Here is a 576,716-nt window from a genome sequence, read left to right as displayed (position 1 = left end):
TTTTTTGGTTTTGAATTTGAAAAAATATAGTTTTTTTATTTAAAAAGATGTTTATTTTAAATTTATTTTTATAAGAACAAAAAATTACAAAATATTTAAATCAAAATTTAAAATAAATTGTTTTTTATTTTATTTTTAGGTTTGAAAAAAATTAGAATTTTTATTTAAAAATTGTTTATTTTAAATATAATTTTTACAAATAATATTTATATAAAATATCAAAAAAATTATAATATAAATTAAGGTTTTTGTTTCAAGATAAAAAGTTGATATTGTATGAGGCACGAAGATATCCACTAATCCTTTGTTTGTGGGAGTTTTTGACCCTTGCTACAGCTAGAAGGTTTGAGTTGGGAGCTTGAAACACATGCAATATCATAAGGAAGATGTATTGCAGTTGCTCTACAGGGAATTCATGCAATCTCATTTTGAAGCTTCAAGATTTATTGCCAAAGGGATATGAAGGAAATCTAGGGTGTAAGCCAATTAAGAAGGAAAGGGGCTTGCTAACGGCCATCATGCTTGCAACTTCATGGATAGTCGACACACCCTGCATGCGAAAATTGAAGTACGCCTCTCTCTGGGTAAATCTAAAATCACCCTAATTTTATTTCATTGTAGTTGCTTTGTGGCTTAAATTCTAGCTTGTTATATGGTTAGTCATTTCTAATGATGAGAATGTCAGTTGGCTCATTGCATGGGTTTATTGTTCTTGTTGTGATAATTGGGGTAAACCAGTGCTCTAGTTTGGGCGTGGGGAGGGTTTTTGGTTGTATTAATTGGACCTTGGGAGAACCTATGTCTATCTATTGTGAGCCTATGTTTTACTTGTGGTCTCAGTAAGGATTGTTTCCCTGAGGCATCAGTGCTTAGAGATTTGTTGTGGAGTAGTTTGATTGTGTGGGTTCATTGCCTTTGCCATGGAAATCGTTGTCATTATTTTTCTTATTCTAGGTATGGGCGAGGGTTTTTGATTGCTTTAAATAGACTATTTGTCTTATTCTAGGTATGGGGGAGGGATTTTGATTGCTTTAAATAGACTCTGGGCTAGTTTCTTTGTACTTGTTGTGAGCTTCTACTTTATTTGTGGTCTCAATTTTGTTAGTTTACTTGTGGTTATAGTGCTCAGAGCTTTGTTGTGGACTTTTCTTTGGTGTTTCTTAGATTGTATCTTGTGTTTTGTTCAAATTTGGGTTAATACCCCGATGACTTGACGCCATACAATGGCAGTGCATGAGAAGATGAAGAGGTGGGGGAGTGGTTGAGGCCCTTGGAGTTGTAATAGGGACCATCAGCAAGCCCAGGAGGATGTTGAAGACTTCCACACAACCATCCCTGATGATAGTCACAAGGAAAAGCAAACTCCTGAAAACATGGTTGTCATAGATCGTCATGCTATGTCAAATAGAGTTATTAGAGTTTCAACAACTTATTTACTGGAAAATGAGGACTTTGATGGGCAGGATCCTGATGGAAAGGTAGGTGGATCAATACAATATCTTTGCCCACTAGTTGGGGATGTGAAAAGAGAGAAGTGCAACATGATATTCTATATGGAGAGGATGGACGATATAGAGAGGATGGACACTTGTCCAGCTCAAATTGAGTGTCACATCCCATGCATTGCCATCTCATCAGCCCTTCCAATATCTAGTGCGAGAGACCGGACATCGGTGAATTCATCTAACTTGTAGCTAATAGATGTTTTTTGTTGGCATTTTATGGTACAATGTCATTATAGAATCTTTAGTGATGTTGTAGATGTTGCCCCTTTTGCAGTTTTGGACTTGCTATTTGATCAATAGATGATAAAAAATACTTGGTTTCCCACTAGGCAGGTTGAGACCATCCACTATAAGTTTGATGAAAATGAATAGTTGAATTTTGTAATGTCTTTTTGGTTCATCTAAGGTAATACAATCTAGCTTACAAAAAATTGATATTGTATATAGAACGTTTATATTCTATAAGCAAAAAATTCAAAATTTATTCAAGAGGCTCACTATCATATAAGAGAAATAAACCCAAGTGTAAATTAACATTGTTAAACCTTAAAGTGAAGTATAGTCTAGAGATTAGAAACTCCAGATAAGTGAAAACATAGATTATGAACTCCACATAAGTGAAAACATTATAACCCAAACCATGCACCACTATCCACATAAAAATGTGATACCCCAATGTTATACTATGTAAAAAGCATGAGGCATTGGAAAAAAAAACCAGTACCATCTTAAGGTTAAGCACCTATATTAGCTTCATTGCCATATAATTGAGCTCAAAAACATAAATAAACCTTACCATTGAACAAGCCTCAAATTAAGGTTTTAAGACAAGATACCAAGGCCTTAGAAAGCCCAACCTTTTGACTGCCATGTGAACAAAAGCCTCATTGACCAATAGTTGAGTAGCTAGAGACACCTCCAAATATTGAGTAACGTCATTTTCATTTCACATTGTCATCATTGAAAACACTCAACAGTGACGACCAAAGATGTCAAGCCTCATTTAGAATCCATCAAGTCTATTCAAACTCAATGTTAAAGACATCGCCAAACACCGAAGAGCTACCTTTTTACATCACTATCATTAAAGCAATTGATGATTCTAATTTTCAACTCAATATACTAAAAAAAAATCCAACATTATTTCACATCTTCAAAGAGAAACCTACAATAAACATTGGTTTGAGTATAAAATTATATGAATAAAAGATAATTGAAACCAGCTACCATCCACCTACTTCCATGACTTATCATCAAACAAGGGGAGCTATAGGGCAGCAAGTCCTTGCCTCGAGTAGATGATTTACTTGGGTTCAAGGGGGCTTGCTTCTGCATATGAAGATACGAATGTGGTTTATCAAGATAGTAGTCGAGAATTGTACCTGCCCTATGAGTTGAACCGATACCGAACAACCACAGGAAAGAGCAAGGGAATCAAATATCTGTGCTACAAGTATATAGACTTGTTAGAGTCCAAAGAAAAAACAACCATAGGAAAGAGCAAGGGAATCAAATATCTACGCTACAAGTATATAGACTTGTTAGAGTCCAAAGAACGAACAACCATAGGGAAGAGCAAGGGAATCAAATATCTGCGCTACAAGTATATAGACTTGTTAGAGTCCAAATAACTTGCTATTGAATCTGTTCACACAACTTATAAAATGAAGCCTCTTCCTGTCCACCCGTGACACTATTTCAAAGTCTCAGCAACATGTTTAGAACATTGATTCTTTCTACGCTAAAGTGACCCAGACTTTCACCAACTTCGATGAGCAGATGAAGCAGGAGCTTTCATCTATGGGCCCTATTTTGTAGGAATGATGTCAGTTGTCTTGGGGACGAGAAAAGACTTTGTGTTGGGGCCCTGTTGCCGCCCTATTTGACAATTTGGGGACTCTCACAACCATTCCATTATCGTTTCCCCACCCGGTCCACTTACTTATTCTAGCTTTCAATGTGCCTAGCTTGAATTAATGAGGGTGAATTTCGATCATTCTAGGCTAGGGAACTTTGAACCCTAAGACATTTTAAATACGAAAATTTGCCCAAAATGATATTCTTTATCATTAAGTCACATATTTTGAGTTTATTTGAACTGCATATGAAACAAGAAGAATATTTTTTTGTTTCCCCTTCTATCTTCTCTATCTACCAAAAACGTTTGAATGTGCGTAGAGGCAAACACACGAAATTTGGTTAAAACTTTATTTGTTTCAAATTCATAAGTAAATTCACTAAGAATGCACGTAAAATCAAACATGCCAAATTTTATTAGAGCCTTAGTTTTTTGGATTGCAATAGATATATTAAAACAAATTCATGGGCTAAGCCTTAGATCAATTTGAACGGATCAGTCCTAAAACCTGAAAAACTTGTGGAACGAGTAATTATCCAATAATTGCTGCATAGACTGAACCAAATTTCGGTGTCCAGGGCGCCTAATTTAATCCAAGGCTCTGAGTTATACACTGTTAAATGCTTATTTATTTTCCTCTAAGGTGAACAACTAAGATCTTATTGAGCTCAAGGCTATTCTGCTAAGCTTTAAAGACTACTAAATACTCTCTATTGAGACACTGCTTTAAGCTACTGAATATTTTAGGGAGAAATTGAAATAGAAATTAATTTACATACTTGCTTGAAGATGAAGCCGCACGTAACAGGTTCTGTTGCCAGACTAAAAACCCAAGATTTATGTATGTAGGTTTTCAACTATTTGACCTACTGCTGCCAGCGCTATTCTTGATACATTAATAAGAATATTTATTCAAACATAAGATAAAAACCTAAAATTCATATGACTAATGAAAAACTTAGTTATAACTAAGTCAACCATAGTTAACCCCAAAAAAAATTGTAGTTCGATTTATTATCTATTATTGAAAATATAATCATAATTGCCACACCACATGAAGACGACTAATGAAAAGCATAGTTATAACTAAGTCAAGCAGGAGATTCACTGTATGTGAAAACATTCAAATAAAATACAAGAAAAACAACCATTATTGATATATAAATTTTTTCCTTCTGGAAAACAAAGTGGCTACTACTTTATAAAATTGATATATTGGAGAATCACTTGAAAAACTATGGATATACAAACTCGGCAAGAATGGTTGTCTGGGAGGTCCAAGTGAAATCTTTTTCGACCTTTTTCCAATAAATCATTTAGTAATTCTTTCGTAGAAAAGATATCCTTCTACAATCATGTGTGGAAGTAGGTATATATCAATGAGAGACAAAGGAAAATTTATTATGTGGTGTTCACGCTGCCAACTCCCATAACTATTATATATCTATCTTGTTTTTTGATTGATCTCTGTCATTCGCATATTACATTCGCATGTTCTGATGGCCTTTTTTTTCTTCAGATGAGCATGTTCTGATGGCCTTATCCTTGTCTGATCAGGTACAATATATTTGGAGAAATTTGGCGAAACACGGCTTGAATACGTCGGATATTTCTTTCCCTAACAAAACATCGAGATGATGTTGCAAGTGCATATGCTAGAGTTAATTGTATTTCCAAATGCTTAGATTCATGTTTAAAAGGCCAGTTATTCAAGAGAGGATTGGAATTTATTGAACACTGGAAGAAAAGCAAGTGCAATACAGACTGTGGAAAATTCCATGGATGTGAATTACTAAATCTTGAAATTGAGTATCTCAAGAAAAGTGCAACACATTATCATCGGATAAAAGACACTCAGTCTATGATGATATTTGTGAAGGCCCTTCCATCGCTAGACTTAATTAGATCCTTTCTCTTGAAGAAGGATTACTTTGATGAACTTGTGGCGGTGGAAGCGATAACAGGGAACTTCAGTAAGGCTGCATAGATTGCAGAGATGAAAGACGACTTATTACTTTACTCTGAGATGCTATTAAAAGAAGGGAAATATGAGCTAGCAATTAAATCCATTTTATTTCACATCCAATTGAATTCATTATGGAGTAAGAGTAATAAAGGGTGGCCACTGGAGAAATTCCATGGAAATATTGAACTGTTAGAGAAAGTAAAATACATAGCAGGAAAAGAACCAAACCATGTATACGAGTCCATAAGTTTAGAAGTGGAAATACTTTCAGATGAGTTATACATTCTTCCTAAATTAACAGAACACAAGATTGCTGCATAGAGGATGAGAAACATCAGACTTGAAATTTTTACTCTTCGTAAAGATGCACATCTTCATTGAGATTTGAAAACATTTAATCTCCATGAAGGGATGTGTTTATTCAGTGAGGATGATTATTCCAAAACGCTGCTACAAAATAGAATTTCTCCTAAAACACTAGCTTATCTTTGGGATGAATGGGAAGATAAGTTGTTTTCCTCACTGAATTCTATTTCGAGACTTGAAAAATGACAGGAAGAGCAATATATTCTCTACCTAGAGTATGCTCTTGAATACTTTGGTGTTAGAAAAAGTAAAAATGATACATTTTGTACTGTGTTTAATAGTGAGGCTTTCTCTCTTAAGGGTGGTATGGTCAAACTACTACAAAGATGCGGAAACACTTCATAGATTAGCATTCAGAAATTCCTTGTGCTAGCAAAATACTTTTTTGCAATGGAGCTCTATTATGTAGGACAATATGTCATTCAAAAATTGGAGCAATTTTATGATTTTTTCACCAGAGAAAACTCTAGTCGTCTTGAACAACGATATATTTTACTTAAAAGATTTCAAGTTTTAGAAACTTTAAAAAATATTGAACTCTTGACTCGACAAAGTGGTTTGCCATAGGTTGCAAAGTTTGATCAAGAGTTATGGCTTCAAATGTATCAGGTTTCCAAATCTTTGAAAAATATGAAGCACTTGACTGGACCGACTAGGTTATGACAGGAAACAAAGTTTGATGGAGTGTTGAATGATTGTAAAAAACATTTCTTTTATTTCTTTTTTCCTCTGAAACACGGAACTAAAAACATCAACGAATTTATCAGTCTACGGGAAGATGAAACAGCTATTTTGATTCTTCAAGACATCTCAGAAGATATTGTATCCAAGATGCAAAGACCTCCAACTCTTGGCCAGATTGAAATTACTTGCAAGTAGTACTTCCCCTTCTTTCGAAGGATCTGGTTTCAGAGTATTTAAATAAAATTAGTATGTGTCTCGATGGCACACACTATTGGAATGCTCAAATTCTCTGGATGCACATAAAGACATTTCTAGAAATCAATTTTTATATCAATTTGTAGGATAAAAGAATTTGTTTGGTCGAAGGCTTCGAAAAATCCCTATGTTCTACATTTAACAGCTTAGAGGAAATTGTTTATATTTCCCACAAAAATCAATTAAATAAGTCAAATGAATGCATAATATAACCTCTTTGCCTCCGCTGCCTCGGGAAGAGGCCAAATAAGATGATCAAACATCTTATTGGCCATGGAAATCTTGATATCAAATCTGATAGGTTATTTAAGAAATAAAAAAAACGTGAAAGCTAAAAACTTTGGATTAGACGTAAAAGTGACTAATTCTACGGTCGAAAAACGATTACTAATAGTCCCCGTCATGACCGCAGGGACTAATAATATGTCATTCCCATTGTATGACTAAAGAATTCATTTTTAAATAAAACTCTTATATTATAAAAACTTTAGTTCTATATCTACCTTTTCAGTGCACGTTGTGAAAAAGTGTTAAAAAAACTCAATGTTTCTCGAGTTTCAAAAAGTATATTGATATCTACTTTTAGGTTAGTTATTAAATTATAAATATGAGTACTGAGTCAATTAATAAGTTGTATTTAATTATTATTTTTTAGTAAATAAGTATAATTTAAATAATATTAATATTTATTGAAGTTTTAAATTCATTTATAACATATAGCATTGAAAAATTGATGATTTTATAAATTAGGTATACAAGGTAAATATGGTTTTGTTGATTACATAATGGAAATCGTTTTGAAAAGTTAAATAAAAATATATATAATTTATTATAAATAATACTAAGGAATGTTTTTTTCACGAGAAAATATATGTCTTTTGTTATTCATAGAGATAATTAAAAGTAATGTACAAATACACAATAGTTTTAGAACCTATGCTTCTCAAATATTGAAAGCTCTAAATCGTTTAAATAAACATATAGTCCTACAAAATTGGCATTAAGATATGACTAACTAACCATACAAAATTGCCCATAGGTTTTTCCAAATACATTGTTAAAACATAGCAAATTCTTTTGTAACATAATATTTCCTCACTAGCTATAAACTAAATACAACTTACCAAATAGTACAATTCAAAAACAAATATTAAAAGTTGTATGAGTGATACATACTAATCTCCAGAGAAAAAAAAAAAACAGACATGAATTATTATGTCATATGGTGAAAAGGTTTTTTCCCCAGAGATGAACTATGCCATTCTTCATAAAAAAATATAACTAGCATCCAAAGTGAGAACTCTTTTAGATAGTGCATCCACCTTAATGTTATATTCCCTATTAATATGCTAAAATGTAAGATATTGAAACTTTTCCTTAATTGCCAAAATCTTGTCCTTCCAGAAAACCAAATTTAGCACATGTAAGGAAAAAATGTCTATCAGCCAATTCACTATACATTTAGAATCCCGAAAAACTTGTGAATGTAGTATATTCTTTTAAACAACAAAAAAAGTAGAGTCTGACAAGCAATTATCTCAGCGTTTGTGTTTGCGCCCTGACCCATATTCAGCCAAATATGGTAAGACAAATTTCCTGACAGTCTAATGAAAGCACCCCCACCATAAGCACCTTCTTGAGAGGCTCCATCAAAGAAGCCAACTGGAAAATAAATAAATAAATATATATATATATATATATATATATATATATATATATTAAAAAATAAAAAATAAAACTTACAGTTCGGGGAATCATCAGAACGACATTGAAAGGAATATTTTCAAAGAAAACTTTGTTCCTCACTCTCCATATTCCCTAGGCTATAAAAATGGGGAGAGTCTTGTGTATTCCCATTTTGGTGTCCCGAAACCAAAGACAATTTTCAAATGAGGAAAAGGACGTTGAGACCTGAAATCTTAGCATGCGTAAAATGGAATACTGGAATTCCTTATTAATTTTACATTGTATGAAAAGATTATCCAACTATGCTTATTCAATTTTGCAAATACTACATATGTTAGGACCCAAAATTCCCCTTCTCTGTAAATTATCCCAAGGGAGAACTCGATTTTCTAGAAGGAGCCAATAAAAACACCTTATATTTTTAGGAATGTTCCATTTCCAAATTTTCCCATGCCACCAATCACTGTGTTCCACATAAGAGAAGGAAATTGAGGCATAAGCTTCTCTAACTATTACTTGACCTGTAGCAGTGTTCCAACTCTAGACAAGGAAGTCCTCATCCTCATTTAGAAAAATATCATTGATGTAAAGGCCTTTAACAAAAGCATCCCGTTCAATTGTTAAGTTCCCTTGTAGACCTAAATGAAGGGAATTCAATCAATAACTAAGGATGAGAGAGTTATAAAGTGGTTTTTTTTGTATGACTTGTACAACCCCTATGCATTAAGAAAGAAGATCGCTTCTGGAGAAATTTGGTAAAATTCAGCACCTCCAATGAAAGGGTCCTTTCCTAAAATAATATGGTTTCCTTTCCCGACCTTCCGGGAAAGCCACAAGAAAATCCAAGAGAAAGAATCCATAAGCCCCTTCGAAACAATAGATCCATTATGGGAAGTTTTTTTTGTGGTGGATCTTACCTAGTCAATGATAGGTTTGTTCTTTAAATACTTATCTTTGATAATGTGATGCCAAAGGCTAGAGCCAAATAGAGCTCTCCACATACTCTTCATGGAAAGGGAATATCAAATTGAAACAAAGTCTTAAAATGTCAACCCCCTGAAATTTTGGGCTATGATAAAATCTCCCCCCTAGCAAGATGACTCCTTATTTTTCCTTTTTCCCAATCCAAAGAAAGTTCAAAATCTTTTGCCTTATTTTATGCATAATATGTTTTGGAATCTTTTTGAGAGTAAGCCAATACGCCATTATACTTTCCAAGACTCCCTTGACTAGGATCATTCTTCCACCTAGAGATAACCACCTAAAACACCAATTACCTATCATTTTCCAACCTTTTTGAGGATCCAGGACCAATCTTCCTTATGATAACAAATTGGTTTCAAATTATAGCCCATGAATTTGAAACCTTTCTCTAAGTCTTATAGTTTATAAGGCAGAAAGGTATTAATGATGGCTAGAGTATCTTCCTGGACTCTATTATGAAGAAAGGTGGATTTTTGTACACTCACCTCCATACCAGAAGCTTGATAGAAGAGACAAATAATTCTAGAGAAACATTCCCATTCTACAAAAGTACCATCCCCAAATAAAAGGACATCATCCATAAATATAAGATGAGCAATGTACATGGATTTTGTCACCTTAGCCCCTTTTAAATTTCCAACTCTTTTTGCATGAATAATCAATCTAATCAAACCTACTACTATTAACAAAAATAACAGAGGAGGGAGTGGAAAGCCTTGTCTAAAACCCCTTGAACTATAGAATAACTTGTAAGGGGATCCATTCACTAACACCAAAAAATTGGTTGAGGTGGTACACACCATTATACAGTTAGTAACCTTCAAACCAAGGCCAATTTTTACGAGTACCGACCTTTAGAAAAACCCAATTAACTTTATCATAGAATTTTGCCAAATAGATTTTCAAGATCAAAGCTTCAAGCATTTTGAATTTAATAGAATGTAGAGATTCTTGTGCCACTACAATGGCATCATGAATTTGTCTATTAGAAAGGAAACCAAACTGCTCCAAGGAGATCATTTCTGTTGATTTGTCTTTTATTTTATTTGAAATTATCTTAATAATGAAGTTATATATCATGTTACATAGGGAAATAAACCTAAAGTCAATAAAAGTCTCAAGATTTCAAGACTTGGGAATAAAGGAAATAAATGTGGCATTTATAGCTCCAAATACATTCCTTTGGTTCTGGTCTCCTCCACCACCTTCAAAATATTTTCCCTCGTTAACTTAAAAAAAAAAAAAAGTTATATAGCCCACCCATCGAGACCGAGGTTTTTCCTTTGGCAAAGTGTTTTAAAACATGTTTAACTTCTTCCAATGTTACTTGCCTACCAACTCTTGTAGAGTCTTCCTCGTAGAAGAATCTTGGGAGATTTTGAAGAACTTTAAGTTGTGATGTTAAAGGATTGATTCTAGGGTACTTAAAGAGACATGAAAAGTGATTCCTAACATCCATCTCCAAGTCTCTTTGGGAATTTTTTATGACACCATCTTCATCCTTAATTTCACAAATGGAATTGCTAATTCTCCTAAAATTTGCAAACTTATTCAAAAATTTTGTATTGTCATCCCCAACCTTAACCCAAATAGATCTGCTTTTCAATCTTCATTCCTACTCTTTAAATTTTAAAATATAGGATTTTCTCTCTTCTATATTACAATATAAAGTTGAACTTCTTTAGGAAAATTTGAGTTAACAAAGGACTGGAAATTTCTATCATATTCTTGTTCTATAAAATGCAGGTAAGCTTTCCTTTCTTGCTTTCTAATCTTGTCCCATTCCTTCACCCTTACTTTGAGCTCCTTCATCTTGTTCACCCAAGATTCCATGGAAGAATCAAAGGTTCTAAATGGTAGATCCTTCCAACATTTCTTTACCAAAGTAATGAAGGATTCATCTACCAACGAGGAGTGGTTGAATTTAAAACACTAATTGACCTTAGAAGCTTTAAATTCTAGTTGAAGAAAGATCAAAAAATGATCAAAAATACCTATTGGGCTGACTTGAGATCAAAATCTGCCCAATCTGTCACTAAGAGCCTTAGATATTTGACCTTGATTGGATCATTATATTTTTTTCATCCATATTGAATTCTTTCAGAGTGGAAAAGTGGAGGAATCGGCCACAATGCCATTTTTACCCACATGTCCTAGTTTGGCAAATTTGGGTATGAACTTCGAGGAGAATTTTGAGGCATCAAATGATCTTTTTTGGGGGTAAAACTTTGCCACTTTAGTGTGCACATTTTCTCATATTTTACATGGAGAAACCTTTCCAATGACATAAGAATCACCTCTATCGAAGTCTATATGAAAAATTTATGCTACTCAGAAGTCGACCTTCCAATTTTCACCACGATATTTCAAGAGGATGCCATGTAAGTCCCTGTAACTCATGGAAAAGGTGTTAGACACATGATTATGATGAATAATATTATATAATAGTTCATAGTGTAACCCTGGTTAAGAGTTAAGGTATTATAATGTAACCACTAGTAGGCTCTCTGGTTGTGTTATAACCAAGCCACTAGGAGGAAAAGGGGTTCCATTGTTTTCAAGTGCATTTGTTCCATAGGTGAGAAAACATTGTTGACGGGGATGGGAGATAGAGTACACAGAGTATATTTTTTCACTATAGTAGCCCATTGGCCATAAACCATACTTATTTATATTTGTATCTATTTTTTATTTAGAGAAAGAGAGCAGAGCGGGCTCGCCTTCCAACTAGGTTTTCTCTCAAAAGTGTTTCCCAGGTTATATCTTGTGTTAAATCATTGTTTGTAATTTTTTATTTTGTCGTTCTGTATTTTTTGAATAATTTTAATTTGCATCCATATGAAATTAACAATAATCTACATATCCATAAATCTAAAAAGGAATATAACCTTAATATTGTAGATTTCAGAATTTTTTAGATATAGTTTTATCAGATCTGTTGCGAAAAATTGTCCAGTGGAATATCCACAGTAATTTATAGATCATATTGGTATCAAAGTAGGTTTCTTTGTGTATATTATGGATATTTGCAGGGGATATATATCAAGTGAGCCAAAAATCGTAAAACCATAATCATGGTTGACGAATTTGTGAATATCCCTCTTGATCCTGCAGAGGAGAGGTTTTCGTGGTTGGAAGAACAAGTTGTAGATATAAGTTGTAATTTGAATCTCCTCATGTCAGCCCTAAACAATAAGCTCAGGTTACTCAAAGAAGATAGGGGTTCTAACACAAAGGATATATTAGAGGGGATATCAAGAGATCGGGAAGAAACATAGAACCAGTTGAAGAAAGGACCCGAAAGTGATCAACCCAATTCAAGTGTCATGAACCATTTACAATCCTTGTTCAAAATGGAAGTAAAGGTCGATATCAAGTCGTGCCAAGGTCAAATAGACGCTCTGAAATTAAATCACTAGTTGCAGCAATTGGATGTGTATTTCAGTGTTCATCATATAGAGGAGGAACATAAGATTTCATTTTTGCGGTTGGAATTAGAGGGTCAAGCCCTAAATTGGTGGGAAATCCATATGGAGACCTTAAGGCTGGAAATAGATCCTCCAGCAAGTAAGTGGGAGGACTTCAAAGCCCTCATAAAGTCACAATTTTACCCTAACGAATACGCAAAGGACAAGTGGATCTAATGGCACTACTTAAGTTAGAAACAAAGGCAGAGAGTATAGGAGTACACCACATAGTTTAGTAATATTTCCATAATGCTAGGTATCTCCCCAAAAAACCCATATCTCAAGTATCTAGGGGGTCTACACAGACATCTACATAAGTAAGTGATGTTGTTCAAGATAGGATTGATGGACGAGGCTTGTGTATAGGCACAATACCTAGATAACATAGGCCTAAAGAAAGTGAAATCAAGTGGATCGAAGAAAAAGGAGAAACAAGATGCTTCTAAGGAGGGGAAGAAGAATTTAAGAGGGGGAAAACCAAGGCTTTAGGGGCCAAACTTTGGTGGCGTTGGGTTCATAATCCAGAGACTCTATGGGCTAATATCTGGAAGGAGAAATATGCCATATCCTGGCAAACTAACGACCTCATAAGAATGTCAAGGAACATTAAGGGCTCACACATCTGGAACAAAGCTTGGGAAAACAGAAGATTAGTTCAAGAAAATAGTTTCTGGGAAATCAGAGAAGGGAATCAAGCCCTCTTTTGGGAAGATAAATGGCAACAGGAACCAATACTGTTAAAAGAGAACTTCCTCAAGCTTAAACAGGAGACAAATTCACAAGGCTTAATTAAAGTCAGGGACTTCTGGGATAACACTCAACCAATGGGGAAATGGAGAGTCTGGAAGAATATTGAATGCAGAAATAATATCCTCTTGAAAATTAAAGCAGAGGAGCTAAAAAAAATGGTGGAACAAAGGAAAATCTTAGTTTCTGAAGGGCAAGACCAACTAAGATGGGGCAAGAATCAAGAGGGCACCTTTAATCTCAAAGAAGCCAAAGGCATTCTCCTGGAGCTGAATCCCCAGGTTCTGGATAAAATCTGGCAGAAACTTTGGAGGCACCAGGGGTGGATGAAAATCAAACTCTTCATGTGGTTGGTTTACCACAGGAAAATACTGACTTGGGACAACATTAGGAAGAGAGGTGTTCTAGGGCCTTCCAGATGCCCTCTCTGTGGAGAGCAAGAAGAAACGATGGAACATCTTCTTAACTACTGCTATTTCACCTCCTGGTTATGGGACATATTTGCTAAAAAATTTCAACAAACAGACAGGGACAGAGGAAGCATCTTCAAGACCCTCATTAGTTGGAGGGGAAATTTCTCAGAGCATGAAATTCTCAACTCAGCATGGACCCTTACACCAAGCTTTATTATATGGAATGTATGGAAGGAGAGGAATAAAAGAATATTCAAGGAGGAGAAAAATCCCCCACATGTACTGTTTGAGAAGATTTTGAAACAACTTAAGGAGACTGTAGGCTCCACTGTTTGCAACCACCATATTAATCCTCCCTCAGATCTGGAAAGTAATATTCTCAAACAATTAGGGCTGCAGGAACTTTCTCATCAAGGTCTTAACAGAAAGGTAACAGTTAGGGTCAGGGAGCAGGATTTCTGGCATCCTCCCCCAGCTGGATATCTAAAATTCAACATTGATAAGGCAGCTAAAGGAAACCCGGGATTGGCTGGGTATGGGGGAGTACTCAAGGATTCCAAAGGAAGCATTATCTTCATTTTCCATTGTCATATCGGTACATCTACCAATAATATGGCTTAACTCATGGCTTTGGAGCATTGCCTTGATTTTCTAAGTCAGGAGAATTGTTGTAATGTGATTGTGGAAGCAGATTCAGAGATAGTTATTAACTCAGTGAAAAGAATTAGTAATGGATTAGTGCCAGAGAAAGTCTCCAAGCACTGGAAGTTAATCAAGGTTTTCCAGAGAATTCAGAATCACCTACATAACTTGTGCATGGTTACCTTCCAACATGTTCGCAGAAAGGCCAACAAGTTGGCTGACCTGTTAGCCAATCAGGGGGTCAGCAATACAAATGTCAATGTTTCGATAGGATGGTAGGAGTTGAGACAAAGCAGTTTAAAAACTCTATGCAGTGAACAAGAGGAGGAAGATATTAGAGTCTTCAGACACAAAGTCCAGGAAGCAAGCCCTTAATCTTGAGGCCTTTGCATGGGTTTTCATAATCTAGCTTACAGGTCCTTGAAGAAGGGTCGATCACCGAAGAGTGATAGATACCAGAGTAGTAGTAAGAGTGTTAGCATTGATCTCCAGGGAATGCATGTTCAGGCTAGAAAGACAAGCAAACTCGGTAGGGATTTCATTGGTAGCCGGAATCAGTGTTTTTTTGGGTCTTGGAGAGAAAAACCACTTCCTAAATAGTTTTTTGATGATCGCACAGCTTTGAAAGGGAAAGTGGTTTTAGAGAATTTGCAGCGATCCCATACATCTTCCCACACGTGGCAGAGGGAGGATTGGAAAACCACCCTTTTCGCACATTATAGTATGGTTAACTCGGGCGATGCGACATTCTGGACAACCGTTGGATTTTGCGATTGGTTCAACGGTCTAGATCGGTCGAGCAGTTTTGAAGAGCGACAAGTCAAACCTAGGTTAGCTTGACCGAGCGCTACCTTCCAGGTCTACCGGTTTAGGGGTCAAAATACAAGGCTCCATTCAAAGAGTCTTGTCAAGGGTTTGTTGGGAGGAAGACCTTGCAGGTTTCACGATTTCTTGGATCCAGTTTTCCATTTTTCTTCTGAGCAACAGGGGCGGGGAGGATGGCTTAATGAGATTTCGGGCGGTCCTTATGTTTGAAGTTTCAACAATGAAGATGGGGGTGTCTGCATCCTAATTTATATGGCCGGGTCAGGGAGGGTTGAAGCAGCAATAGGTCATAAGCCAAATTCCATCGGTGGCCACGAAGACAGGCGTTTTCCAGGCTGGTCTACTAAACCACGACCCAAGCAGTTTCCAGTGATCATGGCGCGCAAAAGTGGGAATTGGTTTTGTCTATTTGGGAGCGATACCACTCAGTGTGCGCCAAGTGGCGGTGGGGGCGGGAGGAATACCACCCTCATCGCACGCTAAAGTGCGCGAAGGTAGGTGGGTGAGATATTAATATCAACCGTTGGATCATACAAAGAAAATCAATGTATGGGATTGGTCGTGCAAGTCTGCGGGTCCCTACGGTAAACGGCGGTCTACTTGTCACTGCGAAACGGTTCATAGCCGTTGGATCGAACGGACAGTTTTAATAGTTGAGATTAAAAAGGATGTTAGGATTTGGTGAGAAGGGGATGTCCTGGGTTTCTATTGAATTTTCACTCTGGCCATTGTGCAGCGGGTTTTGAAGACGGGGAGAAATGAAACCTTAATATTTTTTACTCTGTTGTTCTTTTTGGATCTGCTTCCTTGCTCGCTCTTCTTTCTTTTAAAGCATGTAAGGTTTAGTTGTAGGAAGGAAGGCTTGTACTTTTAGCCCAGTTTTTTGGTTTTGATTTGATCTCTTCATGGTCAACGACCATGCGAGAATTCTTGTATTTTATGTTCTTTTGTTGATGATTAATGAAATTGAAGGTCGGACTCTTGCATTAGCAAGAAAACCACAAGACACAAGTGCAAAGATCACAACAACCATTACAACAATAATGGTCATACAAGAAGTGTTAGAAGTTGCATCCAAAACTTAAATCGATCAAAAAAAGGAAAGACAATAAGAAGAATAATCTCATGGCCACCAATTCAAGCAACGAAGTTGAAAGTAGCTCAGATGTGGGTGAGAATATTGTTCGTATGTCAGTGCAGAAGGTGGTGAATCTAAGCTGCCTTCAGCAACATGAAGAGAAAGAAATGACCAAACTCTTCCACATAAAGGTATAGGTCAAGAAGACACAAATTGATGCTCTGCTTGACTCAGGATCATAGGCGAATCTCGTTGCAGTAGAGTTGATTAGAAAATTGGGACTGGAAGTTCGTGCTTATCTAAGATCATATCCATTGGGATGGGTAAATAAGGATGTAAAGTTAAAGGTAACGAAATAGTGCAAAATTATATTTTCCATCAATGATGATTTTAGTGATGAAGTAAAAATAGATGTAGTTCTACTTGATATGTGTGAAGTTTTGTTTGGAAGTCCCTACATGTACTTGTAAGATATAATATTCATGTAAAGAGCCAACTAGTATTGGATTTTTAAGGATGGAAAATCCATTCATCGTTAGTGTGCACAAAGGCAAGTAAAAAATTTCACTGGTAAGTGCCAACTAAGCTAAGAAAATCATCATTTCTAGCAAGAAGTATGTTTTATTGTTTTTAAGAGAAAATTAGTCTATGGAAGAGTTAGTAAGAGGAAAGGCGTCCCTGGGGGGGTGTACTAAGAAACAAAAACAACAACTAGAAGAGTTTCTACAAGAATATAGGGATGTGTTCCGAGAGCCTAAAGGGTTACCACCCAAGAGGGAAGTGGAGAATGAGATCCAACTATTGTTGAACTCCCCATTTCCAAACATGGGTTCTACAAGAAGTATGTTATAGAAGAAAGTGAGGTGAAGACACGTTTTTGCAGTTACTGGAAAAAGGTGCCATTTGACCGAATACATCACCATGTGGGTCACCCATCATCATTGTGACAAATAAGGATGGGATTTGGTGGACGTGTATTGATTAAAAGGCGTTGAACAAAATCATGCTCAAGAATAGATACCCCCTTCCCAAGACAGATGATTCACTAGATCAATTGTAGCAAGAAAATTGCTTCACCAAGTTGGACTTAAAGTTTGGTTATCACTAGGTTTGGGTTGAAGAAGAATATACTTGGAAAATCGCCTTCAAAACCAAAAAAAAATTGTATGAGTGGTTAGTTATGTCATTCGGCCTATGCAATGCACCAAATACATTTGTAGGTTAATGAATGATATAGTGCACCCTTTATAGATTCATTTATTATCATCTATTTGGATGATATACTGGTATACAATGCTACCTAGGAGGAGCACATCTCACATTTGACACAGTTGATGGAGATATTAAAGAAACACCAACTGCTAGCAAATCTCAAGAAGTGTGAGTTTGCACAACAATATTTGGTGTATCTAGGCTATGTGACAGGTGGAGGAGAGTTGAAGATAGATCCAGCAAAGATGGAGGCCATCATGAAATGGTTAGAGCCTACTAATGTTTTAGAGGTTAGGAGTTTCATTGGGACAACATAGCATTTGAGGAAATTCATAGCCTCATTTTCAGCAGTAGCAGTACCACTCCACACCATAACAACAAGTGGCAAGAGTTTCTAGTGGGGAAAGGGTTAGTAAAGGGCCTTTGAGGAGCTAAAGAAGAAGATAAGTCAAGCACCAGTTCTAGAATTACCAAATTTGCAACAACCCTTTGAAGTGGAGACAGGTGTAAATGGGTATGTTGTGGGAGTGGTCTTGATGAAGGGTGGAAGGCATGTATGCTACCATTATGAAGTGTTTCTTGAGGAATTTCTTAACTACCCTACCTACCACAAGGAGCTATATGCCCTAGTGAAAGTTGTGAAGAAATGGAAGAACTATTTGATGGGAAAGGATAAAGTAATCCACACATATCACTAGCCATTACAATACTTGCAGCCTAGAGTAAGCTAGAACAGATCAGGCATTAGAACTATATGGGGTTTATACAATAATTTCATTCAGTGATCAAGTACAACAAGGATGATACAAACAAATTAGCCAACATGCTTTCAAGGCCACCCACATCAAACATCACAACTTTGGGAACTCCAATGCACATCGAGCCATTTACCCATGATGCATATAAAGAGGCATATTCAAAGGATGAGGACTTTAGGGAGGTATTTCAATAGTTACAAAGTCATATTCATGTGCATGATGGTGACAACATCTTTGACTTCCATCTCCATGATGGGTTACTCTACAGATTGGATAAGATATGTGTTCCTAAAGGTGAGTGATTGTAGCTTATTAGAGAATCTCACACCTCTGAGGTTGTAGGGCACTTTGGGGTAGGGAAGATAGTGTCCAACTTCCAGAGGTGTGTGTATTGGCCCATGATCCAAGATCTTTTACTTACATATGCATCGGAATTACATATAAAAGAGTTAATTAACCATGGAACTTAAAATCACATAAACAATGCAGAAATAATCAGAAGAACACAAAAATCATGACACAATGATTTGATTACGGAGTTCATCCAATTTGGACTATGTCTCCAGGACCTATTTAATAGTGGCTAGGCCTTCTTTTTATTAGTGGCATAAAAGAGATAAAAGTACAGCAACAAGAAATTTTAACCCTTATACCTGCAAGTTGATAGATGGGCAGAGAATGGAGAGACCAGCTTTGAAAACAGACAGAACCACTGAACTCCTAATGAAAAATAGTGCAAAAACGCTTATCCAAACTCTCAATTTGGATAACTGGGCCTTCTGCAACCTTCTCGGAACCTCCCTGCTGCTCAAGGAAAGGTTTCAGCCTACTGCCAGGGTTAGGGTCTGTTGTATGCAGTAAAATCTATGTATTCGGCCAGTCCTCTCCTGCCTTTATCCGACACAACAGTCATATATATAATATCATGGCGGCATCCCTCAAAATCGGGGTAGTTTCAACATAATACCCAAGGTTAGCAGATGAGAAGCAGGCCTAAAATATTAACAGCAACCACCCTTCCGCAATAGTAAGCCACTGTCTAGCAACCTATTTCAATGACGCATGACTCTCTGCGACGGGTTCATTGGCGATTCTAGCTTATCGATGAACAATGCAATGCCCAGACACAGAATCCTGCGATAACTATGGACCCGACCGGAAGATTCACTACATAACATAATGTCCTCACATCTAACACTCTTCTTGTCCTTCCCTTTTCCTTTCTTCTGGAATTTTCCATGCTGAGGTTTGAATGACATCTTCTTGGTTTGGTCATCTCGATCATTCTTGCCTCGGCTTTCAATATGTATAGCTTTAACATTGGTCGTATCAATTGAAGTAGGCTTGAACAGTAATAACGAGTGTCTGATGTAACTATGTAGCGCACCTATGTACTTAGTTACAGTTTCAGGTGCATCTAATGAGATGCCCATATTTAGTGCTTGTTTCTACAATTCTTTGTGAAGCTTTGTACATTAAGGCCCTTACCTTGCCTTAAATATTTCTAGTCCATAAGTGCCTTTTTCTTATAACCCAGAGGGTAGAATTGGTATTTTAATGCAAAAATAAAACTAGACCAAGAGGATAGAAGGTTACTTGACTTTGTGTTGCCCTTCTGTAACTTTCTCTCCCACCAAATGAGAGTAGTGTCGCTCAGCCGAAGAGATTCTAACTAGAATTTTGCCTCATCTTCTTTGATCTGCTAGATTCGGAAGTAAACCTCTATCTGTCAAATCCAGTTATTGAGTTTTTCTGCACTACATTTTCCATTGTACATGGGCATATCGAACTTCACGTCTAACTTGAAGAACGATTTCTTAGAGGTATGTATGGAATTTCTATTAGTGATGAGAACTATCACTGGAAGAAGGAGAAGGAGGAGGATCTTCTCCACCACCTTCCCGATTTGTTGATTCATGATCATTTAAATCCTTCTTCTCACGCCCAAGTTCCTTCTCATACTCTGCGAACAACTTGTCTACTTTTCCTGCCATATTGTAGAATACCTTTCGGAAATTATGTTCCTCTTCCCAACGAGCTTCTTCATTGGCCATGTTTCTTCTTTGTTGTGCATGTCCTGCTTCAGGATCAAAGGACTTAAGCATTCCTTCTCTTTTTTGCATCTTGTTTTGGGTTAGCATAAACTCATGCAATTCACATCTATAAAGTCCTGCTCCGATACCAAACTTTATCCAAGTTACTTACATATGCATTGGAATTACATATAACAGATTTAATTAACCACGAAACATAAAAGCACATAAACATCGTGGAAATAATCAGAAGAATACAAAAACCATGACACAATGATTTGATTATGGAGTTCGTCCAATTTGGACTACGTCTCTGAGCCCTGCTCAATAGTGGGGAGGCATTCTTTTTATTAGTGGCATAAAAGAGATAAAAGTATAGCAACAAGAAATTTCAACCCTTATACCTCCAAGCTGATAGATGGGCAGAGAATGGAGAGCCCAGCTTTGAAAATAGATAGAACCATTGAACTCCTGGTGAAAAATAGTGCAAAAACGCCTATCCAAACTCTCAATTTGGATAATCGGGCCTTCTGCAACCTTCTCAGAACCTCCCTGCTGCTCAAGGCAAGGTTCCGGCCTACTGCCAGGGTTAGGGTCTGTTGTATGCAGTAAAATCTGTGTATTCGGCTAGTCCTCTCCTTCTTTCCTTTGACACAACAGTCATATATATAATATCATGGCGGCATCCCTCAAAATCGGGGCAATTTCAACATAATACCCAAGGTTAGCAGGCGGGAGCGGGCCTGAAGGATTCACAGAAACCACCCTTCCGCAATAGTAATCCATTGTCCAGCAACCCATTTCAATGGCATATGACTCTCGGTGGCGTGTTCATCGGCAGTTCCAACTTATCGACGGATAGTCCAATGCCCAGACACAACATCCTGCGATAACTATGGACCCAACAGGAATATTCACCATATAACATAATGTCTTTGCGTCTAACACTCCCATCGCATTATCGCAATCGATGTGAAACCCTTGGCGCAATGCTTAGCACTATGCAACATTTGCAGACTTGTCGGGTTATTTAACCACACTGTATAACATTTCGGGTCCGAGCCCCTTATCGGGAAATCTCAATGGGAACTTTTCCCCTGAACTGTATCATAAGCACCAGCCCTTTTGTGCGATTGTGATATGCGATGTATATCGCATCGCAACTAAGTCTTGCCGGGGCTGATTCATAACTCCTCTGGCCTATGATATGCGATATCGCAATCGCAGCCGGGAATGCTAGGGGTCGATTCTCCTTAAGTCGTTCCTCCTTTTTGCCGATATGCGATATGCGGGGCCCAGTGGAAACCTTCCACGTGGCGCTCCCTCATTCATTGAAAATTTTCCATGTCATCTTCTCCCTGCTACCTGGACAAGTCAAACTCAAACTTTGACTTGTTCTAACTTTGTCATCTGGACTTGGATTTGAGTGTCGTTCGCACTGTTGGAATCAGGATGATGAGCACTTTGATTCAATGCTAAGTTTATTAAGATTCTTCCACTTTTATTTTTGAGCCTTTCACCGTGCCACTAGTAATTTTCTAAATATCCACGTGGATCATCCCAAGATGCAAGAATAATCAGCTAAATTAATAAGATGATGCATGCTTTGTTGTACTAGTAAACCTAGTAATAGGAAACATGGTCTATATCACACCTTACTTGTGCCCAATCATCCTTGGGAAAGAATTTCCATGCCATTTGTGGGAGGTTTAACAACAACCAGGAAGAGACATGACTACCTATTCGTGGAAGTTAACAGGTTTAAAAAGATGTGTATTTTGAAGCCCTGTAAAAATACCATAGGTGGGAAAGAAGCAGCAAAACTTGTTCTTTGGATAGGTTTGGGTGCACTTTGGGATATTAAGGAGCACTGCTTGAAAAAGAGACATGATATTTATTAGTTCATTTTGGACTACATTGTGGGAGAATATGGACATGAAGTTGGAGAGATTTACAACATTCCGTCCTCAGAAATATGGGAAAATAGAAATAATAAACCAGACTTTGGTGCAACTTTTGAGGGGTTACAGTTAGAAGCATCCAAATAATTGGGATGGAAATTTGGTATATATACAACACTCTTATAACAGAGTAGTCCACACTTCTACTAGTAAGTACCCATTTTAAACTTGTACTGGATATTTGCCACCTTCACCTTTGAATATATGGGAAGAATGAAGGAATAAGTGAGGATCTTACAGGAGATGCCTTGAGGGCTGATTTTTTTGTAGAAAAGATCAGTAAAATTCATACATAGGTATAGGAGACACTGCAAAAGTCATAGGAAAAATACAAGGCCATGCATGATCAACACATAACAGAGAATTCGTTCAAGGTGGGAGACAAAGTATGGTTACAATTGAATAAGCAGAGGCTAAATGGTACTAGTAAAAAAATCAAGGATCTATGGTATGGTTCCTTTGAAATACTAGAAAATGTGGGAGATAACACCTATAGACTCAATTTATCCCCATATATTTACATAGTTATGAATGTGGATAATTTTTAGCTCTATGAGCCTTCCATGCTAGATCAGGAAGAGAAGAAAGTCCTACCTTCTATAGAAGAATTGGCACCACATGCTCAAGTAGAGTTGACAGAAGATAACGTTTTGCAGAAGAGGTCTAGAACTATAAGACAAGGGAAGTGTGGCCTTTGGAAAATTGGGTTAAAAGGATAATTTCCATTCAAATCTAAATTGTACACCCAAGATAAGGTAAAGGAGATATTTCCTCACCTCATTTAGTAGAAACTTTTCGGGACCAAAAGCCTCCCAAAATGGGCAGGTATGAATTAGATTGGATCATTATATAGTTTTTCATCCATCATGATGTTTTAAAAGTGGAAACAATGGAGGAATCAACTCACATGACCATTTTTACCATTGGGCCCCAGTTTGGAAAATTGGGGTTTGAAACCTTCCAGGAGCATTTTGAGGCATCAAATGAAGTTTTTTAGGGGTAATAAATTTCCTATTTAGTGTGACACCTTATTTTCATATTCTACACTTGGAGACATTTCCAATGACGCGATAATCGCCTCAATCAGATTTTGTATGAAAAGTTATGTCACTCAGAAGTTGACCTTCCTGTTTTCATCACCATAATTTCGAGAAGATGTTGCATCAATACGCATAACTCATGGAAAACGGGCTAGCCACGTGATTATGAAAAACAAGACTCTATAAGATTCTATCTTATAACTATGGTTAAGAGGTGAAGTAGTCTAACCTAACCACTCATGGGCTATTGGGTTGTGTTATAAATGGACCACTAGGAGGAAAAGGGGTTCCATTCTTTTCGAGTGCATTTGTTCGATAGATGAGAAAAACTAGTTGAGAGTGATAGAATATTGAGTACATAGAGAGGATTTGTGCATTGTAGTAGCCTGCGGGCCAAATTCCATACTTCTTTGTACTCACAGCCATTTTTTAGTCAAGGAAAGAGAGCAGAGTGGACTCACCTTCCAACTCAGTTTTCTCCCTAAGGGTTTCCCAGGTTATATCTTGTGTCAAATAGTGGTTTATGTGTTTTTATTTTATTTTTCTCTAATTTTTGCATAATTTTAATTTGCATTAATACACAATTAACAATAATCTACATACCCATAAATGTAAAAGGGAATAAAACCCTAATAGTGTATATTTAAGATTTTCTTTAATGGTTTTATCATATATGTTTTGACAAATTGCCTAGTGGAATATCCATGACACTTTACGGATCACTATCAGAAATATATCAAATCTCTTGGAAATCCCACTTTCCCCCACCTACCCATTACTCCAAGCTGGACCAATAAGTGTGGGACAAACATTGATAAGGTTTGATTCTTGAATCAACTAAGAAAAAACTATGCTAGAGGGTCTAATTAAGACCTAACACCCCAAAATTCACAAGAAAATATGGTGAAATTAATATCCCCAACTAAGATGAGTGTAACATATCCCCCATCTATCCCATAGCCTATGCTAAGTGTAGGAGAAGATGTTATTGTCACTAACTCAACCCCAATATCCCAATCATGGAAATGGGGTCATAAAATTATGTCATTTTTGAAACTCCTCAAAACTCAAAATAAACATTATCATTGCACCTGTCTCATCAAGAGCTCTTTGATGATATAAAATTTTCCTCAATCTGATTGTTAGAATAAAATATATGGTCATTCAAATATTTTCACAATAACCTCTTATCATGTCACTAGGATCTGCCATGTGACACCCACGTGGCATCCCATCTCACTTCCATGTCATCACCTGAGAGAGTCCACCTCAATGCTCTACCCCCTTGGTATTCCCTAATGGAAAATGCTAGAGTTGAGGCATCGAGATGACATAGGGTTGACATCTATTGGTCTTGGCCCTTTTCAAGTGTGCCACTTTACCCCTCTCCCAAAACGTTTGAGATCATGAGACACCAATGTAGTTTTCATAAACTACTATGGATCCTTTCCCATCTTGGGATGTAAAATCCTTAGCCCATTTCTTGTGTGCCCAAATCTTCAATGTTGAGATGACGTCAGTGCTAAGATGATAACCTTTTCATCACCTAGTGGAAAATTTCTTCATCTTGGGATGGAAATCTCGACTGTTTCTCGCTACCATACTCCTGAAGGCACTGAGATAACGTCAACCAACTATGATTTTACTCTGATGTCATGCTAATGTCGTCCTATCCATGTGGCCTCCTCTGGATTACCACGTCACCTAATTTTGGGCCACTTGACACCACCAGAAAGGCCACTGGAACATGTCATGTGGCAACCCTCCTAGATACCACGTCACTCTCTACGTGTTGATTTTCTAGTGCAATTAGGGTTAGCACAATATTTCTGAAATTCGGGTAGTAACTTTTGATGTAGATATTATTTTATCTTATCTAAATATATCATTCAACAATTATACTTCAGAAATTCAACATTAGAATAGTAGAGATCACAATAATAATAATAATAATAAGACAATATTTACTCTGGGAAAAACCCAACAACATTTCCAATAGAGAAATTTTTTTTATTCAATAAGAGACGCACTGTCAAACTTGGTCTTCTCCTCCAAGTCTTGTCACCCAAATTGATATTGCGCTTCATTCCGCCTAATTGATCCAGAAATTGTAGCCTCCCAACAACTGTCTAGTAGCCCAGAATTTCTACCATCTGAAGTTGCCTAGTAACCCAAAAAAAATTTTGCCCTCTTGAAGTTGTTGCCCTAGAAAAATGTGAATTATAGAGAGAGACTTCTATCAACACGTGCAATTTGATGAGAGAGAAGAGAGAGAAACTCAACCTTCTTTATTTATCCTTCTTGACCTCCTTCACTTGCACACAAGTTGTCTCTTGAAAGAATAATGTGAATATGCCAAATGAGGAGCTCGAGTTGCCTTTGTATAGTAGTCTGTCTCAGGTGAATAGACATGTCTCTTGGAGAAGGTCAAATTGACTTGGAGGGAAGCTGACTTGTCGCTTTTTGGAGCCAAAAATTACATTTCAAAAAAATTAATTTACATCTTTTAAAAGTCACAATGGGATTTTGACTCAAGATAATTTTTTTCTTTGACTCAAGCATTTATAAATATGCTTTACAATGATTAAAATACAATTACATCAATTAACCAAAAGTACATTATGAAGACCGACCGTAGTTACAAATTCAACACCAAGTCCACATCAACTACCACCATGGCTTAGGTCCTACCCAGGTTTCTGACCCTTGTGTAGATTCAAATTAACTTATAAAGTAATCTGGTGTTTTTCAGCCATAGGACTCCATCCGATGACTACGATGATTTGATCACTAATGACTTCAATTAAAATGTGGACCCCCACCATGCTGACATGGCAAGTGTGGGTCCACTATCATGGTTCACAGGGTCTCATCCAATGGTTTCATACTCCGACAGTCTCAATTAAAACTTGGACCCCCACTTTCCTAGCCGATGTGGCAAGGGGGGTTCCGTTATTAAACCTCCACCGTCAATTGACACGTGGCCCTTCATCACCGATTTATATGTGTGTGTGTGTGTGTGTGCATAACAGGATGCCTTCAACACTTAGCCATTTTAATATTCATTAGGCCTACATTTATTTTTCCCTTCATTCAACGACTGTGGTGTTCTTAGGCAATCAATAGTCCATATTAGAGTGAGGGCCACCTCTTCCCCCTCGTGAGGTTAATGGTGGAGGTGTTGGGGGGGGGGACACGTCTTCATTTAGAGTTTTGTTCTTGGTTCCATATTTTTATATCAACATCATATGTTCCACCAAAATCTAATCCAAATAATGAGAGGAGGATAACCCCATGAGATGCATAGCTAAGAGGGGGGTCCCTCAACTATGTTCCAACCTATCAAGGTTACGCTCCACCCTGGACGTATTATGAGTATGTGTGTGTGTGTGTGTGTGTGCATGTGTGGTTGTGTGTGTGTGCGCACACATGTATATGTTACCCATCCTAAGCTTTGCAATTGATACAATGGCCTTTCTCTCTTGAGATATGTGTTGAGAAATCAATAGTCTTGTAAATTAGGGTTGATTTCTCTTTCTTGATAATTACTTGTGAATTTTGTTGGCTTCGATATTAAATTTTTATGTTATCTTATGTCATCAAGCAATTACCAAAAGTACAAAAAACATTAATATCACAAGAGACAAGAACACAAAGATACAGGCTCTAAGCCAAGGCAAAAACCCCACAAGGGGGAAAACCCAAAAAATTCCTCTTCTTATAGAATCATATCCAAGTGAGATATCTAAGACCCAAAAACAAGACAAATACAACCATATAGACCCAAGTCAACCCTCCATTCCATGTCCATCAAACCATAATCAAACAAAAGTCAAAGATGATCAAATCTCAGAAATTCGGTCATTTCTTGAAATTTTTGCCCCTAAAATTTCAGCCTTGTGTTATCACAAATGTTGCTTTAGAAACTCGCACATCTGAGTAGAAATTAGGGAAAAAATAGAAATTATATTTCTCCTTAGACTTCACTTTCTCTCTCCTTGACTTTCTCGTTGAAAATCTTCTTATCTTATCACAAAAATCTAAGTAGTAAGTGAGTGTTCCAATGAGGTCGAACTTCTCTTTATATATACACATTCAAGAGGTCAAATAGTTGCCTCTTATAGGCCAACTTGTCTAGGCAGTGCCAACTTGGTCTTGTGGTGACAAAATGACTATTTTTTACTCAAAATAATATATTTTATTTTTCTCACAAATAGTCCAAATGGGACTTTGACACATGACAAATTTTCTTTTTGACTCAATAAACCCTAGAAGCATGAAGAAAATGCTTTAACTATAAAATAAAAATAAAAATATTTTTTTTCTTCTTTTTTCTTTTTACAAGAAATAAATATTGATACAAGTATAATGATAATTATGAAGATTGAACCTAGTTACTTTTTAACCACTCCCTCCTAACTAGGGAGGTATTCATAATTACACAACAAGATACAAGGATACTCACAAAATATAATATTCTCCTAAGAAGAGTTTAGATTAATAAGCATCATGAAGCATCAACATCATAACCAACATTATTAGTTACAACATTGTAAGGCCTTGACTAATAATCTCTAACTCTCCACTATATTAGAGCACAGTGTTGGGAGGCATACATTTGGACATCACCACCACCACCTCTCAAGGCACATACCCCATCAAGACATTCACCAAGTATGTCCTTATAGGACTATTCTTATCTTGGATTCCTAATCCCCAAATAATATCGGTCCTCCTTAGGACTACTCTTATCTTGGATACCCTTCCCTATCCTAAAAGATTATCGGTCCTTGGGACTACTCCTATCTTGGATTACAAATCCTCAAGGAGTATTGGTCGAAATTCTTATCCAATCCTCCATTCTCCCTACTAGTTCCTTCACTAGCATTACGGTTGTTAGTCTCGTCTATAGTGCATGACACATGGAGAATACATTGCCCACCATCACTCCCACTCAACCATGGAGGAGATCCTTATTCCCTCTCAACCAGGGAGACATAACCACAAACCTTAGCTTGTCTCATCATCAACTACTTTTCTTCTGTGGAGATCTAGTTGTAGCTGCAGGGCTCCTATCTCGCATCATATTATACCAAGCTTCGACCTTCCTAGATCTTTGTCAATTTTCATATAGCTCTAAAATGTTATCAAGTAGTTCGTCAAACATCTTATGGAGCCAAACTCTTTCAATGGTTATCACACAAGCCTTCATATACTTTATCTTCGTGACAAGGTTTTTCCTTCATCCTTTTTCAAGAAATTATATCAACTTCCACTAATCATCAATAACATCTTTGTCAGCAATAGTACTTATCAAACCAATCAATGTAGAGCCAATTATATCTCCCTCTTTCCATCTAAGGAAAGTGAACTTCTCCTAGATCAGTATCGAGCCCATCATATCATCAAGTTATCAACAAATTATCTCATGACTTCCTATATCAATTTTGTAGCCTTTCCTACCTTTATAGTTTACACATTTTTGTATATTCTTCCTAGATGTCATATCATATCCCAAGCATTATTATAGTTTCCAAATCAATCAGAATGAATTTTAGCTAGGATGCAAAATCTTTCATGTCAATTTTTGTTGTTATCTCCCTCTAAGGTCAACAATACTTCCTTCATATACAAGTTCTATCAATGATGTGTTCCTGGATTGAATCAATCAGTTGCTAGTACAATGATATTAGAACTCTTCTTCTTGTTGTTGATGCACGCCAGTATTGCAGTAAGAATGTTGCAACTCCCAGAACTACCATCTTTAATTTATCAACCTCGGGTTTGTACAAACTTCGAGGTGACAATGATGTATACACAAGGAAAAGTGATGTTTCTGCCTTTTGTCACTGTTCAGCTAGCGAGAGACCACTAGGGTTTTCAAGCCAAACTTCCATGGATTTAGAAGAAGCTTGATAACTAATGAAAGAAAGAGGAATCTACTCTATTAGAAAGCTTATCTACTGTAATAATGAAAGAGACCGAAACTCAATGCTAAAACACACCATTTCCTAACTAACTACTAAGAAACTATGCTTTACAATAATGCCAAGCTAACATGTATGAAATGCTACAGTCCTATGCATGGAAGTTCAAAACATCAAACATTACTGCTATGCATGTAAAGGATTGAAATAAATATGTTTTGTTCTTTTTATTCTTTTTATGGAAAATCAAGTGTAAACCCTAATCTCTTTTGGTGATGTGGCAAGTGGCTTAGTGATGTTGGTGGATGGTTGGGAGATTTAGGAGATGGTTGGAAGGTTTGGGAGACCCTTGGGTGACCTGGTGTGGCTTCCTAGAGGTTTTCCCTCAATTCGGCCTCAAAACAGGCCACTACAGGAAAACCTACAGGATGTACTAGAAACCTACAGGATTCCCTATATTTCTACAGGATATAGCCGAGAGAAAAATGATGGTTTTTGGAGGTGATGGAAGGCTTAGGGAAGGTGGTGGATGGGTGGAATGGAGTGATAAAATTCCTAGGATCACTCAGAACTCAAAACCAAGGTTAGGAGATGGTTGGATTCGCTCAACATGCTTGGAGGAATTTCTATGTAAAATGATAAGATTGGTGAAGATCTTGGCAAAAGCAAGGAATGATTATGAATGGATGAAGTTGGAAGGTGGTTTCCTGCTATGAGATCTCTTTATATTTCTGAAGCACCTGCTCTACATCAAACATTTATAATTGCCAAAAAGTCATGTAAACAAGAAGAATTCTAACAAGCTAGAAAAGTAGAATTTAATGAACTAGTTGTCTACTTCATGCATGAGGAAAATTACTGAATAAAATGGAATCATGGATGAGATCTACTGTAAGACTGAAGATGGAAGAGATGGTAATTAAATCCTACACTTGCAAAACTGATCAAATGTTGGTTCAAGTACAATAAACTCTAAATCTTATGAGAAAATGGAAATCTGTCTTTTTGGGGTTGCATAAGGGTCTTTTCCTCAAATCATGATCCCTGAGGGAAGAGGTGAGGCCAAGACACCTATTGAAAGCTTTGTGGTGCTCCTTTTATCCCTTCTAACTTGCTACTGAAGTAAAGCACAAATGGAAGCAAACTAATAAACAACTAATCAAATCTACAATACTTGCAATGAAATACGTCTAAAGATGATTTAAACATGAACCTTATGAAACTAAGCCAAACATACAGATATAAGAAGAAAAGCCTTTGCTACTAGGTTTGGGCCCTAACCCAAGAGCTTCAGCCCTCTGAGTTAACTCAGTGCTAGATCAAGAAAAAGCTCATTTTCATTATCAAAACAGAAAATTACATCAATGTCTTCCACAAGTTTGGAGCTCGAAAATAACTAGTGTTTTTACAACAAAAATTTGAATCCTAATGAGGCTCTAGGCCTCTCTACTTATACAACTGAAGTCCCCAATGAATTCCTTAAATCTAGGGAGGCTCGGCTCCCAAACTCGAGATGAACTAACTCTTTGTCTATCACTTGCTTGGCTGCCTTTTGATCTTCATGACTTGGCTGATTGCACTCCGAGATGGTGTGATTAATGGAGGAATATTCGAATGGGGGAGGAGTAAATGAGGAGGATTTACCTCCTACAATCTCTCTCCCTTGTCCCATTCGAGTTTCAAACCTTAGTCTTTCCAAAATTCCTTGATTTTCTCTTCCAAACCTGCATTCAATGCATATTAGTCCACTAGGCATAATATCTCACTTTAACTCATCTCATTAAACAAAATATAATCAAAACATGTAATAAATTGTGAGAAGAGTTGATTTGACTAGCTAGGAGGTGAATTAAGGCCCATATAATTACCCAATGATGAGGCTCATCATCACCCCCTACTGAAAGTGTTGCTCATCCTTTGAGCAACTTAATCAATATCCATGTCTTTCATAGCTCTAGTGGCCTCCCTGACATCCCATGCTTCTGTTGTGGTTTCCTCTTCTTGTGCATAGAATCCTGCCTTCTTTTCTACCTCCTCCCACTACTTTCTTTCTTCTTCTTCCTTCCTTCCTTCTAACATCCCCAAGAGCAATGGTGGACTGAGTCTCAAGCCAATCTAATTGACTTTGAGCCTTTGGATGGATTGCTTGTACATGGGTGTCATGTTCAGTGCTTCTCTCATCCTTTGAGGAGAGTGGTACTCTCTGATCTTCAAAATGTATGGCAAAGTATTCCATATCCTTAGGCAAGCTTGCATGTTTTCATCCCCTAACAATTTGAACATGTCCTCAAAATGTGTAATGGCTTGCTCTTGGGTAGCAAGATACCTGGGTGCAAGTTGAGGATCATTTTCAATTAAATTATGTGTGCTAATGACAATCATTGGATTGGATTGCTCAACTCTGATCATGAGAGGCTCTGTTTATTCCCTTGCCAATATCCTCTTCATTTCTGCAGCCCTTGCTTCCTCATGGTTCATCCATGATGCCAAAGCCATCAACTGTAAATCCCCTAGCTTTGCATTAGGGTCCCATACATTCATATCTGTCAAAGCCATGTTATGCAAGTAGAACTCAGACATCTTATCCCTATCCTCTAATGTACTTTGATCACAGAGATTAATGAACTGTCTATAATCCTGGAATGGCATGGTTCCTCTTTGTGCTAGGGTCTTGATTTGGAACTTTAGCCACTGTTCCTTAAGGTATAGTGCATAGGACTTAGCTAGCATCCTGCACTAGATTGCTTCCAAAGATAGACTGGCCATGAATGCCAATTGATTCTCTCTTTCTTGGAGTTGTCCTTTCAACCATGCATTTTCCGCCTCCAACTGATTTTTCATTATGGCCTCTCTGTCCCTCAAGCTACTTAGTTCCCTTCCCATCTCTTTGAGCTTATCCTCCATATGACCAATGTCCTCCACTCCCTTGGACTTGGCAATATACATCCATCTATGAGTTCTAGCTCTTTCTTTCTCAAGATCAAAGAATAATGGAATGGAAAAAAAATCGGAATGACCCTACCCCCCTCAATAAATCTGTAGTAGGAGTCAAGGTTAGGTTGAGGACTAGGTTCCCTTAGCTCTTGGTCCTCTCTCTTTGTTTCTGTCTGCATACTTCTTTCCTCGTCCAATTTTTGAGTTTCCTGTAGGACTGCCTCTGCTTCCTGTAGGTCCTGTTGTGTGTCCTGTAGGATGCCTTTTCCTTTGGATGTAGTAGACCTGGTTACAGGACTTCTCACATAGGTGATAGGAGACTTAGGGGAGGTTTGTGCTGAGGATCCTTCTTCTCGAATTTTTATAGGGGGAGCCATCTTCTCTTGTTGTTTAGGTGAGTCTTCAATAAGAATGGGAACCTTGGTTGGAGTTTGTGGTTTTCCCTGCCTTATCCTTGTGCTTTTCTTTGTTCTGAAGTATAAGGGGGTTTGCCTCTGTCCTTTTCCTTTTTGTTTGATATGGGTGCTAAGGGTAGTGAGGGAAATTGCTGCCTCTCTCTTAGTGGGTTCTGGAGACACCCTAGGTGACTCCTCCTTGTCTTTTGCCTCCTCTTTTCCATTTCCCTTTTTACCTATGCCTTTCCCCTCTTCTTCTCCCTCTATATCCTCATCTTGTTTATCAGTTTCCTCCTTGACATCTTCCTCTGTTTCTTCATCACCTTCTTCCTCTTCCTCTTCCTCTTCCTCTTCATTCCGCTCTGCTTCTTCTCCATCTATTTCTGTCTCTTGTTCATCCTTTTCACTAACAGTAGGGCTAATATCATATGTGAGGGCTTTTATATCCTCATCTGTCTACATGTCTCTGAAAATTTCCCATTGGATAGGTATTCTGAGCTTTTGTAGGGAATCTTCTATGATGATTCTAATTAACCCATGGTGGGCTAACTATTGGTGGTTTCCTTCATGCACCTTTATGCTTGTATCTATCAGTGATTTCAGAAGGAAGTATGGTATGTTGAGCCTATGGTGAGGAGGTGTTTCTGCTCCAAATCTCAATTCTTCAAGGACCCTAAAGTGATAACCATAAACCACACTATACCTACCTTCACATGATATGTATTTTATAAGGTGGTATCTTACCTCATTCCAGGGGTATGGTAGGCTTGTTCTCCTTACTCCATTCTTGTCCTCAATGGGCTCCTCTCCCTCTAAAAAGAATTTCTTCTTGGCAGTCTGGCTATCTCCCTTATCTTCCTTTCTCCAAGGCACTCCAAGGCGAAGTGTGGTAATTCTGCTTACGAGTTTAGGGTTAAGATATATGGAGAGGCCTCTCACCACAACAGTGGCATTGGTTCTGGTTAGTGGAATGAGGGAGAGATAAAAATCTCAGGCCACCTCATCATTATACCCCCTCAATTTCTCAAAATACCCCATCCAATTATGCCTTGTGAAGATTTATAACATAGGAGGGTGTTGGTGAATCCTCATAGTGTTAATGGGCTCCCTTCTATTAAATCCCCCTGTCATTTTGTCTGGTGAATTTTGAGGAGCAGAGATGGTTGATACAAATTTTAATGCAGGAGGAAATGTGACTGAAATACTTGAGGAGACAATTCCCTTACACATCTATCAAATTCACTCAAACTAGGATATTTTTTTGTTCTATTCAATTGGAAAAATGGAAGGAAATGCAGAGCCTACCTTCTCATGGTGTTTGTTGGTGTTTGTTGTAGCCAACCCCTATTTTTTCCCTTCTGAAACTATTCTCAACCAATCCTATAGGCTGTCTAACTGTATCCTGTAGGATTCCTGTGTAATCCTGTAGGAAGTCCTGTGTGATCCTGTAGGAAGTCCTGTGCATGAGAAAGATGGAATTTTTCCTTTCTGTAGGTTGCTTGGTTATGAGAGCGATTTTGCTAGAGTGAGCCTCGAGGAGATGAATGCATGGGTGCATGGGGATCAATGATTATTTCCTCTTATGGTCGAGTTGAGTGAGGTGGTGTGCTGGCAGCTGAGGTACGATTTTTCTATTTTTGGACCGTTGGTCCCCACTACCACCTCATAATTCTCTTCTCCTCATAATCAACTCCCACTTCAGGCATCCATAACTTTAACTTATTTCGTCCTCCTCCTCTCTTTCTTGACTTGACTTTTGCCACATGTGGGAGGACCAATTGTTTTGTCTTTGTCGACTGAACGAAGGTGACCAAGTTAACTAGACACCTTTCGCTTATAAACCAACTCGCTCACAACCTTTACATCTTTTAACTGCATTCTGAAAATGAGAGAGTGAAGTGAGATACTTACCTGTGGTGATAATACCTTGTTGCAGTTTGTTGAAGACATGAGGTGCTTGTTGTGTGTTGGTTGCATGTTATTTTTCCTTCCTCCTTTTTTTTATTGCCTTCTAATGATTCCCTTGATGTGCAGGTACCTGGTGTTGAAGATGATGGTGTTGCTGCTGCTCTGGAGCTTCTTCCGCCCTTGGATCTTCATGCTGGAAGCCTGCTGCTACTCATGATTTTTATTCTGTGGGATAGGCTACTACAGGATTTCCTACAGGATGTCTTGTAGCTGCTTCTCCCTTAGAATTTTTAATCATTTCTTCTGCTGGGACTTTGAGGATGATGACATGGATAGAGAGGAGGTCTAGGAGTGTGAACAATGAGAAGTACACTCAGGTGTTGTTCCCTTCTGCTCCCTATTTCATTTTCCTTTGTGTTTTCTCTTGAAGACTATGAAATTTTTTTGAAAACTGATTTTTTTTTATGATGGATGTAGGGGTGATCATGGTGGAGAGAGGTATGGTAATGAAGTTATGATGTAGGTTTTTTATTTTTTTGACATGGGCAGGTCATTTTCTTTCCCTAGGGTTACTCATTTTAGGATTCCAAAGCCACTATAATTTCTACAGGATCATCCTGTAGGTTTTTAGGGGATCCTGTAGGTTTACAGGGAATCCTATAGAAAATACAGTACCCTTGCAAACTGAGGCAAATGAGTGAAGAAGATGAAAGGAATGGTGGAATGATGAAGGATAATGGATGGGGAACAAAAATATGAGTGGAATAGGTCCCTTTTTTATTCCCCTTTGCTCTCTGATCATCCTCCTACTGACCTGCAAACAATTTTTCATGATTTTTTTTCTTTTCTTTTTTCATTTTTTTTTTAAACAACTAGCCTGCCTCCAAGAGGTTTTCATTCTAGTTGCTTTCCCTAGGTGCCTCAAGAGAGGTTTTCACCTAGAGATCTTTTTATTTCCCTTTTTTTTCTTTTTTTTCTTTTTTGACACCATTGGGCCGCCCCAAGAGGTTTTCAGCCCAATAGTGGGACTCCAGTGCCTCATGGAGGTTTTTACTTGAGTCCTTATTTTTCTTTTTCTTTTCCTCAGTGATTTGATGAGGCAGGAGCTAAAACTTGCTCCACCACCATCATTGTTTTATTGATACCATCAATGAACTCTTGCTTCGACAATGGCCACTTGTAAACTTTCAGTCTGTGCCCATTAACAAGAAAAGGAATGGCCTCTACATCTATGGTTGTGATCTGCACTGAACCATTATCATGACATCTCTCTATAACATAAGGTCCTAACCATCTTGTCCTTAACTTTCCCTTAAAGTCTTTATATCTGGAACTAGATAACAAAGCCCAATCACCTTCTTGAAATTGCTTGTCCTTGATGTTCTTATCATGCCAAATATTCCTTTGAAGTTGAGTTACCTCTGTGTGTAGGAGGGCTTGCATTTTGAACTCATCTAAACCATTCAACTGGAGCAACCTCTCTTTTTGTGCACTACTGAGATCTAGATCTAGTTGGGCTACCATCCTCAATGTGTTATACTCAAATTCAATGGATAGCAGGGCCTTTTTCCCATAGACCAGCTCATAGGGTGTGAATCCAGTGGTGGTCTTCCAGGTGGTATTATAGGCCTAGGTGGCCTCAACTAGTCTATCTGCCCAATCTTTCCTACTACTGCTAACCACTTTGGTCAAGATGTCCTCCAACGCTCTGTTGGTTACCTCCACTTGCCCATTAGCTTATGGGTGATAGGGAGTGGAGGTCATATGCTTGATCTTGTGTTGAATGAGCAAGTCTTCAATCATGTTGGAGTTAAATTGGCTGCCTTGATCAGTGACCAATTCTCTAGGGTACCCAAATTTGTAAAATACATTCTCCCTTAAGAACTCAGCCACCTTCTCCTCTGTTGCTACCTTAATTGCCTTGGTTTTAGCCCACTTAGTCAGATAGTCAGTGCACACAATGATATACTACTTTTTCTTGGAAGGAGGGTCAATAGGTCCAATGAAGTCCATGCCCCACTTATCAAATGGCTCAAAAGTCACTTGAGGTTGCAGAGGCATTTCATCTCTTGAAGTAGGCTTTCCCATTCTTTGGCATCAATCACACTGAATAGTATATCTTTTCACATCCTAATGAAGAGTGGGCCAATAATACCCAGCTTGTAACACTTTAAATGTTGTCCTCTTTGCTGCAAAGTGACCTCCACAAGGCCCATCATGACAGGTCAGAAGGATGTCAAAGACTTCCTCCTCCCTGACACATCTTCTTAGAATTTGATCTGGGCCAAGTTTGAAGAGGTTGCCCCCAATCTAGGTGAAGGGGGTGCTCTTCCTCACAATCTTGCTTTTCTCTTTGGAGGACAAATTTGGTGGGAACTATGCAGATACCAAATAGTTTGTTATGTCAGCAAACCATGGAGAGAGAACTGAGATGGTGAATAAGTGCTCATCTGGTAACTGATCATCAACCATTCCCTCCTCACCTGCAGGAAAATTTAATCTGGACAAAAAGTCTGCAACAACATTTTCCTTGCCAAGCTTATCAACAATAGTTAGATCAAACTGTTGTAATAAAAGTAACCATCTAATAATCTGGGCATTCACATCAGATTTATTCATTAAATATTTGATTGCAGCATGGTAAGTACATACAAATGTTGATAGCCTATAATATAATGCCTAAATTTTTTCAATGAATGCACAATAGCTAGGAGCTCCTTTTCGGTCACTCTGTAGTTCAGTTCAGCCTTTGACAGATTCTTACTGATAAAGTAAATGGCATAAGGCAATTTCTCATGTATCAGCCTAGGGCTGCTCCTATGGCTTTATGTGAGGCATTAGCATGAATATGAAAAGGAAGGGCCCAATTTGGGCCTCGGAGAATCGATGCAGTGGTTAACTTGTCCTTCAAGGTGTCTAGGGCCTCTTGACAGTTTTTTGACCATACAAACTCAGTCTTTGGCCAATAACCCAAATAAAGGAGAAGCCAACTTGCTGAAGTCTTTTATAAACCTTCGGTAGTATCCAGCTAACCCTAGGAAACTTCTGACATCTCTCTGCTTTTGTGGAGGTGGGACCCTTTGGATGATAGCTATTTTGTTTGGGTCCACCTGCAGTCCTTGCTGAGATATTGAATGACCTAGCATGGTCCCTTTAGTCATCAAGAATTCACATTTCTGAAGACTAAGAGACAGGTTCATTTCAATGCACTTGTGTAGAACCTTGACTAAGTTGGACAGAGCCTCCTTGAAATCACCTCCATAAGGTGTGAAATCATCCATATAGATTTCTACTGCATCATGGACTAACTCAGCAAAGATACTTAGGACTTTTTTCTAAAAAGTGGCAGGAGCATTGCATAAGCCAAAAAGAAGGACCCTATAGGTGAAAGTACCCCAAGGACAAGTGAAGGTGGTTTTATCTTGGTCTTCTGGGTTGATCTGGATTTGATTGTACCCGCTGAATCCATCTAGGAAAGAGAAAAAAAAATTCCTTGTCAGGCCATCTAGCACTTGGTCAATGAAAGGTAGAGGGAAATGGTCCTTCTTTGTGGCTTTGTTTAACTCCCTGTAATCGACACAAATCTTCCACTTACCATTTTTCTTTGGAACCAACACCAAAGGAGAGACCCACTCACTATTTGAGATAGGGTAAATGAATCTGCATCTAGCAATTTTGGCAGTTCTTCTTTGACTATATCTTTAAGAGTTGGATCCATCCTCCTTTGGGGTTGTTGAACTGGCTTGCAACCTTCCTTGATATAAATATGGTGAGTACACACCAAGGGGTGCACTCCCTTCATTTCTTGGTAACTATAAGCAAAGGAATCCAGATGTTCCTTTAGCATGTTGCACAACTTTTCTTCTTGGAGAACAGAAAGAGATGGATTCGTTTTCAAAGTTCTCTCAGGGCAGAATTCTATGGTTTTGACACGGATAGGGTTGGAATAGACTAAGAATAGATAAATTTGATGGCTGTTTTGGGTTTCCTTTATTACTTCTTCCAAGGACAATGTACTGGGAGTTAGACTTTGGAGTGTGTGTTCAATCAAATCATCTTCATCCTGCTATCCCCTTCCCATGGTTGTTTCTAAAGTATAGATTTGCGGGGAATAAACTTCATCTTCCTCCTCCTCTTCCAGCAAAAAAGGTAAGTCATGTTCTAGAGATGGCTGAGCGGGAGGGTATAGGACTAACTTCTTGGACATATACCCATTCTTGAAGGTCATATTTCTAGCTCTGCAGCTAATGTAAGCATCGGTAGTGGCTAACCAGGGCGTCCCAAGGATGAGAGGGTAGCTAGTAAGCTTAGCCTTAGGCTAGAGAACTAGGAAAGCTGCAGGGTATTCCTAAGAATTAATGGAGACCATCACATCCTCCACAATCTCCTCAGGGGTCACTGTGGAGCTGTCTACAAGTTGCAGAACTGTTGTGGTCTTCCTCAATGAACCTTGGAGGTTGAGATTGAGCATGGTGTCCTTGGTCATCACAATAATGGTAGCCCCAATATCGATAAAAGTGTGTGGTACATTGGTGCCATTGGTGTGCACATCTACTACAGGGATTCTATGGTCAAATACTTTGGACAGATTACCTACCCCGGCATTAAGTTAGACAGTTATCCAATGATATTAATGGTAGGGGCATCTCTTCTTCGCCTCCCTTGATGCTTGAAGCACTTCTCCTTAATCAACTTGTTGTAAATAGGTACATCTTTAATAGCTTAGAGAAGTGGAATTTTGATACATAGGTTTTTCAATTCTCCCAGAAGTTTAGTCTCTTCTGGGGTAGGCTGGAGTGGTTGGGTTAATCTCTTAGGAAAGGGTGGTGGATTTACTTTAAGCACACTTTTCTCTCTTTCTTCTTCAACCTACCTAGGTGGAGGTAAAGGTTGGTTGTTTGGAAGTACTCTCCCAGATCTCAGGTTGATTTCCTGAATCTCCACAACATAAGTTGGATATGATGTCTCTCCACTATATACTTGTTATGCCTGTCTATTGTTTGGTTTCGGATTTGGCTGGGCAGGCATCTGGGGTTATTTAGGTGGAGCAAAGTGTGAAAGTTGTGGTTGGGCAGGCAGTGAAGGCGACAAAGCTGGAACATTGTTGTATGGGGGCCTCCACCCCTGGGTCAGTGCATTCCACTGAGGTTGTGGTGGAGCATATGGTTGAAATGACTGGATGGCTGGCTGGGAATGATACTGAGATGCAAAGGACCAAGGAGGAGGTGTAGACCAGGAAGGATGAGCAGGGAGTCCCCAAGAAGGTATGGATGTGGTCTGGTTGGGGTTGTAATATGCATGGGATGACCCTTGCATGCCCTGCTGGTATGGCCTAGGCCCATGAGGTCTCCTTTGGTTTATGTAGCAGAGCTGCTTAGTGACCCTTTCATCTCCTTGATATACAGCTTTGAGTCCAGGTAAAGAGGGGCACTTGTCTGTGGAGTGGTTTTCTTCACATACTGAGATAATTTCAATAGAATTCAATGGACATTCATTCCTAGGGTTCCTCTTGGTGCATCTAGGATAGAAAATGGCCAAGGCTCTCTTTGCTTCCTCCTGCTTTCTCTTAATGTGCATAGTGTCCATATGTAGGGAAATGGTTTGCAACATCTCACTTTTGAAATCCTCCAGCATATTTCCAATTTCACCCTTGATGGATGAATTGGAAGAGGATGGATTGACCAGAGGTTAACTACCCCTACCCTTTTTCTTGGCTACCCTAGAATGGTTTCTAAAGACAGTCTTGATATCCTCATAGGGTAACTGGTAGATATCCCCTCCTGCTAACAAGTGTAGGGTATCCAGAAGATCTTCCCTTACTCCTCTAAGCAGGACCAACTTCAGTGACTTAGGGTCAAGTGTGCACCTGGCCCTTTTGTAGCTAAGTTGGAATCTTTCTTCATAATCCTCTAGGGATTCATCATTGCCTAAGGTCATCCTAAAAATTTCCTCTTTAGTGTCTTTAGACCTATAATAGTCCCAATACTTGTTGTTGAAGGCTTGCTACATCTGAGCCCAAGTTGTGATGTTATCTCCAGGTAAACCCATGAACCAGTGCAAAGTTGCATCCTTGAGAGTGGATGGAAATAGTTTCAACTTCTGCTCATCATTTGTATAGTCATAGGTTCAACATATGATAGCAAACTCAAATAAGAAAGTGTCTGGGTCTTCTGTGGTTAGGCCATGGAAATGAGGAAGGGCAGAAGGGCTTATATTTTTCATCTTAGTATCCCCATTGGTTTCCCTGATGGGGAAGGCACCCTCAACTCTTTCTCTATTTCCTCTTTCATTTCTATTTTTAGCCATAGGTTCAGTAGGAATGGGTTCTCCTTCTTCTTCTTCCCCTATAGGTTCTTCAAATATGTTTGGTTTCTCACCTAAGGGTTCCTCCAGTTCACAGCCACCGAAGAAGAGGGAAGGTTGGCTGTTTGAAGCAGTGGGGGTATTTGGAAAAAATTCCCTAAGTTATCCCTATTCTTATGAGGCATGAAAAAGATTTCTTTTTGTGTTTTTTAAACTTGAAAGTAATTGCAGAATTGGAATTGTAGAGTGAATGAAGACTACTGAGTGAGTGAAAAAAAAAAAAAAAACTACTTAATTGAAATCTTTCTTGCGGAATGGAAAGGAAAGCAAAGAATGCAAAATGAAAAAGGAAGCATATAAATTACTTTTGCAAAAATGAAACTAATAGTATAATATTAGAAACAAGAAATAGAAGAAAGAAAGCAGTAATCACATATTATTCGGACACCTCCCCGACAATGGCGCCAAAAAGTGATGAGAACCAGTATTGCAGCAAGAATGTTGCAACTCCTGGAGCTACCAGCTTTACTTTATCAACCCGGGGTTTGTAAAAACTTGGAGGTTACAGTGCTATATACACAAGTAAAAGTGATGGTTCTGCCTTTTTTCACTGTTCAGTTGGCGAGAGACCACTAGGGTTTTCAAGCCAAACTTCTATGGATTTAGAAGAAGCTTGATAACTAATGAAAGAAAGAGGAATCTACTCTATGAGAAAGCTTATCTACTACAATAATGAAAGAGACCGAAACTCAATGCTAAAACACACCATTTCCTAACTAACTGCTAAGAAACTATGCTTTACAATAATGCCAAGCTAACATGTATGAAATGCTATTGTCCTAAGCATGGAAGTTCAAAACATCAAACATTACTGCTATGCATGTAAAGGACTGAAATAAATATGTTTTTTTCTTTTTATTCTTTTTATGGAAAATCAAGTGTAAACCCTAATCTCTTTTGGTGATGTGGCAGGTGGCTTAGTGATGCTGGTGGATGGTTGGGAGGTTTAGGAGATGGTTGGAAGGTTTGGGAGACCCTTGGGTGACCTGGTGTGGCTTCCTAGAGGTTTTCCCTCAATTTGGCCTCAAAATAGGCCACTACAAGAAAACCTATAAGATGTACTAGAAACCTACAGGATTCCCTGTATTTCTACAGGATACAGCCGAGAGCAAAATGATGGTTGTTGGAGGTGATGGAAGGCTTAGGGAAGGTGTTGGATGGGTGGAATGGAGTGAGAAAATTCCTAGGATCACTCAGAACTCAAAACCAAGGTTAGGAGATGGTTGGATTCGCTCAACATGCTTGGAGGAATTTCTATGTAAAATGATGAGATTGGTGAAGATCTTGGTGAAAGCAAGGAATGATTATGGATGGATGAAGTTGGAAGGTGGTTGCCTACTATGAGATCTCTTTATATTTCTGAAGCACCTGCTCTACATCAAACATTTATAATTGCCAAAAAGTCATGTAAACAAGAAGAATTCTAACAAGCTAGAAAAGCATAATTTAATGAACTAACTGTCTACTTCATGCATGAGGAAAATTGTTGAATAAAATGGAATCATGGATGAGATCTACTGTAAGACTGAAGATGGAAGAGATGGTAATTAAATCCTACACTTGCAAAACTGATCAAATGCTGGTTCAAGTACAGTAAACTCTAAATCTTATGAGAAAATGGAAATTTGTCTTTTTGGGGCTGCATAAGGGTCTTTTCCTCAAATCATGATCCCTGAGGGAAGAGGTGAGGCCAAGACACCTACTGATAGCTTTTTGGTGCTCCTTTTATCCCTTCTAACTTGCTACTGAATTAAAGCACAAATGGAAGCAAACTAATAAACAACTAATCAAATCTACATTACTTGCAATGAAATACTTCTAAAGACAATTTAACCATGAATCTATGAAACTAAGCCAAGCATACAGATACAAGAAGAGGAGCCTTTGCTGCTAGGGTTGGGCCCTAACCCAAGAGCTTCAGACCTCTAATTTAACTCAGTGCTAGATCAAGAAAAAGCTCATTTTCATTATAAAAACAAAAAATTACATCAATGTCTTCCACAAGTCTGGAGCTCAAAAATAACTAGTGTTTTTACAACAAAAATTCGAATCCTAATGAGGCTCTAGGCTTCTCTACTCATACAACTGAAGTCCCTAATGACTTCCTTAAATATAGGGAGGCTCGGCTCCCAAACTCGAGATGAACTAACTCTTTGTCTATCACTTGCTCGGCTGCATTTTGATCTTCATGACTTGGCTGATTGCACTCTAAGCTCGTGTGATTAATGGAGGAATATTCGAATGGGGGAGGGAGTAAATGAGGATGATTTACCTCCTACAATCTCTCTCCCTTATCCCATTCGAGTTTCAAACCTTAGTCTTGCCAAAATTCCTTGATTTTCTTTTCCAAACCTGCATTCAATGCATGTTGGTCCACTAGGCATAATATCTCACTTTAACTCATCTCTTTAAACAAAATATAATCAAAACATGTAATAAATTGTGAGAAGAATTGATTTGACTAGCTAGGATGTGAATTAGGGCCCACATAATTACCAAATGATGAGGCTCATCACTTGTTAAATGGTTCTTTCATATTTTCTCTTGATCATAAACTTCTCTATATTTTCTGCCAAACTTCAAGTATTATTGTAATTGATAAGGATCTAACAACTTCCTCTTCTAGCTGAAACAAGTAAACTTCTTTCCTTTTAAATCGTGCTTTCTTCTTTTGATGCATACTCCCTTCTTTTCTTCGTACTTTGCTACATTCTTCCAAATATTTCATTTATCAGTCAAGCTTAGATAGATCTTGTCTTGACCTGCAATCTTTGTTAGAAAACTATGTAAGAACAAAAGATAAAGTCCATAGACAAAAAATAGCAAGAGTAATAATAAGAGAGAGTATATACTTATCATTTTGAGGAGAGCCAACTCCCTTTTAATCTTGAACCTTTTTGTTCAAACCTTGTCCTCACATTAGCATGATGTCATACCTATCATTCTCATGATCTAAGTTTTTCTTTTTACAATGGAAACAATTCGTTAGGGTTTCTATTTCTAGGGTTTTCTAACCCAAATCTTAGTTAGGGTTTACGAACCCTAGATCCCCATAGTCACCAAGACAAGTTTTTTAAGAATTGTAAAACTTCTACAAGTATGTTGCAAAACCCTAATGATACAATTGACATGCGTTTTATCTATTTCATTTCTTGCTCACAAGACCTAGTCTTCATATGCAATGAACTGCTATCAACAATCTCTTATTTTTTATGGTCTCTAATATATATTTATGTAGCCCCATTTTCTATCTTTCAAGTGATCATCACCATGACCTATTGAAATTAATATAAACAATATAGATCATGAAATGCAAACAAAAATTATACATACATCTGCAACCTTACCTTTTTCTTTGTAAGGATTTGGTCCTTTGACTTGTATTCAATTGTCAAGAATCAACTTTCTTCAATAAAGGTGGGTTGACTCTTTTAACTACATAAATTTCATCAAGTTTCTTGCTTTGTCTTGGTTCCTTTCAAACAAGTCGGCTTTGTTGATGTCATTCATTCTTCTGTTATGTATATGAAGGAGATCTGGATAATGTTACTGCTTCATGTGTTGGTGTCACAGGGATAAGCTTCAAATCATAGTTGATCCATAGAACTCCAACATTCATGTCTTCAAACTAAGATATGAACCAAGGAGATGAATTCTGAAAGGCTTCATTATTCAAGAGAGTTGTCTTATGTATTTTTCTAGACACAAGTTGTCATACTTCTGTCCTCTAGATACCTCATCCACTGTAATGGTCTCATATTGAACTCATGTATGTTTCCATAAATGTCACAAAAGGATGTTGCTTTGTATGTCTTCATTACTCATGCCTTGGAGATGGTCCATATGGTTTTGGTTCCTTTAACTATAACATAATTTTTTCCTTCATCCCCTAGGTGTATAATCATAGTGCAATAGATTTGTATTAATTACAGAGATGATGGATGGTTTCCCAAATGAATCAGACTATCTTATACAGTTTCAAATAGACCTTGTACTTGATGTCATCATTGATGCTTGCTCCTCTGAAAATATTCACATTGTCTATCATCCCTCAATCAAATTTTTGAATGACTAACAATTATGTTTCAAAAACCAATTTCTATTTTTGTTTGAATAAGAACACTTCATATTTCGTTATCCAAGAGCAAGTAGCCTTTTATACTATTTCAGATGCAAATTTAAATTGATGCCTCTTATGGGGATAGAAGCTTGCTTCTAATGCTATATTAATCTTCAAAACTTGTCATGCTTGGTAAACCAAAGATAGTCTTCTAGTAGTTTGCAATTACACAAAGATGATGATACTCTATCTTGTAGTTTGCAGAGTCTTCTGTAGCTCGAAGTTTCAGAGGTATAGTGTCTTAGAAAATTTCTCTTGACAACAAATAAAAGGTACCTCAAAATATCACCATAGATTTAAGATATGAGCTACAATCTTGTTGATGAGTTAACTAATGTGTTCCAATGCAAATTCAAATGTTTTGTCATGGGATAGTATTTATGCACATAAGTGGGCTTCAATAAATCTACTTCTTTACTAAAAATATTATATACATACTTTTCGACCTCCATTCACAGAGATGGCTTCTTATTATATAATTTTGACCCTTCAATCACAAACTTCAGCTTTTCTATCACATTTGAGTTTCCTTTTGCACAAGTAATGTAACCACCCTCCTCCCACATTTACCCATATTAACCGGTCCACTGGGGTAAACATGTGACAAGAGGCTACTATGATGTGATTTAACTCCCCATGTACAGTTAATGAAGTGGAACTGACTAAACCAAACCATTCTGACCTTCCACACATGCTACAAAACCTCCAGGAGCCAACCAACATTTCCAAGTGATCAACCCTAGAGACAACTTGACATTTCCCTAACCTGGACCCCCAGTTATTCCCATGACAAGGCATGCATGTGACTGATGCCTTCAAGTTGCTCCCACAGCAAGGGCATGCTAGCGACTATGTACTTTTTCAACTAGTTCTGAGCCAACAACCCCAGATTCTATGCCACTTTTTCAGGGCCGAGACTCACGCCACTACCCACAACTTCATGAAAATTTCAAAAATGAAAAATAACATGGAAATAAAGATAATAATTCAAACACTTGATCAATGACTTGACTGGACCCCTACTAGCCATGAAAGACATTTTGTCAAACATGTCACAAATATACATTCTACAGGTCATAACAATAAATCTGAGCATAGGGGTCTCATACTTATCTGAGAATCATAAGGAAGCACTCATGCCCTATCACAATAGTTGCATTATCATCTATTAGGTCATATATTCATTGCTAATTCAATTGAAAATCAAAACATGATGAGAGCCTTACATCAAGTTTGTCATGAAACATACTCATAACCAACATATAACCAACAGAAATAACAAGGATATAACAACCATAAAAGCCACATATGAGCAAGTATATTTACCCATCAAATACAAGAGGAAATAATCTCTTATTAATATATGCAAAATGCAACCAAGTCTGGGACTTCCACGTACCACCTCACCATAGATTGCCTAAACCAAACATTTTTTTTTTGCATTTGATAACCCCCATGCCATATTCCAAGCATGAATGTGGGATCTCATGAAACAACTCAAGCAAAACCAAATCAGGGCTTCCAGAGGCCAAACCACCTCAACCATCAACTAGTGATTCCACCTCACAGTAAGAAATCACTAACCATCATCAGATTGGTCTTTACCCATGTTGTCTAGGGCTCCAGAGCATTTGTTCCAATCAGGGCTTCCAAGACTAGTAACTCAACTCATAGCTACTACCTAGAATCCAAAGCATTTGTCCAACTAGGGCTTCCAAGACTAGTAACTCAACCCACCAAGGGCTTCCAAAGCATTTGTCCAACCAAGGCTTCCATGACTAGTAACTCAACCCAAGTTGTTATAGGGCTTCCAGAGCGTTTATCCAACCAAGGCTTCCAGGAACTAGTAACTCAACCCATAGCCAGAAGGAACATGAGAACCAACCAAAAATAAAAAGGAAAGACACCCACAACACCATGGATATCCAGGAAATGGTAAGGCTAGGTAGATCCATTGTTAATCTAGGAATTCATCCATGCTAATGACATATCATAACCAAGAAACCACATGCATGTACCATGCATGCCAAAACTAGCAAGGAAATGATACATGTAATTCCATACCTGCGAGAAAAACCTATTGTATTTGTTGATCTTGATGTCCTCTTGTGCTTTCCTTCTCTTCCTTTTCCTTCTTGCTCCAAAATCCAAAGCATGCCACACTCCTCTAAGAGTGCTCTAATAAAACTCTAAGTGTCCAAGAGTATGAGAGAGAGAATAGAATAGAGAGCTCTGAGATAAAATTGACAAAAGTTTGTCAACTGATCCTCAAAAGCCTTTTTCTTAATGAAGCCTCTAATTTCCTCAATTTTCTATCATTTTCCTTCATTTTCGTCCTCACATGCAACATGTGACCTTTAACCTCCCTTTTCTCCTAATTTCCATTATTTTCATAAATAAAATGTCAATTAATGCCAGTTTTCCTTTCCAAAGCCTTTTCCAATTTCCATAGCCATTAATTAATCATGAGTGATCCCCGTCATTACTCTTTTACCCAACATTCAGCTTGGAATACATGTCCCATGACCATGGTTATTATTTTTCCATTATTAACTTTATTATATGGATTTTTAACCAGGGTTGTTACAAAGCCCTCCACCTTAGAGGAACACCGTCTTCGGTGTTCAATGACACCTACAACCAATAATACTGTTGAAAAGCAAAACATACTACCCATGGAGCTTTATAACTTAGCTCGTTGTAGTATTTACGATGATCATCTTGTTGAGAATAAAACCAGCATGAGAAACATAACAACATGACAACCATAATAACATGATACCCATACCGCTTATAAGAACTTTATAACACAACTCATGGAGGTATTTACATCCATATACATATATACATATACCAAAACATCACACCAAAACATATGCCAAAAACATTCCCTCAACCAGTGAATAAGGAAGGATACATAGTTCGCATCTGATCATTCATCTCTCATGTAGCTTCATCAGGCCTAAAGTGCTTCCATTTCACTTTAACTTTCTCGATTACTCAGTTTCGAAGCATGAGCATCTTTTTCTGCAAAATGCATTGAGGTTCCAACTGGAAATCACCTTCTAGTTCCATCTACAATACAGACCAGTCAATCACATGATCAACATCTTTAACATACTTCTTAAGCAATGACACATGGAAAACATCATGGACTTTTACTGTGAGAGGAAGTGAAATTCAATAGGTTATTGGTCCAATCCTCTCAAGAATCTTAAAAGGTCCACAAAACCGAGGTGCCAACTTGGCGCATGACCCAATCATCAAGGAGATCTTCTAGGGATTGATGTTCAAGTACACATGTTCCCCAACTTGAAACTCCTTAAACATCTTGTTATGATCTACATAACTCTTGTGTCTATAATATGTTGCCTTTGGATTCTTCTTGATTATCTACATTTCTTGTTCCATCTCTGCCAACATGTATGGTCTAATCAACACCCTGTTCACTGTATCACTCCAACCGATGGTAGTATTGCAACTTCGCCCATACAATAGCTCAAACGGACTCGTCCTCAAATATTCTTGGTACCCATTGTCGTAAGTGAACTCAACTAATGGAAGATACTCTTCCCACTGCCAATGTTGATGCATCACATACATTCTCAACATATCCTCCAATATCTTGTTGACCCTCTCTGACTATCCATCTGTCTGTGGATGATAAGTTGTGGTGAAGACTAACTATGTACACAAACATGCAAATAACTCTTTCCAGAATCTAGAAGTGAACTTGGAATCCATGTCTGACACAATCCTCTTCAGTACACCATGAAACCTTACTACATATATGATGAAGACTTGTGCTACATCATTAGCTGAATATGTAAATTTTACTGGAATGAAGTGTGCTACCTTAGTCAACCTGTCAACCACAACCATGGTAGAATCATGTTGCTTAGATGTCCTCGGAAAAACTGTAATTAATTCCATGGAAATGACCTCCCATTTGCGCTCTGGAATCATAATCGATTGTTGTAGACCACCTGGGTGCTTATACTCTGCTTTCACCTGCTGACAATCCAAGCATCTAGCTGACAATCCAAGCATCTAGCCACAAACTCTGCCACTTCCCTCTTCAGATTCGGCCAATAATAAAACTTCTTCACTGTTGTCAACATCTTATGATATCCTAAGTGCCCTGAATATGGATTAGCATGAAATTCCCTCAAGATAAGCTTCTCTAGCTCACTGTCGTCTGGCACATACATCATGTCCCTAAATCTGACCAAGCCATCTATTGTGAGATGATAGTCGACATCCTGGTCACTTGTACCATGTTGTAACCTATACATAAGCTCCATATACTTGTCATCTTGTTGTACAACTTGCAAGATCTGATCCTATAGATATATCCCATAAGAACTCATAGTTGTTATATGATTTACCTATATCTGCTTGCTAAGAGAATCTACAACTTTGTTCTCTTTACCTTTAATGTACCTGATCTCAAAGTCAAACTCATTGATTGTAGCCATCCATCTAGCTTGCTTGGCATTCAAATTCGGTTGTCCAAATAGATACCTCAATCCATTGTGATCACTCATCAGTACAAACATGCTAGCCAGAAGATAGTTCCTCCACATCTTCAATGCATGGATGATCGCTACCAACTCAAGATCATGTGTCAGAAAATTATTCTCGTGCTTATTTAGTTTCTGTGACTCATATAATACTACCTATCCTTCCTAAATAACGACTCCATCAAGCTCTCTCTTACAAGCATTTGTACACACCACAAACTCTTTATCTGGATCTGCAATCTTGAAAACTAGAGCATTTGTCAACAACTACTCAAAGTTGGCTACACATTCCTTTGTCCATTCAAATTTCTTACCTTTCCTTTGCAACGATGTAATAGAATAAGTAATATGTGAGAAGTTCCTGATGAACCTCCTGTAATAACCTGTTAACCCCATGAATGATCTTACCTCATCCACATTTCTAGGAGCTTCCCACTCCATGATAGCCCTTATCTTTTTTGGATCTACTGTTATGCCTTCCTTGGAAACCACATGTCCCAAGTAATGTACCTTTGTCTAAAAGAAACTGCATTTATTGAGCTTAGCATACAACTGATGCTCTCTCAACAATCTCAATACTACTACTAAATGTTCAACATGTTCTTCCTCATTCTTAGAATATACCAATATATCATCAATGAATACAATAAAAAACTTATCTAGATAAGGACGCAACACACTATTCATCAAGCACATAAAAGTAGTTGGAACATTATTCAAACCAAATGGAAGTACAACAAACTCATAATTCCCATACCTAGTTCTGAAGGTTGACTTGTAAATGTCCTCTTCTTTAATGTGTACCTGATGATATCCTGATCTCGGATCAATCTCCGAGAACACTGCTACTCCCTTCAACTAATCAAACAAGTCATCAATCTTGGGAAACAGATACATGTTCTTGATGGTCACTTTGTTCAACTGCCAGTAATCAATGCATAACCTGAGAGTACCATCCTTCGTCTTCACAAACAACACTGGTGCACCCCAAGGTGATACACTTGACTTAATGTATCCTTTGTCAAGCATTTCCTTCAACTGAAACTTCAATTCCACTAACTCTAGTGTGCTCATCTTGTAAGGTGCCTTTGATGTTGGCGTCGCCCCTGGTACCAAATCAATAGAAAATTATGCTTCTCTATGAGATGACAACTCTAAAATCACTACCAAAAACACATCCTGAAATTGTTGTAGAGCTGGGTACCTTCTTAAGACATCCACATCCTCAACTTCCTTACCTTTATCATTGGAAATATGTACTGCGAACAACACACACCCTTTCCTACGACTACACTTCACGCATAGCTGTCACCATTCTCACTGATGTTTCCTTCTTCTCACCCTGCAAGACTGTTTGTTCCCCATTTCCATCTAGACACTCAATAGCCTTGTCATAAAAATGCACCCTGGTCCTATGAAGATACAACCAGTACATACCCAACAACATACTGTATGATCCCAATGGAAATACATTCAAATGTGTTGATGTAGGCATACCATTCAACTCAAATACACAAGCTCTTACCTAGTGATGAACTCTCTTCTTCGTACTTGTAACCAACTGCACTAACCAAAATTAAACATGCACTTCTTTATTCAAACCACACTTATCCACCAGGTCAAGATTAACATAATTATAATTAGATCCAGGGTTAATCAAAATAGAAACAACTTGATCACAAATTTTGCACTCCATCTCGATAATACACGCCTAGTGATATGCCTTCATGTTCTCCAATGTTGCATAAATCCATTGAATACTTTGTCCAACATCTCCCATTGTTTATGCCTTCTGAGCACTGTATATCTACGGTCTACCGCCCTGTTGTTGTGGACAATATCTCCTGCGATGCTCTCCTCCACTAGTCCAACACTACAAAGACTTCTAACTTTCACACTTGTTCTGCTCCTCAGATCAAAATCCCTATCCTCTATCAGATGCATTGAACCTCTTAGGTGGTGGTGCATTCTCTTTGTTACCTGTGTCCTACGGTCTTGGTCACTTCTTATCCCATTTCCCTTTATTCTTATCATTACCTTTCCAATCCTGCTTAGTCTGAGATCTATGGTTTGATTGCTCATAACAATGCTTTACCTTTCAAATGGCCTCCTCCAATGATCTAGGCTCATCAAACTCAATCCTATCCTTGAACATTAATAACAACCCACTGATGAATCGTTCAATCTTAGCCTTCTCCTCCTTGAGGTAAGGCACATACCTCAATAACTTTAGGAATATGCTAGTGTACTCTTCATCGGTCATAGATCCCATCTTTATCTCATAGAAGTATTTTTCCCTGTCATCATAGTATCTCTCTGATAGATACTTATTCCTAAATAGTCTCTCGAACTCACTCCAAATCAACTCCTCTTCATGGATACCTCCAACATTCTTTACATCTTCCCACCATATATTTGCTTTACCTTTAAGACTAAATGTAGTTATTCTAGCCTTCATGTTTTCTGAGTACTCATGCAATCTGAAGAACTTATTCATTCCAAGAAACCATGCTTCGACATCCTATGACTTCTTCATTTCCCCATCAAATGTAGGTGGCTTTGCTTCCTTAAACTCATCTGGTAAATATCTCCTATCACTGCTCTTGTAAGGATGATAATGATGATGACCATGATACCTGTCTAAACCAGAACTAGTGTAAAGCCCATGTCCACTGCCTCATCTATCAGGTGTATCCAAGAATCTGCTATCTTTGACCATGTCATATCTATCCAACATCTGTCCACTGTGTGACCTGCTACTGTTGAATTTTGTAGCGTCGGTTGTGCTCTAGCCTCAAGATTTTGCAGAGAGGCTAAGACACATGCTTTCTAAAATACCCAGAAATAATTTGGGAAAATTCCACCTATAGATGGTTTAATTAAAATAATTAATCATTTTTAATGTATTCCTAAGTCTAAACTTAGGAAATGTGATTAATTAAAAGGTATTAATTAAATCTGGTGTGAATATTCTAGAAGAAGACGAGGATCAACTCCCAATTAATCTTAGCCTTTGATTATGTTTTAATCTTGGTCGTTGGTGCTCCAACGAGAGATTATAAGAATGAGCTTGATGGGCACTTGGAGAACACATTGAGATAGTGAGATCCAGAGATCGAATTTCTGAAGAGTAGTAGTGCTGGGTTGCTGGAGAGAGATCGAGTGATCTTCTTGTAGTGAAGGGCATGGATAGTAAAACGAAGGAGATTTTTTCATATCCAGAGAATGCAAGGCAAAGAAGGCAACGCGAGGTTTAGAGAGGCAGTGTAGTGTCACACAGAGGCAGCGCAGAGCTTCAGAGGGAGTCTGTATTTTTGTTGGGAGAAGTCAAGGTCTAGAGTCGAAAGCTGGGGTGTGATACCGGAGGGCCAGAGGGTCGAAGTTCCAGTCAGCAAAAGATCAGAGGAGGAGGTGATGCAGTTCCTAGAGGATGTGATGCAGATCTGCGTAGGTTGATGCAGAGACTGCACAGAGGTAGCGTGGGGCTAGCCATCCAAAGCCCGGATCAAATTCGGATCGCTAGTGATAGTGTGAGATTTCTCTCACTACCTCTTTTCCAGTTTATTCTTTGTATCGAATTTCTAGTTTGGGCATATAATGATTTGTACTCAAAAACTACTACATAAAAATAAAACCCTCAGTTGCTGCACCAATTTTCCCAAGTTGGGTTTTTACGGGGACATTTGTCCAAAAACAACAGTGTATTTATGTGTGTGTTTATTTCTCTCCTGTGTAGTATTTAGTTTCCACAATATTTTATTTTGTGTAGGTTGCAATGTAAATATTTCAATATTTTCCGTAGAAAATTGCAAGTAATTTGTTCATAGTAATTTAACAAATAGGATAAATATCATCAGTTTGTTGTAGTAGGAATTAGGTCACTGATTTTTCGCATGGTATCAGAGAACAAATCACAAGCTGGAGAGCTCAGCCGAAAAGGAAGGAGGCAATTCAAATTCATGCGTAGGCAACAAATCAAAACCCTCAAGGGAAACATATTTCCTTGGCTAGAAGGGTCAATTTTTCATGGGAATTTTACTTCTCTGAGTGAGTCGATAGAAAATAAAATTTGCTAGATCAAAGAGTAATAGAGGCAAAGGGAGTAACAATAGTTCCCTTGCAGAGCAAATCTTTAGTTGGGATGAAAATTTTGCAAGCAGTTTGCTAGCACAAATAGCATTAGGAGGAAGGAAGAGCACACACTGAGGGAATTCTTTCCTCAGGAGACTTCTAGTAAAGAAATTCGAACTTTCTTAGTAGAGGAGAGGAGGAGGAGTTCGACATATTTTCAGAAGGGAGTGCAAATAGTTGGGAAGTAGCTGTACAGAGGAGAAGAGGAGGAGTTCGACATATTTTCAGAGAGATGGCATTAGTTGGGTTGAGAGATCAAGATCGATTGGATAGAGCCCCCAACTATGTGATCTAGAAGGCCAGAATTTCTTGCCTTCTAGATGAGCATGATCTCAAAACTTATGTTGATAGTGTGGTAGTTGTACATGTCGATGAAGATCCACTTAAGAAGTACAAGAAGGAGATGGAGAGAGTTAAGAGGTTTATTCTCGATGGGGTTTGATATCATGTGGTATCTCACATCCCTGGCAAAGATAACGCCCGACAGATGTGGGAGGTAATAGCTATGGTGTACAAAGGATCTTCCAAGCAGTGGAAGATGTATCTTGAGGAAAAGTTGAGATGCACGAGGATGTAGAAAGGGGAGCCTGTAGACCCTTTCCTTACTAGGCTTTGGGATGTCTGGGACCAGCTGGCTTCAATAGGGTCAACAACCCAGCCTATAGAGTTTGTACAATTAGCAATGAACAACGTCGCTGAAGAATGGAAAGTTTTCGTCCAGAGTATCCTGGGCAAAGAAAAATTGCCAGATTGGGAACATGTGTGGGATGATCTACAGCAGCAAGAGATGAGGTGAGATCTGCTGAAGGCCACCATCATTGGCATCAATAGCAGTGGGATGAATCAATTAAAGGAGGAGGTAGATGCGGCCCTCGCATCTAAGGGGCAGCAAGAGCAACACAGAAGAAAGAAGGACATTTCAAAGATCAAGTGCTTCAGGTGTGGTGAGATTGGCCACTACAACACTCAATGTCCTCTCAGAAAGAAGGACAAAGAGGAGAAGCATGATCAACAGGTTGCTTTTGCTGAGATCGAAAGGTTATCCTCTAGATTGGAGGAAGAGTTTTACTTTTTTGCCGAGATGCCTCAGGGGTTAGGCGGGGTGATCTATAACTGTAGTCCCAAAGAGTTACAGGATGGGTAGGATTCTTGAGGAGGTCCACCTCTTGAATCAATACCTTGCTACAGGAACCCAAAACATGTAGTAGCAGGATGGATCAGTGGAATTTGGTGCAGTAGGGTGCCAGACTGACAGATGCAGTAGCTAGTGGCGAACAAATACTGGGCAGTGCAGAGCAGAGTTTCTAGCAGTCCAGATGGCATAACATAGAGTCAACAGTAGTGTAGAGGCTTCAGTAACAACGCAAAGTCTAGCAGCAATCAGGACTTAGGTGACAGATGCATCATATTAACCACAGTTGGTTCAATATTTTGGATGTTTTTCCATTGCAGTTGTTTCAGTTGCAGCAGCAGCAGTTGGAGAGGGTTGCAATGCACATGCAGCATTGGAAGCAATTCAATAGGGCCAGCAGTTGTACAGATGAAAAAATCAAAGTTGCGCAGTAGTTGGTGGGCAATAGTAGCCAGACATTAGCAGCACAATAGGAGATGGTGCAAAGATAAAGCGGTGTTTTAGTGGGTTGCAACACTATAGCACATTCCTCGCTAAGAGAGAGTGTTGATTTTTGTAGCTTCGGTTATGCTCTAGCCTTGAGATTTTTCAAAGAGGATAAGACGCATGCATTCTCCAATACCCAGAAATTGTTTGGGAAAATTCCACATAGAGATGGTTTAATTAAAATAATTAATCATTTTTTATGTATTCCTAAGTCTAAACTTAGGAAATGTGATTAATTAAAGGGTATTAATGAAATCTGGTGTGAATCTTCTAAAATAAGAAGAGTATCAACTTGTAGGTTTTAACCCCGTACAGAAATTATCTGCATACGAATTCTAAAACGCATAAAATAAACAATGCGAGAGTATAACACATAAAACACATATACACAGAGATTTTCCCCTGGATCCCAAAACCGGGACTACCAGCTTGATTTTTCATTATGTTCCTTTCAATGTTATAATACATATTTATGCATGCCAAAGCATCCAATACTATGGACCGAAAACCATCGCGTCCAAAACCATGGACCGAAATCCATCACGTCCAAAACCATGTGTGAAAATCATGCACAAAACCATAGGTAGGTCCGCCCAACCTAACATAGGGTCCAAAACCAAAATTTTCCGAGGCATAGAGTGGCATTACCTACACCCCTCAAACCCACTATGACTCCCCCTGCTACGCAATCGGCGCAATGAAGGGGGGGGCTCCGCCACCCCTATAACCCCCTATTGGTACCATTCCTTGACCTCCTTTTTCCTCTTGAAACACATCATTTGCCTACCTTTTTGCTTCATACATCTCTTAGACCCCTTGAAATTGATTAGTTAACAGTATTATAGTTGTTAAATGCATTAGAATTGATTTATGAGTTTTATGTTAAAGAATTAGGGATTTTTGATAAAAAGACTACCGGAAGTTGCAACATCCTGTAATTGGTTTATTGTTTGACATATGGCATGACAACTAAGCTAGAGCAAAGGGTAGGGATGAAAAATAGAATGTACAAGCATGGACGAACACCTATCCTACAGCAGAACCAACACTCCTGAATGCGCGGTCAATGATGGTCAAAGCACAGCATGTTGGCGACAAAAGCAGCAACAACATAGGGTTCTAAACCGATTTAGTTTTGTTCCTTTTTGAAATCGGTTCAGAATGGAAACAACTTAAAAACTATGCCATAGCAAAAGCGGCAACAGCCGCATAACGAATGTACATTCGTTCCGAAATGTAAACGTTGTTAGACATATGTAAACACAGTTATGTGTTGTTAGTTAGTGGTTATCAGTGTATCGTTTTGAAAAACAGAGCTTTTGAACTTAATACCAAAAACTCGGTTGCAGTCACGATTTCGTTATTGCGTTGATTCTATAGTTGCTTGAGCGCAGTCCAGTATACCTTTGAAACGCGGACGGGCCCTGCGTGGAACGGGTATACTGTCATTTCATTTCATTTGCAACTTCTGAATATTCAATAGTATGCACAGTGATTAGAGTTTGGTTTATGCTTTCATTGATTTAATTAGAAATTCGTATGAGTAATGTTTATGATGGTAGCTTGAAGGATTCATCGCTGAGATCGTTGAATTGTATCCTGTAAGGGATCTGATCTTTCGTTATTTTTAAAAGCATCTTCATGAACCCTGTTTCTCATATATTTGAATTTTAAGTGTGCTTATGATTTTAGTATGTTTCAATCTTTCATGAATGATAAACATTGAATGTTGAGTGTTCACTGAACAGGGGTTTTATGCACAGTATCCTCGTAAGGGGATTGAAATCTTGGTTTAAGTAATACACAGTGTTTTTAAAATAGGTAGATGAATTGAGTGACCTGAGTGTCCAGGTGATAGGCAGCATACCCCAACCTTCTGTAAAGAAGTTTTGTAACCTACCATCATGAACACTTAGTCAGGAATCCTTTATGTCTATAGATTGTAGATGCATGCCTCGAAGTTTACTTATCCTGGTCGATAATAAATATAGCCTAATCTAGCACCCTAGATAGGACACTACACCCCCCAATTAGCTACGTGGGCTAGTCGTGGAAAGATTATAACACAACCAAAATTCTCCCACTTTTTGTTTTCATTCCACAGGGGGCCACAAGATAACTTAGTCATTTATCCAGCCCTGCAACGCCCATTGTTTCTCTACATCAAGAGAACTTCTTAGAGCTCACAAAGTTTGTCAATGCATCTGCAGTATTCTTCAAAGTGTCCACCTTTACCAACAACACCTTTTTGTCTTCTATCATATCCCTCACAAAGTGATACTGAACATCAATGTGCTTTGTCTTTGAATGGTAAGCAGGGTTCTTTGCCAATAAAATTTCACTTTGGCTATCACAGTCTATCCTTATAGCTCCCTATACTAACCCCATACTTGAACACAATCTCTGCAACCAAACTGCTTCCTTACTTGCATGAGTGGTTGCCATGTATTCTGCCTCTGTAGTTGATAGTGCCACTACAGATTGTTTCTTACTCATCCAACTGACTACACCTACAAATAGGTTAAACACATACCCACTTGTAGAACTTCTCTGGTCCAGATCTCCAGCACAGTCCACATCAACAAAGCCACGGATATCTAAAACTCTGTCCAATCCTGGTCTTCCTTGGTAGCACAAGCCATAATCACTAGTGCCACGCAAATACATGAAAATCCGCTTCAGTATTGTCCAATGCTCCTTCCCTGGCTTTGACATAAACCTGCTCAACACTCCCACTGCATGTGCAATGTCTAGTCTAGTACAGACCATCGCATACATCAGGCTATTGACTGCACTTGCATATGGAACACGGGACATATCTTCTTCCTCTTCTTGTGTCTTGGGACACTGTTCAGTAGATAAATTTACACCTACAGGAATAGGAACCTTCATCAGTTTACTATCCTGCATTTAAACCTCTAATATTGTCTCGACATACTTCCTTTGGTTTAACCAGAGCTTCCTCTTTGCCCGATCTCTTTTAATTTCCATGCCCAAAATATAGTTTGTTGCACCAAGATCTTTCATGTCGAATTTGGAGGACAATTAGGTCTTCAAATCCTGGATAATTTCTTTGTCATTTCCAACCAGCAACATATCATCCACTTACAAGCCCAGATAAATAACACGGTCACCAATTAATTTAAAATACACACAGTGATCTACTTTGCTTCTGGTGAAGCCAAGTCCCTATATAAATGTATCAAATTTATGATACCACATCCTTGGTGACTGTTTTAACCCATACAAAGACTTCTTTAACTTGCATACTAGTTCTTTCTTATCCTTCACTGCAAAGCCTTCAGGTTGCTTCATGTAGATTTCCTCTTCCAGATCCCCGTGAAGAAATGTTGTCTTCACATCCATTTGTTCTACCTCAAAATCAAAAGTAGTAGCAACAGATAAAAGTAATTTAATAGAAGTTACCTTGTCAACAGGAGAAAAAATATCACCAAAATCAATTCCCGGCACCTGGGAATAACCTTTTGCTACCAACCGAGCTTTATATTTCTCCACCTTTCCTTTTGCATTTGTCTTCTTATTGAACACCCATTTGTTGCCAATGGGTTTCCTTCCAGCCGACAGCTCCACCAGATCCCAAGCCTCATTTTTGTGCAAAGATGCCATTTCATCAACCATGGCCTCTTTCCAGAGTTTTCCACCTTCTGAATCTACTGCTTCCTTCACAGTTATGGGATCATCATCAGTAATAGATAAAGCAAAATTTGAACAAAAAGTAGATGGACCATAACTTTTTGGTTGCCTTCTTTCTCGAACTAATCTTCTCACACCCGAAGTTTGTGGCTCTTCATTTTCTGATTCCTCCTCCGTTGTAGAGTCTGATTCTTCCTCCTTTAACTCAAACTCTATCTTCTCAAGTTCCTTTGGTTGGACTTCATGTTTAATAACATCTTTCACCTCTCTGAACACCACATGTCGACTGTACACAACCTTCCTTGTTACTGGGTTCCAAAGCCTATAACCCTTTAAACCATCCTTATACCCAATAAAGATGCACCTTTTAGATTTACTATTCAACTTGGTTCGTTTCTCCTTTGGAACATGTACATATGCATCACATCCAAATACCCTCAGATGTGAAAGAGAGGGTTTCTTACTAGTCCATACCTGTTGTGGAGTCTTATCCTCCAACGTTGATGAAGGTGACTATTGACTAGGTAACATGCTGTCTCCACCGCCTCTACCCAGAATTCTTGTCCTAACCCAGCACCGCTAAGCATGCTTCTTTCCCTTTCCATCAATGTCTTGTTCATTCTTTCTCCAACTCCATATTGGTGAGGTGTATATGGAGTAGTCTTATGTCGTGTTATACCAAACTTCTTACATAATTCTTCAAATTCCTTATTGCAAAACTCTCCACCATTATTTGTCCTCAGCACCTTTATCTTCTTCTCTGTCTGGTTTTCCACCAGAGCCTTAAATTATTTAAACTTGTCAAAGACTTCAGATTTCTTCTTAAGGAAATATATCCATGTATTCCTTGAGAAGTCATCTATAAATGGTACATAGCACACAGACTTACCCAGTGATGGAACCTTCACAGGTCCAAACACATCACTATGCACAAGCTCTAATATCTGTTTCGCCCTCTTACCACCAGAGGGAAAACTCACCCGATTCTTCTTCCCATATACACAATTTTCACAAAAATCAAAATCCAGAGAGCTATTACTCATACCTTCTACCATACCTTTACCATGAAGTATTCGAAGGCCCTTTTCTCCAATATGTCCAAGCCTTTGATGCCACAACATGGTCTTCTCTCCAGAGACCACTAGATTTTCTGTTGCACTTTCAGGAACCACAAAACTGTTGCACCCATCAACAACAGTTCTACCTTGCAGCTTGTACAGGGTTCCAATTCGAACTCCCCACATCAATACCATTGCTCCCTGAACCATCTTGTCGGTATCCTTCTCAAACATTGTTTTTACACCTACATCATCCAACTTGCTTATAGAAATCAGATTTCTAGCTAATGCAGGAATATGCAGAACACCTGAAAGTGTTCTAACCCTTCCACCTTGCAACTTCAACTTTACTTTTCCACGACCAACGATTCTAGCCTTCCTATCATCCCCCAAGAAGACATCACCACCATCATATTTCTCATACTCATAGAACCACTCTCTATGGGGAGTGAAGTGAAAGGATACACCTGAGTCAATCAACCATGCCTCATGATCTACATGTGTACTTGAAGAAACCAAGTACACATCCCCACCTTCATCTGAGGTGGTTTTCACCTCTACAGAAGGAGCATCATCAGATCCCTTTCCTTTGTCAAGAGCTTTAGATTTATAGTCCCTTTTGTAGTGCCCTTCGTTTCAACATTTCTAGCACACCACCTTTACAGGTTTTACTGGAGATTTAGATCTCCCTCTAGATTTAGATCTCCTACTTGATGACCTATTTTTGTTTCTGTTATGGGACCATTCTCGTACAGACAAGGAATCACAATTCTTGCTCTTCATATTTTTCCGTCTCATCTCCTCCGTCAACAAGGATGAAACTATTTCATCAAACTACAAGGCAGTTGCATTGCTACCTATTGCAATAACTAGACTATCCCATGAATCTGGTAGAGAACACAACAAACTGATGCACTTATCTTCATCTGAAATTTTAATATCAACAGATAATAACTGACTTACCACAGTATTAAATGCGTTCAGATGCTCTGTCACCGAGTCTCTATCTTTCATCCTCAGGTTCTCAGCTTTTTCCGTAGGTACAGTTTATTCACCAAAGACTTAGATTGGTACAAATTCCCTAACTTTTCCCACAAAGCCTTCACCGTAGCTTCCCCTGATACATTCAACAAGACTAAATTTGAGACACACAATCTTATTGTGCTCTTTGCCTTTCGATCCAACTTCTTCCATTCTTCATCGGACACTCCCGTTGGTTTAGTACCTAGATCTACTGTGATCCAGTGATCTTTATCCACCAACAGATCCTCCATCTTGAGTTTCCATAACTCGAAACTCTAACCATTAAATTTCTCGATCTCTATCTTTCCACTGCTCGCTATCTTTTTTCACTGCCAGAATCGATCCCGTAGATCTCCCACTGAACAGGGTCTACCACAGGCCCGAGCGAAACCCCTCAGCAAAAAAGGCGTCCCCGTGAAGCCAAAACATCTTTGATATCAAATGTAGGTTTTAACCCCGTACAAAAATTACCTGCATAAGAATTCTAAAACGCAGAAAATAAACAATGCGAGAGCATAACACATAAAACACATATACACAGATATTTTCCCCTGGATCCCAAAACCAGGACTACCAACTTGATTTTTCATTATGTTCCTTTCAATGTTACAATATATATTTATACATGCCAAAGCATCCAATACCATGGACCGAAAACCATCGCGTCCAAAACCATGTGTGAAAATCATGCACAAAACCATAGGTAGGTCCGCCCAACCTAACATAGGGTCCAAAAACAAAATTTTCTGGGGCATAGAGTGGGTTTACCTGCACCCCTCAAACCCACTGTGACTCCCCCGACTACGCAATCGGTGCAACGAGGGGGGCTTTCGTCCCCCCTCTAACCCCCTGGTTAGCTACGTGGGCTAGTCATGGAAATAATATAACACAACCCAACACAACTCCCATTTAATCTTAGCCTTTGATTATGTTTTAATATTATTCATTGGTGGTCCAACGAGAGATTATAAGAATGGGCTTGATGGGAACTTGGAGAACACATCAAGATAATGAGATCTAAGGATTGAATTTCTCAAGAGTAACAATGTTGAGTTGTTGGAGAGAGATCGAGTGATCTTCTTGCAGTGAGGGGTAGGGATAGTAGACCAAAGGAGAGTATTCTAGATCTAGAGAGTGCAAAGTAGAGAAGGAAACGAGAGGTTCATAGAGGCAGTACAGTTCCACACAAAGGCAGTGCAGAGATTCAGAGGGAGTCTGTATTTTTGTTGGGAGCAGTCGAGATCTAGAGCCAGAAGCTGGGGTGTGATACTGGAGGGACAAAGGGTCGAAGTTCCAGTTAGCAGAATATTAGAGGAGGAGGTGACGCAGTTCCTAGAGGTTGTGACGTAGATCTATGTAGGCTGACGCAGAGACTGTGTAGATGCAACGTGGGACTAGCCATCCAGAGCCCAAATCATATTCGAATTGCCAATGATAGTGTGATATTTTTCTCACTACTTTTTTTCCAATTTATTCTCTGTATCAGATTACTAGTTTGGGCATCTAACTACTTGTACTTAGAAACTACTGCATAATAATAAAACCCTCAGCTGCTGCACCGGTTTTCCCAAGTTGGGTTTTTTCGGGGACGTTTGTCAAAAAACAATGGTGTATTTGTGTGTGTTTATTTCTCTCCTATGTAATATTTAGTTTCTGCAGTATTTTATTTTGTGTAGGCTGCAGTGTATATATTTCGATATTTGTCGTAGAAAACTGTATGTAATTCATTTAAAGTAATTTAATAAATACGAGAAATATCATCAGTTTGCTGCAGTAGGAATCGGGTCATCGATTTTTCACAGCCACCATATGCTCCATTAGTCCTATCCTCCTATCCATGATTGATTCTAAGTGGTCCTTGTCTTTGTAAATTTGACAAACTCTGAAGAATCACCCCATTGACCTCTGCTGGTTTCTCCTATGCCCTAGCAAGTCTCTCTTGTGATTGAATGATTCAGTCATTATCTTCTTTGCAACTCCTTATTTCTGCCTTCAAGGTTCTCAACATGTTTGTTATGTGAGGGGAATACTCATCACCATGCTTCTCATCTGATCTATAGGGAGAATCTCGTGAACTGTAGTCTACCATTCTATTAGTCATCTTTGTTCTTCCCTTCCTGCAAAGTATATCATATCAGCTAAACCAAATCATAAACAAACCAACGTACCTTAGTTTAGTTCAGGGGAGGATATCTCATCTACTAGACCAACTAGATTAGCACAATACATATATAAACATAATCATATCAACATTTAATCATCAATGCATGACCATACCAACCACATACCATGACCTCATGCACGTCAACTATCACCATGCCAATGTATTCATAACAACATATAAACACTGACATGCATGACCAATTCACAACCAACATGCACTCATGACGACCACATCCAATAACTTACCATCAACTTTTCACATGGCGACACCACTGCAACTATGACCAACGCCATGCATATGCAATAGCACATAAACCACAAGCCTAAGGAACACATATGTTATAGACGTGTATGCACGACCAACACACATCGTCCATCTAGCCCAAGGGGTGAACCATGCTCTGGTACCACTTTGTAACCACCCTCCTCCCACATTTACCCATGTTAACCAGTTCACTATGGTAAACATGTGATGAGAGGCTACTATGGTGCGATTTAACTCACCATGTATAGTTAAGGAAGTGGAATTGACCAAACCAAACCATTTTGACCTTCCATGCATGCTACAGAACCTCCAAGAGCCAACCAACCTTTCCAGGTGATCAACTCCTGAGATAACTTGACATTTCCCTTACCTAGACCCCTAGCCTCTCCAATGACAAGGCATGCATGCGACTGAGGCCTTCTAGTCACTCACACAGCAAAGGCATGCCAATGACTATGGACTTTTTCAGCTAGTTCTGAGCCATCGACCCTAGATACTGTGCCACTTTTTCAGGGCCAGGGCTAAGGCCACTGCCCAAAACTTCATGAAACTTTCAGAAATGATAAATAAAATCGAAAAAAAGTTACAAATGCGAACACTTGATCAATGAAGTGACTGGACCCCTACTAGCCATGACAGGAATTTTGTCAAACATGTCACAATTATACATTCTATAAGTCATAAAGCCATATCTGAGTATAGGGGTCTCATACTTATCTGTGAATTGTAAGGAAGCATTGATGCCTTATCACAATAGCTACTTTATCATCTATTAGGTCGTATATTCATTGTTCATCCATTTGCAAATCAAAACATGATGAGAGCCATACATCAAGTCTATCATAAAACATACTCATAACCAACATAAATAACAAGGATATAACAACCATAAAAAGCACAAATGAGAAAGTATATTTACCCATCAAATACAAGAGGAAAGAAGCTCTTATGAGCATATGAAAAATGCAATCAAGTTTGGGACTTCCAAGTACCACCCGACCATAATTGGCTGAACCAAATCTTTCTTTCATCCAATCACCCCCATGCCATATTACAAACATGAATGTGGGATCTCATGAAACAACTCAAGAAAAACCAAATTAGGGATTCCAAAGGCCAAACCACCTCAGCCCTCAACCAAAGATTCCACCTCATGGTTGAACATCACTAGCCATCACCAGATTGGTTTCTACCCAACCTATCCAGGGCTCTAGAGCGTTGGTTCCAACCATGGCTTCCAGGACTAGTAACTCAACCCACAACTTTTGTTGGGCTTCCAAAGCGTTTGTCCAACCAGGGCTTCCAGGACTAGTCACTCAACCCACCAAGGGCTTCCAGAGCATTTGTCTAACCAAGGCTTCCAGGACTAGTAACTCAACCCAATATATTACAGGGATTTCAGAGCGTTTGTCCATCCAAGGCTTCCAAGAACTAATAACCCAACCCATAGCCATAAGGAACATGAGAACCAACCATAAAACAAAAGGAAACAGACCCACAACACCATGGATATCTAGAAAATGGAAAAGTTAAGCAGATCTAACATCAATCCAGGCATTCCTCCATGACAATAAAAGATCATAACCAAGAAACCACATGCGTGTGCCATGCATACCAAAACTAGCAAGGAAATATTACATGCAACTCGGTACCTACAAGCAAAACCTATTGTAGCTATTGATCTCAATGTCCTCTTGCACTTTCTTGCTCTTCCTTTGCCTTCTTGCTCCAAAATCCCAAGTATGCCACTCTCCTCGAAGATTTCTCCAAGAAAACTCTAAGTATCCAAGAGTATGAGAGAGAAAATATAATATAGAGCTATAAGCTAAAACTGACAAAAGTCTGTCAACTGATCCTCATAAGCCTTTTTATTAATGAGGCCTCTAATTTCTTCAATTTTCCATTATTTTCCTTCATTTTCCTCCTCACATGCAACTTGTGACCTTTCATCTCCCTTTTCTCCTAATTTCCATTATTTTCATAAATAAAATGCCAATTAATCCTACTTTGTCTTTCTAAATCCTTTGCCAATTTTCATAGCCATTAATTAATCACAAGTGATCTCCATCACTATGTTTTTGCCCAACATTCAGCTTGGAATACGTGTCCCATGACCATGGTTATTAGTTTTCCTTTATTAACTTTATTACATGGATTCTCGTTATCATTGTTCCTTAGGCTCCATCCAATGGCTACGGAGTGTTAATAACTTAGACAACCTCGATTAAAATGCCCCCCCACTGAGACAAAATTGGTCTATCGGACCTATACTTTTCTTAGTTTTTAATTTTCTGGCTCCTCGTATTTCTTGGTGAGATTGGTGTTGTAGCTTTCTTTTTTTTCTCTATGGTCTTCCAACTTCCTTTATCTTGCATCTCCTTCATCTCTTCTGGTTCTTGGGACATTGTTGTCTTAGCTTCGCGATCTATTTTGTTCGTCCTTTTGAATATAGTCGGAGAAGAAGTTTGGTCTAGGATATCTGCTTTGCTGTTAAATGAAGATTTATTTTGTGCGGTATTCGAATCCTCATAACGGTTGATGCTTGAGGGGTTGTTGACTTCAATTTTTTGTTGTTGGGCGAGGCTTTCTCCCTACTTGTCTTGAGAGTTGTTTCCTTCTTGCTTGATCTCTTGTGATTCAGAGATTTCTCTAGAGTATTCTTCTTTGATGACAGTGTAGTGTTCTTTTTGTGCTCCTTCCCACCATGTAGATCTGTGGTGGTTTTTTCTCGCAGAATTTTTCTGGGAGGCTTTTGGGAAATTTTTGGCTAGATGGTCTGTCTTAAAGCAGGATCGACATCGGAAGAGGACACTTTCATAATCGAGTTTCTGGTTCCACACATAGTCTTTACTTGTTAGTTTTATTTTCGCTGGGAATCTGGCGCTGAAGTCCATTTCCACACAAATGCATGCATAGGTGGTTCTTGCATATTCCTCTGTTTCTAGGCACCTGTAGTAAAATTTCCCAATTTCCAATGGCTTTAAGCGAGGAGAGATTCCAAAGATGCAAGGGTAGGCTTGGCAATCTCACCCAAACTAGTGTTGAGGTTATCACTGCTGTTGAGGGATCGAATGATGGGTTCCATGGCTTCATGAATAGGCTTGAGTTTTCCCAAAACCAAGGGCCGGAATCTAGAATACATTGTCTGCTTTCAGGATTTTCAAAATCTACTATAAAGAAACCCCTAGCACAAGGGTAGATATTAATTTCATTAGAAATGACAGGCTTCCATACCTTCGAGATCCAATTGTGGAGAGATGTCAGCAGCGGCCAAAAACCATTGAACAGGCAGATTAGAGCACTTTCAGAAAACTTCAAAGCCTCATCGATTGAGGCCTGGACCACCTGGACAGTGGGAGCTGGGGTTTCACTGACGATATGGGCAGGAGTTTTCCCTCCAAAAGTGGACGGAACTGAGCCAGCAGTTATTTTCGCGAAGCTAGGAGCCATATATATATATATATATATATATATATATATATATATATATATATATATATATATATATATATATATATATATATATAGATATACATATACATATACATATAGATATATATATACATATATATATACACATACATATAATCATAACTGGATGCCTTCGACGGTTAGTTGTTTTAATATTCATAGTGCCTACTCTAAGGTTTCCCTTCATCTGAAGACTTCAGTGATCCTAGGCAATCAACAATCCAAATTAGAACAAGGACCCGCTCCTTCCCCCTTGTGACGCCAAAGGTGGGGGGGGGGGGGGCTCCACACTTGTGGTTTCGTTCTTCATTCCATATTTTTAACTCAACTTCAGATGTTCCACCAAAATATAATTGAGGGAATGAAAGGGGGATACCCCCATGAGGTACAAAGAGAAAGGGGGGTCCCTCAGTAGCATTCCAACCTATCAAGGTTCCACTCTACCCTCGACTTATTCTGAGTATGTGTGTGTGTGTGTGTGTCTGTTGCCCCTCCCGAGATTTACAATAAATATAAGGGTCTTTCTCTCATGATATATATATCTATATATATATATATATATATAACATGTGACTTATCATCGACAGATCTATCCCTCCTGAGCTTGTATATCATATTCATATGTTATCTCTCCTGAGCTTTACAATTATATACAGGGCCTGCTTCTTCTTTTTTTCAAGGAAACAAGTAGCAATTTTATATACCAAAGTTGGAAACGAGCCAGGTCCCTTACATTCAAAATTTTCTCTGATTCAAATATTTGCAAAGATAAATCATGAGAGTATCTAATGCTATCCCTATTATTTATAATTATTCTACTTACAACATTTATACTATAGTTTCTCCAAAAGACCCCATAAAATTTGACAGAATGACAAAACATATATTCTATAAAGCAATTGTCTACCTACTGTTTTCCATCTTCTTCAGTGGACTATCCTCTTTGACCGCTTCCACAGTTTGACCAGGTACCAAGATCAGATCGGACCCTTGATGCTCATGTTTTGCCTCCCTTTCTACTTGAGTATTGACAGCTAGCTTTTCTCCCAGTCCGAAGACCTCTTTAAGCACTCAAACAACCATTTTTTCCACTTTTACCTCCATACTGTCTACCTTAAAATTCAAGTTAATATTTCCAGTGTTCAGATGCTCCACTGCTTTTTGTAGTAGCTCTAGATCCTTTCCAATCCCAACAAGAGGGGTCAAAACCACCGTTATTTGATTGTGCTCCTCCTGAATTACTTGCCTCCCTTTATTTTCTACCATATCTACCATATCTCCATTGTTCAAATTTTCATGCTCCTTTGCATTATCACTGCTTCCGGCCATTTTGCGAGCAATCCTTCCTTGCACATAGATTATTCTTTGGTTTAACTGCTTCAACCAGTTCGTTGATATAATTCTTTTTTTCCTGTTGATCAATGCGCACATCCTATCACATTTAAAATCATTCATAGGCTACAAATCAAACATGACATGATCCACCATCCTTGCCACCGCCATTTTGCATTCGAATTGACTTGCTTCCTCTTGAAGCAACTGGAGAAATGTATTGAATCTGCCTTCCCCATCCTTCACATTTAATATCATTCAAAAGGTATTCCACTTGGCCTTCAGCATGGTACTAAGATCCATGAGCCTACAACTGGAGTTAATATAACCCAGCTATCGACTCTGCCTCCCAAGAAATTCTTGCCCGACCTCAAGACAATACTCAAGCATGTTTGATCTATCATCTTTAATGCTTGTTTTATTCCAACTATCACCCAACGACATTTTATTTATTCGGTCATTTAAGGGATGTGACATATTTGAGGTTGGGATTGATTGATGATCAAGGCTCCTTGTTCTAATGTAGCACCAATATTGGTTTGAATATTTACCTCTTGGTTATTCTCACGTTTTACATAGTATAATTTGAAATCATCTAATTTTATTAGAAGGATCATAATCCTTATAAACATAGGAGAATTTTTTTTTGTCTACAAGATATCTGATCCTTATTGATCTTGAACACCTTTGGATGACAACCATTGAATCCCCAACTATATTTAGATGCCTTAAACCTTTGGAGATAACTATCTTCAAACCTTGCCAGAGCGAAAATTCTTCAACTTGATTATTCATTGTTTTCCCAATCCCCAGGCGAACCTTGTTTCTATTGTTCCATCAAGGTTATAAAGCACCCCTCTCACTCCTGGCTCTCCCTATACAAGGCCTTCTATTAACAAATATTTACACATCTCTTATACTTATGCCATTAAAGTAAATTCATGCTAAAAATAGACACAAGAATGAATTTATTCCTCATTCTTAACATAGGCCAAAGTAACCACCCTCAGGATTCACTTAGGAAGTTAACATTCCACATGCACACAGGAAATCAACCATTCTTCATTCATACAGGAAATCAACATTCCTCAATCATATAAGAACTCAACATTCGTCATTTATGCAGGTAGTCTTTATTCCTCAACATTAACATAATCATTTCAATAGTATATTAAAAATGTACATAGTATTGACATGCACACGAACCTAAGTAAGTATTTATCTTATTAAGGAAGGTTGGCAGTTGAGATTGAGACTTCAACTCTCCACCCAACCTTAGGAAAACTACACTGCACTCTTTCTTGTAGTCAACTACCCCAAGTCAAATTCAAGGTCTTAGGGGCATAGTTTGCTCAGGATCTCCCATCTATTACACCTTAGTGGCTTTTAATACAGTAACCCAAAAGTTGAGAAATGGAAACAAGAAATTCCAGTTTAATTTGTCCTTGAATTAAATTGAGAACTAAAATCAAATTATATTCTTAAAACAACTTGTAAATAGTTAATTAAGTTTAATTAACTTAATTAGCTTAGGAATTTTCGAGTTGGAAGTCTTTCTGTGGTCATGTATATGTTATCCCTAAGTTTTAGGGGTCCAATATGGGTTCAAATTGAGTTGGAAATTAGATCACTCAGTTTACTGAGTTAAGTTCAGTTAAATTAGTTCTAAATTATTTTTGGAACTAATAGAGGACTAACAGTCAGTTGGTGCACTAATGCATCCACTAGTGTTACTCCAGTCAATTGAAGATTCCCTCATGAGAAACTCATTCATGTCAATTCAGAGAAAGACCCAATTGAGACTAGAGTATAGGGACAGTATACTATTAGTGGTATTATTTACTGGAGTGTAAATATCATGCACGCATCAGAGATTGATCGTGTGTTTGGATTGCGCAGTTTTGGAAGCATGAATTCCCTTTAAATATGGGCTATTCATCCTAGGAATTATGTAAGGGATTAGGGGCTTCGAAAGTTGTTGAATAGGCTAAGGATTTGGCTTGAGCTAGCTTGTGCGCTGAGAGAGTTGATCATACTTGTGTGAAATTCGTCTAGTGAGAAAAATATTTGTATCTTCACTCATATTTATCATATAATCAATATAGAGAGCAAGGTTTTGAGCAGTGGCTTTCCCCAGATACATCTTGTGTTATGTGCCATTGATTTGTCTTCTTCTTGTTCATATTGTTTTCATCAATCTATTAGCTTCCGCTGGTTGAAAGTAAAAGTAGATTCTAGTCCTGTGCTTTAGTACATTGCATGAGCTTGTGAATCTACAAGATTTTCTACATGGTATCAAAGCGGAGAACGGTATGCTAGAGGAGATTTTGAAGTTTTGAGTTTTGGGTTCCAAGTGAAATTTGAATTTGCAATACATACTTTAGGATCGACAGATGGCGTTCTACGGTTTGCAACTCGAGTATGCCTTGGAAGGAAACTTGAATTTTATAGCCTGGAGGGATAGAATGGATGCTATGCCAAAGGATAATGGCTTGAAGGAATTCATTGATAAAGAAATTCCTAAGTCGTCAGCATCGGATGCACAGAATTTGGTTGAATGGAAGTGTGTGGTGAAGGCTAGGCGAATAATCCTTGAGGGAGTTGATCCGGATTTAAATAGGAACGCAACAAATTATAGAGATAACCATATACACAAAGATGCAGCGGAAATAATACTTCATTTCATTAATGGAAAATACTGAAATATGCTTACAACCAGAAATGGAAATAAACCAGCTAGGGCGATGGTAGCTTATCTCTGAGAAGAGATGTGGTGGCTACATGCCTCTGAACTGTGTTACAATGAGGCTCGAAGGCCTATTTATTGTTGAAAAACAATGGAAAACCCTTAACATTCCAAAACCTAACCCTAGGAGATGAAACGCCAAACTGTGGGCCCCGTTTGGGTAAATTGGTACATCAACTTCCCGGGGTCGTAACTTTGGCATACGATCTTCGTTTGACGCGTACAATAGCTCGTTAGAAAAATCTATCCGAGCACTACCACTTTGGGAAGGACCCATGTTGCCCCCAGATTTCCCAAAAAACGTCGTTTAGGGCCTCAAAACGGCTTCAGAAGTTCAGGACCCGAAAAACTGCTAAAAATAGTAAGTTGTGCTACAATTAAGGAAACTGAAAATGCTGAGAGAAACAATGGCGGGGGTCCATGTGGACTTGGCAGGTGGCCACCGATATCCACCTGGATCATTCCTCCCCCCTTAGGAAGCAATGGTCCCCATTGCGTTGAGTTCCTCCATGAGATGAGGAAACTTTTGCCGAACTTGTTCCTTGGTGAGCCACTTGCCCTGCTGAAGGATTTGGCCTGCTTTGACAACTCGATACAATTGGATATTCTGTTGGCGAGTGTTCTTGATCTGTGTGTCCATGATCCGATCAGTTGCAGCTTGTTCCATGCAATCTGGATTTAATTCTGTGGGTTTGAGCTGTTCTGCAATGTCAGATGTGTCGAGCAATGGTGGAAAGTATGGCCGAAGGCGATCCACATTGAACACTGGGTGTAGGCCAAGGAATGGGGGAATGCTGAGCTCAAATGCATTGTCTCCCATAGCCTTAGTAATGGTGTAAGGACCATATCGGAGTGGTCTCAATTTCCGATAGGCTCCCGTAAGGCATTCCTTTTGCAAATGCAACCAGACTTTGTCGCCCACCTGAAACTTGTGTGGCACCCGATGTTGATCATGTTGCTGCTTGTACTTGGCATTTGATTTCTCAAGAATGTCATGGACCTGCTGGTGAATATGTTGGATGCGCTCAATGAATCTGATGGCCTTATCTGTTTCGGACTGGACATGAGCTGAATTTATGTGAGTAGCTGCAAGTGGCAATGCCACATCAATGGGGCATAGTGGCTGGAATCCCAAACCCACCTGAAAAGGGCTATGGCCAGTGGAGCTGTGAAGAGCTCGGTTGTAGCTGTGCTGAACATAGGGGAGGCTCTCGTCCCATTTGCGTGGATGCTTTGAGTTATACATGCACAGAATGTGCACAATCATCCTATTGACAGCCTCTGTCTGGCCATCAATTTGAGGATGGAAGGCTGTGGACTTCGTGAGTTTGGTGTCCAGCATTGACCAGAGACTGGACCAAAATGTGCTGAGAAACCGACTGTCCCGATCTGAGATGATAGACTGTGGGATCCCAAAGTGCACCCACACTCGTTCAAAGAAGAGTTTAGCAGTGGCTTCTGCTGTGATATTCTTCTTGCAGGTCGCCATAATGGCCATCTTCGAGAACCTGTCGACGACCACAAAAACACAGTCATTTCCATGCTTAGTGGAAGGAAGGCCTGACATGTAATCCATGGAGATGGATTCCTAAGGTCGACTAGGGGTAGGCAACGGGGTATAGAGGTCGTGCTTCTTAATGTTCGGTTTGGCAATGGCACAGGCAGTACATGATCTGATGTACTTCCCAACATCCTGTCGAAGATTCGGCCAATAGAAATAATTTTGCAGTACTGCCACTGTTTTCTCGACCTCGAAATGCCCAGCAGCCCGATTGTAGTGTGCTTCCCAAATCATCTTGGCACGCTCGCTTGAAGGAACACAAAGGTGACCCAGGTGGCATAACAGGGCATCCTGGAGGTGAAAATCTGGAACATGTCGACCCTCCAAGAGTGTCTAGTATGTGTGGCCGAAATCTGGGTTGCTTTTGTAGATAAGTGGCCAATCAGAAGTCTCGTGCCCACAAGAGTTGAGCACGGTGGTTAACGCCATGATCGGTGGTTGACTGAGGCAATCTGCAACATTATTGGTGCTGCCCTTCTTATACTTGATATTCAAGTGGAACTGTTGCAGGTATGTAGACCACTTCTGATGGCGATCATTCTGCAATTTTCCTTGGGTCTGTATGAACTGCAGGGGTCGGTGGTCTGTGTGGATGACTGTTTCCTTCCCCAAAATGTAATGCTTCAATTGTCGGCGGGCCTGTACAATGGAATACATCTCTTTATCATAAGTGGGGTACTTCCGGACTGTGTCTGAAAGTGTTTCACTGTGATATGCCACTGGATGTCCATGTTGAGTAAGTACTGCCCCAATAGCATAGTCAGAGGCATCTGTCTCGACCTCAAATGGTTGTTGTAAATCTGGTAACGCGAGCACTAGTGCCGTGCAGAGGCGATCCTTCAACTCCATGAATGCCTTTTGTTGAGATTCAGACCAAAATAATTTTGCTTTCGCCCCTCCCTTGGTGACTTGACTCAAGGGCCAAGTAATATCAGAAAACCCCAACACGAACCTGCGGTAGAAGTTGGCAAGACCTAGAAAGCTGCGGAGCTCTGTTAGAGTGGTTGGAGATGGCCAATCCCGAATGACTTGGATCTTGGCTGGATCAACATGCACCCCCTGTTCATCAATGATGTATCCTAGATACTGAACCTGGGTCATGCCAAAAGTGCATTTCTCCAAATTGGCACATAGCTTGTGTTGCCGCAGTGTTTGGAGAACTTGTCGGATGTGGTGGAGGTGCTCTTCCAAACTCTGTCTGAAGATCAGAATGTCATCCAAGTATACTACTACAAAGGAGTTGGTGAATGGCCGCAAGATGTCATCCATTAGCCTCATGAAGGTTGCAGGAGCATTCGTCAATCCGAAAGGCATAACCAACCATTCGAAAAGGCCCTCCTTGGATTTGAAGGCAGTCTTCCACACATCAGAGGGTTCAATTGGTACCTGGTGATATCCTAAATTCAGATCGATCTTGCTGAAATATTTCGCCCCCTTTAGTTGGTCCAGGAGGTCATCAATTCGCGGGATCGGGTACCTATTACGGACAGTGATCTTGTTCAGCGCCCGATAGTCAATACAGAGTCTCCATGTCCCATCCTTCTTCTGTACCAACATGATCGGGCTCCCACAAGGTGATGAACTCGGATGGATGTGACCTTTTTGCAGGAGCTCCTGAATCTGCCTCTTGATTTCATTGTTCTCCAGAACGGAGCGCTGATAAATTGGTCCATTGGGTAGCGGCGCACCTTGGGTCAGATCGATGGAGTGCTTGACCTGACAGTGCAGAGGAACCCCTACAGGGGAGGTGAAGATGTCCTCGTATTCCTCCACAACCTTGTCCATCTGTAGTTGTCGTGTAGAGGGACCCCGTCTGGAGGCCGCGACCACCGTCTTCTTCTTTCCTTGAGGGCGTATCATCAGGAAAACAAATTTCCTGGTTTTGGAAATGATCTTACTGCATTGTTTTGCAGTAATCAAAGAGATGGCGGTAGATGGTGCTACCTCTAGTATCCCGTACAACTTATTTCCCAATGTAATAATAACAACACGGGGCCTTGATTCATACACAGTATGTCGCTTCCACAAGTATGGTTGTCCTAATAATACATCACAAACTTCAAGGGGAGCAATGTCACACAATACCTCATCTGTGAAGGGCTTGATGTTGTATGGAAGGCGACACTGCTTGCTCACGCGAAGATCTCGTCCTTGGTGAAGCCACCCTATGGTGTATGGTTGTGGATGTGTTGTGGTCGGTAAGCCCAACCGCTTCACGACCTCTGCCGAAATGAGGTTCTTTTGACTCCCACTATCAACAATGAACTGTATCAGGGAGCCCTTTACCCACATCTGGGAGTGGAAGAGACACTCCTCCTCCTTTGGATCTTCGGGTTCATTTTTCTGGATCTTAGCGGTAGCAACAGTGGCGTTGGGATCCGCATCAATGATCTGCTTCCCTTTTTCATTCCCCTTATCGGGTTCTGACTCAGAGTCGGAACATGCATCTGATTCTGAAACCTTTAGCTCAGCCACCAGTGACTGCTTAGCCCGACACTCACTTGTGTTGTGAGTGGAGCTATTATGGAACTCACACCATTTTCCAGTGTCCTTTCTCGGCTTCGCGGCGCTGTTCTTTGCTTGCAGCTTCGGTGGGTTGTCTTGGGTTGTCCCGCCTTGGCTTTGTCCTTTGTTCTATGGTTTAGGGGCACCTTTCCCCTGCTTTGGATTCGCAGATCCAAAGTCCCGCTTCTTTTGTTTAAACTTCTGCTCGACCTTGACGGCATATCGGTATGCTGCGCCAAGCGAGGAGATGTTCAGGAATTGTATTTCTTCCTGGATGTACTTGTGCAAGCAGCCACGGTATTTGAGTATCAAATGTTTCTCCGAATCCTTGATACCCAACTTTGTGCGAAGGGTATGGAAAATATTAGTGAACTCCGGCACGTCTTGGTCCCTTCCCTGCCGCAGCGTGGTCCACTTTATGTATTCATCCTCATAGCTTCCGACAGGGTAGTACTGCTCCTTGATGGCATCCCGTAATGAATTCCAGGTGGGTGCGGCTGAAAATAGTGAGCCAGTACTTTCATCCTTCTGCTCGCAGTAGGTTTCCCACCAATCCTTGACGTGGGGGGCTACTTTGAGAAGAGCAAAAACAATCTTTTCCCGACTCGAAAATTCATGAACAGAAAAATAACCCTCTAGCAGACTTAACCATTTATCTACGGCATCTGCGTCTATCTGACCCTCGAATATGGGGATTTCAAAATTAACTTGTACCTTAAAGGGCGTGGCGTTTCCAGAGCAGCTGCTGGAAGACGATGCGTCGCTTCTGGGTAGCCGCTGAAGGATCTGGGCAAAGCTATCCATCATCGTGTTTCGTTGTCGCTCGAGGGCTTCTTCAAGCAAGATTTTGATGGGATCTCCTGCCCCCTCGTCTTTCTTCTCATCTGCCATGGGAGGCCGTCGGGATTTGCGAGGCTGGTCTCGCAAAGGTTCAACCAGTTCAAGCCCTAACTCCTTATATCCCGACCTTGTTGGGGACATGCAAAGAAAAACAGAGAAAAAGCAGACCGCTTTGATACCACTAATCTGGATTTAAATAGGAACGCAACAAATTATAGAGATAACCATATACACAAAGATGCAGCGGAAATAATACTTCATTTCATTAATGGAAAATACTGAAATATGCTTACAACCAGAAATGGAAATAAACCAGCTAGGGCGATGGTAGCTTATCTCTGAGAAGAGATGTGGTGGCTACATGCCTCTGAACTGTGTTACAATGAGGCTCGAAGGCCTATTTATTGTTGAGAAACAATGGAAAACCCTTAACATTCCAAAACCTAACCCTAGGAGATGAAACGCCAAACTGTGGGCCCCATTTGGGTAAATTGGTACATCAACTTCCCGGGGTCGTAACTTTGGCATACGATCTTCGTTTGATGCGTACAATAGCTCGTTAGAAAGATCTATCCGAGCACTACCACTTTGGGAAGGGCAACATTAATCCATTGACCCATGTTGCCCCCAGATTTCCCAAAAAACGTCGTTTAGGGCCTCAAAACGGCTCCAGAAGTTCAGGACCCGAAAAGCTGCTAAAAATAGTAAGTTGTGCTACAATTAAGGAAACTGAAAATGCTAAGAGAAACAATGGTGGGGGTCTAGGTGGACTTGGCAGGTGGCCACCAATATCCACCTGGATCAGGAGTTCAAGACCACATTGTCTCAAGTCTCCATGGCAAGAAAACTCTGTATGCTATGTGGAAAACATTGATGGACTTGTATTAGAACATCAATGACCAAAGGAAATTGGCACTTAAGGATAAACTTCGAAAAATCAAAATGGAGAAAGGAAAGACTATTCCAAAATACTTGACCAAGTTCACTCAATGTCATGATGAACTTGGAAGTATTGGAATCACGGTTGCCGAGGATGATATGGTGAGTCTTACTCTTCTAGGACTCCCAAAGAGTTGGCATAATTATCAGTACTTTTTCAATGGTCAGGAGAAGCTGTCGGATTGGGAATGACTGTGGTCAAATTTGATGCAAGAGGAGATCAAGAGGAACACCAAGGATGGCTCTTCATCAAAGACTGATGATGAAGAGAACTGTGCCTTAGCGATTAAGGCAAAGAAGGGGAAAGGGAAAGCTTCCCCTTCCAAATCAGATTTTTATCATGGAGGTAGGAAGAAAGACATGATGAAAGTTAAGCTCTTTCATTGTCATGAGCTAGGTCATTTTGCTGCAAATTGTCCACTCAAGTAGTCCAAGAAGAAGTCCTCAGGAGTGCCTCAGGAGGAGCGGCAAGTGAGGTTTGGCCTCTCGATTCAAATTGGACTTTCCCGCATTGAATGCATGGTGTGATCAATTATGGGAAGTGTATGGTACTTAGACAGTGGAGCTTCATTCCACATGACTGGCGACAAAGAGTCATTCAACGACCTGGAGGAGAAAGATCTACAGATGCATATCAAGATGGTGATGATGGGAAGTATAGTGTTACTAGATTGGGCACGATTACTTTTCAGAAGGAGCATGGATCTCCACTCACCTTGAAGAATGTTATGTGTGTGCCCAGACTGAAGAAGAACTTGGTATATGTTGTCATGCTTGAGGACAGAGGCTATGATGTGATCTTCTGGGAAGGAAAGGCATTCCATCAACACATAGCCACGGGTCAAGTAAAGAAGATAGGGATTCGGGTGAAGAATCTCTATAAGCTGGAGGTAGAGGAGTGTGCTGATTTTTGCACAAAAGCAGAAAGGGTTCAAAGTCGATATGTTGGTGAGTTATGGCACAGGCGATTGGGCCACTTGCATCATGCAGATTTGAAGATATTGTAGCAAATCTCTATCGGTCTTCTCAAAGGTACAATTGAGCAAGTTGATACATGCAATGGGCGTACTTTGGGAAAATACACCAAGTCTTCCTTTCACGACAGAGATAGTCGAGCGGAGGCTATTCTAGAGCGAGTCCATTCAGATGTGTGTGGACCATTCTTGACAACATCCATAGTGAAACACAAGTATTATGTTATATTTGTTAATGAATATTCTCATAAATGCTGGATATTTTTCTTGCAGAAAAAGGATTAAACTTTCACAAAGTTTTGTGAGTTTAAAGAATTGGTAGAGAAAGAGTCGAGCAAAAAGGTTAAAGCTCTACGAAGTGATAATGGTGTTGAGTATGTCTCAAACGAGTTTAAGAAATTTTGCGCAGCGGAAGGGATTAAACAGGAGTTGATGGCACTTGATCACCCTCAGCAGAATGGAGTGGCCGAGAGGAAAAATAGAAGCATAGTAGGGGTAGCAAGGGTGATGTTTCATGATCAGGGCATACCACTAGACTTGTGGGTTGAGGCATGCAACACAGTGTTTTATGTTCAGAACCGTAGCCCACATCAAATACTTGAGTTGAAGACACTAGAGGAGGCTTATTCCAGTAAGAGGCTAGATGTTGGTCACTTCAAGATTTTTGGGTCATCTATATATTGCCATGTGACTAAAGATGCATGGAAGAAGCTTGAGCGAACAACAGAATTGGGGATATTTGTGGGGTACACTAATACACCTCACAACTATCAGGTGTACTTGCCAACCAACAGGAAGATAGTAGTTCGCAGGGATGTCAAATTCGATGAGGAGAATTTCATGCGAGTTTCTTTTGAGAGGGAGCTTGAGCTACATGTGGATGAGGAACTTTTAGCTTACCTAAGGTTGAGGAGCCTTAGATTGATGTGGAGTAGCCACATGCAAAGGATCCGGGAGGGGAGACATCCACTCGGGCAGAGTCTTCCAGAGAGGGAAGAAAGTGCACTAGAGAGGCTAATAGATTGTTCGATGATGCACAGGAGAATGTGGGAGTACCCACTTCTCAATGCAGTCAAAGGAGGTCACCTAAGAGGTACACTAGATACATGGCTCTTATGTGCAAATGTGTTGTGACAGAGCCATCTTCCTTTAAGGAAGCAGTGAAGTAGTCGATTTGGGTTGATGCCATGGTGGAGGAGCATGACTTCATAGTTCGTAACAATGTTTGGCATGTGGTCCTGAGTCCAGAGGACAAGTCAGTGGTGAGATCCTGTTGGCTTTACAAGGTAAAGCAAGCTGCATATGGTAGTGTTGAGAAGCATAAGGCTAGATTTGTGGCCTGTGAATTTTCACAGGTAGAGGGGATTGACTATGATGGGACCTTTGCTCATGTGGCAAGGTACTTTTCAATCAGATCTATATTGGCACTATCAACACCGATGGGTTGGAAGATACATCAAATGGATGTGAAGGCAACCTTCCTTAATGACATGATTGAGGAAAAGGTGTACATAGAGCAACCTAAAGGTTTTGATACCTTTGATCGTGAGTCGCATGTGTGCCGGCTCAAGAGAGCATTGTATGGGCTGAAGCAAGCACCTCGTGCTTGGTACACCAAGATAGATAGCTACTTCACTAGGTTGGGCTTCACGAAGAGTGAAGCAGATGTGAACTTGTACCACATAGTGGTGGAAGGTAAACTGTTGATCATTATACTTTATGTTGATGATCTCCTACTAATAGGTGATCATCAGTTGATCAAGTCTTGCAAGGAGGACCTTGTAAGAGAGTTTGAGATGAAGGACATGGGGCTCATGCATTACTTTCTTGGCATGGAGGTATGGCAGGGAGATGGGGAGTTTTTTGTGTCTTAGGGAAAGTAGGCCAATGAGATACTCAGGAGATTCTACATGGAGATCAACAAATCCATGGAGACTCCTCTAGCAGGAAACTAGAGGAAGGAGGATGTTACTTTAGGGGAAGTAGTGGAATCTACTATTTACAAGTAGCTTGTGGGTTCACTCATGTACTTGGTGAACACACGACCAGATATGTGTGATGCAGTTAACTAGCTTAGTCAAGCAATGGTCAGGCCTATCAAGTTGTGCTGGAAGGCAACAAAGCATGTGTTAAGATACCTCAGGGGAACTTCTCAGTATGGATTATGGTACAAACGAAAAACGGGAGTGAAGTTTCAAGGCTTCACCGATGCAGATTGGGAAGGGAGTCCATCTGACTAGAAAAGCACATCAGGAGGGATCTTCAGTATTGGGTCAACGACAATTTCTTGGTACAACAGGAAATAGAGATCAGTTGCACTCAATTCGGCAGAGGCAGAGTACATGGCTGCAAGTTAGGCAACATGTGAGGCCATCTAGATGAGGAAGATCCTGGTTGGTTTGTTTGGTCAGCAGATGGATCCAACTATGATTTACTGCGATAATCAAAGTTTTATCAAACTCTCTGAAAATCCAGTTTTTCATGATCGGTCCAAGAATATTGATATCCAATATCATCATCTCAGAGATTGTGTATTGAGGCAGATCATGTTGTTAGAGTACATTCCCACGGAGGAGCAAGATGCTGACATTTTGACAAAGGCATTTTTAAGATGTAAATTTAAGTTTCATAGAGACAGGATCGGGGTAGTTGATAATTTGTTTCTTGTTGAGAGGGAGTGTTGAGAAATGGCAACAAGAAATTCCAGTTTAATTTATCCTTGAATTAAACTAAGAATTAAAATTGAATTCTATTCTCATAACATCTTTTAAATAGTTAATTAAGTTTAATTAACTTAATTAGCTTAGGAATTTCGAGTTGGAAGTTTTTCTGTAGTCATGTATATGTTCTCCCTAAGTTTTAGGGGTCTAGTATGATTTTAAATTGAGTTGGAAATCTAACCTGAATATTGAAAATGCAACAAGATGATGGAGCTTAGTGGAAAGGAGTCACCTTCACTAAGTGGGCCCGCAGGCAATTTTTGGCGCAAAGTCTATTTTTAGACTATGTATATTTTTAGACATATGGATCATGGTCTATGAGTTGCAGGATGCTATTTATGGATGATTGGTCATGTTGGTAAAAATAGATGTACTTCTATTTTTATATATATGGGTGGAGTCTATTTTTAGACTGCCAGGCTAAAAATAGAGCAGTCGAATATTATTAGCTCTTAATAATATTTGGACTATAAACATTATCTTATCCTCTTGGAGCACTTCAGTTCGAGCTACGGATGTGGCACATGCAACTGCTAGAAGGAAATATGCTTTTCTTATGGGTCAGTTGAGCTATTGCATGATGGACTTCAGTTAGAACTCAAGTGGTTGAGTTTGGTGGAGTTGATTAAGGAGTTGTGTTCAGTTTGACTTAGTTGAACTGGTTGTATTTAGTCTAACTTCATAATACACTAGTGATGAGTGATGTGAATTAATTATTAATTAATTCACTAATTATCAACTCATAAAGCAACTAAAGAATACATCAGTTAACTCAGTGCATGGACAATTCAGTGGAGACAAGTGTTAGAGGTGAGTGAAAGAGTGAGACTGCTGTTAGTTGTGACTATAGTTGTGCATGAGATTTGCACAATCAATGGATTGAGTATTGCCAATGAGGATTGCGTGGTTCAGCCAAGGGAAATACGAGTTTGGATCAGACATTCTCATCTATTCTCATGTAGGATTGCGCAGTGGAGGCAGGCAAGCAGCGGAGGAGATTTGAACCTGTGATTGATTCAGATCTGAGCTAGTTTGTGTGTAACAGGTGGAGATAGTACTAAGTACTTGTGAGGAGTATTGTACTATGTATTGTTACATGTTCTCAATCAATATAATATACAGATAGTTGGGGGTTTTCAGTTGTATGCTTTCCCCGGTTACATACTGTGTTGATATGTGTTATTGATGTGTTTCAATGTGCGCATGCGAATGTTTTGATTCTGCAAATTGATGATCAACGTAGAGGAGGTTGTGTATTATGCATGAATTCCGAAAATAGTGTATAATCAGGATAATCTCTGTGAATAAGTGTCATATTATTCAAAATTTCTACATGGTATCGGAGCAGAGTTGATCATCAGATCTATTATTTAGCAAGTGATTACATTTTATTTCTTCAGGCAGAGTCTGTAATCAGGCCAGGTAGCCTCTGGATTCATCCTTCTTTTGGAAGGTGAGATATCTGGTGAATGCCCATACAGTAAATCTCTGTACGAGAAATACCTTGTTCTCACGAATTTTAGATCAGAAGCAGTTGAGTTTTGAGCTGGTGGAATTCAAATTTGCAGCAGTGTTTTCTTAGTGTCAAAGTTGAAATGTCTTGCAACGGATTGCGATTGGAGTATGCGCTTGAAGGCAGCTCGAATTATATTGCATGGAAAGACAGGATGGAGGCGGTGTTAGATGACAATGGGTTGAAGGATTTCATAGAGGCTGAGGTCCCAAAGCCTATTGATGCTGCTCACATTGAGGTTTGGCAAAAGAAGACATCAAAGTGTCGAAGGATTCTGTTGGAGGGCATGAAGGATCACATTGTATCCAGCCTGCATGGAAAGGCTTCTCCATACTTGATGTGGAAAGCGTTCACAGATTTATTCCAAAGCAAGAGCGACCAGAGGAAGTTGGTGCTCAAGGATAAACTCATAAACATTAAGTGTGAGAATGGAGACAATATGCCCGAGTATCTCACGAAGTTCACCCAATGCCGGGATGAGCTGGGAAGTCTAGGGGTGACTGTCGATGATGAGGACTTGGTGAGCTTGGCTCTCCTTGGTCTTTCGAAGAGCTGGCATTCCTATCAGGACTCTGTCAATGGTCGGGAGAAATTGCCAAGATGGGAGAGACTTTGGTCTGATCTTGTGCAAGAGGAGATCAAGCAGAATACCAGGGACGGATCTTCATCAAAGGCATCTGATGAAGAAAATTGCGCTTTGGCTACCAAAGCAAAGAAGGGGAAGGAGAAGGTTTCTCTTTCCGAATCCAGTTCTTCCAATGATGGGAAGAAGGTTGACAAATCGAAAGTGCGATGCTTTTGTTTTCATGAGGTGGGCCATTATGCTGCAAATTGTCCACGGAGGAAATCCAAGAAGGGATCTGGGGAAGGATCTGAAGGTGAGGCACTTGCTTCACAGTTTGAGTTGGATTTCACACCCTTCGCATGCATGGTTTCATCCATGGTGGGAAGTGGTTGGTTTCTTGACAATGGAGCTTCTTTCCACATGACCAGTGACAAGAGTTTGTTCAGTGCTTTGGAGGAGAAAGATCTCCAGATACTCATAGTGATGGGTAATGGTGAGAAGTATAGTGTCTCAGGTGTAGGCACGGGTTATTTTTCAGAGCGAGCATGGAGCTCGCCTTACCAGGACTAAAGAGAAACTTGGTGTCAATCGCGATGCTAGAAGACAGAGGCTATGGTGTAGTCTTCAGTAAGGGAAAGGTTTTCCTTAGACACATCATCACTAGACAGATGAAGCAGATTGGTTCACGGGTCAAGAACCTATATGCTCTTGAGGTTCAAGATGCATGCAAAGCCTTGAGCAGCGAGGCAACTGATGGAGACTTGGTGGTTGAGAGGGAGTGTATATTACCTCTCAACATGTAGAGCCAGAAGAAGTCTCAGATGATTGTGGAGGAGCCACGATTGGTGCAGCAGCTTCAGGAGGTTGTGGAGCAGCCACAACAAGGGAAGCTGAGAGGAGATTGAGTAGAGACATCTACTCATGCAGAGACCTCCAATAGGGGAAACTTCAAGCCAGGTGGGCTGAGGGATCGCATGCAGCCATACCTCCAGGTAGGAGGTGGGGTGATGTGGATTGATCGTACCAAGGAGGAGGGGCAGGATCCTTAAGGTACCCAACCTCTTGGATGAGACCTTGCTACAGGAGCCCCGATGTGGAGTAGTAGGAACTAACTGATTGGGTAGAGACAGATGCGGATGGAGCGGCAGAGAGAGCGACAGTGTAGGGAATCCTAGGACAACGCATAGCTAGCAGGATGCAGCAATGCGAGAGGCACAAGTGTTTTGCACAGTGCTAGGTGGCACAGAGAGGTGTGCAATGGTGCGAGATGCATGGAGATGTTGCAGTAGCACAGATTTCAGAGAGGGAGCACTTGTCAGTAGCAGGTAGAGCTTCAACATCAGAGTATGTTCCTAGCCCAACAGAGTGGTCAGTTGGGAGTGTTTTTGTTCCAAGTGTTGTTGGAGCAAGTGGACCAGGCAAATGTGTTGCATGCAGAACATTCCTGAGTTGCAGGATAGGGGTTGCAGATAATCCATATCTTGTTGAGAGGGAGTGTTGAAAATGCAACAAGATGATGGAGCTTAGTGGAAAGGAGTCACCTTCACTAAGTGGGCTCGTAGGCTATTTTTGGCGCAAAGTCTATTTTTAGACATATGGATCATGGTCTATGAGTTGCAGGATGCTATTTATGGATGATTGGTCATGTTGGTAAAAATAGATGGACTTATATTTTTAGACATATGGGCGAAGTCTATTTTTAGACTGCCATGCTAAAAATAGAACAGTCGAATATTATTAGCTCTTACTAATATTTGGACTATAAACATTATCTTATCCTCTTGGAGAACTTCAGTTCGAGCTATGGATGTGGCACATGCAACTGCTAGAAGGAAATACACTTTTCTTATGGGTCAGTTGAGCTATTGCATGATGGACTTCAGATCGAACTCAAGTGGTTGAGTTTGGTGGAGTTGATTGAGGAGTTGATGGAGTTGTGTTCAGTTTGACTTAGTTGAACTAGTTGTATTTAGTCTAACTTCAGAATACACTAGTGATGAGTGATGTGAATTAATTATTAAAATTCACTAATTATTAACTCATAAAGCAACTAAAGAATACATCAATTAACTCAGTGCATGGACAGTTCAGTGGAGACAAGTGTTAGAGGTGAGTGAAAGAGTGAGACTGCTGTCAGTTGTGACTATAGTTGTGCATGAGATTTGCACAATCAATGGATTGAGTATTGCCAATGAGGATTGCGTGGTTCAGCCAAGGGAAATACGAGTTTGGATCAGCCATTCTCATCTATTCTCATGTAGGATTGCGCAGTGGAGGCAGGCAAGCAGCGGAGGAGATTTGAACCTGTGATTGATTCAGATCTGAGCTAGTTTGTGTGTAACGGGTGGAGATAGTACTGAGTACTTGTGAGGAGTATTGTACTATGTATTGTTACATTTTCTCAATCAATATAATATACAGATAGTTGGGGGTTTTCAGTTGTATGCTTTCCCCGGTTACATACTGTGTTGATATGTGTTATTGATGTGTTTCAATGTGCGCATGCGAATGTTTTGATTCTGCAAATTGATGATCAACGTAGAGGAGGTTATGTATTATGCATGCATTCCACAAATAGTGTATAATCAGGATAATCTCTGTGAATAAGTGTCATATTATTCAAAATTTCTACTATTTAAACAGGAATGCAACAACTTACAAATATAACCATAAATACGGAAATGCAACAAAAATAACAATTCATTTCATTAATATCAAATACTGAAATATGCTTACAAACATAATGGAAATAAGACTAGCTCGGGCGATGGTAGCTTATCTCTGAGAAGAGATGTGGCGGCTACATGCCTCTGAACTGAGTTACAATGAGGCTCAAGGGCCTTTTTTATTATTGAACAATAAGAGAAAACCTTAAACAACCAAAACCCTAACCCGAGGAGATGTAACACCAAGAGTTTATGGGCCCCGTTAGGGTTAGTTGGGCAACCAACTTCCCAGGGTCATAACTTGGTGATATTATCTATGTTTTATGAGTATGATACCTCGTTGGAAAGATCTCTCTGAGGAATACAACTATCAATGTGATTGCTATAGCAATCACCAAAGAAATTTTGCCAAAAAAAACGTTGTTTAGAGCCTCAAAATGGCTCTAAAATTTCAGGACAGAAAAAAACTACAAAAAATAGTAAACTGTGTTACAATTAAGGAAATTGAAAAACTAAAAGAGACAGTGGTGGGGGTCCAAGTGGGATAGGCGGGTGGCCACCAACATCCACCTGGATCAAAATCATATCACTCAGTTTATTGAGTTAAGTTCAATTAAACTAGTTCTAAATTGTTTTTGGAACTAATAGAGGACTAACAGTCAGTTGGTGCACTAACACATCCACTAGTGCTACTCCAGTTAACTGAAGATTCCCTCATGAGAAAATCATGCATGTCAATTCAGAGAAAGACCCAATTGAGACTAGAGTGCAGGGACAGTGTATTATCAGTGGTATTATTTACTGGAGTATAAATATCATGCATGCATCAGATATTGATCATATGTTTGGATTGCACAGTTTTGGAAGCATGAATTCCCTATAAATACGAGTTATTCATCCTAGGAATTATCCAAGAGATTAGGGGCTTGGAGAGTTGTTGAATAGGCTAAGGATTTGGCTTGAGCTAGTTTGTGAGCTGAGAGATTTGAGCATACTTGTGCAGAACTTTTTCTAGTGAGAACAAGCTTTGTATCTTCACTCATATTTATGATAAATGCAATACAGATAGCGGGGCTTTGAGTAGTGGCTTTCCCTAGATACATCTTGTGTTATGTGTCATTGATTTGTCTTCTTCTTTTTCATATTGTTTTCATCAATCTATTGGATTTCGCTGGTTGAAAGTAGAAGTAGATTCTTGTCCTGTGCTTTAGTACATTGCATGAGCTTGTGAATCTACAAGATTTTTTGCACAAAACATCTTAGGGGGTTTCAAGCATAGCACAAAGTGTCTCAATTCGGTCTTCAATAGAGAGATAAGTAAGAAGGAGGTTTGTCAGTTGTGTTAATCCTATAGGAATAAGAGTGAACTAGCCAACAACTTCTCATTTGTGCTTCCACCCATGTTTTTAGCCTCTCTACTCGATTAAATTCTCGTTTTCCTTCCCTACATTGTGTGTCCCCCCTCCTTGTTCACTCCTATTGCATATTAACTATGTCAACACGGAAACGAGGTGGCATGCAAACTTTCCCTCTCATAAGGAGTCAATTCCTTCCATTAACTACCTGTAGCAGGCCCATATATATCGACAGGGAATTTGGTGACAACTTAAATGTATATTTGGCTTACAAGCAACCCCTCCTCCTTTAGACCTATGTGTTTGTGTTCCATCTCAGCCAGTCAAATTTATTTTTAATTAGGCATCATGTACATGAATTTACAAGTCATAATAATATTTACAAGAGGGTTAGCAAAAGAGTTATCACAAACCCCACCCTATTAGAGGAATATTGTGCTTGGTGTTTAATATCCGAATACATGCATTATTTATAAGAGCGTGATATATATAGAGGTTTTATTCTCAATTGCATTTACAGTTGTACTTACATTTTCTAACCTAGCAAACAAATATGGGTATAACACCTTCATTTGCTCATCCATCTCCCATGTGGCTTCCTCTGGTCCAAAGTGTTTCCATTGTACCTTGACATGCTCGACTGTTTGGTTCCAAAGCATAATATGCCTCTAATCTAGAATGAACCGAGGTTCTCAATGGAACTCTCCCTTTGGTTCTACCTATAGCACAGACCAATCAATCACATGATTGGCATCTTGCACATATTTTTTCACATATATTTTGAGTAAAAAGACATGTAAAACATCATGAACCTTTAGTGTGGGTGGAAAGACTAGTCTACATGCCACTAGTCCTACTCTCTTTAAAACTTGAAATGGTCCACATTACCACCTTTCCAACTTGGCACATGATCCAAATTTCAAGGAGATTTTCTTGTGTTTGACTTAGAGCTATGCATGATCCCTCGCTTTGAATTATTTGTGCACCCTATGTTCATCTGTATATATATTTTCCTATCTTGAGCCACCTTTAACTTCTTCCTTATGGTCACCATCTCTTGCTCCATCTCTCTTAGCATATTAGGTCAAATATGGACCCTGTTCATCGGGTCACTCCAATTGATAGGAGTATTGCACTTTCTACCATAAAGTGCCTCCAATGGACTCATCTTCAAGTATTTTTGGTGTCCATTTGTTAGGCCCCTATACTACTAGTGTAACCCCTTATTGTTATTAGTACAACCCACTTATTATATTGATGTACCCATGTAGTTCCTATATTGTTACTATTGTGCCACATAGAAGCCCACTACTATTATTATTGTGCTCTTACATTATTATTGTTATGTCGGCTCTGATTATGTTATGACCCCTTAGACTCCTATATATAGAAAGGTGGTCTTTTCATTTGTATCATCGAAGAATTGTTCATTTATGTAATGTAAAGGAGGTTTCCCCCTCGAAGAGGCTGAATTTTAAGGCGTTGATCTATCTTTTCTATCTTTTTCTTGAGCTGGTTTCATAACATTTGGTATCAGAGCTTTGGATTCTAGGGTTTCGTTGTTCCAAACAGGTCATCGTGGCATTTTCACTATAACTTTTTTTCTGCGACGTTTCAGAAGCTAAAAAAAAAACCCATTTGAGAAGACATCGCTCTGAATCTCAAGTCCGAATTTTAGAGCTTTTCGTGCCATATTTGCGGAGATATGATCTGCAGAAGTTGGTGTTTTTGCAGACTCCTGAATTACATTCCAAACAGGTGACCTGGGGAAAATCGTCATAACTTTCTCTCTGAGCATTGGACTGAAATTTCGTAAGAAGGTACAGAAAGAGGACGGATTTTAGTTTCTTGTATATATTTTTCAGAGCCAAAGGTCAAAACAGTGACACATGGCACTTCATACAAGTTCGCTCTTTAGGAAAGGTCTATAATCAGGTCATCTTGGGAGATTGTGCATAACTCTTTCTTGGAGAATCCAATTTTGATCAGACTGATGGCATTAGAAAGAGGACGCAGAGGGATACTACAGGTCGCAATTTCAGAACTTAAAGATCCGAAATTACAGAGTTACAGTCGTTTCAAGATCGAGCTCTTAAAATCAAGAAAAAGCAAGATGAGGAAGTTTGATGGCAAGGATCCGGTAAATTGGATATTTCAAATGGAGCAATATTTTGATCTACATGGTGTACCACTGTTAAAAAAGGTATGTATTGCATCTTCATATTTAGAACTGGATCAATTTTTATGGTATGAAGGGCTTTGTTCTCGTAAACAACTTGTTACGTGGTCAATTTTCATGGAGGAAATGATAGCACATTATGAGGATACAAAGAGCAACACCTTCTTTAGAGCAACACCACAACAATTGGAAAGAGTAAAAGGGCTTTGTGACATAGTGGAAAGCAAAATTATGGAAACCAGGAAGCATACCCCTCACAACTATAAAGATGGAAGTGTTGTTTCTCCCAGCCTTACACAACCTACAAGGGTTACACCACAACAATTGGAAGAAAAAAGAGAAAAAGGGTTTTGTTACAATTGTGATAGCAAATGCACTAAAGGTCATAAGTGTGCTGAGAAGAAATTATTTTACATAGAATATGAAGAGGAGGAAGAAAAGGATCAAGAAACATCAAAAGAAGAGGATATACGCCAGGACCCCACCCCAGAGAAAGAAGAAGTGAATCGGACCATATCTTGTAAAGCATTGGCAAGAATTACCACTCCTCAAACTCTCAAGATAGAAGGACATATCAAGAAGAAAAAGGTGCAAGAAGTGAAAGATCACATCGAGAAAGAAGAAATGAATCCAACCATATCTTGTAATTCATTGGTCGAAATTACCACTCCTCAAACTATCAAGATAGAAGGACATATCAAGAAGAAAAATGTTCAAGAAGTGAAAGATCACATTGAGCATCAAGAAATGAATCCGACCATATCTTGTAAAGGATTGGAAGAAATTACCACTCCTCAAACTCTAGAGATAGAAGGACATATCAAGAAGAAAAAGGTTCAAGCAGAGAAAGATCACATCGAGCATCAACAACAATTTCTCCAACTTTTAAAGGATAACGCCACTTCGGTGCAAAATCAAACAAAACAACAGGTAGATCAACATCGTAGTGAAAAATGTTTTGATGTAGGTGATTGGGTATTTTTACTGCTACATCTCAAGCAAGCTATTTATGAGAAGGAAATGTTGGCAATACTGCATGCACTTAAAAAATGGCGACCTTACTGAATGGGCAGACTCTTCAAGGATGAGGATGTGGAAGCATTGTTTTGTGCTATTTCTATTATCCAACTAGATTGGATAAACGAAGCAAGGGATGAATGGAAGAAGGACAAAGAAGTATGGCCACTTATTCAAAAGTTGCAAAAGATCCCAATTCAAACAATATTGCCAGAAATTGAAGAGGAAGGAAAAATCATATTGGAACCTGGAGCAGTCACAGAAACAAGAACCCGACAGCTACGAAATCGATCAATTTTAGAGTATCTCATCAAGTGGAAGAACTTACCCGCTGAAGATTCCACATGGGAGGACAAGAATTTTATACAGAAGCATCAAGAACTACTCAAGCGTTGAGGACAATGCTTTTTGAAGGAGAGGGGCATGTTAGGCCCCTATACTACTAGTGCAACCCCTTATTGTTATTAGTACAACCCACTTATTATATTGATGTACCCATGTAGTGCCCATATTGTTACTATTGTGCCACATAGAATCCCACTATTGTTATTATTGTGCCCTTACGTTATTATTGTTATGTCGGCTCTGATTATGTTATGACCCCTTAGACTCCTATATATAGAAAGGAGGTCTTTTCATTTGTATCATCGAAGAATTGTTCATTTATGTAATGTAAAGGAGGTTTCCCCCTCGAAGAGGCTGAATTTTAAGGCGTTGATCTATCTTTTCTATCTTTTTCTTGAGCTGGTTTCATAACACCATTGTTGTAGGAAAACTCCATAAGAGGAAGAAACTCTTCCCACTTCCTCAATTGGTGCATAACATATATTCTAAGGATGTCCTCTAGTATTGTGTTTGTTCTCTCAATCTTCCCATATGTTTGTGGGTGGTATGTTGTACTTAGGTCCCCAACCCAACAAGCTACTCCTTCCAAAATCTTGAAGTAAATCTTGCATCTTGGTCTAAGATAATTTTCTTGGGCACTCCATGCAACCTCACTATTTCTTTCATGAACACTTATGTTATATCACTTGCTACATGAGTGGATTTTACAACCACAAAGTGAGCCACCTTACTCAACTTGTAGACTACAACCATGATTGAGTCATGATGCTTGGTTATCCTTGGCAACCCTGTAACAAAATCCATGGAAACAACCTCCCGTTTCCATTGCAGAATGGGGATTGGTTGAAGTAAACCACCTGGATGTCTACATTCAATTTTTAGTTGTTGGCATTCTATGCATTTGGAAATAAAACCAGTGGCCTCCTTATTTATTCCTGGCCAAGAATAGAAATTTTTAATGGTTGTTTGCATCTTTAGGTACCCTAGGGTGACCAAAATATGGCTTCTTATGAAAGTCATTTAGTATGATATTCTTCAAGTTGCTTTCATTTGGCACATACATCATGCTTTTAAATCTTTTTAGCCCATCTTCGGAGAGAGTGAATTTTTTGTCCTTCACCCCTCCTAGTTCTTATTGCAACTTTTCTTTTAGCTATTGGTATTCGCCATCTTGTTGATTGGCCACTTGAATTATTTCCTTGAGATTACTCCCATAGGAACTCATGGCTGATATATGGTACATTTGTAACCTCTCGCTGAGTGCATCAACAACTTTATTTTCTTTGCATTGATGTATTTAATCTCGAATTCAAATTCACTAGTTGTGTCTAGCCATCTAGCCCACCTGACATTTAGTTTTGGTTAATCAAATAAGTATTTTAGACCTCCATGATCAATAATCAAGGTCAATTTACTTCCTAGGAGATAATGTCTCAACATCTTCAATGCATGAATGATCATTGCTAGCTCTAGATCATGAGTTACATAGTTTTTCTCACGCTCATTCAATTTTCTAGATTCATAACAAACTACTTGGCTTTCTTGCATCAAGGCTCCACCAAGTCTATGTTTGCAGGAATTGGTGCAAACCACAAAATCCTTGTCTGGATTTGTTATTCTTAATATTGGTGCAAGAGTAAGCAATTTCTTTAGTTGCTCAAATCTTATAACACATTCAATTGTCCATTCAAATTTCTTCCCCTTCTTTTGCAACGATGTGACTAGATAACCAATCTTGGAGAATTTCTTAATGAATCTCCTGTAATAACTTTCTAACCTCGTGAATGATATAATCTCGGTCACATTTCTTTGTGTTGGCCAATCCATGATGAGCTTAATCTTTTTTGGGTTGACAACCACTCCTTCCTTTGAGATAATGTGTCCCAAATACTGGATTTGTGACTGAAAGAAATCACAATTGTTGAACTTTGCATATAGCTTGTGTACTCTTAACAATTGTAACACTAAAGTTAGGTGTTCTTCATGTTCCTCCTTGGTTTTTGAATAAACCAATATATCATCAACAAATACTAATACAAACTTGTCTAAGTAAGGACTCAACACATTATTCATGAGGCACATAAGAGTGGCAGGTGCATTAGTAAGCCCAAAAGGAACAACTTCAAAATCATAATGCCCATATATTGTCCTAAATGTTGTCTTATAAATGTCGTCATCTTTAATGTGCACTTGGTGATAACCAAACCTCAAATCAATTTTTGAAAAGATTGTTGCCCCTCATAAATGATTAAACAAGTCATAAATTTTGGGAAAGGGGTATTGATTCTTTATGGTGGCCTTGTTAAGCTACCTATAATCTATGCACAACTTGAATGTGCCATCTTCCTTTTTCACAAACAAGATTGATGCTCCCCATGGTGACACACTTGGCCTTATGTATCCTTTGTCTAGCATTTCCTTGAGTTGTAGCTTTAGCTCCACCAATTCAGGGGTTCTCATCCTATAAGGGGCTTTGGATATTAGCATTTTTCCAAGAATTAATTCTATGGAGAAGTCAACTTCCCTATGTGGTGGTAGTCCTGGGAGTTCCTCATGAAAGACATACTCAAATCGTTTGAGAAAATGATGTTCCAATAATTCCTTATTGTTGTTGCTTTTAATATTGTTGGTTATTTGCGTAGTAAACAAGTTACACCCCTTTCAACAATGCCTCTTGGCCTCCATTACTATAATTAGTCTAGCTTATACAGGCTTTTGATTTCCTTGCAACATATTCCTTTCACTATTCTCATCAATGCATTCGATTGAATTTTCAAAGCAGTCAACCTTTGTTTTGTGATGGTCCAACCAATCCATTCCAATAAGAGCATCATAACCTCCCAAAGGAAATATATTAAGATTAGTCATTCTAGGAATGTTGTTCAATACAACCAGGCACAACTTCACTATGTTTTGCACCCACCTTTTCATCCCAGTGACTAGTTGAACTAGTTAAGACTCAATGTGCACTCCTTTTTCAATGCGTATTTTTCGACAACTGTTAGACTAATATAAATAAAATTTGATCCTGGGTATTTTAAAATGGAGATAGTTTGGTTACAAATCATATCTTCCATTTCAATGATAGATGGTTGGTGGTCAACTTGTCGATTATCAGTAACAACATAAATTTTGGGCACACTCCAAGCCACATCTCCAACTGTTTTCACTTCTTGTACATTATGCAATCCCATGCGATTTCTTGGCACCTGGGGACAATATCTACACAGATGGTTTTCCCCACATTCCTAGCATATAATGGGCTTCTTCTGAGGCCCATCCACTTCCTCAATTTTAAATGAATGGTCATGACTAGTGGTAGTGTTGAACCTCTCACTTGCACCTTGTTGGCGATTAGTAGTCTTCTACCTATTTCTTTTATAATTGGGCTTGCCATTGGCTTTCCACTTGTTCCTGCACTCTAGCATGTTCCTTGATTGCTCATAACGATGTTGATTTTCTTATTGCATCCTCTAGATTTTTTGGATTGTCAAATTATGTTATGTCTTTAAATTATTGTGATAGACTGCTAAGACATCTTTGAATCTTTTTCTTATCATCCTTAAGGTAAGGCATATACCTCAACAATCCAAGAATTTAGTTGTGTTTTCATCAACTGATAGTTGGACCACCTTGAATTCATAAAACTCCTTGGCATTGTTGTCATAGTACCCTTCAGATAGGTGCTTCCCTCAGAAGTATCTTTTAAATCTCCTCCATGACAACTCTTTTTCTCAAATTTCCTTGACATTCTTCAGGTCTTCCCACCAAATGTCAACTTTGCCTCTTAGGTTGAAAGTGGATACCCTTGCTTTCATATTTTCATAGTAGTCATGGAATTTGCAAAAATTCACCATTCCTAGCAGCCATGCCTCCACTTCCTCAACCTTTTTCACCTCTCCATCAAATGTAGGAAGCTTTGCCTTCTTGAATTCTTTCGGCATGAAGTCCTACACTCTCCTTATTTGCTGACATTGTCTCTTTGTTATAGCACTAGGTAGTTGTTCGGGGCTTCTTTTCCTCCTCTTTGGGGTACACAGATGAGTTTCACCCTTCACTGTGTTTTCACTTCCTTGTCGATGTATTTTCTTGGATCTATTTCCCTCTGCTTCACTAGTCTTCAACTCTCTTCTCTCAAGCTCTCATGAACTTTACTTAAGCTTGTAGATGGTTCCTAGTTCATGCTAATTTGGTCTCTACAAGTCTAATAGGCATTGTAGGATAGTTGCATTTACTTCAATGTGCATTTCTTGAGCTCTGAGTATCCTCTTGTTGTTAGCCTTGCAACTTCTTAACTAAGCTCATAGACTTCTAAGAGTATCCATCAAATCAGGGGAACCTTCCTCTCTTCCCTACTCTACTAATTTCTCTTCATGCCCATGTTGAGACCTGTCAGTGCTATACTACCACCATCCTATTGTTCATTCCCATTGTCCCTCGTACTATCCCTTGGTGTCTCCTTATCTGTTATTAGACACACCCAAATATTAGCCAAATGAATAACATCAATGACATAAATTCATTATTACCTTGGAAATCTTGCCATAATCTCATGGCTATGGGACTATCTTAAATGTCAAATTCCAAGTCATTACATCTGTCATACAACACAACAATGATCATGCGATCCATAAACAATTATGATAACTAGTACATAACAACATGCATGATTAGAGACTACATTCTAAAAAAGGTCCTAACACACTATCACATCGAGCTAGAGCCCCACCAGCTTGTCTCCAAAGGTCCTATGTTTAACCCTTATCTATGATACCACTCTATAACATACCCCTCATCCATCCCATACCCCATACTAAGGGTAGAAGAAGGTGTTACTATCATTGACCCAACCTCCATAGTCCAATCATGGAAATGGGGTCATAAAATTTCGTCACTTCTCAAACTCCTCGAAACTCAACATAAACATTGTCATTGCGTCCATCTCGTTGAGATCTTTCTGACAATATAAAAAATTCCTCAATCTAAATCTCAGATCAAAAGATATGTCCATTCAAATATTTGCCCAATAACTACTTGACACGTCACTAGGTTCTGCCAAATCACACCCACACCCACGTGGCATCCCATCTCACTACCATGTCATCAATCAAGCGGTTCCATGTTATCGCAATACCCCATCGACATTCCCCAATGGCATACACAATGTCATTGCAACATGGCCCCATTGGACTCCCTCCATGACTTGCAATGCATTGGTTTTACATTAAAATTTTATCCACCGAGAGCCAAGTCCTCGAGATGACATAGGGATGATGTCTCTTGATCTCGACCCTTTTCAATTGAGCCACTCTTCCCCTCTCCCAAAACGCTCGAGATCCCAATATGCCAATGTATTTGTCGTCGACTGTTGTGAATCCTTTCCCATATAGGGATGTAAAAACCTCGACCCCTTTCCTGTGCACTCGACTCCTCGACACCGAGGTGATGTTAGCACCAATGACAATAACATTTCCATCACCTAACAAGAAATTTCTCCATCTCGAGACGAAAGTATCAATCATTTTTTCACTGCCACCCTCCTCAAACCATTGAGATGATGTTTCTCTAATGTCATGTTGATGTCATCCTATCCACGTGGCCTCCTCTGACAGTGCCACGTGTCACCTAATTTGGGGCCACTTGGCCCCACTAAAAAGGCCACTACCACATGCCAAATGGAAACCTCCATAGATGCCACGGTATCCCTGAAGTCCGCATTAAGGTTTTTGACCCTTGTGTGGATTCAAATTTTTGATTATAAAGTAATTTGGTGTTTTTTAGCCTTAGGTCTCCATCCAATGACTACGATGGTTCGATCACCAATGGTCTAGATTAAAATGCAGACCACACCTCCCCTTGCTAACATGGAAAGGGTGGGGGGGGGTGTCCATTATCATGGTCCCCAAGGCCCCATCCAATGGCTGTGGAGCGCCAATAACTCTAATGGTCTCGATTAAAACGTGGACCCCCCTTCCCTTGCTAATGTCACAAGAGGGGGGTTTCGTTATTGAACCTCCATCGTCCAATATCGCGTGGCTCTCTCTCTCTCTCGATCTCTCGATATATATATATATATATATATATATATATATATATATATATATATATATATATATATATATATATATATATATATATATATATATATCTATGTATGTATGTATGTATGTATGTATGTATGTATGTATGTATGTATGTATGTATATTAGGATGCCTTCAACACTTGATTGTTTTAATATTCACCGAGCCTAATTTGAGGTTCCTCTATAGGTTTTAACCCCGTACAGAAATTACCTTCATACGAATTCTAAAACACATAAAATAAACAATGCGTGATCATAACACATAAAACACATATACACAGATATTTTCCCCTGGATCCCAAAACCGGGACTACCAGATTGATTTTTCATTATGTTCCTTTCAATGTTACAATACATATTTATACATGCCGAAGCATCCAATACCATGGACCGAAAAACCATCTTGTCTAAAACCATGGACTGAAAACCATAGGTAGGTCCACCCAACCTAATATAGGGTCCAAAAAAATTTTCCCCAGGTGCTGCCCCAGACCCCGTAGAGGGGGGCTACCCTCCCCCCTCAAACCCCCCGGATAGGGGGGGCTGTCGGCCCCCCTGTGACCCCCCCGCTGCGCAACGAAGGGGGGGCTCTGCCCCCCCTCTAACCCCTCGGTTCACTACGTGGGCTAGTCGTGGAAAGAATATAACACAATTGTGGTGATCTTGGGCAATCAACGGTCCAAATTAGAACGAGGACCGCCCTTTCCCCCTTGTGACGTCACGGTTGCAGGAGGGGGCTCACTTCTGGTTGTTGAGAATCATGATTTCTGTTAGAACAAAACTCGCAGGTGTTAGTCAATGATCACATTGCCATAGATAAGGATCCACGAGAGGCGGTTATTCCATGTCGTGAAACACATGAAGAGCATTGGTTTATCCAATGTCCAATAATCTCTCCCCCAATGCGAGATGGGTGTGTATCGAACTCGTGACCTACGCTCTGATACCAATTGTTGTGAATCATGATTGTCGTTAGAACAAAACCTGCAGGTGTTAGAATGATCACATCGCAATAGATAAAGATCCAAGAGAGGCAGTTAGTCCATGTTCCCAAACACACAGGGAGCGTTGGTTTATCCAATGTCCAACACTGGTTTCGTTCTTGGTTTCATATTTTTAGACCAATGGTGATATTCCACCAAAATCTAATCGACGAAATGAGAGGGGGGTACCTACATGAGGTATGGAGAGAAGAGGGGGTCCCTCAGCAGAGTTCCAACCTATCAAGGTTCCACTCCATCCTTGAAATGTGTGTATATATGTGTGTGTGTGTGTGTGTGTGTGTCTATATATATATAACCATGAGAGGCAGTTAGTCCATGTTTTGAAACACACAAGGAGCATTGGTTTATCCAATGTTCAACATTGGTTTCGTTCTTGGTTTCATATTTTTAGATCAATGCTAGACATTCCACCAAAATCTAATCGATGAAATGAGAGGGGGTACCTACATGAGGTATGGTGATCTGGGTTCCTTCAGCTACCAGAATCATCCAAGGTATTCTACTTATGTGATGTTGTTAGAATTGCATTTTAAAGAGCATAAAAGAACATATGTGCATGCTTAAACAAGAGGAAACATGACAACAATCAGCAACTCAAAACACGAGACATTTGATAACGGAGTTCGTCCAGTGTGAACTATATTCCGGGCCCAGTGTCAAGGTGGTGTTGGTCGCTTCATGTAATGCTGGAAATGATGATGATGTACATGGACTATGTTTTCTGTCATACAAGGACATATGCTCTCATTATGAGTGGCTAGCCTCTCCACGAGATGTTCTGCTATAGGACCTCTCACTCAGACTAGGCCTCATATCAGCATGACAACTTAACATGATCTCACGCAATGTGGCAATGAGTATCCATTAAACATAGTTACACAAGGATCTCAACAACAATACATAGCATGACAAGCTAAATACATCTCACATAATGTGGCAAAAACAATCCCACAACATAACATCAAACATGGATCTAAAAACATAATACATCATCTCAGCGATTATGAAGGCAAACATGACATGATTGATTCATGTACCTTCACCTCTAAAGTTGGCCGAAAAATGAAAGGCTCACATTAGGGGAGTTTTGAGGTCTAAAATGGGCCTCCTAAGGAAATTATAAAATAATAGTGGAAATAATAAAACAATATTTGATTACATCATCAAATTTTAGAGGGAAAAAGGAAAAACTATTTTTTCAACTCGTATTTTCAACTTATCTCCCTATTGGTTTACTCAAATTTCGAGCGGAAACACTCGTTGGATGCATAATTTGATTCCTCATCCAAGGAGTACCCATGTTTCATATTTTTTATGGACCTTCCTACATGAAAAATGAGAAATACATGAAAAACGTGATTGTAATCACATTTTTCATGCATTTCTCAATTTTTGTGTAGCAGGGTCCATTGAAAGTATGCAACATGGGTACTCCTTGGACGAGGAGCCAACGAGTACTCCTGTTCGAAATTTGCGTAAAACCTTAGGGAGATAAGTTGAAAAAATAGTTTTATTATTTTATTATTTTTTAATCTTTTTACTTTTTTACTCCAAAAATGGTGAATCATCCCCATTGGTTGACATCATCATCTTGAATATTATTGGTTCTTATAAAGTTTATTTTGGTTGTACATTTTTATTAGGAGGCCCATTTTAGACCTCAAAATTCCCCTAATAGCTGCAAAAACTGATTGCATCAATGAATTTCTATCGTCAAGAAGTTTAAAATCAACTATCCATTTGTCGAATTTTGACACCCTCAAAATCTAGGCATGTAGGAATCTTTTAGATTCCCCCGTGATTCTCCAACGATTTTATTCTCTGGGCTGATTGGAGATCTGCAACTCAAATCACAAATATGACCTCGCCATCATGATCCTTGCGAGATCTTAGACTTTTGAGTATAAATTTGGTTGCATTCTGACTCTAGCGAATTTCAACCTTCAAGGAATCTAGAAGATTCCCTTAAGATTCTTCAAAGATTCTACTTTGCCAGGAATCTGCAAATATATTGCTCAGATGGTGATTCTGATTTCACCATCGTGTTCCTTGCGAAATTTTGATTTAAATGACTGTAAACTTCATATCATTTTGACAAAATGAAAATTTACCTCCCTAAAGAATCTTCAGGCATCAAGGAATATTCTCTGAGAATTTGACTCGAAATGCGTGCCAATCATGGTTTTGTTGCCTGACAAGGTTCCATTCCCACTCAGGGTTCTGCCTTACAAATAAAATAATATTAAACTTTGAAAAGCGCACTAGTTCTCCTTGCGCGCATCCGTAATTGTTGGATTTAAGTAGTAGATGGGCGGAAAACTTTACAAAGCCACCACCCGTGGTGCGTTGGTTAAGGCAGGCGAATGGAGGCGGAGAGGTCGGGGGATCAAATCCTGCCCCTTATAAACTCAACATGCATAAAGCCTTTTGGCGCGACAGTTCATTTTTCCATCACATTTAATTGTGGGTTGTAAGCAGTTGGAACGGCATGGTGTTCCGCCATATGTTTAACCGTTGATTTAAATATGGTTCTGCCCACTTCAGGGCTGACCACATGGGCCGGGCCAGTTCAACCCCCACCGACACCCTTATTTCCCATGCTCCAGCATCTGCGTTAATCCATGGGCCATGGGGCGCGGTTCCCGATCAACCGGACCTCAACCCCGATATATACATTGCCACCGTTAGTTTTGGTTACTAGGTCTGGGGGTGGCGGGTGACAGCCTGCCCCCCACCAATTTTTTGATATTTGTATAGTGATATGGTGTGGATCCATGCGGTGATGGTGAGGTGGCAGCGTGCCACCCCTTTTTTAAATATTATTTTGTTTTTTAAAATCAAACTAATTGATTTTTTCCGATTTAGGGGTTATTAGGCAAAGTAACCATCCCACAATTTCACCCACTCTCGAGAGCCAGATTCTATGTCTCGAACTTGGTCAATTTGTAGGACCATTAACCCTGGCCCACATGGCAACTTTGACCAAAACTTTGTCTGGCTCTATCTCCCTCATACGAGCTCAAATTTGAGTGTCGTTCGCACCGTTGGAATCAGGATGACGAGCACTTCAATCTGGACCTAGTTCAAGAGAAATCTGACCACTTTGATTTTTGACCATTTCGGAGCCCTCTTGGACTTTTGCATGTGTTTGGAGCCACCTAGATCAATCCTCCCCACTAAGGAGCTTTTGGTCCTCCAAAAGCATGAAAATAATCTACAACTTATTTGTACCTTGTCTACACTGCAGGTGTCCTGACAGGTCACCCTTCCTTCTCCTTCACCTTTCTCCTTCGAAGTCATAAGCGATGAGCCGACAACTACATCCTCTGCAAACCTGTAGTACATTTTTTTTGAAAATTACATGCTTATCAACATGACCAACTAATGACCCAAACATCCCATACTTGCCATGAGTTTATAACACATACTTGTGGTCAAGTTTACATCAAAATGGAAATAATACCCCAGCTATCAAAACAAGGCCAAAATATCATTGTTGCTTCAACAAGTGATGGAAAACACATCATCACTGCAACACGTGATTTACAAAAATTAAGGCCAAACACTATTGTTTCTTTAACAAGTGATGGATACACATCATCACTTTCATAGTTTAAAATGCAACACAAAATAATGCCAGACATCATTGTTGCTGCAACAAGTGATGGAAAACACATCATCACTTTTACAGTTTAAAATGCAACACATGATTGGAAAAAATAAGGCCATGACATTCTACCACACCTAGAAAAACCATCTCTCACTTATCAAAGTGAATGGGTTGCCTCCTTGTGGCGCATTCGCTAGTGGAACAACTGTTTCATCTGGTTCATGATCGGATGCTTTGTCCTTGAAACGTTGTTCTGGATGGAGCCTCCAACATGTGGCTCTTTGATGACAACCTCTGTCGCAATGACTACAATAAGCCTTCTTCCTCCAGATCTGCTTAAAATGCTTCTTTCCCTGCTGTGGAGAAGGCCTTTCATGCCTCATCCTCTTCGTGCTGTCATTCTCTTCCAACACTCAGCAAATATATGGTTATGTAAACCACAAAAAGTACATGTTTTTCGATGCCATGATTTATGTCCATCATTAACAACATGATTATAATCGAAATGAACATTCGAATATTGAGACTTGTTATACCTTTCCTTGTTGTCTCTGGTGTAGTTATGGCGATGAGTGCTTGCCTCAATTCTTTCCCTACAATTGCCACTTCCATGGTGATGTGTTCCCATCATTCTCTTTCCTCAATGATTTCAACAATGTCGTGGAAGCTTCTAAAACCTTTGATCATTCTCCTTTGGTGTATCCCAAGCCTGCAAATCAAGGTCTCTTCACAACCCCCAATGGCTCAGTTATGCCTTAGCCATTAACACCAAGTCCTTCTTCTTCCTTGTACCTCATCTTGGTAAGAAGCCTCATGTTTGTCCATGTAATTGGTATCTCCACATTTCCAACAGAAATTATACTACATGAAGATGAAATTGAAGGGAAATCAACATATTTTACCTCCACTGTCGAGTTGGAAAGAACTGATGAGGGCTTCTCATCATCTGTTGTTGGTGGTTTGCTGGCTGTCTTGGCGCATTCCCCAAGTCCTACCTAACAGGGTAATTACCCTACTTTGATGGGGTTTATGATGCCCTGGCCATTAATGGCAAGGCCCTTCCCCTGATACCCCATTCTCTTTAACAGTTTGGAGCCAATTCCTGTGGTATGATTTTAGAAAACAATGAAATCATCATCAAGAAACATACATGAAGTTGTAGAATTAATTTTTACTTCATAGGGGTCACGCTGCAGCTTTTCCAAGGCCTTGTCCTTAGCTTACAGCTCGCGTAACAACCTTTGTTTCTCCTCTTTCTCTTCCTATAGAAGCCTCCTTAATTTAGCAAGCTTTGCTTGAAGACTTCAATCATTTCACTTTTATTCTTCCAAGTTTGCCTCTGCGGCTTGCAATTGAAGCTGCAATCGATGCTTCTCATCTTTCTCTTCTCGTAGAAACATCTTCAATTCAATGTTATCTGCTTGAAGACTACGGTTGATCTCCTCATTCGAATGATGAGAAGATGATGAAGGCAATGAACATTCACTGGAAGATGTGGATGAAGCATTGCTTTCTCCTTCTTCTTTCTTCCGTCTCTCATAAGCTTCATACAACATGTCCACCATTTTGGACAAATGCAGGAAGGTATCATACATTTCTTTGTCATCCTCTATTGCTGCACATTCAATTGTTCACGATTGCAATTCAAATCAACGAGAAGATCGCTCTGATACCAATCTTGATCCGAGTTCCTTCAGCTACCAGAATCATCCAAGATCTTTGACTTTTGTGATGCTGTTAGAATTGCATTTTAAGGAGAATAAAAGAACATATGTGCATTATTAACAAGAGGAAACATGACAACGATCAACAAGTCAAAACACGAGACATTTGATAATGGAGTTCATCCATTGCAGACTACGTCTTCGGGCCTGGTGTCAAGGTGGTGTTGGCCGCTTCATATAATGTTGGAAATGATGATGATGTACATGGACTATGTTTTCTGTCATACAAGGACATATTCTCTCATCATTAGTGGCTAGTCTCTCCACGAGACGTTCCACTACAGGACCTCTCACTCACAATAGGCCTCCTATCAGCATGACAACTTAACATGATCTCACACAATGTGGCAATGAGTATCCCTTCAACATAGTTACACAAGGATCTCAACAACAATACATAGCATGACAAGCTAAATACATCTCACATAATGTGGCAAAAATGATCCCACAACATAACATCAAACATGGATCTCAAAACATAATACATCATCTCAACAATTATGAAGGAAAACATGACATGATTGATTCATGTACCTTCACCTCTAAAGTTGGCCGAAAAATGGAAGGCTTAGTTACAAAAACTGACTGCACCACTGAATTTCTGTCGTCAAGAAGTGTAAAATCGACTATCCATTTGTTGAATTCCAGCACTGTCAAAATCTGGGCCTGTAGGAATCTTTTAGATTTCCCCGCGATTCTCTAAAGATTTCGTTCTCTGGGCTGACTGGAGATTTGCAACTCAGATCACAAATTTGACCTTACCATCATGATCCTTGCGATATTCTGAGACTTTTGAGTATAAAGTTGGTTGCATTCTGACTCTGGTGAATTTCAGCCTCCAAGGAATCTAGAAGATTCCCTCAAGATTCTTCAAAGATTTTGCTCTGCTGGGAATATGCAACTCTACTGCTCATATGGTGATTCAGATTTCACCATCATGTTCCGTGTGAAATTCCGGTTAGAATGACTGTAAACTTCATATCATTCTGACAAAATGAAAATTTACCTCCCTGGAGAATCTTCAGGCATCAAAGAATATTCTTTGAGAATATGTCTCCAAATGCGTGCCAATCATGGTTCCACCTTTTGGCCTGCAAATCATGGTTCCGCTTCCTAATGAGGTTCCATTCCCACTCAGGGTTTCCCCTACAAATAAAATAATCTTAAACTTTGAAAAGCGCATGGTTCTCCTTGAGCGCATCTGCAACTGTTGGGTTTAAGTAGTAGATGGGTGGCGGACTTTACAAAGTTTCCACCCATGGCACATTGGTTAAGGTGGACGAATGGAGGCGGAGAGGTGGCGTGACCTTTCCAAACTCGACGTGCATAAACCCTTTTGGCACGACGGTTAATTTTTCAAACAATCACATTTAATTGCGGTTTGTAAGCCGTTGGAATGGCATGGTGTTCCGTTGTATGTTTGACCGTTTGTTTAAATATGGTGTCGCCCACTTAGGGGCCAGCCACATGGGCCGGGTGGATTCGACCCCCTCCGACACCCTTATTCCCCGCGCTTCGACATTTGTGTTAATCGCGGGCCATGGGGCGGGGTTCCTGGTCAACCAGACCCTGACCTCGATATATACATTGCCACCATTAGTTTTGGTTACCAGGTTTAGGGGTGGTGGGGGTGACAACCCGCCCCCCACCAAGTTTTTGATATTTGTATAGTGATATGGTGTGGATCCATGCAACAGTGGCGGGGGTGGTAGCTCGCCACCTCTTTTTTATACATTATTTTGTTTTTTAAAAACAAACTAATTGATTTTTTTCCAATTTAGGGGTTATTAGGCAAACTAACCATCCCAAAATTTCACCCGCTCATGGGAGCCAGATTCCATGTCCCAGACTCGGTCAATTTGTAGGACCATTAAACCTGGCCCACATGGCAACTTTGACCAAAACTTTGACTGGCTTTATCTCCCTCATATGAGCTTGGATTTGAGTGTCATTCGCACCATTGGAATCAGGATGAAGAGAAATTTGATCTAGATCTAGTTTGAGAGAAATATGACCACTTTGATTTTTGACCATTTCGGAGCCCTCTTGGACTTCTGCATGTGTCTGCAGTCACCTGGATCATATGGAGAGAAGGGGGGTCCCTCAGCAACATTCCAACCTATCAAGGTTCCACTCCATCCTTGAAATGTGTGTATATATGTGTGTGTGTGTGTGTCGCAAACAGATCTATTGCTCATGAGCTTATATATTATCTTCATATGCTATCTCTCCTGAGTTTACAATTATATACATGGTCTGTTATTACAATTGTTAAAACACAAGAATTAATCAACAACAAATATTTGCCCATCTCTTATACATAGGACATTAAGCCAAATTCAGACTCAAAATAGACACATGAGTGAATTTATTCCTCATTCTTAACATAGGCCAAAGTAACCACTCTCGACATTCACTTAGGAAGTCAATATTCCACATGCATGTATGAAATCAACAAATTCTTCATTCATACAAGAAATCAACATTCCTCATTCATACTGGAATTCAACATTCCTCTTTCATGTAGGTAATCATAATTCCTCAATATTAACCTAAGCATTTCAATATTACATTAAACATGTACATAATATTGACATATAGAAGAACTTAAGTAAGAACATATATTTTTAAGGAAGTCTAGTAGCTGAGATTGGGACTTCAACTCTCCACTCAACCTTAAGAAGACTACATTGCACTCTTTCTAGCAATCGACATCCCTTGAGTCAGATTCAAGGTTTAAGGAGGTAGTTTTCTCAAGAGCTCCCAACCATTGCACCTTAGTGGATTTTAATATAATAACTAAAACATCTTAGGAGGTTTCAAGCATAGAAAAAAGAGTCTCAATTCAGTCTTGGAGAGAGGGATAAGTAATAAGGAGGTGTGTTTGTCGTGTTACTCCTATAGGAATAAGAGTGCACTTACCAACAAATTCTCAATGGTTCTTCCACCCATGTTCTTAGCCCCCTCAAGGCTACACTAGGTGTTATCATCATGCTAGTTCTAGTTGCCTCAACCTCTCAAAAGTTTTCAACAAACATAGTCTCCATTGGTTTTATCAACCTAAGAACACAACCACAGCTCTGTGATTCTCAACTAGTAAGCCCTCTAGTTTTTTCTTAGTATGGATATCATTAGAGCCTCTCTGCTCCACTGAATTCTCAATCTACCTTCCTCAAACTACGTGTCCCCCCTCCTTGATCACGCCCCTTTTTTTCTTGTCCTATCCACCCTGACTCCTCTTACGTGTTGACTTTGTCAGCATGACCCGCAAGGTGGCCTGCAGACTCGCCCTCTAATCAAGAGCATATGCCTTCCATTAACTACTTGTAGCATGACCATCTCTACTGGTAGGGAATTTGGTGACAACTCAATTGCAAATTTGGCTTACTAGCAACCCCTCCTCATGTAGACCTATGAGTTCATGTCCCATCTTAGCTAATCATCCTTCCTTTTAATTAGGCATCATGTACATGAATTTACAAGTCATAATAATATTTACAAGAGGGTTAGCAAAGGGCTATCACTGATCCGGATTTAGACAGGAACGCAATAGATTACGGAGATAACCATAAACACAGAGATGCGATAACCATAAATACAGAGGTGCAGCAGAAATAATACTTCATTTCATTAATGGAAAATACTGAAAGATGCTTACAAACAGAAATGGAAAGAAACCAGCTAGGGCGATGGTAGCTTATCTCTGAGAAGAGATGTGGCGGCTACATGCCTCTGAACTGTTCGAACTGTATTACAATGAGGCTCGAAGGCCTATTTATTGTTGAGAAACAATGGAAAACCCTTCACATCCTGAAACCTAACCCTAGAAGATGAAACGCCAAATTGTGGGCCCCGTTTGGGTAAATTGGTACATCAATTTCCCGGGGTCGTAACTTTGGCATACAATCTCCGTTTGACGTGTACGATAGCTCGTTAGAAAGATCTATCCGAGTACTACCACTTTGTGAGGCAAAATGGGTCCATGGACCCATGTTGCCCCAGAATCCCAAAAAAACGTCGTTTAGGGCCTCAAAACGGCTCCGAAAGTTCAGGACCCGAAAAACTACTAAAAATAGTAAACTGTGCTACAATTTAGGAAACTAAAAAGACTGAAAGAGACAGTTGTGGGGGTCCAAATGGGATAGGTGGGTGGCCACCAACATCCACCTGGATCATTCCTCCCCCCTTAGGAAGCAATGGTCCCCATTGCATTGAGTTCCTCCATCTACTGAACTTCTCCTGCAATCTCTGATGTGTCCATTGATGGTGGGAAGCATGGTCGACGATGGTCCACATTGAACATTTGGTGCAGGCGAAGGAATGGAGGAATGATGTGCTCCAAAGCATTGTTCCCCATAGCCTTGGTACTGCTGTAAGGACCATGTCGGAGTGATCTGAGCTTCTGATGGGTTCTGGTAAGGCGTTCTTTTTGTCGATGCAACCAGACTTTGTTGCCCACCTGAAACTTGTGTGGTACCCATGTGGGTGAGGAGAAGTTGTTCCTGTGTTTTGTCATGACCTATCCCTTTGCTGTTGCTGCTGCATGGAGGAACCCTTTACAGGGGTCATGGATGTAGCAACAATCTTCCCCTTATTTTGGGAGTGAACCAGACAGATGAATTTCCTGGTCTGTGATATGAGCTTGCTGCCTTTTTTGGTAGTGATCAAAGATGTGGCGGTAGGTGGGGCTACCTCCGGTATCCTGTATAATGAATCATTCAAAGAAATAATGACAGCACGAGGCCTTGACTCATACACAGCATGTCGCCTCCACAAGTATGGTTGGCCTAATAATACATCGCAAACATCCAGAGGTGTAACATCATACAATACCTCGTCTGTGAAGGGTTTGATGCTGTAGGGAAGACGGCACTGCTGGCGAACTTTCAGATCTCGTCCTTCGTGAAGCCACCCGATACTGTACGGCTGCGGGTGCGGTGTAGTCGGTAGGCCCAACCGCTTCACAACCTCTACTGAAATGAGGTTCTTTTGGCTGCCACTGTCGACAATGAATTGTAGCGGCGAACCCTTCACCCACATCTGTGAGTGGAAAAGACGCTCCCCTTCCTCTGGATTTTCGGGCTCATCTTTCTGGATCTTGGTAGTGGCAACAGTGGCGTTGGGATCCGCATCAATGATCTGCTTCGCTTTGCCATTCCCCTTGTCGGGTTCTGGCTCAGGATCGGAACATGCATCTGATTCGGAAGCCTTCAACTCAGCCACCAGCGACTGCTTGGTCCGACACTCACTTGTGTTATGAGTGGGACTTTTGTGGAACTCACACCACTTTCCTGTGTCCTTCTTCAGCTTCGTGGTGTTGTTCTTTTCTTGTGGCTTTGACGGGTTATCTTGGGTCACCCCGCCTTGGCTTTGTCCTTTGGGCTTCGGATTTGCAGATCCAAAGTCTCGTTTCTTCTGTTTGAACTTTTGCTCGATTTTGACAGCGTATCGGTATGCTGTGCCGAGTGAGGGGATGTTCAAGAACCCCATCTCTTCCTGGATGTATCTGTGTAGGCAGCCGCAGTATTTGAGTACCAGATGCAGCTCAGAATCTTTAATACCCAACTGTGTGTGAAGGGTATGAAAAATGTTTGTGAACTCCGGCACATCTTGGTCTCGTCCCTGCCGCAGTGTGGTCCATTTGATGTATTTGTCCTCATAGCTTTCGACAAGGTAGTACTGCTCCTTGATGGCATCCCGGAAGTCATTCCAAGTGGGTGCGGCTGAAAATAGGGAGCCTGTACTTTCGTCCTTCTGCTCGCAGTAGGTTTCCCACTAGTCCTTGACGTGGGGGGCTGCTTTGAGAAGAGCGAAAACAATCTTTTCCCGACTTGAAAATTCATGAACAGAAAAATACCCATCTAGCAGATTTAACCATTTATCTACGACATCTGCATCTATTTGACCCTCGAAGATGGGGATTTCAAAATTAACTTGTACCTTAAACGGTGTGGCGTTTCCAGAGTCGCTGTTGGAAGCCGATGCGTCGCCTCTGGGTAGCCGCTGAAGGATCTGCGCAAAGCTATCCATCATCGCGTTCCTTTGTCGCTCGAGCGCTTCTTCGAGCAAGATTTTGATAGGATCTCCTGCCCCCTCGTCTTTCTTCTCATCCGCCATGCGAGGGCGTCGGGATTTGCGAGGCTGGTCTTGCAAAGGTTCGACCAGTTCAAGCCCTAACTCCTTATATCCCGACCTCGTTGGGGACATGCAAAGAAAAACAGAGAAAAAGCAGACTGCTCTGATACCACTGATCCGGATTTAGACAGGAACGCAATAGATTACGGAGATAACCATAAACACAGAGATGCGATAACCATAAATACAGAGGTGCAGCGGAAATAATACTTCATTTCATTAATGGAAAATACTGAAAGATGCTTACAAACAGAAATGGAAAGAAACCAGCTAGGGCGATGGTAGCTTATCTCTGAGAAGAGATGTGGCGGCTACATGCCTCTGAACTGTTCGAACTGTATTACAATGAGGCTCGAAGGCCTATTTATTGTTGAGAAACAATGGAAAACCCTTCACATCCCGAAACCTAACCCTAGAAGATGAAACGCCAAATTGTGGGCCCCGTTTGGGTAAATTGGTACATCAATTTCCCGGGGTCGTAACTTTGGCATACAATCTCCGTTTGACGCGTACGATAGCTCGTTAGAAAGATCTATCCGAGTACTACCACTTTGGGAGGCAACATGGGTCCATGGACCCATGTTGCCCCAGAATCCCAAAAAAACGTCGTTTAGGGCCTCAAAACGGCTCCGAAAGTTTAGGACCCGAAAAACTACTAAAAATAGTAAACTGTGCTACAATTTAGGAAACTAAAAAGACTGAAAGAGACAGTTGTGGGGGTCCAAATGGGATAGGTGGGTGGCCACCAACATCCACCTGGATCAATCACAATAAGAGATCAATTTAGTAACAATCCACTCTCTTGGATCTAATTCCAAAACTTTAGTCTATCCACATATGGACGATAACAATTTACCAATTTAATAGGACAATCCAAACCTTTAAGAGTACCTTCTAGGATAATAACATCCTAAGAGACTTAAGGTTTTAAATCAACAACCTTTGGGTCCCACAGTGCTAAAATACCCCAAGATAATCTCAAAGCACCCACATAATAAACACTTCAATTAGGACAAATCTTAAGGAATATATCACGAGATTTATCCGCTAACCTCATAATTTCCTAAATTAACAAAACTGTTGGCTCATGTAGCTCCATTAATCTCTTGAGGGATTTTTTCTTATGGGAACCCCCACTCCCCTTATATTAAGGGACATCACAATCATGGGAGACCCTCTTGTGAGGGCTTCTCGGTTGTAAGTGCCATTGTTTTTCTAGAAATTGTTGAATTATCCTTGAAGAGTCTTCCATGGATAGCTCCTTCCTGAGCCAAGTCTTTCGTGTTCGATTTTTTCCTCCTAATCGTTATGTTTCTTAATGAATGGTCCAACTTTGAAGACTCCAACCCATTAGACTTTGAGGTGGAATAAACATGAAGGGAAGTAAGGATTAAAATCTCCTTATATGAAGGAGCATAAACTCGTGGCTCAATTTCTAAAGAGTCCATCAACACAAGTCCTTGATAGGAAGAGGAGATCAAATGTATAGGAGCAGACCCTAGAGACGAGGACTTGTCTGAAGACTTGGCTTTAGGTGTAGTAGGCCTAGTGTTAGATACTTTTGAAATACCATTAGTGAAAAGGGAAGACCGAGGAGACCTCCATTTCCTCAACACAAAATTTGATAATTTCTCAGGATTTGAGACTTTAGTAGAGAAACTTATATTAATGAAAGCCCTTAAAATCAAAGTAAAGAATTTTTGTTAATTGAAAAATTATTCAAGGTTACGAAAAAAGGTAATTATGAAGTTAAATAAAACAAATATAATTTGTTGTTTGTGTGGGGTCTAATTCCATTACGTTTTAGGTTCAAATTGTTGAAAAATTTAACTAGGTTCAGTCTTCATAATGTCCTGTGAAATTGTGATTTTTATGTAATTGATTTAAAGAAGGAAAAATAAAATGGTTGTATGATTGCTTCATGGGTTTCATGAGCAAGAGATTTTATTTTTAGATGGCTCCCATTGAGAGCCTTTAGGATTTGTCATAAAATTCAAATAGATTCAATGTCATGTATGAAGAACCCTTCTTGGGCATGTTACAAATGTATTTAAGTCTATAGGATTGTCTAATATCCCTCCAAGACAAGCACATGTTACTCCTCTACAAGTCGACTTCAAGATGAAGTAAGAACTCTCATGTCGGCTTACCTAATTTGGAGACACAACCCTTCATAAGATCATGTCAGCTAATATTCATGGGTTGACCACTATAAATAGGCAACTCGACTATTCCACAATCAATAGTTTAGATCTCTATAAAGTTTGGTAAGATTATAATCAATGAGTTCAGATACTTATGAAGTTCAGATGTCAAAAGGAACTCAGTTAGAGGATGAAGGAACAACGAGGATCTTTAGGGTTGATCACAGGAAAAGAAGTTCGAATAACCCTACGAAATTTGGGCGGACAAGTGCAGTGACAAGTTCGAATATCAATTCATAATAGAGAAGCATAATTCAGATAAGGGTATAAGCTACAATTTGGTGTAATTATAGAGGTCACAATGCAGATTGGAGAAGAGAAGTTAGACAAGGTTCCAGTGATACCACAATGACATCCTCTCACTCTCTTGGTGCTATATCACAGTAAGGATATAATCTCTATCTCACAGTAAAGGAGGATTCGGTGCTACCACATCAAAGAGAATTCAGTGCCACTCAGGAAGAAGGTCACAAGTGTGTGACAAGGTCTCGGTGTTATTATGGGAAGAAGGTCACGGTGCTATTACATGAAGAAGGTATCAGTGCTACCTCAAAGGAAGAGGACTTGTGTCTTGGTCTTGGAGTGGCTAATAGGTCAAGGCTCTTGGTCTTGGTATTCATCAGTTGGAATCTCTATAAGAAGAATTTGTGCGGGTTTTCCTCTCAAAGAGTGAGAGGTTTTGGCCCTGACCCATACCCTACATTTTGTATCTCTTGTCTATTTATGTTCATGCATTGGCAGCTGTTTGATGAAGAAGAACATTACTAACTTATGTAAAGAAGATCCTAACCTAAAGTTGTAAAAAGAACTCACAAGCAGTTACTAATTGAAGAGAAATCACCTAATACATGATGCGCTAGATTTTTCAAGACAAATCTCATGGGTAAGGTGCTGAGGATGGAAACCATTTTTGGGGAATTAAAATTATCCCATGGGGCATCCAAGCTCGACTGAGCTTTGCACAACCTCAATGGTAAACATCACATTGTGGGCTGATCGATCTTCTATCCAATAAGCAAACGCCTAGGGTTAACATAGTCACAAAAAAAGAATTAATTTATTAAAATGGAAGGAATAATATTGGATAAATATATATAAAAAAAGAAAGTTCCAAAAATAAAGAATAAAAAAAATTACTAAATTGAAAAATATATTTTTAATATTTAAGGTTGTGAAAAAAGGAATGGTGAAATCAAGGTTAATGGTATCTTTGTATTTATGAAATTTCATGGCCATCACATTTAAATCAAGATATTAGTGAGGGGATTTTTTCTTATTTATGTTGTAAGAAAGTTGGAAGAAGGAAGTAATCAACCTAGTTCATGGTGTTTTTGATGATTTGTATCTAGAAAGTCATTAATACAAGTTGACCAACTTGTGAGAGAAAAGTGATAAGCACCTTTGATCCTTATAAACAATACAAAGCTAAAAGAATCTATGTGAGTACCTAAATAAACAAAAACACCACCATTTAATCTCATCATAAGAGGTTTAGTAGATGAATCTGATAAGCATAATGTTTTAGAGAATATGGTGGTCTATCTTAATGTAAATTTGATAGGAACAAACTCTAAATTGTGTTAAGGAACTCTTAAATCATTAAAAAACTAGAATTCGATGTACTTAGGAGATTTGATGATGCATCTCCAAAATGAAGATATAATTAGAATAGTGACTTAGCTATGGAAAAAAATGATTCTCTAGGATCAGTCCACATGGACCAAAAGGCAAGCTTTGTAAATCTTGCCTCAAATGCCCTTGTCTCTTGAAATGCTTTAAAACATTCACTACAAAGGTATGTGGAGGTGACCTTTTAATATCAAGCTCAATTAGAGGAAGCAATGATACAACTCTTAAATAGTAATACTAAGTTTTAAGGTTACAACCTAGCTTGACTTCAAATTGACGTATGAAAGCTCCTTATTTGTAGGACAAGAGACCCTCTTCATACAATGATTTGACTATTTAGTTTACAAAAATGTACATAACCCACCTCCCTTTGAAAACCTCCCCACATTCTTCCTACTACATAATATGAGCAATAGTTATGGATACCCATGATAACTAAAATCAACATGAACTTGAAACAATGCTAAACTCTATGAAATATAATACCTAAAAAATTGATATTTTTGTATTAATAAAGTCGAACCACATTAAAACAATGTAGTCTAAACATTCTATATTTTAACTTTTTCTTTCTATGTTTTAACTTTTTCTCATGCACATTTTCCTATCAATTTTACTCAAAATCTAAACCAAATTTATTGAAATTATAAATTAAATGGTTGAATTTATACAAATAAAGTACCCAATAATTTTTCATATCAAATCTATTTATATATTATAATTTCACTTAAAAAAATATAATTTCACTAAAAATTCTATCCTTACAAATAAAAATTCAAAACATAAAACATTTAATTTTATCCATAAAAACAAGTAACAAGTTTTTAATTTATTTATATAAAAAAACAAGGAGCCATTGCCGTGGCGGTAGTCCCTGCCGGGGTCTGCAGGGAACTTAAAGGAGGTGCCAACCTTGCAGAAACCATATTTAACTTTGCCTTTGGATGACTAAATGTGATTAATGAAGAGTTTGGTGGGTGCGGCAATCACATTCCATCCAACATAAAACTCAGTTTTGTGCTTTGTGATACGAATATTATATTTCTACTGTAATATAATTTACTGTCTAAATATTTGTTAAGAATAAAACTTCTAATTTAAAAACAAAAAAATCGAACTTCCCTAAACTATTACATTAATTTATTAAGATATTTAAATTAAAACATTATTTTATATAATGAATATGCTTATAAAATGTTTAAATTAAAATTTAGCAAACTGTCTATCCAGAAGTTATGAAATTGACCAATTAATTGTTTCCCTAAAAAATAGGAGGTTGTATTTGGGAGTGGGAAACAAAATCTCATTAATGATCTAGTAACTACTTGCCACTTTTTGGTGAGGTGGAGGTAGTTACTAACCACAAAAGAGTGGTAGATTGGAAATTGATAAAAATCTTGTGTTTGATTTCTTTTGGCTCATTGTGAGAGAAAATGCTAAAGAGAATCAATATCCTTGAGGGGATAATGGTTGGATGCAATATCAATGTTGAGAGGAGCCAAGTACTCAACTACTAGTTTTCCCAAACTACTGATTTTGAAGTCAGTGTCCTTACCTATTGTTCTTTTTTCTTTGGAAAAAGTAAATAATTATCTTTTTCATTAGCAAATTCTATGTAGAAGAAAGAAAATAATTTAGTTACATTTTACTTATTTTCCATAGTAAAAGAAAAGGAAAAGAGTTAGTTATAATTTTATTAGAGAATTTTGCACTGTAAAGAGAAAAGGGCTAATTGTTTCGTTTTATTTTATAAATTTTATATAGTAGAAAACTTATGGTTATATTTTTATTCATAAATATTGTGTGGAGGACTATTAAAGGAAGAAAACTAGAAATTATGCTAAAGAAAACAATCGCATACATTGTAGACATTTAATGTGTTAATTGAGAAATTAAACATGAAGGTATTTGTTGAAACTAGATAGGTATTGGTTATGTATACAAGTCTATCTATATGTGTTATTTCAACACACACCGCACCTAGTAATACAGGATTGGAAAACCTTGTTCGACTTTGAAGAGTAAATATGTATACAAAACAATAATAAAATATGTATATAATAAATTTTGATTAACGTAATAACTCTTAATCTTCACTTTGCGAATATAATAAACTAGCCTAGATACACAATGATCGAAAATACAAAAGTATCAATATTTACCATTGTTTTCACAAGAAAACACAATAGTATTGTTTTCCAAAATTATACAAAGTTTCATTTATGATCTAAAAATATCATTACATGGAGACAAGATTTGGAAGAGCTCTAACCAACCTCAAGAAACATGTAATTAGAAAAATAATTATATAACTTAAATGTTTTCTTCATAATCGAAAACAATACTCAATACATGAGAGGCTCATATCATTTTATAAATAATTATGTTTCAGAGGAACTACATGTCCCAAAAGACGTGAAAGAAAACAATTAACAAACATTTCGGAGGTTAACAGTCGGGAGATTCCTCTTCGAACAAGAGAAATCACACCCATGTAGAATGAGAAACCAAAATTTGGGTACCTTAGACGTGGCGGAAGAGTTGAATAAGTTGAAATCAAGCCATGCCAAATTTGGAAAAGTTAAAGGAAAACGCTATGTTCAAAAGAGAAATCGGTACCTGAAATAAGCATATACGAAATTAATAATTAGTAAACAAGAACTGGATAAATAACACAAAGAAAATTTAGCATTAAAGGAACAAATGTGAAGAGGGTTATAAAAATAACTTGAAAATAAGTTACAAAATTTTGATGGCTTCTTCCACCTATACAAGAGTAAAATTAACTTATTTACTATACATAGAAAAATGGTTGCTATCTAAAATAAAGACAACAATGTTATAGGTAAAAATAATTAAAGATTGAACTCAGAAATTATAAAGTGAATAACAATGTAAACCCGATGATTACATTATTTTAACCTATGTAAAACAAATAATTGATTTTTGGATAAATACCAATCTAAACTTTGTACAATGTGGGAAGGAAATAATTGCTGGGTAATTAAGAACTTCAATTCATAATTATTTTTGGGTAAATTTACCCCATGCATATGACTTTATCGCGCTTCATGCAAATGACAAGATGAAAGAAATGAAGAACTTTAGCACAGAATTTTTTTGGATTTATTTGATTTCGAATCATGGAAATGCCAAAAAAAAAAAGGAAAAAGTGTGGCACATAAATTCATGACAGAAAAATGCTAAAAATTCAGACCAATAAAGAGTAGAATGAAAATCTTAGGGCATCAACAAAAATGATACACACACCAAAAATTACAATACACTCACCCAAAAAAATAGGAACGGCCCTAACCAAAAAAATTAAAAATAGTTACCTGAGCAGTAGCATAGGGAAGAGCGGGAGACATCCCTGCTGCCTTTTCTCTATAGAAAACTGTCCTTTCCGCATCAACTACTGGTTGGACAGAGACGGCATTAGAGAAGCCCAGAAAGATAATAGCTGCGAACATGGATCTCAAAGCATTGAATATATCTTGTTGCTTATGCCTGCAAACAACATCCAACCACACATAAGAATTGTATCGTTTTGTCCACATCGAACAACACATTAGAATTGGAGAAAGTAATGTTTACATGTTCCGGTCAATTCTGCAAAAAATAGAGCCAAATATTAGGGCTCAGCAAAAGATGAAAATGAGTCGAACGGTGTTGTACTGAGGATTTCACCAATACGACCAGTGCTGCTTCCAAAAACAAGCCATGGTTTGAACGGCAAAGGATTGACCAAATTGCCGTTCGAAACACAAATCCTTTGAGTCCGGGGCAGGTTGGCTGAGTCCCTGAATGAGAATTTTATTATGCCTGTGCAAAAAATAACAATACATTTCGTTTTCAGTCACATGAATAAACCCACATACATAAAACACAAAAATGCGGGCATTATTGCTAATGGATCTCTAAATTATAAGTCAAAAAGATAATAAATTGGGATAAATAAATAAGAAAATTTCTTTTTTTTTTGGGAAGAAAAAAAATAGAAATATGTTTTATTAGATGTGAAGATTGTTTTATATCAGCTTATATCTATGGCAGGCTTTGCCTTAGCTGGATTGTAAACTTCGTACATATAACTAAAAAAATTGATCACTGATATATCAACAGAATATTAACAAAAAACAGTAACAGTAATCTTGTAGTCTAGGTCACAAACCTTACCATAACTTGCGCCCTTCCATAGCTAATTTCCCCCGGTGACTGAGATTACACATAATCGACTGCCTGTTCTGGACGATAGAATCCAACCGCTGGTCGAAAGAAAGAATCAACCCAAGGTTGGGATGGATAATAAACTGGCTTGCTGACTTGTAGATAGCACTAGAGTTGCATGCATGCAGATAGACATGTGGCAGATACAAAACTTTGCCCCAACTGTACTTTGGATAAAATGAACTTTGGATAAAATGAAGGCAAGTTTGTGTCAGTGAATTATATGTAGTTTGGATATAAAAATCTTTAGTGAATTATATTTAGTTTGGACTAGGAATTTACAAAATCCGCTTTAAGTAGGCATCAAAACATGAGAAATAAACAAATTGATAATCACATACTTATTAAGCTTTTTTATAGTATGAAAATACGGAATATCTGAAAAATAAATAAAAATGGATAGTAAATGAAAGGGTAATAGGTTCCAATAAGTTTATAAAAATTTCAAAGTTAAATCTTGATAATTATAAATTAAAACATAGTTATTAAAAATAAAAGTAAATAAAGAAAAAGATTAAAAAGAAAAAAAGAGTAAAGTATAAATGGAAAAAACATAGAATGGAAAAACATATATTTTATATATTTTACAAAATATAAACAAGAGCGATATTTTTTTGAATATTTAAATGAAAGGATTATCATCGAAACTTTTGTTTACATATTAAAAAAGAAAAAATATTATTTTGAATTAGGAATATGAATTCAAAAATAATATGTTTGTCAAGATGAATGAAAATGGATTATTTTTGGTTTAATGGTACAGAAAAAATGATATTTGATTTTGAAATCACTACGAAATGAGAAAGTAGTAGAAGAAACATCTATATTTTAGTTTTTGCATTATTTCATTATGTTACCAAAAAGGAAAATAAGAAAAATAATATTTCTTATCTACACAATTAACTTTGAATGTCAATCATATATATGTAAGTGTGATATATTCTAAATTGTTGTTAAAAAGATATTAGGAAAAATGAAAAAATATTTAGTTTTTGCATTATTTCATTATATTACCAGAAAGGAAAATAAGAAAAATAATATTTCTTATCTACAAAATTAACTTTGAATGTCTATCATTTATATGTATGTGTGATATATTCTAAATTGTTGGTAAAAAAGATATTAGGAAAAATGAAAAAATATTAAATTTTCTATGGTTTATAACATTTCATATTTTTGATGTGGTTACTTCAAAGTTATGCCCAAAAAAACATAATACAAGAGATTACACAATGATGCTACCCTTTCAGGGCTCTAATCGAAATATAGAAAAATAGTAATATTTTGACTAAAGAAATGATTAGAGATAATTGTTAAAAACTTACTAAAATATGACCGTAAAAAAATGAAATATATCAATTCAAAGTAGCTGCTAGAAAATAAAACTTTTATTTATAATATAAAAATCTTTTGCACGAGAAAACCTTGGATAGCAGAAAAGTTGAATATCTTTTGCACCTGAAAACTTTGGATATCAGAAAAGTTTGCCGCAAGGACACGCAGAAGAGGTACCAAAAACTTAGGATATCTTACTTTTACTCGTCTTGAAACCTGCGAAGCCCGCAATAAGACCCTCAACTTTGTTGGCCAATCAACAATTACATAATAAATTTTATATTATTTTTTAATATGAAAACTTTGGTTAAAATTGTGATGTATAGCAATATTTTTTGGTCAAACAAGAGATTAATAGGCAGTCAACGCACGATCGATTGCTAAGAGTCCCAGGCAGGGACTAACAAGTAACAAATTCTTTATTTATATAAAAAGAGGTTTGGTGAGAAAACCCACCATTAGGCAAAGGTGTTGAGTTCCATCCACCTCTTCCTTCCACTGCCTGCCTTGTCGTTATTAGAGTAAAAAATCCAATGACATGGTACCCTAGGAAATACAACATAAGAACCATAAGGTTTCAAGTTCATGTGGAGTTTTATTTAAACATATTTATTAGTGACAAGGACAAAGTTATCCATACCTGAGAAGAACATAAGAAGGAATATTAGATTTCTTGTCATGAAAGTCGAACACATTAAATTTCACTAATAAAAAACTATCATATGCCCAACTCGAAAACCATTATTTGGATAATGTGCTCAGATAAGGATACATCGCTGTCGATGACCTGACTTGACCTAACCTTTTCAAGGCCAGCGTGCACATATGCTCTTCATCATTGAATAAGGGAACATATTCTCCCTAATCATTCCAGGCTGTATGTGACCAACATCCTCTATTTTGTCTTCTAAATTAACCCCCAAATCAACACTTTAGCTAATTTCTTTAATATATGTTTTTAATGTTGGATGATTGTAAAATTTGTTGTAATTTAGTTGTTAATTGGTACTGGTTCTAAATATTATTTGGCATTATTTTAGAATGGACAATGATTTATCAAAAATTCTAAATATTATTTAGCATGATTTTAGAATGCACAATGATTTATAAAAAATCATTAATTGAAAATTAATGTTGGATGATTGTAAAATTTGTTGTAATTTAGTTGTTAATTGGTACTGGCTCTAAATATTATTTGGCATTATTTTAGAATCGACAATGATTTATCAAAAATTCTAAATATTATTTAGCATGATTTTAGAATGCACAATGATTTATAAAAAAATCATTAATTGGAAATGTTTTTAAGTCTTACTCCAAAATTAGGAGATAGTTTTAAAATATATAATATTAATTTTCGATGTCTTTTTAATCTTCAAAATAATGTATTTTCTAATAACATTTTGAGGGTAAATAATAGAGTTGTTATTAAGTAGGTTTTTAATTTTTTTGGATTGTTTTTTAATTGATGATTATGTTTTCATTGTAATTTGGTTTTTTTTTTAAAAATCTGATAGTGATAGTATTTGAATTGTTTTTCAGGATGGAAATAAATTAACATTATCAAAGTTTTTGGAACCCTCAAAATCTTGAAATTTAATGATAACCTAGATTTTCAAATTTTTTTTACTAAATTATCTTACCAAATTTCCATTATTATCAAATCTCTTTAAACTATGTATCAAACATTTAACCAATTATAATAAGCTTAAAAAAAACATACCCAATAAAAACCCTAGCCTAATCTTCTTTACCCTAGCTAACTCATAAGGATCTACTTAATACTAACTTAAAATTTATAATAACAATTTATGAATTTTATCTTGAAGCTTTGCCCAAATAATTCATGAATTACCTAGACTCGTAAATTAAAAAAAATCATTTAACTTAAAACCTTACATAAAATTAAATATTACTCTCCATTACATCTTATATAACTTCATTATTAACTTTTATATTTTAAAATAATATTTAAAATATCACAATAATAATATTTTCAAATTCATTTTATATTTTTCTTTAATAATATAGTTGTCACGCCTTTAAATAAAACGAAAACTATAAAGTTGACTTTGGCAGTTTTCCAGAGCTTTGCCTGTGCCAAATCATTAAAAACTCCGTTAGGAACCTGGTCGGTGGATACGCAAAATTTACCAGGCCGTCAGAGCCGTTAAAAAGTAGAATCGATTCTGACGGTAAAAAGCGCACGGCTTTGATTAAAAAGGCAACAGCCAGTCTCTGGTACATCTCGCCTCGCCATCGACGGCCCCTACATCTCCCAACTAATCAACTATCCTCGATCACGACACGTGTCGATTGCCCGGGATGTTGTTGTCTTGATCTCTCCACGTGTCTGTCCAGCGGAGAGTTGTTGCCTCGATCCGACGCCATTACGCGCAATTACCGAGGTTTTGACAGGAAAAAGGTGAAAAAACTCTGGGACTGTCGTTAAGAATATAAAATCAAGTGAATAATAAAGACCGGTCAAATGTTAGACTGCGGCAAAATGAGTTCTGTATAAGGTACTTGCGCAAGCATTAAATGCCTTTGCATTCGGTGTCGAGGTTCTGTTGGAAGTACGGAGCAGAACAGAGGAACGGGACGGCGTGGGAACAGGGCCGGGCAGAGCAGATAGGGCACCGAAGGCCATAAAGGCTCGCTCTGTGTTTACTGTACTTGGACTCTGTGATATAACAGGGACCTTTTAAGTCCAAGAGGCGTTTCGTCAAGTCCAAGCAAGAATTTCCTTCAGGTAAGCTCTGAATTTATTGATCTCTCTGCATTACAGAAATTAATGTTCTTTTTCAGGCTTCGGTTTTTCTTATTTTGACTTTGGTAAGGGTGTGAAAGTGGGTAAAATGAGGTGATTCCTTCTTTAAAGGATTTCGGAGTGCTTACAGCCAAGAGTGCGGGAAGAAGAGTAAACATGTGTACAAAGAAACTCAACTGTCCGTCGTTGGAGAAATGACAGGTATGGACCTTTCGAAAATAGATAGAACGGGGTTGGAACAGGTAGAGGCCAAAGGGATGGTGGCCTCAAGAAGCGAATATTTCCGTTAGGTCTGCGGAAATGGCCATGAACATTTGACAATTTGTACAGCAATTTCTGTTGTCAGAAAATTTTCCCGAAATGTTCTTACACATAACTAACAATTGTATCAATGCTAACAGCCAATCTATTCATGATTTATAGTGGTGAACGAATGGATCACGAGGCGGCGGTTCCATTGTGATTTTGAAGAAGTAAGGACAGAACTATCTGTATATGTTTGTAACTGTGTTAAAATTGGTCAATAGAAAAACAAATTTGACTAATTGCTTCTCTTTTTTCTTCAGCCCTGCTCTGCGTTTCTTCCAACTTGCCCACCTTTAACTGCAACTCTTCTATTTTTCTGCCGTAAGTTTGGCAAGCAGTAATTAGTGAGGCATATTTAAGATGCAGTCCTTGCATGTGCTTCCGTAAACCCAAAATCTCTTCAATGCCCCACTTGACCTTGTGTTTCTAGACCTTTTTGGCTGCCTCACTGGAGTTTGGCGATTGTGGAATCCAGTTTTTTTATGCCTTGGTCTACAACTTGAAGATCATTTATCTCTGACATAACATGGGAAAGTTCTTTGTGTAGATTGCCAATTTCATACATCTTAAGCTCTAACTCATCTGGTTTGTGTTCATTCTGAATATATATATATATATGTATGTCTGTAACTTAAATACTTTTATTTTTAAATTATATTGTTTATGAATGTACATAATGACTTGTTGTAAAATGTAAATTAGTAAATGCCAATTTTTTTATTATTTAAAAATAAATTATACTTAAATTAAATTTGTAATATGTATTATCTGTTTTTTTGTCAGGAAAGAAAAAACGCTAGAAATTCAATTAATATGAAAAGTCCAGTAAATATAAACCAAAATGTCCATCATATCCAACTAAACCTCTATTCCACAAAATATCAGCATATAAATTACGGAGGCCACAATTTCTCAGGACGGTAAGTTTAAATTTCATTTGGTAATCTGGCGATAAAATTTTCAAGAAAGCGGAATCCAGCCAGATTTTTTTTTTAAATCTGATTGATTGATTTGTAGAGTGTTTCAATAGCTATTTTCATAATGAAAATGGATTCAATACCTCCTAAGAACAGTTGAAGCCCCAAAATCCTATCTGGACAACTGTAACCCAGATTTTGCCATCTAGCAGGAATTTCCATTATTTTCGGGGCGAAATTACCTAATTTATTATGTAATCGAAGTTGTTATCATAATAATTGAAACTTACATTTATATTATATATTAAATTAATGCAAATAATAAAATATATAATATAATTTGCTTGCTCGGCTATTCAAGGCAGTCCGATCACCCGTCCTGCGAGCTGTGACCAATCTATAAAATATTTCAAAGATTGCGTTTCAGCCATTGCTGAGAACCTTCGTGACTTCACCATACGTGCTGTCCAGGGAGGGGTTAGGGCATACGCAGACGCACAACACATTCGAAGGCCTTCAGTACAGTTAAGAATAATCCATGGCTTCGTTGCTGTAGTCTCGACCCTCTCATTAGGTAAACTGTAAACCGGAACAATACTTTTCTTTAATTCTGAGAGAAACGAATTTCTGCAAATTTCTCTTAAAAGAATGAATTTAGAGGCAAATTTAAGTGCGATTTTAATGCAAATAAGATTCTATTTATCTGAATTTAGAGGCGAATTTAAATGCGATTTTAATGCAAATAATATTCTATTTATCTGATTTCAGTTGACATATATTAACAAAATTGTTCACCATCTCTTGGATTTCGGCGAATTTCTAACTTAATGGTGGAAATTAGCCCAGCACGGTTGACTTATGACGTGGCTTTTTCAGTTTGAATGTTGGATTTTTTACTTCCAAGCTTTACTATGTCTTCTGTTTTTGAACTACAGTTACAGTTTGTGATGCATCATTCTTACGGAAGCTGTTGTCGTCAAAAGCAGACAATCGTTCTGCAACAGGGCCAAGTTATCCTCAATGGCGCCAAAATCGTCTAGAAGTAGTTGGCAATTCTCTTCAAGTGTTTAATTCTCCACTTGTATATCTTTCAGTTTTTTCTGCCCAGAAAGACAATCATCCATCAGAGGTTGACGCTCTGCCTTGAGTTTTTATTCTTTGCTTTTATGCTACCATATGCTTCTTGCAGTCCTCTCACATTATTTCAAGCCCACCTAGTTTATCCAGCAATTTAGCGTCAATATTTGTTTTCTTTGCTAGCAACTGACATTTCTCTTTGCATTTGTTCAATTCACAGAACAGTAACTGCAGGTTTTTAATTTGACATGTTCAGGATTCAACCTTGGAATTGAAAACTACAGTTTCTGTTCTGAGGCTATTTTCTCCTCTTCAAGGTCTTTCACTCTGTCGTGCATGGAATGATATTCTTTGACCACATTTTTAGATTCTGCCTTCAAGTTCTTGTTTTCTGTTTTCAAGTTACTAAGTGCTTCTTGCAGCTTCCTGACATCGTCAAACTCACCAATCTCTGACTGAATTTTCTTGTTTTAAGTGTAAAAGTTCCTCTTCAAGATTAGAGATACATGCTCCTTTACTTGCAACTGAAACAAGTTTGTTTCTCTGATGCTGTCACTTAAGAGTTCTCTTCTTGTGGCTTCAGCTTATGCCGATAGTCTCCAAGCTGTTCATATATGTCTTGATGCTTTGCTTCCAGTGTTGTTTTATTGAGCATCAAGCTGTTACTTAATTATTTAAGTTCCTGCACTGTGATTTCGAACTGTTGTATATGCTCTTGATTGATTGCTAGAGCTTCTGATGTCATCTCTTTGAAATCTTTAAGTGCATTTACCAGCAATAGCAGATTTTGAATCTGATTTGTCAAGGATCCAACCTACTGTTGAGGTTTTTCTTATCCTATTCTAAAGAAAACATTAGTTTTTCAAGCTTTTGGATGGTCCAAGCTTGATTGAGACTTGGTTTTGAAGTTGTTCAATTTCAACCTCCAGCTCAAACAACTTTTCCTCCAACTGTTGTACTTCAAATTGATTTCAAGCTCCTCCGAACCTCTCTGCTGATTTAATGACACTTAATTCATTTCACTTTTCTCAATTTCAGATTTAAGGTTTCCTTTGTCCACTGCTTCCTTCTGAGATAAACTTTTTGAGTCTAGATTTGTTTTCTTGCAGCTGGATAGTATCAACATCTAGTGTCTTTGTCTTAACCTTCAGGCTCAACTTTCAGTTCCTCGAGAGAAAAAAGATTTTCCTTGAGCTCACCTTTCTGCATATAAATATGTCCCATCTCAGCTTCAAGGTTTTCATTTTTGATATGCAACATCTGCTAGATCTTTTATGCTTTATATAATGGCATTGCTGGAGACAACTTGTTCTTCTGAGCTTACGTTTTTCTCCTGTAGTTGTAGAAGTTCTTATTTGATAATGCAAATCTTTCCCTGTCAAGATCAGTCTTCACTTTCTTTGCTGGGTTTTGAAGGTCATCTTTCAAGTTTCATTTTCTTGTTTCAGGGTTTGGATAGAGTTCTGAAACATAAGATTTTCGTCCTCTTTTCAATCAAGCCATTTCATGTATATTTATTCCAAGCTGTCGGCATTCTTCTTCTAATTTTTGGACATGGTCAATTGTATCAGTAATGTGTAGCATTATATTTATTCCTGTAAGTAACCATCATTTTTTTTTTTTACTTACAAAGTTAGTTGCTGTATTATATTTCCGAAAAAGAAAGGGAGACTGAGCTCCTGAAGTACATGCTAAGATGCCAAGAAGAACTAGGAAAGAAGGAGTTACATGTTAAACAAAATTCCTCCTTGATCCTGCCTTTTGGGCTTTTAAAAAACAAAGATCAAAGGTAAATCTAACAAACTGAAGTAACAGATAGCAACATTTACAAAGCATAATCAATCTATATTAATGTGGCGGATGTGCGAGCAGTGGACTCTTCAGGGTTGTCGTCGACGCCGACTTGCTTCATGCTTGACGAACTTGTTGGAACTGTGTTTTTCTTTTCCATCATGTATTTCAAAATGTCAATGGATTCTTCCGCATGACTGCACCTGTTGGAGAGCTGGTTGAACTGTTCATGCAGAGAAGAGATTCTATGGTAGAGCAAGTTAATGTCGGCTCCATATTTCTCATTAACAATACGATGTTGACTGTCGGTCTTGTCTTCCAAAGCCTTTAGATGGGCTCGGACTTGCTCCAGCCAATGTTTTAAAACTCCGACTCGGCCGAGGGTTGACTCCGACTCCGACTCTGACTCGGTATTGACTCGGCCAGCTCGATTTCAATGACTCGGTTGTTGTAAAAAATACATTAAATATTTATTTTTTTATAAAAACACATAATTGTAAAGATTTTCATTCATGTTTCCAAACACACAACGTTAGAATATAGATAGAAGACAACATATGATCACAGTAGGCTCATGAATATATCCATTATATTAAAATGGCACCCAATGCACTATCCAATACATACACGATGATGATATAGAGATCAAAACAAAAACACATAACCAAGGAGGCTAGAAATGGCCTCTACAACAAAAGTCTGTGACCAATACTACTGGCTACTGCTAGAGTTGCCAACATCATCTAGCTCAGTGTTACTTGGGAGCGGGAGCGGGAGCGACATTTTCGGAAGCTCCTGGTTTGGGAGCGAATCCCGGAGGAGTTTGACAACCAATGTCACTAACATCAAGGTACATAGAAGGATTGGTGCTCTTGATTAAATATGAGTTCCATACCCTAATACATGACAAAATTCAATGGAAACATTGCAATCCCCCAATCCTGAAATCCTTAAAAACTGATAAGTCTGCTGGATTTTGAATGAAATCTAAATTTCTACTTTCTCCATATGAAATCCAATGAGGTCGGAACCACTCTCAAACATCCTGAGTCATTTCATGGTAATGTTAAAAATTTAAGTAAAAGGATGAAAATGAAGATTAAGAAGAATGTCACTTTTACTTTAAGAATTTAACATTACCATGAATAGCATAGCCTTAGTAGGGCAATATGATCAAATACTAGGGTTTGGGAGAGGGGAATGGACCCAAAATAACATTTAACTAATTTATAAAACACCTTGGAGTCCCCAACACTCAGCTAACAGTTAAATTTTTTTAAAAGCCGCATTCATTGACTCGACCGAGTTATTGTGGCACCGGTTGGGTTGACCGAGTCATGCAATAACTCGGCCGAGTCAGTCATGACTCGACCTCCCGGAATGGTATTTCTGCTGGGTCAGAAATTCTTTTAGTGACTCTGATCAACTCAGCCGAGTCACTAATGACTCGGTCAAATTTTAAAACAGTGGCTCCAGCTCAGCTTGGAGATCTGAACAGTGAAGACAATCCTCACTTCTCGCCATAAGAGCAGAATGAGATGAAGCTAATGAGAAGGGGTCCAGGGACCAAGCCAGAAACGTAGCGCCAGGGGACAGACTGAGTAGAAGGAAGCCGAAACTATGGAGATCGACAGAAGAATAAAGAAGCAGGAGGGAGACTCTGGAAACAGAGAAAGAAAATAGGACCTCAAACCTGAGAGTTACTGAATGCAAGGGATAGTAGGATACAGAGTGAGAAATAGAAGGGAGGAGAGCATATAAGAAGGAAGGGAGGCGCAAGGGATTCATCAGAGAGGAGGAGAGGGAAGCTGGGGGACGAGGGAAGTCATGGGAGGGATACAGCAGATGCATTACAGGGGTCATGAAGTGAAATAGACCGGCGGGACTCGTGATTACAAATATGGGAGAGGGATTTTCTGTAAGAAGGCAGATCTTAAAGCAGATTGAGTTTTTGACATGGATCATGAGGATCTTGGACCAGTTCCTTGTGTCAGGGTTCTCTGATTTGTGGAATTGGAAAAGACAGAGGTGATTCGATGTCATGGCAAGTATTGATGTGATTCCTCGTCATTGCAACATAGGCTGCCCATTGTTCTATTACATGCCCTATTGGCGAGAAGGTCAGCATCCTTGTTGAATGTGCGAAGAATGTGGCGGAAACTCAGAGCAATGAAGGACTGGCTCAAAATTTTGCACCTGCTGATGGACTGTTGTAAGAGAACATTGGGCGAATCTCTGTTTTGGGCCATAAGGCCGATGACAACTGCTGAATCTCCAAAGATAAAAGCAGTATCTATACCGATTTTGCTGAGCTGAATGAGGCCTTGATAAAGGGCTAAAGCCTCAGCCCTGTTGTTGGAAATATGCCCGAGCCCCCATTCATACGAGACCATACGATCCCCATTGGCATTGAAAATAACTCCACCTGCTCCAGCAATCCCGGGATTCGATTTCGAAGCACCGTCGAAAAAAAGATAATAAGTGTTGCAGTTTTTAAGCCATGTTGCAAATTCTTCCTCCTTGAGTCGGATTTTCCAATTGTAATACATTTTGCTTTGCCTGCTGCTGGTGATGGTATCAATCTGATTACTGTTATTTCTGTCCAGAATATAACCAATGAAATTTCGCTCTTCCACATTGAGATCAGTGATGTCTATGCTTCTGTAGTTTTTGACTGAAATAGTTTCCAAAGCAAGACTCCTTGCTTTGTTGCAGAGGTTTCTAGTGATTGATTCCTTGTCCTTAAACACTTTACGGTTTTTGGCAAGCCAAATGGACCACAACATAGTGAGAGGAAGGGTGTCCCAGACCCTTTTTACTATGTCGTGTTTTCTTTGTTGCCAAGGATAATTTTTCCTCCATTGATGAATAGCCTCTCCTATGGTGTCCTGTTCATTCCAAGGAATGAGATTGTTATAGGATATACTTCTCTAGCAGGCCTTACCATCAAGCTTCTTCAGCAATTCTTCTTTGCTTGATATCTCAAGTTTGAGAGAATTATTTTCAGCACAAAGGAGATGAGCTCGTTCTGCAACTTTTCCAATTTTACTTTGAAATTTTGACCTTCTTAAACTTTTTTAAGAAGATTAGTTTTGAGATAGGCATGCTCCTCTGTTTGAAGGATAAGCTGCTCAAGTTGAAGAACATGTTCATTAAAAATCTTCTGCTTCATTGTTTCAGCTTCTAGTATGGTAAGTTGCTCTGGATTGCTACCCTGCACAGTGTAAAAGTGACATTTTTTTTATTTTGGAGCATATAGTTGCATCTTATCAGAAATCATATTGTTTTCAAGTTCATCTTTCTCAATGAAAACATGTGACTCATGTTCCCACTTTTGCAGGATTGCTCTTATATTTTTTATTTTCCTTTGCAACTGTCTATTCTCTTCTTCAAGTTTGCTCACTCATTTCAAGCATGCTGTTTCTGTGCGTGGACTCCAGCAACTGAACTGACAATGCTTTCTTCTTGTCCTGCAAGCCAAAGATTGATTCTTTCAGGCGTCAATCTGAATTTTCTGCTCCTGAGTATTCTAAACTTCTTGAAATTCCCCTTTGACAAGGGCCCAGTCAAGATATCTCCAACCTACTTATCTGTGGGAATGTACTAAAGAATCATTGCTCCCTTCTAGACCCTATATATCTGATGAAGTGGTACCTGCTGTCAATATCCTTGGATTGATCATGGAACATGTGACTCTTGGAGAGTTTGATACAACTCTGATTATCATAGTAAGTCACTGTAGGGTTCAAAGTTTGACCTGTGATATTTGCTAATAACTTGTGAAGCTAGATGGCTTCACAACTAGCAAGCTGGCTACTGTTTACCTCTGCTGAGCTAAGTGCCCCTGAAAATTGTTTCTTGTTGAACTAGGAAACCATACCTGAACCCAAACTCAAGCAACATCTTGAAGTGCTTCTCTTTTCAGGAGCACTGCCTAATCAGAAACTGTAAACCCATGCACATTAATTATCTCCATCACCAACATACCTCAGACCAAAATGCACTGTGCCCTTAATAATCAAAGTGCATGTTTTGCAGCAACCCAATGAAATTGCCTGGGCTCCACCATATATTAGCTCAAGGTGGTCATTGCAAAATAAATGTCAGGTTTGATATTTATGGATACACAATGGAATTTATCAACTGCCTGTACATAGATTGATCAATCAAGTCTGAATTTGAAGTTGCAAATGACTCCAGATTTGCTACCATAATATGAGTAGCTATGGGCTTACAGTCAATCTTTTGAAATCTTTTTAGAAAGTCAAATGCATACTTAACTGTTTTGAGGAAGACTTCACCTAGACTCTGCCACACCTCGAGATCCAAGAAGTAGTGCATTAAGCCAATGCCCTTCATGTCAAATTCTTTGGCCAACTTAGCCTTGAACTATGCTGAGTTCCTTTGAACTTCCTGTAAGTATACGGTCATCTACATACATGACTAAAACAAATAGATTAGAATCATTAGACAAATAGTAAGGATTGGAATCTACATTTGCTTTAAAGAAATTGAAGCCTAAAAAGTGTACTAGGGTATCTTGGACTCTGGAGTATCATGCACACGGTGCTTGATTCAATCTCTGATGGCTTTCTTCAACTTTTAAACATGGGTCTTACACCCATGCACCTCAAAACCTCTTGGCTGATTTATGTATTTCTCCTCCTCAATCAAATCAGGAATAATCCATTTGACATAAATACCAGCCCATCATCAATTCTAAAGAACATAATGAATTTGATGGAGGTACACATGGCAATGGGAGTAAAAGTCTCTTCATAGTTTTGGGAGAAACCTAGCCACAAATGGAGCTTTGAACTTCTCTAAGTTGACATCCACTGAATGCTAAAGTTTGTACAACTACTTGGAGTCAATCACTGACTTCTCCTTTTGTCTAGGCATAATCTCCCACACATCATTCTTAATGATGGAGTTGTACTCCATCATGGAAACTTGTGAAATTCGCTTAACTATTGCCTTATCAAAATTAGGAGGCCCTGCATCAACAATTGAAGGCATTAGTGACACATAATTTGGAAAATTATTAGAGGCTGAGTTACTCAAAATGAAGTGTTAGGAGATCCAACTTGCTCATATGCATCTTGTAATGTTTAGGTAAACCACCGAGGAATTTTGGCTAAACTAGAGGGTAAAGAAACATCACTTGCACCTCCAGAAGCTTGTTGATCTGAATCTGATTTCTCTGGAATATATGGATCAATTTTTGGGCACTGCAAGCTCCTATAGCTCCTCAATCTTTGGTAGAGGTTCTTGAGGCTTGGAGGACAATGCATCCTCCTTGCTAAACTTGATATTTGTGCTTAGCAACTATCTTCTGCTAAGATAGAATGTAGATTCTGTAAGTGTTAGGGGTCTCATTATAACCCTTAAAAATACCCTTCACACTAGAAGATTCAAACTTAATCCTTTTCTTTTATCACAAATATAAATTTAAATAAGACACTAAAAACACAAAAGTTTACTACTTGAGGCTTCTCACTTCTAAAAGTCTCGTTTGATGTCTCTTCCTTCAAATCTATGTGAGGACACTTGTTCATAATAGAGACATCTATAAGACATGCTTCTGCCCAAAGGCAAAATGTGTCAAACTCATCACTGCTTCGATCTTCTTCATATGATTTTCCACAAGAGATTTAAACTCTTGAAACTTCTCGAATGCCTCATCATTGCTCTTCATGAAGTAAATCCAAGACTTCCTATAGAAATAATCAATAATGAAACATAATAATTGTGACTTGATAAAGAAGTTGAAGTCATGGGTCCAAACTCCACATACATTTGAGTGTATCAAGTCAAGAATCTCTCTTCACCTATGCTTGCTGCTATGAAATGCAGTCTTGGGATGCTTGCTAATTGCATAGCCCTTGCACATTCCTTTCTTCTCAACCCTTGAAATTTGGCAATCCTTGCACCATGTCCTTCAAGGTTGGCAATGCTCCGTAGTGCAAGTTGTTGCAATTTGGGTAGCTCGGAAGGGATTCTCACCTTAAGAGAACTCATCCATCTCTCGCATTTGCATACTAGGATTAGTATCTTATCCATCTCTTGCATTTGCATACTAGGATTAGTATCTTGCATTAATTAATTTACTTCCAAGCTTTGGCTTGGTCGATAGAAACATAGGCCCACCTTTCTCATCTAGCTTGAGGAGTTTAGCACCTCTTTAGTGGTTTAACACAGTGAACTTGTAGTTTTCAGAGCCACTGTCTCTGCGGCGCTGGAGGCATCAGGTGGTTAGAACCCCAAGGGAGGTATTGTTAACCAAGCCTCAACTTGCTTCCCCCTGGTTTCTCTCTCATGACCTACTCTAGTGACTAGCTCCAAATCAATTAAGAGGAAGGACACGCTTAGAATAGGCATATAATCTAAAATTAACTAAGGTTTTGCATCTCACCTAGTTTGTAGGATTTGCATTTCATATAGGATAGTGAAGCATCCCTACGCAACAACTGTTCATCCAGTGACTTAGTAAATAATTTGTCTTAAGCAAGGCCTTGACTCCATTTAAGGCACTGGTCTTTCAAGATAAATCTAATCTAATCTTTAAACTTGCTAATTTAACCAGGTTGCTAGGCCGTTCAATTGTGTCTCCTGGACTTGTTGGTTGCCAACAATTCTCCCATCTTCACATTTCATAGGGACTACCCCCCATAGCTTGCTGTAGGGAGACAACTAGAACGGAGAGGGCAGAGATCACAGTGACAACCCCTTCCCTGAGCATTGTCGCATTTGAGGTGTACAATTTGGGCGACAACAAGTCGTGTATAGGAAGATTGCTACAAAAACAAAAAATTATTAATGTTTAGTTAACGAGTTTAATGGTTTCCATTTAGGCCCACCTCAACTTGTTAAAAGATTTGAGTAGATCGATGTCCAATGTGATCTTGTCAAAGACGAAGGATTTATCCTTTGACTGTGAGATCTAGACAACACTAAACTAGCTACCAAATTTTGCCAAATAGTCGAAACACTAAACTTTTTGAAAAGCTACTGATACCTAAAAAAAAAGCATGATTGTAACTGTAACATAACATGAATTCAAAACAAAAATGGTTAGATCTTAATCTTTCTCAGGGTCTTGATATATTTGTCAAACCCTTTCAAGCTTTAAGCAATAAAGTTCCTTTGGTTAAATTTGTTTTACTTTTAAAGTTTTATGGTTCTGACACTCAAACCACAGGCTCATTGCCTCTTGCTGTCTTTTAGTCAACATGGCATTCAATGCACACTGCATAGTAATTGTCTAAGTTTGATTATGTATTTTTAAATATAGAGTCTAGATTCTAAAAGATGAATGGTAATGTGAAAAGATTATTTTGTCATATATATATATATATATGTCGTTTCTGTGCCGTATCGTATCTGGATTTTTTGAAAATTTGCCATATCCATTTCAAACCCTATATCTGTATCCGTACCCATATCTGTTTTAGTGCAACTTAGTCAACAAGTCCTCAAAGGAGCTCTAGTTTTTTATCTTAGCACAATTCTCATCTCATCTTTTTTCACATGCCGATTGCTCCCAACTTCCTCCCAAGGTCTCACATTGTGAGTCTAGTCTCTCCCACGAGGACATTACTAGATAATGTATTGGCTTCTTCTTAGTGGTTAATGGTTCAATAGGGATATTTTCCTCATCTTCCTCCTTTATTCCCACCTCTACCTCTATTTTGGGTGTTGGTGAAGGGGCTTCCACCCCTACTTATTCTGCTTCTACTTTTGATGATATGTAGACTTTTATCATGTTTTGATTTTGGTTACTTTTCTCTTGGAATAGTTTAGCTTCTTTCATTTTATGCTTTATATTTTATCCTTTACCTTTAGGCTTTTAGCTTATATTAAATGTTTGGGCAGTCCTTTTGTATGTCACTAATAGTTGTACTTTTGAGTCCCATTGGCTACCTTTTGGGCATTTGTGTATATTAATAAAATTTCATCTTATTTTTTAGAAGATAAGTTGGTGAAGAAGGAAAACTAGGTGAAGTGGTCAAAGAAATTCCTTGCAAATATATGCTATTGGATTGCATAGATTTCGTGCGATTGAGCCTGAATTGCTAGATAAACAGTGATGAGAGGGAAAATATGTGTAGTTGATGGGATCCTGACACTAAGTTATTGACTTGCAAATTCCAGATGCTGAATTTAAAATTATTCAAGGGAGAGGGAGAAGCTAAGGCCAACAATACTTGGCCAATCCCTTAAATGTTGATTTTTTTTAAGTTTTAGGTAAAGAATCAGGATGCTCAAGATATTTGTGCATAGAATATTGAGTTTGTTTCTTGCTTTGCAGTAAAGTTCCATTGATGAATATCTAGCAGTTATCTGTTAAATTGACTTTAAAGAGGTAAGTGATGTAATAAATGGGATTAACCAACATTTTATTCATAGTCTAATTGAACTAGTCACATTGTCAAGCACTCGGGTAATAAAATCATGGACAAGAGTGCAAAGTGATAGACTATAGTAACATATGGATCATTGTTAAACTGGAACACGTCCCATAGAGTTGAAGGTGTGCCACCCTCACTCCCCATACCCCCAAGATTGGTGGTGCTTGGTGAAATGCTTTGCCACATTTCTCCTTTTTAGAAAAATAAGTTGCCAAAGAAGGAAATCTGAGTGAAGTGGTCCAAAAAATTCCTTGCAAATTTATGTTGTTGGATCACATATATTTTGTATGACTGAGCCTGAATTGTCAGATGAGTAGTGATGAGGGTAAAAAGATGAATAGGTTGATGGGATCTTGACACTAAGTTATTGACTTGCAACTTCTAGATATTGAATTTCACATTATATAAGGGAGAGGGGGAAGCTAAGGCCACAATTCTTGGCCAACCCATAGATGTTGGATAAATTTGTTAAAAATCTTTGTAGCGTTAAAAATTGGATAACACTGAATATGGATTTGCTTCATTGTAGTCTGGACTCTGCAGAATGCATTGTGCTGGTGGTGCTTTTTTCATCTCACTTTTATAACCTATAACTGAATAGAACATTCTTATGAAGTTCAAGAAAAGGATTCAGTGACCCAATTTTCTTATTCACAAGTGTTAGCATGTGTATATAATCATAACTGAAAAGTTAGTTTCTTTATTTTCAAGGCAAGTAGGGATGTTTAAATTCTCAAAATGAGAACTCTTGGTTGTTTCCTTGCAGGATTAATATTGGAAACTGTGCAGAGAGTATATGGGGGAGAAGACTATGGAGCACAATGGTCCTATGTCAGAGAAGAAGGGGCAAAATGCTGGAGAAAATGATGATCTAAATTTGCACAGTGCAACAGAGGAACTAGACCCTTGGACAGCATGGGCTTACAGGCCTCACACTATCTCCTTGCTGCTTATAGGCGCGTGTCTCCTGATGTGAGTTAAATTTGACTTTATTCTGGCAATTTTTGGAAGGACTGTTTGTATCTCTATATGAGGTTCCTGCTTTTCCTCTGGCTTCCTCCAACAACACACCAACATACATAAACATAATATAAAAAGGAACGAAAGAAAGCAATACCAAAATTTATTTTTAATTCCAGTAAAAATGTTCTACCTTCGAAAGAGCATAGCAGTTTCTGGCTTATAGGTGTGGATCTAAATTGCAGTCCCCAACATGTGCTACATGTAATGTTCCCAGATTTTTAGAGCTCACAACAAACGTGTCCTAAAATGCTCCACCATATAAACAATTAATGCTAATTTTGGAATGGTTGGTGTACAATTTTCCTTTCACAATGGTTTCAACATTTTTTTTTATCAATAGTGCCTTGAATGGTCTGGTAACTGATTCTGCTTAGCACTCCATAAGGAAACTTTTTCCTGATAGGTGGTTAGCTTTCTTTGGTGGTAGATGCTAGAAATTACTACTATACACTGTTCAAGTTTCCTACATTCAAGTCATACACTTGTTCCCATTCATTGCTCTTAGATTTTGGATACATGAAGGATGTGCATGAAAAGTTTAGGCTGCATAGAGCTTAGTAGGGCAGTTTTTCATGTTTGCAAAGTGAATTACGTAATGATAATTTCAATATTTTTTACTTAAAATTTGGTTTGGAGCTGCTTTATTGAGCTTTGCACATGCTTTTGTTGACTCAAACTTCTGAAAAATTTAGATGGGCCAGCAGGGCACTAAATCCTGAAAACACATCGGACACTGATCGAGTTACTTCTGTTAAGAGGTAAGTTGTTTATGCTTCGTCTTTTGGATTATCATTCCTTATCCCAAATATCTATGAGTCTTGAATCATAAGTTTTGTTGTGCTTACGTAAATGTTAGCATTGATGATATCAAAATCACAGGTGATGATTTTTGTTTATAGGCGTTGTTTGTGGAAGTTTGTGTGATATTTGGTGAATGCAATCTCCATAAGAATGTCAGAAACTACTGTCCTTTCAAAACCATTGAATAAAGGGTAAATATTATATTATTGAAAGATTGTTTGTTGATGTACTCCATTTTAAATTTGTTGATGTACTCCATTTTAAAGCTAATCTTCCATATCATGGATTAGTAATCATTATACCATAAAAAAAGCACCAGGAAGATTCATGATGTGTCCCTAACTTTTCCAAAACCTGAAGTAGATTGTATAACTTATTACAATTGGTTATATTACTATTATTTAGTTTTTACATGCTTTAATGTCTAAAAACAATTACAAGTCTTTTATATCTGGCATGTTGTAAGTGATGGTATCTAGAAGATTTAAATAATTTTTGAACAATAAAATAGATGAAACTATGACAATTCAAGTATGTGTAGCCTAATTTTTTAACAAAAAGTCAAATATATGGCATAAAACTATGCTTTTTTATCCAAAGAAAAAAACATTTTTTTATTCAACTACAAAGTAAATACATTCATCAGGTGCATAAGCACAATCTATCAAGTCCTTTAACTTTTGTGAGCACCACATCATCACTAAGTAACCGGAAACGCCATCCCTAACCCTCTGAAACATTGTCCCTAACCCTTTATAACATCGTTCATTGTTTTGGGTATAGAAACATGTACAATCCGGCTTGGAAACGTATCAATCCCATTTCAATCTTTTGGAAACAAAGATTTTCTGATCGGAAACGGATCCATGATGTTTTGACACTTTTTAGAGCCGTTTCCGAAATTACGGATCCGTATCACGAAAATCGTGAATCGTGATACGGATCCGTAATTTCGAAAATAGATCGGATAAGTTTCTAAAAAATTGTCGGGAGCAGATCACGCTCTTAATCTCTGGGAATAGGCGATTTTTTTTTAATTATTTGGTTGAATTAAAAAAAAGTAAATTCAAAACGTCTAAACCTAAATCACATTACCCGCCTCATTCGTTGATTGAGCCATTGTGAAGAGCCGTTGGCATCTTCTGTTGGTAAACCATAAGATTCGTATGTGGGTAAATCGTTTGGTTGGAGCCATAAGTTGGAACTTTGAACTAGAGCCAAGCAAAAGCCATTTGTTGGAACTTGGAATTGAAGCCAAGCCAAAGGCGTCCATTCAAAGCGATGAGTCAGAGCCAAAGCTGCCAGTGAAGCGGTTCCACCATTCCAAGCAAGCGGACGAGGTATGAGTCGATGATTGCTCCACCGTTCAAGGGTTTTTCAAATTAAAAAATTTGTTTACTAGGAGTTTAGCCTCCAATAGGAAATGGCAAGAGATTGAATGTTGAGAAATTGGAGTAAAATCCATTGGTTATCAATCACATGTTCCTATATTAACCATTATCTAATAACTTATCTATGGAATGCAACACTACTACAAGACCCATTAATATTACTGCGAAATCTTCCTATACCTGTAAAATTAAGAATAGTAAAGTCATAATTTTCCTCATTTTGTGATGGAATTTTTCAATGAATTTACAACCATTGGAAATTTGAAAATGATAGGTGGAAAATTGAATGCTCTATTTACTATTTAGAACATTGAAACTAGAATATCAATTGATTGAAAGTAGGATGGGAACTAATATAAAATAATGTCAGTTCTGATATTGACTTTGAAAGTTTGATGCCATTGGTTTGTAGTGCAATTAATATAGTTGACAAGTTTTTTGTACCTTAGGTGGGATACTTGTGTAGCACTAAAATAATGCAGTCGTGTTCTATTCAATTGCAATTGTTTCTGGATTCAATTATTGAAATGTTACTACATAAAATCCCTGATGGTTGTAATGATCAGGTGTCAGAACAACAATTTTTAATTTTTAAAACAGGGGAAGGTGATATGCCAGGGATACATACTATATACAAGTTTTAGATTCTAAAATTATAGAAATGTAAAAATTCACTAATTTAATGAAGCATCCCAATTTCAAAGGGATTCATTTGTCTCTACATAATTATAAGTTCAAAGTCTACCTGCCCATGATTTATTTGTCTCTACATAATTATAAATTCAAAGTTTATCTACCCATCTGTGTTTTTTAACTTTTTTTTTTTATATTTTTACAGTTATAAATTTTAAAATTATTTGAGTTTGGATTTGTAATTGACAATTTTATTTTGCAGTTTCATTTACATCATCATCATGACAACTTCAAGTTCAACCAATCGTGAGGAATACGAAATTGAAGTTGTCCCTAAAGTTGATCCAAAGTCACCACTTTGGAAATATGTAACTGTTGTAGGCAAGATCCAAGGAGGGGAATCATTGGCACAGGTTTGCAGTGAGTGTCAAAAAGAGTTTAAGGAATCATACACCCAGGTTAAAGCACATCTACTTGGGTTAAGAGGCAATGGGATTCGAATATGCACTAGCCCACCTAAAGAGAATGGGACAAAGGGAAAAGGTTTAAGCAAGGAAAAACTTATAAAATATCAGAAAGAACAAGATGAGGCAGATGCTAAAGCAAATGAGGCAAATCCCGTCTCTCAATTCAAACAACCAACAAGGTTGGGATCATCTTCATCAAAGCCTCCACTTCCCTCTTATGGAATTGACAACCCTGGTTCAAAGTGGTCTATTTTGGGGCCGCTTGAAAAGAGTTTTAATAATGATGCTCAAGAGACAACATATGCAACTATAGGTCAATGCATTTATGCAAATGGCCTACCCTTTAACCTTGTGCGATCTCCTTACTGGACAAACATGATCAAAGCAGTGAATGAAGCCCCAAAAGGGTACAAGAGCCTTGGATATGAGAAGGTATGCACTACATTGTTGAGTGCTAAGAAGTTAGATTTGGAGGCTAAATTAAGCCCCATTCGTAATTCATGGCACATTTCAGGGTTGTCAATCATTTTTGATGGATGGAAAGATCAAAGGAATAGGCCTGTGATCAATGTGATTACTTAAAGCCCAAAAGGGGCAATGTTTTTGAAGGTAGTGGATTGTAAGGGGCAGCAAAAAGATTCCCATTTCATTGTTGACATCTTGATTGAAGCAATTGAATTGGTGGGGCTAGAAAATGTTGTTGAGATAACAATTGACAATGCAATGGTGCGTAGAGCAGCAGGCCTAATTATTGAAGGAAAATATCAGCACATCTTTTGGACCCCTTGTGTTGTACATTCATTGAACCTCATGTTGAGCAAGATTGGAAGCAAATTGAGTGGATTCGAGTTATTTTTGAAGAGACAAAATAAATTCAAGCTTTTATCACAAACCACCACATGTCCCAATGCATTTACAAGGAATTTGCGAAGTTGGAGCTCCTTAAGGTACCTAAACTGTAAAGTTTATTTCATAAATTCTAAATTCTATGACTCTAAATTCAAATATGTAAATTGGATTCTCAAATGTCATGATTCGTGAATCATAATAGGTATTCAATCAATTATGATTTTTAATTTGTTGAAACATTGGAATTTGGCACTATTCGTTTTGTTTCTCATATCATAGTCTTAATAAGGCTTATGCAAGTGAAAGAAGCATTACAATCAATGGTATTAAGTTCTCTTTGGAATCAATGGAGGCAATCCCAATTTGAAAGAGCACAAGCAGTGAAAAGGTTGGTTGTTGCTAATGAATGGTGGGATAGGGTGGAGTACCTCTTGGCATTTACTAAACCAATTGTCGATTTGCTCCGCATGTTTGATACCAAAGATACCGGATTCGTCCAAAACCCTTGACGAATCGCGAATCGCTCGAATCCGACACGATTCTCTGCGGATTTGTGTCCAGACTTCAGAACACGTCGTGTCCTTTTATGACACGTCGTGCCCGGTAACGTGTCATGAATTTCCAAGCGTGTCTCGATTTTTATGATGTGCCCTGGTTTTCGGACTCGTTTCCAGGACTCGGAACTGCTGCTAGGTTAAAGGGGGCGTGCTGCTCGGTTGACGGCTCATTCTGCAAGTCAGTTGGCAAAGGATTGTGCTGTTGCAGCGAGGAGCGGACCACCCAACGTCCACAGTCCACCAGTTCTAACTTCAAGTTCTGAGGTAAGTAGTCCACGGTCCACCAGATAACGCAGTTCTTTGTATCAGCGGTGCCGGTTATAAAATTATGATGAAATTCGAGTACTTTGAACCACATTTATGTTACATACAATGATCTAAGGTTATGATAACAATCCAAATATGAAGTTCCTCCAGCGTAAAGCATATGAAGTCCATCCGAGAAGCACAAGTATCGCAGTGAATCGTGATACACTGATATATATATATTAGTGGTCATCTCTGAGTTTACTTGAGAAGCAAAATGCAAGTTTATGAATCGCTAATATTAATATATATATCACTGCTCGGCACAATCACTGCGAATTTCCAGTAAATAGAATCGATTGCATTGTGTAACCCTAACCCTGTAATTTATCAGTTACACGAATCCATGTTTCATATAAAAAAAAGATTCGATATCTTTAGAATCTGTTCAATTTTCCTGACTTTGGAACTGGACAGATTATTTCCATTTGATTTCCCTGCTGTTGAAATTTAAAACAGCTGACAGAATAAAATGCACACACTGGGATTTTTAACTGGTAAATCAAATAACAAGCGGAAGGAAATGAAACCAGTTACACAATTTTGATAGTATTAGTGACTAATTAGTAGGTTCAACTAGGTTGTCAATTGTACATTCGTGTACATAGAATCGATTACATAAACATTGTGTAACCCTGGGGCCTGTATCATTATAGTGATAACTGCACATTGCACAAAAATAAAAATGCTGAGCAGCCTGCTAGAAGGCAAGTTCGAGAAAGGCTTGACCACTATGACGAAAAAGTAGCCGTGCAGGAACAGCACCAACTACAAAATTCCAATGAGATTGCAATTTTATTGAATGACAGATGTTTGTACAAGCCATAAGTTCACCTGCTTGAAAATTATAAAATCTATTAAAATAACTTATAAACACACTGCTGTAGCCTGTAGGTGCTCTTTCCTCAGTTGCACATCATCTATGCAATAAATTGGTAATGGTAACAAATTACAATTCAAATTAGTGTTGATTCTTGTTCATTTCTTTTGCATTTTTAAATCTTTACAGCAGTTTGTTCATTTTTTTTACAAGTTGAGGTAACAGTGTTCATGGCTCAATCAAAGGCAGCAAGGAAGGGCAAGAATGTCATGGGTAGAGATGCCTTTCCTCCCCCAATATCATCAGAGTCTGCTGCAAGTAATGTTGAGGGAAGAGGACTTAAAGACAATGATAAATATCCATTGTGGAAATATGTCACAAGAGAGGATGGGCCAAACAACAAGGGAAAGGGAGGAGGCAATGTGCAATGGAAATGCAACTTTTGTAACATTTCTTTCAAAAGCACATATTACCGTGTGAAATCACATTTGTTGGCTATACCTGGTTGTGGGATTGGATCTTGTAAGGCTATTACTTCACAAAAGAGAAAAGAAGTGGAAAAGGAGGCCAATGTTGGTATGGAACATGTGGCACTGGCTTCAAAATCAAAAACACCCAAGGGCAAGAATGAAGACCCCCTTCCATTTTTGAGGAAAGCCACCACCAAATTTCCATTTGAGAGTTCTACTTCTACTGGGGACAAGCATTAAAAAGAAGATCACTTGGTCCAATGGACAGGATTTTCCAAAAAGAGAGACGGGAAGAGCTTGATCTCACCATTGCCTTCTTCTTCTATCAAAACTTCATATCATTTAATGTTGCCCGTTCACCTTTATTTGTTGAGATGTGCCGAGCTCTAACTCAAGGGGCTCCAGCAGGGTATGTGCCTCCTGGGTCAGAGAAGCTGAGAACCACATTGTTGACGAAGGCAAAAAAAGAGGTGCAAAAAATGCTTGAGCCTATTATGGCATCATGGCCAACATCTGGGGTTAGCATTGTTTCTGATGGATGGACAGATCCAGCACGACACCCAATCATCAACTTCATGGTGTCTTCCTTGAATGGTCCAGTTTTCCTGAAAGCAGTGGATACACTTGGCGAATACAAGGATGCACAATTTATGGGTGAGTTATTTATTAGAGTTGTTGAAGAGGTAGGTGTTGAATCTTGTGTGCAAATCATTACAGATAATGCACCTGTTTGCAAGGCGGCTGGCATGATTGTGGAAGCTAAATATCCACAAGTGTTTTGGACACCTTGCATTGTCCATTCATTGAACTTAGCACTGAAATCCATTGCTTCTGATGTGCTTTGGATTGGAAGCATTATTGAGGATGCAAGACATATCCGTAACTTTGTGCAAAATCATACAAATGCCCTCACTATCTACAAGGAGTACAACAATCTATCATTGTTGAAGATTGCTGATACACGGTTTGCATCTTCATTCATGATGTTGAAGAGGTTGAGGGAGGTCAAGACTGCTCTTGGGTCCATGGTTATTTCTGAGTTTTGGTCTTTTTGGAGAAAGACAGATTAGGCAGCCTCTAAAAGAGTGAAGGCCACGGTACTAGATGATGCTTGGTGGGAGAGGGTAGATCTAATTATTCGGATCATGGACCCTATCATCTCTTTGCTTCGAGTTGCAGATACAGACAAACCCATCCTAGGAGATGTTTATGAGGGATGGGATTCCATGATTGAGTCTGTGAGGAGCATTATTCTACAGAGTGAGTGCCCCCAGTATGAGACATCACCAGAGGCCTTCTGCAATACCATACATGATATTCTTGTCCGCAGATGGGACAAGAATTGTACACCTTTACATTGTTTGGCTCACTCATTGAACCCCAAATACTACAGCCATGAGTGGCTGAATGGTGGACCTTCCCGCAGATTCCTCCTCACATGGATGGTGAAATCTCACAGGGGAGGAAAGAGGCATTGAGGCGGATTTATCAGGATAGTGCATTGCTTGCTGAGGTGGAGGATGCCTTTGCAGAGTTTTCCACTGGACTGGTCGATTTGGAGGTTATGATGTGATTAGAGACAGGGGGCTTAAGAAGCCCTATTCTTGGTGGGCAAATCATGGGGCAACAAGCTCTCCTCTTTAGCAGTTAGCCATGAGGCTCCTCTCTCAGGTGACTTCATCCTCTTGTTGCGAGAGGAATTGGAGCACATATGGGAATTTGCATACTATGAAGAAGAGCAGGCTTGAGCAGTCCAGGGCAGAGACAATGGTGTATGTGCACACCAACCTTCGTCTTATTGACAGGCAGAGGGAAGAGTGGCTGAGGGGAAAGACAAAGATGTGGGATGTCTTTCCTGATGATATGGGTATGGACACCACTGTTGAGTTGGCATTGGCCAACATGGATCTCAGTGATCCAGTGCTTGAGCCTGTTAGATTTGATGACTTAGAGGGGTCAACCTCCATACCAGCAGATGCAGAGGCGACTATGGATACAGGGGAGGAGGAGGATGCAGAGTAGAGCAGTGGGGACCATGATGATGGGGACAGTGATGCTGATTCTGATGCTGATTGATGCTTTGAGGCTTGTATACTTATAGTTGTTTTATATTTTCTATTTCTATTTGCCATTGGCATTGCACCAACACTACCTATGTAACAGATTTTGATTTGATGACTTAATGAGAAAACTACAGTTGTCAGTGTGTTTATCTTACTATCTTGTAGTTGTAAGTTGTCTTTCAGTTATGAATTATGAATCATGATTTAAATTTTTAATAAATTTATCATTTATGTGACCAGTACCACTGACATTTATTTGAATTTTGTATGTACTATGCATGCTAATTAGTAATAGGCATAGCTATAGATGAAGAATCAAGATCTATGTTTGAAATCAATAAATTTGTATCATTAATTAAAATTTGTGTAAGAAATATGATAATATCTAATTTTTAATATATATATATATTTTTTAAATATATATTATATATATATATTTTTTAATAAAATAATATATAATGTGTCCTAACGTGTCCTGTTCCGGGGGGTCAGCGTGTCCCAAATCCGACACCACGAATCCCGAATCCTACGTGTCCCGAATCCCCGTGTCAGGTGACTTAGTTTGATACATATATGACTAATTTGGGAGAGGTGTATGAGGTCATTGTCTCCATGATAGAGAACTTAAGGGTGGTTATAAATGCCAAGGAAAAGGACCTAGATGAAGTCTTTTACAGAGAAGTAAAAAACATATTGACCAAAAGTGGAACAAGATGACCACCCCATTGCACCTTTTGGCCTATGCAGTGAGTCCAAAATATTATTCTGCAGAGTTGCCAAGTGATCCAGAAAGGACCTCACCAAACAAAGACCCAAAAGTCTCACAAGGATTTAAAAAAGATTTTAGAAAGCTTTTTGTAAATTCTGAAATTGGGATTCAGATTCGTTCAAAGCTTGCTCATTTTGTGAGATCAAAGGGTTTGGGTGATGATATTGATTCTACGCGGGACAAGACCAAATTAATTCCAATTGATTAGTGGAACTACTAGGGTGGGGAACTTCCACATATCCAAAAATTGGCCATCAAAATCTTGTCACAGGTTGCTAGTTCCTCTTCAGTAGAGAACTGGAGTACATATGGCTTCATCCATTCGGTGAAGTGAAATAGATTGGGCTCCAAGAAGGTTGAAGAACTAGTGTATGTTCATTCGAACCTTCAGCTTCTATCACATAAGAGTGACAAATACAAATTTGGGCCCACCAAACTATGGGATGTGGAACCAGAGTTGCCTGACTTGGATATGATGTTGAATGCCATGTCTCATATGACTTTGTTTGATGAGGAGGCACCAATAGTTGGACCTTCAAGTGGACATGGCAACAATGCTCCCACCCCTGGAGAGGATCTGCATCTTGATGACATAGATGAAGACATATTTGATGATATGTAAATGTAATTTATAATGATGTTTTAAACTTTTGAACAATGAACATTGAATACCATAATATGCCATATGATAGTAAACTATCAATCATAGTTCATTTTGTACTTTGTACTATGTAGTGTGCATTATTAATTTTGGTGATGATGTTGTCATGTTGATGATTGAAATTTGAAACAGAAACTTGATGATATGTTGAATCATGAATGTTATAATAATCATTAATGATGATGACAATGTTTATGCTGAATTGATGATGATGATTTGTTTATGTTGAATTCATGATGATGATTATTTATTTTTAGATATAGAATCTAGATTCTAAAAGATGAATGGTAATATGAAATTCTTTATATATATATGTTGAAATGGATATGTGTGCTATTTCCTTGCCTTATCGTATCCATTTTTTTTAAATTTCCATATCCATTTCAAACCCCATATCCGTATCCGTTCCCTTATCCATGTTAGTGCAACTTAGCATCATCATTGGCCTCCTAAACAAAATGAGGAGATCTAAGTACATATTGGAACCCAAAATTTCAAAAAACAATTCATCATTGTCCACAAAGTGCCATAGATTCTTCAATATCGAAATAAAACTGTTGGTTATTAATCAAAAATCATTAATAATAGCTGACTAACTGTCAAAACTTGGCCATCTTTGTATTCCTGAATGAAGATAAGATTTTCCTGTATTCGAACTCCATAGTTGGAGAGATAGTCCACAAGCTGCTTCAACTCCCTATATATATGACTGAACTGGATGTGTAAGAATAGTCTAGTAATGTCTTTTGATCTTATCAACCAATTGATGAAGAGAGATGTTATGCAGCTGGACAAAATTGTTAAATGTGGTAATAACTAGACCCAAGTCTCCAAAAACCTAGAGGTCCTCCAAACTGTGGAGTTGAGCTAACTTGGGTAACAGGAAAAGAGCCATGAATTCACAATAATTATTAGTACCTTTACAATGAGATGAAAGTAGTGAGAATCACCAAGGAATAGAACTGCACCGCAACCACAAATCTCATTGGAGCATGCATCATTGAAGAAGCACCAAGGGAGCGATTTATCCACCTCTAGGGCCCCAATACCTGTGGAGGCCGCTGTAGATGCACCATCTTAAAAATACTGAGTAATCCCAGGCTCTGTGAAGCTGTTTGAAAGAACAGGATCAGTTTTTCATTGAAGATGATTGCATTTTGAGCCAGCCATATGCTCCAAATTGCCAAGTAGAGGAGGGCTCTAAAGTCCTTCAGAGCAGGATTTTGGAACCACATCAGAAGACAATGCTCCAAAGTTTCCTTCCTCCACAAATTTCCTAATGCTAGAGATCCTTCAAGTTCCTTCCAGATCTCTTTAGAGTACACGCATGCAAGAAACAAATGAGATGGAGTTTCCTCCACCCTGCAACAGAGTAAAGAAATACCTGGACCTACTTTGTGGTACTTTTGTAGCATCTGCCATGTTAACTCCTTGTTGTTTAGAACCAGCCACATCATTAGTTTGGTTTTTTGTGGAGCAGAAACTGGCATTCCACATGAGCTGCTACACCAAATAATGCGTCATATCCAAGCTTGGATGTGTAGGCAGCTCCAACCACTTTACGTTCCCAAACAAGTTTATCTTCAGCAGGACTTAATCTGATATGCGCCTTCTTGAGTGCTCCTATGTAATTGTGTCAATCTACAATCCAATTTACGGGTAGATGTAAATCATTGGCCAACATCTAGCCTTGGCTGCAAATGGAAGTGGTAGCAGGGCTCACCAATTTATTCAAAGTGGCATTCCCTACAGATTGTAAATGAAAGGATCAAATCTGTAAGGAGGAAAATCCTCCTGTCATATCCCATAATGGCATTGGCTCCCACATGAACTTGTGTGCCATTGCTCATCTTCCATGACAAATATGAACCAATGATGGGAAATGCCAATGTGAAGACTTTCCATTGGTTTGAGAACTGATGAATGGATTTTTGATCCCTCATGATCCAAGCAGAAATTGTTCCTGGTTCAATTTATTTATGAAACAATATCCTTCGCCAAAGGTATCCTTGGATAACATTTTCTAGAGTGACTTGGTAGCCACTGAGCAACCAAAAATATGAATATCTTTGAAAACCCACTCCCCCATAGCCTTAGGGGCCGCAATCTTCTTCCACTTGATCCAATGAGTACCTTTTTAGGTACTGTCTCTGTGCCACATATACCGGGGTTGCCTCTAAAACTGATTTCACCAATACTAAATGGCCACCATGCAATAGCCAACATGTGCACCACTAGGGGATTCTCTTTTCCACGATCCCAACTAACTAGGGCCAGCCAATTTTTTTTATAATTGTCTAGCTTGATGAAAAATTCAAGATTATTTCAAAGATGTGCTTATATCTAATTTTTGAAAGGCAATTTTTTTCTAAATACTGTCATTATCTTCTTTTACTTATTGTAGCTATATGCAATGAATTTTTCTTCATTGATCTCCATACTGGTGGACTTTTTGTACAAGTAGAGAATGTACTGAAATGTTATAAATTGAGGTTCAAATCCATGGGAAAATAGGAGGATGTGATCCGCGAAAAGTATCTATGTTTATCTGACACCATAATAAACCAAAATGGTAGATTCAAACAAACCATGATTGACATCAAGTTCAACCAAGATTTGTGCAATAAGATGGAAACCATTAATGATGTAAATATTATCAACAACGATAGTTTTCCCAAGTCTACTGTTAATAGCGCATGACTTGTATCATCCAGTACTCCATGGGTAGGCCCGATAGCTTTATCCAAACCAACGATCTTGTCATAGGCTCAACATTTGCATCGAGAAGAGGATCCCAATGTTTAATGGAAAGACATAAATTATTCCAAAATTAGATCTCCTTCAAGAATGACACTGCATTTGCTTCTGAGTGGAAATGAAACCCAACTAGACCTTAGCAAGTAAATGAGATGAAGGAATGTGGCCCAATCTGGAATCCCTATTCTCCACCCAAAGCAAGAAGTTATCCATTCCCACCTTGTGACCCATAAACTTCTCGACAAGGGTTCGACCTGAGAGATCAACTATCTAAGAAGCAACTATGTTCTTGCTAACCATAAGTGCTACCTGCCCCTGTATTTTTACTTCCGCTTCTTATAAGGTTGAGACCTAATGGGAGATTTTTTCCATACACCTTGTAAATGGTATAAATCAACTTGAGAGCCAATAAGCCCACAACCAACACCGTTAGATTGGTTAAATAGTCAAGAGGGAGACTTACCAAAAATATGTGTCATAGAGAGTAAGTACAGAGACTTCAACTAAATGGGAATGGGGGTAAGAAGCAACAAGTTGTACAAGTTGCAATTAGACGCTCATAAGGCATTAGTTAACAGTAGTAGTAGCAGAGATATGGGAGAGATGTGGCATAGGAGGATGGGCCATATCCATCATGGAGCACATATGATGCTGAAAGAGACCGTGACAAGTATTCCAGATGTGAGTACAAAACGTGGTGACGTATGCAGAGGGTGTGTACTTGGAAAGTTTTCAAAAGCAACATTTCCACAGAGTGACAATAGAACCAAGAGTGTTTTACTGTTGATGCATTCTAATATTTGTGGTTCATTTACCACAAAGTCTCTCAGGGGTTATGAATATTTTGTGACCTTCATTGATGATTTCTCCAAGAAGGCCTGGATTTATTTCTTGAAGGCGAGATGAAGTCTTCAGTTGCTTCCAAGAGTTTAAGGCTCTTGTGGAGAACTCTATAGGAAAGAAGATAAAGGTACTTTAACCATGCAATGGGGTTGAGTATATTGAGAAAGCCTTCAAGGAGTTCTGTGCCAAGGAGGGAATCAAGAGGAAATGGACAACTTCATACAACCCACAACAAAATGGGGTTGCAGAGCGCAAGAGCAGAACCATAGTTAGAGTAGCGAGGGCCATGTTATATGATCAAGATATGCCTAGATATCTTTGGGCAGAAGCATATAGCACGATAATTTACATTCAAAATAGAGTCCCACATAAGGTGTTGGGAAAGATGAAACCTGAGGATGCATTTACAGGGAAGAAGCCAGAAGTCAGTCATTTCAGGATTTTTGGTAGTATCTCTTACTATCACGATCTAGCTTGAGAATCACCCCAAGCTGGATTCAACTGTAGAGGAGGAGTATTTCATTGGGTACAACGAAACATCCAAGGCACATAGGATCTATATTCCAGGGACTCAGAAGATCATTGTGAGACAAGACGTTAAGATTCAATAGGACAAAGCCTTTAGAAGTTCTCTCGAGTTGCCAACATTTGATTAGAGTCAACAAGTAGAAGCTCCAAGGGTTGAACAACAATCTCAAGTGTAGGGCACAAGTATAACTACAATGATTAATACAAGTATAGGTGCAAAAGAGAGTTCACAGAATAAGAATATCATGACGAGGATCTTGAAGCTCCACCCACATCATTTAGTAGGAGGAATCATGAGGTGCTTCATACATTGAGAGATGTACAAGAGTTTGTGGGAGCTCCTAGATCGAGAACCAAGGACAGGAGATCAACAGAGAGATATTCATGTTACAAGGCATTGATGAGTCAACTCATTGATAGTTATGAAGAGGTGTTTTAGGGAAATTTTTTCTTGCAGTAAGAGGTTACTTTAAACTCAGTAGGCTTTGCCCAAGGCTTGCCCAGACAGTGTGTGTGTGCGTAGAGAAGTGATACTAAGCTAAAAACACTCCCATGCATTGAAAGTCGCACAGAGAAAGTGAAGATGTTACCTTTTATCGTGAGAGTCCATTCTCTGTTGGTGAAGCCAACTTGGGGAATATCTCCTCGAGATCTTTGCTCTTGAATCTTCCCTATGACCTACACACAATGAAGAGGACCAATTCCTATCTTCCTGCAAAAAAAATGTTAGCACATACACGAGAGATCAACCATATAAAACATGAGAATACATGGAAGACAAATGTGGGTATAACGTTATTACTATAGCATCAATGCTGAGCTGGAGTACATTGAAGAGTCCTCACAACCTCTACCTTTGGTCTATCTCCTAACCTCTATGCTCACTAGTGTATGAACCTGCATGCATAAGTTTATATCTGAAACGGTTTGGAAACATTTCGACATAGGCTCATTTGTTCTCTGTGACTAGTGAAGAGCTTGACTTTTATAGATTCTCCTCATGATTGGTCTCATTGAACCTTGACACTTTCTTGACAATACCATAGGTGATGATTAAACTAGACCAAATCAATGACTATTTTAATCAAACTAGTTAAACTAGACCAAATCAATGCTTATTTAGTCGAACTTACGCTCTGTTTCAGAACTTTAGTGGAGAGAGGGTGTTGTTAGGCCTTTGGTTCGGTCCCAAGACTAGAAAGGAGCGTTGTTAGGTCTTTTGGTTATGTCATAGAAATGGCTAGGAGTGTTGAAGCCTCTAAATACCGTTTTCTTGATGTTTCACCAATCACAATTTGATCTTTTGACTTGGAAAGGGTCGTTCTTTTTTCCTAGACCCTAGGGGATAGACTTTTGAGCTATAATAGATGCCCCCTAATGTATGAGGTCAAAAGAGAATTTGATGGTTAAAATATATTATAATAAGTGAACCAATGAGCAAGGCAGAGAGAGAGACTGTAGACAAGAGACCTGCAGAGGCTCAAAAGCATAGTCAAATAAATAAAGAAGCACATCCCTGATGAGGCATACCCATACTTGGTACTGAGAGAATAGAGCATAGATGCCCACACAACATATTGTGGACTGATGTCATCAAGGACTAGTCATGATACAATGTAGATCTCTGGCACAATAGCTATCAATAGGGCTGTACATTGATGTGAGTGCCCCCAATGATGGCCCTCAAAGTACATAATATATTCTCCAATCGCAACTTGGGTGAGGCAATGATCATGAGTGAAGTGTCCTCGATACCCGAAGGTATTTGATACTTCACAATGGTATGACTCTACTACATGCAAATGAATGAGATGATGACTAGCATGCAGGGAGACCATCTATTTACCAACATTGGGGTATCCCGTTAACAAACGTGAGGGAGACCACCGATAATGAAAATGGTTCCTAAGGTATTTGGCACAATGTACAGAGTGCGAATGAAGGCGCTGAAGTCGAGCACTCTACAAATCAGTCAACATGGGTTAATGATGAAAACCCAATGCAAACTGCAAGGAAACCTGCCACTGATGATTGCAAGCCCTGAGTTACTAGATTGTTTCTAGATTGACATCTCGGATAAGGTGTTGAAGTTGACGGGAAGAAATCCGTCGAAGGAGGGCCTTGATGTATCCCTCACCATCAACCCGAAACTAACACCAAGATGAGGTCATTGATAATAGAAAGTGAAGAAATGATGTACAACTGACATAGGGATGGCCAACGCAAAAGGTATGGTGATTCTTGTAAATGGCCGACTCTTGACTGAGACTTCCCTTGAACATATAACGACACGACACAATAGTGAACTTGGCAGCATAGACTGAAGAATACCAACAAACAAGATGGCGACACACCGAAGCCCATAGAATAGAAGGGTAACCAATCGGGTGAGATATTGAATCAATAATAGAGTTACTCGACTTGAGCTAAAGGTGTGTTTCAAAAGTCTAACAAAAACCAACTATAAGAGTATGACTAAAAAAAGTGACATGTTCATGGGCAACCTACAACTGCCGAGACAGAGATTCGTAGGTGAAAAAGACCCCCCCCCCCCGCTTTTTGTATTATGTACCCCCTTCATAGTTTAATGAGCACGAAAGAGAAGACAAGTAAGCTCAATAAGTTCCTTTTTCGTAAGTTTTTTAGTGAGGCTGAAAAAGAGATAAAATTACACTTGTGTCCTCAGAGTTTTATGAGCTTGAGAATGGAAAAGAGATCGCTAACCGGCTTTCAATTTAATTAATAAGCAGGAAAAGACGGAAAGAACAAAATGTTTTCATATAGGTTTTACGAGCAGGAAAATATGGTAGCGAAAGAAGCTTGGGATTTTCATGAATTTATTGAGTTATCAAAAGAGGACCAAAATGGACTCTGACATTTTCATAAATATTTAATGAGCATGAAAATATAGCAAAAGGAGCTCGAGATTTTCATTGTTTAACGAGCATGAAAAGAAGGCCAAGAGGAAGCTCATTCTAGAGAGATGAGTGGTATAATGGTATGCATGTAGTTCGGAGGGTCATTGATGGAACATACCTAATCAACGTAGAAAGCAATAGCAAACTGTTTGGCAATGGAAATCAACTCATCGTAGTGGTCTCTTGGAAAGGTGATGGAAGGGCTGCAAGATGGAGGCAAGACTAATGCAAAGGTAACAGGTCGAGCATGGATGCAAATATGACAAGCAAAAATGAAGGCAAGCATTGGTATGACAACATCTAGCAAGACTTTAGGAGCATAGGTAACCATAAAGCAACGTGATAAAAAAGTGTGGGGACGCCCTATAGGGTGATAGCCATAAATGATAGACAACGAGAGGGATGAGGCTTAACAACAATGTCATGGTTGGTATTGAAGAGGATCCCCGAACCTACGAATAATTGTAGCATGGGCAACAAGATGGAAATTAGGTGCTGTTCTAGGGTGCCCATGGAGGGTAGTTGCTACCGAACAAGTTACAATGTGCAAAAGACAGGATTAATGTCGCAACTTGGTGGGTGGGCCCTGAGGCTAGGTGAAATAATGACGGAAAAGGCCAATAATGAAATGACAAAATTGGTGGATCCTAGTCCTATATGCTTGTTTCAGTGATATACCTCAAAGTAGCAGTGAAAAAAGGTGACATCTCTACAACCCTATTAAATATCGAAGTCAAAAGACCTTGGCAAACAATAATAAGGAAAACATGGAATAATACTCCCAAGAATCAACAATTTGACAAAAGAGATATGATCAAAGGAAAAAGGATACATCTCTAATATAAAAAGGAAAATTTTGACCACAAAGCTCATTTTGCAGCCCATTTGGAGACAAAACTTGGAAAAAACCCTCTTTCACCAAATCTTATTTTTTAGATCCTAGGAGCTGTAGGCCATGAAATTGGATTCTGTCACCACTATGTTAGTCCTCATTCCCTCGTCTTTCAAGCAGAAAAGTAGAGAACGACAAAATAAGCCCACACACACATAATACACAAGATATGCTCTCTAGGAAACCCTTTCGGGAGAAAACCCAGCTGGAAGGTGAGGCCCAGTGTTGCACGAAGCGCCCCCCCCCGCCCGCTCTCCGAAGCGCGCCCCGTATGGAAGCGCCGTACGAAGCGCCTTCCGAAGCGCGCTTCAGAAATTCGGAAGCGCGATTCGTAAATTTTTTTGCGCTTCCTGGAATTTCCGAAGCGCCGGCTCTGAAGCGCGATTCGTAAATTTTTTTGCGCTTCCTGGAATTTCCGAAGCGCCGGCTCCGAAGCGCGCTTCGTACGGCGCTTCGGGCCGCCGAAGCGTGGCGCTTCGGAGCAGGAAGCGTGCGCTTCACGCACGCTTCCGTACGCTTCGGCGGAAAGGGGCGCGCCCAAGGGAGAAAAACAATTTTTTTTTAATTTTTTTTTAAAGTTATGTTCACTCAACCTTAAGGGGGTGGGTTAGGGTGAGGTTAAGGTGAGGAATGAAAAGAATAAAGCCCCCATTCATTCCTCATTTTCTCACTTTGAGTTTATGAGAGTTGGAGAAGAGAAGAGAGGAGAGGAGAAGAGAAGAGAGGAAAGGAGAGGAGAAGAGAGGAGAGCTTGGAGGAGTGAAGAAGGAGGAGCTAGGAGAAGGAGGAGGAGCTTGGACCAAGAGCTTGGAGGACTTCATCTACAAGAGCTAAAGAGGTAAGTTCAAACCCCAAACTCCCTTGTTTTTTTGAATTTTTTTTGTATTTTTCTCCTCCCTCTCCTACTCTTTCCCATTGTTTCTACTTGCTCCTTTATTTACAGGTTGCCGTTGTCCACCACCTATATCCATATTCCAAGATGATGTTCTTTTGGCTTCTATGTATCATTCCACTCTTGGTTTTAATGATGGCAAGGGTGAGGAATAGAAGGGAAGAAACAGAAGAGGACATTGGTGATGGTCCTAATAGTAGTGACCCAATGTATGATGAGGAGGAAGGGTTTGAAGAGGAAGGGGATGAACTTGAAGGGGACACTGAAACACAAGATGGGAAAGCTACATCAACACCCTTGTGGAACTATGTGACCAAACTTGATGGGGGAAAGGGTGGTGGATCTTACAAATTTGTGTGCCCTCATGGTTGTCATGGAGGAAAACCATATTGTGGTTCATATACCCGTTTGAGGAGGCATCTTTGTGGGGTGCTGGACAGTGATGAAAAAAAGGGTTCTGTGGGGGTACAAATTTGCCCAAACATTTCAACTGAAGAAAGAAGAAAATACATCCAAATAGAGATGGCTGCACAACAAAAAAACAAGAAACAAAAAACTCATTCTGAATCAAGTGCAACCTCTAAATTTGGTAGTTGCTCATCTCCTCATGGTACTTCTGCAAGCTCTGGAGGTAGAAGAACAATAGGGGATTTCCTTAATGTTGCTGGGAGGGATGATGTGGATGGAAAGATAGTCCGTTTTCTTTGTGCTTGCGGTGTACCATTCAATGTGCTTCGCTCTCCCTATTGGCATGAAATGGTAAAGGCCATCAATGAAGCCCCAAAAGGATACAAGGCCCCCAACTATGAGAAAGCTAGAACAATGTTATTAGAAAGAGAAAAAGCTAAGGTTCAAAGAGCTTTGACACGTTTTACAAATGAGTGGGTAGATTCTGGGGTATCCATTGTATCAGATGGGTGGACAAATATTAGAAACCAACATTTGATAAATGTTCTTGGTGTTTCTTCTAGTGGTGCAGTATTTATTGCATGTCATGACTCCTCCTCCATCACTGCATCTGCACAAAACATTGCAGATCTCCTATTGAAATCAATCAAAGATGTTGGTCCGAATAATGTGGTTCAAGTGATCACAGATAATGCAGCAAATTGTAAGGCAGCAGGAAAAATTATTGAGCGTACTCATCCACACATCTTTTGGTCTGGGTGCCTGGTTCACACATTGAACCTTTTGATGCATGATATTGTGAAACACAAAGAATGTGGGTGGATTGCTGAGGTTTACAAGAAAGGGAAGCAGCTCATTAAATTCATCACAGGGCATACAAGGGTAAACTACTTCTATGGCACTTACTCCAAGTTGCAATTGCTTAAAATTGCAAAGACAAGATTTGCTAGTTATTACCTCACCTTTAGGCGGCTAGTGAAGGTGAGACAAGCTTTAACTAATCTGGTGTGTGCTGAAACATGGGATGAAATTAACACTGACACAGATGGTGCTAATGCAGTCAAGGACACTGTTCTTGACAGTTACTTTTGGTCACAGGTTAAATATGTTTTGCAATTCACCAAACCAATTTATTACATGATCAAGTTTGCAGATTCAGATCGACCAGTAATTGGGGAGGTGTATGAGCAAATGGATAGCATGTTGGGGCAGATTAAAGACATTGTTGAGCCTAGAGATACCACCTTGTACAATTATATTCGTGTAGAGGTGCAAAACCGATGGGAAATGCTAAATATTCCATTGCATGCATTAGCATATGTTTTGACACCTAAATACTATCATCCATCATGGCTTTCAACACCAGCACCTGGGGGGGAAGCAGGAGAAAACCACACCAAGATCAAGAGGTTCACCAAAAATATATGGCTGCATTGAGTAAATTAATCCCTGATGAGGAGGACGCTGCATTGGTACGGAGACAGGTGAGCAACTATACGCTCAACACTGGTCCATTTGGGAGCATGCATGCAATTAAAGATCGAGAGACTTTTTCTGCTCTTGAGTGGTGGAACATGCATGGAGGGGGTACTCCACTTCTACAGAGTTTGGCATTGCGGGTGCTATCACAGGTGGTAAACACTTCTTTTGCAGAGAGGTGTTGGAGCTCTTATTCTTTCATCCACAGTGTTAAAAGGAACAGGTTGAGTTTAGACCGGGCAGAGAGCTTGGTTTATGTTCATTACAACTTGCGATTGTTGTCCCATTACTGTGAAGATGCAAAGTCTAATAAAGACTTGTTGATTTGGGACAAGAATCCAGAGGAGCCCAATTTGGAGGATGGAGTGTTGCGACTAGAGCAATTAGAGGATGCTCTTATCCAGGTATGTCCATTGTGGTATGAATTTTCCAATTTTCCCTTATAAAGCATTTCTCTAATTCATGTTTTTAATTTTTTTGTTAACTAGTGTTTTTTTTTTTGCATGAATTTTTTGAGCGATTATAGGATGATGATGACCGTGTTGATATGCCACCACCCCCACCCCCATCTGGTCCCTTGGTTCCTAGGTTCCATGGTTCAACACCAACAGCAGGGGGTTCTTCTTCATCAGTTTCAGTGCCACGACTTCCACAGGCACCATCTTCTTCATTGCCAGCACGTGGAGGCCCGCCACCACGTTCTATTCGTGGTGGAAGGAGGAGAGATTAGTAGATATATTCACAATCTACTACTTTTTGTCATAGATTACTCATTAGACTTGTAGACTTGTGAATTTGAATTTTGAACCTTTTTGGCTTGGCGGTGACCAAGTGACATATTTTGTAAACATTATTATTTGAATTTTGGACATGACAAATGTTGACAGTTGCTCACTTGCTAGATAAATCATAATATGCTCTATGTTTTATGTTTTATAATATGCTTAAATGTTTTATGTTTTATAATATGCTTAAAATTTGATGTATGTTTGTAATAGCTAGAATATAGATGATTGTTGTACATACTAGTAACTAGTAACTACAATGGAATCATGGATGCCATATCTATCTTGATTTATGCAAAAATATGCATGTTTTCATGTCTTCTACAATTAATTTGGTATTTGGGATGTTTGTTTTGAGTATAAATGCAAAAAAATATAAAAATATATATATATATAGCAGACGCTTCCGCGGACGCTTCGCTTCCTAGATTTTTGGAAAATGACGCTTCCGCTTCCAAAAAACGCTTCCGCTTCGCTCCCGCTTCGTGCAACATTGGTGAGGCCTCTTTGCTCTCTTTCTCTGTCTGGAAATATGGCTACAGATATAAAGAAGTAATATCTGTGGCCCGTGGGTTGCTACAGTGCACAAATCCTTTGTGTGTGCTCTACCTCCTATCTCTCCTGGCTATCTTTGCTCAATTATGGAACAAAATGCTCTCGAAAGAATGGAATGCCTCTTCCTCCTAGTGGCCCGATTATAACATAGCCTGATAGCCTACTAGTGGTTAATTTTGACTACAACTCTTAACTAGAGTTACAAAATAGACACTTCTAGAGTCTTTTACATCACAAACACGTGGCTAGCCCCTTTTCTATGAATAATGGGGGTTAACGTGGCATCCTCCCGAACTATAGGTGTGAAAACAGGAAGGTCAACTTCTGAGTGGCATACCTTTTGCATACAGATTCCGATTGATGCGATTTTTGCGCCGTTGGAACGCTCTGTGTGTGTAGAATAACATGAAAAGATGCAAGGCTAAAGCGGCAAAGTTTTACGCCCAAAAAACATCGTTTGATGCCTCAAAACACTCTCGGAAGGTTTCGGACCCTGTTTTGCCAAACTAGGTCCTGCCGGTAAAAATGGTCTCGTGAGTTGATTCCTCCACTTTTTCCACTCCAAATGCATTGCAATGGATGAAAACAATATAATGATCCAATTTGGATGACACCTCCCCATTTTGGAAGGCTTTTGGTCCCCAAAAGCTTTTATTGAATGAGGTGAGGAAATTTTTCCTCCACCTTCTCTCTGGTGTACCATTTAGCTTTGCCTGGAAGTTGTCCCTTCAACCCAATCTGCCAAAGGTCTTGTTGCCCTTGTCTTATAGTTCTGGACCTCTTCTGCAAAACTGTATCTTCTGTCAACTCTGCCTGAGCGTCTGGTGCCAAATCCTCCACAGAAGGTAGGACCTATTCCTCTTCCTGATCTAGCATGGAAGGCTCATAGAGTTTCAAATTCTCTACATTTACAACTGAGTAAATGTGCATATATGGTGGTAAATTGAGTCGATAGGCATTATCACCCACCTTTTCCAGTGTCTCGAAGGGACCATACCTTATAGCCTTAATTTTCTTACCAGGTCCCTGTAGCCTCTCCTTGTTCAATTGTAGCCATACTTTGTCTCCCACTCTGAATGATTTCTCTGTTCTGTGCTGATCATGCCTAGCGTTATCTCCGTTTTGTGCTGATCATGCCTAGCCTTATACTTCACCTGTGACTTCTACAATGTTTCCTGTACTTGTAGATGGATTTCCCTGATCTTCTCTATAATTTTTTCAGCCCTCAAATCATCTCCTGTAATGTCTTTCTTCACTCCTCCTTACTGCCCATATGCAATATCCAAAGGTGAAGGTGGAAAATATCCAAAACAAGTTTCAAATGGGGACTTTCCTGTAGAAGTGTGGACTGCTCTGTTATAAGAATGTTGTATATATACCAACTTTTCATCCCAGGTCTTCGGATGCTTATGGTTTTAACTCTTCAAAAGCTGCACTAAAGTCATGTTGAGTACTTATGTTTGCCCATCTATTTGTGGATGGAATGTTGTAGATCTCTTCAACTTCGTGTCCATCTTCTCCCACAGTGTAGTCTAGAATGCATTGAGAAATCTTTTATCCCTGTCTGAAATGATGCTCCTTGGTATCCCAAAGTTTACACAGACTTGTCCAAAGAGCAAGTTTGCTACTTCTTGTCCGTTGAGGGTCTTTTTACATGGCATAAGAACACACATCTTGCTAAACCTGCCAACTACCACAAATAGGTAGTCATGTCCCTTCGTGGTTGTCGGTAAACCTTCCACAAAGTCCATGGAAATGCATTCCCAAGGACAAGTAGGTATAGGTAATGAATGATACTAACCTTGTTTCCTGTTGCTAGGTTTGCTGGTACAACAAAGCATGCATCTTCTTATGAACCTAGCTAATTGTTCTTGCATCTTGGGCCAATACACATACCTATGCAAGTTAGCCATAGTCTTCCCTACACCAAAGTGCCCTGCAACCTTGGAGGTGTGAGCCTCTCTAATCAGCTGCAAGTGCTCATCTTTAGGAACACATAGCTTATCCAGCTTGTAGAGTAACCTATCCTGGAGATGGTAGTCAATGGTGTTGTCGCCATCGTGCACATGACTCTGACTCTACAACTGCTGATACACATCCTTGAAGTCCTCATCTTTTGAATATGCCTCTCTGTATGCATCATGGGTGAATGGCTCCATGTGCATAAGAGTCCCCAAAGCGACCATTTCATGATGGCCTCCATACTTGATCACCAAATGAAACTGCTGTAAAAACCCCATCCACTTGTAATGCCTGGTCTGTTGTAGCTTATTCTAGGCCTGTAAGTACTATAACAATTGGTGATCCGTGTGGATTATTGTCTCCTTTCCCATTAGATAGTGCTTCCACTTCTTCACAACTTGCACCATGGCATAGAGCTCCTTACATAGGTAGGCTAGTGAAGAACTGCCCCATGAAATACTTCAGAATGGTAGCAAACGGGCCTTCCTCCTTACATCAAGACAACTCCCATAGCATACCCACTTGAATCTGTCTTCACTTCAAAGGGTCGTTGCAAGTTTGGTAATGCCAGAACTGGTGCTTCACCGATCTTTTTCTTTAACTCATTGAAAGCCTTCTGTTGCCCTTTTCCCCACTGGAAACTATTGCCACTTGCTGTTATGGTGTGGAGCAGTGCTGCTACTGTTGAAAACGAGGCTATGAATTTCCTCAGGTATTGTGCTGCTCCAATGAGACTCCTAACCTCAGTAACCTTAGTAGGCACCGACCATTTCATGATGGCCTCCATCTTGAAAGGATCTTTCTTCAATTCTCCTCCACCAATCACATATCCCAAATACACCAAGGATTGCTGCGCAAACTCACACTTCTTGAGATTTGCTAGTAGCTGGTGCTTCTTCAATGTTTTCAGCACCCACCTCAAATATGAAATATGCTCCTCCCTGGTAGCACTATATACCAATATATCATCCAAATAGACAATAACAAATGAATCTATAAAAGGGTGCAATACATCATTCATTAATCTCATAAATGTAGTTGGTGCATTACATAGGCCAAATGGCATAAATAACCACTCATACAAACCTTGCCTGGCTTTGAAGGTAGTCTTCCATGTATATTCTTCTTTGACTCGAACATGGTGATATCCAGACTTCAAGTCCAACTTGGTGAAATACTTTGCTTGCTACAACTGATCTAGTAGATCGTCTATCCTGGGCAGGGGGTATCTGTTCTTGAGCGTGATTTTATTCAACGCCCTATAATCTATACACATCTGCCAAGTCCCATCCTTCTTTGGTACAAATATGATGGGCGACCCACATGGTGATGTACTCGGTCGAATGACACCTTGTTCCAGCAGTTGTTGCAATTGTTTCTTCACCTCACTTGCTTCTATAACAGATTGCCTGTACAACCCAATATTTGGCAATGGGGAGTTTGGCAATAGCTGGATCTCATTCTCCACTTCTCTCCTAGGGGGTAGCCCTTTAGACTCTTGGAACACGTCTAAGTTGCACGAAACGGGGAAATGGGTACGAGTTTCCGAAACGGGAAGCAATACGAAACACGACCTCCCCAAATTTTGGAAACGGGGAAACGCGAATATATATATATATATATATATTGAAAATATTTATATATATATATACGTGCAATCATAAAGCATAAATGATACATTATAATTTATTACACTTAAACATTAAGATTTAATTTACATCACATTTACTCATGAATGATCACATAATGAAAATAAAGATATCGGAATATCCAAAAGCAACCTTTATTATATATCCAAATCTCAAAATCAGCCTTTATTTATATTAATATATGAGGCTGCAAGTACAATAAAGACTATAAGGCTGCAAGAGAGAGATCCAAATCAGGATTTTCTGCATCCACATCCCATTCTTTAGAAGGACCACTGTTGTATTGGGAGTCTCCTCCTACATAGTCGAACGACCTTAGTGCTCTTGATTAAATACACGTTTCATACCCTAGTACCCTACATGATCTTGATTATTGGGAGTTTCCCCTACATAGAGGGCTTGGTTCTCTTGATTAAATACAAGTTCCATACCCTAGTACATAATAAAATCCAATGGAAACATTGCAATCCCTCCAATCCTGAAATCCTGAAAAACAAATAAGTCTGCTGGATTTTGAGTGAGATATAAAATTCTACTTTCTCCATATGAAATCCAATGAGGGCGAAACCACTCTCAAACATCCTGAGTCATTTCATGGTAATGTTAAAAATTTAAGTAAAAGGATGAATCCTTTTACTTTAAGAATTTAACATTACCATGAACTGCATATCCTTCAAACTTCCCGATGAACTGCATATCAACACTAGGGCAAAAATTCACTTTTATAACTTTAGACATGCATCTAGAAGCAACAAGAAGTCACTAACTTACCCTAAAAGTAAATTAAAAAACAAATTAAAAATAAAAAAATAAAAAAATAAAAAAAACACAAGTTAATGAGGAAACGTGGGTCGTACGGCCCTGAAACGCGTTTCCAGCCGTACTGGCCACGTTTCCATTTCGGGAAACGTGGCAGTACGGCCGGAAACACGTTTCAGGGCCGTACCAAACGCGTTTCCGCGTTTCGTACCCGTTTCTGTACGGAAACAGACCTCTATACCACGTTTCCTGCAACATAGGAACACGTCCTTGTATGCCTGTAACAACTCCTCCAATTGTTGTTTTTGTTTCTTAGTACACCCCTGTAGGGATGCCTTGCCTCTTATTGACTCCTCTACAAACTGATTTTCTCTTAAAAACAATAAAACATACTTCTTGCTGGAACTGATCAATTTCTTGGCTTGGTTGGCACTTACCAGTGAAATTTTCGACTTGCCTTTGTGCGCGTTCATGATGAATGATTTTCCATCTTTCATGAGACGATACTGGTTAGCTCGTCACATGAATATTGCATCACGCATGTACATGTATGGACTCCCAAACATGACTCCACATACATCAAGGGGAACCACATCCAAATCTACTTCATCAATAAAATCAACACTGATAAAAAATCTAATTTTACACTGTTTTGTTACCTTCAGCTCTGCATCCTTATGTACCCATCCCAGTGGATATGGGTTTGGATGATCACGAACTTCCAACCCCAACTTCTTGACTAGATCTGCTGCAATGAGATTTGCCTACGATCTTGAGTCAAATAGAGCATCAATATGGTCTTCTTGACATGTATCTTTACATGGAAGAGTGTGGTCATTTCTTTCTCTTCATGTTGTTGAAGGTTTCTCAGATTAACCTCCTTCTGCATTGATGTACAAACAATCTTCTCATCCACGTCTGAGCTGCTTTCAACTTGGTTAATCGAATTAGTGGCCATGAGATTCTTCTTCTTATTATCTTTCTTCTTGTTCTTCGGGTTTAGCTCTGGATGCAACTTCTAGCACTTCTCTGTATGGCCATCAATGTTGACGTGGTTGCATTGGTTGCTAGGATCTCTGCATTGATGTGTTGTGGCTGTTGTCTTTTTATCTTTCCCCCTTTTTGCTTTTTCTTCCCATCCTTAGAAGCGTCTTGTTGCTCCTTTTGCTTCAATCCACTTGATTGCGCTCTTTTCAAGCCTATGTTCTCCAAGTACTGTGCCTATACACAAGCCTCGTCCACTGTTTTGGGCTTAAACAACATCACTTGCTCACGCAGATGGCGGTGCAAACCCCCCAAATACTTGAGGAGTACATCTGGGTTCTTTGGAGAGATACCCAACATTATAGCCATCTCTATGAATTCTGTGGTGTACTCTTGCATGCTTTGGCCTGACTTTTGCTTGAGGTAATGCCATTAGATCCACTGTCTTCCACGTACCCAATGGGATAAAACTGTGACTTAATGAGGGTTTTGAAATCCTCCCACCTAATCCATAGAGGTTTCCCTCCAACCTCAGGGTTTCCGTGTGGCTCTCCCACCAAGTCAGTGCATGGCCCTCCAATTTCAGCCACGTGAATGAGATATTCTACCCTTCCTTAATCTGATGGACACTGAAATAAACTTCCAGTTGCTGCAACTAGTGGTTCAACTTCAGAGCGTCGATCCTGCCATGGTATGGCTTGATTGCTTCCACTTTAAACAGGGATTGGTTCACAACACTCGAACTAGGTTGATCTTTTCCTGGTTCTTTCTTTGTTTGGTTATTTGCGTCTTTCCGATCTCCCGATCCCCCTTTTGATTGGTCCTCTGCATTCAAACCCCCTTCTTCTCCAAATATCCCCAGCTTATTGCTTAGGGCTACCATGAGGAGGTTGACATTGCGGTTTACATCCGCGACTTGTTCTTCGAGTCGCAAAAACCTCACCTCTATAGGATCACGAGGTTCGTTTACAGATTCGTCGCCCATGATTAGGGTTTTATGATTTTTGGCCTTGTCGATCTAGATCCCTGCAATCTCCACAAAATACCCAAAGAAACCCACTCTGATACGAAATGATCCATAAACTGCCATGGATATTCCACTGGATAGTCCATCACAACAGATTTGATAATATTATATTAAAAATCTGGGATTCTTCACTATTACAATTTTATTTAATTTCTAGATCTGTAAAATTAACCGTAATTAGTGCGTGCATGTAGAAGTAAGTCAAGTAGAAAAGTAGAGAACGACAAAATAAGCCCACACACACATAATACACAAGATATGCTCTCTGGAAAACCCTTTTAGGAGAAAACCCAGCTGGAAGGTGAGGCCGCTTCACTCTCTTTCTCTGTCTGGAAATATGGCTGTAGATAAAAAGAAGTAATGTTTGTGGCCCGTGGGCTGCTATAGTGCACAGATCCTCTCTGTGTATTCTACCTCCTATCTCTCCTTGCTATCTTTGCTCAACTGTGAAACAAAATACTCTCGAAGAATGGAATGCCTCTTCCTCCTAGTGGCCCGATTATAACACAGCTCGATAGCCTACTAGTGGTTAAGTTTGACTACATCAACTCTTAACTAGAGTTACAAAATAGACTCTTCTAGAGTCTTTTACATCGCAATCACGTAGCTAACCCCTTTTCCATGAATAATGGAGGCTGACGTGGCATCTGCCTGAACTATAGTTGTGAAAACAGGAAGGTCAACTTTTGAGTGGCATAACTTTTGCATATAGATTCTGATTGACGTGATTCTTGCGCTATTGGAAAGCTCTCTATATGTAGAATAGCTTGAAAATTTGTGTTGCTAAAGCGACAAGTTCTACCCCCAAAAAACGTCATTTGATACCTCAAAACGTTTCCGGAAGGTTTCAGACCCCATTTTGCCAAACTGGGTCTCGTCGGTAAAAATGGTCCCGTGAGCTGATTCCTCCACTTTTTCCACTCCAAATTCATCGAGATGGATGAGGGGGGTAGGGCTCATGCTAGGCTTTTTACCATACTTTTTTTTTGTCTCTGCCAGCTTTTGCATTTCATCTTTTTCTTTCATGGTGGCTTTCTTTTCTTTTATCTTTCTTTTAGCTGCATCAACCTCCAGGGAAAATTTCTTCGGCCCAGACTCAAGGATGAGGATGAGAAGTTGCCAATCCTGATGGCCAGTGAGCACGAGCCTGAACACTGGTTGTGGAATAGAGGGAATAATGGAAAGTGGCAAGTATGGAATATCATGGGCATGCTAAATTTAATCAGAGTTTCCCCATTATTGTCCTTCCTGCAACCTTGAGGCCTTAAAGGAGGTCTCACTGGTCTAGTGTCAAAGACCAACCTCCTAGGTGGAGTGAGGGAACAAGAATACAGTCAAAGATTGGTCAATTATCCAGATCACCCCTTAATTCATATTAGTATGTCCAAAAACATTAAGTAAAAGAACATGATTACAAAATGGTCAAAGTACTTGCCGATGGATGACCCACCTTTCTTCAAGAAGGAATTTCAAATTGGAGAAAGAAATTTGACCAGAGCAATATGTGGAGGGTCCATAACATCATGTCAAGTGTTGATCAATAGGGCTACTGGCTCTCCAAGGAGGAGAAAAATTCCTCCTATGGGTTACCCACTTTTTGGTGGGTAACAATCATCTCATTGTGCATTGCATTATATGAGAAATATTCAACACAAATAATTTGAAGGAATGAGATTGGAAAACACTTTGCTATGGAAACTATTTTACCATCTCTACTTTGTGTTGATTGGGGGTAGCATCGGATGTGCTCTAGCCATGAAAATAGGTGGAGAGGCTAAAGCACATGAGATCTCCAAGGCCCAGAAATGGTTTGGACAGATTTTAACTGGTTTGGGAGATATTAAAATAATTAATATTTTTAATGGAGTTCCTAAGTCTAAACTTAGGAAAAATAAAATATTAATGGTTATTGATATAAAACTAGGTTAGAAGGTTCCAAAAGACATGGATCAAGCCAAATCTAATCTTAGCTGTTGATTAGAGATGTAATCTCGACCATTGAAGGACCAACAGGAAAAGTATAAAAAGAGGCTTGAGGGTCAGTTGGAAAACACACCAGAGTGATCAGTCATTCAATTTGCTAGAGCGGGTTTGCTAAGTAAAGTCAAACCAGTGATCAATTTGCAACGAGGGGCAGTAAGTACGGACAGAGAGGCAAAGATAGTGCCAAGAGACCAGCGTAGAGGCAAAGAGGCAGATGCAGAAAGCAGAGCAGGCGACGCAGAGGCTACCTGGGACAACGCAAAGGCCAGAGAGCCTGCGTCATCCATGTAGAGGGCAGCAGGAGTGATGCAGAAGGCTGTAGAGGTTGTGCAGTGCCTCAAAGGGCTGACGCAGGGGCCATGAGGGTTGACGCAGAGGCCAGGAGGGCTGACGTAGTGCTTCAGTTGTGCTAGAGAGGGTTTCGTGGGGCAGATTTTCTAAATATATGCTTCCGAACAAAGAGGTATTACTACCAGTTATTTCTCTTTGCCGGGTGAGCCAATTTGGCACCCAGTTGTACTCAAGGATAGACTACATAATAAAATAAATCCTCAGAATTGCTGCATTGGGTTTTTCCGGGGATGAGTTGTCCAAAAATAACAGTGTCACTTGTGTGTTTGCTATTTCTTTCAGCTGTTGATCTGTAGATGGTTGAGACTGTATTGTGTTTATTTTCATGTTTATTTGTTTAAATAACTTGTTTGTAATTAACAAGTAGGAGAAATAAACCAGAAGAATACAGATAATATTTCGAACGGATAGACTTAGAAATTTCAACATGGTATCATAGCGTGGTTGCAGATCACAACAGAGCTGAAGTAGAGCATTTGCAGCAAAGACAGCTTTCTCGAGTGACAGAAGTTGTTCCTTGCATAAAGCGATAGAAGAAGGGTTGACGCAGTTGGCTAGGGGGCATTTCAGCCAGTTGCGGGATTGCGCAGAGCCTAGGCCCTAGAGGCTCAGTCCTTCAGTTGTTGGGGCATAGGAAGCTATGGGCAGATTGTGGGGAGTGAAGCCAGTGGGGTGCTGTGGGTAGAACAATACCTAACAGGGAAAAACCAAGGTAGAGGGAGTCGCTACCGAGGCGGATTTCTAGCCAAGGAATTTGGATCAGTGTTGCAGTTGCATAGGAGATCTGAGAGGTGCGACTTGACAGTTGGCAGGCGGATTTCCAGGAGGGAAATCGAAACTCAGAGGGAGTCGCAGAGAGAAATTCTGGACGGGAAGTAGAGACTCGGAGGAGTCGACAGGAGCAGAGAGATGGCCATGAATGGACTGAGGGATCAGGACAGGCTGGACAGGGGTCCAACTATGTGGTCTGGAAGGCCAGGATCCTGTCCATTCCATATAAACATTGCATCAAGGCCTTTGCCTTGAGAACAGTGGCTATCCCAGTTGACTCGACTGATAATGAGAAGTACGAGGAGGCAATGTCCAAGGCGAAATGCATCATCCTTGATGGGGTCAAGGATCATGTGGTCCAACATATTGCCGAGAAGGAGACGGCAAAGGAAATGTGGGATGCCTTGAAGAAATTGTACCAACATATTTTCGTGTAGAGGATGATGTTACTTGAAAATCAGCTGCGGTCATACCAGATGCAGAAGGGGGGGCAGATAGATCACTTCCTCAGCAAATTGAATGAGATTCGAGACCAACTGACTTCCATAGGGGCCACGCCGGATCAAGAGCTGATGGTGAGAACCGCTCTAAATGCAGTCTTCGAGGAGTGGGAAGAATTCGTCCAGAGCATTCTGGGCAGGGTGACTCTTCTAGATTGGGAAGAATTATGGGCGGCTCTTCGTCAAGAAGAGATCAGACGACTGAGAAAGACGGGAAGTAGCAGCAAAGGAGTCTGGGTCAAGAAGGAAGAGGAAGAGGATGCAACTCTGGCATCTGCAGGGAAGCAGGAGAAGAGGAAGAAAAAGGACCTCTCCAAGGTTAAGTGCTTCAACTGTGGGGAACTGGGTCATTATGTGAACCAGTGTCCAAGAAAGAAGAATAAGGGAGAGGCGTCTGACTCCAAGGCAGTGCCAATGAAGGCAGAAAATGAGGTAGAAGAAGTGGGGAGACATCGAGTTGTAGTCAGGAAGACTACAGACAATGAGGGGCAGGATCCTTGAGGTACCCAAACTCTTGGATCAGGTCCTTGCTATGAGAGCCCCGAAGAGAGAGTAGTAGGACTGGCGGATGTCAATAGAAACGGATGCAGATGAAGCGGCAGAGAGTGCTACAGTGCAGGAGTCCTGGGCAGCGCAGAGCTAGTAGGTTGCAACAGTGCGAGAGGCACAAAGGATGTTGCAACGGTGCAGGATGGCACAGAGAGGTTTGCAGTGGTGCGAGAGGCATGGAGTTGTTGCAGCAGCACAGAGGCAGTAGAGGGAGCACTTGATAGCGACAGAGAGAGCTTCAGCATCGGGAGTGTTTCTAGCCTGACAGGGATGTCATTAGTTGGGTGGATCAGTTACTTACTTCTCAGTGACTAAGTTGCAATGCTATAGTAGTTGGTAGTAGCACGATGCAACATGATGAGAGGGGGTTGCAGTGCAGATGCAGTGTTGGGAGAAAGGACCAACAACAGCATGGATGCAGAAGGAGCTGCCGTATGGATGCAACAGTGGTAGTGGCAGGGCCATGGGCAACAGTACAGGATGCAGCAGTGTAGAGGTTGTTGGGCAGGGAGGCCTAGCATCAGCACAGGTACCAATGTCGTATAATCAGGGTGATGCTCAGTGTGGAGTATTACTAGAGCACAGTCCTCGCTAAGAGGGAGTGTTGATTTGGGGTAGCATCGGATGTGCTCTAGCCGTGAAAATTGGTGGAGAGGCTAAAGCACATGAGATCTCCAAGACCTAGAGTGGTTTGGGTAAATTCTAACCGGTTTGGGAGATATTAAAATAATTAGTATTTTTAATGGAGTTCCTAAGTCTAAACTTACGAAAAATAAAATATTAATGGGTATTAATATAAAACTGGGTTAGAAGGTTCCAAAAGACCTGGATCAAGCCAAATCTAATCTTAGCCGTTGATTAGAGATGTAATCTCGACCATTGAAGGACCAACAGGAAAAGTATAAGAAGAGGCTTGAGGGCCTGTTGGAGAACACACCAGAGTGATCAGTCATTCAATTTACTAGAGCGGGGTTTGCTAAGTAAAGTCAAATCAGTGATCAGTTTGCAGCTAGGGGCAGTGAGTATTGGACAAAGAGGCAGAGATAGTGCCAAGAGACCAATGCATAGGCAGAGAGGCAGACGCAGAAGCTAGAGCAAGCCACACAGAGGCTAGCTAGGACAACGTAGAGGCCATAGGGCCTACGTCATCCACGTAGAGGGCAACAAGAGTGATGCAGAAGGCCGTAGAGGCTGCACAGTGCCTCAGAGGGCTGACACAAAGGGGTTTGAAGCTGATGCAGAGGCCAGGAGGGCTGACGTAGTGCTTGAGTTGTGCTGGAGAGGGTTTCGTGGGGTAGATTTTCTGAATATCTGCTTTCGAATAGAGAGGTATTATTGCTAGTTATTTTTCTCTGTCGGGTGAGCCAGTTTGGCACCTAGTTGTACTTAAGGATAGACTGCATAATAAAATAAACCCTTAAAATTGTTGCACCTGTTTTCTGGCATTGGGTTTTTCCGGGGACGAGTTGTTCAAAAATAACAGTGTCACTTGTGTGTTTGCTATTTCTTTCAGCTATTGATCTGTAGATGGTTGAGACTGTATAGTGTTTATTTCGATGTTTATATGTTTAAATAATTTGTTTGTAATTAACAAGTAGGAGAAATAAACCGGAAGAATACAGATAAAATTTTTAACGAATAGACTTAGAAATTTCAACACTTTGTTGGAGCAGGAGCATTAAGAGTGCCTTTTTCCAAAAACCTTGGTGGTGGAGTGTCTTAGTGTTATATATATATATATATATTGCATTTATATGCTGTTCTGCTAAGTTTCTAGGACAAAGGAGCATTGGAGTAGGGAGACACACATGCGGGACATGTGGAAGCACCCCAAAATTTTGGGGAATTTCAAAGGGGATGGGAGGACTTCCTGATCTCCAACTCTAAAAATATAAAAATAAAATAATAATAATAATAAAATGCCAACAATAAGAATTCATCCATACAAATTCATCATTGTGCAATGCAAATAGTAAATAGTAAGAAAGTAATAAATTCAAATTTGTAAATGTTATATACATGATTTAGATTGAGATTTAGTGGTGAAATACATTGATTCATAAACCATAAATGAAACTGAAATAGTAAAATGTTGACACATTGATTTAAATTCATCATTTTAGAATCTAATTAGTACTGAGAAAAATAGTAGATATTGAAGTCTGAAATAGTAAATTGAAATTACTCAAAGTACAAAATCGTAAAGAGTGACAAATCAAAGACTTGGTCTTAGGTCATCGGTATCTAGGATCAAGACTCAAAAGTTAAAACTAGAAATTATCAATGGACAATGAAAATTGAAAAGTCATCGGTATCTAGGGTCAAGACTCAAAAGTTAAAACTGGAAATTATCAATGGACAATGAAAATTGAAAATAAAATGAGCTTCAAGGAATGAAAATGAATAAAAGGTAAATAAAAGTGAAAATAAAATGAGCTTTAAGGAACAAAAGTGAATAAAAGGTAAATAAAAGTTAAAGTGAGGTTCGCTTTTTTAATATATTGTTTTTGTTTTTTTTCATTTTTTAAGCCTTTACAGGAAAAAATTTGGAGGTGATGCCTAGAAGCACCCCTTTTTGAGGGTGGACACTGAGAAGCACACTTTTTCTGGTCTTATGCCTAAAAGCTCCCCTATTTCTAGGAGGAATGCTCAAAAGTCTACCTTTCATGGGGGGATTCCCAAAAACACCACTTTTATGGGGGATTGCCTAGAATCACCCCTTTATGGGGGGCGCCCATAAGTCCCCCTTTTGGGGAAACACATCTCCCACTGTTGACACCTAATCATCAGGATTGGGTGAATAACTGAAATTGATGTAAATAAATAATAGAGAATATGAATAGTCACTGGGAGATGAAATGAACAATCTCTCCCTCATGTATATAATAAACACCAACCTAAATGAAACAAACGAATTGTTTTGAGGAGTTATTGCCTGGTCTGACATGGTATCAAAGCCAACGCCATTTTTGGCTTCCTTCTGCTTTGTAACTCCCTATTCTGCCTATGTTCTGCATTTTTTGCAGGCTGACATTTCTGTCAAATCCCTGCTAAATCTCATTCATTGTTGAAGTGCGTTACTGCATTGAAGGAGTCGATTTGAGCTAGTTGCTGCCTGGAGGTGCTGTGGAGAGATAGTTGCTCCTTGGAGGTGCTGTGGAGTTAGATGGGGTCGAAACTTTGGCGCTGTGTGGGAACACCATGAGAGCACCTTGAATATTATGTGATATATCAATATGAAGATAAATGTTTGAATATCAACGCTGGTGCTCCGGTGTACCTTGCAGCTGTTCTTGAATATTTGGCTGGAGGTTTTGGAACTTGCTGGTAATGCTACGCCATTGAATATCTGGCTAATGAGTTTTTTTGGAACTTGCTGGTAATGCTTATCAGCTGAATATGTAGCTGCTGAGGTTTTTGGAACTTGCTGGTAATGCTACTCAGCTACTCCGGTTTTGGTTTTAATACATTGTTTTTTTTTAATACATCATTTTGATGCCTGCACGTTAACCATTTTTGAAAACTGTGTATTATACAAGCCGTGAAGTTGTGTTCCATTGAGTTCTTAAAGGGTGCATATATATAAACATCGAGTCTTTTAAAGATGACTTATGATCATTATAAGTGGTGGCATATTTAAAGGCTCCTAAGTGAAGTTTTATAATATTAAATGTTTTATGTCCAAAAAAAAGAGTTTGCTGCATAAGTGAGGTTCTACATTGAGGTGTGGCCACTGGAATGTGAGCCCAAGTTTGGTATTCTACCTCTGTCGGTGCACCGACGTATGACCTCTGGTTCATATGCATTGAAGGGAGTAGCGTATGGTGCGATCAACATATTTCCTTGGTGATGAAACTTCATATTGTGGATTTAAGACTGCTAGTTTTAATACATTGCTGTTTTAATTATGCTTAATTATATTTTTTCAAAGTTAAACAGAGTTTGCCACCAGAAGTACAATTTTTTACAGTATATTGCTAGAAGTTTTTTTTTACAGTACACAGATTTTACAATGCATTCAATCATATCCATTGTGGGAATAGTTCTCACTGGCAAGGAGAACTATCCTGAGTGGTCCCGGATGATAAAACACACCCTCATTTTCAATGAGTTGTGGAAAGGAGTGTGTGTTGGAGACAGAGACAAAGAGCCAGAACAGCCTACCTCAGACAAAGAGTTTGCCATTTGGGAAAATAAGAACAACAAAGCCTATGCATTAATTGCAGCATCTGTAAGTGAAGAGGTGAGTCGCCATATTTCGCCATTTTCAACTGCTTTCGAAGCCTTAAAAAAGCTGAAAGAACTCTATGACTCACATTCTACACTTGAAGTTGTTCAACTCATGATTAAACTCTTCACTCTTGAATTACAAAATAATGATCCTCTTGCTCTTGCATCCAAAGTAAAATCTATAATGCATGATATCAAAGCAACTAAGGTTGAATTAGATATTCCTCTTATCGCTTTTCTCAAGGCACTTTATCCTATTTACTCCAATTATCTTGAGTCATTGCAAGCAAATGGAAATCTCAAAGATATTACCTTTGACTCTATTGTGAAAAAATTTGCTGAAAGAGAGAAAGCTTTTGGAAAGAAAACAACCCCTGAATCTTCTGAAGAGGCTGTGTACCTTGCTCATAAAGAAAAGAATCTTGCCCAAGATTCTTCAAAGAGGAAAAGGTGGTCGGAGAGGAAGAGGAAGATATTTCAGAGGCAGGGGGGCAGACACTCTCAAGGAGAAAAGTCAGATTTGCATTGCATACGCTGCAAAAAGAATGGATCACATGATGCCTCTACATGCAGGCTACCTTGGGACAAAATTGAGCAGCAAAAAAACCAACAGAAAGGTAAAACTAATGACACAGACAAAGGTAAAGCACTTGAATCTGCTCATTATGTTGTGGCACAATGTAATATCGGAGTAAATGAAGATTTATTTAATGCTTCACTTGCTTCTTGGAAAAATGGTTGGTTGCTTGATTCAGGAGCAACATGCCACATGACTCATAGAAAAGATTTTTTTGAAGAATTTATCGACAATGTTGATGGAGCAGTATACTTTGCAGACCAATCAAAAATCAAGCCATCAGGGCTTGGCATAATTAGGCTTAAATTGCCTAGTCTTCCAGACTTCCTTTTGCATCATGTTCTATATCTCCCACAACTGAAGAGAAACTTGCTATCCTTGGTCCACATCCGCCAGCAAGGTCACTCCATTCATATGTTTGATGGCAAGCTTGAGGTGAGAAAAGCATCTGACCACTCACTTGTCATGAGGAGAATAGAAGAAGAAAGGCTTCTCAAGCTGCAAGGTACCTCTACTCGTGCACAACATTTTTCATACAATTCTCATTATGAAGAAGGTACACTTCCATCAAGTCTATCATGGCATGCTAGATTTGGACATTTGAACTATGACAACCTCCACTTGTTGAAGAAAGATGATGTCGCTGGTTTGCCTACAATTCCTAGGAAATTTAAGCAATGTGATGCTTGCATTCTAGGAAAGCATAGAAAACAGTCTTTTCATGATTCACATTCAAGAGCACATAGAAAACTTGAACTCATTCATTCAGATTTATGTGGTCCAATGCCTGTTCCTTCTGCAAATGGAAATAAATATATGATGACATTTATTGATGACTACACCAGAATGTGTTGGGTTTATTTATTGAAGAACAAATCTGATGCTTTTCAAACATTCAAGAACTTTCATAAATGGATTGAAAATGATGCACAATCTCATATTGGGTCTATTCACACTGATAATGGACAAGAATACACATCAAATGAATTTGAAAACTATTTTCGCCAACATGGGATCAAACATCAAACAATTGTGCCTTATAATCCCTAACAGAATAGTGTAGCTGAAAGAATGAATAGGACAATCTTAAATATGGTACGCTCCATGCTCTTCTTCAAAAATGTTAAAATAATGTTTTGGGCTGATGCTGTTCTATGTGCTGCATATATAAAGAATAGATGTCCATCTAATGCTATTAGAAACAAGACTCCATATGAAATGTGGTATGGGCACATTCCTTCGGTAAATCATCTTAGGGTCTTTGGTTCCACCTTTTATGCCTTGATACCAAAGGTACATAGAAACAAACTTGGTGCAAGAAGTCGTAAGTGTATCTTCTTGGGGTATTCAAATACTTCCAAAGCATACCGTCTCTATGAGGAAGTCAATAAAAAATTTGTTGTATCTAGAGATGTAATTTTTCTTGAATCATCCAAAACTGACAAGGTTGTTGAGCAACAACTTGATCGCTTGGATAGATTCGCATATGCAAAATCATTTCAAGAATTTGATAATCAGATTCCACATCTTGAAGGGGGGGTTCCTATACTAGATCAACATGTGGAATCTTCTTCTGAAGCACACTCTCCCCCGCATGAAACCCCAACAACGGATGATGCTTTAAGTGATGTAATTGATAGAATTGAGAGACTCAATCTTGATTCAGTCCTAACTCAATCAATGGAGCAGCCTGGACCATCTGAAAAAGGTCCTCCAAAGTGGCTTACAAAGACACTTGAAAGTGTTCATCCTGATGAGGTTGGAAAGACAGGAACTAGAAATTCAAACCGGCAAAATGGAGGTGATGTAGATGACTCTAATTCACCTGTTGATATGGATGTTTCTTATGATTGTGAATTGAATTTGTCTACAGATTTTGAACCAACTTCCTTCAAAGAAGCTGCTTCTCATGATGAATGGAAAGAAGCGATGCAAAAGGAGTATGATGCCCTCATAAAGAATGGCACTTGGAAGCTGGTTGATCCTCCATTAGGAACCAAATCATTTGGCTGCAAGTGGGTCTACAAGAACAAGGATAAAGCTGATGGCTCATTTGACAAGCACAAAGCTAGGCTTGTGGCAAAAGGTTTTGCACGGAAGGAAGGGGTTGATTATGAGGAGACTTTTGCCCCCACAGCGAAATGGGCTACCATCCGGACACTCTTTGCTCTAGCAGCTCAGAACGGTTGGAAAGTCCATGAAATGGATGTAAAAACTGCTTTCTTGAATGGAGATCTAAAAGAGAATGTTTTTATGTCCCAACCTGAAGGATTTGCTGTGAAAGGACATGAACATAAAGTATGCAAACTTGTGAAATCCTTGTATGGCCTCAAACAAGCACCGTGAGCCTGGTATGAAAAAATAACTGAGCATCTTTTCAAACTCTATTTCAAACATTATGATCTTGATGATGCAACTTTATTTGTCAAAAAGTTGGCAAAACAGTTGTATATCTTGTGGTATATGTAGATGATCTTTTGATGACAGGAAACAATGAAAGCTACATTGCATCCATAAAGAAGGAATTGGGGAAAGGTTTTGAAATGACTGATTTGGGCTATGTTCATTACTTTTTGGTATTGAAGTAACTCAACATCCTAAGTCCATATTTCTTTCTCAAAAGAAGTACATTGGAGATCTGTTGAACAGGTTTGGCATGACAGAATGCAATCCTCTTACTACAATGGAACAAAACTTAAAGCTCACATCCATTGAAGGAAAAGAATTTGAGGATGCAACAAAGTATAGATAGCTTGTAGGAAGTCTCAACTACCTAACTACTACCAGAGCAGACATTTCGTTTGCTGTTGGAATCCTCTCCAGGTTTATGCAAAAGCCTTGTGAGGGACATTGGTTTGCTGCAAAAAGAGTTCTAAGGTACTTGAAGGGAACTCAAGACTTTGGAATCAAGTATACACAGGTGGACGACTTCAGCTTGATTGGATACTCTGATTCAGATTTTGATGGAGACAAAGAAACTGGGGTATCTACTTCAGGATATGCTATGAGTCTTGGATCAGGAGCTGTCTCCTGGAGATCACGCAAACAATCAGTTCCAGCAGATTCCACAACAGAAGTAGAATACGTGGCAACAACTGAGGCAACAAAAGAAATTGTGTGGTTTAGGGAAATTCTTGAAGATTTGCAGGTAAAACAAGTACAATCAACTCCACTCATGATTGACAATACCTTTGCAATAAAGTTGCCCAAGAACCCAAAGTTCCATGATCGAACGAAGCACATCAATACTAAATATCATTTGATTCGACATCATGTTGAGGCCAAAACAATCCATCTCCGCCATTGTTCCACGAATGAGCAAATTGTAGACATCTTCACCAAAGCACTTGGAAGAGAAAAGCTTGAAAGATTCAGAATGATGCTTGGACTCACGAACATCCCTTCAGATTAAGGGGGGAATGTTGACACCTAATCATCGTGATTGGGTGAATAACTGAAATTGTTGTAAATAAATAATAGAGAATATGAATAGGCACTGGGAGATGAAATAAATAGTCTCTACCTCATGTATATAATAAACACCAACCTGAATGAAACAAACAAATTGTTTTGAGGAGTTACTGCCTGGTCTGACACCCACAATGGGGAAATGTTTCCCTCTGCGTTTCCCCATGTTTTCCCAAAAGGGGGTCTTGGGGAAACATTTCTCTAGGCATCCCACTGTCTTGGGACTATGGGTAACATGGGAAATACCATTAATGAGAGGGGTAAGAGCTTCTCTATTTTCATAGTCACTTCCCCTAAATCCTAAACCTTATCCTAGGTTCCAACTCCACTTAAAAATTATAATTTTTTTTAACAAATTTTTATTAAAGCATGGGAGTGTTTGGCCCTCCAAGGGAGTGCAAAAGATAAGATAATTTTATTAATTTTGAACAAATGACCATAAATAGGTCAATGGGATAGATGATACGTCTAGTACAAGTACAATGTGAGAGTGTAAACACAAGTCCTAGAAAATGCCAAAGCTAAATCTAGGATAAAATGAAGTAAAGAAGGATACATTAATAGAGCAACCTCATAAACATGTATATAAATAGATCATGTAGAAGGCTAAGTGAATAAGTCCACAACTGGAGGTCGATGATGTCAAGAGCGCCTGAGTTTGATAGTGGATGGCAAGGCGGGCGACAATGGCGTTTGCTCACTATCATAGTCCTCTGGATCCAACAAGGAGTTCGGCTGCATGATCCTGGGGGGATGTAGGAGCGAGGGATACTCTTAACATTTGAGGCTAAAGGAAAGAAGCTTTGGATAGCTGCTCTGCTAGGGCTGGGGAAGAACTTGTTGGGTGGGGGTGGAGCCTTGTTAGGTAACAATCTAGTACTAATCCGTCTGACGCTGTAGGTGTGAGTGCACTGATGTGTTGTTCGACACCTTCGCAATGGTCTTGAGGGTACCGGTTGGCCTCCCAAAGGAGGGGGGGTGGGGCTGAGGGGAGACCTAAGGTCTCACTGCTCTACAATCTAAAATACCCTGGAACTCAACTCATTGCTTGTTGCTTCGATCAACTGGATCAACCTGAAAGTATGATGTGATTTTTCGAATCATTCCAGAGTGAGGCGAGGTATGTAGGATCTGGGATATGTGTCTAAATATCTCCTTGATGAAGAGAGATCAACATCTCTAGTGAGGATATCGTAAGAAGGTAGAGAGGGATCCTCTGACATCTTTGTATAGGCACTGATATCGTACTTTGATCTCATAGTATACGGGGCATCGAAAAATGAGGTGCATCTCGGTCATCGCCTCTTGTAGGTGGCACAACTGGCAGACCCTATCGGATCGTTGTATATGGTGATCCGTCTCCACTCGAAGTCGATGGGACTCGAAGCTTCCCTAGTGGGATCTTGAGTGAGTGCATCCAGTGCCTACTAATATAAGCGGGGTAGACGATGAGGCCATCCTGCAATTCCAAAAACCAGGTTAGTCCTAAACACTCTATGGGAAAGTCCCCATTTGAACTTGTCTACGGAATTGAAGCCGTTTTACCTGTAAGTCTCGCTTCCTTAGTTGTTAAGATATTACAGGGCGTTTAGAGTGAATTGGGCTACATGTAGAGGTGGATGGATTAGATGATACAACTACAGGAAACCTGGGAGCAGATGAATCATCGACTTGAAGGTTACCATTAGCAGATGAAGTCTCTGTTTGATAAGAGCTCTAGGTAGAAGGACATCTTTGAGCCAAGGCTCACCAAGGGGGATGTCCAAGTGACCTGAATGTATAGTCTGTAGATATCCTCTATAATGGCTTGATTCAGTATTTGTCAAGTCGATAAGAGATGCACTGGTCCGTCAAGGGAGAAACTAAATGGTGGAAGGTGATTTGGGGAGATGGTCATCGATTGAAGGAGCTGAGATGCCTCTGTGAACCCATGAGCACGACTTGAGGGGGTTAGCCAAAGTGATGGCCTCCAAAGAACAAAATACAAGATAGGGGTATCTCTCTCTCCCCCAGTAGTAGAATCTTTGTAAGCCTTTGACTCTATGGACGAAAGAGACTGTGAAAATTCCTAATCCTCAAGGAACACCTACTGAAGCAAATCTGAATCTACATCACCTAATTGATTTTAATATACATTATCAAGTTGTTTTCTGAATAACACTAAAGCAAATTACTTCTGCAGCCTACACTACTTTAAATTTGATTGCATGCAACAGAAAACTGAGCAAAGAACGAGATACATAGGACACAATTATTTTTGGACAAAATAGTTCTCGGAAAAACCCAATGCGGGAAAACCAGTGCAACAGCTCTGAGGGTTTTCTATTATTAAGAAGTAATTATGAATACAAACGCTGGATGCCCTCAAGGCAATCCAATGACAGAGAAAATACAATGGCGGAAAAACTGAGTGAGTTTTACCTCACTTCACCTGGAGATTCCGGCTGATCCGGTAGCAAAACTTGCTAACCCCGGTTACCTCTGCGTTGGCCCTGCATCAACCTTACAGCTCTGCGTTAGCTTTGCGCTGTCTCTTTTGCCCACTGCGTCAACCTTCCCGGTTGTTTCGGCAGTTCCGACTTTCTGCGTGAAGGCAGCTTCAACTTCTGCGGTGGCCCTTCTGGCTCTGCATCAGGCCTGCGTGGGCCCAAATTGGCCTAGCGTTAGTCCTTCTGGCTGTTGCGCTGCCTCCACTGGCTTCTCTTCGCCTCTCTGTCAATACTCTCGAACTATCCCTGTCCCTCTGCTACAATTGATCACTCAGTTTGAATTTCTCAGCTTCCTATCCCCATAAATCGAACTCCAGATCAATTTGTTCTCTCCGTGTGTGTTTCTAAATGAACCCCAAGCCTCCTTATACTTTTCTCGTTGAGACTTCAACGATCGAGATTAAGTCTCTAATCATCGACTATGATTAAAACTTGACTTGTTTCGCCTTCTAGAACATTCTCACCCATATTATGATTAATACCCATTAATATTTTAATTTTCCTAAGTTTAGACTTAGGAACCCCATTAAAAATATCAATTATTTTAATAAAATACAGTTTGGGTGGAATTTCATGAAACGGTTTCTGGGTTGTTTAGAACTCGTGTGCCTTAGCCTCTCCACCAATTTTAATTGCTAGAGCACATCCGATGCTACCAAAAACTAACACTCCCTCTTAGCGAGGAAAGTGCTCTAGCAACAATGTCCAACTGCATGCTGCTGTCTCTGAAGCACCTCTTTTCCGCACTATTGCTACCACCAACACTATGCTACTGCTGCTATTGTACTGCTACCCATGACATTGCCACTGCCACTACTGCATCTGTACTACAATTCCCTCTGCATCTGCTGCTAACACTGCCACTGCTAGCTCTGCACTGCGTCATTTTATAAATGCTGCTGCTCAGCAACTAAAAAGCATCCAAAATTTCTGTACTAACTGTGTTCAGCATAATACCATGAATGTTGGAATCTGACCGCTACTAGTCTCTAACCCTCTGAATCTTCTGCGCTGCTGCTGACTTCTGCAATGCGCCATCTGCACTGCTGCCAACCTTGTTCTGTGCTGATCAGCTTCTAGTCTTGGGATACGACATCTATCCTCCAAACAATCCACTGCATCATCTGTCCCTAAGTCCATCTCGCTACTGCTGAATCTTGGGCTCCCATAGCAAGGAATTGATCCAAGAGGTGGACTCCTCAAGGATCCTGCCCACATGTAGTCCTCCTGACTACAACTCAATATCGCCCCATTTCCTTCCGAGAGATCCGTGGGCACTCATGGCAAACTTAGCTTCGTCAATCTTTGCTGGAGCAGCTTTAGGATCATGTTTCTCATCCTTATCCTTTTGCTTCAAGGGACACTGGGATGCAAAGTGGCCCATCCCGCCACATCTGAAACATTTCACCTTCGAAATGTGCTTCTGCTTCTGCTTCTGCTGTCCCTTTGATGTTAGAGCTGTGTTCTCCTCCTCCTCCTTTGTCTTCGTGTCACTCCCATTGCTGCCATTGAGGCTAACCTTAACTAGGTCCCTCCTTAATTCTTCCTGTTGAAGAGCTGCCCACATCTCCTCCCATGAAGGTAGTCTTTCCTTGCCCCATATACTTTGGACGAAGACTTTCCCTTCATCTGAGACTCCATTCAGGGCCGTCCTTACCATTGCAGTAGACTGAGGAGTAGACCCACTGCAGCAAGCTAGTCTCTAGTGTCCTGAAGATGCTGAAGATAGGAGATAACTCCTCCCTTCTACATCAATGTCCACTGCAACTTTTGTTCTAGGTACATCTTCCGCTGTTCAGAAGAGCCTTCATACAGTGAAGACAAAGCTTCTGACCTCTTTCGGGCTATATCTTTGCCTTGCAAGTGTGAGACCACATGATCTCGAATTCCATCGAGTATGAACCTCTTCGCCTTCCCCTGTTCAGCCTTGTACTTTTTCCTTTGATCATTGTCAGCAGGAACAATTACAACACTCTTGACGTAGGCTTTGAGATTGTACTCCTCCAGAACAACTAAGATTCTGGTCTTCCATATGACATAGTTGAAAGCTCCTTACAACTTGTCCTGATCTCTTAGCTCATGCGATGCCATTTTACCCAAATTGTCAAACTGACTCCTCTAATCACTTCTCAATACTACTGCCCGGCAAGTGAGAAATTTGAACTTTTTGGCAAAATGTTCTCTGAGGAGAAAATTCCCCTTTTATGTGTCTTCGCTCTTTTCATACATATTTCTACCTCGACAGAAACTGTGCCCTTCAAGCACTACGCTGAGGCTTTGTGTCACTCCCTCTGCCTCTGCAAGCTCACGATTCAGAAATCATACCTCTCTGTCGACTCTCTCAGAGAGAGAGATTTCCTCAGAATCTCTACTTCTCAGCAAGGACTACGCAATCCCTTCAAGGGGTTTCGAATTGCTGCCAAGTACAACTTTTGGCACCTCTGCTCAACGCTTGATTTGCTCTTCCTGTTTCAAAATCAATGCTCTGATACCATGTGAAAATTCCTAATCCTCAGGGAACCCCTACTGCAACAAATCTGAATCTACTTCACCTACTTGATTTCAATATACATTATCAAGTTGTTTTCTGAATAACACTGAAGCAAATTACTTCTATAGCCTACACTACTTTAAATTTGATTGCATGAAACATAAAATTGAGCAAAGAACAAGATACATAGGACATAGTTATTTTTGGACAAAATAGTCCCCAGGAAAACCCAATGTGGGAAAACCGGTGCAACAGCTCTGTCGTTTGGAATATCTTCTTGTTTCTGAGCTTTCATCTTTGTTGATACAAGACGATATGATTTTCTAAGCGATAGACAAAATTGTCGTACTAAAAACGGATCGGACCATCCTAATCTTCTGGGGAATCTTCTGATCCTTGGAGATGTGTGGTGAATAGTTATCGTATGACCACATTGAGCTCACTTCAATATTTTTCGAAACATAAGTTTGTTTATGTTCTGCGTGATATAGATTTGTAGATTGATTAAGGTGTCTACTCTTGTGATTCAGATGTAGATAAGGAATTTTTCTTGTTTGAACGAACTTAAAAGTTTTTATGGCAGTTTCCTGATTTCCTTCAAGCATTGTTGTTGTTGACTTGACCACTAAATCCTCATTTGGGGTGTCCGTCGTTTGAACTGCAACCTCTGAGTACATCTTTACTGGGTAGGATTGGATTTTGCCTGAACTGTGAGATTAGTGGTCTTGATGTTTGTTTCTTCAGTTTGGACTGCTACATCTGGAGATTTTGATGCTTCCTTTGCAACAAATTCTTTCAACCTATTTGTTAATGATTTATTTTCGTCCTTAAGTTTTTTTATCTGTTTGAGCAAATTTTGATTATGATTTTTGAGATGTAAGCATTCCTCATTCTCTGAGTCGGCTTTATTTTGGCCTTCACACTTCTTGTATTTTAAACACTTGATTTGTTCTACTAATGTTTGGTTAAGGCTCTTTAAACGTAAATTTTCTTCTTCTCATTCTAATAAACGCTTCCTAAATTCCTTTTTTGATGTTTTAGCTTTCTTGACTTGTTCGAGTAGTTTTTCTTGATGATCTTTGAGGCACGAAATTCCAGTCTTTGCTGCAGATGACTTCTTCAAGCTTTTTTTGCTTCTTTGATATAGTTTTTTCGTTATCTTGAAACATCAAGTTTGAGATATCCTTAAATTCTTCTAATGAAGATTTTATCGATTTTGATTTACTTGTTATGTCTCGAAGCATGACCATCTTCCCTTTATAAGGAAACGTCAAAACTTGTTTCTCTATGTTTAACATGAATGTACCCAAATCCTTAAACCAGGGTTGACCGATTATGATGTCAGTCTTTTTATCTGTCCTATAAACATGAAATTGAGATATGTACTCATAATGACCTATTGTCACTTGTAGATCACTAATTTTATACTCTTTTTGGTCAAAAATATTTTTCCTTACACTAATGTTTGGCTCTGGAATTAATAGCTGATTTGCCAAGTTGATGTTGATATAGTTTTTATCATTGCTTGCGTTGATGTTGACATTAACTTCTCTCCCTTGGGTACTTCCTTTTAATGTAATTACTCCGTGATATGTAACCTCTGAAACTAGATTCGCTCTTAGAGGGCCACATGTACGAATCTTTCGAATCCGATATGATTTGACCTAAATTGTGTCTGGATTTCGTGACACGTTGTGTCCGATTAGGACACGATCGAATCCGGATCGTGTCTTGAAATTCGGACACGAATCTGGAAATCTAGGACCTGCGCAGCCAATAAAGGGCGGAAATGACTTTTTTCATCATTTGCTGTCATTACTTTTGCAATAGTTGAGCTGTGGGTTTGCTGTGAGGAGTTTGGAGCAAGGAGCCAAGGGTTTGGAGTGTTTTCAAGGAGATTCAAGCAACAGGTAAGTGCATTTCCTCTCTATTTTTTTGTATTTGTATTACAATAGTTTTTATATGCATTTCTTTTACAAATTTGTGCATGTTTTGTTTTTTTTTTACAGTATTCATGGCTCAATCAAGGGCAGTAGGTAGGAGGCAAAGGAAGGGGAAGAATGTCCCATTGGAGATGCCCCTCCTCCCCCAATTTCATCAGAGCCTGCTGCAAGTAATGTTGAGGGAAGACTTCCTCCTAAAGGTAACATTGAGAAATATCCCTTGTGGAAATATGTCACAAGAGAGGATGGGTCAAGCAACGAGGTGAAGGGAGGAGGCAATGTGAATTGGAGATGCAACTTTTGCCACAGTACTTTCACAAGCACATATTTTTGTGTGAAAGGCCATTTTTTGGCTTTACCGGATTGTGGAGTTGGAGCTTGTACACAAGTTCCTTTACAAAAAAGGAAAGAAATGGAAAAAGAGTTCACTGTTGGCATGGCAAATGTGGCTGCAAAATAAAAAAACCAAGAATGATGACCCCCTTCCATTTTTGCGTAAAGGCAGCAACAAATTTCCATTTGAGAGTTCTAGTGGGGGACAAGCAACAAAAAGAATGGCAATTTCACTTGGTCCAGTGGACAAGATTTTTCAAAAAGAGAAACGGGAAGAGCTTGTTCTCACCATTGCCCTTTTTTCTATCAAAACTTCATATCCTTTAATGTTGCACGCTCACTTCTATTTATTGAGATGTGCCGAGCTCTAACTCACAAGGTTCCATCATGGTATGTGCCTCCTAGTTCAGAGAAGCTTAGAACCACATTGTTGACGAAGGCAAAAAAAGAGGTGCAAAAAATGCTTGAGCCTATTAAAGCATCATGGCCAACATCTGGGGTTAGCATTGTTTCTGATGGATGGGCAGATCCAAAACGACACCCACTCATCAACTTCATGGTGTCTTCCTTGAATGGTCCAGTTTTCTTGAAAGCTGTGGATACACTTGGAGAATACAAGGATGCACAATATATGGGTGAGTTGTTTATTACAGTTATTGAAGATGTAGGTGTTTATTCTTGTGTGCCAATCATTACAGATAATGCATCTGTTTGCAAGGCTGCTGGCATGATTGTGGAAGCTAAATATCCACAAGTTTTTTGGACACCTTGCATTGCCCATTCATTGAACTTAGCACTGAAATCCGTTGCTTTTGATGTGCTTTGGATTGGTAACATTATTGAGGATGCACGGTGTTGTCCTTTGAGATAACCTAAGGTCAATGGGCTATGTCAAAGCATTGAAAATGTTTTGTTTGATTTTAATGGTTGGATGACGAGTGAACTGCTTTTAAACAGGTGCTTTAAACTTAGACAATTTTTCAATAAAACAAAAGGCTGTTCTTTAAATACATTTGGTTATTTTGATTTTAAGTGGGATGGATAAGTAGAATATGAAGAAGTATAAATGATTTAATATTCAGACAAAGTATTTGACCATTTATAAGCAGAAATTAAGAAAACTGTGTTTTCTTAATCAACAAAATATAATTAAGTCATTTCATAAATCTAGTGCAATTCAAGTTCAAAGAGGAATTCACAATAATAGATAGTCCTATAAATTAATCTCTTAATTAAATTACAACTTCACAGAGGATTCAAAATGAAACTGAGATTCAATTAAATTTTCAGTCGGATGACTATAAAAGAAATAAATTATATGAGGAATACATAATGAAAAACACAATGAAAAGAACTCACTGAGAGACAAGCCATATGAAGTAAATCCAGAATCTTTTATTATATAAAAAATGCTCCAGCTTAGTACAAATCTGTTTGCTAACTGGTTCAAGGGTGCAACCCTGAATACTTCGACAGAATGAAGTATTTAAACAAAAATACAAAATTTTACAATAAATGCCTGAGTGACAAGGCATGCTATTATTACTTAAAACTAACAGAAAGGGAAGCATTTCGATAAAAAAGAATGAATCTACACATCTGTCCCTGTTCTGAAGGAAAGTTGTTGTTGAATGGCCACTATTCAGGTGCTGTGCTGGCAAAGTTGATCTGTCCTCTAATCCTGAAATTCGCATAGCTTTTCCCATCGTTCTTCATCTGGAATTGTTATCTTGGTTACCCTACGGTAGATTTCATCTACCTCAGTATACTTGGCAAAAGTGGGTTTTACAGTAAAAATATGTTTTATCTCATTCTGAATAAAACATATGTTGCTGATGGCTTCGTAAAACGCCCTGCCTGTCATGGAACCTTTGATGTTGGAGGACTTGGCTGTGTCCCTGGTGATGTCCTGAAGCTTCTTCAAGTAGTCCTCCCTAGTCATTAATTTATCATTGATGACAAACAATGAAGGCAAACCCTTCTTGTTCAATGCATCAATCCTTGTGAAAAACCTGTTGACTGCAACTTCAAGAGTGTGACACTTCTCTGTCAACTGCACTACTAAATTCTTTTTGGTCAGAACTTTCTTCACCTCCAGAATGGTTTTAGTCCTGTCATCCACTCCTAAATCATCCAGTTCATACCTGTTTTTAGAATTAAGAAACTTTATAATGCTATTGGCTGTAGCAGGCATCTCTCCTAGTTGAGCATTTATATTGGCAATTGTCTGATTTTCCTTTTCCATCAACTCCTTCTGCTAAAAAATAATCTGGATACATGGCTAGATTTCATCAATCTCCTCTATGATGTTGTTCCATATAATTTCCTTGACATTACCAAGAGTGTAGCCAATGGAAGATTCAATTGCTGACTTCTTTCATGCTTCTATTTGATTTTGAGCTCTTTGAAGCTCTACTGCATGAAAAATGTCAGATTTATTTTGATGATCCTCCAATAGTTTTACTTGATCATGTAGTTTTTTAATCTCTTTAGTTTGCAGGGACATATTTTGGACTACATTAGCCAATTGGTCTGTAGCATCTCCTGTACTGGTCGTAGTAGATATGGCAGTCAGAATGACTGTGATAGGAAAACTTCTAAAGGAGCAATTTGTTTAGCAAGCTTCTCTTTTTCTTGATCAATTTCTCCATCTCTGTCTCCATCTGCTTAAGCTGTGTAGTCTGCTCCATGATGAGTTTCATCATATCTGCCTTTTGAGTCTCTGTTTCTGCAATATCCTTAGCTAGAGGATCTTCAGTAGTTGGTAGTTTTAACTGCTTCCTCAATGCTGCTATATCCAAATTCTTCTTTTTGATCAACTCTTCTCCAGCATTGATGTTTGCGAGATCATTACCCAGTTTGATTACCAAATATTCCAAGGTTTTAATCTTGGTATCTTTGGCAAGAGCAGAAACTTTCTCCATCTTTAGCTATGACTGGACATTTGCTAGTGTAACCTGTAATTTGGACAAAGTCATGGCAATGTTAGTGACAGTAGAGAAAATCATTTCCCTCGTTTGCTTATGCATCTCCATTTGGTCAATGGGATGTATATCCTTGACATCAAACTCAAAAGATGTCTTTTTGTAGTCTGATGTTCCCTTGGGCTGAGGAACTTGTGCTTGAAGGAATGCCATCTGCATTTTCCCCTTCTCTGAGTCAAAGGCTAACAACAGCCTGCTTTGGGCACCAGAAGTCTGCTTCCAGAACTGGTTGTAAGTGTTAATCTTCAAGGCTTCATTTCTGACTTTTATTTCCTTGAAGATATCCATTATGCTCTTCTCTGCCTTGCCTGAAGTAGATGTACCTGTTTGCATTATTTGCTGCTGCTCTTGTGAAGCTGAAGAGGTAGTAGGAGATTGTGTAGACTGATCACCCACTAATGAAGAAAGAAGTGGCTCACTGGTGGTGATGATAGTCTGCTGCTCTGAATCTTTGGTAAGGCTTAGTCTGGAACTAAGCTTAGCCTTCTTTCTATACATAATTTTAAACCCCTCACTGAAAATATCAGTCCCCAAAGGGGACTCTTCCTCTCTGCTCCTCTTAGCTGTCTTCTCCTGCATGGTAGGAGTCTGCACTGTTGATGAGGAGACCTGCTGTTCTTCTACCTCTTGTAAGGTGTTCTCAACCCACTGTAGCTGATTCTTGTACTTTTCTATTTTTGCCCTGGGTGTGTGAAAATAAGGAGTAGACTTGGTTTCTACCCTTAATCTAGAAATGATCCCTAATGGATCATAAGACTAGGTAAAACTGAGATTGAACTGCATTTCTTTCAAAAGTTTGTCTGCCTCTTCCCCTGCCGCCCTGCTGTTGCAAATGAAAGGGCCAACCTGCGCTTTTATCTTAAACTGGGACTTTTTCTTGGTAGCGACAAAGTGGATTTCATCCATGTTGATCATTTGCTTGATGTACTCCAAGGCAAAAATCCTCATTGGGAGGAATTTTGGTAGCTTGTAAGGTGGAAGCTCACATCCAAAAATCCTTATTTCTGTATAATTTTCAACAGGTACTAGTGCCCAGTTTGAACTTGTTCTGACAGCTGCAACACCCTTTTGATCTCTTCACTGATTCTTGGTTCAGTTCTGTTGCTTAGGAGGCCTATGGCTGGGTGAACAAACATCTCAGTAAACTGTTTGTAAGTGTACTCTTTTTGCTCCTTCATGACCAAAGTAGTCCAGAAAATGACTGACTGCTGGTTTCCCTTCTCATCCAGCTTTTGCAAAGACAAGTTCATGTTGTCCCCCTGAAAGTATAGGAACATGTAGACTAAGACAAAGGCATATTTGAATACCTCCTCTATTGGAAACTTAACCAGTTGCTGATGAATGGACTCTGCAAGAAAATGGCTGAAATTAAACACAATTGAGGGCTTGGCATCAACAGAGAAGATGGATAAAAATCCTATAATGGCCTCATCTACCCATTGATCAAAGTAGTAGCCAAGGAGGTAGGAAATGACAGTGATAATCTGCTTGGCTCTCTTAGGGAATATGGAGGAGGGATAAGGTGGATTTTTCTTTGGTAATGCAGTATCTTGTGTCAAAAATAGTTCAAGAGTTTGGGCTCTCTTGGCAAAGTCAAGTTTCTGGTATATTTCAACCAGTGCTTCATAAGAAAATGGGGTGGCATTCTCACAGTTGGGGGCTTGCATCATTTGATCAATGGCCTGAGGGGTTATGGTAAACAAAATTTCTCTAGTGGGGGTGACTATGGCCCTTTGGCTTGGCAAGTATGAAGCATGACATTTTCTAATGAAATCAGGGGTGTTATGGGTACGAGGAAAGATGTAATGAGGTAGGTTTGACTCCCACAGCTGGATATCATCTGATTTATCAATGTATTTGTCTTCAAGCTCACAGAGTGTCTCGTGAATTTTGTAGTCTTTGTCAGCCATAGGGACATGGCGAAGATCTACAGGAGGATAGATTAGAGGATTGACAATTTCCTCAGGTCCTTTGTCCTTTGGAGGCATGTTGGTGATGGCTGAGAACAGGAGTAAAAATGGGTTGAAAGTAGTAGACAATTCATAGACAGGCAAAACGTTCTAGGGACAGGAATAGAAGGAATAATCCAAAAATGATCAGATAGATAGTGTCGCTAGTAGTTGACAATGTCGGGATTAGGTGAGCAACCTGTAATCAAATCAATTATCAGTGATAAAACATGAATTCAATAACCTGTTCACAGAGATGAAGGAGGTTTATATAGGAATTTTGGTTTTCCGTTGGTGCCGCGGGTCCATTGAATTAACGGCTAAGCAAATTAAATGCTTAATGGGTTGATTTTGGAGGGAGCAAATATGATTTGATGGAGTTTAACAGACGGATGAGGTGGCAGAAGAGGAATGGCGGAAATGCAACAGTCAGGTAAGTGGTATCGGGAGTAAGGAATCAACTTTTTGGAGGGGGGTGAGTGGTTTGTGGTTTTACTCATGGGGGGTCCAAAATGCTATGGAGCTGACACGTAGGGGTGGGCGTGGTTAGGTATATCGCCCATTTCAGACCCCCTGGCCTCCTGGCGGTAAAGCTCGGATGGCGGGGGGGGGGGGGGGGCGAAATTGCATGTGGGCCATCGGATGTGGGAAGACGGGCAGAGATGAATCGTGACATGGTGGGGAATTAACCATGATGTGACGAGATTGCTCGGTGGGGTCGGGAATTGATGTAATATGGTGTTGGGAAATGCGCGATATAAGAGGGGTATTAAACTTAGGGAAATGAGAATGAAGGGAATTATGAGTGGAGGGGTTATATGGGATTAAAACTTAGGATAGTATTAATACTTAGGGATAGGGATTTAGAACTTAGGAATAGTATTAATACCCAAAATTAATATAAAAACCTTAGAGTAAATCTTTACTCTTCTTTCTTTTTCTTTTGCACATGAAAACACATTTGATGTTTGATTATGGCACATTTAGACTAGCAACCTGTGCATTTTCAAAAACATAAAATGAAGCCTTCCTTTTTTTTTTGCTTCCCTAGCATTTTATTTTCCTTTTGCCTTCTTTATTTAAGGTAGCTAACACCTAACATTTTATTGATATGGATGCCTATAAAACATCAAATTTTCCTAACATTTTATCTTTTCTTTCTTTTGCATCCATATCCTAAGTTCCTAACTTAACATTTTAAAATTATTTTGATTAATATGCTAACTTATCAAAACTAAATAATGTTACAACACACGTCATATCCGTAACTTTGTACAAAATCATACAAATGCCCTCACTATCTACAAGGAGTACAACAATCTATCATTGTTGAAGATTGCGGATACACGGTTTGCCTCTTCATTCATCATGTTGAATAGGTTGAGGGAGGTCAAGATTGCTCTTGGGGCCATGGTTATTTCAGAGTTTTGGCCTTTTTGGAGAAAGACAGATCAAGTAGCCTCTAAAAGAGTGAAGGACACAGTGCTAGATGATGATTGATGGGAGAGGGTAGATCTAATTATTCAAATCATGGACCTTATCATTTCTTTGCTTCGATTTGCAGATACAGACAAACCCATCCTAGGAGAGGTTTATGAGGGATGGGATTCCATGATTGAGTCTATGAGGAGCATTATTCTATAGAGTGAGTGCCTCGAGCATGAGACATCACCAGAGGCCTTTTGTGATACTCTATAGGATATTCTTGTCAACAGATGGGACAAGAATTGCACACCTTTACATTGTTTGGCTCACTCATTGAACCCAAAATACTACAACCATGAGTGGTTGAATGGTGGACCTTCCCGCAGATTCCCTTCTCACGAGTGGTTGAATGGTGGACCTTCCCGCAAATTCCCTCCTCACATGGATGGTGAAATCTCACAGGGGAGGAAATATGCATCCAGGCGGGTTTTTCAGGATAGAGCATTGCTTGATGAGGTGGAGGATGCCTTTGCAGAGTTTTCCAATGGCACTAGTCGATTTGCAGGATATGATGTGATTAGAGACAAGGGGGCTAAGAAGCCCTATTCTTGGTGGAAAAATCATGGGGCAACAAGCCCTCCTCTACAGCAGTTAGCCATGAGGCTCCTCTCTCAAGTGACTTCATCCTCTTGTTGTGAGAGGAATTGGAGCACATATGGGAATTTGTATAGTGTTAAGAAGAGCAGGCTTGAGCAATCCAGGGCAGAGACAATGGTGTATGTGCACACCAACCTTCGTCTTATTTACAGGCAGAGGGAAGAGTGGTTGAAGGGAAAGACAAAGATGTGGGATGTCTTTCCTGATGATATGGGTCTGGACAACAGTGTTGAGTTGGCATTGGCCAACGTGGATCTCAATGATCCAGTGCTAGAGCCTGTTAGATTTGATGATGGTGATACTGTAGAGGGGTCATCCTCCACACCAGCAGATGCAGAGACGACTTTGGATATAGGGGAGGAGGAGGATGCAGAGGAGAGCAGTGGTGACCATGATGATGAGGACAATGATGTTGATTTTGATGATGACTATGAGGATTGATGACTCATGAGTCATGGGCTACCTACTGCCTTGAGGCTTGTATACTTGTAGTTGTTTTGTATTTTCTATTCCTATTTTCCATGGGCATTGCACTACGTATGTAACACATTCTGATTTTGATGACTTAATGAGAAAACTACAGCTGTCAGTGTCTTTATCTTACTATCTTGTCTTTCTCCCATTGGATCATTCATGAATTGAATATATATTATGATTTATCATTTATGAATTTAGAATTTATGATTCATTGATTTATCATTTAAGTGACATGTATTTGAATTTTGTATGTACTGTGCATGCTATAATGTTACTAACTTACTTTGTAAACAGTAAAACTTACATCTAGATGAAGATCTATGTTTGAAATCAATGAATTTGTATCATTAATGAGAATTTGTGTAAGAAATATCTAATTTTTAATATATATATATAATAATAATAATAAAATAATATATAACATATCCGAACGTGTCCTGTTCTAGGGGGTCAACGTGTCCGAATCCGACACTCGAATCCTCGTATCCGACGAATCCCGAATCCATGTGTCAAGTTACATAGTCTGTAATTGAAAGACCATTATAGGAAAACTTTTCTTCCTTCATCATTTTAGAATTGAGCTCCATCATTTTGATTTTGATGACTTAATGAGAAAACTACAGCTGTCAGTGTCTTTATCTTACTATCTTGTCTTTCTCCTATTGGATCATTGATGAATTGAATATGTATTATGATTTATCATTTATGAATTTAGAATTTATGATTCATTGATTTATCATTTATTTGACATGTATTTGAATTTTGTATGTACTATGCATGCCATAATGTTACTAACTTACTTTGTAAACAATAAAACTTACATCTAGATGAAGATCTATGTTTGAAATCAATGAATTTGTATCATTAATGAGAATTTGTGTAAGAAATATCTAATTTTTATATATATATATATATATAGATATAGATATAACATATCCGAACGTGTCCTATTCCGGGGGGTCAACGTGTCCGAATCCGACACTCGAATCCCCGTATCCGATGAATCCCGAGTCCACGTGTCAGGTTACATAGTCTGTAACTGAAAGACCATTATAGGAAAGCTTTTCTTCCTTCATCATTTTAGAATTGAGCTCCATCATTTTTTTTCAATGATTGATCCCATTTGTTTTGTCAAGATGACTTAAGATATTATGTAATCGCCCCTTTTTTTAAATATGTCACTATATTAAAAATTATATAATATAGTTTTTTTTTTTTTTTACTTCTCTGTACATATCTTTTACTTATAATCTTTTCTTTTTCGTTTTGAAAAGTTACAACCCTAGTGAAATGTGGCTAGTCAACTCTTTGGGGTATAATATAAAATATGTGTCCACTTATGTGCTTTTGACTCAGTTAATTTTCTCTACGTAAAAATTAAAACTTATCATTCACATAAAGAGTTTTTGTATTCCTTTTGTTTTAACTTTTTCTTTTACCTTGAAAATACCACGGGCAATTACCATGGATTGCTAAAACCACGGGCTTGTAAACCACTTAATGAAGAATCAAGATAATATTATCTACTCTTCCTTCTGTTATGTATAGTTTTAAAGATATTTGGAAAGAATCCCTCTTAACTTTATCATGCACTTTTTATCAATAATGTAGAACCTTTTTATATATATGAATGTTCTTCTTCAAAATTTATATTGGACTATATATTTTTTTTAATCTTTTTTTATTTGATCTTTATATGTACTTTTTTATTTTATTTTTCTTTATTTCTTTGGCTATCTTATTTTTGTCTTCCTTTCTATTTGTTTAATGGCCAAAGTCCCGAGTGACGAAAAAAAGAAACTCCAACTTTATGTAGCGAAACACTTCAATTGTGACGACAACAAGGTTGACAAAGGATTAATGGCTAAAGGCTGGATCAGACTGGTTCTCTTCAGCAGTTGAGCGTCTAGAGGATCGAACACCTCTGATACCAATGTAACGAACAAAGTTCATTCTTCAAGTTAAATACTCCTGAAGACTTGGAATATAAAGATCTCCATTGAGATACAAGAATATATATTAAAATGTATGAATAAGATGATATAGATGATACAAATGAGAATGAGGGTCCTGTATATATAACCAAGTAAGTACCCTTTCACTAATGGTTATGTCCTTAGGGACATACCTTTTCATTAATTGCTAACTAATTATTCATTAATCTTATTTGTTGTCTTTTACATTATTTGTGTTTATTTTTATATAAACTTAGTTTGTTACATACATACAGTTACTTCGTTTGGAGTTCTGAATGTTCTAGGGTGAAATATACAAGTAAATCAAAACGTTCAAAGATTAGAAGAGTCGTTCAAAAAAATCAGTGCTAGGAAATCACTTCAAGTGTTTGGTTAATAAAATTTTAAATTTTTATTCTACTATTTACTTTATGCTTCAAAAGTATAACTGTCAATGGAGTCTTCGTCTTGTTTTAAGTCCTGAATATATAGTGCATGAAATCACTTGTTCACAAAGATCATTATTTGCCTTTTGTTTGGATATAGTGCAACAAGAACTGATATATATACATATTTGCTTCATTAATAATTAACCTTGATGATAGCTTATATTATATCAATATGCAATTTTTCAGAGGTGTTTGGGCAATGATAGCTGTTTTTCTTGGTTATTGCTTGCTGCAAGCACCCTCCACGTAAGTGATCCACCTGATGCTTAGTTCCTCATGCTGCATTTGGAATATCATCCTCTTTTAAAGGAATCAATTGAATATTTATAAATGATGCAGATTTAGAGTGTGTTTATTAAGGTATGCCATGTTTAAGTGGGCCTTGGAATTCTTTAGTTGATTGTTTCTAGAAGTTAAATGCGTTTGTATATTGCTCATAATGATACTAAAAAATTCAACTTTGTCAGCATATTGATTAGACCTCATCCGGCAATTTGGCGATTGGTTCATGGAATAGCAGTTGTTTACCTAGTAGCTCTTACATTTTTGCTCTTTCAGGTACAAAAATCTAATCTTGGTGGAATACAACCTTTGCCTCATTTAGTTTTCCTATGTAATGCTTCTTTATAGACAATGTACATGGTACTGCATACAACATCGGCATTTATATCAACTCAATGCAACATAGTTTTACTTTCAGTGCTATCTCGTCTATTGTAAGCAATAAATTATAGTAGTGTATGCCAATGGGTGATAAATATCATCCAGTACTTATTCAAGCATAAATTTTGATTTAATACCATATAATATTTTGTGTATAGAATAATTAATAATTTCATTAATAAGAAAAAATGAAATTACGATCAGCATATGTCTTCCAGTATTTTAAATCATCCTTCTAAGAGGGCCTGAACTTCTCTGACGTAGATATAATCTTCTATACATACTAACAACCATCTATACTTAAAATTGGTTCATCACTAAGCCTATACACTAGGATTCTCCTGCAGACAGGCATTAACAAAAAATAAATCTTACCACAGTTCATAAATATTACATCAACACATGGATTGATATCCTTCTTCGGATTCCAAAACTGAAACAAAACCTTAAAACAAATGTAAAACAACTTCAGAGGATGTAATACCATAGACAATATATTTCTTAAATGTAATCATGTGATGCATAAAGGGAACTTGTAGATGTATGAATGCTAGTTTAGTGTTGCAGTTCTCATAACTTATGTTTTTGGAACATGTGGTTATTTATGATGTATGAATTTATTAGCTTTCTTACACAAGCCATTCAACAAGGGTGAGGTTACTCATCTTCCTCTTGCTTGTTTTGAAGGAGAGTCAGACATGATTGGTGCTATATTATTCTAAAATATATGTTATTACTCGTCTTCTTTGTACATTTCTATTTTATATTTCTCTTGTATGTGCTAAATCACAAATATTAGCAGTGTTAGGCCAGGTATATGGTAACTCCAAAATTGAATTTTCTATTAAGAGGAACATTAATATATACACATAGGGGAAAGAGACCATTGGGGTTCACATTCCAATGTCTCTTTGTCTTATTTTATATCTACATATTTACAATATATTTGCCAAATCCCGGAGGATTAGTTGTCAACATTCCCCTGCTTAATCGGAAGGGGTGTTTGTAAGTCCGAGCATCATTCTTAATCCTTCAAACTTTTCTCTTCCAAGCACTTTGGTGAAGATGTCCGCAATCGGTTCATTTGTGAAACAATGGCATAGGTGAATAGTCTTGGCCTCAACATCATGTCGAATCAAATGATACTTTGTATTGATATGGTTGGTTCGATCATGGAATTTTGGATTCTTGGCCAATTTTATTGGAGAAGTATTGTCAATTAAAATAGGAATAGATTGCACTTTTGTTTCTCCTGTGTTGTTGCCCAAACTATGCAGGCAAGGTGCGACAATGCTCAGGGCGAGGGCTGTCACTCTGATCTCCACCCTCTCCATTCTAGTTGTCTCCCTACAACAAGCTATGGGGGTTAGTCCATTTAAAATGTGCAGATGGAAGACTTGTTGGCAACCAACGAGTCCAGGAGACATGACTGAATGGCCTAGCAACTTGGTTAATTTTAGCAAGTTAAATGATATGATTAGATTATTATGGAAGACTAGTGCCTTAAATAGAGTCAATTACTTGCTTAAGACAAATTAATTACCAAGTCACCGGATGAACAATTGTTGCTTAAGGATGCTTCACTATCCTAAATGAGATGCAAATCTTATAATCTAGGTGAGATGCAGAATCTTGGTTTATTTTAAGTTATATGCCTATTCTAAGTGTATCCCTCCTCTTAACTATTTTGAACTCTAGTCTCTAGAGTAAGTTGTGAGCGAGAAACCGGGGGGAAGCAAATTGAGGCTCGGTTAATGATACTTCCCCTTGGGTTCTAACCACCCGATGCCTTTGGCGTTGCAGAGACTGTGGCTCTGACGACTGCAAGGTCACCGTGTTAACTACTAAAGAGGTGCTAGACTGCTCAAGCTAGATGAGAAAGGTGGGCCTATCTCTCTATAGAGCAAGCTTATGCTTGAAAGTTATTTAATTAATGCAAGAGGCTAGCCCTAAGATGCAAATGCAAGATTTGGGTGCTCTTAAGGTGAGATTATTTGGTTACTTATGTACCCAATTACAATGATCTTCAATTATAAACAACGAAATACTTAAACAATAAACAATTTCAACCACAAAAGAAAGAGCTCAAATTAAATGGTGCCAGAAAAATGTTGCCAGTAATATTATTAGACAATTATAACTCAAAAGATAAACAAGACGAGATTAATGCTACTTAAGACAATTAGTAATCACCAATATGCTAATTAGATACACAATTAGATCCCTTATCGCAATTATGATTAGAATAGCATCCACAAGAGTTATCCAATTTAACAATGAGTGATGAATCCACTTATCTAATGACAATAATGGCAACGAGAAATTAAGAGAATTAATCCACAATGTCACTTAGAGCAAATTACCAATCATAATAGAGCACTTATGTGTGTAAATGCAAGAGTGCAACTAGATGTCAATGACCAAAATTATGTCCAAATGACTTCAAACATAAACGATTATGAATTATAAGAGCTCATTGGCCAATCTTAGAGACTTAAGAGTGATTTATTACTGCTGCAACCTTGTTTTCAGTAGTCTGCCATTTTATATCAGCAGTCAAGAAACGATGCAAGATGCCAAAGATAAGCTAGAAAATCAATGCATTCAACTTCCAATGATATTCACTTGATTATAAGACTACTTAAACACTATAGATCAGATTTTTAATGTTCAGATCAGACCTCAGAAAAACATATATCAGACTTGAAATAACTCAGAAAATTAGTGATTCAGTCCAACAAGGTGCCAAATTATCAATGCCCAAGAGGCTCCAATGATTAGCTAATCAAGTTGAGTGATTATTAGATAATCTTTAGTCAATTTTAATGATTTTATTAGTGTTATATGACTGCATAAAATGGCTGTAACAAAACAGAGAAAATGAGGAGGGGAAAAGAGGCAAACCAAGAGGCCTAGAGGCCTAGTTGAGGGCTAGTTTGACCTCCAATGAGCTTGGGTACCTGCAACCACCAAATTAGCTCTAATATTGCTGCAAAACCACAATGTTAGCCCACTCAAATAATATCAAAATCAGAGATGACTGAATATAAGGCTAGGGCAAGGGTTATAAGGCTAGAAACCCCAAGACTAGGGCTAAAAGGGTCAACAGAGGGCTGGAAAGGCCAAGGAGAAGCACGAAAAAGTGAAATAAGCCCCTTAGGGTTGACGTCAAGCCCTTAGAGGCTGATGCTGGGAAAGAAAAGGCCCAAGAGGGCCTGCGGCTAGAGTTTCAAGGGTCCCAAAGGCTCCTAAGGTTAGCCTAAGCCCACGACTAAACGACTACCCTAAAGGGAGGCTGAGGCCCCAAGAAGGTTGTGGCTAGGGTTTACAAGGCCAAAATGGCCCGCAACTCACCCAAATGAGGAGAAAAGGCTGACACGGAGGGAAAAGAAGGCATGACTAGGCTGGAGAAGGTGACGGCTAGGCCTTTGAGGCCTCAAAATTTTTTGGGACCCCTGCAGATGCCAAAATTATTCATAAATCACTGCAAAAATGTTGGACCTCCATCTTGGACTAGACGTTGAACTTGGAGGGTAGATCTTAACTTCTTAGGCCTAAATCTACCTCAAAACCCTAGCAAAAATCTCTTGATCAACTTGAAGTTCACCTACACAAATGAATCAATGCATGCAAAAACGCCAAATATATATACAAAATCTAAAATCCCAAAAAATAATAAAACCTTAAGTGCTACAAAACAAATAGGTTACAAATATACAATATTTACAAATTAATATTTTTTTGGAGAAATAATATCAGATAAATAACAGTGGATGAGCAAATTTCGAAAAAATAAATATTGGCCGAAACTCTCCTACAAAATCAAATATCGTAAAAAAATCTTAGAGCTCAAACACATTCAGTTCTTCCCCACAGTCTATGAACTTGGAGCCCAAGGGCTAGCGTACTTGTAAACCTTTGTAATATTCTCAAATGAAATTGTTAGATCATATGGTGAATCAGATCACCTAAGATAGCATGTACCTATACAATGTTCTTAACTTTGGTGACACATTTGCCCCACAAGCACTGTGATTGGCCTTAATAGCTTGATCTTTGTTAATTTCTTTTCCAACCATGGCACTTCGAGTTAACCTGTTTCCAATGGGACAAGTGACCTCCTTGCAAAGAGATGTGAATTGCTTTAGCAGACTAGGAGGCATGTGATTCATTGAACGCTCTTTATGCTTGCTCTCTAGATCCTTTGGTCTAAGTTGGAGCTCCTAATTTTGTGATCTTTCCATTTTGTCTAGCCTATCCTGAATAACAATCATTTCTTCGGCGTGCTTTGATTCCATAATTTTCATTTGTTGTATGTGATTGACCTCCATAGTTTTTATCATGTTTTGTAACCTGTCCTCCATGGCACTCATTTCTTTAGCATGATCTAATTCCATTGTCTTCATTAATCATGCTTGGTTTTGTTCTGTGGTCAACAACTTGTTCTAAAGGGAGATTTGACCGACTTTCATTTCCTTTATTACTTTGTCATGATTTTCTTGGATGGAAATCATCTCTTTCTCATGAGTGGGTTACATGGTTTCGAGCTCCTTAACATGATTTTCTTCTATAGCTAATAATCTGTTCTGAAGACCAACTTCCATGTCTTGCATAGAGCTCATTTCTTTCTTATGATTTGTTTTTATGGTGTTCATCTTTTCAACATGCCTCTTTTATAGCTAACAACTTGGTGTGCATGAATTTCATTTCCTTAGAGTGATTCTCTTGGTTGAGTTCCATGGTTTTTATTAACTGAGCTTGAATAGATTTCATGTCTCTAAGCATTTGAGTTAATTCCTTGATAAGATGCTTATTATCAACACCCCTTTGATCATTTGTTCCTGCCTTTCCATTATCGAGGATTCTTCTTGCAACGACACAAGTGGATTCATCATGAAAATGCTCACAAGGTCTGCAATATGACAAATATTGATGCGGCACATTCTTTTGAAGCCTTTCCACGATAGTTGGGTCCTTTACAAGATCACTTTCATCTTTGTTCATAGCGCTAATGGTACAAGGCGAATACATTTGATCCCCATATCTATTTTCAAATGCGTTGACAATAGCTTTTAGAGAATCAAAGAAATTGCCAGGAAAATCACAAAACAAATTCCTAACATCACCTTCCAAGGAAAGGACAAAGAGCTGCATCTTGACATCTTCATGATCATAACATGCGGAGCCACAAAACCTTAGCATATGATGAGTAAACTTTATGAGATGATCTCTAGTGGTGATCACATTATTACTCGTGAAAGAAGGTAAATTATTAATGGCATTTTCCAGAATATCATGAGGAATTTCAGTAATACGACAAGGGGAAAACAAGTCATTTATGATGAATTGCTTAAAGGGATAAGGGGCTAATGGATGTTAGAGAGAGATCCTTGTTCAAGAAAAACAAGTGGTCTACAAGAAGCGGGCTTCTAGCAAAAATTCTTGTAAAAAATGAAAGAAGTGGAGTCGCCACTTGAACATGAATCTAACTCTAAAATCCAGAAGGCAAAAAACCGAAGAGTTAGTCAAGAACCAGGAAGAGAAAAAACTCTAGCCCTGGGTTAGGGAAAAGCAAGTGGATGTCAAGGAGGGCTTCCTGTCTTCGAAAAATGGATGCTTACTATAATATAATTTTTTTAACCAAGCTCTGAGAGTGGGGTTAACCGAGCTACCAGGATTTCTTCTAGTGTAAGCTCCTGTAAATGGATGAATAAGTGGAATCACCACCCAAACAGGAAACTAACCCAAACGTCTAGGCGCTAAGGTGCAAACAGAAAGGTGAATAGGGTGATGAGAAGATTAGTGAAGGAATGAAGAATGAGAGGATGAAAAGATGATGAGATGGAAAGGATGATGATAAAGTGTCGGAACCAATGTTGCACGAAGCGGGAGCGAAGCGGAAGTATTTTTTGGAAGCGGAAGCGCGGAAGCGTCATTTTCCAAAAATCTAGGAAGCGAAGCGTCCGCGGAAGCGTCTGCTATATATATATATATATATATATATATTTTTTTTTTGCATTTATACTCAAAACAAACATCCCAAATAGCAAATTAATTGTAGAAGACATGAAAACATGCATATTGTTTCATAAATCAAGATAGATATGGCATCCATGATTCCATTGTAGTTACGAGTATGTACAACAATCATCTATATTCTAGCTATTACAAACATACATCAAATTTTTAAGCATATTATAAAACATAAAACATATCTATGCATATTATGATTTATCTAGCAAGTGAGCAACTATCAACATTTGTCATGTCCAAAATTCAAATAATAATGTTTACAAAATATGTCACTTGGTCACCGCCAAGACAAAAAAGGTTCAAATTTCAAATTCACAAGCCTACAAGTCTAATGAGTAATCTATGACAAAAATAGTAGACTGTGAATATATCTACTAATCTCTCCTCCTTCCACCACGGACAGAATGTGTCGGCGGGCGGGGGCCTCCACGTGGTGGCAATGAAGAAGATGGTGCTGGTGGAAGTTGTGGAAGTGGCACTGAAACTGATGAAGAAGAACCCCCTGCTGTTGGTGTTGAACCATGGAACCTAAGAACCAAGGGACCAGATGGGGGTGGGGGTGGCATATCAACACAATCATCATCATCCTGGAATCACTCAAAAAATTCATGCAAAAAAAAACACTAGTTAACAAAAAAATTAAAAACATGAATTAGAGAAATGCTTTATAAGGAAAAATTGGAAAATTCATACCACAATGGACATACCTGGATAAGAGCATCCTCTAATTGCTCTAATCGCAACACTCCATCCTCCAAATTGGGCTCCTCTGGATTCTTGTCCCAAATCAACAGCTCTTTATTAGACTTTGCATCTTCATAGTAAGGGGACAACAATCGCAAGTTGTAATGAACATAAACCAAGCTCTCTGCCTGGTCTAAACTCAACCTGTTCTTTTTAACACTGTGGATGAAAGAATAAGAGCTCCAACACCTCTCTGCAGAAGAAGTGTTTACCACCTGTGATAGCACCCGCAATGCCAAAGCCTGTAGAAGTGGAGTACCCCCTCCATGCATGTTCCACCACTCGAGAGAAGAAAAAGTCTCTCGATCTTTAATTGCATGCATGCTCCCAAATGGACCAGTGTTAAGCGTATAGTTGCTCACCTGTCTCCGTACCAATGCAGCCTCCTCATCAGGGATTAATTTACTCAATGCAGCCATATATTTTCTGTGAACCTCTTGATCTTGGTGTGGTTTTCTCCTGCTTCCCCCCCAGGTGCTGGTGTTGAAAGCCATGATGGATGATAGTATTTAGGTGTCAAAACATATGCTAATGCATGCAATGGAACATTTAGCATTTCCCATTGGTTTTGCACCTCTACATGAATATAATTGTACGTGGTATCTCTAGGCTCAACAATGTCTTTAATTTGCCCCAACATGCTATCCATTTGCTCATACACCTCCCCAATTACTGGTCGATCTGAATGTGCAAACTTGATCATGTAGTAAATTGGTTTGGTGAATTGCAAAACATGTTTAACCTGTGACCAAAAGTAACTGTCAAGAACAATGTCCTTGACTGCATTAGCACCATCTATGTCTGTGTTAATTTCATCCCATGTTTCAGCACACACCAGATTAGTTAAAGCTTGTCTCACCTTCACTAGCCGCCTAAAGATGAGGTAATAACTAGCAAATCGTGTCTTTGCAATTTTAATCAATTGCAACTTGGAGTAAGTGCCATAGAAGTAGTTTACCCTTGTATGCCCTGTGATGAATTTAATGAGCTGCTTCCCTCTCCTGTAAAGCTCAGTAATCCACCCACATTCTTTGTGCTTCACAATATCATGCATCAAAAGGTTCAATGTGTGAACCAGGCACCTAGAACAAAAGATGTGTGGATGAGTACGCTCAATATTTTTTCCTGCTACCTTACAATTTGCTGCATTATCTATGATCACTTGAACCACATTATTTGGACCAACATCTTTGATTGATTTCAATAGGAGATCTGCAATGTTTTGTGCAGATGCAGTGATGGAGGAGGAGTCATGACATGTAATAAATATTGCACCACTAGAAGAAACACCAAGAACATTTATCAAATGTTGGTTTCTAATATTTGTCCACCCATCTGATACAATGGATACCCCAGAATCTACCCACTCATTTGTAAAACGTGTCAAAGCTCTTTGAACCTTAGCTTTTTCTCTTTCTAATAACACTGTTCTAGCTTTCTCATAGTTGGGGGCCTTGTATCCTTTTGGGGCTTCATTGATGGCCTTTACCATTTCATGCCAATAGGGAGAGCGAAGCACATTGAATGGTACACCGCAAGCACAAAGAAAACGGACTATCTTTCCATCCACATCATCCCTCCCAACAACATTAAGGAAATCCCCTATTGTTATTCTACCTCCAGAGCTTGCAGAAGTACCATGAGGAGATGAGCAGCTACCAAATTTAGAGGTTGCACTTGATTCAGAATGAGTTCTTTGTTTCTTGTTTTTTTGTTGTGTAGCCATCTCTATTTGGATGTATTTTCTTCTTTCTTCAGCGGAAATGTTTGGGCAAATTTGTACCCCCACAGGACCCTTTTTTTCATCACTGTCCAGCACCCCACAAAGATGCCTCCTCAAACGGGTATATGAACCACAATATGGTTTTCCTTCATGACAACCATGAGGGCACACAAATTTGTAAGATCCACCACCCTTTCCCCCATCAAGTTTGGTCACATAGTTCCACAAGGGTGTTGATGTAGCTTTCCCATCTTGTGTTTCAGTGTCCTCTTCAGGTTCATGCCCTTCCTCTTCAAGCCCTTCCTCCTCATCATACATTGGGTCACTCATATTGGGACCACCGTCTTCTTGTGTTTCATCCCTTCTATTTCTATTCCCCCTTGCCATCATTAAAACCAAGAGTGGAATGATACATAGAAACCAAAAGAACACCATCTTGGAATATGGATATAGGTGGTGGACAACCTGTAAGTAAAGGAGCAAGTAGAAACAATGGGAAAGAGTAGGAGACGGAGGAGAAAAATACAAAAAAATTGTCAAAAAAATAAGGGAGTTTGGGGTTTGAACTTACCTCTTTAGCTCTTGTAGATGAAGTCCTCCAAGCTCTTGCTCCAAGCTCCTCCTCCTTCTCCTAGCTCCTCCTCCTTCACTCCTCCAAGCTCTCCTCTCTTCTTCTCTCCTTTCCTCTCTTCTCTTCTCCTCTCCTTTCCTCTCTTCATCTCTCCTCTCCTCTCTTTTCTTCTCCAACTCTCATAAACTCAAAGTGAGAAAATGAGGAATGAATGGAGGCTTTATTCTTTTCATTCCTCACCTTAATCTCACTCTAACCTCACCCTAACCCACCCCCTTTATGTTAAGTTAACATAAATTAAAAAAAAAATCGTTTTTTTGCCTTGCGCGCGGCCTCCTTTCCAAAGCGTACAGAAGCGTACGGGAAGCGTACACTTCCTCCTCCGAAGCGCCACGCTTTTGAGGCCTGAAGCGCCGTACGAAGCGCGCTTCGGAGGTCTGGAAGCGGCGCTTCCAAAATTCCAGGAAGCGGCGCTTCCGAATTTGGAAGCACCACTTCGGGCCACGCTTCCTAGGCGCTTCCGTACGGGACGCGCTTCGGGGCTTGGATCCGCCCGGGGGGGGGGGGGCGCTTCGTGCAACATTGGTCGGAACGCCAAGGACCAAGAAATTTTGTCCTCGAAAACGGCATTATAAAATGTTGTTGCCCTAACTGTACATGCAAGGTATGACAATGCTCAAGGCGGGGGTTGTCACTCTGATCCCCACCCTCTCCATTCTAGTTGTCTCCCTACAACAAGCTATGAGGTGTAGTCCCTATGAAATGTGAAGATGGAAGACTTGTTGGCAATCGACGAGTCCGGGAGACACAACTAAATGGCCTAGCAACTTGGTTAATTTTAGCAAGTTAAATGATTTGATTAGATTATTATGGAAGATCGGTGCCTTAAATGGAGTCAATTACTTGCTTAAGATGAATTAATTACCAGGTCATCGGATGAACAATTGTTGCTTAAGGATGCCTCACTATCCTAAATGAGATGCATACCTTACAGTCTAGGTGAGATGCAAAATCTTGGTTTATTTGAAGTTATATGCCTATTCTAAGTGTATCCCTCCTCTTACCTGTTTTGAAACTAGTCTCTAGAATAAGTTGTGAGAGAGAAATCGAGGGGAAGCAAACTGAGGCTTGATTAACTAAACCTCCCCCAAGGTTCTAACCACTTGATGCCTCCGGTGTTGTAGAGACTGTGGCTCTGACAACTGCAAGGTCACCATGTTAACTACTAAAGAGGTGCTAGACTCCTCAAGCTAGATGAGAAAGGTGGGCCTATCTTTCTATCGACCAAGCTTATGCTTGGAAGTTAATTAATTAATGCAAGATGCTAGCCCTAAGATGCAAATGCAAGATTTGAGTGCTCTTAAGGTGAGATTATTTGGTTACTTAAGTACCCAATTACAATGATCTTCAATTATAAACAACGAAATACTTAAACAATAAACAATCTCAACCACAAGAGAAAGTGCTCAAATTAAATGGTGCCAGAAAAATGTTGTCGGTAATATTATTAGACAATTAGCTCAAGAGATAAACAAGACGAGATCAATGCTACTTAAGGCAATTAGTAATCACCAATATGCCAATTAGATACACAATTATATCTCTTATCACAATTATGATTAGAATAGCATCCACAAGAGATATCCAATTTAACAATGAGCAATGAATCCACTTATCCAATGACAATAATGGCAATGAGAAATTAAGAGCATTAATCCACAATGTAAATTACCAATCAAATTAGAGCACTTATGTGTATAAATGCAAGAGTGCAACTAGATGCCTTTGACCAAAATTATGTCCAGACTCCAAATGACTTCAAACATAAACGATTATGAATTATAAGAGGTCATTAGCCAATCTTAGAGACTTAAGAGTGATTTATTACTGCTGCAACCTTGTATTCAGAGATGTGCAATTTTATATCAGCAGTCAAGAAACGATGCAATATGCCAAAGATAAGCTAGAAAATCAATGCATTCAACTTCCAATGATATTCACTTGATTATAACGTTGCTTAAGCACCATAGATCCGATTTTTAATGTTAAGATCAGACCTCAAAGAAACATATATCAGACTTGAAATAACTCAGAAAATTAGTGATTTAGTCCAACAAGGTGCCAATTTATCAATGCCCAAGAGGCTCCAATGGTTAACCAATTAAGTTGAGTCATTATTAGATGATCTTTAGTCAAATTTAATAATTTTATTAACGTTATGCGACTGCATAAAATGGTTGTAACAAAACAAAGAAAACGAGGAGGGGAAAGAGACGAACCAAGTGGTGTAGAGGCCTAGTTGAGGGTTAGTTTGACTTCCAATGAGCTTGGGTACTTGCAACCACCAAATGAGCTCTAATACTGCTGCAAAACCACAATGTTAGCCTACTCAAATAATATCAAATCCGAGATGACTAAATACAAGGCTAGGTAAAGGGTTAAAAGGCTAGAAAACCCTAAGACTAGGGCTAGAAGTGTCAACAAAGGGTTGGAAAGGTGAAAGTGAAGCACATAACAGGAAAATAAGCTCCTTAGGGCTGATGTCAAGCCCTTAGACGCTGACGCTAGGTAAGAAAAGGCCCTAGGGGGCTGCGGCTAGGATTTCAAGGGGGGGGGGCAAAGGCTCCTAAGGGTAGCCTAAGCCCATGGCTAGGTTGGGAAGAGAGGGTCCAGGCCTCTAAAGGGCTAGACGACTACCCTAAAGGGAGGTTGAGTCCCCAAGAAGGCTGCAACTATGGTTTACAAGGCCAAAATGGCCCGTGACTCACTCAAATGAGCAGAAAAGGCTAACGCAGAGGGAAAAGAAGGTACAACTAGGCTGGAGAAGGTGATGGCTAGGCCTTGGAGGCCTCAAAAAGTTTTTTGGACCCTTGCAAATGCCAAAATTCACCACAACTCATTGCAAAAATGCTGGATGCTTCCTTCTTGGGCTAGACGTTGAGCTTGGAGTGTAGATCTTGCCTCTCTAGGCCTAGATCTACCTCAAAAGCCCACCAAAATTCTCATGAACAACTTGAAGTTCACCTGCACAAATGAATCAAAGAATGCAGAAACCCCAAATATATATACAAATATAAAACCCCAAGTGTTGCAAAACAAATAGGTTACAAATATATAATATTTAGAAATTATTTTTTTTTAGAGAAATAATTTAGATAAATAACAATGGATGAACAAATTTCGAAAAAATAAATATTGGTTGAAACCCTCCTACAAAATCAAATACCATAAAGAAATCTCAGAGCCCAAACACAGTCATCTCTTCCCTATAGTATGTGAACTTGGAGCCTAAGGACTAGCGTCCCTGTAAATCTCTATAATATTTTCAAATGAAATATTTAGATCATATGGTGAACCAGATCACCTAAGATAGCATGTACCAATAGAATGTTCTTATCACTGACAAATGAAATAACATTTATTTAGCAATATTCAACACAATATGGGATCACACATAGCTAACATATACCACAGATCAACGAAAGAAAAACACCATAAACTAAACCCCAAAATCTTTCTATTATGATACAAAATGTTCCTAGCAGAGCAGTGGTTCAATACCAATGTTCAAGAATTACATCATCCAAAGATATTCAATAGAAGCAAAAAGACTTCCTTATATAGAGAAACCACTCCGAGTGGAAAATAACAACTAGTTGGATTGATTCCTGTCAAAATAATTCGACCGTTGAAAATATCTTGATCATCTTTTAATCTCCACTGTCGAATTTTTTAATTTCGAGTAAAAATTCGAATTTTTCTTGAAGCCCACTTTTAATTAATCCAAAAATTAATATTTTGGATTAATTTCCTAAAAAAATTGACTTTGACTTAACCACCAAGGTCCAAGCGCTCAAATTTTATGAAAATACCAATTTTTCTATTGGTGGGGGACCTCCAAAATTTGACTTTCCTTTGACCCACGATTTTTTATTGTTTTCCACTTGGAAATAAATTATTTTCTCTATAATTATTTTTTTGACTCAAAATTAATTATTTTTTGGCTTAAGATTTAATTTAATTTTGCCAGAAAAGTTAACTAATTGACACTAAAAGAGATTAATTATTTTTTCTACCCTCAAATATTTTAGCCATGGTGTCTAAATATGAGGGACCATGCACCAATATTTTTTTTTTGTTTTTTGTTATTGTACATCAAATTATTACAATATCAACCCTTAAAAGGGGAAAACACATTTAGACTCATACCCTCAACAATTTACCCAATTTTGCGACTCAATATGATCTAGTATAGGCCAAATGTGTTTGTAATAAAATAATTTAGCCAAATGTGTTTAAATTATTCCGCAACACACTTTTACAAAAGACTCGATATAACACTAGGACTCACTTAAGACCTTGTCAAGGATTCCACCCTAGCTTTGGGGTTTAAGCTGAAAGAAAAAATCTGTCGATTATTCTTGTTTAGAAACACACATAATTCGGTGAGATTAAAAAACTTCTTAGGATGAAATATGTTGCCAACATTAGAGGCTTAACTAGGTGTTGTTACATAATTAAACGATCATACTAGCATCATTTACAGTACAACTTGCAGAAATTGGGTTTAGAATGATACAATGTGCTGGCTGATGACTTTGAACTTTGAAAAAATATCTTCATGTCTTCGCATTCTGCTTCCTTGGACTGTTGACAGAGTGTGGTCAACATTTCGCTCCATATGGGGACACGTTGTTTTGTTGAAGTAATGTGAGAATCCAGAATCTTATATCCAAGAAAATAGAAGTCCATCAAATAGATATCCGTTCGAAATCAAAATCATCATGTATATATAGAACATCTGTTGGAATAGAAAAAATCTACTCGAACATATCAAAACATAAAGACATGAAATATAAATGCATAAAATGAAAACTAACTAATGACATAAATAAAATCCTAACTAAGAGTGTAGGGTTAGGAATACAATGCAGAGGATGCCCTATGGCATTAGATGTCTTCAACGAAGTGTATATTAAGTATCTTCCTACTCTCAGGCAGGTCCATGGCCTACTTTTCTGATGTGCCATGTTGAATCCTGAAGATCCTAGGACTTTCACTTATTCGAATATCGAGTTGCCCTCGACCATCAGATCCATCAAACCTCTTCCTTCTTCTTATCTGTTTTTTACCTTTCTTTCTTGTGGGTTGTGATGTTGAATATATAACCGATGTAGATTTTCTACCTTGGTCTTGAAAATGTTCGGATGAAAAATTTGAAGTGTCTGAGGCATGCCAAATTTTATCCTGAATATATTTTGTCAAAGCCTAAAGGTGACACACAAGTCCCACTAGCACTGTGATTGGTCCCAATAGCCTGATCTTTGTTAATTTCTTTTCCAACCATGGAACTTCTAGTTAACCTGTTTCCAATGGGAGAAATGACCTCCTCACAATGAGATGGGAATTGCTTTAGCGGATTGGGAGGCTTGTGATTCATTGAAAGCTCTTTATGCTTGCCCTCTCGATCCTTTGCTCTAAGTTGGAGCTCCTGATTCTGTGATCTTTCCATTTTGTCTAGCCTATCCTGAATAACAATCATTTCTTTGACGTGCTTTGATTCCATACTTTTCATTTGTTATATGTGATCAACCTCCATGGTTTTTATCATGTTTTGTAACCTGTTCTCCATGGTACTCATTTCCTTAGCATGATCTAATTCCATGGTCTTTATTAATCATGCTTCGTTTTGTTCCATGGCCAAAAACCTGTTATGAAGGAAGATCTGACCGGCTTCCATATCCTTTATAGCTAATAATCTGTTTTGAAGACATGCTTCCATGTCTTGCATAGAGCTCATTTCTTTCTTATGATTTGTTTTTATGGTGTTCAACTCTTTAACATGCCTTTCTTCTATAGCTAACAACTTGGTGTGCATGGATTTCATTTCCTTAGAGTGATTCTCTTGGTTCAGTTCTATGGTTTTTATCAACTGAGCTTGACTGGATTGCATGTCTCTAAGCATTTGAGTTAATTCCTTGATAAAATGCTTATCATCAACACCCCTTTGATCATTTGTTCCTTCCTATCCACTATCGAGGATTCTTCTTGCAACGACACAAGTGGATTCATCATGAAAATGCTCACAAGGTCCGCAATATGGAAAAGATTGATGCAACACATTCCTTTGAAGCCTTTCCATGATAGTTGGGTCCTTTACAAGATCACTTTCATCTTTCTTCATAGCGCTAGTGGTACAAGGCGAATCCCTTTAATCCCCATATCTATTTTCAAAAGCATTGATGACAGCTTTCAGAGAATCAAAGAAATTGTCAGGAAAATCACAAAACCAATTCCTAGCATCACCTTCCAAGGAAAGGACAAAGAGCCGCATCTTGACATCTTCATGATCATAATGTGCAGAGGCACATAACCTTAGCATATGATGAGTAAACTTTATGAGATGATCTCTAGCGGTGATCACATTATTCTTTGTGAAAGAAGGTAAATTATTAATGGCATTTTCCAAAATATCATAAGGAATGTTAGTAAAACGAAAAGGAGCGAACAAGTCATTCATGATGACTTGCTTAAAGGGAAAAGGGGCTAAGAAGCAGGTTTCTAGCAGAAATTCTTGTAAAAAATGAAAGAAATGGAGTCGCCACTTAAATATGAATCTAACTCTAAAATCCAAAAGGCAAAAAACCGAAGAGTTAGTCAAGAACCCGAAAGAGAAAAAACTCTGCCCCTGGGTCAGGGAAAGCCTAGTGGATGTCAGAGAGGGCTTCCTGTTTGAGAAAAATGAATGGTGCTGGAATGAATTGTATGCGTGACATCCAAGAGACAGCTCCTGATCCAAGACTCATAACATACCTTGAAGTAGATACTCCATTTTTCTTATCTCCATCAAAGTGAATCAAAGTATCCAATCAAGTTGAAGTCATCCACCTGTGTATATTTGAGTTGAAAGTCTTGAGTTCCCTTCAAGTACCTTAAAAGTCTTTTTGCGGCAGACCAATGGCTCTCACAAGGTTTTTGCTTAAACATGAAAAGGATTCCAACAACAAATGAAATGTACGGTTTGGTAGTAGTGAGGTGGTTAAGACTTCCTACGAGTTGTTTGTACTTAGTTGCATCCTCAAATTCATTTCCTTGTTTGGATGTGAGCCTTAAATTTTGTTCCATTGGAGTGGACAAAGGATTGCATTCAATGATGTCAGATTTGTTCAACAAATCTCCAATGTATTGTTAGTTTTTGTGGCATCGGATGTGTTCTAGCCATGACATTTGGTGGAGAGGCAACAATACATGAGATCTCCAAAACCCAGAAATCATTTATGGAAATTCCGCCTAGAAGTGTCTCAATTAGATTATTAACCGATTTTTAAATATTTCCTAAGTCTAAACTTTTAGGGAATATGGTTAATTAATCAATGCTAATTGAGATAAGGTGAGAATCATCTAGAAACTCACACGGATCGATCTAGAGATGATCCTAACCATTGATTAAGTTTTAATTTTGGCCATTGGTGCTCCAACAAAGGATTATAAGAGGTCAATGTGGTAATGGAGGAAACACCAGTGCAAATACTCAGTTGCCCAGGCAATTCGATTTTCTCAGTAGTAGCAGCTTTGCAGAGATGATAGAGCCAAAGGGTGAGTAGCAGGTGGAAGAGGAGGGCAACAACATTCCTGGAGGAAGATTTCCAGTTCTCGGGAGAGGCAAAGGAAGGAAGGCTAAAATCGTCAGAGGGCCAGCGTAAGCTCTGCGTAGAGGCTAGAGAGACAATTTCAAAGGCAAAAAATAGTTGTGGGGTGAGGGAAAATTTTCACGAAATTTTTGCTAGTATTTTCCTCAGATTAGATTGCCAGCTGAGCATCTAAATCATTGTACTCAGAATTGTTGCTGAAGATTAATAATAAAATCCTCATCTGTTGCACCGATTTTCCCAAGTTGGGGTTTTCTAGGGACAATTGTCCAAAAACAACCGTGTCAAAATTCTTATGTGTGTGCTAGAATTTCTCAGTTTCCAGTATTTTATTTTCCAGAATATTTTTATGGTGAAAATTGCAGTTGTGATTTTATTCATTGTTTGCTGTAGAAAATATACTATATAATTAAATTTTTAGTTAGAAGAATAATTTCCAGTAGCTGCAATAGATAAAATTTCCCCTGGTATCAGAGCACAATTGATCAATTGGAGAGCTCAAAAACAAAAAGAAGGAATTTTGCTGCTTAGTGTGGGCAGCAGGGCGAAATTCCCAAGGGGCAGCGCAATCTTTTTGTCAGGAGGCCGAATTGCTTGAGGAAGACTGATTTTTCTGAGAGAGGTGCAGAAAAATTCAATTCTTCTAGAGAAGTGATTCCAGAGGCAGAGGGAGCAGCTTAGATTTTCTTCTTGAGCAGATCTCTAGCTGGAGGCAGAAGTTTTTGCAGCAGTTCTCTAGAGCAGAGACAACATCAGGGTGGAAAAGAGGAATACTAAATTCTTCAGCATAACCATGGACAGAAGTAACATTCAAGAGACTTCAGATTTGTCTTCTAGATTGGAGGACGAATTTGCTTGCTTAGCAGGATATATAGACAATGGAGCATCAACTCACACGATAGGCGTTAGAGAATATTTCTCTAGCTACAAAGAGGAGCAGATGGACTTCCAAATTACTATGGGAAATAGAACGAAATGTACTCCAGTAGGGAGAGGTACCATAGATTCTCAGAGAAACAGTAACAGGGGTTCCAAAACTTGGCATAGAACACAATGATGTGTGCAAAGGATGTGTACTTGAGAAGTATGCTAAGGCAACATTTCCCAGAAGTGACAGCAAAGCTAATGGCGTGTTAGGACTCATACATTCAAATATTTGTGGCCCGATGTCCACTAGAGCTCTCAGTAGTGCCGAATGTTTCGTCACCTTTATTGATGACCATTCCAGGAAAACCTGGATCTACTTCTTGAAGACAAAGGATGAGTTCTTTGATCGTTTCAAAGGGTTGAAAGCTCTTGTGGAGAATGCGATAGGGAAGAAGATCAAGGTGCTTCACTCAGATAATGGTGGAGAATATATTGATAAGGACTTCACAGATTTCTATGCGAAGGAAGGCATCAAGAGAGAATAGACAACTCCATATAATCCACAATAGAATGGTGTAGCAGAGTGGAAAAACAGAACCATTGTTGGGGCTGCAAAGGCTATGTTATATGACCAGGATCTACCCAGATTTCTATGGGCAGAAGCATGTAACATGATAGTATATATCCCAAACAAGGCTCTTCATAGAGCATTGGGGAAGAAAATGCCAGAAGGAGTCTTCACGAGGAAGAAGCCAGAAGTTAGCCACTTCATAATTTTTGGCAGCGTTGCTTATTGCCATGTGCCAGATGATAAACGGACCAAACTGAATCATATTGCAGAGAAGGGGTTCTTCGTTGGGTACAACGAAACCTAAAAGGCATTCAGAATCTACATTCCTAGCAATAGGAAGATTGTAGTAAGACAAGACATGAAGTTCATGGAGGACCGAGCTTTCAGGAGATCTCGTGAGATGCCTGCAGGTGATCAGTGTCAGTCAACAGAAGCTCCTTTGGTCTAGCAACAGGGGCAACCAGTGGGAGAGGCAGGAGGACAATCACAAGGATCAAGTACTGTGACCAATACCACTATTTCCTCATGTGCAGGAAACGCGAGGAGTTCTCAGCAGATGGAGTAGCAAAGACAGGATGAGGAGCTGTCAGAACCTCCCATGATTAGTGGACGAGCCAACAAAGAGGCTCGTCAGACACTGAGAGATGCAAAGGAGTTTATTAGAACTCCTAGGATGAGCAAAAGACAGTGCAAACAACTTGACAGGTACCAGGCATTGGTGGCTCAGGTTGCAAAACCTTCTAGCTTTCAGGAGGTCGCACAACATCAGGTGTGGGTAGATGCCATGGTAGAAGAGTATAACTCTATCATGACGAATGATGTTTCGGAGGTGGTGCCAAGGTCGAAAGACAAATCAGTGGTAGGTTTTAGATGGATCTATAAGATCAAATTGGGCAGACGACAGTGTGGAAAAATACAAGGCTAGATTCGTGGCAAAGGGGTATGCACAAAATGAAGGGATAGATTATGAGGAGAAATTCGCCCTAGTTTCTAGATACACTTCTATCCGGTCAGTTATATCTCTAGCAACTCAAATGGGATGGAAGATTCACTAGATGGACGTCAAGACAACCTTCTTGAATGGGGTGATAGAGGAAGAAATGTACATAGAACAACCTGAGGGTTTTGAGACTCTTGAGAGGCACACTCATGTGTGCAGATTGAAGAAAGCTCTATCTGGAGTCATACAGGCTCCCAGGGCATGGTATGGAAGGATTGATAGCTACTTGCAGCAGAAGGGATTCGTCAAGAGTGATGCAGATCCCAACCTTTACTATTTGATGGTAGAGGGTGAGCCACTCATTCTAGTTTTATATGTGGATGATCTCTTTTTGACAAGATCATTAGGGCTCATAGAGGACTGCAAGAGGAACCTGGCAGCAAAATTTGACATGAAGGATTTGGGGTTGATGCACTATTTCCTAGGATTGGAAGTGTGGTAGAAGGATGGGGAGATCTTCCTTGGGCAAGGAAGATACGCTACAAATATTCTGAAGAGGTTCAAAATGCAGGATTGTAGATCCATGTCTACACCCATGATCACTAATTGAAAGAAGATAGATGCATCAAATGATAAAGATGTCAACCCCACCTTGTATAGACAACTTATTTGGTCTCTCATGTATTTGGTCAACACTAGGCCAGATATCCTCTTCACAGTCAATACCCTTAGTTAGTTCATGGTAGATCCGAAGAGGGTACATTGGGCAGCAACACAGTGGAGTATGGGTTGAGATATACTCGAGGGAATGGCGTCAGATTGGGCAAGCAGACTAGGTAGGCAGTTCAGTCGACAGGAAAAGTACCTCTAGTTATTGCTTTAGTGTTGGATCAGTGATGGTTTCTTGGTGTAGTAGGAAGCAAAAGTCAGTAGCACTGAGCTCTGTAGAAACAAAGTATATGGCAGCCAACACAACTATGTGTGATGCTATATGGCTTCATAAGCTGCTAGTAAGCTTGTTCAGGCAAAGGATGGAGGTGACCAATTTCTATTGTGATAATCAAAGTTGCATAAAGGTCTCTGAAAATCCAGTGTTTCATGACAGGTCGAAGCACATCGATATTCAGTGTCACTTCATCAGAGATTGTGTACAACATGGAGCAGTCCAGCTACAATATGTTCCCACAAAAGAGCAGGTTGCAGATATACCCACGAAATCTCTAGGGAGAGCTAAGTTCGTCTATTTTAGAGAACATATGGGTATGGTGGAGAACTCGTTCAGTAGAAAGGAAAGTATATTTTGGATGATTTTCAATTGTAGATGTTGCAGTTGCAGCAACAACAGATGAGAGGGAGTTGCAGTACAGATGCAGTGTTGGTAGCAGTTCAACAGGGTCAACCAGCGTTTTAAAAGCCGGCTGGCTCAGAACCGACTCGACCGAGTTGGTCCGAGTCAGTAAAAAAATTTGCGACTTGGCCAATGAACTGGCTCGGTCGACTGAATTAAGGCTGACCTGGCCGAGTCATGGCATGACTCGGCCGGGTCAATCTTAACTCGGTCGACTCGGCTGAGTCCGTATCAACTCGGCCGGGTCACTTCATGCGGCCAGTAAACCCCAAAAACAACGTTTTTTTTTATATATTTTTTAAATTTTTTATGATTTTGCTGAGTGTTGGGGACTCCAAATTGTTTTATTAATTGGTTAAGTGGTCTTTGGGGTCCATTCCCCTCTCCCAAACCCTATTTAACCCACTCAACTGCTCTCATTCTCTCACAACCATCTCATGCATTTGAGTTAGAACTTCAATGAGAGTTTGTGAGCAGTTGTTGAGTTTGTTTTTGGAGCAGCAGTGAGGATTCTTGGGCAAGCATTGTAGTTGGAGTGAGGAGCTTCTTGGGCAGCCATTTGGAGCAGCATTGAGGAGTTGATTTCTTGGAGCAAGCTTGAGGAGGCAGTTTGTGCCTGGAGGTTTTTTTTTCACTTGCACAAATCTGTTTCTGCTTATTAAAATTTAGGTGTATTTCTACAAATCCTAAAGAGTGTTTTTTGTGAAAGAAATGAACATGGAATCAATGTTTTGTTTTGTTTTGTTTTTGTTTTTGTTTTTGATTTTTTTTTGTTTTTTCCTTCAGATTGTTTGCTTTCATTTCCAAATCAAAAAATGGCACGTAGAGTGAAAGATGTTGCTTGGGCATATGTCGAAATGGTTGATAGTCAAATGCATTGCAAATTTGCCATAGGAAAATTAAGGAAGGTCCTGGGGGCATTAATAGGCTGAAACAACACTTGGCGGGGATTAGAGGCCAAATTACTCCATGTACCTCACTAGAAATTGGCGAGATTAGGAAGGAATTGTTAGCCAACTTTGAGAAGTTCAAAGAAGATAAGGCTAGGCAAAAAGAGTTAGAGGCTGAAATTGGGAGGAAGAGGGAGATACAAAAAATGATGGCTACCAACCCCCATTATGATTTTGAGGGTTCTTCCTCTATCCCTCATACTGATGCATCCAACCCTTTCCGATATGTTCCTCCCTCTTTTGATTCTATTCAAGAAAAGGGAAAGGGTAGAATGAAAAAGGGTGATATGACTATCAAAAGCTATTTCACTCCCTCCTCTCCATCAAATGCACATGGTCCTCAAGCTAGTAAAAATCAAATTCAGCCCACTTTAGATGACCATTAAAAGGAAGAATTGAGGGAGACTGCTTGTGATTACATAGCTAGATGGTGGTATGATGCTGATATCCCCTTCAATGCTTCCCGTTCACCATATTATGAGCCTATGTTTGATGCCATACATGCTGCTGGAAAAGGCTTCAAAGGGCCTACTATGCATGAGCTAAGGGCTATCATTTGCAAAAAGAAATTGCCTCCATTAATGAGTATTTGAAAGATTTCAAGGACTCATGGGCAAGAACAGGATGTACCATCATGTCAGATGCATGGACTGATCAAAGAAACCGTACGATCATAAACTTTCTTATCTTCTGCCCACGAGGAACCATGTTTTTAAAGTCAGTTGATGCATCTGATAAGGTAAAAGATGGGCAATTGTTGTTTCAGCTATTGGATCAGGTTGTTGAGGAGGTGGGGGTGGCTAATGTTGTTCAAGTCATCACAAATAATGCCTCTAACTATGTTCTTGCTAGTAAATTGTTAGAGGAAAAACACAAGACCATCTTTTGAACCCCATGTGCTGCACATTGCATAGACCTCATGCTTGAGGATATTGGAAAATTAGATTGGGTCAAAAACACTGTAGATCATGCCAAAAGCATAACAAAATTTATCTACAATCGTTCATGGATTTTGAGCCTGATGAGGAAACAAACTGGGGGTAGGGATATTATTAGGCCTGCCATCACTAGATTTGCTACTCATTTTATGACATTGCAATCTATGCTTTCCCAAAATAGAAACTTGCAAAAGATGTTTTCTAGTGATGAATGGAATCAAAGCAATTGGTCTCACAAACTAGAAGGCAAAGAATTGAAAAAGAAAGTTAATGAAGAAACTTTTTGGAGAAAGGCAGCAGAGATTGTGAAGCTTGTTGAGCCACTGGTTAAGGTGTTGCGGTTGGTGGATGGGGAAAGATTGGTTATGGGCTTCATTTATGAGGCTATGGATCAAGCAAAGGAGCAAATAAAGAGGGCATACAAGGATAGAGTGGCTAAGTAATGGCCCATTTGAGCAATCATTGATGAAATATGGAACAATCAACTCCATCGCCCTATACATGCAGCTGGGTATTTTTTGAACCCACGGTATCATTATAAAGCTAAGGAGTCAGGAGCTTTGAGGGGGGAGGTCAGAGATGGTCTGATTGACTGCATTGATCGCATGATCCCATTGGAGTTCGATCAGTTGGAGATACACCGATAGGTCACGACCTTTAGCAATGCCTCGGGTACCTTTGGGAAGAACCTAGCAAAGATTACAAGACAAGCAGATGAGCTAGGTAAACAAAAATTTCAATTTTCAAATTCTTAATAGCTTTCTTAAATTTTGTTAAATCGTTTATAATTTGAAAGTTGGATATAATTTGTAATTTTGTTGAGCTAACTCATTACCCCATTTGCAAAAGTCCAAAGTCCAAACTTTTAGGGAATATGGTTAATTAATCAGTATTAATTGAGATAAGGTGAGAATCATCTAGAAACTCACACGGATCGATCCAGAGATGATCCTAGCCATTGATTAAGTTTTAATCTTGGTCGTTGGTGCTCCAATAGAGGATTATAAGAGGAGGTAGATATGGTAATGGAGGAAACACCAGTGCAGATACTTAGTTGCCCAGGCAATTTGATTTTCTCAATAGCACCAGATTTGCAGAGAAGACAGAGCCAGAGGGTGAGTAGCAGGGGGAAGAGGAGGGTTGCAGCATGAATTTCTTTGTGTCTCCTTCTACAACAAGGTTGGCTTGATCCCTTCCTCTCTTCTTATTCTTTGGATTCTCGGGACAATCACTTTTGTAGTGACCCTTCCTATGACATTGATAACACTCTATCTTGGACATGTCAAATTTCTTCCTCGGTCCCTTTGATCTCTTTCCTTTACGATGAGCAACATAAGCATTTGATACTCCTTCAGGATTGAGAGAGAAGACTCTACGATGTACTAATATGGTAGCCTAACATGGAGGACAACTCTTATGGTGGACACAAGCCTAAACGCTGTCCATAATAAAGCTGCCCTAAACGATGTTCATGATATAGCTACCTAAACGCTGTCCATAATATAGTTGCCCTAAACGATGTTCATGATATGGCTACCCTAAACGCAATCTCCTAGCCGCAACACAGAAGGAAGAAACCGTGAGGAGATAAGGGTTGTTTTAGGGTCAAATCAAGGGTCCAAGTTGATGTCATGGAGGCCGAGGGTGCTAGCTGTTAGGCCGAGTTCTTGAGGGCTAAACGTTGTTGTTTTGGACATGTTTTAAGGACCAAAAGCCACAAGTTGTTGTTGTGCTAGGCCGCAGGCCATAGCACCACAGCTGGGCTTGCGTAGGGCAGTAAAGGGTTGTCATATGCCCTAAGGCAGCAACGTAGCAAGGGAGGGGCTATCTTAAAGTATGCCGCAGTATTTCAAGGGCTGTTTCGGAGTTTGTTGGGGAAGTCTAAATACAAACAAGGTTGGAGCAACATGGATCAGTTTGATGTTGCTGCCAATGTGTGAGGGTTGGTAGGACTGTCTTGATGGCCTAACCAGTCCATGATGAAGGCTGCCCAATCTACTGTTAGAATGCCATCCAATGCAGCAAATAGAGAATCCCCTAAATAGTGAACTAATGCAGTACATGATAAGATGTGACAGCGTTGCTATAAGGTGCAACATGATGTTGAATGTTGTTGCATAATGATGGGCATCGTGATGAAGTGTAGTGTAGCATGTTGTGTGCAGCACTTGGTAACAAAGTGCAACACAATGATAATAAATGCTACAATGAGATGCAACATGATGGGCATAGTGAGGTACAACATGATGCAACACAGGTAGGTGCAGCATGATGATAAGGTGCAGCAACATGATGTGTGCAGCATAGTAATGAGGTCCAACATGAAGATTGGGTGCAACACAGTGACGTGCAGCACGGTGATGGAGTCACCTTAGACCAGTGGAAGCAGTTTGCCTTCACCTAAGCTCAAATCAACTACCTCATGTGACATCTTCCTATAGAAGATCGCTGCTCTTATTTAGATAAGTCAAAAGGTTGGCTTCTGATGTATATGTACTATCTCTCTTCTGCTAAACTATTGAGGAACACATAAGAAGAATTCATCAAGGGTTTCCCCACATTGGGGTTTGTCCCTAGCTAGCGCCACATCTTGTGTTCTCTTGTCTTGGCTTGTCTTCTGCAATTTATGTTTATGTTCTATCTGCATTTTACTATCATGCTAAATGTGATTGCTAATATGGAATTGATATTGAGCCAGTGTTGCGGGGGATCCCCCCCCGATTCTGCTCCCAATCCGTACTCCGGGCGGGAGCGACTTGGGAGCAGGTCGGGGGCGCGCACCCGATAAAAAAATTGCGCTCCCTGCCAATTTCGGGAGTGAATTTTATAACCCGGGAGGGGTCAGGGAGCGATCGCTCCCGACCCCTCTCGAAGCGACAGGAATGGCAGGCGGGAGCGATTTACGCGGAAAAAAAAAAACTCCGCTGGTAAAAAATCGATTTTCTTTTTATAAATTGAGGGAGGGAGGGGCAAAAGGGTTTCATTGTGATTGTAAGAGTTGAGTGAGAGGCTCATTTGAGAATCTGAGATTGAGAGGGTGAGAGTGAGGACTAAGGAGCAAGGAGAGAGTGAGACTAAGAGAGCAAGGTGCCAAGGAGAGAGCAAGGAGCAAGGGGAGATTGGACGCATTTGAGGTAGGTTCGCCGCTCTACGATATTGAATAGAAAGTTTAGCAATTTTTTTTTTAATGTTTATTAAATTATTCCTAATTTCTAAAGAAATAAATAATTTTTTCTCTATTCGGTTTCCCATTCCCATTCCCATTCCATTTTATTAAATTTTGCAGATTCAAAACTTCAAATTTCAAACATCATGGTTATATTTCTTGGCATTTTCTTCTTCTTGGTTCCTTTTCTGGTTATTATGGTGCTGGAGAGTAGAAAAAGGAGGGTTGAAAATGAAGAAGGGGATGAAGAAGGGGGACAAAGTGGATTTGATGAAAACCCCGGTGAGGAGGAGCTGGAGGAGAGTGAACATGATTCAGCTCAAAAAACTAAACAAGACCAAACCCCATTGTGGAAATATGTTAACAGGCCTGAAGCAGGGAAAGGGGGTGGAACCACTAAATTTCATTGTCCCCATTGCAACAATAGTTACACAGGTTCATACACCTCTGCAGGAAAATGCCATGGGATGGAGATAAACAAATAGGAATCAAAACTTGTATAGGTGTGTCAGCAGTAGATAGAGCCAAATACATAAGGGAAGAGGAGGAAGCCCAATACAAATCTAAAAAATCAAAGGGTTTCTTTGAACCAAGCTCACAATCACATGCACAAAGAACTCCTTCAGCATCCTCCCAAGGCAGTGGATATGGAGGCACAGGGTCACTAGGCTTAAGGCGTAGAACCATATCAGATTTCCTTGATGATGGGTGTACGAATGATGTGGATTCAAAAGTTTACAGGTTTCTCTATGCATGTGGGATACCATTCAATGTTCTTCGCTCACCTTATTGGCACAAAATGGTTTCTGCCATAAATGATGCCCCTAAAGGATACAAGAGCCTTGGGTATGACAAGGCAAGAACCGTTGGACTTAATCATGAAAAAGCCAAAATATCACATTCTTTGAATAGAATGACAAGTTCTTGGACTGACCATGGGGTGTCCATTGTATATGATGGATGGACAAATGTAAAAGGCAAGCCATTGATAAGTGTTCTTGCCGTGTCTGTTAGTGGTGCCATCTTTCTTTCAGCATATGATTACTCAGACAAGTTCAAGACCGCCATCAACATTGCAGAACCATTACTTGAAACAATTGACCGTATTGGGCCATACAATGTCATCCAAGTCATCACTGATAATGCTCCTAATTGTAAGGCAGCGGGAACAATTATTGAGGATAAATACCCCAACATATTTTGGTTTGGGTGTTTGGTTCACACAATGAACCTTTTGATGCTTGATATTGTTAAGAACAAAAACGAACATTACAAATGGATTGGTGATTTGTACAAGAAAGGCAAACAAATGATAAAATTTGTTACAAATCATAGCAATACCCATGGCCTTTTCCGCAGTCACTCAAGATTGGAGTTGTTGAAGATTGTGAAGACTAGATTTGGTAGCTATTACCTCACCTTTAGGCACCTTTTGAAGGTAAGAGAGTCTTTGGCTAGCATGGTATCAAGTCCACACTGGCAAGTATTAAAGGAAAGGGCTACAAATGCAGCTGACATTCAAGGTTTTGAACTAGTGGAGGAGGTTGCTCTTGATGGTATGTTTTGGGCACGTGTGAGGCAAGTATTGGATTTCACCAAGCCCATTTATCACATGATTCGGTTTGCAGATACAGATAAACCAGTGATTGCCGAGTTGTATGAGCAGATAGATACCATGTTGGGGCAAATAAAAGATATTGTTCATAACAATGATCCCAACTTGTACAAACTGATTCACGATTGTGTGTGTGTACGGTGGGATAAACTTAATGTTCCACTACATTGCTTGGCGTATATCCTTACACCAAAATACTACTCTACATCTTGGTTGGGCCAACCTGCACCAAGGGGTGGGGTTAGGACGAAACCCCATATAGATGAAGAGGTATCTAAAGGATATTTGGAAGCATTAGAAAAGTTGATACTTGACAGGGAGGAATGTGCTAGTGTGCGTCTTGAAATAGGCAGATACTTCAGTAACACTGGTTTGTTTGGTACCTTTCATGCAATGGAAGACAAAGACAGATTTGATGCTCTCACATGGTGGGAATCATATGGCGGCCATGGACTTTTGCCAAAATTGGCAAAAAAAGTTCTCTCACAGGTTGTAAATACTTCTTCTGCAGAGAGGTGTTGGAGCACCTACAGCTTCATACATAATGTGAAAAGAAACAGACTCAATGAAAACCGGGCAGAAAGCTTGGTTTATGTGCACTACAACTTGAGGTTGTTGAGTCATTACTATGATTGGGCTTATGAGGATCCAACATATAAAATTTGGGACAACCACCCAGAGGATGACAATTTGGAGGATGGCACTATACATCTTGAAGAACTGGAAGATGAACTTATAAGAGAGGAAGGTGAAGCGACAATCGTGCCACCTCCACCATCCAGTAGCAGTGTTCGAGTTCCGAGTCTTGTTCCTTTGCTGTCACCACCTCCATCTACACCCTCACGTGGAGGGCATGTGCCTTCTAGTTCTGGTTGTCGGTCTGTGCGAGAGACTCCTAGAAGACCACCACGACCTACTCATACATTAGACACTTCTCGTGGCAAGGGCCACATGTAGTAGTAGATAATAGATTTACAATTTACTTGTCTTTTCTAGTTTCTATTAGTTTTCATAACTGTTGAGTCTTGACTCTTGACTCAACAGTTTTCATAATGATATTTTTTGTAAACAATATATGACTGTGACAATGAAAGTTTGAAGTTTGAAGTTGGCAACTATAACTCATTGGCAATGATTCTGAATTATGAATATGATGCTTCGTGAAAGTTGTTTCATTTCATTTTATAACATTTCATTTCATGTTAACAGTTAGATATTATTTCTTGTAATGGTTAAACTTAGCTTACAAGTACAACTTTGGTGATCAATGATGATAAATGTTATATATTGAATTTTCAATTTTGAAAGCTTGAAGTTGAAACTTTAAGATTGATGAATCATGATTCACGAGACTCAATATGTTGTAATATGTATGTTACTAACTTGTGGACGTGGTTGATGAAGATTATAACTTCTAGATGATTGATGTTATATGGTTCAATGATCAATCTATGTTTTTTTTATGTTTTTTATATCTAATTCATCATTCTACATGTTTTTGTTGACATATATGTATCAAAATATAAAAAATATATATATATTATATTAAAATCGCTTCGAGATTCGGTCCCAAACTGGGAGCTTTTGAAAATGTCGCTCCCGCTCCCAAGTAACACTGTATTGAGCTAATATGGAAAATTGAAGTAAATTTGCTATCAGCATAGAACATACCTAAAATTAACACCTACACATCCTCAAAGAGTACCGGATGCCAGATGATTACCTAATCCTCCCATTCTTTCTTCGCAAATGAAGACAAGAATGTTGTGTCTATCTTGTGTCTACATTTCCATTCTTGGCCTTCATCTAGACTTACAGTTGTTAGTCCTGGTCTAGTGCAGGACCCATGAAATGGAAAACACAATTGTCGCTCCTTTGTAATTAGGGGTGATTCAAAACTCCCTCTTGATCAGGCACCTGTCAGAGCTCCCTCTTAACTGGGGATTCTTTCCTTCATCAGCAACTTTGTCTTTGTGGGTCCTTCAATTGCTTGATCTCCTTCCTTTGTTGATGTCATGAAGTCTTTGTTTGAACTTCTTCCAGGTAGGGCACCATCCATCAATCACTTTCCTTCTTGGTTTGTCATGTCATTTCTTCGTGGAAAGTGACTATCAGGTTTTCTTGTCATCTTGGCTACTCCTTTGTCATCTTGTCCATGCTTCAGAATATTCTTCTCATGGATGCTTTGATGTACTTGCTAGTTTACATGCTTTGACCTAGTAGCCCATCATGACTTTATCCTGATATTGCTTCAACATTGCCTTTTCTTTTGTTGGATGGCTTCTTCATCACGACATCTTTGTAGAGTAGAATCAGTTATCTGCACCTTTATATCTCCAAGGCCTTCATAGGTGTCAAGGGTCCTTTCTTCCTTTATCAAAGTTGTCTTGCCTTCTTTCAGGAGATATCTTTCAAGGCATTTTGTCAGATAGTGATTCTTGGTGATCATGGTGTTCTTCACATGCTTGATCTCTTTCTTCATTTGCTTCTTCTCAAATAGATAGGTCAACCATCTAATGCTTCTTGTGAGAGCATTCCTTCATTGCTTTCTTTCTGGACTTGTCAACATTTCTTCTTGCTTAATAGTCAACAATCTTATGCTCCTTATGTGAGCATATTCTTTTGTTGACCTTCATTGCATTGTAGTACATGCCTTCGAGCATATTCTTGGTGAAAGAGATTTTTTCATGCTTGATCATGTTATAGAACTATACCCATGACTCAATAATATACAAATGATAACATGAATTAAACTTTGATGCCTACATACCTCATTTTGATTCTCCTTTGATCATCTTTTGGTGTGGCCCTTCTTGCTTCATCTTAGCTTGCCTGCATATCATTCTTTTCTTGAAACCCATGAATGGGATTCCCAATGAGACATCTGCTTTGGTCCATGAACCTTCTTTTTGAAGATTCCATCATAGGATCTTAAAGATCCTTGCCTTGCAAATGTTTCCTTTCTTTTGATGATGTAGGTCTTCTAAGATTCTTATCATGATCAATTTTTTTTCATCATGTATGAGGTCCTATACTAAGTATGCCTTTTCTACATGAATATCTTGAGCTATATCTATCATGCTCCTATATTCTAGAAGGTATTTCTACTTATGCATTTTGGTTCTTATCATAAATGCTACATCTACATGAGTATCTAGAACTTTATGTACATCATGCTGGTAAATTCTAGAGGATGTTTCTCGTCATGCAATTTTAATTTATTCCTTCATGCTCCTATTCTACTCAAAACTTTGAAAGAAGTCTAGAAGTAAAGAGTTTGACCTAGTCATAGTAGAGATCCGAAGGATCTTCCTTCTTTTGATTCTTTCCTTCTTCTTTCATCTCTTGAGTCAAGTGAGCTTCTTCCTTCTTTCTTTTGTTGTTGTTGTCCTTCTTAAGCTTAGGACAATCCCTTTTGTAGTGTCCATATTCTTGGTATCCAAAACATTGGATCTTGGACATGTCTTTGTTGTTTGTTCTTCGTGGACCAAACTTGCCAAATTTACCCTTTCTTTTGGCCATGGTAGCAAATGCTTGCTCCTTTGATCCCACATCTTCTTTTGCCTTAAGTCTAGTTTCCTCTGTTCTGCATAGAGACCACATTTCACTGAGAGTGGTTGCTTCCTTCTTGGCATATATGCTAGATGTGAAGTTTCCCCACTCCTCAGGTAGAGCATTGAGTACTACAGTTGTCATTTCTTTGTCAGACATGATCTCTTATTGCAGAGATTTTCGTGAAGTAGGGAGCTATTCCTTCCTTCGTTATCTTCATCTTGTATAATTCATTCCTTAGAGATATTACTTCTCCGGTTGTGGATACCGAGAATAGTTGTACTAGCTTATCATAAATTTCTTTTGATGTCATTTCTTTGTCATACATGATCTCCTATTTCAGATATTTTCATGAAGCAGGGAGCTATTCCTTCCTTTGTTATCTTCATCTTGTATAATCTATTCCTCAGAGATATTACTTCTCCGGTTGTGGATATCGAGAATAGCTCTACTAGCTTATCATAAATTTCTTTTGATGTCTCAAACTTGGAGACATAAGGAATGAGAGAGTCTTTGATTGATTCTATCATAATCCTTTGAGCTCTTGGGTCATCCTTATTGTACTTGGCTAACGCTCGAGTCTGTTCCTTAGCAGGGGTAGTGATATTCCCTTTGACATGCTCTAGGAGTTCATTCTCTTTGAGTAGTAGATCATTCCTCTTCTTCCATGCAAGAAAGTTATTGGTACCTACCAATTTATTGCTTTCCTTGCAAAAAGACATTGATGTATATTCAGAAGGGGACATGTACTTACTTGATAGATTTTGAGATGTAATGGATTTGCTTCCTCCTGGAAGGCTTGATGGCTTGTCTTCTCGGGATCTTGATGTTCTTCAAGTTGCCTTCTCCAAGTGGACTTGCTTGGTGATGATGTTTGTTGGAAGACTTGTAGCTTGATGTAGGTCCTGCTTCAATCTGCTCCTCTTTGTAGGTGCCTTTATATAAGGCTCTTCTTCTAGCTTTGTAGACCTCCTTGATGAATGATGGATTGTAGACCCTTCTTATCCTTGAAGTGATTTGAGACTTCTAGGCTTGATGCTTCAACTTTGTAGATGCTTCCCCTTGATGAGTGTTCTTGAGTTGCCTTTTCCTTGATGTGTCACCTTAGCTCTAATTCCATGATGGAGAATCTAGGGCAAAGTAGTGTAGTGTGATTCTTCGTTACTCGATAATAATCTGTGGAGTCTTTTTACTTTTCTTGTTAGCTTATTCTTCTTCTTCTTCTTATTAGTACATATGTGTGTACTTCATCAAACTACTACCAAAACATAAAAACAAGAACACAAGATGTTGGCTCTCTGCCAAGGCCAAAACCTCTCTACTCTTGAGAGGAAAACCCTTTAGTGAATTTCTCTTATTGAAGCTTCTATTGATCAATGCCAAACCCTAGACCCCTAACAAAGAGATCCTCCAAGCACAAGTCAAGTCTTCACTCCTTTCTGCACCATATACTCTAGCACTTCTTCCAGCACTTTGTTTCCCGGCACTTCGTCCTTCTTCCTCCGGCACTTCGTTCTTCTTTCAACTTATTAGTAACCTTGTTGTACTTTCTCTAGAGAAGGTGTCTTTCCCTTATGATGATCCCTTCACTCTCCAACCAAAGAACCTTTTCATGACTGTCAAGGGAGGGCTGTTATGACAGCAGAGGCAGCCTCCTATTTCCTCACATGTGTGACTGTAATGGGCTTTAGGATAGCCCTATTTCCTTCGTTCCTCTTCCTTACTTCTTCGCTTGAGTGAGAGGCACTCTAGATGTATGCACTTGGCCCAAATGATGAAGTTTATAGGACTGTGGTAGAGGGCTGCTATAACAGCAGAAAGACCCTCTCTTCCTTCGCACGTGTGACTGTTTTCTGCCCTAGAAAACAGTCCTGCACCTTCGCTGTCCTTCCTTCTTTCTTCACTGCCCTAACAGACCTTTTATCTCGGCTTCCTTTTATCTTCTTGTCTTCTCTTTGCTTGCAGATTTCAAAGCCCAAGTTGTACGTTATGTTTGGAGTGGACAACCTCTATAAATAGAGGACTGTCCCTCCACTTAAGCCGACTTGTAGGCCGACTTGACTGGCTGCTAGTAGGCCGACTTGGAGGGCTGTTTGTAGGCTGATTTGCTGAGCAGACTTCACACATTTTCCATGGTGGTGTAGCATGCTTGAAGGAGCTTTCTTGAAGGTGTCATTACATAGGATTAGACTTGACTTTGCTTGGAGGTTTCCCTTTGACTTTAATATATATTTATACATAGTGTAACATGCCCTTAAGGCCTTCAATATTTTCTCTTGACTATTTGACTCACCTATAGCACTTTGACATGTGCTAGACCTACTTCAATGAGCAAGAAACTCATTGACATATATTATAAAATAATATTTCTTTTCTTGAATAAGTACAAATATCAAAAGTACATTTATGAAGACCGAACCTAGTTACACTTCCTTCAACATGCACCCTATTTACATGGGCCCATAACCCCTCTTGGGAGGATACCCTACTTGAGTTGCGTATAAATACACAACTCAAACCTCATTTGTAAAATCATCTTGTGTATTCATGTGATCTTGTGATCATTCTTTAGACCGTAAGCATGATTCTTCTATACAAATTATTAAGCCTGTCGGCACTATATCTTTGGCTTTCTCTTGTTCTTTCGATGTGTTTTTCTCTCTCTAGCATATCTTTTGGACAGCTTGAGTACCTCCGTTTAGTTCTGTTTTCTCCTTTACTTTTTTGGGTTTTTGGGTTGTCTGTTTGGTTCCATTCGATCTTGTTCACTTGTGATCTCAATGGAGTATTGATCTAATGTGCCAAAAGACAATGTGGAATTAACAGCCACACATGGGTAAATGTGTTGAAAGCATTATTTTAACATGTTGGCTCATGGTGTTCTACTAGAGGTGCACCCAATGGTTTTTTCAAATAGAGTTTGTATGTGATTTCTGGAAACAACAGTGGCCCAGTCAGCTTGAGCTTAATAGAAGGGTCTGTTGTCGCGCAGATTGACACGACAACGCTCAGACCGGGGGCTGTCACTCTGATCCCTGATCCCTCCGTTTAAGCCTGTCTCCCGCGGCTAAGGGGGGTAGTCCCTATGAGATGATGAGGCCAACTGTCGACCAGTTGGCTGGGAGACACGAGATACGATTAAGATAAGCACTAAAAAGATTTAATTAATTTAGCAGACCAGTGCCTTAAGAGATTATAGTTAAGATGATTACTTGTTAGATGATATAGAAACGTAAATCGTGAACAGCAATAATTTGTCATCGAAAGGTATCAGCTAAATCACATGACCAAAATGATATCCGGCAACTGAAAATTTTGAAGAGATAAAAAAAATGAATGCCTTAAAACACCACGAGAATCATAAATCATTAACCAGATATCAATTTCGTATCTCGACTTGAAAATTTTAGATCTCAGCATGAAAGATAATAATTCCCGAAAATGACTGGATCTGACAAAAATAATTTTCCACAAAATTTTTTGCTTTTCAAAATAATTTTTTTTATTTTTTTTTTTATTTTTTTTAAATTTAATTTTTTTTTTTTTTTATAAAACAAAAGTTAAAAATGAAATCTAAAAATTTAAACTAAAACTAAACTATTTTAAAAAATAAAACTAAATCTAAAAAAATTATAAATAAATCTTTTTTATTTTTTTATTTTTTCATAAAATTTAAATCTAAACAAAATAAAGTCCTAAACTACAATAATAAATATATAAAAAAAAGTTTAACTAAAAATCTAACAAAACCCTAACACATTTCTTTTGCATTTTCATATATATTTTAAAAGGAATAAAATCAAAACGAAATTATAAACAAAACTAAATTTAAATGAAATTAAAATCTAACTAAAACAAAGTCCTAAGTGCCTTTCCATTATTTTTTTTTAACATGCATATATGTAAATATATTTTATTTAAACCTAAAAAGAAAAATACATGAGCCTATCCGCACACTGTAAATGAAACGCATAAAAATAAATCAAAACGTTAAGCGTAATCCAAAAATCGTGCTGACTTTAACCCGTGGAATTGCAAACCTGAGAGAAATTTACCACCTGGTGCAGACGTAATCGACTGAGAGCTTGAGCTTGATGGCGGGGAAATGCAGCGGAACGAGTGCATGCGTTAGAATATTTCAAACCTGGAACAGAAGACGCGTTTACCTACCTCTGCGTATGCATCTGAGTCGAGGCCGTCCTTAAAACGAAACCATTTAAATGTGCATCACAACCGAAAGCCTCAAGCCATCAAAGAGTTACGCTGCGATTTTATTTCCTTGCTAGCGACTGCGGCGATCAGGAGAAAGATGCGTGGATGGGTCCGATGTCGAGGTTTTCTGCGATGAAAGCCTGAGCCCGAAAACGCAGTTTGAAATTACATGAAGGATGCCGAAAGGGATTGATTTAATCAGATCTTGATACCGTAAAAATCCCCTTTTGATTCTGTCGGCAGTTTGAATAAGGAACGTAACACTGCAGAGCTCGCAGACACGATGAAGCTGACGGCGGTAGATGGACACAGTCATGCCTTCGCCAAAATAGAAACCGGGACCTTAAATATTTGAATTGAAGTGCAGGTTGCTGGCGCTGTCGGAGGTTTGAAATCGATTTCAGAATAATCTTTCATACAGTTGGTGCACGGCCGCAATGATGCCCAGCACATAACCTATGAATATCGACTTGCTTATCAAAATGCTGGAGCAGAATATTTTCACGTCGGCAGTTTTGCTTTACACTCAGGCATACGCTCCTTGAAATGGATCCAAAACTGTCATTGATTTATCATAAATATACCGGATTGGCGTTTATCATTACAGGTGCAGTGGGCGAGAAGATTGACGGCGGTCCTGCAATTACAAAAAAGACAAAAATCCAATGAAAACTGCATAAAGCAAAAACTCGAAACCCTAGATCATCTTAAATAATTTACAGATCTTGGCCCCTTGACAGCCAGATTCAGCAATAAGCACAGAAATATTTTAAAGAACAGAAATTTCAGACTGTCACTGTGAAGAACTTCAGAAAATCTCTCATGCAACATAGAAAAATAAACCGAATGATAGACCCAGGATCAAATCCAACTGGGCTCAGCAAAAAATGCTTGCGGGAGTTGGCTGGTTCAGCTGAGAACTTCCCCGAACGCCCACAAAATTCCTTCAGAAAATGTTTTCTGCACAGCTCAAAACAACTGTCAATAAAGAGGGCAAAAATGCTGCTAGATCTCAGGAAGTAATGGAGATACCTGCCATTACTTCAGAAACCCTAACAACACCCAAACCCCAGCAAGTGAACAAGATACCTGTGCTCACAATACTCTACAAAAAGCTATTATTAACGGCTGAAAATAACATATGCAGAAAATGAAACAATCTCACAACATTTTAAGAGAGTAACACCAGGAAGATATGGACCCCAAAGTCTTCTTTTATTAACCAGGAACAGATTTACAAGAGAGCTTCTTCAGTACAAGACTCACAGATCGAATGATCTGAAATGACCCCTAGCACCCTATTTAAAGGAAATGATCCCAACGGCTAGTTCGAGTGATCCATGTAGAAATGATCTCGACCGTTGATGAGGATCAAGACATCTCTTGATCTCATCCGTCGATTTATTCACTTAAAATATTATTATTTTATTAGTTAGGGTTTTTGCTTTATTTTTTTAATTTTTTTAATTTTTTATTTATTTCATTTTTTAATTTTTATTTATTTTATTATTTTTATTCATTTTTTTAATTTCTTAATTCATTTTAAAATGGATCATCGAACTAAGCCTTCGGAAACATCACCTAGGACCTAGGACTTAGGACTCATGAGGGGATTTAAAACATTTTTCGACCCTCAAGACACATTACATCATGACTTTTACAATTTACATCTTAAGGGAGAAAACCCCTTTACCATAGACCCTCACAAATCACCCAGTTCTGCGACACAACTATAATCTAGCAGATCAACACACTAGGATTCTCCTAAAATTCTAATGACAAAATGCATGTCGGCTTTGGGGTCAGGTTTGAAGGAAAACTCTGCCGATCCATGGATCGGTGAGACGAAAAACCTTCCGGGACGTAGATTACCACTAGAAAGTTAGGTCCACCTAGGCAATTCACATACACGATTCATATCTGCTAAGATTATTTACAATTAATATATGCAGACTGGGTTTACAATTAGATTGATCAAGCTGCTGATGACTGCTGGATGGCACGGAGACGCTGATCAGGTGCTGCCCCTCAAAGAAAAAAGGGGGGGGTTACTGCATGGGTAGTTGACCAGCAGAGGTCAACATCTGGCTCTACTTGGGGACACTTTGCTGCTTGCAGGAATGTGAGAATCCAGAATCTGCATCCATACAACACAAAAAATAAGTAGCGTCCATCCAAAAATCAGCATATACGTTAAGCACAATAAAGATAAAAGCTCTTCATTTATTAACTATCTAAAGCAGAAACGAAAATGTGGAAAAAACAAGGAGTAGGGTTAGAAATACGATACAAAGGATGCCCTACGGCATCAGATGTGTTCAATATAGTGCATACTGAGCATTTGCCTGCTTTCAGGCAAATCTGTCGGCTGCTTGTCGGATGTGCCATGTCCAATTTTGCATATGGTAGGACTTTTTCCTATCCGAAAATCAAGCTGCTCACGGCCGTCTGATGTATCAAATCTTCTTCTCATTTTCTTTCTCTTGCGCTTTTTCTTTCTGGCTGGTTGTATTACTGATGACATAGAACTTTCTGTTTCAAAACTATCAGATGAAGTATGTAAGATATGCGTGCTATGTCTCTCTTCATCTTGCATCTGATCTTTATCATTTTTAAGTCTATCTGGATCTCCTTCAATCAACCATCTTTCAATCGAATCAATGACCTCCTCATAATAAGATGGAGCTTGTTATAACAAATGAGAAGGCTCCTGATCTGTTGATGTTTGCTGGTTTCTCTTATCATCTGACCATTGTTGAAACCTTTGAACTTGTATTTTAATGGCATCCATCCGACTAGAGTGTTCAACCTTTATAGCGCTGATTTGTCTGGCATGGTGTTCTCGCATATCTTTTATTACTTTAACATTTCCTTCCTTTATGTTCATCAAGCAATGCTGTATGGAATTTATTTCTTCTTTGTGATTCGCTTGCATGTCAGCCAACTGATTATTATGATTGAATGTCATGATAGTCATTTCCTCATCCATAGTGAATAACTTATTTTGCATAGAGTCAATTTCCCTATCATGATCAGTTTTCATGGTCACCATATTTTCCTCTAAGACTGACATCTTGCTTTGCATGATTCTAATTTCTGTTTCACATTTAGTTTTTATGGCCTCAATTTCCTTAGCATGGTGACTTTGCGTGACCTCAATCTCCCTATTACGTTTTTCCAGGTGGGTGCATAAAGTTTTCACATCATTGACATAATTAGTTTGATTGATTTCCATATTTCTTACCAGCGTCATTAGGTCTCGTATAATTTGCTTTTGCTCTTCTTTTTCATTGTCATTTGTCCCTGATTTTTCACTATCATGAACTTGATCTGCAATATTTCCGGTGGATGACACATTCTGACATGATGAATCGTCTTGGGATCTTTCAGCTGGACCTCTTATCAAATTACTTTCATTCTGTTGCACAATTTTAGAGGCAGAAGGCAAGCTGTTCGGATAACCATATCTATCTTCAAAAGCATTGATAATGTCTTTTAAAGAAGTGAAAGAATCCTTAGGAAAATTGTTAAACCAATTCAAAGCATCATCTTCTAAAGAAAGGACAAATAGACGCATTTTGATATCTTCATGATTAAACTGAGGGGGTCTGCAATATATGATCATGATGCGAATAAACAAGTCTAGATGCCTGTTAGCAGCGATAGGATCACCATCTGAAAAAATAGGTAATTCAGGAATGGCTTCCTCCGGAAAATCATGGCGACGGTGAGTAAAACGACATGGTTTACATGAATAATCCATGAATAATGATAAGGGATCAGATGGATGATAGAACTAGATCTCTGCTCAAGAAAATCAAAAGATGAAAGAGGTGGAGTCGCCACTTGAACAATAAATCTGATTCTAAGATCCAAAAAGGTACCAGCGAGCAGATATAAGGAAGGCTTCTTGTCTGGGAAAAATAAGAAAATGGAGTCGCCACCCAAACAAGAAACAAACCCAAGGGGTGCTGCTGATATGGGATGAAAAGATGCCAAAAATATTGAATCTGCCAGCTCAACTGAGAGATGAGAGATGAGAAGATGAATGTCGATGAAACTCCAGGAACAGAAAGACTCTGTCCCCGGCAACGGCGCCAAAAAATGTTGGCGTTGCCGACCCAAACGAATGATAGACAGATGAACGATGAATGATGAAAATATGTTGAAACACCAAGGACAGAAAAACTCTATCCCCGGCAACGGCGCCAAAAAATGTTGGCGTTGCCGGCCAGATGAAGAGATAAGAAATGAGAAAAATGATTGTCGTTGAAACGCCGAGAAAACAATTTCCCCGGCAACGGCGCCAAAAAATGTTGTCGCGCAGATTGACATGACAACGCTCAGACCGGGGGCTGTCACTCTGATCCCCGATCCCTCCGTTTAAGCCTGTCTCCCGCGGCTAAGGGGGGTAGTCCCTGTGAGATGATGAGGCCAACTGTCGACCAGTTGGCTGGGAGACACGAGATACGATTAAGATAAGCACTAAAAAGATTTAATTAATTTAGCAGACCAGTGCCTTAAGAGATTATAGTTAAGATGATTACTTGTTAGATGATATAGAAACGTAAATCGTGAACAACAATCATTTGTCATCGAAAGGTATCAGCTAAATCACATGACCAAAACGATATCCGGCAACTGAAAATTTTGAAGAGATAAAAAAAATGAATGCCTTAAAACACCACGAGAATCGTAAATCATTAACCAGATATCAATTTCGTATCTCGACTTGAAAATTTTAGATCTCAGCATGAAAGATAATAATTCCCGAAAATGACTGGATCTGACAAAAATAATTTTCCACAAAATTTTTTGCTTTTCAAAATATTTTTTTTTTATTTTTTATTTAATTTTTTTTTTTTTTTATAAAACAAAAGTTAAAAATGAAATCTAAAAATTTAATCTAAAACTAAACTATTTTAAAAAATAAAACTAAATCTAAAAAAATTATAAATAAATCTTTTTTATTTTTTTATTTTTTCATAAAATTTAAATCTAAACAAAATAAAGTCCTAAACTACAATAATAAATATATAAAAAAAAAGTTTAACTAAAAATCTAACAAAACCCTAACACATTTCTTTTGCATTTTCATATATATTTTAAAAGGAATAAAATCAAAACGAAATTATAAACAAAACTAAATTTAAATGAAATTAAAATCTAACTAAAACAAAGTCCTAAGTGCCTTTCCATTATTTTTTTTTAACATGCATATATGTAAATATATTTTATTTAAACCTAAAAAGAAAAATACGTGAGCCTATCCGCACACTGTAAATGAAACGCATAAAAATAAATCAAAACGTTAAGCGTAATCCAAAAATCGTGCTGACTTTAACCCGTGGAATTGCAAACCTGAGAGAAATTTACCACCTGGTGCAGACGTAATCGACTGAGAGCTTGAGCTTGATGGCGGGGAAATGCAGCGGAACGAGTGCATGCGTTAGAATATTTCAAACCTGGAACAGAAGACGCGTTTACCTACCTTTGCGTATGCATCTGAGACGAGGCCGTCCTTAAAACGAAACCATTTAAATGTGCATCACAACCGAAAGCCTCAAGCCATCAAAGAGTTACGCTGCGATTTTATTTCCTTGCTAGCGACTGCGGCGATCAGGAGAAAGATGCGTGGATGGGTCCGATGTTGAGGTTTTCTGCGATGAAAGCCTGAGCCCGAAAACGCAGTTTGAAATTACATGAAGGATGCCGAAAGGGATTGATTTAATCAGATCTTGATACCGTAAAAATCCCCTTTTGATTTTGTCGGCAGTTTGAATAAGGAACGTAACACTGCAGAGCTCGCAGACACGATGAAGCTGACGGCGGTAGATGGACACAGTCATGCCTTCGCCAAAATAGAAACCGGGACCTTAAATATTTGAATTGAAGTGCAGGTTGCTGGCGCTGTCGGAGGTTTGAAATCGATTTCAGAATAATCTTTCATACAGTTGGTGCACGGCCGCAATGATGCCCAGCACATAACCTATGAATATCGACTTGCTTATCAAAATGCTGGAGCAGAATATTTTCACGCCGGCAGTTTTGCTTTACACACAGGCATACGCTCCTTGAAATGGATCCAGAACAAACTGTCATTGATTTATCATAAATATACCGGATTGGCGTTTATCATTACAGGTGCAGTGGGCGAGAAGATTGACGGCGGTCCTGCAATTGCAAAAAGACAAAACCCTAATGAAAACTGCATAAAGCAAAAATTTGAAACCCTAGATCAGCTTAATTAATTTACAGATCTTGGCCCCTTGACAGCCAGATTCAGCAATAAGCACAGAAATATTTTAAAGAACAGAAATTTCAGACTGTCACTGTGAAGAACTTCAGAAAATCTCTCATGCAACATAGAAAAATAAACCGAATGATAGACCCAGGATCAAATCCAACTGGGCTCAGCAAAAAATGCTTGCGGGAGTTGGCTGGTTCAGCCGAGAACTTCCCCGAACGCCCACAAAATTCCTTCAGAAAATGTTTTCTGCACAGCTCAAAACAACTGTCAATAAAAAGGGCAAAAATGCTGCTAGATCTCAGGAAGTAATGGAGATACCTGCCATTACTTCAGAAACCCTAACAACACCCAAACCCCAGCAAGTGAACAAGATACCTGTGCTCACAATACTCTACAAAAAGCTATTATTAACGGCTGAAAATAACATATGCAGGAAATGAAACAATCTCACAGCATTTTAAGAGAGTAACACTAAGAAGATATGGACCCCAAAGTCTTTTTTTATTAACCAGGAACAGATTTACAAGAGAGCTTCTTCAGTACAAGACTCACAGATCGAATGATCTGAAATGACCCCTAGCACCTTATTTAAAGGAAATGATCCCAACGGCTAGTTCGAGTGATCCATGTAGAAATGATCTCGACCATTGATGAGGATCAAGACATCTCTTGATCTCATCCGTCGATTTATTCACTTAAAATATTATTATTTTATTAGTTAGGGTTTTTGCTTTATTTTTTAATTTTTATTAATTTTTATTTATTTCATTTTTTAATTCTTATTTATTTTATTATTTTTATTCATTTTTTTAATTTTTTAATTCATTTTAAAATGGATCATTGAACTAAGCCTTCGGAAACATCACCTAGGACCTAGGACTTAGGACTCATGAGGGGATTTAAAACATTTTTCGACCCTCAAGACACATTACATCATGACTTTTACAATTTACATCTTAAGGGAGAAAACCCCTTTACCATAGACCCTCACAAATCACCCAGTTCTGCGACACAACTATAATCTAGTAGATCAACACACTAGGATTCTCCTAAAATTCTAATGACAAAATGCATCCCGGCTTTGGGGTCAGGTTTGAAGGAAAACTCTGCCGATCCATGGATCGGTGAGACGAAAAACCTTCCGGGACGTAGATTACCACTAGAAAGTTAGGTCCACCTAGGCAATTCACATACACGACTCATATCTGCTAAGATTATTTACAATTAATATATGCAGACTGGGTTTACAATTAGATTGATCAAGCTGCTGATGACTGCTGGATGGCACGGACACGCTGATCAGGTGCTGCCCCTCAAAGAAAAAAGGGGGGGGGTTACTGCATGGGTAGTTGACCAGCAGAGGTCAACAGGGTCTAAGTGGCCAATGCACATCCTCCAATTCATGGTAGAAGGTCAATAGCTAATAATTTTGAGATTTATATTTCAACCCTGAGTATAATTGGTTCATTCAAAATAAAACAGCAGTAGTATGTCCTCAATAACCACAAAATGACCTGGAATACCTGGTGAAATGGATCATCATTAGGGAAATTAGAAACAAAGCAATTTTGGTGCAACAAGTGAATGGGGACACCATGTAGTTACATTTTTAACTTACCATCAAAAGGAGAATGGAGAAGGCACAAACCGTTATTGTCTAATCTGAAAGAGGGACAGTCCTTTTAACTTTTAAGTTGTTGAGAAAATTCAATATGGTCAATTTGAGAGCTAACTTGACAGACAGTGCCACCAAGAACAGTGAATTATTATTCATCTGTCATTATATAGACTTTATTGAATGTTTGAAAATAAACTTTGCGAAATAAATTTGTTAATGCTGCATCTTCTTGGGTATGTGAGTAGACCATTTATAGGAGATACATTCTCAGGTTTTGGGAATTGAATTAAACTCCCAGTTGGTCAGTATGTCCTTTTTTTCTATTATACATGAAGATATTTGTGTTTTTTTTAGCTTATCTTGGGTGGAATGTTTATTTTTAGTACCATATCTTGGTGAATTAGGTTTCTATGGTCATATTAAAGTTTGATGCTTCAAACGTCGTCTAAGCTGAACAATTAGGTCAGAGGTTCTAAAGTACAAGTTATATATAGGATAAAGATCTTGAAATTAGTTCTTTTATTCATCTACTTCTGTCACCGTTGTTAGTAATAATATTGACCTGTCTTAACTTTACGTAAGTCTGATGATGCTTGACAATTTATTATATACAGGTTAAATATCTTGGAATTAGTTCTTTAATTCATATACTTCTGTCACCGTTGTTAATAATAATATTTATCTGTCCTTACAGAAGCGTGATGATGCTCGACAATTTATGAAGTATGTCCATCCTGATTTGGGTGTTGGTACATTGCTTAACCTTGTATGAGATGACTTATTTTGAATTTTTATGGATGGATCGATTCATCAACAGAACTAAAATATTTGTTCCTTTACTACCTGCATTTGTTAAGAAAACAAGTCTCCTGCTTTTTCTCATTCCTTGAAAGTGTGGAATCCAGACAATCTCATCCTTTTGTTACCTTTTTTTTGTAGAACTCCCTGAGAGATCATATGGTGCTGATTGTCGCATTTATACCCCAGAGAATCCAAAGGGCAGGTTTAATAATGTTTATGTATGATGGCTTCTTTCACTTCCTCAGTCAATTTATTTAGTGTATATTTTGATGTACATCACATTATTGTTTTAACACTTTATCCTTTCACTTTACCATCCAAAGGGAACCTCTGGTTGGCCGATTACTTATCATTTCTTTGCCATCAGGAAACTTTGTTTGATGAATTTGTTTTAGCTCATGTTCTTGGATGGTGGGGAAAAGCTATAATGATCCGTAACCAGGCACTTCTGTGGATACTCTCTATTGGCTTTGAGATGATGGAGGTATGGAAACAAATAATTTCTATATTAAAATTTGTAGTCTTCTCAGATTATTAGGGTTCTTATTGTCCTGCATCAGAGAAAGGACTACATGAATGCTAATTCACAAAACTACAAAAGTTGCAAGCTCTAGAAACATCTTAGTTAGCTCATCAGAATTTCTGTTAGGAGTGCTAGTCCACAAAATGGTTAAGAATATGCAACCATATCATATTATCCCTAGTCAAAGAAACAATGGTTACACAGTGGAATTTTGATTACTGTGTTTGCAGGTTACTTTCAACAATATGCTGCCTAATTTTAATGAATGTTGGTGGGATAGTGTTATTTTGGATATACTGATCTGCAACTGTTTTGGTAAGTTTTCAGTCTTTCCTGATTGATAACTAGAGCTATATGATCCTGGATATTGGATGGTTGATTCAGATGGATTGTTTTTTCTTATGGAAATTGGTTAAGTTTTATCCCCATGTATCCTATAATATTCTTGCAATCTTCCGCAACACACTGAGTAGAAATTTCTAGCTTCAAAGTTAGTGAATCGACCTATGAATAGGTGGGATAAATATTTTAGATAACATCTAAAGCATTACATAGATTACCAATGGTCACACCAAGTAGCTTTTTCTATCAACTTATTTAATAGAGTCTGGACCTTCAACCTTTTAGGAAAATTATTTTTGAGAGGAGTGTCCAGAATATTAAAGAGACTAACTATTAATGGCAGCGAAGAATAGAATCATGCTTTCACCTGTGGCTTATTGGCATTAGAAAATGAAAGTCATTTCAACAAATCTACAAAGGGAGTTCCTAATCAGGAAGTGATATTTGGCTGGAAGCTTGAAACTTCTTCCTCACTTTAATATACAACTGAAAAAGATGGGGTGAGCAAATTGATTCTAATGTTAGGAAAAATATATTATTTGTTCTTGACATTAATGGATTGTAGATGTTGATTCTATTTATAAGTCTTATTTTTTTTGTACGTAAGTAAGAATCTATACAACCTCTAGTAGGAAATTGTGTACAGTAATTGATGCAATACTCAGGCTTGACTTAATCACCATTTATTTTCTTTTTAAAATTTTTAAGCGATATAAATATTTTTTTTTGCCAAGGAAAAATAACTGCAATTTTGTCTATATAAAAATAAAATTACATTTTAATGTCTGTTGGCATTCCAGTGGCTACATTCTGCATAAAGAAAAACTGTAGATATATGAGTCCCCAATTTTGATGGTTTGAAAGCAATATAGATATCGATGAGTGTGGATGTCCATTTATAATAACTTATTTAATGCCTTCATATTATAAACTGACCGATGTTCATGTAAGGTTCTCAAAGGTTTTATGTGAGCTTGCTCTCCTGAGGGAGGCAGGTAAGGTTGTGTCAAATAGTTGACAGTAAGTGATATTTAATAGAGATGCAAATTCATAATATGATTTAGAACTCGAGGAAACATTATGAGCTTTTTGTAATCAAATTCATATTGAACTAAATGTAGGAAGGCTCTATTAAACATGTCTAAACTTTGAAGTATGGTAAGCATTAATAAATAAAAATGAAGGTTATATATATATATATAACCTCAATAGCCACAAGATAGTACTCGAATACTGGATAGTGTGCAGCATCTATTTTGTTATTTCATACATATAAATCTTATAACAAAACATAATTTTAAGAAAAGGACAACATCAAATTAATTTGAGAAGTAGAGATTAAAACCTTAATTCTAAAAAAATATAGCCAATAAGACTCAAAGCAATACTCACCTTTATGAAAATAACCTTCTTGATTGTCTTTTTTTTCCCTCCTTTCTTCCTAATGCATTCCCTAGGAAACCTGCTAGGTTCTCCTCATTTTGAGGATGGTGCCTATTGCTGCAAAATCTAGGCAAACAAGGTGAGTGGAATTAAATCACAGGGGATGCTTCACTAAATCACCTAGAATGGTATTCTAATGCTATGTCTCAAGATGATGAGAAAAAGGTCTATTGTTGTATAAAGTACTAGCAAGGCCTAAGATGGTCCAAATGTGCTTTACTAGGGTTCAAATACTCTAGCCTAGACCAAAGAATAGGCTGCTATAAGTTGGGTTTTGGATGATATGCAATGAAAGGGTATTCAATGTTATATAGCAGCCAAGAAAAGATCTTAAAATGATATTCAACAACAAAGGATCAAAAACTTGCAATAGAGACTAGGGTTAGGCCAGGGAAACTATTTCTATGTTTGTTAGGTATGCATAAACAACAAGAAAGAGAGTGACTCAGCCCTATGTAAGAGATAAACCATGCACTAGGCTAGATTTTGCCTTCAACCAATTTATAGATGAAATTGCTAAATTATGAGTCATTCCCTACGATTGTTGGTTGACATGTCAGTGGGATGTGGTTCATTCTTTCCCCATGGATAGGATCATTCCTATGATTGATTGTTGTGACTTGTGTTTGTAGGATGTGGTTCATCCTTTCCCTACATGTGAATGTGATGTGTGATTGTAGGATATGGTTCGTCCTTTCCCTACGTGTGGTTGTGAGCAGGATGTGATACATTCTTTCCCTGCCATTGACTCAGTATCATCCTACCCATGTAATCTGGGACACATGGGAAGTACCTCTGATCTAACCAATGAGTTGGGAAAAGTGGTTAGGGACCATAACACTACTAATGGACGCATCGGGTACTACCGTACTCCCTATGACTAGGATGCATGGTGTTCTTCAACTTGATCTGGGATCAAGTCTGATTGAGGTTTTGCCTCTAGATTGACTTCTCTCAGTAGAGAGTGGTAATGTCTTGTGATTCACTCTCAATCAATTTTTCATTATTACATCAATTTTCAGCAGAGCAGAGTAAAGATGAGATACAAAGATGGTTCATGGGGATAGGATGGCATGATGATCAGTGACAATCATTGATGGTTTGACAGGTGGAATTCTCCTTAGTTGAGAGGGAGTGTTAAAATTGGAAACTAGGGCCAAATTCGACTTGGACAATGCCTATGTGAGATATTATTACAACATTGAATTCCTCTTTTCAAGAGGACCAAAATCAATCTAAAGATCACCAAATTTGGATAAGGAAAAATTAGTTTTTGAATTTATATTTCTCTCATTTAGATTATCAAGGTCGGCCTCCTCCACATGTCAGCTCAATCAGCTAAAACAACACGTCTCTTCATCTCCTCCGAATTGTATATATAGAGGAGCCTTCTCCCTCACTTGAGATCATCGAAAGGGCTTGGATTTCTGTCTGTAGCAGTCGAAGTCTTCAAGGAAGTCAAAGGATGATCTGTTTCTAGGTTCTCCTCTAGCCTAGGGTCGAATCTCTCTCTGATGGATGAGTTTGTATGGGCTCTCTTACCATTTGCAGATTGACATTAAGGAGCTGTATGACAGGCCGAGTTAGCCTCTTGGTTTGTTTGTGGATAAGACGAAGGAGAAACCCTCTCCTTATGAAGCCGCATCACTGTTTCAGATAGGGCCGCTGTGTATATTCCCAGAATAGGAGGCCGAGGTGCCTTTCATGATCAGAAACTCGCCCTTATGGAAGCTCCTTGTGTCTTAAGGTTAGCCGCAGTCATGAGGACGTATTCAGGGATGGATGTCAACGATTCTTCTACAGCCCTAACCAGACTCAGTGTTTCGACGGATGACCATATGTCTCCCTAGCATGTCTTATCCTTTCTGGCTAGTTCATGCATCAATTAAAGTTATGAGTAGATCACTCATTGTTTAAGGACTGTTATGTCTAGAACTTCAGATTGTCAAGTAAATATTGACTTTGTATCTTTGTACCTTATCTCTCTCTGCTGAATATCTTGATGATGAATAATAAGAAGAATTGATCAAGGGTTTTCCCCATCTTGTGGTTTATCCTGTGTACTCTTGTCTTGGCTTGTCTTCCTCTTCCTTTGTCTATGTTCTTTCTTCAGTTACAGTCATGATAATGATCGATATGAATATCTGAAGTAACTGTCTCATGATTAGAACATGTTAACTCCAAATTTAACAAGTTACTTCCTTTATATAATGATTCTGCCCCCCAGTGTAGGCCGACTTGTTTAGTTTGAGGTTGACTTGGTGGAGGAGGCCTAATTGACTTATTTTATAATAAATTAAATTTCTTCTTTGGCAAATAAATCCCCAAGAAGGGTCTTTTACAATGTGACATGGACAAGGACACTTGACATAAACCCTAGAAGTCTTCAATGGAGACTTTGACCAAAAAATAATTGACCCAAGCATGAAACCCATGTTTTAATAAGTCAATTTATTTATTAATAATAAAAAAATGATTTCTTTTGATAAATATAATACATCATGACTCAAATACAATTATGAAGACCGACACTAGTTACATTCTTCAACAGATAGTGTGGGTTACATGTTTGAAATACCATTTGGCTAGACTCCCTGGACATGATGTTGGGCTTTGTAAGAATTCTAGCGGGGAGTTTATAACAGTTGCACTTGAAGCAATTGATGAAAAAAACAGAAAGAAAGAAAAGGCAAAAAAGAAACAAGGTTGAACGTGCAGGAAAATATTTAGGGATATTTGCTTTCGAGATTGAGCCTTAGGGTAGTGGGAGGGGCTCCACAATGTCACCTTCTGATATTATTGGGAGTGGTAGGTCACCATTTTTTGTTCCACGAACCAGACATGGAGCACAACCTTCCATAAAGTCAGTTGTTAAAAAAAAGGAGCAGCAAGAAGCAGGCAAATTTATGGGGAGGTGTCTTTTCTAGAGTGACTTACCTCCCAGCATCACCAAAACAAAGCATTTTGGCAAACAATGTGTGATGTTATTGCTATTGTGGGCCTAGGGTACAAAAGTGCTACATGTGAGGAGTTGCGGGGGCCAATCCTTCAAGCACAAAAGGAGGACATCAACTCTAGATTGGCGGAGTTGAAGTAGACCTGGGAGGTGTTTGGATGCACAGTGATGTCTAATGACTAGACAAATAGGAATGGTGGGACACTTCGAAATTTTTTGGTACATTGTCCTAAAGGTACCATGTTTATTAAGTCAGTGGATGCAACATATTTGATGACAACACATATAAAAGATGCAACATTGATACGTGAGTTGTTTGATGGGTTCATCCAGGAGATTGGTGTGGAAAATGTGGTGCAAGTCATAACAAATAATGCAGCTAATTATGTGGTTGCTAACAAGATGCTTATGGACAGGCACCACACATTGTTCTGGACTCCATGTGCAACACATTGTTGCGATTTGTTGCTTGAGGATATGGGGAAACTCTCCTTCATCAAGGAGGTGATTGATATGGCTAGGAGCATCCCTAAGTTTATATATAACCATGCTTTTGCTCTTAGCCTCATGAGGAGATACACTAGAAACAGGGAGTTATGGCATCCTGTGATCACATGTTTTGCACCAACTTTATTACTCTTCAGTCTTTGCTTTGATGCCAGTTTGAGTTTAAGCAAATGTTTGTTCTTGATGAGTGGTATGATTGTAGATAAAACAGGAGGCATGATGGGAGAGCCATTGTAAACATGGTGTACACTGAGTCACAAACACATTTTGAAAAGGAGTAGAAGAAGTGTGCTCAGTTAGTTAACCTTTAATAAAGGTTTTGAGATTGGTAGATGGGGATAAGCCTGCAATGGCTTATTTGTATGAGTCCATGGATAGGGCCAAGGAGACTATTCATGCTTATTATGCAGACAAGGGCTCCACTGGGTTTAATAGACAGATGTTATGGGATGTGATTGATAGTCGGCGGATAGGGATGCTTCATCGATCTAATCATGCAGCAACACTGTTCCTCATCCCCACATTTTCATACAAATGCGGCTTTGATTTTGATGGTGAGGTGATGGAAGCGCTCCATACCTGTATTCATAGGATGGTACTAGATCTCAAGCTTCACAACAAAATCAATCGCGTAATATAGATGTATCAGGATGGCGATGGCCTATTTGGCTTTGAAGATGTTATTCGTGAAAGGACCCTCTTCATGCCACGTAAGTGACAAGTCATGACTCATTAGAATTTTCAATTTACTAATTTATAATTCTAGATTTTTTAAATTCAATTATGTTTTATTTGAAAGTTTAATTATTTTAAGTTTTTAACTTTTAACTTTTCTTTATTTTGTTGTAGATGTTTGGTGGCAAAGCTATGGTGCAAGGGCACCAAATTTGCAAAAATTGGCCATTAGAATCTTGAGTTAGACCTATAGCTCTTCAGGGTGTGAGCGCAATTGGAGTGTATTTGAGAAAATACACTCAAAGAAGTGCAACAGGTTAAAACTTTGAGCTTCAGCCTTCAACTAAGCAATTACATTTATTATAATTTACTAATTTACGACCCTCAAGTGTCAAGACTCATTAATTTTTTTGACACTCTTACAGGTTGGAGTTCTCACACCTCAATGACTTGTTGTATGTGCATTACAATCTCCGACTACAAGTGAAGCTGTTGACCTAGATTGTCATTGATGTCAATATGGCAATATTCTAGATACTAGATGATGATATGAAGCCAAGGGGAAGCAAAGAAAATCCATGAAGAGACAGGAGCAAGGCCATTAGGATAGCCAAGCCATAAGCAAGAGTCTGTTAACGGAGCAGTTAACAAAGGAGGCATGTCAAAGCATATTGCAGAATATCAGAGCAAGAGAGGTATATTGCAGAATATCAGAGCAAGAGAGGCATGTCGAAAAAGGCAGAAGCCATCAAGGTCTGAAGGTATCAAGAGGAGGTCATTGGAACAAGAAGAGCCACATTGGAGCAAGAGGAGCCATATCGGAGGAGCATTGCATGTAATACATGCCCAAGAAGAATCAAGAGGAAGAAGTCATCAAAAGAGGAGTCAACATGCCAGAGGAGCCATATATATATGTCATACATATAATGCCAAAGACGAACATATCGGAGGAGCAAACAGGTCAAACAGAGGAGCAAATGGAGCAAACAGAGCTATCAGAGGAGCAAACAGGTCAAACAAAGGAGCAAATGGAGCAAATAGAGCTATCGGAGGAGCAAAGAGCAAGACAAAGCTATCGGAGAGCATATATGGATGCATTTACACTATCGGGAGCTATCGGAGGAAGCAGAGAGTCGGAGGAGCAAAGAGAAAACAGAGCTATCGGAGCAATATATGCCACAAAAGGGTTATATGCATGCATTAACACTATCGGAGGCCAAAAATCATATATATATATATATATATATATATATATATATATATATATATATATATATATATATATATATATATGCATTAACACTATCGGAGGCCAAAACGTATATATATATAGGCAAATACACTATCGGAGGCCAAAACTCACATATATATGCATTTACACTATCGAAGGCGGAAGACTTGGTTGTATTGCAAATACACTATCGGAGGCGGAAATCATAGGTGTATTGGAAATTATTATAGGCAGAAGTTTTAACGCTATCAGGTCTGTAGAACCCATATAGCATCACCCCTGTGTATTTACTTGTTTATTGCCGAATGCCATTTACACAGAGAAATCATGCTAAACACTTAGCGGATTCGGGAAAGCGAACTTGAAATTTTATGCACGAGAGTGTTGAGTCTTATCGGGTTCGACACATATTATCGCATCGCTATAAGTGAGTGGTCTATGTTAAGGTCTAGACCTGAACCTTTGCGATTTAGGCTTGCCAACATATATCGCATCGGCACTTCGGGAGCGGGAGTTATAAAGTGTTAAGCGGCCCATTGCAATCGCCGATAGTGATTAGCAATATCGCATCAGACCTCCGCCAAGGGATAGCACTGATATAAGGGCCTTGCGACTGTCGATCGCCGATATGGCAATTAAATCCTGACTGTCCGATCGACTAGATCTCGATATAATTGGTTAAAAAGGCCAAAGCTGCATATAAAACACACTCTATAGTTCAGGAGGCCTGAACAAAAGCCGACTGCAATTGCGATGATAACGTGGCAGGCAGGGGCTATCCTCATTGGTACAGTCTCTCCGTTAAAATGCAAAGTCTTGTGTATGTCTATGATGATTGAAAAAAGGAGCGTTGCTACAGTTTTAACATGGAATATGTGTTCTCTGTTGTAGGAATTTACAGGGTAAGTTCCTCAGACAGAACACCAAAGGACACCGCTCACACACAGATCACAGATCAATACACCAGTATTTTGACGTGGTTAAAACCCTCAAAGAGGGAAACAGTCCACAGCCTGAGCCAACACGGCCACTTCAGGCAATTTATTAATAAAAGAATGAAATTTTACATAAGCTTCTCTCATGAACGGTTAACCTACAAATGACCCTCCATGCTCTTTAAATAGAGATCATGGACCAATCGGGTGTTAAGCCACGGATCAAGTGTCGGTAATACTGAGGAGAGAATGAACTGTCGGATCACTACAAATCATGACCGTCGGATTGTAAGTTACAAAATGTACATAGTAAAGAAACACACTTTACCTAACTCTATACTAGACCAAGTTATACTTAACTATTTTCTATGTGTCGGAATATCCTAACATCTGTGTATTATTCGGTCCTCGCTGTTGAATCAATGTGTCCCAGGAGTGTTGGTGAGCACGAAGAGGACAAGCCAGTGCAAAGGAAACCAAAGCACCGAAGAGGACAAGCCAGCGCAGAGGAAGCTACAGCAACTGAAGATCAAGCGAGGTAGAGGAAACTACAGAGACCGAGGAGGAAGCCAAAGAGCCAGCGAAAAAGAGGAAACCGATAGTCAGAGGGATCAGGAATGTATACAACAAAAAAAGCAAAGAATAGTGTGCATTAAAAAAAGGTGGTAGTTGTGTTATTGAAACAGCTGGAGGAAAGAGAGGCAACTGGAGAGAGTCCAGCAAAACAGAAGAAGGGCCAAAGGACCAATAGGACAGGAGACAGTCGAAGGGGAGAAGTAGCCAACAGAGAAACAATCATGCTGAAGCATTCACTGTGACAATAAGAACATATGCTTGAACAGAAAGCTGGTTCTTATGCAGAGCCTAGTGCAACTAACAGTGGACTCACTAAAGCTGTGTGGAGACATTATCAGAGGTCATGAAGGCTATTGGAGACTCTGTGTGGGCAGTATGAAGAGTTGTAAAGACTCCTTCATAAGAAGACTGGTTGTCATTGATGTTGTAGCATGGAGACTACAGTGAAGCTATAAACAGACAGAACTCAGTAAAGAAGAGTTCTGAGAGCATAACATTACTATCAAACATGCCTTGACAAGATTGGGTTGGAACCCTTGGGGCTGATGCCTCAGAAGTAAGAAGGATTGGAGTCCTTGGGATTGGTGCCTCAGAAGTAGGAAGGATAGGTGTCCTTGGAACTGGTGTCTCAGGAACTGGAAGGATTGAAGTCCTTGGGAGTTGGTGCTCCTAAGTCCAAGATTGGTGCCTTGGCGAAATAGAGTTGGAGCTCTGGAGGTTGGAGCCTCACCAAAGTCCAAGTGGGTACTTGACCACTGATTGCAACCACTTATATATTGTATCTATTTTACTGCAAAGATTATATTAATAAAAGCATTTATTCTTGTTGTTCATCTTGTGTTCTGAATATAAATGTTTTAACTGGTAAAACAATCGTCAGAAAAACAAATACTGATTCACCCCCCCTTAGTATTTCCAATAGAAGCAAATAGAGAAACCATTGGATGTGGGTGCCATTTCCTTAGACAATATTGATGTATTGTATAAGTGGAGGGAGGAGTTTGGGTTTCCCATTATGGAGTCACCTACATGGTTAGAGGAGGAAGCATTAGTACAGGGGCAACAAGAGGACGACTCTGTTAGTTTTTATAGCATTAGATGTGTTCTAGCCATGGAATTTGGTTGAGAGGATAGAATACACGAGATCTCCAAAACCCAGAAATAGTTTTTGGAAATTCCACCTAGAGATGACTTAATTAGAATATCGACTAATTTTTTAATGTTTCCTAAGTCCAAACTTAGGAAAACTGGTTAATTAATCAGAATTAATTAAATCGAGGTGTGAATTATCTAGAAACTCACATGGATCGATCCAAAAATGATCTGAGCCATCGATTAAGATTTAATCTTGGACGTTGGAGTCCCAACAGGAAGATATAAGAAGGGATTGATGTGGTGATGGAAAACACACCAGAGAGTTCAATTTCCTTGGCAAATCGATTTCCAAAGAGCAGCAGTAGTTGTCGGAGAGCCAGATATTGAAGCAGAGACAGTGATCTAGAGGAAATTTTCCAGATCCGGAGAGGCAGCAACAAGGAGGTCGAGTTATTCCTAGTGACGCAACGCAGAGGACTACGTGTATGCTTCGGAAAAGCAATTCAATTTGGTTGGAGGAGAAATCTATTCAACTTCCAGAGGCCAGGAAAGTCTTCTAGAGGGTCGAAGAATCAGTTTCCTTGGGAGAGACAGGAAACAAGACTTCATCAGAGGTAGTTTCGGGCTATAAGACGTCCAAGGGTCTGTGCAGGCACTGCACAGAGGCTAACACAGAGAGCCTAAGAGGACAGATTTTATGAAGGGAAATTGTGTTGGGGTTGCTTGTGGAAGAAGGGAAATTCCCTTAAATAATTTTGGCCAAATTTTCTTTGTTGTTTGTATTGCTAGTTGGGCATCCAAAGATTGTACTCAGAATTCGCTGCTGCGTAATAATAAAAACCCTCACTGCTGCACCAATTTTCCCAAATTGTGTTTTTTCAGGGACAATTGTCCAAAAATAATGGTGTCATTTTTATTGTGTGTGTGCTAGAATTTTCTCAGTTTCCAATGCTTTTATTTTCCGTAGTATTTTTATGGTGAAAATTGCAGTAGTGAATTATTCGTTGTTTGTATGTGCAAATAAATTGTTAAATTAAATCAACAATTAGGAGAATAATTTCCAATTACTGCAATAGATGAAATTTTCACATGGTATTAGAGTGTGAGTGATCAACCGGGAAGCTCAGAAGCATAGAAGGGAATTTTGTTGTTCAGTGGTAACAACAAGCCGAATTGCTAGGGAAAAAAATTGATTTTCAGTTGCAGGGTTGCATAAAAGTCGAGTTGCCCGAGATAGTGATTCCAACAGTCAGAGGGAGCAACTTCAACTCAAATTTTCACTGAGTAGATTTCCGGTTGGACGCAGAGATTCTTGCAACAATTTGCAGTTACAGAATCAATGTCGGGTAGAAGAGAAAAGCACACACAACAGAGGGAAAATTTCTCTAAGGGGACTTCGAGTCTCAGAAGTTAGATTTTTCTAGGCAGATTAGCAATAGCAACTAGCAAATCTACATATTCCAGAAGGGAGTGCGAGTAACAGAGAAGCAGCCAAGCAGAGGGAAAGAGGGAGTTTTCGACTTGATCAGAGATGGCCACAACTGGGCTTTTAGAGATTAGGATAGGTTGGATGGTGCTTCCAACTATGTCATCTAGAAGGCTAGGATGTCCTTCCTTCTAGATGAATATGGCCGAAAAGCCTACATAGATAATGTGGTGGTAGTTCCCCGGGATCCTAGATGGAGTTCGGGATCATATAGTCTCACATATTGTGGCCAAGGGAACAACCAAAGAGATGTGGGATGCTCTCTCCATGCTATACGAGGTACTTCCGAGCAGCGGAAGATGTTCTTGGAAGAGAAGTTGACATGCATAAGGATGCATAAGGGAGAAGGATTCAGGAGGTTCGTGACCAACTTACAACTGTTGGGGCAACACCTCAACCTTCAAAACTAGTACGGTTGGCCCTAAACAATGTCTCGAAGGATTGGCAAGTCTTCATCCAAAGTGTATTGGGCAGAGACACACTACTAGGATGGGACAGATTGTGGTTTGACTTACAGCGGGAGGAGTTGAGGTGAGCTCTTCTAAAGAGCTCCATCAGTGGCAGCAATAGCAGCGGATCGAAGGGTGTGAAGGAGGAGGAGAATGTGGCCCTCGCATCACAGGGTCCCAGTCAAGGGAAGGGAGAGAAGAAGAATAAGAAGGACCTATCTAAGGTCAAGTGCTTCAGGTGTGGCGAATTTGGCCACTAAAGTACTCAGTGTCCTCTCAAAAAGAAGGATAAGCAGGAGAAGTAGGACCAGGCAGCGACACATGCTGAGATAGATAGGTTGTCCTCCTAGTTGGAGGAAGACTTTGCGGTGATGGCAACCATACCTCCAGGAGTGAGGTGGGGTGACTTGGAGTTGTAGCCCCAGAGAGCTTCAAAGATTGGGCAGGGTCCTTGAGGTGTCCACGTCATGGATCATTACCTAGCTACGGGGGGCCCATAGTATTCAATAGTAGGATGGATTAGTGGCAGTGGATGCAGTCAGTACCAGAGTGACAGTTGCAGACTAGTAGTAGTCAGATGTTGAAGAGCGCGATGCAGTGTTGACAACGCAGTGCAATGTTGACAACAAAGCAGGTGGCTCAGTGACAATGCACAGGCTAGTAACAATCAAGACTCAGGAGAGAGATGCATGATACTGAACATAGATGATTGAGTATTTTGGATGCTTCTCAGTTGCAGTTGCAGCAGCAACAAATGAGAGGGAGTTGCAGCGCAGATGTAGTGTTGGCAGTAGTATGACAATGTCAACAGCAACACAGATGTAGCATTAGAGTTGCGTAGTGGTTGGTGGGCAATACAAACAAACATATGCAATGTGACAGGAGGTGATACAAAGATAGGGTTTTGTGGCATGATGTGCAACAGTAGAGAGAACACAGTCCTCACTAAGAGGGAGTGTTAGTTTTTGTAGCATCAAATGTGTTCTAGCCACAAAATTTGGTGGAGAGGCTAGAATACATGAGATCTCCAAAACCCAGAAATCGTTTATAGAAATTCCACTTGGAGATGACTTAATTAGATTATTAACCATTTTTTTAATGTTTCCTAAATTTAAACTTATGAAAATTGGTTAATTAATCAAAATTAATTAAGTCAAGGTGCGAATTATCTAGAAACTCACACGGATCGGTCCAAAAATCATCTGAGCCATCGATTAAGATTTAATCTTGTCTGTTGGAGTTCCAACGGGAAGATATAAGAAGGGATCGATGTGGTGATGGAGAACACACCAGAGAGTTTGATTTCCTTGGCAGAATGATTTCCAGAGAGAAGTAGTAGTTGTCGGAGAGCTAGATATTGAAGCAAAGACAGTGATACAGAGGAAGTTTTCCAGATCCTTAGAGGCAATAACAAGGAGGCCAAGTTATTCCGAGTGAGGCATCGCAGAGGACTGCGCAGTGGCTTCAAAAAAGCAATTCAATTTGCCTGGAGGAAAAAGAGATTCAGCATACAGAGGCCGAGAAAGTCTTCCAGAGGCCCAGAGAATCAATTTCCTCAACAGAGACAGGCAAAACAACTTCATCAGAGGCAGTTTCGAGCTAAGACGTCCAAGGGTCTTCACAAGCACTGCGCAGAGGGTCCAGGAGTACGAATGTTCTGAAGGGAAGTTGTGCCAAGGTTGCTTATGGAAGAAGGGAAATTTCCTTAAATAATTTTGGCCATATTTTCTTGCTGTTTGGATTGCCAATTGGGCATCCATAGATTGTACTCAGAATTCATTGCCGCATAATAACAAAACCCTCATTGTTGCATCGGTTTAACCAACTTGGGTTTTTCAGGGACAATTGTCCAAATATAATGGTGTCATTTTTGTTGTGTATGTGTGCTAGAATTTTCTTAGTTTGTAGCACTTTTATTTTCCACAATATTTTTATGGTGAAAATCGTTGTAGAGAATTATTCATTGTTTGTATGTGCAAATAAATTGTTAAATTAAATTAACAATTAGGAGAATAATTTCCAGTTACTGCAATAGATGAAATTTTCACAGACTCAGGGGAGGAGCAACAATAGGAGGAGGAGGAGATTGTGGGAGCTACAGATATAGGAAAGCACAGCTCCATACCCAACAATTATCATTTGACATTAGGTGTAGGGCTAGGGCCTTCTACTGCTAGGGGCAAGCTTGGAAAACAACCCATCATCTTTTCCTGTAAAAGGGGGAGAGGGTGTTGAGAAATCTAGGGGCAACAAGTGTAGGCGATTTCTCATAACTACTTGTGATGTATTTTGACCACACTTAGTTAGCCTCTTCTTTCTTTTGTTTATTATAAGTGTTCTTTTATCATCAAGCAACTATCAAATCGTAAATAGCAATGAGACAAAGGACACAAGATGTAGGTGATCAGCCGGGACAAATCCTCTCCAATATTGAGAGGAAAACCCAAATGAATTCTTCTTCTTATGGAGACTTCAATGGATGAACTCCAAGACCAAGAATCTTGAACAAGGATCTCTCCAAGGCCAAGTCACAACAACTCTTCTTCTTCTTTAAGTCAATTATGGTCAAACTGACATTTGTACCACTGTCCTTGATTTCTCTGGAATTTTGACCTTATATCACAGACCTGCAATCCTAGGCCTTCTTGTAACTGTCACGATGCCACACATGTGTGCTTAATTGAGCAGATTTATAAGGTTTTCCTCCTTCACTATACTTGCACACTTCTCCTTGTGACTTTGGCTAGTAGAAATGCTTCCTTCTTGACCCTTATCTCGACTTCCTTCAAGATTTGGTGTAACCCTACTGCAGAAACCCTAGGTTACTTGTGTGACACAGAAGATGGACAAGACCTTCTCCTCTTTTCTTTGTTTGAATAGAGGCTCCTTTTGCAGCAACTCGACTTGTATTTCCAATCTTCTTGACCCTTGAAACACATTCTAAATCTGATTGTGATTTTGTCCTTCTATAGCTAAAAGTGTGCCCTAACAGCAGTCTGCACGTGTGAGAGAGAAGACCCAAAACAGACCCAAACAATTATGCTTTTCCTTCTTCTATGATTCTCCTTTCTTCGCTAGAGTATGAGGCTTTTTCTTGTCCCTTGATCGAACTTCTGCAATGCTTGATTGATGATCCTAGAATGAGGCCGAGTCTTCCTATATATAGACTTCCTCATCCATGATTTGAGGTCGACTTGAAGCTGTCCCTAGGCCAACATGATCTTTGAGAAGGCCGACTTGTGTTTTTCTCTTATGACTTGGTCTTGGAGAGTTCTTTGACTAGACTTTGACTCAAATAAACTTTTCTTACAATATGTAACATGCCCAAATGGGTCTTTTCATATATGACAATGACTCAATGACAAATCATAAGAGCTCTCAATCGGAGCTTGACCTAAAAATAAATCTTCTTGAGCATGAAACCCATGCCTCAAGATCAATAATAATAAATCTATTTTTCTCATTACATTAAATACATAAAATCATGATTAAATATGTCATTATGAAGACCGAACCTAGTTACATATTTCTACACTCCCCCTTCCTTCTTCCTCCGGTAGTGCATTTAGTACTATGGTAGTCATTTCCTTGTCGGACATGATTTCTCCCAACTCTTGTAGTTGGTCCATTATTTCAGATGCCCTCATAATGTATGAGGCTATTCCTTTTTCTTTTGATATCTTCATCTTGTAGAGTTCTTGTCTTAACGAGATCACTTCTCCTGCAATGATTACGGAGAACAATTCTACAAGTTTGTCATATATTTCTTTTGATATTTCTAATTTTGATACATAGGGAATGAGGTGATCCTTAATGGATTCTATGAGAATCCTTCAAGCCCTTACTTCCCCTTTCACGAATTTTGCATGAGCTTGAGCTTCTTCGTTTAGAGGTTTATTGATTGAGCCCTTAACATGTTCCATAACTTCATTTTCTCTAATGTTTAGGACTGTCCTTTTCTTCCATGCAAGAAAGTTTGAAGCCCCAACCAATTTATTGCTTTCCTTGCAAAAAGACATTTTGATAGATTCTGATGTGGACATTAAGGATACTTGAGTATATACTTCTTGATGACAATATCTTCAATCTACTACTTTCTTGATCTTCATGACTTCTTGATGGAGATGTTTTCCTTCAAAAGATGATTCTTCAAGGAGAGTGAGATCACCTTTGGATCCTTGATGATGATGTCAATGCCTTGTTCTTGAAGTGTCATTGAGATGATAGGTCCCTTTTGATGGTTGATGTTTTTGATGATCATATAGGGCTTTGTTCCTCAAGTGTCCTTCTTTGAGCTACCCTTTCTTGACTTTGTCACCTTAGCTCTGATATCATATTGAGAAATCTAGGGGCAACAAGTGTAGGCGATTTCTCTTTCAATGATAACTGCTTGTGATGTATTTTTACTTCACTTAGTTAGATGCTTCTTTCTTTTGTTTATTATTAGTGTTCTTTTATCATCAAACAACTACCAAATCATAAATATCAATGAGACAAAGGACACGAGATGTAGCCGATCAGCCAGGGCCAAAACCTCTCCAATCTTGAGAGGAAAACCCAAACGAATTCTTCTTCTTATAGAGACTTCAATTGACGAACTTTAAGACCAAGACCCTTGAACAAGGATCTCTCCAAGACCAAGTCACAACAACTCTTCTTCTTCTTTAAGTCAACAATGGTCAAACTGTCTTTTGTACCACTGTCCTTGACTTCTCTAGAATTTCTGCCTTCTATCACAAACCTGCAATCCTCAGCCTTCTTGTAACTGTCATGATGCCACACGTGTGTTCTTAATGGAGCAAATTTTAAGGTTTTCCTCCTTCGCTATACTTGCACACTTCTCGTTGCGACTTCAGCTAGTAGAAATGCTTCCTTCTTGACCCTTATCTCGACTTCCTTCAAGATCTGGTGTAACCCTACTACAAAAACCCTAGGTTACTTGTGTGACCTAGAAAATGGACAAGACCTTCTCCTCTTTTCTTTGCTTGAATAGAGGCTCCTTTTACACCAACTCGACTTGTATTTCCAATCTTCTTGACCCTTGAAACACCTTCTAAATCTGACTGTGATTTCGTCCTTTTGTAGCTAAAAGTGTGCCCTAACAGTAGTCCGCACGTGTGAGAGAGAAGACCCAAAACAAACCCAAACAATTCTACTTTTCCTTCTTCTATGATTCTCCTTTCTTCGCTAGAGTATGAGGCTCTTTCTTGTCCCTTGATCAAACTTCTGCAATGCTTGATTGATGATCCTAGAATGAGGCCAAGTCTTCCTATATATAGACTTCCTCATCCATGATTTGAGGCCAACTTGAAGCTATCCCTAGGTGGACATGATCTTTGAGGAGTCTGACTTGTGTTTTACTCTTATGACTTGGTCTTGGAGAGTTCTTTGACTAGTCTTTGACTCAAATATTTTTTTCTTACAATATGTAACATGCCCAAATGGGTCTTTTCATATATGACAACGACTCTAATGACTTGATAACTCAATGACAAATCCTAAGAGCTCACAATGGGAGCTTGACCTAAAAATAAATCTTCTTGAGCATGAAACCCATGCCTCAAGATCAACAATAATAAATTTATTTTTATCATTACATCAAATACATAAAATCATGATTACATATGTCATTATGAAGACCGAACCTAGTTACATATTTCAACAAAGGGCACTGATCTCAGATAGCTAGCTACTAGTTTCGTTTGTTTAGCTACATATAACTCATGATGATGAGATACTTTTATATATGTGATGTTATTTTGTATTGGTTCTCCACATTTGGGTCCTTGTTTGGACTATTATCAGGGGTCAACAAGATTTGTTATCGCCTTTGATGTATCATTTTTATTTGACATCCACTACATCATATATATCAGTGCTTTCTTCATATTTATGTGCCAATTTGTTTACTTCATGTTGTTGTTGCTTTATATGTTTAAAAACCTGACAAAAATGAATATAATATGCATTTTTTATGTTTGGCAATATTTTCTGATATTTTTACCAATATGTTTAAAGATGTTTTTAAGACCCTCGTCGATATTTATTGAATTTCCACGACCTTGGGTCTATGTTAGAGTCTTAAAATCACTGACGCTACCAAACCAATAATCTCAACCATAAACCACTTTGCACAGCGGAATAAAATAGTAGTAAATCACACATGAACAAAATATAGACAACTTTTTACAATTTTTCAACCCAACTTCGTTATATTAATCCAACTGATATAATACAACAGTCTAGGTCTCCCATACCAAGGATAATGGTCCTCATACATGCACTGATACAAGATACAAAACAGGGGCTTGGTGTTAGTACATCGACGACCAATTTGCCCTCAACAAGATACTCTGACCATTTGGCTGATGTAGTGTGCTCTCTCAGCTCCTCTTGGTTGTACCCTGTACCTGCCCAGTCCTTCGGCTCCCAATCTGCAGCTCTTGCCTCTATCAATGCTCCAAGTCCATCTGGCCACTGAACCTCGACTGTCAATCTGCTCTCTAGTTGTTCCTTCGTCCATAAAGGCCACAACATATTGAGACTCCTGTCAAGTTATTCACAACTCCACTTGTGAACAACTCTCAATCTGCCCACTGCTGCTCCTCAGCTACTCGACTTCAACCCACTATGGTCTAACTGCGCTACTTCGATGAAGACCAACATAGGGCACGGAGGGTTGCCACCTATCACTGCAAGATGTCCATCTCCCACAATGAACACGAGCTAGGAGTATTGCCCATCTTTTGTTGTAGTTGTCCTTCTCCACACACAAGTCTCAGGCTCCACAAACTGCTCCTGGTTGATCAGACCCTTGAGCTCATTAACTGTCGCTCTTGCAACCACCTTTGTCCATGAAGGTGTTGCTCAACGGGCTCCAACTTGGACACTAGCATGCTTTCCTCCAGCAGACCATAAGTGCCCAATCACCTCCACACTTGGCCTTCTCTCACACTGCCCTCCAACAGTCCACGAGAGATCAAGTACACGCTATAGCATCTGCACCTAGTTAGGGCATCCCCACACTTGGAAGATCCTTACACATGACTGGCCACAAACTCCACCGATCTACCCTTTGCTCTGCAATAGAGGAGCTATTGCACAAATTTGGGCGCCAACAACTTGTCCTCTCCCAGGACACCATCCACCATGCAATCTTCTCCTGGTTGGAGTTCCTTCATGCCCAAAGCAACTCCAACAAATGGCTCCCACGGGCTGCGACCTAACTGATCCAATATTGGTCACAAACTGTGACTCAACACAAGACATCAATGGAGAAAATACATACCTTTGTTATGTTGTTCATGGGTAGTGTTCTGATCATTGGTTAGGGCTCCCACTACAACAACCAAACTTCTTGCTCAAAACACACTTCAATTGATGCGGCGTCCCCCCCTTTACATGCTTGGTGAACTTGCTGTGTGAGGAGGCACCTACAACTCCACGTTAGGGATGTTTTGACCCTCAAAGCACCACCTACAGGCATGCGGCCTAGTCATCACAGGAAAGTCCCTTTTATTGGCCTGTTTTAGGAGGATTTCCTGTGTTTCCTTGCCTAGAACAGTTCCTTATCCATGCGGCCCTCCAACAAGGTATCTCAGCCTCCTTCCAGCACTTCGGATCCCTGCTATTGACCTCCAAACGACCCTTCACACCTTTGTTGGTCTGTCTTCCTTGCTGTGGCCCTCAACACATGTATTTTTTCTCCTCTGCTCCTCTAGAGTAACTCAACCTCCCTCCACGCTAAAGAAACCCTTCAAACAGACCCTAAAAGACCCAAACTAGGAAGGTATGCCGAGTTCCTCTAGTCATCTTATGAGCTCTTGCATTGCACAAAAAGGATGCTCATTAAGCTTGCCTTCACCCTCTATTTATACATAAATGAGGGGCTCCTTCCAACGTCACTCAAGGGCTTGACAAGCTGTCACAAGCCTAAATAACATTAAGCTGACCTTGACACTTCTTGTGCAAACCCACACTTTGACTTCAAAAATTCATAACTCCTCTACGACAACTCGGAATCAGATGATTCTCGTTGCATTAGAATCGTCTTGCCGAGAGCTATCATCCCCATCCATCACATGTCAAAATCTCGTCATGGTTTTGGCCCAAATATCTATGGGTACAAAACCCCAGGCTTGAATTCCAATACCACAAGCCTACTTGTGGCGCTTTGACCTCCAACCCTCGAACACTAGGGCTTGGAGTACCTCCCAAGCTACATAAATGAACACTCCCTCTTAACGAGGGAGGTACTTCCAAGACTAGGAAGTAACCATCATCATCCGGTGATGACACTAGCCCATCTGGTATTTATCACTGCAGCACACCTTGTAGAATGAATCCGGTAATCTCAATAGTGCCTTTGCCTTATCACATCTGAACTTGAAGATCCCAAACCTCCATAGGGCTGCTCCCTCTGAGCCTACACGATATCCATTTGCTCAGTCCTACAAGCACTCATCCTCCTGGATCAAATATCACTCCTGCAAATCCCTTAAATCTCGGATATGAAACATCACAATATGATGAAGACTCTAGCCTGCCAATCTGTAGTCCATCACATGAAGCCATCTCGATCAACCTGATCTCGACCACGCAAAAGTCACCCTCGAGTTGTCCCAACCATCCATGACAAGACATAGGAAGTCCACGATCTACAAACCGCCACACAACATACTGAAGTGCACCAGGTTCACCACCGATCCACCAAAACTCCCAACCCATCTCATCATGTAGTCTATCGAGACCACATCTCCATGTCTTCAGTTGAACCCTCTGCTCCATGATCCAAACACCCACAACTCCCTCTGATTTGCTTAGCTGTGCACACTCTGATTCACTATCCCTCAAAGTAGCTTAGACATGCTCTGATTCCATTTTGAATTTCCATGACCTTGGGTCTAGATTAGAGTCTTAAAATCACTTATGCTACCAAACCAAGAATCTAAACCATAAACTACTTTGCACAACGGAATAAAGTAGCAGTAAATCTACATGCACCGAATATAGACAACATTTTACAATTTTTCAACCCAACTTCGTTATATTAATCCAACTGATATAATACATCAGTCTAGGGCTCCTGTACTAAGGATATTGGCCCTCATACATCCACAGATACACGATACAAAACTGGGGCATGGTGTCAGTACATTGACAACCAATCTGCCCTCAACAAGATACTCTGACCATCTGGATGATGTAGCACGTTCTCTCAGTTCCTCTCAGTCGTACCCGATACCTGCTTTGTCCTTCGACTCTCGATCTGCAGCTCCTGCCTCTATCAGTGCTCCAAGTCCATCTGGCCACTAAACCTCGACTGTCAATCTGCTCTCTAGTTGTGCTTTCATCCATTAAGGCCACAACACATCGAGACTCCTGCCGAGTTGCTCACAATCCACTTGTGAACAACTCTCAATCTGCCCACTGTTGCTCCTCAGCTACTCAAGGACTTCAACCCACTATGGTCTTCCTGCGCTGCCCCGATGAAGACCAACATTGGGCATTGAGGGCTGCCACCTATCACTGCAAGATGTCCATCTCCCACAATAAACTGCTCCTGGTTGATCAAACCCTTGAGCTCATCAACTGTCGCTCTCACAACCAGCTTTGTCCATGAAGGTGTTGCTCACTGGGCTCCAACTTGGACACTATCACGCTGTCCTCCAGCAGACCATAAGTGCCCAATCACCTCCACACTTGTTCTTCTCTCACATTGCCCTCCTATAGTCCACGAGAGACCAAGTCCACACTGTAGCATCTGCACCTAGTTAGGGCATCCCCACACTTGGAAGACCCTTACACATGGCTACGTGCAAACTCCACTGATCTTCCCTTCGCTCTGCAATAGAGGAGCTATTGCACAAATCTGGGCACCACCAACTTGTCCTCTCCTAGGACAACATCCACCGTGTGATCTGATCCTAGTTGGAGTTCCTTCATGCCCAAGGCAACTCCAACAAATGGCTCCCACGGGCTGCAACCTAACCAATCCAATATTGGTCACAAATTGTGACCCAACACAAGACATCAATGGAGAAAATACATACCTTTGTTTTGTTGTTCATGGGCAGTGTTTTGATCATTGATTAGGGCTCCCACTGCAACCTACATCAGCCCAACTTCTTGCTTAAAACACACTTCAATTGATGTGGCCTCCTCCCCTTTACAAGCTAGTTGACCTTGCTGTGTGAGGAGGCACCTACAACTCCACGTTAGGGCTGTTTTGACCCTCAAAGCACCACCTACAGGCATGCAGCCTAGTCATCACAGGAAAGTCCCTTTCTCGGCCTGTTTTAGGAGGATTTCCTGTGTTTTCTTGCCTAGGACAGTCCCTTATCCATGTAGCCCTCTAGCAAGGTATCTTGGCCTCGTTCCAGCACTTCGGATCTCTGTTCTTGACCTCCAAACGACCCTTCACACCTTTGATGGCATATCTTCCTTGCTGCGGCCCTCAACACATTATTTCTTCCCCTTTGCTCCTCTAGATTAACTTGGCCTCCCTCCACGCTGAAGCAACCCTTCAAACAGGCCCTAAAAGACCCTTATGCAGCCTTTTCTTCTCGCTGAAGTGCTCCTCCATCTGCGGCCAAAACTAGGAAGGTATGCCGAGTTCCTCTAGTCATCTTATGAGCTCTTGCGTTGCACAAAACGAATGCTCATTAACCTTGCCTTCACCCTCTATTTATACATAAATGAGGAGCTCCTTCCAACATCACTCTAGGGCTTGACAAACTGTCACAAGCCTAAGTAACATTAAGCCAATCTTGACACTTCTTGTGCAAACCCACACTTTGACTTCAAAAATTCATAACTCCTCAACGACAACTCAGAATCGTATGATTCTCGTTGCGTTAGAATCGTCTCGCCGAGACCTATCATCCTCATCCACCACATGTCGAAGACTCGTCATGGTTTTGGCCCAGACATCTATGGGTGCAAAACCCCAAGCTTGGGTTCCAAGCCCACAAGCCTACTTGTGGCGCTTTTACCTCCAACCCTCAAACACTAGAGCTTGGAGTACCTCCCAAGCTACACAAATCAACAATATTTTGTTGATACCAATACTATTAACACTGATTGAAGTGAACTACTCAAATAATGCGAGCCATTGTGAAGAGAAGCAAGCTACAAAAATTATTGCCGCAAACTTTTGCACTCCATCAAGTAACCTCAGTTCTTTGCTAGGATGTGAGAGATCCAAATTGCCATTTGAGAGGAGGATCAATCCAATGTTTATATACATTCAAGTGGTCCAAATTGATGCCTTTAAAGGTCAAGTCGACTTTAGTGTTTTGGAGGGAAATACTTTAAATTCAAATTTGCTCATTTTAATTTTTAAATATGTTTTCCAAATGCTTGCCCAAATAATTTTGTCACATCAATTAATAATAATAATATTTCTTTACCCAATTTTGAATTTTCTCTTTTGGGACAAGATGGGCTTCATTTGGGGTATTTGGGAAATTTGACCCATGGCTGCGCAAATTTCAACATGATAGAGACATTGCTAATAGCTTGCATGCATTTAGCATTTCCTTCAATGAACAACTTGTATGTTGTAGAGAAGCAATTAAAATGCTTACTACTAATAAAATATTAGAGCAAAGATGTAAATTATACCAATATTTTTAAATTTTTTTGGTAGAAGTTGTAGATATTGGCTTTCTTGCATCTAAATATATAATCTCTTTTCCAAAGAAGATATTGTAATATCTTGATTTCATGAATAAATGATGATATTGCATTTTGTAAGTGTATGTGGACATGGGCACTCATGCCATATATAAGCATCGAAAACAAAAAGCTTTATAGGAAACTATTACATGTAACCATATAGGCATAAAAAATATGAGTCATTGATCCACCATGAAAATGAGGATGGACATGAAGATATAACAACTACATCTACTCTACAGGATACACTTATGGTTCTTTGATACATGCCTTCAAAGTATTACAACCAGAAACTACAATTTTGAGACAAAATACCAATGTTGCATGGGGACGGGGGATGCATTCCCCACGTTTCCCACCCTTTAGGGATGGGAGGACACCAAGGGAAACATTTCACCATGGCCCCATTTGGGGGAAACTCGAGGAAATGGATGGGGAAATGTTTCCCTAGTGTGGGGGACGTGTTTCTCAAAAAGCGGTACTTTTGAGCGCCCCCCTTCCTCTAAAAGGAGGACCCTTGGGCGCTATCCCCTAGATTATTTGTGTAACAGTCCATGAAGATAGAGATAAAAATAAGGGATAGAGCTTCGAGGAGTCTAGGACCTTATTAATTAATAGTAATATTTGTAAAAATGATGTCACTTTTACTTAAATTTTTAACATTACCATTAATTGTTTTACGATGCTTGAGTGGTTCCAAGCTCATCAGACTTCATATGGAAAATTCAAAATTTCATATCCCATTCAGAATTTGATAGACTTTGACAGTTTTTAGGATTTTAGGATTGAAAAGAGTATAACATTTCTACTAGATTGCACAAGGATGAATTTGCATGGAATGAATTATTATTGTTGGGATTTTTTCATCATTATTTTTATATTTTATAATTTTAGGGTTGGGGACCGCTATGCTAGGGACCTTGACTTCCCCTTGTCCCTTCTGAGTTATAGTAAAATTTGGGGGTGCTCCCACACATCCCACTTTGCGTCTCTCGCTCATGCACTCCCTCATCCCGGAAACTTGGTGGAACATTGAAGAAAACTAGAGTTAAGTGAGGATGGGTCTAGGTGCTATAGGATGGTTTCCACCCTCATTAATGCTCCACCAAGACTAGCATTGATGTCCTTGCTTGGGAAGGCCATTCTATTGGATATTGTGTTCTCTATAAACATGATTAAAACTAATATTGCCAAAATTCCCCATCATGTTTAAAATCTGCTTCATAACTAGCTAAAGCTACACAACATGAGAGAACCCCCCAATTTTATTCTTGAAGCATGCTCCTCTTGAAAGTGCCCTTGAAATGCCTCAAAAAACACGCTTTTATTGCTCCTACTTGAGAGCATTTTTAGGGTGTGCACTCCTAGGGGTTTAGGAGCCCTCCTTGCCTTTATGTGAAGCACTTTGAGATTGGCACCCCCAAGGGGCTCCTAAAGTGCCTCTAGGGCACTCCCTTAACTTACAAAATGCTCCTTTAGGATTCTTATAGGAAACTAACTTGCTTTCTGTGCCTAACTGTTTGTTTTTTTGTTCAATCTTTTTTGCTTGTGAGGGGCATGGTGAGGGAAAGAACTCATCCCTAGGGATTTTTGATAGATTAAATATTATTTCACTTCATTTCCTCTCATTCTACCACCCTTCCTCTATCACTCATTTTTTCTAAGGCTTTGAATTGGCTTCTTGCTAGTTGTCGAGGAGCAAATTTGTGAGAACTTGGAAGGGAGATTGAAGGAAGACATAGTGACTTTCCATTGCCTTTGAAGTTTGGAGAGTTGAAGAGGTAGGCTCTAAGCCCATTTGTTAAAATTGGCAACAAGGGCCAAACTCCATGTGGGTCCATCTTATTTATGGCAGCTGATATTTTTCTTGGATCCCTCTCATCAAGAGGTGTAGGATTGATGTAAAGATCATCCAATTCCGATAAGTATTCATGGAATTATTAATTTATTTGTGTTATAAGACAATTCGTCAAGGTCGGCCAACTACCAAATAAACCCCACATGTGCTCCACCTTTTAGTATAAAAGGAGATGACTTGAGAGTCATTTCTCACAGACACTTCTATCTTGATTTCTCTCCACTTGTCTTGGGTTTTAGTGGAAGAGAAATCTAGGAGTGGAAGCCCTAGACGCCGATGGAAGGTAGCCCTAGACGCAGACTAAAGGTTGCCCTAACGCAGACCTAAAGGTTGCCCTAAACGCTGATCTAATCCAACCCTAAACAATGATCTAATCCAACCCTAAATGTTGGTCTAATTCAGCCCTAACCGCAGTCAAACAAGATAGTCTAAAGCCACAACATGAAGGGTCAAAGGGACAGCGTGTAGGCTGACCTAGACAACGTGAAGGGCTGTGTGGACAGCAAGGTCTTAGCTGCCGTATAAAGGGTCAAAGGGACAACCTGGACGCTGCCCTAGACAGCGTGAAGGGTTGTATGGACAGTAGCTTCTCAAAAGAGGTAAGCCGCACAGTTTTCAAGGACTGTTGCAGAGTTTAGAGGTGGTTGTTAGGGTACTATTTTGCCCTAACCAGAGTTGCTGAACTGCAATAGTGCACCAACATTCAAGTCTAAGTATGAGGATAATTTGATGATGAGAGTGTTGCTAGAAGAATCAGTGTGAGCATGTACAGCTTGGCAAGCATAGCACGCTGTGATGGGACAACTGTTGTGACATGGCAGCAAAGGTACATGGTGCTGCAAATTCATTGGACAACACAATGATGGGACATCAACATGATGTTAGGACATTAGCATGTTGGGACATTAGCATGATGTTAGGACAACAACATGTTGGGACAACAGCGTGTTGGGACAGCAGCATGATGTTAGGACAACAACATGTTGGGACAACAACATGATGTTAGGACAACAGCATGTTGGGACAACACAATGATTAGGACAACTATGACATTGTGCAACAGTGGCACAATAGGACAGCAACAACAACAGTACATAGTGGCAAGCATGGTGCTGCTAACATATTGGGACAACTTGGCTATGATGCTTGTTGGAGCATAATAGTGGGACATCAATATGGCACATGGGACAATAGTGCATGGTGCAGCGCGATGAGGAGCAACATCATGATGAGATGTAGCACAATGATAGTTGAAGGAGTCACCTTGGAGAATCAGTTGAAGCAGCATGTCTTCAATTGATCTCATGTATCATCTTCTTAAAGATGATCTATGCTCTTATCTAGATAAGTCAAAGTGTTGACTTCTGTTGTAAATGTACTATCTCTCTCTCTCTCTCTGTTGAACTATTGAAGAACATATAAGAAGAATTGATCAAGGGTTTCCCCACATTGGGGTTTGTCCCTGGATAACGCCACATCTTGTATCCTCTTGTCTTGGTTTGTCTTCTCCGATTTATGTTTATGTTCTATCTGCAATTTACTTTAATGCTAATGTGATTGCTAATCTGGAAAAGATATTGAGTTAACTGTGAAAATTGAAAAATAAATTGCTCTAAGCATAGAACATACCTAAACTTAACATGGTATCAGAGTTGAGGTGAAGACAATTCCCAAGCAAGAGTGAGAGCAATCACCGAAGACAGTTGGGAAAGGACAAAATGATCAATGGACTCTTCATCCCTCTTCTAATTCACCAAGGGTGAAGTCGAAGCAAAGAATATTATTAGAATGGCACAGCGGAAGCTTCTGGTGGCCTACCTAAAGATCACTTCAATGGGAAGACCGGATCTAAGGGTGGAAGGAAAGGCAGATGCCTTGTTTGTAATAAGTTCGGCCATTATGCGAAGGGGTGTCTGAATGGTAGGGACACATCACTTGATGATGATAACAATCATTCCAAGGACATCTTCAATGATTGGAGGAATGACAGGTAATGCAAGTCATCAAGGAAACGACCGACTCTTCAAAGAAAGCAAGGAACCCCAGGTATGAAGAATCAAATGTTGTTTTTGATAAGATAAAGAAGCGTTATCTTGTATTGGCCCTCTCCTTTAGATTCTTTGGGAATCTGGCTTATTGATTATAGTGCTTCAAGGCCCCTCATTGGATAGAAGGGTGATCTCTCTAATTTAGTAGAGATGGAAACAATCGTGGGATTATAATTGGATCAGATGCCACCTATCTTGGAAAGGGTGTAGGGAATGTTACCCCTCAATTGAATAAGGGTAACTCGATTCATTTACAAGAATCTCTTTATGTACCTGATCGCAAGAAGAACCTGATGTCCATTTCGGCAATGGAAGTCAAAGGTTTCAGGGTGGCATTCATCGATGGAAAGGTACGTGTTTGAAAATGAAATTTTCAAAGATGCTTTTACTCATGGATTCGGGGTTGGCAATTTGTATCAAGTTGCAGGAAGTCCATTGGGGACCATGTCAGTTGTCACATCTCATCTATAACACCAGAGCTCTACTTATTATGTGTCCCTACCCGATGTGAGTCAGATGGTGACAGGGATGCCTAAATTCAAAAGGAGCATGAAGGTATATGTCTGCGATGTACTGAAGGAAAATCTTACAAGGGGACCATTCCCCTCATGTAGCAGGTCCACAGGTTTTGAACAACTCGAGGGGTTTGAGATTCATGATCGAGAATCTCATGTATGCAGGTGGAAGAAAGCCCTCTATGGCTTGAAGCAAAACACCCCGGGCTTAGTATGAGAGGATTGATAACTATCTGATGAAGCTGAGATTCACTAGGAGTGAAGCCGATCCAAACCTTTGCTTGAAGGTTTTGGATGATAAACCTCTCATATCGGCACCTTCTGAGGACGACCTCTTTCTGACAGGTGCAGACCCTCTCAGTTACAAAAGTAAGAGGGAGTTGGATTCCAGATTTAGAATGATGAACTGCAAGCCTGTGACTACCTCGATGGAGCTTAACTTTCAAAAGTTATGTGGTAGTAATGTTGGACCAGATTTGGGAAATGCCTCTAAGTTTCATAAACTCATTCGCATTGATGTTCTTGGTGAACTTCCGTTTGGACATATGTTTTGCAGTTAGCATGATGATCTCATATATGGTTGAGCCTCACTGGATTGGTGCCAAGAATCTTCTAAGATATCTTCAGGGCACAATCTCTCTTGGATTGAGATACACTGCCGGAAATATAAAGCTGCATGATTATTCGAACGCTGACTAGACAGGGCAGTGTGGAGAATCACAAGAGCACTTCTTAGTGCTAGTTCTCTCTGGGTTCTGCTTCGATATCCTGGATGAGCAAGAAGCAGAAGTTGGTTGCTATAAGCACCGCTGAGACCGAATACATAACTATGAGTATGATCTCGTGTGAAGCTGCCTAGTTGTGCAAGCTCTTCAGCAAGCTATTTGTACACATGATGAATACCACCGTGATCCTCTGTGACAACCAGGGGGGATTCAATTGTTGAGGAATGTTGTATTCGATGATTGCTCCAATAGATAGACATCAGATACTACCTTATCTGTGATATGGTACGCCAATGAGCGAGGAGGCTCCATCGCACCGAGACTGATGTATAGGTCACAGACATTTTGTCAAAGCCCTGGGGAATGGTCAAATCTGTGACTTTTCCGAACAACTTGGAGTCATTGAGAGACCTTCTTATAAGGGTCCTGCATGTTGCATGCTTTGAGCTCTGGGAGCTCCGGGGGGCTTGGGGTACTTACTGGAGCAACACGTGACCAGAGGGCGACTCACCCTTCCCTAATGGTGCGCTGTGTATAGGGTGAATGGCTCAGCCTTACCCTGTGATACCTCGAGGCGACTTAGGGACAAGATGAATGGTTCTTCTATCGAGGCATCCTACCCATGCAGTCTGGGACATATGGGAAGTACCTCTCATCGGGCCAATGAGTAGGGAAATGGGGTTAGGGACCATAGTAGTACTATTGATGGACGCATCATTGTATCTATCGTACTCCCTATGCTAGGATGACTTCCATTGATTTGGGATCAATGAAACTGATCTGGGATCAATATGAGTGGTTTGAGACACTCTCTTGTGATATTGATCTGGGATCAATAAAACTGACTTCGGGTCAGTAGAGAATGGTATGAGACATTCTTGATCAATTCTTCTTCTTCATGGTTCAGCATAGCAGAGCAGTGCAGAGCACTGATGGCAGAGATAGTACAGTTGGACATATGGATCAACGGATGGAGTTCTCCCTAGTTGAGAGGAAGTGTTAAAATTGGCAACAAAGGCCAAACTCCATGTGGGTCATCTTATTTATGGCAGCTGATATTTTTCTTGGATCCCTCTCTTTGAGAGGTGTAGGATTGATCTAAAGATCATCCGATTCCAATAAGTATTCATGGAGTTATGAATTTATTTGTGTTATAAGACAATTCGTCAAGGTCGGCCAGCAACCAAATAAACCCCACACATGCTCAACGTTTTAGTATAAAAGGAGATGACTTGAGAGTCATTTCTCACACACACTTCTATCTTGATTTCTCTCCACTTGTCTTGGGTTTTAGTGGAAGAGAAATCTAGGAGAGGAAGCCCTAGACACAGATGGAAGGCAGCCCTAGACGCAAACTAAAGGTTGCCCTAAGAATTGATCAAGGGTTTCCCCACATTGGGGTTTGTCCTTGGCTAGCGCCACATCTTGTGTCTTGGCTTGTCTTCTGTGATTTATGTTTATGTTCTATCTGCAGTTTATTTTAATGCTAATGTGATTGCTAATCTGGAAAAGATATTGAGCTAACTGTGAAAATTAAAATAAATTGCTCTAAGCATTAGCATAGAACATAACTAAACTTAACACCATTCTTGCTCACTTTTTTTTCTTGTGTTGTAAACATGTATATTTTCTATGTTGAATTGTTCTCCTCCTACTCGTCCATTCCCTTCTTTTCTCTTTTTCTATTGCAAGCATTAGGTTATGCTCAAGAAGCATGATGGGTATGTGGTTTATCATTATGGTTCATTTTTTAATAATGATGATGTTGTTGGGAAATCGAAATAACAATGATGAGGAAGAAGAAGTAGGTAATGGCCCATACTATGAAGAGGATTAAGAAATGGAAGGGGATAATGATGCTGATAATGATGATGCAAATAAACCCAAAGAGAGTTCAACACTCTTGTGGAAGTATGTGACAAGGCAGGAGGGAGGAAAAGGGTGTAGAACCACTAAGTTTACATGCTCCCATTATAACACAACATTCACTCCCCATCATGGCCATATACCTAGGTGAGGAAGCATCTATATGGGAATATACCAAGTGATGAAAAGAAGAGTAAGGTGGTGAGGGTCAAAATCTATGATACAAATTAGAAAGAATATGTCAAGGTGGAGGAGGAAGCACAAACTAATCCAAAAAACTAAGAGTTGAATTTAAGACCTCATAGAGAATGTTCGATGGTTGATCCTCATTCCCCTATGCTAGTGGATCTTTTCCATGCATTTGGGGCATCGAACAATATCATATTTCTTGACCAAGGTTGTAGGCATGATGCGGATGCAAAATTGTTTAGGGTTCTCTTTGCATGTGGCATACCATTCAATGTTCTTTTCTCACCCTCTTGGCATGATATGTTACAAGCCATGAACAATGTCCCTTAAGGATACAAGAACTTTGGGTATGATAAAGCTAGAACCATTGAACTTGACAAGGAAAGAGCCAAAAATTCGTAGTGCCCTAAGACAATTTACAAATGACTGGACCAAATATGGGGTAACCATTGTATTTTGTGGTTGGAAAAATATTAAAGGCCAACCATTGATAAAGATTCTTGGTGTGCATAATAGTGGTGTAGTCGATGTTAGTAGACATATGGTTTAACTTGTGATTTTTTTTGTTTGGATTAGATTAGTCTCCAAACAATTTGATTCAAGTTAGGAGTCAAGCTTGCATTAAATAAGTTTGATTCGGTCAATGACGAATCAAACTTTTGAGTCTCGAGTTTGACTCATCTGAATCCCTAAGATCCCTCTAGAAACTTGTTTTAGTGTGATTTCGATGATTTTTCAGTGCATTTCAGTGAAATTTCTCTTTGTTGATTGACTACAAGTGACGAATAGAGCTACAAGGGTACATGTGTATATATTTATGTTTTTGTACTTGATGAGTTTCTTCCAATTTATTCTCGATCCAATTCAAACTCTTCACTCTTTTTCCTCGTCAAGTTTTTGTTGATTCTAAGTCTGGTAACATTGGGTGTTGCCTCCCATTTAGTCCATGACTACTCATATCATTAGAAGGCCATCATTAATATTGTAGAGCCCTTAGTTAAAACTATTCAAGGGATTGGTATGTACAATGTCATTTAAGTCATCATTTGATATTGTTGCTAACTATGAGGTAGTGGGAACAATGATTAAAGATATGTAGCCTAATATATTTTCGTTTGGTGTTTGGTTCGCACATTGAACTTCTTGATCATCATATTATTAAGTTGAAGGAATGCAATTATAAATGGATTGGTGCATAATTGTAGGAATTGTACCCCCCCAAAGGATCTGGAGGCAGAACCGTGTCCTGTACGGATCTGCCACCGATCCTTCCTCGGATCCTAAAATTGGATCTGCGGTTTCGCCTTTTTTTGGTGATTCCTAGAAAATTGGATCGTGGGGGCCCGATCTGCGGTTGCTATTGCCTGATTTGCGAATCCAAAAAGGATCGGGTGCCGATCTGTGGAGGTTTAGACGTGTATCCACTACGGGTCACAGGCAGATCTGAGAGAAGGTGGACGGTTCACACGGTTTTACGGGGCTTGTTTTTTTTTTTTTTGGAAATTTCGAACTGTTATGTGAGGAACTACACTTTCTGAATACTTCCAAGGTGCCCCTTGATGCTCCCTAGATGCTTCCTGTATGCTCCCTAATGGTGACATTCTCCTTTATCTTTCATTTCCATCCTTTTACTTAAATTTTGAACATTACCATGAAATGACTCAAGACGTTTGAGAGTGGTTTCAACCTCATCAGACTTCATATGGAGAAAATAGAATTTCATATCCCATTCAAAATTCAGAAGACATAACAATTTTCAGGATCAATGGGATTGTGGCGTTTCATTGGATTATATCATGTATGAGGGCATGTGATTGGCATTTAATCAAGAGCACCAAGCCCTATATGTACCCTAGTGTTGGTGTTGTTGAACTCCTTTTTCATGGCCTTATAATTACACCCTTCACTCAAGTCAAAATCATTTATCAGGCATGTTAAGCTTTCTCTACCATATTATTAGGCTTGGATTAGGTTGTTTGAACAAAATTAGGCAATGTTGACTAATGTCCCTATAGAATTGAAGTAGAGGCAAAGGTTAGACAAGAGAAGAGGAATCAAGATTCTAGGTGGTTGATGCCGGAATAATTAATCATTGATGTACAATGGCTGCCATATCTATCTTGATTTATGTAAAAATATGCATGTTTTCATGTCTTCTACAACAAATTTGGTATTTTGGATTTTTTTAATATAAATAAATATATATATATATATATATATATATATATATATAGTAGACGCTTCTGAGATGCTTCGCTTCCTAGATTTTTGGGAAATGACACTTCCGCGTCCCCACTTTGTGCAACGTTGGATTGGTGCATTATACAAGAAAGGGAAGAGTATGATAAAATTTATTTCCAATCATAGTCATGCTTACTACATTTTTTGCAAGCACTGTAGGTTGGAGCTACTTAAGATTGTGAAGCCTAGATTGGTTAGTATGGTCTCATATGATACATGATTGGGTTTGAAAGACGTGGTTGCATTTGCAATTTATAGACACAAATTTCAGGAGGCGGAGGACATTGTTCTTCATGGTTGGATTTGGGCACAACTTAGGTGTATTCTGTACTTCAACAAGCCCATTTATAATATGATTTAGTTTGCATATATGGATTAGCTAGTGTTTGGGAAGGTGTATGAGTAGATTGTTAACATGTTATGCCAAATCAAAGACATTATTGAGTAGAGAGATGTGCACCTGTATAATCATATTTATAAACATGTGGTCAAAAGGTGGGAAATTTGAATGTTCCATCTTGGCTATCCCAACTAGCATTTGCAGGTGGGGTTAGGAGAAAACCACACTTAGATCTAGAGGTACAAAGTGGGTATGGTCTCAAGCAATTCATGATAGGGGTTGAATGACATGGTTGCACCAACATTCACTAGACAAAAAATTTAGGTGGAAGACATTGTTCTTCATGGTTAGATTTGGGTACAACTTAGGTATGTTCTATATTTCAACAAGCCCATTTATAATATGATTTGGTTTGCATATATAGATTAGTCAGTGACAGTATGAGTAGGTCATTAACATGCCATGCCAAATCAAAGACATTGTTGAGTAGAGAGATGTGCGTTGACTTTTCTATAAGGATGCACAATAGAAAATTTATTTTCTGATCTAATAGTTACTTTTAATGATCTTCGATTAATTTATCTTGTGCCACATATATCATTAAGTAATTATACACAAAATCTCAATAGTAATGCATGAAAACAGTAGAAACAACTAAGAGCATAAAGAGAGAGCCATGCACAATAGAGACAACAATTTTTCCTTGGGAAACACAAACTTGGGAGAAGACCCAACAACTCTTCTTCTAGGAGAAATTTTCCTTAGCAAGATTTGCAAATCAAATTGTCTAGAAATCTGTGCAAAAAACCAAGTCCAAACTTCAATCAATTGATTGTTTTATTGCTCCTATGTGTAGCTAATACAGAAGAGATATGATCACGAGTGAGTGATCAAATGAAATGTCACATCATGTGTATATATACAAGTCAAATGGTTGCATTTACCCCAAGGGGCACACCCTTTCATGGTGGGGCTGACTTGTCCCATTTGAGCCTACCTGAAACCCAAAAATAAAATTTATTTTATTTTAATTTCCATAATTTTTCTAGGCCAACTTAGGTCGCCTCTTCGCATATGGGAATAACTCTTATTGCTACAAAAAATCAACACTCCCTCTTAGCGAGGAAGGTATTCTCATTGGTTGCAACATATTTTCCTTTAATTGGAATTTTTCCTTCCTTAAGAAAAGTTCACGAGCTTGTCATGTTGATGCATGTCTACAGATAACTTTATCTTGGAGTGGGAAGTATAACTCCACATATGTATGTGAATATCCAGGGATTTTGGCCAAATCCCTTTATGGCTCCTTGGGCAAATGTATCAATCTCCTCTGGTCATGACCTAGTCAAGTCCTTCTGGCATCCAAGTTCTTCTAGCTGCTTAGGAGAGAATTTACCTTTGGAGCATTCACCTTTCTGGTCAAAGTCCTTTATGACCTAGCCAAGTCCTTCTAGCTTCTAAGGAGAAGATATGTCCAATCCTATAATTTCCGTGGGACATTCATGTTGGAATTTCTAAGTCTAACTGTTAGAAACCCTTCATGTACTTTTTTGATTTATTTCTGCCTACTTGTTTTGACTAATTAACAAGTTATTTACCATGTAAATACTGAAAATAAATACAAGTACATGCTCAACACATTACAGATCATCAACTGAAGGAAACAAAACAAGCACACAAGTGACATCGTTGTTTTTGGATCAATGTCCCTGGGAAAAACCCAATGCGGGAAAACTGGTGCAACTATCTGAGGGGTTTAATTGTTAAGCAGTTTCAGAATACAATCTGGGTGCCAAAACCAGCTCACCCAATAGAGAATAATCTTGGCAGTAGTACCTCTCAGTCGGAGACAGATGTTCCGGCTGAAACCCCAGATAAACACTCCGACAACTCCCAGCTCCAATCTGCCCCATGAAAACCCCAACGTCAGCCTCTAGGGACTGCGTCAGCCCTTTCTGGCCCAGCGTCACCCTAGCTAGCCCAGCGTCAGCCTCTGGAGGCACTGTGTCAGTCATTAGAGCCTCTGCGTCATCCACGCTGGCTCTCTAAGGCACTATGCAACTCCTAGCTGGCTCTGCGTGAGTCCTAGCTGGCTCTGTGTGAGTCCTGGCTGGCTCTGCGTGAACCTCTGGCTGGCTCTGTGTCCCTCTCTCCTGGCTTCTACACTGATCCTCCTGGTACTATCTCTGATTCTCTGCCTCTCTGCTTCTGTATTCACTGCCCCTTAGCTGCAACTCTGATCACTCTTTCAACTTCCTTAGCAAACCCTGCCCCAGAAAATCAAAATCTTGATCAACTCGATGTGTTCTCCAAGTGACCCTCAAGCCTCCTCTTATACTTTTCTCATTGACAATTCAACGGCCGAGATTAAGTCCCTAATCAACGACTAAGATTAACTCTGGCTTGATCCATGACTTTTGGACCCTTCTAACACAGTTTTATATTAATTCACATTAATATTTTATTTTCCCTAAGTTTAGACTTAGGGACTCCATTAAAAATATTAATTATTTTAATATCTCCCAAACTGTTTAGAATCTGCCCAAACCATTTCTGGGTATTGGAGATCTCATGTGTTTTAGCCTCTCCACCAATTTTCGTGGCTAGAGCACATCCGATGCTACCCAAAATCAACAATTCACCTCTTGTCGACCTAGCCAAGTCCTTTTGGCTTTAGAGGTTGTATCCTATAATTTACCCCTGTAATTGTAGTGGGCCATTCACCTTTTCTAGACAAAGTCCTTTATGACCTAGCCAAGACCTTCTAGCAGCCAAGCCCTGCTGGCTTCAAAGGTGAATGTATTCATCTCCCCTAGTCAAAGTTCTTTATGACCCTACTAAAGTCCTTTATGACTTCATGAGATGGTCTACCCAATCCTCCAAAGACCTCATCATTTCCTTCTAATGAGGGAGACATTTAGCGTCATATTAAGCTCGCCTTTGAAGAATGTCGATAATTTGCTCTTTTGTGGATATATACTGGAGCTCTCTTGCTCCACTCTATATCATGTCTTAGATGAAGTGACCCAACCATGTTCTTCTAGGTTCTAAAGCAGGTCTTCCCGTGGTAGTCTTGACTGCTCCCTCTGTCACATAAGCAAATCCTCCTGCCACTGTTGCTCCCTCTATCACTTGAGCAAGTCCTTCCGCTACTACTGCTCCCTCTTACACGTGAGCAAGTCCCTCTGCCACTGCTACTCCCTCTTACTAGGAGAACCCTCTTGTCACAAGGCTTGCTTTGTTCTTCCTGATGCTGCCATCCACTGCCAGAATCATTGCCTTGGCAGCCTCTACAATGTACTTGCAAACCTCATTCAGGAGGCCATGGAAGAAATAATTACAACCAAGCAGTTAATGCAAAGACAAAAGGCTCACCAAGGAAAAATAACAATAATCAAGGGAGAGAGAAATGAAGTACTTATCTCTTGATTAAGGAAGAAATAGTTGAGGGTTGTAGGTCCACTCCTTCTTGATCCTTTCCTCCTTGCAGAAATCAATGAAGTCCATCTGCAATCTCATCAAGCTTAGATTCCTTCATTTTCTTCTGAGGTGGATGCTCATCTTGTTCTCATCATCAAGCTATTCTAGGATTTTATCCCGGAAACTTCAATACATGTTGTAACCTTCAAGTCTTCTGATGGGTTTACAAACCACAAGTCTTCCAACAAAAGCATAAAGACTCCAAAATGAATACATCAATAAAGACTCCTCAGCTCCCTCTGGCTCTAGAATAGATTCCTTCTAAAACTTGTCTTCCATTCTGGGCTTGTTCCTACAACCCACAATCTTTAGTACCACTTGCTACCCTTGCCAAAGATATGTCATTCGACAGTGATATTCTAAGGCATGATTATGATAACAAAGGTATAACCAGCATTACAAATATTAACCACAGGTTTGTTGTCAAGAGGTTTCAAACTCATGCCATTCCATAAGAAAATGAGAACGTGCCACTATAAAGTTGTAAAACCAGTGCCCAATCAACAATGCTCAAAATGAAAGAAAGATATCAACAATCCTAGGCACCAGTATTACATGAATAGGACAATCATTGAGAGCTTCAATGCCTCACTATTCTAAGGTATCAAAGTACATGTATGACTTGATTTAGGTTTGGGTTCAGATCCTTAGAACCACCATAGAGAACAGAGAATAGCCCGTAACTTGTGACAAAGAATCTTCACTGTTTCACAATAAACTCTGTAGACATACCAGTGCCAGACCCTCAAAGAAAAATCATGAAATAAATGTGATGTTTAGCATTTGATGCTGGGTCACTTGGGCTACTTTTGCATTTATATAACTCAGGTGATATTCAACATCATAATCAACCCAAAAAGTTTCACAGAAAGAGAGGCAACAAACCTCAGATGTACCTTTACAGGCCACAGACCTGTTAATTCAAATTTCTACAGACTTCTTTTGTCCACAAACTTCAGTCAATCTTGGCTTCCCACTTGGAAACCCTGGGCACAATCTCCACAGTAAAATACTACACTTGGGCTGATCCTTTAGCCCTTGTATACCTTGCTGACTACATTTACTCTGAAGAAGAAAAAAATGTAGGGAATGGTGCGAAAGATGTTCCACATCCATTCTTCAAAACTTGATCATCATCAGAAAATGCTAATGAACCATCTGATGTACAACTCCAAAAGAGAAAACATTTTCCCTCTATGTCCCTGGAAACAAGTAGAGCATTGCAATTGCTGTCGAATAGAACCAATGCAAAAGAGCCTTCAAAGTGATTTAGTCCAGCATCTTCACTATTCCCTGCTATTCCTGTGTCCAACATTCAACCATGATCTTTTGCAACACATCAACAACAATATACTCATTGTCATGCTTTACTCACTGTCACCATAACTCTAGTTAGTATTACATCATCAACAACAATATTCAATGTTTCATTAGTAGAATTAATCACACAATCCTTTGCACAATATACATTTGTCACACATCTCAGTAGATGCCTTGCTTTCACACATTGCCTCATGCAAGATCTGTGTTTTGGTTGCAGACAGAGTGCTAGTGGCTTATGCACTAGATTAAAGATAATATCAGCGCTTCAGATCAAACATTTATCACAGTTAACTTTAGCACAGGAACATAAAACTTGGGTATATGCATGGAATTTCACTACAACCTGTTGTTTGTGTGAAGCATTTTGTTTGTAAAGCTACCACTTCATCACCAATGCTTGTTGAATAAGGCTGCCACAACTGGCCTAGAACAATAATGATATTTGCAAAGACTAGTTTGGATGCAATTAAGACTTTAACCTTTCTAGGAGACAGTTGCATTAGACTTGATTAGAAGTTTCCTCGTCATTTTCATTACACCAGCTAGGCAGATTAGTTATGTTGTCATCAGAGAACCTAATCATGTTGGCATCTCAAATTGTGAACTTGGTTACTTGAATAGAGCTAGAAATGGGATCAAATAAGCTTGCCTCTTTGTACATTTCAAGAATAAATGCAATGCAAGTTGTAGACTTCCCATCACTATAAAACCAGTCATCTTTCTTAGGAATTGTAAGCAGCTGATCAAAGGACATGCCACGCTGTTAAGTCTCTATTAGAATTGAAGGTAAATCCAAGTCTAGGTTCACAGCAGTGGTATTAAAAGTTCTTCTGCATCTATTAATTGTGGCCATCCTGCAGCCCTCGGCCAGGCCTGTGGACCATGGCCCTTCCAGACAGCCTCCACCTCCTTTCTGTTGGAAACTTGGAATTTGAGTAGCCTTGGAGGCACCCATTAGACCCCCTTTGGAAGATTATAAATATGAGAGCTCTCCCTCTCATTTGTGACATTGACTGATCTATCATGTATTTCTGTTGTAGCGAAGAAAGGAGATGGAGGAGGTCGAATTTCAGAAGGGAGCCTTGGCACTTGTGGGATGCTCTTGATTACTGATTATATGTTATCTTGATGTCTTATTTCTGATGTATTGATGAACATTGAACTCTCTCTCTTATAAGGAAAGATTTCTAGGTTTTCCCCTTGTGGGATTTGCCTTGGCCTCAGGGCTAACTTTTTGTGTCTCTTGTCTCATTGTGTCATGATTATTTTTATTGCTCTTTCATGTCTAATGGCTGAAATTTTCTTTTGTACAACTGCTTAATGATATTGGATGTTATATATAATTGATGCTAATAAATCATTGGAAGTAGTTATTGGTTGAAGGAAATTGTTTTTAGTTTCTGTGAACCCTATAAAAATCAACATGGGATCAGAGCACAGGAAGATCGAAGTGTAGTTTGAAGTTCGTGAAATTATGTTTGCAAAGGCAAGCGTAGGCTTGGAGAAGACATGTTCAAATTATCCCTGTGATTTAGGCCGAATTCTCTCTGTGTAATAAGGAGAGTCGAATCCCTTATGAGATTGAATCAGTGGTTTTGTTGCAAGTCTAGTATGTGGACCGAGTTCCCTCAAGTTAGTATGCTGGTATAAGGAGCTAGTGCAAGAGTTTCTTGTGTACATAATAGTCTGAACTGTGATGGCCGTAGAAGTCTGTAAAGAGGCCGAACATTCCTGCGATGAATCTCTATGGAATAATGTTAATTTTAGGTATGTTCTATGCTTAGAGCAATTTATTTCAATTTTCACAGTTAGCTCAATATCTTTTCCAGATTAGCAATCACATCAACATTAAAGTAAATTGCAGATAGAACATAAACATAAATCACAGAAGACAAGCCAAGACAAGAGGACACAAGATGTGGCACTAGCTAGGGACAAACCCCAATGTGGGGAAACCCTTGATCAATTCTTCTTCTATGTTCTTCAATAGTTCAGCAGAGAGAGAGTGAGTACATTTACAATAGAAGTCAACACTTTGACTTTCTAGATAAGAGAATAGTTCATCTCTACATGAGATCAGTTGAAGACATGTTGCTTCAATTGATTCTCCAAGGTGACTCCTTCACCTATCATTGTGCTGCATCTCGTCCATGTGCTGTAGCTCACAATGTTGCACCATGTTGCACCCATCATCACAATCTGGGACCTCATGCAGTTGCTGTCCCAGTGTTTGTCATTGCTGTACATAGTGCCACTGCTGCACCATGCTTACTGTTGTCCCAATGTATTTGCTGCACTGTACTTGCTGTTGTCCATGCTTTACCATGCTGTTGCTGTTCATCATTCTTCATGCTTGCCGCTGACCCATGTATAAGCTTGCTGATCTGGTGAGGATATCTGAGGTTGTCCAACGCTTCCTATATGATCTTCAAAACAGAGTTAAGAGAGAGCAGCGCCAAAGAAACCTTTTCTATGGGGCTATGGCCTGTGGCCTAGCACATAGCAACATAGAAGTACAAGACCTCAAATGATAGGGTCTGTTACTTCTGCAAATGATAGGGTCCGCACCTGTCAGAAATACGTCATCCTCATAAGGTGGCGGTATGAGAGGTCTATCATCCACAACCTTCGGGTAATGGTTTGGATCAGTTTCACTCATAGTGAATCTTAGCTTCATCAGACAACTATCAATCCTTTCATACTACACCCGGGGTGTTTTGCTTCAAGCCATAGAAGGCTTTCTTCCACCTGCACACATGAGATTTCTGATCATGAATCTCAAACCTCCTCAGGTTGTTCCAAACCTGTGGACCTGCTACATGAGGGGAATGGTCCCCTTGTAAGATTTTCCTTCTGTACATCTCAGACATGTACTTTCATGCTCTTTTTGAATTCAGGCTGTTGGGTTGTGTTATATTCTTTCCACGTAGTTAATAGGGGGTTTGAAGGGCACCCGTAACCCCACTTTATGGGGTCCGGGGAAGCGCCCCAGAAAATTTTGGTTTTGGACCATATGTTAGGTTGGGCGGACCCACCTATGGTTTTGTGCATGATTTTCGCACATGTTTTTTGGACGCGATGGTTTTCGGTCCATGGTATTGGACGCGATGGTTTTCGGTCCATGGTATTGGATGCTTCGGCATGTATAAATATGTATTGTAACATTGAAAGGAACATAATGAAAAATCAAGCTGGTAGTCCCGGTTTTGGGATCCAGGGAAAAATCTCTGTGCATATGTGTTTTATGGGTTATGCTCTCGCATTGTTTATTTTCTTTGTTTAAGAATTCGTATGCAGGTAATTTCTGTACAGGGTTAAAACCTACATTTGGTATCAGAGCTGTTTTGGCTTCAAGGGGACGCCTTTGTTGCTGAGGGGTTTCGCTCGGGCCTGTGGTAGACCCTGTTCAGTAGGAGATCTGCGAGATCGATTCTGGTGGTGAAAGAAGATGGCGAGCAGTGGAAAGATAGAGATTGACAAGTTCAATGGTCAGAATTTTGAGTTGTGGAAACTCAAGATGGAGGATCTGTTGGTGGATAAAGATCAGTGGATCGCGGTAGATCCGGGTACTAAACCATCGGGAGTGACCGATGAAGAATGGAAGAAGTTGGATCGGAAGGCAAAGAGCACAATACGATTGTGTGTCTCGGATTCAATATTGCTGAATGTATCAGGGGAAGCTACGGCAAAGGCTTTGTGGGTCAAGTTAGGGACTTTGTACTAATCTAAGTCTCTGGTGAATAAACTGTTCTTGCGGAAAAAGCTGTATAACCTGAGGATGAAAGATGGAGACTCGGTGACAGAGCATCTGAATGCGTTTAATACTGTGGTAAGTCAGTTATTATCTGTTGATATTAAAATTTCAGATGAAGATAAGTGCATCAGTCTGTTGTGTTCTCTACCAGATTCGTGGGATAGTCTGGTTATTGCAATAGGTAGCAATGCAACTGCTTTGCAGTTTGATGAAATAGTCTCAGCCTTGCTGACGGAGGAGATGAGACGGAAAAATATGGACAACCAGAATGGTGATGCCTTGTCTGTACGAGGACGGTCCCAGAACAGAAACAAAAATAAGTCATCGAGTGGGAGATCTAAATCTAGAGGGAGATCTAAATCTCCAGGAAAACCTACAAAGGAGGTGTGCTGGAAATGCGGAAAGGAAGGGCACTTCAGAAGGGATTGTAAATCTAAAGCTCCTGATAAAGGAAAGGGATCTGATGATGCTCCTTCTGCAGAGGTGAAAACCACCTCAGATGAAGGTGGGGATGTGTACTTGGCTTCTTCAAGTACACATGTAGATCATGAGGCATGGTTGATTGACTCAGGTGCATCCTTTCACTTCACTCCCCATAGAGAGTGGTTCTGCGAGTATGAGAAATATGATGGTGGTGATGTCTTCTTAGGAGATGATAGGAAGGCTAGAATCATTGGTCGGGGAAAAGTAAAGTTGAAGTTGCAAGGTGGAAGGGTTAGAACACTTCCGGGTGTTCTACATATTCCTGCATTGGCCAGAAATCTGATTTCTGTAAGCAAGTTGGATGATGCAGGTGTAAAGACGGTGTTCGAGAAAGATACCTACAAGATGGTTCGAGGAGCACTGATATTAATGCGGGGAGTTCGGATTGGAACTCTGTACAAGCTGCAAGGTAGCACTGTTGTTGATGGGTGCAATAGTTCTATGGTTCCTGAAAATGGAGTAGAGAATCTAGTGGTCTCTGGAGAGAAGACCATGTTGTGGCATCAAAGGCTTGGACATATTGGAGAGAAGGGCCTTCGAATACTTCATGGTAAAGGTATGGTAGAAGGTATGAATAATAGCTCTCTGGATTTTGATTTCTGTGAAAATTGTGTATATGGGAAGCAGAATCGGGTGAGTTTCCCCTCTGGTGGTAAGAGGACAAAACAGATATTAGAGCTTGTGCACAGTGATGTGTTTGGACCTGTGAAGGTTCCATCACTGGGTAAGTCTGTGTACTATGTATCATTCATAGATGACTTCTCAAGGAATACATGGATATATTTTCTTAAGAAGAAATCTGAAGTCTTTGACAGGTTTAAAGAATTTAAGGCTCTGGTGGAAAATCAGACAGAGAAGAAGATAAAGGTGCTGAGGACAGATAATGGTGGAGAAATTTGCAGCAAGGAATTTGAAGAATTTTGTAAGAAGTGTGGTATAGCACGACAGAAGACTACTCCATATACACCTCAGCGAAATGGAGTCGCAGAAAGAATGAACAAGACGTTGATGGAAAGGGCAAGAAGCATGCTCAGTGGTGCCGGGTTAGGACAGGAATTCTGGGCAGAGGCGGTGGATACTGCATGTTACCTGATCAACAGATCACCTTCATCAGCGTTGGAGGATAAGACTCCACAAGAAGTATGGACTGGTAAGAAACCCTCTCTTTCACATCTAAGGGTATTTGGATATGATGCATATGTACATGTTCCAAAGGAGAAACGAACCAAGTTGGATAGTAAATCTGAAAAGTGCATCTTTATTGGGTATAAGGATGGTTTAAAGGGTTATAAGCTTTGGAACCCAGTCACACGGAAGGTTGTGTACAGCCGAGATGTGTTGTTTAGAGAGGTAAAAGATGTTATTCAACATGAAGTCCAACCAAAGGAACCTGAGAAGATAGAGTTTGAGCCAAAGGAGGAAGAATCAGACTCTACAACAGAGGAGGAATCAGAAGATGAAGAGCCACAAACTCCGGCTGTGAGAAGATCAGTTCGAGAAAGAAGGCAGCCAGAAAGGTATAGTCCATCTGCTTTCAGTTCAAATTCTGCTTTGTCTGTTACTGATAATGATTCCAGAACTGTGAAGGAAGCAGTGGATTCAGAGGATGGAAAACTCTGGAAAGAGGCCATGGTCGATGAAATGGCATCTTTGCACAAAAATGAGGCTTGGGATCTGGTGGAGTTGCCGGCTGGAAGGAAACCCATTGGCAGTAAATGGGTGTTCAAGAAGAAGACAAATGCAGAAGGAAAGGTGGAGAAATACAAAGCTCGGTCGGTAGCAAAAGGTTATTCCCAGGTGCCGGGAATTGATTTTGGTGATATTTTTTCTCCTGTTGCCAAGGTAACTTCTATTAGATTACTTTTATCTGTTGCTGCTGCTTTTGATTTTGAGGTAGAACAGATGGATGTGAAGACAACATTTCTTCATGGGGATTTGGAAGAGGAAATCTACATGAAGCAACCTGAAGGCTTTGCGGTGAAGGGTAAGAAAGAACTGGTATGCAAGTTAAAGAAGTCTCTGTATGGGTTAAAACAGTCACCAAGGATGTGGTATCAGAAATTTGATACATTTATACGGGGACTTGGCTTCACCAGAAGCAAAGCAGATCATTGTGTGTATTTTAAATTAATTGGTGACTGTATTATTTATCTGGTCTTGTATGTGGATGATATGTTGCTGGTTGGAAATGACAAAGAAATTATCCAGGATTTGAAGACCCAATTGTCCTCCAAATTCGACATGAAAGATCTTGGTGCTGCAAACTATATTTTGGGCATGGAAATTAAAAGAGATCGGTCAAAGAGGAAGCTTTGGTTAAACCAGAGGAAGTATGTCGAGACAATACTCCAGAGGTTTAATATGCAGGATAGTAAACCGGTGAAGGTTCCTATTCCTGTAGGTGTGAGGTTATCTGCTGAACAGTGTCCCAAGACACAAGAAGAGGAAGAGGACATGTCCCGTGTTCCATATGCAAGTGCAGTGGGTAGCCTGATGTATGCAATGGTCTGTACTAGACCAGACATTGCACATGCAGTGGGAGTATTGAGCAGGTTTATGTCAAAACCTGGGAAGGAGCACTGGACAACAGTGAAGCGGGCTTTCAGGTATTTGCGTGGCACTAGTGATTATGGTTTGTGCTACCAAGGAAGACCAGGATTGCACAGAGTGTTGGATATTCATGGCTTTGTTGATGCAGACTGGGCTGGAGATCTGGATCAGAGAAGATCTACAAGTGGGTATGTGTTTAACCTATTTGGAGGTGCAGTCAGTTGGATGAGTAAGAAACAATCTGTAGTGGCACTATCAACTACAGAGGCAGAATACATGGCAGCCACTCATGCAAGCCAGGAAGCAGTTTGGTTGCAGAGATTGTGTTCAAGTATGGGGTTAGTACAGGGAGCTATAAGAATAGACTGTGACAGCCAAAGTGCAATTTTCTTGGCAAAGAACCCTGCTTATCATTCAAAGACAAAGCACATTGATGTTCAATATCACTTTGTGAGGGATATGATAGAAGACAGAAAGGTGTTGCTGGTAAAGGTGGACACTTTGAAGAATACTGCAGATGCATTGACAAAATCTGTGAGCTCTGAGAAGTTCTCTTGGTGTAGAGAAGCAATGGGAATCTCAGGGCTGAAAAATGACTAAGCTCTCCTGTGGCCCCCTGTGGAAAGAAAACAACAAGTGGGAGATTGTTGGGTTGTGTTATATTCTTTCCACGTAGTTAATAGGGGGTTTGAAGGGCACCCGTAACCCCACTTTATGGGGTCCGGGGAAGCGCCCCGGAAAATTTTGGTTTTGGACCATATGTTAGGTTGGGCGGACCCACCTATGGTTTTGTGCATGATTTTCGCACATGTTTTTTGGACGCGATGGTTTTCGGTCCATGGTATTGGACGCGATGGTTTTCGGTCCATGGTATTGGATGCTTCGGCATGTATAAATATGTATTGTAACATTGAAAGGAACATAATGAAAAATCAAGCTGGTAGTCCCGGTTTTGGGATCCAGGGAAAAATCTCTGTGCATATGTGTTTTATGGGTTATGCTCTCGCATTGTTTATTTTCTTTGTTTAAGAATTCGTATGCAGGTAATTTCTGTACAGGGTTAAAACCTACACAGGCATCCCTGTCACCATCTGACTCATAGACCTCTGGTGCTATAGATGCGATATGTCAATTGACATGATCCCCAATGGACCATCCTGCAACTTGATACAATTTGCCAACCCTGAACCCACGAGTAAAAGCATCTTAGAAAGTTCTATTTTCAAACATATACCTTTCCAATGATGAATGCCACCCTGAAACCTTTTGACTTCCATTGTCGAAATGGACACCAGGTTCTTGCAATCAGGTACATAAAAGAGATTCTTGTAAATGAATCAAGTTACCCTCATTCAATTGAGGGGTAACATTCCTTATACCCTTTATGGGATAGGTGGCATCGGCTCCAAGTCTAATCCCACCATTGTTTCCATCTCTGCCAAATTAGAGAGTGCACCCTACTATCCGATGAAGTGCCTTGAAGCACTACAATCAATAAGCCAGATTCCAAAAGAATCTGAAGGAGAGGGCCAATACAAGATAACGCTTCTTTATATTATCGAAAACAACATTTGATTCTTCATACCTGGGGTTCCTTGCTTTCTTTGAAGAGTTGGCCATTTCCTTGATGGCCTGCATTACCTGTCATTCCTTTGATCATTGAAGATGTCCCTGGAATGATTGTTATCTTTGTCAAGAGATGTGTTTCTGGCATTCAGACACTCTTTGGCATAACGGCCGAACTTATTGCAACCAAGGCATCTGCCTTTCCTTCCACCCTTAGATCCGGACTTCCCAATGAAGTGATCTTTAGGTAGGCCATCAGAAACTTCCGTTGCACCATTCTGATAATATTCTCTGTTTCGACTTCACCCTCAGTGAATTTGAAGAGGGATGAGAAATCCACTGATCCTTTTGTCCTTTCCCAATTGTCTTTGGTGATTTCTCTTTCACTCTTGCTTGGGCATTGTCTTCACCTCAGCTCTGATACCATGTTAATTTTAAGTATGTTCTATGCTTAGAGCAATTTATTTCAATTTTCACAGTTAGCTCAATATCTTTTCCAGATTAGCAATCACATTAGCATTAAAGTAAACTGCAGATAGAACATAAACATAAATCGCAGAAGACAAGCCAAGACAAGAGGACACAAGATGTGGTGCTAGCCAAGGACAAACCCCAATGTGGGGAAACCCTTGATCAATTCTTCTTCTATGTTCTTCAATAGTTCAGCATAGAGAGAGAGATAGTACATTTACAACAGAAGTCAACACTTTGACTTTCTAGATAAGAGAATAGATCATCTCTACATGAGATCAGTTGAAGACATGCTGCTTCAACTGATTCTCCAAGGTGACTCCTTCACCTATCATTGTGCTGCATCTCATCCATGTGCTGTAGCTCACCGTGTTGCACCATGCTGCACCCATCATCACAATTTGGGACCTCATGCAGCTGCTGTCCCAGTGTTTATCATTGTTGTACATAGTGCCACTGCTGCACCATGCTTACTGCTGTCCCAATGTACTTGTTGCACTGTACTTGCTGTTGTCCATGCTTTACCATGCTGCTGTCCATGATTCTTCATGCTTGCAGCTGACCCATGTATAAGCTTGTTGATGTGATGAGGATATTTGAGGTTGTCCAACGCTTCCTATATGATCTTCAAAACAGACTTAAGAGAGAGCAGTGCCAAAGAAACCTTTTATATGGGGCTATGGCCTGTGGCCTAGCACATAGCAACACAGAAGTACAAGACCTCAAAACAGTTATAAATGCATCAGTATATCAGTACCCAATCTGCATATGAAACCAGTCCTACTAGGTCTGATCTAAGTCTGCGGGCAGACTTCATCATCACACAGTTTCCTCTTATGACTGTGGCTTTCACTTCTACAAACAGTCTCATACCTGGAACAACCTCTATCACATTACTGTCATCTACAGCAATGAGCTGTCACCTACAACAATCTGATCATGCTTCTTCTTGATGTGCTGGGGCTTCCTTAGTTGACCTCTTTTGCAGCGTATTGAAGCTCCTTTGGACAGCTGATAGATCATACATCAAACTGCGGTTAGATACCTCCTTTTTCTGCGGCTAGATATCTCTATCCTTGCTGCGTTTGAGGGTTCCTTTTAATGCTGTGATAAGGGCTCTTCTAACTATGGTTTGAGGGCTTCTTTCACAGCATATTAATGCTCCTCCTGGACAACATATAAGTGCTTCTTGGACAGCAGATTAGGACCTTTCCTAACTGCGGATTAGGGCCAGATAGAAGCCTCTTGTGGCAGCGGTTTTAGGCCTTCATTTGCTGTTGATTAGGGCCTCTCCAACTGCGGCTAAGAGACCTCCTTTCTGTGAGTAAGTGTCACCCTCAATTGCGGATTAAGGTCTTCCCTTTACTACGTATAAGTGCCCCTTCTTGCTGCATAAAAACCCTCATTGACTGCGGCCTAGGGCACCCTTAAATGGTGTGGCTAGAAGCCTCCTCTAGTTGCTCCTTAGATCTACGTAGAGCCTTCTCTTTTGACTGCGTCTAGATGTTCCTCCTTTAACTGTGGCTAGACTGCTGCTAGGGCATCCTCCTTACTGCAGCTAGGGCATCATAAGACTTAAGCCAGCGTATACTCTTGGTATCTCTCCTCCCACCAAAACCCAAAGACATGTGGAGAGGAAGAGATCACAAGAAGAGTGTGTGTGTAAATGACTTGAAGACCTCCTCCTTTAATAGTAAAACGTTGAGCACAAGTGGGGTATATTTGGTTGCTGGCTGACCTTGACGAATTGTCCCATAACACAAATAAATTCATATCTCCATGAATACTTATCGAAATCGGATGATCTTTAGATCAATCCTACACCTCTTGATGAGAGGGATCCAAAAAAAATATTAGCTTCCATTAATAAGATGACCCACATGGAGTTTGGCCCTAGTTGCCAATTTTAACAAATAAGGAGCTAATCTTTGTTATCGTTCTGAGGTTCTTTGGAACAATGACAAATCTATGCCTTTCTTCACTATGGAATAATGCCAAGTTTGAGGTCTGTGGTGGCCTTCCATTATCTGAGAAAAGTATGAAGACCCGTATGCATGATCCGAGTTTTTCTTTCTAAGAAGGTCCTGAATGGATCTTTGTTGTGAAATCGAGACATCTTTGTTTGATCTGAATTCTGTGTTGGAATTCTATATGATGATCCGAGTGTTGAAGAAAGTGTAACTAGGTTCGGTCTTCATAATGACATGATCTTTGTAAATGATGTAATAAAAGAGAATAAATTATTTTTGTATGCCTTGCTATGTGCGTTTCATGAGCAAGAAGTGTCATAGGTCAAAAGCAATGTTACTTGGGAGCGGGAGCGAAAGCGGGGAGCGGGAGCAAAAACAGGAGCGGGAGCGACATTTTCAGAAGCTCCCGGTTTGGGAACGAATCCCGAAGCGTTTTTTATATAATATATATATTTTTTCTATTTTTTATATTTTGATACATATATGTCAACAAAAACATGTAGAATAATGAATTAGATATAAAAAACATAAAAAAACATAGATTGAACCATACAACAACAATCATCTAGAAGTTATAATCTTCATCAACCACGTCCACAAGTTAGTAACATAGTAACATACAACATATTGAGTCTCATGATTCATCAATATTAAAGTTTCAAGCTTTCAAAATTCAATATATAACATTTATCATCATTGATCACCAAAGTTGTACTTGTAAGCTAAGTGTAACCATTACAACAAATAATGTCTAACATGAAATGAAATGTTATAAAATGAAATGAAATGAAACAACTTTCAACTTTCATGAAGCATCATATTCATAATTCATTACTAATGAGTTATAATTGCCAACTTCAAACTTAAATTGTCATATATTGTTTAAAAAAATATCATAATAAATATGAAAGAGACAATATGAATAGTTATAAAAGCCACTAGAAACTAGAAAAGAGAAGTAAATCTATTATCTATTTCTTATACTTGGGCCTCTTGCCACCATGAGAAATGTCTAATTTTTTAGTCTTGTTGGAAAATCAGGATCTTTGTCATTAATATCACCCTCTAAGCATTAATATCCAAAGGTATCTTTGTCATTACCTTTGTATCTGTATAGGGATCTTTGTCATTAATATCACCCTCTAAGCATTAACATAAGATAGAACAAGCATAGCATGTCAAGTCAAGATTTTGTTTGAGTGATGCATACATTTTTAGGAGGGTCATGATGGAGGAGTTCGACAACCAATGTCACTAACATCAAGGTACATAGAGGGATTGGTGCTCTTGATTAAATACGAGTTCCATACCCCTAATACATGACAAAATTCAATGGAAACATTGCAATACCCCAATCCTGAAATCCTGAAAAACTAATAAGTCTGCTGGATTTTGAATGAAATCTAAAATTCTACTTTCTCCATATGAAATCCAATGAGGCCGGAACCACTCTCGAACATCCTGAGTCATTTCATGGTAATGTTAAAAATTTAAGTAAAAGGATGAATGTCCTTTTACTTTAAGAATTTAACATTACCATGAATAGCATATCAATACTAGGGCCTAGACTTGATCATTAAGCTGCCCCACTAAAAAATTATCTGTTTCTTCAAAAGAAAATTGCATTTCAAACATTACTACAAAAAAAATTGCAAAAAAGGCAAAATGCTCCCGAAAAGGCAAGGAGCGAAATTTTTTTTAGGGAGCGCGCTCCCGACCCGCTCCCGAGTTGCTCCCGCCCGGAGCGCGGATTAGGAGCGGGATCGAGGGGGGGGGGGGGGCGCTCCCCCGCAACATAGGTCAAAAGACTTCTTCTTGATGTCTTTAGGATTTATTAATATGTCAAAGAGTCATGTCATGTGAAAAGAAGCTCTTCATGAGCTTATGTAAATGTATACAAGTCCACTGTTGGACACCTAATCCTAAAGGGTTAGTGTGGAATTCGAATGGACAAAAGCAGTCCAAGAGACCTTGGGATCTGAATCCCAAGAGTCACACATTGTATTATAAATGTACATCTTCTGTTAATAAAAAAAACGTACTGAATGATTTATCTTTCATATGTTTGAGCTGTCCATGTGTGTTTAACATGGTATCAGAGCCGCTTGTTTTTCTGTGGCCTGTCCTGCACCTCTGCACATAATTCTGTGTCTGAGCTGCTCATACCTGGCATGCTGCCTCTGCCATATAACGCATCTGTCTTCTGGGTGATTCTCTGCACCTCCCAGCGCTCTGTCCTCTACCTCTGCCAGCACTCTGTCCTCTGCGTGATTCTCTGCACCTCCCAGCGCTCTGTCCTCTGCCTATTCTCTGCACCTCATTGAATATCTGCGCATCCGTTTTCTGCTGCGCTCAGTCATCAGGGCAGAGGTGTCATGAAGACTGCGCACTATACATCCGTTGAAGCGTTTGAACACTATTTTCGGGTTACATGCATCTGAACGTGTTTTGCTCAGCCGAGAGATAACAAAGAAGGTGAACATACAGTCCCTGCTCCTGGTCGGAATTCCAAAATTAATGAACAGTGAGTTTTCTGGAGAATGCAAAAGTATATTATGTGTTTAATTAAAATGCCTGCCGCCGAGATCCTTTCAGTTATTTAGCAGATGTAGAATTTGAATGTAGACCGGTTGTCTGTCATTTTTTCCATTCAAAGCTGGGACGTCCGCGGGTTTGATCGCGGCCCTATGAAATGATTTACCATACTTGTCTGTCATCTTCGCTCCCGTTTCAAAATTTGATGGGCTCTTTCTAGTTTTTTGAAGAATTAAAGCTGAATCAACAGTCCAGCGCTTCGCATGTGGCGTGGAAAGCAAACGATTTCAACACCCCTTTGGTGAGCCAGCGGAAGTTTGGTGAGCCCTTGGCTTCTTAAAGCTCCAACAATCATCCTCTGTGCGGTTCGGGCAGAAGTAGGAGGTCTTGGAAAGGAAGGTTCCATATCTTTATCAGACAGTAAGCTGAGAAGATTGTTATTCTCATGCACGGATATTATATTGACTATGAATGATTCGTATGCTCCGCAGTTTGCTGCAACGCTTGGCGAGAGAAGACGCTGTGGTGGAGTCCAGATTGTGCGCCCTGAAAACTGCTAACGCAATGGTGTCATTTATTCAACGAATAATAACTCCATGAACTGTAAATGCTTTAAACATGCTGTAGGATCGAACTGCGGACCTTATTCTGGTTACGTCAACTGTTATTGCTGAGGAACTCAACGTTGCTAAAGTAGCCGCAGCATGCAAAATCCGTCTTTGGCATCACGGTGTTGATTCTGAGTGTTTCATCCTCGTTATAAAAGTCATGAAACGAGGACTCGCCTTACAGATGGTGAACCCCATAAGCCCCTGATTATACATGTTGGACGCCTTAGAGTTGAAAAGAATTTGCGTTGTTTTTTATAATGCAGATAGACTACCTGAAGTCCGACTTGTATTTACAAGAGATGGACCGTAGAGAAAGGGACTCGAAGAAATGTTTATAGGCATGCCAAATGTATTTACTGGTATTCAGCGTGGGAAGGAACTCTCCAGGGCTTCACGAAGCCGGCCATCAGGCGTCTTGCCAGAAGAGGAAACGTATCAGCGGTCTCATCTACGGAATTTCTCAAATCAATTTTAGAAAACGGAACTGAGTGCGACAAATTCCCACAGACCACCGCGTAACCGACTATCGTTGAACTATTATTGAACACGAACGTGACTGCGGCGCCTCCGTGTTGAAACTTCACCGTTGCCCTCAGCATTCATCCCTTCCCTACTGAACAGGTCCGTGGTCAAAGAGTGACACCATCAATTTCCTAAGTTCCAAGGAATGGCAAATTCATCGAAGTTTCGAAAGCCGATATGAAGACTGAGGATGAGTCAGAATATAATATCTAATATCGAAGGTCGACCACTCCAATAATATTCATGTCCTATCTTGCTTAAGAAATATGCTTCCGTGCCAGAAACGTTTGAGTTGGAGTATTTACTTATGATTCCTTTCTTCCTTAATTAGCGTATCAGCGGTCTCATCTACGAAGAAACGAGAGGTGTCTTGAAGATATTCCTCGAGAATGTCATCAGGGATGCCGTTACATACACAGAGCACGCCAGGAGAAAGACTGTCACCGCCATGGATGTCGTTTATGCTTTGAAGAGACAGGGCAGAACCCTCTATGGGTTTGGAGGTTAAGGAGGCAGGGTGTCTCGATTCATTTCATTTTTTGATGGTGTCTCTAGATGCCACTTCTTTGTCTCTTTGGGAACTGTATGCTTGATAGCGCTGATTAAATTTTGAACTATTGCTTCGAACTTCTGTTTTGTTCTAGGGCTTTCGTTCAAATCGGCTCTACAAAGGACTCTTATGTATCTCCAGGTTAGGGAGCACTGTATCGTGTATAATGCAGAATGTGATATCTTTATGATTTGTGGTACTTGCAATGTATATATATCCTGCATTTTCCTAGAGAATATGCGGAATATAATTGTACTCTTTTAGAAGCATACGTAAGCAGTCGATTAAGCAGCTTATCAAATGACTGTTCTTGCTCTCAAGCAACCTTTTGAGTTCTATGAAGATTGGGATAACATTTTGGACCAATTTTTTCTTTGCAATCTGAGTCACAACTTGCCCTGTTGATGCTGCAAAAGCTACTTCTCCAATTTCTTCTTCCAGCTCCATATTCTCAGTGACCCCTGCAGCTATTCGATTGCCTTGAATGCGTATCTCCTTGCATGCTAGTACTTGCAGTGCATCCTGCAATACACTCTGTGAAGCGAAATCGTCAAGATCAAGCAAACTATCAGCTGCAGAAGCAATCTGCACAGTGATTTTACAGCGTAATCGAGGTGTACATATTGTTTTGGATTGAAGGAAAGGAGGAACATATCTATTGTATCTGTGTCGGAAGGACTTTGAGCTTCTCATTCTTGCTGTTTATTATTCTTGGATTTATTATTGAAGGAAGAGGTCAAGCTACCATTATGTATATTCGTGGAGTTTGAGCCGTGTCTCCATTGCTGGATTTTTAAGGTGTAGAAAAATGGCTAAGCTTGAAAGAACATTAGAGTTATTGAGAACTCTAATCATGTCCACTGCTAACAGCACAGTCAAAATTAACAAAGCCTCTCTTTCAGACATTCAAACATGTCTGCAATATGCACAAGAAAAGATAGAGTTTTTGCAGCTTGAATCAAAACTGCAGCAGGAAGAATTACAGCAGTGGAGTCATCATTCTGAACCTGTTTCTGTTCAGAAGATTGAAACAGACTCCCATAAACAGCAAGACAATAATATTACAGTTCAATCAGATCCAGAATCCTATAAAGCAGCAGGTGTATATGCAGATGCAGAAACTCAGTCTGCACTTCCCAAGCCCATCATCAGACCTTGGGAACAGCTTGTCCACAACAAGCACAGAACTGGTCTTGGATATGACAAGGACTTGTCCTTTCATATTCCAGACTACTCAAAGCCCATTCAGTTTCAGAGTGCTGGATTCATTGATGATAGTTCACCTGCTTCTCATGACAGTTCAGCTTCAGCTGTTTCAGACTCTGCCCCTCTTCTACAGCAACAACAACAACAGCAACAACAACAGATCGTGAAATGCCAACACTGTGACCGAGTTGGCCATCTGAAAGATCACTGTTTTGATCTTCATCCATGTGAGCACTGTCATAAAACCACTCATTCTTCAAACAGATGCTTCAAAAACAAACGTCCTGCAAGAACAAAGATTCATCTTGGATGGATCGCTTCTTGGCAATGGGCATCAACAGCCAAGAAGATATTCCAAACACATGTCAGAACTTGTTCCAGAGTATTGAACAGTCTTGCAGTTGAGTTTTCTCCATCTTCTCACCTTGTATCTGACAGGGGGGGAAATGATGGTCATCTACAAGCTTCAAAGCCACATCAAGCAAGCCTGAGCCACAACCTGCCACACCAGTTTCAGAGTTGCAGCCAGAGACAAAGATGCCCGTGATCACAGATTGAGAACACTTCCTCTAGCAGAAGACTCTAGCTTCTTGCCAGTTTTGGAAGAGTTCCAGAGTTGTTGGTCATCCTTAAACCATCACAGATTAAGAACACTTCCTCTAGCAGAAGACTCCAGCTTCTTGCCAGTTTTGGAAGAGTTCCAGGAATTGCATTAAGCATTCCAGAGTTGTTGGTCATCCTTAAACCATCACAGATTGAGAACACTTCCTCTAGCAGAAAACTTCAGTTTCTTGCCAGTTTTGGAAGAGTTCCGGGAACTGCACTAAGCGTTCCAGTGTTGGTGGTCATCCTTAAACCACCGCCCTTTTTTACCAACATTTCATAGAGCACATTCAGCCTAGTGCTGCCATGCATTTTTGCACATTTTGTATTACAGCTCTCTTCTTGGACTCATACATAACCCTTCGAATTAAGGGGGGGAATGTTGGACACCTAATCCTAAAGGGTTAGTGTGGAATTCGAATGGACAAAAGCAGTCCAAGAGACCTTGGGATCTGAATCCCAAGAGTCACACATTGTATTATAAATGTACATCTTCTGTTAATAAAAAAAACGTACTGAATGATTTATCTTTCATATGTTTGAGCTGTCCATGTGTGTTTAACATCCACAAAAGTGTGTAGCAACCCTCCAAAGACCAAGATCAATCCTCCATTAGCCAACTGAAGAAGTCTGCAAGCAAATCGATAAGGAGTTCATGTCGGCTTCAATATTGAATTAAATATATATTCAAATGTCATGTCGGCTCAAATAATAGACATGTTGGTTCATGTATTCAAGTCGGCTCAATATAGGAGGCACAAACCACTATAAATACCCGTTTAGGGTATCCACAAATGAAAGACACAGAACTCGCATTCTCCTCTGAAATTTCGATGGGTATGAGGTGCAGGCAGGACAAATTTCGGATGGGTACAGTAGGGTGCAAGAAGTCAGATTCTTCTCTGCTATTTCGGATGGTACAACAAGGACAAATTCTCGGATTCCTTTGAGTCTTCGGATGGCACAATGAGCAGCAGTCATGGTTACAATGACAGTGAATCCCTCACACATATCTCTGCAGTCTCGGCATGGTTACAACAAGTTAAGTCTCAGAGGATATCACTGTAAAGGGTTCGGATCTATCTCTAGTAACCTCCGCATACTGTCTAAGCACTGCTATAGTCTCGGCATACTGATAATGAAGAAGATCCAAGTGATATCTCTGTAGTAGTCTTGGTATAATGAGAAGGAGACTTAATGACAGTGACAAGGGTTACAGTTTCAACATAATGAGAAGCAGTGATAAGAATTACTGTCTCGGCATAATAAGAAAAGGTGACAAGGATCATCACAGTCTCGGAATACACTCTCGACATGGTCACAGTCAATGTGATGATGATCTCAGCAAGAATGCAGTGATGATCTAAGTACAAATGAAGATATGGTGCAACATTCATCATGATGATTGTCATAGAATCAAGGTCACAGTGAAGATCTCAATGAAGATGAGACCTCGTTGACATGATGAAGAAGCAGTAATGAAGATCTCAGTGATGCAGTAATGATGGCCTTGTTGACCACTGCGTGTCAACTACCCATAGCAGTACACCCCCTTTTTCGCAAAAGGGATAGCGCTTGATCGATATGTCCATGCCATTCAACAGTCATCGTCGATCCGATCATATTATGTTGTAAACCCAGTCTGCATGTGTAAATTGTAAATAATCTTAGCAGATCTGAGTCATGTATGTAAACTGCCTAGGCAAACCAAATTTTCTAGTGATAATCTACGTTCTGGAAGGTTTTTTGTCTCACTGATCCATGATTGGTAGAGTTTTCCTTCAGCCTAACCCCAAAGCCGGAATGGATTTTGTCATTAGAATTTTAGGGGAATCCTAGTGTGCTTTGAGTCTATGTAAAAGTAATTTGGAAATAATCCTAACTATTTGGTTAGGTTATTTCAAATTGCTTGATCTGCTAGATTATATTTGTGTCACAAGACTGGGTGGTCTATGAGGGTCTATGTCAAATGGGTTTTCCCCCTTGAGATGTAAAATTGTAAAAGTTATGATGTAAAGTGTCTGGAGGGTTAGAAAATGTTTTAATCCCCTCATAAGTCCTAAGTCCTAGGTCCTAGGTGATTTTTCCAAAGGCTAAGTTCGAGGATCCAAAATAAAAAATAAAATTTAAACATTAAAAAATTAAAAATATAACTAAAAAATAAAATAAATTAAAAATAAATAAAAATTTGAAAAAAAAATATAATAAAATAATAAAATAAGTCAAAATTTTGAGAAAATAAATGCAAAATTTTAATTTCTAATATATTAAAATGCATCTAAAATTTCGACGGATGATATTGAAAGGGATTTTGATCCTCATTGACAGTCGAGATCATTTTGACATGGATCACTCGAACTAGCCGTTGGAAATTTTCCTTTAAATAGGGTGTCAGGGGTCATTTGAGATCATTCGATCTGAGAGTCATGTGCTAAAGAAAGCTCTCTTGTAGTCATTTTTTGTGCAATAAAGAAAGACTTGGGGTTGAAATCTTGTTGGTGTTACTCTTCTGGAAATGCTGTAAGATGTTTTATTTTTCTGCATAATTTTATTTTCAGCCATTGATGATAACTTGATGAAGATTGATTTAGGCACAGGTATCTTGTCTGATCTTTGGGGTTTGAATGATAGTTTAATTTCTGAAATATAATGGCAGGTATCTCCATTTGATCTGAATTTCACTATTGTTTTTTCCCTTTATGTTAATGGTTGATTTAGCTGTGCAGGATATCCTTAATTTTAAGCTTACCGAGTGTTAGGGGAAGTTCTCGGCTGAACCAGCCAACTCCCGCATTGCGTTTTCTTAAAGAGCCCAGCCAGTTTTGATCCCGGGCTTATCATTTCAAATTGTTTATGAATGCATGAAGGGTTTTTTGAAGTACCTCACATTAAATTAAAATTCTGAAAATATTTCTGTGGCATATTGACGAATCTGACTATTTAGAGCCTTTGAGCCATAACTACTGTAATTATTTAGCTGGTTTTAGGGTTTTTAGGTTTTGTCTCTTCCACATTTTACTTCTGGGTGTTCTGTTTTTGCCATTGCAGGTTGCAAGTACAGATTTTGAAAAATTTTCAGGGTTTTCCACAAGACAAATCCGAAGCAGGAAGGGTTTAAAATTTCGATCAAGTTTCTGGACTATGGGTCTGCTACCTGCATTTTCATTTTTCACTGTTGCCTGGGGTTTTATTGCTGCAGAAAAAATTTTGAATTTTTTTTCGGGGCCGCAGTTTTTTTCGCTGTTGCCATACCCTCTGCCATTTCTCTCTTTCCATACGCACCCTGCCAAGCTGCTCATTTCACGCTGCCCATTGCTATCTCCTCATCATCAGTAAAGCCCTCAGTTCTGCCCTTCGACCTGCCTACGTTTTTCCTTTCCTATTTAATTTCAGCTCCATCTCACCTTCAATTTGGTCTCTTCTTCAGCGTAGAAAACCACTCCCTGCTCCCCCACGTAGATCCGTCCATCCTTTCACTTGCATATTTCTTTTTTCACGTTAAATTTTCCCCATCCATTTCTGCCTCAACTATTCTCTCCACGTAGCAAGCTCCCTTCAAAATCTGCAGCTCCTCTCTTTCCACGCTGCTGTCTGCTTACCTACGCAGCTCTTCCATACCCTCATCCACGCAGTGCCACTTGCGTCTTCTCCTCCCTTGCTCTTCTGTCGCCATCTAGCTCCAAATCCACATCAACCCTCACGCATATGCCTGCGATTTGCCCATCGTTGCAATCTCTGCTGCCGTCATACGTCCAAGCCTGCAGAGACACAAAAAAGGAACACATTTCGATTTCTGGTCAGGTTTGGTTTTTATTTTTTTTTACATGCGTTTACATATTTAGGAGTTAAGTTAGCATATATTTGATATTCTTAGCATAGTTTAGGATTAAGTTAATTTTTCCATTTGATTTTCATTTAGCCGTTGATCCATTTTATTCTTTTTAGCTTAGATTTTGTTTAAGTTTCATGTTGTTTTAGAAATCAAAAATGATAAAAATAAAAAAGAGTAAAAGAAAATAAAAATAAAAAAGTTTTGTTTTCTTTTCTAAGTTAGCATTAGTTCATTTAGATAGATTTTAGTTTAGATTATTTTTTTAGTTTTAGATTTCTTTGTATTTAGATTTAATTTTGCTTAAATTTAGATTTTAATAATAAAAAATCATAAAAATATAAAAAGCAATTTTGGGTTTGGTTTATTTTTTTATTTTATTTATGAAAGATAAAAAATTTCATAAAAACAAAAAAGTTAAAAAGGGTTAGTTTTTAGGATTTATTTAGATTTAATTTTTAAAGTTTGATTTTAAATAATATCAAAAAAATCATAAAAATTAAAAAAGGCATAAAGAATTTTTAGTTTTTAAAGTTTGATTTTAAATAATATCAAAAAAATCATAAAAATTAAAAAAGGCATAAAGAATTTTTTTTTAGTTTTCTTTTATTTAGTTTTAGAATTAAATTTTAGATTTAGATTAGTTTAATATTTGATTTTTTTTAAAGTTAGTTTTTAGTTTTAGTTTATTTTCTTTTTCATTTAGTTTAGTTTAGTGTTAATAATTTAGGTTTCATTTACTTTAATTTTTGCTTCGATTAGTTTTGTTTTATTTAAAAATATAAAAATATATAATTTTTTTTTTTTTTTGAAAAAGACTAATTGAAAATTCATTTTTGGTGTCTTTCATGGTTCCACTTTTCTATAGTTAAATGCACTTAAATGTTTATTTACAAGTTAGCTATATGAAAGTGGTAATTGGTTAGCATTTAAATTGTATGGTTGTTTAAAGCATTCAATCTTTAGAAATTTAATTGCTGGATCATTATTAAGGCGCTGTGCGTTTGTTGAATATCTTGCATTTTGCTTGGGTTATTTGATGATTAATGATTGTTAATCATGGAATTATAAAGTTCATATTTTTGCAGTTTTTGATAAACAATTATTTAATCATTAACTCCATAAGGCACTGGTACATTAATTTCTAAAATCAATCAAGTGCTAAATTGCCTTGCTGTGTCTCCCAACCCAACTGGTCCACAGTTGGTCTTCCTTTATCCCATAGGGTCTACCCCCCCAGCCTCGGGAGACGGCTTAAACGGAGAGATCGGGGATCAGGGTGACAACCCCCGGTCTGAGCGTTGTCATGACAATCTGTGCGATGACATTTTTTAGCGCTGCTGCCGGGGATAGAGTTTTTCTGTCCCTGACCTTTCAACGACAATCATTCTTCTCATTTCTCATCTGTTCATTTTAGCCGGCAACGACAACATTTTTTGGCGCCATTGCCGAGGATAGAGTTTTTCTGTCCTTGGTGTTTCAACAACATTCATCTTCTCATTTCTCATCATTCTTTCATCTTTCTCATCTCTCATTTGAGCTGGCAGAGTCAACATTTTTTGGCATCATTTGGATCTTTTCATTGCCTTATTTTTCGTCATATCAGCAATTTCTCTTCGGTTCATTTCTTGTTTGGGTGGCGACTCCATTTCTTTCATCTCTTGATTTTCTTGAGTAGAGATCTCTTTCTATCATCCATTTGGTCCCTCGTTATCCATCATGGATTATTCGTTTAAACCATGTCATTTTATTGATGATCTCCATGATTTACCGGAAGTGGCCATTTCTAAATTACCTTTGTTCTCGGGTGGTGGTTCAGTCGCTGTTAGAAGGCATTTATGGAGTTTTTATTGTATAACGTTCATGTATTGTAGACTTCCTCAATATGATCATGAAGATGTCAAAATGCGTCTATTTGTCCTTTCTTTAGAGGGTGATGCTTTGAATTGGTTTAATAATTGTCCTGAAGACTCTTTCACTTCTTTACAAGACATTTTCAATGCTTTTAAAGATAGATATGGTGATCCAGATAGCTCGCCTTGTGCCCCTAAAATTGTGCAATAGAATGAAAGTAATCTTATAAAAGGTCCAGCTGTCGATGAAAGATTTCAAGACAATTCTTCATATCAGAATGTGACATCCACCTGTGCCATTGCAGATCAAATCCATGATAGTGTAAAAGCAGGGACAAATTATAAAATCAGTGTCGACAATGAAAGAGAAAATCAGAAGCAAGTTATAGAAGAACTAATGCGGCTGGTAAAAAATATGGGGATCAATCAAGAAAAATTTGTTACTAATTACACCAATGATATAAGAAATTTATGTACCCACCTGGAAAAACGTGATTAGGAGATCGAAATCATGAAAACTAAACACTCTGATCACGTAACCGACATAGAAAGTCAGCATGCTAAGGAAATTGAGGCCATGAAAACTAATCATGACACAGAAATTAGTTTTGTGCAAAGCAAGTTATCAAGCTTAGAGGAAAATATGACGACCATGAAAGCTAATCATGGTAGGGAAATTAATTCTATGCAAAACAAGTTATTAACTATGGATGAAGAAATGACTATCATGACATTCGATCATAATAATCTGTTGGCTACCATGCAAGCAAATCATAAGCAAGAGATAAACTCTATGCAGCATTCCTTGATGACCATAAAGGAAAAGAACAATAAAGTAATAAAATATATGGAAGAAGACCATGCTATGGAAATCAGTGCTTTGAAGGTTGAACACTCTAATCAGATAGATGCCATTAAAATACAGGTTCAGAAATTTCAACAATGGTCAGAGGATGAAAGAAACCAGGGAACGCCAATATATCAGGAGCCTCCTTATTTGCTGCAACAAGCTCCATCTTATTATGAGGAGGTCATTGGTTAGATTGAAAGGTGGTTAATTGAAGGTGATCCAGATAAAATTAAAAACAATAAAGATCAGATGCAAGATGAAGAAAGACATGTCACGCATATCTTACATACTTCATCTGAGAGCTTTGAAGCAGAATGTTCCACATCATCAGTGATACAACATGCCACGAAGAAGAAACGCAAAATAAAGAGAACGAGAAGAAGATTTGATGCATCAGATGGCCGCGAGCAACTTGATTTTCGGATAGGAGAAAGTCCTACCATATGTAGAATTGGACATGGCACATCCGACAAGCAGCCGACAGATTTGCCTGAAAGCAGGCAAATGCTCAGTATACACTATATTGAACACATCTGATGCCATGGGGCATCCTCTGTATTTCTAACCCTACTCCTTGTTTTTTCAGCATTTTCATTTCTGTTTTAGGATTAAATTTACTTTTCCAGATAGTTAATAAATGAAGAGCTTATATCTTTCCTGTGCTTAATGTTATATGATGATTTTTGAATGGATGCTACTTATTTTTGTTGTGTGTTGCATGGATGCAGATTCTGGATTCTCACATTCCTACAATGCAGCAACGTGTCCCCAAGTAGAGCCAGATATTGACCACTGTGTGTCAACTATCCATAGTAGTACACCCCCTTTTTCACAAAAGGGATAGCGCTTGATCGATATGTCCGTGCCATTCGACAGTCGTCATCGACCCGATCATATTATGTTGTAAACCCAGTCTGCTTGTGTAAATTGTAAATAATCTTAGCAGATCTGAGTCATGTATGTAAACTGCCTAGGCAAACCTAATTTTTTAGTGATAATCTACGTTCTGGAAGGTTTTTTGTCTCACTGATCCATGATCGGTAGAGTTTTCCTTCAGCCTAACCCCAAAGCTGGAATGGATTTTGTCATTAGAATCTTAGGGGAATCCTAGTGTACTTCGAGTCTATGTAAAAGTAATTTGGAAATAATCCTAACTATTTGGTTAGGTTATTTCTAATTGCTTGATCTGCTAGATTATATTTGTGTCGTAAGACTGGGTGGTCTATGAGGGTCTATGTCAAATGGGTTTTCCCCCTTGAGATGTAAAATTGTAAAAGTCATGATGTAAAGTGTCTTGAGGATTAGAAAATGTTTTAATCCCCTCATAAGTCCTAAGTCCTAGGTCCTAGGTGATTTTTCCAAAGGCTAAGTTTGAGGATCTAAAAATAAAAAACAATAAAAAATAAAAGATATAAATAATAAAAAATAAAATTTAAAAATTTAAAAAGAACTAAAAAATAAAAAAATAAAATAAAATAAAATTTAAAAAATAAATAAAAATTTGGAAAAAAATAATATAATAAAATAAGTCAAAATTTTGAGAAAATAAATGCAAAATTTTAATTTTTAATATATTAAAATGCATTTAAAATTTCGATGGATGAAATTGAAAGGGATTTTGATCCTCATCGACGGTCGAGATCATTTTGACATGGATCACTCGAACTAGCTGTTGGGAAATTTTCCTTTAAATAGGGTGTCAGGGGTCATTTGAGATCATTCGATCTGAGAGTTGTGTGCTAAAGAAAACTCTCTTGTAGTCATTTTTTGTGCAATAAAGAAAGACTTTGGAGTTGAAATCTTGCTGGTGTTACTCTTCTGGAAATGCTGTAAGATGTTTTATTTTTCTGCATAATTTTATTTTCAGCCATTGATGATAGCTTGATGAAGATTGATTTAGGCACAGGTATCTTGTCTGATCTCTGGGGTTTGAATGATAGTTTAATTTCTGAAATATAATGGCAGGTATCTCCATTTGATCTGAATTTCACTATTGTTTTCTCCCTCTATGTTAGTGGTTGATTTAAGCTATGCAGGATATCCTTAATTTTAAGCTTACCGGGCGTTAGGGGAAATTCTCGGCTGAACCAGCCAACTCCCGAATTGCGTTTTCTAAAAGAGCTCAGCTAGTTTTGATCCCAAGCTTATCATTTCAAATTTTTATGAATGCATGAAGGGTTTTTTGAAGTACCTCACATTAAATTTAAAATTTTGAAAATATTTCTGTGGCATATTGACAAATCTGGCTATTTAGAGCCTTTGAGCCGTAACTACTGTAATTATTTAGCTGGTTTTAGGGTTTGTAGGTTTTGTCTCTTCCACATTTTACTTCTGGGTGTTCTGCTTTTGCCATTGCAGGTTGCAGGTACAGATTTTGAAATTTTTTCAGGGTTTTCCACTAGGCAAATCTGAAGCAAGAAGGGTTTAAAATTTCGATCAAGTTTCTGGACTACAGGTCTGCTACCTGCGTTTTCATTTTTCACTGTTGCCTGGGGTTTTATTTTGGGGCTGCAGTTTTTTTCGTTGCTGCCATACCCTCTGCCATTTCTCTCTTTCCATATGCACACTGCCAAGCTGCTCATTTCACACTGCCCATTGCTATCTCCTTCATCAGCAGTAAAGCCCTCAGTTTTGCCCTTCGACCTGCCTGCGTTTTTCCTTTCCTATGCAATTTCAGCTCCATCTCACCTTCGATTTGGTCTCTTCTTTAGCGTAGAAAACCGCTCCCTGCTCCCCCATGCAAATCCGTCCATCCTTTCACCTGCTATTTCTTTTTTCACGTTAAATTTCCCCATCCATTTCTACCTCAGCTATTCTCTCCACGCAACAAGCTCCCTTCAAAATCTACAACTCCTCTCTTTCCACGCTGCTATTTGCTTACCTACGCAACTCTTCCATTCTTTCATCCACGCAGTGCCCCCTGCGTCTTCTCCTCCCTTGCTTCTCTGTCGCCGTCGAGCTCTAAATCCGCATCAACCCTCACGCATATGCTGCTGCCTGTGATTTGCCCATCGCTGCAATCTCCACTGCCGTCATACGTCCAAGCCTGCAGAGACACAAAATAAAGAACACATTTCGATTTCTGGTCAGGTTTGGTTTTTATTTTTTTTAACATGCGTTTACATATTTAGGAGTTAAGTTAGCATATATTTGATATTCTTAGCATAGTTTAGGATTAAGTTAATTTTTCCATTTGATTTTCATTTAGCCGTTGATCCATTTTATTCTTTTTAGCTTAGGTTTTGTTTAAGTTTCATTTTGTTTTAGAAATAAAAAATGATAAAAATAAAAAGAGTAAAAGAAAATAAAAACAAAAAAGTTTTGTTTTATTTTCTGAGTTAGCGTTAGTTCATTTAGATAGATTTTAGTTTAGATTATTTTTTAGTTTTAGATTTATTAAATTTTTGATTTAGTTTTAGTTTTAGATTTCTTTGAATTTAGATTTAATTTTGCTTAAGTTTAGATTTTAATAATAAAAAATCATAAAATATAAAAAAGTTTTAAAGCAATTTTGGGTTTGGTTTTTTTTTTTATTTCATTTATGAAAAATAAAAAATTTCATAAAAACAAAAAAGTTAAAAAGGGTTAGTTTTTAGGATTTATTTAGATTTAATTTTTAAAGTTTGATTTCAAATAATATCAAAAAAATCATAAAAATTAAAAAGGCATAAAGATTTTTTTTTCTTTTATTGAGTTTCAGAATTAAATTTTAGATTTAGATTAGTTTAATATTTGATTTTTTTTGAAGTTAGTTTTTTAGTTTTAGTTTATTTTCTTTTTCATTTAGTTTAGTTTAGTGTTAATAATTTTAGGTTTCATTTACTTTAATTTTTGCTTCGATTGGTTTTGTTTTATTTAAAAATATATAATTTTTTTTTTTTTTTTGAAAAAGACTAGTTGAAAATTCATTTTTGGTGTCTTTCATGGTTCCACATTTCTATAGTTAAATGCAATTAAATGTTTATTTACAAGTTAGCTATATGAAAGTGGTAATTGGTTAGCATTTAAATTGTGTGGTTGTTTAAAGCATTCAATCTTTAGAAATTTAATTGCTAGATCATTATTAAGGCGTTGTGCGTTTGTTGAATATCTTGCATTTTGCTTGGGTTATTTGATGATTAATGATTGTTAATCATGGAATTATAAAGTTCCTATTTTTGCAGCTTTTGATAAACAATTATTTAATCATTAATTCCATAAGGCACTGGTACATTAATTTCTAAAATCAATGAAGTGTTAAATTGCCTTGCTGTGTCTCCCAACCCAACTAGTCCACAGTTGGTTTTCCTTTTTCCCATAGGGTCTACCCCCCTTAGCCTCGGGAGACGGCTTAAATGGAGAGATCGGGGATCAGGGTGATAGCCCCCGGTTTGAGCGCTGTCGTGACAATCTGTGCGACAGCAGGCCTCAATAGCAGTGACAGAGGAGAGGATTGGTATCTTGGTCTTGGAGTGGCAGAATGGGTCAAGGGTCATGGTCTTGGTATTTCTCAACTAGAATTTCTATAAGAAGAATTTTGTGCAGGTTTTCCTCTCCAAGAGGGAGAGGTTTTGGCCCTGGCCGAAAGCCAAATATCTTGTGTTCTTGTCTCTTTGTTTTGATAGCAGTTTGATGAAGTAAACTCACACTAATAATACAAGGAAGATTAAGCTAAGATAAATTGTAAAAACACTTCACAAATTCTTATCATGTGAAGAAGAATCACCTTAATTATGTTTGCCTTAGATTCTTCAACATGGTATCAGAGGGAAATGGTTGCAGTCTAAGGAAGGGCAGAAAAGAGACAATTCAAGGATCAAGTTTTAAGCAAAGCACTCAAAGATCAAGACCTAGATCAAAGAAGCAACCTACAACAATAGTCTACATCAACAATGGTTTTGAAGGACAACAGTCAAAAGATGAAGCATTCAAATCTCAAGCAACAACTTTGGTGACTCCCACAGTTTTGGTCTATGCCATACCACAGTGATCTCAATCATTTCTCAATGGCATGATCTCAACATACCAGTGATTGAATCCTTTCTATAAAGAGAACAATCTTGACAACTCGGATTCCCAAAAGCTTGATGATACATACTCAAGGGCATATAGAATCAGATCATCTACAGCATAGTAATGGGTCTCACTACACTTCAATCATAATTTGTATGGACAGTACTCGATGTAGAATGAAGGTGCTCGTTGACACAACCATAATAACACTAACTGATGGGTCTCTATACATCATGGCAAGCAAAAGTTGATGCTGCATACTACAAGCCCAATTATATCAACAATTTGTTGATATATAAATCAAGATAGCTCAAAGGCAAAGAAGGCAATATGCCTATCAAAGCTCTCAGTGGAAGGAAGCATCAATACATTTGCTCCAACTACTGCTAAGATGATCAAGGTGAAGATTTCATCTTCACATCTCAAGTATTTTCATTAATCACTTTTCTTTGAAATGACTCCATGAATGCAAGAAGATCTATAAAGTCATGAAAGGTCCTTGCATAGAATAAGAAGGATTGATAGAATCCTTATGGAGAAGAGAAGTCAGTGAACAGGTCCCCTTTGAATTCATGAGAAGGAACTCTTAAAAGTCCTCTCATCTCTATTTAGCAAGAAAGGAGACATATAAGAAATATATGAAATGCTAGAAGAGGCACTCTTTGAAATGCAGTAAAGAGGAATACCTTCATGAGATCTCAATTGTGAGATCTGGGAAAAATGATGAGAAGGTAATCATCATTGATATTGATATTGATAAGCAAGGTAACAAATGTCCATGAACAAATAGGTTACCTCAATCAACAATTTGTCGTATCTATGCCAGATAGAGAAAGATAAGTTGAAAGGACTCAAATATGTGCAGAAAGGAAAGGGAAGGTTGACAAGGCAGAATAGTACTATGGAAAGATTATGGAGAGGAGCTCATATTGCCAGAAGGGTGGAGGAAGCTAAAGAAAAGGACCAAGGAAAGAGGGAGTAGCAGACCTCTACTATGAGTGAGATGGTGTCCCTCACAAAATGGTCCTATCACAAGCTCCAAATCTTTTGCAAATATGATCATGATGAGAAGATGCATCGTGGCATCATGAAAACAAGAGTTCGTATGGGAATCATGAAGGATATAGCTCTTGGGAATCTCATTGGACCTTAAAGGAAAGGACAAGAAGTCAAAAGGGAAAACATTTGCCAAATGGATACATGCAAGATCCTCAACATTCTCTAATAGAAACCTGAGCGGAGGATCCACTAATCTAGGAAGGCAGCAAGTGTTTCATTAGGAAATTCAACATTTGGAATTCATGAGATGATGGTCCGATGACATGAGAAATGAAGCATATCAAGGGATTGAAGATCTTTTCAATCAAGGAAGTTGTTGGAAGAAGCCTAGATAACCTAGAGATATGTATGTTTGTATTTGTATTTGATATTGTAATGTCATGAAATATGGTTGCAGGTAACATGGATCAAGCATGATCGAGAGAAAAAGGATCTACTCCTCTGAAAGGACGTAGAAAGACATAAGTTTGAAAACTCTATCATTGCAACAACCGATTTTCTTTTCCTACTTATACCACAATGAGTTATTCATGAAATTACTTCAATAAACATTAAAATAAATACTGCCGTAGATATCACACCGTAATACAAAAACAAACATATGCACAAGAATCAACACATTGACACAGTTATTTTGGACAACAGTCCCCGGAAAAACCCAGTATGGGAAAACTGGTGCAGCAAGGTAGGTTTTTATTATTCAACAATTCTTTAGTACAACAGGATGCCAAACTAGCCTACCCACAAAGAGAAATAATTCTCCAACACTTCTCTTAATCCCAGCATCAGCCTAGCTGACCTCTGCGTGGCTCTCCAACCTCTGTGTCAGCCCTGGGCCTCTCTGCGTCACCCACGCAGGCCCAACTAGTGACTACGCAGTCTTCCACTGCTTCTATGTTTGCCTGAAAAGCCCTGCGTCTGCCTCTCCTGCCTCAACGCTGATCTTCAGTGGCTAATCCCGCCTCTGTGCTTCGTACTTGCTGCCTCTTGACTGCTCACCAGACCACTGGTTCAATTTCTCAGGTAACCCTACTTCAAAAATTGAACTGATTGGTCTCCCTCCGTGTGTTCTCCAAGTGACCCTCAAGTCTCCTCTTATACTTTCCTCGTTGACACATCAACGACCAAGATTAAGTCCCTAATCAACAGCTAAGATTAGATCTGGCTTGATCCATGACTTTTGGACCATTCTAACACAATTTTATATTAATTCACATTAATATTTTATTTTCTGTAAGTTCAGACTTAGGGACTCCATTAAAAATATTAATTATTTTAATATCTCCCAAACTGTTTAGAATCTGCCCAAACCCTTTCTGGGTATTGGAGATCTCATGTGCCTTAGCCTCTCCACCAATTTTCGTGGCTAGAGCACATTCGATGCTACCCCAAATCAACACTACCTCTTAGCGAGAGCTGTGCTCTAGTAATACTCCTCACTGAGCATCACTCTGATCATTCGACATCGGTCCCTGTGCTAATGCTAGGCCTGCTTCCCAACATCCTTTGCACTATTGCATCCTGTACTGCTACCCATGGCCCTGCCACTGCCATTGCTGCATCCGTACTGCAACTCCCTCTACATCCATGCTGCCTTTGGTCCCTTCTCCCAACAATGCATCCCCACTGCAACTCCCTCTGCATCCTTGCTGTTATTACTCCCATTTCTGCTACTGAAATGGGTTCTTTACCTTCCCCATCTTTTCCCTGAAGTAGTCAAACTTTGTCCTTCCAAGGGCCTTGGTGAGGATGTCTGCTGCCTGTTCTCCTGTAGGAGTGTAGCTCAAGTAGCAGAAATGGGTTCTTTACCATCCCCATCTTTTCCCTAAAGTAGTCAAACTTTGTCCTTCCAAGGGCCTTGGTGAGGATGTTTGCCGCCTGTTCTCCTGTAGGAGTGTAGCTCAACTGTACAGCTCCTCGCTGGACACAATCCCTGGCAAGTGACATTGGATATCAATATGCTTCTACCTATCATGAAACACTGGATTCTCAGGGAGCTTGATGCAACTCTGATTATCGCACATGATCTTGGTCGCCTCCATATTCCTTTTGAATAGGTTCACAAGCAATTTTCTAACCCATATGGCCTCACACAAAGCTGTGCTTGCCGCCATATATTCTACCTCAGATGAGCTCAGAGCCATGGACTTCTGTTTCCTACTGCACCAGGAGGTCATTCTTGATCCAACGTTGAAGCAGTACCCAGAGGTACTTTTCCGATCCACTAAACTCCCTGCCCAATCTGCATCAGTAAATCCACTCATTCTGATATCCTTACTCCTGGTGTACAAGAGTCCATAATCAATTGTTCCCTATAAGTACATGAGAACATGTTTGGCTGCTGCCCAGTGCGCCCTCTTCGGTTCCACCATGAGCTCACTAAGGGAGTTGACAGTGTAGCAAATGTATGGCCTAGTATTGACCAAATACATCAGGGACCCTATGAGCTGCGTGTAGGGTGGGATCGACATCCTTGTCTTCTGATGCATCAATCTTCTTCCAGTTGGTGATCATTGGCGTAGCCATAGGTCTACAGTCCTCCATCTCGAATCTTTTCAGGATTTTTGTACCATACCTCCCTTGCCCAAGGAAGATTTCTCTCTCCTGCTGCCACACTTCCAACCCTAGGAAGTAGTTCATTCGTCCCAAATCCTTCATATCGAATTCTGTGGCTAGATTCTTCTTGCAGTCCCCAATGTGTTTGGATGATCCTGTCAAAAAGAGATCATCCACATACAATACTAAGATTAGCGGATCGTTCTCTACAACCAAATAGTAGAGATTTGGATCTGCGTCAGTCTTGACAAACCCCATTGTTTGCAAGTAGCCATCTATTCGACCATACCATGCTCTCGGTGCCTGTTTTAGCCCATACAAGGCTTTCTTCAATCTGGATACATGAGACTTCTTCTCATGAGTTTCAAAGCCCTCTGGTTGTTCAATGTATACCTTCTCTTCTATTACCCCATTCAGAAATGTCGTTTTAACATCGATCTGATGGATCTCCCATCCCATCTGGGCTATAAGAGATATCACGGTTCTAATAGATGTATACCTGGCTGTTTTCACTCCCTCTTATTGTTTCTTGGCGCACCGATGAAGTCCTTTGCATCTCACAGAATCTGACGAAGTTTCGTGCTAGTTCTTCCTTTGCTAGCGGGTGCTTCTGTTCGCTCCTCCTCCTTATCCTGAGAATCTTCTTGTCCTGAGGAAGAATTCTTTACTTCTGTTGGTTGAAGAGGCTTAACCAACAACTCCTCTTTCAATTGCTCCTCGGAAGGCATCTCGCGAGATCTTTTGAAAGCCCTGTCCTCCATGAACTTTACATCTCGTCGTACTACTACCTTCGTGCTCCCTGGAAGATAGATTATGTGTGCCTTAGCGTTCTTGCTATATCCCATCAGATATCCCTTTTCCGCAGTCTAATCCATTTTCTTCCTCTTTTCTTCGGGTATGCGGCAATATGCTAAACTCCCAAATATCCCGAAATGACTGACTTCAAGTGTCTTCCCTGTGTTGACTTTCTCTGGAGTAATCTTGCCCAATGCCCGATGAGGAGTCCTGTTTTGAACATAGACTGTTGTGTTGTATGCTTTCGCCCCCAGGAATTTTGGCATATCCTGATCATACATCATGGCCCTAGCTGCTTCTACAATAGTCCTGTTCTTTCTTTCTGCTACCCCATTATGCTCTGGATTGTAGGGAGATGTCCATTATTTTCTGATGCCCTCCTTAGCGCAAAAATTAGTGAAGTCTTTATCAACATATTCTCCACCATTATCTGAGCACAAAACTTTTATTTTCTTCCCAGTCAGATTCTCCACTAGAGCCTTGAACTCCTTGAATTGATAGAAAACCTCATCCTTGTTTTTCAGAAAATAAATCCAAGTTTTCCTTTGAGTGGTCATCAATGAAGGTAAGGAAATACTCGGCACCACTGAGAGCTTTGACAGACATAGGTCCGCAAATATCTGAGTGTATCAATCCTAGTGCACTCTTGGCCCTATGTTTGCTCCTAGGAAATATTGCCTTGGCATACTTTCCTAGAGCACATCCCCTGCATACATCATCTCGTTCCGTACTCAGATCCGGAACTCCTGTTATAGTGCTCCTGAGAATTCTCAGAGCTCCATGGTGCAAGTGACCCATTCTTCTGTGCCATAGTTCATTCAATTCCTTGTCTCCATGACTGCCTATTAGTGCCATTGGTGATTCTAGTTGTAATCTATACAACCGATTACTTTTGATCCCGATCTGCACTTTCTTTTTCTAGCTCGGGTGTTTGACGTATACCTTCTCCTTGATGAAGTAGATGTCATAGACCTTGCCTTGTAGTTGCGATACAGAAAGTAAGTTCATCCCCAATCCTGGTACATGTAGCACATTTGTAGCACGAAGCCATTCTCCTGATTCTATCTGAAAGACTATGGGACCCTTCCCTACTGGAGTACACTTTGCCTTGTTCCCCATGGTGGTCTAAAAATTCATCTTCTCTTCTCAATATTCTGAGAAACACTCCCTGATTCCCATCACATGCCACAAGGCTCCACTGTCTATATACCATGCTTCTGATGATGCAGCACTAGTCATACACGCCACTTCTTCTTCCAACCTGGAAGCTAACATAGAGAAATTGACATCTCTTTCTCTTGTGCAATCTTCTGAAAATCTATGTGAGTTGCCTGACGTGGATGCCTCTACATCGTGGTCTTGACCCATAACTGATTTTCCCTTCCTGTCTCTGATTACCCCCTCTGATACCATGTGAAAATTCTATCACTGCAACAACTGATTTACTTTTCCTACTTATTCCACAATAAGTTATTCATGAAATTACTTCAATAAACATTAAAATAAATATTGCTGCAGATATCAAACCGTAATACAGAAACAAATACATGCACAAGAATAAACACATTGACACAGTTATTTTGGACAACAGTCCCCGGAAAAACCCAATGTGGGAAAATTGGTGCAGCAAGGGAGGTTTTTATTATTTAGCAATTCTTCAGTACAACAGGGTGCCAAACTGGCTTACCCACAGAGAGAAATAATTTTCCAGCACTTCTCCTAATCCCAGTGTCAGCCTAGCTGACCTCGACGTGGCTCTCCAACCTTTGCATCAGCCCTGGGCCTCTCTGCGTCACCCACGCAGGCCCAGCTAGTGACTACGCAGTCTTCTGCTACTTCTGTGTCTGCCTGAAAAGGCCTGTGTCTGCCTCTCCTGCCTCAGCGTTGATCTTCAGTGGCTGATCCCGCTTATCTGCTCCGTACTGGCTGCCTTCTAATTGCTCACCAGACCACTGGTTCAATTTCGCAGCTAACCCCACTTCAGAAATTGAACTGACTGGTCTCCCTTCGTCTGTTCTCCAAGTGACCCTCAAGCCTCCTCTTATACTTTCCTCGTTGACACATCAATGGCCGAGATTAAGTCCCTAATCAATGGCTAAGATTAGATCTGGCTTGACCATGACTTTTGGACCATTCTAACACAGTTTTATATTAATTCACATTAATATTTTATTTTCCCTAAGGTTTAGACTTAGGGACTCCATTAAAAATATTAATTATTTTAATATTTCCCAAACTGTTTAGAATCTGCCCAAACCCTTTCTGGGTATTAGAGATCTCATGTGCCTTAGCCTTTCCACCAATTTTCGTGGCTAGAGCACATCCGATGCTACCCCAAATCAACAATAAGTCACTCTAGATGAAAACAACATAATATGTCCTCATATGAAGTATGAGGTGGTTGACTACAATTGAAGAACTCTGATTGAAAGCTCCTGGGAATGGAAGATGTGAGGATGGAAGAGATCGTGAAAAATGCAACCATGATGAAGGCAATCAACATCCATAGGATCAAGAAGATTTGACTAGGAAATCTCTAGGAACGATATGGAGACTCTGATGGAAGTCTGAAAAGATGAAGACCCTTGAAAACAGACATCTTTGGGAGATATGTCAATATGTATGCAGGGTGTTGATACCTACTAGAAGATGTCACTGGAAAAGGCCATCGCGAAAAAGGTAATATGTGATTTGTTTTTGGTTTTTAACCTCTTGGAGAAAGTCTGGGTATGTGTGCAGGGCCAAGGTAAGGAGAGTTGTGAAGGATGACACAACTATGTACCTTGTGATCTTTTTAGAACTATTTTTTGATGATGTTTTTGTTTGGGATTTTTGAATAAACTAGATTTTTGTGGCTGAAGAATATCATCTAAGATGAAAATTCCTGTTATATATGATCATCCTACAAGTTTGTCAACCATTAATTTCCTCGTGAAGCTTCTAGTGTAAATACATTGAGCATCACTGATTGGTTGAACCTTCAGAATGGGGCATGGATTCCAGTAATAGAAAGTTGAGTGTGAAAGACAAGTTCTGAAGCCAGTTCACTTTGTACATCTTATATTTGAGGACTGCAACTTTCCCATTTAACTGTTAATTTTTTTGGAACCAATATTTGTAAGTATTATTTTCCTGTGATTGCATGTCTCATCTTGGCTATTGATGGTTAATAACCCAGTTCAAATTTGTGTTGGGTTAGCCTACTTCCATTTCATTTATGGGTACTCAGGTTGTTTTATATTATTTTGATAAAGAGATTCATATCTGGAGTAACCTAATTCAAATTTGTATGGGGTTTCCCTACTTCCAGTTCATTTATGGGTACATAGGTTTTATATTATTTTCATTAAGAGCTTCATATCTGGAGATTTTGTTTGGACTGAAGTTCATTATTGATAATTCTTTTAAGGTAGGCAAAGGGTAGCATACGGTAGTATCTGTCAATGTTAATTTTTCTGTAGAAAACCCACGACATCCATTTCATTTATTGGTACTTTGGTTGATTGATATTGTTTTCATTAGGAGGTTCATCTCTGGAGATTGTGTATGGTGTTGTGGACTGAAGTTCATTATTGATAATCCTTTAAAAGTAGGCAAAGGGTAATGCACAATAATATCTGCCAATATTAATTTTTCTTGAGAAAACATGCATGACTTTGGTGTGTAAATTAGGATTTTGTGTAATAATAATAGTTAAGGATTCGACTGCGTTCATTTGCTGTCGATTTTACATGTATCAAGAGATTGAAAACCCTTTTTAGCGAAGAAAATTTGTTTTTTAAAAAGGGATGATTCTTTTGTGCTAATACCTAAGAGAATGGTGAATAGCTTTGAGAAATCATAATACTGTCAGTAGCATTGCTGTGAACCTGATCAAGGATTAATACCTCTCAAATCTTAGTTATGAGCAACCTAAAATATACATGGATCAATGGAAAACGCCTTGAAAATCCATATCTGAGAATGAAACACTTGGACAATAATATTGATGTTTTTGTCGTTACCCATGCTTGAGAATTAAAAACTTATATCGGTATGAGTTTTCTTTCCTTGTTTATCAGGCTTGAAAACTATAAGTGTTTCTTTTTGTAACTTTGATTGCTTATATATTTGTGTAGAATCTAGATAGAGATTAATGTGTGCCTGGCTGTGTAGGTATATGGGCAGGTATGAAAACTGTCCGTTATTTTGATGGAAAAACCTATGAGTGGGTTGGAATAAGCCAGCAGCGTAGTATTATGGGTAAGGTAAGTGCTGTTTCAATTATGCAAGTGTATTATATTTCTGTTTTGTTACTCATTGATATAGAAAGGTGATGTTCTTAGAGAACATTAGATTCCCTCCTGCTTGGTTCAAAATAATGTTATCATAACTAGAAGCTGAATTGCCAAAATCTAAAATTGTACTGAACCTAGAAAAAACTAGCTGTATAAAAAACATATAAAATGTACAAATTTTAACAAAAAAATTATATATTCAGGTGCGTCAATGTGAATCCAAACCATTAGACACCAATATGCAAAGCTTTCTCATGTATATAGCACATATAATACATAGTTTTGAAAACCAGCCTGGTCCAAACTGAGTTTTGAAAACCAGCCTGGTCCAAACTGGAAACAGTCAATGCGGTCGGTTAGGGCTGGTTTGGTACCCATTGGACTGGGTGTGGTATTGAACCAGCCAGCTGACTGGACCGGAGGTGTGGTTTGTATTGATTGGGTACCAACCTCACAGGTGCGCTATCTGACCAGCCGTTTAGGGCGTGCTTGGTACCCGGTATCAAATTGGCCCTAAACAGCGAGTTTCAAGTTTCAACCCTAACCAGCCAATTAGATCTCACACGTGTGGGGGAGTCCATGACCCACAGTGGTCGTTTTTGAGATGTTTTGGGGGAAATTAGGGGCTGTTTCCCTTCGAAAACAAACCCCCTTGGCTATAAACCTAACCCTCCCCCTCTTAAACCCTAAACCTAAACAAAAAACCTAAGTCAAACCTAGCAATGTTGGCAATCAATGGTAATGTTAAATTTTAAAATGTTTGTTAGCTCTGCTCAGCTCTGCTTGCTCTGCTCAACTCTGCTAGCTCTGCTCTGCTGGCTCTGCTCTGCTCTGCTTGCTCTGCTCTGCTCTACTCAGCTTGGCTTTGCTGGCTCTGCTGAACCATGAAGAAGAAGAATTGATCGAGAATGTCTTATACCATTCTCCATTGACCCGAAGTCAGTCTCAGAGTGCGTACCACTGGTCCCAGACCAGTCTCAACCGACCCAAAGTCAGCGTCATAGGGGGTACCACTCCTACCACTGGTCCCAGACCAGTATCATCAGTCTCAGATGTGTACCACTGGTCCCAGACCAGTCCTACACTGACCCGAGGTCAGTCTCAGAGTATGTACCACTGGTCCCAGACCAATCTCAACGGACCCGAAGTCAGCGTCATAGTAGTTACAACTCCTACAACTGGTCCCAGAGCAGTATCATTGATCCCATATCAATGAAGGTCATCCTAGCATAAGGAGTACGGTAGATATAGCAATGCGTCCATCGGTACTACTATGGTCCCTATCCTCATTTCCTTGCTCATTGATTAGATGAGAGGTACTTCCCATGAGTCGCAGACTGCATGGGTAGGATGCCTTGACAGGAGAACTAATCAATCTTGTCCTCACAGGAGAGCTAATCATCCTGCTACACAAGCGTCATGGAGAACACATCATCCAGACCTCACAGGAGAACTAATCATCCTGCTACATAGTCGTCATGGAGAACACATCATCCAGACCTCACAGGAGAACTAATCATCCTGCTACATAGTGGTATCCAAACAGCTCACTGAAGAGCTTTCGTAACCAGACTGCCTCTCAAGTAGCCATGCTAGTAGCAATATACTTTGCCTCGGCGGTGCTCAAAGCCACCGACTTCTGCTTCCTGCTCATCCAGGATATCGAAGCAGATCCCAAGGAGAACCAGCACTGAGAAGTGCTCTAGTGATCCTTCACACTGCCTGCCCACTCAACATTTGAAATATTCTAGGCAGTGTATCTCAATCCATGAGAGATTGTGCCTTGAAGATATCTCAGAAGATTCTAGGCACCAATCCAGTGAAGCTCAACCAAATATGAGCTCACCATGCTAACTGCAACACGTATGTCTGAATGGAGGTTCTCCCAGAACATTAACGCGAATGAGTTTATGAAACTTAGAGGCATTTCCCAAATCTGGTTCGACATCACTACCATATAACTTCTTGAAAGTTAAGATCCTCGAGGTAGTCACAGGCTTGCAGTTTATCTTTCCACATTTGGAATCCAACTCCCTCTGTCTCCTACAAATGAGAGGGTCTGCACCTGTCAGACATAGGTGCCGGTATGAGAGGTCTATCATCCACAACCTTCGAGTAATGGTTTGGATCGATTTCACTCCTAGTGAATCTCAGCTTCATTAGACAGCTGTTGATCCTCTCATACTATGCCTGGGGTGATTTTCTTCAAGCCATAAAGTGCTTTCTACCACCTGCATACATGAGATTCTCGATCATGAATCTCAAACTCCTCGGGTTGTTCCAAACCTGGGGACCTGCTGTATGAGGGGAATGGTCCCCTTATAAGATTTTCCTTCGGTACATCTTAGACATGTACCTTCATGCTCTTTTTGAATCTAAGCATCCCTGTCACCATCTGACTCATAGACCTCCGGTGTTGTGTCAATGGTCATGGTCCCTAGTGGACTTCCTGCAACTTGATACAACCCTGAACTCAAAAACATCTTTGAAAAAACTATTTTCAAACACGTACCTTTCCATCGATTAATGCCACCATGTAACCTATGACTTCCATTTCTGAGATGGACACCAGGCTCTTCTTGCGATCAGGTACATAAAAGAGATTTTGCAAATGAATCGAGTTACCCTTATTCAATTTAGGGGTAACATTCCCTACACCCTTTCTGGGATAGGTGGTATCGGCTCCAAGTATAATCCCACGATTATCTATCCGATGAAGTGCCTGGGGTTCCTTGCTTTCTTTTAAGACTCGACCATTTCTCCTTGATGAACTGTATTACCTGTCATTCCCTTGACCTTGGAATGATTTGTTTATCTTCATCAAGAGAAGTTTCTCTGCCATTCAGACACTCCTTCGCATAATGGCCGAACTTATTGTAACCAAGGCATCTATCTTTCCTTCCACCCTTAGATCCAAACTTCCCAATGAAGTGATCTTTAGGTAGGCCATCAGAACCTTCCACTGCGCCATTTTGATAATATTCTCTGCTTCGACTTCACCCTGGGTGAATTATAAGGAACCCGTTGATCCTTTTGTCTTGTCCCAACTGTCTTTGGTGATTGCTCTTTCACTCTTGCTTGGGCATTGTCTTCACCTTAGCTCTAATACCATGTTAAATTTAGGTATGTTCTATGCTAGAGCAATTTGTTTAAATTTTCACAGTTAGCAATCACATCAGCATTAAGATAAACTGCAGATAGAACATGAATATAAATCGCAGAAGACAAGCCAAGACAAGATTTGGCGCTAGCCAGGGACAAACCCCAATGTGGGGAAACCCTTGATCAATTCTTCTTTTATGTTCTTCAAAGTTCAGCAGAGAGTGAGAGAGATAGTACATTTACAACAGAATTCAACACTTTGACTTATCTAGATCTGAGCATAGATCATTTCCTATAACGATGAGATCAGTTGAAGACATTCTACTTCAACTGATTCTCCAAGGTGACGAATTCACCTATCGTAGTGCTTCATCATCTTCATGTTGCTCATCATGCTGCATCTTCCATGGTCTTATTCATCATCAAGCTGCCCATGCTCATGATCTCATTCATCATTATGCTGCTCATGCTCATGATGCTACCCATGATCTCATTTATCAAGTTGCCCATGCTGATATCATTATGCTACCCATTATGTCCATGATCTCATTCATCACCATGCTATTGGGATTATCATCCTTGCTGCACCTTTGAGATACTTGATCATATCAAGAATACTAGATCTGAATACTGTGATGACTATTGCCACTGTATGTCTCCTTTTACAGGTATGCTGAGAAGCTCTTGATCAATACTGAAACCTGCTTCATCATTATGGTTATGTCGAGACAGTAACATATACATCTGTGAGACTGAGATGATACCCAACGTAATTTTCATTGTGCAATCTGAGTTATGTTGTTCATTGCATCTAAACTGTCACAGGGATACCACCGAGATTTATATTGATTGATTGCGGCTACAGCAGTTCGTTCCAGCGGCCTCATTACCTTACTGCGGCCACCTACAGCTCCCTGCAGCTCTTCCTTATTACTGCGGCTACCCTTTCCTTGACTGTGGTTGTCTATGTCTTGACTGCGACTTCATATACATGACTGCGACTTCTTCATTTCCAGCGGCTTCGTCATTTTCACTTGACTGCGGCTACTTCATTTCCTGCGGCTTCGTTATTCCTCAACTGCGGCTACCCCTTTCCTTGACTGCGGCTGTCACGGTTATAATTGCCATAAATAGCGTATATATGTATCACATAGAATGGCCATACCTGTTCCAAACCGTAGAATGGCCATACCTGTATAGGGTATATATATAGCGTATATATGTATCCAATCTTCACGTAGAATGGCCATACCTGTATAGCGTATATATGTATAGAATGGCAGAGAGGAATGCGTGAACAGGTCTTGTTGACTCACTGGGTCTTATTGACCCATTGACTGCGTTTATATTTCTTCATAAGCCTGTTGCTTACTACGGCTAGGGCATTACTGCGTCTAGGGTATTACCTGCGGCTAGGGCATCAACTACTTAGCCCAGCATACTCTTAGTGTCTCTCTCCTTCACCAAAAACCCAAAGACGTGGAGAGGAGGAGATCACTTGAAGAGTAAGTGTGTGATAAATGACTTCAAATCCTCTTCTATTTATACTAAAATATAGATGATGAATAGGCATGTCTATTGGGCTTCTGAGCCTACTCAAGTTGCTGGTTGGCTTGATAATAATTCCATAATCAAAATAAATTCATATCTCCATAAATACTTATCGGAATCGGATGATCTTTAGATCAATCCTACACCTCTCGACGAGATGGATCCAATAAAAATATCAACTGCCATAAATAAGATGACCCACATGGAGTTTGGCCCTAGTTGCCAATTTTAACAAAGATGCAACATTTGAGAGGGAGTTGTAGTACAGATGCAGCAGTGGCAATGGCAGTGCCATGGGCAACAGTACAGTAGCAGCAGTAGCACAGTGTTGGTGGCAGCAGCAGTGCAGAAAGGAGGTACTTTAGAAACAGAGCAACATGCAGGTGGACATTGTTGCTAGAGCACTTTCATCGCTAAGAGGAAGTGTTAGTTTTTGGTAGCATTGGAAGTGCTCTAGCCTTGAAAATTGGTGGAGAGGCTAAGGCACATGAGTTCTAAAGAACCCAAAAATTGTTTGGTGAAATTCCACCGGATTGTATTTTATCAAAATAATTAATATTTTTAATGGAGTTCCTAAGTCTAAACTTAGGGAAATTACAATATTAATGGGTATTAATCAAAATATGGGCAAGAATGATCTAGAAGGCGGATCAAGTCATGTTTTAATCTTAGCCGTTGATTAGAGACTTAATCTCAGTCGTTGAAGACTCAATAGGAAAAGTATAAAATGGAGGTTTGAGGTTCATTTGGAAACACAGAGAGAGAGATTGAGGAAATCAATTTTCTGAGGTGAGAAGTTCTCAGGAGGAGATTGGGGAGATCTTGCAGCTAAGGGGCAGTGGGAATCCGGAAGGAATTTCTAGAGAATACTGACAGAGAGGCGGAGAGAGCTTGCAGAGAGGCAACACAGTAGCATGGAGCGCTGATGCAGAAAAGTTGTCGGCCACGAGCAATCCAGAACTGTCGGGAGAGTTGACGTAGAGGGCAGAGAAGGTGACGTAGAGCCAATGCAGAAATAGCCGGGGTTAGCCAGTCTTGTGCCAGATCAGCCATAATTCTGCCGGGTGAAGTGAGGTAAAACTCACTCAAATTTTCCACCAGTATTTTCTTTGTAAAGGATTGCTAGATTGGCATCCTAGATTTGTATTCAGATATTTCTCCTACATAATAATAAAACCTCACAGATGTTGCACCGGTCTTCCCGCATTGGGTTTTTTCGGGGACTATTGTGTCCAAAAATAAGTGTGTCCTATGTATCTTGTTCTTTGCTCCGTTTTCAGTTTTATGAGATCAAAATTCAAATATTTAATTAGTGTAGGCTGCAAAAGTAATTTGATTCAATATTTGGAAGAATAACTTGATGAATGTAATTTAAAAATCAAGTAGGTGAAATAGATTTAGATTTGCTGCAGTAGGGGTTCCTTCAAAGTGTAGTAATTTTCAGAGAGGACACCTCCGCTCTTGGGAAGCAAAAATATAGTTCTAAATTAGCTAGATCTAACAAATAAAGCTCATGAGTTAAATAGATTTGAAAAATTAATGATAAGATTTACAAGCTATGGCAAGGAAACTCCCTTTAAAGTATATCTTATGATAAGCCTTTGAGAGAGATCAATGTTGGTTCTTCCACTTCTATGCTTGAGAGTTGGTTGGTTCAACCGAAAACTTCCCCAAATGCTCAAAATCTGATTCAAAAATAAATCTCTACACACTTTCAAAGATGTTAAATATGTTAAAAAATGTAACTAGTTTCAGTTTTCATAATGATCTTTATACTTATATCATTGTACATTTTATGTCAAAGAAAAAGAAGAAAAATAATTATTATTATGATTATTATTTTATTAGATAACCATGTTCTTCATGCTTCTAGGATTTGTTGAGTCAAAGAGTCAAAGTCCTATTTGGATCTATTGTAAAGCAAAGGGAAAAAGAATTTTAAAATATGTAATCTGGATCAAAACCCCTCCAAATGCCAAGTTGGCTATGCCCCAAAAGTCATGTCTATTCGCACTCCCCGGGACCAGTGTTTTCAAAACCGTTTTTAAAAACCGGTTACCAGTCTAACCGGCCGGTTAGCAAGGCCGCCGGTCTAAACCGGCCAAAAAACCCGGTTGGAAAGGCCATTTCGCCATTTTTTTGCCCTAACCGGTGAAAACCGGCCGGTTTAGGACGGAATCAGCCGGTTTGTATCAAACCGACCGGTTCTGTCCTAAATCGGCCGGTTTTAGGCACGCCCACTGTAAAGTTAAAAAATCATATTTTTCACTGTGTTTCGGGGGTTTTGGGGGGAAACTAAGGGTGTTTCAACCCTAACAATGTTAGCAATTAATGGTAATGTTAAATTCTTAAAGTAAAAGTGACATTTCCTTTAATTTTCATTTTCATCCTTTTACTTAAATTTTTAACATTGCCATGAAATGACTCAGGATGTTTGAGAGTGGTTTCGACCTCATTGGATTTCATATGGAGAAACTAGAATTTTAGATTTCACTCAAAATTCAGCAGACTTAATGGTTTTCAGGATTTCATGGTTTGGGGCTAAACAATAAATGCAATCGGAGCTCCAAATGATGAGCAAAACTCCTGATCTAGATGCCATTGTGTTGGACGATATTGATTCAACATCAGAATGGGTGGAGGAGACCGAAGAACCTGTGTTTGAGGCTGATTTTGATATCGACATGGCTTTAGCGGGGGATGATGCAGATTATGTGGTGGCATCAGAACTAGGATCAATATCGGCATCAAGGAAAGGCAAAGAACCAATGGAAGGCACTAGTCATGCAGGTCGACAAACTCGTGCTTCCATTAGGTCCACTTCTATTGTCATTGGTGGCATTGATACTGAGGTTGCAGATCAGGCTGAGGCATCCTCAGACTCTGAACCAGATGATGTCTATGTAGCTCCTGATGATGATCCTGTGTCTAGTAGTGGTGATGAACTTGATGATTGATCATGTGTACATTGTAGACTTGTAGTAGGTCAATGGCCTCATAGCTTGCAGCATTGTTTTTGGACTTTATAGGCCATTTAGAGCCTCATTTCTTATGTATTTTGCTATTTTGTCGATGATATGTATTGTACTCGGTGCCATTTTGATATATTCACCTTTACATGGTATATAAATGAGCAAACTTTGCATATTTTGTCTCTATTGGCTTGGAATCATGGTTTTACATCTTAAAAATAGTTTTGTTCATTAAAAATTAATTATTTAATGTATTTTTTTAAAACCGGTTCGTTTAGACCAAACTAGTCCCGGTTAGACCGGTTCCGGTCGGTAAACCGGTTCATTAGGTGGACCGGTCCGGTCACTAGTTCCGGTTTTAAAAACATTGCCCGGGACAGTATAAATAAAGGATGATTTGAGCTCATTTGGACACACAAAAAATCGCTCAATTAGTTTTGAAATTTCGCAGAAGAAGGAGAGCCAAAGTCTGAAGTTGGAGAATGGTTTGTGGGAGTTCTGTCTTATCTTATATCTTGGTGAAGATTTGTTGTTGGTCTCTTGTTGTTGATGGATTTGCTATGCAGAAGGAGGGTTTGACTTGGCATCTAGAAGGTTGGTCATGGGCCGTAGATATCTCACTTTGATCTAATTCTGTAAGTGTTGAAGAATCTAGGGCAAATAAGTGTAGTGTGATTCTTCTTGACTTGATAACAATTTGTGGAGTCTTTTTACTTTTCTTTTTAGCTTAATCTTCTTCTTCTTATTAATGCAGTGTGTGTACTTCATCAAATTGCTATGAAAAACATAAGAACAAGAACAAAAAATGTTGGCGCTCTCTGCCAAGGCCAAAACCTCTCTTCTCTTGAGAGGAAAACCCTTTAGTAAGTTTTCTCTTATTGAACAATGCCAAACCCTAGACCCCTGACTAGAATATCCTCCAAGCACAAGTCAAGTCCTTCCTCCTTTCTGCACTTTGTTCCCTGGCACTTAATCTTCCTTCTTCTAACACTTTTGCTCCTCAGCACTTCATCCTCTATTGGATTTTTGGGCCCTGACCCAAGTTCAGAGTTGATTTAGCCAAACAAATCCCGATACTACTGGCCCTTTCGGAAACAGTCCGCGGAGCGCGGACTGAGGTCTCACCCGAAGTAGTATGGGAGGGTGCTAAAACCAGGTTTCCGCACCCTGGAGATGTTTGATGAGTTCAAGTGGTCCGCAGTCCGACCCTGCGCGCACGTCGCTATGTGCACCTACCCGTTCCTCGCAGCCTGGGGTGCTGCCTTTGCGCAGCCCTACTCGGGGGCCGAACAGTGTTATTACCCAAGCCCTTACTAGTAATCCGATATTAGTTGATTAACTTAGTTTATTTGTATGCTTTCAGTTCTACTTAACAATATTCACAATTCATACAAGTGCGCATGGTAAAGAAACAATATATTCGCAAATGATATCAAACATGTAGTAACTTAGAACAGATACACAAAATTGGTAACAAAACCTTTCTTTATTAATCTCTTCTGTGATTACAGACTCGACTCCACCTTGCACACTCAGCTGCGGACTTTACTAGGCCTCTGCGCACTCAACTGTAGAGCCTTTTCCTACTCTACGACTCAAGACACACTTTGCACTTCGACTTAATCTCTAAGACCTTTCATGCCCATTCTCTATTAGATTTCTTTACAGCTTAGAGCCTTGCTCTATTTATACAATTCCATGGTCGGTAGGCCGACATTACATTCAAAACTTAGGGTGGACAGCCGTATGACTTTAACTTACATTTCATGCTCCGCACCTGCAATTCGCGGAGTCTTTACAAGCATATCAAGTCAAAATTTGGGCTTTGAGCCCCAAAACATGCCTTGGGGGGATTCCATGCCCAACAGGCCCCCAACACAAACATCGTGACTCGCCCTCGAGTCACTCTGTCGGTGCGACGATCTTGGCGCGGAGTCCCTCCAACTATTCTCGAACGGTACTGATGTCCGCAGCGCACTGAGCTACTGCTCACTGAACCTGCAGCATCCGTTCTTTTGAGACCTCGGTGACTGAACTGTTCGCATACATATGTATCGGTATATGTTTATAGGCCCGTGCCTTTGTCCAGCTCCCTAGAGCACGAACACTGTGCTTTGGTCGGTTAGTTAGATAGTCGACCCACCTGTGTAAGCCTTCAAGCGGCTGCCATTCACTTTGCCTGGGAATGGTTCTCCATTTAATTTGACGAGTTGGACCGCGCCTCCATCTGTGACTTCCTTAACCACGTATGGTCCCAACCAATGCATTCGGAATTTTCCCGAAAATTTTTCAAACCTACTGTCATATAGCAATACTAAGTCACTTACTTTGAATGTGCGCAATTTAATATGGCAATCTTGCCAAGCCTTTTCACGTTGTTTTTGAACCTGCTGATGAAAACCCGCCAAGGATCGTTCCTCCTCAAGTTCTTCCAATTGTACGAGTCTCTCTTCCAGAGCTTCGCGGTCCGTCATCCTTGTGAGTGCTGCTATTTGCAGACTAGGTACGATATATTCCATTGGCATGACAACTTCCACGCCATAAACTAACCGGAAAGGTGTTTGTCCTGTAAGTTTCTTACACGTTGTTCTGTAAGCCCATAGCACTGCAGGTACACGCAGGTCCCAATTGCTTCGATGCGCATTGCACACTTTGGTCAGCACAGTGTCCAGTATTTTGTTGAATGCCTCTATTGTCCCATTGGCTTGTTGGTGATACGATGTACTTTTCTGATGATACACTTGGAACTCTTTTGTGAGCGCGCTGATGGTTTCATTCAGGAAATGTGTTCCGCGACCACTCATTAAGATTCTCGAGCAGCCAAATCGGGTCAACGCATTGTCAAACAAAAACTTTGCAGCCGTAATGGCCTTGCAGTCTTTGACTGGTTGCACCTTTGCCCATCGTGTTAGATACTCTATTGCGCTGATGATGTAGCACGCGCTCGTCTTTCCCTGAGGTTTGATCGGTCCCACAAAGTCGATTGCCCATTTTTCGAATGGCTGTAGTGTCATTTGTGGATTTAATGGCATCTCGTCCAATGTTGCACGAAGCGGGAGCGAAGCGGAAGCGCGGAAGCGGAAGCGTCATTTTCCAAAAATCTAGGAAGCGAAGCGTCCGCGGAAGCGTCTGCTATATATATATATATATTTTTATATTTTTTTGCATTTATACTCAAAACAAACATCCCAAATACCAAATTAATTGTAGAAGACATGAAAACATGCATATTTTTGCATAAATCAAGATAGATATGGCATCCATGATTCCATTGTAGTTACTAGTATGTACAACAATCATCTATATTCTAGCTATTACAAACATACATCAAATTTTTAAGCATATTATAAAACATAAAACATTTAAGCATATTATAAAACATAAAACATAGAGCATATTATGATTTATCTAGCAAGTGAGCAACTGTCAACATTTGTCATGTCCAAAATTCAAATAATAATGTTTACAAAATATGTCACTTGGTCACCGCCAAGCCAAAAAGGTTCAAAATTCAAATTCACAAATCTACAAGTCTAATGAGTAATCTATGACAAAAAGTAGTAGATTGTGAATATATCTACTAATCTCTCCTCCTTCCACCACGAATAGAACGTGGTGGCGGGCCTCCATGTGGTGGCAATGAAGAAGATGGTGCCTGTGGAAGTCGTGGCACTGAAACTGATGAAGAAGAACCCCCTGCTGTTGGTGTTGAACCATGGAACCTAGGAACCAAGGGACCAGATGGGGGTGGTGGCATATCAACACGGTCATCATCATCCTAGAATCGCTCAAAAAATTCATGCAAAAAAAAGCACTAGTTAACAAAAAAATTAAAAACATGAATTAGAGAAATGCTTTATAAGGGAAAATTGGAAAATTCATACCACAATGGACATACCTGGAAAAGAGAATCCTCTAATTGCTCTAGTCGCAACACTCCATCCTCCAAATTGGGCTCCTCTGGATTCTTGTCCCAAATCAACAAGTCTTTATTAGACTTTGCATCTTCACAGTAATGGGACAACAATCGCAAGTTGTAATGAACATAAACCAAGCTCTCTGCCCGGTCTAAACTCAACCTGTTCCTTTTAACACTGTGGATGAAAGAATAAGAGCTCCAACACCTCTCTGCAGAAGAAGTGTTTACCACCTGTGATAGCACCCGCAATGCCAAACTCTGTAGAAGTGGAGTACCCCCTCCATGCATGTTCCACCACTCAAGAGCAGAAAAAGTCTCTCGATCTCTAATTGCATGCATGCTCCCAAATGGACCAGTGTTGAGCGTATAGTTGCTCACCTGTCTCCGTACCAATGCAGCCTCCTCCTCATCAGGGATTAATTTACTCAATGCAGCCATATATTTTTGGTGAACCCATCAGGGATTATTGCTAAGTTAAGTTAAATTTAAAAAAAAATTAAAAAAAATGAGGTATTTTCCCTTGCCCGCGCGGTTTTTTCGGAAGCGCTCCGAAGCGCTGCGTGAAGCGCACGCTTCCGGGCCCGAAGCGTGGCGCTTCGGAGGCCCGAAGCGCCATCCGAAGCGCCCTTCGGGGCCCACGCTTCTTAAAAACCAGGAAGCGTTTTAAAAAAACGGAATCGCGCTTCGGATTTTTTGGAATCGCGCTTCCTGGTGCGCTTCCGGAACGCTTCCGTACGGAGCGCGATTCCGGCCTAGGATCCGGGGGGGGGGCGCTTCCTGCAACGTTGATCTCGTCCCTTTGCGATGGTTTTCCAGTCCTTTGACATATATCGCAGGCCTTAAAGTGCGCTTTCGAATCCTGGTGCAGGGTTGGCCACCACAACCTTGCGCGGAGAATCTTTTGTGAAGTTGCTTGTCCTGCATAGTGTCCTCATGCAGCGCCCCCATCTGCTTCCACGAGGATCTGACTTCATTCAAATTCAGGAGTGTATCTTCGCAATATCTCATCATTGCCCATTTTATATAGGTGCCCCACGATGACAGAAAAATCCGCCACGCGCACCACCAATACCTTCTTCTGTTGGACGAAGTATTCCTTCGGCGTGGTCCCTGTGGTAAAAAAGTGGATTATATCTTCGAAGTGTCCGTCCGCGACGCGCACAGCAAAAAGCCGAGCGTCAAGTAGTCCCTCCTCCAAATTATTGGGGTTCCTCGCCCGTTTCAATGCGTGACAAGTGATGTGGTCCTATGTTCAGGCGTCCCGGATTTACTACGACCCAAAGTCATATTCCTGGAATAATAAGAGCCACCGGCATATGCGCACCCCAACACAGGCTTATTGACCAGGTATTTCAACACGGAATGGTCTGTATACATCTTGAAATGTCCTCCTAGCAAATACTACTGGTATTTTTGGTTCACATACACCATCACCAACGCCTCGCACTCGGTGGTGGAATAATTCTTCTCGGCTTTGGACAATCTCCGACTTGCAAACGTGATAGGGTGATCCAAGCCTTCCCTGCACTCCTGTGTGAGCACTACTCCCAGCGCGATACATGACACATCAACATGGACATGAAACTCCACATCCCATTTTGGGAAGACTAGGATTGGAGCGGAGGCCAGTTTCTCCTTCAGGACATCCAAACTTTTCATGCAATCATTTTTCTAGCAAAATGTAACATCCTTTTTCAATAGTTTTTCCATCGGCGCGATGATTTGGTCATAGCTTTTGATGAACTTTCTATAGTACCTGGTGTGTCCCAAGGTAGCGCGTAACTGTTTAACACTTCGCGGTGCTTCCAAATTCAGAATAACGACAATCTTCGCAGGGTCCACCATCAGTCCCTGTTTGCAAACCACATGTCCCAACAGGTTCCCAAAGGGAACCAGGAATGTGCACTTCTTAAGGTTCAGCGCAATCTGGTGTCGTCGGCAAGTATCTAGCGTCAAGCATAAGCTTGCTACGTGGTGCTTAACCAATCTGAAGACATCCAATCATCCAGATAGACCTCCAGGAACTTGTGCATGTATTCTTTGATTGCGGCAATAACAATGCGCGAAAAGATGGCTGGCACGGCATAACGATGTATTGAAAGCAGCCCCACTCCGTTGGGAAGGTCATCTTGCTCCTGTCTTCCGGTGCGATTTTGACCTAGTGGTACCTTGAGAACCCATCCATGAACGAGTATGCTTCTTGTCCACCAATGTTTTCCAATACTTCATCTGTGAACGGTGTCGGGAATGGGTCGTGTACACAGGCGTCATTCAGCTTCCTGAGGTTCACACATATTCTTATTTCACCCTTCTGCTTCTTCTCCTGTACTACCATAGGGCTCACCCAGTGGAATTCTTCCATTGGCTCAATAATTCCGGCTGCGAGCATTTTGTCTAATTCTACGCAAATGTTTTCCTTGTACTTCGGATTCAAGCGTTAACGCCTCTGCTTGATCGGCTTCGCGTCGGGTTTCAGGGTAATCTTCATCATCCCTAAGTCGCCAACGATCCCTTTTAAATCCGTAATTTTGGACGGGAATAAGTCTTGGTATTTGCGGAGTAACTTAGCGACCTTATCCACCGTGGCATCATCCCAATAGTCACCGAGCGTTGCATACTTTGGTTTCGCCTCCGTCCCAATGTTTACCTGCTTCGTTTTTAGCGCCGCGGTGATGTCGCGATCCTCAATCAATGGTCCTCGAACCTCGTGACAACCTTCAATTTCGGGAATGTTAATATTCCCTAGGTTCTCATCATCCTCCTCAATATTTACATTGTAACACTCTAGCGCGCAACTCAGCTGTGTCACCCATTCCGGCTGAAGCACTTCCATTGGCTCCTGGGGTATTTTGAAGATAGTTGCTTTTACTGCTTGTAGCGCATCATCAACAATATCCCACCAACGATCTTCAAACATGAAGGTTAACAGGAATCCTTCGCGCAAGATGTCCCGTTCGCTCGTGCCATGGTGTAGTTCCGTCTCAGTATACCAATTCATGGGTATGACATCTAGAGTATGACAGAACAAATGCACTCATTCAGGTTGTGGCTCTTCCCCATAGACGTTGGTCCATTTCACGAGGTGTGTACGTGGATCATCCTGTCCGTCATACTTGTTTGCTAGCTGCATCTGCGGTTTCCCAAATCGTAGGCGCATCATCTATCTACATCTGCGCCAGTGCTCAAAGCTTGTTTGATGCATACCCCACCACCTTGTGGGCGTAGCGCGCAATGCCCATTTCAAAGCGTCAAAATGCTGTTGTTTTGACACCTCTCTTTCAAAATTGTTCAGGAATTCACCCACCGCTGTCAACCCGTCATACATAGGCAGATCCCTTACCTCTGTTGTCACACAGCGCAATGATCTTACCATCATGTTGCAATTGAGCGTGGTTACCTCGTGTAACAGTTTTGCCATCGTTCTATTTCCTCATCCGAATCCGATGTGCAGGAGCTTTCGCGCTCCCACGAAATCCTGCCATCCGCTGTAGGATTTACCTAATCCTGTTCCCAAGCAGTTATCTTGTAGATACAATCTAGATCGTCATCGCGCACTGGCTCCGTGTAGTGCGAACCTTCCGCAGAGTCTAAAGGTACCACTACATGCAGTGACTTTTCCTCAAAAATCATTTTGCGCTTCTTGAGATTTATCACCCCATTCATATCAGTGGCCCAATCTATTCCCAATAGCGCGGGATAGAGATTGCTTTCAAGCAATCTCTATCACTTCGAAGTTTGCAAGCGCACTGACACCTTCAATATCCACCCGTTACTCCCTACAATCTTCCCATGGGTAGGATCTTTTGCTAGTTTGCCATTCGCAATTGACTAGGGGACCACTGCAACGTGGGCCTGCCCATGCACTCCCATGTCTGCTTTGGCAGTACATTCGCATCCGATCCTAGATCCAGAATCACTTGATCCATTTCATATTCTTTGATTTCCGCAGTCAATCTCATTTCCCTTCCTGTTCGCGATGTGTGCTTCCCGAGCTTCCGGACTACGCGCAGTTCTCCTGACCCAGCGCACCTAGTGATGAGTTCCTGCAGTCCCTTCACAGCCTTGTTGTCGCACAGTAGCTTCATGCATGTCTCCAGAAAGGTAGTAAGCATTGATGGGTCCATCTCCGGTTCTAGTTTGTCTTTACTACCTGAAGTGGAGGCCTCTGTGAAGCTCTTCTTAGCTTCCATGAATGTCTCCTTCGCGCACTCTAAATCGACTCTGGTTCCTTCGTTGGTGCCTTGCGAACCCTGACACTTTCTTCTAGCTGCTTACCCTTGTCATCTCCTATCGTGATACCGCTTTGGAGCACGATGTTTACATTCGGGTCCTCTTCGTGTGACTCAGACCTCATCATTTGTAGGTTCTGTGTCAGGGGAGGCTGGAGTATTCCTTTATTGCGCAACCTTGCTATTAGTGTAGGGCAATCCTCCGTCTCATGATCAAACTGAGTACAATATAGACATGATGCTCTCGTCAGATTTGTACAATCATGGGCATAATGCCCTCGCCCTCCGCAATTGTAACAAATCAGTTGTCCACGACTCCTTCCTGGCCCCATTCCACCTCGACCTCGTCCGCGCCCCTGAAATCCAGTGTGCGCCATCCATGCATTTTGATTGAGGGCTCGCGTTTCGGTCTGCACCCTGTAGGTAGGGGTCCGATCCATCATCAGTTCATAAATTCTACAGGTGCGTTCATCATGGCCTACTGATCTGCAAAAATTACAGAACAACTGTTGGGATGTTTGCGTATACTTTTGTAATAGGTGACAATTATTTGTAGCGTGCTTCCCTCCTATCTGACAAATCACACACCATAATGCAGGCGCCGCGCTTGGTCCTGCTTGTGCCTCTGGTCTTAATGGCATCGACCCTCCTCTCGCCAAGTAGTTCACAAAGACTGGACAATGGTCCTTGTCATGTCCCTGTCCCTTGCACTTTATGCACCATACCTCCTCGCGCGCCTCTGGGCGAGTTGTCCTGTCCTGTTTCAAACTCTGCATTTCCAGACATAAATTTTTCAGTTGCGCATGGATTTGTTGGACTCCCAGGCCAGGATCTTGTATTGGGGTCTCGTGTAGTCTCATTGCAATCTCCAAAGCTTCGGCCTGGGTGGATAACTTCTGCTGCGACAGCGTCGTCCTTAGATGCGGCGTTAGTGATGCTACAAACCATGCGCGGTGCTGCCCATCTGTCAAGGTCATGTTGGCTTCACGAATCATACCCTTCAGTCTCTGATCCAGCTCCCAAGGGGTCTCGCTTGGAAGCATCGCGATTTCCTTAAACTCGATAATCGACTGTGTCTCCGATTTTGGCCTGCTAAATTCCCTGTTCAGCACAGCTTGGATATCTACGATCCCTGCGTTTGGATTGTCACTAGAGTGCTTAATGTACCATGTTAGTGCGCGATCCTGCAACGCGCTTACCAGTGTTGCCTTCTTTATGTTGTCATCCGTGACTCCTTGCGCTTCCCATACAGCCTTTACCACGAACCAAAATTGGTTCGGATCTTCGTTCCCTACTCCTTTGAACACCGACAGTTTTATCGCACTCGCCATATTGAATTGTGGTGGTGGTGGAGGTGGTGTGGGCAGAGATGGAGGTGAAGGTGGTGAGACTGCTGGTGGTGTAGGTGGAGGTGGTATGCGCAGAATTCGTTGCCTTATCAGACTTATTGCACTTCTTGGTGAAACTTTCGCGAGCTCTTCCTCGCTTTATCGCCGAGGCGAAATCAAGGGGCTATTTTCTATCTCTACGCTATTTTCGTTTCTATAGATCCTCCCACTCTGCATAGCCCCAAACATCAATTCATTCGCATAACCCGCTTTTCACACAATAGCATTTTAATCCAAGTGTTCAAAGATTTAATGTACTTACCTCACGGTCCTTTGAGGAAGCATCGTTCCGCCTCGCTGTAGCTGACTGAATTATCTACCGCGAACTCAGTGATAAACCCTCCTATAATTTGATCGAGCCAATGGTCCACAGCGCGCACAATCTTATCTTCCAATGCTTCTAGTCTACGCACCAACTCTGGAGTCCACACAATTGGTTTGTCGAGCCTACACCTTCCTTGACTGTCTACTAGCTTTGCGATCCACTTGTAAAACTCAGAGGGGAAGGATGCAAAGAAAATTTCATGGATTTCCGTATATAAGTAGCGCTCTAACCACTGTTCCTTTGATACTCGCGGATTCTTGTTTTCGTGCGCCGCGAACTCGTGAATCTTTCTATCCAACCACCCTTCAATTTCTTTCTTCGTCGAATTCCAATGCCACGACATCAGACATCCCTTATGCAAATCCCGATCCTGGCTACGGAACCATTTGTTGGCTTGTTGGGGCCTGATCCAGGTTCGGAGTTGATTTAGCCAAACCAATCCCGGTACTACTGGCCCTTTCGGCAACAGTCCGCGAAGTGTAGACTGAGGTCTCACCCGAAGTAGTATGGGAGGGTGCTAGAACCAGGTTTTCGCCCCCTGGAGATGTCTGATGAGTTCAAGTGGTTCGCAGTTCAACCCTGCGTGCACGTCGCTACGCGCACCTACCCGTTCCTCGCAGCTTGGGGTGCTGCCTTCGTGCAGCCCTACTCGGGGGTCGAATAGTGTTATTACCCAAGTCCTTACTAGTAATCCGATATTAGTTGATTAACTTGCTTATTTATATGCTTTCAGTTATACTTAACAATATTCACAGTTCATACAAGTGTGTGCGGTAAAGAAACAGTATATTCGCAAATGATATCAAACATGTAATAACTCAGAACAGATACACAGAATTGATAACAAAACCTTTCTTTATTAATCTCTTCTCTGATTACAGACTCGACTCCACCCTGCGCACTCAGCTGTAGGGATAACAAAACCTTTCTTTATTAATCTCTTCTCTGATTACAGACTCGACTCCACCCTGCGCACTCAGCTGCGGATTCTACTAGGCCTCTACGCACTCAGCTGCGGATTCTACTAGGCCTCTACGCACTCAGCTGCAGAGCCTTTTCCTACTCTATGACTCAAGACACACTTTACACTTCGACTTAATCTCTAAGACCTTTCATGCCCATTCTCTATTAGATGTCTTTACAACTTAGAGCCTTGCTCTATTTATACAATTCCATGGTCCGCGGACCATGGGTAGGCCGACATTACATTCAAAACTTAGGGCAGACAACCCTATGACTCTAACATACATTTCGCGCTCCGCGCCCGCAATTCACGGAGTCTTTACAACCATATCAAGTCAAAATTTGGGCTTTGAGCCCTAAAACATGCCTTGGGGGGATTCAATGCCCAACATCCTCCTTCTTCATTCTTTGACTGGAGATAGACCTAGCTTATGTGAGCTCTAGATGAGATGCTTCGCTTCTATACTTAGTGATATTCTTTACTCATGTAGGCACCTCCCTTCTTTCAACCAAATGAGATCCTTCTTGAGATGTAGATGTAGACTTGGTGTGACTGTATAGCAGTCCGATTTCTTCGCACATGTGGATGGTTTACTTGTATATTATGCTTCTTTGATCTTCGCTAAGATGGGTCTTTCCTTCACTTGAGTAGAAGGCCTTATAGGCCTAACTTCCTAGACCAAACAATGATAGATATGAGATTGTTATATTACTGCTGTTATGACCACAAAGATGACTCTGTTTCTCTCACGTGTTACTATTTTTCACCCTAAAAAGAGTCCCTTTGTTTTCGGTCTTGACTTCTTCTCCTTCGCTGCACTAGAGGCTCCTCAAACTTGTCTTTTCTTCACCTTTTCTCGGCTATCCTTCTTCCCTGATTTTAGAGGCAAGTGCTTGACATTATGAGGGAGTGGACAACCTCTATATATAGAGGATTGTCCCTCCTTTAGGCCGACTTGTAGGCCGACTAGAAGACTGCAGGCTGAATTGACATATTTAGCTCGGATTGCTTCTTTGGTAGTCACATGCTTGGAGGAGACTTTGACTTTGCTTGGAGGTATTCTCTTGACTCTAATACATAATCATACATGGTGTAACATGCCCTTAAGGTCTACAACAATTTCTTTTCACTATTTGACTCACCTATAGCACTTTAATATGTGCTAGACCTATTTCAATGAGCAAGAAACTCATTGACATATATTATAAAAATAATATTTCTTTTTCTTGAATAAGTACAAATATCAAAAGTACATTTATGAAGACAAAACCTAGTTACATTTCCTTCAACACTCCCTCTTAACTAGGGAGGTATTCATACAACATTACAAAGTGTTTGGCTATGTTTCAATCCTGAAGAATTCACATAAGAGAAACTGGATTTGCAATCCATCTATTATAGCATCATAATAACCAACATTGTTTCCACAGCAAGGCCTTGAGTGACAGCTCTATCTCTCAATATATTAGAGCACAATGTTGGCGAGACCAATGACTTATAGACACCTTAGTCATTGTCTCTCAAGGTATATACCTTCCCGGTTGTTCACTGAGTAAGGCCTTCTAGGACTATTCTTGTCTTGGGTTCCCAACCCTCAAAGAATATCGGTCCTCTTGCCTACTCTTGTCTTGGATGCCCTACACATCCTCAAAGAGTATCAGATGCTAGATGATTACCCAATCCTCCCATTCTTTCTTCCCAAGTGAAGACAAGAATGTTGTGTCTATCTTGTGTCTACATTTCCATTCATGGCCTTCATCTAGACTTACGGCTATTAGTCCTGGTCTAGTGCATGACCCATGAAATGGAAAAACACAATTGTCACTCCTTTGTAATCAAGGGTGATCCAAAACTCCCTCTTGATCAAGGACTTGTCAAAGCTCCCTCTTAACTAGGGACTCTTTCATTCATCAACAACTTCTTCTTCATGGGTCCTTCAGCTGCTTGATCTCCTTCCTTTCTTTGATGTCATGAAGTCTTTGTTCGAACTTCTTCTAGGTAGGGCACCATCCATTGATCACTTTCCTTCCTGGTTTGTCATGTCATTGCTTCCTTTGTGGAAAGTGTCTTTCTTACCATACATCAGGTTTTCTTGTCATCTGGCTACTCCTTTGTCATATGTCCATGCTTCAGAATACTCTTCTCATGGATGCTTTGTTGTATTTGCTTGTTTACATGCTTCGACCTAGTAGCCCATCATGACTTCATCCTGATATTGCTTCAACATTGCTTTTTCTTTTGTTGGATGGCTTCTTCATCACGACATCTTTGTAGAGTAGAATCAATTATCTGCATATTTCATATCTCCAAGGCCTTCATAGGTGTCAAGGGTCCTTCCTTCCTTTGTCAGTGTCGTCCTGCCTTCATTCGAGAGATATCTTCAAAGTGTCTTATTAGATAGTGATTCTTGGTGATCATGGTGTTCTTCACATGCTTGATCTCTTTCTTCTTTTGCTTCTTCATAGATAGATAGGTCAACCATCTTATGCTACTTGTGAGAGCATTTCTTTATTGCTTGCTTCCTGGACCAGTCAACATTTCTTTTTGCTTCGTAGTCAGCAATCTTATACTCCTTATGTGAGCATATTCTTTTGTTAACCTTCATTGAATTGTAGTACATACCTTCAAGCATGGCCTTGGTGAAAGAGATTCTTTCGTACTTGGTCATGTTGTAGAACTATTCCCATGACTCAATAATATACAAATGATATCATGACTAAACTTTGATGCATACATACCTCATCTTGATTCTCCTTTGATCATCTTAGCTTCATTTGGTTGTCCTTGGTGAGGCCCTTCTTGCTTCATTTTAGCTTACCCGCATATCATCCTTTTCTTGAGACATTTGCTTTGGTTCATGAGCCTTCTTTTGAAAATTCCATCATTGGATCTTAAAGACCCTTGCCTTGCAAATGTTTCTTTTCTTTTCGATGATGGAGGTCTTCTAAGATTCTTAATCATGATCAATTTTTCTTTCATCGTGGATGAGGTCCCATACTAGGTATGCTCTTTCTACATGAATATCTTGAGCTATATCTACCATGCTCCTATATTCTAGAAGATATTTTTACCCATGCATTTTTATTCTCATTATAAATGCTACATCTTCATGAGTATCTAGAACTCTATGTACTTCATGTTTCTAGATTCTAGAAGATGTTTCTAGCCATGCAATTTTATTTTATTCCTACATGCTCCTATCCTACTCAAAACCTTGAAAGAAGACTTGAAGTAAAGAGTTTGACTTAGTCATAGTAGAGATCCGGAGGATCTTCCTTCTTTTGCTTCTTGTTTTCTTCTTTCATTTCTTGAGTCACATGAGCTTCTTCCCTTTTCCTTTTGTTGTTGTTGTCCTTCTTAAGCTTAGGACAATTCCTTTTGTAGTGTCCATATTCTTGGCATCCAAAACATTGGATTTTGGACATGTCTTTGTTGTTTGTTCTTCGTGGACCAAATTTGCCAAATTTTCCCTTTCTCTTGGCCATGGTAGCAAATGCTTGCTCCTTTGATCCCACATCTTCCTTTGCTTTAAGTCTGGTTTCCTCTGTCTTGCATAGAGACCACATTTCACTGAGTGTGGTTGCTTCCTTCTTGGCATATATGCTTGATGTGAAGTTGCCCCAATCCTCAGGTAGAGCATTGAGTACTACAATTGTCATCTCTCTGTCAGACATGACTTCCCCAAGCTCTTGAAGTTGATCTCTCATTTCAGAGATTTTCATGAAGTAGGGAGCTGTTGCTTCTTTTGTTATCTTCATCTTGTATAGTTCATTCCTTATGGATATTACTTCTCCGATTGTGGATACTGAGAATAGCTCTACTAGCTTATCATAAAAAAAAAATGATGTTTCAAATTTGGAAACATAAGGAATGAAAGAGTCTTTGATTGATTCTATCAGAATCCTTTGATCTCTTGTCTCATCCTTATTCTACTTAGCTAAGGCTTGAGTTTGTTCCTTAGCAGAGATAATGATATTCCCTTTGACGTGTTCTAGAAGTTCATTCTCCTAGAGAAGTAAATCGGTCCTCTTCTTCCATGCAAGAAAGTTATTGGTACCTCCAATTTATTATTTTCCTTGCAAAAAGACATTGATGTATATTCAGAAGGGGACATGTACTTACTTGATATATTTTGAGATGTAGTGGATTTGTATTCTCCTTGAAGACTTGATGGTTTGCCTTCCTAGGATCTTGATGTTCTTCAAGTTGCCTTCTCCAAGTGGACTTGCTTGATGATGAGATTTGCTTGATGACTTGTAGTTTGATGTAGGTCCTGCTTCAATCTGCTCTTCTTTGTAGGTGCCTTTATGTAAGGCTCTTCTTCTTGCTATGTAGTCTTCCTTGGTGAATGATAGGTGATAGGTCTTCTTTTCCTTGAGTAGATTTGGCTTGATGCTTCAACCTTGTAGATGACTTTCCTTGATGAGTGTTCTTGAGTTGCCCTTTCCTTGATGTGTCACCTTAGCTTTGATACCATGTTGAAGAATCTAGGGCAAATAAGTGTAGTGTGATTCTTCTTGACTTGATAACAATTTGAGGAGTCTTTTTACTTTTCTTTTTAGCTTAATCTTCTTCTTCTTATTAATGCATGTGTGGGTACTTCATCAAACTGCTATCAAAAACATGAGAACAAGAACACAAGATGTTGTCTCTCTTCCAGGGCCAAAACCTCTCTTCTCTTGAGAGGAAAACCCTTTAGTAAGTTTTTTCTTATTGAAGCTTCTTATTGAACAATGCCAAACCCTAGACTCCTGACTAGAATGTCCTCCAAGCACAAGTCAAGTCCTTCCTCTCTTCTGCACTTTGTTCCCCAGCCCTTCGTCTTCCTTCTTCCGCACTTCGTCCACCTTCTTCGTTCTTTGACTGGAGATAGACCTAGCTTATGTGAGCTCTAGATGAGATGCTTATCTTCTATACTTAGTGATATTCTTTACTCATGTAGGCACCTCCCTTCTTTCAACCAAATGAGATCCTTCTTGAGATGTAGATGTAGACTTGGTGTGACTATACAACAATCCTATTTCTTCACAAGTGTGGATGGTTTACTTGTATATTATGCTCCTTTGATCTTCACTTAGATGGGTCTTTCCTTCGCTTGAGTAGAAGGCCTAACTTACTAGCCCAAACAATGATAGATATGAGATTGTTATATTATTGATGTTATGACCGCAGAGATGACTCTATTTCTCGCACGTGTGGCTGTTTTTCACCCTAAAAACAGTCCCTTTGACTTCGGTCTGGACTTCTTCTCCTTCGCTGCACTAGAGGCTCCTCAAACTTGTCTTCTCTTCACCTTTTCTTGGCTATCCTTCTTCACTAATTTCAGAGGTAAGTGCTTAATGTTATGAGGGAGTGGACAACCTCTATATATAGAGGACTGTCCCTCCTTTAGGCCGACTTGTAGACTAACTAGAAGACTGCAGGCCGACTTGACATATTTAGCTCGAATTGCTTCTTTGGTGGTGTCACATGCTTGGAGGAGACTTTGACTTTGCTTGGAGGTATTCTCTTGACTCTAATACATGATCATACATGGTGTAACATGCCCTTAAGGTCTTCAACATTTTCTTTTCACTATTTGACTCATCTATAGCACTTTAATATGTGCTAGACCTATTTCAATGAGCAAGTAACTCATTGACATGTATTATAAAAATAATATTTTTTTTCTTGAATAAGTACAAATATCAAAAGTACATTTATGAAGACCGAACCTAGTTACATTTCCTTCAACAATAAGAAGACAATTTATCTAGGTTTTCCCCTTGGAGGGGTTTTGCCTTGGCTTGGAGCTTATATCTTGTGTTCTTTGTTCTCTTGTGATCTTCGTGTTTATATTTGATAATTGTTTGATGAAAGAAACATAATAAAATTAATAAAAAACCAACTAAATTCACAAGCAATTATCAAAGTAAGAGAAATCTAATATAATTTGCAATCCTCTTGATTTCTCAACAAGATCTAGAAGGCATTATATAGCATAATGAAAAAGAAGACTAGGGGTTCAACCGAAAACCCACTAGCGCTTCTAGATCTAGAATTTTTCTCTAATCCAAATATTAATGCAAATCATGGTAAATGGAAATAACAATTTAATTAGCATCGGTAGAGCATTAAGAACAAATGAATCAAAAAAATATTACCATAAATGTAGAAGAATAACACCACAAAGCATTAACCCCAAAGACTTTCTTTATTATTCAGAAAATTTTAGTACAACAGCGCTTCGATAGCCAAGAGCTCAATTACAGGTCATGTTACAAGTGAGGAGTGAGAGCCTCAATTTATAAAGAGAATGAGAGGAGGAGCCCTGTCCAAGTGAAACGTCTAGACTCTAGATCCAAGGAGCAACAACTAGATCCAAGCCAAATAAATCGTGGCCCTTAATGAAGTTGCACATATGTAATATTCCTAATTGGAATTAATAGTAAATAATAGAAGCATGCAACTTGAAACAATATACAAAATTGCAGTTTCACACATGTACAACTAGTCACACAATTAGCAGCGCCAAAAATTCACTTTTTATTAAGAATCTGGACTAATGAGTACACTCAAGATGAGGAGAAATGAACCTGGGCTTGCAACAACAAGCTAGAGCAAAACGAAGGTGGTAAAATGCTTGTTCCAGCTCCAAGGAAGATGCCCACAAATTCTGTGTTGGCTCAAGAAATTCTTTGTCACTGTTGCGTAATAGAAATGGAGTTTTCTGCCACCCCAATGCTCGAAATCCTCTAAAAATGTTGTTGTAGCCTCCTCTTAATTTTCCCTACAGGACCCAGAAAGGAATTGGTCACAAACCCCACCACTAGGAAACCCTCAAAGAGTGTGAATTTCCAGTTCCACTGGCTAAACGCACTACCTAGAAATAAGCTACTGCTACTCCTCCAATCCTCAAGAAAAAGCTCCCAAAAATTTCTTGCAAATTCCCCACAAAATCTCCCTAAATTTCTCCAGCCACCAAGCCCACAAATTGTGTTGTTCCTATTTCCCATTAGTGCCTCTACCAAAAAACTGTGCATGCCCTAGAATGCCAAAATTTGTCCCAGAAATCCTCCCTCAATGGCTGACCTCCAAACCACCCCAAATCTCCTACAAATGATGCTCTAAGTTAGCCCCAAAATTCCCAGCAAAGGAGCTGCTCACAAATGGATTTCACAATGGCACGAATTGCTCCTCCAACATCCCTCTGCTGCGCAGAAGTGAGAGAAACCTTTTATTTTGTGCTCTAAAATGACTCCCAAAGTGACAAGTGACTAGGGTGGCACTCTAAGTCCACCGAAATGAGAGTTGAGATCTCCAGGCGAAAATATCTTTGTGCTAAGCAACACTTGTTCACCTGTTTGAACAACTCAAGCAAACAGTTGAGTTCAGATGTAAATTTAAGAAAAATCCCCAAACAATGGCCCTTAAGCTTGTTGCCTCAATTTTCCCTTGGTGGGGCCGAAACTCCATTGGGCCAAATTTTCTCTCCATTCTCTCTCTCCCAAGAGCGTACTCTTCAAGGGGGTGCATGTTCCTTGTGAGTGCCCCCCCACATCCACCAAAATTTTAGTTTTTCCCATCTCTTAAGTCGAACCTCCAAAAATGCACGCTAACACCAAAAATTAAGTCAAAATTGGTGACCCTCCTCAATACTTAGGAAATTGGGGATATTACAATAGTTCTTGAGGAGGAAAATTCATTTGCCTTGAAGGAGACGCTGGGTTGACCAAAAATTTGATCACGGAGTGGTTTTGGACCATTCAAAATTTTTCTCTACCTTTTTCCTCGAAAATATCTCATTCAATTCAACCATCATGGACCATCTTAAAAAAATTGATTTGCTAGGACATGGGCTTCTTTTCTGGACCATTGAATTTTCCTTGGGCCATCTTTTCTTGGTAAATGGAATTCCCATCATACTTGACTTTAATATTTGGGACTTTCCATCTCATTTTTTTATCATTTTCACTTGGAGATAATTTTTTATTTTCTTCCCATTTTTATTTTCTAGCTAATTATTTTCAATTTTTGGCCAAAAATTTAAAAAATTGGGTTTTGAGGAGTAAATACAATTTTTGTCACCTTCAAAGCGTGTCTAGATAGAAAGTTGAGGTATAGAGGTCTAACTTTGATTACTCATACACCCTACAACTTCAAATAATTATTAAAAATCTTGACCAGTGAGAATTTTTTAATAATTAAAGACTGACACTTAGACTCAACCAAATTCTGCTAAACTTTAGAGATGATCTAGTATGGTAATATACATTAATTCTAGACACTAGGACTCACCTAAGACTCTACCATCAAGCCGCACTCTAGCTTTGGGGTATATTTGGGAGAAAAACTCAACTGATTATAAGTGTTGAAAAACACAAATAATGGGCCGAGGAAAAAAAACTCGCTAGAGTGAACTCACTTGCTAGTATAGTCCTAAGCTACCTAGGCATTTTACATGACTCATTTTCGTCATACTAAAATCATTTTTACAATAACCCCGCTGGGTTGTAGAATATGGAATGCAAAATTGATGAACACTGGAAGTCTGGAATTTTGGCTTTTTGACATGATCAAATGACAATGGAATGCTCTGAAATGTACTTTGCTCATGGAACCTTTGACAAGTGTTCAAATGCAATTTGAGTGGTTAACAAATCCTATGGTGCATATTTGACATGCACAGCGGAAACCAACGAAAGTAATTGTTTTGAATGACATCAAGATGGGTGATGTTGCAAGGTATGATCAACATAAATTATTTGAAGAGGAAGTTAATAAGAATTTTGATATTCTTATTCACAAGAGCATGCAACAAATGAAAGTTGACAACATAAAATTTCATCAACCAAGAACAAGGTTGGGTGATGAAATTGATAGGTTATCGATGTTGATGAAGAGGATATCCAGGAGAAGGTACAACAAGAGGAGAAGGGCAACCAAAAACAAAGTACAACTGACTGAGAGGATTTGCATCAACAAATAAAGTGGACAAGAACAACATAGAATTTGGAAGCCAAAAGAATTGAAGGCAACATCAACAGTAGGGCGACAACATACTAGAATGGATGCACAACTACAACACAAGGTTTGGGATCCTGTAATGTTAAAATTGGAAACTAGGGCTAAATTCCACCTTAGGACAGCACATATGATAGAGATGATTATTGCATTGGATTCCTCTTTCGGAGAGGTACAATTTTGATATAAAGATAATCTCATTCTGACAAGCAGAAATGGAATTATGAATTTATTTCTCTTATGGACAAATTGTCAAGGTCGGCTCCAGTCAAATGTAGGCTCATGAAGCCCAATAGATGTGTCTCTTCACCCTCAACGAAGTGTATAAATAAGAGAGACCTTTTCCTCATTTGGACATCATCTCATCACATCTTCTTCTCTCTCTTGATTGGGTCATACAACATTGGAGGCATCTCTTTTTCTTCGCATGTGTGGCAGCTCCCTCTCTCTCTCTACTTTGCATGTGTGGAAGAAGGCCAAGTTTTTCTAGGTGAAACAGGTCGTAGATTTCAAGGCATTGACCAGCGTTGACTTTGGGTGATTTGACCAGCGTTGACCTCAATTTTTGTGTCGAAAATTTGATTTTAGGAGGCCTCATTTATTGGCACATTAATCGAGGTGTTTGGGGACAGTTTTACTAGTGTTGACTTCAGGTTGTCTTCTGTTTTGACCACAGAAAATTACAGCAGAATTTCTCTCTCCTTTGACTAGGTTTGACCAAATAATTTGAGCTGATTTGAAGGCTCAATTTCTCTGCTGTTTGGAGGATGTTTTTGGGCAGCTTTGACCATCGTTGACTTTCTGGTTAGGGCTGATTTAACTGCTGATTTGGCAGATCTGTTTTGGGCTTGTATTTGTACTCTCATTCTTTGCTGAACTATTGAAGAATAATAAGAAGATTTGATCAAAGGGTTACCCCACATTGGGGTTTGTCCCTAGCATCCGCCACATTTTGTGTCCTCTTGTCTTGGCTTGTCTTATGCATATGATTTTATGTTCTATCTGCATTTACTGTCAATGTTTATAAGTTAATGTGATAGCTACTTGATAGAATTGAATTTGTCATTGGGCTACTAAAGGAATATTGAAGTAAATTGTCTTAAGCATAGAGCATACCATTGTTATCTAAAATTAACATGGAATTAGAGCTGAAGTGAAGACAAAGGCCAAGAAAGAGTGAAAGCAAAGCAATCATTAAATGAAGCAGTTGGATAAGGACTTGGAATTAGTCCCAATGACGACTACATCTTTCTTCAAATCCGAGGACAAGCTTAAGGACAAGTCCGACTATCATGCATGGAAGATGACTTTGGAAGAAAATGATGCCATGTACTATATCAAAGGAAGAATAACTGAGCCTCCTTCAAGTGCATCCGCTGCTGTTCAAACCAAGTACAAGAAAGGTGAGGTAAAAGCTAAGAAGATTATTGTTGATTCTATTCATAAGCCTTTGGTTGCATATATTTCTACTTTGGAAACATGTAAGATGTATGAAAGGTTGGTTGGGATGTTCAAAGTGAACAATGCAAATCAAATTCTCTTTCTCAAGAACAAGTTGAAAGACATCAAGATGGATAGAGGAGAATCCATCCAACCCTACTTCATGAGGATCACCGAGATCAAGAATGATCTCCTATCTATTGGAGAAGTCACTGATGACCGGGAACTCTCTCTTATTGCACTTCGGGGCCTTACAAGAGATTGGGATGTGTTCAACACCACCATTCTCAACAATGACAGAATTCCGAGATTTGAGGAATTATTGGCCAGATGCACTCAAGACGAAATAAGGATGATGGAACGAGACAAGCCCTCAAATGGAAACAATCCTACTACCTTCTCCGCTTATTCTAGAAGAAGGAACAGTGTTGGTCAAAGGAATCAATGACAAGGGTTCAAGTCGGGATTCAAAGAAGGAAGAAGAGGAAGGTGTTTCAATTGTAACAAGTTTGGCCACTTCACTAGAGAGTGTCCTCACAAGAAGGATACTCCAAGAGATGACGACAACAATAACAACAACAACTTCAAGGGAAATGGCAATCGAAGGAACAATAGGTTCAATAACAAAGGGAAGAGGAATGCTCCTGCTGCTCGAAATGGAGGTGGCCGTCCTCCCAAGAAGTCGAGAAACTCCAGGTATGATGAATTTAATGTTGCAAAGCAAAATGAATTTTATCTTATTTTTCCCCTCTCCACCGCCTCTCCTCCGGATACATTGGACCATTGGTTGATTGATAGTGGTGCCTCAAGGCACTTCACTGGGTATAAAGAAGCTCTCTCAAACTTGGTTGAGAAGACTATGAATGCATAAGCGGGTAAAGAATACATGTGTTGAGCTACCAAGGAAGTTATAACCCCCAAAGAAGCTAAAGCAAGACCCTCGACCATAGGGAGAGGACCCTTTAGGGGGCTCGACTGATAAGGAGAGGAGAGGAGGCGGAGGTTTGATTCTCCCTACTCGACTCACCTCATCACTATATCACCCATCGTATCACAGTTCACCCGTTGAACCAACACCTGCCTTCCTCGATGCTTATTGGGTGGTGGGCTTAATCATTATATATGTCATTACGCTTTAGCAGAGAAGGCAAAATGCCGGTAGAGCCATGCCGGTACTCGATTCAGGTGTTGATCACTCGATACAGGAGTCGATATTGGTACTCATCCAGGTGTTTATTTCGTCCATGCCCAGTGGAAATGACAGGTTTCAATGCACTCGATTCAAGAGTCGATACAGTCGATGAAATAGACCCTAGAATCGACCTCTACCTCGATACCCTCTATCTCGAACTCACTTGCCGATAAGACAAATATGGAGATGATACTTGGGGATAATGCCACTTATCCCATGAAAGGGATTGGGACCGTTACCCTTCACTTAAATCAAGGTCAAACCCTTCACCTACAAGAAGTGCTATATGTACTTGACTTGAAAAAGAGCCTGGTTTCTATTTCTGCGATGGAAGACAAAGGTTTTAAGGTGTCATTCATTGATGGGAAGGTTCGTCTTTAGCAAAGGAATCCAAGAGATGCATTCACCTTCATTTCAAAGCCTTACTCGATGTAAGGAAGATGGTCACAGGGATGCCCGAATTCAACTTGAATCATGAAGGTGTTTGTCAGGGATATGCAACTAGAAAGCATACAAGGGGACCATTCCCCTCAAATGAGACTGTAACCACTGATATTCTTCAATTGGTCCATTCTGATTTGTCAGGTATGATGCTCGTTACATCTTTGGGTGGATATTTGTATTATGCTATTTTTTTGGATGACTTCTCTCGCAAGACATGGATTTATTTCTTAAAGAAGAAGAACGAAGCATTCAAATGGTTCCTCTCCTTCAAAGCCTTGTTTGAAGAAGATCAAAATTTTGAGGACCGATAATGGGATTGAATACGAGTCTAATGAATTCAAAGACTATTGCAGAGAAGTTGGCATTAAGAGGGAGACTACAACCACTTATACTCTTGAACAAAAAGGTGTTGCTGAAAGGAAGAATCATACTATCATTAAAGCTACCCGGGCTATGCTTCATGATCAAGGTCTTCCGAAGTTCTTATGGGGAGAAGCTGCCAACACCGCTGTGTATATCCAAAACCAATGCCCACATCAAGCTTTGGACTTCAAGACACTCGAAGAAGTATTCACCGGTAAAAAACTTCATGTTTCTCATTTTAGAATTTTTGGATGTCCCATGTACTTTCATGTGCCAAAAGAAAAAAGAAACAAACTAGATGCATATGGGAAGAAAGGGACATTTGTGGGCTACAATGAAACTTCGAAGGCATATAGAATCTATGTGCCTAGTCAAAGGGAACTGGAATTAAGTCATGATGTCACTTTCGATGAAGATTCTGCACTTAGAAAGATTTGAGATCTTCGTATTCCTAGGAAGGCCGATGATGATGCTGATGCAGAAAAGCAGGATAAATCTCCGTCCGATGAACCGATGATTGATGTTGAAGGTCCGATGGATCCCATTGATCCACCTCCTAGTGAGCCCTCTACTACAAGGAAGATGCCTTTGTGGCTCAAAGATACTCTTGAAGATGTCGAGAAACACATTGCATCGAGGGGGACATCAATAGGTACCAAGGGTACTTAGCTGCCATGAGTACCATTGTACAATCTGAGCCTTGTACATTCGAAGAAGCCGTGAAGCAACAAGTTTGGAAGGATGCGATGAACGAGGAGTATGAGTCAATCATGAAGAATGATGTCTGGGATGTGGTTCCTAGACCCAAGGATAAGTCCGTGGTCACTTCGAAATGGCTCTACAAGATCAAACATGGAGCTGATGGGAGTGCTGAGAAATTCAAGGCTAGATTTGTAGCTCGAGGCTTCTCTTAAAAGGAAGGAGTAGACTATGATGAGATATTTGCACCAGTTTCCCTTTATACCACCATCCAGTCGATCGTAGCCCTTGCTACCTTGCAAGGATGGAACTTTAATTAGATGGATGTCAAGACTCAAAACTACCTTCTTGTGTGGTTCGCTTAAGGAAGAAGTATATGTGGAACAACCCTAGGGGTTCGAAGTTCAAGATCGTGAGACACATGTATGCAAGTTGAAGAAAGCCCTCTATGGGTTGAAGCAAGCCCCTAGGGCTTGGTATGAGAGGATCGATAGCTATCTTATGAAGCTGGGATTTACAAGAAGCGATCTGACCGGAACCTATAGTTCAAGGTTGAAAGGGACAAACCTCTCTTCTGGTCCTTTATGTGGATGATCTCTTTTTAACAGGTGATGAACCTCTCATTCATCAATGCAAAAGGGAGTTGGCTTCTGAGTTCGAGATGAAGGACCTAGGATTGATGCATTATTTCCTAGGGTTGGAGGTCTGGCAAAAGCCAGGTGAGATTTTCCTTTCTCAGGGAAAATATATTGTGAAGCTACTTGAGAGATGTGGAATGGTGGACTGCAAGTCTGTGACTATTCCGATGGAACTCAACTTGAAGAAGCTATGAGAAAGTGTTGTTGGGCCCGAATTGGCGAACCCTACTGAGTATTGTCAACTTGTGGGAGCACCAATGTTCTTGGTCAACTCCAGTCTTGACATATGCTTCGTTGTGAACACGTTGAGTCAATATATGGTCGAGCTCCAAAAATCTCTTGAGATATCTCAGGGGCACTATCCACTATGGACTGAGATACACTGCCGGGGATTTGAGGCTATGTGGATATTCAGATGTTGACTGGGCTGGCAGTGTGGTGGATCATAAGAGCACGTCTAGATGTTGCTTCTTTTTGGGGTCTACTTCTATATCTTGGATGAGCAGGAAGAAGAAATCGATTGCACTAAGCATCGCCAAGGCTGAATACATTGTTGCGAGTATGGCTTGTTATGAAGTAGTTTGGTTGAGGAAGCTCTTTAGTGAGCTATTTGAGCACGTGCTAGATACGACTGTGATCTTCTACGACAACCAGAGTGGGATTCGTTTATCAGAGAATCCCATGTTCCACGACCGCTCCAAGCACATTGATATCAGGTACCACTTTATCCGGGATATGGTACAACGGGGAGCAGTTAGGCTCCAACACATCAAGATGATGAGCAGGTTGCAGAATTTCTCACGAAGGCTCTTGGGAAGGTCAAATTCTTAACCTTCCGAGAGAGACTTAGATTGTGGAACGACGCCCTTATGAGGGTCCTGTATGAGTTGGACACAGAGCTCTGGGAGCTCTGGGGGGCATGGGGTACTTCTTGGAGCTAGCTATGAGCGACCATAGGGTGAGTGGTTCACCTTCCCCTAGTGGTGCACTAGATACAGGGTGAGTGGTTCACCTTCCCCTAGTGGTGCATTGGATACAGGGTGAGTGGTTCACCTTCCCCTGTGATACTCCATTTGGTTGACATGTGTGTAGGGTGAGTGGTTCACCTTCCCATACCTGGACACATGCATGTAGGGTAAGTGGTTCACCTTCCCCTACGGTTGACATATGCATAGGATGAGTGTTTCACCTTCTCCTATGGCATATGAGCAGGATGAGTGGTTTTGTTAGGTCCATATACTACTAGTGTAACCCTTATTGTTATTAGTACAACCCCCTTATTATGTTGTTGTGCCCATGTAGTCCCCATATTGTTAATATTGTGCCCCATAGAAGCCCACTATTGTTATTATTGTGCCCTTACATTATTATTGTTATGTCAGCTTTGTTTATATTATGACCCCTTAGACTCCTATATATAGAAAGGAGGCCTTGTCATTTGTATCATCCAAGAATTGTTCATTTGTGTAATGTAAAGGAGGTTGCCTCCTCGAAGAGGCTGAATTCTAAGGCGTTGATCTATCTTTTCTATCTTTTTGTGAGCTGGTTTCATAACATTTGGTATTAGAGCTTTGGATTCTAGGGTTTCACTGCCCCAAACAGGTCATCGTGGAATTTACGCTATAACTTTTTTTCTGTGACATTTCAGAAGCTAAAACAAAAACCCATTTGAGATGAAATCTCTCTGAACCTCGAGTCCAATTTCAGAGATTTTCGCGCCATATTTTCGGATATATGATCTGAGGAAGTTAGGGTTTTTGCAAGCTCCAGAATTGCATCTAAAACAGGGCATCGTGGAATTTTCGCTATAATGTTTTCGCTACGAAGTTTCAGAAGCTAAAACAAAAACCCATTTGAGAAGAAATCAGTCTGAACCTCGTGTCTGAATTTCAGACCTTGTCTTGCTATATTTTCAGATATATGATCCGAGGAAGTTAGGGTTTTTGCAGACTCTCGAATTACATCCTAAACATGTGACCTTGGGAAAATCGTCATAACTTTCTCTCTGAGCATCAGATTGAAATTTCATAAGAAATTACAGAAAGAGGACAGACTATGTTTCGTTTGGATATAATTTTCAGAACCTAAGGTTGAAACAGTGACACGCGGCACGTCATACAAGCTCACTCTACTGAACTAGTCTATAATTAGTTCATCACGGGAGATTGGGAATAAATTTTTCTTCGAGAATCCAATTGCAATCAGACTTGTAGAGTTAGAAAGAAGACTCAAAGGGCTATTACAGGCCGAAATTTCAGAACTTAAAGATCTAAAATTACAAAGTTACAGTCATTTCAAGATCGAGATCCTAAAATCAAGAAAAAGCGAGATGAGGAAGTTTGATGGCAAGGATCCGATAAATTGGATACTACAGATGGAGAAATATTTTGATCTACATGGTGTACCTTGTTACAAAAGGTACGTATTGCATCTAATTATTTAGAACCAAATCAATTTTTATGGTATAAAGGGCTTTGTTCTTGTAAACCACTTGTTACGTGGTCAATTTTCACGAAGGAAATGATAGCACATTATGAGGATACAAAGAGCAACACCTTCTTTAGCCAATTGATAAATCTCAAACAAAAGGGTTCAATGGCAGAGCACATTGAGGACTTTCAAAAATTGAATATAAGGGTAAATGATATTCTAGTGAAGCAAAAGATAAATAGTTTTGTGTTATGAATATAATTCATAACAATTAGATAAATAAAATAAATATTAATATTAAATAATTAAATATTATTTAGGCTAAATAGTCATTAAATTAAGTGAAAAGGCATGTCTAAAAGACATGCCCATTCACGAAAGGTCACCTGCTGAGGTATAAAAGCAGGGTCCTCATTGTAATCTTATATCATCTTATACATTTTATATATATTAATAAATTAGTATTTATTAAATACCTGTGTGTATTTTTACATTCAATTCTACAAGCTATCAGTTTTTATGCATCAACCATAGTTTTAATGCTTCAATGGTATCAAAGCCATGGCACATGATATAATCATGCAAGCCTTTGAACATAGTTCGCCTCACAATGTGCCATTACGTTCACATCTTGATTACGTTGAACAATTTAGTATTCAAGAAGCATTACAACATTTAGAAAAATCATTTGCAGAAGTTAAAGAATGTCCAAAGGAAATCGATAATAAGGAAAATGATCTAAATCAAGTTAATGATTTAGATGAAGATGATGTGGATGAGGACTATCTTGAGAAACAAGAAGATGAACAACTGCCTTCTGTATCTAGTGGCATTTTTAGAGAAGCAATGGCTATAAGCAGAGATTCTGAGACCAACAGTCAGAAAAGATGCAAAAATGAAGTACACACTAGCAGAGACTCTGAAATCTGCCATACAAGTTACAAATATGAGAAACTGGGATGTAGAAAATCTAAAACCAGCCACAAGTTAAGCAAAGAAGTTATACCAGATGAAATTTCACCTGTCTGTTGGACATTTTCTTCTCCTCATGTTATTCGGCACAGAGCTGAACAACTAGAGATGGATGAAACAAAAAAATTACAGCTTGTTCCATCATCTTTAAGTTTTCTTGGGGATCTATTTGATGAAGTCTATACCATGCTTCAACCCAGTATACAAGGTTATGAAGCACAGCGAGCATTGATTAGTTTTGTTGACAAAATTGTAAAGCTAAAGATTCATGGTAGCAGTGTTAGCAGTTCTGGCCTTTCTGTAAGGGCATTTGGTTCGTTTACAATGGATTTATTTACAGCAGAAAGTGACTTGGACTTAGCTGTAAGTCTTGGTCATACTGGGAATGCTTTCCCGAGAGAAAATAAAATTCAAGTTCTCAAGAAGTTGGTAAAGGGACTTTATGGTCTTCATGGTGGAGGCAAGATCCGTGCTGTTCAACCAATACTGAGGGCTATTGTGCCTATTGTGAAATTTGTGGATTGCAGAAGTGGAATTGAGTGTGATATTTCTATTGAAAATAAAGAGGGAGTCTATAAATCGGAGCTAATCCACATTTTTTCTTCAATTGACAAGAGAATTCAAAAGCTTTGCTATCTGATGAAAGCTTGGGCAAAGGCACATAACATCAATAGCTCAAAGGATGGAACACTAAATTCTCTGTCAATAATTCTCTTAGTTTCTTTTCACTTGCAGACTCAGGCTACTCCAATTCTTCCACCATTTTCTGTATTTTTGGAAGTTGGATGTGGCCTTCCAGAGGTGGAGAAAAGAGTGTTGATTGAAGAAGCAGAAAGGCAAAAATTGAAACTAATGGATTCCATTTCCATTGATGACTTCCCCTTGGATCAAGACAATAAGCTAGGCATACAAGCGCAGAGCCATGACGGAGATTATGGCATTAATCAGGACACCATAATTAACCCCACTGTAGAGCAACAATGCAATGGAAACCCTTGGAAGTAAAAGAAAGAGAAACCCCAACAGGAAAGCAGGAGGAGACTTGCGAGAGGCCCCAGGAGTGGGGGCGAAACAGTTGCAACAGAGACAATGCAAAATATGTTTCTCGTTCTTGCAGAAGATCAAAGAGTTGTTAGCACAGAGTACCAATCCTCGGGAACTCAGGTTTTAATAAGAGTCACTTTATTGGTAGCTGGTTTTGTGATAGGAGCAAAAGGAAATTCTGCAAGATTGATAAGTCAAACAATTGGTGCAGTGGTTCAGTCATGGACAAAAACTAACTGTGTTGACCCTGATGCGGTTCCTTTCAGAGTATTCCGTATACAAGGCAAGAAACCCCTTCTGCAGGCTGTTGTCAATCTCATAGAGCAAGCAGTGGCAAAATACAGGGAGCTCTGTGAATGCAAGAGGAGAGGAGAATTTGTGCAGAGAGAGCATGTCATCAATGGCGTTGAGTTTTATTATCAACCTCCACCCAAGAAAGCCCTAGAATATGACAGTCTGCAAAAACTCACTAATTCCTATGAAGACATTCAGCCTGAGCCACACCTCCCTAGCCCTAATCTTCGCCATCACATTAATCTTCATACCAATAATAACAATTCTGATCATAGTTATCACACTAATTCTTATGCAAACTGCATTATTCCTCCTGGTTTCAATAGACATTATCCTAAATACCTGAATTTGTGTCATTGTTTTCATGGTGAGAAGCAAAATGTGATGGGTTTGCATATTGCACATACTCTGGCATTTCCCAAAAACAATGTTTGGGCAATGGCAGCTGATCAGTTTTATAACTCCAAGATGTTGGAGGAGGTTGTGGGCATGAGCGTGGAGATTTGCAGGGGTGTCGACATAGAACTGCAGAGGACGAATATGGAGAGCACTGTGAAACTGCTGATGGCAGAAAAGTCTGGGGGATATCAAGAGCCAAGGGGCAGTATTGGTAGAAATGACTATTAAATTGGCAACTAGGGCCAAACTACATGTGGGTCAGCTTATTTATGGCAGCTGATATTTTTATTGGATCCCTCTCGTCGAGAGGTGTAGGATTGATCCAAAGACCATCCGATTCCGATAAGTACTTATGGAGATATGAATTTATTTTGATTATGTAATTAATATTATTATCAAGCCGACCAACTCTTATGTAGGCTCCAGAAGCCCAAACATCATATCTATTCAACCTATACGTTTTTGGTATAAATAGAAGAGGATTTGATGTTAGTTGGCACACACCTTCATGAGTAGTCTCCTCTCCACGTTTGGGTTTTTGGTGAAGGAGAGAGACACCATGAGTGATACGCTAGTCTTCAAGTGATGCCCTAGCTACTGTACGTTACCCTAGCCCCTAGCTGCAAAGATCTGGCCGCAGTAAAGGAGGCCTCATACGCACCCAAAGGAAAGGCGCTATCCGCATTAAGAAGACTCTAATACGCTGAAATGCCTAGCAATATATGCACAAGAGGGAAACCTTACGCAGTTAGACATCCACGCAGTACACGCTGTCAGGAGGACAATGTATGCACAGTTTTGGAAACACTATACGATGAGCAGGCAATGTAGATATCTACGCTGTTCATATTTGTTGTTCTTTACGCAAGGCTGAAAGATTGATACATAGTCATGGTGACACTTACTATGTTGTTCATATACGCTGACACATATATGTTGTACATACGCAGAGCACAGGGTCATGATAATGAAGCCACAATAAGTAAAGAAGCTGCTGTCAAGGTAAAGGAATCCGCAGTAGGGTATGGTGCAGTCATGGCACACAGAAATCGTTGACACTCTCAATGTATGTGGATCTCACAGCGTAGATTATATGAAGGAATCCGCAGTAGGGTATGGTGTAGTCATGGCACGCAGCAATTGTTGACACTCTCGATGTACGTGGATCCGGCAACATAGATCCGGGAATAGAGAATCCAATCACACAGTTTCATGAAGACTTATTATTGGAGACAGTTAGCAGTCGATGGAGACTTTATGCGATGCAGGTCATGGAGACATCAAAGCACTGTCATGGATATACACAGTCATGGAAATATCCATACGTTGTCATGGAGACATAACAATCTCAGGCATATTTGTGAAGACAAGAGTCTGTGACACTCTTTGTCTCGATCTACAGTTATAGTCCCGTCATAATCATGATGAGAAGGATTCCTGTAATCCCACAAAAATGCACGGCATAGTGATATCAGTGAGAGTAAAGGATGGCTATAATGAACGGTCTAATATCATGATGATGCACATGAAGGGCAGCAGCATGATAAGATCATGGTCATGGGTAGCATGATGATAATCACAACTATTACAGCATGGTGTCATATGCAGTGATGCATGTAGTACTATGATAGGTGAAGTCGTCACCTTGGAGAATCAGTGGAAGCAAAATGTCTTCAACTAATCTCATCGTTATACGAAATGATCTATGCTAGATCTAGATAAGTCAAAGTGTTGACTTCTATTGTAAATGTACTATCTCTCTCTCTCTCCTTCTCTGCTGAACTTTGAAGAACATAAAAAGAAGAATTCAAGGGTTTCCCCACACATTGTGGGGTTTGTCCCTGGCTGGCGTCACATCTTGTGTCCTCTTGTCTTGGCTTGTCTTCTGCGATTTATATTTATGCTCTATCTACAGTTTATCTTAATGCTGATGTGATTGCTAACCATGAAAATTTAAAGAAATTGCTCTAGCATAGAACATACCTAAATTTAACATGGTTTCAGAGCTGAGGTGAAGACAATGCCCAAGCAAGAGTGAAAGAGCAATCACCAAAGACAGTTGGGACAAGACAAAAGGATCAATGGGTTCTTCACAATTCACTTAGGGTGAAGTCGAAGCAGAGCATATTATCAGAATGGCGCAGCAAAACTTCTGATGGCATACCTAAAGATCACTTCATTGGGAAGTTCGGATCTAAGGGTGGAAGGAAAGGTAGATGTCTTGGTTATGAGTTCGGCCCTTATACGAAGGAGTGTCTGAATGGCAGAAATGCAGGTCATCAAGGACACGGCCGACCCTTCAAGGAAGCAAGGAACCCCAGGAATGGAAGTTGAAGGCTTTAAGGTGTCATTCGTTGATGGAAAGGTACGTGTTTAAAAATAGAATTTTCAAAGATGCTTTTGAGTTAAGGGTTGTATTAAGTCCACTGGGGACCATGTCGATTGACACAGCACCGGAGGTCTGTGAGTCAGATGGTGACAGGGAAGCCTGAATTCAAAAAGAGCATGAAAGTACATGTTTGAGATGTACTGAAGGAAAATCTTACAAGGGGACCATTCCCCTCATGTAGCAGGTCTACAAGTTTGAAACAACCCGTGGAGTTTGAGATTCTTGAACGGGAATCTCATGTATACAGGTAGAAGAAAGCCCTCTATGGCTTGAAGCAAGACACCCTCGGCATAGTATGAGAGGATCAACAGCTGTCTGATGAAGCTGAGATTCACTAGGAGTGAAATTGAACCAAAGCATCCGAAGGTTGTGGATGACAGACCTCTCATACCGGCACCTATGTCTGACAAGTGCAGACCCTCTCATTTGTAGGAGAAAGAGGGAGTTGGATTCCGTATGTGGAATGATAAACTGCAAGCCTGTGACTACCTCAAGGATATCAACTTTCAGAAGCTATATGGTAATGACGTCGGACCAGATTTGGGAAATGCCTCTGAGTTTCATAAACTCAATCACGTTGATGTTCTTGGTGAACTTCCGTCCGGACATATGTTTTGCAGTTAGCATGGTGAGCTCATATTTGGTTGAGCCTCACTAGATTGGTGCCAAGAATCCTCTGAGATATCCTCGAGGCACAATCTCTCATGGATTGAGATACACTGTCGGAGATATGAAATTGCATGATCATTCGAATGCTGATTACGCAGATAATGTGGAGGATCACTGGAGCACTTCTTAGTGTTGTTTCTCTTTGGATTCTGCTTCGGTATAATGGATGAGCAGGAAGCAGAAGTTAGTTTCCATAAGCACCATCGAGACTGGATACATATCTACGAGTATGATCTCGTATGAAGCTGCCTGGTTGGGGAAGCTCTTCAGTGAGCTATTTTGATCACATACCACTGTGATTCTCTGTAACAACCAAAGGTGGGGTTAGATTATTAGGAATCCCGTATTCGTCGATTGCTCCAGTAGACAGACATCATCTGGGATATGTAAGTCGATGAGCAAGGAGGTTCCATCGCATTAAGATGATGTACAGGTCGATACACCTTGTCAAAGACCTGAGGAAAGATCTAATCTATGATTTTCCCAAATGACTTGGAGTCGTCAAGAAACCCTTGTACAAGGGTCCTGCATGTTGCATACATTGAGCTCTGGGAGCTCTGAGGGCTTGCGGTTCTTACTGGAGCAACATACGACCACAGGGTGACTCACCCTTCCCTGGTGGTGCGCACTGGAACAAGATGATTCACTCTCTTGTGGGACAAGATGATTCGCTCTCTTGTGGAACATGTTGATTCGCTCTCTAGTGTAGCAGGATTGATGTGTTCTCCTGTGAGGCCTGGATTGATGTGTTCTCCATGGCGATTGTAGCAGGATTGATGTGTTCTCCTGTGAGGCCTGGATTGATGTGTTCTCCATGGCGATTGTAGGAGGATTGATGTGTTCTCCTGTGAGGCCTGGATTGATGTGTTCTCCATGGCGATTGTAGAAAGATTGATGTGTTCTCCTATGAGGCCTGGATTGATGTGTTCTCCATGGCGATTGTAGCAGGATTGATGTGTTCTCCATGGCGATTGTAGCAGGATTGATGTGTTCTCCTGTGAAGGCAGGATTGATTAGTTCTCCTGTTGAGGCATCCTACCCATGCAGTCTGGGACTCATGGGAAGTACCTCATCTGATCAATGAGCAGGGAAATGAAGTTAGGGATCATAGTAGTATCGATGGACGCATCATTGTATCTACCGTACTCCCTACGCTAGGATGACCTCCATTGATCTGGGATCAATGATACTGGTCTGGGACCAGTGGTAGGAGTTGTACCATACTATGACGCTGACTTCGGGTCGGTTGAGACTGGTCTAGGACCAGTGGTACATACTCTGAGACTGAATTCGTGTCAGTGTAGGACTGGTCTGGGACCAGTGAGAGTGGTACATACTATGACACTGACTTCGGGTCGGTTGAGACTAGTCTGGGACCAGTGGTACACTTTCTGAGCCTGTGATACTAGTCTGGGACCAGTGGTACACTTTCTGAGCCTGTGATACTAGTCTGGGACTATGGTAGGAGTTGTACCATACTATGACGCTGACTTCGGGTCGGTTGAGACTGGTTTGGGACCAGTGGTACATACTCTAAGACTGACTTCGTGTCAGTGTAGGACTAGTCTGGGACCAGTGAGAGTGGTACATACTATGACGCTGACTTCGGGTCGGTTGAGATTGGTCTGGGACCAATGGTACACTCTCTAAGCCTGCGATACTGGTCTGGGACCAGTGGTAGGAGTTGTACCATACTATGACGCTGACTTCGGGTCGGTTGAGACTGGTCTGGGACCAGTGGTACATACTCTGAGACTGACTTCGTGTCAGTGTAGGACTGGTCTAGGACCAGTGAGAGTGGTACATACTATGACGCTGACTTCGGGTCGGTTGAGACTGGTCTAGGACCAGTGGTACACTCTCTGAGCCTGCGATATTGGTCTAGGACCAGTGGTAGGAGTTGTACCATACTATGACGCTAACTTCGGGTCGATTAAGACTGGTTTGGGACCAGTGGTACATACTCTGAGACTGACTTCATGTCAGTGTAGGACTGGTCTGGGACCACTGAGAGTGGTACATACTATGACGCTAACTTCGGGTCGGTTGAGACTAGTCTGGGACCAGTGGTACACTCTCTAAGCCTACGATACTGGTCTGGGACCAGTGGTAGGAGTAGTACCCACTATGACGCTGACTTTGGGTCGGTTGAGACTGGTCTGGGACCAGTGGTATGCACTCTGAGACTGACTTCGGATCAGTGGAGAATGGTATGAGACATTCTCGATCAATTCTTCTTCTTCATAGTTCAGCAGAGCTGAGCCAACAGAGCTAACAGAGCCAGCAGCGCTGAGCAGAGCCAGCAAAGCTGAGCAGAGCTAGCAGAGCTGAGCTAAGCAGAGCAGAGCAGAGCCAACAGAGCTGAGCAGAGCTAGCAGAGCCAGCAGAGCTGAGCAGAGTAGAGTAGAGCAGAGCTAGCAGAGCCAGCAGAGCTAACAGAGCTAGCAGAGTTGAGCGAAGCAAAGCAGAGCTAGCAAAGCCAGCAAAGCTGAGCAGAGTTGGGCAGAGCAGTGAAGGGCACTGATGGCAGAGATAGTACAGTCGGACTTATGGATCACCAGATGGAGTTCTCCCTAGTTGAGAGGGAGTATTAAATTGGCAACTAGGGCCAAACTCCATGTGGGTCAGTTTATTTATGGCAGCTGATATTTTATTGGATCCCTCTCGTCGAGAGGTGTAGGATTGATCCAAAGATTATCCGATTCCGATAAGTATTTATGGAGATATGAATTTATTTTGATTATGTAATTATTATCAAGCCGACCAGCTCTTATGTAGGTTCTAGAAGCCCAAACGTCATGTCTATTCAACATATACGTTTTTGGTATAAATAGAAGAGGATTTGATGTCATTTGGCACACACCTTCATGAGTAGTCTCCTCCTCTCCACGTCTGGGTTTTTGGTGAAGGAGAGAGACACCATGAGTGATACGCTGGTCTTCAAGTGATGCCCTAGCTGCTGTACGTTACCCTAGCCGCAGAGATCTGGCCGCAGTAAAGGAGGCCTCATACGCACCCAAAGGAAAGGCCCTATCCGCATTAAGAAGACTCTAATACGCTGAAATGCCCAGCAATATATGCACAAGAGGGAAACCTTACGCAGTTAGACATCCACGCAGTATACGCTGTCATGAGGACAATGTATGCACAGTTTTGGAAATACTATACGATGAGCAGGCAATGTAGATATCTACACTGTTCATATATGTTGTTCTTTACGCAGGGCTGAAATATTGATACGTAGTCATGGTGACACTTACTATGCTGTTCATACGCAGAGCACAGGGTCATGATAATGAAGCCGCAGTAAGTAAAGAAGATGCTGTCAAGGTAAAGGAATCCGCAGTAGGGTATGGTGCAGTCATGGCACGCAGAAATCACTGACACTCTCAATGTATGTGGATCTCGCAACGTAGATTATATGAAGGAATCCGCAATAGGGTATGGTGCAATCATGGCACACAGCAATTGTTGACACTCTCGATGTACGTGGATCCAGCAGCATAGATCCGGGAACAGAGAATCCAGTCACGCAGTTTCATGAAGACTTATTCATGGAGACAGTTAGCAATCTATGGAGACTTTATACGATGCAAGAGATGGAGACATCAAAGCACTGTCATGGATAAACACAGTCATGGAAATATCCATACGCTGTCATGGAGACATAACAGTCTCAGGCATACTTGTGAAGACAAGAGTCTGTGACACTCTTTGTCTCGATCTACAGTCATAGTCCCGTCATAATCATGATGAGAAGGATTCCTGTAATCCCACAGAAATGCATGGCATAGTGATCTCAGTTAGAATAAAGGATGGCTAGAATGAACGGTCTAATATCATGATGATGCACATGAAGCGCAACAGCATGAGATCATGGACATATAGGACAACATGATGATGATGCATAGGCAGCATTATAAGATCATGAACATGAAGGGCAACAGCATGATAAGATCATGGACATGGGCAGCATGATGATAATCACAACTATTGCAGCATGGCGTCATATGCAGTGATGCATGTAGTACTATGATAGGTGAAGCCGTCACCTTGGAGAATCAGTTGAAGCAGAATGTTTTCAACTAATCTCATCGTTATACGAAATGATCTATGCTAGATCTAGATAAGTCAAAGTGTTGACTTCTATTGTAAATGTACTATCTCTCTCTTTCTTTGCTGAACTTTGAAGAACATAAAAAGAAGAATTGATCAAGGGTTTCCCCACACATTGTGGGGTTTGTCCCTGGCTGGCGCCACATCTTGTGTCCTCTTGTCTTGGCTTGTCTTCTGCGATTTATATTTATGTTCTATCTGCAGTTTATCTTAATGTTGATATGATTGCTAACTATCAAAATTTAAATAAATTGCTCTAGCATAGAACATACCTAAATTTAACAATGACTCAACAAATGTGACTAGAAGTTATGGTGCGCCGGTCGAGACAATCAAACAGTGCGATTAGAGAAAAAAATGGCGTGAGTGCATTTCTTTCTTCCGAACCGTCTCCATCTCCAGTGATCATCGCCACGTATCGCCAAATGACTAACATACAATCGTTAATGGTTATATATAACTAAATATATAAATATATGTATACATTTAGGTTAATATGTATATTATATAAAACTTATATATATATATATATATATATATATATATATTAGACTTGTTAAAAAAATAAAAAATAAAAATCCAAGGAAATAGTACTGATAAGCTACATGACGAATCGATGACGAGACGACAGACACTAAAGAGAAGAAAACCCCCAGCGTTAAAGCTTTGAGGACAAAGCTTCCGAAGGAAGAGGCTATGTTATGAATATAATTCATAACAATTAGATAAATAAAATAAATATTAATATTAAATAATTAAATATTATTTAGGTTAAGTAGTCATTAAATTAAGTGAAAAGGCATGTCTAAAAAACATGCCCATTCACAAAAGGTTGTCTGCTGAGGTATAAAAGCAGGGTCCTCATTGTAATCTTATATCATCTTATACATTTTATATATATTAATAAATTATTATTTATTAATTACCTATGTGTATTTTTACATTCAAGTCTACAAGCTATCAGTTTTTGTGCATCAGCCATAGTTTTTATGCTTCATTTGTCTATGCCATGGAAGCTGATATCGATGGTATGAAGAAAGACATGGAAGGTTTGAAGGAAGGTGGGACAAAGCTGCTACAAGAAAGGCCTCCTAATGACAAAAAGGATCAACAAACATCAAAAGAAGAGGATATACACCGGGAACCAACCCTAGAGAAAGAACAAATGAATCCGACCATATCTTGTATTGCAATGGCAGGAATTACCACTCCTCAAACTCTCAAGATAGAAGGACATATCAAGAAGAAGAAGGTTCAAGCAGTGAAATATGAGAAAAGTATCAAGAAACATCAAAAGAAAAGGATACTCACCAGGAATCAACCCCAGAGAAAGAAGAAATGAATCTGACCATATCTTGTAATGCATTGGTCGGAATTACCACTCCTCAAACTATAAAGATAAAAGGACATATCAAGAAGAAAAAGGTTCAAGAAGTGAAAGATCACATCGAGAAAGAAGAAAATGAATCTGACCATATCTTGTAATGCATTGGCTAGAATTACCACTCCTCAAACTATCAAGATAGAAGAACATATCAAGAATAAAAATGTTCAAGAAGTGAAAGATCACATCGAGCATCAAGAAATCAATCCGACCATATCTTGTAATGCATTTCCAAAAATTACCATTCCTCAAACTCTCAAGATAGAAGGACATATCAAGAAGAAAAATGTTCAAAAAATGAAAGATCACATCGAGCATCAAGAAATGAATCCGACTATATCTTGTAATGCATTGGAAGAAATTACCACTCCTCAAACTCTCAAGATAGAAGGACATATCAAGAAGAAAAATATTCAAGCAATGAAAAATCACATCGAGCATCAACAGCAAATTCCCCAACTTTTAAAGGATAATGCCACTTTGGTGCAAAATCGAATGAAACAACAAGCAAATTAACATCGCAGTGAAAGAAGTTTTGATGTAGGCGATTGGGTATTTTTACGGCTACATCTCAAGCAAGCTATTTATGAGAAGGAAATGTTGCCAATACTACATGCACTTAAGAAATGTCGACCTTACCTAATGGGAAGACACTTCAAGGTAAAAATGGATCATGATAGTCTTAAATACTTTTTAGAACAAAGATTATCTTTAAAAGAACAGAAAAAATGGGTCACAAAAATGTTGGGTTATGACTTTGAAATCATTTACAAAAAAGGGAAGCAAAATGTTGTTGCAGATGCACTCTCAAGAAAGGATGGGGATGTGGAAGCATTGTTTTGTGTTATTTCTATTATCTAACCAGATTGGATAAACAAAGCAAGGGATGAATGGAAGAAGGATAAAGAAGTGTGGCTACTCATTCAAAAGTGGCAGAAGATCCAAGTTCAAACAATATCACCAGAATTTGACGAGGAAGGAAAAATCATATTGGAACCGGGAGCAGTCACAGAAACAAGAACCCAACAGCTACGAAATCGATCAATTTCAGAGTGTCTCATTAAGTGGAATAACTTACCCGCTGAAGATTCCACATGGGAGGACAAGAATTTTATAAAGAAGCATCAAGAACTACTCAAGTGTTGAGGACAACACTTTTTGAAGGAGAGGGGCATGTTAGGTCCCTATACTACTAGTGTAACCCCTTATTGTTATTAGTACAACCCCCTTATTATATTGTTGTGCCCATGTAGTCCCATATTGTTAATATTGTGCCCCATAGAAGCCCACTATTGTTATTATTGTGCCCTTACATTATTATTGTTATGTCATCTCTAATTATATTATGACCCCTTAGACTCCTATATATAGAAAGGAGGTCTTGTCATTGGTATCATCCAAGACTTGTTCATTTGTGTAATGTAAAGGAGGTCGCCCCATCGAAGAGGCTGGTTTCTAAGTCGTTGATCTATCTTTTCTATCTTTTTGTGAGCTGGTTTCATAACAGGTTCACCTTCTCCTATTGATGCCCCGACACACATCCTACCCATAGAGTTCGAGACTCATGGGAAGTACCTCTCATCTGGCCAATGAGTTGGGAAAAACTGGTTAGGGACCATAGCACTACCGATGGATGCATCGTGTACTACCGTACTCCCTATGACTAAGATACATGGTGTTCAGCAACTTGATTTGTGATCAAAGATTGACTTTAGTCAGTAGAGAGTGGTATGATACACTCTCGATCAATTCTTCTTCATTATTACGTCATGGTTCAACAGAACAAAGCAGTGATGGCATGATGGCATGATGATGGATTGGTAGGAGGAATTCTCCCTAGTTGAGAGGGAGTGTTAAATTTGGCAACTAGGGCCAAATTCCACCTTAGGACAATTCATATGATGGAGATGATTATTGCATTGGATTCTTCTTTTGGAGAGGTACAATTTTGATATAAATATCATCTCATTCTGACAAGTAGAAATGGAATTATGAATTTATTTCTCTTATGGAAAAATTGCCAAGGTTGGCTCCAGTGAAATGTAGGCTCATGAAGCCCAATAGATGTGTCTCTTCACGCTCAACAAAGTGTATAAATAAGAAACCTTTTCCCCATTTGGACATCATATCATCACATCTTCTTCTCTCTCTTGATTGGGTCATACAACATTGGAGGCATATCTTCTTCGCATGTGTGGCAGCTCCCTCTCTCTCTCTACTTCGCACGTGTGGCAGGAGGCCGAGTTTTTCGGGGTGAAACAGGTCGCAGATTTCAACCCGTTGACCAGCATTGACTTTGGCTGATTTGACCAGTGTTGACCTCGATTTTTGTGCCATAAGTTCGGTTTTAGGAGGCTGCATTTATTGGCACAGAAATCGAGGTGTTTGGGGACAGTTTGACCAGCGTTGACTTCAGGTTGACTTCTGTTTTGACCGCAGAAAATTACAGTAGACTTTCTCTCTCCTTTGACTAGGTTTGACTGAAGAATTTGAATTGATTTGAAGGCCAAATTGGAGTGCTGTTTGGAGGATGTCTTGGGGCAGCTTTGACCACCATTGACATTCTGGTTAGGGCTGATTTGACTGTTGATTTGGCAGATCTGTTTTGGGCTTGTATTTGTACTCTCTTTCTGCTGAACTATTGAAGAATAATAAGAAAATTTGACTCCTTTGACTGGGTTTGACCGAAGAATTTGAGCTGATTTGAAGGCAGAATTGGACTGCTGTTTGGAGTATGTTTTGGGGCAGCTTTGACCACCATTGACTTTCTGGTTAGGGCTGTTTTGACTGCTGATTTAGCAGATCTGTTTTGGTCTTGTATTTGTACTCTCTCTCTGCGGAACTATTGAAGAATAATAAGAAGATTTGATCAAAGGGTTTCCCCACATTCGGGTTTGTCCTCAGCATCCACCACATCTTGTGTCCTCTTGTCTTGGCTTGTCTTATGCATATGATTTTATCTTCTATCTGCATTTACTGTCAATGTTTATAAGTTAATGTGATTGCTACTGGATATAATTGGAATTTGTCATTGGGCTGTTAAAGGAACATTGAAGTAAATTGTCTTAAGCATTGAACATACTATTGTTATCTAAAATTAACATGGAGGATTCGAGAATTAATGGCACATGACCAGGAGGTCATGAACTTTTTCTACCTAGGGAGTCTGATGCAAGAGCATTAGAGCTTCCAAGCCACTAAGTCCTTGATGTAACAAAGCTTCAAGAAGGGGTCTTGATTTTTTAGAAGAATTTATATTCTTCTATGTAAATAAATTGTATTTTCCAAGTTGAGATATTTTATGAGTTTTAGAACTAGATGAGTCATAGTTTAAAAAACTATGGATAGATGAGATTTTGTCCACAAGGAAAAAACTAATTTACCTTGAAAAGCATGAGAGATTTAGGGAATAAATCATGAGAGATTTACAGAATAAATCAGAGAGTGATTTATAGATGTAGGAAATCTACTTTTCCTCCAACTTTGTATATAATCATTGTAAGCCTATAGGCAAGGCTAATGGCCAAATGCATGTAGAATCAAGCCATATGTGAATAAATCAGGATTTTCATTATGTATGTACAATTCTGGTCTTTATTAATGAGAAGAGGAATTCATTAATTGTTGTGTTTTTATTTTGTGTGTTTATGCATGAATACATGGATATTTGGTGGATGTTTACTTGATGTGAATGATGACTTGTTACTATACAAGAGTCCTAATAGAAGGCAGTCAAATCTGTGTGAATGACTGTAAGAGAAATAATGAAGTGCTAATTTTTTTACAACAAAGCTAGGTAGAATTCCAATTTAGAATTCCAGTTGAGATTGAGGTTGAATTTGGGTAGAACCTGCATTGGTTCAAAAATTTGTAGAAGTCTCCATGACTTAGAAGAATCTGGTGACGAATAATGGATTTCAATGTGAGTAAATCGAAAGAACTAGTAGACTTGTTTCAAAGAAGTATGTGTGTATGGATTGAAGGGTGTAGAAATTAATAGAAATTTGCTACTACTGATGAAATAGATTACAAATTTCCTCTACGATTCCGTGGAATGGAAATCACTATTTAGAAACACATGCAATGACATGCAACCATTAAAACACCACAATAACACAATGATTTACAGGGGAACCCAACTGGTAAAAACCCCTTTGTTGCTTTTCATTAATCAGATGAGAATGAGAAACTATTACAATGTCTTGCTTCAATCCTGAAGCACACCCTGCACTGTAAACCTATTTCCCTGTTGACCATCCTGCTCAAGCCCACACTTAACCAATTCAAGGCCCCAACTAACTTCTATTTCCTTGCGCAATTCTGGAGGAATTAGCTTGAAAAGATAGGAATTTTCTCCTAATTTCTTGCACAATTCCCAAGGAATGATTCACCTTCTTAACTGCCAAGCCTGTACACTCAACTAGTATACAATTGATAATTACAATGTGCCTTTTCCTCCACTCCAGCTAGGCAATTCGAATTCCATGCATGTTTGGGCCATTTTTAGCTAAATGACTAGTTTAACTGAGAGATCACTGCCAACAGTTCTACTACTCGACTGATCTTCAACTGACACAACTAGGTATTTGAGCTAAGTTATCTGAGTTCAACTGAAAATAATTGAACTAGATTGCTAAATTTTAGCAATCACTACAAGCACAACTCTACTTCTAGCCTATAACTCAAATTTATTGGGTTAACTAGTAGACAAATCCATGTCACTCTAGCGAACTGCCATCCAAGTCATCCTGCTAATGTGGAAAAGCGAATTACTAAAGTTGACTAAGGCACAAGTCAAATTTAGTCTTTCTTGCTACAATTTCTATCACTCCCTCTTAGTAAGAAAGGGATTTTTCACCACCCCTATCTTGCACCTATGGAATTCGAATTTGCCTCTTGACAATGCCTTTGTCAAGATATATGCATCATGCTCCTTAGTTGGAATGTACTGTAGCATCATAATTCTCCTATGCACACAATCCCGTAAGTGATGGTACCTGATATCAATGTGCTTGGATCGGTCGTGAAATAATGGATTCTCAGAGTTTAATACAACTTTGATTATCACAATAAATCACTGTTGGATCCATCTCTTGACTGAAAAGACCCACAAGTATTTTCCTCATCCATATGGCCTCACATGTTGCTTGACTTGCAGCCATGTATTCAACCTTTGCTTAGCTGAGTGCCACAGATCTCTATTTGCTGCTATATTAGGAAATCGCTGCAAACGCAACACTGAAGATAGCACTCGAAGTACTTTTCCTATATGATGGACTTCCTGCCCAATCTGCATCGGTGAAGCCTTGGAGCTTCGCTCCCTCTGTCCTCCTGTACCATAACCCATACTCAGTTGTGGCTCTGAGGTACCTCAACACATGCTTTGCTACCTTCCCATACAGCTTGGTAGGCTTCACCATATTTTGATTCAACTGATTATCTGCATAGCATATGTCGGGCCTTGTGTTCACCAGATACATCAAGGATCCCACAAGCTGTCTGTAGATGGTAGCATCTACTGCCTCTCTTGAAGAAGCACTTTCCTTCCTCCAGTTTGTAGCTAGAGGTGTGTCCATAGGCTTGCAGTTCTCCATGTGAAATCTTTGAAGTATTTCAGAGGAATACTTCCCCTAACTCACAAATAGCTCACCATCACCTTGCCATACTTCTAGCCCAAGGAAGTAATGCATCAATCCCATGCCTTTCATCTCAAATTCTCTCGCAAGGTCCTTCTTGCAGGAGTGGATCAAATTCTCATCCCCTATAAGTATCAAATTATCAACATACAAAACCAAGATAAACAACTTGCCATCTACCACAATGTGATAGAGATTGGAATATGCTTCACTTTGGGTGAAGCCCAATCCACTCAGATATGTGTCGATCTGAGTGTACCATGCTCGGGAGGCCTATTTGAGACCATACAAGGCTCTCCTGAGTCTACACACATGTCTCCTTGTCATATGTCTCAAATCCTTCTAGCTGCTCTATGTAAATTTCTTCCTCAACAACACCATTGAGAAAGGCAGTCTTCACATCCATCTGATGGATTTTCCACCCCATCTATGTAGCTAATGCTAGAATGGTTTTGATCGAGGAATATCTTGCCATGGGGGCAAAAGTTTCCTCATAGTCAACTCCCTCTACCTAAGAGAACCTTTTGTCACAAATTTGGCCTTGTACTTATCGATGCTCCCATCAGCTGCATGCTTCACTTTGTAGATCCACCTGGAACCAACCACTGACTTGTTCTTTGGTCTCGACACCACCTCCCATACATTGTTCTTCATGATGGAGTCATACTCCTCCACCATGGCATCAACCCACACTGTTTGAGAAAATGCTTCCTCAACTGAAGAAGGATCAATCTCAATGAGTTTGTCATGAGAGCCATATACTTGGTGTACCTGTCTGATGACCTCCTCTGCCTACGCTGAGATGTAGGAGCTCCCACATGCTCCCATGCATCATGTACCAATATGTTAGCTTCTTTGGTTCTCTTCCTCCCCTCTCTGGAAGATTCTGGTTGAGTGGGTGCCTCCACTCGGCCTCTTGTCTGCTCCTCTACTTGTGGCTACTCCACAACATCCTGAAGCTCTGCATGAGGCTCCTCCTTTGGAGCTAGAAGCTCCTCCTCCAGTGGGATACTCATCTCTCGCTCTAGAGAGCATCTCATAGCCTTCTCCTCATCAAATTTGACATCTCTCCTCACTACTGTCACCCTGAGTGAGGGAAAATACACCTGATAATTATGTGGTGTCTTTGTGTATCCTACAAAGACTCCCATCTCAGTTGTAGGCTCAAGTTTCTTCCTGCTATCCTTGGAGACATGACAATACACAGTAGCTCCAAAAATTCTAAAATGAGATACATCTGGCTTCCTCCCAGAGAAAGCTTCTTCGGGTGTGATCATGCCAAGTATTCTATGAGGGCTCCTATTCTGCAAATAAACTACGACGTTGCATGCTTTTTCCTATAGGTGTAATGGCAACCCCTGATCATGCAACATGGCTCTTGCTACTCCTACTATGCTTTTGTTCTTCCTTTTAGCCACCCCATTTTGTTGTGGGTTATGGGGTGCTATCAGTTCTCTTCTAATACCCTCTTTGGCACAAAACTCCTTGAAGGTGTTAGATACATATTCTCCTCCATTATCACTTCTCAGGGCTTTCAATTTTTGACTAGTCTCCTTTTCAACCAATGTTTTGAATTAAACAAATTTTGAGAAACTTAGAATTCTTCCGCATAAAGAAGATCCAACATTTTCTAGAAAAGTCATCAACAAAAATCACATAATACATATGTTTTGTTGTAGAGGCTATAGAAAATGGTCCACATACATCAGAGTGGACTCGCTCCAAGATTGCTCCAGCTCTGCTATCTCGGCCTTAGAAGGTGGATTTGACATATTTCCCCAATGTGCATCCCTTGCAGACATCATGCTGGTCAAGGGTGCATTTCGAGAGACCAGTGGTAATCTGTTGCATGATTTTTAAGGCTCCATGGTGTAAGTGTCCCATGCGCCTGTGCCAAAGTTCTCCAACATCTCGACTTTGCACTTCTCCTGCCTTGCTACTCAGTGCAGTGCAAGCTTCCACCTCAAGTTTGTAGATATTCTTCACTCGAACTCCAATCTGTTTCACCTGCCCGGTAGCTACATGTCTCAAAAAGGCTTTCCCTTTACTGAAAACAACATCATAGCCACGATCCTCCAATACAGCTATAGAGATCAAGTTCTTCAGCCCAGGTACATACATGACATCTTTCAGATGAAGATGGGAGCCTGAATCCCTCTTAAAGGTTACAGTACCAATTCCTTTGGTACTGTACTGCCCATCATCCCCAAGTTCTATGTGCATCTGGAGATCCTTCTCCTCTAGGCTATTGAAGAATTCTTTGCATCCCGTCATATGGAACGAAGCACCTAAATCTAAATACCACACACTCCCCATTATAGTGCTTGCCATTCATGCAGTTAGGATGAAGTCTAATCGAATTGTGAGGCAAGTGCTTCACCTCTTGCTCCTCCTAAAGGCTTCTTGGTAGACTTCTTGTGCGGACACTTTGTTGCATAGTGCTCGAATTCATGGCAATGAAAACATTTTATCTTGCTTAAGTCCTTGCCATTGTTCTGGCTAGTCTTTGGTTTGCTTTGGGCCTTCTTGCCCTTGCCTTTTTTTCCCTTCCCAACCAAGGAAAAATTATCTTCCTCCTCAGACTTGGATGTTACTCCATCTCTAGTGTTCCGCCGAATTTCTTCCTGCACTAGATCGAACCAAAGTCTCTCTCAATTTGGCAATTTGTCCCTTCCATTTACAGAGTCCTGGTAGCTATGCCAAAATTTTGGAAGGCCTAGGAGAGCTAGGCTCACTAATTCTGAGGATGGTATATTTTCTCCAACTCCTCCAAGCTCATCTCGACACTGAGAGAATCTGGAGAGGTAATGTGGAATGGTTTCTCCTTTCTGCATGCGGATGTTTCTGAGCTTGTCTCTCAATGACAATTTCCTGGCATCACTACCATCTTCGAATAGCTCGATGAGGGTCTTCCACATAAAAGGGAGTCTTCTTTCCATGTAAATTCGAGACTATGTGGTCCCTCACACCCTCCAGGATGATCCTCCTGGATTTTGTGGTATCCTTCTTCCATTGGGCTAACTACTAGGCATCTGATACTACTGGCTTTGGAATGTCAGTTTTGGTGTACTCTAGCACACCATTATCATCGAGCACTGCTTCCATCCTATTCTTCCGAGCTATGAAATTCGAGGTTCCCTCAAGGGTATACTCCAATCTCAATCTGTTGAAAGATATTTTCCGCACGGAAGAAAATTGCTTCATTGAATCTGCAAATCAAAATCTCTGAAGAAGAAGCTCTATTGGCTGGTTTCTAGTGTGATTTTTGCTCTGATACCATATAGAAATTTATAGAAATTTGATGAAATCAAATTGAAATCAAGAGATTACAAATTTCCTCTACTATTGCGTGGAATGGAAATCATTATTTAGAAACACATGCAATGACATGAAACCATTAAAACACCACAAGAACAAAATGATTTACAGGGGAACCCAACTGGGAAAAATCCCTCCATTGCTTTTCATTAATCAGATGAGAATGAGAAACTATTACAATGTCTTGCTTCGATCTTGAAGCACACCCTGCACTGTAAACTTGTTCTCCTGCTAACTGTCTTGCTTTGGCCAACACTTAGCCAATTCAAGGCCCTAGCTAGCTCCTATTTCCTTGCGCAATCCTAGAGGAAATTAGCTCCTAAAAGATAGGAATTTTCTCCTATTTGCTTGCGCAATTCCCAAGGAATGATTCACCTGCTTAATTGCCAAGCTTGTACACTCAACTAGTATATAATTGATAATTACAATGTTCCTTTTCCTCCACTCCAGCTAGGAAATTTGAATTCCATGCATGTTTGAGCTATTTTTAGCTAATTCACTAGTTTAACTGAGAGATCACTGAGTTAACAACAGTTCTACTACTAAACTGACCTTCAACTAACTCAACTAGGTACTTGAGCTCAGCTAACTGAGTTCAACTGAAAATAACTTAACTGGATTGCTAAAAATTAGCAATCACTACATGCACAACTCTACTTCTAGCCTATAACTCGAATTTACTGAGCTAACTAGTAGACAATGCCATGCCACTCTAGCTAACTTCCATCCAAGTCATCTTGCTGATGTGGAAAATTGAATTACTAAATTTGACTTAGGCACAAGTGAAATTTAGCCTTTCTTGCTACAATTTCTAACAAAGGGTTGCAGGAAAACTGAATTTTCCTGCATTATGTGGCCATGACCCATTCATATGTATCATTATATATTGTAATTATGGCTAAGGCCATATTTTATTTCATTCATTTTATACTAGGTTTATGGTTAAGGTTGAGCTAGTGTAACTTGATATGTGGGCTCAATAACCCTCTTGTGATGCATTCCCTTGTTTTGTGGGTCCATGACCCCCTCTTGGAGGGATGCCTCACCTGAGTTGTGTGTAAATACACAATTCAACCTATAATTTGTACAATTTCATCTTGTGATCTTCTTGATCTGAAATACCAAGTGTTATAAGCCTAAAGGCACTGTCTTTTGTTGACCCTTATAATTCTCAACATATATTTCCCCTCACTATGCCTTCTTTCCTTCCGTCTTTCTGAGACAAATTACAGCTTGTATCATTATGTGATTTAGATAGGTGCCACATAAAAAGTAGTACTTTGTATTTGTAACAATGCAGCTTCAAAGTTTAGAGAAAAATCATTGTGCCTGAATCATCACAATGTTGAATGGATCTTTCCTTAATAGTAAACCAAGTGCCTCAATGGCCAATACGATGCCTTTTAAGTTCAAAAGGGAACATGACATTGAAATTAGTGACCTGAGTCTCATGGAATGCATGATTATTAATGCTTCATCACAATGGGCTGAGGATTTTTAAGTAGTGAAATGAAGGGCACATCTCATGGAACTTCAGTAACTTGTACCATAATTTTAGCTACAGTACGAAGAATGCAGCTTTCAAAAGGTAGAATAACTCAATTCCTTTAAAGTTCCAGCCATCAAAACCGCAGTCTTAGTGTGATTTCATCATTTATATGGAAACATTTCTTCAATTAAGAATTGGAAAGGATAGCCTTTATAGGTCAATACATTTCCAATAAATATAGAAAAGTGCAGTCTACCATTTTCTCTTATGTCTAGATATATATAGATGGTAAATTGTAATCAATTCAGAGCTATAACAGCTCCGAGAGTTGGGGTTTCTTTCTCTCAAGTGGAAAGGCTGACTACTCGAATGCCCAAACAGCAATCTCTTCAGAAAGAGTTAGTGTGTGTTCATCATTTATATGGAAGCATTTCTTCAATTAAGGACTGGAAAGGATAGCCTTCAAAAATCTATACATTTCCTTTAAACATTGAAAAATGCAGTCTTATGGTGTTTTAAATCTCATTTTTTTTCCCTCTTATGTCTAGGAAGAAATGTGAAATGTATATTTAGTAATTAATGGGGAGCTATAAGAACTCTGAGAGTTGGGCTTTCTTTCTCTCAAGTGGAAAGGCTGGCTACTAGAATTTAATGCTAATATTGTTATAAGAAGGGACCGCTTGTTTGTTTTGAATATGGTGTCAACTTGGGTATAAACAACATTGCAGGCACTAACTTCTGTATTTCCGCTAATGTACTACTATCTTTAAACAGAATTAGAAGTACTGAAATCTTCAAATATCTCATTTTCATAATATGTGTGTGTGTGGGGAGCTATATTACCTGTGGGAGTTGAGTTGTCTTTCTCTTAGGTGGAAAGAAAGCTATGTTGATTTTGAGATCTCTGAGCATCCGCAATATTCATTTTCAAGTTTCAACGTTTCGAGTCAATACCATGACTCATCATCAGGAAAAACCGGCAAGAAAAGAGAAAGGATGAGATAAATATAAGAGGAAAGAAGGAACGAAGGAAAAGAGCTGACCAACAGACCTAACCAAAATAAATGAAAAAACAAGACATTATTATTATTTTTTGAAATTTTATTATTTTTATTTACAATTATTATTATTTTTAATTACAATTTTATTATAATTTCCAATTATAGTTTTATTATTATATTTAATTTCCAATTATATTTTTATTATTATATTTAATTTCCAATTATATTTTTAAAAGTCAATAATATTAATGTTAATTTAATAATATAAATTGTTTAAGTTAATTTATAAAATTAACTTTAGTTTATTTGACTTTGTCACCTCCCTCTCCCCATTAACCTACCTGTTTCCCCTCTCTTGACCTCTCCCCCTACTCTCCCCATTAACCTACCTGTTTCCCCTCTCTTGACCTCTCCCCCTACCCTTGTGGACTCATTTTCTCTAAACCCCTTTCCCTCCTTCCCTTTTACCCTTTTCCTATATCTTTTCCATCATCCCCCCTTATAATTAATCTCTTCCCTTTAATATTTATCACCCCCACCCCCCTCCTTATGATCCACTTTCATTTATTTCCCTTACTTTTTAATCCTCCCTTATCATTCTACTAATCAAAATTATTTGGTTTCCATAGATTAATAATAATGGTTTTATTACTAGTAACATTAATTATCTTGTTAATAGTAGTAATAAACATTATTACTATTAACATTATAATTAATACTAATAATACAATATTATTATTAACCTATTTTATACTTAATAAAATAAAATAATATAATAAAATATGTCCTTAAAAATTCTAATTATCTAATTATTAAATTCCATTCTATAAATAAACTAAAGTTAATTCTATAAATTAACTTAAGCAATTTATATTATTAAATTAACATTAATATTATTTATTGACTTTTAAAAATATAATTGGAAATTAAATATAATAATAAAGTTGTAATTAAAAATAAAAATACTAATTTTTAAAAAATAATATTAATTTATGTCTTTATTGAATTAAGGCTTCTGTAATCCATATAAAGTTTTTGAGACATGTTTTCGGCGATAATCACATCAAAATTCACTTGTCGACACGTTTCAAACCAACTAGTGTGGTTCATCGTCAAGACAAGATGAAGAATCAGATCATGGCAACAAGATAAATAGAGAGACCGATCATTCAAACAACGCAAATGGCTAGAAAGAAACGACTATTTTTGACCAAAAGAAACGGCTACATTTGATTGGACCAAGAGTTAGGGGAAAGTTTATTAATTAATTATTTAATTAGTTAATTTGTTTATCAAGTTTATTTATAATCATTTAAATATATATGTAACTAAATATATATGCTTATAATTAACTAAAATTCTTTTAGCTATGTTTATATATAAACCTATTCTATATATATATATATATATATATATATATATCATGTTTAATAAAAACTAAATAAAAACTTAAAAATATATATTAGTAAAATTACCTAAACTAAGAAATTAAACCTAATAAATAATTATTAAGGGAAAAATTATTATCCTTTTTTCAATTTAAAACTAAATAAAATATATATAAACTTATATTAATACTATTATAGGAAATATTATGGGATAAATTAGGATTAAAAATAAATCATAATAATAATATTAATAAAAATAATGAATAAATAAAGGTAATAAATACCAAATAAATAACAAAAAAGGAAAAAGAACAAATAAATAGAAAAGGGAATACAAAGGAAATTCAAACAATCCATGAGTCGAGGGAATGAAACTAGAAAAGAAAACAGTAAAAAGAAAGGAACGAAGAAGGGTAAAAAAAACGGGGGGGTGGGGGGGTGCTAAGAGGAAAGGGCAGGGATCCAACAACTGCTAATCTTCCAGCCGTCATCCCTGTTAAGATTACTCGGCCTCCTTTCAATTTCAATGGCCTCCCTAAACTTACGGTGATGAAAAGGAGCAATCCTAGCAATAACCCGGGCAATGCATATATGATGCTTAGTCTTCTCCGCGTGTTCTGCCAAGGCTGAAGACCGGGTCCTCCCATGCTTGATGTCAGTTGCGTGCTCATGAATCCTCTGATTAATAGAGCGCCTAGTTTCACCAACATGGGGGTCCCACAAGAACATGGAATAACATAAACACCTTTCATATCCTTGGGGTCAACAGGGTCTTTTACAGATCTTAGGGAGCTATGAATGGTGTTAAGGGGTCTAAAGGTTGAGGGAACATTATGCTTTCTAAGGATTCTTGCAATCTTGTCAGTGGTCCCCTGGATGAAAGGGAGATGCACCCTTGAGATTCGATCTTTAGGGTCTTTCTTAACCTTGGGACCTTTGCTAGCTTTAAGGAAAGCTTTAAGACCTTGGTGCCTACTATATCCATTATTAACAAAAACATTAAGGAGATGGGCTTTCTCTTTATAAAGGTGGTTTTCATCAGAGATTCTTAGTGCACGAGTAGCTAGCATGTTGAGAACACCAAACTTTTGAGCCGGGAAATGATGAGACTTGGCATGAAGATTTATGTCTTGTTTTTTCATTTATTTTGTTTAGGTCTGCTGGCTGGCTCTTTTCCTTCTTTCCTCCTATATTTATCTCATCCTTTCTCTTCTCTTCTTTGTAGATTTTTCCTGATGATGAGTCATGTTATTGACTTGAAACGTCAAAACTTAAAAATGAATATTGTGGATGCTTCGAGATCCCAAAATCAAAATCCTCACCACAGAAACCTACAAACTCTAAAGAAAGCTATGTTGCCAGGAAACGTGGGTTCATCAGAGATTCTTAGTGCACGAGTAGCTAGCATGTTGAGAACACCAAACTTTTGAGCCGGGAAATGTTGAGACTTGGCATGAAGATTTATGTCTTGTTTTTTCATTTATTTTGTTTAGGTCTGCTGGCCGGCTCTTTTCCTTCTTTCCTCCTATATTTATCTCATCCTTTCTCTTCTCTTCTTTGTAGGTTTTTCCTGATGATGAGTCATGTTATTGACTTGAAACGTCAAAACTTAAAAATGAATATTGTGGATGCTCCGAGATCTCAAAATCAAAATTCTCACCACAGAAACCTACAAACTCTAAAGAAAGCTATGTTGCCAGGAAACGTGGGTTCGGGGATGGGTACGAGTATGTCACTTTTTGAAATAGGGTGTGTGGGTTGGTCGGTGGTATATATATATATATATATATGAATTTGTATATTTTCCAACTTTAAACAAGAAAAATAAAATATTTATGATTTAAACTCTAAAGATTTAAATTTTAAACATGCACATCATTGAACATTCAACATTCACATCGAAATTTCAAAATTTCTAGTTGGATATCAAGTGCAAATTAGAGTTTACATATTAATTATTAATAAGAATCATGATATGTGTCCATTGTCATACTACATTCAAAATTTGCCTTAAGGCATCTCCAAACATGAACTAGGAAATTTCAAAATAGTGAACAATGGCTTCCTCAAGCCATGTCATCAACATCACTTAGATCTTCAGTCAGCATGCTCTCCAGCTACATAGCTACAATAGTAAGGACCTTAACATAACTACAATAGTAATGACATTCTGCCTACACAATGAATCTATAGTGGCCATCTCTAGGTCGAAACTGCAGAAAGAAGTAAAAAGGCCGATCTTGAAAATAATTACAACAAAATCAGTGAAAAAATTGACCCTAACATTCCCGATTTTGGGGTTGCACACACCCGTTGTTGGGGTTCGATGCACCCAATTAGACAAAAGAACCCAAATTTTGGTTGCGAAGAACTCGATGCTTACTTGAAGAACCTGGTTCTTTTGGGTGCGTCTTAGAAGAACCCGTACCCGAACCCGGTACTTGGAGACAAGAATCTTGGACAGGTTTGTTGATTTGGGGTAGCATTGGACGTGCTCTAGCCATGAAAATTGGTGGAGAGGCTAAAGCACATGAGATCTCCAAGACCCAGAAATGGTTTGGACAGATTGTACCCAGTTTGGGAGATATTAAAATAATTAATATTTTTAATGGAGTTCCTAAGTCTAAACTTAGGAAAATAAACATATTAATGGGTATTAATATAAAACTAGGTTAGAAGGGGGTCCAAAAGTCATGGATCAAGCCAAATCTAATCTTAGCTGTTGATTAGAGATTTAATCTCGGTCGTTGAAGGACCAACGAGAAAAGTATAAAAAGAGGCTTGAGGGTCAGTTGGAGAACACACCAAAGTGATCAATCATTCATTTTGATAGAGCGGAGTTGCTAAGCAAAGTTGAATCAGTGATCAGCAGTGAGTACGAGGCAGAGAGGCAGGGACAATACTGGGAGACCAGCGCAGAAGCAGAGAGAGCAAGAGCAGTAGCCAGTCCAGGCTACGCAGAGGCCAGAGGGACTGCGTCATCCACAAAGAGGCTACTGGAGTGACGCAGAGGGTCCCAGAGGCTGCACAGTGCCTTAGAGGGCTGACGTAAAGGGACCTAGGGCTGACGCAGAGGCCAGAAGGGTCAGCGCTGAGCTTTAGTTGTGCCAGAGAGGGTTTCGTGAGACAAGTTTTCTGAATACCTGTTTCCAAATATAGAGGTATTGATGTTGTGTATTTTTCTCTGTTGGGTGAGTCGGTTAGGCACCCAGTTGGTTTTCCCGCATTGGGTTTTTTCAGGGACATTTGTCCAAAAATAATAGTGTCACTTGTGTGCTTGTTTTCCTTCAGTTGTTGATCTGTAGATGTTGTGACTGTATTGTGTTTATTTTGATATTTAAATGTATTAAATAACTCGTTCGAATTTAGAGAAGGAGGAGAAATAAACTAGCAGAATATAGAATAATTTTCTAATGGATAGACTTAGAAAATTCAACATGGTATCAGAGCGTGGTTGCAAATCATAAGAAAATTGAAGGCATTAGCTAAGCAGAGCATTTGCAGCAGATTCAGTTGTCCCGAGTGACAGAGCTGATCCTTGTAGAAAGTGACAGAGGAAGGAGTGATGCAGAGGGACTGCGTCATCAGTCTGGACTAGAGAGAGGCTAGCGTAGAGGCTGAGGGAGGCAGAATTAGGCTCACACAGAGCCACGCAGAGGCCAAGAGGGCTGACACAGTTGGCTGAGGGAGCTGATTTTTCGGTGTCGGGATTGCGTAGAGCCAAGTGGCTCAATCCTTCAGTTGCTGGGGCATAGGAGGTTGTGGGTAATTTGCGGAGCGAAGCTGGTGGGGTACTGTGGTCAGAACAGTACCTAACAGGGCAAGACCAAGGTGGAGGGAGTTGTTGCCGAGGCGAATTTCTAGCCAAGGAATCCAGATCAGTGGTGCAGTTGCATAGACAATTGGAGTGGGGCAACTTGACGTTGGCAGAAGGATTTCTAGGAGGGAAATCGGGACTCAGAAGGAGTCCAGAAGAGAACTTCCAGACGGGAAGTAGAGAGACTCAGCAGGAGTCGAACCGAGAACTTTCAAACGGGAAGTAGAGAGACTCAGCAGTAGTCGAATAGAGGACCTCCATGAGGGAAGTAGAGAGACTCAGAGGAATCGACAAAGGAGCAGAGATGGTCGTGAATGGGCTGAGGGATCAGGATAGGTTGGACGAAGCATCCAACTTTGTGGTCTGGAAGGCCAGGATCTTGTCCATTCTAGACAAATATCGCATCAAGGCCTTCGCCTTGAAAGTAGTGGCGATCCCAGTTGACCCGACTGAAAATGAGAAGTACGAGGAGGCAATGGCCAGGGTGAAGTGCATCATCCTTGATGGGGTCAAGGATCATGTGGTCCAACATATTGCCGAGAAGGAAACGACAAATGAGATGTGGGAAGCCCTGAAGAAATTGTACCAGCATACTTTCGTGCAGAGGAAGATGTTACTTGAGAATCAGCTGAGGTCATACTAGATGCAGAAGGGGGAGCAGATAGATCACTTCCTTGGTCGATTGAAGGAGATCCAGGACCAGCTAACTTCCATAGGAGCCACACCTGATGAGGAGATGTTGGTGAGGACCGCACTTAACGTAGTCTCCAAGGAGTGGGAGACATTTGTCCAGAGCATACTGGGCAAGGCGAGTCTTCCAGATTGGGAAGAACTGTGGGTGACTCTTCGCCAACAGGAAATTAGGCGGTTGAGCAAGGCAGGGAGTAGCGGGAAAGTGGTTAGGATCAAGAAGGAAGAGGAAGAGGATGCGGCTCTAGCATCTTGCGGGAAAGCAAGAGAAGAGGAAGAAGAAGGACCTCTCCAAGGTCAAGTGCTTCCATTGTGGGGAACTAGGTCATTTTGCGAACTAGTGTCCTAGGAAGAGTAAGGGAGAGGCTTTGGACTCGAAGGCGGAGAAGTAGGACGAGGAGGATGACGATTGTGCCATGAGTGCTCATGTGCCACTTGAGAAGAAGTGGGGAGACTTCGAGTTGTAGTCAAGAAGGACTACAGGCGATTAGGGGCAGGATCCTTGAGGCACCCAACCTCTTGGATTATACCTTGCTACGGGAGCCCCAGAGAGGAGTAGCAGGACTGGCAGATGTCGATAGAGACGGATGCGGATGGAGCGACAAAGAGTGCTACAGTGCAAGAGTCCCCGGATAGCGCAAGGCTAGCAGGCTGCAACAGTGTGAGAGGCACGAGAGTGTTGCACTAGTGCAGGATGGCACAGAGAGGTGTGCAACGGTGCGAAATGCAGGGAGTTGTTGCAGTAGTGCAGAGGTCAGTAGAGGAGCACTTGTTAGCGGTTGAGGGAGCTTCAACATCGGGAGTGTTTCTAGCCTGACAAGGATGTCAGACGTTGGGTGCATCAGTGACTTACTTCTCAATAACTGAGTTGCAGTGCAGTAGCAGTATGCAGTAGCACAATGCAGCATGATGAGAGGGGGTTGCAGTCCTAGGAGGATGGACCAACAACAGCACGAATGCAGAGGGAGCTGTCGTACAGATGCAGCGGTGGCAGTGGCAGGGCCATGGGCAGCAGTGTAGAGGATGTTGGGCGGGGAGGCCTAGCATCAGCACAAGGATCGGTGCCGGATAATCAGTGTGATACTCAGTGAAGAGTATTACTAGAGCACAGTCCTCGCTAAGAGGGAATGTTGATTTGGGGTAGCATCGGATGTGCTCTAGCCATGAAAATTGGTGGAGAGGCTAAAGCACATGAGATCTCCAAGACGACCCAGAAATGGTTTGGACAGATTGTACCCGGTTTGGGAGATATTAAAATAATTAATATTTTTAATGGAGTTCCTAAGTCTAAACTTAGGAAAATTAAAATATTAATGAGTATTAATATAAAACTGGGTTAGAAGGGTCCAAAAATCATGGATCAAGCCAAATCTAATCTTAGCCATTGATTAGAGATTTAATCTCAGTCGTTGAAGTAAAAGAATGTTGAATGAATTAATTCACATGGAGCTAACAGCTCAATGATAATACAAAGATATTTACAATAATAGAAACATCAGGTTTCTATGTAGAATATAGAACAAACAGTTTCATCTAAGAAACTGCTAAAAGAAAAATAGAAACATCTAAAAGACTGAGCATTACTAAATAGAAATATATTCTAATACCCTCCCTTAATGCTCAATCTATTTACAACACCAATAGACCCGCGAAATTTTACAAATTTATCAGGACCAAGAGGCTTGGTGAAAATATCGGCGGGCTGCTCTGTTGTGGGAACATAGTGCAACTGAACTGTGCCGTCTTCAACCAGCTGTCGAATGTAGTGGCAGTGAGTTTCCACATGCTTTGTTCGTTCATGAAAGACTGGATTCTTGGCAAGTTTGAGCACTCCCTGATTATCACAAAACAAAGAAGTAGGCCTTGTCTGAAAAACATGCATATCTGCAAGCATACTACGAAGCCAAACTGCCTCACAGGCTGCCTTAACTGCTCCCCGATACTCTGCTTCTGTTGAGGAGAGAGCCACTACCTGTTGCTTCTTACTAGTCCAAGTAACAGCTCCAGACCCTAGACTAAACACATACCCAGCTGTAGATTTACGGTCATCAACCGAACCGGCCCAGTCAGAGTCAGTGTAGCCACTGAGAATAGGATTGGAGCTGCGGGTATATAAGAGGCCATAATCAGAAGTACCACGCACATATCGTAGTACCCGCTTTGCTGCTATCCAATGATCAGCTTTAGGAGCTGACATAAAGCGAGAAATGTAGCTTACTGCAAAACTGATGTCAGGTCTGGTAGCAGTAAGATAGATGAGACTGCCCACTAATTGCCTGAATAAAGTTTCATCCACAGGAGGAGAGGATGACTGTGCTGAAAGTTTGAGCCCTGGTTCCATAGGAGTCGTGGCCGGTTTGCAATCCTGCATTCTGAACCTTTCCACAAGATTTTTAGCATACTTGGACTGAGAAAGAAAGATCTGATTTTCAGTCTGCCACACTTCAACTCCCAGACAGTAATGAAGAAGTCCCAAGTCTGTCATCTCAAACGTTCTGCATAGATCTTGTTTGATCCCATGGATCAAATGTGCAGAGCTGCCAGTAATGATAAGATCATCCACATAGACGACTACAAATAAGATATCATCACCAGTATGCTTGATATACAGGTTTGCATCAGATGGACTACGCTGAAAACCTTGATCTGTCAGGTACTGATCAATTTTCATGTACCAAGCCCGAGGAGCTTGTTTCAATCCATAGATTGCTTTAACTAACCGACACACTTTCTGTTCTTGATCAGCAACCTTGAATCCTGGAGGCTGCGTCATGTAGACTTCTTCTTGGAGATCACCATTTAGGAAAGCACTTTTTACATCCATCTGATGAACTTTCCAATTGAACTGCGCTGCTAGGGCAAGAACAAGCCTTATGGTACTCATCTTGGCTGTAGGAGCAAAAGTCTCCTCATAGTCGATGCCTTCCTTCTGTGAAAATCCTCGAGCCACAAGCCGAGCTTTATACTTGTCTAAGGTTCCATCAGCTTTGTATTTTACTTTATACACCCATTTGCAACCTATGGGTGTTTTGTCTGCAGGAAGATCAGAAAGGGTCCATGTGTGATTCTTCTGAAGACTCTGAAATTCTGCTTCCATAGCCTGTTCCCACTCAGATGTACCCTTAGCCTCTGAATATGTTTGAGGCTCAAAAGTACTGTGAAGGTTAGCCATAAGAGCAAAATTGACTGTAGACTGTTGTCTGTTCTTATGCCTAGAAGTTCTACCTTCAAGGAGCTCGTCATCCCGGAGATCACCTATGGTTTTAGCCATTTGGGCCGAAGAGAAGAAGAACCAATATCAGGATTAGAGGAACCAATATCAGGAGGAAGAGAAGCAGGCTCAAGAGCAATAGGAACAGCAAGAGGAGGATTAGCTTCTGGAGGAAGCTCAGATAGAGTAGTATCAAACCCTGATGCTACATCATCCCTCCCATCAGATGGACTGACTGGAAGAAGAACACTGTGAGGCGGATCCTCAGAGAGCTGCTCAGAGGAAGAGGACTGAAAGAATCCTCTGTCTTCATCAAATACTACATCTCGACTGAAGCTAAGTCGACCAGTGGCTATATCTATCAGCCTATAGGCCTTGTGATGATCACTGTAACCTGTCATCATGAGTTTCTGACTTTTGGAATCCAACTTAGATCGCTTAGCAGATGGAATCCAAACATATGCAACTGAGCCAAAAACTTTGAGATGACTGATCTTAGGCTTACGACCAGACCACAATTCTTCAAGAGTCTTCCCTTTAACAGCCTGAGTAGGGGATCTGTTAAGAAGGTAAACAGCAGTAAATACTGCTTCAGCCCAGAATTTGTTTGGAACACTCCGGTGTTGTAACATGGAACGAGCCATTTCAACAACTGTGCGGTTGCGACGCTCGACAACACTGTTCTGCTGGGGAGTGTAAGGTGTGGTTAATTGACGTTTGATGCCATGAATATCACAGAAGTTGGCAAAAGCTGAGGAACAAAATTCCCCCCCATTGTCGGTCCTAAGGGTCATGATATTACAACCAGATTCGTTTTCAACTAAAGTTTTAAACTTCTGAAAGGTACTAAGAGCATCAGATTTATTTTTTAAAAAATACACCCACATCTTTCTACTGAAGTCATCTACAATAAGTAAAAAGTATTTGCAAGCAGTGATAGAAGCTGTATTCATAGGACCACAAATATCAGCATGAAGTAACTGAAGTACCTGGGATGCGCGCCAAGATTCTCCATTTTTGAATGACGACCGATGTTGCTTTCCCGCTTGACAGGCGCTGCATACCCCCAACTGCTGAGTCTGAATATCAGGTAATCCTGACACAAGTCCCTCCCGAGAGAGCTGAGAGAGATACTGCATATTGAGATGCCCATATCGCTGATGCCATAGAGTACTGATGGGAGAGACACGAGCTGCTAGAGCCACTTCTGGAAAGTCACCGGTGTCAAGTAGCCTGTATAGACCATGGTCCTCTAGGCCAGTAGCAACTGTCAGACTGGTCTCCCTGTCAATGATGGAACACTTGTGTGCACTGAACACAACATCGAGCTGAGGAGAATTCCTCATAATCTGACTGACAGAGAGCAGATTAATCTCCATACCAGGAACATAGTATACATTTAGAAATATGAGCGTGCGTCCACCAGACTGAATTTGAACTATACCCCTGCCAGCAACAATGTACTTTTCACCGCCACCAAATACTACTGAATCACTGAAAGGTGAGAAGTCAATAAACCAGTCACGCCTGTGAGAGAAGTGGCGTGATGCACCAGAATCAATGTACCATGCAGAGGAAGGAACATGTTCTGAAGACCTTTTAGCCATAAAGGCGTAAAAGGCAGAATCTGTCTGCTCGGAATGTTCTGCAACATTCGCTGTCTGATGAAGTGTGGCCATTTTCACAAAGAGAATACAAAAGTATGACACACAAGAACAATGTAGCTGACTGCTTATGCTGGTGAAAATTTAAAGAACAGACTTTCTGCTGTCTAAAACAATAGTAATACTGCTAATACAGTTCTGAGAATACAGATTTCCACAAGAGAATGCCGGTCTACAGATGTCACAGGTCTGAGTTTGTAATGAACACTGTCAGGATCACAAGAAAAAAAAATTCCGCTGATTGGTAACACACTGCCGGCCACCAGAACCACAAATACAGCAAATACAAATGTTGAAAAATGGACCCACATGTGCTGTCTCAGTTTCACGCTTCTGCTGAATGGTAACCCACTGCCAGCAAACACTACGGATATATATATACGTCTCAGGTATCAAAATGGCCCACAGAAAATAGATGAAGATCTAAACAATGGCCCACGTGAGCTATCAAGGCTTCACGTCACGTCTCAGCTGTAAACGACTCAGAGATATACTATACGGCTCAGCTATATAGATCCACAGGTGTATACGATGGGTTTCAACTGCCACGGGTTTCACTGTATATATGGAGGTGTATTATGGACTGTATATAAATACCCGTATTCTGGACGGTAATGAGGACCCGTATTATATCCACGGGTCTGATAAATCTTTGAAATAAAACACCCGCGTATATCCACGCCACAGAGATTGACGGATATCCACGCCACAGAATTTTCAAAGCTTTACGACACGTCTTAGCTACGTGGTAATATATCAGAATACACGGGTTTGAAATATATCCACGGGTTTTACAACACACGCGTATATCCACAGGTTTGAAAATACACGCGAATTACAGGGTTTTACAACACACGCGTATATCCACGGGTTTGAAATTACACGCGAATTACAGGGTTTCAAATATCCACGGGTTTGACAGATATCTCTGCCACAGAGATTCAGATATATATCTAAGAGTTCTGAAATATATATATATCCACGAGTTTTAACTGTAATATCATCCACGGGTTTCAAATATCCTCGGGCTTGAAATCAATAAGCGTATATCACAAGTTTGACAGCGTTTGAAAAATAAAAAATAGACAGTTGCCCGCAGATCAAATTTTCAGACCACGACTCCGATTTTAAAAAACAAATAAGTTATAAACCGAGAGAAAACACCTGGATCACGATTGCTGAGGAATTCCACGATGTGGTCGAAGAAAATAGCTGGATTCAATATTCCAAGCAAACTGGCCAGCCAAAAAAAATTCCGCTTCCACGAAAACAGTCACCGCCACAAAGTTATTTCCTTAGAAAAATGATCATGCAAGGGAAGAATCCATTTCTGTATCGAGATGGACGACTGTAAGCTTTTATCACAGCGAGCAAAGCCGAGGCTAAGACTCAGTGAAGGCTGCCTGGCTTACAGAGGGCTCGACCTTAGAAAAGACTCAAGAAATTATGATGCAGAGAGAATTACTTTTCAAGAAATCTCTTAACCTTGCTCTGATACCATAAAAGAATGTTGAATGAATTAATTCACATGGAGCTAACAGCTCAATGATAATACAAAGATATTTACAATAATAGAAACATCAGGTTTCTATGTAGAATATAGAACAAACAGTTTCATCTAAGAAACTGCTAAAAGAAAAATAGAAACATCTAAAAGACTGAGCATTACTAAATAGAAATATATTCTAATATGAAGGACCAACGAGAAAACTATAAGAAGAGGCTTGAGGGTCAGTTGGAGAACACACCAGAGTGATCAGTCATTCATTTTGCTAGAGCGGGGTTGCTAAGCAAAGTTGAATCAGTGATCAGCAGCGAGGGGCAATGAGTACGAGGCAGAGAGGCAGGGACAATACTGGGAGACCAACACAAAAGTAGAGAGAGCGAGAGCAGCAGCCATTCCAGGCTACACAAAGCCCAGTAGAGTCAACGCAGAGGCTAGAGGGACTGTGTCATCCACACAGAGGCTACTGGAGTGACGCAGAGGGTCCCAGAGGTTGCACAATGCCTCAAAGGGTTGACGCAGAGGGTCCTGGGGCTGACGCAGGTCAACAAAAGGCTGAGGCAAAGGCCAAAAGGGCCAACGCTGAGCTTCAATTGTGTTGGAGAGGGTTTCATGGGACAGGTTTTCTGAATACCTGTTTTCGAATATAGAGGTATTGTTGTCGTGTATTTTTCTCTGTTGGGTGAGCCGGTTAGGCACCCAGTTGTACTCAGAAAGATTGCATAATAATATAACCCTCAAAACAGCTGCACCGTTTTCCCGCATTGGGTTTTTCCGAGGACATTTGTCCAAAAATAACAGTGTCAATTGTTTCCTTGTTTTCCTTTAGTTGTTGATCTGTAGATGTTGTGATTGTATTGTGTTTATTTCGTTATTTAAATGTATTAAATAACTTGTTCGAATCTAGACAAGTAGGAGAAACAAACCAACATAATACAAAATAATTTTCTAACGGATAGACTTAGAAAATTCAATAGGGTTCAAGAACCCCCCCCCTCGATGATCTGAAAATGAGATCTTAGTTTTAATATTAAGGTATTACAGACTCATGTGCAGGATTTGCCGATATTACTTAGTGCAACGGATCGAAAAGGTTGCGAATAATATAAATAATGAGCAGTTAGAGAAACATAACAGACACACACACATAACACAACAAATAATCAAGGAGTTCACCCAAAACTCTTGGGCTACGTCTCTTGGTCCAGCTTTCAATGGTGACCTCTCTATTATGTCTTCAAGAGTAGAGTTTTTACAAATGTGAGCTCAAATTGAGTCTCAACACAACAGGAACAAACAACAGGGTTTTGCTTGAATCCCTCAAGTCTTTCTGAGTACACAGACTCTCCCTCTCGCTCTCTGTCTCTGTTTTCTCTTTCTCTCAACACTGCTTGCCCCTATCTCTATCATTCAGTGGCTTTTAAGCCAATCAGCGCTTGTCTGTTTGTTTTCCCTTTCGGGCTCTCTTGCTCCTGGCCTCTGTCCACTCAAAGCCTCTCTGAGCGTTAACCAATCATGGTGTAACATCTTCAGGTGTGGTGGCCACCTGTTATGAAATGGAAAGGACCACTAGCGCGTTGAAATCACCAAAAATATCGTTTCTCTGCTTACACAGAGAAATACGTAGAAACACTGTAAAATCTGCCAAATTCACATTTTGATAACTTCACATAGATATTTTCTCTTTTCAAAACATCTAAAGTCTGCTTTACATGCTTCAAATGTTCTTCCCATGTTTTACTAAAAACAAGAATGTCATCTAAATATACAATTACAAAATCATCAATAAAAGGTCTGAGTACATCATTCATAACTCTCATGAAAGTGGCAGGAGCATTAGTTAAGCCAAAAGGCATAACCAACCATTCATACAACCCTTGCTTTGTCTTGAAAGCAGTCTTCCATGCATCTTGTTCTGCAACTCTGACCTGATGATAGCCACTACGCAAGTGTAACTTGGAAAAGTAAACCGCTTCTTTCAATTGATCTAATAGATCATCAATGCGAGGGAGAGGATAACGATTCTTGATCGTTATTTTATTCAGTGCTCTATAATCAATGCACATTGTAACGACCCATCTATAAATACAAAGAACGCAAGCATAATAGCAGGTATACGGTACATGCATATGATAGCTACATATGCATGTGTCGCATACACCGCACTAGTATTTTATACTAAATTGATTATAAGTGCTAAATACCATGACCCTTCTGAGAAAAGAGGTTCTACTCGTTCATCAATATCGCGTAATATCACGTAATGTATGGTTAGATCAAGAGGACTCTATATATATATATATATATATATATATATATATATTATGCTCCAGAATATTGATAAAAATCATATTAAAGGTTAAGCATGAATATAAATATAAAGTTCTAAACTTTATAATAAAATAAATATAAATAGAACTTATATTAAAAATAAATATAAATAGAACTGATATTAAAAACAAATATGACCATCACATTTAAATTAAAATAAAACCTAAGCTTAAGATAAAAACACCTGTAAAGGTTGTGACTCACGTTCATAAAGGAGAGCTATCACCACGATAGTAAACGGTGCAATCGCTGGTGAATAGGGCGGTCACCACCGAGGAGAGCTTCATATAGAGGGAGACAAAGTTTTTAGCAGGGGGGAAAATCAGGAGAAAACCAGGAGAAAAACCAAGAGGACAAACTAGGTGGAAGAACTAGCCATTGGAAGAGCTTTGAGTGTTCTGAGGTTCTGGGCATGGTGGACAGTTAGCTTCTGTTGAGAAGCTTACTGGATTGAGCAGCCAGGCTCTGCTCAGTCTGGCTGGGTGGAATTGGTCTCTCGGTAATTGGAGCAGAGTAACCACAGGAATCATCAACTACAACAGTTCAGGGAGCAGTTCAGGTAGGTACCTCCTTTAAATTCTTTACTGTTTCTGTATTTCAGTTTTTCGGTTCTTACACACATCCTCCACGAACCATCTTTCTTTCTCACCAGTATGATTGGAGATCCACATGGTGATGTGCTTGGTCTTATGAACCCTTTATCGAGCAGCTCCTGTACCTGCTTCTTGATCTCTGCATTCTCTAAAGTGGATAACTTGTACATTCTGATGTTAGGTAATGGAGCATCTTGCTGCAAATGAATATCATGTACTATTTCCCTTTTGGGTGGCAGACCTTTAGGTTCTTGAAATAGGATATCATATTCTAAAACAACTTTAACTAAATCAGTTTTCTGTTTAGCATCACAGCCTTCAAATACATTGGTTTTATCAGGGTTCCTTTCCTTTACAACCATTAGTAAAAATTGCTTGCATGAATTTACAATTATTTTCATCTGCCCTGAGTTTATGAGAGAATAGTTATTTTTAAGTTTATGAGCTCTTACAATATATTCTATTCTATCTTTAGTGAGTTGATACTTATTTTCAGCTCTATAGAAAATGGCTTTTCTATCATACAAGTAAGGACTTCCTAAAACAATACCACATATATCCAAGGGAACTATATCTAACTCAACCTCATCTACAAATGTTGACCCAATAGCAAACCTAAGTCTACATTGTCTAGTCACTTGTAGCTTTGCTTTATCACATACCCAACCTAATGGATATGGCTTCTTGTGAGGTGTTGTTAGTAAGCCCAACTTCTTTACAATTGTTTCAGAAATCAAGTTTACTTGTGATCCACTATCAAATAAAGTATCAATCTTTTGGTGCTTGGAAATAACTCTAATATGAAAAAATTCATGTCTTTTCCTCTGATTATATTAATTATCAATAGATTGTGCAGAATTACTTGTAGATGCTTCAGAATTTTTACCTTTTATACCTGTGGTTGTGACTGTTGTTTCATCACCTGAGTCTGACCCCAAGTCTTTCTGAATAGCAGTAGCAGTCTTCTTCTTCTTACCACCGAACTTCTTAGGTTTCAGCTCCGGATGCAAAGACCAGCAATGTTCATCATCGTGTCCATCCTTCTTGCAGTGAGTGCATGAAGGTTTGTCCTTCTGTAAAGTGTTTGTCTTCCTCTCCTTCCATTTCAACTTCTTCTTTTCCTTGTTCTTGCTTTCAGAGGGTTTGGATGATCCCTTAATCTCTGGGTTCACATTCTTGCCTCTAGCTTCTATATGTGTGGCCTGAACTAATACATCATCTAGGCTAGTGGGATTAAACATGAGAATGGTGTACTTCAAATAGCTATGCAGACCACCTATATACTTCAACAATGTTTCAGGTGAGTCTAGAGATATGCCTAGAGTTACAGCTCTTTTTCTAAATTCCTGGGAATAACTTTATACACTTTGGCCCTTTAATTGGCGAAGAGTTTTCCAACTCATCATTTCTTGCTGCCAATAAGCTAGAGGATGGAATTGTTTTTTGATGGCAGAAACAAATTCATTCCAGGTAGAAAGAATTTTACCATGTCTCTTCAGATCAGCTTGTGTCTTGCCTTCCCACCACACTAGTGCAGTTCCTCCAAGGCGAAGGCTAGCCAGCTGAATCTTTCTCCTTTCTGAATCAATGTTCTACACCCTGCAATATACATCAATCTATCTAATCCAATTATCTAGCTTTTCTGCATTTAATTCTCATCACAAATTGGCAAATCAAACTTTACATCTAATTTAATCAAAGAAGTTTTCTTCTTTTTCTTTTCAGGGCTAGGAGATGAGGATGATGAAGGAGATGGTGGAGGAGATGATGGAGGAGGTTTTTCCCTTTCCCTTTGCCCTCTGGAGGGGCATCTAGAGAAGGTCCCTCGGCTCCTTTGTCTTGTTTGGGTGTTGAAGTGCTTTCACCTCAACCCTTCTTAAATTCCCGATACATCTCTTCCACCATGGCTCGCATGGCCATAAAACTGTCCATGAACTGAGATTCTGATTCCAATGGAGTTCCTTCTGCCATTCTCCTCTGAGGATAGACTCTTCCAATTTTTGGATTAGCCTCAACAAGTTCTCCTTCTCCTAGTTTGAGCTTTGACCTAGTTAGCATTCAAAATCCAGCACAAGCTTGTCTAACCTGAGCAAACCTAAAGCTCTAATACCACTTGATCTGAAAATGACATCTTAGATTAATATTAAGATATTACAGACCCATGTGCAGGATTTGCCTATATTTACTTAGTGCAACGGATCGAAAAGATTGCGAATAATATAGACAATGAGTAGTTAGAGAAACATAACAGACACACACACATAACACAACAAATAATCAAGGAGTTCACCCAAAAATCTTGGGCTACGTCTCTTGGTCCAGCTTTCAGTGGTTACCTCTCTATTATGTCTTGAAGAGCAGAGTTTTTACAAATGTGAGCTTAAATTGAGTCTCAACACAACAGGAACAAACAACAGGGTTTTTCCTGAATCCCTCAAGTCTCTATGAGTACACAGACTCTCCCTCTCGCTCTCTGTCTCTGTTTTCTCTCTGTCTCAGCACTGCTTGCCCCTATCTCTGTCATTCAGTGGCTTTTAAGCCAATCAACGCTTGTCTGTTCGTTTTCCCTTTCAAGCTCTCTAGGTCCTGGCCTCTGTCCGCTCAAATCCCCTCTGAGCGTTAACCAATCATGGTGTAACGTCTTCAAGTATGGTGGCCACCTGTTATGAAACGGAAAGGACCACTGGCGCATTGAAATCCCCAAAAATATCGTTTCTTTGCTTACACAGAAACGCTATAAAATCCGCCAAACTGTTGTTTATCGGACTTCAAATATTATCAATTCCGCCCTAGACTCCATCAGGTCCGCCTTTGTATCGCTATCGCAAGTCGCTAGTTGCGGGTTCCTTTGTATTTGGGTTTATAATGAAAAACCCCAAATACACAGGAAAACCCGTAAAATTGCTCCATATCGGACTTCAAATATTATCGTATCGCATTCATAACCCTTTCGGGTCTGGCTATATCACTTATTGCATATCGCTTTTGACTTTCGATCGCTGATTGCTCCGATCGGCCTTATCGACTATCGGCGCATCAGTGTATTGCATGGTCGCTGGCCTGTGGCATCACCCCTTACATAACTGCAATGCGATATTGCGATGCGATATATCGCAATCGCATATTGCCAATCCTTCCAACCGCGGGCTAAGTCCTTCTGTATATGCATATGAGCGATGCGATATTGCGCGAGTAGATCTGGACCGTTGATCTGCGCGCTTGATCGATGGTCCTCGTTTAATCGTGCTTGATCGCCATCGCGATTTCCATAAGACTGCTTCCGATTTACTTCGCCTGCTGCCTCCGATTGCGATATGCCGATTAGATCTGGACCGTTGATCGGCTAGATCCGACGACTCCTGTGCATTGTTGTTTTAGCCTCCGATAGGCTCTGTTTTCACCATTTCTGCATGTTTTTCCTATCCGAAAGTGTTTTCCGCCATTCTTGAAGGTTTACCCTTTGCGATAGTGTTTAAGTATTGAAAGACTTGGAGGTTTTTAGGATCCATTTTGGATCACTCGGGTTCGCGAACCTGTGCAACATAGAAAGAGAGGCTACGAGAGTGCCAAAGCTGTCATAAGTAGGCCACTTGTTTATTTTGAAGGTGGTCCCAACCTGGATATAAATAATATTGCAGGCCTTCCATATGTCCGTTGATGTATGACTAGCAGCTTTAAACAGATCTAGATGTAATCTGAGCATGCCATCCATTGGGTCAGATGTGATCCTAAACACGTCCCCCAAAGCAAGTCTTTAGGAATATATGTTGTGCATCTAGTTAATAGTAGTAGAAATATATGGTGCATCAGATTGATGGTAGTGGTCAAGCATATGATAATTCAATGTATTGGAATGATGCCAGCCTTCCTTGCGGTGACCTAAGGAGCATAGTAATAGATGTAGGTGTTGGAAGGACAGGATATCTTGCTCAGTTCAAATGAAATGAGTAAAATAGATTGCGATAGGATTAGATGGAAACTCAGAGCTGTAAGAGTAGTAGTCGGTTAATTGAGGATGCCCATTTGCCTCTGAAATGGTAACAAGCCCTGATATTCCTGCCCTACTTGATCTCTGCAGATCTCATAGACCAGAAATTACTTCCATCTGGCCAATGGACGATAAGCAACATTTGGAAGACTTGTCTTTTGATAGAAGGATGACAACGACATAGGTTGCATTAAGGACGTTTTAAAAGACTATCAAAATAAGGGAAAATGTTAAAGCCAAGAGCCAACAATGTATTTTGGTCACTATGCAGAAATGACCATGGATGAAAGAAGTACAGTGTTCTGCTATATCTTTAACAGCTGCATACATCAAATCTAAAACATAATATTTAATAAAGTATGATCTAAAAATAGTTGGTCTGGGAAGTAATTCTAGTTCATTCAACTTGTTATAAGAACGAGGAAGAGATTGGTGCTTAATGAAATGTTTTGAATTATAATAGACAAAATGTGCTTAGACAGAGTTCTCAAATGAGGTAGATATTTGCTTCCAGTGTGTGGTTTTTAAGGTTTTGTATCCTAGTGGTGTCTGATGTTTCTCGTGATTTTTATGATTTTACAGGTAAAGCGCACATTGGGTCAGTTCACACCTGCATATTGGGACAAGGATGAATGGCATCCTCTATCAGGGCCTTGGCGTTTTGTACAAGTTCTTGGCCTGATCATTGTATTCCTGACTGTGGAGCTTAATGCATTCTTCCTTAAGTTTTGTCTATGGATTCCACCTCGCAATCCTTTAAATATCTATAGATTGATTATATGGTGGCTTATTGCTCTACCTACTATTCGTGAATACAACTCATATTTGCAAGACAGGTCTCTCTTTCTTCCTCTCTCTTGCTCTCTCAACACTGTCTTTCACACACACACGTGTATGCACACACATGCCTTTGGATTCACTAGAGAGCATTGGTTTCTATAAATCTTTTAATGTAAAAGTTTTTAATTGTAATGCGCCAGGCATGCACATATTTTGAAATAGAATGTATTTTATTGCTACCAAGGAAAATAGTGTATATGTCAAAAGAAGAGTATTTATCTAGTTATTTCTCCACTTATCTTAAATTGTTGCAATTATATCCATCTGCTTCTCAGCATGGTTGTTGTCATAGAGCATCCAATTTCTGTTCATTTCCAAATCAGGATACTGATTGTGCATGCTTTTTTAAAGGAACAAATTATGTTTCATAGTTAAAATTTAACATCTGGTGGACTGAAGTCCCAGCAGTTATTAGCCTTGCATGAGAGTACAAGGTGCCAAGTTATTATCATAATAACATCCCAGTGTTGTCTGTCTCCCGCCACTATCAAACACCTCTGCATAACATTGATGATTTTTTGACATCATTTCTACATGTTGGTCCAGATGCCTCTGGAACCTATCCTGCTTATTGTCATGTATAGTCCAATAGTTTTGAAGGCGGAGAAGAATCATTAATTTCAAAATGAACAGAGTAGCTTACTTTAGCTTGGAACATCGAGTTCAGTAACGTTAAAGACTATTAATGCCATCTTACTCATTTGAGGTTTTGCTTTGAATTCAAATATACCTCACCATTCCCTTTATCACCAGCCTCAAACCTTCTTGAATATGAAGTTGCTACACTTATGACTGATGTTAGTCCACAAGGTTTGGATAAGGTAACTATGAAGTGATGTGATTTGGTGTGACTTCTCGTTGAATTCATGGAAGGAAATGTATATTTGCAAAGTAGTGAACTTTCTTCCCAAATATGTAGTTGATAAATATTAATTTTTGAAGTGAGTATGGAGAATTAAGTCACAGGCATTAGTTTCTGTTTACGCAACTGCATTAGTCAAGTATTATAAAATATTATGTTAATGGACTAAAAGTCACAATAATTCAGAACAGATGTTGATTCTTAATTGTTTCATCTCTTTTGTTATTACATCAGATTGAAATTAAACGTTTTCCATGCTATTTTTATGCAGAAAACCAATTAAAAAGGTGGGGACATTCTGTTGGCTTTCTCTTGCCATTTGTATTGTGGAGCTACTCATTTGTATTAAGTTTGGGCATGGTAAAACTCCTAGTATTTCTGTGCACTCCTTTCGTTTTTCAGGTGTCAGCATAGATGCTTATATCACTTATTTGCATTAATATTTACATGCTGGTTTGGTTTTGGAATAGTTAGGGGATTCTTATAGAGGTTGAGACTGTTATACTTAAGGGAATCTACTTGTGTTTGAACTTTGAACAGGTCTTTACCCCAACCCAATGCCATCATGGATTTTCAAGTTCTGGGCAACCTTTGGTATCACACTTCTGCTATTTCTAATCGGCTGGTCATTACAGCTGCATAGAACTTTCCGAAGAACTACTGCAAATAAGAAGCATCGACAAAAAATCACCAAAAAGATCTCATGAGTACATTTTTTTTTCCAAATTCTGTAGGTAGGCTAGTAAATAATTCTTTAAATATCTATTCTTTTATATCTTTGGTATTGAGAACTGGATATTTTAATAATGTATCAAATGGCTTCAAGTCTTTCCTGTTGCATAATGGCTGCAAATGTATTATGATGTTCTAACATACACATTTCCCAGATAACTTAAAGGTTTGGATAATTTATTCAAAGATGTATAATGTAACCAATTCTGTCAAGGAATTGATAGGATAATGTACTCAGAATGTGTAAAACATTATTTGATTTTTGGGTTCTTCAGGCCTTTACAGTGATTACTTGTCTCAAGTTCCTAGTTCTTGATGCCAGACATCAGTGCATTGATGAGAGCTGTTTGAAAGTCCGTGGGTCTTACTTATTTGTATAATGTCTGTGACTTCCATGAGCTGTGGTTCCATGGATTGTTTGAAAACCCAAAGTTCCATGGGCTGTGGTTCCATGGATTGTTTGAAAACCCAAATTTTATGCTTTTTATTGTATTTTTAAAAATTTTATGCATATTCGAGAGCATGAACACACCAAAGTAGATAGGGTCAGTTTCGGTGGCGAGTCTTTTGTTTCGGGGTAGATTTTACTTGAATTAAAATTTGCTAGATATTCAAAATTTAGGTTAAAAAATATGAATACAATTCAGTGTAAATATGAACAAGTGGAGACAAAATAAGTAAGTTTATTCAAAATTTACTAAATCAAGGTAAATGTGAACGAGTGGAGACCAAATAAGTAAGTTTATTCAAAATTTACTTTATCAAGGTAAATGTGAACAATTGGAGACCAAATATGTAAGTCTGCTGATTTATCTTACATGCTCACAAAATCTATTGAGATACATATATTATAAACTTTGAAATGCACAAAAATTAAAACGTTGAAAAACTAATTCGATATTTTGGGGATGTAATACAAAAACATGAAGGCTTTATATGTGGCACCCATAGTAAAAATGTTATCAAACTCTAATAGAATAACTATTCAATGAGTTGATTCCTGATTTATTGTGATCATCATCATATGTTGAATTTCAAAAATGTTCTTTGGATTGTTAGGTTATGGGGTTACTTCAAAATTGTTTACACCATGTTTGGTGGTATTTCACGTGATGTGCAGTGCATGGTGTGATATCTACTATTTTTGTGTTTTAGTGGACATACACATTCAATATAGTTTACATCTTTGTTTATCAGACCTTGACTTGATACTCATGTAGTGCACTTCCTTAAGAGGTTGGTATTCGATGTGACATGCTAACAGTCTTCATGATGCACACACAGAGGGATTGATTGCTTACATAGGAGGTCAACCTATATGAGGAGCACTGGAGAATTTATGAGGGATTAGTTTTCGGTAGCGTGGTATAACTTGGTTGCATACAGGGAGACTTGTGTTTGATGTGAGGATGTTTCGGTTGAGGAGCATTCATGGAGGTGCGATGGACCTCAAGGAGGACATGGCTTAGGAGGCAACAATTGGAGCATTGGATACCTTTGTAGAGGTTTGGACATTGGTCTTGTAGAGTGCTGAACTTGGGACACTTGCTTGATGGACAGGCTTATCTCAGAGCTTGAAATTTGTCTTTTTAAAGTTGTAGCACTCCACGAGGTGGCTTAGCTAGTGATTAGTTAGTTCGATTGAAGTTGGATATGGACCAGCCTCCCTTATCTCTATCTAAAGGAAGGAGAGAGCCTTGGTCCTTACTACACACTCATTGCATTTTAAATTTAGTGGAATGAACTTGTATATTTCATATGTAATTCTTCTTCATTGTACAGTTTAGTTTGTTAAGGTTATTGTGTTGATGTAAGGAAGGTATTAGGGTTTAATCCCAAAGAAGACAAGGAGAGTTATGGTTTAGGAAAAAACTTAGGGGAGCAAAGGGACCACTTGTTCTTATGAGAGAAGAATCTTACAGTTTGTGGCATTGGAAAATTCAGGACTTCTTGGAGTGTTAGATGTGGAGAAGATAGTAGAAGACTATCTTGTTTGACCTTGTACACTTGTATGAAGCAAGTATAGGTGTCAAAGAGGACTTGGTGGTGTGTATGCTAGCTAGTTATGGATCTTTGGGGTAATGACTAACTTTGGTTGGGAGCGACTCCAAGATAGTTGTTGATGACTAAGATTTGATAGATGGTGTGATTCTAGGATGTTATGTCTGTTTTAGCTAGGGTTTGGAGAGCACTAAAGAGCCATGGATTGTGATAAGCTTGGGTGACTATCTTGTATCAACTTAATTTTTATGTATAGAAGTATACTGTGTTGTTCAAGTCGTGTACTTATAGTTTTGATTTTCAATGTATATTCTCATGGTGGATGAGTAAATTCTAATGTTCTTTGGTATCTTGATTTATCATGATCATCACATATTTTAAGTGAATTAATAAGTATATAGAAACTAGGAACATAAATTTGTAGTTTTGACCAATGTATTGTTAATAAGTAAATTTTAGTTCTATTATATGTTGGAATTTGTGCCCGAAGTGTTGGAAACATAGTTACCTTGAAGTACACTTTTTGATATTTGTTTTTTTAGGTTTTCTATATTTAATTGCAGAAAAGTGAAATATATTTTGTCGTATGTTTTTGCAAAAATTTCATGTTGGGATCCTTTGTAGGGGTGTATGAGGCTAAAGGGTCCACTAGAGTAATAATAGGTAGTTATGGTTATTCAATGTAAGGTGGATTATGTTCACTATGTTGTTAGTATTAAATATGGTTTACTAGGTAGTTAGTATTGAATAACTGTAATATGACTTCTTTCGTTGGGTAGTTGGGAGGTGGTTATACTTAGAATTCTCTAGTTGGTTATCAATAAGGTGTCCTCCTTATGGAGCATGTATCGGAAAGTATTATATTGGATCTTAGCTCATTAAGAGATTGCTCCTCAATTAGGTAGGTAAGTGAATAGGAGAGGATACTTAAAATGATTATAGTAAAGGTCTGTCTCTATTTGAATGGTTTTGAATATTTAATGAAGTGTGAGAATTTTTTATTCAATTTTAAGGGTTAAGTATCACAAGTAGTATGAGAGTGTTCTCTTGTGACAAAAGGGAAGAATTTTTTTCTATTTTATTGGTTTCAAAGGAGAAATAGCGTTAAAATGCTCATATCCATTCCTTTGGCTTTTTATGTTGAATTTGTATAAGCAGTCCTACCATGGCTTAGGCATTGGACAAAGAACTTTTACATTGTAAGATCGCAAGATTGTAGATCTATATTCCTTTGAAAACAACACGAAATTAAAAAAATAAAAATAAATAAATAAATAAAAATCATTTAAATTGGAGTTCAAGTGAAAATAACTTCTTCTATTGAAGGAGAGCTAGTGAAGTGAATTTATTGAAGTGGCATTCATTCTCAAGTTTTTGGTTTAAGGGAAAATTAGTTGATCGAGATTCCCAGATTAATGAATATGATAGTTCAGTGGGATGTTTCTCTCATCTGGGGATCACAGTGAAATATTCTCAAGTGGGATATTTCTCTCATTTGGGGATCACATTGAAATATTCTCAAGTAAGGTGTTTGATTACTATCATTGATTTAAAATATTTTTTTCTAGGATGTTTTGATGATGGGTGTGGATATTGCATAGTTGATATATTTTTCGAAGCATCTAGATTGTAGCCAAACTAGTGCCATTGGATAGAGGACTTTAGGGGATTCAATTTGGTATATCATATGATATACTTTTGGTCAATCTTTGATGTGATGCAACCTTTGCAAATTCCACCCCTAAACCTCAGTAGAACCAAATGTAACAACCCTTTTTATTGCACCCCCCATGCTTGTAAATATAACAATGTGCTGCTAACATGACAATGACGACTAACTGAAGCAAAACTTTGTGAACATGTGAAGAGTGAATGTAAATTTAATCACTGGCATGAAAAGAGGGACACATGGTTCCACAGTTTGAGGGGAGGGCAGTGGCATGTCATGATCGAATCATACTAGCCCACATTGAACTCTTGAGGCCATAGAAAGCCGCATTAAATTCCAACCACTTATGGACCACCCACCCACTTGCACTGACATGGAATTGATGAGATGGGATTGGGTGGTGTGCGCGTAGCCAATGCCCACCCCATTTCCCCCTTGTGGATCAAGGTCGAACGACGACTTTAAAAGAATGACAACAATACAATCAAAAGGAGAGATTGGTAGAAGAATGGGGGAGAACTATAGTTTTCATAGGGAAATTAGTTCTCCTTGGATGTGGAAAATTTCCTAGAGACTAGTAGTGGAGTGCAAGGAGCTGTTAGAGCATTGATATTAGAAGAGAATTGTTTGAGGCCACTAGACTGTGTTGTCTATTCCTGTGTGGTTGGTGGGCAACTTAGTGGAAGACTGAATCACTGTGGTGCTTACAGCTAGAGGGCAGTTGATAAACCACTTGGACAGTAGATTTCAACTCTTAGACTAAGCAATAACCCTTCTGAACCCTGGGTGTGACCCCTGTGAATTGTGTTTGAGGCCACTAGACTGTGTCAAAGCCAAAATGGTTAGTGGGAGGCTTAGTGGATGACCGAATCATCGTGGTGCTTGTTGTATAATGGTTAAACCACTTAGACAAGGAAATTTGAGCCACTGTGGTGCTTACTCGAGAGTTATACAATGGATGGTAGACCCTTGTAGTGCTTGCTATGAAAAGACAATTGTTAAACCACTTGAACAATGAATTCAATCTCCTAGATTGAGCAATAGCCCATCTGAACCATGGGTGAAGCCTTGTGATTAAACTCAGAGAAGTAAATGAGTCACTATGGTGCTTAGTGCTAAAGGGAAGTTGTTAAACCACTGGGATAGTGAACTCCACCTCGTGGGTATCTACCAAGCTTTGGTGTGAACTTCCCTAAGCAAGCATCCGCTCAAACTCTAGATTGAACTCGAGGGTGGTCAACTATAAGAAAGTCGCAGTGTAGCTAACCAATGGTTGGGTAGAGAGTAGAAGTCCCTCCTTTAGGGGTCATCCATCTTAAAATACTCAAATAAGTCTATCACATATTTGAATCATGAACTGTGAAGTGCCATAAATTGCATGTTTAGTATGAGTTCTTGCATATCTCTTAATGTCATTGGATGCTTGGACTATGAAATTTGTTGTTATATTCATGATCTGCGCATTGTTTAACATGCTATGAATTGAGTGAATACCTGGGTTGTGGTGTTGTTCATTTAGTTCATGAATAATGGGGATTAACTTGGCGTGTGTTCTCTTCTTGACAAGAATAACTTATGATTTAAATAGCCCAACTTTCTCAGTTGTCTTGTGATGTATGAGGATAGATTGAAGATGTCCCTGTGCAATTATGCATTTTTGTGTCTCACATTTACGTGATTAATAGATATATGCTTCTGAATTGTTGAGAAATCTAGGGCATAATAGATTAGGGTTTTACAAATTTGATTTATCTTTATCCTTGACACTTTCTTGTGATATTAGATTAGTGCATCATTATTATTATGTTGTTATGTTCATCATCAAGATAAATGCCAATAAGAAGATCACAATGCAAACAACAAGACACTAGAAATAGGCTCCAAGCCAGGGCAAAACCCACAAGGGAAAGGCCAAAAACTCCTTATAGAATGAATGAATCCAAAGACCTTGACCCAAGACCAACCATTGAAAAGATAAGCCAGCCAAGCCCCAATGAAATCTTTACAAAAACAAATTTGGCAGAGTCGCATGTGTGAACTAAAGATGCCAAAGAAATAAATCTGGTTCCTCCTCTTCTTCATTGCTTCTCCTAGAAATTTTGTTCCTCTTACTTAGTTCAGATCAGATTAGAAACTTGATGTGTTGTGTGTCCTTCTAATGAGATCAAGCTTCTCTTTCATAGGCTTCTTGATGGGCAAATTAGGTCTCTTCTAGGCCCAACATGAAGGGTTGGACGACTTACCTTTTAGTGGCTTATAGACTCATTATTTTTCTTCCTTTTGATACAAGAGCCCTCCAAGGGACTTTACATTATAACCTTTGACTTTTGATTTGACATAATAAATTCTAAGCACACAATGGGTGCTAAACCTATAATGGGCAAGAAACCCATTAAAAAATAAATAATTTTTCTCTTATAAAAAAATACATTTTCTTTTTCTCTTTTCTTTTGACAAATACAACAATGATTACATCAATTCATGACTCATATACAATTATGAAGATCGACACTAGTTACATTTCAACACTCCCTCTTAACTAGGGAGGTATTCATAATTGACTATAGGTACAAGGACAATACTTCCATTGAATTATTCTCATAAGAAGAGTTGGATTAGTAAGCCATCTCATAAGATACCTTTTTTTTTAGCTTATGTCAATGCATCTTGTGATATCGACCAACATTGTTATATAGCGAGGCCTTGACTAACAACTCTATCTCTCCACTAGATTAGAGCACAATGCTGGGGAGACAATGATTTATAAACACCTTCATCATTGTCTCTCAAGGCACATACCCCATCTAGATGTTCACAAGGTATGTCCTTTTAGGACCATTCCCCTCTTAGATGTACACATCCTCAAGGAATTTCCTCTTCAACTACTCTTTCCTATTGGATGCCTTCCCTCATCCTCAACGAGTATCAGTATCGGTCTCAAATGCTTACCCAACAAGAATGATGTGTCTATCTCTCCCTCTCAACTAGGGAGGATCTACTCATTCCTTTACACATGAAAGGAATATATCCAACCTTCCTCTCAACTAGGGACTTGCTTCCAATATCATCTATCTATTCTTCCATGGAGATCATGGTACTATCAGCTACTTGTAGGCCTCCTTTTTCTTCATCATCAACTTCTATGCACATCATGGAGTCATCTTCTTTCACAACTTCTTGTAGGGACAAGCCATCACTTTCCATATCATCAATCTTTACCTGCTACATATTCACGAACTAATCACTATGGAGCTTGAACATAGCTCCCTCTGAGCATCGGGAAAGTGATCTACCAAGATATGATCATCGAACCATCTACAACCTGCTACCTTTCCTATCAGTGATATATATATATATATATATATATATATATCCTTTGGACTTAGACTACCAAAGTTATCTACTTAATTTCTGCAATTGAATCTCAATCATATCATATATGTTTGTCACTAAATCTTCCTACAAAGCATCTTCTTTCGGTAGAAGAACTATATTGAACCATCAAAGTCATTAGATTATAATAACTTCTTTTCAACATGTCATGCCTTGTCTTCATCAATATCCTTATTCAATCATCAGGAAGAGTCATCCTCACATTAGGTTATCTTGTCAGGGATTTTGTAGCTTCCTCTGAAGTTGACAATCTTTCATATCATATCGGATGTTGATTACTACCAACATGTCTTCAACTGGAAGAGCCCAAACAAATTCAAAACATGTTAATGCAACCAGGCATATTTATGTATCCTTCTCTTCCTGCATACTGAAAACATACGTTAACTAAATCAAAGAAGAATTTCAAAATATCCATACCTCTTACTTTAGTTTGTCATCTAGCTTTCTTCAAACTGCTTCCCATCTTGAAGATAGGACTTCATCATGCTGCAATTGTATTAGAAAACTTCTAGGAAGCTTGCCCCAATTGATCTGAAATGATCATTTATTAAAACCGATGTAGAATTGATTAACCATTAATGATTTCAATGTTAGCTCAAAGCATGGAAATCGAGGAAAACTGCTTGAGAAGAAGACTTTATGACAGCTGATTAAACACAAGATAGATGCATAACATAAGTGAAAACAGTAAAAACACAGTGATACTAGACAACAAAGTTGATTACGGAGTTCGTCCCTGATGGACTACGTCTTTGGGTCCGCTTTCAAGATGGGCGACTGCTTTATTAGGATTGAAACAGATGAGGTCGATTACACAGAGATTTGATCAATCTAAATGTGTACGCATGCACTTCTAATCATTGCCATCAGATACCCCTCTGAACCAGCTTTCCAACGCCTATCACGGTTCCCAATTCTGACTGCAGATGCTCCTGTTACACTGAAAAAAAAACTGCCTATTACCTCCAGAATCTGCATACAAAAACCAAAACTACTCTCTCCTGATCAATGAAGGAAAATCCACCTTTTAAAGGCTTGTAGATGCATTAAAACCTCCTTGGGCTAATTGCAGGATGAATTGGTTGAGTCTGGATAGGTTTGAGAGCTCGGTCTTGTTGGAATTTGCCACCTAGGGTAGATGCATGGTCAGCGAATTAGTTTGAACAAACAAAAACCAAATAAACCCATAAATAAACTTTATGATAAGCCATAACCGTAGGCAGTCAGGCTAACCGGGCGGATGCTAACGACTTCCATGTGATCACCGATGATCTAACCATCAGATGCCATCTAGCGGTCTTCTTCGATGGCTTCGCTAACTGTCCGTTCACATGTCCAAAAGGTCCCCGCGCGGTTATCATCTTACGGTTTTAGAACTGTAGTGAAACTCCGACTGTTTACAACCCGACAATTAACACTGGTCACATGTCTGCCTTTCTCCGATGTGGTCAACTAACTAACTGCTAACTCTGACGGTTGCAGTTCTGGTTAACCATACACCTGGTGACATAACCTTCTCCAATGCGGTTTGCGCTGCCCGCGTGGTTTAGAGGTGACTGTGTATTACATTGTTTTTGTTTGTAATAACATTAGGCCGAGAGTTAACATGTTTAGGTTTAGAGTTAGGTTTATGACTTAGGCATAGGTTTAACGCTTAGCAATGTTTGTAATAAGGTTTGATAGGTTAGATTAGGACTTAGGTTTAGATACATAGTTTGGTAACCATTGGTGTTTAGGATTATGTGTATTAGGTTTTAGGGTTACGTTTTGTTTTTAAAAAACCCATGTACAAAATATTGTCACAATGTGACGAAACCAAATGCACATCGTCGACAAAATCCATAGTTGCGATGACAACCCTTTTATCGACACCCAAATCCTGTGCACGTGGAAGACAACACATGTCGATGGCCAAATCCTGTAATGTGGATGACAACATCATGTCGACAACCCGAAACCTACTAGGCGAACGACAAATACATGTCGACGACCAAATCTTGGCGGAACTGTCGATGAACTCATGTCAACAACCAGGTGCTAAACCATCTCAACTGAATGCCATGAAAAATCATATTACCTGAACAACCTGATCCATAACCAACATTGTTGAAGCTGACGACACCAAATTGAATTGACGACGACGCTGAACATTAACGATGACCTGTGTGATCTGACGAGATCCTCCTGGATCACCAATACTGAGAGAGTAGAAAATGTTTGTAGTAGTATCATGGTCCTTTTTCTACCAGGTGGAGAAATCTTCCCATGAATTCATCTAATGGAGGATCCTTGAATGACCCTCACCAACCAATTATTACATGAAGTTCTGTTATAGATGTATAGTGGACTTTCTTAGTATGTTGTGCCAAATCTTTATTTTCATCAATCAACTCATAATGACGATCTTCTCATTCAGGTATTCATATGACCTTTCTTTACATGAATCTTACTATACACATTAGAGTGTTTAAGGATCCAACTTGTTCACCAAGTTACCATTCTCAAGGTCCTTCCACTTCCCCACTTCTATCGTGCTCACCAAACCATATAAATTTGTTTTCCTAAGCCATCTTTCTTTGCTTTCTTCATGATGCTCCTGCAATGCTTATTAACAAACATAACCAAGCAAATATATAAAAGCATGATGTCCATTATTCATTCTAGGTTTTCCATGGAATCTAAGAGGATGGACTCCTAGGGTTTTCAAGTACAAACCCTAGATCTTGGGATGTCATATTCAACTATCATCCTCATCAATCATTATTTGTCACATGTCCTAGATTGCTCAAAAACCTTAGAAATTAGGTTTTCTAAGAGGGAACCAAGTGAATCAAAGTTATGGTTACCATATAGCTAGGGTTTTTCATGTACCATCTAGGGTTCACAATCCTGGCTATCAACAATTTTCAATAAAGATAACAAACCATAGAACCATATATAAGCAACTAACCCTAAGACATATCATGTTAGACCCTTAACCAAATGAATATACTATACATACCTCACGATTATGTACCTCTGTACTTTATGATCACAGAGACTACTACAAGTCCTGCTACTGGATGCCATAATCTTCTTATCAAAACTTCCTTCAAGGTGTAAAGTAACTTACATGTCACATAATGTATTCTATCCTCTGGTTAAAACTTTCTATCTTACAATTGACAAACATTCTGTTGAATCCTTAATTTGCTTCCTTCGAACCCTTATCTTTTTGAGTGACAGCTACAGGATTTCAAGGTGATCTTCTATTACTACTTCTCGGGAGACTAAGTCTTTTCTTTTCCAGGATTTTCTTCAGTTTAAGTTAAAGGTTTGATACCCTTTCTAGGAGACTGTTCCTTTTCAAAACTCAGATTTCATGCACCTGTAGTTTCCTTTTGTAGACTAGAAATCCTTAAAGGATGATCATTCTACTTTTCTTTTCACAATATCTTCTATTGTTGGATACCCGTAGCTTCTTCCTTGTAGATGACCTTTCTAAAGATGGTTATTCTGTCTTTCTTGAGATTACCTTCTTGCTTCAAACTGCTGCTCTTCTGCTTACAAATTTGTGATGGACAGGTCCCAAAGAGCTGATTTATATAGATGTAATGATATCATTTTTCCGAAGAGGTGGCAACTCATTAAAGTCTTATATTATCAGTGTGCTTGCAAACTTTGAAGACTTCAATGATAGGCTAATACCAACATAACTTTTCTTGCACTGATTTCAAGGAGATATCCTTGTTGACAATGTCACAATATTGTGGCATGGCTTACTGCATGTAGCTTATATATCTAGGATTTTAATGACAAGAGAGAAGGTTCCAAGGTTGGCTCATTATTGTTGATGCTCAGACTATGTATATATATGCTCAGAATAGTGCATCTTCTCACAACCAAAAATTGTATTCTTATGCATAGAATTGTTACTACTTCGTGGATCCTATACCATTGTTGGAATGCACAGAATTGGAGTACGAATTCCCTGCTCTTTTTCTTGGTGACTGATGCTTCACTTCTTTATTTTGAAATTCACTTGTAAGAGGAGGTCTTGGTTGCTTACTTTTAAGATGTTTGTAGCCTTCCAATTATGCCTATAATTCGGATATTGCTTTGCAAGATGAGTAGGCCTAATGCCTCTTCAATCAATTTGGACTTGGGTTAATTAAATATGATGAAGCCCTCCAATGAAACCCTTAACAAACTTGGTCTTGGATCTCTTTTATGCACAGGTGTAGAGAGTGGATCTCGGTCCTCCTTCAATAAGGCTTGAGATCAGAACTTCGGCTCTTTTAAGAAGGTAATGATAGCTCTTTTTACGGCTTCCAATGTTAACATATGCTCAAAAATGTAAGAAGTCTCGGCCCACTTTCTAGGGTTATTGGAGGTGCCAATAGATAGGCCTTTAATGCCTTGCAAAAACTTATAATACCCTTAACAAATTCGTTGATCTTTAAGGAGTATAGTTTTGGATATACATACCGTAGATTTGAAGTTGCACAAAAATTTAGACCTTTAGATGAAAGCTTCAGACCTTGTAAGGTCCCTTTAGACACTCTCTCTTTCACCAGGATGTGTGGCCCTCCTTGGAATGCTAGATCAACCTATCAATCCTCAAAAAACAGAGCTTCTTAAGCCCTCGCTCTCCTTGTGTAAATCTACGGCCTTATCACTGTAGTTAGGGTTTGTTTGAGTGCCCAGAATTTCGATCTTTCTTTCTTTAGGAGCTCAGTCCTAGATAGATTCCTTCCTTGAGATGAAATGGAGCTAAAATTATCTTCTTTTTGCCTTCCCTTCAAAGCCCTAGCTCTAATACCATGTTGAGAAATCTAGGGCCAAATAGATTAGGGTTTTATAAATTTGATTACTGTTTATCCTTGACATTTTCTTGTGATATTAGATTAGTGCATCATTATTATTATGTTGTTTTGTTCATCAGCAAGACAAATTCCAATAAGAACACAATGCAAACAAGAAGACACCATAAATAGGATCGAAGCCAGGGCAAAGGGGAAAACCCAAAAACTCTTCCTTATCAAATTAAAATCAATTCAATGAAGACTTCCATGACCTTGACCCAAGCCCAACCATCCAAAAGATAAGCCAGCCAAGCCCCAACGAAATCTCTACAAAAACAAATCTAAGCAAATTTGTAGGTGTGAACTAGAGATGCCAAAAACAAAATTCGGTTCCTCCTCTCCATTGCTTCTCCGAGAAATTTCATTCCTCCTACTTAGTTTAGATCAGATCAGAAACTTGATGCGTTTTTTGTGCTTCTAATGAGCTCAAGGTTCTATTTTATAGGCTTCTTGATGGGCAGCTTAGGTCTCTTCTAGGCTGACATGAAGGGTTGGCCAACTTACCTTTTGGTGGCTTCTAAACTCTTCATTACATAATATATATATATATATATATATATATATATATATATTTCTTCTGTTTGATATAAGAGCCCTCTAAAGGACTTTAGATTATGACTTTTGACCTTTGACTTAACGTAACAAATCCTAAGCACACTATGGGTCCTAGACCTACAATGGGCAAGAAACCATTAACAAATAAATAATTTCTTTTATAAAAAAAAATACATTTTGTTTATCTTTTTTCTTTTGACAAATAAAACGATGATACATCAATTCATGACTCATATACAATTATGATATGAAGAGGGACACATTTCAACATGAATATGATTAGACAACCTGCAGGAGAGCTGCAGAGTTGCATTAAGTGGGTGCTTCCAACTTGTAAAGCTATGTGAACCTTGTGAGTTGATGTTAGGGATGACTAGCAGGCCTTCCTCTGCACAACAATGCCACCTTTGTATGTTTGGTATCGAGGCCTTCCCACTTCTTACTTTCGACAAGGGTGTGTTGGGTGCCAAGGAACTTGTCCTCTATTGATAGTTATCACGCAGAGTGTAAGAAGTAAGGCTTCAGGCCTTTGGACCATAAAAACACAGAGGATGGAATTCGAGACAATCGTGCCATGGGCTTGCAAAACCTTGAACTCATTTAGGAGTAATCACCCTTCTTCTTTGCAAAATCCCAGAAATTTCGTGATTGGGCTATTGTCACTTTGGTATGTGAAGGCTCATATCTTATTTTTTTTACCAGTCGTCAGGATCGGTAGGATTGTTTAGGCTCGAAGTGGGTTAAGCCTATGTGATAGGATAGTGGTAAACCAGGGATTTAATTTGCTACAATGTTGTGCTGGGGAAACTGGCCACCGCCCATCACCAACACCTATGAACCTTGATTCCTCGTAAATGGGCGAGCCAATGAAGAATTTGTTGGTTCGACTGTGGTTTTGGCTTGCTTGGAAACTTGTCACTTAGAGATCGCCCACCGTCGAAGACCTTGGCGCCTTGTCACCTTATGAATAGGCAAGAAATGGGAGCTAGGTCAATGCGGCCATGGTGCCAATGATGGAACCCTGTTGATCCCCACCACTTGATCTTGTAACTTTTAACTTACAACGAGTAAGCACGTTAAGGAGCAGTTGCCCCGGCATGACATGGAAGTGAACCTCCTCAGTATACGAACTTGTCAACCCTGCAATGATGACATGGCTATGCCACCAAGGCCTAGTGGAGTTGAGGTGGGTGCTACATGGTGCCCTTGTGATGACATAGGCTCTTCTAATAAGCCAAAATTTCTAACAAGCTTAACCTTTTATCTGGGACTCGAATTGAAATCAATTGTATATCATCGGAAATCTCTCGACGAGTTGATGACACTGGTGGTATCAGAGTTAAATTTCATAGAATTTTAAAAATGAAGTTTTTGCTAACCCCATCTTCATAATGGACCTTGGATATTGGGTCAAATAAATAGGGAGCACTCCTGTGGGCCTGGGATGGTAAAGGGATGGGTGGTGTCACACCAAATAATGACAATAAATAGGGTTGATTTGTTCTAGTTGGGAATTATTAAGCAATCAACCTTTAAGGTGGTCAAGGTCACTTTGCAACAAATTAAGGAGCATTGTATCATTGTTATCCCTCATACTTTTATCATATGAGAATATACTAACAATATATATCCTTGGTATAATTGCCATTTTTTTGGAAGCCAAATACATTCACCTTCTATTTGAGTATTATACTCCACCTACTGTAGAGAACATTATTGATGGAAGTTAGGAGTAGGTTTCAATGTGCATACTTAGCAGTGGCTGCTAATGTTTCTTCAAGATCCACCATCGATGTTTTATGACTATGTGGATGGTATTTCAGACTTGGATAGTTCTATTTATTTGGATCCACGCAACCGTGTTAAGCATTTCAAGCATAACATTCAATGATTCATCATAATCAATAATCATTAGTTGGTAGCTAGCATGATGAACTAGGTGGATGGTAGGGATTTAACCTCAATAAGTATTAGGTGAATGGTAGAGATTTAACCTCCATGGAATATTCTAGAATATTCTTAGTAGTAGTCACAAATCAAAGGTTGAAATTTATCTCCAAAGTAATTATGCTCAAATTTTTGTCTTTAATTAAATTGATTAATTAGAAAAAATGTCATATGAACATGAGTTATCATTTTTTGGGCATGTGGTATAATTAAGCCAGGGTATTGCAACAAAGCATATTTTTATGTTAAGAATCTCCATAGTAACATGGGGATGAACCTCCATGGTTAAGAATCTTTTGACATGTTTTTTTAATGTATATATGTTTAACTCATATATAAATCTCTTTTATAATAAGTGATAATAATAATTATTTAAAATAAAATTATAATTTTACTTAAATTTTATGTTTTTCAAAGCTTGGCAATCTGAGATGTATCACGAGGTAAGTTTTTTGATGTCTATCAATGTTGAACAACCTTTTTATTTATATGTCTATGCTAGTGTATAATGATACCATGAAGTTGGGGATTTGTTTTAACCTAGTCAACTTAGAGTGTGACTTGGTTAATTGAATAATGACTTAATGGAGACAACTTGTGTGGCTGAGGAGGCAACAATTGGAGCATTGGATACCCTCTTCAGTGATCATGATCTCAACTTCAATACCTCTTTTGTTGGGGAATTTGATGTGATTGAAGACTCTGGAGCTCAATGAAATTCACTTTAATGGAGGAATACCCAATACATTCCTAAATCTCACGTCTTCGTTGGAACTAAACATGTCCCATAGCTTTCCTGTCATAACAGTTTAGGACTCGACCATCAACAAAATTCACCACAAATATGATTACTCTACCATAAATCAGTTTTGGTTTGTTATCTTTTAATTTTCTTAAACTAATAAACTAGCCATGTTTTTGGTAATAAATTAATCTTGCAGTAAAATCATGAGAAAAAGGCATAACCTAAGATCACATATGGTATATAAGCCACTCACCTTAGGGTGCGTTTAAATTTAAAAATTGAAAATTATATATTAAAATTTTCTTTGAAGTTTAAAGTCTTGAAAACCATAGCATAGTCACATCACAATCAATTTATGTTAGTAAAAGGCAACACTACCTTATGGTTATTCCCATGCCTATTCTTAGTGTAGAAATATCATGGTATATATTAATGTTTTTATCGTTGATGTGATATCTCTCAACCAACGTGGTATTAATTTTTCACATAAAAAACATTTACACAGTAGAAACAAAGTCATTTTGTAGGTGTATGTTCTGCGATCTCATATCGAATAATTGTACCATTTATGTTGACTTGATGGTGTAGGTTTGGTAAGATTATTTGTTGACTTGATGGTGTAGTTTTGGTAAGATTATATGGTAGTTTGTACCACTAAATTCATCCTCTATTGTGCATGCCATGAATTACAAGCATGTCACCTCCAAGGAGTTTGCAGTACACTACTTGCTTAAAGATCAATAAGGGTTAATGAGGTTTGACTCACTTGACCCCATAAATAACAAGTACAAAATAGATTTGGATTTCCATGGGCCTAAAATGAGGTATTCTAAGTAACTATGGTCTAATAATAGGTTTGCACCCATAATTAGATCCATAAATGTAGGAATTACCCAAGAAAATTTCCAAAATGTCAAAATGAGTCAAACTTGGTGAACAAGGGATAAAAAGAATCTAAGGACCCCGCCAAAGTGTTAGACATCCTAGTAAGGCCCCAAATTTATGATAATGTGAAGGGTATTACAAGGAAATGTTCATCACATTAAAGTAGTAATTGAGAGGTATTATTTTGTCATTGGGAAAGTTACACATGAATCTAGTATGGGGTTGAAACACATAATGCACTCCCTATTCTAGATAGGCACATATTAGTAATCAAGGATGAAGGAGTTGAATATGATAGGTTAGATGTATAAAGGGCAAGTTAAGGGAGGTGGAAAAACTAGGGTGACCTTATTGAGTGAAGAGGTGACTATTCTAGGCTAGATTAGTGAGGACAAAAGAGTAGAGAGAGTAATAGGTGTTATTAGTATGATCACGAAAGTGACCATGTAGCTACAATTGACCACTTAACACTCAATGTCTTGTAGGAGAACAAAGTAGAAAAATGACCAAGAGCTTGAAGAGATGGAAGGAAAAGAGACTACCTTGAGTATGCTTGAGTTATCAAGGAGAGTAACAAATGAAGCATAGGAGAAGTACAATTCCATCAACCCTTAATATAGCCATTAATATTAGATAATAGAGGGTCGAGTTGGCCCTATAAAGGGCTTATTCAAGTCTAGTTTTAATTTGACTTGTTATATCCTTATTGAAAATACTTACAGATAAGAAAAATTGTGTTAGAGCACTAGTGAAATATGAATGATAGAGGAGAGACCTACATCAATTGTTTGGATGATAAGGGAATGAGGGATAGGAGAGGGAGAGTTAGAGCTCCTCTAAGCTAGTTGAGAACAACAGAGATGTGACAAAGTGGGAAGCCCATGTGGAGTTCCATTAAGGATAATCATGTATTAAAATAAAAATAAAAGTAAACCTTGACAAGTCTTACCTAGTCACACAAACTTTTGAGTAATAAGGAGAGGAAGAAAACTTTGAAAAAGATAGGATACTAGACTAAAGAGGCAAGGGATAGGCATTGTGTTTGGTAGCAGAAGCCCCGCGCAACGGTTAAGGGGCTCGAAGCCCGAAGTTTTGGGTAAGGATAGGGTAAAGACTCTGCTGAAAGCACAGAGCACGAATTGTAATAGGTTGAGTCAAAGGGTAGTCCACCCGAAGAAGAATATAAAGAAATGAAAATAGAGTCGGCCCGCTCAGGGATCGTGGGCCAAGGAAGGGTATAAATAAAGCGAGGCTCTATGGGTAGGAAGTTAAGTTTTTGATGGATGATCTTGGTTAAAAAATGTAATGGGTTCTTGAAGAAGATATTCTAGAAGCGTTTGTAAGTCTGAGTCGAGGGTTGGGTAGTAGGTGGAGGCTCTGCAACTGTGTGCGTAGAGGCCTGGAAAGTTTGCAGCTGTGTGCGCGAACCCCTGCAGCTGAGTGCGCAAGGTAGATCTAGATGTATTGGTGGAGAATAATAATAAATATAAGCTTGCTTTTGTAATTCTGTGTTATTGCGCATCTGTCTTTATGGTTTACCTTTCTATATCTGGTTAATGCAAATGTGATGAATGTATGCGAATCTGGGTTCATTTTGTGCGCAAATAGATTATGTTGGTTAAATAAAAACCCTGTTGAATAGTTTTGAATCATAACTGCTTCCTTCAAATAGAATAGCGCATGAATAAGAAAGATATAATCACTTTGAATTGGTGCGAAGACCAAGCAGTGTAGAGCTGTAGACCAGTGCGCGAACCCTCCAGTACACATCTAGACATTCCTAGGGTGTGGAAACCTGGTTCTAGCACCCTCCCTTGTGTTAGGATATTCCGACACATAGGAAATAGTTAAGTTCAACTTGGTCTAGTATAGAGTTAGGTAAAGTGTGTTTCTTTACTGTTGTACATTTTGTAACTTACAATCCGACGGTCACGATATGTAGTGATCCGACGGTTCACTCTCTCCTCGGTATTACCGACACTTGATCCGTGGCTTGACACCCGATTGGTCCATGAGTTCTATTTAAAGCACATGGAGGGTCATTGTTCGGGTAATCCGTGCATGAGAGAAGCTTATGTAAATTTTCATTCTTTGATTAATAAATTGCCTGAAGTGGCCACGTTGGCTCAGGCCGTGGACTGTTTCCCTCTTTGAGGGTTTTAACCACGTCAAAAATACTGGTGTATTGATCTGTGATCTGGTTGTGAGCGGTGTCCTTTTGGTGTTCTTTCTGAGGAACTTACCCTGTAAATTCCTACATGGTATCAGAGCTATTTGAGGGCCGCGTCCGTTGGTGATCCAAATCTGAAGCCGGTAGAACTGCATGCGGCTGTCGTTTCCTAGATCTACTATTTCTGACTGCTTTCGGGCCGAGAGGACTGCTCTGTTGTGTTCGGAGCATCTGTTCCAGTGAGGAACCCCTTTCGTTTCACGCGAAAAGGTTTTCGGTAGCCCTATCTGCGTCATTTTTAAGATCTGGAGGTATACAGTGTTTATCTGCAGTTTACTGTTATTTTCTCTCTGGTTATTTCGGTTTCTGTTTATTTAGCTTTTTTTAATTACCGGATCTATACCTTTCATTTCTGCGTATGCTCTTTGCCCTGTGACTCTGTGCGATCTGGGCAAATCAGAAACAGAAAGGAAGTTTTTTTCTCATGCGTATGCTCTTTTCCCTGCACCTTAGTGTGATCTTGGAAAATCAGAAACATTGAGAAAAATATTTAGTTTCCGGCTAAAGCTAACTTCGAGCCGTAAGGTTCGTTTTTCTTTGCATATTCGTGTTGGGTTTTGTGTTTTTGTTTTGTAGGAGAAAAAGAGCTTTCTCAAGGCAATCACGCAACCCAAGGCCCCCCCCCCCCCCCCCTCTCTCTCTCTCTCTCTCAAATTTTTTGTATAGCTCAATTGGTTCAAAGCTATTTTAAGAGAGTAGAGGTCTTGGGTTCAAATCCCCATTTTGTGGGGGCGTTTTTTTTCATTCCCGCACATTCGCGCACTTTGCCGGCAACTTCAACAATTTTTTTTCAAAAAGCCATAACTTCTTCATCCGGAAGCCTTTTTTAGAGCCGTTTTTTTTAAAACAGCCTAATTTTTCGAGATCTATCCATTGGAACACTTACTTTCAGCATCTTCAGCTTCAGTTTTTTTAAAAAAATGGAAAGTCCATGCCAAGTCATTCTTGACAGCACTAACTACTTCCAATGGATATCCTACATGGAAGATTTACTTAGAAGTAAAGGTCTCTACAGAATAGCCACAGACCAAGAGAAGAAACCAAAAGATGAAGACAAGGCTGCAAAATGGGAAAATAGACAAGATCAAGCACGTGGTTTGATAGGGATGTCTATTTCTCCTGATCTTAGATTCCATATTGCAGAACTTGATACTCCTCATGAAGCATTGGAACAAATCACTAAAGTTTTTGGGATTAAAAATGAAATTAGAGCCCATCAACTTGAAAATGAGTTGCTTACATTGGATCCTAATAATTTTTCTTGCATTGAAGATTTCTTGTCCAAATTCAAGACCCTTAGATATCTCTTGGAAGGTGTTAAGGTTAAGAAAGAAGATAGTAACCTTATTTATTCCATCCTTACTAAGTTGGGACCAGCCTACTCTGTATTTGTTTCCACCTTCCATTCTACAAGGGAAGCTTTCATTTGTCAAGGAAAAGACTACAAGGCCCCTTCCTTTGACTCTTTTTGTGATTCTTTAATAAGAGAACAAGAAAAACTCTTACACCTTGGTCTTCTTAATCTTGGAAACTCTTCCAAGAAAGCGTTAGCCGCCCAGCAGCAACCAAATTCAAAGAATCCTAAGAAGTCATATCCTAAAAAGAATGGTCCTAAACCAAACAAGGGTCCTAAGCAAACTCACCCTCAAAATGAAAGATCATTTCAGCAAAATGATAAGACCAATAAAAACAAATGGAAGAAGACTGATAGACATTGTAACTTTTGTAATCGAGATGGCCACTTAGAATCTAAATGCTTTAAGAAGATGGAAGCCTTGGAAGCCGCAATGAAGAAACATAACATCCATGTGGAGAATTCTTCAACTTCAACTTCAACTTCATCTTCAGGAATGGCACTTTCTGCATGTCGTTGTCAATCATCTCAGTCTGGTTATGCATTAAATGTATCTTCTTCTTCTCATTCTCATGAGTGGCTCATTGATTCTGGAGCCTCTTATCACATGGCCAAAAACAAAGCCATGTTTTCTTCTTTAAATGATTGTAACACCAAAAATATATATGTTGGTGATGATAGATCTCTTAATGTTGTAGGGACTGGAACTGTTCATCTAGACAATGGTCAGTTTAATGATGTATTATGTGTTCCAACCTTATCCTGCAACCTTCTATCTGTATATCAGATAACTCATTCAGGTGAAGGTAAAATTGTTTAATTTTCACCTCATGATGTTGTAATCAAGGATCTAAGAGATCCTAAACAGATTCTAGCTACTGGTATTGCTGATGATTCCACAAGGTTGTATAAGTTTCACAACTTTGGGTCATCAAATCTTCCCTCAGTATTTGTTGCTCATAATGATGAAGTGAGCAAACTTTGGCATGAGCGATTTGGTCACTTAAACTATCGCTCCCTTCAGCATCTATGTAAAGAAAATATGGTGACAGGTCTTCCTATGGTATCTTGCAGAGATGGTGTTTGTTCCGGATGTGTACTCGGAAAACATCATCGGGACAGTTTTGAAAAACGTGCCTCTTGGCACGCCTCAGCCCCTTTACAGCTTGTGCATAGTGATTTATGTGGTCCACTTCCTGTTGCTTCATTCTCTGGCTGCAAGTATTTCTTAACTTTCATTGATGATTTCTCCAGACGCACTTGGGTATACTTCTTAAAACTCAAGAGCGAAGTATTTAACACTTTTTTGGCCTTCAAAGCCTTTGTTGAAAAACAATCTGGACATCAAATTCTTAAGCTAAGAACTGATAATGGTGGAGAATATGTTAAAAACACATTCATCAACTTTTGCACCGAAAATGGAATTCAAATGCAACATACTGTTCCATACACTCCACAACAAAATGGTGTAGCTGAAAGGAAAAATCGCACCTTAAAGGAAATGGCTAATTGTATGCTGCAATCTAAAGGACTCAGTCTTAGTTTTTGGGCCGAAGCAATTAATTGTGCAAATTATATAATAAATCGCACTCCTACTAAGGTTCTAAAGAATATCACTCCAGAAGAAGCTTGGAGTTCCATTAAACCAGATGTAAGTCACTTTCGTGTTTTTGGAAGTGAAGCATGGGCCCATATTCCAGATGAAAAGCATAAAGCTTTAGAACCTAAGAGTGAGAAATGTACTTTTGTTGGATATTCTGAAGATGTAAAAGGTTATAGACTTATTCCATTTAAGTCCAAAAATGTTATCATTAGAAGAGATGTAAAATTTGATGAAAATAAATCGGCCTGCGAGCCTAGTCCGGCGGATGTGCCACCTCTTCCTATCTCTTCTACTTTTGAAAACATTTCTTCTTCAGATGATGAAAGTGAGGATGACAATCCTCCCCCACCTTCTCAGGATCCTCAACTTCCAAGATGGGTCCGTGCTACTCGGGATGCAGCAGGTGATCTTGCCGGTGATCCTACAGATCAGCGACGTACACGTTCTCAGTTTGAAAGAGCCTCTTCTTTACTGGCTCAAGCTCCAGTAAATCATGATCCTGACACTTTTGCAGAAGCTTCAGGCCATCCACATTGGGAAGCAGCTATGAATGAAGAATATCATTCATTGTTGGCAAATGATACATGGGATCTTGTTCCTCTACCAAAGGGACGCAAACTTGTTAGATGTAAATGGGTTTACAGAACCAAGTATGGACCAGATGGGAAAGTTGATAAACATAAAGCTCGTCTTGTTGCTAAGGGCTTTTCACAGGTTGAAGGCATTGACTACACTGAAACCTTCTCCCCTGTTGCCAAAATGAACTCTATCCGCCTTGTTCTTTCCCTTGCTGCCTCTTTAAAATGGGAAGTCCATCAAATGGATGTTAAATCTGCCTTCTTTCATGGGGACTTGCATGAAGAAATCTATATGGAACAACCCATTGGCTTCATCCAAACAGACTCCAGCCTTGTATGTCAACTTAAGAAATCTCTTTATGGTCTCAAGCAAGCTCCTCGGGCTTGGTATGCCAAAATGGATAGCTTTCTTTTAGAATCTGGCTTTTCTAGGTGTTATTCTGACAATACTGTCTACACCAAGAAAGTGGGCAACTCTCTTATCATCCTTGTTCTTTATGTTGATGATCTTATTCTTACTGGTAGTGATCCCAACCTTATAAACCATGTGAAGTCCAGCCTTAAAAAGAAATTTGAAATGACAGACTTAGGACACTTACACTATTTTCTCGGTCTTCAAGTCTTGCAATCCAAGGAGGGTATTTCCCTTTCCCAGTCCAAGTATGCTTGTGATATTCTTCGTCATTTTCACATGGAAGACTGTAAGCCAGCCCCTTCTCCCTTTCAGTCTGGAGTCAAACTTTCAGTCTCTTGTACTTCTCCTGAAGTTGATGCTACCTTATACCGTCAACTTGTAGGAAAACTCTTGTATTTAACCCATACTCGTCCTGACCTTTCCTTTGTTGTTGGCCTTGTTGCTCGTTTTATGCAAAACCCCCGTGAAAGTCATTGGAAAGCAGCTAAAAGAATACTTCGTTATGTTCGAGGTACAGTACAGTTTGGGATTCATTACAGTGCCAAAGCAGCTCCTCTATTAGTTGGTTTCACTGATTCTGATTGGGCTGGTGACCCTGATGATCGGAAGTCTACTGCCGGCTATGTCTTCACTCTTGGTTCAGGACCTATTACATGGGCTTGTAAGAAACAGGCTGCCATTTCTCTTTCGTCAGCAGAAGCAGAGTATCGTGGTGCCGTGGAAGCTAGTAAGGAAGCCTTGTGGCTTCGTCAGATCCTATCAGAGTTTGGCTTTGAGCAGCAGCATCCAACCACACTTTGGTGTGATAATCAAAGTGCCATTCAGCTATGCAAAGATCCAGTCCAGCATCAGCGCAGCAAACACATTGAACTACACATGCACTTCATCAGAAAGCTCATTCATGACCATGTTCTTGAAGTGCAATATTGTTCAACAGATGATCAGGTTGCAGACATCTTCACAAAGGTTCTCACAGAGGCGAAGTTCACTAAACTTCGATATATGCTTGGAGTTCAGGAAGTTGTCACTAAGGGGGGATAGGCTCTAGTGCCTCCTTCCTTCTCCTATTGCGTCATATTTGTAAATCCTTCAATCCTATCCCAAGTTGTTCTTAAGGGGGGATGTTAGGATATTCCGACACATAGGAAATAGTTAAGTTCAACTTGGTCTAGTATAGAGTTAGGTAAAGTGTGTTTCTTTACCGTTGTACATTTTGTAACTTACAATCCGACGGTCACGATATGTAGTGATCCGACGGTTCACTCTCTCCTCGGTATTACCGACACTTGATCCGTGGCTTGACACCCGATTGGTCCATGAGTTCTATTTAAAGCGCATGGAGGGTCATTGTTCGGGTAATCCGTGCATGAGAGAAGCTTATGTAAATTTTCATTCTTTGATTAATAAATTGCCTGAAGTGGCCACGTTGGCTCAGGCCGTGGACTGTTTCCCTCTTTGAGGGTTTTAACCACGTCAAAAATACTAGTGTATTGATCTGTGATCTGGTTGTGAGCGGTGTCCTTTTGGTGTTCTTTCTGAGGAACTTACCCTGTAAATTCCTACACCTTGCTACCTCGAGTGAGACTTCAGTCCGCGCTCCGTGGGCTGTTGTCGAAAGGGCCGGTAGTTGCGGGATTTGTTTGGCTAAATAACTCTTCTGAACCTAGGTCAGGCCCAAACAAGCCAACAAATGGTTTTGTTGCCAGGACCGAGATCTGCCTAAGGGTTGTATAATGTGGGAACACTGGAATCCCACGAAGAAAGAACTCGAAGATTGGTGGGCTATGAAGCTTCGCGAATTTGCGGTTCAGGAAAACAGAAATTCACGGATATCGGAGGAACAGTGGTTGGAACGCTATATAGTCACGGACATACATGAGATCTTCTTCATAACATTCCTGATAGAATTGTATGAGTGGATCGAGAAGTTAGCTGATAGTGTGGGAAGGTGCAGATTAGACCAGCCCATAGTGTGGACTCCGGAACTGGTGCGAAGGCTGGAAGCCACCAAAGATAGACTTGTGCACGATGTAGACCACTGGCTAGATCGGATCATTGGGGGATTTATCACTGAATTCACGATAGATACAACCGTAAGTTACAGCGAAGCAGAAAGGCACTTTCTCCAAGGACCGTGGGGTAGGTGCATCAAATCATTGAATACTTGGATTAAGATGTTGTTGTGTGAAAAACAGATTTTGTGCATGTATTGATGTCTGTGGTAACGCGGAGCGGAAAGGGTTATCAAAGAACAGGAGAAGTAGAGAACAGCCCGTTGGTTTCTATCTCACGGGAAAGTGAGGAGGATCTCACTAGGTTCTCGCAAGGGAGTGTGGTTCGATTGATTAAAGAACGCTTCCCACTGATACCACCTTAGTCTATGCCGCCACCCACTTCACCTGTGTCGAGTCCATCCACACCAACACCTTCGCCTCCTCCTCCACCACCAAAGGCTGGGATGGTGACCACAATCAAGTTATCGACATTCCAGGGTGTACGGAATGAAGAACCAAGTCGGTTCTGGTTTGTGATAAAATCTGTATGGGATGCACAAGGCATAACAGATGAAAACATTAAGAAGGCTATGTTGGTCAGTGCACTTCCGGACCGCGCGCTAACATGGTACATAAAATACTCAACTGACCATCCAGGCGAGGGAATAGTGGCGATCCAAGACGCATTGAATAAAGAGTTTGGCCGGCCAAAGTCTGAAGCCTAGTCTATCATTGGATTCAAGGAGATAGCAATGTTACCTGGTGAAACCCCATGGGATCTAGACTAGAGATTAAAGAGTAATATTTGTGAAGCTAATGTGACTTTAATAGATGGGTAGCATTGTGCGTGGTTTGTGGCGTCCTTGACACCCCATTTTAGGATGGCTTTGTCACAACATAAGATCTCAACCCAAGCCGAGGCACTGGAGACAGCAATGAGGTTACACGCGACCCCAATACCGGACCTAGGGTTGGGAGTTCAGCAAATCCATGTGCAACTCCAAAACTTGAGCCTGGAAGTGCAGAGTCTGAAGCAAGGAAGAATGTCCCAACCAAAGGTACACCCGGAGGTAGGTTGTATCAAATGTAAGAGCCAAACGCACGACAAGGACCATTGTCCGGTTTTCTTGAACTATCTGGCAGGAGGAGGTCTGATGTCGTTAAAGGTAGAAGTACAAGCAGGACCAAGTACTGTGCAGGCGCTCTGGTGCGCGATTTTCCAGGAGGGAGGGAAGCATGCGACAGATAACTACCACCTATTACAGAAGTAAACCCAAACCTCACAACAACTGTATTGCAACTCTTATCGATCGGTGGGACACGATGAATGAACGTGCCGAAGTTATGACTTAATTCTAGAGAGAACCCCAGCATACCGGGTGCAGACTAAGGTGCGAGGAGGGTTTCAAAGACACGGTAGGGGAAGAGGATTGGGGCCCGGATGGGGTCATGGACAATTAATTTGTTATAATTGTGGAGGACAGGGACACTACGCATGCGACTGCACTAACCCAACTAGGATCTCATGCCCCTACTGTGAGCAGTTTGATCACGAATTAATAGATTGTCCAATTTTAATTGGCCAATTAAGTGAAAAGGAGTACTCCAACCTCCACCAACCCAAAATATCCAAATGATGCGTGCGGAACCTCGCAAAGAGGACCCTAGCATAAATATGGTACTAAGAAGCGGCACAACTAAAGGAAATGAAGGCAGTAGGTGCGACACACGTATGAAGGAACAATGTGCAAAGCCAAAGCAAGGAAGGATGGGGCCAAGAGGAGCCCAACAAAGCTTCACGAAAGCTTCGACCCCAGATAAGGGGGATCAAATGGAGTTAGGAGTGGATGCCTCCATGGTCACTTCCTTTCTGGAAACTTGCATGAAATTGTTGCGCGATCATAAGGCTATTCAAGGATTGCAAGAGCTTATCACCAGATGCGACGGATCCAGTGAACCCCAGGTCGTTTGGAAGATAGGAAGACATGCTCTACACACCGGACTGGAGATGAGACTGATCGCACAAATCGGTGACTATGAAATGGATCAAGTTATCTTGGACTTAGGCTCAGATGCGAACGTACTGCCTAAACAAACCTAGGAACGAATGGGCAAGCCCACACTGCAATGGTCCCCGATTCAATTACAAATGGCCAACCAGCAAAAGATCTTACTAATGGGCCGATTGCAAGGAGTGACGGTAGATATCGATGATGTAAGTACCCAAACCAATTTCAAAGTTATAGAAGTTGTTAACGACAACAATCCTTACCTAGTGTTGCTAGGAATTGATTGGGCTACAGATATGAAGGGGATTATTAACTTAAAGAGGACCTTTGAAAAGAAGTCACTATGGGTGGTAGTTCCGTTGGATCCAGTAGAAGGAGAACGCTATACCGAACCCGTACGTGATGAAGAAAGTCACGACGAACTGGATTGCATTTATCAGATAACAACGAAAGACTAAAATCGGATGCATTCCTCCGAGAACAGAGGAACCTCGTGGGAACGCAATAGCATCTGCACCATGGACTCTGAGGAGGAAGCAAAGAAATGGCAGAATTGATTGCAGGGAATTATGACACTCAACTGTAATATGATGACACGGTCAGTACGACGCATAGAAATAGAAGAAAGACCCTGACCAGAGGAGAATGGTGCGATCATCGAAGCGCAACTCGGCCCTCCCGGTACATTATGTGTAATAGGGGAGCAACCCAGTGTATCGAAAGATAAGTTGTGTGCACCTAGAGGGGAGCCACAGAAGCTGGGATATAGACGACGGTTTCGAGTCCAGATTAGAGGATGTGCGCAGCGGCCACGATGGCACAAAGCGGTAGAGCGAAGGATACAGATGCGCAATGGACGACTAACAACCCAATCAAACCTGCGCAAAACACAGGGAGTGTCTGGTGCAGTCCACTCCGCCACTGACGACGTCCGCGACAGAGTTCAGCAGCTTTGGGCAACCATCCTGCAGGGGAAAACACAACTTGATAAGTTAGAAGAAACTGGGGCCCGACTTCGCGCACAAAGTAGAAAGTTGGATAAAGCAATTGCAGAATTGTAGTTAGAAGTTGCCTACCTGGACTACGGAACGAAATTACTAAAGGAAACCAACGTTTCTGGCTCTCCTACCCGGTTACAAGCACTGACCCAACTAGTGTCATTGCGATTGCACCCAAAAGAACAGGGATGTGTGCACCATAATTCAATAGAAGGATCGAGGGACCATATAGAGTGCTCGCGACCTGGGCCAGTCGGGAAACGGAAGACCCGTACTAGGGTTTTGCCCACCTGACTATCCGTCGAAGACCCAGCCCCATTGCCCCATGCAGTTGGAAGAGGGTGCGGGCTAATAAAGCAGGCTGCTGAGAAGTCGCGCGACATAACCATCGCATACGTACAAAAACCCCATCTACGTCCTTGGGGATTCGCGGTGGCGAAGGAAAGATGGAAAGCGACCATTTCAAGTACTATTTATGAATTAATGACTCATTTAAAGCACTATGAAGCCGGCGGCGGGAAATTGATGCAAAGGAATAACTGTTGAAATCGCATTTATGAATTGCTGCGGGGGCAAGCAGCCAACTTGGCATGTTGAATCATATATAATCAGAGTCAGGGTCATGCCAACACGTCTTTTCACTCTACAAGAAAACCACCTAGCATTAACAGCATGATGAGTGACGAGAAATTCACAAATAGTCCATGGTTTCAGGCCTTTCCCAAATATTACCAAGACATAATTTGAAGGTAAAGAATCCTACTGCAGATAGCCCACAGACAGCCACACTGCAGGCCACCGAACTCGCCAAATCTCCCCGGATGTCGTGAACCAAGAAGGATCCTCAGAACCTTGACCCAGTCTGAAGGTCACCCTGGCATCTGCAGTCTGGAAAACTCACAATGGAGGAGAAGGCTAAAACTATGATAATTGAAAGCGAGGATGAAGATGAGCGTCCTCCCACATACCTCGAAGAAGTCTTCCTTGAAGAAGACCCCATACAACCAGTACAGCGACCTAATCATGTGCCACCAAGCAAAGGAAAGGCCAAAGTACCTACAAGTCTGGATGAAGTCGACTCTACCATCAACACCTCGTCGCTACCAAAGGGTGTGCCAGTGGAGAACTCAGTGGTTGGCCATGTTGCAAATGAAGTTTGAGGGTTGGGACCTTGCCGATAGAGTAAAATTTCCCCATCTCGCAACGGACGCACTAATGGACCGGAAGATAGAAGGATGGTGACAACCCTACAGCCGAAGACGTGGTTAAAAAAGGTGGATAAAGCTGGGTTACTCTGTCTCTTGTCGATTCCTCACTTTCTCCGGCCCCCTATCACCATGTTGGTCATTAAGCAGTTGTTTTGTTTAGTCCATGAGGATGTCTTATGGGTTGGTAAGCCTGTTCGTATCACATCGGAACTAGTTCATCATGTTTTGCACCTACCTTGCGATGGGAGAGACCCTCGGGAGATTACTAATCAGGGTAACGATGTTGCGATGATAGAACGACTGAAAAAGAAGTACCAACTCGCTAAGGGGCGGTGAGGGTATCTCATTGATAGTATCTCAGACAACGCAGTTCGCGTTGCCACCCAATTGCTGGCGGGGAAAGTCATGAGGAAATGTCGTGGCACTGAGGTCCCCACTGTAGTTATCGCTCTTGCTGAGGAATGCGCAGCCGGTGTATGGTTCAATTGGTCACAGTTCTTGTGTGAAGAATTTGAGACCAATTGCTGTGACGTATAGGAGGAAGGTATGAGATTCCATTATGCATGGTTTCTCCTATCCATCATGCTGGTCACTACTGACCTACCCGAGGAGAGCCAGTTTCCAGTCTTGGATCCGGAGTGGCCTGAAGCCACTCGATATACTTCCCTTTGGGTGACACGGGATGTAGAATGAATTCATAATATCAAGATTTTTTGGGTATTTATAGACGCGGCTTTGTGTCAGTGGATTAATCAGTTACCCCGCCTGACTAACGAGATCTATGAAAGCATGGAGCACATTTTCGAATTTAAAGCGGACATGCATCATGTCTATATCAGGGCGCGAAAGGACCTGGCTCAGGCATGGACTCCACTCTGGTTTATTGCCATTAACGATGTTATTGATGGGATTGTGGATACGTGGCCAGCGGCCTGGAACGGACCCTTTGCGGAAGCGCATGATGAGGCCGCCATTCGGAAACAAAAGGAGGAAGCCAAGAACACCACATAGCAGAAGCGGAATGAACAGTTTGTCACGCAAGTTAAAGCAACTCAGGAGGCGGCCGTAGTAGCAGCAGGTAAGCCACAACCAGGTGGTGAGACATCGACAACGGACAAGGGCAGTTAGAAAGAAACCACTCATCCAGTCGCGACAAATACTCCATCCACTGCTACGGGTGCCCCTTTAAAGTGCTCAGCGACACCAGAGCGGCCGAAGCCACGGAAGAAGGCAAAGGCGTCTAAAACGAACAACAAAGTGACCACCCTAACCGCGGGTGACCTGAATGACATCGAAGATGCCGTTCACAATGCCACATGGGATGCAGTCGACGAGGCCATGTCCGAGCAGCAGATTGTGTTGGGGGAGCTCCGTCACAGCTATAGATGCTAGGAATCCGTGTTGCACCAACCAGTGCAAGCACTACAGCAAGGAGTTCTGGCATGTCAACTACAGACCCTTTACTGAAGTCCAAAGTTGCCTATTATGTTGCAATTCTGGCAGACGCATTGATCACTGACAACGCGGAGGACAGAGCTATGTTGGGATAGCTTACGGGACTGGGATGCAACATAACCATTTTACCACACGAAAGCTTGCAAAAACTCCAATACAGTGTTATGATAGAGCTCCACACCCAGGAAGGTCATGTTGAACAAATATTCCAGGAGCAGAAAATAAATCTCAAACAGTTGCGCCTCCAAAGGGACGAAGCCGTTATCTAGAACCATCAACTGCAGCAGCTTATCGCGGAAGCTTGCTCACGTGCCCCAGAGTTGGAGATTGGGGCTGATGTCCCTATTGAGACCCAAATTCAGAAGCTAGCTACTGGGTTCCGTAGCGCCAAAGAGGAGGCCGCACGGATCCACCAAGAGCTTAGTGTGTAGATCGCAGAGTTACAAATGAAGGCTCAGCCGACAACGCCCCCTAAGATCATTGAGCAGCACAAGAACATCATCATAGTCGCTCACGAAATGCTTACAAGAAAAATGAAGGAATGTACGGATTTGTTCACACAGTCAATTGTCACACTCACGACCCTTAAGGAGGATCCAACTCTTCAGCGCTTGGAAATCGAAGCTCAGGAGCTTCAGGGAGCTTATGATAGGACCAAACAAACCGTGTCGATGGTTGTTATCACACAGCACCTGGCTAAGATAAGGAAAGCCCAGGACCTAAAGATCCAAGTTGATGCGGCTCGACAGAAGGCAGTGGTGATTAAAGCTCGTCTCCAGCCATGGGTGGACGAGGCATTTGCAGTTTCGACCACCATTAAGCACAGGGTAGCTCAAATTCAAAGCGAGTAGACTGAGTTGACGGCCACATGCATGGAAATGATGCAACGGATGACAAAAGAATTTGTTGCTGGAACAAGTGAAGCGCAGAGGATGCTCACCGCCCTCCGCGAGAAGATTTCCGCACCATTTGAGTGACTCGGGACGAGTCACGATGATTGTGTTGGGGGATTGTTGGGTAGCGGGAGCCCCACACAATGGTTAAGGGGCTCGAAGCTCGAAGTTTTGGGTAAGGATAGGGTAAAGACTCTGCTGAAAACACGGAGCATGAATTGTAATAGGTTGAGTCAAAGGGTAGTCCACCCGAAGAAGAATATAAAGAAATGAAAATAGAGTTGGCCCACTCAGGGATCGTTGTTATAGACTTTTTTTAGCACTACAACCCCAAGCATGAAATGTCCATAAACCAAGGGCTCCTAAGTCCCTAAAAGTGTTGTTCTAACCCCTAAAGGAACAAGGTCAACAGATTACAGCTTCTCCCAGAAGTTCTCCATGAAAAACTGCTAAGAATTGGTCAAAACAGGATCATTTCAACTGCTCCATTGGCCAAGTGCGTTGCATCTCACCTAAATACACTGTGTGGGTGCGTTGCATTTCAAAAATCCCTTCTATGGGGTGCGATGGGTGAGAAATGACAAATGGCAGTGTCATTCCGCGAGGTGGAGAGGCAATGGAAGCTTCCAGAATCTTCTCCTGTGACGCTTGCCTCTCTGAATTCGACCAAGGATGAGTAAGAGATCATCAATCTCCAAGTGGAAGCAAGAACTATCAGAGGGAAGACACTAATCAAATCATAAGCTGACTCATCTCCATTACAGATATCTATATATGGATCCCTCATCCCAGAGATCCAGAGGCTGGAATTTTGCATATTGTAAGGAATTGTTGTTGGTTTCTTGAGACAAACATCAGATTGTTGGGTGATCTAAGCTTTGTTTGAGGTGAAGAGGGGCTTCCTTGCTGGGAGGTTGATGCTGGGTCAGAACAACTGGTTGTAACTCCTCTTGGCTCTTTCTTGTTTATCAATAAAAGCTATTCAAGTTTTCCTCCATGCTCTTGTGTCATTGATGTTTGCTACATTTGTATGGTCAATTTACATCTGATCCTAGATTGTTTATGATTATAGATCCATGTCTTTGTATAGTGCTATGCTACTGTGATCTTACAGGTACTTTGTGAAGCTGGGTGTGCAAGGGAGTAGGTAGCTAAAGACTATCAAAGAAGAGAGGAATCAAATCAGGAGATTAGCGCAAGACAGAGGTTGGTCTTTCTGTTCCTCTCTATCTATAATTCATAAAGGAAAAAAGAAAGTAGCTTTTCTCTATTTGTTTCTAAGGCAGCTGTCACACCTTAGTGGGATAGAGCAGTTCTATATAGACACTTTTCCTTGTAACAAAATGGCGACTCCACTGGGGAAGTATTAGTTTGTTTGTTTATCATTCTTCGTTGTCTGTTTCATAAACTTACAGGTAGCATTCGAACTGCATTTGCCATAACAAATGCAAAGTAGATAAATGCTACTTCAATCCATCTACTGGATCTTTTTATGATTTAAACAACTGATTCACAAACTATCTGATTGCCCTTGTGATAGCTCTTAGATCCTCCTTAGATCTACCCCTGATTGTTGCATTACTGATTGCTTTTTTCTCGGCCAAAACCCAAGAATTGAACTGCAAACTGTGACCCGGAACCCAAACAGAATCTCGTTTCTAGCCCAGCGCAGGTACTGTTCAGAGAATCTAAACTTTAGTGCACTTCCCGAGTGGACAAGGTGTGCTGCATTTCAAATTCTCTATGTTACAGGTGCGCTAATCAGACTAGGCTCTGTGCAGTTTTGGTTTCTGTGATTCATTCTTTCCAGTTCTATTCCTGAATTTTGCTGCCTGTGATCAATAAATGTCTGTTTGAAACCCCTTTTCCTTACTGTTATTCCGCCTCCTTTGTACAAAAGAACTGTAAATGTTTTTGTGTGTTTGTTGAGTCATATTCAGTTCTCCTTTGCAAAAGTAGCATAATCGTACTGTCGTCCTTTGATTTGAAACTGTCGCAAGTGTCGATTTCAATCATAGGAAAGAGTTTGATTGTTGTTGATGGTCGATTATCCTGTTACTATTGTTTTTGGTCTGAATTTGTAATTTTCCAGTGTCAAGAACAAGTATTCATTTCAAAATCGTAAGGTGTTGTGATCGTCTCCATTTTTTATTTCGAAAAGAAACTTGTTGATATTTGTCGCTTGAAAAGAAATTCAGATTTGTGCATCAACTTTCTTTTTAGCATTCATATACTAAGAAAGTCGAAAACAAATACATGAATGTGCATTTGCATATAGACAGTCTGATTGGCTTGATTTAGGAAAGTGCATCTAGAGTGTGCTCTTTGCTCTTTGTGAAAAGATTCTGTCTTTCTTTCCTTAGTAGCTAGGATTTTCATTACACAAAGAAGATAAAAGTTTGTTTATCATCTTAGATTGCATTTTAGGAATTACATCTACATCTCGCGATGAACCTGAAAGGCAAACTTCATAAACAAGATCAACTTAAAATAAATTCAATGAATCTAACAATGCTTTGGAACTTAACGCACACCATTTAGAAGTCTAGGCTAGTGACGTATTCCGGCGTCGTAAAGCCTGGTAACTGTTGTTCTCACTGATGGTTGGGTGATTCCTCCACTTTGAGGCGATAAGTGCTAGTACGGACTTGTAATCCCACGTACCGTCGAGTATATTTTGGGAGACCCCAATAGGCTTAATCCTTTATCCATAGGAAGCCGTGTCTGCTGCCCTATCGACCGCAATGCACTGAACACAGCATTCGGGAAGATTGACTGCCGTACCGTAAAAAGTATTCTGCAGTTTTGTGATTGGTTTGGTAGTCCCTCTACCTAGATTTCCATAGCAGTCCCTTTTGTTCCTTTTCAGACTCCTTAACAGAAAAGGTCCATCTGAGCACTTGTCACTTCAGGCTCATTAAAAATCGAAGGAGACTAGAGTCATCTTTTGTTTTTTCTCGACTCTTAAAAATTGAAAAAACAAGTTGTGTCAAAGCGTCTAAAATTTATTTTAAACAGAATACTCATTACCCTTTCCTACGTTGATCTTAGGTTGGGAAAATGGAATCCACCAACCAAGGAATTCCCCTTGGAGGAAATCCTAGTCCCTTCTCCTCTTGGGGAGATTTTGGTGCACCCCATATGGCCACATTATCGCTTCCAGGACTGACAATCGGCTTGCCTGTATGGCTCTTCTCAACCTCTGTCGTTTAGAACACCGCAATTCCTGAACAATCGAACCAGCAACTAGACGAGTCCAGAGCTACCCACCAGCCTTCTACTTCCTCTAATTCTTCCTCTCCTCCCTCCTCTTCACTTGATGGGGCTGGTAAAGCCAAAATTCAAGTACCTGAGAAGAAGAAGGAAAAGAAGAAGAAAGAGAAGAAGAAGAAGGAGCCAAAAGTGAATGGGGGCAAACGAGTGTCGTCTAGCGAAAATCCACACACTGCACCGACCAGGCCTAAATCACCATGTGTCATTTGCAAGGGAGACCACTATCATAGAGATTGTCCTTGCATCCCTCGGATCTTAAGAGACTGGTCTCCTCGTTTGCACAACCCGGTGTCGTCAACCTCTGATGATCATGTTGAAAACACACCGTCGACTAGTGAAAGTGAAGCCCCAGGACAAAAAGGAAAATATAGATTTTCTTGTAAACTGTGCGAAGGCGATCATGCCGTCCACCGTTGTCCCTTCTTAGACGAGGCTAAAAGAGTTTTGGACAATCGTCCGGTTTCACCACTACGACTTCCTCCTGGATATAAAAAACTCTTGCCGAGTCCGTCACTAGTTGAAAATCCAGCTGGCCCACCCAAGTGGTCGGTTGAAGCATCTATCATTGAAGACAAACCATCTGAACCCATACCAGACGAAAGTCAAAAGGTCGAGGCAGCAGTTGACCCGGTCTTGCCTTCAGAGGTTCCATCTTCAGATGATACATTCACCGAAGAGAATAAGGATAACACTGTCCAAATTCTTTTCATAAACACAGACTCCAATGAACATGGGGACAATTTACCTGTTCCTTTACCGCAGGAAGGAAGTTCGTCAGAGTCATACCCGGCCGTCTATTCGGTCCCACCTCCAAGCAACCTAGTTGTCTCCTTCGACTGGAATCAACTAGGCAGACCCCGTTTGCCAGCTAGTGTACCATTCCGAATCATTGTTCAAATATATAGAACGGTTATGGCTGGAACCATCATAGATGAAGGGAATTCTGTGAGTATCCTTTCCTTGACTGCTTGGAAAGCGCTTGGTTCGCCATCGCTTTTGCCTGAGATGAGAAATCTAACAGGCTTTGATAAAGGAACCAATCGACCGTTAGGGATCCTTCCCAATGTGCCCATAACATTGAGGGGGAAAACCGTTCACATGAACGTAATGGTAGTTCAAGGACCCCTATATTATAATCTACTCCTTGGACGAGACTATATTTATTGCATGGGAGCAATTGTCTCCTCACTCTTTAGAGTAATGTGTTTTCCGCACGAAGGAAGAGTGGTCAAGCTCGTAGACCAGCTTTCATTTCCCGGATCATACAGAGCAAATAGTCATATACCATCCCTGAATGGTCTTTTCACGCAAGAAATGTCTCAATCTCCAGTCCGCCCGCCTGATGAGCGCGAGTGATTCGGGGGACATGACTGAAACCCAGGGGGCATGCACCCTGGTCTGCTTCGGCAGGAAAACTTCGGGTATAGGGTAGGTTTCCATGAGAGAATATGACTAGTCTGTACTCCCGTCCGTGATTGGAAGAGGGGGTTATTCTAGAACAAGATTCTCTTGTCAAAGTTACGTGAGTGGAGTAGCCTCCTTCACTCACCTTTGTCTATTTCGGTAAACATCGCCGAAGAAGTGTTTTGTTTGCGCTATGAATAAAACAATCTTTGGGTAACCTGTAAGAGGTAGGCCTCTCCCGGTAAAACAAATGTTTTAACGGAAAGAAGAAGGGGTAACCTTGAAATTCTGTTTTATACCTGGGGGCATGCAAGCCTTTTGGCGTGAAAGCGAAGAGCGACTATTTATTTTTTAAATTTTTAGGTCCTCTAACCCCTTAAACTCGTAGGATTGGTCGTTTCCTAACTTGCATAAAGAAAGGATGTGGGGCAAAACTCTAAAAATTGTCGTTTTTATGAGACATTCTTATCACACAACTGGATTAATCGAGCAGTTTTAGCACATAGTTCAGGCTCGTTAAAAAATAAACATAAGACATGAGCAAATGTTTCCCCCCGCATTTAAGCTCATTAAAAAATGAACTATTCACCGGTAAATAACCATCGTGAATGTAGTACTTCATCCATTAAAGCCTTGGTCATGTTTGCACCATCACCTCCACTTTTGCATTGGCCGATCATTCACCTCCATTTGATTGTTTACCCATTTTGAGGAACAGCTACGAAGAGTGATTTCACTAGCCATCCTTGTAACACTGTCGTGATTGGAAAATTCCAAACCTTACCTGGAATCAGATGCTATCCATTTTATCACTCGTTCCTCAAAAGACGAGTCTCCTTTAAGCTCTTTTTAACTGACTCGTAAAATATGAAAAGATTGCCGAGCCATTGGCCTCTCCAGCTCGTTAAAGGGAACGGAAGTGCTATCTCTCCTCTAAATTTTAATCTTTTTGGACCTGAGAGATTATTACACAAAAATATCGAGCGCTTGTTTTGTTCGGCTCGTTAAAAGTATCGAAAATTCATCCCTTCTGTATTGTTTTATACTTTTTCGGACTTAAGGAATTAGGTGACGAAAAAGGAATTTTGGAGTTACCTTTACGTTCCTTTTCAGACTCTCTAAAATTGAAAAGGACCAAGTTATCTTTGTCGTTAAACTCGTTAAAATTTTAATAGCGACAAACTTGTCTATAGATGAGAACGAGTTTCACTATCGCTAGGCTCGTTAAAACATAGCGATGGGTTTGCCCAAAGGGCAAATTATAGAACAAGCATATGTTATCCTCCTCAAGCTTGACAAAAATAAAGAGGTACTGGTCAGCAATGACTGGGGAAAATTGGGAAGAAAACTTGAAGAAACTTTGTTGGTAGCAAGTCGCTCTTGAACATGACACTTCCACTCCGCATCCAAGTTGGGTTGGGTTGTTTCATTCACCGGCCACATCACCATGGTCCCATCATACCATCCACGTTTGGGGTTAATGCTACCAATCCATCACATCAGTGTCGCCGATATGTTCAAGAGAAGTCATTCAGAGAATTCACCTTTGTCTCACCCACTACCGTACATTTATACTCCATTCTTTCATGACCGCCACCCTGAACCTTATATCACCAGATCGTTTTCACCTCCATTAAAATCATTTGCTCCGTTCCATGTCATTGATGTGGGATTCATTAATGCCCTCCTGTGACGGATCGCTTCTTGTCGACATCAGTTCATTATCCAAGAAGTTGATCTAGGAACCCCCCATTCAGTACTTTGAAGCTTGCATGCCTCAATGGCAAGTTTCTCACTTCCGGCGACAGGTTTACATCAATGGCCTTCGATCGAAAGATTTTGCATGGTGTTCGATGCCAAGTCCTTTATTCACACCACGTGAATTGTGCTGCAGTACCTTGAGGGTCATTATCATTATCGGTGATTCCTCTCGTGCCTGTTAACAACTTACATCATTGGCTGGTAATCAGGTGATGTCTTTCCATGTTCGACTCCAGAACAACTTTCACATGGATCGACTTGTACTTCGAGTGAAGATCGAACGAGATTGAAGACCCCGGATCTAGTTTCATCCATCTGGGCTGCGATATATATTCAGGGAAATAAAGACATCAAATGTACATCATTGCTACACAGATAATCATCCAATCAAAAGGATGATGGCTCTATCAGAATCATCAGAGTACACTCAGACGATTGTCTGTCCTATGTACATGAAAATGAATTTATAGAGCTGAGCATGTCAATGCCCGCGTCAGCTAGATCATGAAAATATTATGAAGATAATGTATTGTATTGTATCTTATTACAGGTCTCCTCCCAGCTTGAAAGAACTTCGGATCCTCATAATAAAGCATTTCACCCGACATCAAAAGATTAATGACCTCATGCTTTAGGGGGCAACTGTTATAGACATTTTTGGGCACTACAACCCCAAGCATGAAATTTCCATAAACCAAGGGCTCCTAAGTCCCTAAAAGTGTTGTTCTAACCCCTAAAGGAACAAGGTCAACAGATTACAGCTTCTCCCAGAAGTTCTCCATGAAAAACTGCTCAGAATTGGTCAAAACAGGATCATTTCAGCTGCTCCACTGGCCAAGTGCGTTGCATCTCACCTAAATACACTGTGTGGGTGCGTTGCATTTCAAAAAGCCCTTCTATGGGGTGCGATGGGCAAGAAATGACAAATGGCAGTGTCATTCCGCGAGGTGGAGAGGCAATGGAAGCTTCCAGAATCTTCTCCTGTGACACTTGCCTCTCTGAATTCGACCAAGGATGAGTAAGAGATCATCAATCTCCAAGTGGAAGCAAGAACTATCAGAGGGAAGACACTAATCAAATCATAAGTTGACCCATCTCCATTACAGATATCTATATATGGATCCCTCATCCCAGAGATCCAAAGGCTGGAATTTTGCATATTGTAAGGAATTGCTGTTGGTTTCTTGAGACAAACATTAGATTGTTGGGTGATCTAAGCTTTATTTGAGGTGAAGAGGGGCTTCCTTGCTGGGAGGTTGATGCTGGGTCAGAACAACTGGTTGTAACTCCTCTTGGCTCTTTCTTGTTTATCAATAAAATCTATTCAAGTTTTCCTCCATGCTCTTGTGTCATTGATGTTTGCTACATTTGTATGGTAAATTTACATCTGATCCTAGATTGTTTATGATTATAGATCCATGTCTTTGTATAGTGCTATGCTACTGTGATCTTACAGGTACTTTGTGAAGCTGGGCATGCAAGGGAGAAGGTAGCTAAAGACTATCAAAGAAGAGAGGAATCAAATCAGGAGATTAGCGCAAGACAGAGGTTGGTCTTTCTGTTCCTCTCTATCTATAATTCATAAAGGAAAAACGAAAGTAGCTTTTCTCTGTTTGTTTCTAAGGCAGCTATCACACCTTAGTGGGATAGAGCAGTTCTATATAGACACTTTTCCCTGTAACAATCGCGGGCCAAGGAAGGGTATAAATAGAGCGAGGCTCTATGGGTAGGAAGTCAAGTTTTTGATGGATGATCTTGGTTAAAAAATGTAATGGGTTCTTGAAGAAGATAGTCTAGAAGCGTCTGTAAGTCCGAGTCGAGGGTTGGGTACTAGGTGGAGGCTCTGCAGCTGTGTGCATAGAGGCCTGGAAACTCCGCAGCTATGTGCGCGGACCCCTGCAGCTGAGTGCACAGGGTAGATTTAGATGTATTGGTGGAGAATAATAATAAAGATAAGCTTGCTTTTGTAATTCTATGTTATCACGCATCTGTCTGTATGGTTTACCTTTTTATATCTGGTTAATGCAAATGTGATGAATGTATACGAATTTGGGTTCATTTTGTGCGCAAATAGATTATGTTGGTTAAATAAAAACCCTGTTGAATAGTTCTGAATCATAACTGCTTCCTTCAAATAGAATAGCGCATGAATAAGAAAGATATAATCACTCTGAATTAGTGTGAAGACCAAGCAGTGCGGAGTTGTAGACCAGTGCGTGAACCCTCCAATACACATCTAGACATTCCTAGGGTGTAGAAACCTAGTTCCAACACCCTCCACTGCTACCTCGGGTGAGACTTCAGTCTGCGCTCCGCAGGCTGTTGCCGAAAGGGCTGGTAGCTGTGGGATTTGTTTGGCTAAGTAACTCTTCCGAACCTGGGTCAGGCCCAAACAAGCCAACACATTGGAAGTGATATTTGGAAGGTGAGAAAAGGGAACGAGATAATAAAAACAAAATAATTCATCCCCTCATGAAAAAACAAGAGCTCTTCCTAAAAGGTATATAGAATCATCATCATTGCATCCAAAAAAGGGTGGCCATGGAGGATGTTATACTTCAAGTCTCATGGTAGAAATGAAATTTGGAAGGGTGCCCATGGAGGACGTTCTACTTCAAGTCTCATGGGAGAAATGAGAAATGTGTATTCATTATCTCTGTGTCAATGGATTAGGATATTTCAATGACTTTGAGAGGCCTCGTCTTATATTTTTAAGACTTTAAATGGTCCAAGAAGTGGTTGAAAAGTGCACAGTGTTGAGGGCATACCATACATGAGTTGCTATGATGTTGTAATCACTCATTTGATCATGAAGTCATTGTAGAAAATATCAATAAAGAACAAATTCACTACATTAACCTTTCATTTACAAAAAAGGGTATGTTGGGAAGGTTAAAGGAAAGGAATTGGGCATGTTTCCAGGAAATCTTAGGGGATAACTTAAAGAGGGATTCAATTATGAGGTCATTTTGATTAGGGATTGCCCTAAGGATATCTATAAATTACCTTTGGGAGGAGTGAGAAGAGAGGACTTAGACAAAGGGAGCAGGAGAGAGTTGAGGAAGCCATGGTGTGAACCATTGTAGGATGAGAGAGGATAGGACGGTCAAATGTTTTTTATCAACTTGTCATTAGAGAAATTTTGAGGTAAAAAATTTGATCTGGATTCAAACAGGAAGTTCACAAAAAATTACAGATATAACCATAAATATAGAGATGCAGCTGAAATAACACTTCATTTCATTAATATCAAATACTGAAGTATGCTTATAAATAGAATGGAAATAAGACTAACTCGAGCGATGGTAGCTTATTTCTAAGAAGAGATGTGGTGGATACATGCCTCTAAATTGAGATACAATGAGGCTCAGGGCCTTTTTATTATTGAATAATAAGAGAAAACCCTAAACAACCAAAACCCTAACTCGAGGAGATGTAACACCAAGAGTTTATGGGCCTTGTTGGGGTTAGTTGGGCAACCAACTTCCCGGGGTTGTAACTTGGTCATATTATCTTCATTTTACGCGTATGATACCTCATTGGAAAAATCTCTCCGACAACTACAGCTACAAACGTGATAGCCATAAATATTGACAATTGCAATTTTTCCAAAAAAAAAACATCGTTTAGGGCCTCAAAATGGCTCCGGAAGTTTAGGACCCGAAAAACTACCAAAAATAGTAAATTGTGCTATAATTAGGGAAATTGAAAAGCTGAAAGAGACAATGGTGGGGGTCCAAGTGGAATAGGTAGGTGGCCACCCACATCCACCTAGATCAATCCTCCCTCCTTAGGAAGCAATGGTCCCCATTGCGTTGAGAGCCTCCATGAGGTGAGGAAATTTTTGTTGAACCTGGTCCCTGGTGAGATGTTCTGCAATCTCTGGTGTGTCCAGTAATGGTGGGAAGAAAGGTCGAGGGCGGTCCACATTGAACACTCGGTGCAAGCCAAGGAATGGGGGAATGTTGTTCTCCAAAGAATTGTTTCCCACAACCTTGGTAATGGTGTAAGGAGCATATCAAAGTGGTCTGAGCTTCCGATGGGCTCTTGTAAGGAGTTCTTTCTGCAAATGCAACCAGACTTTATCGCCCACCTAAAACTTGTGTGGCACCCGATGTTGATCATGTCATTGCTTGTACTTGGCATTTTCCACAATGGAGTGGTGATATATCATCCCATTGGGTAGAAGTGCTCTGGGAGTCAGATCGAACGAATGCTTGACCTGACAGTGAAATGGTACCCCTGTGGGCGAGGAGAATATGTCCCTGTATTCTTTCATGACCGTATCCACCTGATTTTTTTGCGTGGAGGAATGCTTCTCTGGGGCCATGGATGTGGCTACAATCTTCCCCTTACTTTGAGAGCGAACCAAAAAGAAAATAAATTTCCTAGTTTGGGAGATGATCTTGTCGCATTTCTTAGCAAAGATCAAAGAGGTGGCGGTAGGTGGGGCTATTTCCGGTATCCTGTATAATGTAATACCCAAAGAAATAATCACAGAGCGAAGTCTAGACTCATATACAACTTGTCGCTTCCATAAGTATGGTTGTCCTAATAATGCATCACAAACGTCGAGAGGAGCAACATCACACAATACCTCATATGTGAAGGGTTTGATGTTGTAGGGAAGGCGACATTGCTGGCTAACTCAGAGATATCGTCCTTGGTGAAGCCACCTGATGTTGTACGAATGCAGGTGTGGTATGGTCAATAAGCCCAGCCGCTTCACGACCTCTGCTAAAATGAGGTTCTTTTGGCTGCCACTTTTGACAATGAATTGCAGCGGCGAACCCTTCACCCACTTTTGTGAGTGGAAAAGATGCTCCCCCTCCTCTAGATCTTCGGGCACATTCTTCTGGATCTTGGCAGTGGCAACAGTGGTGTTGGGCTCTGCATCAATAATCTGCTTCACTTTGTCATTCCTCTTGTCGGGTTCTGACTCAGGGTCGAAACATGCATCTGATTTTGAAGCCTTCAACTCGGCCACTAGCGACTGCTTGGCCCGACACTCACTTGTGTTGTGAGTGGGGCTCTTATGGAACTTACACCACTTTCCTGTGTCATTCTTTGAATTTGTGGTGGTGTTATTTTCTTGCAGCTTTGACGGGTTGTCTTAGGTCACCCCGCCTTGGCTTTGTCCTTTTTTCTTCGGATTCGCAAATCCAAAGTCTCACTTCTTTTGTTTAAACTTCTGCTCGATCTTGACAATGTATCAGTACATTGTGCCAAGCGAAGAGATGTCCAGGAACTCCATCTTGTCCTGGTTGTACCTATGTAAGCAACCACGGTATTTGAGTACCAAATGATACTCAGAATCCTTGATACCCAACTTTGTGTAAAGGGTATGAAAAATATTGGTAAACTTCAGCACGTCTTGGTCCCTTCCCTGCCAAAGTGTGGTACACTTTATGTATTTATCTTCATAGCTTCCGACAGGGTACTACCACTCCTTGATGGCATCCCAGAATGAATTCCAAGTGGGTGCAGCTGAAAACAGTGATGTCGTACTTTCATCCTTTTGCTCACAGTAGGTTTCTCGCTAGTCCTTTACGTGGGGGGCGACTTTGAGAAGTGCAAAAGTGATCTATTCCCAGTTGGAAAAATAATGAACATAAAAATATCCTTCTAGCAGATTTAACCATTTATCTATGGCATCTGCATCTATCTGACCCTCAAATATGGGAATGTCAAAGTTAAGTTGTACCTTAAAGGGTGTGGCGCTTCCAGAGTAGTTGCTGGAAGTAGATATGTTGCCCCTGGGTAGCAGCTGAAGGATCTGGGCAGAGTTGTCCATCATCGCGTTCCTTTATCACTCAAGGGCTTCTTTGAGCAAGATTTTGATAAGATATCCTACCCCCTCATCTTTCTTTTCATTCATCATGGGAGGCCGTCGGGATTTGTGAGGCTGGTCTTGCAAAGGTTTGACTAGTTCAAGCCCTAACTCCTTATATCCCAACCTCGTTGGGGACATGCAACGAAAAATAAAGAAATAGCAGACCGCTCTGATACCATTGATCCAGATTCAAACAGGAACGCAACAAATTACCGATATAACCATAAATACATAGATGCAACAGAAATAACACTTCATTTCATTAATATCAAATACTAAAGTATACTTACAAACATAATGGAAATAAGACTAGCTCGGGCGATGGTAGCATATTTCTAAGAAGAGATGTGGTGGCTACATGCCTCAGAACTGAGATACATTGAGGCTCAAGGGCCTTTTTATTATTGAATAATAAGACAAAACCCTAAACAACCAAAACCTTAACTCTAGGAGATGTAACACCAAGAGTTTATGGGCCCCGTTGGGGTTAGTTGGGCAACCAACTTCCCATGGTCGTAACTTGGTCATATTATCTCTATTTGACGCGTATGATACCTCATTGGAAATATCTCTTTGAGGACTATAGCTCCTGACATGATTTCCTTTGTAATCATCAAAGTTATTTTTCCAAAAAATGTCATTTAGGGCCTCAAAATGGCTCCGGAAGTTCACGACCAAAAAAACTGCCAAAAATAGTAAATTGTGCTATAATTAAGGAAACTGAAAAATTGAAATAGACAGTGGTGGAGGTCCAAGTGGAATAGGCAGGAGGCCACCCACATCCACCTGGATCAATCCTCCCTCCTTAGGAAGCAATGGTCCACATTGTGCTAAGAACTTCTATGAGGCAAGGAAATTTCTGTTGAACCTGGTCCCTGGTGAGATGTTCTGCAATCTCTGATGTGTCCAGTAATGGTGGGAAGCATGGTCGAGGGCGGTCCACATTGAACACTCGGTGCAAGCCAAGGAATGGGGAAATGTTGTGCTCCAAAGCATTGTTTCCCACAACCTTGGTAATGGTGTAAGGACCGTATTAGAGTGATATGAGCTTTTGATGGGCTCCTGTAAGGCATTCTTTCTGTAAATGCAACCAGAATTTGTCGTCCACCTGAAACTTGTGTGGCACCTAATGTTTATCATGTCGCTGCTTGTACTTGGCATTTTCCACAATGGAGCGACGATATATCGGCCTGTTGGGTAGAGATGCTCTGGGAGTCAGATCAAATGAATGCTTGACTTGATAGTGCAACGGTACCCCTGTGGGTGAGGAGAAGATGTCCTTGTATTCTTTCATGACCGTATCCACCTGCTTCTGCTACGTGGAGGAACCCTTCACGAGGGCTATGGATGTGGCTATGATCTTCCCCTTACTTTGAGAGCGAACCAGAAAGAAAATAAATTTCCCATTCTGGGAGATGATCTTGCTGCATTTCTTAGCAGAGATCAAAGAGGTGGCGATAGGTGGGGCTACCTCCAGTATCCCGTATACTGTATTACTCAATGAAAAAATCAGAGAACGAGGTCTAGACTTATATACAACATGTCGCTTCAGCAAGTATGGTTGTCCTAATAATACATCACAAACTTCGAGAGGAGCAACATCACATAATACCTCATCCATGAAGGGCTTGATGTTGTAGGGCAGGCGATAATGTTGGCTGACTCAGAGATCTCGTCCTTGGTGAAGCCATTTGATGTTGTATGACTGCGAGTGTGGTATGGTCAGTAGGCCCAACCACTTCACGACCTCTGTTGAAATGAGGTTTTTTTGTTTGCCACTGTCGATAATGAATTGCAGCGTCGAACCCTTCACCCACATTTGTGAGTGGAAAAGATGCTCCCCCTCCTCTAGATCTTTGGGTTCATTCTTCTAGATCTTGGCGGTGGCAACAATGGCGCTGGTCTCTTCATCAATAATCTACTTCCCTTTGTCATTCCTCTTGTTGGATTCTAACTCAGGGTCAGAACATGAATTTGATTATGAAGCCTTCAACTCGACCACCAACAACTACTTGGCCCAAAACTCACTTGTGTTGAGTGGGGCTCTTATGGAACTCACGCCACTTCCCTGTGTCATTTGACTTCGTGGTGGTTTTCTTTTCTTGTGTATCTGGTGGGTTGTCTTGGGTCACCTCGCCTTGACTTTGTACTTTGTTCTTCGGATTCGCAGATCCAAAGTCTCGCTTCTTTTGTTTAAACTTCTGCTCGACCTCGACAGCGTATCGGTACGTCGTGCCAAGCGAGGAGATGTCTAGAAACTCCAACTCGTCCTGGATGTACTTGTGTAGGCAGTCGCGATATTTGATTAGCAAATTCCGCTCAGAATCCTTGATACCCAACTTTATGCGAAGGGTGTGCAAAATAATGGTAAACTCTGACACGTCTTGGTCCCTTCCCTGCCACAGCGTGGTCCACTTTATGTATTTATCTTCATAGCTTTCGACAGGGTAGTACTGATCCTTGATGGCATCTTGGAATGAATTCCAAGTGGGTGCAGCTGAAAATAATGATGTCATACTTTCATCCTTCTTCTCGTAGTAGGTTTCCCACTAGTCCTTGACGTGAGGGGCAACTTTGAGAAGTGCAAAAGTGATCTTTTCCTGACTGGAAAAATCATGAACAGAAAAATATCCTTCTAACAGATTTAACCATTTATCTACGAAATCCACATCTATATGACCCTCAAATATGGGAATGTCAAAGTTAACTTGTACCTTAAAAGGTGTGGCGCTTCCAGAGTAGTCGCCGGAAGTAGATGCGTCACCCCTGGGTAGTCGTTGAAGGATCCGGGAAAAGTTGTCCATCATCGCGTTCCTTTGTTGCTTGAGGGCTTCTTCGAGCAAGATTTTGATAGGATATCCTACCCCCTCATATTTATTTTCATCGCCATGGGAGGTCGTTGATATTTGCAAGGCTAGCCTTTCAAATGTTCGACCAATTCAAGCCCTAACTCCTTAAATCCTGACCTCGTTGGGGACATGCAAAGAAAAACAGAGAAATAAAATACTGCTCTGATACGATTGATCCATATTCAAACAGGAATGCAACAAATTACAGATCTAACCATAAATACAGAGATGCAGCAGAAATATCACTTCATTTCATTAATATCAAATACTAAAGTATGCCTACAAACAAAATGGAAATAAGACTAGCTTGGGCGATGGTAGCTTATGTCTAAGGAGAGATGTGGTGGCTACATGCCTCTGAACTGAGTTACAATGAGACTCAATGGCCTTTTTAGTATTGAACAATAAGAGAAAACCCTAACCCGAGGAGATGTAATACCAAGATTTTATGGGCCCCGTTGGGGTTAGTTGGGCAACCAACTTCCCGGGGTTGTAACTTAGTCACATTATCTTCGTTTGACGCGTATGATATCTCGTTGGAAAGATATATCCGAGGACTAAAACTACTAATGTGATTTCCATAATAATTAGTAATTTCTATTTTGCCAAAAAACCATCGTTTAGGGCCTCAAAACGGCTCCGGAAGTTTAGGATCCGAAAAATTGCCAAAAATAGTAAATTGTGCTACAATTAAGGAAACTGAAAAACTGAAAGAGACTGTGGTAGGGGTCCAAGTGAAATAGGCAGGTGGCCACCCACATCCACCTGGATCAAAATGGGTCTAAAAAAATGTACAACAAAAATTAACTTAACTTTATAAGAACCAATAGGATTCAATATGATGCTATCAACCATGGGGGATGATTCACCACTTTTGGAATATAAAAAAAAACTACTTTTTCAACTTATCTCCTTATTATTTTACTCAATTTTCGAGCAGGAGCACTTGTTAGATGTGGAATTTAATTTGCAGCCACTTTTTTTCATGTGTTTCACATTTTTCGTGGAGTAGGGTTTATCAAAAGTATGCAACAAGGGTACTCCTTGGATAAAAAATTAAATTCCACATCCAATGAGTGTTCTTGCTCGAAATTTGAGTAAAATCATAGGGAAATAAGTTGAAAAAGTAGTTTTTTCTTTTTTCCCTCCAAAACTTGATGAGGTGATCTATTCTTATTTTAATATTTCCACTATTATTTTATAATATTCCCTAGGAGGCCCATTTTAGACCTCAAAATTTCTCTAATGAAAAATTGCTTCAGTCCAATGAGAGGGAAAGGTGCATTCAACATCAATCAAGATAAAAGGGTGATCATGCATGGGTTTTTTTGATAGATACTTACCTGATGAATTAAGAGATTGGTTTCAAGGTCAATTAGGTTAGGGAGGAATCCTATGAAGGGAATTCCTTCTTAGGATATGAAACAATCATAACTTTGATGTAATAAGTAGTGGATATTGGTTTTCTTAGGAACTTCAACATCACATGGATTCTTTATGTGATATTAAGAGGTTAGATAAGAGAGGGGTTGACATGAGAAATCTTCGTTTCCTCAAGGGAAGGAGATTAAGCCTCTTCTTCCTAAGAGGAAAACTATTTTTCATCAAATATTTGGAAGAAAAACCATGGCTTGGGTACCTTGTGTATCTCAAGTATAACACTAAATTCTTCTACAACCATTGTTTTGGGTTTGGCAGTGTGATTGGTCTGGTGTTTCTCTTAATTTATTTACTTGAATAATCACCAATATTCGGTATTGTTTGTGTCCCACTTTCCATATTTTCTCCACGTACTAGTGGTTGATTTGGAAAGGTTTGGTTTCTCCTCTTTAGTGTGGAATATGGTTAGAGAGTCAATTTTAGTTTTGGGTTCCATTAAAGAACTTTTGAGGTCTAAAATGGGCCTCCTAAGAAAAATGTACAACCAAAATAAAGTTTATAAGAACCAATAGGATTCAAGATGATGATGTCAACTGTAGGGGATGATTCATCATTTTTTGGGTAAAAAAGTAAAAAGATTAAAAATTAATAAAATAATAAAACAATAAAACAACTTTTTCAACTTATCTCCCTAAGGTTTTACTCAAATTTCGAGTAAGATTACTCGTTGGATGCAAAATTTAATTCCTCATCAAAGGAGTACCCATGTCACATACTTTCGATGGATCCTGTTACATGAAAAGTGAGAAATACATGAAAACACGTGATTGCAATCACCTTTTTCATGTATTTCTCATTTTTCGTGTAGTAGGGTCCATCGAAAGTATGCAACATGGGTACTCATTGTATGAGGAATCAAATTTTGCGTCCAACAAGTTTTCCCACTCCAAATTTGAGTAAACCCATATGGAGATAAGTTGAAAATAAGAGTTGAAAAAGTAGTTTTTTCCTTTAAAATTTGATGATGTAGACTAATCTTATTTTATTATTTCCACTATTATTTTATAATTTCCTTAGGAAGCCCATTTTAGACCTCAAAATTCCCTTAATGTTTTGTCACTCCATCACGTGTTGCATTTCTATTGGAGTTTTGGTTTTTAGTTTATTTGGATTTTATTTCTCCCACAACAACCTCAATGTAGGTGTTCTTCATGCATAATAGATGTTCGATTGTATATTTTGTTGATTTGGGGTCTTCAAGAAACACTTTGACTCTATTTACTTGGTCGAGGATCCATTTAAAAAGTCTAGAAATGGTTTCCTCGAGTATCTCTAAAGTGAAATGATTTAGATCCTTATGCCATCAACATATGAAAGTTGAAGGAGATATATGCCAAAGAGAGTAAACATACCACAATTATCTGATCTAGGCATGTCAACATGTTGGATGAACTATTCTACTAATAGGTATAGGTTTTGTATCAATGCCTCATAGAGGTGATGGAACCAACAAGGGAGTTAGTTATTATATATTATAGAAAAACTTTAGTTGAGATGTCGTTATTATCGATGAACTTGGAGCAAGCCATGGTTAAAGTATCCAAGTGATGTCAAAGGTTTTCTCCAATGTCTCCCCAAATTTGGGTAATTTTGTTAGGTATGGAGGAAGCCATATTTGTACAATACAGGGCATGAAAGGTTGTTTAGATATCCAATCAAAAGAATAATGTGATTTCATACGCCTCCTACCACCAAGATTTAGCTTTTAACTGGGATATTCTCCAAAGGGGGGTGTATTATTGTTAGAAAGGGATACCTTATCCAAACTTTATATAATTGATTGAGAGAAGGGCTTGAACTGAAGAATGGAATATTGTTTTTGAAACTCATGGTTAGGTTCCACCTCCATTGATGTGTGTCAACTAGAATTTATAACATAGTTGGCATGTATTCTTATTTAAATAATTATGGCAAAGAGATTTAATGGGGTGTTTTCATTGAGGTGAACTTTTGGATGTTATGAAATTGTTGGTATATAATATTTTACCCATAATTGGGTGTGTGTTGGGATGTAAAATTGTCACTAGAAAATTGCTATAATGTGTATTTGTTATAAAGGATATGTTGGGATGTGCACTTACCTTACAGGTTATGTGGTAGTTGTCATGGGAGCTTGGCTCATGTTTGAAGGTATTGTTGCATGCACACTTGTGCGGGGAGGGGATATTATTGAAGGTTATGAAGGGAGTTGGTATTTCATTTTTTAAAGTTTAATGAGTGTTGACTTGGTAGTGATATAGTTGTATGTGTACTTGTCTAGATTCATGTATAGAGTAAGTATGCATAGTTTTTGTAACAATGCTAATGCTTAGGGAAACCAAGGACAAGGAGGTGGTTGGATGAGGCATCCACCATTTCTTTGGACCCTTGCTACTAGGTGAAGACATCTCTTAGGATAAAGTATTAAATGGGGCTTGCTTGCAAGAGAGAAGGAGGCTCAATTATCATCAAAAGGATTTCTAAAGGGGGGAGCATAACTACGATTGAGAGAAAAAAAATCCTTAGATGGAGAGTGAGATATCTCTCCTCCTTTGAATTTTTGGGGAATCCTTCCCTTCTTTCTCAATAGGAAGGTGATAATGACTTTTGTAAATGGTTTTAGGCATCCATGTGTAATAACCTCAAGAGTAGTTGAGGTATGGAGGAAAATATGATTCAATGTTAGTATTGTCAAATTGTAATGCTAGGAAGGGGGATACATAATCAACCATGTTAATGGTGCTTGCCTAAACAAACTTCCATTGTGGAGAGATAGAATCCTCTGGTGTGGGTTGGGGGGGTGAGTGGTACTTAGAGAAGTATTCATGCAAAGAACGTGAGGAAGGGAGTATAAGGACATTCCCTCTCACAAAGAAATAAGATACAACAACCTTATGTTGGGATTGAGGGATGGAAATGGAAGAAGAACAATGAGCCTTCACTTGAATATGGAAGGGTTGATATGGACTCCCAAGTGGAGTTGTGAAAATATAGAAAATGAGTGGATTTTCTACCACATGAATTTTAGGGTAGGAATGGGATATGACCCAAGTGTGCACACTACTAAATAGGGAAAGATGAGAATGGAGTTTCAACTTGATTTTAGGACCAAACTAAGAAATCAAAGGGTGAAAGAAAGGGTAGGACACAAGGTATTTCAGATTTTAAGGTCTTGATAATGTTAATATTTGGTTGTAAACAATTAGGGTACTTTCACTTTTGTACTAGATTAGGTTTGATCATAAATTAGGAAACGAAATTGAACAAGTAACTAAGGTTAATTCACCAACAATTTATTTAGTAACCTATAAACCTTAATGTAGGAAATGCAAAGAGGTGTTAATCAACATCTACTTTTATAAGAGGAGAAATTGAGTTTAGTTTTTTCTGAATGTTGTCAACATATCTCTATTTATCAATGGCGTGAATTACTTACCATAATCTAAACTTAGTCCCAATTTAGTAATGACCCCATGTACTCTTTAACACTCAATTACATGTGCCCCATGTAGTAATGAGCCACTTTATTCATATCTCCTCATTTCATGGTATTAAATACATTAAAAAATAAAATCCACTCTAGGTTGGGAAGAAATTTATTGATCTAGTTAGAAAGTTGTTGATATTGAGTTCATATAGTTGGAGAATCCTAATCCTAGTATTTTGTTCTTCCTTTAAACCATTTCCTTTGTTAAATATGGAAATTCGAGATTTTTAAGTTAAGAGAGAATTTGGAGTATATTTTTATACTCAATCTTCCTTTAAATATTGAATTCAAAGATCATTAGAAATTAGAAGCTTAAGGATTCCAGGGGTTCTTTATAAATCATTCATAAATTTAAATAGTAAAACAAAGTATTCAGTAGACATTTTCACATTTAGGGAGTTCACAAGTTTCTAAATTCTCCATATTTTTCAAGGTTCATCTAACTTTCAAATAAGGAAAAGATCCATGTAAGAAAAAATTAATAAAGTGACAGTGTGTTTCTTGTTTGATTTAAAATATTATTAAGGGCTTGAATTAGTTCAAGAATATGATTCCAAGGGTATGCAATAGTGTGTACATTACATTGTGGTATTAGTGATCTTGTTCTCCCTCAAAGAACTATAAACTTGTGAAGAGTGAGATAATAAACACACTTTTTTCCTTTGAGGAATTTTAGATTAGATATTATATGACTCTTAAAGAAATACTATACATAACATTCAAACAAAAAATTCTTAAATTAGATATAAATATTTTCAAATATTCAATATTTTAAGGTTTCAATGGATATAAGTAAAATATCACATTTAAATAGACATTGTATATAAAATTACAAAAAGAAAATACCATTTCTTACATTATTAAGTGTAATGAGGTTCCATCCATAATAATAAAGTAAACTGCAATAAATAATTTATATCATAATTGACAGTTTGTTGAGATCTAGGTTATGCAAAAAAAATTCTTCCCACTTTGGTCAGTTGGCAATCTTGCTATGGACCTGACACAAGGTTAGAATTCTAGCTCTTCTAGAGTGGTATCTCACTGGTGGCTCAAGCCCCCTTAGAAGGGGGCCTTCTTCGCCCTCCACCTAAGTTGCGCAAGAAGAACCCAAAGACAATCCCAGGGAATAGTGGTTCCATCCATAATAATAAAGTAAACTGCAATAAATAATTTATATCATAAATGACAGCTTGTAGAGATCTAGGTTATGCAAACCTTATACATAAAATAAATTTATATATTTTCATATTTATAGTTTTATTAGTGAATATAGATTCAAACAATTTGTTTACATTGTGATATATATAGTTTTTAAAATTAGATTTATTGTCTATAATTACAAATAAAATAAAATTATAAATATTTTATAATTTTATATTTTCATTTCAATATTTAAAATTTATTTAATTAAAAAAACATAATGATCAACAATAGTTTTTATCTATAATAAATATTATTAATAATATGTTTGCTTATATGTCTATTGAGTTTTGGATAGATGGCTATCGGTGTTCTGTTAATGCACTCTTTCATTAATGTGAAGTCACTAGTTCAATTCCATAATAAAGATATAATCTTGCCAAACTTAAAACATACAAATATATATATATATAGATAAATAAATATAAAAAAATAAAAAAAAATATAAAAAAATAAATAAAAATATATATATATATATATATATATATCGCAAAAATAAATAAATTATACCTCAACGGGATAAACCCAATAAAAACAAAGCTCTTATTAATCAACCAGATTTATATATAATAAAATATAAAAAACAAAAAACATATATATATCACAAAAATAAATAAATTATACCTCAACGGGATATACCCAATAAAAACAAAGCTCTTATTAATCAACCAGATTTATGATGTGATTATATAAAAGAAAAGACAAGGATATATATTTATGATGTGATAAATATTGGATTTTGATGTAATCGCTACATGTAATAATATAACATTATAACATTTATGAAACTCTTCATATGTTAAGCTCTTAGTGAATCACTACAGCGAAGCAATAGACCTGGCGAAAGATGCAGTAGAGGTTTAAGCGTCAACTCTCATTGCTTTACCGCAGGCGATCCAGTAACTGTAAATCGCAAGCACTGTGCCTGTTGTATCAGAATCGTTTAGGGTGCCCTCGATCTGTCACCACAGATTTGGTGAGCTTGATCTCATGCCCCCCCTTAGCTCAGAAATTTAGCAGATCTGAAGGTCTAGATCGTGTTGATCGGATGGCTGAGATTAAACTGATTTGACAGTCGAGATCGTGTTGATTGGACGGCTAAGATTAAGCCGATTTGACGGTCCAAATCGCAAGAAACTGACGACTGAGATCTAGCATATTGGACGGTCTAGATTGTGCAGATCCAACAGCTGAGATCTAGCACATCGGATGGTCCAGATCACGAAGATCTGACCCTGCTGATCTTGCATATCCGATGGCTGGTATTTAACAGATCTAACGCTCTAGATTGCTCAAATCCGACAGCTAGTATTTAAAAGATCTAACGCTTAAAATTGCTCAAATCCGACGGCTGAGATTCAGAAAATCTGATCGTCCAGATCCTGCATATCTGACCACTGGGATTTGACAAATCTGAGGGTCTAGATCGCTCAAATTCAACGGTTGAGATCGAGTAGATCTAACGGGCAATATCTCGCAGATCCAACGGTTAAGATTAGGCTGATCTGACGGCTGGCATTACCCAGATCTGACGGTCTAGGTTGCACAAATCCGACGGTTGAGATTACATAGATCTGATCACTCAGATCAGGCGGCTGATATTACAAAGATCTGATGGTTGAGATTAAACAGATCTGACGGTCCTGCTCACCCAAATCCAACGGCTGATATTACAAAGATCTGATGGCTGCGATTAAGCAAACCTGACGGTGCACAGATCCGAGGGTTGAGATTCAATAGATCTGACGGTTGAGATCGCCCAGATCTAACGTCTGAGATTCTAACGGTCCAGATATAGTAGTTTTCTTTTCGGCCGAGAAACAATAAGTGCATAAGTGCTGTGACTTTCCGGATGATAGGTTATTGGCAGATACCTTATGGGCTAAGAACTTATCTACCGAGAATTTATTGGTTGATAGATGATTGGAAGATAATTTATAAGATCATAAGTCATGCAATTATAACTTATAGGATGATAACTTAGAACTAATAAGCTATCATCTATAACTTATCTGCTGATAAGTTACTGGAATATAAATTATCATCTGATAAGTTATTGGAAAATAAGCTATCAGAAGTAGTTATCAGAGTATAAGTTATCATCCGAAAGAATTTTAAGAACATACGCTATCAGAGGATAAGATCTAAAGAGATATTATAGTTGGAGATAATCTATCAGCCAATAACCTATGAAAGATAAGCAATTGGAAGATAATCCCCCAGCTAATAAGCTATCTGAAGATTACCTATCCCCAATAAGCTATCAATAGATAAGCCATTATCAGATAATTTATCAGATTATAAACTATCAGTGGATAAGCCATAGCAGATAATCTATCAGTGTATAAGGTATCACCGAATAAGGCATAAGTAGCTAACCTAACAGTGTATATGCCATTGAAGAGTACGCCCCTCCTGGGAACGATAAACACAAGTTAGATTCCTGGGGAGAATTTCTGGAATTTGTAGGCTATGCCAATTCTGCCAGGAGCCATGAAATATAAACGCGGCATTTGCTACTTTCAAATCATTCCTGTTTGCAACCATTTTAATGCATTCATCACAGGGATTGTCGGAACTCAGCAAAATTGGAGGATCAGGGGATTGCCTCCGGTCGGCCCGCTTAGAGGATTTAGGACCAACCATTCACGTTCCTGCAGTGGCCGTCCATTGTTGTCCCTTTGGGATTCAAGGGTGCTTCACCCCACCAGATTTTGGAGATGGGAAAGTATAATGTGGGCAGGCATTGATTTCATTTAACGTTATTGGGTGCAGAGGAACAAACATTCTGCATTTTGGAGTTTTCCTTCTACGTTTTTGGAGTTTTCTTCTGTATATTTTTTCAGTTGAATTTGGCAAGGATTGAACTCAAATCTTACGGAAAGGAGCGATTTCCATCCACTGCCCTTTACCCGCTGCTACCATTTTTGGAATCGCCATTACCAAACCCTTTCTAGAGAAAAGGATCTCGAAATCAGAAACACCAATCTAATGGGCACCCTCGATCTGTCACCACAAGGCTGCACTGCACTGGAGCCACAGATTTGGTGAGCTTGATTTCATGCCCCACCCTAGCAGAGAATGTCCATGCACCCAGGGTTGGAATTTGGATTTCTCTTTACCCGTCATACAATTTTTTTTGACGTTTTGGGTCCTTATGCTTCCCGTCAAGAAACGTTATATTAAAAATTTTGCCCTTCAAGAGTGATGTTCTCATAATAAATTAACCCTTCACTAATAAAGTTTTGATTAAAAAATTACCATTCAATAAATAATTATGTTGAAAATTTTCATATATTTATCGTAAGGAAAAAAAACCAAAATTTGAAAAAACTCAATTGTGGAGGTTTCAATAAAAAGTGTTGAACATTTGAAAGTTGCTCATTTAAATTATATAATCAGTCCAAGGTAAAACGCTTGATGGTTATCCATTTCATATATTTAAATTATCATTTAAAGCCAACAATTTACATTATGCTACATGAATATTTAGATGCCTAATAAGACTAAGTTCCATGCAAATTCAGAGATAATTTATGACATTATCTAATATAATGTTTGATACAAAATATAAATATATCACACCTTAAAAAGGCATAAGAATGTACCACCAGCTTCCAACCATCCAATAAGAGAAATACGTTTGGAAACAAATTATTAATTCATACATATACATAAATGATGGTTTACTCAAAAATCCAGTTACACCAAACTAATGTCACAACTTACAAGTTTCTAAATTCCATTGCTCCAATGACAATTAAAGCAATGAAATGCTTCATGTTTCATGAAAGTTACACATTAAAGCCAAATAAAGAAGGGAATCACATATATGTGCAAAAAAATCTCCTTGTAATTAAGGAAGTTGTTATATGTTGAAATCCTCATATCTACATTAATATTTATTTGAACTTTGATTTTGAATATTAATCTATATAGTTAAACTTTTAAATTTTCTTAGCATTTCAACATCTTAATAATATTGTTAAATCTTACATATAATTGTAATCTTAAATTTGAAATATTTTTTTTTATAGAATTATCAACATTTTATTAGATCCTCATATATATATAAAAAAAAACATAATATGTAACAATTGCATATTTTTTGAACCACCCCCTATTTTTTCTTAGCATTTCAACATCTTAATAATATTGTTAAATGTTAAATCTTACATATAATTGTAATCTTAAATTTGAAATATTTTTTTTTATAGAATTATCAACATTTTATTAGATCCTCATATATATATAAAAAGCAACATAATATATAACAATTCCATATTTTTTGAACCACCCCCTATTTTCTCTAAAGCAAAATATAATTTAGGTTGATTATATTATTTTCTATATACTATTTATAAACTATATATATATATATATATATATATATAATTTTAAATATATAATTTTAATAATAATTATTATTAATATTTTTTTAAAATTAGAAAAAATCAATTATTACAATTTTTATTAAATTAAAAAAATAATTAAAAAATAAATTCAATATTAAAAATATATAAAACACTAATATATATAAACTTCAGATCGAAATTCCAACCCTGCACACAACTTTGTTTTAAGTATTTCATTATCTTGCATCCCTTTGGCTCCTAGTGCATAATTGGTTCATTGATTCATGCATTTAGTGAGAATTTTTATCGTTAAATTCCAAACGCCAAAAAAATGCCGAATTACAGCCTTCAAAGATATTCAGTGAGATTGAATCGTTTTAGCAGGGGAAGCATTTTAAGACTGTTAGAGTTAAAACCAAAACGTTTCGTTACAATCTGTTAGCTGGCGCAGGGAAATGCCTAGAGTGATTAAAATACATTCCAACCCTTTCGTGGCAACCTGCAAGACAGAGTATGTAAGACGTGTCAATACCTCCAATGCGACAAGCACTTCCTCGCTCGGCCTACTGCTGTCCTCTGTAAAGCACCGAGAAAGGAGGACGGACTCGGGCTGAACAAACCTGCCAATATCTATGGCAATCGCGAAGGTGATTTCAATGCTGAGGATACTGATGTTAGCGATGACGATGGATTCTGCGAACGGACCTTTACCTCCATGAACAATATTTAAAGAACCAGAGGACAACCAGCTTGTGTTTCCAGAGGAAGCATTGCCATGGAGATCTGGATATTTAAATGTGAAGGCATCGTCCGAAGCAAGATTGTTCTACGCATTTTATGAGGCAATAGAGCCCAACATGCCCATTGCAGAGACGCCCATAATTCTATGGCTGCAAGGGGGCCCGGGCTGCTCAAGCATGAATGGTAATTTCTACGAGTTGGGGCCCTGGAAAATCTCGTCAGACCTCAAACTCTATCAAAATGACTCACCATGGAACAGTAAATTCGGTGTTTTATTCATTGATAGTCCAGTGGGTTCAGGCTACAACATAGTAGAGAAGGACGAAGACATCCCTACCGACCATAACCAGGTTGCAGAGCATCTCTATACCGCTTTGGAGGAATTTTACAGCTTAGTTCCAGAGTTCAGTAACCGCCTTTTGTTTGTGGCGGGTGAGAGCTATGCAGGTAAGTATGTTCCTGCTTTGGGTCATTGTATTTTAATGAAATCTAAAAATAATTCTGTTCCAGATTGGCTGTAAAATATACAATTCTATTGGCTTAACTTGACTTTATCATAACTTGAGCTTTCTTGCTGTAGCAAATCATTTGCTGTTTCTATGAAAACTCTTAAGCATCATACACTTTTTACAAAATGTATTGCTGCTTATTTAGTTATGCTAGATGGAAAAATCAGAAACTTCTGGTAACGCTGGGACCTAAAACTTATAGCAACTGAAACTTAAAGCAAGTAGATGTTCTGTAGCATGTTGAAATTTTTAGAGGATGCAGTGCCCAGTTTTTTTTTGGTAGCTTTTCTTCTTCGCCTAAGAGAATTTCTTATTACCTACATTTGTGATTGGAAAGTGTTATTAATTATGTTATATGTGATTTTATGATTAATTTAGTTTAAATAAAAGTCCAAAGTTTTGAAGATCAAAGGAACTGTGATAAATAGCATTATTTTCAGTTGAAGTCAGGAGAGCAGTAGGCTCTTGTGACCATATTCTAGACATTCAAAAGTAATTAATGATCTAGAAAGTGGAAGGGCTGTCACTGGTTGATTCTCATATTTTTAATTAACCCTCCATTTTTAAGGTTTACCTAGTCAAGGACAAGAGCTAGAAGCACTAATTCAATTTGTTAGAATAAATTATGTTCTTTAATACAGTTAGATCTATTTTTTTAAACGAGTTATGCTTTCCATGGAGATGTTATTAGCAAACTTATGGTTTTCTGACCTGGGCCTGTGCTTGGGCTTGGGGTTCAGTTCTAGAGGTGATGGAAATGGAAGCCTTGCCAAACCCTTATTGCATAGATTAAAATAGGCCGTAAATGAATTATATATGACTAGGGCCCTCCAGCAACAATCATAATCTGAAAAGTAAATTGGAATTGCCATATCTTGAATAAGATCACCGCCTTCGCTTTTAACTTTTCAATGCTGAGATTTTTAATGTTGCCAACCCATCCAACAACAGTATAATATATTATTTTTAGAGCAAGATTTGAAAAAAAATGATTGTAAAATACAATAATCCATCGGGAATCGTGAACAACTAAAAAATCACTAACCTGAACTTTGAAGCACCGATTTGTAATTGAGCCAATCTTGAGCTGGGCGACACTGCGACAGGCGTAAGTTTGAATGGGCAATGCGTTGAGAGAGACTGTGCACTGTGAATCATGAACTCGATTGTACAAAGAAAACAAGCCCACGGGCCACATTCGTTGGGTGAAACACAGGGAGACCATGCAGTGGCATGCACAGATCCCCGAATTTCGAAATTTTCCCAGAGAAAAAATCTTCGGCTAAGGGACATTTCCACAATTCATTGAGCTACTTGCCTGAAACAGTGTGTGTGACGGGCGTAAGATAAGGGAATGGCGTTTTTCAACCGAATTCCAACCTTAAGCAACGGGCGTAAGAACGTTTTGGAAAAAGTTCCAAACGTCAAAAAAACGTTTTCTACTCTTCCGGGCACGTCAGTCAAAACGGGCATGGACAAATTTCAGCCGTCAAATACGTTTAAAAAGCCTTATGACGGGCAAAATGCCCGTCAAATTCCATCCCTGCATGCACCCATCGGATGACTGAAATTTTAGCAGATATGACGGTCCAGATCACGCACATATGAACACTGAGATCAAGCAGATTGGACGGTCAAGATTGCGCAGATCTGACGGCTGAGATCTAGCACATCGGATGCTCCAGATCGTGCAGATCTGACAGCTAAGATTACACAGATATGACGGCTGATATTTAACAGATCTAACGCTCTGGATTGCACAAATTCGACGGCTGATATTTGACACATCTGAGGGTCTAGATTGCGCAGATCTAACGATTGAGCTCGAGTAGATCTAACCGTCAATATCTTGCAGATCCGATGGTTAAGATTCAACAGATCTGACGGCTGAGAGTCAACAAATCTGACGGCTGAGATTTGGCAGATCTGACGATCCTGATCATCTAGATCTGACTACTAATATTACAAAGATCTGACGGTCTAGATCTCCCAGATCTGACGGCTGATATTATACAGATCGGATCTGACGGCTGAGATTATGCAGATCGGACGGTCTAGATCTAGAATATTCGACGGCTGAGATTAAGAAGATCTGACGGTCCAAAGAGTGCAGATCGGATGGCTGAGATTCAATGGATCGGACGGCTGAGATTCGGCAGATCTGACGGTTGAGATTTGGTAGATCTGACGGCTAAAATTCAGCAGATATAACGGATGATATTACAAAGGACGGCTGAGATTCGGCAGGTCTGACGGTTGAGATTTGGTAGATCTGACGGCTAAAATTCAGCAGATATAACAGATGATATTACAAAGATTGGACTGTCCAGATCGCGCAGATTTGACGACCGATATTAAGTAGATCTGACGGTCCAGATCGCATAGATCTGATGGCTGAGATTATGCAGATCCGATGGTCCAAATCTCCCAGATCTGACGGCTGATATTATGTCGATCGGACGGTTTAGATTAAGAAGATCTGACGGTTTAGATTAAGAAGACCTGACAGTCTAGATCTTCTAAATCGGACGGCTGAGAATATGCAGATCTGAGGGTCCATATCGCACAGATTCAACGGTCTGACGGCTGAGAATATGCAGATCTGACGGTCCATATCGCGCAGATTCAATCGGACGGCTGAGAATATGCAGATCTGAGGGTCCATATCGCACAGATTCAACGGTCTAACGGCTGAGAATATGCAGATCTGACGGTCCATATCGCGCAGATTCAACGGTCTAGATTGGGCACATCGGACGGTCCATATCGTCCATATCGCGCAGATTCAACGGTCTAGATTGGGCACATCGGATGGTCCATATCGTCCATATCGCGCAGATTCAACGGTCTAGATTGGGCACATCGGATGGTCCATATCGTCCATATCGCGCAGATTCAACGGTCTAGATTGGGCACATCGGACGGTCCATATCGTCCATATCGCACAGATTCAACGGTCTAGATTGGGCACATCGGACGGTCCATATCGTCCATATCGCACAGATTCAACGGTCTAGATTGGGCACATCGGTCTCAACGGTCTAGATTGGGCACATCGGATGGTCCATATCGTCCATATCGCGCAGATTCAACGGTCTAGATTGGGCACATCGGACGGTCCATATCGTCCATATCGCGCAGATTCAACGGTCTAGATTGGGCACATCGGTCTAGATTGGGCACATCGGACGGTCCATATCGTCCATATCGCACAGATTCAACGGTCTAGATTGGGCACATTGGACGGTCCATATCGTACAAATTCAACGGTCTAGATTGGGCACATCGGTCTAGATTGGGCACATCGGACGGTCCATATCGTCCAGATTCAACGGTCTAGATTGGGCTCGGACGGTCCATATCGTCCATATCGCACAGATTCAACGGTCTAGATTGGGCACATTGGACGGTCCATATCGTACAAATTCAACGGTCTAGATTGGGCACATCGGACGGTCCAGATCTAGTTGATCTGACGCATGAGATCTCTGTGAGTTGGCACAACAGTTGAACTATTGATCTATCGACGGTTGGCCTATGGTTGGCATAGATTGGGCACATCGGACGGTCCATATCGTACAAATTCAACGGTCTAGATTGGGCACATCGGACGGTCCAGATCTAGTTGATCTGACGCATGAGATCTCTGTGAGTTGGCACAACAGTTGAACTATTGATCTATCGACGGTTGGCCTATGGTTGGCATAATATGGGTCGTTCATTTCTTGACACTTGGTTTCAATCTAACTGCTCAATTCAGAGCCATTTGGCATGGCATGGACAGTCAGTATGGGCTACGGGGAACCACGTTGGCCATCTGGCTCCGCCACGTGGACCACTCATCTATGGACACCCGCACCATCTCTCTCTACCATTCATCTATTAACAGTTGGAAAGCTTAAAGGGCACCAGTTGGCATCATATAAACGGTTGGTTCAGCGCTACTTGTTAACGTTACGAAACATAATGCAATCGGACAAGTTATATTTTTCAGTGGCTCATTTGCAGTCTATAAAATCTCTTTATTCTATCTTTGTAATGCATGTGGGACCAAATTCAGGGTGGTCGTGGTCATTGCTTCATTTTCCCATTGTTCAATCTCGCGGAGGCGTGGTTCAATTCGCTAAGGGTGGCCCTGCGGTTTCATGTTTGCGTGGATTTGGTTATAGAGCGTGGAAAGATCGATTTGGAATACTTTATTTGTTGGATGGAGGGAGGAAGGAGTTTTTTGTTGTTTCACACGCATTATAAGTAAGCGTGGAAATGTGATCGCCGGCGAGAGTGTTCTTCGACAGATTACTTGATAGGGATCCCTGTGCTTTTTCTTCACCCTCTAAACTGATAGACAAATATTTACCAAAACTTTGACCACATTACAGCTAAACCTTCCACCAAATTTTACAACTAAAATCTCCACCTATTTCATTTTGTAGCTTTATTAAGCAGTGCATGTGTTAGCAAATGAGATGAAGGTAATGTATTCTATTTGAAAACAAAAACAGCTTTGGGACCGAGTTTAAATTTACATTAATATAATAATATCATGGTAAGGCATTTTTGTTATATTCTTTATGTTACATAAAGAAGTGCGTGCATTCTAAACTTATAACATTTGTGTTTAAATATGGTTCGATGTATGCTATTCTATATACTAATTAAAATAATTTTTATCAAATTTGAAAATAAAAAATAAAAAATTTACATAGGGATAAATGTTTTTGAGTAAAAAACAAATTCACAAAAAACATGTTTAGGAAAGGAAAAGTAGATTTGTTTCACCTTTTTTTGTTTTTGTCTTTTTTTATGAAATAACAGTGGATCTTGGTATGTTAAGTGTTGGATAAACTATTCCACTAATAAGCTTGGGCTCTATATTAATGCCTAAAAGAGTTGATAGAACCAACTGAGAGAGTTCCCTCAGCGTGTCAAAGTGTTGGATAAACTATTCTACTAATAAGCATAGGTTCTATATCAAAGCCTAACAGAGTTGGTGCAACCAACAGAGTGAGTTCCCTATTATAGATAATAGAAAATACTTTAAATGAGATGTTGTTTTGGTTAATGAACTTAGAAGATGTCATGGTGAAAATGTCCTAAGTAATGCTAAGTAATTTTGATAGATCTCGATGAAACCATGTTTGTAAGGGGTGAAAATTTGTTTAAGTATCTAATCAAAAGAAGTCCTTATTGACATATGCCTCCTTCTACCACCATGATTTAGGTTTTAACTAGCCTTATTATCCAAAGGTGGAAGTATTGTTCTTAAAAGGGGCTACCTTATCCCGTCTTTCTATAGTTGGTCGATATAAGGGCTTGAACTAAAGGAGGAAAGTTTATTTTTGAAACTTAAGGATATGTTCCACCTCCCTTAATATGTGTCAAATAGCACCTATAATGTTCTTGGCATCTATTCTTATTAGAAACCATGGGCAAAGAGGCTTGAGAATGTTCATCGAAATTTGATTTGGAGGAAGTTGTGTTTGTACAATATCTGGAGTGAAAGGCATTTTAAATATCTACTCAATAGAAGTATTGTTGTGATACACCTCCTTCTACCACCATGATTTAGGTTTTGGGATATTCTCCAAAGGGGGAAGCATTATTCTTAAGAGGGGCTACCTTATCCCTAGTTTATATATTGTTTGGGAGAAGGGCTTGAACTAAAGGGCAGATTGTGTTCCACTTACCTTGATGTGTGTCAACTAGGATTTGTAACATTGTTGACATGTATACTTATTAAAATAATTGGGGCGAAGAGGCTTAAGAGGGTGTTGTGGTTGAGATAAATATTTGGATATTGTGCAATTGTTGATCTATATGATTGTGCCCATTGTTGGGAGTGTGTTGAGATGTAAAATTTTCACTACAAAATCATTGGAATATAATATGTATTTGTTGCAATGGGTATATTGAGATGTGCACTCACCTCACATGTTATGTGGCAGTGATGCTAGGAGCTTGGTTTGTGTCTAAAGTTATTGTTACACGAACAACCTATTCCATTTTAGTACACTATGATATGGATAACAAGAAAAGTCAATAGATAAGGGGATGCTTGAAGAGGAGGTTATGCCTCTGTTGTTTCTAATGGATTTGTATATTCTTTTTGAAGTGACTTCTTTATCCAATAGAGGGCTATATGCTTGGTGTGTGGGGATCCATTGTGTATAATCAGGAGGAAGAGGTCGAAGGGGGCTTTCTAAATAATCTGGTTAGATGATATGGTCTATCATTTTGAATGATAGATGTACTATATTTTAGATTTAAGTTTACTTCTTGTATCGAGGTTAAGCATCTGTTAGTAATTTTTTATGTAAGCAATGATTATTGCCTCTTGTACAACATTTTTAGATAATATATTATTGTCTTGTACTCTAAATTAACTATTGTTTAGGTAAAATGTTTCATTGCACTCGCTGCTTGTTTACAATTCTATGAAGGAATTACAATGGAAGAGTCATTAATCAACTAGAAATAAGTAGTCAATATCCACTACATATTAGATCAAAGTTATGATTGTTTCATATCCTAAGAAGGAATTCCCTCGATAGGATTCCTCCCTAACCTCATTGACCTTGACACCAATCTTCTAATTCATCATGTAAGTATCTCTCCAAACAAACCCATGCATGATTCCCCTCTTATCTCGAGTGATGTTGAATGCACCTTTCCCTCTCCTTGGACTAAAGCAATTTTTCATTAAAGAAACTTTGAGGTCTAAAATGGGCCTCCTAAGGAATATTATAAAATAGTAGTGTAAATATTAAATAAGATTAGATTACCTCATCAAGTTTTGGAGGGAAAAAAAGAAAAAACTACTTTTCCAACTCATATTTTCAACTTATCTCCCTATGATTTTACTCAAATTTCAAGCAGGAGTACCTGTTGGCTGCAGAATTTAATTTTTCATCTAAGGAGTACCCATGTTGTTTTTTACTGCAAAAATGGTGAATCATCCCCATGGTTGATAGCATCATATTGAATCCTACTAGTTCTTATAAAGTTAATTTTTTTTGTACATTTTTTTAGGCCCATTTTTTACCTCAAAATTTCTCTAATGAAAAGTCGAAAAAAAAATTTGACCCTCCTATCGTCTCGCATCCTACAATGGTTCACACCATGGCTTCCTCAACTCCCTCAGGCTCCCTTTTTCTAAGTCCTCTCTTCTCACTCCTCCCATAGGTAATTTATAGATATCCTTAGGGCAAGCCCTAATCAAAATTACCTCATAATTGAGTCCCTCTTTGAGTTCTTCCTTAAGATTTCTTGGAAACATGCCCAATTCCTTTCCTTTAACCTTCCCAACATACCCTTTTTCAGTAAATGAAAGGTTAATGTAGTGAATTTGTTCTTTATTAAGATTTGCTACAATGAATTAATGATCAAATGAGTGATTGCAACATCATAACAACTCATGTATGGCATGCCCTCAGCGCTATGCACTTTTCAACCACTCCTTGGACTATTTACAGTTTTAAAAATACAAGACAAGACCTCTCAAAGTCATTGAAATTCCATAATCCCTTGGCATCGAGATAATGAATACACATTTCTCATTTCTCCCATGAGACTTGAAGTAGAACATCCTCCATGGCCACCCTTCCAATTTTCATTTCTCCCATGAGACTTGAAGTATAACATCCTCCATGGCCACCCTTGTTTGGATGCAATGATGATGATTCTATATACCTTTTAGGAAGAGCTCTTGTTTTTTCATGAGGGGATGACTTATTTTGTTTTTATTATCTTGTTCCCTTTTCTCACCTTCCAAATATCACTTCCAAGGCTTATCCCTTGTCTCTTTAGTCTAGTATCCTATCTTCTTCAAAGTTTGCTTCCTCTCCTTATTACTCAAAAGTTTGTGTGACTAGGTAAGACTTATCAAGACTTACTTTTATTTTTATTTTAATACATGATTATCCTTAAGGGAACTCCACATGGGCTTCCCACTTTGTCACATCTTCGTTGTTCTCAACTAGCTTAGAGGAGCACTAATTCTCCTTCATTCCCTTATCATCCAAACACTTGATGTAGGTCTCTCCTCTATCATCCATATTTCACCAATGCCCTAATACAATTTTTCTTATCTGTAAGTGTTTTCAATAAGGATATACCAAATCAAATTAAAACTCGACTTGAATAAGACCTTTATAAGGACCTTTAATGACTATATTAAGGGTTGATGGCATTGTACTTCTACTATGCTTCATTTGTTACTCTCCTTGACAACTCAAGCCTATTCAAGGTAGTCTATTTTCCTTCCATCTCTCCAAACTCTTGGTCATTTTTCTACTTTGTTCATTTGGTTGGTCACCTCATGGATCATTATCTTGAGTAGGGCCAAATCAAGAAGATGGAATCTTAGTCAACAACCATGCTTCACTTGCAAGACATTGAGTGTTAAGTGGTCAATTGTAGCTACATGGTCACTTTTGTGATCATACTAATAATACCTAGTACTCTCTCTACTCTTTTGTCCTCACTAATCTAGCTTAGAATAGTCACCTCTCTCATCTTCACTCAATAAGGTCACCCTAGTGTTTCCACCTCCCTTCTCTTGCCCTTTATACATCTAACCTAGCATATTCACCTCCTTCATCCTCGATTACTAATATGCGGCTATCTAGAATAGGGAGTGCATTATGTGGTTCAAACCTACACTAGATTCATGTGTTACTGGCCCAATGACAAAATAATACCTCTCAATTATTACTTTAATGTGATCAACATTTCCTTATAATACCCTTCACATTATCATATGTTTGGGGCCTTATTAGGATGTCTAACACTTAGGTGGGGTCCTTGGATTTTTTTTATTCCTTGTTCACCAAGTTTGACTCATTTTGACATTTTGGAAATATTCTTGGGTAATTCCTACATTTATGGATCTAATTATGGGTGCAAACCTACTATTAGACCATAGTTAGAATACCTTATTTTGGGCACATGGAAATCCAAATCTACTTTTAACTTGTTATTTATGGGGTCAAGTGAGTCAAACCTCATTAACCCTTATTGATCTTTAACCAGGTAGTGCACCACAAACTCCTTGGAGGTGACATATTTGTAATTCATGGTATGCACAATAGAGGATGAACTTAGTGGTAAAAACCTACCATATAATCTTACCAAAACTACACCATCAAGTTAACACATAATCTTTACCAAACCTACACCATCAAGTCAACATAGATGGTACAATTATTGGATATGGGATCACCCAACATACACCTACATAATGACTTTGTTTCTACTATATAATGTTTGTTATGTCAAAAATTCCGCATTAGCTGAGAGACTTCACATCAACAATAAAAACATTAATATATAACATGATCTTTCTACACTAAGAATAAGCATGGGAATAACCATAACCATAAGGTATTGTTGCCTTTTACTAACATAAATTTATTGTGATGTGACTATGTTTTTCAAGACTTTAAACTTCAAAGAAAATTTCAATGTATACTTTTCGATTTTTAAATTTAAACACAATAGTATACATGTTGTAACTTAAGGCTAGTGGCTTATAAACTATATCTCATCTTAGGCTATGCCTTTTGCTCATGATTTTACTTCAAGGCTAATTTATTACTAAAAAATGGCTAGTTTATTAGTTTAAGAAGTTTAAAACATAACAAACCAAATCTGATTTATGGTAGAGTGATTGTATTTGTAGTGAATTCTTTGATGGTCAATACCAAAACTATTACAACAAGAAAGCTTTAGGATAGGTTCAATTCCAATGGAGATGTGAGATTTAGAAATGTATTGGGTATTCCTCCACTAAAAAGATTTTTATTGAGCTCCAGAGTCTTCAATCATGCCAAATTTCCCAACAAAAGAGGTATTGGAGCTGAGATCATGCTGATTAAAGAGGGTATTGCTTCAATCAATGAATTGTGCGACATGACCAACTGTTGCATATTGTGTATATCGACCACTTTCAAAGGTATTGAGCCCCTAAATTTTTTTGGGACAAGTCCGCCATCTCTAATTCCTAATCTTTAGGGAGAATACTACAATTATAGGCCCCGTGAGGTGATTTAAATGGTTGTCTACATTACTAAGGTTTTGCAGGTTGCACATCTCCTTTGGCGACCACATTGAATTCCTCCTACATACATTAAAATTAAATCATATTGATCCTTTATAAACCTCACAAACACACATTCCTACAAAATTACCAGACAACGCCTCCAACTGACAAACTTACCATATTGTGAAAAATCACATATCGACTCACCGATCGATCTATGACTGTAGGGATGCCATGTGTCAAACAACTTATACACACCAACCATCAACCTAACTTCCAAGTGGCGTGAGATCCACTACCCAAATCAAGGGCTCCAGCTCTAGGAAAATTTGATCATTTGATCTAGACAATCTCGATTGATCGATTAAATCGATCTTGACAGTCAAATATGAGAAATCGTGGCCATCTAGTTTGATCTTGGTCCTCTAATATGGACAATCTCAGTCATTTGATCAAAATGATCTTGATCGTCAAATCTGAGATCTTGGCCCTTCGATATGGACAATCTCAGCCATTCAATCAAAGCGATTGTGACTGTCAAATCTAAAAAATCGAAGCCATCTGATCTAGTAAATAGTAGCCCTTATATATGGGCAATCTTGGCCCTCTAATAGCCATTTGATCAGAGCAATATCGATCATAGATATCAGAAATTGTGATCGTCAAATTTGGGTGATCTTGGCCGTCTAATCAAGATAATCTTGGTAGTTCGATCAAAGGAATCTTGGCCTTCACATCTGAGAAATTGTGGCAGTCAGATATAGGCAATGTTGGTCATCTGATATGGACAATCTCGATTGTTTGATCAAAGCAATCTAGACCATCAAATATGACAAATCTTGGTCGTCCAATATGGTAAAGCAAAGTCATTAGATCTGGGCGATCATGGGCATATGATTTGATAAATTGCAATTGTCATATCTAGGCCATTTCGATTGTCAGATCTGGTAGATATTGGCAGTCCAATTTGAGTGATCACAACCGTCAAATATGACAAATCATGGTCGTTAGATCTGAGAGATCATGGCTGTCCAGTTTGAGAAATTGCAGCCATCAACTCTGGGCCATTTTGGCTATCCGATTTGCGCAATCATGGTCATGAAATCTAGCAGATCTTGGTCGTCAAATATGCGAGATCATAGTCGTTAGATATGGTAGATCTTGGTCATCCGATCTAGTAAATCATGGCCATATATCTAGTCAATCGTGGTCGTCTGAGCTGAGAAATTGTAGTTATCTAATCTAGGCCATTCTGGCAATATAATCTAGGAAGTCGTGGTCGTCAGATCTGGTAGATCTTGGTCGTCCAATTTAAGCAATCACAACCATCATATCTAGTAAATCTTGGCCGTCCGATTTGAGAAATTATAGCCGTCAGATCTGGGCCATTATGGTCGTCCGATCTGGGCAATCTTGGCCATCAGATCTAGTAGATTTTGGTCGTCCAATTTGGGCAATAAAAGTCATCAAATATAGATCTTGGTCCTCTGATTTGAAAAATTATAGTCGTCGGATCTTGGCCATCCGATCTAGGCAATCGTGGCCATCAGATTTGGTAGACCTTGGTCATACAATTTAAGTGATCACAACAAATCTAACAGATCTTGGTCGTCCGATCTAGGCAATCTTGGTTGTCCAACTTGAGAAATTGTAACCATCAGATTTGGGCCATTTTGGCCATCCTATCTGGGCAATCGTGGTCGTCGAATCTAGTAGATCTTGGCTGTCCAATTTGAGCAATCATAACCATCAAATATGGTAGATCTTGGTCGTCCAATCTGGAAAATTTTGGCTGTAAGATATGGATCTTTCTAACTGTACAATCTCATAAATCGTGGCATGAGATTTGGTAGATCTTGTTCATCCAATCTAGGTGATCTTGGCCATTAGATCTAGGAATTTCTAGCCGCTAGAATTGGGATATTTGGGCCTGCCAAGTGGCGTAAGATTGAGGGTGCCCAATCTAAGGCTCCAGTGGGCATATCACTTGCAATTTTTTTCAGTCATAATCCTAACGTAATGTAATGCAATGTTTTTGATAGACAGGTATGGTGTTTGCGAATATCTAGTGCAAATCCATTTTGATTGCCCTGCTTCTTTCTTACAACAACTTCAAACCTTTCCTTTCTTCTAAAGGAATGTGTATATTTCTAAAGCTTATGTTGCAACGAATTTATAGAGATAAAAGTGGTAAGGCTTAATGTGGTAATGAGAGAAGCGCAGTGTGCGTGTTTGTTTATTGTATTATCTCGACAACTCGAAGAGGCGCACATATCAATCTTTTTAAATGAATAAAAAAATAGTGCGACCATCTATTTAGGATGAAAAGATCCTTTCAAAAATAATTAAAACAAATTTTCATTCTTAAAATATTAATTTATACACTTATTAATGGAAAACTTGTTTTCTTGTTTCATCAATGCATTATTGGTTTCAGCCCTATGTTAGATTATATCTCAACTCTGTTTACATTTTTTGTCATTTTAATAAATGTTTAACCATTTATAGAATAAAGAATGTTGAAATTTGAAACTTTTACTTTTTAGACTTTGCTCTTTGTAAGGTTAAGATGGATTATGGATTTATTGTACATTAAATTGGAACAGCTTAGGATGTATTTATTATTAGGTAGAACAAACGAGTAGCTTAAGATGGATTTATTGTTGGTTAGAACAAACTTAAACTAGCTGAAACAAAAATGACACAATAACTTTTATTTTCCATCAAAAGATTATTAAACTTTTGCTTCACATTTCATCTCCTTAAATTTCTAAAAATGGATCTGTATTATAGAAAAAAAAACATTTCATTGTAATTTAAATATGGATCAATATTGTGGAAAATGTTTTCATTTCATTAATTTAAAGATGGATCTCTATAGTGGAAAAAGTTCATTTCATTGTAGTTTAAATTTTGTAGATAATTTGTACTAGATTTGATTTAACTACAATTTATATTCATACTTTTAAGGTTTTTTATCTTGAACTAAACCTCAATTTTAACTACATTGTAACCTACAATTCAAGATAATGTTTATAGTTTTTTTTGTACAGTTTGATACAATCGCAATATGCAAGCACTTTCCACTTTCCATTCATAATACTCTACTCCCACTTTCCATTCATAATACTCTACTCATAGTTCTCAGAAAAATGTAAGATTTTAACACTTGAGGCTACAACTATGCATAAATTTTAGTGAGACAAATAAAATCATTTCAAAACACAGTTTATCATGTGGACTTTCCAATCCAAAGAAAAAATGTTCATTCATAATATCCAAAATTTTGATCATAATTCTCAAAAAAAAATATAAGATTACAAAACTAGAGAATAGTGTTATGTATAAGCCAATCAGTTTAACATGTGAACTTTCCAATTCAAAGTTATGTATAAGCCAAATCTCTATCACAATTCTCAAAAATTAAAATTAAGGTAAAAACTAGACCTCAAACTACAATTTATCATGTGAAATTTGTGATATATTAAATCTCACTTTATCATTTGAAATTTGAGATATATTAAATCACAAAAAGAAGAAAACTACAATGCATTCAATTCATAATACACAAAATTTCAATCACCCAAAAACATGCATAAATCAATTATATGATAATTTAATGTAAAAACTAAACCATTTCAAAATAAAAATTTATCATAAAAAAATTGCAATAGGGTTAATATCCAAAAAGAGAAAATCACAATTTATAAGTCACATCAATTAATTTATCTCCCAACCATGTTAAAAATCATTAAATTACAAATCCAACAATCAATCTTAACATCTTAAAATTGAAAAATCATTTTAATTACGCAAATCTAAATTCGTCTACTAAATTGTCCATTTCATTTTTTTTTGGCAAAAACCTTGTATATACAATAGTATTCAAATTAAAAATGCATAAACACATTGCTCCTAAAAATATCTGTTGTGTATACAATGTTAATATTCAAATTAAAATTATTTAAACACATTGCTCCAATTATGAAATTATGTTAATATTCAAATTAAAAATATTTAAACACATTGCTCCAATTATGATTACATTTTCAAGTCATTTCCAAATCCTATTTTCCTGCATCCTATTGCAGGAATATATATGGACATGGTGTTTTATTGCAGGAATATATGGGCATAGTGTTTTCCATGTGTGAAAATAGTTTCCTCTGCTAAACCAAAATGAAGATTGACATCCCTTTGCGTTTGGTTAGAGGTAACATTGTTCTTTTCAACTTAATCACATTCCATACTTCTATCTTTTGCAGTCCATATTATCCATTGCTGAAGGGGATTCCAGTTCATCCCCAAATCAAAATTTGACACCTAGAATTTATTGGGAAGTTAATTGTTGGTAAAGCTTCCCTCTGTGCCGCTAGTCTTTTAACAGCTGGATTATATCTGGTCACATAGGAAATTACATGTGACCTTGCATTTACACATATCGTGTGACAACTAAGATGGCTTCTTACAGTTCTACTTCTTCACAAGTAGCCTTTATCCTACAAACCAATATAATAATTAACTTGTTATAAAAAAATGTTGATGCACAAGCATTATTCCTTGGTTTACAAGGAATTATTAAAAAAAATCTTGGTGCATATTGCAAATAATAAACTATAAGCATTATTCCTTGGTTTACAAGGAATTTCAAGTGGACTTTCAAAATTGTAGTCCCAGTCCGTTGCATTTTCTTTAACATCGATTTACACTTGATTTACAATTTATATTTTTCTTTTATCCTTGATTTCCTCTATAAAGGAAGCATAAACCTACCTGATGGCTTGTGAGAAACGCTGGCACTATTATACAACATCACTTAACACTAGTTTGCCGAGAGCATTAAAACGTCCACAAGGGCAAAACTGACGTTATTACAACCTTCGTTTTCCCACCTTCATCGACTACTGATCAGGTGGTGTACTGAAAGTTCGCTCAGCATGTCCGTTTGGAGCTACAAAGTCATAAAAACAGAGAATAAATTATTTGAGATAACTCGAAGAGGTCACTGAGAGATCTATAGTTGACTCCGAATTCCTTTTCAGAAAGAACCTGTTAGACCACTCTGAATTTTAATAAGTGTGGAATGTCAAGCTAGGTTACCTTGAGAAAGATCTAAAAATTAATCTATTAGTTAAGAATCAGAAGCTGCTTTCTCATCTAAGCCATTTTAATTTTAAATATACATCTTTAGAAAATCACCAATTTTTTTGAACAAAATCCTTAGAAGAAAGATACTAACCATGGTGTGGGTCTTTCCAGATCCTGTTTGACCATACGCAACAATGCAGACATTGTAACCATCCATTACAGATCGGATCAATGGTTGTGTATCCATGTAAATTTCCTCTGCCATTTCATGGACAAAAACAAGTCAGTGATTTTATGCAAATTTTGCCAGAAGACGTGGTCAAAAGACTCTTTAATCAGTACCTTGTGTAGCAGATGGCCCAAAAACCTTATAAAAATTGGATATTCTCTGTACATCTTTGCCTATTTTGAATTACAGATCGGATCAATTGCTGTGTATCCATGTAAATTTCCTCTGCCATTTCATGGACAAAAATAAGTTAGTAATTGTTATAAGAAGAGCTTCGGCATAAATCACATATAGAAAGACCTTTGTCGACGCGTTTCGAACCAACACGTGTGGTTCATCGTCAAGACAAGTTGAAGAAACAGATCCAGCTTAGCATGTTAAATAGTTTGAGCAGAGACTCCAATGGATAAATCGAACAACGACTAATTTTGACCTTAGGACCCACATCAAATTATTATTCATTAATTTAATAATATTATTATTTTTAATATTAATACATAAAATATTTTTAATTATTAGTTTTAAAAATTAATTTATATATCTATATATATATATAGATAGATATCTATAAAAGTTATAATATTAGGTTATTAAGATAAAAGTTAGGAAAAAAATAAAATACTTTTAGAGGTTAGTTTAAGAAGATAATTTACTTATTTATTTAAATTATTTAATAATACATATATAATAATAGGTTGTTAAGGATGGGAATAATTTCAATGGTTAGCTAAAAAGTAATTTATTTATATATATATATATATATATATATTAAAATCATAAAGTTAGGGTTAAAAATATAAATAAATAAAATAATTTAAATGGTTAGTTAGAAAAGGTAATTTATTTAATTTAATTAAATTATTTATTATTATATATTAATAATATAGTCTTAATATAGGTATTTTATTTATTTATTTATTTTTATTTTTTATTTATTTTTATTATGTCAGAAGACGAGGTCAAAAGACTCTTTAATCAGTACCTTGTGTAGCAGATGGCCCAAACACCTTATTAAAATTGAATATCCTCTGTACATCTTTTCCCATTTTGGATGTATTGACAAGGAGGGATCTATCTTCCCCAATAAATTCCACTGCACTGTGGGCGTCAGATTGACCCCCAAAATGGGGTCTGATTCTGCAGTATACCCTTATGATTCCTGAGCCCCAAGAAAACAGTAAATATAATTAGAGATTACTGTAATTGTCATAATATAACGATGGCATCCATTCTGGCAATAATTGCAGGGATATGTGGGTGGCAGTATTTTGACGACACAACATTAAGATTTCGATCCCCTCGTCATATCTGATTATCACAGTCATAATAATCAAGCAGACACCCAGGGAGTGAAGGCCCCCCAATTGGGTGTTTATTCCCCCCACTAGGAGCCATAAGATTTAGTTGCTTACAAGATAGGAGATTATTTTCTGATGCCTTAGTTTTCCTTCATCAGAGCCAGGACGTAAGCGACAGAGTCTATGGTTGTGGTTCCAGATTCAAATTCCTATCCAGTGCATGTTTACCCTTTTACCCACCTTCCAACTGAGACCTTTATTGCTTCGCTCGAATAAGACGACCTTTTCCACCCTGACAAACACCTTTGAGGTCTTGAAGGCTATTATAAAGAATCTTGTTTTCTTCCAGAACTCTGATATCCCCTAGCAGCATTAGAAATTCCTGTGACCCGGTTATCTTAAAAAATAATGTTTTAGAGAGAAAGAAGTCAGTGCCATTCATGATAATAGCTTAATCGGATAGCAATACATGAAAACAAAACAAATGTATAGCTTACAAAGTTTGAACATTAAAGAAAATAATAATCCCCCATTCAACGTCGAGGTGTAGAAGTCTCTGGCTTTAACTTACCAAGCAATTCAAAATCCCTTCGCCACTCTGGCTGTAACACTTGTACATCTTCCCGTGCTCTAAGAAATGTCTCTTATGTCTTGAAAATCATATCCATTGTTTGATAAAATCATATCCATTGTTTAATAAAATGAGCATTGTGAAATTTCTAAAAGATGGTAATCAATAATGAGACAGTAGTGGATCACAAAATGATTAACATGTTTGCTTTAGTACAACAAAAGCAGTATTCGTTTGATTTAGTTTCATTATTCCAAACAGAATCAGAAAAAATTGTGATTTCTGACTGCATTTGCAAAAAAACTGGTGCTCCCTGATTGCATACTCTGTGACTGCACATGTAAGATATAACTCTTTAAAATGTTTCCTACTAGCCTACTCTAGGGCAGCAGGGGCATGTTGGGATGAGGCTCACAAGGGATACTAGTAATCAGGCTTGAAGCTACGTTGGTTATCTCATCATCATGGAAATAGAGGCAATGCAAACATGGTAGGATAATCTTCCTAGATTATTAAAAAAATGTTCTACATATCACATATGCAATTCTTCATCAAACAATAGTCCTTCATTATACTGAATCAAATGGCGACTGAAATTATTTCGTGCTGCAGTACATTTTGTTTACATTTCTGATTTGCCTCCACAACATCAAAATTTTATTATTTTTAGTGAAGAGTTTAAAATATTACTCACATTGACTTCTTTTCTTTGTGCTTCCAAAGGCATTTGATGTTCCTGACTGGTATGCAAAGGTTTTGGATCTTGACTTTGACAGTCACCACTTTTCTCTTAGGAAATAATTGTCTTGATCCTAGCTTTTCTGAATCTTCAAAGCAAATTAGAGTTAACATAAGATGAAAATTGCCATCAAACTGGAGAACAGAACTTCTCACTCTGATCTTAAACACAAACAAAGAGAGGACTGAGTGAAAATCACCACATCCCGATGGAATCTCTGTAGCATATGTATTTATGGTTGATTCTTTTTTACTTCAGCCAATGTGTTAAGTCATTTGATAACAGATATTACTCATGAAACCTATGGATATTGTGCAATGAGATAATTTGTATTTCATTTTGCATCAAGGACAAGGACAATTGATGCTCACCAGGGAAAATTTGTCTTGTCTATTCTCTACAAAAATTCCAATGATAAGATTCATGAATGCTTGCATCGAACCCTGCTGCATAGCAACAAAGAGTTAAAAGCATGAACTCTTGAGGAACTAGTGTTCAATATGCTTACAGAAATCTTTAATATCTAATATGTATGACTGAACAAGACTAGGGTTTTGAAGCATATGTTGCATTTAGAATGTTTTGTGCTTAATCGAGTAGGATTAGTGCAAAAGAATAGGTATGATATTTGCATACCGGTGCAGCAGTTTGTATGGCTTCAACAAGGTTCTGACCAACATTTTCCTTGCCAATTGTCATTTTTTCAGCAAACCGCTTTAATAATGCTCCCATTACATCTTTCAACCAAAGCATGTGGTTAAGGATGTGTAAAGCAAAGAATTTTTAATTTTCAAGCATCAATAGTTTCTAGAACTTCGAAGCATGAAATCAACTCAATAAACTGCTCTTAATGAGAAGCTTCAAAAGTAGGCAACTTCATCTCTTAAGCAGCTACAAGAAAATTTCTACATTCTCAAATGATGATAGGCAGATAAAGGTCGTCCTTCTGGAGGAAGTGATGAAACATGATTTGCAACCACCTGCTAAACAGCCCAAGACAAATAACAAGTTAGAAAAAGAAAGGTTGGATTTCAAGACAATAACAGGTTTCATAAAATATGTGAACATTCCAACGGGCATAAATGGTATCCCACCTTAAACACTGCTCCTGGTTGAACCTTATTGATAAGATTACATAAAATGATCCCACTTCTCAAGCAAAGACAAAACTCCTCCTTAGATGGTTCGCATGGCATATCTAGAGATCCAACCATGCTCTTTATCCATGTTGTAGCTTGAAACCTTCTATTAGCTGTAAAATATCATACATAACAAGAAGTGTAGTTAAGGTCAAAACCCTGCTTGAAACCTTCTATTAGTTGTAAAATATCATACATAACAACAAGTGTAGTTAAGGTCAAAACCCTCAAGGTTTCAGTCAAAACAGAACTTATTTCAATCCTAGAAAATAGAGCCCATGTTAAACAAGATATATAATCTATATGAGAAACTATGATCAAACCTCCCAAGCCAGACTAAAAATGTGAGTTTGATATGGAGATACTGGATTATTCTAGAGAAGACTTATTCAACGTAGCAACTTAAGATCAGTAATTGCATGAAATAACAACTAAGCCCGAGCGATTGGATGTACTTGTGCACACAAAGATATGAAACCAATAACGAATCATTGTACTTGTAGGGCATTTGAGATATCTATATGAGGGTATTTGTCTTTTTGATCTAAATATGTGAAATCAAGTTGCTATTCAGTGCAACCATGAAAAAGCTTAGGGTTAGCTCTGTACTTTATAATTAACATCATAACAAAAAACATAGCATCAAAAAAAGGGGAAATGAGCCCCAAAATAAAGCCCAAGTCACCATAGAAAGATATATTGAAAAACTAAATATAATACTATCAGTTCACCTGCTTCCTCTGCTTTCAGTGAAGCCAAAAGACCATCACAGATGCTCTTAGCTTGCAATCTACTACCTTCTTCTATGTTAGAAACCTGTAAATCCGTGGCAGTCCTGAACATATTGTCTGCAAATGCCTCGTGCCTTCTCTGACTAAACGAACTTCTGGGAGGAGGATAGGGAGAAGTGTTGGGAACCAGTGGGGGAGGGACCTGCTTACGCCTCCACTAAAGCCATTGAGGGTCAGCTGAAGGTGTGTCTCTTTATCATCTGAAATTTCACACACTGCCTCAATGGCCTGCTCCCACCTTACTCCTGGAACTTAAGAGATCGCTTTTGGTTGATTTAAATAGTCTTGACAAAGAAAATCAATAATGAACTGGAAAGATTCAATCGTGCCAAGTCTGAACTCCAAGCACTAATTTGTGGCAGTAGTGTGCACAACATTGCGACCGCTTGTTTGCACATATTGTAAGTGGTAGTGGGCACGAAGCTGCGCCTACTTGTGCACATAAGGCGACCATTAACAGAGGCAAACTGTTCTTGCAAGTGATGCCCTCCAACATGGGCTGAAAATCCATTATGCCCAACTGCCAACTATTATCTGAGCTGGTACAGATGTCAAATTGTCATTGGAAGGAGGGTGACGAAAATAGGCATCTCTGATTGGTTGGATCTGCCCAGCCAAAGCCCACAAAGAAACGTGTTCTAGGCAGTGATTCCCTCCAACATGGGCCGAAACTCCATTATGCCCAACCAACAACTTTTATTTACGCTGGTGTTAGCGCTTGAAATTTCACCTCAGGCTGAGAAAGGCAAACCTCAAGGCAACATCAAACCATTTAGCCTCGTAGCTAGCCCTACGGGGCCGGAGAAGGCTCTCTCCGGTCTATCTCGTAAAATATTCAAAAGATGAGATGATCAATAAGGTAACACTGATATTAGGCTAGTAAACTGATCAAAGAGTTTGATTTGGGGTTTTTTGGGTTTTTGGTGGCAAATTGAGGAGAGGGCAATTTTGGGTGCGGGGATTGGACACAGTTTCTGCAGGGGGTTCCTTGGGGCGAGGTAGGAGACAACGTTGATGCCTTTAACTGAGGTGGATGGCCAGGAATGAAAGATGAAGAGCTAAAGAGAGCAAACAATAACTTTGAATTCTCTTTAGACAGAAGAAAACATTGAAATTAAACAAACTTAAAAGCAGAGCATGGCAAGCATGAATTCTTACTTTAACACTTCATTTGCTTAATGTGCAGAAGTAAAAGAAAGGAAATGAATCACATAATCAAGCTTACAAGTACATTGAGAAACACACCATCAACACATGAGTCCACAAGAATCCCAAAGAGGACTGCAAAACCCTGGTCTTCCTTAGCCAAAAATTGCAGAGATATAGTGAATAATACAATGATAGCTTCTCCCTCAAGAGTCCAACCATGAAAATGAGCAAGAAAGTACATAATATAGATGATCTAACCTCTTTCCCTGCATCCATGGGTCGAGCTCACTATCATAGGAGCTGTTTCAACCACTTCTAAACTAAGCACTACAATCTAGGCAGTCAAAACAACTTGCCTCTATAAGCTAGGAAACCAATCCATTCATTAAATATTTACCCTTTACATGAATGAATCTTCTAGAAGTGTTAAACAAGAGTAAAAGTGTCTTAGAGTTACAATAATTACATCCAAGATAATCATATTCCACCCCAAAAAGTCAAACTGGGTCAAAACTGCGTTTTCTGGGCTGTACAATGCAATCTGGCAAAAACTGCCTGACGGGTCGCGCGCCCCTGCCTGACGGGTCACGCGCCTTTGGAGAAATGTTTGAGGCACTTGCAGGTGTCCAAATTGAGAAAAAGTGGGCTTTTTGGAAAGGTCTATGAGTCTACTTTCCAACCCAACTGGAATTTTTGAATTTTGAGGTCATTTTCCCTGTCAAAACTTAATTCTCCCAAGACTCATTTCTGCAACTCAAAAAAGGGCCAGAAAGTCATTTTTTGGTAGTTTTTTGACCTTTTGGGGGACCAAAACTGCACAAAATCTCAAGTCCATCCATGGGCATATGTAACTTTGCATGAAAAATCTAGAAATGCTGAGTTTTCGCCAAAAGGAGTTGCCATGATGAAGGGTCGCGCGGGGGGTGAGACCCGTTAATGGAGAAAACCTGTGTTTGGCATAAAAAATTCACAAATGACAAAATTTTCTCCAAATTTCTTGAAATTTGGGCTGGGAGTCCCCAATCAAGTACCATTCTCATTCAAAGAGGCTTTGGCCAAAATTTGGAGTGGATCGGGCGTTTTCCTTCGTTTTTGTGCTTTGGCCAACCGTCCTTGGAGCACCTTCATTCTCGCCGGTATTTTTGAGATTTATTTAAAACCATGACACCTGTGAAAAAAGTGAAGGAGTTTTTTCTTCCTTGGCATGTTGTGGACAAAAACCTCTTTCCTTTTTCCAAAATTCATCTTTTATTGCTCTGGAACATCATTTGAGTGCGACTTGTCCCGATGTGTGAAACAAGGAATTTTGTCGAAATGGAGCGAAATGAAGGGGATAAGAGGCTTCTAAATTCTTGGGGAAATTTTTGGGAGTGGGGAGGGATGTTAGGAAGCAGGGGAAAGTGGAATCTCAGAGATTGAGAGAGGGGAAGGGGTCCAAAAGGGCAAAACATAGGCCAAACCTAGAAAATTGCCAGGTTGTAGCTAGAAACTAGGGTTTGTGCAAAAATGAGGAATTTGGCGGATCTAAGGGATGGGAAGTGTTTGATATGGTACTTTAAGGATAGGGAAGGTGTATGAACATTAGGAAACAAGTTTTGCCGGTGATTTGACCATCCAAGAGAAATTGCCTTCAAAACCCTAGGAGAGGGAAATGACCTTGCCTAGGCACAACTGAAGCATGAATAAGGTGTAACAGCTGGTACAGATGTCAGATTGTCATTGGAAGGGGGAAACGAAAATAGACGTCTTTGATTGGCTAGATCTGCCCAGCCAAAGCCCGCAGAGAAACACCTATCGGCATAATAGGCATAATAAAAATAAACAAGTAGGATAGCATAGCACAAACCTTGGTATCATGGATAAATATTTGAAATGTACAAAGCTTAGCAACCAAAATAAGAGTCACAAATGCTTGCTGCCACACAAAATTGAGGAAAACAACAATAATTCATTTCTATTTTCAAAAACAATTGCAACAAATGACAATATTCATTTATATTTTTGAAGTCTTTAGACGACTAGAGAGCACATATATTGTTCCAAAAGCTTAAATGTCGACCTGAATTTCTGATAGTTTTAGAGAAGCTTCAGATCTTTATTCTCATGTTTTTGTAGCCCCACAACTTCCAAAAGTCTAACTTGTGAGCCTTTGAAACCTAATGGAAAAATATATAACATAATGAATAAAGTCTTTACAGTTCCATAGTTTACCCACTAGTGTGCCTTCTTTTCATCCTGATATTGCTTCACCCTAACACCTATCTGATTCTTACAACTTGTTGAGATTCTTCACCCTATCACCTATTTGATTCTTACATCTAGAAGCTTCAGATCTTTATTCTCATGTTTGTGTAGCCCCACAACTTCCAAAAGTCTAACTTGCGAGCCTTTGAAACCTAATGGAAAAATATGTAACATAACGAATAAAGTCTTTACAGTTCCATAGTTTACCCACCAGTGTGCCTTCTTTTCATCCTCATACTTCTTCACCCTAACAACTATCTCATTCTTACAACTTGTTGAGATTCTTCACCCTATCACCTATCTGATTCTTACATCTAGAAGCTAAGTGTTGGAGGTACACCTTATCTCTGCTGAAGACGATATCATTTTCCTTGTCTTCAAGGGTAGCTACTGAAACAAGATTTTTCCTCAATCCTGGAACATAGAGAACATCTTTGAGATGAAGAGGATTACTTGAGTCCCTTTGAAAATTGACAGTACCAACTCCTCTAGCTACATACTGACTATCATCTCTTAGCTCAATTTGAAATTGTATGTCCTTCTCCTTCAGGTGGCTAAAACTCTTCTTATTCCCGGTCATGTGTAAGGATGCTCCTAAATCAATATACCATATGTTGCTATCAGTTGAGCTTGCTCTGCAAGTAATCAATGAGAAATCCTTCTTGAACTGGGCAGAAAATGCATCTACCTCCGTTGATGTAGCGACATGATCCTTACTGGACTCCTCCTTCTGCTTAGGACACTTAGTGGCATAGTGTCAAAACTCATGGCAATGGAAGCACTTGATCTTGCTTAGATCCTTCTTCTTGCCCTTCTGATTGGACTCGACCTCTCCTTGGCCCTTCTTGCCCTTGGCCTTGCTTGTCAGGGAAAGTTCTCCTTGTCCACTGTCATAACTAATCTCCCTTCTATGGTCCCTCTTCGAATCTCTTCTGATGCAATCAATCCAAAACCTTTCCCAATTTGGAAAGTCCTCTCTTCCCACTAACAACATCCTGGAACCCTTTCCAAGACTTGTGAATCCAAGTAAGGAAAAACTCAAAAGGTTATGATCAGATACAACCACGGAAACACCACACAATTCATCTTGTACCTAAGTGAACCTTGATAAATATGTGATAATGGGCTCATCCTTGCTCATCCAGATACTTAGCTTCTCCTTACAAGCAAGCTTCCTAGTATCACTAGTACTTTGATACACTTTTAAGATGTAATCGAACATCTCATATGTTGTCTTCTTCTCATGGATATGAGGTACTATATGATCTTTGACCCCTTCTAGAATAATCCTCCTTGCCTTGATATCATTCTTATCATGTTGGGCCAATTGTTGGGGATCTTGAGGTGGCATTATTGCCTGCTTGATGAAATCTCCCACCCCATTATCTTCCAGAACTATCATGATCCTCCCTTTCCATGGAACGAAGTTCGATGCTCCCTCTAAACAGTGATCTACTCACAATCCTTGGTACACCATTCTGCATACTTAGAGATCTCTCCAACACATGCCCACTAACAATCTTGTAGTTCTTAACATGAGGTTGTACTTAGGGCACAAAAGACAACTACTAACAGTCCTCCAATACTGTAGTTAATGTTGTCAACCAACTGTTGCTCAAACAAACTGTAGAACATCCCTACACAACCTAGCAATGCATCAATCACTAAAGAACACAAAACATACCTCAACTAGCAGACTTCTTCTACTCTTCTTAGGTCACGGTTCTAGGTGTTCCTTTGAGATTCTTCAGCCTCTGATTAGTGCACCTAAACACAGTGCACTAGTCCTCCACAACTCGGCCTCTAAACCTCCACAAAAACTTGTGTAACCCTCCCTTTACAAGCCTCCTTCATACGTTGTCCTAAAGGAATGTTCCAACCACCTATTAGGCCTTCCAGCCCTCCAATACTGAGACTACAAGGGCTCAGCTCTCCTTCCAATGCACATAGAAAATCTCGGCCTGATACAAAGAGAATTACACACAAAAAACACATCACTGCCCTCGAGCTCAGCCACGAACTACCCTCAAACTCAGCCTATACCAAATCACAGAAAGGCACAATAAAACTCGGCTCCTTCTAACTTGATAAGGCTCCTAGAGGTTGTGACTGCTTCAAAAGTTCTTCTCCTATGATGCTTGCCTCAACTTGTGTTGGTCTTGATTCTGTTCACTGCTCTGATACCATGTAGAAAAACCACGAAAATTTTGATTTACTTGAATGAACAAATCTGAAACTATACTTGTAACGATTTGGAGTGGAATAGGAACAGAAATAACGCAACCACACAATATCAAAAACACAATTTTTATAGGGAACCCAACTGGGAAAACCCTTTGCTTGTTTGAGAATTTTATTGATAGAAGAATGAGCAATAGATCTCTTACAATACAATATTGTCTCAACAGAAAACACAATGGTTCACCCTGCTTGAACTAGGTTTGAAACACTTGCAAGTAGCTTGATCTTGCCTCCCTATATCTATGCGCATAGGCTGCTCTTATTATTTAGGGAATTCTCCCTAAATCCTTCCGCAAATCCCAAGGGAAATTCCTCCTCAAATATGCGCACAAGCTTCTCTTGCACGCTCTTCCTCTCACAAGCTCACACACAAACCTATGCTCTATATTTCTTTGTCTCACTGACTTGTGCTCACAAAACAATGATCACAATTGTGCCTTTCGATCTCCTATAAGTAATTCGAATTAGCTAATTCTGGCAAGTTCTATTTTTGGAACTCAAACTAGTGATTGAAGAGTTAACTAACTCATGCAACTCGTCTTGCCTCAATTTAGAACTTGAGGCTCACTGGTTTGTCCTTTCCCAAAAATAACTCGCACTAGAAGACAAGAAACTAAGCCTTGCACTCCTGCATATCAGTCAAATTGCTTCATGAACTGTCCTAACTTATAGGAACTCTCCCTAATTTTTAAGAACTCGTGCATGCTAAGGAGAACTGCTTCTTGGTCTCATTGACTGAGGCACAAGTCAAAGGAGGACCTTTCTCGCTATTATTTTCAACAATATGAGGCTTGGTCCTAAGACAAGTTAGTATGTGAATTAAGGCCCAACTAAAGTTGATTGAAGAATGGTAGAAAAATGTATGTAGGATAAGGGCTACAGGGAATTGTTGGAGTGAGGTCAAAGTTGGATGCAATCTTTCCTAGCCTTCTAGGAAGCCAAAATTTTTATGTTCTTTATATTGACTAACTGTGATAAGTTCTTATCAAAGATGCATTCCTCTATGATAGAATGATGGAAGAAGTCCATGATGCTTTTGGCTCCTTCATAAAAACATGAAGCAACCATATAGAAAGTTGTAGATATTATGGGGCTAAAAGGACACATAAGAAACCCACACTCTCCAATGGCACAAAGTGCTTAGTACCCCTCCCAATTGTAGATGAAAACTAGTATGGTCATAACTTGGATTGAAAAAGTTGCTTTGTTTCATCCATATCTACAAACACTCTACTCAATTAGAAGCAAGTTTTCATGAAGCAACAATATAGAAAGTTGTAGATATTATGGGGCTAAAAGGACAAATGTCTCATGTTTTAATGAAAATGTTGAGATTAAGAAATCTACAATGTAGATGTATGTCATAACTTAGATTGCACAAAGTGCTTAGTACCCCTCCCAAATGTAGATGAAAACTAGTATGCTTAGTACCCCTCCCAAATGTAGATGAAAACTAGTATGCTTAGTACCCCTCCCAAATGTAGATGAAAACAAGTATGTCATAACTTGGATTGCACAAAGTGCTTAGTACCCCTCCCAAATGTAAATGAAAACTAGTATGTCATAACTTGGATTGAAAATTTTGTTTTGTTTCATCAATATCTACAAACTCTACTCAATTAGAAGAAAGTTTTGCTTATGCTTGAAGATTCCAATTACCTTCCTTTACCCATATTGCATATGTCCCATGTTTTAATGAAAATGTTGAGATTGAAATACACACGTAAGAAACCTACACTCAAGTGGCACAAAGTGCTTAGTACCCCTCCCAAATGTAGATGAAAACTAGTATGCTTAGTACCCCTCCCAAATGTAGATGAAAACTAGTATGCTTAGTACCCCTCCCAAGTGTAGATGAAAACTAGTATGTCATAACTTGGATTGCACAAAGTGCTTAGTACCCCTCCCAAATGTAGATAAAAACTAGTATGTCATAACTTGGATTGAAAATTTTGTTTTGTTTCATCCATATCCACAAATTCTACTCAATTAGAAGAAAATTTTGCTTATGCTTGAAGATTCCAATTACCTTCCTTTACCCATATTTCCTATAATAAATTTACCCATATTGCCTATAATAAATTTGCATGAGCACACATGATATAACAAGCAACAAAAGAGTTCAATTAAAACAAATGGAACCATTAAATTACGTAGTTCATACATACCTCTTTCATCTTTGACTAGTGAATTCCCTCATACATACCTCTTTCCACACTCATAGAACCCAAAACAAAAACCATGAACAAAGGTATATTAAAAAATAAATAAAATAAAAAACAAAAAAACAAGCATGAAAAACAAAATACCAAACCACAATTTAGCATGGCCATGCTCACAAATGTAAAAAAAATAACAGTAGTTGTACAAAAACAAAGGAATAGCAAAATATAGCAACAACAATAGCAAAAAAAAATGAAAATAACAAAAGCAAAACAAACAAAGAGAAATAGTAGACAAACTCCTCTTTACAATCCCAAAAAGCGTCTACGGCGAATCAAGGACATCCTGCACATTAAAAAATAGAAGAGTATTAAATAGAGACCATAAAATCTTATGACAATTATTAAATATATACCAAATATCTTTGGAGAAATATAAAACAAAAAGCAACATGAGGATTTCATAGCATAGCATGGATTTTGCACCAAAAGAGAACTCACCTTTACTACTACCTCTTCACTATAATATAGTGTTTCTACATAGATATTTCAATAGTTTCATCAATCAAATTCATAACATAATCAAAAAATAACTCACCATCAAAAAATAAATCCAAAAAGAACTCACCATCCACCTCTGCCTCTACACTCTCCTTCATTGCCACCATCTTCTTCTTTATATGCATTGCATTGCATTCGTAAATAAATAAATCACAAATGATATGTGATGCCTCTATATTAAATAAACACACATGGAATCATACATACCTCTTCATCTTGAGTAGTGTTCTTCATTGAAAGCACAAGTAGAATCTACAACAGCCTTCAAACTCGTCTTTATTTCTCCATTGCCTAAAACCAACAAAAACCAAACTAGATGATATCAAATAGAGAGCAAAAAATATTTTGAGATATTAAATAGAAACTAAAACAAAGTATGAGAAATCTTAAACAAACAACAAAACCCTTATGAATACTCATATGCAAAAGTACATCATATGTAGAGGCCAAAAATCGTAAACCCTAAATTGATAAGTAGGGAGGAGAACCATAAACATACATCGGTCTTGCACCATAACTTAACTCCTCTACCTCTACTTTCGCCTCATCTATAGTGCATCCCATGTCTCACAAAAAGATATTCAATAGTTTCATTAGCGTTCAACCTCACTTTACATGCATTTCATCATATACATAAATAAATAAATACAAATGATATGTGATGCCTTTAAATTAATCAAACACGTGTGGAACCATACATACCTCCTCATCTTGAGTCGTGTTCTTTATTGAAAGCACAAGTAGAATCTACAACAGCCTTGAGACTTGTCTTTATTTTTCCATCGCCTAAAACCAACAAAAATCAAACTAAAAAATATTGAATAGAGAGTAAAAAATCTTATGAGAGATATTCAATAGAAACTAAAATAGAGTATAAGAAATCTTAAACAAACAACAACACTCTTATGAATAATCATATGCAAAAGTAAGTACATCTTATGTAAGGCCAAAAATCATAAACCTTAAATTAATAAGTGATGAGAACCATCTACGCAAAACATACATGGGTCTTGGTCCATAACTCCTCTGCCTCTACTTTTGTCTCATCTATAGTGTATCCCATGTATCTTTCACAAAAGGATATTCAATAGTTTCATTAGCATTCAGCCTTACTTTACATGCATTGCCTCTAAATATAAATAAACACACATGATATAATTTTGAAGCAACAACTGAGTTAATTTAAAACATCATGGAATTATAAAATTATGTAGACAAAAGCAAGCGATACATACCTCTCCCTTACCTTTTTCCTCTACATGTGTGGAATTTGCATCAACTCTAATCCCACAATATGAGCTACTAATCTTATTAAGAAGATATATATATATATATATATATATATATATATATATATATATATATATATATATATATATATATATATATATGAGGAAACAAAATGCCAAACCACAAATTAGCATGGCCATGCTCATAAAATGCAAAAAAACATCAAACATAACAATTGCAAAAAATAAAAATTATAAATTATTATATAAATAAATAATAATAAAATAACAAAACAAAAAAAATCAAATGATAAAAACAAAAAAAACATGTATAACAAAAAGAAGCAATAGACACAAACACAACTCCCCAACCCTAAAAAGCTCCAAGCCAACCAAGGACACCCTGCACAACAAAAATTAGATAAGTATTAATAAGAGACCAAAAAATTCCATAAGAGATATCAACCACACAAGATATTTTGTGACTAAAAGAGAACTCACCTTGTACATTTGCACTCTTCAACACTTCTCCAAGTCTCTTTCACACAAAAAGATTCAGTAGTTTCATCAGTGCTCCTCCACCTTCCTTTACCTAGATTTGCATTACACTCACCATATAAATAAATCTCAAATAATATAAAATGCATTTAATTTAATCAAACACCTGAAACCATACCCACCTCTTCCTCCTACTTAGTCTTCCCCTTCACCAAATGCACCTATGCAATCTACACCATTTCTAGGACCTGCCTCTATATCTCCACTTCCTAAATCCAACAAAAACCAAACCATAAAATATTAAATGAAAACCAAAAAGTTCCAAGACAAACAACAAAAATCTTATAAGAAATATTAAACAAACATTGAAAAATATTATAATAAATCTTAATCATAAGCCAAGACAAAAAATTATCCATAATATTATGCAAAAGTACATTTTATTCAATGACCAAAAATCATAAACCATGAATAAGGAATGAGGGAGGAGAACCATTATATTGAAAATGAGAAGATAAGCATATCGGAACCAAAAGATAATTCACCCTCTACCTTTGCACTCTCCTACACTACTCCAAGTCTCTCTTACACAAAAATATTTCAGAAGTTTCAACATTGTTGCTCCACCTTTATTTTCTTGCATTTGCACTACATCCAATAAATAAGAGAATTCAGCATTGTTGCTCCACCTTTGCTCGGCCACCTTTCTTTACCTGCATTTGCACTACATCCAATAAATAAGAGAATTCCAAATAATAGAAGATGCATATAATTTAAATAGAAGTACATCTTATGCTATGAAAAATTAAAAACCCCAAATTGGTAAGAAGGGTGGAGAACCATGGTATCTGAACCATGAACTAGGAGGATTTTATAGTAGAACATACATGCTACATGAGCCTTGCACCAAAAGATAACTTACCCTCTACCTTTGCTTCTACTTTTGCTATAATGCTCCATGTCTCTCTCACACAAAGATATTCATTAGTATCATTAGTGCTTATTCACCTTTCTTACTCAGCATTGCATTTAAATTTCAACAAACACATGATATAAGGATGACGCAACAAATCAGTTAAATTAAAATGGGCATGAAACGACATAATTATGCAGTAGCAAACAAGTAAATTCCCCTTATACATACCTTTTTTGCCTTTGCCCATAAACAAGTAAATTCCACAATTACATACCTCTTCACCTTTGCCCACTACAATTGTGGACTCCACATCAACCCTACACCCACATTATGGGTTGTTAAGGTATTTCTTGATTTCTTCACCCATTGAATAAAAAAAGAAAAATAAATCAAAATACACAAGAAAAACAAAATACTAAACCACAAATTAGCATGGCCATGCTCATAAATTCAAGGATATAAGAGCCACAACAATAAAAAAAAAAACAACAACAATAGCAAAAAATATGACCAACAATTAAAACAAAATTAACAAGAAAAAAAACATAAAAAAAACAAACAAGAGTATGCTCTACAACCCCAAAAAGTGTCCATGGCCAACCAAGGAAACCCTGCACATCAAAAAATAGAGCAGTATTAAATAGAGACAAGAAAATATTATGAAAAAATACTAAATACACATAAAATATTGTGAGAAATATGAAATAGAGAAAAATACCTTATCGAAAATCTTAAATAGAGACCAAATATCTTATGAATAATCTTATGCACCAAAAGGTATATCTTATTCAAACACCAAAAATCATAAACCCTAAATAAGTAAAGAGGGAAAAGAACTATAGTGTTTGTAGTGGGAAGATTTTGTAGCAGATTATGAATGGATTTTGCACCAAAAGAAAACTTACCTCCATGTTTGTATCTGCACTCCACTATAATGTCTCTCTTAATGAAGATATTTCAGTAGAGTCATTAGTGATCCTCTGCATTCTTTTACCTATATTGCATTGCACTCATAATTAAACAAATGACCAATAATGTAAAATGCTTCTAATTTAAACAAACACATGTATGTGACCATAGATACACCACAACATTCACCTTTACCCAATACATCTATGAAATCCTTGACCATTAGGACCTACATTAATTTACCACCCACTAAACTAAACAAAAATCAAACCATAAAATATTAAATAAAGATCAAAATATCTTACAAGAAATCTATAAAAGACACAAAATAGAACAAAAATATTATGCAAAATTAATTACATTTTATTCAAAGACAAAAATCACAAACCCTAAATAGCCAAGGGAGGAGAACTTTTTATTTGAAATGAGAACAATTTCATAGCATAGCATACATGGGCTTTCCACCAAATAAGAACTCACCATCTACCTCCACCTTTGTTGCACTGGCCCACATCTCTCTCACAAAGATATTTCATGAGTCTCATCAATAATCCTCCATCTTCCTATACCTACACTACATCACATCTAAATTTAAACAAATTAGTCATGCTCACAATGTTTAGATTTAAATAAAAATAAAAACAATAACAACAATAGTGAAAGATACAAATAACAAGAGAAAAAACAAAAAGGAACAAATAGAGAGAAACATTATTGACAAACTCTACTTTGCAACCCCAAAAAGCATCCACGTGCGAACAAAGAACACCCTGCATAGCACAAATTAAAGTAAAAGAGACCAAAAAATCTTATGAGAAATATTAAATACACACGAAGTATCTTAAAATAATTATGAAAAAAAGACTAGATTATCCTACGAGAAATTTTAAATAGAGACCAAAAATCCCATAAGTAATCTTATGCATAAGTAAATAATCTTATAGAAACATCAAAAACCCTAACTACATAAAAAGGGAGGGGAGCCATTGTATTTGAAATAAGGAGGTTGTCACAATTGATCATAACATGGAATTGGCACCAAAAGAACTCACCTCTTCCTCTACCTCTGCACTTTACTAGGATCTCTCTCACACCAACATTTTAGTAGATTCATCACTAATCCTCCACATTTCCCTATAGGTTCTAGGACCCAACCTTGATTCCTCCAACCATTGAATCTAACGAAAAAACAAAATAAAAAAATCTCATGAGAAATCTTTAGAACATGCTAAAATTCTTAAGAGAAATATTAAATAGACTATAATATAGTATAAGAATATAAGAAATGTTTAATGGCAAACAAAATTCTTATGCAAAAGTAAGGAGGGAGTAGCACCATTGTATTTGAAATGGGGAGGATTACATGCATTGTGCAACAAAAGAGAACTCACCCTTTGGCCCTTTTACACAAAGATATTCAAGAGTGCTCCTACACTTTCCATTACCTACATTGCCTCTAAATTTAAAAAAAAAACTCTACTTTGCATTGCTTACATTGCCTCTAAAAAAAAAAAAAAAAACACTACTTTCCATTGCCTACATTGCCTCTAAATTTTAAAAAAACACACACACACATTATGTAATTATGTAGCATAGAATGAGATAAATTAACCATACATGCCTTATCTTTAGCCTTCACTTACAAAATCTGCACTAATTTCCTCACCCACTAAACAAAAACAAAACCAGAAAATCTTATGAGAAATCTTTGAAATACACCAAAAATCTCATGAAAAATATTAACATAGAGTGCATTATATTATTAAAAAGGGGTACTATTTAGAGGAGGGGAAAGATGTCTTTCTCAAGTCCATCTTCAACACTAGGGATGAACCTTTAGAAAGTTAGAAAGGATATAAGGCCTATATCAAGGAGGTAAGAGAATGTGAAGGAGAGATTTAAGACAAATCCAAAACCTTAAAGAAAATATCTTTGAGTATCTTGCAGATGTGTTCATTAATTGCCAATGAAGGGGAGCAAATATATCAAAAGATATCAAATGAGGGAAAACAGATACTTTAAGTCTACAAAAGTAGGAGGACAACATATTAGGGCAAACATCAATTCTACTAGGTTTAAGGAATGGAGCTCATTACTAACATTAGTACAAGGGGGAAGAGTGTTGAATTTTCCTTAGGCCCTAGATCTGGTCTGAGGCTAATCATGCACACAAACACACTAGAACCCACAACTTTCTAGCACTTTGCATAGCGAAAATCTTCAGCAATGAAATCAATTTAGTACATAAAGATTTGAGCCCAAAGCACAATTATTTTATTAATCCATCAATAAAAGAATCATGGGGCTCCAATACCAGGGATCATGGCCCTCGATCACTAGTACCACTAGTATACATAGTATACAAAAACATAGGGCTTGTGATCTGCTGCTTCAAATCTTCATTTTTCCCACAAAACATACAAGGATAAACAATCTGACTTACTTGCTAGAGAAGCCCTTCTCCTTCAGCCCTTTCAATCCACATTACCCTCTGTCACTCACAGTTTCTCATAGTGGCTTGATCCATTAAATGCACTACATATCATCCCATAATATCTCTGCTACTTAGTGGACCTACCCTTCAGATCATTGTATAGTAGCCCTCCAACAACCAACCCCATTGCATACTAGCCCTCGAAATGCACTCTGTTCACAACTTTGTTTGTGAACAGACTTTAGGACAAGCTTAGCATCCTTCTAAACTTCTACTGGTAGCATTCTTAGACCTGGGCTAAACCCTTTTGCCCATAGATCTCTTGCTACCCATTAATGTCTTCCACAACTACCACTGATCATACTTTTAAAAGACCTCATAGGCTAGCAATCTCGCATGTCTTTTTTGGCAAGCTCCTCAACAAGACTATAGAACATAACAGATCTTAACGAACTCTGTCCTTGCCATTGTTCTCACTGTAGTCCACCTTTACCACTCTTGGATTGCACCCACTTTGTTTGGCCTTCAAGTTTGGGCCTCAACCTTCATAGATCTACCACTGTTTAGGCTACAAGTAGACTTTTCTTGGACTGTTCAAGCCTCGACTTTACTTTTGGGCTCCACTGCATTCTTGAACAAGCCCTTTACTACCCTTCACACCTCAGCCCTGTTCTTACCAGTTGCGGCTCCTCAGATTTGTCCTTCAAACCCTTCGTTCCAACCCTTAGCAGACCTCCCACACACTCGACCTTCTCCCTGTAGTCCATTAGGTCCTCGGCTTAACCAACAGACCCCTCTTTCCAGCCCTCAACACCTAATCTAGGTCTCAACCTATAGATATGCATCACGTAGGTCTTGGCCTTTCATTTACTGCTTCAAATCAGGTCTCTTGTCATCTGCAGCTAGGTCCTTTTTGCCCCTTTCTACTACAAGACAAACACTTTGTAGGTTGTGACTAGGATCTTGATCTCTGTTGCGGCCTACCTCTGCTTTCAGCCACAGATCCACCTTCCCTTGCACAAAAAATACACGGTCCCTACAACAGAAACCTTAGGCCTCTTTCATGGACAAAGCTAGACTTCTTTTCCAGCCCTACTCAACCTCTAGACTTGGCTCCTCTAGGGCTACATCCTTCTAGCCATCACACACAATGAAGTCCTTCTCATTGATATGTCTCATGAGCCTCTCCTTAGGCTCCTTATATACTTTTCTTTAGGGTCATTTAGGAAACCAATAAAACTTAGGGTTTTAACCTCTTCACCCTTAGAATAATTAATTAGTTCTTTTTTGGTCCTAAACCCACAATTTGGGTCCAAAACCCCACTTTTGGGTAAATCACCCAACAAACTACTTTTTGGTGGGTTGTCCTCTCTTGGAAATACCTTCCGAGCTAACCAAAATCTAAATCTCCCTCTTAGTGAGGAAGGTATTTCCTTCACACTTCCAGCTCCATGACTTTCCTTGCATGCTCATGACCATCCTCGCATGAGTCATGACTTTCCTTGTGTAGCCATATCTGTCCTCATATGTGCTAAGACTTCTTTGTACTTGGCCAAGATTTGTCTTGCATGGTGCATGAATGTTCTCGCATGCAACATGACTTTTCCAATGTGATCCATGCCTGTCCTTGCAGGATCTACGACTTTCCTTGCACCACCATGAATGTTATCTCATGATTCATGATTGTCCTTGCATGGGCTGAAAACTCCTTTATCTCGATAGAACCTGAAGATTCAAACTTTCATATGACAGCTGACAATCCTTTGCAGTCTCCCTCTAAAGCTAGACTCCCTCTAAGTCTACACAACCTTCACTAGAACACTCTGATTCAAGTGCTCTTCAAAGTGGCTTTGATACCATGTTGAATTTTCCTTAGGCCCTAGATCTGGTCTGAGGCTAAGCATACACACAAACACACTAGGAACCCACAACTTTCTAGCACTTTGCACACGGAAATCTTCAGCAATAAAATCAATTTAGTACACAAAGATTTGAGCCCAAAGCTCGATTATTTTATTAATCCATCAATAAAAGAATCATAGGGCTCCCATACCAAGGATCATGGCCCTCGATCACTAGTACAGCTAGAATACATAGTATACAAAAACATAGGTCTTGTGATCTATTGCTTCAAATCTACAATCTGCCCACAAAACATATAAGGATAAACAATCTTACTTGTTGGAGAAGCCCTTCTCCTTCAGCCCTTTCAGTCCACATTACCCTCTGTCACACACAACTACTCACAGTGGCTTGATCCATCAAATGCACTGCATATCAGCCCATAATATCTTTGCTACTCACAGTGGATCTGCCCTTCAGATCATTGTATATTAGCCCTCCAACAATCAACTAACTCATAGTAGATATTGTCCATCAACCCACTGCATATTAGCCCTCAAAATGCACTATGTTCACAACTTTGTTTGTGAAGAGACTTTAGGACAAACTCAACATCCTTCTAAACTTCTCCTGGCAACATTCTTAGACCTAGGCTAAACCCTTATGCCCATAGATTTCTTGCTACCCATTAATGTCTTCCACAATTGGCATTGATCAGACTTTTGAGAGACCTCACAGGCTAGCAATCTCACAGGCGTTTTTGGCAGGCTCATCAACAAGACTCTAGCACATAACAGATCTCAACAAACTTTGTCCTTGCCCTTGTCCTCATTGTAGTCTGCCTTTACCACTCTTGGATTGCACCCACTTTGTTCAACCTTCAATTCTAGGCCTCGACCTTCACATATCTACCACTATTTAGGGTGCGAGTAGACCTTTCTTGGATTGTTCAAGCCCTTAATTTTAGGGTCCATTGCATTCCTAAACAAGCCCTTTACTACCCTTCACACCTCGACCTTGTTCTTACAAGTTGCAACTCCTCAGATTTGTCCTTCAAAGCCTATGCTCCAACCCTTAGCAGACCTGCCACACACTCGGTGTTGATTTGTGTAGCTTGGGAGGTACTCCCACAACCCTAGGGCAATAGGTTTGGGAGGAAATGGACCACAAATTTTGTGGGTGAAATACCCAAGCAGTGGGGTTTTGAACCCAAGAAGGGGTCTAAAATCTAAAAAAAATAATATTATTTCCTAAGGTCTAGAGGACTAAAACCCTAAGTCTAGAGGGTTCCTAAGAGACTAAAGGAGAAACTATTTAAAGAGGCCTAAGGATCAAGGCTAAATAAATCAAGTGCAGAGATCATTTGATCGTGGAGGCTAGTAGAGATGTAGCCCTAAAGAAGGCCAAGCTAGAAGGCCGAGTAGAGCTACAAGGAAAGGTCGTGAGCTAATCCAATGTGGCATTCTTCTCAAGTGAAGTCTGATCCAAGGAGGTCGCATACCTCACGAAGCCGAGTTGGATAAAGTGCAAGAAGAAGGGTTTTGTGTTTGTCTTTTTGTCTCATGTTCTGGTCCAGGTTCAAGGAGGATGTTGGCCGAGTTTGGTGAGGGTTTCAGTGGGCAAGCCTGTGCATCCAAGTATTGGAAAAGACCTGTGGAAAAGGGTTGGAAGTTTTGGGCTAATAGCAGTGGTACTCCAGTGATCTGGCCGCAGACTCTTGTACCTTATTGGAGGGTTGAAACACCTTAAATGGGATTGTTTTGGTATGCCATGAGGGTTGGAGGGAAGTTGGAGTAAGGTCACATGCCTCAAAGGGCTAGCGCAACAAGTATAGGGCTAGAAGGAGGATACTGTAGGTCTGAGGTAGCCCTACATTTGGGGTTGCAGAGATTTGTAGCAAGCCTAGAAAATCAGTCATGACAATGCCCAGAACCGTGGTTGTTTAGAGGCTAAGTGGCATTGTCCTCAAGGAGTTAGATTGCAAAGGTTGGAGGGTTGTCCATGAGGTCTTAGGCAACAGTTTTGATATGCCCTAGTTAGGGCTTCTTCCTATGCAGAGAGGCATCCTATGATCTGTCCAAATCTCAGTGAAAGAATAGCCCATATCTTTGATGAATGAAGAGGGTCGAGACGCTAGAAAAGGAGGAAAACTGACTCTTTGTTGTGGGCAGAAGATTGAGAAGGAAGGACAGCAAGAAGGGTGACTTAGTAAAGGAAGAGAAGGTTTGTTCAAGGGTTTGAATAGCCAGTTGTAATTAGCCCTAAGAACAGGGATATAGAAAGCATCTTATCACTGTTAGTGGGCTGCTTGGAAGTGCCCTAGATCTGGGCAATTTGAGGAGACAAATTGCAGAAGAAAGGGCGGCCTTGGAAGCCCTAGATCAATCATGGCGTTGATTGTGTATGGGCAGCTATGGTGGCCCTAAGAAGAGTGACAAAAGCAACTGATATGTCAGTGTGAGGGCAGATCTATTGGGCCCTAGATCAAAAAATGCAGGAGGCGTTTCAGAGATCTGAAAGGGCAGATTTATAGGCCCTAGGATCAGCATTCTGATGTGACCAGAAGGTTGACAAGTGGGCAGATCTAAAAGACCTTAGTACAGTGATCTTGGAGCAACTAAGACACAATGTGGAGGCAGTTAAGTAGTGTTCACAAACGAAGTTGTGAAAAATGTTTCTTGTGCGCGAGTCTGTAGTGGGTAGAAGGTCTTATCTACTATAAGAAGCCGACATTAGAAGTCCTCCTGTACAATGATCATTGAAAGACTAAAGAGTTGTTAAGAGGCAGAGTGATGGAGCCCTAGTTCAAGAGTTGCAGATGGGCAAACTTCAGTGATAAGTGAGCAGCTCCTGAAGACCCAATGAGCAGACTTCTTAATGGAGCTAGAAAGTTGAGAGTGTACAGATCCCTTGGAACAATCAGATTTTTCCCTGACCACATTCAGGTATCTGCAACTGGACTTGAGACTACATCATTTCAGTGCCCGATAATTGGAACACACATGCAAAGACTTGGCTGTGAAGCTTTAAATATTGACAACAATCAAATCAAACAAAGTCAGAACAAACATAGCTTCTAGCTAACGAGTGCAACACAAGAGCTTTGATCAATTGACAGATTTCGTTCTTCATGAACTACTACTCTACTTACTTTCCTTCGGTAAAAGGTGAATTCTAACCACACCCTATGGTTTCCACAACTTTCACATATTACAATGACTTTTAATACCTATATGTCCTCCTGTTACATATTTCACTGATAAAAGTCAATGTTCTGATGAACAATTTCCTGTAAGCTGCTTAGAGCATATATCTTCAACTTTTGCCTAGCCTTTCCATGTAACATCACTTCTTGTGTTTGATTAGTCCCTGAAAGCAGATCAAAAATATTGATCATCGTTTTTTGTTCACCTCTAAGTGGAAATTCTTTTTGCATGGGGATCTTTGTTATTTTCCAAAATCTAGATCCAAGGCTCATTATCATTAGGAAAACTGATATATATTTATTATTACTTCAAAAACAGCACCCATCACACAAAAGAAAATGAGTACTAGAAGATGAATATTATTGGGCAACAACTGCTCATAGAAGATTTAAAATCTTTCCAGCAAGTTTAAAATTCAATCTACAACATTCCACCTGATTTACAGGGCCATTGCATCCGACATTCAGCCTAGATATAACTCAGGTATCACCACATATTAATGACTCTGTAAAATTTAAATACAAAGCTAAAAGCCATTAACGAAATTACCTCTAAACACTATTCCCGTTTGGGAGTATAACATCCCCTCTAAGACTCCCAATGATGCTCCATCCAAAATCTTCTCCAAATATTACTCAATATTTATCAAGAAGACTATTTTTAAATGCCAGCTAAAACATGTTCTGATTGATTAATCCAGGCTATCTGTCAATAGGTTTTCTACTTATCAATATCAAAATTTAATAAAATTGTAGAAAGAGGAGATAGTTCTCACATACCAAAGCTAAAGATAATGGCAAGTTGAAGTGATCAATAGATTGGGAGGCAAGAGGACCCGCCATATGTGTTCAAGGTGCGTGGATTAAAAGAGTTGTGGGGCACCACATCAGCAAGTAGGTCAAGTGTACTTTGTTCAGGGTAGATTGGTGATCATATCAGTTGACACCAAGCCCTAGTTGTACCCTTGTATCAGGGTTGTCTATAAGGGCCATGATCCTTGGTACAGGAGCACTGAGACTGGTGTTTTCCAAATTGTAATATAACAAGTAATGGGTTTAAAAGGTTAAAAAAATTGTCATGTGCACTAGTTAATTCACTGATGGTTGTTATACTGTTGTGTAAAGTAGAAGTGTTGTGGCATTTGAGTGTGTTTATGCTTGAGATTTTAAGATCTAAACCAGATTCTTGAGTGTCGTGGAAATTCAACATAGTATCATAGCTACTTTGAAGGGCCAATGGATCAGAATGTGCGCAATGGGAGCAGTGTGAGCTAGTGGAGACCATGTAGACCCAAAGGCTAGCTTCAAAGGGGGCAGCCCTATGGAAGTTTGAGATTTTCAAGTTCTGACGAGATGAGGTAGAGTTGCTACTGAGATAGTGTGGTCCATTCTACAGGGTATGCTGCAAAGGTGGATGTCAAATGGGCTAGTGTCACCGGTGATGATGATGGATACTTCCTAGCAATGGAAGTACCTCCCTAACTAAGAGGGAGTGTTGATTTGTGTGGCTTGGGAGGTACTCCCACAACCTAGGGCATTGGTTTTGGGAGGAAATAGACCACAAATTTTTGTGGGTGAAATAACCAAGCAAGGGGATTTTGGATCCAAGAAGGGGTTTAAAATCTAAAAAGACAATATTATTTTCTAGGTTGTAGAGTGTTGAAGAAAGTGTAACTAGGTTCAATCTTCATAAATGTAATTTTGATCTTTGTACTTGTAAAAGAAAATAATTATTATTTTTGTCATTAACAAGAATGGATTTCTTGTCCATTTGATAGGTCAAGCACATGTTGAAGTGCTCCTAGGAAAGTCAAAGAGTCAATGTAATTATTGAAGACCCATGTGGGCATGTTACACTATGTAAACCTATGTATTAGAGTCAAAGAAATATGTTAAAGGTGATCCTCCAAAGCAAAGACAAGTCTCCTCTTTAAGTCGGCTCAAAGAAATGAATTTTTGGTGCACCTAAAGTCAAGTCGGCCCAATAGGAGGGACAAACTCCTATATATAGGGCCATTTGACCTCACAACTAGTCCATCAATCATCTCTGAAATCAGCGAAGAAGAAAGGTCGAAAAAGAAGTGCGAAAAAGGAGCATAAAGGTGATTCTAGGGCAGCGAAGAAGGAAGAGAAACCGAGTTTGGGAGGGTTGTTTTGGGGCTAATCTATGCCACACGTGCGAAGGAAGAAGGGTCATTCTATTGTCATAACAGAACCCTAAGTGCAACAACATAAGAAGAGGTGTTTTGGGTGAAAAAGAGGCTCCAAATAGGCCTCCATCTCAAGCGAAGGAAGTCTCACCTAAAGCGAAGGAAAGAAGCAAGAAAAGGGCCAAGTACATCAGCCACACATAAAGAAATCAGACCTGCAGTAGGGTAAAGAGGATCAGCCTCTCAACTTGGAAATATCTCTCAAGGAAGGTCTCATTCTCTAGCCTAAGTGTCAAAGAGAGGGAAGATTTCCAAGCGAAGTAGAGATGGAAAGAAAGACTCCAAAGAAGAGGTCTCTAAGGAGACTTAGGGTTTCTGCAGTTGCCGGAAAAAGAGCTACTAGTTTCCAAAAGAAGAACAAAGAAAGAGATCAAGGTGCAAAGCAGAAGAGAGACTGTGTCTTGTGCTTGGAGGATCCATTTGTCAAGGGTCTAGGGTTTGGTATTTTTCTATTGAATCTTCAATAAGAGAAATTTAAAGAAGGGTTTTCCTCTCTAGGAGAGATAAATTTTTCCCTGGCTGAGAGCCAACATCTTGTGTTCTTGTCTCTTTTGTTTTTGATAATTGTTTGATGAAGAAAGAGATCACACACTAATAATAATAAGAGAATATTTGTGTTAATAAGAAAAAGTAAAAAGTGCTTCACAAATAGTTATCATCGTCAGAAGAATCTCATCATACTTAGATCCCTAGATTCTTCAACGCAGTTTCAGAGATAAGGTGACACATCAAGGAAGGGCATCTCAAGAACACATAGAATATTGAAGCATCAACATCAAGAAGCAAGGTGAAACAAAGGTTGAAGCATTAGATCTACAAGCAAGGGTTCCATATCCATCAAAGAGAAGGAGGATTATCATCTCCTCTCCTAGATCCATCAAGAAGGAATACCATCCTGGGAACAAAGAAAGAAGAACGCCTTCCATCTAAAGGCTTCTACAAGAAGGTTCATCCAAGAAGGGTTTACATCAAAGACTCATCATCTTCAAAGGAAGGTACTCATATCCAGAATCATAATTGAAGATCTCCATATCTACACAATGAGAAGTTTTCATCACCAAGAAAATCCCTCATAAGGCACCTTGAAGGAAGCATATTGAAGAACTCCAAGATCTAAGAAGTCAAATCATCAAATCTTCAAGGAAGCAGCAAGGTCTCTTCACAACAACTCTCTCAAGTAAGTATTTTTATGTCCTCTTCTGAAAATATCAAAATCTCTTTTTGCAAGGAAAGCAACAAATTGGTTGGGACTGCTAATTTCCTTGCATGGAAAAAGAGGACTGATCTACTTCTCAAAGAAAAATAACTTTTGGACTACATCAAAGGGAGTGTCACTATTCCTACTAAGGAACAAGCTCAAGCCCTAGCAAAGTATAATAAGGATGAAACAAGTGCTCAAAGGATTCTAATAGAATCCATCAAGGACCCTCTCATTCCTTATGTTTCCAAACTTGAAGCATCTAAAGAAATCTATGATAAGTTGGTGGAGCTATTATCAGTTAGTACATCTGGAGAAGTGATATCGTTACGTGATGAACTATATAAAATGAAGATCTCCAAGGAAGAAGGAAAATCCCGCTACTTCATGAAGGTCTCTAAGATGAGAGACCAGCTGCAAGAACTGGGAGAAGTTATGTCAAAGGGAGAGATGACAACTGTGGTGCTCAATGCATTACCTAAGGAATGGGGCAACTTCACATCAAGTATATATGCCAAGAAGGAAGCTACCCCGTTGAATGAACTTTGGTCTCTATGCAAAATTGAGGAGACTAGACTCAAAGCCAAAGATGATGTGGGATCAAAGGAGCAGGCATTTGTTGCTATGGCCAAGAGAAAAGTGAAATTTGGCAAGTTTGGTCCATGGAGAAAAGGTAAAAGAGATATGTCCATATCCTAATGCTTTGGCTGTCAAGAGTATGGACACTAGAAGAGGGATTGTCCTAAGTTCAAGAAGGACAAGAATAAGAGGAAACGAGAAGAAGCCCACATTACCCAAGAAGTGAAAGAAGAAGAGAAGAAGCAGAAGAGGCAGGACCCTTCGGATCTCTACTATGATTGAGATCAACTTCTTCACAAAAGTCTTCTTTAAAGTATTGGGTATCATAGGGATATGTAGAAGTAGGATAAAATGCATGATTTTTGAGAATGGAATCTTCGAGAATATAGGAGCATTATGCAGAGATAGCTCAGATAAAGATATTCATGTAGGAATGATGTAGCCATTGAATGACCTCATCAATGCATAAAGGAATGATCATGATCAAGAAGAATCATCTTAGAAGGCCACTATCGTCAGTGGAAAGAAGCATTTGCAGGATGAGGACTATAAGGATTCTCCGTGAAATATTCAATAAAGGGTTCATGACTTTAAGGAAAAGCAGAAATCTCGATAAGAATTCCACTTATGAGGATTCAAGAAAGGATGATATGTAGCCAAGGAAAGATGTAGCGAAGCAAAGGAGACTAAGGCAATCTTAATCTAGGAAACTGTCAAAGGAAGCTGATATGATCAAGGAAAGAACTAAGATGAGGTATGTATGCATCTATGTTTTCAGTTAAAGTCATGTCATCATTTGTATCAATGAGCATGGGAAATTTCTCTGGTAGCATGGTCAAGAACAGGGTAGATCTATTTCATTGAAGATATGCATGAAGACATGGTTCTCACATGAAAAAGGTCAACATGAGAAATATCCTCATATGAGGTATGAGGTGGTTGACAAGAAAATCTATAAAGAAGCATATGAGATAAAGAGATCATGGATAAAAGGAAACCATGGACACTAGGAATCAACATCTGACAGATTTGTTGAAAGCATCTCCCGGAAGAAGGCACAAGAATTCTGATAAAGGAAGAAAAAGATCAAAGGACCATTGACACCTAGAAAGGCCTTGGAGATGTGAAAATGCAGGATGTTGATGATTCAAATCAACAAGATGTCATGATGGAAAGCCATCTCGTAAGGTACTATTTGATTTAATGTTATATTTTTTGTTTTTCTTGAGTAATATTTGGATATAGTCATGCAGGGCTACTGGAATAAGAGTTGTAAGCGTAAGTACAACTAGCATTCATGTAGAGAATGGAAATTCCAGAAAGAAACATGATGAGAAAGAAGTAACCATATGATGGAGGTTCCAAATATATATCAAGAAGGCCACTTTCCATGGAGAAAGGAATGACATGACGAACTAAGAAGGAAAGAAATTGATGGTTGATGCCCTACAAAGAAGAAGCGTGACTGAATTTCATGACATAAAAGAAAGAAATTGATCAAGCAGCTGAAGGACCCACAAAGAATAATTTGTTGATGAAAAAGAGATTCTCTAGTTGAAGAGGGAGCTCTGACAAGTCCCTAATTAAGAGGGAGCTTGGGCAAGTTCCTAGTCAGAGGAAACTTGGGTACATTCCTTTACAGGAATGGTCATATCTTCCCTAGTTGAGAGGGAGAGATAGATGAAACATTCTTGTCTTCACTGGGGAAGAAAGAATGGAGGATTGGGTAATCATCTGGAATCTGATGCTCTTTGAGGATGTGTAGGGCATCCAATAGAAGAGTAGGCAAGAGGACTGATATTCTTTGAGGGATGGGAACCCAAGATAAGAATATTCCTAGAAGGTCATACACAGTGAACACCCACGTGGGTATGTACCTTGAGAGACAATGATGAAAGTCTCTATAGTCATTGGTCTCGTCAACCTTGTGCTCTGATCTAATGAGAGATAGAGTTGTTAGTCAAGGCCTTGTTGTGGAAATAATGTTGGTTACTATGATGCTATAACAGATGGATTTCCAATCTGATTTCTCTTATGTGAATTATTCATATTGAAAATGTCAAAACGCCTTGTAAATTGATTTATGAATACCTCCCTAGTTAAGAGGGAGTGTTGAAGAAAGTGTAACTAGGTTTTGTCTTCATAAATGTAATTTTGATCTTTGTACTTGTAAAAGAAAAGAATTATTAATTTTGTCATTAACAAGAATGGATTTCTTGTCCATTTGATAGGTCAAGCACATGTTGAAGTGCTTCTAGGAAAGTCAAAGAGTCAATGTAATTATTGAAGACCCATGTGGGCATGTTACACTATGTAAACCTATGTATTAGAGTCAAAGAAATATGTTAAAGGTGATCCTCCAAAGCAAAGACAAGTCTCCTCCTCAAGTTGGCTCAAAGAAATGAATTTTTGGTGCACCTAAAGTCAAGTCGGCCTCACTAGCTGAAGTCGGCCCAATAGGAGGGACATACTCCTATATATAGGGCCATTCGACTTCACAACTAGTCCATCAATCATCTCTATAATCAGCGAAGAAGAAAGGTCAAAAAAGAAGTGTGTAAAAACAACGTAAAGGTGATTCTAGGGCTGTGAAGAAGAAGGAAGAGAAACCAATTTTTGGAGGGTTATTTTGGGCTAATCTATGCCACATGTGCGAAGGAAGAAGGGTCATTCTATTGTCATAACAAAACCCTAAGTGCAACAACATAAGAAGAGGTGTTTTGGGTGAAAAAGAGGCTCCAAATAGGACTCCTTCTCAAGTGAAGGAAGTGTCACCCAAAGCGAAGGAAAGAAGCAAGAAAAGGGCCAAGTACAAGTCTATATCAGCGACATGTGCGAAGAAATCAGACCTACAGTAGTGTAAAGAGGATCAGCCTCTCAACTCAAAATATCTCTCAAGGAAGGTCTCATTCTCTAGCCTAAGTGTCAAAAAAAGAGAAGATTGTCGAGCGAAGTAGAGAAGGAAAGGAAGAATCCAAAGAAGAGGTTTCTAAGGAGACCTAGGGTTTCTACAGTTGTTGGGAAAAGAGCTACCAGTTGCCGGAAGAAGTGCTAAGGAAGAGATCAAGATGCAAAGCAGAAGAAGGCACTGATTGAGGGACAAAAGGAAGAGAGAGTGTGTCTTGTGCTTGGAAGATCCACTGGCCAAGGGTCTAGGGTTTGGAATTTGTCAATTGAAGCTTCAATAAGAGAAATTTGCAGAAGGGTTTCCTCTCTAGGAGAGAGAGGTTTTGCCTTGGATGAGAGTCAACATCTTGTGTTCTTGTCTCTTTTGTTTTTTATAATTGTTTGATGAAGAAAGAGATCACACGCTAATAATATTAAGAGAAGATTGTGTTAATACGAAAAAGTAAAAAGTGTTTCACAAATACTTATCATCATCAGAAGAATCTCATCATACTTAGATGCCCTAGATTCTTCAACATAGCGGTCTAAAACACTAAGTCTAGAGGGTTCTTAAGAGACTAAAGGAGAAACTATTTAAAGAGGCCCAACGATCAAAGCTAAATCAATCAAGTGAAGAGATCATTTGATTGATGAGGCTAGTAGATGTGTAGCCCTAAAGGTGGTTGAGCTAGAAGGTCGAGTAGGGTTGCAAGGAAAGGTCGTGAGCTAATCCAACATGGCATTCTTCTCAAGTGAAAACTTATCCAAGGAGGCTGCATACCTCAAGAAGCTGAGTTGGATAAGGAGTGAGAAGAAGGGTTTTGTGTTTGTCTTTTTCTCTCCTATTCTAGTCTAGGTTCAGGGGGATGTTGGCCAAATTTGGTGAGGGTTTCAGTGGGCAAGTCTATGCATCCAAGTATTGGAAGAGACGTGTGGAAAAGGGCTGAAATTTATGGGATAATAAAATTGGTACTCTAGTGATCTAGCCACAGACTCTTGTACCTTACTGGAGGGCCGAAACACCTTAAATGGGATTATTTTGGTAGTGCTGTGAGGGTTGGAGGGAAGCTAGAGTAAGGTCGCATGCCTTAGAGGACCAGCACAACAAGTATAGGGATAAAAGAAGGATATCGTAGGTTTGAGGTAACCCTAGATTTGGGGTTGCAAAGATCTATAACAGGCCTAGAAAATCAGTCATGAACACGCCCAAAACTGTGGTTGCTTGGAGGCTAAGTGGCAGTGTCCTAGAGGAGTTACATTGCAAAGGTTGGAGGGTTTTCCATGAGGTCTTGGATAGCAGTTTTGATACACCCCAGTTAGGGCTTCTTCCTATGCAAAGAGGCATCTTATGATCTGTCCAAATCTCAGTGAAAGAATAGCCCAGATCTGTGATGAATGAAGAGGACTGAGACCCTAGAAAGGGAGGCAAAATGACTCTTTGTTGTGGGCAGAAGTTTGAGAAGGAAGGACAGTGAAAGGGGTGACTTAGTAAAGGAAGAGAAGGTATGTTCAAGGGTTTGAACAACAGTTGTAATCAGCCCTTAGAACATATAGAAAGCATCTTATCACTGTTAATGGGTTGCTTGGAAAAGCCCTAGATCTAGGCAATTTGAGGAGACAAATTGCAGAAGACAAGGCAGTATTTGAAGCCCTACATTAGTCATGGAGTTGACTGTGTATGGTCAACTATGGTGGCCCTAAGAAGAGTGACAAAAGCAGCTGATATGTCACAGTGTGAGGGAAAATCTGTTGGGCCCTAGATCAAAAAATGCAGGCGGCGTTTCAGAGATTTGAAAGGGAAGATTTATAGGACCTAGGATCATCATTTTGATGTGACCAACAGGTTGACAAGTAGGCAGATCTAAAAAGGCCTTAGTACAGTGATCTTAGAGCAATTAAGACACTCTGTGAAGGCAGCTAAGTACTGTTCACAAACGAAGTTGTGAATAGTGTTTCTTTTTGGTGAGTATGCAGTGGGTAGGACTTATCTACTGTAAGAAGCCAGCTTACAAGTCCTCATGCACAGTGATCATTGAAGGACTAATAAGTTGTTAGGAGGCAGAGTGATGAGGCCCTAGTTTAGGGGTTGTAGATGGGCAAACTTCACTGATAAGTGGGAAGTTCCAGAAGACCCAATGACCAAACTTCTTAATGGAGCTAGAAGGCTAGTAGTGGGCAGAGTAGTGGGCCAAAGTTCAGTGACACACAAGGGAGTTGTGATCATTGACAGTGGCAAGATGAAGTGATCAACAGATTGGGAGGCAAGAAGACCCGCCAAATGTGTTCAAGGTGCCTTGGACTGAAAGGGTTGTGGGGCACCACATCAGCAAGTAGGTCAAGTGTACTTTGTTCAGGGTAGATTGGTAATTATAGCAGTTGACACCAAGCCCTAGTTGTGTCCTTGTATCAGGGATGTATGTAAAGGCCATGATCCATAATACGAGAGCCCTAGGACTATTGTAGTCTACATTGTAATAACAAGTAGTGGGTTTAAAAGGTTAAAAAAAATGTCATGTGCACTAGTTGATTCACTGATGGTTGTTATTTTGTTGTGCAAAGTAGAAGTGTTGTGGCATTTGAGTGGTGTTTGTGTTTGAGATTTTAAGACCCAAACCAGATTCTTGAGTGTCGTGGAAATTCAACACTCGGCCTTCTCCCTATAGTCTCTTAGGTACTTAGCTTAACCAAGAGACCCCTCTATCCAACCCTCAGCACCTGATCTAGGTCTTGGCCTATAGATCTCAGTCCTGTAGGTCTCAACCCTTCATTTACTGCCCCAAATCAGGTCTCTTGTCATCTACGACTAGACCCTTTTTGCCCCTTTCTGCTACAAGACAAGCGCTTTGTAGGTTGCAACTAGGATCTTGATCTCTGTTGCGACCTACCTCTACTTTCCGCCACAGATCCACCTTCCCTTGCACTAAAGATACATGGTCCCTACAACAGAAACCCTCAACCTCTTTCATGGACAAACCTGGACTTCTTTTCCAGCCCTACTTGGCCTCTAGACTTGGCTCTCTAGGGCTACATCCTTTTAACCTTCACACACAATGAAGTCCTTCTCATTGATATGTCTCATGAGCTTGAGGCTCCTTATATACTTTTCTCTAGGGTCATTTAGGAAACCACTAGAACTTAGGGTTTTAAACTCTTGACCCTTAGAATAATTAATTATTTCTCTTTTGGTCCTAAACCAACACTTTGGGTCCAAAACCCCACTTTTGGGTAAATTGCCTGACAAACTACTTTTTGGTGGGTTGTCCTCTCTCGAAAATACCTTCCGAGCTAACCAAAATCTAACAAAGAGAACATTACAAAAAATAAGTTGTAGCCCTGTTATTAGGTGATATAGATAGAGGAAGAGGATAGGAAATTAGGAAAACCAGGCAAAACTAGGTTTTCTAGGGAGAAAACATAAGAAGAAACACATCAAAACCAAAATGGAAAATGTGAGACTAGTATTTGGAGAGGACATGTGAATGGAAGAAATCACTTCCTAAATGGAAAAATCCCTAACAAGGCAATTCATGAGGAAAATTTTTGGAAGGAACATTTCATGCATGGATAGAGAGAGCTTGGAATGGAATATTATGGTATACTTTAATGTTTCATTTCCTCATTCGAGTTTGGCTTGCATTTGAACTCCATTCTAGAGCATGTGCAAAAAAACACATTAGTGAGAAGGTGGTATTAGGGACAATCCTTACTCTACTTTAAGAAGTGAAGATCAAGGTTTGATCCTTGAAAGGAACCAATGTATGTGCAACCTATATGACTGAAAATGTCATCTTCACATGGAAGTTTTCTCAAAACCTGCATTTCACTTAGGTGTACTAAATTGTCATGAGATAATGCATCTATGGAGAGGCTACCCTAGATAGAACACAACATGGATTTGGAAGAAATAAGAATGGTTGCTAGCAAATAAGAAAAAATAACATAAGATCAATGTCTAACAAAGGACCATAAATAGGTCAATCGGACTACTAGGTACAATAATGTCAAAAAACTACATATAAGCAAAACTAGTCTATGTTATAAAACCCCTGAAGTCTACAAACAATTCTAGTAGAAGAAGTTGAAGGCATCTTTGAACCCTCAAGGGCATAGGATTTCACTATAAAAGTGGCTAAAGGTGGCATGGGAGCTACAAAAGAACAAAAAAATGACAATACAAAGATCATGAAACTAGAAAGTAAGGCTCAACTCAAGTGGTTGAGAGGAGTGTCATCCTCCCTACCCAAGTTCATTTCAGACAAGTGACATGTTGAGCCCTTAACGAGTATATTGTTGTAACAAATTGAATCCCTGTCTTTGAACTAGCCTTGTGCCCTAAAGAATCTAGGGTTTACCCTAGGTATCATCCTCAAAATGAGAGGAAATGGCTAGCCTTTCTTTATATTATGTAATGAGGACCCTTGTAACAATAAAGATATTGAAGGCCATCGTGAAAATACTAGTATGTGGGCTCAACATCCTTGTGAAGATGCATCCATTTGTCAATTTCCTTGGGCAGAAAAAACAAGGAACAAGCTAATAAGAGTCCTAAATGTAAAGGAACGTGAACTAATCATGGCCTAAATATGGGCAACCCTGCATCCTGTAGCGATATTGCCACATAAAAGTTTGGTGATACTAAGAGTATTAATAATTTTGAGGTGTGTGAGGGTGATGTTGATAGCAATTTATATCATCGATGGAAGCACCACAAATTTCGAAAAAAAAAAGAACTTTTCTAGGGAGAATTTGTTTATTGCCCCTAAGAACAATGCATACAACTCGATGTTGGATAGAACATGTGACAACCTAATAATCTGAAATGTAACTAGCAGCATAACCAACAGAACTCCTAGCCCCAAGGGTTAGCTCGGTTGGTCAAATCAGTGCCTCGCCAATCGGGAGGCCACAGGGTCCATTCTCCCTGAAGCCCTTAGGGTTAGGCCGTGTTGTTGGCCGCAGGGCTAGATTCCCTTCGGGGTCGATCAGCCCAGATTTTTCCGTGGAAGTAGCGGCCACCCGATGACGTTGAATTTGCACACATTAGAAGCCAAAACCTTGAGATTATAGAAAAGGCTAAGATCAGGCAACCTATAACATGGGAAAAGAATGTTGATAATAATGTTGATGATGTAAAACCGGAACAAATTTCTGAGGTTGAAAGGGAAAATTCCAACCATAATGATGGGCCATGAAGTAAGCAAATCCCTCAAAACTGTGATGAGCACAGAACTAGGGTACAAGATAAGCTCAAAACTATTGAGAAATGTGCTACACATATGAAGCTTTGCAAAGAATCTAATTACAGCAACCTTGATGGCATCATTGAAAAAGTTTTGTTGTTGGAATATGGTAGTAAGTAATAAGGATTATAACTTCATTCTTGTTGAAATTGAAAAGGTTGAAAAAGATCTTTTTCCCAAGAGGATGGAGAAGAAGATAATGAGATTCATTTGACAAAGCAAGTGCATGGGGTAGAATTTAGGCATCCATTGTATTACAGTGTAAAAATAGAAATCTAATGAGAAATATTTTAGAAACATGAAGAACTCGTGAGAAATCTTAACCTTAGACAAAGAAATTGTATGAGAACTTAGAATGATGTTGAAAATATCATGAGATATTAACCGTAAATTGCAAATTATATATTAAAAGAAAAAAATTAGTTAACACAAATTATATGCAAAAGTAACTACATTCTATGCAAAAACAATAGATCTTACACCCTACATCCGTGAACAAAAAATTGCATTTGAAATGAGGCTTATAAGAGTTTTGCACCCAAAGAGGACTCACTCTACCGTCTGTGAGGACTCATGCTCTACCATCTGGCTCTTGCACAAAGATATTCAAGAGTGCTCATCCACGTTCATTTCCTACATTACCTTTCAATTTAAAAAAAACAAGATATAATTTTTTAAAAACACATGATATAATAATGTAACAACTTGAAGTGGTGTTGTTTATCGAGCTACTAATGTTGATATGTTGGACTATTCAAACTATATATGATAGATCTGTTGCTTGGTTGTGATCTACCTGACTACCCAAATTCTAACTTTACACATTGGGACCTGACTCGGTTTCAGGTCCACAAGCATCAACATAGGCGCAGGCAGAAACTAATCAAGATCAAGTAAGAGGTTGCTACATGTCTAGATGAGGTGCTCCTACACCTTCCAAAAGCATCCATCCTTCCTAATAGGCTCAAGTTGCCGACTAAATGAATGGTGGGATGGTGGGACTAATAGCTTTACCCTCCTACCCACACCAAATTCAGAGCTCGACATCCAAACAATCTGATTTTACTTCATTTCTCTAGTTGACTGCTACTACTATTCTTTGAACTATTGTTACGAGGTGCTTATAAATCAAAATGAGGGTCGCAATCACAGAGTCGGACAACAGATGACTCCTCTTCTGATGGTTCTTTAAGAATCACTCCATCCAATGGCATATCAAAAACACATATGATATGATTATGTAGCAGAATAGGAGCTAAATTGAAGCAAAGAGACCTCCTCCTTTGCCTTCCCCTACCCCCACTACATCTCCTCCTACCTCCTTTAACACTACAATTGTTTCTACACTTACTCTTGTTTCAGATCCTTCAAAAAAGTATGCCCTGTTTAACTTTGATAACAAATCATATCTTCCTCATTGCTTCCAAACTTGGGTAGAGTGTTTATAACAACTTGTCAATGGCTTGCAATGGCCACCTATTTCATCCATTTGAACGCATCCATGCAATTGATGCACAATTGTTTTGAATCCCTTATCACCTCCGAAGCCACAATACCCATCAATGACACTCTTCCCATGTAACTTTGAAAGTGTGTAGTTATTGACAGCAAAACCCACCACATCTTAACTCTATCAAACTAGTCAAATGTCTTTTTATGTTGTCATTCATTAGCATTCAATGCAGATAAGTCATGCATGAGGATGTTCAAACTTCAGACACCGTTGGAATCACATGAGTGACTGGGTGACCAAAAAGTTCCACCTCCTCCACTGGCCCAACTAACTTGGAGAACAAAATATTTGTGTGCACAATCTTTGTATGTCATAGTGGTGGCCCCCTGTATGCACTTATCATCATTAACCCCAATTGTCGTGTTGAAGATGAAGATATTTCCTATGCCAATTATTCCCTATTTTACCACTTAGCGCATGCAAACTCTTTATCTATTTGATGTAGTGCACATGACTATGAAAATATTGTCTAACAGAGTATTGGGAATTCTTATTATTCATCACATTGATTTGCACTTCGCATGGTTACTTTAAAATCTATTATGCACCAACAAAGTGGTGTGTGTCACCAGGGGTAGATTCATTCATTCATTGGCAGTGAGATATAATTTGAGATAGGTTCTAAGCTAGGTAGATAGTCATATTCATTGTGAGGGATAGGAGGTTCATCAATAGCTTGGAAACAAGGATAGTTCATAGCTTGAAAATGGGAGAGGCATAGAAGTTCATAGTTTGGAACATACATGTTTATAGTTTGGAACATAATACATGGGAGAGTTCGTAGTTTAAGTAGTGGGAAGTGTTAAGAATGATGGAGAGAAAGGAGAGAAATTCTTATTATACGATGCACCCTACGCACTTATTTGGGGTGAGATCAATGGATAGCAAAAAAGAAGAAATGATTGGTGCCTCCTGGAGATGAGATGACCATTATTTTATGCCACATTTGAGATTGTTTATTGGTAAGGGTGTAGCATGGTTTCTATATCTTGTGTTAGGACTTCAAATCGATGCCAAGATGGATAGTGCAAAATGGTGTCCCAAATGCTCAAATGGGGTAAACTGAGATAAGTTATGGCCATGGAAGGATGATGTAGTAGTGCATAAATGAAGAGTTGTGATTAGTAGTAAATTAGTAGTTCGGCAGTACATTTGTAGTGTCAGTTGTGATAGAAGATTTATAGGTAGATGAAAGTCTGGAGATGACCAAGATTTTACCACCTCTCCACTGTAGAACTATGGGGTAAACTACTAGTGTAGGTGTCAACTCTTGAGTCGAGAGAGTTCGCTGGTAGTTGGGGGAGAATTTGTTGCTTGTCCTTCAAATTGTAGCTTGTTCCAACTTTATGCACATCATAGCCAATAGTTACAGCTTCGCTTCTCTCCTTTTTTTTTATCTCTATATACTTAGCATGCATCGTTAAATAACAAAGAGACTATTTCTCTCTCATAGTTCAGGATTTCAGAGTTAAAGATCAATTTTATAGCATATACATAAAGAGAAAATGCATTGGTGTACGATGTAGTTTTGTTAGTAGTGATTCCAAGTAAAAGATCTAGATCAATAGGTGGGTACACCCCCTTGGTAACAGATCAAATGGAGGTATGGGTGCAATAATTCATTATTTCATACCCACCCAATTTCTTAGCTTGATCTAGTAGAGAATTTGTGTTGCACCCTTACCAATGATAGGATCAGCTTAAAATCAGGGAAAATTTTAAGAACCCCCCTAAATTTATAAATATAATAAATGGGCGAATCTCCATGGTATATAGGAAAAATGGAAGGCGATTTTATCAATAATATAATATGTATATATAATTTTTTGGCGAATCCCTCACGAGGCATGGCGAATATTTTACTCAATTATAAAATCTTGTAAGATCTTGGTGAGTCTTTCACTAAATAATAAAACTTTGTAAATTCCCAGTGAATCTTAGCATAGGCTACATGCTGGTTTAATTCCCCCATTTAAATAGGCTACATTGCAGGTGAATACCATGGGTCAATACCATGTGCCATTTTGGTGAATACCATGGGTCAATACCATGTGCCATTTTTGTTTTTATTAATTCTAATATTAGGGTTAATAATGGTTTTTTACGTGGTATTAATAACAATCTAGTCCATGGTATTTGTCCCATAGTATTTTGGCCATAGGTTTCACCTAAATATAACCCATTTTTTGAGTGTTCGTAAATATAAGGTGACTTATGGAGTAAATATAAAAAAATGTTTTATTTGTTTACCATACCTCTCGTTTATTTATATTTTTATTAATTTACCATACCTTTTTTACAAATATGGTATTTGGCCCATAGGATTCACTTAAATAAAACCTCTTTCTCGAGCCTTCATAAATAGAACGAGGGTTATGGACTAAATATAAAAAGAGGTTTTATTTAGATACGTCTAGTTTATTTATATTTTTATTTATTTACCATACCTTTTGAGTAAGTATAAAAAGACGTTTTATTTATTTACCATACCTCCACTTTACTTATATTTTTATTTGTTTACACCCTTACATGTATATAAGGTGACTTATGGAGTAAATATAAAGAACGTTTTATTTATTTACCATATCTCCACTTTACTTTTTTTTTTATTTGTTTACACCCTTACATGTATATAAGGTGACTTATGGAGTAAATATAAAAAATGTTTTATTTATTTACCATACCTCTCATTTATTTATATTTTTATTAATTTACCATACCTCTTTTATAAATATGGTATTTGACCCATAGGATTCACTTAAATAAAACCTATTCTTGAAAATGGGAGAATGGAAGGTTGTAAGTCCTAATTTCAAGGGCTAAATTTACCTTTTTTACCCTCTCCCTTAAAATAAGGTGGGCTATTTGAGGTGATTTGTAAAAATCTACTATGATACAAAATATTCGCCCACTAAAAATTTAAAACCCCTTAATTTCGCCAAAGGGCGAACATTCGCCCCTAAAATTATCCTTGCTTAAAATACATAATTTCGCTATGATTGCAAATATCTCATCTAAGGGGGCATCTTTCTCCCTACATGTCCTCTCAGTTAAATGGCAAGTTCAATGTCTGGTCAACCATATGGTGTTTCCATCATGTTGCTTCAGGTGTTGGGTTCAGGTTTCAAACAAAGGTGTGGGTGATGACCCAATCTCAAAATAATAGAAGACATTTGGTAGATGGGTGTTGGTTCCATTATTAGAGAGGATAGGTCTAGTTTGTAAATAAGATATACATTTTATGAAAGGCCCACTTATGATGAAACAAGGGTAAACAAAGCGATCTTTTATAGAAAGCTCCTCCTAGAGATATAAACAACCCTACAAATAGAAGTTGCTTCTTCCTTCACTTCACTATGTTAAGTAAAGTAATAAATTCCTTATAGAAGTGTTTTTGCAAAGTATAGCTATTCTTCGAAGTGTTCATTAACTATCATTTGGATCAAGGGGACTATCATCTGGATAAAGGGGACTATACTCACGTGTTCTTGCTGCTAAAAAGTTAGAGAACATACTATAGAGTTGACTCTCCCAATGTTACTCCCTCCACTGCAACCAAAAGCTAGGAGTTCCCCTACATTTGAGTTTCACCTACACTAGGAATATGATAGCCCATCATTGGTTGCTCCTCATATGGTCATGTCCATCGTGCTAAGCCTACCTACCCTCAACATCGAATTACCAGGGGAGGGTTAACCTCTGAATGAATGGGAAGTAGGATTGACGAATGAAGGGGGAGCGGAATTTGATCATGGGGGAAGGCTTCTCTCTCTCTCTCTCTCTGACTATTTATCTCTATGGTTTGAATGGGGCAGGGGTTTTATTTTTGTCTATGAGCTTTAGGATGGGGGAAGGGTTCTAATGATCTTTTAGGACTTTTCAGGTGGAGCCACATGGCATTTCTCCTCATGTCTCAATGCATACACATCAAGTCTTAGGACTCATCACTAGAAAATATAAAAAATTGTTGAAAAGTGTAACTAGGTTCGGTCTTCATAATGTCTAGTGTAATCATGATTTTATGTATTTGATGAAAAGAGAAAAAGAAATTTTATTATTATTATTTTGAAAGCATGGGTTTCATGCTCAAGGTAAATTTATTTGTAAGTCAAGCACCCATTGAGTGCTTCTAGGTTTGCCATAGAATTATGAAGTCAAAAGAGTCATTGTCATACATGTAAGACCCCTTTGGGCATGTTGTATCTTGTAAAGAAATTTTTTTATAAAGTCAAAAGTGTCATAAAGACCCTCCAAGACCTTGTCAAACAACAGCAACAAGTCGACCTACAAGAAGGATCAAATCAGCCTACAAGACAACAATTCGACCTCCTAAGGAGCCTATATATAAGAGACATTAACCTCACTTGAAGGATATCCATCCAGCTCTCAAGAAGTTCGATCAAGGCAAGAAATAAGACCAAAAGAAGAGCAAAATAGAGGAAAAGAAGTTAGAAGAAGAAAAACAAAATTTTGAATCTGTTTTGGGCTATATCTCTTCACACGTGCGAGATCTAGGGCATCATCTTGCTACATCTAGACTGAAATTTATAGTCATATTGGAAAGCCAAAATTAGGTATCTAAAAGAGCATTTTGCAAGCCGAATTACTAAGGAAGAAGAAGATCCCCAAGCGAAGGAGAAAGAAGAAATCACCATCTTTCCCCACACGTGCAAGAGCTAGGGTTTTTGCAGTAAGTTGAAATTACAGAAGAAACTATTGGGATTGAAGTTGTTGGGGAAGTTGTTGGAGTCGAAGTTGTTGGAGAAGTTGTTGCGATCGAAGTTGCTAGAGAAGTTGTTGGAAGGAAAGCTCATCAAGGAGGAATGATTGACTTGGTCTTGGAGGGGTCTTTGACAAGGGTCTTAGGTCTTGGAATTCGTTATTTGAAGTTCTATAAGAAGAGAAGAATTCTTGTGGGTTTTCCTCTCAAGAGGAGAGTTTTTGGCCCTAGCTTACAGCCTACATTCTATGTCCTCTTGTCTCATTGATCTTTATTGTTTGGTAGTTGTTTGATGATAGAAAACACAATAATAATCAAGTTGAAGAAGAAGCTAATCAAGTTAAGTAAAAAGACATCACAAGTAGTTATCAAAGTAAGAGAAATCACCTAATCTAGTTGCCCCTAGATTTCTCAACATGGTATCAGAGCTAAAGTGACTACAACAAGGAAAGGCAGCTTGAAGATCACTCCATTGAAGATGGATACATAAGGGCCAAGCACAAGGAGATCATCGTGGAGAACTAAGAAGCATCAAGGAGGACCATTCATCTCATCACAAGGATCACATCATCTATAAGGAACACCACTTTGAAGAAGAAGACCACAAAAACCCTACCTCCATTCAAAGAAGGACTCTACACTTGAAGCATTCTTGGGAAGCTTACACATTCTACAATCATCTAACAAGGAAGCAAGAATGAGCACTTCATCATACTTGAAGAAGATCATCAAATCAACATCATCAAGAAAGCATCAAGTTGAAGATATCATCATCAAAGGAGCATCTTCACTTGACAAGTATTTTTATATTTATGTCTAAATCTACTATCAACGTGACTTCATTTGGCAAGGAGAGCAACAAACTAGTTGGGTCATCAAATTTCCTTCCACGTAAAAAGAGGATAGATTTAATCCTCATAGAGAATGAAGTTATTGAATATGTTAAGGGTTCAATCTCTAAACCATCTCAAGAAAAAGCTCAAGCACTATCAAAATATATGAAAGGGGAAATAAGGGCTCAAATAATCCTCATAGAATCAATCAAGGATTCCCTCATCCCTTATGTAGCAAAATTGGAGAAATCGAAAGATATCTATGAAAAGTTGGTAGAATTGTTTTCTGTAAGCATTGTAGGAGAAGTTGAATCATTGAGAACCAAATTATACAAAATGAAGGTATATAAGGATGAAGGAATAGCCTCATACCTTACGAAGGTATTTCAAATAAGAGATCAACTACAAGAATTAGGAGAAAAGAAATGACCATTGTTGTGCTCAATGCACTACTTGATGAATGGGGCAACTTTGTATCAAGTATCTATGGAAAGAAGGAAGCCACTCCATTCAGTGAACTTTGGTCATTATGTAAGATTGAAGAAACTAGGTTGAAGTCAAAAAGAGATGTTGGATCAAGTGATCAAACTCAAGCATATGCAACTATGGCTAGAAAGAAAGGGAAGTTTGGAAAGTTCGATCCTCGAAAAAGAAGCTTGACATGTCAACGATCCAATGCTATGAATGTAATGAATATGGGCACTTTAAGAGGAATTTTCCTAAACTAAAAAAGGACAACAAGAAAAGAAAAGATAGAAATGAAGCCCATATCATCGAAGAAGTAGAAGAACCTGAAAAGAAGAAGTCAAAGAAGGAGGAAATGAAAGACCTTTATTATGACTGAAATAACCTCCTTCACTTTGTTTATAGTAGTCATGAAGGAAGCATCACAAGTATGATAGGATGCATTGTAGCAGAAAGAAAGATGACATCATCATAGAAGCATGACATAGCCAAAGTAGAAGTCTATGTGGTTAAAGCAATCATCATAATAGAAAGGAAGTAACTCATGGCCTCTTCATTGAAAGCATAGAAGGATAACCATAGTAGCAATATATATGGTTGGACAAAGTCATCTAGCAAAAATAGAAGATAAAGAGATCATCATATATCATCATTATTAGAAAGGAGCATTTGCAGAATGAGGATCATTAAGATCCTCCACTGGAATCTTTATGAGAAGGTTCACCTCTACTTAGAAAAAGCAAGTGCCACACAGATAGTCCACATTCCACCTTGTGTGGGATCCACTGGTAAGGTATGATGACCAAGATGTGCAGCACGCCAAGTTGGTTGAAGTACTTTCATCTTCAAGCAAGGAAAGGAAGCTACCGAAGGAAGTCTAGATGACCACATGAAGGAAGAGGTATGTATATATTTAATAGATAAAGTCATGTCATCATATAGTTGCAAATAACATGGTTGAATGCTCTATCTCATGAGCATGATCAAAGAAGAAGGATCTCTTCCATTAGAATGATGCATGAAGGCATGTAGACAATGTGCCTTGAACTCTTCTACATATTGATAAGATGAAATCAACATAATATGACCTCATCTGGAATATGAGGTGGTTGACAATCATGGTTCCTATGTTGAAAGAACCATGTAAAGGAATCATGAGGAAAGAAATATGTGAAGAAAGGAAGAAAAGTTCATGAAAGATGCAACTATAGTCACGTAAGATAAGATAAGTGATCAACATCCGATAACTAGAAGAATTAGCTATGACATCTCCATGGAAGAAGGAGGTATAAAGATCGTGATATATATACTACAAAAGAAGAATCTTGGTAATGAATGTCTTGGAGATGGGTTCATACATGTGCAAGATGTTGATGTTGCAAGAAGTTGATGTCATGACGAAAGGCCATCATAAAAAGGTAACTTTGATTTGATGTTCATTTTGATTTTTCAAAACATTTCGTTGGGTTGAAACAAAGCTACCGAAATAGAGTTGTAGATGTCACCTACAACTAGTACTCATGAGATTGGATGGAAGATCTTGAAAGAAACATGACTTGGAAGAGGTAGTTGTATGAAGGAAAACCAGATGTGGACTAGAAGATCACTTTCCAATGAAGAGAAGGATGACATGACTATTGGTTCAACCCTATGGTTCATTGAAGGGAAGTGATGGAGAAAGATGGTCGAAGCCCTACAAAGAAGTTATGATGAAGAAGGCTCCATAATGAAGAAGATGAAGTTCATGACATGATGCAGAAAGGGTAGCCCTACAAGCAGCTAATAATACCATGATCATCACTAAAGAGTAGATAGTTGTTATTGGAAACAAGTCCCTAATTGAGAGGGAGCTTGGGAATATTCCATTTATAGGAACATGCAAATCCTCCCTAATAGAGAGGGAGAGATAGACACATCATTCTTGTCTACATCTTATGAAGAAAAAAGAGAGGATTTGATAAGAATTTGAGATTGATTCTGATACTCTTTGAGGATGTGGTAGGACATCCAATAGGCAAGAGTAGTCAAAGAGGAAATTCCTTTAGGATGTGTTATTGCAAGACAGGAATGGTCCTAAATTTTAAAAGGGCATACCTTGTGAACATCTGGATGGGGTATGTGCCTTAAGGGACAATGACGATGGTGTCTATCAGTCAATGTTTCTTGTGGAGAGATAGAGTTGTTAGTCAAGGCCTTGCTATGTGACAATGTTGGTTGATATGATGAGATGCATTGATATAAGTTAATAAGATAGCTTATGAGATGGCTTACCAATCTGACTCCTTATGTGAATTCTTCAATATGAGAATGTCCAAGTACCTTGTATGGATTGTGAATACCTCCCTAGTTAAGAGGGAGTGTTAAAAAGTGTAACTAGATTCGGTCTTCATAATGTCTAATGTAATCATGATTTTATGTATTTGATGAGAAGAGAAAAAGAAATTTTATTATTATATTTTGAAAGCATGGGTAAATTTATTTGTAGGTCAACCACCCATTGAGTGCTTCTAGGTTTGTCATAGAATTATGAAGTCAAAAGAGTCATTGTCATACGTGTAAGACCCCTTTGGGCATGTTGTATATTGTAAAGAAAAAAAATTATAAAGTCAAAAGTGTCATAAAGACCCTCCAAAACCTTGTCAAACAGTAGCAACAAGTCGGCCTACAAGAAGGATCAAGTCGGCCTTATGGACAACAATTCGGCCTCCTAAGGAGCCTATATATAAGAGACATCGACCTCACTTGAAGGATATCCATCCAGCTCTCAAGAAGTTCAATCAAGGCAAGAAAGAAGACCAAAAGAAGAGTGAAATAGAGGAAAAGAAGCTAGAAAAAGAAAAAAGAAATTTTGAATCTATTTTGGGCTATATCTCTTCACATGTGCGAGATCTAGGGCATCATCTTGCTACATCTAGACCGAAATTTATAGTCACATTGGAAGGTCAAAATTAGGTATCTAAAAGAGCATTTTGCAAGTTGAATTACTAAGGAAGAAGAATATCCCCAAGCGAAGGAGAAAGAAGAAATCACCATCTTTTCCCACACGTGCAAAAGCTAGGGTTTCTGCAGTAAGTTGAAATTGTAGAAGAAACTATTGGGGTCGAAGTTGCTGGAGAAGTTGTTGGAGAAGTTGCTGGAAGGAAAGCTCATCAAGGAGGAAGGATTGACTTGGTCTTGGAGGGGTCTTTGACAAGGGTCTTAGGTCTTGGAATTCAGCATTTGAAGTTTTATAAGAGAAGAATTCTTGTGGGTTTTCCTCTCAAGAGGAGAGGTTTTGGCCTTGGCTTATAGCCTACATTTTGTGTCCTCTTGTCTCATTGATCTTTATTGTTTAGTAGTTGTTTGATGATAGAAAACACAATAATAATCAAGTTGAAGAAGAAGTTAATCAAGTTAAGTAAAAAGACATCAAAAGCAGTTATCAAAGTAAGAGAAATCACCTAATCTAGTTGCCCCTAGATTTCTCAACAAGAATTCCTCAAATGAAAACAAACACAAAACATAGGTTTATCATAGAATTTTCTCTCCTACGGGGATTGATATTAGTTTTGTGGCTCAATCAAAGAAGAAGCTTTGTTCCTCCAAAATCAACTATCGATCATGGAGATGAATGGCATAGACTATTTGATTATATGACCACCTATGATAGCCTTTTACCTTAGATAAGATTTGTGATAGCCTTTGATAAGATACCCTTTGAAAAAGATAGGATAGTCTTTGATGGCCTTGCTTTCTAGCGGTGGGGGCGAAGAACCAACCTTCATCATAGTGCTTGCCCACTCCCAGCCTTGAAACCCCCCAGTCAAAACTTTGCTATTGATGTTTCCTCATTGCGGAGAGATTCATATTAGTAGAATGCCTGTCCTAAATTACCTCTTAAGATTAGATGGATAGCCCAAACTTACCTATGATTCTTTCTTAGACAACTTAGAGAAGGGATGATGAGCACATATACCGATTCTTTCGTTTTGTTGGACTCCCTGGACTTACCACTTTTTAAGATTTGATAACTTAGCTTGAACCTCTTCGACTAACCAAATCCAAAAAAAATTGAAGCAAATTTGGTTTGGTCCATTTGTAATAATGGAAGATTCTGGTTCTTGGGTACAAAAGTAACTCCTTAACTTTTTGTGAAGGTTCTATATTTATATAAGTTTCATGCATTTTTATATAAACTCTATTAAGTGAAGTTGTTCATATTGAAGACTTTGGTAAAACTCTTGACATAAAACAATGACCCTATCATATTCTTGATTAAGCCTTTATGTGGATAACTCTGACTTTTACTATGGTTGTATAAACTTTTGCTTTGAATTACAGGTATATAAAGGTATCTATGAGCATAACCTACATATTATTTTGAGTCATTATTTAGGTGGAAAAAACTTGTTACTATTGCAAGGGTAAGTCAATCTAAAATATGGTATTTGACAAACAAGAAACCCATAGGATGCACAAAAATGAGGAAAGAGACCTAGCACATTCACATAATGATCTAGCATAAACAGTTATTTACAGTTATTTACTAGCGTAATTAAACGGGGCCTCCCGAGGTAATGTATTCTTCTTAGTCATCGCAATTGTCAATCTACCATAATGCAAGGTTCGAAGCGAAAGAATCAAGTACCCTAAAGTATTTTCCCAACTTCCTTCTCCACTCTTGCTGAATTAATACCCTAAAGTATTTTCCCACCTCCCTTCTCCACTCTTGCCGAATTTCACCATGTCGGTTACATCCTACAATTATAGCAAATTGGTCAAGACTTGAGGTCAGTTATTCACCCAAAATCAAATAAATAAACCCACAATTATAGCAAATTGGACAAGATTCAATGTCAGTTGCATCCACAGTTCAGAAATTCACCCAAAATCAGATAAATGAACTCAAACATACCTTAACCTTAAGCATTCACTTGTAGCCATTGTATCTGTGGGCTATTTGGGCAAGTTCCGTTTCAGTCCATTAAACCCCGAGGGAAAACAACCAAAGAAAAAATAGGTAATAAGAAAGAAAGAAATGAAAAAGCATGGCCATGCTGAAGATATAGAAAATAATAACCACAAAACTGAAAATACCAAAATCCAGACCAACATCAAGAAAGTAATAACCACAAAATTGAAAATACCAACATCTAGAGCAACAACAAGAAAATAATAGCCACAAAACTGAAAATACCAAAATCCACAGAAAGAGCAAAAAAATATTTAGAAAAAAAAACAACCCAAAAACAAAATCGCCCATGAATAACCAAAGAATTCGCCATAACATCTTATCAACGCCAAAGTCGAACCCTGCTCTCGGCCACATCACATCCACATTGTGTGCATTCAGACCAAAGGTCGAAGTCTGCTGTGACCATCGCCAAGTAGGAGTTAAAGCGAGCTACTGCTGCAACTGTATAAGTGGAGAGCCAGGGTCTGCAAATTAAATTTGAGGTAGGGTTTACTGCGATGACAATGGGTTGCTCAATCTTTATCTCGTGCTGCTTCTTATCATTCATAATGCCATCTTCTCTGGTAACAACCAAGGCACCGTCAGAGCTTAATATTATGACCGCCCGTGGAGGTGAAGCAGCAGACGCGGCGGCTCTGATGGCGTTGAAACGCGCAATAACTAATTATCCCTTGCTCTCCCTGCGCAACTGGAGTTATACTTCCAATCATTTCTGCAATTTTACGGGTGTCAAATGTGGTAGCAACACCCACGAATTGCAAGTTATAGGAATCAATATAAGCATAATGAGCCTTGAATGGCACCATCCATTCCCACCTGGGGAATTTATCGTTCCTGCTGTCTCTCGATATCTCCCATAACGGATTTACGGGTAACATATCTGGGGCTTTGGGACGTCTGCGGCAACTCAAGGAGCTCTACCTCTCTGCAAATGCTGTGACAGGGACCATTCCGCACCAGTTGGGCGACTTAATGCTCCGTCCTTACACTCACTTGACAGGAGCTTGACGTCACCGGGACCATTGATCATGGGCATGCATCCATGCATCCATCTCTCCTCACCCAGTTCCGGCGATCAGGGGTTAAATTTGACGGGTGACCCTACCCGTCAAGGAATTTTTTTATGACGTTTTTATTTTTAAATTGCCCATCATATGACTTTTAAAATGTATTTGTACAAGTTTCATCTGTGCTCTGTGAACTGGTTTGTTAAGAATAAAATCAAGCATAGCATATTTTTTTAATGGATTATTTATTTATTTTTAAACTGCTTCAAAGAACTTTTCACAATTAATTTATAAATTGAACCAGGCTAAAGTTCACTGGGCTGCCCCGTGGAATAGTAAAGAGCTTGAACTATGTAAATGTTCAAAAAGTAGATACAATATCACCATGTACAGAAATTAAATTTTGGACAGTCTCACCAAAAGAGGTAATTGTCAAAACACCACTATTACAAACATAAAAATAAAAGTAAAAACTTTAAATATTTAAGGTTCTCCTTTCTTTAGCATCTTTCCAGATGTCCAATACCCTATCCCATGCCACCATCGATGAATCAAGCCCTGTTAGAGACACCCGCATCGAGGCATCCAATGCAACTAATGATAGCTTTGTTCTTCGGACATCCTTTATTATGTTTTGTCTTGAGAATCCTCTCTCACAAGCAACTGTACTTGCAGGAATAGTAAGTATCGCCTGCCATAATTTTGACATGTGAGGAAAATTTGTATGCAACCCTATAACATAAAAAATCCTCCATGCATCTTTCATGGATGATCCCTCGCAATTAACACGAAGAGTGTCAACAAATGGATGCAACTCTTTCAAACAAGCATCAAAATCAAATGTAGTTTTGTTTTCTTCACTTTGATAATAAGGATGTTGCAAGTGTTGAAAAATCTTTTCGAGCCAACGCTTTGAATTTCGTTCTCTGCCATGAACATCCTCTAAATAATGGCAAGGGCTAAACAATTTTGCTGAGTTGAAAAATGCAAGATCAAGGAATCTTGCGTTCAAATTCTCTACGAGAGCTTGAACATAATCTTTTGCAAGTTGTTTGCAACTTTCTATTGAACCTTCAATACACGGTTTCCATGATTGTTTTTGTATATCAACACAATCAACATATGCATGTGGAATTGCTACAAATCGTAATTCATGCTTGTGAACAAGCCCTTCCTTATCACAAATTTCTAGAAAGCCAAATTTAGAAGCATCTATAAATTTAGATAAATAACATGTGCCATCTGCAAATGTGTCTCTTCTTAAAAACCACCTTTTCAAAGTGTTTACCGTGACATCTATGGCTGCCCCTAAAGAGCTGACATCAATGTACTCTTCTTGGAATTGCTTGTTCAACTTGTTTAATTCACACATTATATCTGCAAGCATATGTAAACAAAATTGTACTGAAAATATTCTTGCCTTATTATACCATGAGTCTTTTCTTTCATTTTTCCACAATGTTAATATGGGAGGCATAAGTGCAACAAGTCTTTCAATGACCTGTCCCCTTGAAAGCCATCTAACTCCATGGATTTGAAGAGCTTGAAGAGTTTCAAGTTGCATAAGTTCCTGTAGAGCAATAAGTTGACTATTTCTTTTCGTAGAATTTTGCAGCCAAGAATATACCTTATTTGCTAATTTCTCAACAAATAATAATTCAGGTATATTTTTTGAAGCATTTGATGCAGCTAAGGCTTCACGATGAGCAATGCAATGAACACCTACAAGATTAGGTACATCTTTCTTCAAGAAAGTGATAAAACCATTTTCATTACCAACCATTGAAGAAGCGCCATCTGTGGAAACTCCTATAAATCTTTCTGTTGAAAGGCCCCTTGATGCCATTAAATGTTTGATTGCATCATAAGTTGTTTTCCCTCTTCCATTGCAAACATTTATGAGCTTTAAAAACTGTGAAATTGGAGGACCCAATCCTTTTGAGTTTAAAAACGTGGCATAAACCACAAGATGTTTTTCTAAACTACGGTCTGTACTTTCATCTAACATCAATGAAAAAAAAGGGCTATCTAGCATTTTGGAAGTTTGTAGCTCTTCAAGGTACTGAGATATAGCAAAAAGGAATTCTTTTGCAGCCATGTGATTTGTATATGACGTGTACTCTTTGTTCTTTGGCATATTTGGCATGTGTAAAGACATTGTAAGCAAACAAAGAGATTCATATTTTGAAAGTGGTAGATCCTCTTGAACCATCCAATATACTAATTTCATAGTAGTGATGACTCTTTCTTTGTTCATATCATCAATGCATGCAATGTGTTCTGTAATAGACTTCGCCTTCTTCTCATTTCCACATATCCACTTTGCCTGTGAGAGTTTATGAATGCTTGAATTAGCATGAACAATTATAGAATCATGCTGCAATGTAGAGCAACCAGTCCCAATTCCCCATGGCCCCATTGCCTTATGCATTTCACAATATATGCATTTCATAACTGTTTTTCCTTCATGCTTTGCCTCTCTCAACCACTTATACTTAGTTTTCCACTGATCACGAAACTCTCTTTTTACTTTTATTTTTCTTTTCTTTTGGGTGTTAGGTTCTCCGTGGTGAAATTCTTCATCACTTTTTTCATTATGCTCCAAGATATCATATTCTTCATTATGCCCCAAGACATCTAAATCTTCATTTAGATCAAAATCATGATCTTCTTTATCACACAATGAAGCTTGAGATGTATTAGACCATCCAATTTTTTTTTTGATAGAAAGTTGATTCCCTTTTTTTGAAGACATTTTTGATATATAATACCTATATAATAAACATAAAGTATTTAGTATATATGAATTTCATTTCATCAACTAAAACCATATTAAAAAAATAATCTTGCACAGGTATGCTGCTAAAAATCCCAAACGCTAAAAATAAATCTAAATAAATCATTTAATAAAATTATAAAAATACATCTTTAACAAATTCAATTAACTAATCCAACAAATGAAATTTTACAACAAAAATCCAAAACTAAACAATATAATACAGCTGTTATAAAAAATGATATAACAAACTTTCACATGAAAATATTCATCTTAGTTGTTTCTTCTTATCCATCTCTCCTTTATCCCAGTTTTTATATGTAAATATTCATCGTCAGAAGACATGCAATGTGCATACCCCCATTTCATTTTCAAATGAAGATATCCATATTCGAGAGGATATACATAGCAGAACCCAACACAAAATATTTCAGAAAAATAAAGAGAGTTCCCTACAGCTCCCACTGTCAAGAGCACAGGGACGCTGGAACTCGTAATCAGAAAAAGCAAAACAAAAGAATTCAAAATACCTGATTCACGATGCACAGTCTACAGATCAGTGGGGTGCTGGCTGACATGGACGTTCGAAAGACCTATCTACCATAACCCAATTCTCCCACCAATTTACACACAGACAAGCAGCGAAGATGACTCTGAGAGTCTGAGTCACAACTTACAGGCTACATCACGCTGCACATCACAGATTCACAACTTACAAGTGATGGGCATACTGGCGAGTACACTGAGATAAAAGAAATTCGAGGAAACAACGCAACAAAGGACATTTTCAAGGATCAAGAGCAGAAATTGAGCAGTGCGACAACGGAACCCAACAACGGACATTTTCAAGGCTCGACAAGAACAGTAATTAAGCAATTCGGGAAAGCAATGCAACAATGGACATTTTGAAGGCTCAAGAGCAGTAATTGCCTACTCGATAACTGAAAACAATATTTCGACGAGCCTGTGTGCACTGTGCACAATTTGACCATTTCTTCCAATTCATTATTAACGCCGATTGATGAATTTGAATGCGAACATTCTTTGTAAATTTTGAAGTATGCAATTACTTGCTCGGGGGAGGAGAAGAATAAAACAAATGGGCTGTTCAGCTACACAATGGCTTTAACTCCACCAACGATACATACAAAAAGGACTTAAATAATTCTTTAAATCTAGAAGAAACATGTTCCAAAATTATATAACAAAATACAGAAAAGTCTTAAACTGCTGAAAGAACACCTGAGAACATTGGAAAGAACGCTGTGTTACCTGCTCGATGATAACGAGAAGATTATCGACCACTGGGCGTAAGGTTCGATTCCTAGGGATTACACCAAAATGGAATTTCGAAAAGAAACGCCCTACTGCATATTTCGAGAATCGAGAGCTCTGAGCACTAATTGCCGACTCACCGCGTTAAACATCCCCCTTGAGTGTCTGCCGCATTGGGGATTCGGTGGTAAATTGATAGATTATTTCACCGGTGTCTTTGCTGGAGGGGAAGTGCTGTCTTTGGTCGCCATTACCTTTGGCATTGCCTACTATATTGTATCATCTTTCGTCAAGAGCTCAGCTGCTTGGATGCATCAGAATTGGGGTATTAATATGACACAACCACGGTATGGGCCATCAAATGCTGAACCTGTTTTTGTACCTGAAAATATATATGCCCAATACCATGAGAATCCTCAATATTACAATGGCTTGGAGCAAATGGCCCCACCAACAGGAGAATTACAAAATTCATTTTGGAAATGATAGCTGCAAAAGTCTGAAAGGTCTTTTAGCATTGGTGTAAATCCAGCGGGACTAAATATAATTGACTTGTGTGCTGCCTTGAAGGCTTCTTGGTAAATTACGTGTAACTTTCTGTTTTCTGATTATAGGCCACCATAGGTTGGCTGCTTCTTATTGGTTTGTTGGGTGTCACAGTCGTTCAGTCCTTATTCCTTATTGCTTCGTCACTGTATTTTCCCATTGACCTCTGGGCCCGCGGACAGTCGGGACTCAGACTCATTAATGGAATCTGATACGTATTAACTTTTACAGGTGGTAAGTTCGTAGCGAATTGAATGTAAAATCTGCACCGCAGATCCGATCACTGTCACACGGTAAACTATATTAAAAATGCCATACGGTGAATCGGTGATAGCCATCTGAATCCCGATCATGTCACACGGACCTGCCATAGGTTATAAACTTATAAATTAATTGTGAAAGGTTCTTTGAAGCAATTTAAAAATAAATAAATGATCCATTAAAAAAATATGCTATGCTTGATTTTATTCTTAACAAACCAGTTCACAGAGCACAGATGAAACTTGTACAAATACATTTTAAAAGTCATATGATGGGCAGTTTAAAAATAAAAACGTCATAAAAAAATTCCTTGACGGGTAGGGTCACCCGTCAAATTTAACCCCTGGTGCCGGTGTTCTTGCCCGAGTTGCCCAACGGTTCAGCGTAATCAATGCAAGTAGTGCGCTTCGATGCATTGATAGTAATCACGGCATTAATGTTATTCAAATAATGAGCCCATTTGAATTCAAATTCAAATTTGAATTTAAGCGCCCAAAATTCAGCGCTCATCTATATTTCAGCAACCACATTCGAATTTCTTCAGAGCTTCGTCAACCGGAGAAATCGCACATCTGTATCTCCCGCGGTCATTTCAAATGTTTTCGAAAAGGCCGGCCTGCTCTTTTGCATATTGATTCTCTGTTCAGTTTTGTTTTGTCAATGAAGTTGCAGACGATAGAATATCATGACCTCGCCCTTCAAATTCGGTCTTCCAAAGATAAAACTCAAGAGCAGACAATGAAAGAAGCAATGAAGGCTCTGTTTTGGCTATCAAATTTAGGAATCCGCAGTGAAGATCACCAAGAAATAAAATAATGAAATCCCAAGGACCAAGAGAAAAAGAGAGTAAAAATAATTCTTAACCTAGTTCTTCCCCATCAAATTTAGGAATCTGTAATAAAGATGGCCAAGAAATACAATAATGTCCAATAAATAATATTAACTATCCATGATTCGGTGGCTGCAGATGGTTTTGATTTTGTCTTTACAGCAGGTAATGAGTATCAAGTCTGGTCCGAAGGCAGAGGCATTTTTGTCAGAATTCTGTAAACTCGTGGAAGGAACCATTTCCATGCCTATAAATCTTCCTGGTACCAGCTACAAACGTGGTTTCCAGTAACATTGAACTAAATGATTGATAAGAAAATATATTTGAAGGAGCATTTTGAATTCCTTCTATAGAACCTACGATTTTGATTTCATCATTGACAATGCGCTTAAATGTTATCCTTTGTATGTCTGGAAGAGTATTTGGATCATATCTATCATCTGGATGATCACCATAAATCGCAATAGGCAATACCAATGCTCACATTCTTCATTATAACATTGTATATATAGACATCATTAACATAATTCCCCTTGTCTGGGGTTGTTTTTATTCTCGAGCCTCTCCTTGAGGTGAAAATACGAAGATCTTGAGCATGGACACCTTTGATGCCAGACATTTCACTGCCCAAAGCAAGACTAGAACTTGTATGTGTTTGTCCAATCACAAAATAGATAATCACACTTTGGCCCACATTTCAATGTGATGGTCCCTTAGCTCAACGCTGGTCAATGCACCACATGCAGGTCAGTCGCTCAACACACCAGTTCGCAGGTTATCCACTCAACACATTGGTTCACTGCAATCTCTCCTCTTTTGCATGCACAACAAGTGACTAGCGATCTGATCATAGATCTCCTCCTAAATTACTAGCTTTGGCGATATTCGACCTACAGTGTGACTTCGGCCCCCTTTTTTACTTCAAACATGCAAGCTCACACCACCTACATGAAACATCAACATGCTGGCTCACACTGTCTTAGACTAGCTCATACACTGGTACACACAACGAGACATGGCTCACACCCAAAGGGCCGACACACTACACGCAGGTAGTCTCTCAGGTTGACTCTCCAGCGTCTGTCAATGCCACACGCATTTCAGCTCTTGCCTCTCCAGATCAATGTCATGCCGATCACCTCTCCAAATTACTGCCACACGTAGATCTACACAAAGATCAGTTACATCTTCGAACAAATCATAAACCATTCATATGTCAATATCGGTTCTTCAAATCTACACCCAGATCAGAAACCATTCACGCTCTGATACCAATTTGAAAATGGAAAACAAAACTTGATGAATGAACCTGCAACTCACAGGTGAGACAAGCTACATGTGGAGGCTACCAAAATAACACTATCAATTCCTCATTGATTAAACAATCAAAGATACATGCATTTATATGATTACATTAAGTTGAGGAGATCAAACAAACTCCTGCAAAATAAGATCTAACTCCTAAATAAAAACAAAATCAAAAGAGCCTAACAAATACTTTCTCCATTATTTCTAAATTCATTTATTTAATTAATTTCAGTCTACCTCCTCAAGAGTTTGAACAATAATACCTCGTATAAGTATTAATTGATGTAAAACTCATGTATTATTTCAATCCACTGTATCATTTATATTTAATTAGTTCTGGTCCACCTCCTCAACCATTTGGACAACAATTTATCAAAAAGATTCTAACTAATAAAAATTAAACCCCATATAAAATTTAATTGATTTGATGTAAATATCATGTATTATTTGAATCCACTTTTTCATTAACATGAATGTGAAGGAGATTCCTAAATCCACCTCTATAGAAAAGTTAATGCTCCGTCCTTACACTCACCTGACAGGAGCTTGATGTCACCGGGACCATTGATCATGGGCATGCATCCATGCATCCATCTCTCCTCACCCAGTTCCGGTGATGCGTGTTCCTGCCTGCCTCCAGCGCCGATGTTCCTGCCCGAGTTTCCCAACGGTTCAGCGTAATCAATGAAAGTAGTGCGCTCCGATGCACTGATAGTAATCACGGCATTAATGTTATTCAAATAATGAGCCCATTTGAATTCAAATTCAAATTTGAATTTAAGCGCCCAAAATTCAGCGCTCATCTACATTTCAGCAACCACATTCGAATTTCTTCAGAGCTTCGTCAACCGGAAAAATCGTACATCTGTATCTCCCGCGGTCATTTCAAATATTTTCGAAAAGGCCGGCCCACTCTTTTGCATATTGATTCTCTGTTCAGTTTTGTTTTGTCAATGAAGTTGCAGACGATAGAATATCATGACCTCGCCCTTCAAATTCGGTCTTCCAAAGATAAAACTCAAGAGCAGACAATGAACGAAGCAATGAAGGCTCTGTTTTGGCTATCAAATTTAGGAATCCGCAGTGAAGATCGCCAAGAAATAAAATAATGAAATCCCAAGGACCAGGAGAAAAAGAGAGTAAAAATAATTCTTAACCTAGTTCTTCCCCATCAAATTTAGGAATCTGTAATAAAGATGGCCAAGAAATACAATAATGTTCAATAAATAACAATAACTATCCATGATTCGGTGGCTGCAGATGGTTTTGCTTTTGTCTTTACAGCAGGTAATGAGTATCAAGTCTGGTCCGAAGGCAGAGGCATTTTTGTCAGAATTCTGTAAACTCGTGGAAGGAACCATTTCCATGCCTATAAATCTTCCTGGTACCAGCTACAAACGTGGTTTCCAGTAACATTGAACTAAATGATTGATAAGAAAATATATTTGAAGGAGCATTTTGAATTCCTTCTATAGAACCTACGATTTTGATTTCATCATTGACAATGCGCTTAAATGTTATCCTTTGTATGTCTGGAAGAGTATTTGGATCATATCTATCATCAGGATGATCACCATAAATCGCAATAGGCAATACCAATGCTCACATTCTTCATTATAACATTGTATATATAGACATCATTAACATAATTCCCCTTGTCTGGGGTTGTTTTTATTCTCGAGCCTCTCCTTGAGGTGAAAATACAAAGATCTTGAGCATGGACACCTTTGATGCCAGACATTTCACTGCCCAAAGCAAGACTAGAACTTGTATGTGTTTGTCCAATCACAAAACAGATAATCACACTTTGGCCCACATTTCACTAAATGATAGATGTGACGGTCCCTTAGCACAGCGCTGGTCAATGCACCACATGCAGGTCAACTCACCACATTAGCATGCAGGTCAGTCGCTCAACACACCAGTGCGCAGGTTATCCACTCAACACATTGGTTCACTGCAATCTCTCCTCTTTTGCATGCACAACAAGTGACTAGCGATCTGATCATAGCTCTCCTCCTAAATTACTAGATTTGGCGATATTCGACCTACAGTGTGACTTCGGCCCCCTTTTTTACTTCAAACATGCAAGCTCACACCACCTACATGAAACATCAACATGCTGGCTCACACTGTCTTAGACTAGCTCATACACTGGTACACACAACGAGACATAGCTCACACCCAAAGGGCCGACATACTACACGCAGGTAGTCTCTCAGGTTGACTCTCCAGCGTCTGTCAATGCCACACGCATTTCAGCTCTTGCCTCTCCAGATCAATGCCATGCCGATCACCTCTCCAAATTACTGCCACACATAGATCTACACAAAGATCAGTTACATCTTCGAACAAATCATAAACCATTCATATGTCAATATCGATTCTTCAAATCTACACCCAGATCAGAAACCATTCACGCTCTGATACCAATTTGAAAATGGAAAACAAAACTTGATGAATGAACCTGCAACTCACAGGTGAGACAAGCTACATGTGGAGGCTACCAAAATAACACTATCAATTCCTCATTGATTAAACAATCAAAGATACATGCATTTATATGATTACATTAAGTTGAGGAGATCAAACAAACTCCTGCAAAATAAGATCTAACTCCTAAATAAAAACAAAATCAAAAGAGCCTAAAAAATACTTTCTCCATTATTTCTAAATTCATTTATTTAATTAATTTCAGTCTACCTCCTCAAGAGTTTGAACAATAATACCTCGTATAAATATTAATTGATGTAAAACTCATGTATTATTTCAATCCACTGTATCATTTATATTTAATTAGTTCTGGTCCACCTCCTCAACCATTTGGACAAGAGTTTATCAAAAAGATTCTAACCAATAAAAATTAAACCCCATATAAAATTTAATTGATTTGATGTAAATATCATGTATTATTTGAATCCACTTTTTCATTAACATGAATGTGAAGGCGATTGCTAAATCCACCTCTATAGAAAAGTTAATGCTCCGTCCTTACACTCACTTGACAGGAGCTTGACGTCACCGGGACCATTGATCATGGGCATGCATCCATGCATCCATCTCTCCTCACCCAACTCACCTGACAGGAGCTTGACGTCACCGGGACCATTGATCATGGGCATGCATCCATGCATCCATCTCTCCTCACCCAGTTCCGGCGATGCGTGTTCCTGCCCGCCTCCAGCGCCGGTGTTCCTGCCCGAGTTTCCCAATGGTTCAACGTAATTAATGCAAGTAGTGCGCTCTGATGCACTAATAGTAATCACGGCATTAATGTTATTCAAATAATGAGCCCATTTGAATTCAAATTCAAATTTGAATTTAACCGCCCAAAATTCAGCGCTCATCTATATTTCAGCAACCACATTCGAATTTCTTCAGAGCTTCGTCAACCGGAAAAATCGCACATCTGTATCTCCCGCGGTCATTTCAAATATTTTCAAAAAGGCCGGCCCGCTCTTTTGCATATTGATTCTCTGTTCAGTTTTGTTTTGTCAATGAAGTTGCAAACGATAGAATATCATGACCTTGCCCTTCAAATTCGGTCTTCCAAAGATAAAACTCAAGAGCAGACAATGAACGAAGCAATGAAGGCTCTCTTTTGGCTATCAAATTTAGGAATCCCCATTGAAGATCGCCACGAAATAAAATAATGAAATCCCAAGGACCAGGAGAAAAAGAGAGTAAAAATAATTCTTAACCTAGTTCTTCCCCATCAAATTTAGGAATCTGTAATAAAGATGGCCAAGAAATACAATAATGTCCAATAAATAATAATAACTATCCATGATTCGGTGGCTGCAGATGGTTTTGCTTTTGTCTTTACAGCAGGTAATGAGTATCAAGTCTGGTCCGAAAGCAGAGGCATTTTTGTCAGAATTCTGTAAACTCGTGGAAGGAACCATTTCCATGCCTATAAATCTTCCTGCTACCAGCTACAAACGTGGTTTCCAGGTATGTAAATCACCCCCAAAAACCAGTAATGCGTTTCTACACACCAGAGTTTGGCAAATGCTGTGAACCCTAAACTAGAATATGCATTAGTGGTGAACGTTTTAGGTGGATTTTCTGGAAACTTGAAGAATAATCAATCACCCGTACTGCTCATTATGTGCAGGCAAGGGAAAATATCCTGAGAATGTTGAGAGAAGTGCTTAAGGAAAGGAGCGCTTCCATGGACACTTATAATGATATGATTGCAATGCTTAAGAAGAAGCCGATGGCGCATCTGCTAATTGCAAGCTCACAGATGAACAGATCTTCGATTTACTAATATCTATTATCAATGCTGGCTACGAAACAGTTTCCACCACAACCATGATGGCTGTCAAGTATCTCCATGACAGTCCCGAGGCTCTCCGAGAGCTTAGAGTGAGTTTAATATAATATAAATATAAATCTGTCCATATCTCTCAGATCTAAGGTTTTTGCTCTGAATATATACATAAACCTGACTGTCTGCTTGCAGGAAGAACACCTAGCAATTCAGAGGAGAAAAAATCCGGGCGAAACTGTCAATTGGGATGACTACAAGTCTATGAAGTTTACTGTATGTGAATCATCATAAACCAGATTTGTTACCAGAGGGGTTTTAGGGGGCAAAATTTGATACTAGACTATTTTGTTAGGATATATTATATTCTTTCATTTGGTTTAAAAGTTTTTTTGTTAGGTATAATATTTAAATTTTTAAAAAATACCTTTGCTTAAATATAATATATACATTTTAGTTTTTTCTTTTTTGTTCGTCAAAAACTTTTTTATCTGTGTTAACAAGAAATGAATTGATATTTTAATCTCCAAGAGATTAAAAATAGTTTATGGTACTATTAATTTTTTATTTTTAGCTTTCTGTAATTCAGTCTTTTTCTTATTCAAATTGATGATAAACTGACCCAACTTTCCAACAATCTTCTTGCCAAAACGACAATGCCAATGTCAAGAAACCAGTGCTAACATATTACCATAACTTTATATATTGCCATAATTTTTCTCTGATGTCTTTGAATGCATCACATTCCAAAATGAAATGTTTTTCTGATTCTATTGCCAAATATTTTTTTGATTCTATTGCCCCAGACCTGCAAAATATACACACTGATTCTCTTAATTTTTTTAGACAAGTAATATATGAAATGCTATTTGAATAATTTTTCAAATCAAAATAGTAATCCAAAATATTATAAATAAACCTCATGTTTAAATCCTTAAATTTTTTTAGTGAAAAATACCTTCACTGAAATTTGATTAACAGATTTTGATTGCTTACCTCGTTGTTTCTTAAGAAGCTTTCATTGATTGCAGGTGATATATGAAACGCTGAGACTTGCAACTGTTGTAAATGGGGTTTTGAGAAAAACAACTCAAGATATGGAAATGAAAGGTTTCATGATTCCCAAAGGATGGAAAATTTATGTTTACATGACAGAAGCCCATCACGATAATTTTCTCTATCCAGACTTCTCCGCATTTAACCCATGGCGATGGCAGGTGCGTATGTAGTTGTTGCATTTAAATCCAATGATATAGAGTAGTCACACAGGGCTAATGTGTATAGCTCTATTCAGGAAAAGAACGGTGACTCCGTCATGTATTTCACGGCTTTCGGAGGAGGAAGCAGGCTCTGCCCAGGCAAGGAATTGGGTTTAGTTCAGATATCCATGTTTCTCCACCATTTTGTCACTCGCTACAGGTAATAATCTATTCCACAGCATTTATTATTGTTATCTCATAATGCCCATTTGATAAATCTGGTAACTCTCGTCTCTTCGGTATAAATTTTATTATTGACAGATGGGAGGAGGTCGGGGGAGATGAAATTTTGAAATTTCCCAGGGTTGTGGCTCCTAAAGGACTTCGCATCAAAGTATCAGAGTACTGAATCAATGAAGAGTACTGAATCAATGAAAATGCCAGAGTGCATCAACCATAGGGCTGTTTCTCTCAAATATACTAAATGTCATGTATAGAGTATCTAAGTTTATGTTTAACCTCCATGTATATCTTCTCTTGAAGAAAGAGTAACTATCATCAAATACATATGATTACATGGATCAATTTTGAAGAGATTATTCTACCTTGTGATGTGAAACAATTTAAAATTGTTGATAAAATGATTATATGGATCAATTTTGAAGAGATTATTCTACCTTGTGATGTGCAACAATTTAAAATTGTTGATAAAATGAGATATTGTTGATAAAATGATTATATGGATCAATTTTGAAGAGATTATTCTACCTTGTGATGTGAAACAATTTAAAATTGTTGATAAAATGAGATATTGTTTTCCTTGTAATAGAGTTTTTTTCTCGTGATAGAAATTTCTAAAGAGCCATGTTTTTTTTTTTCTAGTTAAGACTAACCTAAGTACCCACAGGGGATTTGAACCGGTGACCTATCGCAAAAAGTGCCTTAACAACACACCCATTCACCGTCAATCCAAAGCCCCGTGGGCTTCTAAAGAGCCATGTTTGATTAATAGCTATAATCAAATTAAGGGGATTTGGAAACCACAAGTTACATGGAAAATAAATAAAAAACGGCCCACCAAAATGAGATTATTCTTCATAATAGTGAAAATCAAATTAATGGGAATTGGAAAATGAAAAGTTAAAATAGAAACTAAATTGAAAACTGCCCCTAAAATGAGATTATTCCTTGTAATGAGATTATTCTTCATAATATTTAAAATCAAACAAGTGAGAATTGGAAACCTGAAAAATTAAATTGAAAATTGCCTTAAAAATAAGATGATTCTATCTTGCTATGAGATTTAAGACTAGATTCTAAAACCACATTGAATTCCCTTAAAAATGAGATGATTCTATCTTGCTATGAGATTTAAGACTAGATTCTAAAACCACATTGAAAACTCTTTGTAAAATGAGATTACTCTTTTTTGTTATAAGATTTGATTATTGGATCTTGTAATAAGATATGGAATGAGATTTTTAAACCAAATTGATTTTTTTTTTTAAAGAAATTATTTTTCACTGTAATAAGATTTGTAATAAATTTTTTTAATTAAACATATTTAATTAATGGTTAAAATTATATTTAGACATTTGAAAATCTGTATAAGGAAATTAAAACCAAATTGAAATTTACTCCAAAAAATGAGATTATTCTTTTTTATCTGAAATTTTATTAAGCAGATTATTCTTCTTAGTAATAAATTTTCTATTTAGCTAAGTATGTTTGATTAGTGATTGAAATTAAATTAGAAAAATTAAAAAATTGAAAATCAAATTGAAAATTATAACACAAAATTAGATTATTATTTTTTGTAATGAGATTTTTAATTATATTTAAATAATGATTAAAATAAAGTTAATAGTGATTGGAAATTAAACATTCAAATTAAATGGAAACCAAATTGAAAACTACCCATAAAATGAGATTATTTTTCTTTGTAATAAAATTGCTAATAAAAATTTTAATCAAGTATATTTAACAAATAATAAAATTAAATGAATAAAAATTAAAAATCTACAAATTAAATGAGAACCAATTAAAACTAACAAAACATTAATACTATTTTTTTAATCATAAAATATGTTTAATTAATATTCAAAACCAAATAAGAATTAGAAACTCGCCAAAATTTGAACAATGGTTGATATTTCACTTCTTACTCAGTGAATCAATTTTATCAATCTATCTTCCATTATTTTCTCAAATTCCAAATTCTACCTTATGACCATAAAACATGGTACTGGTTGGTAATAGTAATTAGAAAATGCATAGTTATCCATATGTTAGGATAAGCATTTTTTCTTTTATATTAGTATGCATAAACTTCTTTGATAATTTTTGTGTTGTAGTATTATACTTTTTAATTATAGTATTAGTGGTTTAATTTAAATATATAATTAGATTATTATTTTAAATATATAAATATATATATATATATATACACACATATACACACTGTTCACTGGAAACTAATCATCCAGATTAAATGGAAACCAAATTAAAAACTGTCTATAAAACGAGATTTATTTTCTTTATAATAGGATTTCTAATAAAATTGTAATTAAACATTTCTACACATGAATAAAACTAAATTAAAAACTACCCAAATATTAATATTATTCTTTCTAATAATGTAACTAAGTCATGAAATATGTTATGAGGTTAAATAAGTAAGAATTAGAAACCTGCAAATTAGATAAAACTATTCAAAATTTGAGCAATGGCTTATATTTCACTTCTTCTGCCAATCATTGTTACCATTCCACCTTTCATTAATATCTCTAATTCCAAATTCCAACTTTATGGCCATAAAAAATGGTGTTGGTTGATAATTGTAATTATAAAATGCAATGCTACCCACATACTTTTGTTAATTGTTGTATGATTATTCAACAATTACAATAATTGCAAGGAGTTTGAACTATGCATGACGTGTTGCAAGCTCAAATCTCTTTGTTGAAGAAAGACACTATCCACTCTTCCTCCCATTCTGTGCAATCTCTTGGTCCTTTAATTATGGTCTTTGTTTGATTTGTTATTTCTTTTCTCTAATTCCTAAGTGTACATGATGTTTCACAATACATCCTTCTTTGTACTCCTTTGTATTGTACTCATATATGAGGTTGGAATTAATACATTTGTAGAATCTAGTTGTGCACAATGATGATTTGTCCTACTATGTAGATATTGTGTAACATGTGTTTCAAGTGATTTTCATGTGATAATTTTCCATCGATTAACATATCGAATGATGGATTTTTGATTCTGCTAGCCAACAATGGAAACACCAAGAAAGAGTTTGAGAAAGGGATAAACAACTAGCTCTAAATAGGCACCGAGATCATGAAGTTGGTTTAACAACAAGGTTCATACCACAATGTCGGTGAGGGATGGATAATTTTATAAATGAAACGAATTTCAATAAATTGAGGCATATCTAAATACAATATGAAGTGATGGTATCAAGTGTTTTGACTGACATGGATAATTTTTTAAGGTTTCTGAAAATCTTATCTCTTAAACATTTGAAGTTATTCGTTTTTCAATCTCAACTCAAAAACTTTGTTGAAGATGCATTCTCTTGTATCTATTGTCGACATCATGCTAATTGGCAAAGAGAACCATTGAGAGTGGTCCAAAAATATTAGGCATACCTTTATTTTTAATGGCTTATGGTAAGACATATGTGAAGGAGAGGAGGACAATGCACCTACCAAGCTCACATCAAACAAAGATCTCGGCATTTGGGAGAACAAAGAAAACAAGTCTTATGCCCTAATCGTTAGTTGTGTAAGTGAAGAGGTGAGTCATCATATAGTTTTAATTACAAATTATTATGGTTCTTTGAAGAAGTTGAAAGATTTATATGAGTCACACTCTGAATTTGAGATTGTTCAATTGATGGTCAAACTCTTTAACCTTGATTTGAAAGACGATAACTCCTTGGCTCTAGCCTTTGAAATTAGATCCATTAGGCATAATGTAGATGTCGCTGGAACGAAGATGGGCATTCGTCTCACAAACTTTTTTAAGGCCTTCTATCTTACATATTCTCACTATCTTGAATCCCCACATTCTAGTGAGCAACTCAAGTCCATTAATTTTGACACCTTGGTGGAGAAGTTTACATAATGAGAGAGCTTTTGGGAAGAGGAAGACAACAACTCAATCCCATGAAGAAGTAGTGTAAGGGAAGAATCACTCACATGGAAAATATTGCCACTTCATTAATACACCGAAAATTGGCACTCTTGGTCTGTGCTAGGTCGGTCGTAAACATACATATATACATCGACTCCTTTAACTGTAAATCCCAAGAAGCTGAGGAGAGGCCTTTCTCCTTTTCTAATGTTCGGTTGATTTTTATTCTTGGTTCTGTCCAAGACGACGATTCTTCTGAATCATTGGTCTCTCAATTTTTTAGCGGTGAATTGAAATGTACACAAAAATTTCAGCATGTTAAGACCCGTCGTTGTTATGAACCACCTGCAGTGATGGTTCAGTGTGGAAAGGGTTACTAGAGTCTTATGGAATAGAAATGATGCATTAAATTCGATATCGCCATGATGCCTTAGCTTTTGAGGTTTTCCTTGTATATATTTTGTAGTTGGAATTTGTTTTAATTTTTAGCTATACAAGATTTTCAATGTTTTCCCTAATATTTGATATTTTTTAACTAGTTATTTTAAAGGCATAATATTTAATATTTTTTAACTAGATATTTTAAAGGCATACACATTTTATAGGTATAATTTTAAGTATTTTTATTTTGAGTAGAATGTTTAGAATTTTAGTTTAATTATTAAAGATTTATTTTTTATTAAATATTTTAAAATGGTTTTAATAGTAATTATGGTTTAAAAGCTAAGGTTTATCTTAAAAGTACTTATGGTATTTTTGTTCTTTTAATTAATTAATTTATTAAAAATATTGTCATAAGAATATGAATTATGATTGTTGGATATTTGGTATTAATAAGTCATGGTATTGGTATTGGCACACAATATTATAATAAAATTTATTTGCAAATTAAGAATTTTCATGGTAAAATAGAGATGAATCTCCATGGCTAATAATTTTGGTATGTGTTTTTTAAAATAAATATGTTTAACATACATATTAATTTTTTTTTATATAATTAATAATAATAATAATAATAAAGTTTTAATTTAGTTAATTTTAATGTTTTTTTAAATGTTGGTAATGTGATATGTATCATGAGCTTTGAGGCTTAGCTTAGTTCTGTGCATCATAAGTTCAATTCTCTCGACACTATTAGGTGAGGTTCTCATTAAAAAAAATTGAAATGTATCATAAGATCATGTTTAAATGTTTATCAACTTTTATTGACCATTTATTTTATATAATTATCTTAATTTTATATCACATATAAAATTTTCAAAATAAAATTTGTAATTAATAATGTTTTTTTATGTTAGGATTAATAATATTTTTTATAATTTTTAATAATTGACATTTTATATATGCATAGTATAATTAATTTTAATGATTAAACTTTTTAAGCAATTATTTTTCAATATAATTTAGAAAATTAATTTAATTAATTATTGTTAATTGAGTTACTAAGAATTTGATTTTATTATAATATCTATCAACATCTTTGTTGAACATTTATTTTATATAATTATCTTAATTTTATACCATATAAAAAATTTCCAAAGCAATATTTGTGATTAATAATGATTTTTGTTTTAAAATTAATAATATATTTTTTTAATAATTAACTCATTTTATATATATGTTAGTTGTAATGATTTAATTGTCATTTTTCAATATAGTTTAGAAAAATAGTTTAAATAATTGTTGTTAGTAGCTCTATGTAAATTCTTAGTAATAAGAATTTGATTCTATTTTTTCGAAGTGTAATTATCCATTAAGTTTAAGCTGGAAAATAGTTATCCACTTCACTCACAATTAAATCAAACACTTATATTGTGAAATTTAGATCATAAAATGACAATTTGTTTTTTTATAATTAACTCAAAAATGTTTTCATATGATTTACATGTTTAAAAATGTTAAATTCAAACCATTTTAAAAAAATATTATGAGATTATACTCATTTATAGAGTGGTATAATTAGTTGTATGATTTTTTTTTAATCATAGTGAATTGGTAAGGATCAAAATTAACACTTGGAAAAATATCGAGAAGTTTATGTGATCGGCTAGGATTTTGGTATGAAAGCCCTGACGCCTCTACAACAATCCCTCAGCAGGGGCGATTCCTTCACCTGTACCTACCTCACTTTGGCCTTCTGTTAGAGGCATGAGTACACCTACGAGGGGGGCGAGAGATCCCCTCCTACTGAAACGTAGCTGCTGGGGAAACAAGTAGTCAAGGAGCAACGACGACAGGCAATCATGGCAGCACCAACAAAGGCCCTCCAGTTCTTGGGGCCCTGATGAGCACCATTATTGCAGCAAGGACGCTACAACTCCTGGGGCTACCAACTTTACTTCATCAACCCGGGGTTCGTACAAACTTGGAGGTGGCAGTGCTGTATACACAAATAGATGTAACTGGTCTACTATTTGTCACTGTTGAGTTAGGGTGATAGACCACTAGGGTTTCTCAAACCAACCTTCTATTGACTAGAAGAAGTCTGATTACCAATTTGGAGAAGGGAAACTTACCCTAATTGGAAGAAAAGAAATGTTGTCTATTGCATGAAAGAAAGACTGAAAGAAATGCTTGCAAAACAACATGAAATCCTCTATCTACTTGCTAACATACTTTCCTTGCAAAAGAACCATATTTTAACATATGTGAGGTTTTAACTAGTCTAAGCATGAAATTTGATCTAAAGAGTGCTACCCGTTGTGTGCAAGAATAAATATAAAAGAACTTTTTCTTTTTATATTTTTGCTTGAAAAATGTAAATGCTAATCTTTCTTGGTTCTTTGGCAGGGGAGACAGGTGTGAAGGAAAAAGAGTATAATGGTTTAAATGACTTGGAGGGCAAGTAGGGACCTAATCTAGGCTTTTAGTGATGATTTTTCTCGATTCGGGCTCTAAACAGGCTACTACATGTCTTCCTACAGGATGTCTATGAGAAGTACTAGTTCACCTATAGGATTCCTTGTTTTACTATAGGAACAGGCTGAAATCTTATGGAGTGGTCTAGAAGGTGGGGTGGAGCTTGGAAAACGTGAATAAGGTGGAAATAAGGCATGGGAGTGGTAGGCACTTACTTAGAACTCAAGCCAAAGCTTTAAGATGGTTGGATTTTCTCTATGGAGATGGCAAGTTTTCCTCATAAGATAAGAATTTGAATTGAGACCTTAGTGACTTTTGGAAATCATGGGTGGATATGGCTTGGCTAAGGTTGCTGAGATGAGGTCTCCCTGCAATTTAGAAACTCCTGCAACAACAAACATCATTCTTGGAATTCATATATAAACTCATCAAAAACAAGAAAGTGTATTCAAGTAAAAGAAAACAGAGTTATCACCATTTACTTACTAAGCTCATGCACGGAAATGCTTGGAACCAATATGAAAGAGAGATGAAAGCAGTGAAAAACTTAAGAGATCATAAAATACCAATTGCAACTTATCTATGAAACTGCAAGATAATGACCAAATTAGCAAGAAAACCCTAAATTACACAAAAAGCAAGAATTCTGTCTTTTTGGGCTGTATGTGAAGTGTTCCTCAAACCATGATCCCTAAAAGGGAGAAATGAGGTGAAAACCACTTGTTGTCAGCCTTTTTGGAATATATTCTTATCACTACAATGCTACTGTTAGAACTATCCACAAATGGAAGCAAACTAATTAAATCTACCGATGCTTGCAAATTAACAACACCAAAATCAGTGTAACTCTAACTATGAACCTAACCTAAGCATACATATACAACAAAGTAACCTTTGCTACTAAGGTTGAGCCCTAACCCAAGAGCTTCAGCTCTCTGTGTCAACTCAGTGCTAGATCAAGGGAATGTTACTCATTTTCATTAAAGAAATCATAAATACATAAGAGTTCTTGGTTACAATGCTTCAACTAGAAAACTTCTTAGCTATCTTGAACAAATTCCTTAAATCTTAATGACGTCTTAGGTCTCTCAATTTATACAGCTGAATTTACCAACAAATTCCTTAAATTTAGGGAGCCTTGGCTCCAATCTCAAGATCAACTGGCCTTCAACTATCACTGGCTTGGCTGGCAATGAACTTCATGACTCGGTTGCTTACAACTCCAAGTTGATGAGATTTGATTGAGGAATCTTCTGGTGAGTGAGGAGTTAAGGAGGAAGATCATGTCTCCTAGAATCCCTCTTGCTTATCCCCATTCAAGTTCCTGCACTTTAATTAACCAAAATTTACTCCAAAACTACAATCAATGCACATTAGACCACTAGACATGACATCTCATCTTTACTCTCCTTATTAAGCAAAACATAATTAAAACATGTAAAGAATGATGAGAGAAGTTGATTTTAGTAAGTTGGAGGTGCATTAAGTTCCATATAATTTACTCATTGATGAGCCCCATCATCACACCCCTACTAAAAATGTTGCTCATCCTCTGAGCAACTCAATCTATGTCCATGTCTTTCATTTCTTTGGTGGCCTCCCTAACATTCCAAGATTTTGTTGTAGTCTTCTCCTCTTGTGGATAAAACCCCACATTCCTCTCTATTACTTCCCACTTCCCACTTCTTTCTTTCTTCTTCTTCCTTTCTCCCATATAACATACCTAAAAGCAATGTAGGCCAATTTTTAATCCAATCCAGTTGACCTTGAGTCTCTATAATGTGTGCTTATACATTGGGACTCTCTCTAGTGCATCCCTAATTCTATCAGGAGAATGAATTCTTTGATCTTTAGGCTGTAAGGTAAGGTGTTCCATCTCCTTTGGCAGGCTTGTTGGCTGTCATCTCCTAGTAATCTTAGCATGTATTCAAAATGAGTGACTGCTTGTTCTTGTACATCAAGGTATCGTGGTGCAAGCTTGGGATCATTTGCAATGAGGTTGTGAGTGTCAATGACAGTCACTGGTTTAGATTGTTCTACTAATGGAAATCGCACTTGCGAGGGCAGTATCTTCCACAAACTGCCAAAAAAATGAGATTTTTCATACCCAACAACAAATTGGAGACTTACAGGAAGTATATGAAATACCATGCCTAATATGTAAATTTATTGGGGTTTGGCCAACAGAAAGGGACTTGGTCAAATGGATCCAGAAAAAAATGGCAGCCAAAAGGCCATATTGAGCCGAAGCTGGGGGCTAAAGGCTTTTTTACAGTGATTTTCACCAATCTGGAGGATAAGAAAAGAGTTTTCGAAGATGGTCCATATGTTTTTAACAATGCAAGTCTCTTTATGGGACACTGGGAAGAATGTTATAACCCTAATAAGGAGAAACTCTTAGTAACGCCTGTTTGGTTCCGATATTCTCCCTACCCGACGACTTCTAGGATCTAGAGATTTTATAAGGGATTGGAAACTCCATTGGAAACTTTTTCAAGGTTGCAGATTCCACGTGAAAGGGAAGGTATACCTCTTATGCTCGGATCTGTGTCTACATGAATATAACAGAGCCATTACCTAAATGCATAGAGCTTGAATACGATGAAGAGTTTTGGTAATAGCCCTTGGACTATGAGCATATACCTTTTAGATGTCATAGATGCCACGAGTATGGGCACATGTTTCATGAATGCCCTCTGAACCAGTTCAAACCTCAAGAATCACCCAACGCAAATGGCTAGACCAAAGAAAAAGAAGACACATAGGGTTTCTAGGAAGTTCAAAGAAAGAAACGAAATGAAAGGAACCAAAAAAATTCCAACCAGTCTCCAAGCGGTAAAGGTTTACGAAACCATAATTGATATGACATTCTTTAGGAGGAAGAGGAGGGTGTGGAAATCCTTAATGGAAATACGGGTTTGGAACACCACCCAACCCCTTAGAAGGGTGGGAACACCACTAAAAGAAAAGAGGAAGAGCAACCCCAGGAAAGAGAAGTCACCATACAAACAGTGGATCAAGCCAACATGGAGATCGAAAGCCAAAAGGAGGATCTTAGAAGAGAAGAACAAGTAATGAAAAGATTATTGAATGAATGACGACATCTAGATTAGTGATTCATCTTGGAGGATCGGAAGCAACTCTACAAAGATACCTTTCAACAATACAAATCCAAGCAAATAATGACAACCACTGACCAATTGGAGCATTTGGGATCCCAAGCAAGCCAAGTTCTGGAACAAGGACTGGAACAAGGACCACAAGGGAAAGGAAGGAAGAAGTGAGAAAGGAAAAACCTGAGTGAATCCATCCAGATGGTAGGAGAAACATTGGTAAACTTTGGAAGGGTGGTGTCATTGTCAGCGATCTTCCACCAACTTAACAAACCCTTGAAATGATAATTACATCTTAGAATGTAAGCGGCCTCAACAAAATGGGCAAACAAAGGTATTTGAAGGACAGACTCAGAAGATATAAGTTGAGTATTATGGTGATCCAAGAAACCAAGATTACTGAATTAAAGCTTAAGGAAATACTGAAGAGCTACAAACCCCATTATGAAGTAGTGACTCAAGATGCTAGAGGCAGTGCTAGAGGCCTTTCTATCCTATGGAACCCTGCTGAAATAATATTTGAGGATTGGGTTAGCCTCCCAAGAAATCGATAGCGAAGGAGAAGGATATCTCTCTCAAGAATAAGAATTTGAAATTATCTCTCTCTCTGTTACGTGTGGAGTTTTTGAGCTATTGGAGGGGAAAAAATTGCAGTGCTGAAGTTGGGCTGAAATTCTGAGTTGCTAGGGGCTGAAATTTTGGGTTTTTGTTGGGTCATAGATATTGGACGAGAAGAGACTATTGAAGGTTTCCGAACTATATTGAAAGGTTGACTTGGTGGAGGAGGAAGATAATTGGATCTAGGGTCTTGGATCTAGTCTAGAGGTGGGTCATGGGTTGGCCAGTGAGCTGAAGATTTTCATTCCCTCCATTTTGACCCTGGAAATGGGTCCTCCTAGAAGTCCTTAACGCGAACCACCCCTAACTGGGAGGTAAATGCTTGGAGATATTCGAGGGTAAGGTCTTGAGCCAATATAGGGTGTTGTATCCAAGCCTCTTTCCAAATTTGGCCTTGCTTCCATTCTTAAGTTCCCAGAACTTGTGATCTCGAATGAGGCCCTGGTGGTCTTTTGCTCGATTCCAGATCGAGGAGTCATTTGGTCGGCTATGATGGTATTACAATGGATATTTCCAACCCGTAACCCTGTATTTTCACGCCCAAAGTTGCTTCCATATCTCTTGTCCTCCGTGTAGCCATCACAACCAATATTTTGCACTAAGGGCATGAGATAACAACTCAAGATTTTTCAGTCCTAGGCCACCATGCATCTTTGGTTTACACAACTTATCCCATGCCACTAGGGGTCATTTGTTGGGTTGTGTTATATTCTTTCCACGACTAGCCCATGTAGTTAACCGAGTGGTTAGAAGGGGGGTGGAGCCCCCCCTTCGTTGCGCCGATTGCATAGCGGGGGGAGTCACACGGGGTTTGAGGGGTGCAGTTAACCCTATATTAGGTTGGGCAGACCTACCTATGGTTTTGTGCATGATTTTTCGCACATGGTTTTGGACGTGATAGTTTTTGGTCCATGGTTTTGGACGTGATGCTTTTCGGTCCATGGCATTGGATGCTTCGGCATGTATAAATATGTATTGTAACATTGAAAGGAACATACTGAAAAATCAAACTGGTAGTCCCGATTTTGGGATCAAAGGGAAAATATTTGTGTATATGTTTTTTATGTGTTATGCTCTCGCATTGTTTATTTTTTGTGTTCTAGAATCATATGCAGGTAATTTCTATACGGGGTTAGAACCTACATTTGGTATCATAGATGTTTTGGCTTCAAGGAGATGCATTTATTGCTAAGGGGTTTCGCTCGGTCTTGTGGTAGACCTTGTTCAATGGGAAATCTGCGAGATCGATTCTAGTGGCGAAAGAAGATGGCGAGCAGTGGAAAGATAAAGATCGAGAAATTTAATGGTCATAGTTTTGAGTAATGGAAACTCAAGATGGATGATCTATTGGTGGATAAAGACTAGTGGATCACAATAGATCTGGGTACTAAACCAATGGGACTGTCTGATGAAGAATGGAAGAAGTTGGATCAAAAGGCAAAGAGCACAATACGATTGTGCATCTCAGATTCATTTTTATACATGTATCTGGGGAAGCTATGATGAAGACTTTGTGGGACAAGTTAGGGACTTTGTACCAATCTAAGTCTCTGGTGAATAAACTGCTCCTGCAGAAAAAGCTATTTAACCTGAGGATGAAAGATGGAGACTCGCTGACAGAGCATCTGAATGCATTTAATATTGTGGTAAGTCCGTGATTATTTGTTGATATCAAAATTTCAGATGAAGATAAGTGAATCAGTTTGTTGTGTTCTCTACCAGATTCGTGGGATAGTCTGATTATTGCAATAGGTAGCAATACAACTGCCTTGCAATTTGATGAAATAGTCTCATCCTTGCTGATGGAGGAGATGAGTCGAAAAAATATGGAGGGCCAGTATGGTGATGCCTTGTCTGTACGAGGACGGTCCCAGAACAAAAACAAAAATAAGTCATCGAGTGGGAGATCTAAATCTCCAGGAAAACTTGTAAAGGTGGTGTGCTGGAAATGCGGACATCTTCCGTATATGCACAGTTTCCCTATATACGCAGTTTCTATAACATAAACGAAGATGTGTACAAATTCCATATACAGAAATTGCGCATATACGGAAACTGTGCATATACGGAAGATGTGCGCATATACAGAAACTGGGCATATACGGAAGACATGCCCATGTCTTCCGTATATCCCTAACTTTCCTGTATGTGCATACCTTCCGTATATGCACGTCGTTCGTGTATCTGCATCGCAGATGCGCAAATTCCATATATAGAAATTGGGCATATACGGAAATTTGGCATATACGGAAGATATGCGCGTGTCTTCCGTATATGCACAGTTTCCGTATATGCGCAATTTCTGTATATTGAATTTGCGCGTATACGATGCAGATACATGAACGACGTGCACATACGGAAGGTATGCACATACAGGAAAGTTAGGGATATACGGAAGACATGGGCATGTCTTCCGTATATGCCCAGTTTCCGTATATGCGCACATCTTCCGTATATGCGCACATCTTCTGTATATGCACAGTTTCCGTATATGCGCAATTTATGTATATGGAATTTGTGCATATACGATGTAGAAGCATAAACGAAGATGTGTACAAATTCCATATACAGAAATTTGGCATATACAGAAACTGTGCATTTACGGAAGATGTGCGCATATACGGAAACTGGGCATATACGGAAGACATTCTGCATCGTATATGCGTAAATTCCATATACATAAATTGCGCATATACGGAAACTGTGCATATATGGAAGATGTGCGCATATACGGAAACGGTGCACATCTTCCGTATATGCCCAGTTTCCGTATATGCGCAATTTCTGTATATGGAATTTGTACACATCTTCGTTTATGCTTCTACATTGTATATGCACAAATTCCATATACATAAATTGCGCATATATGGAAACTGTGCGTATACGGAAGATGTGCGCATATATGGAAACTGGGCATATACAGAAGACATGCGCATGTCTTCGTATATGCCCAGTTTCCGTATATGCGCAATTTCTGTATATTGAATTTGCACGTATACGATGAAGATACATGAACTTTCCACACTGAACCATCACTGCAGGTGGTTCATAACAACGACGGGTCTTAACATGTTGAAATTTTTGTGTACATTTCAATTCACCGCTAAAAAATTGAGAGACCAATGATTCAGAAGAATCGTCGTCTTGGACAGAACCAAGAATAAAAATCAACCGAACATTAGAAAAGGAGAAAGGCCTCTCCTCAGCTTCTTGGGATTTACAGTTAAAGGAGTCGATGTATATATGTATGTTTATGACCGACCCAGCACAGACCAAGAGTGCCAATTTTCGGTGTATTAATGAAGTGGCAATATTTTCCATGTGAGTGATTCTTCCCTTACACTACTTCTTCATGGGATTGAGTTGTTGTCTTCCTCTTCCCAAAAGCTCTCTCATTATGTAAACTTCTCCACCAAGGTGTCAAAATTAATGGACTTGAGTTGCTCACTAGAATGAGGGGATTCAAGATAGTGAGAATATGTAAGATAGAAGGCATTAAAAAAGGTTGTGAGACGAATGCCCATCTTCGTTCCAGTGACATCTACATTATGCCTAATGGATCTAATTTCAAAGGCTAGAGCCAAGGAGTTATCGTCTTTCAAATCAAGGTTAAAGAGTTTGACCATCAATTGAACAATCTCAAATTCAGAGTGTGACTCATATAAATCTTTCAACTTCTTCAAAGAACCATAATAATTTGTAATTAAAACTATATGATGACTCACCTCTTCACTTACACAACTAACGATTAGGGCATAAGATTTGTTTTCTTTGTTCTCCCAAATGCCGAGATCTTTGTTTGATGTGAGCTTGGTAGGTGCATTGTCCTCCTCTCCTTCACATATGTCTTACCATAAGCCATTAAAAATAAAGGTATGCCTAATATTTTTGGACCACTCTCAATGGTTCTCTTTGCCAATTAGCATGATGTCGACAATAGATACAAGAGAATGCATCTTCAACAAAGTTTTTGAGTTGAGATTGAAAAACGAATAACTTCAAATGTTTAAGAGATAAGATTTTCAGAAACCTTAAAAAAATATCCATGTCAGTCGAAACACTTGATACCATCACTTCATATTGTATTTAGATATGCCTCAATTTATTGAAATTCGATTCATTTATAAAATTATCCATCCCTCACCGACATTGTGGTATGAACCTTGTTGTTAAACCAACTTCATGATCTCGGTGCCTGTTTAGAGCTAGTTTTTTATCCCTTTCTCAAACTCTTTCTTGGTGTTTCCATTGTTGGCTAGCAGAATCAAAAATCCATCATTCGATATGTTAATCGATGGAAAATTATCACATGAAAATCACTTGAAACACATGTTACACAATATCTACATAGTAGGACAAATCATCATTGTGCACAACTAGATTCTACAAATGTATTAATTCCAACCTCATATATGAGTACAATACAAAGGAGTACAAAGAAGGATGTATTGTGAAACATCATGTACACTTAGGAATTAGAGAAAAGAAATAACAAATCAAACAAAGACCATAATTAAAGGACCAAGAGATTGCACAGAATGGGAGGAAGAGTGGATAGTGTCTTTCTTCAACAAAGAGATTTGAGCTTGCAACACGTCATGCATAGTTCAAACTCCTTGCAATTATTGTAATTGTTGAATAATCATACAACAATTAACAAAAGTATGTGGGTAGCATTGCATTTTATAATTACAATTATCAACCAACACCATTTTTTATGGCCATAAAGTTGGAATTTGGAATTAGAGATATTAATGAAAGGTGGAATGGTAACAATGATTGGCAGAAGAAGTGAAATATAAGCCATTGCTCAAATTTTGAATAGTTTTATCTAATTTGTAGGTTTCTAATTCTTACTTATTTAACCTCATAACATATTTCATGACTTAGTTACATTATTAGAAAGAACAATATTAATATTTGGGTAGTTTTTAATTTAGTTTTATTCATTTGTAGAAATGTTTAATTACAATTTTATTAGAAATCCTATTATAAAGAAAAAAAATCTCGTTTTATAGGCAGTTTTTAATTTGGTTTCCATTTAATCTGGATGATTAGTTTCCAATGAACAATATATATATATTTAAAATAATAATCTAATTATATATTTAAATTAAACCACTAATACTATAATTAAAAAGTATAATACTACAACACAAAAAATATCAGAGAAGTTTATGCATACTAATATAAAAGAAAACATGCTTATCCTAACATATGGATAACTATGCATTTTCTAATTATTATTACCAACCAGTACCATGTTTTATGGTCATAAGGTAGAATTTGGAATTTGAGAAAATAATGGAAGATAGATTGATAAAATTGATTCACTGAGTAAGAAGTGAAATATCAACCATGGTTCAAATTTTGGCGAGTTTCTAATTCTTATTTGGCTTTGAATATTAATTAAACATATTTTATGATTAAAAAAATAGTATTAATGTTTTGTTAGTTTTAATTGGTTCTCATTTAATTTGTAGATTTTTAATTTTTATTCATTTAATTTTATTATTTGTTAAATATACTTGATTAAAAATTTTATTAGCAATTTTATTACAAAGAAAAATAATCTCATTTTATGGGTAGTTTTCAATTTGGTTTCCATTTAATTTGAATGTTTAATTTCCAATCACTATTAACTTTATTTTAATCATTATTTGAATATAATTAAAAATATCATTACAAAAAATAATAATCTAATTTTGTGTTATAATTTTCAATTTTTTAATTTTTCTAATTTAATTTCAATCACTAATCAAACATACTTAGCTAAATAGAAAATTTATTACTAAGAAGAATAATCTGCTTAATAAAATTTCAGATAAAAAAGAATAATCTCATTTTTTGGAGTAAATTTCAATTTGGTTTTAATTTCCTTATACAGATTTTCAAATGTCTAAATATAATTTTAACCATTAATTAAATATGTTTAATTAAAAAAATTTATTACAAATCTTATTACAGTGAAAAATAATTTCTTTAAAAAAAAAATCAATTTGGTTTAAAAAACTCATTCCAAATCTTATTACAAGATCCAATAATCAAATCTTATAACAAGAAAGAGTAATCTCATTTTACAAAGAGTTTTCAATCTGGTTTTAAAATCTAGTCTTAAATCTCATAGCAAGATAGAATCATCTCATTTTTAAGGCAATTTTCAATTTAATTTTTCAGGTTTCCAATTCTCACTTGTTTGATTTTAAATATTATGAAGAATAATCTCATTACAAGGAATAATCTCATTTTAGGGGCAGTTTTCAATTTAGTTTCCATTTTAACTTTTCATTTTCCAATTCCCATTAATTTGATTTTAACTATTATGAAGAATAATCTCATTTTGGTGGGCCGTTTTTTATTTATTTTCCATTTTCGATGTAACTTGTGGTTTCCAAATCCCTTTAATTTGATTATAGCTATTAATTAAACATGGTTCTTTAGAAGCCCACGGGGCTTTGGATTGACGGTGAATGGGTGTGTTGTTAAGGCACTCCTTGTGATAGGTAACCGGTTCAAATCCCCCGTGGGTACTTAGGTTAGTCTTAACTAGAAAAAAAAAAAAAAACATGGCTCTTTAGAAAACTCTATTACAAGGAAAAAAATATCTCATTTTATCAACAGTTTTAAATTGTTTCACATCACAAGGTAGAATAATCTCTTCAAAATTGATCCATGTAATCATATGTATTTGATGATAGTTACTCTTTCTTCAAGAGAAGATATACATGGAGGTTAAACATAAACTTAGATACTCTATACATGACATTTAGTATATGTGAGAGAAACAACCCTATGGTTGATGCACTCTGGCATTTTCATTGATTCAGTACTCTTCATTGATTCAGTACTCTGATACTTTGATGCGAAGTCCTTTAGGAGCCACAACCCTGGGAAATTTCAAAATTTCATCTCCCCCGAACTCCTCCCATCTGTCAATAATAAAATTTATACCGAAGAGACGAGAGTTACCAGATTTATCAAATGGGCATTATGGGATAACAATAATAAATGCTGTGGAATAGATTATTACCTGTAGCGAGTGACAAAATGGTGGAGAAACATGGATATCTGAACTAAACCCAATTCCTTGCCTGGGCACAGCCTGCTTCCTCCTCCGAAAGCCGTGAAATACATGACGGAGTCACCGTTCTTTACCTGAATAGAGCTATGCATATTAGCCCTGTGTGACTACTCTATATCATTGGATTTAAATGCAACAACTACATACGCACCTGCCATCGCCATGGGTTAAATGAGGAGAAGTCTGGATGGAGAAAATTATCGTGATGGGCTTCTGTCATGTAAACATAAATTTTCCATCCTTAGGGAATCATGAAACTTTCATTTCCATATCTTGAGTTGTTTTTCTCAAAACCCCATTTACAACAGTTGCAAGTCTCAGCGTTTCATATATCACCTGCAATCAATGAAAGCTTCTTAAGAAACAATGAAGTAAGCAATCAAAATCTGTTAATCAAATTTCAGTGAAGGTATTTTTCACTAAAAAATTTTAAGGATTTAAACATGAGGTTTATTTATAATATTTTGGATTACTATTTTGATTTGAAAAATTATTCAAATAGCATTTCATATATTACTTGTCTAAAAAAATTAAGAGAATCAGTGTGTATATTTTGCAGGTCTGGGGCAATAGAATCAGAAAAATATTTGGCAATAGAATCAGAAAAACATTTCATTTTGGAATGTGATGCATTCAAAGACATCAGAGAAAAATTATGGCAATATATAAAGTTATGGTAATATGTTAGCACTGGTTTCTTGGCATTGGCATTGTCTTTTTGGCAAGGAGATTGTTGGAAAGTTGGGTCAGCTCATCATCAATTTGAATAAGAAAAAGACTGAATTACAAAAAACTAAAAATAAAAAACTAATAATACCATAAACTATTTTTAATCTCTTGGAGATTAAAATATCAATTCATTTCTTGCTAACACAGATAAAAGTTTTTGACGAACAAAAAAGAAAAAACTAAAATGTATATATTATATTTAAGCAAAGGCATTTTTTAAAAATTTAAATATTATACCTAACAAAAAAACTTTTAAACCAAATGAAAGAATATAATATATCCTAACAAAATAGTCTAGTATCAAATTTTGCCCCCTAAAACCCCTCTGGAAACAAATCTGGTTTATGATGATTCACATACACTCTGAGTAAACTTCATAGACTTGTAGTCATCCCAATTGACAGTTTCGCCCGGATTTTTTCTCCTCTGAATTGCTAGGTGTTCTTCCTGCAAGCAGACAGTCAGGTTTATGTATATATTCAGAACAAAAGCCTTAGATCTGAGAGATATGGACAGATTTATATTTATATTATATTAAACTCACTCTAAGCTCTCGGAGAGCCTCGGGACTGTCATGGAGATACTTGACAGCCATCATGGTTGTGGTGGAAACTGTTTCGTAGCCAGCATTGATAATAGATATTAGTAAATCGAAGATCTGTTCATCTGTGAGCTTGCAATTAGCAGATGCGCCATCTGCTTCTTCTTCTTTGTCATTGAGAAGCATTGCAATCATATCATTATAAGTGTCCATGGAAGCCCTCCTTTCCTTGAGCACTTCTCTCAACATTCTCAGGATATTTTCCCTTGCCTGCACATAATGAGCAGTACGGGTGATTGATTATTCTTCAAGTTTCCAGAAAATCCACCTAAAACGTTCACCACTAATGCATATTCTAGTTTAGGGTTCACAGCATTTGCCAAACTCTGGTGTGTAGAAACGCATTACTGGTTTTTGGGGGTGATTTACATACCTGGAAACCACGTTTGTAGCTGGTACCAGGAAGATTTATAGGCATGGAAATGGTTCCTTCCACGAGTTTACAGAATTCTGACAAAAATGCCTCTGCCTTCGGACCAGACTTGATACTCATTACCTGCTGTAAAGACAAAAGCAAAACCATCTGCAGCCACCGAATCATGGATAGTTATTATTATTTATTGGACATTATTGTATTTCTTGGCCATCTTTATTACAGATTCCTAAATTTGATGGGGAAGAACTAGGTTAACAATTATTTTTACTCTCTTTTTCTCCTGGTCCTTGGGATTTCATTATTTTATTTCTTGGCGATCTTCACTGCGGATTCCTAAATTTGATAGCCAAAACAGAGCCTTCATTGCTTCGTTCATTGTCTGCTCTTGAGTTTTATCTCTGGAAGACCGAATTTGAAGGGCGAGGTCATGATATTCTATCGTCTGCAACTTCATTGACAAAACAAAACTGAACAGAGAATCAATATGCAAAAGAGCGGGCTGGCCTTTTTGAAAATATTTGAAATGACCGCGGGAGATACAGATGTGTGATTTTTCGGGTTGACGAAGCTCTGAAGAAATTCGAATGTGGTTGCTGAAATATAGATGAGCGCTGAATTTTGGGCGCTTAAATTCAAATTTGAATTTGAATTCAAATGGGCTCATTATTTGAATAACATTAATGCCGTGATTACTATCAGTGCATCGGAGCGCACTACTTGCATTGATTACGCTGAACCGTTGGGCAACTCGGGCAGGAACACCGGCGCTGGAGGCGGGCAGGAACACGCATCGCCGGAACTGGGTGAGGAGAGATGGATGCATGGATGCATGCCCATGATCAATGGTCCCGGTGACGTCAAGCTCCTGTCAGGTGAGTGTAAGGACGGAGCATTAACTTTTCTATAGAGGTGGATTTAGGAATCGCCTTCACATTCATGTTAATGAAAAAGTGGATTCAAATAATACATGATATTTACATCAAATCAATTAAATTTTATATGGGGTTTAATTTTTATTGGTTAGAATCTTTTTGATAAACTGTTGTCCAAATGGTTGAGGAGGTGGACCAGAACTAATTAAATATAAATGATACAGTGGATTGAAATAATACATGAGTTTTACATCAATTAATATTTATACGAGGTATTATTGTTCAAACTCTTGAGGAGGTAGACTGAAATTAATTAAATAAATGAATTTAGAAATAATGGAGAAAGTATTTGTTAGGCTCTTTTGATTTTGTTTTTAGTTAGGAGTTAGATCTTATTTTGCAGGAGTTTGTTTGATCTCCTCAACTTAATGTAATCATATAAATGCATGTATCTTTGATTGTTTAATCAATGAGGAATTGATAGTGTTATTTTGGTAGCCTCCACATGTAGCTTGTCTCACCTGTGAGTTGCAGGTTCATTCATCAAGTTTTGTTTTCCATTTTCAAATTGGTATCAGAGCGTGAATGGTTTCCGATCTGGGTGTAGATTTGAAGAACCGATATTGACATATGAATGGTTTATGATTTGTTCGAAGATGTAACTGATCTTTGTGTAGATCTATGTGTGGCAGTAATTTGGAGAGGTGATCGGCATGGCATTGATCTGGAGAGGCAAGAGCTGAAATGCGTGTGGCATTGACAGACGCTGGAGAGTCAACCTGAGAGACTACCTGCGTGTAGTATGTCGGCCCTTTGGGTGTGAGCCATGTCTCGTTGTGTGTACCAGTGTATGAGCTAGTCTAAGACAGTGTGAGCCAGCATGTTGATGTTTCATGTAGGTGGTGTGAGCTTGCATGTTTGAAGTAAAAAAGGGGGCCAAAGTCACACTGTAGGTCGAATATCGCCAAAGCTAGTAATTTAGGAGGAGAGCTATGATCAGATCGCTAGTCACTTGTTGTGCATGCAAAAGAGGAGAGATTGCAGTGAACCAATGTGTTGAGTGGATAACCTGCGCACTGGTGTGTTGAGCGACTGACCTGCATGCTAATGTGGTGAGTTGACCTGCATGTGGTGCATTGACCAGCGCTGAGCTAAGGGACCATCACATCTATCATTTAGTGAAATGTGGGCCAAAGTGTGATTATCTGTTTTGTGATTGGACAAACACATACAAGTTCTAGTCTTGCTTTGGGCAGTGAAATGTCTGGCATCAAAGGTGTCCATGCTCAAGATCTTTGTATTTTCACCTCAAGGAGAGGCTCGAGAATAAAAACAACCCCAGACAAGGGGAATTATGTTAATGATGTCTATATATACAATGTTATAATGAAGAATGTGAGCATTGGTATTGCCTATTGCGATTTACGGTGATCATCCTGATGATAGATATGATCCAAATACTCTTCCAGACATACAAAGGATAACATTTAAGCGCATTGTCAATGATGAAATCAAAATCATAGGTTCTGTAGAAGGAATTCAAAATGCTCCTTCAAATATATTTTCTTATCAATCATTTAGTTCAATGTTACTCGAAACCACGTTTGTAGCTGGTACCAGGAAGATTTATAGGCATGGAAATGGTTCCTTCCACGAGTTTACAGAATTCTGACAAAAATGCCTCTGCCTTCGGACCAGACTTGATACTCATTACCTGCTGTAAAGACAAAATCAAAACCATCTGCAGCCACTGAATCATGGATAGTTAATATTATTTATTGGACATTATTGTATTTCTTGGCCATCTTTATTACAGATTCCTAAATTTGATGGGGAAGAACTAGGTTAAGAATTATTTTTACTCTCTTTTTCTCCTGGTCCTTGGGATTTCATTATTTTATTTCTTGGTGATCTTCACTACGGATTCCTAAATTTGATAGCCAAAACAGAGCCTTCATTGCTTCGTTCATTGTCTGCTCTTGAGTTTTATCTTTGGAAGACCGAATTTGAAGGGCGAGGTCATGATATTCTATCGTCTGCAACTTCATTGACAAAACAAAACTGAATAGAGAATCAATATGCAAAAGAGCGGGCCGGCCTTTTTGAAAATATTTGAAATGACCGCGGGAGATATAGATGTGCGATTTTTCCGGTTGACGAAGCTCTAAAGAAATTCGAATGTGGTTGCTGAAATATAGATGAGCGCTGAATTTTGGGCGCTTAAATTCAAATTTGAATTTGAATTCAAATGGGCTCATTATTTGAATAACATTAATGCCGTGATTACTATCAGTGCATCGGAGCGCACTACTTGCATTGATTACGCTGAACCGTTGGGCAACTCGGGCAGGAACACCGGCGCTGGAGGCGGGCAGGAACACGCACCGCCGGAATTGGGTGAGGAGAGATGGATGCATGGATGCATGTCCATGATCAATGGTCCCGGTGACGTCAAGCTCCTGTCAGGTGAGTGTAAGGACGGAGTATTAACTTTTCTATAGAGGTGGATTTAGGAATCGCCTTCACATTCATGTTAATGAAAAAGTGGATTCAAATAATACATGATATTTACATCAAATCAATTAAATTTTATATGGGGTTTAATTTTTATTAGTTAGAATCTTTTTGATAAACTGTTGTCCAAATGGTTGAGGAGGTGGACCAGAACTAATTAAATATAAATGATACAGTGGATTGAAATAATACATGAGTTTTACATCAATTAATATTTATATGAGGTATTATTGTTCAAACTCTTGAGGAGGTAGACTGAAATTAATTAAATAAATGAATTTAGAAATAATGGAGAAAGTATTTGTTAGGCTCTTTTGATTTTGTTTTTATTTAGGAGTTAGATCTTATTTTGCAGGAGTTTGTTTGATCTCCTCAACTTAATGTAATCATATAAATGCATGTATCTTTGATTGTTTAATCAATGAGGAATTGATAGTGTTATTTTGGTAGCCTCCACATGTAGCTTGTCTCACCTGTGAGTTGCAGGTTCATTCATCAAGTTTTGTTTTCCATTTTCAAATTGGTATCAGAGCGTGAATGGTTTCCGATCTGGGTGTAGATTTGAAGAACCGATATTGACATATGAATGGTTTATGATTTGTTCGAAGATGTAACTGATCTTTGTGTAGATCTACGTGTGGCAGTAATTTGGAGAGGTGATCGGCATGGCATTGATCTGGAGAGGCAAGAGCTGAAATGCGTGTGGCATTGACAGACGCTGGAGAGTCAACCTGAGAGACTACCTGCGTGTAGTATGTCGGCCGTTTGGGTGTGAACCATGTCTCGTTGTGTGTACCAGTGTATGATGTTTCATGTAGGTGGTGTGAGCTTGCATGTTTGAAGTAAAAAAGGGGGCCGAAGTCACACTGTAGGTCGAATATCGCCAAAGCTAGTAATTTAGGAGGAGAGCTATGATCAAATCGCTAGTCACTTGTTGTGCATGCAAAAGAGGAGAGATTGCAGTGAACCAATGTGTTGAGTGGATAACCTGCGCACTGGTGTGTTGAGCGACTGACCTGCATGCTAATGTGGTGAGTTGACCTGCATGTGGTGCATTGATCAGCGCTGAGCTAAGGGACCATCACATTGAAATGTGGGCCAAAGTGTGATTATCTGTTTTGTGATTGGACAAACACATACAAGTTCTAGTCTTGCTTTGGGCAGTGAAATGTCTGGCATCAAAGGTGTCCATGCTCAAGATCTTCGTATTTTCACCTCAAGGAGAGGCTCGAGAATAAAAACAACCCCAGACAAGGGGAATTATGTTAATGATGTCTATATATACAATGTTATAATGAAGAATGTGAGCATTGGTATTGCCTATTGCGATTTATGGTGATCATCCTGATGATAGATATGATCCAAATACTCTTCCAGACATACAAAGGATAACATTTAAGTGCATTGTCAATGATGAAATCAAAACCGTAGGTTCTGTAGAAGGCATTCAAAATGCTCCTTCAAATATATTTTCTTATCAATCATTTAGTTCAATGTTACATCAAATCCTTTCTGGAACTGTTCATATGTGGGAGGATTCTTGGAGTTAGTGTGTCAGAACCATGTACACAACTTCAACTCAAATTCCCTCATGACTCGCTAGTATGTTATCCTTCTTATGTTAGTAGCACACTTAAGGCCGTTTAGAATAAATCCAATTTCTAATCTACTTGTATTTGATTTTGTTCTTTCATGAGTTGTAGGCCCAATTTAGGAATCCCATTATTTATACATTTTGTTCAGATTTTTGTATTGTTGTCAATGAAATGGATGTTTATACCACGGTCAATAGTATTCTAGTTGTCTACCAACTTTCACAACTATTTTCATTGTTATATCCAATGCTTCCTCCTCCTTATAACCAATATCATATAAATGATCTTTATTTCAACTAGATTGTTCTTCCCTTGCTAAGATGAACACTTATGTCCCTATTCAATTTGTACTATGTAATGTTCTTTGAAGTTCCTATTACATGTAGTCAATAAAAGGCTAGACATTCATTTTCTTCTCTAAAATTTGTGATCAATGATAGCTTGCTTGATCATTTCTCCTATGTGTTGGGACCAGTAAAGGAAATCGAGTTCATATCAGAAAAGCCATTGGTAATTTTCTTATCTTGGAATCTTTTACTCAATTATTTATTTCCTGTCATCTTTTAGTAAGAGATAACAAGCTTGAATACAATTGTGGATTCTTCCATATTCATTTGTTTAAGCTATACATTTTTTTTTCAAATCAATGTGCTCAATTTTAAGACAATTTTGTGCCATCATGTACAATTTTCCACAATTTCAAAACCTAGGAGGTAATTTTTTTGAAGCATTGTTTGAAATTTCAAGTATGATAAGAAGGGTTAGTTTGCAAACCTAATTTATAGTTAGGATAGAAAGATCCAACAAGAGTAATATCTTTCAAGTTTATTCATTGTATTCCATTGCATAGAAAATTGCATGAAATATATCATCTCTCACATGATAGCTATGTATGCTACTTGAAACTATCAAGTATGGCAGATGCACCATATCAAAAAAACTTTTCTTCTCCAAGTTAAACGCTATAAATGGACATAAATGCTACTTGGAAGCTTTCTTTCTTTCCTTACATTTAAATCATAAAGATACCTTCTTTTTGTTTTCAAGGATAATAGACTCCAATCCATGCTGGTGGAATGCCATGATTTCTAAAAGGTGTATAATTCACGAGATGATAATTTAAAATCTTATTGTGATAGCTAAGAAAATTTTAGGTTATTTAAATATCTAGTTGCTACTATGCTCGATGCTTCTATTGTCATCAGATATGACTATAATATAATTGTATAGTGTGTGTGAATTTGGTAAACAAATTATGGCTTTACCTAAAACATAAAAATACCTTTGAATCCTTTCCAGCATGAAGTTTCTATTCCCTTTCTTGAGAACTTGAGTGCCTATTAAGCATGGAGGTATATTTCAGCCATGAGCTTCACCAGATCAAAATAAGGTTTTAAATATTTCGTGAACTTCATCTGTGTAGATCTACGTGCAATTAATTGGAGAGGCGATCTGTGTGGCATTGATCTAGAGAGGCAATATATGAATTGCATGTGGAATTGACAGAGGCTTGAGAGTCGAATTGAGCGACTACCTGTGTATAATAGATCTAAGCGATATCATGCATGCAGTATGTCGGCCCTTTGGATATGAGCCATGTCTCGTTGTGTGTACCAATGTATGAGCTAGTGTGAGACGATGTGAGCCAACATGTTGATGCAAAATGAAGGCTATGTAAACCCGCATGTTTCAAGTAAAAAATGGGTCCGTAGTCACAGTGTAGGCCGAAATATCACCAAATATAATAGTTATGAGGAGACCTATGATAATATCTCTAGTCCCTTGTTGTGCATGCAATGAAGGATAGATTGCAATGAACTAGTATGTTGAGTGGCTAACCTGTGCACTGGTGTGTTGAGCGACTGACCTACGTGCTAGTGTGGTGAGTTGACCTACATGTGGTGCGTTGAACAACTCTGAGCTAAGGGATCAATGCATCTATCATTTAGTGAAACGTGCACTAAAGTGTGATTATCTGTTATGTGATTGGTCAAACACATACAAGTTGTAGTCTTGCTTTAGGAAACGAAGTGTCTGGTAATGTCAAAGGTGTCCATGCTCAAGATCTTCGTATTTTCAACTCAAGGAGAGGACTTAGAATAAAAACAATCCCGGACAAGGAAATTTTGTTAAGGATGTCAACATATCCAATGTTATAGTGAAGAATGTGAGCGTTGGTATTACCTATTGGGCTTTATGGTGATTATCCTGATGATAGATATAATCCAAATGATCTTCTATATATACAAAGGATGAAATTTAAGGGCATTTTCAGCGATGAAATAAAAACCATAGGTTCCGTAGAAGGCATTCAAAATGCTCCCTTCAAATATTTTTTTTTATCAATCATTCAATTTAATGTTACTTTTGAGCCTTTCTGGACCTTTTCATACACGAGAGGATTCTTAGAGTCAGTGTATCTTGAACCATGTACACAACTTCATCCTCAAATCCCTCATGACTCGCTAGTATATTATCCTTCTCAGTTAGTAGCACATTTAAGGTCGTTTAAAATAAAGCCAATTTGTAATCTACTTGTATTTGATTTTGTTTTTTAATGAGTTGTAGACCCTATTCAGGAATCCCATATTTATACATTTTGTGGATATTTTTGTACTGTGGCTAGTGAAATGGAAGTTTATACCACTCTCGATAGCATTCTAGTTATCTACCGAATTTCACAATTATTTTGATTGTTATATCCAATGCTTCCTCCTCCTTGTAACCAATATTATATAAATGATCTTTATTTCAACTAGATTGTTCTTCCCCTACTAATATGAACACTTATGTCCATATTCAATTTGTACTCTCTAAAGCGCATTGAAGTTCCTGTTACATCTAGTCAATAAAAGGATAGACATTCATTTTCTTCTCTAATTTTTTTTATCAATGATAACTAGGTTGATCATTGCTCCTATCTGCAAGGACTAGTCAAGGAAAACGAGTTCATATCATACAATCCATTGGTAATTTTCTTATGTTGTAATATTTTACTCAATTATTTCTTTTATGTCGTCTTTTAGCAAGGCTTGACAAGCTTGAATATGGTTGTGGAGTCATACATATTCATTTGTTTAAGTCATTCAATTTTTTTTTCAAATCAATGTGCTCAATTTTAAGACAATTTTGTGCCATCATGTACAATTTTCCATAATTTCAAAACCTATAAGTTAATTTTTTGAAGCATTGTTTGAACTTTCAAGTATGATTGGAAGGGTTAGTTTGCAAACCTAATTTATAGTTAGGATAGAAAGATCCAACATGAGTAATGTCTTTCTATTTTAGTCGTTGTATTAAAATTCATGAAATATATCATCTCTCACATGATAGCTACATATGCTACTTCCAACTATCAAGTATGGAAGATGGACCATATCAAAATAACTTTTCTTATCCAAGTAAAAGGCTATAAATTGACTTAAATGAAATTTGGGAGCTTTCTTTCTTTCCCTACATTTAACTCATAGAAGGTACCTTCTTTTTGTTTTCAAGGATGATAGACTTCACTCCATGCTCGTGTAATGCCATGCTTTCTAAAATGTGTGATTCACGAGATGCTGATTTAAAATTATCTGGTGATAGCTGAGAAATCGCAGGTTGTTTAATTTTCCAATTATTACTATCCTGGATGCTTTTATTGTCATCAGATATTACTATAATATAATTGTATAGCTTGTATAAATATGGTAAACAAATTATGCTTTACATAAAACATAAAAATACCTTTGAATCCTTTCCAGCATAAAGTTTCTATTCCCTTTGCTGAGAACTTGGTGCATATTAAGCATGGAGGTATGTTTGAGCCATGAGCTTTTTCAGATCAGAATAAGGTTTTAAAGATTTCATGAACTTCATCTGCGTAGATCTGCACGGCATTAATTGTAGAGGCGATTTGCATGGCATTGATCTAGAGAGGCAAGAGCCAAATTTCATGTGGCATTGGCGGAGGCTCGAGAGTCGACCTGTGTGTAATATGTCAGAGTGATCTCATGCATGTAGTATGTCGGCCCTTTGGGTGTGAGCCATGTCTTTTTGTGTGCACCAACTTATGATTGAGTGTGAGACAATGTGAGCCAGCCTATTGATGTTTCATGTAGGTTGTGTGAGCCTATGTGTTTGAAATAAAAAATGAGGCCACAGTTGGTGTAGGTCGAAATATCACCAAAGCTAGTAGTTAGGAGGAGCAATAAAATCATATCTCTAGTCTCTTGTTGTGCATGCAACGTAGGAGCGATTAATTTTGAACCAGTATGGTGAATGGATAACTTGCACGCTGGTGCGTTCAGTGACTGGCCTGCGTGCTAGTGTGGTGAGTTGATCTGCATGTCGTGTGTTAACCAGTGCTGAGCTAAGGGACCAACACATCTATTGTTTAGTAAAACTTGCACCAAAATGTGATTATCTGTTGTGTGATTGGAAAAACACATGAAAATTCTAGTCTTTCTTTGGGCAATGAAATGTATGGCAACATCAAAGGTTTCCATGCTCAAGATATTCATATTTTCAAGTCAAGGAGAGGACTAAGAATAAAAACAACCCCGGATAGGCGAAGTTGTGCTAACGATTCTACATGTCCAATGTTATAATGAAGAATGTGAGTGTTGGTATTGCCTATTAAGCTTTATGGTGATCATCCAGATGATAGATATGATCCAAATCCTCTTCGAGATATACAAAGGATAACATTTAAGGGCATTATCAGTGATGAAATCAAAACCATAGGTTCCGTAGAAGGAATTCAAAATTCTCCCTTCAAATATATTTTCTTATCAATCGTTCAGTTTAATGTTACATCAGAGCCATTCTGGATCTTTTCATAACGTGGGAGGATTCTTGGAGTCAGTGTATCTTGAAAAATGTACACAAATTCAACCTCAAATCCCTCATGATTCGCTAGTATGTTATCCTTCCTATGTTAGTATAACATTTAAGGTTGTTTAAAATGAAGCCAATTTGTAATCTACATGTATTTGATTTTGTTATTTAATGAGTTGTAGACCCAATTCATGGATCCCATTATTTATACATTTTGCGGAGATTTTTATACTGTGGTCAATGAAATGGAATTTTATAACACTCTCAATAGTATTCTAGTTGTCTACTGACTTTCACAATTAATTTCATTGTTATATCCAATGCTCCCTTCTCCTTGTAACCAATATTGTATAAATGATCTTTATTTCAACTAGACTGTTCTTCCCCTACTAAGATGAACACTTATGCCCCTATTCAATTTGTACTATGTAAAGTGAATTGAATTTCATTGTTACATCTAGTCAATAAAAGGATAGACAAAAATTTTCTTCTCTAATTTTTTTTATCAATGATAACTAGGTTGACCATTGCTCCTATCTGGAGGGACTAGTCAAGGAAATCAAGTTTATATCAGAAAATCCATTGGTAATTTTATTATGTTGGAATATTTTACTCAATTATTTCTTTTGTATCGTATTTTAGAAAGAGTTGACAAGCTTGAATATGGTTGTGGAATCATGCATATTCATTTGTTTAAGCCGTTATTATTTTTTTCCAAATCAATGTGCTCAATTTTAAGACAGTTTTGTGCCATCGTGTACAATTTTCCATAACAAAACTTATAAGGTAATTTTTTTGAAGCATTGTTTGAACTTTCAAGTATGATGAGAAGGGTTAGTTTGCAAACCTAATTTATAGGTAGGATAGAAAGATCCAACAAGAGTAATATCTTTCAAGTTTAGTCGTTGTATTCCATTGCATAGAAAATTGCATGAAATATATCATCTCTCACATGATAGCTATGTATGCTACTTGAAACTATCAAGTATGGCAGATGCACCATATCAAAAGCACTTTTCTTCTCCAAGTTAAAGGCTATAAATGGACGTAAATGCTAATTGGCAACTTTCTTTCTTTCCTTACATTTAAATCATAAAGATACTTTCTTTTTGTTTTCAAGGATAATAGACTCCACTCCATGCTAGTGGAATGCCATGATTTCTAAAAGGTGTATAATTCACGAGATGATAATTTAAAATATTATTGTGATAGCTAAGAAAATTTTAGGTTATTTAAATATCCAGTTGCTACTATGCTCGATGCTTCTATTGTCATTAGATATTACTATAATATAATTGTATAACGTGTATAAATTTGGTAAATAAATTATGGCTTTACCTAAAACATAAAAATATCTTTGAATCCTTTCCAACATGAAGTTTCTATTCCCTTTTGTGAGAACTTGGGTGCCTATTAAGCATGGAGTTATGTTTGAGCCATGAGGTTCACTAGATCAAAAAAAACTTTTACATATTTCATGAACTTCATCTCAGTGTATATTCTTGTCCATATTTTAAGAGCTCATCTTATCTTGTCTATATTTTAAGAATGTGAGTAGAAGTCCTGGGGAAGTCAAGACGCGGCACAATCTCGGTGACAAACAGGACAATGTTAATGTTTCATCACATGCAATGTATTGTGAAGGTTGTATTTATTGCACTAGAGCTTGGACCTAGTCTTGACTTGTATATATATATATTAAGAACACAAATAGACTTGGAAAGTCAAGACAGGGTCCAGTGTGAATGTTGCATCACATGAAATGTATTTTTAAGGTCATATTTGTGGCATGGAGACCAGATAGTGTCTTCAAATGTCCCCATTCACATTCATGTTATTGAAAAAGTGGATTTAAAAAATACATGAGATTTATGTCAATTAATTTTTATATGGGGTTTAATTTTTATTGGTTAGAATTTTTGGGGTTCAAACTGTTGAGGAGGTGGACTAAAACCAATTAAATAAATGATATAGTGGATTGAAATAATACTTGAGGTTTACATCAATTAATTTTTACATGGGGTATTGTTTTTCAAACTGTTGAGGAGGTAGACTGAAATTAATTACATAAATGAATTTGGAAATAATGGAGAAAGTATTTGTTAGGATTTTTTTATTTTGTTTTTATTTGGGACTTAAATCTTATTTTACAGGAGTTTGTTTGATTTCCATAACTGAATGTAATCATGTAAATGCATGTATCTTTGATCGTTTAATCAATGAGGAATTGATAGTGTTATTTTGGAAACCTCCACATGTAGCTCGTCTCACTTGTGAGTTGTAGGTTCATTCATTAAGTTTTATCTTCCATTTTCAAATTGGTATTAAAGTATGAATGGTTTCCGATCTGGGTGTAGAGCTGAAGAACCGACATTGACATATGAATGGTTTATGATTTGTCTATAGATGTAACTGATCTTTGTGTATATATATGTGTGGCATTAATTTGGAGAGGCGATTTGCATGGAATTGATTTGGAGAGGCAAGAGATGACATGCGTGTGGCATTGACAGAGGCTGGAGAGTCAACCTAAGAGACTACCTGCGTGTAATAAGTATGAGAGATCCCCTACTTGTAGTATGTCGGCCATTTGGGTGTGAGCCATGTCTCATTGTGTGTACCAGCATATGAGCTAGTCTGGGATGGTGTGAACCAGCATGCTGATGTTGCATGTAGGTGGTGTGAGCCTACATGTTTGAAGTAAAAAACGGGGCCACAGTCACAGTGAGGTAGAAATATCACCAAAGCTAGTAGTTTAAGAGGAGAGCTATGATCATATCTCTAGTCACTTCTTGTGCATGCAACGGAGGAGATATTGTAGTGAACCAGTGTGTTGAGTCGATAACCTGTGCACTGGTGTGTTGAGTGACTAACCTATGCGCTGATGTGGTGAAATGTATGGCATCAAAGGTGTCCATGCTTAAGATATTCATATTTTCAACTCAAGGAGAGGCCTAAGAATAAAAACAAACCTGGACATGGGAAATTATGCGAAGGATGTCAACATATCCGATGTTATAGTGAAGAATGTGAGCATTGGTATTGCCTATTACAATTTATGGTGATCATCCTTATGATATATATGATCCAAATGCTCTTCCAAATATATAAAGAATAACATTTAAGAGCATTGTCGGTGATGAAATCAAAATAGTAGGTTCTGTAGAAGAATTTAAAAATGATCTATTCAAATATATTTGCTTATCAATTATTTAGTTCAATGTTACATCAGAGCCTTTCTAGAATTGTTCATACGTGGGAGGATTCTTGGAGTGAGTGTGTCCTAAACCATGCACACAAATTCAACCCCAAATCCCTCATGACTAGCTGGTATGTTATGCTTCTTATGTTAGTAGCACATTTAAGGTCGTTTAGAATAAATCCAATTTGTAATCTACCTGTATTTGATTTTGTTCTTTAATGAGTTGTAGGTCCAATTTAGGAATCCCATTATTATACATGTTGTTGAGATTTTTGTATTGTTGCTAGTGAAAGGGAATTTTATACCACTCTCAATAGTATTAGTTCTTTACTATCTTTCAAAATTATTTTCATTGTTATATCCAATGCTTCCTCCTCCTTGTAACCAATATTGTATAAATGATCTTTATTTCAACTAGATTGTTCATCCCTTACTATGATGAACACTTATGTCCCTATTCAATTTGTACTATGTAAAGTGCATTAAAGCTCCTGTTACATATCGTCTATCAAAGGATAGACATTCATTTTCTTCTCTAGAAATTTTGATCAATAATAACTAGGTTGATCATTGCTCTTATCTACATGGACTAATCAAGGAAAACGACTTCATATCAGACAATCTATTAGAAATTTTATTATGTTGGATTCTTTTACTAAATTATTTCTTTTTTGTCATCTTTTAGCAAGAGTTGGCAAGCTTGAATATGGTTGTGGAGTCATGCATACTCTTTTGTTTAAGTTGTTCAATTTTTTTTTTCAAATCAATGTGCTCAATTTTAAGACAGTTTTGTGCCATGATGGACAATTTTTCATAATTTCAAAACCTATAAGGTAATTTTTTGAAGCATTGTTTGAAATTTCAGGTATGATGAGAAGGGTTAGTTTGCAAACCTAATTTATATTTAGGATAGAAAGATCCAACAGGAGTAATATCTTTCAAGTTTAGTTGTTGTATTCCAATGCAGAGAAAATTACATGAAATATATCATCTCTCACATGATAGCTACGTATGTTACTTCCAACTGTCAAGTATGGAAGATGGACCATATCAAAAGATTTTTTCTTCTCCAAGTAAAAGGATACAAATGGAATTAAATGTTGCTTGAGAGCTTGCTCTCTTTCCCTAAATTTAACTCATAGAAGATACCTTCTTTTTGTTTTCAAGGATGATAGACTTCACTCCATGCTCCTCTAATGCCATGCTTTCAGAAACGTGTGTAATTCATGAGATGCTAATTTAAAATCATCTGGTGATAGCTAAACAATGGCAAGTTTTTTGAATTTCCAATTATTACTATCTTAGGTGCTTATATTTTCATCATATATTACTATAATATAATTGTATAGCTTGTATGAATTTGGTAAACAAATTATGATTTACATAAAACATAAAAAGACCTTTGAATCCTTTCCAACATGAAGTTTCTATTCCCTTTGCTGAGAACTTGGGTGCCTATTAAGCATGGAGGTATGTTTGAGCGATGAGATTTACCATATCAAAATAAGGTTTTAAAAAATTCATGAACATCATCTACGTAGATCTGTGTGGCATTAATTGTATAGGTGATCTATGCGGCATTGATCTAGAGAGGCAAGAGTTGACTTTCATGTGGCATTGGTGGATGCTCGAGAGTCAACCTATGTGTAATAGATCTGAACGATCTGCTGCATGTAGTGTGTCAGCCCTTTGCATGTGAGCCTTGTCTTGTTGTGTGCACCAACTTATGAGCTAGTGTGAGACAATGTGAGCCAGTGTATTGATGTTGCATGTAGGTTGTGTGAGCCTGTGTGTTTGAAGTAAAAAATGGGGTTGCAGTTGGTGTAGGCCAAAATATCACCAAAGCCAGTAGTTATGAGGAGATCTACGATCATATCTCTAGTTTCTTGTTGTGAATGCAATGAAGGAGCGATTGTAGTGAACCAGTATGGTGAGCTCAGCTAACCTACACACTGGTGTGTTGAGTGACTAACCTGCATGCTAGTGTGGTGAGCTGACCTGCATGTGGTGCATTGACTAGTGTTGAGCTAAGGGGCCAGGGCATCTATTGTTTAGTGAAATGTGTGCCAAAGTGTGATTATCTGTTGTGTGATTAGACAAACACATACAACTTCTAGTCTTGCTTTTGGCAATGAAATGTCTCATAGAGTCAAAGGCATCCATGCTCAAGATCTTCATATTTTCAACTCAAGGAGAGGACTGAGAATAAAAGCAACCCCGTATAGGGGCAGTTATGTTAAGGATGTCTACATATCCAATGTTATAGTGAATAATGTCAGCATTGGTATTGCATATTGGGCTTTATGGTGATCATCCTGATGATAGATATGATCCAAATCCTCTTCTAGATATACAAAGGATAACATTTAAGGGCATTGTCAGTGATGAAATCAAAACCGTAGGTTCCGTAGAAGACATTCAAAATTCTCCCTTCAAATATATTTTCTTAGCAATAATTCAGTTTAATGTTACATCCGAGCCTTTCTGGACCTTTTCATACATGGAAGGATTCTTGGAGTCAGTGTATCTTGAGCCATGTACACAAATTCAACCTCAAATCCCTCACAACCCACTAGTATGTTATCCTTCTTATGTTGGTAGCACATTTAAGTATGTTTAAAATAAAGCCAATTTGAAATCTACCTTTATTTGATTTTGTCCTATAATGAATTGTAGACCTAATTCAAGAATCCCATTATTTATACATTTTGTGGAGAATTTTTTACTCTGGTCAGTGAAATGGAATTTTATACCACTCTTAATAGTATTCTAGTTGTCTACCAACTTTCACAATTATTTTCATTGTTATATCCAATGCTTCCTCCTCCTTGTAACCAATATTGTATAAATGATCTTTATTTCAACTAGACTTTTCTTCCCCTACTAAGATGAACACTTATGTGCCTATTCAATTTGTACTCTGCAAAGTGAATTGAAGTTCATATTACATAAAGTTAATAAAAGGATAGGCAGTCATTTTCTTCTCTAATTCTTTTTATCAATGATAACTATGTTGATCATTTCTCCAATATGTAGGGACTAGTCAAGGAAAATGAGTTCATATCAGAAAATCCATTGGTAATTTTCTTATGTTGGAATATTTTACTTAATTATTTCTTTGGGTATCATCTTTTAGCAAGAGTTTACAATCTTGAATATGGTTGTCGATTCATTCATATTCATTTGTTTAAGATGTTCATCTTTTTTTTCAAATCAATGTGCTCAATTTTAAGACAGTTTTGTGCCATCATGTACAATTTTCCATAATTTTAAAATCTATAAGGTAATTTTTTTGAAGCATTGTTTGAACTTTCAAGTATGGTGAGAAGTTTTAGTTTTCAAACATAATTTATAGTTAGGATAGAAAGTTCCAACAACAGTAATATCTTTTAAGTTTAGTCGTTGTATTCCACTACATAGAAATTTGCATGAAAGATATCATCTCTCACATGATAGCTACGTATGCTACTTGCAACTATCAAGTATGGAAAATGCACCATATCAAAAGCATTTTTCTTCTCCAAGTTAAATGCTATAAATGGAATTAAATTCTACTTGGAAGCTTTCTTTCTTTCCCTACATTTAACTCATAAAGATACCTTCTTTTTGTTTACAAGGATGATAGACTTCACTCCATGCTGGTGGAATGCCATTCTTTCTAAAAGTTGTATAATTCACAAGATGCTAATTTAAAATCTTTTCGTGATAACTAAGAAAATTTTAGAACTGAAGAAAAAATTGAAAAGAAGGAGAGTGCCTGAGCCCAAGCTGTGGACTCTCTAAGTCCACAGCTTGGGCTTAGGCACTCTCCTTCTTTTCAATTTTTTTCTTCAGTTCAAAACAACAATTACTTGCACTTTTTAACTCAACAAGTTAAAAACTCTCAAAGAATTTCCAGCTGACTCATTCCCGTTTGGGTTGTTTTACCTTCTGAGGGGACTCGGAAATGATTCAACCCCATTAGTTTATGTTTATAGTTGAAAACAAAGACCAATGATGCAGTTTTTATGCTCAGGAAACTGATCAACTGAGGTTGTTTTCCTCTCTGAGGAGGCCTTGTTTTCAAAATTGATCAGTGAATCAGAATCATATAATCGAGATGGAAAAAGGGTGCATCCCTCAAGCAACATCTCAGAAACTCTATGATTAAAAATCATATGGTCATTTGAATGCCTAACAACATATAAAATGTAACTTTTTGTCTTTGCAATGAAAAGTTTGATTTTTTTCTCGAAATCATCATTATCATCATCATAATAATAATAATAATAATAATAATAATAATAATAATAATAATAATAATAATAATAAATAAATAAATAAATTTTAGGTTGTTTAAATTTCTAGTTGCTACTATGCTGGATGCTTCTATTGTCATCAGATATTACTATAATATAATTGTATAGCATGTATAAATCTAGTAAATAAATTATGGCTTTACCTAAAACATAAAAATATCTTTCAATCATTTCCAACATGAAGTTTCTATTCCTTTTGGTGAGAACTTGGATGCCTATTAAGCATGGAGTTATGTTTGAGCCATGAGCTTCACTAGATCAAAATAAAGTTTTACATATTTCATGAACTTCATCATAGTTTATATTCTTGTCCAGTATATTTACCAAATTCACTCTACTTGTAGCTACTTAAAATTGCAAGGACTAGATTTGGTCACTATTATCTTTCCTTTAGGAACCTATTGAATGTTGGATGAGAATTGTCTGATATGATAGTGAGTGATTTTGGTAGCAACTAAGGATACATATTACATCAGATAGAGATGGTTCTTCTACAATGCAAGACACTATATTTATCCTTATGTTTTGGCATAGTTTAAATATCTTTTGTTGTTCACCAAGCCAATTTATAACATGATTGTCTTTGCAAATTTAGATCAACAATGGTTGGGTAAGTTTATAAATAGATGGACGCCATGCTAGGTCATCTTAAGGAAATTATTGAGCCTAGAGATGTAAAATTGTGTGACTATATTCTACGTAGAGGTGGAACAATGGTGGGTGAAGAAAAATTTCCACTTGATGCCTTAGCATATGTCCTTACACCAAAATTATTTGCTACGTCATGGTTGGAAAAATTGTGGGGTGAAGAGAAAACCACACATGGATCCAAAGATTGAAAGTGGTTACATGTAAGAAGTAGAAAAGATTGTCCCTAATGAGGAGTGTGATACCATACAAAAACGATTGAGCAAAGTCATGAATATTGAAAGACTATCATTGTGCCAATTAAACTGGATATTTGAAGAAGATGACTTCTATTTTATGGTGCAACATGTATGGTGGTTCTCCCCTACAATTGTAGTGTTTAGTGAAATGGGTGGTTTGATAGGATGTGAATACTTGAGAAAGTTTACCAGGTACATAATCCCATTGTAGCAGAAAAGCCTAAGGTGAAGAATTAATCTAAGAACAATTAGTATTTGTATAATGGACAACTCCTAAATATGTTTAAGTTTTATGTTTTGCAAATTTAAGTTTATATTGGTCCAATATGAAATAATTTATGATACTAGGGCTATAGTGTGTTTGAGGAAGGATTTAAAGGTTAGGTGGGATTTAGATAGACCCCTTTCTTATTTTGTTTTCTTTACATTTTCCAGACTCAAAAAAAAATAAAAAAGCAAAAATGATTTTATTAACTCATTGTTTAGTTTGGCTACAACTTTCCTTTAATTTAATCATTACCAATTTGGGTTTAAAAGAAAAAATATTCTAGTGACCTAGTTAATCTTTGTGTATCTTATTTAACCCTAATATGGGCATTAAAAATGTTTTTCTACATCTAATGCAAGTGAGATGGAGGGAAAACTCGGGAATGAAATCTTTCAAGTGGTAATATAAATATATGAGTAAGCAAATCTCTAAAATTCCATCTTATTGGCAAATGAGATTTCAAGTTTTCTTCATCTTGGAGAGATACATATGCTTTTTGATTTTTGACCTTTTGATTTCCCATTAGATGTCACAGGTGAGTTGGATGTAAACTGATTACTTAGAGAACTAGTTGTCCCACTGAAATATTATTTCCCATAGGTAATAATATAAGTATTTTACAAACTTTTAGGTTGGTTCATTCTAATTGCTTGAATGATTCTATTTAACCATTTCAACATTTTTAAGAAATACAGAAACCACATTTTTCATTCCCACTAATTAATTATTTTGATTTTATAATTTGTTTATAAAATTATTTTGTAAATGCACACGTGACATTTGATGAAGAAGGTAAAGTGATTGGGGTGACATCAAAAGGTGAAACTTCCAGATGTAAAAAAAATTGTTTATGATACGTCATATCTACCTAACAAGGTAATTTTACTTGAATGATCTGAAAATTAAAGGAAATTTTATTATAACATACTTATATAATATTCCTATGTCATGCTACATAACATGTTTTCTTGAGTCAAATTAAGAAGATAGGTAAGATTTCTTGAGAAATTTGTATCATGATCCACCCCATTTACACTTGATCATTTTTTTGTTATATTTTTATTATAGCATTGTTTAGAATGTTCCTATGTTATGCTAACTAACATGTTTTTTAAGTCCGGTTAAGAAGATAGGTAAGGTTTCTCAAGCATTTTTCATCCTGATCCACCCCCTTCCGAATACAATTGATTCACAAACACCGTAGATTATTTTGTCTCAAAAGAATCTTGGACACAAACATGATATGTATATCCTCCGATATCATATTGTCTTTTCAAAAATAATATTTGTTTCCTTGTGCTTTTATGCATGAATAGGAGGAATTCATATTTTTCCCTCATTACAAACCATAGTTTCTTAATAACAAGATTTTTCCATGGAAATTTATGAATGATATACATGTAAATGCATCCATGTAGATTTATTATTGTAGATTACATGATTTTATAATACCCTCTACTTTGTAATTTACACGACTTTTCTTCACCTTTCATTTTGTAGGTATGTATTTTGTCGTTCCCATTCACAAAATATTTCTCTCAAAGCAAAATACATTTCATTTGTCTCAAAAAAAGCATAGACTGACCAACCTGAGAAAGAATTGCAACCAAGATTAAATTTGCTTGGAGAAGTCGATGAGATGTTTTTTTGACACTTATGATATATATGAACCTATTAATGAACCATCTCTTGACAATTGCTTCATATCAAAAGTAAATGGTCTTCTCATATTTTATTTTATTTTTTCATTTATGAATGGATAACTTTCTATTATGAATTTTAGGAAGGTACCATAATGTAGAGATTTGTTTCATGCAGAGTTATGATGCAATTACACATTTTGAGACAACAGTTCAATATGTTCTTGTTATGTACACAAAAATCAGAGGAAAGGTAGAATTACAAACTTACTATTTATTTACACTTGATCGCTTTTTATTTTATGTTTCTGATCACTTTTTCTTTTATGTTTCTCCAGGTTTATTTAGTTGTTTCCCTTAACAATCTTGATTTTGTGCCTACCCTTAATTCATATCCTTTGCTTTTTTCCTATATCTCGCTTGTTTTTGCAAGTATTTGATCTAACTGTTGATATCAATGCTACAAATGTTGCAGATGAATAATTTATATTTTTTTAGGCTTGATTGTCTTTGACAGTAATGCCAAGTTGCATCCATCTTCTAGGTATGGTCAAAGGAGACATCATATATCACTGTAAGCTTTCTTTGAATTTGTGACGCTTATTTCTGTATCAAAATACTGACATGCATTCATAATTAGTTACCCAAACACCTAGCAAGTGTTACAATCCAATTGATTCTTTTTATCAGTATATGTCAACAATCTCTTTTGATATTTAATCGACCTGTTTTTCTTGTAGTAATTTATATTGTAAAAGAAATATTCAATGTACGCAAAGTTTGAATTTCTATATATGGGTGCATAGTGTATATAGCTACAGATAAGTAAATATGCATGTCCAACAAGATCAATGATTCATAGAACATTATTGTAGTGATTTGTTTAAGATGACATGTTCTTATCATTTTCATATTCTTGATGTCACATTGTGATTTGCAATTTCATGAAGAGTGAACATAGTTTAAGTATCTATCTATCTATCTATATATATATATATATATATATATATATATATATATATATATATATATATATATATATATATATATATATATATATATATATATATATATATATATATATATATATATATATATATATACTTAAACCATGTTCACTCTTCATGAAATTGAAAAGTTTATTACCTATTGATTGGTAATGGAATCATTCCTGTATTGTCTATTCTTTGGTTCCTTTCCATGTTTTGGGTATTCTATTGGTTGTTTCTTTCTGTTCCATGTAAGGTTGAATATTAAGTCAATGTGTTCATTTCTGCGGTGACATTTTATTTATTTGTTTATATAGGTCATATGGCCACATTCTTTCCACTATCACCCAAATGAAGAAAAGTTGTTCAAGTTTCTTGCTGTTCTGGGGAAAAATGGAATTGATATTGCTAATGTTGAGGTATATGTTGTATAAATCCTTTATAGTCTACTTTAGTTCATATTCTAGTGTTCATCCTCTTTCATGTATTATATTTTTCATTGTATCTTCATTCATTTTCAGAAGAGGAACTCAGTATTGATGGTAAGAAGCATGAATTGAAGTAGAGGAGAACAATAACAATGGAGTAACAAATGCAGAAAGAGAGAGAGAGGAAAATTGTCTAATGATACCCTTAAAGCCAATATCCCGCATGTGACACACACATACAAATTGATGGTTAATTTTTTAGAGTTGGCGAATTAATCTAAATTTCCTTGGCAACATAATGATAATGTTTTGAAGTGATGAAATAATATTTCATGTGTAGATTGTAGTCCAACCAATATTAAGTTAGAAACTCATATTGTAATACTTATATCATATAATTTAATTTGTGTGGTTGAAATTATTTATATTTTTACTTGATATTATTTAGTATGTTAATTGACATATGTAACTTTGCATTTTCATATTAGATGAACATGCACATTGTATGACATTTTTTTCTTAATTTAGTCGAAAAATCGTACTAATTAATTATGTTGTTTAATAATGAATACAAAAAATCAATCTAAAACTTTGAAATCAATAGTTTATATTTATTAATGATGAACACAAATAAAATGAATATAGAACAAATAAATTAGTCATTTATAATGATTATTAATGAAATTAAAGGAAACAAATATAATCTACTAAATCAATCACTTATATGTTGAATATGAAACTACCAAAAAACAAAATGACTACTGTAAATGATAAATTTGTGATTATAAATGAAGGCTTAATTTTGCATTTATACAACTATTAGTAGCTAATTTATAGTATCTTATAACATGACTAAAATTTGATCATATTTTTTTGGTCGCTAATTGGTTTCAAACGATAACTAAAATTTGCATATATATGACTATTAGTAGCTAATTTATAGTATCTTATAATATGACCAATATTTTAGTCATGTTTCTTTTGTCATTAATTGGTTTTCTCGAGTGATCATATAGTAATATTTTTTGTCGTGTATTTGGCCATTAATTGTGGCAAATAATGACTAAATCATTAACTAAACTAATGACCAAATTGATGACTAAATATACTATTAGATGATAAAATTAAGACAAGCAATTAATGATTAAGCTAAATATGAGTAAAGTTTGGTCGCATTATACGATACTGTAAATTAGCCATTGTTGGTCACTGACTTAAAAATGGTCATTTATATGAAAATTTTAGTTGTCTTTTTAGTAACTAATTAGTCATTTTGAAATAGAGACAACCATGATTTACTGTGTATCCCACCACACTCAGCTTCGAGGCCATTCAACAATCCAACTCAACCAAATAAAATAGAACCCACCACACCATGGTTATCTGTAAATGGCAAGGAAACGCTAAAGAACAATATCACACCTAGCAAAGTCCATGCCAATGACAATAAGAGAACCAAGAACACACATGCATATACCATGCATGTCACATCTAGCAAGGAAATCACACATGCAAATCAATACCTACAAGTAATCTCATTGTAGCTGCTTAATCTTAGTCTTCCTTGCTTGATATTTTCTTCCATTTTCCTTCTTTGTCCTTCCTTTACTTTTCCTTGATCCAATGCTAGAATGATCCACGAATTCTCTAAGTGTGAGATAGATATATTAGAAAGAGAGGGCTCCAAAACTGAACTAACAAAAAGGTGTACTGAAAAATCTACCAATCGATCCTCATAAGCCTTTTCATAAATGAGGCCTCTAATTTCTTCAATTTTCCATTATTTTCCTTCATTTTCCTTCCCACACGCAACCTGTGAACTTTCACCTTCCTTTTCTCCTAATTTCTATTGTTTTCAATTAAAATTCCAACTAATTCCTCTTGCCTTTACAAGGCATTTTCCAATGCTTTTTCCAATTTCCTTAGCCATAATAAACCAAATGAACACCCCCACTAGGATGTTTTTCCCAACATTCAGCTTGAAATATGTGTCCCATGACCTTGGTCTCATATTTTGTTTTTACATGGATTTTTTATCAGGGTTGTTACAGAACCTTCCCCCTTAGGGGAACACATTTGTCAGTGTTCAATGAAAACTATAACCAACAAGTCTGTTGAAAAACCAAAACATACTGCTCATGGAGCTTTATAACAGATCTTGTTGCAATATTTACAATCATCAACCTGCTGAGAACATGACAATAAATTCATTTATTGGAGCTTTATAAACCAACTCATTACGATATTCACAATAGCAACCACATATATGCTCATGCACATTTGCTTCAACTGGAAAATAACCACAATGTCTATGGAGCTTTATAAATACAACTCGATACAATGTTTACAAAAATATACACATATACACGTATACACATTTTCTCTAACCAACAAATAAAAGGATACAATTCCCATATCTACAAAAAGGGAATCCAAAGGCTCACACCTCCACCCTCAAAAGTAGTACTAGGATTAACCTCCTTCCTGGGATGTCCAGAATCCATTACCAAATTCCATGTCTGTGCCCCATGTCTAACACTACATTCTTGCACCATTGTCCTCTCAGTGACTAATTACTGACTCATTGTTCGAGAGCACACTCCCAATGTGCATCTGATTCCATCTGGAAGTGCTAAAGACAAAAAAAATCCAATCCCCTGACCTTCCCTTCTCTACTACATAGTCCCTTGGGTAATTCGGTCATCACCTTTTGTGTAGTCACTCATCTTTCAAGTTCCTTGACATCCCCTATCCTGGGTGATCCATCCCTTGGCAAGGATTCCTCACATCGGAAGGTCAAACAAAAAAGGTATATTTGGTAACAATGCCCCACAATGGCCCTACTCCTGAAGTTCTTTACCAGCATAGTGTTGCATGTTCCATTTCCCTTCACTTTTGATTCTAATTATTTCTTGCAATCAATTCGAGCCACCCAACTAGGCATGTTCATGCTCTCCTATACCAAGTACATAACTTCCATTAGATTAAAAAAAAATGAAATAATTCACATCATACCTCATCAGTGACATGTCAATAAGGTACACTTACAATTATGTTTACTTCTTGTCAAAACAAATCAAACATGTTGTCTGATAATATCATCATGTATAAACATATCACATCTGGTTAGCTCAAAAATAAACCATCATAATCAAAATCATAGATCACATGTAATCATCATAAAATATAATAGTAGATCACATGTAATCATCATAAACTAGAATCATAGATCACATGCATAATAAAAATGAAATAAAACACTGATACTTATCCTTTAATCAAACATTTATGTATGCACACCAAATCGGTTGCCACACCCGACAAACACCCAATGCCTTCCTGTCAACCACGTACACATACACATAGTGTGCATCAGAAACATAAACACACACATGGAAAACAACACCATACAATACATGCACCTACACATGGTGTATAACACAACACATACACTTGCATTTGGTGTACGACACAACACATACACCTACAACCGACGTACAACAGAACATAGTACATACATCTACACCTGATGTATAAGAAAATACATATATAGACGCAAAATACAACACAATAAATATACATGTCACGATACCATGAATACACAATGCACATACAGAGTACCACACATACATGAAAGAACATGTACAACATGCACAAAATACCACATGTGCACAACACAACATGTATGACATGCACACAATATGACATGTACAATAGTACCACATGCACAACATGTACACAATACCCATGTACATAGCACCACCTATACAATATGTACGCAATACCACATGTACATAACACCACTTGTACAATGTGTACATAACACCACATGTACACAACACCACCGACACACATCACCCCATATACAACATGTACATGGAGCCACATGCACACAACACCACATGCACAATCATACACACAACACCACATGTACATATCACCATATGTACAACATGCACACAATGGCATATGTACAGAACACCACATATGTAGAATGCACAAAGCACCATATGTACACAACACTGCATATCAACATGCGCACAACACGATGTACATAACACTGCATATCCAACATGAACACAACACCATCTATACAAAACACTACATTAAAAAAACATACACAACACCATCTATACATAGCATTGCATAAAAAACATATACACAACACCATATGTAAATAGCACTACATAAAAAATGATGTACACAACTTCATCTATACATTGGAGAACCATAATATCGCGGTATCAGAACTTCTCAATTGTGGTACGCTAAGAAGTTTCGATAGCCTAAGAAGATTAACAAAGGATTTTGCTGCAAATCTTAGGGTTGACGGACCCTCTTCTCTCTCCTCCAAGTAGGGCACATGGCACCATGAGATTCATTCTGTTAAGATACAATGTTATATGACATCAGCATGAGGACACGTGACAGGATAATTCAAAGATACTGGTTTCCTTAGTGTGCCATATCAAGGTGACACGTGTCATCGCTATAAGGACACCATGTGGATTGATGATGTCATATCATAGGATTAAGATATTAGAACTCTAGAAAAGATGGTTATTGAAAAGTTCTGATGGAGGGGGATTCCGATATTAGATTGGATGTTGGTCATGTAAGTCCAAAGAATCAAGGGCACTGTAACAGATCTTGTGAAAATTTCATGTAATAAAAGTTGAAAACAATAACCATGGGTGAATGGGACACTTATTCCAGACTAAATGTTGGGGAAGACATCCTAGGGGGTGTTCATTTGGTTGTTTATGGCTAAGGAAATTAGCAAAGCATTTCACAAAAAGGAAAAATGGCATTTTTGGCACAAATATTTATGAAAATAATGGAAATTAGTAGAAAAGGAAGTGAAAGGTAACAAGTTGCTGTTGGCATTATGATATAGGTGTTGTCCTTGATGGTAAATCACTCAGATTGATAGATATAGTAGAGCAGATGACAGATCATAATACAACAGGTTAACAACATAGAGTTACAGATCAATCTACATAGAATGAAGAAAGAGAGGTATACGTAGGTTCACCATTAAACAAGCCACGTATACACCTAGGTTCACTGTATACAAGTCGTGTATATGTACACACGCACTTTCACAAAAGGAAAAATGTGTATACCTTGGAAAACTAAGTTTTTGGTCCGAAGTATTTGGTCCATGGTATTTTGATCCATGGTATCAGGTCCGAGGTATTGACCCTAGGTATTTGGTCCAAGGTATTGGTCCTAAGTGGTTTTGGTCCATGGTATTGAGAAAGGCCTACAAACTATAAAAGGAGGAGAAGATCATTAGGCCAAAGTGTGCAAGTATCGAATATATGATGAAATGTGAGATCTAATATGCAGATTATTGGCTTATGGTGCTATGCTTGATTCGAACCAAGGATGAACCTTAGCATTTGATGAAGGATAATATCTAATGATGTATCAAGATCTTAAGGCTTGAAGTGAATTATCTTTATGTGGTTTGATCATGTATCTGAATAACTACCGCATGTTGTAGTTTGTAAATATGATGATCTGGGTATGACTGAGGTCTAGAATAGTTGTAATGTTTAAATCATCATTTACTGATATGTACGCAGGTTCACTTTAGAAAAGGAGCATATACACACTAGTTCTGGATATCAAAGTAGCGTATACATCATAAATTTGATTTGCAGATCTGTACATTGGTTCGCTTTGAGGAAAGTGTATATGCATGCAGGTTCGACACATGGAAGTAGTGTATACCTTATAAAATATATTTTAGTTGCTTCTATTTGCTGTTACAGTGTTCTGGGTTCTAGTTATTATATTCTAGTGACAACATTCTGAATGATGAGATTTATGGGTTGTCAAAATGATTGATTGATTCAGTTGTGGTTGGTTCAAAAGGAGATTGGTTGATGCAAATATATTTGATGATTAAATGATATTGTTAATGGATCTAGTTTGAAAATTTATGAAACATTGTTCCTAGAAGAAAAGAGAAGGTTGTAGCCTTCTGTAGGCTGACACGTACGTACTAGTAAACATATTAACTAGTACAAGAGCTAGGGGGTCGTAGCTCCCTTCCAGTAGAAGCTGGAGAATGAGAGAAGGTTGTAGCCTTCTACAGGTAGAAGCTTGCATACTAGTATAAAACTGCACCTGTACAAAAAATGTAAACATAATTTTCTTATTATTAAAAGAAGATAGAGACGACAACAACAAGTGGTTTTCAGACACATTGGGTTTCCACCTTATATCTTGGTGTTCATGTGTGTTGCTTATGTGTGATGCTTTATTCTGCTTTTACTGCACTGTCTAATGAATTCCTGATATACTGGTTAAAGTTCAATGCATGATAACTTGGGTAAATCAAAAGATCTCTGCATAGACGCAGGCTGAATTGAGTACAGTTGCGTATACACACTAGTTCACTAAGCTGAAGTAGCATATACAAATCAGTTTTGAAAATTAAATTATTGATCTGATAATACTGATTCACCCCCCCCCAAGTATTATTTCCAACAATTGGTATCAGAGTAGGTCCTTCAGAAGAAGCTTGATCGCTTGAAGGAAGATCCAACATCATGAGTAATCAAGAGAGCCGGGGATCCATCAGACTGCCAATCCTTGATGGGAGCAACTTTGTTTATTGGAAGGTAAGAACCACAACCTATCTTCAATCACTTGGAACAAATGTCTGGGAAATTGTGGAAGGAGGTTATACATTTCCATCAACAATTCCTACAGATACAATAGGTAAAAAGCAATATGAAACCAATGTCAAGGTTGTCAACACATTATTGGGAAGTCTATCAATCAGAGTTTTTCAAAGTTATGCAGCTTGAATCAGCCAAAGAAATATGGGACAAAATCGTTCTAAGCTACGAAGGAGACTCTCCGGTAAAACGTGCTAAACTACAAACTCTCAAAATTAAATATGAAACTCTCAAGATGCACAATGATTAAATTATAGCTAGTTACTTCTTACATATAGATGAGATTGTTAATTGCATGAAGAATCTGGGTGAAGAGATTAAGGAAGTTACCTTAGTTGAAAAAGTTTTAAGATTCTTATCTACTAAATTTGAATCAAAAATGTCTACCATAGAAGAAAAACAGGATCTACAAACTATTACTATGACAGAACTTCACGGAATCTTAACTGCCTTTGAGATGAGAAAAGGAGGTCCATTAGATATGATAGAAGCCACATTTAAATCTTCAACAAAAGGAAAAGAATAACTCAATGAATCAGGACATATTTCACAAGAAGAAGAGGAAGCAAACTTTGTCAAGAAGCTTCAACAGGGTTCCGGAAGATTCAGAGGTAAACTACCTTTCAAATGTTTTTCTTGTGGTAGAGTTGGCAATTATGCTGCCAAATGTCCTCATAAAGATAAAATTGATAAAGGGAGGAATTTGTAAAATGGAATATAAAACAAAGTGTAAGTAAAAAGAGCTACTCTACTCATGAAGATAGCAATGGTTTATCAAATAGTGATGAAGACGAAAATAGTAATGACTATAGACTTCTGATGTATTATTAAGATGATGATTTCTTGGATTCTCTAGATGAAGATGACCTTTATGAAGAAATCTATAAACTCAAAATCTTTTTAGAAGAAAAGAATATGATTATACATACCTTGACATACCAACTTGCTGAAAGAGAAAAACACAATAAAAAAATAGAAAGTGAAATTGTGGGTCTAAGAAAGGATCTTGAGAAAACAAAAGCTCTCAATCTTAGATTTGCTAAAGGATCAGAAACCTTAAATGAAATTATCAAAGTGCAGAAGAAGCATCTTAATAAAAAAAGTTGTCAAACTCCACTAAAAGCTATCTTGATGCAGCAAAGAGCAGTGGACAATTTGACAATCGTCAACAAAGGCATAAAACAGATCACGAGGTAAATCAAGCTCAATTTCCTTCAAGTATGAACAGAAGCCACAACCAACCTCAGGTAAATCATACTCAATTTGCTTCAAAGATGAATATCAATAGAAACTGTTAGCATTATGATACAAGTGTTGTCCTTGATGGCAAGATGACAGATTATAGTGCAGCAGGTTAGTAGCAAAGAATTGATGATCAGACTACAAAGAATTAAGAAAGATGAGTATATATGCAGGTTCACTATATAGCAAGTCGCGTACATAGGTAGGTTATACGTAGGTTCATTATGTACCAAGTCGCGTATATACACAAGTTTTCTATATACCAAGTAGGGTATACACGTAGGTTCTCTATAGACGTGTATACACGCAGGATTGTTGATCAAAAGTTGCGTATGCGTATGCACGCACTTTCATGCACAAAAAAGCACGTACATGTGGGAAAGCTTATTTTTGGCTTCGTGGTATTTAGACCTATGGTTTTGGTCCTTGGTATTGCGTCCGAAGTGTTGAACCCAGGTATTGGGTCCCTAGTATTGGTTCTCAATGGTTTTGGAGCATGGTATTGGATAAGGCCTAAGACTATGAAAGGAGAAGAAGATCACTAGGCAAATGCATTGAGAAAGTCTTGAATATTTGATGAAGTATGAGATCCAGTATGCAGGTTATGGTTTTGCTTGATCTAAGCTAAGGAGGAATCTCACCAGTTGATGGAGAACAAGATCCAAGGATAGATCGGGATTTAATGGCTTGGAATGAATAATCTCTATACGGTTTGATCTTGTTTAGTCTAGATCTGTATACTAATGCATGTAATGTTCTGTAAATGTTATGATTTGGGTGTGACTGATGTCTGGAACAACTGTAAAGCTCTGAGTTAATATTTTCAGATATGTACGCGGGTTAGATTTGGTAAAAGCGCATATGTACACGAGTTTGGTTCATCGTAGTAGCGTATACATTTTGAAGTATGATATTTGAAGTTGCAGTTGGGTCTAATTGTTATTACAGAGTCCTATTCTCTGCTCTGTGTCTGCAGTTTGTTGACAGGGTTTCAGTGATTTGGTATTGAAGTAATTTAAAGATTGATGATGCTAGTATTGATTGATTTTGTGCTTCAATGATATTGATGGGTCTAGTATGAAAATTGTATGAAACGTGGCCTTCAGATTATTGTGTTTTACTTCAGGAGTATCCAGTCTGAAAATGTATAAAACATGGTACCTGGAGGAAGAAAGAGAAGGTTGTAGCCTTCTGTAGGTTAGCACCTACGTACTAGTACATCAGCTAGTACAAGAGCTAAGGGGATGGTAGCTCCCATCCAGTATCAGCTGGAAAACGAGTAAAGATTGGAGCATTTCAGTAGGCCGACACCTATGTACTAGTAAATGGATCGACTAGTACAAGAGCTAAGGGGGTTGTAGCTCCCTTCAAGGAGAGTCTGGAGAACGAGATAAAGTTGTAGCCTGCGTATTAGTAAAGGACTGCACCAGTACAGAATCATTGTAAAAAGAAGTTTCTAATTGAAAGAAGATAGAGACATATTGTAGCAGGTGGTTTTCACCCACATTGGGTTTCAACCTTATATCATGGTGTTCATGTGTGCTTCTTGTGTGTGATCATCTGTTCTGTTTTACTGCACTTTCTTACTGTTCATATGGATAGGAAGTTCTGATGCACTAACTAAAGATCAACATTTAATGGATTAACTGAATCATAAGTATTCTGGATATACGCTAGTTGCATTAGACATAATTGCGTATACACACGGGTTCCATT

At 38.7% G+C, this 576,716-nt stretch overlaps 4 protein-coding genes and 1 pseudogene across 15 annotated transcripts; 3 read left to right on the top strand and 2 right to left on the bottom strand.

Annotated features, from left to right (window-relative positions):
• Nucleotides 1-120,727: 120,727 nt before the first annotated feature.
• PSS1 (phosphatidyl serine synthase family protein) lies at nucleotides 120,728-391,361 on the top strand. Of its 9 annotated transcripts, none has more exons than XM_089379092.1 (15): nucleotides 120,728-120,996; nucleotides 121,145-121,215; nucleotides 121,416-121,487; nucleotides 134,283-134,488; nucleotides 135,232-135,297; nucleotides 192,532-192,591; nucleotides 192,813-192,903; nucleotides 236,450-236,504; nucleotides 236,695-236,774; nucleotides 236,924-237,040; nucleotides 237,310-237,394; nucleotides 311,949-312,040; nucleotides 389,209-389,462; nucleotides 390,600-390,688; nucleotides 390,869-391,361. In XM_089379092.1, the coding sequence occupies exons 4-15, from the start codon at nucleotides 134,313-134,315 to the stop codon at nucleotides 391,033-391,035; spliced, it is 1,332 nt and encodes a 443-aa protein (XP_089235218.1). In that variant the 5' UTR covers nucleotides 120,728-120,996; nucleotides 121,145-121,215; nucleotides 121,416-121,487; nucleotides 134,283-134,312; the 3' UTR covers nucleotides 391,036-391,361. The 9 variants fall into 9 exon arrangements, with proteins under 9 accessions (XP_089235218.1, XP_089235220.1, XP_089235217.1 ...); XM_089379094.1 differs by having other exon boundaries at nucleotides 121,126-121,215; nucleotides 121,438-121,487; XM_089379091.1 differs by having other exon boundaries at nucleotides 121,126-121,215.
• On the top strand, nucleotides 347,576-348,706 carry LOC149231041 (protein HESO1-like). The gene has a single exon (XM_089376885.1). The coding sequence runs from the start codon at nucleotides 347,576-347,578 to the stop codon at nucleotides 348,704-348,706; it is 1,131 nt and encodes a 376-aa protein (XP_089233011.1).
• A 71,386-nt stretch (nucleotides 391,362-462,747) lies between the features above and the next one.
• Nucleotides 462,748-477,212, bottom strand: LOC149231039 (uncharacterized). 3 transcript variants are annotated; one of them, XR_016247414.1, is made up of 5 exons: nucleotides 477,132-477,212; nucleotides 476,992-477,037; nucleotides 463,952-464,058; nucleotides 463,486-463,663; nucleotides 462,748-463,211 (listed from the first exon to the last, which is right to left on the bottom strand). XR_016247414.1 is itself a non-coding variant. In XM_089376184.1 (4 exons), exons 1-4 carry the CDS (start codon nucleotides 477,156-477,158, stop codon nucleotides 463,607-463,609), a joined length of 237 nt encoding a protein of 78 aa, XP_089232310.1. In that variant the 5' UTR covers nucleotides 477,159-477,212; the 3' UTR covers nucleotides 463,311-463,606. The 3 variants fall into 3 exon arrangements, 1 of the variants encoding a protein (XP_089232310.1); XR_016247415.1 differs by lacking the exons at nucleotides 476,992-477,037; nucleotides 477,132-477,212 and adding an exon at nucleotides 465,899-465,978; XM_089376184.1 differs by lacking the exon at nucleotides 462,748-463,211 and having other exon boundaries at nucleotides 463,311-463,663.
• A 46,997-nt stretch (nucleotides 477,213-524,209) lies between these two features.
• On the top strand, nucleotides 524,210-526,447 carry LOC149231038 (cytochrome P450 85A1-like; annotated as a pseudogene). The gene is made up of 6 exons (XR_016247413.1): nucleotides 524,210-524,511; nucleotides 524,675-524,928; nucleotides 525,026-525,106; nucleotides 525,862-526,047; nucleotides 526,125-526,249; nucleotides 526,351-526,447. The product of XR_016247413.1 is annotated as a cytochrome P450 85A1-like (transcript).
• Nucleotides 526,448-543,606: 17,159 nt separating this feature from the next.
• Nucleotides 543,607-545,978, bottom strand: LOC149231037 (cytochrome P450 85A1-like). The gene is given in 7 exon segments (XM_089376183.1): nucleotides 543,607-543,694; nucleotides 543,796-543,920; nucleotides 543,998-544,104; nucleotides 544,107-544,182; nucleotides 544,936-545,022; nucleotides 545,120-545,386; nucleotides 545,550-545,978. Coding segments are annotated over 7 exon segments (918 nt in total). The 5' UTR covers nucleotides 545,718-545,978.
• Nucleotides 545,979-576,716: the final 30,738 nt, after the last annotated feature.

The sequence above is a fragment of the Pinus tabuliformis genome, chromosome J (assembly GCF_031772625.1).
Source record: "Pinus tabuliformis cultivar Carrire ecotype Pingquan chromosome J, CPIR1, whole genome shotgun sequence".
Classification (NCBI taxonomy): Eukaryota; Viridiplantae; Streptophyta; class Pinopsida; order Pinales; family Pinaceae; genus Pinus; species Pinus tabuliformis.
The sequence above is the reverse complement of the archived record's forward strand: the minus strand, read 5'-3'. Positions and strand labels throughout refer to the sequence as shown.

Coding starts and splice junctions, on each gene's coding strand:
- PSS1 (XM_089379089.1), top strand. CDS start 134,313: ATGGGGGAGAAGACTATGGAGCACAATGGTCCTATGTCAGAGAAGAAG. Junction 192,904..236,449: donor TTACATTTTTGCTCTTTCAG/GTACAAAAATCT, acceptor CTGTCCTTACAG/AAGCGTGATGATGCTCGACA. Junction 237,041..237,309: donor TTGGCTTTGAGATGATGGAG/GTATGGAAACAA, acceptor CTGTGTTTGCAG/GTTACTTTCAACAATATGCT.
- LOC149231041 (XM_089376885.1), top strand. CDS start 347,576: ATGGCTATAAGCAGAGATTCTGAGACCAACAGTCAGAAAAGATGCAAA.
- LOC149231039 (XM_089376184.1), bottom strand. CDS start 477,158: ATGAAGAACACTACTCAAGATGAAGAG. Junction 477,038..477,131: donor ACACTACTCAAGATGAAGAG/GTATGTATGATT, acceptor ATGCATATAAAG/AAGAAGATGGTGGCAATGAA. Junction 464,059..476,991: donor TGTAGAGGCAGAGGTGGATG/GTGAGTTCTTTT, acceptor ATGAAATGGCAG/AGGAAATTTACATGGATACA.